General features: G+C 36.2%; 2 protein-coding genes, 1 long non-coding RNA gene and 1 other non-coding gene across 38 annotated transcripts; 2 read left to right on the plus strand and 2 right to left on the minus strand.

Annotated features, from left to right (window-relative positions):
* Positions 1–39906: 39906 nt before the first annotated feature.
* On the plus strand, positions 39907–422154 carry ADGRL2 (adhesion G protein-coupled receptor L2). Of its 35 annotated transcripts, XM_032870219.1 has the most exons (26): positions 234063–234393; positions 269308–269480; positions 336960–337173; positions 365853–365962; positions 371396–371407; positions 372326–373126; positions 379736–380029; positions 380581–380684; positions 381559–381744; positions 382551–382589; positions 385486–385669; positions 395367–395492; positions 395763–395968; positions 397063–397236; positions 398198–398407; positions 399337–399557; positions 400884–400950; positions 408835–408926; positions 409753–409797; positions 410766–410934; positions 414159–414287; positions 414796–414892; positions 416620–416748; positions 417615–417632; positions 419369–419421; positions 420113–420207. In XM_032870219.1, the coding sequence occupies exons 2-25, from the start codon at positions 269408–269410 to the stop codon at positions 419404–419406; spliced, it is 3738 nt and encodes a 1245-aa protein (XP_032726110.1). In that variant the 5' UTR covers positions 234063–234393; positions 269308–269407; the 3' UTR covers positions 419407–419421; positions 420113–420207. The 35 variants fall into 35 exon arrangements, with proteins under 35 accessions (XP_032726082.1, XP_032726083.1, XP_032726085.1 ...); XM_032870191.1 differs by lacking the exons at positions 234063–234393; positions 417615–417632; positions 419369–419421 and adding exons at positions 39907–40016; positions 197675–197716 and having other exon boundaries at positions 420113–422154; XM_032870220.1 differs by lacking the exon at positions 417615–417632.
* Positions 173247–233717, minus strand: LOC116875052. Its single transcript, XR_004384121.1, has 3 exons — positions 233637–233717; positions 179441–179496; positions 173247–173300 (listed from the first exon to the last, which is right to left on the minus strand). It is a non-coding gene; the product is annotated as an uncharacterized LOC116875052 (long non-coding RNA).
* Positions 177103–177208, plus strand: LOC116875119. The gene has a single exon (XR_004384140.1). It is a non-coding gene; the product is annotated as a U6 spliceosomal RNA (small nuclear RNA).
* Positions 422155–564741: 142587 nt separating the features above from the next.
* Positions 564742–565179, minus strand: LOC116875106 (60S ribosomal protein L23a-like). The gene has a single exon (XM_032870300.1). The coding sequence runs from the start codon at positions 565177–565179 to the stop codon at positions 564742–564744; it is 438 nt and encodes a 145-aa protein (XP_032726191.1).
* Between the last annotated feature and the right edge of the window lie 11537 nt (positions 565180–576716).

The following is a 576716-nucleotide window of genomic DNA, read 5'->3' on the forward strand; positions in this document are numbered from 1 at the left end:
TACATATGTGCATAAATAGAAGCATCATGCTTATGCCTGAAACACATGTGTCTGTACCTTTCTAAATTATGAACTATAACTCATAGGAATACTATATCTAATTAAGATTATTTTATCCTTATAAGAAGTGAACCTGTTATTTTACCTATTTTCAAGTTTTTTATGCCAGTTCCATATTCTTGGTTACAGTGAAAGAAAACATAAATTAATTAAATGTCTTTTTTCAAGTTGTTGGTATTACATTTTTGCTGGCTTTTTAATTTATCATTGAAAATGTTTCCAGGATTGGATATTTAACAAGAAATCCTGTGACTTGTGCTACATTTTACTTATATTTTGCTCTTCATGTCTATATTAGATGAAAATCTCCTTAAGCTGTTACAAACAACAAAAAGACCAAAACACAGAGGTTTGAACAATATAAAAATTTGTTCTCTCTCACAGAACAATTTAGATGGGCAGCATATGGCTGCTGTGTAGTATCAGGGACACAGGCTCTCTCTAATTGCTCTGCCATCCTCAGCTGTGACTTCTGTCTCCTGACCCAATGTGACTGCTCCAGCTCCAGCTATCACGTCTGCCTTCAACCAACAGGAAAAGAGAAAAGGGTAGAGGAATTCACACTTTCCTTAGAGGGCATAATCTGAAATTTTCACACATAACTTCTTTTTTTAAAATTTTTTTAAAAGATTTTATTTATTTATTTGACAGAGAGAGAGATCACAAGTAGGCAGAGAGAGAGGGGGAAGCAGGCTCCCTGCTGAGCAGAGAGCCTGATGTGGGGCTTGATCCCAGGACCCTGGGATCATGACGTGAGCCGAAGGCAGAAGCTTAATCCACTGAGCCATCCAGGCGCCCCACACATAACTTCTGAAATGATTCATAGCTGATGTTCAGGCACAACCGAACTAGAAGACAATATGAAGAAGTAAGATGCTTAAACCAATACAGAGAATCTCTGTGACTACAAGAGCCAGAAGTGCAGCCTCATGCCATGATATTGAGTTATGTTGAGGTACATTACAGTGGGTGAGTTTCTGAAATGGTGTGGCATTCTTAGTTAAGTTTGGAGTAAGATAACACGAAACCTCCCCTCAATTTATAATGTCTTTGTATTTCTGAAAAAAATCATGAAGTATGTCATGAGGGATATATAGATAGTTCTTACTGTGTGGGACTTTTCTCTACATTGCAGGATATTTACCATCCCTGGCCTTGACCTCAGAATTCCCTCCTTTATTTATTGTAACAACCCAAAAGAGCACCACAAATTTCTAAAATGTCTCCAAGAGACAGTGCAACTCATATACACAGCTCTAAAATGACAAGCTGTGTTGGCAACTGGTCTAACTTCCCACATATCATAGATAACAATTTTACCAAATATTTTGCAGTGGTCTAATGAAGGGTCGTCAAATTTCTAGCCATGACTATTATTGCCACCCATCACCCAATGCTGCACAATCAAGATTTTTTTTAGGACACCATGCCACGTATAGGTACCAAATCATGTACTTGTTATAGAAAGGAGCCCTAAACTGGACAGATGTGTATTTCCCTCTCACGGAAAAGTTTCCCCAGATATTCCAGGACTGATAAGGTGAATCGATAATCTGGGGACCCAGGTTGCTGCTCTCTTTTTGCTCTGCCATTCTCAACACATATGGTTTTCATTTCGTGGATCCAACATGGCTGCTCTAGCTCTAGCCATCTCATTTGAATTCCAGCAGTGAAATGGGAAAAGATAAAGGAAAAGGTATAATCCTTCCCTTCAAAGGCAAATCTCCAAAGCCACACAGACAACTTCTGCTTCCTCCAGAACTCAGTAATTTTATTTTTGAGATCCTAAAATTATAGATTTTTGGTAACTCTAAACACCTTGTAGATACTGTTCTACCAGACAAGCGGCATGGTGAAATGAACCCCAAATTAGACACTCTAATTCTGGCCCTGCTGCTAATCAGCTTTGAGATCTCAGGCAGATCATTTCACTTCTGTGATTTGGTTTTTCTTCTGCAAAATGAGAAAAGGGGAGTTGAATCAGTTATTTCAAATTTCCACTTTCCAGAGTACACTATAAAGCTTAGGACATCTTTTTTTTTTTTTTTTTTTTTTTTTTTTTTCTGACAGACAGAGATCACAAGTAGGCAGAGAGCAGAGAGGCAGGAAGAGAGAGAGGGGGAAGCAAGCTCCCCGCGGAGCAGAGAGAACGATGCGGGGCCCGATCCCAGGACCCCGGGATCACTACCAAGCCAAAGGCAGAGGTCTTGACGCACTGAGCCACCCGGGTACGCCAAGCTTAGGACATCTTATGACTAAACTCTGTCTTAAAACTTTTTTTCCCTAAAATTTTTCTAGTTCATTCATTGTAGGTTATTGATTTGTATTTTCAAAAGCCATGCCAGTTTTACAAAGTACATTAAGAAACTAGAAGTTTGGGGTTTTGCCATGGCCACTGCCCAAGACTATTTTAATTGTTCGGTGTTATGCTGGAGCAGCTACTAAATATACTTTAATGTCATCACACCTTTGTACCAGATTGTTGCCATTTATGTCCAATAGGGGGCTGTTTTTTGTTTTTTTGTTTTCTTTTTTTTTGTTTATTTAAACCTGTTCCCCAACTCAGTCTCATCTCTCCTCAACTACAATCTTAGTTGGAATGGCCACCATCTCTTTTCTGTATTACTGCATTAATCTCCTATTCAATTTCCTGCTCCTACTCTTGGTTCTTCTTAATTCACACTGCACAAAGTGACCAAATAATCTTTTTTTTTTTTTAAACCTCCTTCACACATTTTTCCCACCTCCTCCCTGCCTCTGGCAACTACAATTCCATTCTAGCTATTTCTTGGCTTGTTTAGTCCCTGCTGTTGTTTTATTGAAGTATACTGTACACAATGTTACATTAGTTTCATGTATACAACATAGTGATTCCACAAACTTATTCCTCATCCTGTGCTCAACACAACTGTAGTTGCCATCTGTCATAATGCAATGCTATTATAATATTATTGACTTTATTCCCTATGCTGTAATTTTTATCTCAGTGATTTATTCATTCCACAACTGGAAGCCTGTATCTCCCACTTCCCTTCACCCATTTTTTGCCCATTTCCACCAAATGTATTCTTTTTTTAGATTCCGCATATAAGAGGGAGCATATGGTATTTGTCTTTCTCTCTCTGACTTATTTCACTTAGCATAATAACCTTGAGGTCTATCCACATTGTCACAAATGGCAAGATTGTATTCTTTTTATGGCTGAATAATATTCCACTGTGTGTGTGTGTATTGTATCTTCTTTATCCGTTTATCCATCAACAGACATGTAGATTGTTTCTATATCTTGGCTATTGTAAATACTGCTGCAATAAACATGGGGGTGCATACATCTTTTTGAGTTAGTGTTATCATTGTCTTTTGATAAATACCCAGGGGAATTGATAGAATTATATGGTAATTCAATTTTTAATTTTTTGAGGAATCTCCATACTATTTTCTCTATTGGCAGCACTAATTCACATTCCCACCAAAAAGTGTTCCCTTTTCGCCACATCCTCATCAACACTCGTATTTCTCATCTTTTTGATAACAGCCATTCTAACAGGTATGAGGTAATAGATCACTGTAGTTTTGATTTGTATTTCCCTGATGATTAATTATGTTAAGCATTTTCTCATGTACCTGTTAGCCATTTGTATGTCTTGTTTGCAAAAACGTCTATTTGGATCTGCCCATTTTTAAATCGGATTGCATGGTTTTTTGCTTTTGATTTTATGAGTTCTTTATATATTTCACCTATTAACCCTTATTAGGTCCATGTTTGGTGAATGTTTTCTCCCACTCAGTAGGTCGTGTTGATTTTCATTGTGTTGATAGTTGCCTTCGCTACTCAGTTGTAGTTCAGTTTAATGCAGTCTCCTTGTTTATTTCTGCTTTGTTCTCTTCATTTTTTGGTATCAAATTAAAAAAAAAAAATCATTACCAAGACCTATATCAAGGAGTTTTTCACCTTTGTTTTCTTCTAGGAGTTTCATAGTTTCAGAACTTACATTCAAGTCTTTAATCCATATTGAGTCAATTTCTGTTCAGGGTATAAAATAAGGCCTAGTTTCATTCTTTTGCATGATCTTGTCCAGTTTTTTCAACACCATTTGTTGAAGAGACTATCCTTCCCCCATAGTACATTCTGCCTCTCTTGTAGTAAATAAATTCATCATTTATGAATGGGTTTATTTCTGGGAGAAAGACAGAATTTAATGAAAAAAGATTTACTCTGTCTTTGTCATATTTCCTTTAAACAAGTATGTATTGAACACTTACCATATGCCAGATACTGAATTACACACTGGAGATGTAATGGTGAGCGAGATTGGCACAGTCTCTTCTCCCATACAGATAAGTAGACAGAATACAATTGTAGTTTATGGCAAGTGCAATGAAAGAAATGGTTAAATGTCTAAACAAGAGACTAACAGAGGTGACCAGCTTTACATAGGGCAATCACAAAAGACCAAACAGAGACCTTTAGATGAGAAGGAGCTGGCTATGCAAATCGTGGAGATAAGGAGAGCATTCCAGGCATAGAAAACAACCTGTATTAAGGTCCTACAACCTGGGAGGAAGGGGTGGGGCTGTGGAAAGAAGGACTGGTGGGGCTAGAGACTAGTGAGGGGAAAGAGAGAGGGAAAGTGACTCAAGAATGGAAAAATAAATAGGGACCAGATCATACTGATACTGATAGGCCCTAGTAAGAAATGTGGATGTATTCCGATTTATTTCCAAGGAAAGGTTAAGATACTGAAGGGATTCAAACAAGGGAATTATGTGAATCAATTTTCTTTTTTCTTTTCTTCCTTTCTTTTTCTTTCTTTCTTTCTTTCTTTTTTTCTGTTTCAAGATTTTTTCCATGTATTTTTTTAAATATTTTATTCATTTATTTGACAGACAGAGATCACAAGTAGGCAGAGAGGCTGGCAGAGAGGCAGGGGGTTGTGGGGGGGGAACGCAAGCTCCCTGCTGAGCAGAGAGCCCGATGCGGGGCTCGATCCCAGGACCCTGGGATGATGACCTGAGCTGAAGGCAGAGGCTTTAACCCACTGAGCCACCCAGGCGCCTCTTTTTTCCATGTATTTGACAGAAAGAGAGCACAAGCAGGGGGAGAGGCTGGCAGAGGGAGAAGCAGGCTCCTGGGTGAGCAAGGAGCCTGATGTGGGACTCGATCCTAGGACCGTGGGATCATGACCTGAGCCAAAAGCAGTCACTTAATGGACTGAGCAAAACAGGCACCCCTCATTTTTTAATTTAGTGTCACTTTTGCTTTTGGTGGAAAAGAAACAAAAGAGAAACCAGAGAAATCAATAATCCAGGGAGAAACGGTAGCAATTAAGACAGAAAGGTGGCAATAAGAGAGAGGAAAAAACAAAAACAAAAACTTTTACAAAGTATAATTTAAATGCTTAATTATACCTAATACAACATACGACCAACCAAAAATAATCACCTTTTGAGGGCACACCATGTGTCCCGACAGAAATTATATGATGTATTGTGCCTGCCCTCTGAGAACTTATCATTTATTGGGGGGTGGATTAACACATAAAAAACTGTATCAGTAATCTCATAGAACCTCTACCTGACACCTTACGCAAGGTTATTCCTTTAGGTTAACAGGGAAAATATGTAGAAATCTGAAGATAATGTTTTTGGGTTAGGTCACTGCTGTCACTTGTAATATTTGTAGCCTGATTTTCCTGTGCCAGTAACCAGAATATGAGCAATGTCGAAATAGGCTATTTTGCTATTTTCACCTATCATATTTTTCTTCATTTAAGCCAGGTTCTGGACAGGGGGTAGGCCCCAGATTGCAGCAGGCAGTGGAAAGATTAAAAGAACATTCAATTTGGACTTTGCCAGTATATTCCAAGCTCTCACTCACACCTGCCTACAGAGATCCTGAACTCTGGCTTCTTCACAAGACCCACTTCTTGCAAAGACTTCTGCCTAAAAAGGAGACTGATAGCTATTTGCTTTCTAAAATTATTAAAAAAAAAAAAAACCTGATTTAATTGAAATAAGCGAAGAAGATCAAATGTAGCAAATGATCTCGTTTAAAAATAATCGGTGAGCCATATTAAGAATACCTTTCAAAGCAATATTTTGAAATAAACTGAGTAACTTGTCTCAGGCTTAAAAGTCCTAGATGGAAAGGACTATACTTTGGCTGCATAAATTATTCCTTGAGGGAAATTTTCAAAAATTACTGACATTGGAGAAATTCTTGTGATAGCCTCACATCAATTGCGTGGGAAACTACCAGACTTTTGCATTCTTCGTGGTAATCCCAATTCTCATCCCCTGACTCCATCAGGATTAACTGGAACAAGAGAAAGAAAAAGAAGCCACTTGTGGCCATTACCATTCCCAGAGTGCCTTTTGCAGGAGTAGGAAATGCTAATTCTGATATCCTGGAAACATTTGAAACTGAGTAATAATACTTTGCCTACTTAAATGCCCCCTGTGGTTTCAATTAGCTGGGCATCATGCTTCTGAACATTCTTTTGCTGTTAGGTGAGGCATGGACACAGCCAGCAAGTGTTGCTTCAGCAGTGAATGAAAGGGTGTTGTCATCTAGAACCAACTTTTCAAACCTGTGCAAGGACAAGGATTTAATTTAAACATTTAGGTCCTCATTTGCTAGGACATTTTCAGAATAGTAGGGTCAATAACCCTTGTATAACATTTCTACTCCTAGAAGAGGTATAAAATCCAATAATATAGTGGCCTCATATTGTGATGATCAATTCAATAAATGGAATCATGGCATTTTTGCTATTGAATGCCTAGTTAATAGCCACATGATAATACTCCAAAGCTCAAAAAGAAATATGAAAGTTATGCATGTCAATGGATTAGTCAGATTGGATAGACAGTATCTCTCGAAAATAATACCTGTTATAGAAATCATACTTTTCTAACTCAGCATCACTCTCACAGAAGACTGGTGTCCTTAGAGAGCTTTGTAGATGTCCATCACAACAGTTTATGTCACCTAACACATTTGAGATGTGTGCGTTAAAACAGTTAAAAGTGCTTTATTTTTGTTTCACAAGGCTTTAATAATGTGCTAAAGTTTATTTTGACCCCCAAGAAAGGAGATCGAGTAGATAGGACTGTCTTTCTGCAGTTCATGTGATTCTAGAACCCTGAAAGGTATGTTACAGATCTGGGATGTATTTGCACGACTTATTCTCTCTGCCTGGAGGGGTCTTTCCTTGAGGACCACGGGGTTTGCTCTCTCATTTCCTTCCAGGGCTTCGCTCCAATGTTACCTTCTCGGTGGGATTCTCACTTACCTATTTAAAATATCAACGTCTGCCTGCTCCCTCGTAGGCATTCTGATTCCCCTTATCCTGCTTTACCTTTTGCCCACTGTACTTTATCATCTACATAAGTAAGTAATTTATTGTTTATTTTCTTACTTCTTCCATTAGGCACGAATTTTTATTTTTCTTCTACTTTTAGTTCCTAGAATAGGGACTAGCCTATACTAGGTTCTCAGTAAATATTTGTTGAATGTTGGAAAAAAGAATATCTTCCATATGTTTTTAAAATCAAGATGTGTCATATAAATGATATGTTTTCTTTTTTCCTGTTAGAGAATTTATGATGTATGTTACAGTCAGTTATGTCTTAGAATCTAGGAAATAAAAATCAGGGGACATTTGCATTGTTCTGAACTCATTGCTGCCAGAGTTAATTTAATATCTGGTAAGAAAGAAACAGCTTAATGTCATTCATGACTTCTTTTTCTCTAATTTTATCACTTGCCTTCCTCCACCTGAAATTAATTTTTGCCAAGTTGCGAAGGCCTTCCAACTCTATTTCAGTAATAACTTCCTTATTAATTTCCGTCCCTCCTTCCCTACTAGGAAAGGCACATAGAGGGGGACAGCTGGCAATAATCCTGAAGAGAAGGCCGGAACCTTAACATAGGTGGTCTTCGAGGCAATTAGACTTTCTGTGGGAAACAATAGAGAGCCGCTATCTGGAGAACTTTTAGAAACCTCAGAACTGGTAGAAAGATATCTCTGACAGTGATGTATCAAATGATCTGAAGGTCAGCATGATTCTCAATTCTTTTTTAAAAGACTTTATTTATTTATTTGATAGAGATAGATCACAAGTAGGCAGAGAGGCAGGCAGAGAGAGAGGGGAAAGCAGGCTCCCTGCGGAGCAGGGAGCCTGATGTGGGGCTCAATCCCAGGACCCTGAGACCAAGACCTGAGCTGAAGGCGGAGGATGATTCTCATTTCTAATTCCATATTAACTCTTGGTTTCCCTTCTTGTGATGCTCTTTCCATCAGTTTTGCATCTGCTTTCTCTCAGGTTACCTAATCTCATCCCACACCTGTTAGTTCTCCAAGAGAGTCTGGATATGCAACAAAGACACAGGCCCAAAGACGTCCCTACTGCATCTCTTCCGAGGTCTTCTGGACTTCTTACCGACACCAACCAGAAGACACGGGTCAAAGGAAGTAGGGGAAAGGTGATGAGCTTGGCATGTATTTCTTATCATAATCTCTACACACTCTCACGTAATGTGAGTTAGTCCCACTTTACAAACGAGGGGAAATTAGTTTCAAAAGACTTAAGTATTTTATGCGGTTTCATGTAGGTAGTCAGGTTCAACACTAAAGCTGCCCTAGAAGATAAACAAATAAGACTGGCTGATGAACCCATTCTCAGCTCTAGGTAGTGTGACACCTACTTTCCATGAATTGTCACATTTCACTTCCAACAGCCTCATGAGAAGCTTCAGTTCTTTTCCCCATTTTACAGGAGGCTAAAGTTAGGAAGATTTCCACAATTTGTCTAAGTTCACACAGCCAGGAGACGGTGCCTCTAAGCACGGCAGCCCATTCCAGAGGACTGAAGTGAGAGGTCCCACCCCCACATGGTCAATCAACTCCACTTCTTTACACTGTATCATCTTGCCTCCAATGGTATGAAAAGCAAGGACACATGCTAGCCTAGCCCTGACCTGCACGATGGTCTGTCGGCCTTGGGTGTCAGTGAACCCTCTGCTTTCTCTGCTTATCAAATGTCTGGGCAGCCATGGACCCTTCCAGTTGTGGGGGTGGGGGTGGGGGCACGAATAGTTCTGGACAAATCAGTGCCCTGAACATAGAAGGTCCTTTTCCTGTTTCATTTTAATAATTTATATCCCCTCTACCTCCACCACCATCCCTCCTCTACAACTGTGGGGAAGAGACTAAACTCTAAAGGTCAAGGCACAAAAATTAGAGTTGAATTTCAATTGACTATCAAAGCAGAAAGGTCCTCTGCAAACTTAAGAAAAATTTACCATTAATTTCATGTCCATCACTGTGGATTACACTGCGGCTGGGCATCATTTTATATGGAAAGTCAGAGACTGGCTTCCCCCTTTCTTCAATATTCATTTGAGGTTGGTTCTATAGTTGCAGTTTGGGATAGAGAAATCTTAATTAGTGGTTAATTTGTATCAGAGAAGCTGTTACTCAAAATACTTCATGACACAGAGACTGGAGCAAATAAAGACTAAGAAAAAGCCAATTCCCACAGATATAATGATAGAATGCAATAATGATGATAAATCAGAAAAATCAGAAATATGTTTTCACTATGCTCAGATGTGCAGAGAAATGAGGATTCCTTACTTCTTTTTTAAATGATTGGGTTTTCTCCACAATCCTACAACCACCAGGTAGTTTAGAAAAGTTGTTTTAAATTGTCAATTCAGTCTTCCTTGGTAATTCAGCCCATCTCTTTATGTAACCCAGTTTCTGCTTAGATGAGTCAGGGAAATGCTCGTCAGAGTTTTGCCCTTTCCACCTGCATATCTGTCGGATGACTGAGGTGTATGTTATCTTAGGGGAGGAGGAGTCTTGGAGTGCACGAGGGATCCTCTTGGTTCTCCTGGTTTGGCCTACTCCCACAGCTGGCAATATCTCAGGAGTGACTTGTCCATACCCTGGGCATTCTGATGCACCCACTGCTAAAAGCTGCTTTTCGAGATAATGGGTCTTATTTTGATCACTCAACTCTGACAATGCTGTGGGGCACCATTACCTCTTGGAGATTGGGCCCTGTCTCCACTTTCTCTAATAATGTATATTCCTGACAGAGGACAGGACTGTGACTCCCAGTTGGACTTTAGTCTATGGCGGATGGCTTCGTTCCCCTTAGGCAATCTCCTCAGGTGAAGTTGCCAGGCAGGTCCTTCAATTACTTTCAGTCAGATCCTTCTAGTTCATTCCATAAGATGCTCAGGAACTTCTGGATAGCTTCACATCACACAGGAACTGAGTGAGACTCTAAGACGCTTAAACTTAGACTTTTCTGTACAAACCTAGGTAAAGCCACTGAATTTAATTTGATATAACAGCCCCCACGTTTAAGCAGAAGCCTGTAGGCAATAGCTTCCAGTAGCCTTTTAGAGGGCGGCAGCCACTTTCTCCTCATCATTCCCCTCAGCCTTCCTAGAACAACTCTATACTTCTCCTCTCCCACTGAACCCTCACCTCCAGGAATTTGTGAAGAGTAGAAAAACATGAAGCCATGCTTTCCTACCTCTCTGCCTTCTTCTACCCAGACTCCTGTGGTACTTGAAAAGCCAGGCATGTCCCACGTTCTTCCTAACTTACCTTGTCCCCCTCTCAGTTAAGACTCTCCATTGTTGTTTGTCTGGCCAGCTTCTCAGTATGTTAAGGAAGAGGTAAAACAATTTAGAAAATCCTCTTCTTTGTTATAACCCAAATTTCATGACTGTTGTTTCAGAAGAGTCAGTTTATGAGATCTAAAACTGATCAATGGCTTCTTTGTTCTAACTTGGGAGAGCCCAGCTTCTTTCCTGGGGCTATATGCTCAGTAGGTAAAAGTTGGTAAGAGATCTTGATATAAGGGAGAAGTGTAAGTACTTTGATTTATTATTTCAAATGATTCAAATGTGATTTCAAATATAAATTGTACTGAAATAATAACAATATTTGTTTTTCACTATGTCAGACACTGTGCACCAACATTATTTTGTTTCCTAGTTAACTCTTACAACAACCCTGTTCTCAGTCTTAGTTCACACCTTTTCAGAGAAGAAAACCGAGGCACAAAATGATACATACAGCTGGTAAGGAGCTCTTGCCCTTATCCACCGCGGTCTAGAATAGTGTCTCTCAGTCTGACTACAATGCCAGGAAGAAGGACAATTTATGTCACAGTCAAAATACACACAAGAACGAAAGCAGAATTTCACACAAAACTTAACCACCGCTCTTTTCCTACATTCCATGCGACTGTATTTCTCTGTCTCTCTCTTTCTCGCTTTCTGTCCTTCTTTTCTTTTTCATGCCAGGCACAACCAACAAAATCGACTTTACGGTGTACTAACGAACTGGAATTGACACCTGAAAAATGCTGCTCCAGCCTCTGCAGTATCAATATTACCGAATTCTAATAGAAATTACATCAAACTATTTAGCCATTTAGAAATAAGCAAAGGTAATTTTTTGTGTACATGTTGTAATTGGGAGAGCTTGAGTACAAAAGACTTCAAGCAAGTAAAATAGTGAGTAAAATGTCAATTAAATACTGTTAAGTAGCTTTAAAACTACTTAGTAAGAGGAAATCCAGAAGCTGAACAAACATAGATTTGTGGTTTAAACATTTACCACTTTCGCAAACTCTTCTTCGGTTTGGCCTTCAGAACTTCTACCTAGAGATTTTCACCCTTCACTTTGATCTACAGGACTTAATTATTATATCCCAGAATTTTAATTTATCTTCCAAGGATTTAGATGAAAACATAGCCTTTGTTCCTTCAATATTGTATTCAAAATTTCAAAATAGCTTCAAAAAAGAAAGGCTTTCCTGAGTTCCAAATTTATAGATGACAAATAATCTGAGTCAACAGATATTCTGCACTTAGAATTAGCAAGGCAAACACAGGATTGAGGATGGCAATGAAGAATTTGCAGATGAATGAGTGATTTTTTTTCAGGAAACAGAAAGTTTAGAAAATGTTCAAGAATTTCAAGATCATAAAACTTAGAAAAACTCAATAGATTTCTGTCTTTTTCAGCAGAGGATCATTAAAAGGTTGTGTGCTGAAGTACTTTGCTTTAGGCAACTTGCAAGTAAATCAAGAAATGAGGCTTCCCCCATGTTTATTGCACTTTCTAGTTCTCACTAAATTATACCTTTGACCTCGGAGACATTTGCAATAGCACCAGGATGTGGTTACAAATTGGATTAGTATTGCCGGAGCAGATCCTTTCTGCAGGCTGGAAGCTCTAATCCTTCAGTTATCTATGGAAGCCCATGGATGACATTAGTAGCTCTCAGGGTTAGGTTTTTTGAGACATAAACATGTACTTTTGAAAATAGTGAAAAGAAGCTGTTCAAAACACAGTAAAGGGCACTTGAGTAAACCCTGGAAGACCTGAGTTCTAGCCCTGCAACCACTACAACTTAGTTTTGGAAGCCCCACGGTGGGTTACTTGGCCTTTTAGACTTCAGATTTCCCACCTGTACGTGTCCCCCATAGCTGATTATCACCTGTCAATGGTCTCATAGTGACCAACGTGAGGCCAGGTACTCAGGATCCATTAGTACCCTCACACTGCACATGAGATCAAAATCACCACTGCTGAGTCGTTTTTCTCAGTATTTCAGAGAGTGCTAGAAATAACCATCCTCCTGGACTCCAGCAAATGAAGAAAAGCCTAGCACTCGTCCGTTTCAGGAGAGGGTTAAAAAAAATAAACAAAAAGTATCAAGATTGTGGGAGGAGAAACTCATATAGCCTGCAGGGGGCACTAAGTTCCTTTTAGAAAAAGAATCGTGCATGAGCAGGAGAAGTACCTGTTACCCCAAGTGTAAGGAGGCATGGGAGAAGAAAGGAACAGAGAGATACCTTCATTTATCATTCCTCATATGGTTCTGTTACTCCCTGCCTTCTATCTCAAGTAGACTGCCTAGACAGCAACCTGTGATTATAAAAGATAAACTGTTAACTGATAGGAGAAGGAAAAAATTCCAAAAAGAGAAGCCACTTTCTAAGGGTTTGATGGATGAGCCTTTGCTACCTAATAACGTCAGGATTTACCATTTAATCAGGATTAGGAAATCCAAGAAGATAATGTTCAGCGCTCATGACATATGATTATTGGCAGAGCTGTGTGGTAAATTACAGAGAGAATTCTAGGAGTCTTGATTCTTCCTTTATAGGGTAGGGTCAAAAGGATATCACAGATGGAAGACTCAAGTCAAGGCCTTTATATTGCAGGATTGCTTCCCTGGAAGGAATGAATCAGATTAAGAATGATGCCCAGAAATGCCCTTAACGTTTGTATAATACTTAACAATTTGTAAAGCCCTTTTATGTAGAAATTATCTCGCTTGATCCTCATGATGACCATTTTATATTTGAAGGTTTAGGGAGGTTAAGTGGCTTTGCCCAAAGTCACGCAGTAAATTTCAGAGAGGAGTCTTTAATGGAAATACTGATTTCTGGTGATTTTTAACAGATTGTTGGACTGCTCTGCCAACCAAGTGTGTTTTGGGGGACTTATTCACAATGGGAAAATTCTGTTACAAACCCAAGAGATGTCAGTTTATGTTTTAGAGTGAAAATCAAATGGCAGATAGGCACAAAGCAAAATAAGGAAAATTTCTCATCACATGTTTTAAAGTTCCAAGAAGCTCACAGGAGTTTTCAGAACATCGTGGAGCCAACACAAACGGCTAATCTTAACAGCACGCTAAATTGGCAGTCATGTTATCTGCATGATCAACAAGATGCTACGCTGCTTTCAATTTATCCTGTTGCAAGTCCTCTGGGTAAAGGTATCGTTTCCAAAGGTCCCTCTCAGAAACGAAATAGAATTCTGGTAATAAAAGTTAATAGAAGGAGAATGGTGTACGCCTTCCATTTCCCACCCTCCCCCCAACAATGCACCAAAAAAATTAATTGCTGTCTGTCTTCCAAAGCCCCACAGCCCCAAAGCCAAAGGGAATCAGGAGTCAAAAACAGGAAGAACAAGTTTGGGCGTGAACTCCACCTGGAAGTCTCAGGTCTCGGATGAGACATAATGATGTCATGAGCTGAAGGAGGGGCTTTGAAGTAAGACCTGGGGTAGAAATCCAGCTCTGCCTCTTGGAAGTAGTTAGACTTAACGAGCCTCATTTTCATACCTGTGAAATGGAAATAAAATACTGATCCTGCAAGGTCATGTGAGGATCAGAAACAGTTCGTATAAACGTATGGCACCTAACAAATCCTTCACGATGGGTAATTAGAATCTTGGGATCCTGGTGCTCGGTGGGAAATGTGGCAGAGAGCAATGTTGAAAGGCCTGAAGACAAGTTTGACCTCCTTCCAAGCCTACCTAAAGCTAGCCCTGACATCAGGTCTTGGGTGGGTCTGCATATTCTCCAGGCCATGAGCTCTGTCAGTGCCATTTTATGTTCCCAAGTGTAAAGATTTATTGTACTTTGATTTGTACTAGTCCTCCAAGATCAAAGATGGATTCTGAATGTTAGTTGTCAAATGAGCGAACGATTGTGGAAATATAAAAGCAAAGCAATTCATGTTGCCTTAGGAATAGCTCATTTGCACAATCTAATATGCTATTACACTGACATAGTTCCTCATTTCATCTATTAAATCTTCCATTTTAACAAAACTAGTTTGTCACAACCAAATGCTACAATTATGTACACTTATGGACACATTGTACGTCTATAGTCTGCCTAGAGTGTTTAACAAATGTTGGGATTTGGGAAAAAAAAAAAAAAAAAAAAAAGGAAATTAAGACCCAAAGATGAATGACAACCTCTGTATCTCAAATATTTTTGAGTGTGGCTACATTTTTAAAAAGTGCTTCCAAAATGTATAGCTTTCCAAAATTTTAGTTCTAGCACAACAATACACTAAACTAGAAATTGTTCTTAAAAAAATAAATAAATAAAAAGTCCAGCTGGAAAAGCTATGGACGTAGACATCATGAATTGAAATGCCTCAGGTTAAATGCAGTTTTTAAATGGGTACTGCTGTGGGATATGGTCTTGGAGCAAGGGACTGGCTTTCCTGTTCCCGGAGCTTTTGTTCTAATCCTCCAACCAGGACTTGGCCGATTTTATTTGAATTTACTTGCCTGTGGCCTGGGAAAAATGTTTATGTAAAGACTGTCCTCTCTCCGGGTCTCTCAGCAGCTTGTTTGTGGTGTGGATGAGGGCGCTCATTCAAGCTCCTGTGTTCACTGTTGACTAAGACCTTGAAGGGTTCTTCAGGCTCCACTAGGCCCGAGAAGAGCCTATTGAGACTTTCAGCTTTTTTCTTACTGCCAAGTTACTTTTTTATTAGGCTTTTAAACTCCTGAATTGTTGAAAAGCAGCTGTTTGAAAAAAGATTTAGCTTATTCTTATGGGGTTTCTGGATGTCGGGGAGATAGATTTATGACTGGGATCCACTGGTCCCCAGCACAGAGCTCTACCACTTCTCCTTCAGACTCTGACAGGGTTTCTGGAATGTGATGGAAACACAGCACCGCTTTTCAGAGAAAGCCATAGCCACTCAATCACTTTTCTTTCTGTGTCCCATCTCAAGGCAGATATTTCTATATACATGTTAGTCTTTAAAATCAGGATTTCAGTAATTTGGTGTTCACCAGGTGAATGCTAACCAGATAGGGTAAATACAGCTTTGCTAAGAGAAAGAAGGGAAAAGAGAAGGAAAGAGAAGAGAGAGGGTCAGGAGAGGGTTGGGAAGGGAGGACAGGGAAGGGGAGGTGAGGGCAGGAGAGTTAGGGGAGAGAAGGCAGGGAGGGAGGGCAGGGGAGAGCAGAAAGCTCAGCCACAGTAACATGAGTTCTGACTAAGGCTAAGTCTGGTCAGATGCCTGAAAGTCTTTAAACTGTTAATTTTCACATATTGCTCAAGTAAGCAAAACTAAAAGCATTTAATTTTTCTAATAATCTCAGACATGGTTTCCTCCTAATGTACTACACAAACTGTATTGATTACTCTGTTGATGAGATACGCATTTAATAAACATGTATTCCAAAGTGAAGCGTAAAATCAAAGTTTAAATTACTCTTTTTCAAAGCCACTTTTTTCTCCCAGTGTGTCAAAACAAAATGTACACTGGTGGGGGCAGGGGGAAAGACTTACATTTCAATTGTTTCTTGAGAAACTAATTCATAGCAGACATTAATATGGACAGGGCACAAACAGGCAGCAGAGGACCATAGGAATACACTTCATACTTTTTCAAACAAGTTGGACGTAGAGGTGTCGTCCGCAAGGTCTTTTGAGGACAAAAAAGAGCTTAGTTGGAAGTTATAAAAGAAGAATAAACTTTTACATTTCTGAAAAACAAATAAAATTTTCCAGCAATATTTTAAAATTATTGACTTGATAAAGGTATTTAAATATTGATCTGCTAAATATTCCATTTATATGCATGTAATAAAGATTAGATTATAAGCTTTTAGCATTATTTACAAAGGGCAGTATTTACATATAAGAGCAATTACTTTGCCAACTTTAAACAACCAGTTTCTGAACTTTTGTATCCCCCAAAGCAATATATGCAACTATGCAAAAATTTTACACATTTTTAATGCCCTTGAGAAGAGTTCTATAGGAAAGGAAATCATGAATGTGCAAATTGGTACATAGAAGGGGTGATTAAGAGGAAAAGCAAATTTATATTTGTAGTAGTGGAGGGTACCATTGTTTTTGATTTGGTATATGCCTTAATCTGGCATGCTATTTCACCCTTCATGACACACATCAATACCTTCTTTATGTCTGGCTATTACCACTCATTTAAAAATCTATTTTACATGATTCTTTCAGCCAAAAATGGACCATAATGACACAGAATACAGCATGTGCTTCATAAATTCTGTAAGAATCAATACTTTGGCTGGAAATTTGTCAGTCTCTCAAAGTTATGCATCATTAAACTTTACTGTTATTACAGTGGACTCTTCTTCAAAGTTCAGTACCTAGCTCGTATTGGAGAAACACTTTCAGAGCCAAGAAAGGTTGAGAGAAGCAAAAGCTACTCGCGATGGGATAGATACCCAGAGAGGATGCTTAATTTGCAAAATGCAAATAGAACAAAAGCTATTCTGCTTCTGTACAGACTGGGAGTTTAGAAGATTCAGGTTACGTATACTTAGAGGTCATAGAGATGATATGCAAACAAGCTTGGAGAAGCTGAAGAACATTCATCTACTGAGCAGATTCTACCTTTCTTCTAATACTCTCACAATGATAGCATACAGGTCAAGAAAGAGATGGCATCTGGATCCTTCAACCATTTTACCCCACTCTCTGACTCACCTGGAAATGAGAACACCTATTGTTTTGTCCTCTGTGAGAGGCCCTTGGTGTTTGTCATGATGACTGGCCTGTGTAGACACCTGCTTTTTAGGCACACCTATAGGGATTCCAGCTGTAATCATGTCACCTACCAACGGCCTCAGGAACACCACAAACAAATATTGGTGCAGTCGCCTTCCTGAGCCGTCTCCTGCTCGCACCTCCACTCTCATCAGGCAAGGTCTCACCACGCTAACCAGAATGAGATACTGGAATTTCCCAGAACAGACCGCACTCTTGCTGGTGGGTTCAAGGCCTTGGCTCCCGCAGTAAATTTCACCTGACCTGCCCTTTCCCCTCTTAACTATTACTTCCTTTATGATTTAGAATATCCGTCACCTTCTCCGGGAAGTTCTCCTGATCAACTTAGATTGAGTTCAGTACCCCTCTATTCTGGGGAGCACCCCTATATTGCCCTAGACTGTATGTATACCTACTGAAATTTATTTATTTATTTATTTATTTTCAGCAATATTTTATTTATTTATTTATTTATTGTCTGGCTTTATTTATTGTCTGGCTTCTCCACAACAGTGACAACTTTGGCAAAAACTGTATCTTATTTGCCTTTGTACTTCCTCAACCAGTCCACCGCCTGACACATAGTAAGTACTCAAAAGATCACCATTTAGTAAATGAATGAAGTCTTCCATGTGTCAAGTGAAAGGGTAATCACTAAAAATCTCAAAGAGGTATAAAACTTAGCTCCTATTCTTGAGGGGCTTACAGCAGGGCAGGGAAAACAGAGCCCAGACATGGATATTTTTACACGAGGGAGAAAAAACTAAGAAAACATTATAAGAAATGATTTTTATCAGCTTCGAGAAAGTCTTACTTTCTTTGTAATGATAGCCCCAAAAGATTATTTCTCACACCAGTCATTTAGAGACTACATGAATAAGTAAAAAATAAACGGCCATTTGAATGAAGGAATTATGTGAAGCCACAGCAGCTTTCGTAAGCATGTTTTCGCTTATTCCCGTGGCTGAAATGTCTCATCCACTGGTTTGTTGACAATGCCTTCAGGGCCACATTGCTACATGGGAGATTTGGAGGTATAACAACTCTTCTATATTCATTCCTTTACCCAAACTTTCAGCTCCAGCTCTATTTCCAAGTTGGATCTAAGCTCTTAGGATTGCTTCTTAGGAAAACACCAAAACCTCCCCAAATCCCCAAAACCTGATTCTCACTCCTTCTGTGTGAATTTAACAAAGCGCTCATGATAGTATCTGGCACCTCGGTAACTTTCCATATGTGTTTGTTTTTCTCATTTCATACCCCCTGATATCTTCAAATTACCCTTTCAGAAAAAAGGCTCGAAGCTTAGAAGCAATACACATGGGAAAGGAAAGGGATCTAATGAACCTTGAAGCCAATTCTGAGACTATTTTGTGCATTTGAAATTATAGTTCAGAGCTTAGTCATTTGAATTGGCTGCTAAACAATAGAAGGAGCTCCTGGTCTGGGGAGGAGTAAGCAAGCTGGAATCTGGCACAGAGAGGATCCTCACTAGTCCTTCATTCTGGCCATGTGCCCTCTCACTTCCATAATCTTCACCTCTGATTCTTCTATCCCCTTGTTTGGGGCCTGAGAGTAGGTCATCCTCTTGACACATGCTGAGAGGTAGCCTGCCGTGATGGGCTTGGGAGTCAGAAACTCTTGACTCAACCTGGCCCTACTAGTTAGCCTCCCCAAACCTCTTTTTTTATTATTTCTGAAGACACAATTAGTAACCAGTCAAACTTCAAAATCTTTTGAGGATAGGTGCTAATTAATATAAAAGTAATGGCATAGGTATGCTCTGATCTTGATGAGAGAAAATCCTCCTCTAAGTAGGTAACTGATTAATGTCAGTTGTGAACCATATAAATACTAGAAAAAGTTGGTATCATGTACAGTTCAATACCGCTGTCATGCATAACAGTATACGGTCTGTGGCTAACAGACTCTTGTCTGAATTTTTAAAAATATGTTCACCTGGGTACCTGGGTAGCTCAGTCCGTTAAGCATCTGCCTTTGGCTCAGGTCATGATCCCAGTGTGCGGAGTGCTAGGATGGAGCCCCACATCAGTCTCCCTACTCAGCAAGAAACCTGCTTCTCCCTCTCCCACTGCTCCCCCTGCTCTTTCTCACTTTCTCTGTCTCCCAAATAAATAAATAAAATCTTAACAAATATGCCTACCACACAATTTTGCACTTCTTCAAAATTCAACACAAGTTTTTTAACTGAATAGAATTGATAAAATAAGAGATGATTCTCAAAGAATGACAAGAATACACTCCTTAAAACTTTAGTGTCTTATTACCATTCAAATAATAATTTTCAACTTTGCTGAGTTATTTGAGTTCACATGGAAGATTTTGAAAGAGTCTATCAACAAATCCCCAAAAGGTCTTATAGAAAAGAAATGAGTTTTCTGACCTACTATGAGTGTTGTATTTTTCATCTCTGGGGAGCAATGTTTTATTTTCTTTCATTTGGCTCACACGATGGTGTCATGCACACCACCATGGACTTCACTAGGGCATCACATCTAAGGGATAGTATTTACATCATAAACACCTTTAATATCTTGGCTTTCATATATATTCTACTTGTGCACCTGCGAATAAATTTATGTATCTATTATGACCATTTCTCAGCAATAGCGGTTAGATGCCTTGCTCTTCAAAGATCAGAATATTACAGTAATTTTCCACCAGAAGAAAGTAAAGTGCCTTCAGAAATAGACACGTTTTTCTAATTCACACCAAGATACCTTGGAGGCCCGCAGCTGCCCTCTCTCCTCAATGCCTAATAGCACTGAGAAAACAGTAAAGTGGTAATAAATACTTGCTGAATGAACAAGTAGATAAAGAAAACATCTCAAAGAGTATGAGTATTGTGAAGGATTGCAACAATAGAAGGCAGTATTGTGAATGGTTAAGAACCTAAACTGTGGAGTCAAAAACACCTGAGAACTTTTAGTTTTGAGAAGTTTTAGCTCTGTAGCTCGCTGTCTGCATATTTTGGATGGGTTATTTAATCTTCCCATGTTTCATTTTTCTCATCTTTAAAATGAAAAAAATAATAGCATCCATTTTATAGGTTGCTGGGAGGACTGAGTGAGATAACACATATAGAACGCTAAGTACTGTATTGTGTTCAATGGTGGCCCAGAGGACCATATTCTATTGTCAGAGTCAATAGACTGTAGTGCCTGACACACAGTTTTGCACACATTAGGAATCCAACACATATTTTTGGATTGAATATAAATGATGAGAAGAGGAAAACTCTGGAAATACATTCCTAGAACTTTAGAATCTTATTATTGTTCAAATCAAGACAAGTGTTCAGTAAATAAATGCCTTGGCAATGAAGGTGACCTTGGTGATGGAGGAGGAGGCAGAGGAAATAAGGCAAGGACAAAAAATTGGCCAATCAGGAGTCATGCAAAATCAGTCTTCACAATGGCTTACAAGCCCCTCAAGATCCCTTGTCCCCCTCTTTCCTGCCTCCGTTCCAGCCATATTCACTTTCTCGCTGTTTCTTGAATGCATCACACACACTCTTGCCTTAGGGCTTTCATTGAAGTTATTCTCTCTGCTTCAGACGTATTTTCTTCAGATATTTGTTGGGATAATTTCCTTCTTCAAGTCTTTGTTCATATGTCACTTTTTCAGCCTTCTATTAATACCAGCCAGGTCATGCCAACCCTCACCTTACCCCCATACACACTTCCGTTCCCTGGTTCTACGTTTTCTTTTATCTTTAGCACACCGCACCTTCTAACACATCATATAATTTATTTGTTATGTTTCTTATTTAGTGTCTCTCTCCCTTCACTCAAGCGCCCCTTTCCCCATGAGAATATAAGCCTAAGGAGGGTGGAGTTTTTTATAGATTTTATTTACTAATATAATCCAAGGACCTGGCACAGTACCTGACTCATAATCAGTGTTAAATAAATATTAGTGGCATAATTTCTCATTTTTTAAAAATCCCTTTCCCTCTTGCTATTGTTTTTTCTTGCTGTTTAAATCCAATGAGAATTTTCATTTTGCACCAGTATTACTTTGGTTATAGGATTTCCATGAAACAATTGACACTCTGTATTCTGGTCTGGTTCTAATATGAGCAAAGACCATACACAACTTAAAAGAGCAAGATTTTGCTTTGCTTTGCTTTGTTTTGTTATGTTCAGCCAAACTTCATGACTTTCTGGGCAAATCACAAAATACAAAAGTTTGTATTACCTATATAAAAACACTCCTGATTCAAATCTTTCTTGAAGAAGCCGAAATAGTTTAAAAATATTATATCCAGGAAGAAGAACAAGTGTATAAATGGCTTTTCAAGGAACCTAATCAACATTCACAATCATCAGTATGTATTTCTGGTTATAAAGAAAAGTACAATGAATAAATAATAGAAGATACAACAAATATGAATAGATTAGGGAACTTTTAGGAGGGGCTGTTTAGTTAAGATATACAGTAATTTAAAAGTCTTGAGACTCTTAGGTAGGTAAGAAAGGTAATTCGATTGGAAGCACCAATGACTTTGTTCTGTATATACATTCTCAAGTGTATGTATATATATGTCCACTCTACCCACACATATTTTCATTAAAAGACTAGGAAAAAACTAAACACACCCAGACTGTGTATGTTTAGTGTACTAAATAATAAAGATTGAGATGTTAACCCTTTTTTCCTAATGTGAACATTTCTCTATATTTACACTTAAATTTTTCTCTTGCTCCATAAATGGAAATAAGTTTTGTTTCCACTTAAACCCAAATATTAAATTACACCCTATCAGCTGGAAAATATAATTTATATAGAGACTTCATTAATTTGCTACTATTTCTTAGTAGATATTTCTATCTAAGAATTTAGCAAATTTCATTTTTAATTTTTTGTGAACTGAATGAGTTTTTCAGTTTTTTGCTTGTTTTTTAAATATTTATTTATTTATTTTAGAAAGAGAGAGCATGAGCAGGAGAGGCAGAGGGAGAGGGAAAGGGAATCTAAGCAGACTCTGCACTGAGCACAGGGCCCAAGTTGCGGTTCCATCTCAGGACCCTGAGATCATGACTTGAGCCAAAACCAAGGGTCAGAGGCTTAAGTGACTGTGCTACTCAGGTGCCCCTGTTTGTTTTTTAGACTCTACTTTTAATCTCTACACCCAATGTGGGGCTCAGACTCACAATTCCAAGATCAAGAGTTGCATGCTACTGTCACTGACAGGCTCAGTTTTTCAGTTTTCAAAAAAATATTTGATACCCTAATTCTATGAATCTTAGGAAATGTTTTTTAAATTTACTATCTGTCTAGTAGATTTGTTTAGGCAATTTTTTTTTTATTCTGGGTTAACTATTATTTAATTTCTAAATCCAAGAGGTTAATGCCTAGGAACTTAAGTATTATGAAAGAAAAATGAATATTTAAATTAATATTATTTCTATAATATTTCATACAAACCTTTCATCCTGGAAAGCATTTCATTCATTATTCATTCATTCACCCATTCAACAAATATTTCTATATTCCTTTTTACCAAAGCAATGCTTGACTTTTTGACTTTGATTTGTGGAAGTTCATTGTTAGGTAGATGCTGCATTGTTCAGGAGGCTGTGATATGTTGTACTTAGCTGTCAATATCTATAAACATTTCTCAATATGACCTGTGAATGTTAAGCTGTTTACAGTATTTCCTGCAATTATCTCTTCAGAAATGTGACAGAGGAAATGGGTTCATGTCACCCATAGGATCTGAGAAGCATCTAATGAAAATCGTTGTCGTTTGGCTTCTATTTTAAGACATTACATGCCAGTTATTATCATGCACTTACATTATTTTCACGTCTTGCAAAATATTTTAGAATGGCTTCATTGTTATTCCTTGACATCCTCCTAGTGTTTAGGACATTATTATTTACATTTTTAGTGGGAGTTTTTGATTACCAGTTTCCTCCTATCTAAAGAAATGGCTTATATGTGTTCACTGATATTTACAAAATGCTTTTGATTGATCCTTTCCATAGGAATAAGAATGTTAGGAATGTAAGACCAAATGGGTAGATGTAGTTAATATCTTTAAATTCAAATTAAGGAATAATTACTATAAAAATAGCTAATACTTTCTGGATGTCTACTAGATGCTAAACATTTTTGTTTTGTTTTCATAATCTAGCTTTAAAAAGCACTATGAAGTTATATAGATAGATAGTTTTACAAATGAGGAAAGGGAGGATCAGAGATATTAAATAACTTCTCCAGTGTCTCAGAGTAGTAAATGGCAAATCCAGACACAGTCCAGATGTTTCTAATCCCAAAGCAATGATTTTGTCCACTATGCAGTCTTCATAGTTACTGACATCAAATCCATTTCCAGAAGTTATTCTGGATAGTAGGATGGACATTGTGTGCATAAAGGGTAGGAAAAGGAATTCTATTAGTCAATGCATTTGTTATATATCACTGTGTAGCCAATTCCTTCCACAACCTAGCAGTATGAGGCAACCAATACTTCATCTCACAGTTTCTGAGCCAGCAATTGGGGCCCAGCTTAACTGGATCCTCTGGATCAGGTCCTCGTAAGTCCACAACCAAAGCGATCCCCAGAGCTGCAGTCACCTCAAGGTTAGATTAGAGGCTCACTCTGATGGTTGGTGACAAGACTCAGTTCCTCGTGTGTTGTTGGACTAGAGGCCTCTGTATCTCATGAGCCATTGGCTGGAACCCCTCTCAGTTCCTTGCCACATAGGCCTCCCCATAGGACAGGCAGCCTGGAGAATGGCCGCTGGCTTCCATCAGGATGAGCAAGCAGAAAAACAACAGATCATTGATAAGACAGAAATCAGTCTTTTTGTAAACTCATCTCAGAAGTGACACACCATCTCATTTACCATATTTTATTCAACAGAAGTAAGTCACTAGGTCCCTCCTCATTCTCCAGAGGAGGAGATTTTTACATGAGTACTAGGAGAAGGGCATTACTAGGCGCCATCTTAGAAGTGGCCCACAATAGTCAAGAAACTGTTCTCAGAGGATACTGAAGGCCAAAGTCTCTGTTGACTCTGGTCTACATCTAGGTGTAGCAGAACTCCTGAAGCAAATGTCCTTCAATAGCCTCCATCCAAATTCACACAGTTTAATGTTATGCAGATTACAGCATATGGACTTCCAGCACACCCTGAGACACACTGTAGGTCTGCCTAGGAGTCACATAGGCCAAAATTCTTTTATTTTTCCAGAACTAAATATTCACTTAAAATATCGGAAAAATAAAATGGTAAGTGTAAGTAGCCATTTTTGGTATATTATAATGAAAAGCAGGCAGTTTCTGGAATCTTCTGTCCATGTTTAAAGATACATCTCTAATATGCCAGCTGTTTGAACACAGGCAACTCCCTTACCCAACAGAGCTTCAGTTTCTGGACTGTCGTTCAAGGACATGCTAACTCTCACAGTGCTACTATGAAGATTAAATAAGATTATCGGTAGGAGATCATTTTGTTACCTGGAAAGTACAACATATAAATACAAATTTTGTCAGTACTCCCCTTAGCTACAGAACAGGACAGATTGTTAAGAACAGCTGCCTGGCATACTATTTAACTGTCTTATTAGAGCAATAAATATTTCTGGAATATGGATAATAAATGGACTGTGTTTTTGCCATATTCAAAAGGTACCATTACTAGCCACATTTGCTGTTGATTTACTAAAGAGAGAGGGAAAAAAAAAAGAAAAGATTTCTAGCGTTTTTTGCTTCAGAGGCACTTGTGTTTTTAGAACTCACTTGCCTGACCACACTGAAGAGATTTCAAGGCAATGTATAAACTTTTTACAGTGTCAAAACAATCCGGAAGCTTGCACTTCCTTCAGCCGTTTTCCTTCATTCTGTGCTGCCCCCGCACTAAAATGTTCCCCTCATGTGTGTGTCTTTGACTTGAGAGAAAACATTTTCCCATTTCATGTAAGAACTACATGGAGTTTAGGCCCCTGATGGACCAGAAGAGTACATTAGCCTTTCTTCTTTAGTGGCCCAGATTGAAATCTCATCTAATGTTTTCCCATTAGAAATGAGATGGCGAGATATTTTCTGGGAAGTGATTTAGGTATACTAAAACAATCTATAAGGATCTATTGATTAGAAGTAGACTTGACTCAAACTTGATTTGTGTGCAGTGAAGTACCTTGGGAGGGGATGTGATTGACAGTGCAGAACAGATTTGGGGCTGGAATAGTTAAGATACTGCAGCTCCTTATGGGGTACATGGACAGGGCTTATCTGAAAAGAGGAATTTAGAGTACTGAAATATTGCATACGCTGTGGATTTGGTTGCATATATAAATTCAAACAAACAAACAAAAAAGGGATTTGCATACAGAGTTATAAGAGAAAGGAAATTCAAGGGTATTTCAGTGAACTTAAAAAACTTTTCCTATTCCCACAAATAGGTATTGGTTGCCATTAGGTTATTCTTAACTGGCTTTGGCCAGTCACATAGTTTTTTAAAATAACTTTATCAGCAGATAATAATGGCATTACCCATTTAACTGGAATCAAACAAAAGACCTTAAACTAAATGGCCTGCCCATAATCTTGTAATACAACATAGTAGAAACTAAAAAAAGATAAAATGATGAATTAATAAGTTCACAACTAGAGTAAAAGGATAAAATGTATATTAACATAATACATTAAAGCCAGCCAATTATATAAATACAAGAGTCTGTTGCAAATTTTGTATTCATTCTTTTCTTTCACTCCACAAATTTACTTAAACTCGAGTCATCATGTAAGCAACACTTGAATAATATGATATTATGTATTTCCAGGCATATTTTGCCTTAGACAATGCTGAAACCAATATTTTACTTTTCAATATAACTAGGAAATTAAGATCTCATAGTATTTTATTTATTCTGAAGATAATTCTGAAAACTTGTTTGAAGAAATTTTAAACTAATCATGATATTGAACAAGACAGAAACCTAGTTATGTAAATAAATAATAAATTTGAAACAATTAAGTGTAAATTTAATTTTATCTGAGAAGCTCAACTTTTTGTAGAAAGCAGTTAAATACATCTTGTAGTGTCTGTAGATGCAAAGTACCTCAAAAAACAGGCATTCCCTAGCTAATTTAAACCTATAGTATTTAAACCCCCCAAAACAAAAAATTTAAAAAAATTAAAATAACACAAAGGTTGATCTTTTTTAGACATTATCTATACAGGAAATAAGAATGGCCGCACCACAAATTAAGATGATCAATTGTTGTGGAAATGGCTGTCCTTACTGAAAATCTGGTCAGAAACGCACTGTTCCCTGTGGTAGGCACTAACAACATGGGGCTATTTAAACTGAAACAAACTAATGTTAAGTAAATTCAAAAACCTAGTACTTCGCTTGTACTAATCACACTTCAAGTGGGCAAGGGCCACCTGTCGCAGCTGCGTTCTGGGCCAGCACAGCGACATTGCATTCCCACCATCACAGAGTGCAATCAGACAGCACCAAAGTCTACTTCCCATTCTCCATGACCCCACGTCTGGTCTGTGTCATGGGTAGAATCAGAAAACTATGAAGAGCATCTCATATTCTGGCCCAAGTGCTGGTAATTAGATAGCATATCTCTTCCTTTTTAAAAGTTAATGAACACAAAATACTTCATGGCCCAAGGTGTTCCATTAAACTATGAAAGTTATAACAAAATGAGTGTTGAAAAGACATATGGGGTGCAATGAAGCGCTGATATATGCTTATCAAGTCTCCATTTGTCCTCTGTGTTTGGAAAGAAGTTAATGGAAAAGAGCATATTTGTTAAAATACATTTTACAGTAATGAAACAATATTATCAAAGAAAGTCCTTAATGTGTATAAAGATTAGAATGTCACCGAAACAAAATACCTGAGAGAATGGAACCACGTTTGCTTTACTTGGTGGGGAGAAAAGAAAAAGCTTTTTCCTCCTCATATTCCAATATTTTGTTCTTGTAAGACTTAAACTGAATGTTTTTCAAGGTTCAAAGTCATCAATAATAAGATAAGTCATAGTATTTTTTTGTATCTGAGCAGTTGCTATCTGAGGATCTCAAAGTAATACATTGTCTTGCTGTAAAACATTTTAAAAAAAAGTCAGCAAGCCCAATTTTTTCCTAGCCTTTGCTGCCGGCTGTGGTGGTAAGTGAAATACAATGGTTTCACAAAGAAAATCAAGAATTATGAAACTTCAAATTTAACCATTAATATGATGACTTAAAGAGAAGGCAGATTTTTGTCCAAAAAAAAAAAAAATACAGTGGTGTTTTTCACTGTCTAAAAAAGAACAGCTGAGGCAATGGCTTTTCTTCGTGTTATGTATTTCTAGAAACAGGGATATTGTCTCTGAACTTTCTTGACCTTAGCCTGTTCTTTTTTGCTAAAGTCATTAAAATGATTAGAACCTCAAGGAGGGTTACAGTGTTCTGTTCTTTCTTTCTTTTTAACTTATACTGAACTGAATCAACCAGCTTAAATCCTGCCTACACCCTATTAATCCCATCTAGCTCTTCTGTCTGTCTGGATGAGTTTCTTCAACAGATTCCTTGAATATGCGTTAAAAAACATAAATCACTGGATTAAACTTGTAGAGAATGATGAAAGCTAAATTCATGTATATACATGTGGTGGGACAAATGGACCCTTTTATTATTTAACCTGAATGAAAGCAATAAATTTGAAACAGGTTTAACTGATGATATTGGTAATCCACAACAGATTTCCTAAGTGTTTTTGAATGAACATCGGTTTTGTTCAATAATCCCCTGGATTAAAGAAGGGTTAGATAACTCAAACAACCTGCAAAGCATCATATTATTTTGCTATTTATCTTTAATTTTTACCAAAAAACATTATGTGTGGTTTAGGTTTTAGCAAATTAGACCAAAAATTTCATTTGTCATTGTGTTTTTTAAAATTTGTGGTCAGGGTTAGACTATAGAATTTTACCTGTTTTCTTGGGTAACAGCCTGTTCTTCATCCTCTGTTGTTTTTATACATAATAGTATGCAGAACTAGTATATATCTTAGTTTTCCAATATAATGACAATGGCCTTTTCTTGTAATTACTTGCTTTACTGACTCCCCACCCCATATTTAGTTGAGTTGTTCTAAATCGTGTAAACTCTAGGATGTGCGATAAAAGTCCTTTAAAGTTCTACTATGGATTCACTTAGTTGTCAAAAAAACAAAAAGAGGTTTGAAAGAATTCTTACTTGTAACTTGGAGCCCATTCTAATGGTAATTAAAAGCAAATAATTGTTAACATTTATGCAACAATTACTACCTCCTAGGAAGTCTTTTCACTCATTACCTCATTGAATTCTCACAATAATTCTATGACATTGATGTAAATTATACCCCCTTTTTTCTAGATGAGAAAACTAAGTAACAGAGCTAATAATCTGCCCAAGGTCATGCATTTAGTAAGTGGTAGATCCAGGATTCAAACACAAGTTGTGTGACATCAGAGCCCACATTCTCATACACCATGGTAGATTTTAAGATTTTTTTTATTTTAGATTTATTTATTTTAGAGAGAAGGAGAGAGCACGCCCTCACATGTATGCAAGTGTGCAAGTGGTGGGGGAGGAGGGCCACAGGGAGAGGGAGAGAATCTCAAGCAGACTCCCCACTGAGCACAGAGCCTGATGTGGGGCTCAATCCCAGGACCCTGAGATCATGACCTGAGCAGAAACCAAAAGTAAGAGGCTTAATCGACTGAGTCACCCGGGAACCCCCATCATGTTAGTTATCTATTGCTGCATAATGAATTACCCCCAAATTCGTGGCTTTAAAACAGTAAACATTGATTATCTCATAGTCCTGAGGGTCAGAGATTCAGGAGTGACTTAGCTGGATGGTTCTGGCTCCAGGTCTCTTAGGAGGTTGTGGTGGAAATGTCAGCAGGAGCTATAGTCATCAAGGCTCAACTAGGACTTGAGGGTATGCTTCTAAGATGGCTCACTCACTGGATGTTCATGGATTGCCTCAGTCTCCTCATTGGCCATTGGCAGATGGCTCAGTTCCTTGCACATGGAACTTTCCAGGGAGCTGCTTGAGTGTCCTCCAGACATAATAGCTGGTTCTTTCAGAACAAGACAGAAATCACAATGCCTTTTATGACCTAGACTCAGAAGTCACACTCCATAATTTCCACAATATCCTATTGATTACACCAGTCAGCCCTATTCTGTGAAGGATGGGATGACACAAGAAAGTGGATATCAGGAAATAGATCCCCTTGAAACCTGTCTACAATATGTACTGAAGTATTCTGCCTGCAGAGACAAGTCCTATATTCCCAGCATAGAATATAAAAACTTAGACATAAAATTCAAACATTCTAGTTTTTCATGTCCATACTTAATAGTGAACAAAAGAGCAGCAGTGAAATGGAATTCCAACTGCTACTGACTTAGATCTTTAAGAATTTCCAGAATAATATTCTCATCACACTCCAATATAGGAACAAAAATATCCAAAGGGAGATGTTAAATGTATTTTTAGCGATCCACCATTTTGCTCCTACCCAAACTGCCAAGGGTTATCTGTGCTACTTCCATAAATGACCAGATAGTCAATATTTTCAGCTTTGCAGGCCACACAGTCCCTCTTGCAGCTACTCAACTTTCCAGTTGGAGCAGTCACAGATGGGATGTAAGTAAGTATAGCTGTGTCCCAATAAAACTTTACAGATTTCACCCAAAGGACATAGTTTACCAACCAATGGTCAAAACCATTCGTTAAGTGGACTTTTGAACAATTATGACTTTGATTTAAGGTAACTAAATTTACTCTAAATTTTATGTGACAGAATCATATTACGTGGTTTTGTCCTGGCCCATAAAATATTGTACAATTTCAGGAAAGTTGGCAGCCTTGTCAAGATAGAAACAGAGCAAAATAGATAAGACAAACAAATTACACATGAAATCATCACTCTAAAAATACCAAGCCATTCTCTAGTCTGAACTAACTGGAGGGGGGGATGAAATTTTGAAAATTCTTAATTCTGTTGATACCTGTCTGATGAATATTTCATATTTTTGTCTGACCTTGAATTGTCTAGACTATACTCTGTGCCCAGCATAGGATAGGCATTCAGTAAATATTTGTCAAATGAATTAAACATCTTACCTCTTTTACCTCTTCTATACCACACATTCACTCCCATGCCTTCACTGCCTTTTCTCTTCTCTTCAATGTGAAGTTTCTTAGAGCATATTATGATACATGAAGTTCACTATGAGTCTGCTTTTAAGAAGTCATTCAACAAAAAGTAAAGGGCAGGTAAAAAATAGCTATTGGAAGATAATTGAAGATATAAAGACTTAAAAACAAATTGGAAAATTACAGAATAGAATGAACATTGACTTCAAACAGACAGGCTAACAGAAGCAATGAAGCATCAGACAATAGAGTAATTGGTGAGGAATTTACTGGCCTCTGACAAAGCTATTAAAGACCAGTTCAGTTAGCCATTCTCACTTTTACTTCTGTTATTTTTACTGTGAGGCCAAAATTACATTCTAATGTGGCTATAACCAAAATGTAAAAAGATGTCTACTACAGTGTTCATTTATTCATTCGAACGAATGTTCCCTGAGTGCTTACACTGTACTAAGCACCATGCAAGTTCTCTTGGAAAACTAAATATGGACCCTAAAACACTAAGGGGCTGCATACAGAAAAACAGGCACCATAAACACAAACAGTGACGTAAAGTACAAGGTTCATACCCAGCTTCAACGAATTGTGCGTCAAGCAGATGTACTAAATTTTAATATTCTGGTCCCAAAGTCAACACCAACCGTGTAATTCAGCTATTTTTACTCTTCAAAACAAAAGCAACAACAACAAAATAATAAGTACTAATATTGGAATACACTGCTTTATAACTGTGTTCCAGAAAATGCAAATTATTAACAGTGTTTTAAGGAGAAAAAAAAAAGTTTCATAGCCTGTGTGTGTGCGTGTGTGTTTGTGTATAAAATGCTGGATTCAACATAAACAGGTTTTGTTTTGTTTTGTTTTTTCCCACGCCGGACTTTGCAGCACCTATAATGTGGTAATGAGCTTTGTGACTTCCTTAGAGGGCAAATATGGTTTGGAGTCTTACAGTGTATTTGATGAGAGCAGGCTTTTTTTAAGGAAGCATCAAATATCTAGCAGGACATTAGTGTTTCTTAGAACATAGTTTGAGAAACACAACCACATTCAATTTCACAGACTTTAATCAAATCATATTTATTATATTCTAGGACAGCTAATTCTTAAACTGAAATATTAAATAAATCTTTTTGTTAGGTAACAGACTGTTTTTGCAAATTTCTCTAATTCTACATCTTTCAAATCCAGAATTTGGTTGCTTCGGTCTTTTTAAAAGAAACATTTGCCATGGTCCCATTAAAGACGATCAGTTTTGCTAATCCTCAGCTAATTATGAAACAGCATTCAGTGGAGTCAAGCTAGGTAGCAGAGGCATTTGTGACCTCAGCCTGCAGAGGATGAGTCAAACAATGAGCTCATCAAGCCAACTGATGGTAGCACTCAACTTCAGAGCACCCCTTTTCTTTGCTTTCCTCCCATTTTTTTTTTCTCTCTTCTTCTTAACTTCTTTTCTTTCTTTTCCTTTTCTTTTCTTTATTTTTGGTTGTGTATTTTGTTTCATTTTGCTTTGGTTCTGCTTCCTTTTACTCACTTCCCTTAGGAATGACAAGTCCATCTACGGCCACTGAAGGTTTAAATTTAATCCTCGGGTGGTCATCACAACAACAATATTTCAACAGCATTTTATAATTCATATGTGGGAATGGAAATAGTGAGGTAGGCAGCTCATTCATAGCAATGGAAGGGATAAAGACACTGTCATTATCAGCACAAATGGACATCTGGTTTCCCAATCTCCTTGCTACGGCTCTGTTGGTACTGGCTGAATCTTACACAAAGTACTTTTGGAAGATAAGACTGCACCAGCTCAGTGGATGTGTGTGGAGGGGAACTTCTTTAGGGAATAGGTTTTAACTTATACAACATTTGCCTCCAAATTTGGTACCCGATACTTGAGTGTCTCTATTTTAAGGTGCTTTCTCAAACATTTATTTTGAACCATAAAGCACCATTTGGAGAAGACACAGAGTTGTAAAGATAACTCAAACAAAAATCATTTCTGAATCATTAGGGAAGTCTTTAGTTGAAATGGTAAAAATAGGAAACAAAGAAAGCTAATGCAGAAAATATTTCTGGGGAGTCTCACTTCATAACTGCAAGTGGTAGGTAAGGTAAACAAATCTTTATTCACGTTATTTAAAAAAATATAATAAGTTATTATGAAATTGAGATCAAATGGATACCTACAAAATGATTTTTTGAAGAAGTTATATGCACTTTTTAAAAAGAAGCCTATGGGAATCCCTACAGGCTTAAGCAGGAAAATCATCTAACATGTGGTGAATACTTATAGAAGGGGGGGGCGGGGGCTATGAAAATGAAAATGGTTTAAGCTAAAGAATGAAGGAAAATCAGGGATTGGTAACTGACCAAAGGAAGCACCTGCTTTCCGGAAATTAAAATCATGTATTAGGCAGCTCTGACTTAATTGCCAAATGGGGTGCAGCCCAGTCTCTAATGTAAAAGGGTCCCAAATTATAATTGGGCATCATGGATTAAAATTCAATACCTGAAAATTTCCTCAGAAATGAATAGGCTACTGGGACAGACTGCAGAGCCCAGTACAATATGCTTCCCGCAGCTGACACTGGCAGGTCACTTTATTTGGCACCAAATAAAGTTCCCAAGTGGTCTTTAAGGGCATTCAGCTGCTGAGTGCTTATTTCATTCATCCCTTATTGTGCTGCCAGTAGCAGATCCAAAGAAGTAGCATGAATCAGCTCTGTGGATGAAATTTTCTCAGGCTGAGGGATGGAGAAGCAACTGGACTAACTTCCCTGCTGTAGTGGGACCTCTGCTAGCCGCAAGCCCAGCCTTGTGGGAAATGCCTTTCACACAATACCGGCCATTCAGGGGGGATTCGGGGAACCGTAAGATAAATGAACTCTAGGATACTTCCAAACAAATATTGCTTAGGGAGTAAAAAGTCTTTTTAATGAGAAACTTCATATGAATTTTTTGGTGATAATCATGTAACTTAGAAAACTGGGAAAAAAGGCTGTGGTCCCCCTTCGTGTGCACCTCCAGACACAGGGGAGAGGCTGACGCCTCCCATTTCCTGCTTTAAGACTAGAACTATGGCATTATAGTTAGCTCTTGTTAGCTGCTTCTTTTTAAGGTACCTAGAGGATGAAAAGTCAATCCTCAATATCTATATTTTTATATGTGCTCATTTCATAGCATGTACTCAATATGGGAGTGTGTTCCCTTGTTTCTGTCAATTCTGGTAGAATTTTCTAATCATAAAATAGTATTTCGTGTCTTCTCCCATGCCGGCTTAAGAACTGCAGGAGCTACAAGCAATTCCACTGAGGTCATGAACCTGTCTGATGAACTACAGATGAATGTAAAATATTCTTCAGAGCTTAACAGGCCTTATTAATGTGCAATTCCGTACACATTTTTTTTATTTAAATTCATGGAAAGGTTAAAAGGCAGTAGTTTTTATTATTGTTTTGCCTTTGGTTTAGGACAAATTCTGCATGTATCTACAACAGAAACAGTCTGCTAATTATTTCATATAAATCACTGTTAGCAGCAGTATCTAATGGTGCTACTATTACTGAATATTAAGAGTCTTACATTTCCATTAGAATTAGGACCAAGGGCTAATTATTTTAGTTAAAGCTAAATTTGATCTAAACGGGAAGCATATTTGGCATTCAGTCTAGAAACCCAGGGCTGTTATAAAAAGACTGGAAGACTGGTTGTAAAAAAAAAAAAAAAAAAGACAGATTGTGAATGTGGAGAGTAGAAAAGTATATACAGATCTTTTGGTTTTCCATTTTTAGGAGAATAGTATCATTACAGAGGAATCATTAACATAAATACAGTAATATAATTAATGTAAGATGTTCTGTTCTCCTGTTTATAGCCAAATTTTGCAGCATAAAATGAATTAATTTTCCCAAATAAATTTGTACAAGACTTAAAAGCCTCTCCAAATTAAATTTCTTTAAAATTTTTCTTTTTTAAAAAAGATTTATTTATTTATTTATTTGACACACAGAGAGAGAAAGAGAGAGATAGCACACAAGTAGGCAGAGCAGCAGGCAGAGGGAGGGGGAGATGGAGAGGAAGAAGCAGGCTGTCCACCAAGCACGGAGCCTTATGTGGGGCTCGATCCCAGGATGCTGGGATCATGACCCGAGCCAAAGGCAGCAACTCAACCAACTGAGCCACCCAGGAGCCACTCTTTTAAATTTTTCTTATGGAAAATTCAAAATTTACACTAAAGTAAATAGAATAGTATAATGAGCCCCCATGTACCCACTATTCAAATTCTTTAACCATCAACACATTACCTTGCTTTCTTTGCACCCCAAAACTTTCCTTACCACATTTTTCCTCTTGAGCAGACGAAATGGCAAGACAAATAGTAGGGGATTCTACAATTGGTGCAGCTTAGTTTTAAAACTGATACATTTCAGTTTCAACCATTTTACTTAAAAATATACTTTTTTCCAGTTTACCGAGGAAAGGAGTGGTATATTATACCCACAACATGAAGGGATGGATGAATGGATATTTAGTAGAATCATACCACAAACACAAGAAATTCAATGATCTGGGTTTTCATTTCCTATGAGTTTTCTAGGTAGTTGATATGATGCGCTTTTTTGCCAGTGGAATTTCTAGTCTTTAAATCATATCGCTCCTCCAAACCTCTCAGCCTTTCCTTTTTTCTCCTTATTTATTTTTGTCTCTCTATAAATCATAGATAATAATAGTTCCCACATCATAGCTTGTTAGATTTTAATGACAGCCTCCAAGGACAGGTGTCAGTTAAATGAAACATATAATTAAAATTTGTGCTATTCTAAAATTGGGTTACTTGGCAATACTCCAGTCAGAGACTAACCCCATTCAGATGACAGGCATGCAGTACTCATCCGGGTTACAGAATGCATGGCAGATTCCATCGAGGCCTGTCTTTTGGTAGGTGCCAAAAAATATGATGGAATGCCCAGTACCACACACCCACATTTCAGGTGTTTCTACCTGGTCCCTAAGTAAGGGTTCTATGCCTTGGGACTTTGGTAACCTGTGCTATAAGCCTATATATGCTTACCAAGCAATTAATTTAGGTGTAGGGATATACGTATGTATGTATGTATGCAATCCCCATACTTATGCAGTAAGTATGGTATTAAGAAGTTCTTTAACCTCTAGTACTTCACTAAGAAATAAAAAGGTACAGTCTCGGGCTCAGTCCCATACACCCACATCGTCTTGCTGGATCCCATGCTTGTCATTTTAGGCATGGCTATCCTTTTCCTACAAGAAATATCTTTTGAAATGTCCCAGCTTCCAGGAGCTCCTAAGACTCTTTTGGCATTTGCTCAAAAGTAAGCCCTCTGACTTTGTTACTATCCCTGTTAATTTTGTTCATGTAACTCTTTAGCCTGTCATTGATTTTCTCTATCTTTGGGTTTGCCATTTTTGCCCTGTTCCACTCTGCCGAGGGAGAAAGACATAATCTCTAATAACGGGGAAAAATCATGATCTTGTTTGTCATCTGTAGCCCTCAACTATTGACACCCTGTATGATTCCGTGCCGGGTTTTCATCCTCTTGGTCCCATTAACCACTGAGATGCATTCCCTTCTACTTATGGATTCCTGGGTCTTCAATCTTGTCTGCTACACACGGTTCTCCAACAAGAGTCACCTCTGCCTATACAGTATCTCAGACAATATGCCAGCAGACCGGCAGGTCTTCTAAATATTCTCGCCATGCTCCTTGGTGATACACAGGCTGGCAGACACATCAAGTGGGCTCAGCTCTATTTCGTAGCTGAATCTTGAGTCTCAATGTCTCTGGCTTGCCTTAATTCTTAAGCCTGGGCCTCTACAAATTAGCAGTCAGATTAGGACAAGTTCTTTTCCTCAGCAAGGTGTCACTTGCAGGATTATCCTGTTAGGAAATTAGCCCCGTCTCTATGTTCATGTATGCAGTTTCCCATTTCAAATCCTTCTCTTCTCCCATAGCTCCAGACAAAAAAAATTTTAGGGGAAAAAAAAAAAATCAAGTTGCCACTGTTCAACCAGAAACACCTTTATTTTTAAATTATTTGAACGTTCAATCTTTCCTGCCTCACTGTGTGTGGGTTTCATTCTAACAAATGCACTATAGAAAAATCTAGATGTATATTTTCTTTGATTTTCTTTTGAATACATCTGGATTTTTTTTTTTTTTTTTTTAACCAGCAAGAAAAGGCACAAACCATTAGGAAAGCATTCAGGGTAGATTAATTGCTTATCAAGTTTTCATTCTCTCTTCAAACTATTTTGAACCACTTGTTTTACATGCATTCCAAAGGCTGCCACTAGCTTTCACTTCAGGAAATAAATGACACAGGGTATTATATTTTAAGGACCATTAAAACCTTGAAATTGCACAGTGACTTAAAAAACAACAAGTTTTTTAGCCTGGATTGCTTTGTAATGGTTATACAATGGAGAAATTCATTGTTAAATGACCCTCCCACTCTAACTTCACATATACTGCTTGGCAGGAAGAGGAAGGAGAAAGGAGACTAGCATCCGGGTACACAGGACGTACTGTAAATGGCGGAGGAACATTCTGGGTCTGCGTACTAAATGGCTCGGGGAGAATGTACCAAGCCTTCCTCAGAATCTTGAGTTCATCGACCCATGGTTGATGATCAGAAACTATTTTTGCCCAGATTAATGAGGCTAGTTCGCGCCGTTGTCATAAATCCAAAGCTCTATACTCGGTTCCAGAAGTTGCTCTTAACTACATGTTAACGTGTTGGAGATAAACAACAGAAAGGAGCTGTAATATTGTTACCGAAACCATTCTGACACATGATTTTGGAGTTATAGTAAGTGGCATTAGAATCTGATGCTCCTATTGTCTAATTTATCACCTTTCTAACCTTTTCTTTTACACCTCCATTAGAACACCTAGGAAGGTAATGAAACCTAGCTACCAGATTAAAGGCAGAACATGCCACGTCCTAAAATAACAAGAACGAGAACATAAAGATTTCTTTCCAGCAAAATTACAAACCACCACCAACAATAAACAAGAGCAAACCCCACCTGTTTTTATGATGAAAACCAAACTGCATTTGGGTCTATAAAGAAGCAATAATTGCTTAACTAACCAAAGTGATACAGTTCATTATTTTTCTATTGCACGTTTACGTAGTTTTCCCCCCTGAAGCACACATACAATTTGGGTGGGTGTTTTTTTTTTTTTTTTAATATGATTTACATATGGCACTTGAGGAGAGATGCTTTAGAAAACCATAAAGTGTAAAGCAATGTCCTTTCTTGTTAATGCCAAGGATGCTTTTCCCCAAGCTCTCATTCCCTGCTCAAGACAGTGTAGCCACTAATGAGGAAAACACAGCAAGTACCTCAGTTCAATGTTTCCCTTTGTTTATCTACAGGGAGTTCATTCTGCAATGGGAAGAATCCCTTAGTATCAATGAGTCTGAAAGTGCTCAAATTCTGCCAAAAGGAAAGTTATAAAGCTTTGGATACCCGCAGTTTAAATTAATCTAAAGCGATGGAAAGGAACTCCATCATCCCAAAGAACATCAGCCACATTGTTTCCATTGTCTCCATTTATAAAATACATTCCTTCTTATTTACTTACATAGGTTCCGTTTGGGGTTATAGGGTCACTAGGCTGGCAATATTAGAAGCTGTACAACTAAAATGACAGACGCTGTTCCTGGCACTTGCCACTATTAAAGGGATATGATGCTTTTTAGTCTATTTGGGGTTTCGAGAGTAGTTCCAGTTACTGGCAATCAGTCCTTGAAAAAGGACTCTATGCCCAATAATAATGAGCACCTTCAGATGGATTTTTTAAAAAGATGGCATTAATTCAGAATATAAATTAAGAGAACACTTTTGATGGCAAAAAAGTACAAACTTACCCACATATTTTGTTTTCATGTATAAAATATAAATAGCATATGAACTCTCCCTCGTGTCCTCAAAGAGAGCTGCAGCTTTTTTTTTCCTTCTGAAGAGTGTTCAAAATATGCTATATTAAACATAATAATCCATAAATAAAATACAGTGCTTGCCAAAATTATTTTTTCACCCATATATAGGGCCTTTAGACACTGTTCTGAACTCTGATTTTCTCCTGAGATACAATTTAAGACCTTAAAAATAGTCTTTAAAAGACTTCCTATGAAATATGTAGCATTTTTTTTTTAATTTGTGTTTCTATATGGCCAAATTGCTCTTTTGTTATAAATACTGTATGTAAAATTACCAGATTTCCTGGCATCCCATTTTTACAGGGGATACTGCATCATTAAGCATTGAAAGAATATAATATAACTATTGAAACTGCTTAACATATTTTGTAACCATAAATTATTATCCAAAAATATTTTTCAAGTAGATAAAAAGAGTTGTCAATTCTGCATAGTGAATGCCTCATAAGGGGCTCGTTTGTGGTTGAAAACTGAATAAAAGCAGTAAATTAAGACCAGACTTAACCATAGAGAAGCTGTAATCCACTGCAGATTTCCTTGGTGAATGAAGTATTGTTATGTGGATTTATCCTCTTTGCTTGTACAGTTAACCAGGCACATCTGGGGCCAAAGTGCTGTCTGTGCTCACAGACAACGTGGGTTCACTAACCCCGAGGAGGTAAGCACACTCTGGTTTGCATTGTACTGATGGGCACAAAATAAACTTCACAGCCGTTTCACACGGGGGCTGCCTGGGCACAGGTGGAGAGGATACTGAACTGCGCTATTATTAAGGATGAGAGGGGTATTAGAAAATGAGCAGGCCCCGGAAAAACAGCAAGTGACTCTGGGTGTCCAGTTTTCTGATGGGATGGTGTTAGCAGAGGGGGCCGGGATGGAACCGAGTGAAAGGTGGGTGTGAACAAAGCACCGGGTGCGTCTGGGCTTTCCAAACGCAGGCAGAGCGGAGAGCTGATGGAAATATGGTATACATTAAAGAAGCATCACTCATCATAAATATTCAATTTCAAGAATTTAAATAGTTTACAGACATAGAAGCCCTTGATGATTATTTTATCCAGCATTGTTGATTTTCCTCTGTTGTTTGCTGGCAGCCACCATAATTAATGAATAAGACCCTGGAAGTCTTGACAATGAGTCGGTTTAGTCTTAAGTCTGTGTATTTTTCTTTGTGATTACATGCCAATAACATAACTGATTTGCCTTTTTGTAAATTAAACTAGGGGGAGCCAAATAAGTCATATTTCTGCTATTGTTTTGTTTGTTTTTTTCCTTTCAGAGCCCAATGTTTCCAAAGGACATTAACTTTGATTTCTCTGATGAAGTCTTTTGCCTGCTTCTCATGCTTTACAAAATACTACTACGTCAGAGCCGAAAAGAAAACCGTAAGTGAATGTTATTTCAAGAAGTTATTTTTCATTATTAAGGAAAAACTTCCCAGATTTCTCCATAATTCATGCCAATAAGGCTCACTTGGTAAGAAATGTGGGAAGAGAGGAGAGACAGAGAATGCACACGTGAAAACACCTTCTTATGCTATGGAGGATTGATATTCAAGAATCGTAAGACCCCATTTTTTAAAAAACAGTATTTTATAAATAAGGTCAGCTTTGCAAGGGGGAAAAAAAACTTATATTGGAACATAAGCAAGTATTTGTGCCTTACTGTTCGAGTAAAATGTATGTCAAGGATGGACACATTAGGTTATTCCAGGACTTGAATCCTTCAGATCAAGAAAATTTTCTCAGAATTTTTCAAAGTTGGAATATTGCTTTTCTTTAAGAGGGAAAATATTTAGGCTAATGAAACCTTTAACAGATTCGGTAGTTCTACTAAAGTATAAATAGGTTACCTGTTCCAGGAAAGACCACTGGGACTTAGAGTAACATGGATTTCCTCACATTAGTAAAGAGATCCCAGAAAACATTAACTCTTTTGAATATGTGCTAGATTTGATTTGATTCCTGAAGAATAAGATTTATAATTTCCAGCTCTATTTAATAAAGAAAACCAAGACTTGATTATACCCATTACATCTTACAAAGGTGCCTGTTTCTGAGGAAGGCATAATCTTAAAATCTCTAACACCACAGGAGATATACATATTTTATACACATATGTGTGTGTGTGTGTATATATATATACATATATATGTGTGTGTGTGTGTGTATACATATATATATATATATACTCCATCAATAATACTTCTGAAATTTCAAAGCTTTTCCTTCTAGTTAGTGAAAAAGGGTGCTGTGCTAGTTGTCTGTAAGTTAGTTCAAATTGCCTGCAAATATTTGTAAGTGCCTGAACCTAAAGATGATGTTTTTAAGTCAAATACCACTGTTTAAATCCCCCATCCCCTCCCCCCACCCCCAACCCCCCACACACCCTGGAAGCCAAAGAGGGAAAACTTCAGTAGAAACTGTTATTAGCAGTAAATTATGCTTTGGTGCCTTGGAATTCTATTTTCTAAAATGGTTTCAGCTTGATCAAAAAAATAATGATTTGTTGTTAGACTTTCCCATGGCTTCTGTATACTGCAACAATTTAATAAAGTAACACAACTTCCCCTTAAAAGAAAAGGTGCTCATTAGCGTTTGTAATTCCATGTTGTGTGGCATGGTAAGTGTTGTGAAAAGGTTATGGATCTACTCACTGTAGCATCAAAAGTGTAAAGGTGATAGGTGAGATTCTCTTTGTTGCAAGTGCTGAGAAATAATCATTTAAAGGTCAGTTGCACTCAAAAAAAAGGAACATTTGTTTAATAAGTAACTCATTTTGGGATATGCTGCACTTTTAAAGGTTACAGAGTAGACCAATTTGCCAGTGATGTCAGCAAGAAGGACTATTAAAGTCATTGGTCCTATTAAAACAATCCTTCGTAAAATTCAGATTGCAGGCCTTCTCACATAGCCCAGCACACATCAAAAAAGTGCCTAAGCTGTTTATCATGTGGTTCCAAAGGGACATTGCCTTTTGTACTTCACCTTAAGTACTCATCTCTTAAAAGCAACAAAGGACTATTAGGTGGGAAAACATGTTAGTGTACACACACACACACACACACACACCACTGCCCATCAGATTCAATTTTGCTTCATTCTTCAGTTTTATTAATTTCTATGAACATGCCTATATGTCATGAATGATAAGAATTCTCACTGTGTCATATACTGATAACCATCTTGCTACAAACTCTTATATAAATGAAATAACTATTGAGTCAGCTATATATATGAAAAACTATTTCTATCCTTTCCTATTCCAAGAGCAACTTCCCTCCTCAAAAAGACAGAGCATTTGGTTGGGCAATTAAATGGGATATTAATCTCAAGGGAGACAAAAGAGAAGTAACAATAATTACAATATGGGTAAAATTTGTTTAATACCAGAAGAGTTTGTTTGTTAGTTTTCAAGATCTGAACAAAGGTGGTGGTTTATTCATATAGCTTTTGTACTATTAAAATCTTTGTCTTTGGGGAACTGACACACAAGAAATAAAAGTTATTTTGTTGTTTTTATATTTAGCATTTTCGAAGTAGTGTTTTAACCTGGCAGTAATTTTCTCTGGAAGATTAGCTCTTGCCTTGAGATGAGTATATGAATAAAAAAGCTTCAAGAAAAACCTCTGCAGAAAGCAGTCCCTCTGAACACTTGATTGCTTAAGATTTACATTTACTTTTTCACCCTTTACATAGGTTGCAAAGCTTCCTAATTGTGACATTTTGGCGGTGGTTGACAGTGAGTTCTTTATAAAACAGTGAGTTCTTTTTAAGAAGTTGATTTTTAGTGTATGCTCAATAAGAAATTAAATTACAGTTTAAAACAATGCATTTTCATGCAAACTTCTAAGGTTCATTATTTAGACCAAAGGAATTAGAAAATTTATAACCCTATCCTAGAGTAAGAACTGTCTTTAGGTACAGAAGACATTTGCAATTAGAAGAAAATACGACACTCTTATTTCAAGCAACTTAGCTAAGCATCAAGTTATTCTCTTAATTTGCCTTGCTTTTCATTTGAAAGAGAGCAAAATCTATTTCCTGAGCAATTTTGTAGAGCAAAGATATTAATACGTTGGGGTTTAATTGTATCCTGTGTTTAAATACACTGTGGGTGAAACCCCAGACCTCTGCTTAATTGCTGTGAGAAAATAGCCTGATTTCTCTGAGATTAGGCACACGCTTATGTATACTTTGACCCAAGAGTGCCTCCTTCAGAATTAATCTTCTAAGGTAGAGGGATTTGCTTTTATATGTGCAACAGGGCCATTCGTGACAAACGGGGCCTAATAAACTACCTTCACCCCCTCAGACCTTGCTTTTGCTGTCAACGTTTTTCTTCATCTATTCATTTCACACATCTCTTGTCCAGTGGCTTATTAGCAAAACGCTAAACTGGGCAGGAGGAATAATTTTTAATGGTGTTTTTAATTAGAGGATTTTCAAATTTAAATAAAATACTTCAGAACTAAAATTGTAAAAAAAAAAAAAAACTTTCATTTTTACTAATAAAACATAAAGTGTCCTAAAATAACTCCACTTAGGTAAACACCATAGCCCTGTGAAAAGACAAACAATTCATATTTACTTAAAATTTTGTTCTGCAGCTGTATTTTGTTGGATTCGTCTAAGGCATGAAAGCACTTTTTCTTTCCCATCAGCTACATCAGAATTGTTTTTGCAAGATGTAACAGAATGTTCTGGTTTTTAAATATTTATATTAATCAAAGTTAGGGCTGTTTATATTTTTTGGCAATAGGGCTTTTCTTTAAAAGTGATGCACTTCCATTTAACTAAACAAAAGTGTTGAAATGGCCTGTCATATAAACTTCAACATAGTACAGTTGGTAATAGAAATTTTGAAGACAGGAAGAAAGGGGCACTAGTTTCTAGGCTTCAGGTTAAACACAGATTAATAAAACGTGCAACACTGGTAATTTCCAAGATTTTCCTGATGAAATGTCATTCGTTGCCACTTATAAACTATAGAGTTACCTGGTTGAAAGGTTTGCATTCAAGTTTCTTGTTCTGTTTTCTTGGGGCATTGGTAAGTCAAACCTAAAAACTGGCTAAAAACTGACAAACCACTAAAGCTTGTGGCTTACTAAATAATTCAATTCATTAAAAAATAAAAGACCTCTTTTATATCTTATATATTTCTAAACTATTTTAGTACTGAAAATTACTTCACATTATTTACCTGCAATCTTCTCTATTCGTGAGCAGAAATAGTTCAAACTGAAGCATTCTTCAGGTCCAATCTCCAACTGTTATTATTGCCATAAAGTATGTCTGGTTAATACAGAACTGTGTGGTCAATCTCGACTCTTGTAAGGAAATGGAGTCGTTATTAAAGGCATCTGAACAGCAAACCAACCTGGATGAAATTCATTCATAATTACATATAATTGTTTTGTAGTTCGGACAACCCCAAATATTTTGGAAGCCTAACAAGACACAGCTTGAAGTTGATTGGTTCTGTAAGGATTTTGTTTTTGTTGTTTTCACTCAGTAGTTCGAATTATATCGATTCACTTCTGTGGACAGCCGTCCTAAACAGGAAGACTGGGACCAGAGTACTTAGTTCCTAACTTAAAAGTTATAAAGGCTTTTATGTTCAGGGAGCGCACCTATCAAACACACGGGAAGTATTACTATGCATTGCAGGCAGAAAGGCTAAAGGTCTCCTGTTCGAACTTTTGGCCCTTCCAGAATCCTGATCCTTCATTATTTTGTTTAACTTGATGTAAGTCTTGACCAGTAGCTGACTCTGAGAAAACATTTCCTGACATCATTTTCACAGGTGATAAGGGATTATTATGCTTTGCCTTTTCATTTTGGGTTGAGAACAAAAAGTCCTACAGCGTTTCTGGTTAGTACTTCATACATGGTCTTTTAATTACCAGGTCAGGCTAATTCACTCATTTGACCTTTAGCACTACAACTTTGTTTTCAAACATTGGTTAAAATAACCAATGTACACACAAACGCGCGCACACACACACACACACACACACACACATTCACAAACACACAAATACATTTAAAGGGGCAAAAATAGGCCATAATGGAATAAAAGAGAAGAGGACTCTTTTTAATTACCTCATTCATAATACAAAGTGGTGAGAGAAGAGCAAAAAAGATCAGGGTATTATAAATATAAATTCAAATCTCTAAACTAATTTACCCTTTTTTATTATATCGGCTAAAACCAATGAGAATAAACATGCATTCTACTTGGTCACACTATTATGGATTATTATTAATATCTTGTTTCCAATTTTATGCAATTGTGGTCTGATCCAAATCTGTGTATTAGCCTGAGTAGGGGGTTTTGCTTGAGGTAATTGACATTACATAGTCCAAAGCACAGAAAGAAGAAAACGTATCTATAATCTTTACCCATTTCCAAACAGAGGGGGATAATCAGACCGATTCTTCTATTGTGTGCCCTCCTTCTTCATTCAGAGTTTCTTTTGAAGTCGGAGGGAGCTGGAGGAGCCAAGGCTGAGAAATGGGGCTGGAAGAATAGAATGAAAATTATCAGGTCAGATTCTTATAACCAGGTTTTGTGCCACATTAACCATTGAGTTTCCTATAACACGGAGGCTTTTATTATCATAGTTACCCTCTTGTTTATTTCAAGATCACTAATACAATTTCTAATAATATACTGGGGATTTTCTTAAGTGTATTTATTTAAACATCCAGCCCCTCAAAAACATAAAGAAATAATGGTTCTTCTAAGAAAACTCTGAAAACTTAAAAAGCACCATTTGCTGTATAAATGGAAATCTAGATGAATCTGAAACGCTAGTCAAACAAACTGGCCCCCAGACTGACTACAGTTTAAAGAAGTTATGAAGTAGGTGGGGGGTTATCCTGGTAAAGCAGTGTTCTCTTTGTTCTCCTTTGCTTGCTACCTCTTTCAAGCAGAGATCAAATATAGGATTGCACTTAGGTTACTGAGCTAAATTTCAGGCTTGCTCTTGCCCTTTGGAAGTATTTCTTGGCCCTGTTTGTTTCAAATCACAGGGAACATGAACTCGTGTGAATGTGTAGCAGGTAAAGTTACCTAAACTCATACAATAATGGACTAAAGGTGTGAACAGCTATTTGGTTTAAATCAACAGTCGTCCAAAGACTCCCTTCAATTTCCAAAACTCCAACAAGAGGAAAATGATCAAAGGCAAGAACTAGAATAGAACTGACCAGGGAATGCCTGGGTGGCTAAGTTGGTTGAGCGTCTACCTTTGGCTCAGGTCATGATCCCAGAGTCCCCGGGATCAAGTCCCACGTTGGGCTCCCTGCTCAGGGGGCAGTCTGCTTCTCCCTCCCTCCTCCCCTCAGCCTGCTCTTGTGCTCTCTCTCTCTCTGTCTCTCTCTCCCTCAAATGAATGAGTAAAATCTTTAAAAAAAAAAAAAAAAAAAAAGAGAGAAAGAAAAGAAAAAGAAAAAAAAAAGAAGAACTGACCAGCCTGTCCAGCCTGTCGGGTTGAGGAACTATCTCAGAACCAGCCAAATTCTTCATATATATATGAAGAATTTGGCTAAATATATATATATTTATAATATATATTTATTTATATAATATATACTTATATAATATATACTTATATAATATATACTTATATAATATATATCTATTAAGAGTACTCTGTTAAGCAATGTTATCATTAGTACAGATACAAAAACAAATTACATGGCCCTTGAAGAATTTTAATTTATGTGGGGGAGAAAGACATGTTAATGTTTATTAATGTTTAATCACAAAAAATAGGACAAGCATCATAACACAGGTGAGTATTTAATGCTGTGAGAGCACAAAGAAAGGACTTACTAATTCTTCCTCGAGTTTGGAAAAAGTTCAGAGTTGGTCAATAACAGCTTCACAGAAAAGTTGATAAAAAATCTGTGTCTTAAAGTATAATCAGGCATTCACAAGTAGAAGAGGAAAGAGGAGCCATCCCAGGCAGAGGAATTAGCATGGATTTGAATCTAAGCATTCCTTATTCAGGGAAGAAGACTTTTTTCAATCTGACTGTAGCATGCAGCATGTGGACTGTATGGTAGGGGGAAGAGTCTACTACAATTCAGTTCAAAATTGCAACCCAATAAGCAAAGCCTTGTATGTCATATTAAAGACTTGAGACTTCATCCAGGAAATAGTGTAAGGTCACTAAATGTTTAAAATGTTTAATCAGGGGGAGTGACATGATGAGAATGGCGTTTTAAAAGATAGTTGACATCAGTGTAAAGAAAGCCTTAGAGAGTAACAAGAATAGAATAATGGTCATCAGTTATAGTAAAGTTGAGAATTGAAAATGACTGAGAGCTTTGTCATGTTAATAAATCAAGGGGAGATTTTAGGAGGTCATTTTTTTTTTTAATTGGCAACCTCAATCTATATAACTTTTCATGTGCATACTACCAAGTTTGAGTCAGAACAAAATGGGTGAAGAAAAGATTGTTCCAGCAGGGTTAATAGCAGAAGATGGTATCTCAAGTCAAAATTCCTAGAAATAGGGCTTGAGATTGAAATACTTCTGAAAATGATTTATCAAAGGAGTGCTTTCAGAAGGGAAGCAGGAGAAGTCAACTAGGCGAAAGCACTTAGCCAAGAAGGATGTGGTCTCTGCTGAAAACCAGCGTTAGCTTAGCCAGGTCCCTCGGGGGACTCTGGAACATAAATTGTACCACAGGGTTAACGCCTCTCATTCCCAAGAAGTGTAATTCTCAGCTGAGTTGGCACTGTTCAGTTGAGGGCAAATCTTTGTGAAGAGTAGAGCCATGAGCTGTTCGCAGCCAAACACAGCTGCTGGTGGGTGGGAAAGACGCCAGCAACCACCCCTGCAGTCCATCCCTTATGTGGCTCAGACCCACTTGCTTCTCATATCAAGCAAGCTCCTTTCAGGCCCAGCTGCTTCAGGATTCTGATTAGCCGCATTTTCTGGGCTGACATATAAGAGAAGAGGTAGCAGAACCAATGAGAGCTTCCCCAGCTGTGGTTTGTTCCAAGGTCCAGCCACGGTCATGATCTCCCTCCTCTATCACCCTTCTAGATGCTCCTCCTTATGGGTTGGTACTTCTGCAGGTCTAAGTAGATTGCGGAAAAGTAAGCCGAATGATCAACTCTGAGGTCTCTGAGCCCTGGGCTATCCTGCCCTAATCAGGCTATCATTGCTGTACTTGCCCACTACAGTTAAATAAGGTATGGGGACAACAAAATATGTCCCAACAGATCACTTGAGTGACAAGTATTTTGCTCCTTGCCTCTGATATGTGTCATCCCTTCCTCCTCATGACAATCAGGTCAGTTTCTCTGCCAATATAGTAACTTTTTTGTGGTGCTGGCTTATCTCCTGGCACAAGGAGGCCGAAGTAATGTGGCAATAGTTTTATGTTTACTGAGAATCTTGCTCAGTTCCCAGGTGCAAGTTTCCCTGAACTGGGGCCTAGAAGCTCTAGGCTCACAAAACCTAAATTTCCCGAGATGGCTTTCCCGAACAGATAATGAGTTAGGTCCCTTTTGTATCTATCCTTTAATTCCTGGATTCATGTATTCTACCTATCAGGGATAGAGCAACATATAATAGCTACTGGTTTAAAGTGTATACAGGGGCTCCTCGGTGGCCCAGTTGGTTAAGTGTCTGACTTTGGCTCAGGTCATGATCTCGGGGTCCTGGAATTGAGTCCTGCATCAGGGAGGGGGGATTCCTGCTCAGAGAGAGTCTGCTTGTCCCTCTCCCCCTGCCTGTCCCCCCCGCTCATGCGCTCTCTCTCTCAAATAAATAAAACCTTTTTTAAAAAAGATTTTAATATTTTATTTATTTAAGAGAGACAGAGATAGTGACAGAGAACATGAGCCAAGGAGGAGAGGCAAAAGCAGGCTCCCCCCTGAGCAGGGAGCCCAACTCAGGGCTTGATCCCAAGACTCCAGGATCATGACCTGAGCCGAAGGCAGACACTCAACCACCTGAGTCACCCAGGTGCCCCTCAACTAAATAAAATCTTTTAAAAAATGGAGTGTGTACAATACCCTGAAAGATGGTACCCATCGTCACAGGATATCATCGCTAAGTCAGTGCCTTTTTTACACCAGAGTATAGTAGGGCCAGTGAACTTTATGCTCACTATGTCCACTGCCATACTTCCTTTGCCATAAAGTGAGTTCCTTGGTCCAATTAACATGATGTTATCCATATAGTGCACACACATGATGCTCTGCAGGATGTCCAGAGAGTTCCAGTTCCTTCAGACTATATTTTGATTAAGCCAGAGAATTAACATAACACTAAGACAAGACCATGACTTCTGTTGTTCATCCATATGAATGCAGGCTGCTCCTGATCCTCCTTCTTGATGGGTATGGAAAATAACGTATTTGCCAGAACAATAACCACATACCCCATATCCAGTTAACTTGCCCCAGTGCATATGTCACATACTGCACGGCAGCTGCAATTGAAACTACCACTTGTTAACTTGGCAGCATTCCACTGTCATCTGCCGGGATCCGTCTAGTTGGTGTATCATCTAGACCATTGAATTGCATGGAGGAATGATGGGGATCCTCACCCCTGCATTCTTTAAATCTATGAGAATGGTACTAATCTGTGCAATTTTCCCCAGGATGTAATCATTGATTTTTGATTTACTAACTTGGCAGACGAGATAGTTTCAAGGACTTCCACATGGCTTTTGCTAATGCAATAGCCAATCAAGAAAACAACAATAGAATTCTTCCAATTTCTAATGGATCCCTTCAATTATGCATTCAAGGACTCTGTAAATGACCACTGGGTGAGCATGTGGACCCAGCTGACCCACCAGGAAATGAATCTGGGACATGACTCTATTTCCTTCCCAACATTTATGTATTCCCACTTTAACAGGGACTCATGAGGTGCTGTAAACCTCAACTCATACCTTGTATCTAATAGTCACTGAGAGGCCAGGGTACCCCTTTTCCCCTAGGGTACAGTTTCCTGAGTAAATAGCTCTCGCCCCTTGGAGGAAGGACTAGGGAGCTACACTTGCCATAGTGTTGCAGTTCCTTTCACATGAGACCGAGAATTTCCTTCGATCAGTGGATTCTGGGTCTTAGAACTGGCTCAGGTCTGAAAACAGAGCAAGAGATTAAGACTTTCATTCAGTTGCCCGACCTCAGCCTTTTGCCAATCTACTTTTTCTTTTTTTTTTAAGTCTCTTTTGATTATATATACAGATAATACCCTGGTTGGCTGCCCATCCCTCTTGCCCTAACATAAGGTAACCATTTCCATAGGTACTTCGGAACACCTTCCACTCCCACCCACAGGACAGCCATCCCAGACTTGCTTCCCTTTGTGGTGATTGCACCTACTTTGCTTCTGACAATTGAGTGTTGCTCTGTCATCTCTGGTAATCTGGAACCTACCATCCCCATTGCTATTCCATGGACTCCAGTCCTGTAACAGCATCTCTAACTATTCCTGGCCTAAAAAGAACTGTGCTTTTCCAGTGTTGAAATCTCCTTCATCAACAGATTCTTCAGCATGTTAATAAACAGACTGTCCCGCAAGCCCTCCTGAGGAACATAGTCGAATATGGATTTTTCAGTCTTACTTAATGGACCCATTTTTCATGTCTATCTCCTATCTGTTTTTTCCTTCTTCCACAATCTATTACTAGAGCGCTGGGATCCCTAATTCATTTCATGTGAACCATCACTTTTTCCAAGCAACCAAGATCTCTCCCAGCCTTTATTAGACGTATCATCGGGGGCTTTGCCCAGGTGTTAAATTCAGTGTCATGGCAGAGTAAGCCCATATCAGTGAACAGCCCGTATTGTCCCCACCTTGATCCAGATCCCTCAGGGTCCACTTCCAAGCATATATGTCAGCCAATACCTGGCACTCCCTTGGTATGTAGCTCGACTCCTCCCCTAGTAGGCCATTACTTTCCTAGTCAAGATGCTGAGATACCACCCAAATTATCAGTCTGATTCCTGTGATGGAAAGTGCAGACAGATTCTGAAGATTGTCCTGTAAGGAACCTGCCTCATCTGAGACTTCTTTATAGTCTTTAAAACAGGGGGTCCCTTTTCCAACAAGAGAGGAGGGGCTTACTAGTCACTGCTGCCAACCCAGTGTTCAGGAGAACATACAGAGGTAAGGTTCTCAACTCCCCAAATCCTCTTATCCCAGACTTCAAGATGTTACTCCTTTTCTTTCAGGGCTCTGACTTCTGCCTAAGAGACTTGTCAAGGTTGAGAATTAAGCTCTTTTTTTTTTCTTCTTTTTTTTAAGTTCTTCCACTTTTACAATTATGATGTGAGCCTGATCTTCAAATGTGTCTGACCCTAGCTACAAAAGATGAGTGTCTCTTTAAATGCTTCTAATGAATCTTTCTGACTCCCACAGTTTGCTTTAAAGTCTGAATAATAGATCTGAGCCTATGTGGCAAAGAGACTCTTAGATGGCTCCCAATGAGCCCTGCCTCCTGGCATTTATATCATTGTATAATCTACTCCCTTGGGTATGGTCTGGCCTTGAGACTTGTCTTTAACCAACAGAATATGGCAAAGGTGATGGGATGTCACTTCCATGATTAGGCGACATCAGATTGTCACTTCCTTCTTACTAGCATAATCCCTCTCTTGCTGGCTTTGATGACTTAATCTGACATTTTAGAGAGGCCCATGTAACAAGGAACTAAGGATGGCCTTCAGCCAATAGCTCCCAAGGAACTGAATCCTGTCAAAAATCACAGGAGCTTCCAATGGGATGCTTTCCCAGTCAAGCCTTCAGGTGAGATTGTGCCCAAAATGATGCAATCATTGCAGCCTTCTAAAAGACCCAATAGCAGAGGACCCGTAACTCCTCTAACTCCTGATCCACAGAAACAGAGAAACAATAAGTGTGTATAATTTTAAGCAGCTAAATTTGTAATCATTTAGTATACAGCAGTAGTAACTAATAGAGCATGTACTTTTCTCTCTTTAATGCATCAGTGATACTAACAGTTACCCAACACCACAGTCCTCATAGTTTCAATTTCCTTATACCTCTCAAAGCCAAAGACATTAAACTAGCTACAACAACCCCTTCTACCTGTATCTCAATCCAATGTACCACCATGAATGAAAACTTTAGCGTGGAGCGAATTTGTTTTTTCTAAAAAGAAACTGATAATTAATATTCAGGTTTTGCAGGCCATTCGGTGTCTGTCTCAGATACTCAGCTCTACTAATGACACTATACAATACTAAAGACACAATACAATACTAATGAATGTGCGCCACTGAAACTTGATTTACAAAAAGCAGTGAGCTGGATTGAGCCCAAAGATCATAGTTTGCTGACCTCTGATCTTAACCACACTGATACAGAGTGTATCTACCACTGGTGACATAGAGGACTCATCTCCATCAACCTCCAGGATCCCATCTTAGATTCTGCCTCTTGGGACCACTTCTAGTATAATCCATCTTGGCTTGGGTTCTCTCAAAGCAGAATCTAAGAAAAAGATCCTTACAAAAATGATTTATTGAGGCAGTGCTCTTAGGAGAAGTTGATGGGAGGAGCCAGAGGAGGGCAAGGGAAGAAGCTAAGCAAAGATGTGTATTCAGCTGGAAATTGTGAGAGCGTGGTCCTACAGGAAGCCCTAGAGCACCAGAGTTCAATCCACTCTCCAATCCACCTTTTACATTCCATTATATCAGTTGATCATGGCTGCTGGCTGCCCCCACGGGGGAACATTCCAAGCAAGGCAGCTTCCCTTCTCAGAAAATAAGGGCAGTTTTGAGCTTTTAGTAACCACCCCTCCCAGCACCTGGAGAATGGGTACTTCTCTGTTTCTCCCCTGGGGCAACCTTTACCCCAAAATCTTCTTAATAGCTTGGAAACATCTTTCATTAATTTCTAAAGGATAGAAATGAAATGGTTACAATACAAAGAACATTAACAATGCTTAAAAGTATCCAAAAACATTTGTTAGATTTTGTTATATATTTTATAGTGTTGATTATCACTTTCCTGGGCCTTCTGTCAGACTACAACCAACATAGTCAAAGTGGATAGAATTGAGATGACAGTTTGGGGAGCAATTAAGGAAAACATGGGGAGTACCAAGATGTAAAACAAATAGCTCAAAGTTCTCATATCATCTGGTGTTCACTATCACATAGTATAACAGCAATCACCATGGAGACCAGCCGCTTCAGTTTCTCCCCCACTCAATCCCATACTAGCTGCGTGAACTTAAGCAAGTTACCTAAATTTTTGTGCCTCCATCTCCCATCTGTAGAATGGCGCTAATATCACTATCTAGCACCTATGGTCATTGTAGGGGGAAAAAATGAATTAATATACGGATTGTTAGAATAGTACTTGGTACATAGTACACACTTAGTGAATGTTCACTTTATTATTATTGTTGTTGCTATTATATTTATTGTGACCGCTAACTTTACTATTATATTTAAGTAACTTTTTCAGTGTACCCTTAATTTCACTGTGCTTTATGAGTCCTATTTCTTAGTCCTGCACTTCAGAATGTTAGAAAAGAGAATTAGATTAGTCTGCTCTCAAGCAAAACTTCAAGTCTCCTTTCTAAACCCCAAGGGAAATTCTGCAAAGAACCATATTCTTGTGTCCCTTCTGTAGAGAAAGCACTAGAAGTGCACCCATGCTTCTAAGTGAAACTGAGAAAAAAATTTTTTCTCTATCCACATCTGAGATAATTATCCTTTAGTAATAAAACTTCAAGAGCCTCCAATTTTGGTAAGGTAAAATTATGACTTAATTTTCTGATCCTTATTGTCTGTCTAGCATTTGTACTTCTTCTCTTCATCTTTATAAATCACTACCTCTCTTCATCTTCATAAATCACTGCTCAATAAACAAGAAAATAGGAACCAAGCAACCAGGGAGATTTGGAAGAAAGATCACAATTATTTGACAAGTGAAACATCTGGAAAGGGATCATGGCCTCATTATCTTTCAAAAATAGTTAATGAATCTCTTATTTTAGTTCACCGAAGAATTGTAAGTGGAAGTGCTTCATCAAACATTAACTAAGAAAATGTATGCCAATGCTTTGGATAAGTCCAGTTGTCATTCTGCTCCATAAATATTTATTCTGCAGATGGTTTTTAAACCAACCAGCTTCCTTTTTATAAGGAAAAGTTAAGTTGGTGTATTTATTTTAGATTATATTACAGAACTTTTCAACAGTTGGGATTTTTTAAAACATTTATTCAATTCCTTTTCCTATTGAAAATCAGTGGCTTGAATTGAACAAGTCATAATGTAGTAGGAATTCTCTAACTTATCAGAATTATCTAACTTATTGGTCCCACCTATTACAGTTCTGTTTCTTCAGCAATGTAAAAATCTCTTTAAAAAAAAAAATTTAGAAATCTTTTGAAATCCTGCTCTTCAGAAAGAGCTGTTTTCTTTCTCAAAAATCCTGTTTTCTTCAGAAAGAAAACATTTAAATCAATAAGCCATTGGACACAAACAGCCTTTGAAAGATAATTCAACTAAAGAACTAAATTATTTCAACCTCAATGTGATTATGCCTTTCTGGTTTAAAAATTCATTCTTTTAATATGGACTTAAGTATAATATAATAGGGAACAACTGGTGTCATGTGAGCCAACAAACACATTAAACATCAACACATTGCGTTGTGTCTATTTGATTCAATCACCAAACACTTATTGAGCTGACTAAATGCCAGGGACTCTGACAGGTGCTAACAATGCAAAAATGAAACAGTGGTTACTGCCTTCAGGGAATTCATAGTCTAATGCAGGCGACAGCCACTGTGGCAACTATCTGTAATCCAGTATGACAAGTGCTGTACTAGATATTATGGGAGCAGGGGCAAGAAAGTGACTGCCCAAATGTGGTTTAAAATTGGGAAATGCAGTAAGAACTTTTTAAGAGCCAAGGATCACCAAAAAAAAAAGGCAGTGAGTAAATGAACGAAGATTAACAAAAGCTAATCTTTGTTCCTGGGAACAGAGGGGAAAATTCTTCATTGTAACTTCCCAGGAAAAGCGGGAGTAAAAACACTTGAAGAGGGGGCCTGGGTGGTTCACTGGGTTAAGCCTCAGCCTTCGGCTCATGTCATGATCTCAGGGTCCTGAGATTGAGCCCCACATCAGGCTCTCTGCTCAGCAGGGAGCCTGCTTCCCCACCTCTCTCTGCCTGCCTACTTGTGATCTCTCTCTGTCAAATAAATACAATCTTTAAAACACACACACACAAAGAGCCACCAGATTGTGAGCACTGTCCCTACTTTAACATCTCAGGAACATTTTGATGGGAACTAAATTGTGACTCTAATGACCGACCTCATTCTGTGCAAGAGTATCCCTGTAACTATGAACGCATTAAATTTCACTAAAATCATTAACAATGACAAAAGATCATTATTTCAACATGGCAGATGACCACATGCTACAAGTAAACTAGCACTGTGGTGTATTCAATTCTGGAATAAATGTGGCCACAATAGATTGATATCAAGAAAGTTACAAAAAGTGACATGCTCAGCTCTTCATTCAGTAAATAAAACTCATTTAGTCGGCAAGATTTAATTGCATGAACCTGTAATATGAATGTTTTGCTTTGGCATTTGCTTTCATATCTTTGTAGGCTATTAAATAGATGACCACCAAAGTTCTTTATCTGATTTATCTTCTCCTCCACTTTGCTCCCAGAATGCACAGATTTTACTTCTAGATGGGTTTCTGAGCAAGATGGCTAAAGGGTATTAAGAGATGAAAACCTCTAGGTTGACAATTTTTTTCCCTTGCATTTTATTTGGGGGGTAACACACAAGGTTGAATAGTCTTTAATTCTCTGCCTCAATGGTCAACTTGCCTTTTGGTTGATAAGAGGCCACTGCCATTTAAAATCGCAGCTTCTTAAACTCTTCCCTCTGTCTGTCTCCAAACCGTCTGGTTTTGGTCAGTAAGTTTTTTTTTTTTTTTTTTAATCTTTCTGAATATTTGAATAACATGATTAACTTTTAAAAGCACTCTACAAAATAAAGATTTAAATACAGTCCCTGCCCTGTGAATTTATAACGTAATGAAAAGGCACCTTCTGAACAAAGAAAAGATGGAAAGATATTCTTCCCTAGAAAAGTAAGTGACAATAGGGAAAGCCAGTTGTCTCTTTTTTAATCCTTTGTCTTTGACATCTGTCATTTTGGGGAGAGGGTTATGTGGGTGTTGGGTGGTATTACAGTAGTAGTTGAAAAGTTCTCTTCACCTTATGGTGCTAATTCTCTACCCTTTGTCAATAACTTTCTATCTTACATTATTATTTTCAGATATTTTTCTCTTTAGCTCATGTAAAGATTGTATTTGCAAATATTTTACACACCTGAATTAAAGTTTGAAAAACACAATAGCAATGGCAATAATAATGATTAAAATTTTAGTATGAATTTATTTAGAGTTGCACAATTTTCAAAGCATATATATGCTTTGAAAATTGTTGAATTTTGAATATATATATATATATATATATACACACACACACACAGACATACTCAAGGGCAGTATAGCAATTGCCCCTTATATGAGAAGTATACGTTCCAAGAACTTCAGCAGATGCCTGAAATCATGGTAGTACCGAACCTTATGGAGAATGTTTTCTGCCATGCAACATACCTATGATAAGGTTTAATTTATAAATTAGGCACAGCAAGAGATTAACAACAATAACTGATAATGAAATAGAACGATCATAACAAGATCCTGTAATGAGGGTTATGTGAATGTGGTCTCTCCCTCTCAAAAGACTTTATTGTACTCACCCTTCTTGTGAAGACATGAGATGAAACACCTCCATAGTGAGCTGATGGGACGTGAATGAGTAGGCGCTGTGACAGAATGTTAGGCTACTACTGACCTTCTGACAGCACCATAGAAGGAGTATCATCTGCTGTCCGATTGCCATTGACCGCAGGGGATTGAAGCCATGGAAAGTGAAACCCGGATGAGGTAGGGGTACTGTTGTAATTTATTTGGGAGCTGGTCCCAGGAAACACGGACAGGGTGTGAGGAATGAGACAGAGAATGGAAGAAAGCCAATAAAAAGTGCATTTTCATGACAGTTCCAATTTGGCAACTGGAGCTTAGCCCTACTGGGGACCCCTGAAGGGTGGTGTAGAGCACAGCTTAGTATCAGCCCAGCCAAGGGGCAAAGAAACTAGTATATTTATCTACCAACTCCCCATCAATCTTTGATTGAAATCTGCCTCTGGAGAAAACAATTCCAGGGCATTTCCGCTTGCTTTATTTGCAAAGCAAGCTTACTCTTAAAGGCAAAAAAAAAAAAAAAAAAAATTCCTCCACCCCAGAGTCACAGTTGTTCACAGTAAGTAAGCCGTTTTCAGGTGCAGAGGTGGATGCTGAGTGAACATGGACAGGGCAGGACGAAGTCTGCTGACCAGCCTCTGCAAGAGTTGGGTTAATCAATCCCCAGACACACAGTTGGTGTAAGCAAGGCCAGGAAGGGACCAGGTGGATTCCCCAATACTGTCAAAAAGAGGGAGGTCCTTGTGTTCCAAGTGTAGATTAGGAGAGAGAAGAGATACTATACTAAAACAAGGAAAAGTATTCTTTGCAAAGGTCTTCCAGTAACCAAAAGTTTAATCACCCTGTACATATAATAAAATTATTCAAAACCTGCAGCTTCCATAGAATGCAAATATCAATATCAATACAGGATCCTTCACGTAGCCAACATACTAATATTCTGCCAGATACATCACTAAGGTTTTCAGTCCAACGGAGGCATTTTGCCAAGGACACTGGAACCAATTTTAGTGTTTACAAGTGCCATAATACGTTTAAAGGACATGTATATTGCAGAAAAATTATGACACACAGGTGGTTAGGCAAACGCCCTGTAGACGGGTCACAGCCGACGTGTATGTGCCATCGCTTGACGGCCTCTTCACACCGGCAGCTCTCGCTCCCTGATAGTAGTGGGTTTTCACAGTTGTGAAATATTTGCATACAGATGTGAAGGTATTCTTGTGGTTTACTCAATAAACCAGAATGGGGCTTTATGCACCCCTGAGTTTTCAATTAATGTTGTTGACAGAATGAATGGCTATTTATGCCCACCAGCCTTTCATGCTCATTCATGGTATACAATACCTAAGTCTTAAAGACTGCATCTAAATGCCTTCCCTCCTAGGAGGGTGCTTATGGATTCCATTGTATATATAGGGTAGCATAAGGTTCAATGATTCTATCTAATCAGCAGAGTGGACTTTACATTTTAGCAAAGCCTGCTGAAGCCTTTGTTCTGCAATGGGGCATTATCCTACAACTTCTACAATAAGTCGAACGTTCTGTACAAAGATCTGAGGCAACCAATGCCTGAACTTAACTTTCCCAAGTATAAATACCCCATCCTCACCATCTCCCAATACTCTGACTTTTAGGGGGGAAAAAAGATACCTACACAGCAAAATTGTTTTCCTATGTGTAGTAAATCCTTAGTCCACCCATCTATCCGACTGTGTGAAGAAACGGCGAGAACATAGTTGGCTGAGCACATAGTGGGAGTCCAATAAATGCTTGCCCAACTTAACAAGCAAGTTGCAAAGCTATCAGCTTTGACCACTGTAGGTTCCACGCTTTCTGCAACATGGTACAGTTTCTGGGATAGGAAAGGTAAAAGTGAAGACCCTCCTTCACCCCACCCATCCCACAATCTTTTTAAGCATGGAAAGTAATATGGAAATGTGATCTGAGAAAGGTATTCATGGTAGGTGAATGAAATACCACTTTTCTACTTGGGTTAGAAATGTAGAATTCCATTGGGTGTAGTCATTATTCATATATCAATTAAAATCCAAACAATAATTTTCCTTCTATACAAATTTATTATTTTAAAAAGAATGTTCACAAATATATGATGTCTTTTTAGTGGTACATCAGCCCTATGGAGTGACTAAGGACCACTGTCTCTATTCTTCAGATGAGAAAACTAAGTCACTGAGCTTAAGTTATGGCCCAAGACTTACATATTTATGTAGAAGAAAAGTCAGAATTTCATGCAGATGACATCAGAGACTGGGATACTGATGCAAGCTTATCATACATAATCAAAAATAGCACATTTTAGAAGTTCAAACTACGTTTCCTAAGTTTCAAGATGTCACATAAAAAATGCAGACATGTTTGTTTACTTCTGCAAAGCAAATTAAATGTGTAGTCCATGCATTATTGATGTCTATTATTTTAATTCCTAAGAAGTATGTGTATCAAATTGCCTTTACAAAAGAAACTATTAAAACTACTTGTATTTACATGCCTTTTTAGTTTACTCTCAAGTATTTATTTTACTGCTAACTTTAGGACAGTGATATAACGTGACACTATTTTCAATATAATGTGACACTATTTGCAAAATCCGATGTACTGTTTCTGCAGCACAGATCAGGGCTCGCACACCAGGGAACCCCAGCCTGGGATGGGAATATATAGGGCTAGAGGCTCTTCCTTAAGGGTTCATGGGCAACAAGCCAAAGAGTCAGACCACATGGTCACCAAAGGCCTTGAACTGTTACCTAACCTCAGAGGACTTTTTTTAGTCTTCACAACATTTGCCCAACATTTCTAGAAAAATCGCAGTGGTTCTAACCCATCTCTAACTTCTTCTTTTCAAATATAGTTCATTCCTCTTGAAATCTTTCTCCTGCTCTATGGCCAGCACAGATGAGTAGGGACAGACAGGCCCAGCATAGACCCCAGGCCTCTTAGAGCTAATTTAGGGCAAAGGCAGAAAGATGCCTCAGGCAAATATTCACAGGGCTCTCAGGAACTCCAACAGCAGGAGAAATCACTGCCCGATTTATAGTTACACACTATTGACTACCAGAATTTCAACATGAAAGAGAAATTAGAGATTATTTAAAATAATATACTCATTGACTAGATTAGGAACATCTATGACTAGATGAGAACGTCTATGACTTGCCCAAGTCAATGGTAAAGCTAGAGATAAAACACACCACTCAGGATGAAATAAAATATATCTATTTGCTTAAAAACATAAAACATAATCAAGATAGACCAGTGGGGAAGCTGGTGGACCAGACTAAAGAGCACAAGATTCCTGAGTAAATCTTGATTTACTTAGAAGCCTTGAGACAGAATACAGCAAGTCGGTTTGGCCTCCCTGCCTAAATAATGAGGTTAATATTTATTTCTGAAAAGGCTTAGATCTATCATTTCAAGCCTTAAATCACATCCATTCAATGCCAGGCTTAAGCATTATAGTAATGAAAAAGAACAGCCAGTCTGAAACACAGAGGCTGGTGATAGATGCTAAAATAATGAGTATACTTCCACCCTGTGCATAGGTGATCATCGGTGAGGGAAGGGCATGACTAGCAACTGCTTTCTCCTTGGTGCCGTGTAGAGTCGAGCGGGATGATTTATAAACCTCAACACAGGGAAGACCAAAAAAATAAATCATTAAGTAGCATGGCTCATGATTCAACTTGCTTTTTTTTTTTTTTTTTCTAACATGGGTAATAAATTGTGTGGGCTTTAATAATTTATAGGAGATGTTGTTATAATGTGAGAATATTAACTTAGGTGGGTCTTTTAATTTGCTTGTGATGTCAATAGTGGGCTTCTTCGGCACGACAGCAATGCCGCTGGTGCGCAATTGTATTTTGACACTTCCGTCAGAGGCTCCCGGGGACTAGATGAGACAGTTCACTTTAGCACTGAGCTTATCAATTTGGTGCACGTCCCTCAGGAATTACATGCCACAAAGAGAATTAAAAAGAATGGTTTGAAAGCACTTAGAATCGTATTAACACATTCACATACAACCCTTTCCCCCCCCACGTCCTTGTGGAAGCATAACCTGACAAAGGCCATTTTATCTCTGCCCAGGACTATTCCTTGTGTTTGCAAGGAAAAAAATAGATAAAAGAGAAAATTTAAAAACTAACAGAATGCAATACCAGGAAAGCCACTGAAATATTCTAGATTCATCTGGGAATGTGGCCAATCTCTTCCCAGTTAATAATGTACTTCACAAATTCTCTCAGATGTGTGACAGTAGTGACCCTCTTTTATTTCAGACATCATTCCTCACTGTCCTGCCTATGTTTTCAGTCTGGATAGGGAAGAGCCATGTAACCATTTAGTGAACATCAGAGCCAGAAAAACACACACAGAGAAAAGAAGAGACGGAGAGAAAAAAGGAAGAGGAAACAGTTCAAGAGATAACATATGAGAAAATAGAGTGTCTGGGTGACAGGACTGAAGAGCCTGACAGGGCCTTTTTCCAAATTCGAACTTTAATCTAGAAGCCACGCCATATAAATAAAGACCTACATCACTTCCTAGTTCAAATCCACTTCTCTCGATATATAGACCTGAGAGATTAAAAATGAGGAAGAAACCAGAAAAATGACCAGCCCAGGAAGCCTTGGTGGTGAAGTGAGGAAGACTGGTGTTACAGTATCATGAAGGTTTCAACACCACGTGATCATAGGAGGTTAGTGAGCGAATGGAAAAATACAGAGAATCAATGCCTTACACCTGGGTCCCTCCACTCTTTTATGTTCCTAATGGCTATTCCTGTGTCTTTGAATTTTCATTAGAATATTTTTCCTTTGACCTGAAATACTTAGTTTCTCTCTCCTAACCTGAACCTAACCTAAATTTAGGCTTTTTTTCTCATAACTTAACCCCAAGAAATTCTCACCAATCTCAGTTGGCTATTTGTTCTTCGACCTCAGCACTTTGTCCTGCTTTCTTTGTAGGGTCCAGCTCAAGGTTTGGTTCCTTCCAAAGATGGGGCATGTGACTGAGTGTGTATGTGTGTGTAATGATATATTCATTACAATATGGTTACTTGTTTTCCAGAAAATATAGATGCACTTATCTATGCAACAAATCCCTTTCATAACTATAATAACATTATAGTTATGTGATTATAGTAATCACAACCTATAATGACACTAGGTTTCTCTGCCAACAGCCAGGCCCACAGGATAACATACATTTCTGACATATTAAGGAAAACTTTGAAACTGCAAGTTTTTAAAACTGTTTTCTCATACTTGACAGTCCTATCCCTTAATGAATCCCCGACATTCTGAAGAATGCTCACAAGTGGACTGTTACATGGTAACCTCTGCCATCAGAGAGAAAGGGAAAAATGCTCAGGAAGAGGGGACATTTGGAGAAAATATTTTACTAATTGCCAACATTTGACTACTAGTGCAATATTTTTTTATACCCAACAAAATAAAAGGGAAAAGCAAAGGTCCTCCTATCAAAGGCTAGTCCTACTCCTTCCCTTTTCTTAAAGGCCAGTCTGGCTTCTTTATTAAAATCTAAATAAAGTTAGCAACTTAATTAGGTCTATGGTTCTTAAACTTTGTTTAAGGAACATCGTTTTTTTTTTTAAGATTTTACTTTCAAGTAACCTCTGTACCTAACGTGGGGCTCGAACTCACAACACCAAGATCAAGAGTTGTGTGCTGAACCAACTAAGCCATCCAGGTGCCCCTAAGAAACATCTTTTTGCTAGTCAATGTAATATAGAACCCAATATCTTACACAGAATGTGGAGGAGCTACTTTGGTTGAAATGGTGAGAGGAAATCTGGAGCAATCAGTACCTGAATTCCTGTGGCAGTGCTTTCCATAGACTCCTGGAGTGCAGTGGGGTATAGTCTGAAAACCCTCAGGTTAGAACCTAGCACAAAGGTAAGCATAAGTTGCGCTCCAGCAGAATCAAATAAGTAGGTAAGGTCAAAGCAGGTTGTCAAAGCAACAGGCAAGAGTGCCAGCTGCAAGCAACCACCTCACACTGGTCAGTTTTCTTGAGCAAGCGCTAAGAAATGAGAAGCAATCAAGCCCCAAACTGTGGGGTTTGGATATGGAAAATTTTCACTGCTAAAACTGGGACTGTCTTGGGCAAATCAAGACAGTTGGTCCGCCTACCGAAGGGATCCTCTATGGGGGTCCAGATAACAAGTCGACTCATGTCTTTCGATGTTGAGAGGGTAGAAACAGCAAGATTTTCCCACAGAGAACACAGCCCATTAGGATTCATCTGAGCCATGTGTGGTTGGCATTAGAGAGCTCTAGATTCTTTGATAGGGAAACGTTGGGGGGGGACACAATGAAAAGGTACCCCTGTTATAAACCACAATAGAGAGGGCAGGTGTACAAACACGCTCATACACTTTGAGAAAGTCTTAATACGTTTATTCTTATCACCAATTGGTTCTTCCTGAAACAGATAAATGTGTTGTTATGCACACATCATTACACACACACACACACACACACACACTCACACACACACACATCCCAAAGACCAACTGGAGATCTTTTCACTCCAAATTTAGTGCCCAGTGTCCTACTAACCACATAATGTGGAGATGTGATTTAGGGTCACTGATGAGAACGGTGTAGGGGCAGCAATTCCCTCAGAGGCTAGAATGTCTGCCATCCAAGGTCAACACAAAGAGCCCTTCCCCAGGGTGCAAATCCTTCTGCATCAGCTCTGCCTGAGGAGACTGGGCTCTGCTTAATTACAAGGCTGAATTCTAAACGTGCTTGGTGTTTGTCAAGTCAGGAAGAGAGAAAACTATCGTGTCTGTGATTTATGTGTGCCCAATGACAAACTAGATAATTCAAGTGAGAAGAGCAGATGGCCCCAAAACAAGACAGTTATGGCCCACAATTATAATAATTATAGCACCCAGTGGATCTCCAGGATATCAAGAGAGCAAGGAATCTAACAGTCACCCCAAAGACACTTAAAGGAAAAGGAGTTTAAACTAAGCCACAACTAATAAAACATGTCGAGACCCTTCTTCATCAAGATGAAAAGGTTTATCTCCTCACAGTAGAAGACAGCACCACAGGGAGACTCAGCCGCGAGTAGACCATGGCCCCAGGCAGGACTTGCAGTTTCTCTGGGAATGTCATCAGCTACTTCTGTGAACATCAACTTTGTGAGCAAGGACATTGCGCTGATTTAGGTTATCTTGGGAGAAACCTAACTTCTCAAAGGCTGATTTACATCAGTCATTTTTGTCCCTTATTTCCATTGCCGACAGTCTGGTTCTATTGTCTGTGACGATTAGATTTTGCAGTCTTGAAAATAGCCATGCAAATTACCAAAATGTTTTCCATTTGAGACCTTATACATATTTGAATAAAATCAACTCTAAGCTGTTAAATGGAATTAAATGAAATAGGCTAAATCCGATGACTGAAATTTTAAAACTTCTGCAAGCGGCTCCCCCATCCCGACCCGTTTATTAATGGCCAATTGTAAATGACTTTTGCAAATGGAAACACCATTTGTCACTTTTTTTTTTTAACAAGTACTGCTCTGTACTGTCTCAACTCCCCCCGCCCTACTCAATTTAAGCATCAAGATTTATAGCTCATCGTGAGCTCCTCTATCTTTCTGTTCCTTCTTTGTACCTCTCCAAATGCTCAAGCAGCTTTTTTTAGAATGAAGTGAAGATAGTTTATACTGCACTCACACTGAGCATTCTGAGACTTGACTTTCAAAAATTTGTATTCTCCTCCACAATGTTGTTTGTGCTCCTTCTCTCCTGCCCTGGCATCATCATATTCTATATGAGCCTATGTTTTCTTTCAAAATTCCCACTCTGTATATTCTTGGGTTTTGTTCTGGGGTTTTTGCTACTTTGAAACCATTCTGTGTGTATAATCGTGATTGGCCAGTAAAGATTTACTTGTCACATAGCAACCAGTTACAGTAAAAATTCCATACTATTCCATTTTACTTCATCTTTTTGCAAGGTGTGACTACGTTCTGGTCACCAGCAAAGTGCTTTAGTACTTATTTTATTCGTACAGAGGAGAATTTTATCAAAGATTACAGATTTCCGATACAAAGTGTGCATAAGCTAATGAACACAGTGTGTTACCAAGAAAAGACTCCTACATACATAAACACACACACACACACACACACACACACAACATACCTGAGGCTTCAGTTTAGCTTGTCTCAATCAAGTATTGATTTTCTTTCATTTAGCTAATATATTTATACCAGGAACCCAGAATTCGGCTCTGAACCCAAGTTTTGCTCTTTCTGGCTGTCTCTTTATTTTACTTTTCTTTATTTCTTCCCTCTTTTCTCTTTCTTTTCCCCCTCTCTATACACTCTAATATAGCCATGCAAACCCACATGCAAATGGAGGTCTCGAGAAAAAGAACGTGTGTGTATGTAACCTAGATTGTTCATCTATTTGTTTATTTATTCTGTAGCTTTCACATAATTATGTGACCTCTACAGTCATGTGACTACAAAACCACAGAGCAGACTGTACATTTCAATGAAGCAAACATCTTAAACAATGAAATGCCTCTCAATCATCTAACTTAAACTTTATAACCAAAAATAATGGTTTCATAAAGTGCATCAATTTCTACAAACTTGCGAAACTCAAGATTACTTTAAAAAGTTCATCTAAGTTTTTAATTTCTAATTTCCATAATTCTTGAGAAACTAAGCTTTTCTTTGAATTCTGGTTAAATTACCCTGGAGCTAATCCCAGGAATATATCTTTCTCTGATAGCCAGTAGATATATGAACAAGGAATTCATGTTTATGCTAATGTAAGTTTCCCCAAATGCAATTTTGTATATAAAAATGTAGGTTATATTCTAGTTAAACAAAAACTATAGAATCGACCAATTTATTAAGCATCTGTTTTCTGCCAGACAATTCATTAGGCTCTGGGTACTAACCAATGAATGAGATATATGTGGTCCCTGACATTTTGGAGTTTATAATCTAGCAGTGAGTGGGCAATTAAATACACAACCAGATGTAATAAGGGAAGTTACAATGGGGACATCTGACCAGATTCTTCCAGACTAGATGGCTGGCTCAGGAAAGACTTGCCAAAGTAAATGTCATCAAAACTGCAGACTGAACGATGAATGGCAATTAGCGAGACAAAGACAAGACCAAAGAGCTCCAAGTGGAAAGAAAAGCCCATGTGAAATTTGGGGCCTAAGAAAGAGCACATATTTTATTATTGTTTCACCTTTGCACACATTCATATGTCCCTGGTGTTATTCAAACATTTAATGGTTTAGTTATATGCCTTTTGGAGTATTCATGTTTTAGGAATCTCTCCCCAAATGTATTTCCTTAATTCTCTGACTCGGTTTGATTTTTATTTAACTATATATCATAAGAGAAGGAAAATAGTCATCTCTTTGTGGCACTTACTGAATCTAGAAAATTTAATTCAAATGTTTTAGTTGTAATATTATGGAAAAGAGATAGAGACAAAATCCATTAAAAGTGGTTTTTCTTTTCCTCTCTCTCAATCCCTAGAGTTTATTCTCAAGGGCATTCTCAAGGCCATAAACTCATGAACCCTATTAAAGTGAAACACCTTCATAATATTTCTCCTAGGGCCAAGAAAAGGAGGCATTGAGCATGTGTGAGCGTTACGCTGATCTTTAAAAGGATGTAGTAAGTGGGTTTCACTGTACTGGCAACTCTCATGGGTTCATTTTTTCTGCTACACTGGGTAGCACGTTCATATCTGATTTTCAGTGCATGATTGCTCCTAGTTATCTCTCCGTATTCCTGCTTTGGGAAGATTCAGCCATTCAGCCCATCTTCCTTTCTCTGGGTGAAAGATGGGTCAGAAGGCAGAAGTAGACTGAGAGTTGCTTCCCCGGCTGCTTCAGAACCCAGTTGCTGATGCCCTCCATGCCTGAGGCATATGGGAAGGGAGAGTTAGACCCTTGCCCCAGAACTAGCTTCACAGGATAATGAAAGCACTGGTATTTTCTTTGCCAGTTCCCTAACACCTTTATGTTTTTCTAAAGCCCTTTTCAGAGTTTGTTAATAAATGTCACAGAGAAAAAAAGAACCCCATGTTCAAATAAGTTTGAGACATGCAGGGTAAAACAAAGTTAACAAGGTGTTTTGGTGTGTATATATGCTTGTGTATGTGTGTGTGTGCCTGTGTTCCCTAAAATGCCTCTCAGATCCATTAATATGCTAATGTGCACTGTGGATATTTGAGGGAAAGGTTTATGTAGTCCTTATCAATCTTATTGATCTACTCAATATGTTTTTCCTCATAGCATCTCACAGAGCCAGTATTCCAAGAAACACATGTTGGAATCCTAGCTCTACTACTTTTCTCCATTGCCTATTTAAGACTAAGGATGCTTTTGTCCTCTCCATACATCTATTCTTCATTCTTCTCTCCAGTTTCCCTTACCCCTGTTTCTCTGTTCTATTCCCTTTTTTTTAAGAGAGAGAAAGAAAAAGAGAATGTGAGCAAGTGGGGTTGGGAGGTGCTGGTATGGGCAAAGGGAAAGGAAGAGAAAGAATCCCACACAGTCTTCATGCTGGGGTGCAGAGTCCAACTGAAGACTCAATCTCATGACTCTGAGATCATGACCCGAGTAGAAATCAAGAGTTGGACACTTAAGCCACTGAGCCACCTTGGCTCCCCTCCTTTCTATTCTTTTTACCTTTCCTTCTCCCTTCCCTTTATTCTATTTTTGGAAATCTAAAATAGCCACTGAGTGACTGAACTAGTGACTTGGGTTCCAGGTTCTTGTCAATGCTCTGGGAAGAGATCACCTAAGACCTCTGCTCTTGGGAGATTTACGCTGGAGTCAGGGGTGCAGCAAGGAGATACTAAACAAGTAAACAAACATGCGAGTGAATTTTACCTATTAATTCTTATAAACCAAGCCAAAGTCCATTTGGGATGCACAAGTCTTGGGTTCTTTTTGATAGATAGCAAGTACCATCATAAGCTTTGAGATAGATAAGGGCGAGCTACTCCCTCTACAACCTTGCCGTTAGGTTACAAACAAAAGCAAGATTCACACTAACTCCTACAACACACTAAGGACTTTATTAAATAAAATGGATTAGCAAACAGGCTTCCCACAGTTAATGAAACCTGTTCTGTGGCTGGATGATGTGTCACCTCTCTGTCCTTCAGATATTCCCATCACTATCTTCTATGAAAGGTTTCCTCAAGATGGATGTGACAACATCCCAAAGGCAGGATTCTGGTACCCTCATAATTTGCAGCAGGCACTCAAGTCTTCTAAACCAAAAGCTAGACATGGGAGATTTCAAGATCAAGTTCTGCATTCTAATTCCAAAAAGAAAGTGTTTTCTAGGCCTTGTGCATGCCAGATTGGGAGATAAAACCAAAACGTTTTTGACTCATCCACTTTTAATTTTACCAGAGTCTATCTCTAGCATCCATCATGTTAATTAACAAGGCACTAATTTCACCAATAAAAATCCAGTTCTCGGGGCCCCTGGGTGGCTCAGTCGGTTAAGTGTCTGCCTTCGGGTCAGGTCATGATCCCAGGGTCTTGGGATTAAGTCCGTCTCTCTGCTCAGTGGACAGCCTGCTTCTCCCCCTCCTACTCCCCTGTTTTTGCTCTCTCTCTCTCTCTCTCTGTCAAATAAATAAATAAAATCTTTTTTTAAAAATCCACTTCTTAGATTTACGATCTTAATTAGTAGAACATTTTTAGCGTGAAGATAGTGAAGTGCTGGGAGTAGCCTCCTCTGGAGTGTGGCCTTTTTGTACAGTGTTAGCTAACAGCCTCCCACCCTCCTCTGGGAGTGTGAATTCCTGATGAGAGTGCTGTCTGCACTTGGAGTGTAACTTCGACTAACTCACTGTTAGATCACAACACATAATCAAATACATTTTGTGTAAATTACAGTGTGACCTCTCTCAGTCCTAGAAAGAAAACAAAGCAACTTAGGTACTTGGAGTTTATTTGAGAAGGTCCCTGGGAGGAGAACAGGTGATATCTAAAGATACTTAAATTAATATTTTAAGGAGGAGAGCAGCTAAACTTAAGAACATCTTGGGGAAGTGCATTCCAAACAGAGGAGAAAGAGTACAGAGTTTCGCTTGCAAAAGGAAGCCTGATGTGTTCAGAGCTGAAACAAGTTCCATGTGACTAGCATGGAGAGATGCCATTTGGAATGAGGGGAGATGAGGTGAGGAGGACCAGGAGAACCGGAACTGCTGAAGGACACATGTTAAGGAGTTTGAATTTTATTCCAAATGTAATGGGAATTCATCATTGAGTTGTAAGCAGGGGAATGACATGGGATTTACATTTTAAAAGAGGTCTCTCAGCTAAGTGAGGAGAATGGACTGCAGGGGGCCAAGAGAGGAATCTGAGAGCCCTCTGTAGGCAGCCCAGGCAACTTATGGAAGAGATTATGGGTTTCTAATTTGAAGAGGAGGTTAAGAGAGGAAGGTAGAGAGAAATGGAAAAATGTAGGATATATTTGGACCTAGAGCCAATTGGACTTAGTGATTAATAAGAATTAGGAAACAGAGTGAGTGTAAAATGAGTAAGAACCTCAGTTTGGACTGTCCAGCTAGACTGCTTGTGGTTCCATTTGCTAAAATGGGGAGGGCTGAGGGACAAATACAATCTTTCAGGGAGCAGATAGGAAGCAGAATCAATACCCTAGAACGAGATCTTCAACATGTAGATCAGGATCTGCCTGTAGGGCCACAAATTCTAAACCAGTGGTTCTCAAGACAGTTTCATCCAATGAGCCTGGCAGATTTTTTTTCAGGTTTGTGGAAATTGCTAGAGGTATACGAAAGCCTTCAGCAGCATTATGCCATCCATTCCGTTCAGCAGTCTTGCAATAAAAAATCCTACCCTTCTTATCTAAAAATCTAAAAGCTTTGTGAAAATGAAATGTAGTTGCCTTTCATATAAAGACTGCACGTCCTACTATGATAGTCATAGACCACAAGGCAGTGATTGAGGGGCTGAATATATCATGGCCTTGGGATTCAGGAGATATGAGATCAAATTCTGGCAAAGCTCCTGATTCACACTGTGACTTTGGACAAACCCGGCCGCCTCAGTTCTCTCATCTGTAAAAAGGAAATAATCAAGGACGTGAACATGAATAAAATAATATATGTGAAAAAATTTTAAACTTAGTAAAACTTCTATGTAATATTAGCCATCAGTTTTATTATTATAAAAAAGAACATTCTACGTAACACAGACCTCCTTTGTGACTGTAATAAATATGAAACTTGTTCATTGAGCCTACTACATCTAAAACCCTCATTTTACAAGTCTTTGCCGTGAATAAGTTACCAATTTTAACAAAAATCCATTCTCCTGAGCCTCTAAGAAGTGAGCCTGGATAATAAATGACATTATCTCTTAGCTAAAGTCATTTCAGTGGTATACAGAAATTCAATACAGCAAATCACCTGGAGAGATTTCAAACACGCTTGCCCTAAACCTGCAGAATCCAAATCTGTGAATGGAACCTAGGAATCAATATTTATCAAATTCTCCCCTAGTGATGGTGATACAGCTAGCCCACAATCCAACACGTGGGAAGCCAGTTTATTGGTGAGATAACCAAAATGAAGAGAAGTAAATTGACTGACCCAATAACACGGTTGGATTGAGAGCCTTGTTTTCCAGTCTAGACCAACATGACTCCCATTGCATGTCAGGGGAACCATCCAGGGCCTGGGTCTTGCTGATCCTTCTAAATAAAAAAACCTTGAGAGGTAGCAATAGTAAGAGCCAATCCTCTATGGTACATGAATCTCTCTGTTTCATTTAATCACAAAAATAAGCAGGGACCCATGAGATTAAAGCTGAAAGTGAATCGGAATGGGCTCAAGTAAAGTAGATCAACAGGTCTAATGAAAGTTAGAGAGCTTGCCCATGTTTATGCATATATTTCGTCTCTGTCTTGTATTCAAGTTGGGGTTCATTGACAATTGCTGGAGAATCCTACAGACATTTTATGCCTATTTGCTGTCAGATGAGAATGCAAAAGGGTACCTCAAAAAGAGTGGGTGATGGAGAGACAGATCTGTATAATCTTAATAAGGTTTCTCAACACTCTAAGCCCCAGGTTCCCCAATATAAGCTAAAAATGATTTTACCTGCTCTGCAATGTTTGTGAATAATGCACACAAAAATACATGTAAATTCCTAAGCACACATCGGCACTCATTAAATATTAATTATCCTTGTCCTTGTTGTTGTTGTTGTTATTATCAAGCTGTGTGTACCATGCAAGATACTGTAGATGCTAGGCGATTATGACACAGTCGCTAGCCTCAAGAAGTTTACACTAGTAGGGGAGACAGACAAGGAAACACATTTTTAAAGACTTATTTATTTGAAAAAAAAAAAAAGATTTATTTATTTGAGAATGAGAGGGGAAAGAAAGGGACAGAGGAAAATGGAGAGATACCTCAAGTAGACTCTCCACTAAGTGCAAGCACAGACTGACACAGGCTCAACCTCACGACCCTGAGATCACAACCTGACCCGAAATCAAGAGTCGGACATTTAACCAACTGAGCCACCCAGGAGCCCCAAGGAAACAAATTATTATAAGAGTATAATTTTTTAAAATATGGACTCTGGAAGCAGTTTGAATTCCAGCTCTGCCACTTACTGGCTTGGCAATTTTGGGCAAGTTACTTAACCAAATGTGTAATTTTCTTATATATAAAACAGATGATTATATTCATCTCCTAAGATTATTGTGATGGTTACAAAGACAATGCATGAAAATACACAACACTGACTCTGGAACATAATTAAGTGCTCAATAAACATGGCCATTGTGATGGTCAACCGGTTATGTTAGAAGTGGGCAGTGTGTGTGATGGCAGTGCCAAGGAACCAAACCAAACTTGGAGCTGGGGCTGGTTTATGTATACAAAAGCCCATGAAAGAGGAGAGGCCAAAGCTGAATCTTGAAGGTCATATGGAGATAACCCAGAAAAGAGAAAGAAATGGCACATTAAGCAGATGGTGTGGTTAGTAATAAGGTGGGATGCAATCAGGGAGCTACAAATAATTCTGCCTGGATGCAGTAAGGAGTTCAGAGCAGACAGATATGTGAAAGAGGCCAGGAAGATGGACAAAAATAGCAAAGGAAAGGTTTCCTATAGCCCTAAGGAGCCTGGATTCCATCCTGTAGAAAACCCAGAGCCTTTCAAAGATTTTAATCAGAGGAGTGACATGATCAGATTTGTATTTTAAATGCTAAAAATAAACAATATAATCCAGTGGAATAAAAATAGCTAGGAGTGGGGAGGGGTTAGCACTTATAAATGTGAGCAATGTCTATGAACATTTTCTGAGCTAAATGACTTTTAAAACAATTTCCATTGCTGATTTAAGATACTTTGCACAGATGTGAAAGCACATTTTTTTTTTCTGATGGAATCTCATTTCTGTTCTAAATTCTTTATATCCTTTTGTTTGCCCTCATTTGTGTTTACACCACCTGTCAATTTAGTATAATCTGTGATTTTAATGTGTTTTCTCCCTCTCCCAGATCATTATTAAATGCGCTAAATAAAACCAGACCCATCACTGCCCCTGGCACTTCCCTCCCTGAACACTTCCACCTAGTTCAATATGCTGATTGCTACTGACATAATACTTCTAAACTCCTTGAAATTTGCTTAGTACACTCTAGTCCGTATCTGTGAACTAGACAGATTTCACTAGGCAAGACCAGGGCTCTCTCTAGGTTGGTCCTATGAAGTTTGGCCATCTTGATTTAATCTGAAACAAGGGCACATATATGCAGTCCAAAAAAGATGTTACTTGATGATGCATATGTAAATCAATGAGGTCTTGCTCCATGTCTTCGATGCAAATGTCCTAATGGATAGACCTAATCAATATCTTCACCCCATAGTACAGTGATTGAGGAGTGTGTGTGTGTGTGTGTGTGTGTGTGTGTGTTTTGAGGATATGAGCTTCCAAAGCCAGATTCTATGGCATCAAAATCTCTTCTTTGCAGAGAAGACAGCTGTCTCCTCAGTGGCCCGGATATATATATATATATATATATATATATATATATATATTTTTTTTTTTTTTTTTTTTTTTTAGGTGAGTCTGGAAATGCATGAGTAAGTCACAGACATCTTCTCTAGCATTCCAGTCACCGCTGCCTCTCCATCTCTCACCTCCACCTCCAGTTCTACTCCTAGTCCAGCTCTTTAGGAAGTCAAAGCTGCCAGTGTGTGTGGGCATACTGGAATGGCATAAGAAATGATGTAAGAAAAGAGGGGAGGCTGTCTCCATTGCAAGGGGCAATTCTCAAAACAGGTATCAGTAAGTCAAAAGGCAGTAAACATAAACTTCAAATACTTGAAAATACTTCAGGCCATTCTAATCTTAACTGCTAGATTTGGCCTTCCCATTCATCCCTTCAACAAATACGTTTTGAGGCCCAGTCTAAGTGTCAGGCCTAGTGTGTGCTCTAGGAAACCCCCCAAAATTTAAAAATCAAGATTGAAAAATGAAGACTAGCTGGTCTCTAGCTTCAGGAAGCTAAATCTAGTTGGGAGGAATAAATGGGAAAAGCAATCCAGAGCTTGTATTTTTGAGCGTTTTAATTTTTTCCCATAATCAGAATGTCTCTATTTTGGACATGCTTTCGCCTAAGAGAGTTGGGAGTTTCAAAGCAGAAGCTTCAGATGGCCTACGCCAATCATTCACTCCACCATGCCAATACCTTATCTTTTTGCATACCCATACCTAATGATTTCCCCCTTCTGACCAAAGTCAAGACCTTAAACAGTCAACCTTGCTCACTGGTGCCCTAGTCAACTACAGAGCCATCCCCAGAAGCATTTGGAGCCTGAGCATCTCAACCAGTCCAGGGCTGACCCCAAATCATCAAATGTAAGAGGAAGCCACACTGTACACAACTCCTGCAGGCTCCCTAAGAAACTTTTGTAACTGAATTTTAATGAAGCTCAGAAAGGAGGAATCCGGTATAATGCATCCCTTTCCCCATCTCTCTTCCAACAGACAACAAGCAAAGGACACAGGGAAGTCGCCTCAGTTGTCCAAAACAAGAGGCAGGTCTGATCATCCAAGTTCATCTACTATATTTGGAATTTTGCAAAGTCTGGCTGTTTCTGTTCTGTAGTTGCCTATTTTTCTCTTTTTGCCTACATTTTCTCTTTTCAGGTCCTGCCCCTTCACATTCACCTCAGGGAGGGTAGAGCAGTTTTTCAGAGAAATGGTGCGTTTGTGGTTGTTGACTCCTTGAGGTCAATGTGCCTCAAGTGTTCTATTTTATAATGTTACTACTTCTAAGTCTTTAGCACTGTGAGCCCTTTCACTTTGTGAAGATGCCTACACATTAGTACACAATACTAGTTTTCAAAGAGGTCAAACACTTACTACCGTGGGCAAGTTCATTGAACATCAGTCTGTAGGACTACTGGAGGGACAGCAGGCAATACCACTCTCAGGCATCTTCCTCCTGGGTTACCTATTGCCAGTGTCCCAGATGACCCCTAGAGCAGCTTTCTTTATTGGCTTTGGTAATAATTTCAGTTTTTCATTTCCCATTTTGCTTTTAAGTACTTCATCTCCACCTGGGATGTGAACAGCCATGGGTTTACAATTATGTCATGGATTTACAACTATGTCATTGATATGGGGTTCACAGTCCACACAAAGAACATTTTCCTTTTCAAGAACAAACTTAACTTCTTAGTAGTCGCAGAAAGGTAGCAGAGCTCAGACGCTATGTCAATGTTTCTTTAAATGGTGTTTTTGTTGCAAGCTCCATTCCTGTAGCATAATCTAAAATAGTCCCTGTGGAGTTACCTCCACAAACAAACACACTTCAGTAAGTAGCCCTTTGCCAGGGTCATTGCAACTAAAATGAACACAAAAATTCCACCCACTCTTATTTCTGATGGTGACCTAATATTACCCTTGAAATGTGGAAGGAGCAACACCCCAGAGCATAACCTTAGTTGGTTATGGATTCCCCTCTGTTATATCACTCCTTTATTTTCAATTGCTGAATTTTTACAGCTACATAACAAAAAGCTTTATGGTTAAAGGCCACATTGCCTGTTTTCCCTTCCAATTATAAAGACTATATCTTTGTCTTTGCAGCATAGGAAAAGTAAAGAGAGGAAAAGAGCATTAAGTAGGTATAGTAAGTGATTTATTTTTATCATAGGTAGTTTGGATTATGGCACTTGACATTGACATTTTACTATATCAAAGCATCCAGAAACAAAGCTTAAATAGTAAAGTTTTAGTAGAAAAATCAGTTCTTGGTCACCATATAATAGTTTTGTGGATCCCTTGCCCCTGAATCCCTTGCCATCACTCATAATACCCTGTTCCCAGTCCACTCAGAGGCTACTGTCTAAACAAGATTGACTATTACAAGAGGAAGGACAGAAAGTTTCCCATGTAATGTCACCAATTTTTTTTTACATTCTGAGAATCCTTCCCCAGGCACCAGCACAGTTTTAAAGGCAGAAAGGTGACCATATATTTATGACAGTTTTTTTTTTGTTTTTCTTTTTTCCCTTGGTCTGAGGTTGGAGCACAAGAACAAAATAGCTCTTTTTGTTCATTGTATCAAGAAATTCCCTCCTGGATCTATCAAGTGTGACTGTTCACCTAGCAAATAGCTTGGACATATCCAGACATAAACACCATATGAATAAAACATGTTGCAATTGTTGGATATAGTTATGTTTTTACAAAGACAAGGTGTTCTGCTCTACCCGATCTGCAGAAGTTCAGGGTAATCATTCTCAACTGTGACATTTTGTCTTATTAGCTGAATAAAAATACTTTTAATTATCTCAGTTAACTCTGTTTATTGTGACAGTATATGCATCATTAATTTGGAAAAGTTTTTTTTGTTTGTTTTTTTTTAACTGGTACTGTAACATAATGACATTCTGGGTTGGGTTCTGAATTCATTCTTTTAAAAGGCTGAACATTTGGTTTCCACATTTCCACTCAGACATTTATTTATATATTTTCTTTTCTGTTAACTTGAAATGAAGTCCTTTAAGATGAAAACTGTTTGGAGGGGAAGGATCATTAATTAGTCATACCTTGATGTTTTACTGATAATCAAAAGGTCCGGAAAATAAACAATTCTGTCTAATCCGAATTGCTGTACCATATCTAAAGAAAATATAATCCCTAAAAGAAAACTAATCTGGGCCACACAGTGATGTATAGGCTGAGATCTGCATCTTCATTTGCTTGACCAGGCTGAAGAAGCCAGAGCGTATCACCATTTACGAGTGGACTGCCAGAGCACAGCACAGTTGTGGATTTATTTATTTATTTATTTATTTATTTATTTATATATTTTTTTTAAGTCTGCCTTCAAACCACCTGCAGTGCCTTTAGTACCTCATTGCCCTGGGCACTGACCCAGTGGAGATTTCCCTATTCACCAACGATCTAAAGCAATTTGCACTTATTGACACCATAGCAACTAATTGGTCTTCATGACCTGCAAACTTTCAGAAAGGTCAATTTAAGCCACCTTTGTTGTGTCAGGGATCAATGTAAAATTCCTCAAATCAGATGCACTTCTGCTCTCTAACCCCCCCCCCCCAGAAAGTTGTCTGAAGTTGTTTTAGTTGCCTCCAGGAGAAGGCAACAGACGTATCCAGTCTGAGGCTTAAAGACTGATAAAACACATTTTGTGATCCCTACATATGGATGAAACAAAATATACCAATCTATCTTCTAGAAAGATCACTAAATTGTACTGAATTCTTTCTATAAATTAGTTCTGGTGCTAGTTAAGGGGTGTGTGTGTGTGTCTATGTGTGTGTGTGTTGTATTTTGCTTTGCACGTAATCTTCATAATATCGGATTAAACCAGGGAAGCAGCGCATGAAGTAGGTAAGGGAACTTCCTCTGGAGTCAGACTGTATGGGTTCAAATCCCGGATTCCTGCTTAGCAGGTGTGTGACCTTGAACAAGTTACCTAACTTCTCTGGGCCTTCATTTCCTTGTCTGAAAAAACAAAATGGATAATGACATAGGATTGTTTGGCGGATTTAATAAATGAATATATATAAAACACTTAGAGATTTACCAGACACCTAATGTTTAAGGATAAACACTAATTGTTACTACTATTGTCCTTATCCTGTAGTTTACCGGCTCAGAGAGCTAAGGTCTAGAGCAGATAGAGCCCTATTATGAGAATAGAAGAGTTCTGCACTATGCAAGTAATACCCCACAGGTTGGATAAGCACTGTTGGTGGTACGGGTAACATCTGTAGGTGGTACATGAATGATACTTTATTTCAATATTAAGTACTTTCCTGGGAAGTTGAAAAATGTAAAATGTGTAAGTAGCATATGAAGTACATGGCTTCAAGGATACTAGTGTTTAGATTAAGGTCAAGTAATTAAAATATTATTTAAAGAAAAATATTATTTAAGATGTAGCATAAGATAAACACAAATACGGTCCCCAAATTAACTCACTATCCACGAATGTCTAGAGTTCAGGAATACTCCACTGGAACATACTGTTACATTCTCCTCAGAAACAATAGTCATCTGAATTCGAGTTAAGGAACACTAGGGAAGTGCTCCATCCCTATTTTCTGAGTTTAGCCAATTAATGAAACTAAATTATGCACTTGTGATACTCTCAGAAATCTGGTTTGTGATAATGTAAGAACTCTCTCCTTGAAGAAGGAATGCTTCAACTGAGGAGAAAGATCCAAAAGAAGTGAAAGGGAACTTACAAGCTGACTAACCTGCGAGGTAGTATTTATAAGTCAATTTTCAAATATAGAAGTTCAGGGTAGGGAGACATTAGCATGTACTGGAATAATCGGAAAAGGCTTCACGTGAACACAGAAGCAGAGTGGGGCTTGTAGAGGCTCTAAATATGTAAGGCTCTATGTAGGTGGCAAGGTTTTCCACATGTTAGGAAGCACGGAGAAGCTCACCGGTTCTCACTGTGGAACTTTGAACAAATGGAAATACCAAGGTTGTACTCCAGACTTTTTTTTTTTTTTAAAGATTTTATTTATTTATTTGACAGCCAGCGATCACAAGTAGGCAGAGAGGCAGGCAGAGAGAGAGAGGAAGCAGGCTCCCTGCTGAGCAGAGAGTCCGATGCGGGGCTCGATCCCAGGACCCTGAGATTATGACCTGAGCCGAAGGCAGAGGCTTAACCCACTGAGCCACCCAGGCGCCCCATGTACTCCAGACTTTTACGTCAGAATCTCCCAAGGTGTGCAGTGGGATGTTGTGTGTCTTTTTTTCCTATGCCCCGGTGGTTTTGTTGTAGATACGGCTATGTCTTTTCTTGTTACTCCTGCTTTCTGAAGGCTGAAGAGCTTCTTCTCTTTGGCTCCCAAGGAGAGCAACCCCCACCTGAGAAGGCCTGAGGAGGGAAGGGACTGGCTTTGGGGTGAAGTCCATTTGGCTGCTCCTTCTCTCAGTGTTTCTCAGAGACTCGCAGTGTGCTTTGGTTTGTGCAGTAGGCAGAACTCCAAGGTGGTTCCCTGATCTCCATGCTCTGGTGTTATGATCTATCTCTCCTTGAGTGTGGGCAGGACTCTGCCTTGCTTCTAGCTAATAAAATATGTAAACATGATGGCATGCCACACCTCTCTAACATTCTGCCTTAGCAGATTGGAAAAAGAGGTTTTCCTAGAAGCTTTAGAGAAGCAGACAGCCATGTGTCTGCTCCCTATGGAGAGAGCCATGTGGCAGGGGACCGCAGGTGACACCTAAGGCCCGAGGGCACCCAGCTGACAGCTCGTGAGAAGCCAAGGCCCTGTGTCATATAGCTGCAAGGAAATGAATTTTTCCAACCACCTAAATGAAACTGGAGTAGGTTCTCCTTTAACTGAGCCTCCAGATCAGAATGCAGCCTAGCCAACACCCCAATTAAAGTGTAGTGATACCCTCAGAAGAGAACCCCAGTAAACTGTTCCTGGACTTTTAATCTACAAATAACCTACAGGTATATGAAGTAAGAGATGTCTGTACTGTCTTAAGCCTCAGCGTTTGTGGTGATTTGTTATGCAGCAACAGGAAATTAACACTCTGACTTTAGCCTGAACAAACAGAGAGACAAATGACACCAGTATCTGAATCTAAGACAGCACTTGACTCCCTCACTCTCTCCTCTGCAACTAGTTGCAGTTCACCATACACTGGCATTTTTCCTTTGGTGATGCAAGAACGAGTAATTCTGGGGTGCATGGCTGGTTCAGTCGATAGAGTGTGCCACTCTTGATCTTGAGGTCATGAGTTTGAGTCCCATATTGGGTGTAGAGTTACTTAAAAAAAAAAAAAAGAAAGAAAGAAAGAAAAAAGAATGCATAGTTCTACCATAGGTCAAAAGCGTCTCTCTCTTCAATTACCATTTTAAAATCCATTCCATTCCCAATATGCAAATAAACCTTAAAAAGCAGAGAAACATACATTTATATAGTTAGGATTTTTGATAACTTCCTTTCTCGTTATGACGGAACACATATGTGATCATTGCAAGAAGTAAATCATAACAGGAAAGGAGTCATCTAAAACAGCAGCATGAAAAAAATGCCCACTGTTAACATTATCCAATATTCATTAGTCCTTTTATATATATCTATACTCAAAATTGGCACCATGTATCCTTTAGAACTAGCATTTTTAAATTAGCAATACACCATGCATATTTCCCAAGTTATTTAACAATCTTTGACATCATTGTTAGTTTTGTAATGTTTTTTATATGACGTTCCATTTTACATATTTTATTTAACTTATTTAACCAATCTAGATAGAGGTAGATTTGAAAGGACTTTAAAATTTTCCAAGGACACCCGGCTGGCTTAGTCAGAAGACCATACGACTCTTGACCTTGGGCTCATGAGTTTGCGCACCACATTGGATATAGAGATTACTAAAAAATGAAAAATAAAAAATGAGCTTAAAAAATAAAATTTTTCAACAAGAAAGGCATTGGAAAACTATTAAATGGATATCAGTTTTGTCCTAACCTACTTCAAGTTTGTCAGACTCTAAAGAACCTCACTTGGTGATCTCATTAAAATGCAGATTCTAATTTAGAATCAGAATCAGGTCTAGGTAGGGCCCGATTCTTATTTCTACCAAGCATGTAGCTGAAACTGATGCTCCCAATCCTTGAATTACACTTTGAGTAGCAAAGGACTAGGTAATGGAGAGGCTGGAATCAATAACTAACTTGGAATCAAAGGCCTGGCCCAGAACAGACACAGCACAATGGACAGTAAAAGAAATTGATGAACATGGCCAAAGGAAAAACAATGCAGCCTTATGACAAAGTGAATCTAGAGCATAAGAGTGGTAGAAGCATCATAATCATGTGTTTCTTGTTCCCAAACACTTCAAGATTAGTGATACCATTCAACAGAAATGAAGACAATTTCAAAAGACTGTGGTGAAGTTCATTTCAGCCACCTTGAATATGACATAAAAGTGGGTTACTGTGATGGGTTGAATTGTGTCCTCCCAAAAGATATGGTGAGGTCTTAACTTCAGATACCTGTGCAAATGATCTTATTTTGAAATGTGGACTTTGCAGGTGTAGCCAAGTTAAGATGAGGTCATACCAGATTGGAGTGGGTCTAAAATCCAATGACAGGTGTCTTTCTAAGGAGACTGAGATTTGGAGACATGTATATACACAAGGAAGTAGGTCATGTGATGACAGAGCCAAATACTGGAGTGATAGAAGGTGCAAGCCAAGGGATGCCAAGGATTGCCAGCAACAGTCAGAAGCTAGGAAGATGCAAAGAAAAATGCCTTCCCAGACACTTCAGAGGAAGTGCTGCCCTACCGACACCTTGATTTCAGACTTCTACCTACAGAACCATGAGAGAATAAATTTCTGTTGTCTTAAGCCATGGAGTTTGTGATATTTACTGTGGCTGCTCTAGGAAACTAATATGTTTATCTAACTGTTAAGGTGTGAAAACAAATAGGAGTATGAGATTGAAGAACACACTTGTCGGAGATAGTGGTGCCAATTTTAGAAACTTCAGAATGGAGATTATAGTTCAAGTTTAAATAGTTCAAGCCACAAAGAAAAGAAGTATATACAAAGAAGAATTGACAACCTAGTCTTGAAAATCACTCACAGTGGAAGAAACTAAGCAGGAAAGTATAGTAACCCCCAAAGTGATTTAATGTCTCTAAATCCCACTATCCAATTCTGTATTAAAAAAAAAAAAGGCTGAATTCAACAGCCTTTAGTTCTTTTGCAGCTCTATTATTTTATACTCCTCATTAAGCTACCACTTTGGCTAGACACTGGGAAAATAAGAAGCAATAAGAAGGAGTACAGAGTATGTTTGGTGATAATGACAACAATAGGAATACTTTGTATTGTGTCTTTCTGGGAAGTTCAAAACATTTTTATCTGTAATATACTATTAATCCTAACACCTTCACTATGAAACAGAACAAGCATTATCATCATTTAAAGGATAAAGAAACCGAGACACGGGAGAGTTAAATGAAAAAGAGTCTTCGGTGTAATATATTGTATGAATGAGGCAGAATGCTTATCAGGAGAAAAACTAATGACAATATAAAGAGCATAGAAATACTGCTAGAAGACGCATCACAATCCCCCACCTTCCCTCCCTCCTTTCCTCCTTTTCTCCCTACTCCCTCCCTCTCTCCTCTAAATTACCTTGCCCCTATTTGTAAAAATAGATTTTTTGTTACAGAATTATTTGACACTCAACAAAAGAGAAATAATTGACATGTTGGGTGATCAGGAAAATAGGTATTTTTCTTCCTGGTTATTTCAAAAGTTCTCCTTCTTAGGGTTAATGAATAAAGAATAGTTATGTTAGATACTCTATCATTTCTGTAAAGCTGTCAGTTTTTTCCAGTCTTTAAGGACTAGAGCAGCTATCAGTGGTATTTTACTTATGGAAAGAAACTACAGAGCTGCCAAATCTATGTCGTGAGAATTGGGCCTCATTTTGTGCTTTAGAAAAAGTCAATTCCTAAGCTGTCTCACCCCTTCAAAAGAGACATTCCTGATGTGCTTCCACAAATATTAAAATTTTATCCTTTCTTATTATAGTTGCATTCTTTGGGGTGCTGTTACCGAAAAGTTGAAAAACAACAACCAACATCAAACAATTCTTATGAAAACACACAGGCCATCAGCAACCATAACTTCCTATTGGAAGAACCATCTTAAGAGTAAATTACATGTAAAAATAATGGCATGGTTTGCATGAGCTAAATTTGGACTAGATATAGTTAAAAGTTCTTTGTTTAAAAAACTGTCAGAGAAGAATTTCCTTCGTTCATTTGCCTTTGAAGAGAGACTAGCCTGCAGCAATTTCAGCTCTATTTTTCCCACTATGACACAATAAAAATCCCAAGTGATACACCCCCACCCCCAAATGATTGGAAATTGGGTTAAGCTGCAGGAACTTGAGACCCAAAACCCAGTGGCTTAAACATCCTGCCACAGAACCCCGTCAGTGATGGATGGCTTCCTAACATAGTTTTCTAGTGGCACTTCCCTGGAAGAACTCCATTCTTTTCCACCTCTTGACTAGTAAATCCCAATGACCAATAAACACCACCAAAGACCAAGGTAGTGGTGTTGTCACCAATCAATTAACTGTTGCGTCAGTGACGTGCTTCACTTTCATAAAAGCTATAAAATAAGGCAAATGTTATCATCATTTAAGACATGTAAAAACTGACACACGGGAAATTTTGTGTGAGAAGATTCTTCACTCTAACTTAATGAACTGGCCAGAGGAGTGGACCTAGGAGACATCCCAAGGCCTCTGGACTAGAGGGTGCAATAAGGAATATTTCACTTCAGTGTTTTGACCAGTCCCTCCGAGAATGCATTTAATAAATATGTGCTGGTGTGGAAGTGAAAGCATTTGTATCTCTACTTTATCAGAAGGAAGAGAAAATTGGCAGTTACACAGTTTAATGATGCCTTACACCCTCATGAACACTGGAATAGGGAAGGGCATGGTGGATAGAGAGGCAGGGAGAGCTGAGTTAAGGATGGGGGAAGGGATGGCTCTGCTCTTTTTGCTTTGATATTTTATTCATTACAGTGATGTCAAACCAGATATACATACTACTCGGAGGGTTTTTATAGTACCCTTAGTAATTATCAGTAAATGTTAGCTATTATTTTTATTACTGTTATTATTATTCTAGAAGTGGGTAATGGGTTCAGAAGTCATGAAAACTGAATCCATCTTTCCATAGCCAATGTGACTATAAAGGCACATGACCATTTAAAAAAAGTACTTGAATGTATATATCCAATTTATCCAACCAGTGTGTGGTGCCCTTAATGTCTTCCTCTTCTCCCATGGTATGAACTCAGAACACTCTACAAAAGGTTTCTTATCCAATTAATAGTTGTCGAGGATCCCCTTTTTTGATAAATATGCCTCTAATTGAGCTGGGCTTCCTAGGCATTGAGCTGGGCACAGAGGTAGATTGGGTTGCTCTGAATAATAGTAATAATAATAATAATAATAATGATCTCTATAATCTATTAAGAGTTTACTATGTGCCAGGTGTCCCATTGCCCACTCTATTTTCATTATCTTATGTAACCTCACAACCACCCTACTGGAATGCAGTATTATTACTTTCACTTTCCACAAGGAATCTGAGGTTCAAAAAAGTTAAACAGCTTTTCCCGTGATCATCATGGAACTGTCTTGTTCTGAGTAAAAGCAGACTCTGAGATGTAAGGGCAAATTTAAAACAGTAAGACAGAGAGCTTGAACTGGGTGAGAACTGTAAAACCAGCCATATCTTAGCTAAGACAAATTCTGAGCGTGGATCCTTGAGAGGTCCCTTAGATTTATACAAGCTCCCAAGCCTCACGCTCTAAGCTTTTGGCCTCAGTACGCCACAAGATTTCAGAGCCTGGCTCTGACCTGCAGCTGGGGTATAACCCTGAGCAGCTGGGAACTGTCCTTGGCTTAGTGTTGAAGATCACCTGCATTTGTTTTTATCTCTACTTCTTGATAAGCCAAGCTGATCACCTAAAGATCATGTTACTCGCAGAGAATCAGAGTATTTTTCAGAGTTCCTCTTTCCGTGTTGCCCTCAGATCCTGTATCATAATTTTTTTTTCCAATGACTTAACCTTTTAAGGTTGAATTGGACTTTCAGAACCATGTAAACTCATTGAGATCTAAGTTTGATGAGAAAGGTATAGCTGGATAAATACTGAATAATATCACTAATAAAATGTGACTATAAAGTAAGATTTCCTCTGAAGGCAACTCCTGAAGTGGAGTTTTGAAGCTGTTTGGAGTGAGAACATCATGACTGGGCTCTACGAGTGGCATCTCAGAGCTACTGTTTGGATGCAGAAGTCTCAGTGGGTATGTTAAACAATCAGAGAATTTTCTTATGGTTTCTATGACTTCTTTTACCATGCGAGCTATATGTCCTCTCTTGGTGAATCTTGACTGATATAGATTAACATTCACTGAGTGTCTACTGAGTGATAATGAGCCAGACATTCAACATACCATCATATATTTTTCTCAAAATAACCCTGCGAAGTTAGCATCATTATCCCATTTTACAGAGAATGAAACTAAAGTTCATAGGCAAGCCCTATGCCACATACTTCTTTGGTAGAATTAATATTTAAATCCAGGTCACGCTTGGGAGGGTGCTTTCTTTCCACCATTCACAACTGCTTCGGCCTTGGCCTTTCTAAGTCCCTCTCCAGGAAGAATTATTTGTAGAAGTTACGAAACTTCATCATTTCTCAATCAATCAAGTGCAAACATATGTCATAACCTCTTCTCAAGAGGAAAATGATTTTTTCAAAAACTCAAGATTTTTTGCTTCACAAATATTTATGGCCTATATTAGATATCTTTACTTCTCAAAGAAGTAACAAGAAATACTGTGATTTATTTTAGATAAGGTTTTAAAATTGTTTAAAAGCTTTTACATTTAGAGCATAATACCTGAATCACAGGTTGTATATTATTCCTACGTCTCATTAGAGTTTTCAAGGAGAAAGTCATCCTTATATCTACCAGCCAGTAGAGTATCTGCCAATAGAATTTATAGTGCAAGAGTGACCATTAACTCCTACTGCTTTAAAGCACATTTTCTCTTAGAGACCTTGACAGTTTAGACATAGAGCAAAAGCCCCATTTATTGACTTCTAGTTGAAGAAGATGAAAAGGGTATTTTGAAAAGAAATACTAATAAAAATAAAGGTTGAAACATATAAGCTTTCAAGGAAGAAGAGAATAATACCATGCATATGTCAGTTACAAATTTTTCCTCCATATTAAGTATTGTATCATATTAAATGCCTGAAGGTGTTAACAAAAAACATCCTTAAGCCTTATAAAATCAGGCTTGACGCTATCTAAGGCAATATTTTTAAACTAATGGTTACAAGTCTCAAGCACATTGTTAAATCAATTTAGTGGATCATGAACAGCATTTTTTTTTTTAAAAAAGGAAGAGACACAATAGAGTATAAAAGAAAATATCAGAGTAGAATACAGTGTATCAGCCTACAGATTTAACATGGTAAAGTTAAGTCTTGTGTTACAAATGTAAACTCCATATTTACTGCTATTTCCCCATCAAATAGAACAGAGAACAGGGTTTGGCACATAATAGGAAATAGATACACATTTGTTGCTAATGAATGAATACGTGTAGGTATATAGATTTTTATTAATCTTCTATACTGGATAAAAATGTAAAATGGACTTCTTAACCTAGGGCAGGATAAAAATTTTTAAAAAATTTTGTGTGTTATATACCCACACATACATATACTTGCATATATACACATGTATATAAATGTATGTGTACATACATATATAAATTATATGATAGTCATGCATAGAGTGTCTCAGATCAGATTTCCCAGAAGCAGAGTCTGAGACAGAAGATCCTGGGCAAATGACATATGGAGAGCGTTTTTAGGAGACACCTATAAGGTAGGAGGATGAGCAGGACAAGAAAGTGGAGAGAAAATAAGGCAAAGCTATGGTTTCAGAAGTCTAGCCTCCCAGTTTTCTCTAAGAAAGTTCCCATCAGCCAAGGGCTTCCAGAGAAGGAGGCAGTGATAAGCTGATAATTATCCATTCATTTATTCAACACATACTTACTGAGCACCTACTCCATGCCAAGAACGGTGTTCACTTTTGAATCTGATTTCACCTCATTGAGATTACAGTTTAGTAGGTCAGTGCCCAATTGTAATTTTTGGAAACATAGACTACATATGATAAAATACTTTATAACAGAAAAAGAAGCCATTTACATTGCAAATCAGATTCCTTAGATAATCCTTATCTTTCTCTCCTTCCTTAGTTTTCCTGCATTTTCCTCACCCTTTACAGTGAAACTAGCACATGCATTTAGAATGAGGTGACATGAATGTGAAGGTATATATTAAGCTTGATTAGCAGCCTAGAAGAATTTCTGAATATACCAATACTTTCTTAAAATATGTAAAATGTGTTACAACTTTAAAGTTTGCAATTGTAAGAATAGTTATATGAAGTGGCAAAAGAAAAAAATTCAACTATTCTATTGACATGGAAATAAAAACTTATATTTCTGAAGAAAGGAATTTAGCAGCATCTTAACAAAGCTAGCCAAGCAAAACAATTTCTAATCTACTGTTGGTTTCTACATGTTCTCCTAATTTTAGGTGATTTTTTAATATTTGGATGATTAAAATAATAAGCTACACAATCTAATTCTGAGACTTGTGGACATACTGCAATATTGAAGAATAGTGAAAAAATTACTGCTTATTTTCATTCTTTTACTATCCTTATCTCAATACTGTTTTCTTTTCAGGAGAGCATCAAGAATTTCTACCTAGTCAATCTGAATCTAAAATATCGATTTAATCATGTCACTCACCAGCTCCAACACCATCACTATCTGTGGCTCTTTTACATTCTGGAACCGATGTTATCTTTCCAATGCCATCTCCAACCAGTTGTCTCACACTGGATTTAAACCTTGCCTAGATCCCTGTTCTTTTAACTGACCTCATCTAGGGCTAAGACCATTTGTTCTCCATTTGAATGACCCCTAACCCCACCCCCACCCCCACTCCCAGGCTCTGGAACTAACTCTTACCAAATCAGAAAGCAGAGTGAACATAGTGGGTTTATGGTCCTCTAATTCACCTCAGGGACTTGAGGATTAATGACCTTATCTCCTGCCTAGTTCTGACCTTGTGGTCTATATTAGTGCTTCTCAAATTTCAGTGTTCACCTCTTGTTAAAAACACAGATTTTTATTCAAGTACAGAGGGATGGAGCCTTCAATTCTGCATTTCTAACAAGTTTCAGATAATGCTAGAGCTACCAGTCTGGGGACCAAAATTTGAAGAGCAATAACAAGTTTACTGATCTTCAAATTTGTCTTCACCTTGAAATTGCTCACTGGACCTGCATCCTATCCCAGACTTCCTGACTTTAATGGTATGGGGTGAAACTTCATGATGGAGAGTTTTAAAAGTTGTCTAGTAGATTCTAATGGACAACAAAGTCTGAGACACTAATATTTACCCTAGTTCTGATAATTAGATCTTTGATTGTTCTACTTTGCCTGAGATCTAGTTTCAACAGTCCATACAATATGATTATTACCATTCTTTATTTTTTAAGATTTATTTATTTATTTATTTATTTATTTTAGAGAGAGAGAGTATGAGCAGGGGGAGGAGTAGAGGGAGAGGGAAAGAGAATCCTTAAGCAGACTCCCCGCTGCCCAAAGTGGGGTTCCATCCCAGGACCCTGAGATCATGACCTGAGCCAAAACCAAGAGCTGAAATCAGAATCACTAATGTTATCAAGTAGGGAAATAAATAAATTAAAATCTAGCAGCCATCAGCAAGAGTACAGCAAAGATAATGCTGTAAAAAGAAACAAAGAAAATTGCTAGAAAACTGTATGCATCATACTCTTTCAAACCAGCAAAATATGCTCCTGCATACAATGGAACATAAACAAAATGTTTTTCTTGTAAGGTATAGAAATGCAAGTTCTTTTTTGAATATTTGGATAAGTAAAATGTGTTTGTAATGGTAATTCTACTAAGCTATTACAGAGTGGGCCAGGAACACACTTATGGATTCTGGGGATGATGTGTACTGTAATTCTTTGATTGGGATAGTGGACACTCTAGCCAAAATTAAATATATATATATATATATATATGAACACAGAAGTACAACACAAAGGTGAATGAGACTTCTCTTATATCTTAGCAACATTTATGTGTATTTCTGATGAGATAAAATGAAATATGGCTGTTATAGACAAAAAGGTAAGCTGAACTTACAGATAGAATGAAAATCATTAGATAAGAGGAAAATTTGTCTTTAAATGGTGATTATGAATTAATTTAAAAACTAATAAGTTTGACAAAAATCCTATGTATAGTAAACATGAAATTAATAGTATTGATTTCATTGAAGAATTTAAAAACAACTTAAAGGGTACCACAGGCTACTATCTGAGTACTCTCAATACCACAAACTTAGTATTCTTAGTATTCTAGAAATACGGAATCTTTTGTGTTTATAATCTCTACAGACTGTACCTGATATCTGCTGCTTAAGCTTGGGTGATTGGTTAAGGTGATTTATTGTCTGTGTTGATATGTAGTTGTGAGCACTACAAGAACTTACATATACATGATGGTGGTGGTGGTGTGTTGACAGTGGGTGCGATTGGAGTAATATATTAGAAATCAGTGCTCTGTTAAAAAACAAACAAACAAAAACAAAAACAAACAAACAAACAAAAACAAGAGCTGGCTGCTTAACTGACCAAGCCACCCAGGTGACCATGATTATCATTCTAACCTCTACCCCTGAATCAGACACTGGAGCTCTTTCCCTGAATGGCTAGTGACAACTCACTAAATTTTGAGAGATTTCCTTCCTGATTATAGGGCCTGCCTGCCTAGATCTTTGAATCTAGCCTCTGAGATTTCCTATCAAAGCAGATTTCTCCTACCCATCAAATATTTTTATGTGGATTTCTATAACATTCCATAGTCACATAAGAAATATTTGATGATATAAACTTCAAAAGAATCATTTTTTCATTTATTTATTCAATTAAATCCTTACCAAGTATATTTCATGTGCCAGGCAATTTTCCAGGATCTGAAGATATAGCATTAAACAAAATAGACCAAATAAAGTCCCTAGCCTATTGGTGCCTACATACTAAAAAGAAAGACAGGCAATAAGCAAATAGATACATAAATGAAACTCAAGTGGTGATAAAAATTATGAAGAATAAACGGAGTAAATGGAAAAACAATGACAGAGTCTGATATTTCTCATTGAATGGTCCAAGGACCATCTCCTATGGCGGAAATATTTGAGCAAGACCAGAATATTTGAGCAAGGCTAGAGGAAAAACCATACACATATCTGGGAGGAAGAATGCAGAGGGAAGGAATTAGGGCAAAGGGGAGTAGGCAACTTGGAGTGTTTAAGGCAGTTAGGATACTAGTGTAGGTGTAACTGAGTGAGGAAGTGAGCTGTGCTGGAAAAAGGGTATAGGTGGGCAGGGATCAAGGGTGGAGACAATCAGATCATGTATACTCAGGACTTTTATTTAAATAAAATGGGAAAGCTCTGGAGGTAATCGTGCAGAGGTTTTAAAAAGGACTGATTTGGGGTACCTGGTTAGCTCAGTTGGGGGAGCCTGCAACTCTTGATCTTGGGATTGTGACTTTGAGTCCCACCTTGGGTGTAGAGATTATATACATACATACATAAACAACAACAACAACAATAAATCCTTAAACAAATAAATAAATAAATAGGACTGACCTGACTATCATAGATTTTTTTTTACATCAGAATGTCTTTGATAAGGATACCCTACTATTTTGGGTGGCTAACCTGCCTCTGAACACTTTAGGATATATGTATGGGAATGTTTTTCAGCCCATATCATCTTCTCCTCTTTCCTAAGGTTTAATGGTTAGACAACTATTCAGTTCTGCAGTCCCAATATACAGAGAGAAACAGAGAGTCTTTATTTTAAATCTTTGTAAAATTCTTATTTAGCTTTAATTTTTTTTTTTTTCCAGAATTACTCATTTTTGAGAGAGAGAACATACACACACATACACACTCGGGTGGGATTGAAGGGGTGAAGAGAGAGAGAGAGAGAGAATCTCAAGCAAACTCCCCCACAGAGCACAGAGCCCGACATGAGGCTTGATCTCACAACCCTGAGATCATAACCAGAGCTGAAATCAAGAATCAGCTGCTCACCCAACTGAGCTACCCAGGTGTCCCCTCATTTAGCTTTTTAAATATAACTGTGGGTGGTGGAGCCTCTCCTTTAGCACCCCAATACCTCACACATCCTATTGGATACTTAATAGGCATTTCACACTTAATGCAGTCAAAACAGAACCATTGATTTTTCTCTGACAAATCTACTCCTTTCCATTTCAGTAAATAACACTATTGCATATCCAGTTGTTCAGGTCAAAACTAAGTTGCCATCTTAGATTCCTCCTGGTGCTCATACCTAATCCATCATTAAGACTTGTGGGCTATTCCTCCAAGATGTTTCATGAGCCAACCACTTTCACCACCTCGACTGTTATAACCTTAAGCCCTACCACCACTTGCAGGGCTGAGAAGAATCAAGGGTTCCGTTTTTAACATGTTAGGTTTGAGGGGTCAGTCAGACCCCAAATGGCAATGAAGCTGGTAGTGACATAAATGACTCTGGAGTTCAAGACAGAGGTCTGGTTTAGAGATATACTTTTGAAAGACTTATGGGAGCCAGCTTAAAAACTTTCCAGTATTTTTCAGTACTGCCTGAGTTCACCCAGGGAGTATATAAAGATACAGAAAAATGTCCCAGAATTGAGTCCTAAAACACTCCAAGAAAGGAGATTGGGGAAGAGTCCCAAAGAAGTGGTGGAAGAACCCAGAGAAAAAGGTGTTCCAGAAGCTAAGGCAAGAAAGTATTTCAAAAGGAAGTGATCAATTATGTCAAATACTGTTTATGGATTGAATAAAAGGAAGACTAATAATCTACCACTGAACCCAACGGACTATGATACTTGCCTGGACTACTGCAATGGCTTCCTAATCCATCTTCCTGCCTCTTGCCTTGCTTTCTTATAGGCCATTGTCCACAAAAACAAACAATCAAACAAAAACCTGCAGCTATCGATCTAAAGCTTGATCTTATCAGACCATTTCCCCACTTCAGATCCTCCAATACTACTCCTTGCACACAGACTTAAAACTGGCAAATTTTAGACATATCTGACATCTGCCTACCTCTCTGAACTCATTTCCCTTCATATTCTCCCACTATGCTATGACCAAGTGAGCCTTGACTCATACTCTGTGAATGACAGGCGTTGTTAGTGGCCTGCCTCATCCTCCCTGCAGCTGCAGAGTTCTCAGCACACTGACAGTTTCCTATCTTTGGCACTCATGTTTCCTTTTATTTGCTTGAGGACTTTCTCTAGTTCTTTAGGAGTTTGCTTGACCTCCTCAGGTACAACCTAAAAATGCAAGAGAACGAACACCCTGAGGTTAATACTCAGTCAGTAGGAAATGGGAGAAGGCAGATACATGGCCCAGCCTCCCAGCCCTCTGGTTAGGATGATTGTGGGGTGAGTTCCAAGTGATTTCTCTAAAGGACTCCACCCCAGAGGAGATAAGCCCCCATTATGCATAGCAATGAACCTCGCTAACACAGCCCCTATTGGTTTTTCTCTTGCCTATATTCTCCATTTCCTCTTTGGTGCTTCCTGGGGTGACCTCCCAAATAAACTTGTACCCTGTCCTTATCTCAGGGTCCACTGCGAGAAACCCAAGCTAAAACACAAATCAAGCCACTTCCCATCCTCTGGCTTTTGGAAGTTGTTCTGCCTTCAACTTAAAAATCTCTTCCCTCAAACCTTCGTGTGGCATCCTTATCAGCGGGCTCCAACCTGAATGCTTCATCCTCAAAGAGCTTTCCTGACTGTTTAGCTCAAATTAACTTCCACCAGTCACTCCGTCACTGTCATATCTTCTTCATAACATTAGAAAATAAAAGTTATCTTATTTATCATTTTGTGAGTTTATTGGCAGTCTCACTTCTCCCCTCCTTAAGTTCAGCACACGACTCACTCCACCCCATGCATCCATGACACACAAAGCTGTAAGAATTCCTTAAAGGCACAAACTCTTTCTGCCTCCTTGCTCAGCTCCAAAAACAGTACCCAGACTAGAGAAAGCAGTCTGACTGGCTGACTTAAGGCCTTCCTTCTCACCCTGGAGTACATGGACTTCTCCCAAGTCTGCCTCATATTGTACAGGGATTCTGTGTTTATATACCCAATAAGCATGAAATAGGACACATCATCCAGGAATATGAATTAAATCAGAAAAAAGTACATGTATGTATATGTGCAGGAAAGCACTAAATCATTTACTTTTCAATAATTAAAATTTTTATTTTTTTATTTAAAAAAACAGATACCTTATGAAGTAACATGGGAGATTCTCATGGGCTTTCATGAAAAAATGAGTGTTCAATGTCCCTTGCTTTAGGGGTACTTAGATGGAAAAGTCTGAAAACCTTCCTCTAAGGGACCCATAATCTAATTGGAAAAAGAAAGGAAACTCTAATGGGAAAGGAGTGTGACACAAGCTATCCCTATTTTTTTTTTTTCTAAGCTTTTCCCCTGTTCTTAGGAGCCTGAAAGCCATTACCCATACTTCCCCATTTTCTGGCCCAGTTTTCCCCAAACTGAGTTCCTCAGAACCATTAACTTACATTCTCTAGAGAGTAAAGAAAATCTGTGCTCAAAGAAGATTGGAAAACAACACATTAAGTCTCCTTAGAATCTTTACTATACTAATATGCATTTTCTTATCCCAAAGAGAGGGACCAAGTATATGGTCTTCACCCAAACTTACTTGACTCTGAAATCCTTTTTAGAGTTTTTCAAAATGAGGTTGGGAAATACTGTGCTGACCCATGAGGAAGAAGATGGTATTTCAAATCCTGAGCACATTTCCTAGTCAGGTACCATGCTAAATGCTTTTCAAAGGAATTTGTATACCTATAAGGTAAATGAGTGACTATTTCTCTTTCCTTTAATCCTGGGGGGGGGGGACCTTTCAAGGTAGAAATTATAATTTTCAATTTCTGAAGAGAAAATTAGGAAATAAAATAATTTGACCCAGCTAGAAAGTAGTGGGGAAAGAATTTGAAACCATGTTGTTCTGGTTCCAAGGGCCCTTTTTCTTATTTAACACAGTTGAAAAAGACCTAGAAGGAGCATCTATTGAAGCTAAAGAATAGGATTGCCAGATGTCCCCCTCAAAAATAAGGGACTTGGCAAAGGGGAGGTGGTGAATAAAAAATTTAATATTTTAAAACTATTGCTTATTTCAGCTGATATTTTTATTTGCTGTTTGTAAAATATTTGTTTATGCTATGTTCCTCCTAAAAATAATTATTTTCAACAATTTCATAGAATTTTGGAGAAAAGTCAAAATTTCAGTTTGAATTTATTTTATATAATCAGTCCACACATGGTTTGTACATTGAAAATTAAATTTTTCCCCCATGGAAGCATGTAAGAGTGTAAGACATTAAGATGTCTAAAGTAATTAAGAAAATATTAACTTAAAATTAAACATACAGTATAACTAGTCTAGGGCACAAGAGCAGTGCACCCCAAGATGGGCCACTTTGGCATGAATATTATTTTGAGTTAAAAAAAATCAAAATTTAGCAGAATCAGGAGAAGTTCCTTACCTCCCCCTACCTATATTAAAAAATAAAAGAGCTATTGACAGAAATTTCTCTTTACTAAATAAATTTATCCACATAATAGGGCAACCTGTGTTTTCCAAACATCTCCTCTCCTCTTTCCACTAATGGTCTTTCTTCCTTTCGTATCCTCAGATCTCTACTCCTCTCCTTAGCTCATTTAAGCGTCATGTTATCACAATGTCTTTGGAATTTCCCTGTCTGTGTGGATTCCATTAAACTTGATTTTCTCCTGTTAGTCTGTCACACATCAACTTGATTATTAGTCCTGCTAGAAGGTAGAGCAACATTCAGCAACACTAGTGAATGCCATTTGTTGGCCTAAGGAAGCACTTTATGAAAGGTACCACATTTGTCTACATACCAAAGTTATTATCATATACAGGTTTTTAATTCAAAATTGTAAATAGTCTAAATAATTTTTTAAAACTTCACATGTTCTGTATTTTTTTTCATTTTACCAGAAAACAAGCTAAAATGCAAGACTGTAAAATTCTAGTTACTGAACATCTGGCAACCCTACTGAGAAAAATTATTGGGATTTTTTTTTTTTTTTTAAATATGAAGAGCAGTTTTCTGGTGGTAGAATAAGCTAGGTGGCATCACTGAATCAGCCCAAGTTCCATTTCCAAGTCTTTAACTTTTCTTCTTCCACTCATATTTTTAACCAGGAGACCTTGAGATAGATATATCCCTGTCCCTATTGGTAGTAAGAGCTGTAGGTCAATTTGATGAGCTAACAAACAGTTAAGGAGTTGATAGCACATTGTTGGGGTAAACCATATAATCCTCTCCCTCACCGAGCAGCCATTTATACACAGTTTCATGGTAGATTATTTTCTGGCATCCTTTTGGGAAGCAAATAGGATGGCTACATTCTTACTTTCCAAAGAATCCATCACTAAACTTCCTGAAAAATAAAGCAACTTAATGAAACCATGGAGACCTCCCTATCTCCAACTGAGTGACTTTAGGCAAGTCATTGAACCTCTCAGGCTCCCCATTTCCTTATTTGTAGAAGAAGGCTGTTGGAATCACTAAAAATGTATCTCAATTTCTATAAGTTCCAAAATTCTATGATTCTTTGTCTCAGTTCTCCAAAGTGTGCTACAGCATCTCTGTTATCCTCTCTGTATCTCATCTTCCTCTTTGTTTTTAATTTGCTGAAGTTCTCACACAAGAGTACTGAGGAATAGCATAACAGAGTTCAATTCAACAAGAATTTATTGTGCACTTTTATCAATGTGGCAGCTATTGTCAAACATTTTATCATATTTATTTTTACCAGCAACCTGGGTAAGAAAATATCATTCTTCCTATACTATATTCAGATTTTTCATGCAACTTTTAAGGGGCAAACTGGGATATAACCTAGATTTCTTTATCTGGAATGCACTTTCCACTACATTACCACTGAATGTCTTTTAGCTCTTTAATTAAACAAAATTTAATAAATTTTCTTTGCAAAAGCCATTTTTATTTTGTTGCTATCAGAGCTTAGGCTGGTATTATTAAAGTGGAAAAGCCACAGAGAAGACATCTAAGAGCCATTGTTTGCCTTAATCTCCCACACTTCTCAGTAGTTCCTGCTCTTATAGTTGAAAATTTAAAAGTTAGGTATAAAATAGACTCTTCTAACCAGTCTGAAAGTGTGTGAATCAGGTTGTCAGCTTTTGTCCTTGAAGTCACCCTTTCTCACAAGTTGTCCCTGCCCTAACCCCTCACCTTATATCCATAAGAGTAATAGCATCTTGCATTTGCACAGCAGGGGATTTTAGCAAGATGTACTGGCATCCTAAGAGTGAGCCCCAGATTGTAGAAGAGGTGCTAGAACCAAAGTCAGGAGATCCAAGATAGTACTCCATTTGAAGCACTAATAAGCAATGTGACCTTCAGCAAATTCTTCATACTTAAGAAGAAAGGGGTAGCTTTTGCTTAAAACCTTTTGAGCCCCTTGTAGCTCTCACATTCAATGACTCACTTTTGATTTTTCAGAGTGCCTATCAATTAGGTGCTAATACATGTACAGTGCATTCCTTCTTTTTTAATATGTGAGTACGTTCTAATTGAAAAATCAAACATTATAGTTCTAAAATCTCCTTCAACTACTATTCCCAATCTTAGACCCAAAGTCATCACTTGTATCTATTTTAAGTATGTCTTCTAGTATATTTCTGTGCATTTCCATATACTTACAGATATATAGCTATAGATATATAGATATAGTAGGATTTAAGGGAGAGACACAATTTTTTAAAATTTCACAATGTGTATTAACTCTCTTTCCATATCAGTATATACTGATTGTCTTTATTCTCTACAACTACTACTTAGTATGTCATAATATGAATGTACTCTATCCTGTGAAATTATCTTCCTTTGCTGGACAGTTAGACTGTTCCTTTTCCCTTTTCCCATAATAAAAAGTGCTGCAGGGACGCCTGGGTGGCTCAGTCAGTTGGGCATCTGCCATCCTGGGACTAAGCCCCACGTTGGGCTCCCTGCTCAGCAGAGGGTTTGCTTCTCCCTCCACCCCTTTCCCCCATTTGTGCTCTCTCTGTCTCTCACAAATAAATATTTTTTTAAGTGATATATTAGACATCTTAGCATGTGTGTCTTTGGTCATATGTATAATGTTCCTTTGGTTAGATATTAAGATGAAATTTATTTTTAATATACTGTCAATTCATCCTCAGAAGTCACTGAACCAATTCACTCTTCTCACTAGCAAAGTCTGAAAGAACCCCACATCCTAACCAGTATCTGATGTTATCGAATAAGTCAAACTAAGAGGTAAAAATGTTATCTCATCCTTGATTTCAACCATTCTTTTCTGTACTAGACCTGCCCATCACAGCTTCTGGTCTCTATCCCTTCCAACTCCCCTAAAGAAGTTTGGTTAGTTCCCTTTTAGCAAATTTTTCCTCAGGAAAGAATCTGTTATCACTTGCCTTCTTACAAATGTAAATCAATTAGCTACTATTCTTATAGATATTTGCATTCCAAACTTCATATCTAATTGCAAAATAAAAGACTGTGGAATAATTTTAAAAATTATATAAAAGGAGGGGCGCCTGCGTGGCTCAGTGGGTTAAGCCTCTGCCTTTGGCTCAGGTCCTGGAATCGAGCCTTGCATCGCATTGGGCTCCCTGCTCAGCGGGGAGCCTGCTTCCCCCTCTCTCTCTGCCTGCCTCTCTGCCTACTTGTGATCTCTCTCTCTCTCTATCAAATAAATAAATAAAATATTAAAACAAAACCAAAAAAATTATATAAGAGGAGAATTATTTCTTGGATGAGGGGTTTTTCATAGCTCCAGAAATCACACTATTAAAGGTCTTAGACAAGATCTACTAAGAGTGACTTATTGATGTGTGGAAAATCATGATGTTCTGGTTAGAAAACACTTGTTTATGCCGAATGCTATTCAGATCATCTCAGTATCAGAGAATTTTTCAAGTAGCAAATGCACTAAACTCTTTTCTAAAAGGCAACATGGTATGACTATTGAGGAAAGATGAGATGATAGAATTCTGCAACAAAATTCATTTATATTAACAGGAACCTTGTTGAGGTGTGGTTGTATATTTATAGATCAGAAATATTTTCTCCAAGTTTATAAGAGGAGACAAACATTTCAACCACTCAGCAAGTCCATTCTTGGATTTATTAATAAAGCTCTTCCAGGGCTTTATTATCTGTGCCTGGCTGGCTCAGACAGTAGAACATGCAACTCTTGATCTCAGGGTTTTGAGTTCAAGCCCCACTCTGGGTGCAAAGATTGCTTGAAAATAAAATATTAATAAATAAATAAAACCTTAAAAATAAATAAAGCTTTTCTGAATCTATTGTTAGCAAATATGCTACCTCTGAGGACTGTCTTTGGGTCAAGGATTCAGTTTGAAGAAATGTCTGACCCTAATCACTCTGAACCTCAAATTTCTCTTAAATGAAGGTAAAATGCTTTATCAGCCTCACAAGGTGGTAAGAGATTGAAATGTTGTGCAGTATGCAAAAGTACTTTTATCAAGTGTGGATAGGGGCTGCAATTATTATTAAATAAACAAATAAAACAATATTTTTGAATACCTACACATACCTGAAAGTCAGATTTATATTCACAAAGATCCTGTGAGGTAAATGTTACTGTTTGCAAGAGAATGTGGAAGCTCAGGGAGATTGAATATCATATTTAAGGTAAACTTAGCACCAACAACAAGATTTACATAAAGTCTTTGAGTCTAAAATCTAGATGCTACCCTGCATGGACTTTGCCTTCATCATTTTACAGTGTATCACACCTAATAGGTTGAATAACTATTTTAAGTGAATACATAAAGGAAAGTTTAATGTGTTTAAATGCAGAACTCTGAATGCCATGAGATTTCACTTTATTTAAATATGCAAGTATCTAAGTTATAACATTAGTCGTATCAATATCCCTCACAGCGTGTAAGTTTCAAGGTTCACTCCCAACAAGACGGCATCTATCGATAGGTAAGGTACTGGAATTTGGACTCACAAAATGGATGGTAGGCCTGACAGAGCAACGAGGAAGTTGCTATTCCACACAATTTCCCCAGGCTGGTGCCAGTACACATTCTGGGGAGATGCGATAACAGCACATTTTACATCTTCGTGTGTTGAAACCAATAAATCTTAAGTCCTTGCAGAAGCACAGCCCTGCTCTGGGGTGAAATTGCAGCCACTGATCTACAGTTCAGCTATGACTTCACTTTCTGCCTTTTGTCATGTCACCTCCACCGATTTAGATGTGGTCACTGGGTGGCAAAATGCAGAGCACACTAAACGTGGGGGATGATAAGAGCAGTCAGTAAGCTAGCAGGTGGGGATTTCAGCTTCTAAATAGAGGCTAAAAGAGAGGGATTTCAGAGCAAATGCTTGTTATATGCCAGAACCCGCAGTGAGATAAGAATCAAGGGGCTGTGCCGCTAATTTAAAGCTGAACTGGAAACCACCTTGATAGGGTCGTGCCAACTCAGAGGATTAGAACTAAAGACCAACCAAATCTGACGCCTTCATTTTATAGATCAGGAAGCTAAAGTCCAGATAGGAGACACAGCTGGGGGGGATTCAAACCCAGAACTCTGGGTTCAGTTCAGGGATCTCTGCCCCACAGTGCTGTTTTCAGCCACCCACCTCCCTCTTAGCTGTGGCTTCGCACCACTGATGTTGGAAAACCTAACACTATATAAATCATTTCTGTTTGCTGAGGCAAAACAAAAGAAAAGCACATCTTCCTCCTCCCAAAAGATTGGGCACAAGATCGCGCATAAATGCTATGGTTAATTGCAGTTAAAATGTATTGTCATCGGGAAGGATTGCAGTAGATGGGAAGAGGGGAATGAAGAGTTAATAAGCTCTAAAGAGAACCTAATTTCTGATCCTCCTTGAATGATGGGTTAGCAGGGGGTGGCCGGGGGGCTTCCCACAGCTCTTAGGATACATGTTACATAGTGACATTTCCATAAGCCTCCAGTTTCATTCTAACTAAAGCTTTTAGTAGTATTGGGGAAGGGGTATTCCTGGGTTTCCTAGCTTGACATATTTCAGAGAAGATGTGTAAAAGTATAATTTAAATAATGAATGCAAGCAGGTTTCAGGGAGAAAATCAGTTCTGCATTCCCCAGGATTCTGACTGTCCTACTGGACAAGTGTCTGCCCGCACAGTCCTTGGAGTCCTTGGACACTTGGGACCAGGGTGTTGGGCCGTACTGGAGGGTTTGCTCTGACCAAGTATCCCAGCTCAGGCATCAGCACCATGGCAGCTGTGCCAAAGGAAGACAGGAGATGATTGTTACTGACCAAGCAGTTAGCAATCCCAACCTCAATTTCGAAACAAAGGAAGTTTATTTTGAGCTCTCCCACATTTTCCAGATTCTTCTTCCCTCCTTTGGAATGCCCCGCCTCATATCACCAAGCACCTGGGGCCCTCGGGCTTCCACCATCCTGGCCAGAAGCATTCTACCTTCTATTCAATTCTATCTCTTCTAGATCTACCCTACCCAAAGTGCACCAAAACCCTCTTCCTTCTCCTTGTTGTGCAGGAGATCTCAAATAAGATATTATTTGATTAAAATAATTTATAACAGGCCCATCACTGACCAACACTATCCCTTTGCTCCTCCTACTCTCAAAGATCTGCATGTTAAAACATCTGTTGATTTATCCTAAAGGAATCTCTCAAAGGGTAAAAAGGTATTTTTGTGCTGAGATCCCAGATTTCCTTGGACACCCCTACTACTCCGAGCGCTTGTTCTGACCAGGAAGATGCACTAAGTGCTGAATTTCCATTTCTCTTTTCCTAGAACATCTCATTTCTTTTAAGAATTCCACTCACCTGAACTTCCTTTGTTTTTAAAGAGTTCTGTAAGAAAGTTAACCAGTATTTCTGATCCTGGTGGAAGAATGGATTGATCTATCCCAGTTAACCCTTTCTGAAACTGGATTTTGGACTTAGCACCAATCTTTTCTTACTCTTGCCCACAACCCTCTAAGGGATATTCTATCATCATCTCCATTTTTGAAAAAAAACAGGTTTAGAACCATTAAGTAACTTGCTCAAGGTCATGGTAAGAAGCAGACCTGAGTCAAACCCAAATGTTCAGATCCCAGAGCCCATGATCTCAACCCCTGCACCTTTGTGAGAAAAACACTAACACCCAGTCAGAAGACCCAGATTTCAGTTGTACCTCTGCTACTAAGCAATGATAATCACCAATTTCCTTAACTTCTCTAAAACTCCTCCCTAATCTGTAAAACAGGCTAATAACAAACTTATCATGCTGGGTTAACATGAGTCAAATGTGAAAAGTGATTTACAAAATGGTACCAATTTCTCACTGATATAAATATGGTGCCTATTCTTCTTCTTCTTCTTTTTTAATCACCTTGCCCAAAGGAATTATTTCCATGTTTATGCAAATTCTACACCAGATGAACTTGGAACATTGAGGATAGCGTCCTGAGACTCTGTCTTGTTCTTCACTCAAGCTCTTCACTCAACAAATACTGGTTAAATAAGGGAATGACCGATTCTTGCATGGAAAACAAAAGAGGAGTATGACAGGTGAAGGGAGAAGGTTTTCTTAATTGAGAAATTGTCACTGGTATAAGGAAACATTACTGACTTTTATGGAGCCCTATGTCGCTAAGTAGTAATAAGATATACTCTGATATCACATTAAAATGAATGAGATCTTGTGTTAGTTTTTAACAAATCAACAGGGTTTTCAAGGTTTGAGTTGTAGCCCTACTTTGACCTGTGTTTAGCCCCCATTTAGGCTTGCTAAAGCTACCTTAATCCTACTTGAACTTCTGTACCCCATTTCCCAGTGATTTGCAAGTCTTTAAAAATATGGCTGTATGGAGAGTGTGTTTGTTTAGTCCAGTTCCTTTCCCCACCCCCACTCCATTTGCTATTTTCGGCTTTCACCCTCCCTTCTTGTACCTGGCATGTTTCCCAAGAAGTGCTTCAGTGGCAAAGAAGGAAAATACTGACAGTGCATAATTTAAATGAGAGAGATGTGCCATGCCACATTTTCATTAAAATTACAGAAAAATCCAAGCTGTGTGGAGTTTAAGGGAGATCAGAATAGAGTCCAAAGTGCTATCATTACATTTTGTAGTGTTTTTTTAGCTCAATAAAGCAGCTGTCCTATATTTGCAAAATAGCTTAGAAATTGTTGGTCGTGAAAAAGGGAAGATGCACACTGGGTTTTTTTTTTTTTTTTTTCATTTCAGTTTAGAGTTCTCTACTAGTTACCAGAATTAGGAAGAAAAAAAAAATCGAACTGCACAATTCCTACCATCTCTGTTAGCATCTAAATATCAAACCAAGAATATGTTGAAAACAGTTTGAAAATGTGGCTTGGGACAGAGCCTTGCTAACAGATTAACAAATTCTTACTCTCAAATCAAATACTCTTCTGGTCAATAAGCTTAATAAAACTTGTTTATGGGGCACCTGGGTGGCTCAGTGGGTTAAAGCCTCTGCCTTCGGCTCAAGTCATGATCCTGGGGTCCTGGGATCAAGCCCTGCATCCAGCTCTCTGCTCAGTGGGGAGCCTGCTTCCCCTCCCTTTTCTCTGCCTGCTTCTCTGCCTACTTGTGATCTCTATCTCTCTTTGTCAAATAAATAAATAACATCATTAAAAAAAAAAAACTTGTTTATAATGGTGTTTCAGGAAGCAAAATTTTCTGCGAACTTAGGCGAAGCAACCAAATAAAGATGTGATTCGAAAGACCTGAAGCAAATGTGGAGAATAAAGAATAGTGAAACAATACCTATTTCCTCTGTCATGGTGAAGTTCCCCCACTCTTGAACTCAATCATCCTTTAGATCTGAAGGTTCATTATATTAGGCATCAGTTTGTCATCTTTTGGAATTAGTTTGAATAACTGAATTTATCAGCCAGGAGATTTTCATCTCAATAGTTAGTAACTTTCCCGTATAGGGCTATGGCCAATTCTGTCATACTATCTTAGGGTCTAGACCCAAAGACCAAAGATATCAAATAATTAAAAAAAAAAAAATTCTCTGAGCTATTTGGGAATCCAACAGAAAAAAAAAGCAAGACTGCTTAGGACTGGGAGAGAAAGGAAACTTACAAGCTAGTTCATTTCACTGGTTCTGCAATAAGACATGTTTCTATGGATTCCTAACTGAAAATATGTAATAATGTGACACTGGACACATGTCCTTATAAATATAAATCCATCTTCAGCTTTATTCATTCATAAGTGGGATTGCCACTCAACATACCTCTAGAAATTCTATTCTGCCAAATCATGCCCTATGTCCTATGTTTCAATATTTCATCTTTTAATGTTATATTTAACTACACAAATAGCACATGAATACATTACTGTGAAAAGAACAAACAACATGGAAGGTGAAATTTATCACTCACTCTAGTGGTTCCTTAAATATTATAGTATTTAAGTGTTGCCATTTTTCCATTTTTGAAGTCTCTTTAATCATAACTCCCTTCCAGCCCTCTCTCACTCTTTTTATTATTGTAATTTGTTGAATAAAATAAATAGTGTAATCATTTCTCCTAAACAGATACCCCCCACTCCAATTTGGATTTTACTGATTGCATTCCTGGTGTTATAATATAACTGTTCTCTGTAATTTCTATAAATTGGTAGTTGATCTAGAGGCTTACTCGGATTCGATGTCATGCCAAAAATATGTATAATATATATGTATATATAAATAAAAGTATTACTCATTCAAAATTCTGTATAAGTTATGGGGTATTCTTCATCAAGACATTTTCTTTCTTGGGGCACCTGGTGGCTCAGCTGGTTGGGCATCTGACCCTTCGTCTTGGCTCAGGTCTTGATCTCTGGGTCATAGGTTCAGGGCCACATTGGGCCCACAAGTATACTTGTGGAGACTATTAAATTAAAAAAAACCTTGTCTTTCTTGCAACTTATTTTTTTACTTAATATGTCTTGCAGATTCTTACCTCCTCAATACATGTTGGTTTATCTTCATTCTTTATTCCATAAAATGCTTTATCATAATTTGTATTATCTTCTTCTTCCTGATAGACCTTATTTTCACTTTTATCAACAATGCTACATTGAACATCCTATCTACACACCTCTGTGCACATAAGTGAGAGTTTTATACGGCAATGAGGTCTTTAGTACTTTTCCTTCTGAGAGCACTAAGAGACTCTGAAAAGGGAAATTTTCATTCATAGGAGAAGAAATAGTTTTGTTCATTTGTTCGTTTAGTTCAATGTAAATGCATTCAAGTCCCTTCCCAACACTGGAAAGGGGTCAAAGATATTGCAGTGGTCTCTAAAATGAGGTATATGCCTGTCATATGGTACTCAAAAATATCCCTCTGTTTGGGGGCATAGGAAAAATATTGGAATTCTATTATTTTCAACATGCATCTTTTATAATGTACAATAGTATATGCAAAGAATTTATCAATAAATATATCCAAATTATAGATGTATAATACATATATACAGATATACACATATGTATACATATGTATACATTATGTATGTATGTGTATATAAAGCAAGTATGTGCTCAAGATATTTAATTGAAAAGGATGTCCTGAGGAAAAAGTTTAGATACTGTTGTATGTTTATCATATGGAGCTGAGTTCCTGCAAAGTTGATGCCTTCTGTGTATCTCCACCTAAATTATTTGTCATCACCTCAAACTCTGTGAAAAAAAGCAATCATCATTTTCTCCATCACAGTCCAGTTTCTCCCTCTGATCTGTTTCTGTTGATGACGTCAGTCGCTGCTCCCTGTCACCCAGCCTGGAAACCTCGAGTCATGTTTCCTTGGCTGTGCTTACTTCAGTGGCTGCAATAGCTTTTACAACTCTGTTTCCTCCTTCCTTCCCCACTTTGTCAGGCCTACTTAAGGACTGTGGCAATAAATGTCTAATTGCTCTACACTCATTCTCTCTTGTTTTAAGCGAATATGTCCTAAAATGTTCATTTTTCTGAATCATGTTTCTGATCACATCACAAGCTTGTTGCAACTCCATATATAATTAAAAACTGTGAACTGGAATATCAAAAACAATCCCTAAGTATGGCATTCAAGAGCCTTTCTGTGCCTTGGCTTCAAACTCCCTGTCTCCTTTTCTATGCTATGATTTATTCAATTGAACCCTTACTCTGTGCCTGACACTTTGCTAGTGTAGGGGAAGAAGAATAGTCCTCGATCCTCTTAGGTTCTCTGGCGGGTCTGAAAATTAAACTGACAGAAACAGATTAACAAGAGAAAAGTGCATCATTTATTTAATATATAAGTTTCACACAACATGGGAACCCTCATAAAGAAATAAAGACCCAGGGAAACAGACCTGCGTACATTTATGCTATGTTTGATGAGTAGTCAGCGTTGTGTTCAAATACGATAGTTTAAGGAGAATGAAGTAAGTGTAATAGCAAGACCTAATTGCCAGGTTCTTCCTGGCATTTCTTTGCCTTATCAGATAAGTTTGCAGCTTCCCTCTGGGCAAAGGGAGGGCCCCTCTCCCATGAGGATTTTATGACCTGTTTCAGGAGAAACAGGTAGAGAGGGGGGACCCTGACCTACCTGCTTCTGCCATTTTCTCGAGCTCCTTCAGCTTAATATATTCAGTTTGGGGGTAGCATGTCCTGATCCCATCACTATTATAGGTGTTAATCTCATTTAATTCTTGCCATACTGTGTGAGGTAAATGGCTGAACTTCTAATAATGAGGGGGATTCCAGAACCAGAATCCCTGGATTCCAATCCTTATCTTATCAACTGTGTGACAAATGACTTGCTAGACAAGTTTGTTAACCTCTCTTGCCTCAGTCTCCTCACCTGCAAAATATGGCAGTGATTGCATTTACCTCAGAGGATTGTTGTGAACTGTGTTAAACACCTTTAAAATATTCAGACCCAGGCCTATGGTGCTCAATAAAGGTTACTGTGTCCATTTACTCCTATCACGACTGTTATTAATACTAATATCTCCATCTTCCGGAAGAGGACACGGGGCTCCTAGAGGCTAGGTCAATTGCCCCTGCTCACACAACTGCCGATTGTCAGAACAGGAACTCTCAGCTACACCTGTCTGTCTCCACAACCCATGTCTTCACACAATGTGTCACCGCCCCTGGTTTCCAGACCCATCTCTCCTACTTCCTGCACATCTGTGCTCACGGCCCCAGTTGAGTCAGCTTACTCACATGTCTCAAAGATGCTTTGTACTTTTTCCTTTCCCTTTCCTTCTTTTCATGGTTTGCCTTTCCTCCTGACACGTTTCTATTGAAATGCATTTCATTCCTCTCCTTCCTCTTCAGTGGTGATCTCAGCCTCTTAAAATCCTGCCCATTCCTGTGAAAGGCCACCTTCCCTCTGATACCATCACTGACCCTCTTCTGCCCTTTCCCATGAAACAAGCAACTGTGTGATCTCAATCTCTGTCTGAACCAAACTATATGCTCTGGTTGTTATCATATTCATGCCTTTCAGCACAGATATTTGTGCACCTACAATGGAAACCTGGATTTTATGTCTGAAAATCCCCCAGAGATCGTCTTGCCTGATGACGGTTTTCAGGGTCCCAGGGTTCAAAGGAGGTTCACAGGACAATGGTCCAGGACGGCCAAAGGTGGCTGGGAAAGCCTGAGTGGGTGGATGTGTGTGACCTTACACACACCCACAGCCCTTCACACAGAATGTCCCCTTTTTATCTGTTCCACAGTTTGGGGTAAACGTCTAAACACCTCCTATAATAACTTACTGTCTTCTCACTCCCACTGCATCTCCAACACTTTGTGGGAGGAGAGAGTCTTACGGAGAGTGTGTCTCCAACAGCAACTAGCTCAGGGCAGTGACAGACTGCTTATTCAAGACAGACGGAAGACACTGTGCTCAGCACTTTAGCATGGCCTGTCTCAAATATTAAACCTCCGGACAGTCGTGCGATGTAGGCTTTCTCTCCATTTTCAAAATATGTGAATGGAAACTAGCCTCACCAAAGTTAAGAAATATGCCCAAGTTCACACAGCTAGTGAGTGATGGAGGAGATTTCAAACCAAGATCTGTCTGGCTCAGATTCTGAATTTGGATGGACCAAGATTCAAATCCCTGTCTGTCTTTAGCTAGCTCTGTGATCTTGACAAAGTATTTGATGTTCCTGAATCTCATCTTTACAACAGGCAGAACCATACCTCTACATATTGTTTCTAGAATTAGATTCTGTATGCCAGATGTCTGGCTTTTAACCAAAGTTGGCTAATGTTATTTCACTATACCATCTACTGTAACATTTTCTGGGAAAACACTAGGTACACTCGTCTCTGAATCTTCTTCAACAGGTACTAAAGAGCTGCATTCTGAGACAGTTTACCATGTACCCCATGTAATTTTAAAATGTTGAGAGAGTCATGCAGTGTCTATGAGGGTGAGCCAGCAATTCAAGACTCCAATATAAACCAGTGATACAGAGAGTTCTGTTTTACGACACAGCTTGAAGTCTGGTGAATCTGGTCTGCTAACGTAATTCCCTCATGGTTAAAATATCCTAAGAAAAGTAGCACTTCTGCTCTCTTCCTACTAAGCCCCTAGGTATCCAAATCTCAAATCTCTCGCCAGGAGGAGCAATTGTGAGAAGTGTGTGTGTGTGTGTGTGTGTGTGTGTGTGTGTGTATGACCTCAGTGCATGTGTATCTTTATTTCACTGTTGTGAGGATGGGTAAGTTACTTATAAAGCATAAAAATAGAAAGAATGGCAAGACAACAGGCCTAGTGTACCTGGCAGAATGTTTTTGATAGGTTCATAGAGTTTTAACACATATTCTATAGCACATTAATTAACGTTTAATCATATCAGTATTTATTTATATACACAAACACTGGCTGCGTTTTTCTAGTATAGTTAACACATAATATTACATTACTTAAAGATTGTCTATTTTTAAATGTTTGCTCTTTTATTTCTTGAAATTCCATTAGTTAACATATCATGGATTATTAGTTTCAGAGGTAGAGTTCAGTGATTCATCAGTCTTTTATATAATACCCAGTGCTCATTACATCATGTGCCCTCCTTATAAATGCTTGCTTCTAATATGACATTTGCTTTATTAAATGCTTATTAGTTGTAATTTTGAGACAAGAGTGATGATTGTTTGTTGTACCTGTCCCAAAAAGAACATGCAACAAGAATGAAAGAAGTACACCTTTAACTAAAAAGGAACTAGGAACTATTCTGCAGAAGAATTTAGTATAAAGTTTTTTTCCTGTCTAAGTCTTCCACTCCTAGAATCTAGATTCTCCACCTAACTGAGAATCCAGTAAAAATAGTGGGTTCCTTTTATCGGCCTTCCCAGAGAACATGTTCATTTTAAAAATGGATTGACTGGCGATAAAAAAAGGAAATTAAAAAAAAAAAAATGACTGCTGGGTGCCTGAGTGGCTCAGTCAGTTGGGCGTCTAACTCTTGATTTCAGCTCACGACATGATCTCAGGGTCATGCGATCAAGGCCACAATAGGGCTCTCCCCTTAGGGTGGGGTCTTCTTCTCTCCCTTTTCCTCTGCCCTTTCCCCTGCTGACACATGTGTGTACGGGAGTTCTCACTCATTCTCTCAAATAAATAAACAAATCTTAAAAAGGAGGAGGAGGAGGAGGAGGAGGAGGAGGAGGAGGAGGAGGAGGAGGAGAAGAAGAAGAAGAAGAAGAAGAAGAAGGAGAAAAAGAAGAAGAAGGAGGAGGAGAAGAAGTTGTTACCATAACTGAATTTAACAGAATGTATCAAAAATATTTCTAAATTATTTTCTTTTTCTGGCATTAATTTAGGTAGTGAGCCATGAATCAATGTTTATTAGAAAAACAGAACTTCACATACAATGAAAATGTGCTTTTGTGTGTGGGAAAGCACATTTTTGCAAAGAAAACCATTATTTCAATATACAAATATTTTCAGAATCTATCACCATGCAAATGCTTAATGTGATCACTACAAAAGATTTTCAGATTGATTTTTGCCATTTTGACAGTCTGTTATCAATATCACATAGCCATCTTTTCTTCCTACCAAGCACAGAGTCCATTCATGAACTGGATGTATTCTCAGAATCTGGATTCAAAGTTTCCTTCACAATATGCCTGTTTTGGAATTGTAGTCTAAAGGGGATATATGACAAAGGGACACTTCTTAAATTGACACTTGTTTGATGGGTTCGATTTTTTTTTAGCCCTCTGCAAAGTAAGAAAATGTTATCTTTTATGTACCAGATCTGCCATCAGCTGCTTGTTTTCCAAACTGTTAATAGGTTGTTCTGAGTAATCTGCACTCTCTTTGTGACCCAAGAGAACTCACTGAGCTTGGAGGTACAATCTGTGACTCTGGGGCAGTTTCTCTCTGTGTAAAGCTAATAAAACCTGCACCCTTACCCTTATTAGTGCTGTCCTCTCCCCACCTGAGCTAACACCTCCAAAGCAAATAGATGATTTGCACAGAGCCATATTCACATCCAATTTCCAAGCCAGCCCTTCCTGTGTCGCAGTGCACAGGTACCCTGCAGTGAAAATTTATAGAACTTTTAGTAGTTTTTATAAGCTTCCTTTTCCAGGTCTAGTGGAAAGGGGATTGTCGAAAAAATTCGAACATAAAATTCAAAAGAAAAGAGAACCTGGCAGAAACCTGAGAGAGAGTATTAATATTCAAATAGAGGTATTTTATTCTGTCTTCCTAATTTTGTCACCAACATGAATATATTTAGTAAAAAAATATTTATTGAATATCCACTTCGGGTGAGACATTGTAATTTAATGATAGATAAAGCATAGTTGGGTCTTGCAAAACATATAGTCTAATTAGAACATAAATAACGATAACAATTAAGTGCTATAAGGGAATTCATGCGGAGGTTACAGGATTCTGAGAAGGCTTTCTGGAAGTGTTAGCAAATCATCAAATGTTGAAAGTTTTCCAGTCGGAAAGACGCACTTTTCTTCCATTTTATTTAAATATATTTCTCTGTACCCTTTTAAACACTACATTTAATTCTGTCTTCTAAGACTCTTTACTTCTCCTCTTTTGCCTTCTTTATTGTTACAAAGCTCTTGAAAGTAAGATATTTAAACTTAAACCTCTTAGGTGTTTTTTTTGTTTTGTTTTGTTTTGTTTTTTTAAAGTTTTTTTTTTTTTTTTTTTTTTTTTTGACAGAGAGAGAGGGATCACAAGTGGGCAGAGAGGCAGGCAGAGAGAGAGGGGGAAGCAGGCTCCCTGCTGAGCAGAGAGCCCTATGCGGGGCTCAATCCCAGGACCCTGAGATCATGACCTGAGCTGAAGGCAGAGGCTTAACCCACTGAGCCACCCAGGCGCCCCTCTCTTAGGTGTTTTTAAAGTATTTCCATAAGCCCTCCCCAGGAAATTAACAAGTGAGGCTATTACGTTTGTAGCAATGAGAAAACTAAAGGTACAGTGAAGGTAGGTCCTACTTGGTGCTGGTTTTAAAATCAGAACAATATTCTGGGTTCCTTTACTCCTAGTCAAATGTCTCTCCATTTAGCTTCAGGTTGCTACATCTTGCTTATTAATCATCATAAGTTTTTGGTTGCCCAGGAAATTGTATTACTATGAGAGTTTTAGGTGATAAAAGCTTTTAGAAAAATAAAAAGTGAAAAATCCTGAACTAGTCTTTTTTAAAAAGTTTGTAAATACATGTCATTTAAACCAGAGAAGATACAGAGGAGCAAGATGTTTTGAGTCAATGACATGATTTTCAAAGACAAGCTAATCAATTATGTGGTCCTAACTTTAAAAGCCTTACTTAAAAATTTGTAAAAAATAAAAAAAATAAAAACCCTTACTTTACACAGATTGTATACAACTAACTTCACCAGTCTGTCCTAACTAATTTTAAATTGTCTGATTATGGCTTATTATTCATAGGCTGGTCATACATCCCAGTTTGCCTGGGATAATCCCAGTTTACACCAATTGTCATAATTGACACCAATTGTCAATAATAAACCACATGATCATCCTAGTTATTCACCATATTCTGGTCAAATGAGTTGGAAATAACGGGTATATGCCTCCCTAACCCACGCCAGCTCTCCACTGCCTATCTTCGTATTGTCTGTGTATAATTTTGAATACCTTCAAGTATTCAGGGTAAGTACTACCTAGTTGTGATAGAGTACAGGAGGAAAAAGAAGGAATGCAGTCTGCTTAAATGTTCTTCAAGTATTGGTGGCAAAATTACTTCCAAATCGTTTGGTAATAGTACATTTGTCTAATTTTTTTAATCATTGTATTTTGGTTGCTTTGTTAAGTTAGTCCTGATTGATTGCAAGAGAATGGGCAGGTGGTGAGCATTTGGCCATTTGGTCTTGCTGTTTGTGGGGTACAGATATTTGCTAACCATATTAATTGTTAAAGTCAAGTTTAGATGCATAATAAGGGAAGAGAAAATGTTCTTTAAGACTTGGCTCCTTATTCTCATAGTACTTCCTCTATGTGATTTATAGGGTTTGTTGTTTTTTTTTTAAGTATGGCAAAAAAAATTTGGCAGATAAAAGTTAAAAATAAATATTTAAACAAATATTACTACGGTTTTTATTTTCGAAGGGGGAAGGAAGGATGTCCATCTTAGGATTTAGGTAATCATATGTTCACAAAGCTAAAAGGATCATTGATAAATTGTATATCTTGCTACCCTAAAGCATGACCACAGATTATAAAATATCTCAATTGTCAGAGGAAAATACTGTATCTAAAGAAGTATTTTTTTCTTTTTATTAAACAATTCTATTTTGTATTTGTATTTCTAAATTATCCATATCTAGGAAATCTTTACATTTTCATTGCCCAGCATAATACCTTATAACTAATACTTGAAGAAATACTTATCAAGTGAACAAATGAAAGGATTCTTCACATCTTAACAGATACCTCAGATTTCATATATATATATGTGTATATATATATACACATATATATATATGTATGTACATATATATATGATAAACTATCTCCTAGATTTAAAATAAAAATATTTTCTTACATTTTCATAATTCAAGGGTATGTTAACATCTGCATGTATATGTTCCTTCTTCTCATAAAAGCAGTAAAAAATTTTCCAGCAGAAAAACCTATAATTCCCGGGGGCACCTGGGTGGCTCAGTGGGTTAAAGCCTCTGCCTTCGGCTCAGGTCATGATCCTAGGGTCCTGGGATCGAGCCCCGCGTCGGGCTCTCTGCTCAGCGGGGAGCCTGCTTCTCCCTCTCTCTCTCTCTGCCTGCCTCTCTGACTACTTGTGATTTCTGTCTGTCAAATAAATAAATAAAATCTTTAAAAAAAAAAAAAGAAAAAATAAAAACCTATAATTCCCTTCTGGTTCGACTATAGTAATGCTGATGTGCTTCCTTCTGAAACAATCAGTTCCTTTAAACAACAAAAAGTAGTGATTCGAGTATGCATTCCACAAATGGTACCAAAGCTTTTTGTGAATCAAATACTTTCAATTCTCAAAAGTTTTCCTAACCAGGAATAGATTCAAGATATTTCTCAGTGATTACCTTGCTTACTAGAGAATGATTGAAAAAGAACATATAGTAAGCCTCCAAATTCTGACAAGCTTTTCAAGGGCACAAATAATTGAGACAATTTAAGAAACCACTTCTATTGGGGCTCCTGGGTGGGCTACACACTCAGTGCACAATCTGTCTCCCTCCATCTGCTTCTCCACCCTCCCCCACTGATTCATAATCTCTCTCACTCTAAAATCACTAAATAAATAAATAAAATATTAAAAAAAAGAAGCTATTTTCATTTCAGTCCTTGCATGAGAGTATCACATTATCATTTTCTTCTCTCTGTCCCTCTATAGTCCTAAGGTATCCATAAATATTTTGTCTTTGCCTAAGCTCATTTAATTTGTTTATTATATTTATCTGGGTAGAACTTTAGTCTGAAACAGATTTGATATATGTGATGTTCAGGCCACATTCATTTATTTTATATGTATTTATTGAGTCACTATGTTGTACCAGGTACTGAAGTTGATGTGAGAATACAATAAAAAATGAATCTGACATTGGCCCTCCCATAAATATATCATAGTCAGAGAGGGGAGGAATGTCAATAAATAATTAAAATAAATGTTGTGGCTCAGACAATAAGAAAGAATTGATCAAGGCACAGTGATGACACAGAGAAGAAAGTGATTCCAAATGAGCTTTGTGTGAAATTTTAAAATAAATTTTCAGAGATAGATGGGTAAGCTGACTCTTTAAGAATTAGTACAGTGAGCCAAGTAAACATAGTTCATGAAAGCATTCCAGGTAGTGGACATGCAAATGTACCTTATAGAAAGATCCTAAGTATCTGGAAATCACAGAGGAAGTATCCTAGTATCAAAGTAGCCTTTTCCTTTAAAAATTTATATCTTACGTGCTTTCTATGCAAATAATAAAATAGTTGATCCTTTTTGACCATTATCTTTAAATAAAGTAATATCTAAGCTGAGAGGCACTTCATTTCTTACTTGCCAGTAGAGGCAATAAATTCTCATGAAGGAATTACTAATCCCAATTCCAATTTTAAAATGTCATTTTTCATACAATTACATTTGTCTGCAAAATGAGTAGCCAGAGTGGATACTGGGTCTTCCACCCTTATGAGTCTTAGTCTACAAATTGGAGGTTGATCTTCCTTTGACAAACATGTTCCGTAAATATCATATTGTCTCTGCATAGGAACTTCTAGATGTTCTAAATCGTCAACCTCTGAATGAGTTATCATACCTAGAAACCCCCAATATTAAAAACAGTGCAGGTATCCCTCTACACAGAGATGTTTAAAGTTCCTCCCATTTCCAGAACACCATGACTAATTGCCTTATGAACCTGTGGAATGTCTAGTTTACATCAATAACCTCCAGGATACACCGTGATACTCTGAGTGATCAAAATAACATTTCTTATGACACCTCATGAAGTGAGCTGAACTAAAAGGAAAGAACTTCTGTGAATAATGACTTCACCTGTTAGCTCATGGATTTCCTTCTAGTTAGAAAACAGTTTCCTGCCTGAAGCTGAATGGCCGGGTTCAGTCAGGCAGGGCTGTAGAAAATCCCTAAACAGACAAAGAAGCAAGCCCAACCAAGGAGAGCTACTGCCCGGCCAAACTGTAATGTGTCTTTTTAAATCAATCTTGAAATCAGACTCTTCAAGAAAAGGAAATGTTACTGCATGTCACAACATCTGCTAAAGTGCATTTACTTCCAACAAAAACAATAGGACAACTCCATGTGGCACTTAGCTTATTGAAAAAGGCCGAATTGCTAAAAAATAAAATAAAATAAGTTAAAATAAGATAAAATAAAACAAAATTGCGATACCCTAAGTAGACACGGGTAAGGTTTGTCAACTCTAATGAAGTGGTTTCTGTGGACTGTGCGCTTTTCTGTGGCCCCTGCAGCTCCTCACTCTTATAATAAGTAAGTAAGTAAATAAGAAAATAAACAAAACTACTAAAATGAGGGAGCCTGAATATAACCTTTTCAGCAAGAGATAAAAACATATTGATTGATGCGTGCTGAAGGACATCATTAAACTCTCGATGTTTGATTTCATTTCTTCTTTTATTTTATTATTTATTTATTATTTGGTCGCCCTCAGGCTTCTCTGTACTGACTGACCCTGCTAGTTCAACTATTAAAGAATTTCCCTCTCCAAGGAGGCCTGATGTAAACATGGTAATCTGTTTGGCGGCTCCTATGATGGTCCATGAATAAAACATATGACAACCCAGTTGGAGTTCAAGCAGTTCATTATTTGTTACCAAAGAGAATGTTTGGAAGCTCATGGAAAGCTTCACCATGCTTAATCCCAGAGCCCTGGAATCCCATTCTTGGTTCAGACTAAGCCACGAGAATTGTGACTTAAATATTGGCCTTATGGTCAACCACCCTACGATATCTTACTAAACAGACTGAATGCCAGGGATTGGATTTGAATGTGCCTCTAATTATGGCAGAAAGCAAGTCTCTGCTTTTAGAATGTATATGCTGTATCCTTGACAACAAAAGAAAATGTTGACTAGGTGAGATTTGGAAAGAGAAGTCACCAAAATGAAAGAACTAGAAAGCAGCTCTATTATATTTAAGAATGCACACACTGAAATCAGAAGGCAAAGATACCTACATGAGTCTTTATAACATTACAAAGAAGTGATTGGATATTTTTTGCCCTTGATTATCTATACAACTATAAAAAGAAAGCATTGTGCTATAATCACTACACTAGCAAATCAAAGAGGCAAAACCTGTCCCTGTTTGGGTGGATGCTATTGGTTGGATAAAATCAGAGAGGAATTATTTAATGTGACCTTTCCCACACAACAAGAGTACAATTGTTGTTATAATTCAGGTTTGTTTTTAAAGCATAGTCATTAAAAAACTGCTTATAACACATTTTTTTCCTGGAAATCTCTCCCTTTGCGCATTGTCTCTGGCCATTAATTCTCTAATTATGTTCCTGCATATATTTAATTTTTGATCTCCTGTAGAAGGAACCATAAAGTGAACATTTTATATAAAGACAGTTTTATATTGCAATGTAACAGCTGCTATTGATGAAACAACTTTCTTGGGACTGTCTTTTGTCTGTCAACAAGTTCTCCTTATCATCTCTGACATACTTTGTACTTTTTACATGGTTGTCACTATTCTTTATTTCAAGAAAAAAATTAAATGTAATTCTGGATACTAACAACAGTTGGAAATTTGAAATATACTTTTGCATTCGTGGTATACTTTAAAGTAAGTGTGATTTTGAGGGTGTATGTGAGTGTGTATAGTTTTTGTAAAATTCGGCATTCTATAAGAGCACTGCCAACATACAGGGGCATAACTAATGTAAAATTATAAATTAATGTCCAGGACACACCTACTTTTAAAATATTATAAATAATAAAATTTGCATCTACTACATATGTATAAGATCTATTCTATATTATTTATGCATCTCTATTGTAAGATTTAGGTGACTTAATTTAAATATACTGCCTAACTCTCATTATATCATTATTGGAAAAAAAGTTGGATATTAAAGCTTTTTGAAATCACAATGAAATCTCTTTCCAACAATTCTCTGAAAAAATTAACATCTAAATACTCCTTATGATATTCAGTGAGAAGGAGCACCTGGCTGGCTCAGTAGGTTGAGCATCGGACTCTTGGTTTCTGCTCAGGTCATGATTTCAGGGTGCTGGGATCAAGCCCCGCCTGAAGCCCCACATGAGGCTCCACATTCAGTGCAGAGTCTACCTGTCCTTCTCCCTTTCCCTCTGCTCCTCCCCCCACCTCGTGTTCTCTCTCAAGTAAATAAATAAAATATTTAAATAATAATAAATAAATCAATAATAATATTTGGTGAGAAAATTGTAGTAAAGCTTAATTTATCAGCTTCACCCTGGAATATGAGGTACCACACAAACAAATTTTTCTGAGAGTTGCAGTTTAGCCCCTCCTTTTTCCATTAAAATCAAGTGAGATAAAATATAGAAAAGTGCTCTATAAACTTTAAAATGCATTATAACGGATACTATTCTTTTTATTATGCTACAAACTTGTTTTCAGATAATTTATTTCTAAAAAAGTTTCCAAAATACTTACTTTCCTGCTTTCTTAAGCAACATACATGGAATACAATTTTTCCTATAATTTTTAATGGTGATGGATAATTATCATAGTAATCGTGGGATTACGACATTTTACAAAGGTACCCTCAGCAATATCTTGCCCCTGACAATGGATCCACATTGATATATTCTTTTTGTTGTTGTTGTGATGTTTTTTCAGTTCTTTTATCTGTAGTGTTCTGTCCTCTTACTCTGTGAAACTGTCCATCAAGTTGGCTTTTTTCACCCCCTCTTTGTCCCTTTTTTCTACTTGAGTCTGTTGTAATTTAGGAAATCGGATAAACAATCCCCTTGGTTCTGTCTAAACAGTAAATTGGTCTGGGTGAGGGTCCAGTAGGTTCCTCTAAATTTTGGTGGATGTGTTTTATATATGAGTCTTTGGAGTCTATATTCATGCTACTAAATGTGAACTTATGTAACAAGTATATATTGAGTAGCCTGTGTGTTTCAGGTATATAATTATTCAGACGTAGCCCTTGTCTTCAGGAAGCTTACAGTCTACTGGGAGAGATAAACATGAAGCACATGATTAGCCAATTATTTAATTGGACTGGATAGGTGCTGTGGAGGAGAAATGCAGGAGGAGAAAAGCACACTTACAAGAGGGCACCTGAACTAATCTATGATGCCTTCCCATTTCAGCTGAGCCCCAGAGGAGGGGTGGAATTATGGGTGCCACATAAGGAAAATGAGCAGTGCTTAGAAAATATTTATTTCCAGAATCTTCTAACTAGGTAAAAAGGCTAATTTTAAAGACCTCTTAATAAACTGTTAGCTTACTACATAATTTCTTTCACGGAATTTAAAAAATTCCTTTGATGATTGGCTGTATCATAACGTACTTTCACTTGCTTTTCCTTCTAGAACTTGGGGGATTTCTTCTCTAAATTCTCAGTGCATTTGCTACTTAACTGTGGAGTTTGGCTCTTCTGGAACCAGCCACTTAACACTGCCTCAACTTGAGGACAAATTTCCGATTCTAGACTGTCCTCAGCTCTCAATCGGATTGTAGAACTCCCACTGATGGCAGCAGGAGCTGCGCCTATATATCTAGGAATATACACTGCCCTCTGTGTCACTGTCAGCCTCCTCTGGCACAGATCCTGGAAGCCCGAGCATACACGTGAGTCTCTAAGGAAACGTTACTCTCGGCGGTGCCACACTAGCAAGAGTGTGAATGGAAGCAGAGAAAATAGATGAAAAGGAAGGACATGGCATCAGGCCTAGCACCTGTGATCCTGCCAACCAGGGCAGTAGGAGGAATGGTGGAAGAAATTGCAAGCATATATATATATATATATATATATATATATATATATATATATTTTTTTTTAAGACTAGACTATTTCATAAAATTGTCAACTTACAGTCACAGATTGATTTTTAATAATTACCATACTCCCTAACATCTGCAAGTCCTGCCTGGGCAAGAGTACAAATGGAGGGCTGAACGGGGGACCAGACATACTGCCTCCCACCCCCTTCTGTTCAGGACCACAAGGGGCCTACCAAGTGCGTGTCCAGCCTCTGTCTCTTACCTGTCCCAACCCCAGACAGCCACACCTTTAGGAGGACTGACCCAGGGAAGAGGCCCAAATTGGCCGTGGAAGCGGGCTTCAGGCTATTTGGACAGGGAATTTCTGGAAACACTTGCTCTTAAGCACTCACTAAAGTGTACTGCCCTTCAATAATGGGGAAATTCATAATAGCTTGGAACTGAAGATGCATGGGTTTTAAGTATGAGAGGGCTGGGCAACTTTTTAAAACTTGCTTTTAGGTCAGTGCTTCTCAAACTTAATGTGCATGAGAACAGTCCAGGTATCTTGTAAAAATGCAGATTCTGAGTCAATAAGTCTGGGGTGGCGCTCCAGATTCTGCATTTCTAATAAGCTCCCAGGTCACATCTGTCTATAGCCCACACTCTGGGTAGCAAGTCCCATGAGAGTATTGGTGATTTCCGTTGTGTATGGGTGTGTTTGTGTGTGAAGCTGCTACTCTGGGATGGGAAGTTTTAATACTGAGTGTAAAAAGAAAAATCACACGGTAGCAAGAGTTTAAAAGACATAGCCTTTAGATTTATCATTATTAAGATTCTTGTCTCCGATGATGTCCCAGACAACAGCCTCTCATCCCTATTTATTCCTCCTCCCGATTAATCAGGTATAAGTGATGTCACCGAGTCTTATTTTTGAAACGGGCTCTCAGGTATAGCTGTAGCAGCTTTCCAAAACCTTACAAATTTCTAAGATACATATTAGAGCCCATGGAAGACTAAATGTCTCTTGGTGTAGCAAAGAAATTTTGATTAGAATTAAACAGTTGTCGTCTCTGAAATTTCCCACTCCAAATCATTTCCTACTTCAACAAGCTCTTGTATGTTACTTTCTTGGATGTACTTTCTTGGTACACTTCTAACTACTCATGTTAACTGGGACCTGTGGCATGGAACTGAGAGATATTTAAGAACATCTTCACAGCAAAAAAAGCACTTGGCTTAGAGAGATTTTACTCTGGTATCTTCTTTTCTATAATAACTATATTTCCTTGGATTGAGCAAAATTCAATTACATGAAGAAGGACAATGATACCACAGGTTGCACTGCAAAAAGCAGGTTTGAAGCCGTCACAAAAGTTGCCATTTTCATTTTACTTAGATGAAGTGGGATCTGAAGTATGTATGTTTTCAAAACCAACTTAATGTCAGTGATCAAGTTCCCCAGAGTGGGAAGACATGGCAATTTAACAAGTTCACATTAACAAAGATTACATAATGGAAAATTGACTAATGTTTTAGGGGGTAAATATATTTCTAGATTGTGTTCGTCTACATTTTTAAAATAAAATGTGAAATGTTCTGCTGGGTAGTGGACTAAAACCTCCCCCTGAGTATTTATAGATTATTAACTGAAATGGCAGTTTTCTTGTTAGCCATGATCAAAGAGATTTGGGAATGTCTAAAAACATGTGAAAGTTGATTACACATTTTATTACTGGGACCACATTGACTGGCCACCCATATGATGGAGCAATTGTGACTGTGGATTAGTTCCAACTAGCCTCGGGGAAAGAGTACACTGAGTTGAGACCTTTAGAAAGCATTTATTTGCCTGCCTCATTTAATCAAGTGACTTTTATAATTTTCCAGCTTTTACCCTTATTTATTTCACATAATGAGAAAGAAAAAATATCTTATTTCTGGCCTTTAAACAAAAGATATCCACCCTTTAAGATTTCATTTCAAGACACAAATACCTATCTTTTTCAAGAATTGTATCTGCTTTGTTTTTCAATGAGACAAAGCCATTCTTAAACAAAGGAATTCTACTTGATCTTAAAATACCCATTATTGTCTTCAGAGTCATACCTCTTAAAATCCTACCCATGTTTTGAAGATCAGTAATATCCCTTCTCTTCCAGATCTGTATTCCTCCAGTCAGAATTAGTCTCTCACTCTTTTGTATTCTGAAAGTAGAATTTATGCACAGGTAATATTAAGTCCTTCATATAATCCTTGTGGAGTGCAACTAGATATGTTTGGTACTAGAAGGTGAGCTCCTGGGGAACAAAAGTCATTTTTTTTACTTATATTTCTTATTTAAAATATTTAACTTATTTAAATTTAAAAACATTTATTTAAATGTATTTTTACTGTTATTTTTCCAAAAGAGCATAACCCAGTTCTTTCTCATAATAAACGTATAGTGTATAATGCTTGAATTAAACCTTTCTAATTGTCAATGACTATGGATGAGCGCACTATGAATGAATTTATTAAGATCACCCAATCATCATATTGACTTTCTAAGAAACAACCTAGTAAATGATTACTATAAAGTAATAGAGCCCTGGCAATATTTCAAAATTTAATATTTAAATACAATTTGGATAAGAGAAAATCACAGTTTAAAATATGTTTTGTGTCTAATGAATCTCTTTAATATGGAAGTTTCAATCATTTTAATGGTGTTTTTCTTATTTTTAAAAATTCATGGAACAATTACTTCTTTTGTCTTGAAAATAAATAGAATCATGTATACTCAATGTATAGCTCATAGGATAGCTGATATGTCAAGATACCTCCATGTGCATTCCAAATAGTATTTGTAGTTTGCAAAATAGTGTACTACTCAAGTGAACACATAAATAAAAACACACCCAATGATCATTTCTGTATGCTGTTTACTACTGTAGGAAACCAAATAGGACAGGACAATAGAGAATCAGGGCCAATTTTAATGCTTAACCCCCGGCTCATTTTTAACTTCCATTCATTGCAATAAAATAATAGGTTTATATACTTTCTTTTCTGCTTTACTTTTTCTTTTAATGGGTGACCTTGGCAACTCTTCCATTTTCCCTATTTTTAGAAAATTGTTAACAAGTCCACCGGCATCAAAGGAAATACACTCTCTGGAGTATTAGAACTCAAGAAATAGTATAATGACAATCTACTCCTCCGATTCAGAAAACTACTTGGCAATGGCATGAAGAACCTTTCAGATGAAAAAATATATAAATTAATCATTTAAATTCAGGCACTGAAATGAGAAAAACTTGGGTTTACCGACCCATTCTCTCACTTAGTAGCTGAATGACCTTGAGAAAGGTACTTCATGTCCTCTAGGTTCAGTTCCCTAATCTGAAACAATGGAGGTGATTAACAAGGTCTATGTAGATTGGTTGGAGGATTCTTTTTTATAATTGATTTTTTTCAAAGATTTTATTTATTTATTTATTTGACAGACAGAGATCACATGTAGGCAGAGAGGCAGGCAGAGAGAGAGGGGGAAGCAGGCTCCCTGCAGAGCAGAGAACCCGATGTGGGGCTCGATTCCAGGACCTTGGGATCATGACCTGAGCTGAAGGCAGAGGCTTAACCGGCTGAGCCACCCAGGCGCCCGGTTGGTTGGAGGATTCTAATGCATGTAAAGCACTTAACCACCCTGCGTAGTGGAGAGCCCATCCTGAAATTGAGGTGACATGGTGTGCTGGGAAGATCTTGTTCCTGACAGTCAGACCTGGCCATCCATCAGCTAGTCAGGCACGTGAACACCTGAGCCTGTTTGTCTCTTCACTGTTTCTGTTTTTGTTTACTCCCCAGCAAAAGGGGACACCACACTGTAGCAATTAGAAGAGAAAGTGAGAGCATTCAAAGTCAGAGAAAGTAAATCAAAGCAAAGACTTAGTCACTAAATCTTCCAGAAGGAAGGAAAAAGAGGAGCTAAAGCTTGATGGATTACATTCTGAATGCAGTTTCTTAAAAGGAATTTTTTGTGGTAAGGGACAATGGAAAGATACCAAGTTACAATACAAACCCAAGGGCAAGCCTCATGGAAATCAAAGAAAGTGACACTACAGGCACATTGTAGAATAAGGGAATGTTTGAAAAGAGAGGGCTGTGTATTTACCATTTTGCTTGATCTACATATCAAAAGCATCCTCCAACTGTATATAGAAGATCCTTGTAGGAAAATGTTTCATATGAAAAATAAAAAAATAAATAAAAGAAAGTAAAAAGGAAAGAAAGAAGAAAGTGCTGGAGGCCATGTCATTTTTTTCATCCTATTCTCTTTCACAGATCTCAGGCCAGGTGCGACTAGCTCATGCAAATGATTACCTTCCCAATCACCACAAAAGCAAAAGAAGATACTGGGAAATACAGCATCCACTGTACTTAGAATGAGATAACTTAACTGAGAAATGGAAATGACAGGAAAATGAAGTGGCCTCAGCATGAAAAAGCACAGCTTTTTTTTTTTTTTTCCCCATCTAATAAGCTATTATGTAATAAATAAAAGCCCACTGTGCTTGTTAGGAAAAAATAAACTTTTGCTCAGCTAACTATAGAAATATTTATATTTGATAATATATTTTCTTAAGTTTTGAATCAGTAATATTGAAATACTGAAAGTCAAATCTCCAATGAGTTGAAATCAAGTGATTAGGTATTTGAAAACCCATTATTCTACCGATGTGTTAGGCCTCATCTCTATAGCAGAACACTTTATGGCAGAAATTTTTCCTTAGCAAAGAGATGTCAATTTTTTTTACTACAAACCAGTTAATGGGAATTTAAGTTTGTTTTCTGTTATGTTTTTGTTTAGCAGGAAAAAAATCTAAAAATTTTTAAAAATTAAAAAAATGATAATAAAATAGTCTAGTTCTAGAAAAAAGAAGTGATTTCCCTCAAAATGAAAGTCTTAAATATGTCATAATACTCATTAGTCAAATTTGTGATTTATTTTGATTCAAAATTCATATAAGGGTTTTAACAAGGAAATTTCATTAATGCTACCAGCAGGTTTCCAGAAAAGTATAGAGAACATGCAGAAGATGCAGATTCCAACCCTGACTCTATTGTGTTCTAGTTGGAATATGGGCAACTTTCTTGCCCATCCTGAGTTTCATACAAAATTCTGATAAAACTCCCTATTGTTTATGTCACATTGTTATTGTGAGATTTGAATAAACTAACATATGGAAATAACTCATTACAGTTCCTGAAATATTTGGAAGACAAGAAAATGTTAATATTTCACCATAGGAATACCACTATCTAGACAACTATTCAAGCTAACTTCCCTCTCCCACATATTGTATTAATTGTTAGTTATCAAGTCCTTCATTTATACCTCCTTTCTCTCTAATTGCATCTTTTTAATCTTCTCTTATACCTTCTAAGGAAATACCCTCATTGCCTTATACCTTGACTAATAGGATGACCATGTAATTAACCCTTACTTACAGATTCAACTACTGCCAACCCATTCTTTATGCAGAATTCTTTCTAGTAGAATAAATATAATTATATAATTTTCTGCTTAAAACTCTTCATGATTTCCTGATGCCCATAAAACAGAATTTAATTTCCCTAGAGTGATGAAGAGAAAAAAGCGTTTACCATTAGGTAGTTCAACATCATCTTCTACTTATCATATACACTATGTAATAAATGCACTATACTATCCTTTCCCATGGATTTCTATCTTTGCACTTGCTGTTCCTTTTGCCTATGATGTATTTCCCACCCTCTGACAGTGGACAACTATTCGTCTTTAATGCACAGGTGAAATGTCATCTCCCACATGTCACCTTCTTAGAGCACACAGGAAGAATTTATCATTCCTGTAGGACTTATTTCTATTATACCACACCATATTTTATTAATTGCTTGTTTACATGTCTCTCTCTACACAATACTATGAGCTCCACTGCACGGCATAGAGCCAAGAATATGATAGGTAGTATTTGAAAAATATTTGCTGAATTAGTGATTGGGAAAAACAATTAAAAATCAATGATGTTACCATAGGTCTGCTCATGAATTAATGTCCCGAATTGGCAAGTACCTTCCTATTTTTACTGTATATTCGTAACCTCTTTCCGTACAGGGGACCAAAAGAAATGGAGTTGAGATCATTTTTTAGGGAAATCTAAAACAAAACAAATAGGACAAAAAAACCTTTTGAATCAATTATATTGCTATTACAAACAAATATATCTTTGGCCTAAATTGTCTCACATTGAAATGTTCTAATTTACTCTGCTTATTTAGACATAGCATGAACTCAGAGGTATTTTTATTATTCTTAGAAAGCACAAATTTGAGATAGTCTATTCTTCTTTTTTTTAGAACTCAATGTATAATCTCATTTTACTAAAAATATTAACATGTCCCTTGAAATATATTTGGACAATATACACTGAAATTTGGACACTGATCATCACCGGTATGGTTTTCATTTCAAAATTATTTATTTCTATTGTGTTTTGATATTTTGCACTCATCTCATTTTCTTTTTATTTCAATTTCTGATTTTTAATATTTAAAATTTTGCCTCTTTTTAATTTTTTATTTATTAATTATTTTATTAACATACATTATTTGTCTCAGGGGTACAGGTCTGTGAATCATCAGGCTTACACACTTCACAGCACTCACCATAGCACATACCCTCCCCAATGTGCATAACCCAACTGAGATAGTCTGTTCTTTCCCTTTGCCGGCAACCACAAAGGAAATAGGACATGCGTGCAACAGCAAACTGGTGTTTACATAGGACTTTATCAGTGAGTCTCAAAAAGTGCTCATTCAGCACACTTTGCACCTTGGTTCCTCTTTCTACAAAAAATACCTCTGTCCTGAAGTCCGTTGATCTGAACAGTGACCTTGAATTTCTCTATCCACCCAGGTTACAAATTAGGGAGGGGTGGCCAGTGTGTGATCACATGCACCAGCCACTGGGTATTTGAGGGATGAGCATTGGCATGCCTTGAGGTTTTGAGTGCTGAAGTGCTAAAGGATGGTGATCGGCAGTGTGGAGTTTTACAGCCAGTCACAGCAACAGCTCAGCCCCCGTGGAGGGTGTTTTCCTGGAGAATGGTCAGCCATACTGAGGCAGGGATAGAATGTGGAGTTCCAAGGACCAGTGGCCACCATCCATTTGGACTGACAACCTAGGCTTCCAACAGCTGGTATGGTTGTGCTGAGGTTCGGCTTAGAAGCCATACTTACCAACAATAGAGCCAACAAATGTGTTTGGCAACCTTTTTCTAGGATCCAGGCACTCTTGGTGACATTAAATTCATGAGTCTTCTAGCATTGACCCTTAGCCAAAGGGAGTTTCTCTACTTCTTAATATTGTATAAATTTGTTCTGTTGCTTGAAGGTTTGAGTTCTTTAAGCCTGAAACTGAATTCTTTCCCAAATTAATATTTCCATGCAATTACCATAAACATAAAAAAAAAGAAGTAGCTATATCTTTAGGATGCTGTGGATTTTAATGAGAAGATTCAATGGCAATTTTTTTTTTTTATCAAGAAAATAAGAGAGAAAAGTAAAACTTCTTGGAGCCCGGCTTCAGTAATTAACTTCATTTAGTGCCTAGCATAGTGCTGACAGTGAATAAATGTTCCTTGCTGGTGATGAAATACTAAACATAAGAACCTGTGTTTCCGGTTCTGCACTGTCTTAAAGCTGCTATTATTCAGCATTTATTAGGTATCCACAGAGTATGAGGCATAAACATGACAAGTAGAAAACACACAGTCCCTAACCTCTAAATTACAAAAGACAGATGCACAGGAAAGTAGGTGGACCTCAAAATTGTTTCCAAATGGCTGTTTGTGGGAGGATTTAGAGAGTAGGAAAACTGAAGGGCAGCAGGGTGTGGTGGATTGGACGCAGTGTTAGGAAATGGGACGAGTAAGAGGAGTTAGTGTTTTCATAAAAGGATCAGGGTAGGAAATCAGGCCAATTTCCAGAAGTGTAAGAGTGAACAGGGGAGATGCACTGATGATACTGAAGAACCCAAGAGAACAATGAGGGAAGAGTTTTTTCTATTGTCTCTCCATGTTCCCTTTGCTGGTAGGGACTCTTCCTCTAGCTTTTCTGATTGGCAGGAAGGGAAGAAGCATAATTATTTTTGAAGTAAGACATTCCCATGCTAAATGAATGGGTTTGTCATTTACTGGCCTCAGTTCCCTCATCTTTAAAATGGAACAGTAACACTTCAAAGATTTGACCTAAGATGATGAAGCACGTACATGGCCCACACTGGTGCCTTGTGCATCCTTCAGGAAGCAAATCCAGAGCCCCTGGAAACTTATGATAGTGTTCTCATCTGTGACATCCCAGTTTCCTGCTTTGTTTGCTTTCTCCTTCCTCTCTTTGTCAAAAGGAGTAAGATATATTCTACAAGGACAAAATCAAGTTTAAACAAGCAGTATTGGTTAGTAAATATGTAGACAGGATTTCTGTTAATGCTAGGCTCGTTTCTAACTGAATTCAGAGCCAGTGAGATTTTTAACCTAGTTAGTAATTTCTCCTTGCCCATCGATCGAAACAAAAAACAAACAAACAAACAAACAAAAATCCAGTGGGAGCCTTGTAAAATGGCTCCTGGGGCCCTCAAGGGCATTTCTCTCAGTCTTTTCATCAACAGAGCTGGTCTATATTGTACGTCTTATTTATAAGGAGGCTTTCAGGCAATTTCACACTGCTTTTCTCTGATGCAGCCCCCAAAACATGTAAACCCAAGGGATTAGTAGCGACTTAAAGGGAAAATAGTATAAAGTTACACCATGAACTGAAGCAGTGTGGCTGCCTTGATGCACTATTCCCTTGGGCTCCTACAGTGAATGAAACTTAGTGGCCCAGTCCATTCCCACACTGCCAGACCCGGGGCCCTTTGTCACAACGTGCGTGAGAATTGCTCAGTCTCAGGGGGGCAGCCGAGTCAGTAATGACCTGTATTGTAGAAACACACAGGAGTTCACTATCTAGGAATGAAAACTTAAATCGCCTTTTATATTTCTTTGTTGACAGTTGCAAGCAGGGCTGTGTAGTAAACAAAATGTTTATTCTGGCAGTGTTGCTTTCATAGGAAGTTCAGATACATTTATTGAATAGGGCAGCAGCCTGAAATGGAAATGAAATGGGAGTATCATCTGAGGACCACGGAGAAGTCCTGAAAAAGGCTGACTATTCCCCAAATGCAACCATCGTGAGGCTGGCATACTTACATTGATGATCTCATCCAACCAATAATTAATAAGCGTGAATTAGGCTAATGAAATCAGATAAGGTAATGAAAGGCAGCCTCCTGCTTGTTAGCATTGCTATTTTCTTCATTATTTAATCTCTGACAGAAACCGAATTTGCTGCTCGAGGTCTAATTGGGCCTATTTGACTTCGAAACAATTTTTTAACGTGTTCCAAAGAGCATTTACGAAGGTATAATTGTGAAAATATTAAGAATCTATAGGATAACATGCAACATCGGGAACATAGATCAAATCAGAACAACTGTAGGCATTTCCTGATCCTTTGATAAGATTAAATTGCAAGTAAAGAAAATGAAGCGGAATTTTTTTTTTTTTTTCAAGGCTGGGATTTTTAAAAGGCAGAGATCCTCCATCCCCAAACGACAGCTTCTTTAATTTTGCACACACACAGTTTAGTAAATAATTAAACTATAACATCTCCCTCTCTCTCTCTCTCTCTCTCTCTGAGGGTAAGCACTATGGTATGGTTTGGAAAAGTAATGGGGATCAAAACTGAGTCCTTTGGTCTATAGAATGGAGTGGTGAAGACTTGACCTGGAAATGGAATGGGGAGATCACCTTCTCTGATGAGAATGTATGAATGCCCACTGTATCTTAAATCTGCAAGAAAAGGGTGACTGTGAGTCTGATGTGATTTGGTTCTGATTTGAGGCTTCTCTTCCAAAGAAAGCTTGAGAATCTGCAAAAGGGATCAAGGGCATTCTTCTTCTCATTAGCCACATGTGGATAAGGGGAGCCCCATGCTAAACGGAACTGTCTGCAGACGGTTCCTGTCACTTCACTTTTTCTCATGTCTTCCGTTTGAGCACAAGTGCCAAAAAGGAGACAGGAAGTTAGCATTTGTGAGTAAGGGGTTAAACCCGGCAGGATGTGCGATAAAATTACAGTATATTTCCTATTTGATAATATTGGATCTATTTTGAGATTACTTATCAGTTGGTTATTGTGCTAATAATTGCCATTAAAATTAATACTACATTTTGGGAATTAGGCAAAGAGCTAACAAGTTTGCTTTTACACAGAGCTTTCCAAAAGCAATCTGGGTAACTTGTTTCTGGAATGCAGCTGTGTAAGTTTTCATTAACATCTTGCAGGTGGAGCCTAATTTTAGTTCAGCCTTGAGAAGGGGGAATTGTTTTCCTCATGATAGGCACAGCACCACAACAGCAGCAAAGCAGGTGGGGCTTCACCAAGCACTTGTTTACTTTCCTGTTTTTAAAAAAACGATGATTCATGTGGTTAATCATACAGTTTCTACTTGATTTTAACATGTCTTTAACAGAAGATCTGGAGTACGTTTGACCTACAGTTACTCAAATGTGAAACAAAAGCAATGAAATGGAAAATGATAAGAAAATGAGCATTGAATCCTAAATATAGTGGAGGAGAAGCCAGTGAATGAAGTGAAGTAAAATTTAGAAATACATCTGTTTGGCTACAAAAGCATCTCAAAAAGCAACCTTCCAGATTCTAGTTTGGCAATCTGAAGTTGGCTCAGTTAGGAAATTCAGTGTTTTTTCTTTCTGCCATTACAAGGAGGAAACTATTAGAGGAAGGAAGCAGTTGCTGGGGAGAGGGGAGACAAGGGGTCAAAAAGGACACTTGAGATGCCGATTGTTTTCTCTTGTAAGTTTCTCCCCACAACCCCTTCCTTTGCATCTCAGGGAATGGCTGGTAATCAGCTTAAATTTTAGGTCCAAGGAAAAAATATTTTAAGGATTCAGAGAGTGATTAATGACAGTAATTTCTCTTTTAATTTAAGAAATATCTTAAGCTCATGTTAGACTTCCAGGGCACAGACCCCCATATCTCCGCTTGGCTTAATGTGCTTGAGCACAGTGGACCTACTGTGTGTGACTCTTTGGATGTGACTACAGTGTGATACGGCCACAATACTGTTGCACGTCTCCTGGTCTTCTGGCTTAAACAAGCACCTTTGAATTCTTCTGCCCTGTGGGGTGTGCATGAAAATTCCATTACCTCCCAGAAAGGGGGCAGCTCTGTGTGCATATTTGTTTCTTTCAGTTCAGTCTCTTGGAATGGATGGAATTTGTGATTATGCTGTATAGGACTCTACTGTTCTAAACCTTAAAATAAAACTTTTTTTTTTTTTTCTTTTTTCCTTGAAAGCCCTCTTCTGAACCTTGCAGATCACCGTTCAAGGGCTTCGCATTTATAAAAGTTCTTAACCTGGGATACAGGTTTGTCCATGAATGAGCTTCAGGGTGCTCGGGAACAAAGTTTCTTGTGGTTTTATTTCTTTAAAAGATTTTTTTGAATGTGTGTTTTCGTCTCAGGAGAGAGTCCATAGCTTTTCGTGGATTCCCAAAAAGAATTTATAACCCCCCAAATCTTAAGACCCATTGTCTTACGCAGAATGCTTTCAAGTGAATATAAATATTTATTTAACATAAAGGAAATACAGTAGCTGACTTGCACTAATGATTTTAACTAAAATATAGTGCTTGTCAGCCTTCCTCATGTAATGTATCTCAGTTTGAATTAGACCTAAGCTCACACTAGAAGTCTGCCTAGTTCCCTCCCCCGGGATATCATTATTCTTCCCTTATCTTTAACCTGTAACTATGCTAAATGAGCATCTAAGAGGCTATTAAATTTTTAGATGTGTTTCATTATTCAACATATATTTGTGAAGAACCTATTATATCGAAGGTACTTCTAGATTTCAGAACTACCTGGCAGTGTCTCTTTTTAGGGTCCCAGACCTGTGGCAAAAACCATAAACTAGGAAAAGAAACTTAACTGACTGATCTGTCTGTAAAAGGGGAAAACATAATGTGAGGCTTCAGATTTTCAAAACATGCTGTACATCCTTCTTTTCAGACATACATACAAAGGTTAAAAACAAATGACTGTGACCCTTTGACAAGAGCCATACCACACCCAAACCTGTTTGTTCTGCCATCCCATTCCACCCACCCGCAGACTTGGCAGGAGAGGGGGCTGTGTGGGTGACAGAAGGGAGGAATGGACCTTTAGAAGTGGCTCCCATGAGTGGAATGGGAGGAAAGGTCATCAAAAGGCAAGGAGGAACCAGTTTGTTGGAGATTGAGTCTAAGTAACTATTTTTGACTGATCTGATCTCCCAGATTGCCTAAAATTCCATCGGATGGTGATTTTGCAACTGTCTTGAGGAAGGTGCTACTGGAGATTTCACACACAGAGGCCCTTCCATTTTCTCAATAAAACCCTGTCTCTGGATGAGATCTAGCTCTCCTGGACACCTGAAACTCAGGCTTTGTTGCTGTTTCTTCCATTCCCCAACATCTGAGGCTCTTCTCACTCTTTCCCTAATTTTTCTTTAACTCCAACATATCCGCAGGAGTAGGAAGACAAAGAAAAAGGGAAAGAAGTTGACAGGAAGCAGGAATGGAGAACTGCCAATTCTCTCTTGTGATGACCCAGAATACCAAGAGCAGATTCTGTAGGTTTGATCTTCTCACTATCCACTCTGCTTTTAGCCTCATTCAGAATGTAAAATTCAGTACCCAACTTCTATTCATCATGAAATCTGGGATGATGTTGGAGAGGGTGGAATGGAGTTGCAGCCCTATTTCTGAAAACTATAAAAGTTGTTTTGGCTATCTAGACAGAGGGCTCGGTTTTTGAACATTCCTAGTTAAAAATCATAGAATTGGCAAGCTGCCTTCCTCATTTCTAGGTTTTTCATTTCTTTGTAAATTTTTCCTACACTTCTCTCTAGGCAAACCTACACTTTTCCTGCTGAGATTCCTTAAGTCATAGAGTAAAATGTCACCTCCAGGAAACATGTGATTCATTTCACTCTTGCTGGTAGGTACATTCAGGATTCGACTTCAAGAGGGTTATTTCCCGTTTTTAATCTAAACCTTATTGTGCCGCCTGCGGTGGAAGCCTCGACCACAGCTGCTGAAATAAAGTCTTTAGACAAACACTTAAAGAAGACCTGCTTGTTCTGGTGCTGCTTCTGAAGAAGTTCCAATCAGCAGCAGGGTCAAATTTATGGGATGCTTATGAGATTTTTGGTTTCTTAAAAGAACACACATGCCACAGAGAATCTGAATACATTCTATGAAAATTGTACAGGCCTCTCAACCAGCACAAGGACATGCACAGAAAATTGGAAAGGTCACTATTTGGCAGGACCACACTCAAATCATCCTAGACAAATGAGACAAATCCTGTTTAAAGACTTCAAGTCAGAGAAAGGGAATCTGCAACTTCAACTGGGGAGCCTTGCCAGCATCTAAGTGTTATCTTTAGTTCTAGGACCCTGTCTTTAGCATTTATTGGTGTCAGCCACGCTTATTAAATTTTTTTAGCCTACAGATTGGGTAGGGATAAATGAAACTTTGTCCCAAATCTCTGTAAGTACACGAGAACCTCTACTTTGTAGAAAAGGAATAATAATTTAGAAACAGAGTCTATTTTGATAGCTCATACGAGTATGTTTGGATAACGTCTACTCTCAATTTTCTTTTTTAGACTTTTGATAATCCGGAGTTATGAGGTTGAGACAAAATGGCTTTCATATATATATAAACATATATATCCATTTATAGTGTCATTGAATTTGTTGATACATTTTTAAAGTGTTTTTACCCACCCTACAGCCAAAGGAGCCGATGCTCAACTAACTCGAATCAGGTGGGATAACACAGGTGCAAACCCATCTTCACTCAGCAGTGAGCAGTGTTGGATTCATTCCTCTGACGTCAGGCTCTAGTGTGCCATGCTCCTTTTTGGATTACTGTTAGATAAAAATAAAGATGGGATAGAGTAAAGTGAGACACAGATTGGCTTGTTTAAAATATAAGAATCAGTTGGGACACCTGGGTGGCTCAGTTGGTTAAGTGTCTGCCTTTGGCTCAGGTCAGAATCCCGGGGTCCTGGGATTGAGTCCCGCATCAGGCTCCCTGCTCACTGGGGAGCCTGGTTCTCTCTCTGCCTGCCACTCTCCCTGCTTGTGCCCTCTCTCCCTCTCTGACAAGTAAAGAAATAAAATTTTTTAAAAAAAATGAGAATTGCTGGCATTGATAATGATATAAGTGATATTTTAATTGTTACAGCACATTATAATTTTCTAAGTTTTTTTTTTTTAAGATTTCATTTATTTATTTGACAGAGAGAGAGATCACAAGTAGGCAGAGAGGCAGGCAGAGAGAGAGTCAGGAGGAAGCAGGCTCCCTGCTGAGCAGAGAGCCTGATGCGGGGCTCAATCCCAGGACCCTGAGATCATGACCCAAGCTGAAGGCAGAGGCTTAACCCACTGAGCCACCCAGGTGCCCCTCTAAGTTTTTATCTACAAGGTGATTTGATCTTTCTAATACTCTTTTGAGAAATATCGGGCAAGTATTGTCAACTCACTTCATAGAATAGAAAACTTACATCAGGACCTACAGAATGGATGGTAATAGGCATAAATTATTTTTGCCACTATAATATTTTAAAAACTTCAAACTAGTTGTCCATACTTTAAAAATTGGAGATTTCACAAAACAACAACAACAAAACTAGGTAGCTGACTTACCTGGGATAGTTGGAAGCTCTGCTCCCAGTGGCTACCACATGGCCCATGGCAACTCAGTACACTACTTCCTGTTGCCTTATTCCCAGTCTCCCTACTCATTAACCATTACTTACTAGGCCTTTTTAGGCATTTGCTTTTTGCACCCATAGTGTAAAAAGACTTTTATAAGTCCGACTCTTGAAGTCCTGACAGAGGTAGGCCTCCAGTACAGGTCTCCTGCTATATTTTTTAATCATAAAATCTGCTGGACCATGTGGCTAACACTTTCTTCCCTACTCCAAGAAACTTCTACTCCACTGAACTTCTCACAGTTACCCAAGAGGACCTGTGCCCCTGGGTCCCCATGTGGTTGATGCTCTTCCTTATATTTTTCATACTGCCTGCTTTCTACTGTCTCCTCTTTTTTTTTTTTTTAAGATTTATTTATTTATTTATTTTTAGAGGAGGGGAGGGGCAGAGAGATAGAGAATCTAAAGTAGACTCCCCACTGAGCACAGAGTCCAACTGGGGGCTCGATCTCAGGACCCTGACATCATGACCTGAGCTGAAATCTAGAGTCAGATACTTAACCCACTGAGCCACGTAGGCACCCCAGTCATTCTCCCCTCTTTTAACTAAATTTTATTCTAGTGCTCCACTCAGAGGTCTCCTGCTCTCTGCAGCCATCTCAGAGCCCGCCTACAGCATCCCACCCCTCTTCCTGTCGTTTATTCATCCTCTCATCTATTCAATAAATGTCAGATGAGTGGATAAAAACAAGCAAAGAGTAGTATCATGCCAATGCACTAGTCTGCACTTGACTTTCTCTTCTTCCCGGGTCTCTGTTGGGGTGAAAACATTATAGTTTCCTTCTCTGTTTCAACTATGGGTCACTTTGCTTAATAATAAAGACTTTTGGGAAGAATAATATTGAGCCTCATCTATCACAGGCACAATAGTCAAATTTTAGGCAACTTCTCTTTGGGGTAGTCCAACACAGAGCTTGTTGATTCAGTATTTTTCATATATTTATCAAGAGTACTGCTAGTTTGAGCAGAGAAACTCATGTTTCCTTACCACTTTAGTTTAGTCAACAGGAAAAACATTAATTCAAAGTGTAGAGAAGGCAATACTCTGCTTTTCCCCAGCAGGAGACAAATTGGTGCCTGGCAGGGAAAATGATGTGTCAAAAAAATGATGCAGAAAAGATAAGGGCTACCCCCAGTTATTGATTCATTACACAAATGTTTGTTAACAGCTATTGCATTTCAACACCAAGGTAGGCCCCTCAGATAAGTAGATATGTAAATAAATAAGAGCCATGGATATTTTGGGTGTATACAGGCATCTGAACAGGGCACTGGGGATTCAAGGGAGAGAGTAGTCAGCTCTGCTCTATAAAATCAACAAAATCCATAAATAACTTGACACTTGAGCTAGCCTTAACAGATAAAGTATATTTTACATTCACTTTGAATAGGATATATTTTTTAAGATTTTATTTATTTATTTGTCAGAGAAAGAGAGAGAGTACAAGAAGGGGAACAGCAGGCAGAGGGAAAAGCAGGCTCCCAGCTGAGCAAGGAGTCCTATGCGGGACTCGATTCCAGGACCTTGGGATCATCACCTGAGCCGAGGTCAAATGCTTAACCAACTGAGGCATCCCTTGAATAGGATATTAAGAACTGGTTAGCATTACAAAATAACTTAGAATGATGAATTTTTCCTTCCTGAGGGTATACAGCATATGAAAACACTTAAGAACATAGCAGGTACATAAAGATAGCACACAGTAGATGCAAAATAAATGAGCAGTGTACAGTCCCCACATTCTACATGAGTTTTGTCCTGGCTCAATTATTTGCTAACAATGTGACCTTGGACAAGTTGCTTAACTTCTCTGTGTTTCAGTTGCTCCTGCTTTTAAAAGGAGATGATAATATTATCTACTTCATAAATTGCAGCAATAAAAAAGATAACGTACATGAAGTGTTTAGCACAATACCTGGCACATAGTAAGAAAAAAGTTAGCTATTAGAATTATTATAATATAATGCAGTAGAAGCCCATATAATATGTTGCTTTGAAATAGGCAGCATCAAAGAAAAGATCATATATTTCAAAGCACTTATTAATGAAAACTTAGATAATTAAAACAAAAAAGAAATCTAATACCTAATATGCTTTGCATCATTTATGTTTCAATTTTGCATTTTATTCTCACTCATCTTGGATAATGAAACCAGACCAGGTCTCATAATTGCCCTTCTGCAACTAACTGTTCAGTATTCAGTTTCTTGAATTTTTCAGCGAGGTTCATCTTCCAGCTGTAATGCATTAGCATAATACTACTGTGCTGATGCTTCCAATACTGCATATTACCAAAGAGAAACATTCTCAGCAATAAATTTTTACTTTCGAGCTGATTAAAAATTGTGAATCTTTTTTTGCCACACACCTACACATATATATATACACATATCTCTTTTAATAATATAATATATAAATTATTGATACTCCTCATCAGAATTAGTTTTATTATTAAACATTGGTTTTATTAAGAATATTTTAGGAATATTGAAAATAATATTATATGTGTATGCACACACATACACTGTTCTTCTGGAGGAAAATGGTCTTAAAAAGCCTTTTTCTTCCTGACAGTTTTTTGGTTATTTTTGTGAAATTCATATTATAATGTTGCTTTAGTCTTTTCTAGCTAGAGTAAAATAATATTTTTAAGAGCCTTTCATATCAGAGGACTAGATAGTCTCTGGATGACATACCTTCCTTTCATTCTCTGCTTACCTACCAGAAATAATCTTGGACTTTTCTATGTAATAAAAATATATACTACTCCATGAAAGAATTAATGCAACTCTTCAAAATACAGTGTAATAAAAGTACAATTAGGGAAAATTATATCAATAGACTAATATAGAATATAAGAGCTTTATTATTTTCTAATATCCACTCAAACTAGAATAATTAATGTTACCCCAGAGAAGGTCTTTCCTCTTTCAAAGGTATTTTTTCACTTTATAAAATTGGGATCATCCCATGTCGTGAAGAAAAGGATTCTGTCCTCTGTTATCATTTCCGAGTCCCCTCATGGGCCAGCACAGCCATGTTTTGAGATTTGCGTGTAAGCAGCTTCAGAATTCCTCCCTGTCTGTGTTCCTCTGTTGTGTTCTGGCCTTTCTGCCATGGTCTTGGGAAGCCCCTCACACCACTACACTTGCATATCTCTTCCCTTCTGCCCATGTCCAAGTCCCATTTCCCAGACTGACAAATTGTTCATCATTTATTATAGGGAAATTTAGCCCTCTTGTTAGCTAATGTTGCCCATCAGGCTATGTCCAAAAGGACCTTGACTTTCTCAACTTGAATATCTCATACAGATTTCTCTAGTTGTTTTTTTTTTTTTTCCCCTTAACAAAAGAACCATTTATGTGTGATATTAATGTTGCTCCTCCCAGGAAGGCAAAACATAGGGGTCTTTTTTCTTTTATATAAAACAAGATTGTAGAGTTTTTTTCCCTCTCCTCTATGTCAATTTTTTCCCAACAAATATTTAAAAGTGTGTTCGACATATAAAACTTGGTGCAGAACAGTTCAGTCTTCACTTTCAAGAGCTCACTTTCAGGAAACGAACCCCAAGAAGGTGAAACAGATAGCTACATAAATACATTCTGGTGTGCTCAGGAAAGAAAGAATTTCAGATGTGTTCATAGAACCTCTACCAATTATTTCCGAGGTATCATGGAGAGTAGGGAAGAATCAAGAAAACTGAAGATGAGTCTATACTGATCTGATTTTATTAGAAAGGAAAGATTGATTCTGTGAACTGCAAACCAGTGAGTTCGACATCACTCTCTAGCAAAATTTGGACAAAATTATTAAAGTAAAAGTGAGCATTTTGAGACAATGTCAGTGACTATTAAGAATCAATATGGGTTCGGTGTACCTGATTGGCCCAGTCAGTTGGACATCTCCCTACTGCTAAGGTCATGATCTCAGGGTCCTGGGATCAAGTCTGCTTTTCCTTCTCCCTCTACCTGCCACTCCTCCTGCTTGTGCTCTCTCTCTCTCTCTGTCAAACAAATAAAAATCTTAAAAAAATAAAATATTAAAAAAAAAAAGGAATCAATATGGGTTCATTAAGAACAAAATAGCTCCAGGTAAAATATATTACTTTTACTCTTAAGAAAAAAAAGTATAACTGAATTTTGGCAAGTCCTTTAATCAAAATTCTCATGCATTCTTAGAAGATACATTAGATTAGTTTGTAGTATAGTTAGAAAGTTTCCAAGAATGACAGAATTACCTCTTTAAGAGTGATGAAGAATGAAATTTGCAGTCACGGAACCTCGGCAGTTCAAAGTAAAGCCCTGCAGTTTACCAGCTATGTCAATTTGTGCAAGTTGCATAAACTTTCTGAGCCTGAATCTTCTCAACTGTAGTGAGATTAAAGCTATCTACATCCTAAAGATGCTGTGCTTTTTAAATGATATAATGTACATGAAGTGCTTTTTACCTATCCTTACACAAGTGCTCAATAAAAATGATAGGTGTTAACCTTTTATTCTCATGAGCTAATGGTGACTGAGTGTTGTCAATCTGAAGAGAGATCTTTGAGAATTGTACTATCATTTTTTTTTTCTTGCTAGTGATTTCAAAAAAAACATGGAAGGCATAATAATTATATTGTCAGTGTCCTTGTTTTGCTGTGAGCTTTCTCAGGAAAGTGACCATGTCTCCTTGCCTTGGTATCATTACTGCCTGACATAGTGCCTGACCCATAGTAGCCACGCAGATGTCTTTCCAAAAATGACACAACATAAAATATAGTAACTAAGACATCAGGTAGCAAAATCGGGATTCAAAAATGCCTCAAGGAATTAGAACAATGGCTGGTACCAAATGTGAGCTCTAGTATGGATGGATATAAAGTCTTCTATTTCCATCCAAAGTTCAACGACAGTAAGAACACGTCCCAGGAGGCTGGAATGGAAAGAATTCGGTATGAAAATATTTAAACTTTTTCATTTTTTAAAAATTCAAGAACTAAGAGTATGATAATGATGCCAACCCCTCCTCAGAATGCATTTCCTGCCTTCATAAAATTCTAAATTATTAGAAATAGAAGGCAGAACAAGGCAGGCATCAATATCCATGTACTTTGCATAATTAGACAATGTCTCAAGTAATGCATTCGGTTCTGATGTCACATTTAGAAGAGACATGGACAAACTGGAATCTGTCCAATATGGTGAGAAACCTTAAAAGCCATCTCATATTAGAATGATTAAAGGAATGTTCGACTGAAAAAAGAGTAGACTTCGGGAAAAATGATAGCCATTTTTCAAATAGTTGAATAACTTTCATGTGGAATAGGGATTAAATTTATCCTCAAAGCTTCGCGAAGCCTCAGAAAAAAATCATACCAAAGAATAGACAATTCAGGAAGATATTGGTCAAAATAAGGAAGATCTCTATCTAAAATCAGAATGGATCATCTTAGACTTACTAATGTATTCTCGTCAAAGTTATTTAATTTCAATTTATTTAGAGAATGATTACCATTCGCGTTTATATGCAAACCTTGCATAAGCCCCATACAAGAAGGAAACCTTCAAGAGTCTGCAGGTTAGTTGATTTATATCATTTACAATGTCCACATACACAGTTTTAAATGTACCACTATTTACTTAGCAAAAATCTGTTAAATATCATTATGTACCTGTCAGTTTTGTGCTAGCTGGTGGGCAGGTTGAAGAAAAGGCAAAATTACATAAGAAATGTTTGGTTTGGGTAGGATATTGGGCCATACTTTGATATTTGAATTTAGATCAGTTCCCCCCACCCCCAAACAAAAAGGAAAGAGTTTTCTTGATTTAAATGTCACCGAGGAATTGAGGAGTCTAAAAAAATTAACAGCCCACCACTTCCAGAGTACACTGATAAAATGGGTAGAAACTGTAATTCAAAGACATGCCATTTACATCTATTGAGCTCCTTATTTTCTAGACTTTGTTGTGATCATGTTATACTTACAATGATTAATAAAACATGTAACGCTGTCAAGTTTCTAAAATCTTATCTAGTCACTTGCAAACCTGAATTCCATTTATACATACACCTAAAGGAGATGTGTAGTCAATCAACTTTTTAAAAATACCACCAGTAATTAAAAAAACTTTTTTCAGTACCAGCTGTCTATTATTCCTTAAGATGTAAAGGATTCCCTTTTCTTACAAGGTTTACAGAACATTTCTCCTATTATCCTTCTCCCATAAGAAGTTAAAGAATCATAACTAACAAATGTATTTATTTGCTATCAGAAAGTTTAAGAGCAGAAAGTACAACATATGAGGTCATGTTCATTTTAATTGGGGAACTCTAATTTTCTTCGCCTTTTGTTTTGCATGTGCTTGCTTTAAAAAAAAAAGGTTAAAATATAGTAATTCTCTATGCTTATAAAAGCTATATTTTTCGGGAATGAATTTCAAAAAGAATCTATTTTTGCTAAATGGTTAATTAGAAGAGGATGGTTTCTAAAAAGGAAACAAACAGAAAGCGGTAGAACTGACTAGTCCTGCTTAGTGCAGCCCAATCCTGATTCAGCAAATAGGTATTTGCCAGTAGCAATGAGCATTGTGTACTACAATGACAGTGCTGCTTAACTCGATACTGTTCCCACACCTCTGTTAGTCGGACCCAGTGCGTGGGTAACTCATGAAGTCACAGAAGACCTGAGCGAAATTTTGAAAGCATGGAGGTTATGAGGGTTTAGAGACAGGTGGAACTGGCTACATGATCACGACCACGCCCACCTCTTAAACTGCACTTGGCAACGAAATTCATGCCAATATGACACCTGTCTGCGTAGGAAATTCATGACAAGACAGAAGGGCAGCCTTCGGATCACAATAATAGTGACTGTGATCTCCCCAGAAGCCTCTCCGGGAGAAACTCAATGCTCCTTTCTCACCTGTATGCCAACTGGAATTTGAAGGGAGCTTGCTAACTGATGTTCTATGTGGACCCAGAAGTACTACTGATAAGGTAAGGGCAATTATATCTCCTGGTTTGATCACTAGAGATTGATTATAAAGGATTTCCCTGCTTGATCTTTCCTTTCAAATGTAGATTACTAGGGCAATCTTCTTGGCAGTGTATTCCAGGGTCTTGAACTTGAGGGACAGAACTGTTTGGTGCCTGCTTTAAAAAGAGACATCCAGCCCTTGCGAATAGTTATCTGTGCGGTTTCTGGCTAATGGGATACAGAGGAATGAGGACGATGGTGAGCCGTAGTTGAGTGCTAAGGAGTGATTTCAGAGGAACGTGTCAAAGCAGCTCATCTCCCGGGCCCTACATGATGGTGTTTTTTAGTAGCCACCTGTATTCAGAGATTTAAATTTAGGAAGAGAGACTCGTAATGACATCTTAATTGCTCTAAGGATGTCTTTTCAAAGCAATTGTCACAGAAACAGTTCCTTCTGAGGAACTGAGAAACCGAAGGGTGATGGCTTTATTATGGAAGAGCTGAGGAAAGCCCGTGCCCTAGAAGGTAACGTTTATGGATCTCTTTGGCAAATAATAGACTCTGTTGCAATACTGCTGTGTTTGATGAGGATTCAAAAAGTCTTAATCAAATCTAGCAGTCATTCCTGCTTCTTTCTCTCCTAATCTTCCTGATCCTGAATTATGAGATCCTTATCTATGAAAATAAAACACCATTTGTTAAAGCCTTTTCAAAATTAAGACAAAAGCCATCAAAACTAATTGTTTGCTACTATCAAACAAACAGATTTTTTAAGTTTGATGAATTGTTTGTAAGCACTAATCAAGTGGGTGGAGTCATAAAAGAGGGAGGGAACCGACTGAAACAATATATGTAATTTGTTTGCATTATTATTTGAGATAATTACAAAGCAGGCGTTCAAAAGCTGTTCTTTATCTTTATACCAGAAGGGAGAAAAATAGCGAGGAGAGGAAAAGCACAAGAACACCCAGCCATTGTCAGCTGCAATCTAAAATATTGCCGGATTCACAGTTGTCGAACATTAGCATTACTGAGAATGCCAGGGACAGAAGTGTCACGTTGAATGTAGAGTGATGACTTCATAGGAAGGCAAAGCTGAGGATATGACCAGTTTGCAGTCACAGAGAAATCAGCTTTAATTAATTTGAGTGCCAGCTCTGTGTATAATTACACAGCATGAGAGTTTGCATGCAAATGCGGAAATGCTGATTGTTCAAATACTTGCACTTGCTCATTAATACGTTGGGACTAAGCAGGGCTGGCAAGCAGACAGGGTACGGCACACACGGTGCCTGCAGGCTAATCTGTATTATACTGTAGTTAGCAAACAGATTTCAGATGTTTCCCCTTTCTTTAAATAATAAGCACAAAAATATGTGTGTCATTTTCATCTGTGACATACCTTGTTTTCTTCTTGATTAAAATAAAATGTTTTGGGTTTAAAAAAAACTGTTGAGGGTACACTAAACATTGCTGAAAGGCCGATTTATAACTATTTGATGGCAGTAACATTTATACTGGTTATAGGCTATTTCTATTTGACATTTATGTAATTATCCAAAGAGGTCATTTTTCATAATTGGCGAAACTATCTTCAAAAAAGGTACATTGGTAATTAAATCCCGGGAGGAATAAAGCAGTGGTCACAGTTGAATTGTCTGCTTGTCTACCAAATCTAGGATCTTATGGCCAGCTTCAGCTAGGGCTAGAGCCTTTAAAAAAAGGACTGCTTTCTTTAGGAGAGCATCTAACCCTTAAATGTACTAAGGTGAGATTTTCCAATCTGACCACTGAATCTCTTAGCAGAGATCAATTTCTACCAATTCCTAACTTCCTTGACAATGCCTCAGGGAAAAATCTTAAGTCACAACCCCGGGAATATGTGATACTTTCTTCAGAAAATAATATAAGAAAATAAGAAATTTGCTTAAGTCCCGAAAACCTAGTACTACTATCAAGTGCTACCTATTTCTTTGGCCACATTTCAATTCTACAAATATTTAGGGAGAACCTCTTTCTGTCAGAGGACACAAAGTAAGCAAGATAGACACAGTCCCTGCCTTTGCCTTCTCTCTTCTCTCGGGAGTTGTACAAAGGAACCTAACTCAGTTTCCCTGGGAAATATATGCTATTAGCAGTTATTACCTCAGAGAAACCCACATTACTGAAACTTGAATCTATGGCCTTCCATAAAGAGAGTTCTCATGGCCTTTCTGGGAGACTAACTCCCTCTCTGACTTTTCTTTGACCCTATTGTGTTAGATAAAGGGAGCTGCCTCTGCCCCCAGGGCTGAATGGACACTGTGAGAGACTTGTCACACAGTCCATCAGGCGAGCCCCATAGTCCATCTATAGAAGAATAGATTGAAGAGGAAGGCTGTCAATATCTTTTTCTGAAAGCCTATATCCGTAAGAATAGTCATTTCTCAAGGAGGCAAGTAGGACACATCCTGTGGATGGATATAGGATGCTTCACACCATTTGATCTGACCAAAAGTAAGCAGTCATCTACGTGTCTTCATCTACATGCTGGGGATAGAGTGTTCACTAACATGACCCTTCCTTCCTAAAAACCCTGTTCAAATATCCTATGGCCAAAGATTTCCTACAGATATGAGATATGTATATGTGTAAAGAAAAAAGGGGACAATGAAAACATCCATATACATCACGGAGGCTCCCACTTCACTTTTGGGGCAGTCCTAAACCTTTCACCCTACATATAAAAAATATGCAAGGAAGGAAGGAGAAAATCCAGAGTAGTGCAAGAATTCAAGGGTGTCTCCATGATGTGTACATGGAAATTTGGAAACAGCAGTTTTCAAAAGGCTAACTATGAATCCCAAGTACCATGAGCTGAAACAACTTTTCCCTGAAGCTCTATGACAATCAGACACCCATAAATCAGAAAGGAAAATCAAAAATAAACCAAAAATAAATTCCCAAAATATATCTGCATCTCTGGCTGGGATGAAAATATTTTATACACACACACACACACACACACACACACACACACACACACATTTGGGATGTAGATATATTGGTATCTTTACCAAGGAGATCAAAAAAATCTTAGAGGATGTTGTCTGCAGAAAATGACTTGTAGTGTGGGGTTGTGATGATTTAAGAAAAGACCTCTAATCATAGATGATAGAAGTGATTCCTTGCAACAATTATGGGGTTAGAAGGAAAGAGAATAAATGTGTAGAGAAGAAGGAAGAGGACTTATTATAGAGATGGAAGGTGTTCAGGATATCTGAGGAAGCTCTAGCTTGGAAGAGTTATGAAAAAAGCTTGTAACCCAGTGTAGAAGCACAACCAGGATGATTCAGAAGGGTCTGCCATGAAGATTATTACAGAGTGAGAACCATAGATGTGCTGGCAGCAGCGAATGATTCAGCAAGAGTTAGGTCAACAAGAGCTGTTTCCATAGATTCATGGGTGCAGAATATGTCCTTCAAGGGCATGAGAAAAATGAAGGTGATAATAACTAGAAATAAAATATGTGTGGAATCTTTATTCAAAAAGTGAAAGGAAAGAGGTAAAGCAAGAAAAAAGAATTTTTTTTTAGGAAAGTGGAGATTTGACCATGAGAGGAAGAGCTGCTGGAGCAGGAACAATTTGGAGTATAGGAGGAAATGTGTCCTTAATGGGGCAGGAACTGGGGAGAGTCCAGCTTATAATGCTAGCTAAAGAAACTTGTTTCAATTTTTTTTTTTAACTCCAAGAAAAAAGAGGAAAAGAATATGGTGACAGAAAAAATCTGGAGTAAGGATGAGGGAAGTTTTGAGACTATGTGCCAGATGCCTCTGATCCTAGTGAAGATGTTATTGAGATCGTCCCCTGGGAAGGTATAGGAAAGGATGGACATGACAGGGAGATAACAATGAATTTACTTTCTTACTGAAAAAAAAAAAGGGTACAGCAAAATAAATGACAATGAAATTAGGTGAAGAAATGAGGGACAATGGAGAAATGGAAATGGGTTATTATAAAAGGTTCACTTAGACATAGACTCACCCCCAGGTAAAGTGAGTAATAGGACTGGACTTGTAATTACCTAATAGTCTATAAGTTTACATTCCCCACTATCAGTACACTTAAAGTAGTTGTTTTCAGTGCAGCACTCTTGTATTCCACAGTGAGAGAGAGGAGCTCTGGGGAAGACATGTGCTCATGAAATAGAAGACACATTCAATGCACAAAGGAGCTTCATCTTTGGGAGAAAACCTACCATCTCTCTGAAGCTTCCCTTTCTCTCTGCTCTCCTGCATCCTTGCTGGTGCCAGTCAATGTATTTGTTTAACAAAGGAGAAAGCTGTATGGTACTGCCCAAGTCTCCCTTTATCATAATAGTTTCTTCCCACAGAACCCAGATTCCTGTTGACTCATACCCCCTGGGTTAGGCACCAACAGCAGGGCAGCATCTTCTGAAAAACCAGAGTTTAATACAGTACCCATGGATCATTTGGCAGAGAGAAGGCCCCAAAAGTCTAACTCTCTGCTTGATATGTCTGGAATTACCATTAGCATTTCAGGACAGGTGCATTCTTAGGCTTAGCTGGCTCTTCCAGTTTTCCTGCCAGAAGACAGGAGCATAGCACGTCAGTCACTGAGTGGTTGCCAACAGACACAGGGCATCCCCTGGGAGTGGCAGGCCTGGGTGTGGTATAACAGGGGCACTGAGCATTCTGTGATTCCTGGAGAGATTGGTGGTTGTGGTATGTGCACGTCTGGGCCCCCAAGGGTCAGGCCACACTCAGCAGGCAGAAGAACAATACAAATATTGTCTGAGAATGCTTCCAGCTAACACTTGCTGGGCTTCTCTCAATTTCCTTTTTGTTTGGGCCTCTTCCCCTGCCTTGGACTATCCTCTTGCCAAGCTTTCCCAGATCCCAAATCAAAGGGTCTGACTGACCAGGTAAAAGTTCGTGGGGTATAACAAATAGGGAATGTTGAAGGTTTCTAAACAAACGAATGATACTAAACCCAACCCCAAGAGCGCCTGGGTGGCTCAGTTGGTTAACCCACTGCCTTCGGTTCAGGTCAGAGTCCTGGGATCGAGTCCCACATTGGGCTCCCAGCTCTGCGGGGAGTCTGCTTCTCCCTCTGACCTTCTCCCCTCTCATGCTCTCTCTCAATCTCTCAAATAAATAAATAAAATCTTTAAAAAAATAAAATAAACCCAACTCCGAAGTCAAAGATTTTGTGAGGGTCTACCTTATGTCAGTCACTACAGGGTATGTTAAAGATTTGAAGTAGACCCTTTACTTACAGAGCTCACTAACAAATGAGTCTATCCTGTTAGATTAGAATACTTAATGATATAAAGGCACCAACAAGAGAGAGATTTCTTCTGTAGGAAAAGGAAAATATTAGCGAAGCAAATGACTGAAGCAAATGCATTTAGGTAAGACAATATATATTAACAAGAAAAAATTCTGTTTTAAGGAGATTTTTCTCGGATGCCTGGATGGCTCAGTCTGTTCAGCGTCTGCCTTCAGCTCAGATCATGATCCCAGGGTCCCTGGATCGAGTCCCACATGGGGCTTTTCCTTGCTCAGTGGGGAGCCTGCTTCTCCCTCTGCCTGCCGCTCCCCTTGCTTGCTCTCTCTCTCTCTCTCTGACAAATAAACAAATAAATAAAATCTTTAAAAAAAAATAGAGATTTTTCTGGCAGCAACGTATAAAGTGGTTTGGATGCCGAAGAACCTAAAGAACATTTATGAGGTTATTGGGAAGTCTATAGAATGGCTGGAAAAGAAGACATAAATCACAGCAATATCTCAGAGGAAGAATTGGCAGGGTTTTGTAAATTATTGTGGAAATGACCAAGAAAGTGGTCATACTTGACTTTGAGATTTCAAACATTGGTGATGACATTTTTTAAAAAATAGGAAACATGAGGAGATAGAAATGTGATAATTCAGTTTGGATATACTGGATAAATTCAGTTTGGATATACTGAGTTTTCCGAGGTGCCAGAGCCTATCTTCATAGAGAAGTGTACAGGTAGACACCTGTATCCAGCCCTGTGAGAGAATGACAGAACTATGGGGGTCACTCGCACTCAAGGCCCAACTAGTAGATGAGATTGTTAGAAAAGACAGAGAACAGGCAAGACGAGGGTTGAGGAACAAACTTTTAGATCACACACGTGAACGTGTGAAGAGGAAGGAGACAAAAGCTTCAGTCACACAGTTAGAAAGAAAACTAGGAGAGGCGCCTGGGTGTCTCAGTTGGTTAAGCATCTGACTCTTGGTTTCCTCTCAGGTCATGATCTCAGGGTTGTGAGATCGAGCCCCACATCAGGCTCCAAGCTGGGTATGGAGCCTGCTTAGGATTCTCTCGTTCCCTCTCCCTCTGCCCCTCCCCCAGTGAAAGAAAGAAAGAGAGAGAGGGAGAGAGGGAGATGGAAAGGGAGGGAGGGAGGGAGAAAGGAAGAAAGAAAGAAAGGAGGGAAGGGAAGGGAAGGGAAGGGAAGGGAAGGGAAGGGAAGGGAAGGGAGGGGAGGGGAGAGGAGAGAAGGGGAGGGAGAAAGAAAACTGGGAATGTCCATAGAGAGGAAGGGTGGAGAGTTTCTAAAAGAAAGGACTGGTCAGCTGAAAAGGAGGATACAGAGACAAGGAAGATGAAATATGAAAACACTGGATGTCCCAATGAGTTAGCCATTGAGACCAATAGGAGAAAGATTTCACTGAAATTATGGGAAGAGAAATCATATTGCTAAGTGATAAATCTTTACCACATATCTTCAGTGTATTTGAATATTGAAAGTAAAGCAAAGCATTAAGCTTTCTAGGAGTTTGGTCTTAAATGAGAGGAAGAAGAGATAAGGATAAGAACTACCTCAAAGAGTGAGGCAAGTGACACCAGTTTAACTTGGTTGGCTGCTCCATTTAACCCAACCAGTGCCCTGTTGTAATTCTCGTTTCTCTCAAGCTTTTATTTCCTGTTGTTAGGGGAATGTGGGTGGCAGTTAATGGGGAAAAGTTGATGATGTTCAAAGATGACTAAGGCGGTAAAAGACAATCAGGCTCTTCCTACAATTCATGTTTAGGAATTAAAAGAATCTCCCCCCCCCCCCCCCCCCCACCCTCCCAAAAAGTCATCTCTACTCCACACACTGTCCTTGGCTTATTTTATCTTTTTTTAAAAAATATTTTATTAATTTATTTATTTGATAGACAGAGAACACAAGTAGACAGAGAGGCAGGCAGAGAGAGAGAGGGGGAAGCGGGTTCCCTGCCCAGCAGAGAGCCCGATGTGGGGCTCCATCCCAGGACCCTGAGTTCATGATCTGAGCTGAAGGCAGAGGCTTTATAACCCACTAAGCCACCCAGGCGCCCCTTATTTTATCTTTTTGAGCACAATTTACACTTATAGATGTGGGTGATTGTCTTCTGGGGCAAGACCATTTGAAAATAACCTTGATAAAACAACCATTTCATTTAAAGGTGTGTTCTTCAGCTTCTAGTAATTTCTAAAGACTACAGAATTCTTGGAATAGCTTGACTATCTAAGTAGCAAACTCAGTGGTCATTCTCCCTACCTTATTATGCTTCTCTTAAGAAATAAGCTAATCTAGAAAATCTTAAGCAAATAACATCTTTCCAAAGCTTTTTGCTTTGTTGTATCCACATGTTGTAGTGCTCAGTACTCAGACCTACACAAAGCAATCAGATAACAGTGCCATGGGAGTAGAAAATTATTTTTAGGGCACCTGGATGACTCAGTTGGTTGAACTACTACCTTTGGCTCAGGTCATGATCTCGGAGTCCAGGAACTGAGTCCCAAATCAGGCTCATGGCTCAGCGGGAAGTCTGTTTCTCCCTCTGACCCTCTCCCCTCTTATGCTCTCTCTCACTCTCTCTTCCTCTCAAGTAAATAAACAAAATCTTTTAAAAAAAAGAAAAGAAAATTATTTTACCTGGGAGTAGAAAATTATTTCTTGCCCTATTCAAACACTTTTTTTATCAGACACCTACAAATCCTCTCAACTATATAGTGATGCCTGTTTAAGTGTACAGCTGAGGTGTAGTATCTAGACTGTTGGGAGGGAATATAATTATGTGGTTACTTATGTAATGCTCTCTGTTACCAAAGAGTTATGTATGGGAAAGATGAATTATTTGTGTGCCATATTACCAAAGTGTTCCATTGCATATTGTTTGTGTTCTTTTCAAAATACTAGTAGCTATGTGATATGTCTAGGCTTTTTCTATATTTATTTTTAGTTGCAGGAAGATCTCTGTCTCACATAATTCTACAGGATTTTTCTTTGTCTCTATATGTATATACACACACATGCGTACATGTCACATGCACACATGCACACACTGTCAAGCACTCAGGGAGGCACCTTCATAAACTTGCCCTGCATGGTTGTTGGTTTATCTGTCAAAGAAATTCATTACCAAGAGAATGACTTGCTTTATATGCTTACTAAATTTTTAAAAAATGTTTTTCATTATATTTATGCAAACGTACCTTGGCTAGCTCATAATTTACCAAATGCGAGCATTTGTCAGGGTTATTTCCAATCACTCAGAAAAATGTGCCTTTGTGTATTTTGATTATTTAAAGCAATTGTGTTTCCATTATGTGTTTGTGCGGCCAGAAAAGCATGACTGTCTTGACTGAGGAAATGGGAATGCTCATAATTTTCATACGTGCATCTGCAGAAGTACTTTTGATTGTTTAACCAATGTACAGATAGTGACGTGGCATAAATGCTTTTGCACACATTCATTTTCCTTGACACTTAAGAAGAAAAGGGTAATGCAAAGCAAAATTACATATGTTGTTGTTTGCATAAAAATATATATAATCAGTTGTAAGCTGGAAATATGTTTAATATTTTGTAACATAAAAATTAGGATACACTATATAGAAATCTCTGCCTTGTGATCACATCTTATTTATACATTAGCTAAACATCTGGAATTTTTTTCCCTTTGGGCCTGTGCAAACTTTATACCAAATTCTGAAGTTCTCTGGGATCAAATAGTGTCATTCAAATTTGCTTACCTTGCCTTGAAGCAAATCAGCTTATTTGCTCTTTAGATGAAAAAATAGTGGTATTTTCCAATGAGACAGGAAAGGGAAATAGAACCAATTCAAGGCATTAAGGACCACTATCCTGATTACGGTGTCACCATATGACTGTAGAATCAAGTCTTATGGAGTTTTCTGAGAAACTATGTCTCTTTGAATTTAAAATGCTATCAATAGTAAGAAGCACCAATATTTTATATTGTACAAAGAAAATTCAAAATTATGCCAATGAAACTGTGATATATCATTGATTGAATAGCCTTATCCCAATTTCAGAAATGTTAAAACAAGGGGAGAAAATGGATCTCACAATGGATAAAATAGCATATAAGAAATAATTACAGAGTTTTAGATCTTGGATATAGTATATTAACTACATCAGCACAACTGAAAGGCATTTCTTTCTTGGCAAGAGAAGATTTATTATCTCCTTCATTCAGTGGGGCTAAAAATATGTACTGCATATTCCAAACTGTTTCTACCTTTTCTCATTCATAAGAGTTATCAAGAAGATATTCTCCCTTTTGAAAGACTTTGACCTTTTTTTCCAGCTTTATTAAGTTATAATTGACAAATAAAATTATAAGCTATTAAAGCGGACATTGTGATGATTTGATATATGTATAGTGACAGGATTTCTCCCATTGACTTATTTAACACATCCATCCCTACACATATTTACTTTTTCTTTCCTTTTTTTATTCCTTTCTTTTTCTTCTTCTCCCCCTCTTCTTCCCCTTCCTCCTCCTCCTTCTCTCTCTTTCTTTTTTTTTTTTTTTTTGGTGAGGACAGAGTTGACTTTGTCTTGAAGGAGGCAAAATAGTATATACAAAGAGAAAAAAAAAAACCTTACGATTTAGAATTTAAGTTCTGACTTGATTCATGTGAGAGTTTAGCCTGTAAATTAATCTAGTTGAGACTCTGTGTCCCCACTCACTCTATCCCCTCAGGTTTCTGTTTTTCTGCCCATCAAAACTCCCCCGCCAACGCAGTCTGGGACTAATAGGTATTCAAGCTTTTATGACAGGAAACTCGAAAAGAGGTGGGTACTAAATATTCCTTACAACACAATGATAAAGCAATATAAAAAACAGTCAACCAAAACTTGTAAAAATCTTCAAAAGGTGTTAAAACTATTTTATCCCAAACAGGTTTGTTGTAAAATATATAAACAAGTAAATTCTTTGATTTGGCTGTCAAATAATGAACTTTAAGAAAAATAAACTATTTCATTGTCCCCCTCATCACCACCTATATCCAACCTAGAGCCGGGCAAATAGTATTTTCCCAGTAGATGTCTCTAGAGTGATTTAATTAAATGATAAATTTTGACCAAAAAGTCCTTTTCCTTATCTCAGTTTTGGAGATAGGCATTATGAGGCAAGAAACAATGATAGACAAACAATAATATAATAATAATAAACTGCATTGTAATGGATTCCTTATATATTGCCTATCAAGATATGTTCTATCATAGTAAAGACTTTTGTGGCATTATATACAATATTCAGTTATTTTATCAACCATCCATCTCTTAAATAAACATGTATAAAGCACCTAGTGAATAACAGACATTTTGGATAGAAAGATGCATGGCACTGCCCTCTGAAGCAGTGATTTTTCCATTTTTTGATCTTGGTACCCATTTTCATCCTCAAAATTATTGAGGATCCCCAAAGCTTTTTTTGTGGATTATAGCTCTTGATATTTTTCATATTAGAATATTAAAAAATTTTAATATTTATTTATTCAATTAAAAATAGCAATAATAAACTCATTACACTTTGGCATAAAAACACATTTTGGGGGCACATGGGTGGCTCAGTCAGTTGAGCATCCAACTCTTGGTTTCTGCTCAGGTCATGATTATCAGTGACTTAAGATCAAGCCCGACCTCAGGCTCACTGCTTAGCGAGGAGTCTGCTTGAGATTCTCTCTCTCTCCCTCTGCCCCTCCCTCTGTTTGCATTCTCTCTCTTACTCTCTCTCTAAAATAAATAAATCTTTTTTAAAAAAACACATTTTTATGAAAACAAACTGAAATTTTGAAAACAAAAATGTAGTCTGAAAATTGGCATCATTTACATTTTTTTTGCAAAGTCTTTAATATCTGCGTTAAAAGAGGACATCCAAATTCTCACATCTACTTGTATATCTAGTGCAATGTATTGTTTTGTTTGAAGTATATGAAAAAATCAGCTTTACAGATATTATTGAAATGAGAGAGAATTATTTTAATAGCCTTTTCAGATAAATGTGATATCCTTCTTTGGTACTAAACCAAACTTCAACAATAATAGTTCTTTAAAGGTCATTTGCAAGGTGGAATCTGAAAGCGTATCAAAGAAGTTTTTAAAATCTGTCACATTGAAACATATTGGTTTATCTTACACTTTTTAGAAGTAATCTCTATGACTAACATGGGGCTCAAACTCACAACCCCAAGATCAAGAGTCACATGCTCTACCAACTGAACCAACCAGGGGCCCTGGTTTATCTCACATTTTGAATAGAGCTTTTACCCATGCATTACTTGCATGATTTTATAACATGATGGAAAATACCGTTTTACTGAATTATGCAGATTTCCCAAAAGTTGACATATGTCATAAAACTTTTTTTTTTAATCACCACTGTTAATATCACCACCAAGCTTATCAGAAAAGTACTGGGAAGTTGTCAAGTTCACAGTTGCAGATACAAATTGTTCTTTAGATTATAGTTGTGGTATGAATGTTTGAATTTTATCATTGGCAATAAATATCATTGGTTGTTTTCCTTGAATTGACTTGCTTGCTTTCATTCATCTTTTGAAAAATATCTGTGATGTACCCAACTCTGAATAACCATGATTTGTCTGTCAGTTGTTTTTTAAAGTAAAAATGGTATTCCATGAAAAGAGAAGCTATTTCAGCTTGCAACCCAAACATTTATCTCACAAGTGCTTGACAATCATCATCCTTCGGTTACAGTGCAAGTGCTTTTTATACACATCCCATTTGGCAGACTATTTTGGTAGAATATTAAAGATGTGTATTCAGGAATTTGGACTTTATCAAATGAATGTTAATTTTCATTGTTTTTAAAAGGGCATTCTTAATTGAAATTGGTATGTTACTTTTTGTTCTTTGTTTGGTGTTATTTTGCTTTTCTGTACTGCAAGGGTTAGATAATAAAGCAAGTTTGGTGCCACTTGCCTTAATTCGAAATTTTAGCAGTTTTATACACCAATGCTTTTCAGTAGATATGTCCATAAAGTGAAAATGACAAGTAATGTCTTAGTATTATTTTGAAAGTAAATTTGACTTTGCAAATCCCCCTAAAAGGGTCTCAGACACCTTGAGGAGTCTGCTGATTTCACTTTGAGAACGGTTATGCTAGAGATTGAAAGGTTAAGGGAGCAGATACATAAATGAACATTAATTTTCTGTGGCTTGTGATAAGTACAGTGATAAAGGAAAGCACAGGGTCTTTGAGGAACATTCCCCACCCCCCCCCAAAATGTGTCTGACTGGGATCCTGAAGGACGACTAGGTATCAACCAGGTAAAGGATGGAGTCTGGCGGATTGAATCCTGTACCTCACAACATTATTTCTGTTTTCATTTTACTAATGCTCTTTGTAAAGTCTAAAGAGATCTCAACCATATGGTTCCTATATGGCAACTGGATTCCAAAAAATGTGCATGACTAGTCAAGTAAGGTCATTAATAAGCTATTACCACTCAAAGCTGAGTTACTATGGGAATTTGAAAGAGAGAACCTGGATAGTTGCATGAGGCTCCGTGTTGTGTTGCACAGACATTTTTATGTGTTAAGCCAGATGTCATCTATTTTATGTGCTTTTGGGCTCTGTGTCCCAACAGAAATAAATTCAAATTGGTCCTCATCAGCGTGACCTGGTTAGGTATCATTAACCATATTAACTAACACAAAAAAGAATTTAAAATAACTGACATGGATTGAATTCCTAATATGTGAGTTAGTAGGCTTACAGACATGATCACATTTCATTATCAAACAATTTGATAGGTACTTATAGTAGCCCCATTTTTAAGACCAGGAGACAGGTTCAGAGGAATTCAGTAGTATGCCAAAGGTCACAAAGTACATAAAATGCAGAACTAGGTTCTAAGCCAGCAGTACCAATGAGGGGGTCTCTGTTCTTTCTCAAACTGGGGTAGAGGTAACCTGGAATCGGGAGATGGAGAGCATCAAGTTCACACACTACCCACCTCACTGCACCCCACAGAGTGGCCTTGGTGGCAAATTTTTAAAACATTCTAAAATTAAAAACAAAAACAGGTATGTAATGAAATAAAGTGGAAACCACTTGAATAATAAAGAGTTAGATGGAGACGTCTAAGAAATTTTCTCTCAGGAGGGGAGAATCAAGCACTTGTCCAGATTGTCCAAAAGTCAGAGTTCATACTGCTCTGCTTAGAGGGGACTTTGGAGATGCACTCTGAGATACTCATTCCTGTATCAAAGCGAACCAATGTGTCACCCCAGGAACTAGACCAAATGTTGCCCGGGTAGTGTTCAACACAGTCCCAGTCTAAAGTGCTAGGAAAGTGCTCATAATTCCTGGATGTTATGGGGATATCTTCCACAGATGTGACATGAGTACTGGAAAAGATGACGTTAGAAGGAGAGAAGCTAATATTTACTTACAAACAGCCACTAATGGCAGATGATAATGATAATTATAAGAATGAGTGTGACGAAAACTGTATTTTTGTTTATCTACCATGTGCCAGGCACTATGCATAAATTCATCATTTTAAGTTAACTGCACAACAATCTTATAAGGTGATCTTATTATCCTCATTTGTGTATGTACCCAGACATAATACTATCGCATTCATGTTATCCCAACAAGTCTATGAGCTATTACTATCCATATGCTGTTGACGACAAAATTGGTCTCAGAGTAGATAAGTAATTGCCTGAGTATACACAGTAAGTAAATGAAGAAAATATACACAGACCCCCATGGGCTTGTCTCAAAAGCCTCAGATCTTTTCATGCCATGCTGCCTTTATACTAGGTAGGGGTGACTATATACTTTTGATATAAACTTGGATGCCTTTGGGAGTAAAAGAGATGTTATTAATAATTGTGCCAGAGCAAAAGACATAAATTGGGGCTGCCCAGATAAATGGTTATTTATTGTTAGGCAAACATGGGGACTATATGGTATTAAAGTTCTTAAAAATAAATGCATTTTGATATTTCTTTGTTTTATAGTATTTACTAATCATTTTACCTTAAGCAAATTTTTGTGACCTAAGGGTAAACACTTTTGTGTATGCTTGATAGCTGAGAAATAATTTTTATCTAGCAATTTAAAAAATGACAGTATAGCTTAAAAATACACATAATTTTTGATACATTTTTATACACAATGAAACAGAAGTCAGGTATAAAACTCTAAAGGGGATAAAGAAGATTTAGAAAACTCTAATTCAGTATTAGAGTTTAATGAATGTGGCACTTGCTGTGTTCTGAAATGCTATAACTTACTGATTGAGGGGAGAAAATTCTGGGAAGCATGTTGCATACTTGAGTATTTTCCTATTTCAGAAATAAGCCTGTAACAATAACTTGAGATGGTTTTATATAATTGTGGCAGGTAGCTACTCCACCTTGATCCAAATACAGGTTTGGGCATGTTTTTTGTCTTCTTCTTCTTTTATAGTTGCTTCTACTCCAATGTATCATAGGTGCAAGTCTTAATTTCTTTCCAGTAAAAGAAGAATAGCTTATAATTTCTTTTGTTTCTTTTTCTTTGATGCAAGAGTTCTCTCCTCCCAGTTTTTAACCTGCTTTGTTCAGTATCTTTTTTTCTGCTCTCATTTTTTTCCTCCCCCATAGATTTACATAAAGTTAAATGACTTAAGCTATTTATAATATTATTTTTGGATTTTACTGCTTCTTGCGTTGACTGTTCCGATCATATCCAGATTTATTTCCTAGAAGAAGCTAATTTAGTAAGATCTTTTGTTTTGGGGGGGTTGTTTTGTTTTTTGTAAAGTACTATAAACTTTCAACTGAAGTTATAACAGGCCACTCAAAAATACTGATTTGTTAACAAACAGATGTTATTCTTTTTTTTTTCTTCATTTTTATTTATTTATTTTTAAAGGTTTTATTTATTTGACAGAGAGAGACACAGTGAGAGAGGGAACACAAGCAGCAGGAGGAGTGGGAGAGGGAGAAGCAGGTTTCCTACTCAGCAGGGAGCCCAACGAGGGGCTCGATCCTAGGACCCTGGTTTCATGACCTGAGCCGAAGGGAGAGGCTTAACGACTGAGCCACCCAGGCTCCTCTCTTTTTTCTTTTAATTCTGAAGAGATATACATATATTCTTGAGTGACACAATATGTATCTGCTTTAAACAAACGTTTTATGCAGACATTAGGTCTAAACAAGAGAAAGAGCAACAACTCAGAGCGTCTTTAACCACTGTGAGATTTTGCTGTCTCTCTCTCTGTGTATCTTATAAAATTTTGTGCTTAGAGTAGCCTTTCAATCTTTTTAAATCATCTTTATGAATCTTTTCAGTTGGCTGGACATAAGAAGGCTTTTCTCTTGAACAAATATGAGAATTATTATGTTAAGCATTGAGTAAGAGTGTGCTGTGTACTTAATGCAACTTGACATGCACGGTACCCCCCCCACAAGCCTACCTTCAAAAGGGGGAGACAGAGATAAATACAGATCTGCATACATGTCAAATTGCCAAGTGCTGGGAGAACTATCTCTTATCCCCCCTGCTTTCTCTTTTATTGTTTCTTTGTGAGACCAGGGACACATAACATAATGAGGAACAGAAGTCAAAGGAAGCAGAGTTCTTAGGTCCAGGGTACACATTAGTAGAACCTGGTATTATAATTAAAAGCTAAGGTTTTGAGGCCAACTAGATCAAGGTAGGCAAGGCATCCTGTTCCCACAGACACCAGTAGGCTTGGCACTTCTAGCGTCAGGGATGGTTTGTTTCCTCCCTTCACTTGGGACAATCGCTGCCAGACATCCAAAACCACAAAATCACAATTGCTCAAAGTACTGGAATACATAATATCATTTCATGTAAAAATGGGACAAGAGTGGACAGAAGGAAGATGCGAGTGATAAGAAGGGAAGAAAGAAAGGCAGTTATGCTACTGTATCTTACGCTAATGATCTTCATTCTTTGTCTCTAACAGAACCTGTCAGATTCTAAAAGTTTATTTCTAGCCTAAAAGAAAGTAGCTTGGAGGAGTTAATATTCCTGGATATGGAAAGCACAGGGTCCAGAGGCAGACAGATATGTGTTGGATCAGTTCTGCTGCAGACTTTTTATAATCCTAAACAAGTTCTTAAAATTGTTTGAGCTCCATTTCGTTATCTGTAAATTGGTCACAATAATACTTACTCCACAGTGTTGTGTGAGTGTTGAATGAGTTTCTACACCCAAAGCACCTAGCATAGGGACTGATATGAGTGTGCATACATTCATTGGCTGCTTTTATTGTCGTTAAAAATATAATTATATTCCCAGAAATTACATTTTGTTTCTGTCAGAGTCATATAGACCAACAACAAAGAGAGGAATCTCTATTTTCTCTTCCATATATGGTCACCAATTTTAAAGAAAAAATCTCTTAGAGGGAAATAAGAGCAGAACCAACTGTAATTGGCCGGGGTCAAACAAAAAGCTGCACGCTACCACTGCCAACAACAAAATCATAATCTAAGACCTGAATTAAACCGAGTTAAAAACCATCAAAAGCAGCATAAAAGAATAAAACTACAAAAACCAATGTATACCCCCAAAAAGTATGTATAAAGGGCAAATTACTTTCTTGCTGCTGGTGGTAGTGATTGTGTTGGGGAGGATTGAAGGGAAAGACAGTATTTAAAGTGGTTAAGAAAGTTTAAAATCCAACTCTACTACAGAGCATTTGATCTTCAGAAAAAATAGTGTGCTATATGGTTTTAATCCTCAATCTTCTCATCTGTAAAATAGGGACAATAACAGACCTACTTTATAAGACTGTGCAAGGCTTATATGGGATAATGTATATAAAGCAATCAGTATAAGCCCAAGTAAGCACTCAATATTCTTACCAGTGCTTGTGGGCCTTTTGCCTCTGTTTAGCATGGTCACTTCCCCATTTTTTTTTTTTTTTTTTTTTTTTTTTTAATCTGGCTGTTTCTCTTAAGTCGTCAGGACTTCCTAATGTATAGTCCTGGACTGTTTGCTTCCAGAACACCTGAGTGCATTTGAGAGCTCCATGACAGTGAAACATTTTAAAATGTAAATTATGAACCAGTCATATAGGATTCTCTGCATAGCCCCACAGGAACCTGAGGCTGGGCTTCTCTTTGGAGAAGGGCATTGCATGTTCCCAAAAGACTAACTACAAGCCAAAGGTCATGCATCATGTTTTGACATTTCACCATCAAAAATCATCTATCAGTGAGACTCAGTTCATATGACTAATCTTGTTTGACTTGGCAATGAGGTGAAATGTCAATAGGCTTCCTATTTTGACTGAAATTGTTGAATATACCAAAGGGAATATTGCATGTGTGTTAGTCATCCCAGAATAAAGATGAGTATACTTTCCTAAAAAGTTCAGCTACACTAATGGGATAATGGATCACCAGAATGCTTTATATTTGAAATGGGTACTTTGTCCACATTCTTACTTCACTTGGAAAATTGTGTCATTGTTGCCAAAGTCTTAAGTTTCTTTTACCCCATGCCTGGATTCTCCATTGACACTAATGGGAATTTCACCTTCAAGCACAGACAGTATATGGAACTAAAATGACAATAGCAGAAGGTAAAGAATACATTTTATACATTGTGCTACATAATATTTTTCTTGACTATTTCTGTTATAGTCATTGACTATTGCTAAAAAGATCCATTTGGAAATCTGAAAATATATTGTCTCTAGGGGCTAGTCTTTTGAAAACACACTTTTACCCATACATGTCATCACAAATTATATAAAAGAATAATTATAGATCAATCTACATAATTTTAATTTTTTGGTTAGTTAATTACAAAAGCATATCCCTCTGGCACTGCCATTAGTCTATAAGGTATGTGTGCTTTTTTTTCAGTCTAAAGTAATGACATTTGGGGGGAAAAATTGTCCCTATTTTCCTAAGAAAACATAATGCAAAATTTGCCACTTGCTGAAATTTAAAGTACGATGAACTCTTTGTAGTTCATGTTCACACATTAGCAATAACCTGTAGAGCTATGAGCTGTTAGAATGTAGCATTAAAAAAGAAAACTTACATGAAAAAAGAAATATAAAGCCCATTTTTATGAGTGACCAAATGTCAAAAATGTATTAAAGCAGTTTACAGGCTATCCTGTTCATTATTTTGCTGACTTAGAAACCTTGAAGTGTTTTGTATCCATTTCATTATCTGCAAAAGTATGAACTGTAATGGAATTTACATAAAAATCCTGCTAGAGAGTGGGGACTTTACTGCATAGTCAGCTTTGCCTCCTAATCCAATCTTCCCCAATGTAGTTGGTAAGGCAGTTGCCAAATTCAAACAGCAGGATCTCTTTTATAAAGAAAAGTATGAATTTGAGCTGTAAAATGAGCACAACTATTTTTCTATTACTCTGGATGCTTCCTCTTGCTGAGTTTACATAAGAAGTCTAGCAGGAGGTGTTATTAAATAGCCTCAGAAATTAGCCCCAAAACAATTATCTTGGTTTAGCCATGGAAAAAGACACAAGAGGCTTAATAAAAAGAGCATTTAAATTTTTGTGATTGAATATCTGTTGGACACCTCTGTAGTTATTAACCCTTGTGGGCAGCATTTCAGATTTTTTATTATTTTTAATTGAATTGTTTTTGGAAAACTGCAGATTAAAAATTGTTTTCTCCCCTATGTTAGTCAGAGATCCCAGGGCAAACTGTGTAATAATAATGGGTTCTTTAAAAGTTTGGTTTAAGCCTCACTGCATGGCAAGGAATATACCCTCGTTCAATATAAATTTGAATTTACATATTATAGTAGATTTGTAGAAATACTAAGTAGGGGAAAACATCTCCAGTCGTATCACCCACCACCCATTCCTTACAACCATCTTCCAACACCCATGACTTTCTTTGTAGTTAGTAGTAAATTTGCCATGAGTTAAAGTTTCCTACGGTCTCCTCAAGAGAATTATTTCAAAAGTTACTATTTGTGTGTGTTTATTTTTCATTTTCCCCCACATAGCCAGAATTTTGGATTTCTCAGTATTGCTTATTTTCCTCTGGTTTTTTGCCATTCCAAATAATTTATCTGTCTCAGTAGTATTTGCTATTTTAAAATATTTGTTGGCTCTTATCATGTCAGATCTTAAAAGTTACTTGATCAGTTGCTTTAATCTTTCCTCCCAAGCCCCCTCCCAACCTCACCTCCCCAGTCACTTCATCATTTTTTTCCCTCTTAACTCTCTCCAATCTTCTACATATTTCTGGAATTGAGTTTATCTAAACTGAATGCACTTTTCCAGGTGCATCATATATCATTCCCTAAGTCTGGGGATGTGATGGCTTTTTGTATACAGCCCAAATGCTAGTGGAGTTTGTGGAGTTTGTTCTTTTTTTCCTGATCACTGTCAGCATGTTGACTCAGAGTGTTTTTTGAATATTTCCCACCTATTCCTGAGGGAGCCCTTCTGAAAATGGGCTGTCTTCTACCTGGTTAGTCTAAGAGTTGTGAAATGGAAGAAAATGTAATTTTGTAAACTCTGTTAGAAGACACGTCCCGTTACCCCACCCAATCCCCTGCCATTTTTAGAAACACATCTATTTTCTTGGCATTTCATCTTTGTTAACTATATTTCATTATGAAAATGGAATGGAACCATGGGCAAACAAATTGCTGCGAAAGCCATCAGAACGAAAGTGGAGAACTCAGCTCAACTTAGGACATGATGATTCTCCTAGCTGTATTACAAAGAAAACAAACAAACAAAATACTTGACAAGACCTGCACTGAAATTAAAGCATTCTTTATTTAATGATAACAAGCTGGGTCTTTACATTTTCCTCACCTATGCTTTACAGTTCATTTTAACTACTTTTTTGGACCTTCAAAGCCAGTGATAGTAGGTGTAAATTAGGGGAGAGAAATAAGAGAAAAGAAATATAAAATTAAATATGGTACACCAAAATGTTAGCAATAAATTACACAAATTTCTTTCTATATCATCATAAGAACTATGACTAAATATGAAAAGACTACGTATCCAATTATTGGATAAAAGAAGGCTACACCAAAATGAAACACAAGCCGCTTCAAGCAGTATACAAAAGATCATAAACATGGATACACCAGTAAAGCAAGCCTGAGAATGTATAAGTTGATGAATATGGGGGAAAAATTATTGTCCTCCCAAAGTTTTCTATATTCACATGAATATGTATCATGTTCATAGGTTCTAAGAAGCTATCAATTATATGAATCTACTTTCACTGATTTGGTAACAGTTTTTCAGAGAAAAAGTGACATGAAATTTACACACAAGAGTTCTGTTTGTTAATTGGCAACAGCTTACATATATCTATATAATTATATATCACTCTTGTATTTGAATTACAAAGTTTGACTCAAAATCTTTTTTGTATCCTTAGAGTCATTTTCGAATGTTGCTGGTGGCATCAAAGAGACAACTACGATGCTTTTCAGTTAATTCACCTTCGATTATATATCTCAGTCAATATTTCTTCAGTTACATAACTAAACAACCAAACAGCCCCCAAATGATCTTGAGCCAAAAGGAAAATTATTGGCTTTTGTAACTTAAAAATCTGTAAATAGCCTTCAGTCACTGCCAGTTCATAGACTCCAGAAACATTACCATGATCTCATTTCTCTCTTCTATGCAGTTTCCGTACTCAGCAGGTTTGTCCCTTGTGGAAACTGCACTAGCTCCAATTTCATATCCTTTTTTTTTTCCCCCCCAGTAGAGTCATGGAGAACTTCTCTCTTTCAACCCTTACAAAAGTCCTGGTCCTGGCTCTCACTAACCTGATTGGATCATGTGTCCTCTGAACTCATCACTATGGCGAGTCACATGGGATTTCCCAAGTTATTTAATTCCACAGCACAATTCAAAAGAACTTCCTGTGATGATGGAAATGTCTATAATTTGCACTGTCCAAAATGGTAGCCACTTGTCATGTGTGGCTATTGGTTACCTGAAATATGCCTGATGCATCTGAGCAACAAAATTTTAAATTTTATTTTAAGCAATTTAGATTTAAAATAATAGCCACTACGACATTGAATAACACAGCTCTAGAGTTTGGTTTGTGGGCCAAAACTACATGGATGACATGAGTGGAGAGGGGGTTCCCCAAAGGAAAAGTTTTTGTAGAAAGCAGATCCTATCTTCCAGAGTGGGAAATATAGATGCCAAGGGGTAAAAACAATAGATGTTCACTGTAATGTACACTAAAACTTGAACTTTTTATTAACATCTTTTAGACTGACAGTTTAATTTCATATATTACTTACAGTTTTTCTATTTTCTATTGTTTTGTTTTCCTTAATTAAAATGCATATAATGGAAACTTTGGACACAGAGCTGTTCAGGCTTGAATGAGAAGCTATTGTTAGGGATCCACTAGCTTTAATTAAATTGTCTTTTAGGTACACTGTGCTCATCTTCTCAAAGGACACTTTAAACTATATATATGGATCCAAACAAGTTAAAATTCATGTGGCATTTTAGAAACAAATAGCTCAAGTGGAGGGACAAAAGTATTAATCAGCTTATAGGCATCATTAATGTTAAACATGCACAGTGACAATTGTACTACAATGTACTCCTTTGCCTAAAGTATGGATGCTTTCTTTTTGACACTAACACATTCATCGATTCAACTAAGGCTCCAACACAGACAGATTCCTGCCCACATTGAACTCATAATTCTCAATCTTAAAAATACAAAAATGTGAAACATCATGTATCTTATACTTGAGGCAAAAGATACCAAACTATTACAAGTTTATTACAGAAAATCTAGATACATGATATGAGCAAAATGAAAATTATTTATAATCTTATCATAAAGGCAACTACCATTACTGTTTTCATATATATTTCTTTTAATTTAAAAAACATATGTGTGTGAGTACTCATCTCACTATTAAACTATTTGAACTATTTTTCATAAGGATGAGAAACTACTGTAGTTACTCCTTTGTAACCTAATACTTAACCTAACATTATATTCTTTAAAAACATGTGTTTAAGTGCAACATAGTATTTCACTGTGTGGAAAAAATACATATACGTATATCTAGAAACTACCACTTTTAGGTTAAAAGGATATGTACAGTTTTAAACTTTTTGAAAAATATGTAAGTTCCATGCAGGCAGATTTTTCTCTGTTTTGTTCACTGCTAAATTTCAGCGCCTAGAACAGTGTTTGACACTGAGAATGCATTCAATAAATATTTGCTGAATGAATGAATTTTGGTGTATTTCCTATTATAATTCAAATACCCAAGTGTGAGATGGCCCATTTCCTTAAACACTCATCAACTCTAGGTTTTGGGGGGATTTTTTTTTTTCAGTTTTGTAGACAGAAGATGGCATCTTATTACAGTTTTTCTTCTAACATCTGTATTTCTACCAGAAGTACAAATTGTGTCACATCAGGCTTACTTAGGCAAAAACACCTTACGTAGAGGAATAACTTCAGCCTAATTTTGGGTAACTGTTTCAAAATCTTAAAGTTTTGATTAAGTAAAACCTGATAGGAGAATTATGTGATCGGAAATTATATTCCAGTCCACTAAGAAACCATAAGACCTGGAGAAGTTACTAAACCTACTTATTTCATTATTATGTGTTAACATACAGAGTCTATAAATGCAGGTATCGTGTTTTAATAAATTACCAAATAGAGTAACTTACAAGAAAAGAAATGTGATGATTCTGCCTCATATTTAGCTCTCCCCCCAACCTCTGCAAAACCTTACCTTTCCTCCATGCCCTAAATTTAACTCATAGCCTAATCCTTATGTAAATTAAAGATTATCATAAAAACTATGGGAAAAGATCTCAGAAACCCAGATTGGGGACCAATCAAAGCTCATGCGAAACTGTAGCCATATAGAACAACAGACAGATTCATGGGGCTGTCTCTCACTGAGTATCTGCTTTTCTCATGTACGTCCCTTCTCCCTTTCTTGCTTTTGTCCCTCAGTCTCTCTCTCTCTCTTTCTCTTTCTCTCCGCATTTCTTTCTTCCTCCCTTTCTCTCAGGTGACTTTCTCTGCTTCTGCACATGCACATGCCCAAACATAGCCCTGAACAGGCTGCCCATTCTTTTCCTATTCCAGCCCTTAATTAACTGCTTCAGCTTCCAGTTCTCTAGAGAATCAGCTCTACCTATCTTAGGGAAGATCTCTTTCACTCTGTCCTCAGTCCTATCTGCTATGATGACAGGGAAGGACGACCTCGTTCAGATTTGGGACCTAGAATCCACTACAGAAATTGGACTAGTTTTCGAAGAAGAGGGTTAAGACTAGTAAACATCTCAAAAGGAATACGTCGTACATGCTTTCACTTATTAGAAGCTGGGCTTATAAATGCAGGTAGAATGTGGCCCTTATTATGTAATAATTCACTAATCTAACTTGAATATATAATTTTAAAATATCTTCTGAACTTTACTATTAAAAAAATCATTTATGATAATCAGGGTTTTGTTTTGTTTTCAATCTAGTTTTAATTCTATGTCTAAGCTTCTTTACTTTTCTTTTTCAACTTAAGTGTTTTGCCATTCGTCCCTGCTAGAGATTTTTGATTCCCTGAAACAAAACTTTATTTTTTCAAGTTTATTTTTTGTTCTACCAAGGATGGCTTCCTATTTGTAACTATTTTTAACTGAGATGCTGTGTCTAGCAATTTTGGTACCTTCTACAGTACTGTTTTTCTCAAAATTATCTGACTTTGCAAAAAAAAATTTAAAAATGAACAGAACTACCTTTTGCAATGCCATATTTCAAGCATTTTTGGAGATAATCCATTATTAACTATACTCTATATACTAAGCAAAATGATTCATCTGAACTAATGACTTGATGATGTGTGTATTTCTTCCATATTTTCATTTTCTTTATATTTCATAATTTTTATATTTTTCTCCTTCAATTCTGATCTAATTTAAATCTGTTATGGGATAAACTAAATCATTTTCTCTTTCTTAGTTAAGTAATTTCTGACAGTTAATCTTCCCAGTCTTAACCATGGTTATTTTGAAGAAAAAGGAAATAAATTACACTTAAGTTATACCTGTGGACAATAAACTATTTAAATCAAGTCATCCCCATCATTAATATCCATCACCCTGGCCATTGACTCTAGATCTTGTAACATGTGATAAATGGCTAAATTTACGGGATTGGCCATGTTGCAGTTTCATTGCTTCTACTATTCAGACATGTCCTCAAATTATGGCAATATGCATGAAATGACAGCCTTCCTTAATGACTGATGGGGAGAGTCTCATGGTTCTGGCTACTGCGATGAGCATCAATCACAAAGACAGCCAAAGATGTCAAATCTGCTGAGATGCTCTTTAATCCTGTGATCCTAGAAAGTCACAACTGTCAGCACAGATCCAAGCAATTGTCTAGTTCGATGGTCCCTAACCTTTTCCAGTTAGAAGAATGTATTTTACCAGAAAACATTGTTGAAGAATTCCACTTTTCGTTTTGTTTAAAAAAACATACAATGGCCCAAACCAGGAACATTGTAACAAATACCCTTTGGCACATTTTGCACTGCCTTAACCAACACCTTTTCTCTGAGAACTGCTCCTGCATCTACAGAAATGGTACTTTGTGCTATATTTGAAGTCAGAAATATTTGTAAATGAAATTTTGATTTTCTAAGTATCTAAACACTTATACTTATTCCCAAAAAGGTGTGAAACGTGTTATTTATTCAGTCAACAGATACTGCTTATCTTGGTTTAAACAGGATGAGAACCACTGATCTAGAAAATGTACTCTTTATAAAACCCACTCTTATCTTAATGATTCAGGTAATAGAGGGAGAAGTTTTGTTTTATCGTTTTACTCTTTACTCAACATTATTGATTGATTTGATTCTCTAATTCACCTATACAGCCAAAGCCTGTGATTTTATAGAAAACCATGTCTGAAGTATCACAGTTACTCTCCCATGATTCAGGTAGGGTAAAATTATGAGTGTGTTTCCCTAAGGTGCAGTAAAATAGTTTATTTATTACCACTTCCTCAATGTCTCACTCACAGGTGGTTAGATTTTGAAAGATTATTAACTAGGCTTGTGTAGGCAAGTACAACAATCTGACTTCAGGAGGCCATTATCCGAGCCAGCCTCCCTTCTGCTAGGGCCCAGGGATATTATTTACAGAAATGAACCATTGCAGTATGCTTAATACATTCTTAGAACATTTCTACATATACTATATCAAGTTTTCCTGTTTCTCTATTGTATGAGTTCATTAAAAAATTTGCCCACATTATTCTGTCCCTTAATTCCATTAGGCGTTTCAAGTTCCTACCGTAGCTTCCTAATCTATCAGTTTTGCACTTCTTACTAAATGAGAGCTCACACTTCCTTCAAAACTGGACTGCAAATTTATTTCCTCCAAGAACTTTTCACAATATGTTTCATTTGGTTTTGCATTTCCTCTGGAGACTTCCTAAGATTTCAAATGTCCTATCACTGGCGGTGGGGAGAGGGCTGGAGAGGTAAACGCATAGACACCATGTTTATATATTCTGTTTGAACTGCTTGATGGGTTATGAGATATATGTAATTGCTGTTGCTTCCTTATTTCACAGATGTGTGTCTGTGTTTGCTCCTCTCTCTGCATCTTGATAATGCTTTGCTTGAGCCTGAGGCAAAGTGGCCTATGTGTTTTTTGTTTTTTGTTTTAATTTCACCAGATGGAGTTCAGTACCATTTATCACTGTTGACTAAGCAACTGATAATATTTTTCCTAATGAAGAGTGGTGATATATTTTTCAGTTTGCTCATTCACTAATTTACCCATTAAAAATTATTTATTGATCACCTCCTGGGTGCCTGGCTCTGTGCTAAGTAAGGACCTGGGAAACAATGACAAAAGTGAGAAACAGTTCTAGACCAAAGAGTCTATTCAAAGCACTTGAATCCTGATGCTTTCCAGTATCATTCCAACACTCAGATGTTAGCCATAGAGATTAGAGTATCAGTAGACTTGTCTCCCTTGCTTTGCTCAGTAACGTATTTATTCATGCTAACACAGTGAAGAAACATGTAGATTACAGTAACAGTGAGAAATCCATGAATTTTCAGAGGGAACACAGTGGTGGATCACATATTCATTGTCTTGACCTTGGAGCAGGTCAGAATAAACACAGAGGAAAGGAATGCTACCTGCTGCCAGCTATTGTTAAGAGAATACAATGTGACATCCGCCCCCAGAGTACTGGTTGATGTATTGCCCTAAAACCTCTAGGTATGCCAGTCATAAGTAATATGCCAGATAAATATCTCAACAATAAATATATTTGAAATGATACTTGTCAAAGAAAATCTTAAGAGAACTATATATGCTTCTTTAATTTAATCATTCTGCCTTTCTGTTTTAGAGGTTGACAATATCATTATTAATATTTACTGTTAATTGCTTATGTATACTATTTGAATGCCAACATAGGCTTACAGATGTGCTGTTTTTACTGACAAAGACAATGATAACTGAATTGGTGATTAAAAATACACTATAAGCTTAGTACCTTCATAAAACTCCCAAAGCTCTTTACAAAAGCAATAAAACAATGAACTAAAATAACAGCTGTGCTAATCATAAGCTAGTTAAAAAAGATAACACTTAGGAGTTTAGGCTTTTTTCAAGCCCATAAATTAAAAGATGCAAAGTTTCATGCTCATGAAGGCTATTTTTAGAATTTGCAAATGGAAGATGATTGAATAGGTAACTTAATATACAAGTGAAATGGCTCTTAAGTTGAAATGGGGTAAAATATCATGTATATGTCTTAAGAATTTTATTTTTACTTTAATAACCAAAACTGTCAATTAACCATTCTTTTTTAACATTCAATTTGCAAAAGGAAAAGGTAGATCACAAGAAAACAAACTGTCATTTTTAATCTAAATCCTCTATACCTTTTAGATTTCCTAATAACCATACTATTCATTATGATGGTCTGAGATACTACAGAATTTTAATTGTCAGGTACTTGACTATATTCACTGTATTTCACTAAATTCAGCTACAAAATCAAGCAGGATTTCAGTAAAGTGGCACTACCATCTGTATTAAGTAGTATCTGAGCAGGAGGGAAGTGAGCTTCCTCATTGTAAGGTGACTGCAAACAAGGGATTCATGAGCACATGGTAAGAAGACAGATTCCAAATGATGAATCCCTAAATTCTACCTCTGAAACTAGTAATACAATGTATGTTAATATGAAAAAATAAAAAATAAACACTGTACGGAAGGTGAAAAACAGAAAAAGAAAAGTCAGTTTCTTTGTATAAACGGCTAGACCCCTAAAGAAACAATAAAAGGGGGGCACCTGGTGGCTCAGTCGGTTAAGTTTCTCCCTTTGGCTCAGGTTGTGATCCCAAGGTCCTGGGATAGAGCGCTGAGTGGGGCACCCTCCTCAGCAGGAAGTCTGTTTCTCCCTCTTCCTTTTCCCCTCCCCCTTGCTTCTGCTCTCTCTCTCTCTCTCTCTCTCTCAATCTCTGATTAAATAAATAAATAAATAAATAATTTTTTTAAAAAAAGAAAAGAAAACAGGCCACTCATTAATTTTATGTATTATATTAGTTTATGAGGGCAGCCTAACAAAATTATCACAGACTAAGTGGCTTAAACAATAGAAATTTATTTTCTCAGAGTTCTAGAGGCTGCAGCTGCAAGCTCAAGGTGTCAGAAGGTTGGCCTTCTGAAGTCTTTTTCCTTGGCTTCACAAATAGCCACTTTTTACTGTGTCCTCACACAGAGCATGCTTTCCTCTATGCATGTGCATTCCTGGTGTCTCTCGTTGTGTCCAAATTTCCTGTTATAAAAACACAAGTCAGACTAGATTAGGGCTCACACTAATGGCCTCATTTTAATGTGATTACCTCTTTAAAGGCCCTACCTACCAAATGCAGTCACATTCTGAGGTATTGGGATTTAGAGTGTCAACATATGAACATGGAGGGATACAATTCAGCTAACCACAGATTTTATAGTAGAGCAAACTATGTTCCTTCAATTGATATGTCCACTTGGAACCTCTCAGTGTGATCTTATTTGGAATAAGGATCTTTGCAAATGTAATTAAGGGAAAGATCTCCAAATGAGATCATTCCGAATTAGGTTGGGCCTCAAAGCCAATGACATATGTCCTTATAAGTAACAGAAGAGGAGAAGACACACAGGGATACAGAGAGGAAGGTCACGTGAAAACAGAGGCAGAGACTGGAATGTTATGTCTACAGGTCAATGATTACCAAGGATTGCTGGCAGCCATAAAAGCGAGGAGAGAAACATGGAAAGGATTCTCCCCGAGAGTCTCCAAAAGAAACCAGCTATGCCAACAGCTTAATTTTGGATTGATTGATTGATTGATTGATTGATTTTACCTCCGGAACTGTGAAAGAATAAGTTTCTGTTGTTTGAAGCCACTCAGCTTGCGATAATCTGTTGCAACAGCCACAGGAAATGAATACAGATATTGGTATAGGGAAATAATGAAACTACCATGTACTGATGACTTCCATGTGCAAGGCCCTATCCTATATATATATCATCCCTTAAATCCTCTTATCATCTATGTGAGATAGGTACAATTTCACCCATTTTACAATGAAGACACTGAGGCTTAAAGAGGTTTAAGTAAACTTCTCAGGAAGGCACAGACAGTAAATGTCAAAGCCAGAATTCAAACTGATATTGGTTTGACTCGGTCTTGTGGTCATTCCATTATGGTGCATCAAACTGACAGATTAAAAGTAACTTGGAGCTATAGTGAATTAAAGATTTTGTGCTGAAAGGGCTCAATTTATTGAGTTTAGGCAGTGACCCATGGAGGCAGTTACAGAGAAAGGCAAGATGCAGGCAGAAGACATATCATAGGGAATTGATATTGATAGGGACTATTGTAGGGAAAGCCTTGTCCCAGCATCATCCCAAAACTAAGATAAAGGAATGAGGTCCCCTTCTCTTCCAACCATGCTATGTCAGTTGGGGTTCCTATGCTTTATTACCTCCCTCAAGGCTCTGCTGAACTCAGTATCACCTGCAGTTCACTGTTGGGCAGGAATGGGCTCTTCCTTGATATGGCCATATTCAGTTTGCCATCTTGACTTTCTCTTTATATCCAGATCTTTGTGCTTAGTAACCTCCATCTGATTCCTAGCCGTTTCTTCAGTTTTCTGGGCTCTGCATATCACGAACAGAGTAGAAGTGGTCACTGAGGACAAATTTATCAGGAATAAAGATTGAGATAGCAGCTGGAGTTTTATGTAAGCATTCTTGCACCATCTATTTATAAGATTTTGTTCTTCTCCAATAATATCCTGGAGAAAACTCCCTCAATCCCCATCCCTTACCCGGGTTCCAGCTGATGACTTCTGTCATGTTGATGGAGCTCAGTTTTTCTAATTTGTAAGTCTGAACCATTAAACAGGAAATATTTCCGTGGCTCAGATATTTTCATGTATTTACATACTTTGAGTCCAGAGAATATGTTGATGTTCCATTTCTTCGAGAGTGTGTGATACTGTAAGGATGATGTGAACAAACAGAAACAGACGTTGACTAAACAACAAGCAGGATACTAGCCATTGAGCTTCTACAGTCATCCTGGCAAGCCGAACCTTTAAAGTTAAAACAATGTATATCTGTTTGTATTTATAGTCACAAAACTAGATGTCCAAATTCCACAACCCCAAATATGTTTACCCTGTAAAATATTATTGTCAAATTATCAAACTGTCCTTTGATTCACTGGATATAACGAAAGCCTTGAAAACAAACTGAAACCCAGGTTAGAATTCAAAATTTGAAACTGTCTGGTAAGACAGATCATGGTGGCCTCAGAACGAATTATAAATAAATAGTGATGTCATAAACAAGTTCTGTGTATCCTACAATGCAGAAAATGTATCAGTGTTGCCAAAGTTTGTCTTTAGGGTGTCATACAATTTAGCAGGATCTGGATTTAGGTCAAGATTGAATGCTAAGCTACATTACAAACGATATATCAACCAATGTCTCCCTTAACCAACCAAGGCCCTAATTCTCAGGACTAGAAGAATGACAGATTCTCTGAGATAGCCCTCATTCTTCTATAGTAGTTTCTAGTATGAGAGTCAGCAGCTGTTGAAGAAGCTGTTCAGTCTCAGTCTGGTTCTCCATCAAAAGCGATAGCCCAACACAAGGAAGGTCAATGAAAATGCAGAGTGGAAAATGAAACCTTTCCACACATTCCTAGATGTAATTCTACAAGCTTAGGAACCTAGAACTAAAATTTAGAGATTAGTGTTCACTATCAGAACCATAGAGAAAAAGTAGACAGGCTAGGCACAAAGGGGTTGCCATAGTAGCTACAGATGCAAAATGGATCCCACCAAGTACAGTGGACTATGCTTGCTCTGTTATCTGGCAGTTTGACCTTTCCCCATTCTACCCAGTGAGCCTGAGCTGTGGTATGTCTTTTCTACCCCTGTTTTCCTGATGCAGTCTGGTATTCTAACACCTGTGTTTTTTACCTCATTTTCCTGGTGCTCTTTTAGCCTTACCTCAGGCCCTGACCTCTGTGTTCTTTAGCTAGCACCCTTAACCTGGTGACCTAAGTTATCATTTCTCTAGATTCTATCTTCACAACAATTAACCTGGTTAGAGAGCTGTAGCCAGCAGGGCTTAGGGCTACTGCTGTCACGTCTTCCACTGGGTGTTTTTCTATACCTGCTGCCCCAGGGACCAGTGGCCTAGTGTCCTCCTGATAATGCTGGTGTTTTACTTCTGGAATGATCAGGCCAAGAGAAAGAGCTTCACCCAAAAACAAGAAAACAAAACAACAACAAAAGCTTTTGTGCTGGCAACTGTAGACAAGGCAGTCTATTCAGTATGATTCAACCCAGCAAAGTAAGCCTGGCAGACAGAAAACAAAACAAAACAAAACAAAACCACAACTTCATACAACAAGAGTTGAATTAATTAACTCAGTTACCCTAGGACAACCTTACTGGCTGAGAGGGCAGGCTCTCAAGTCAGGGTTCCATCCCTGGCTCTCCCACTTGCTGCATAAGCTTAGACAAATTTTTTAACTGATTAGTGCCTCAGTTTACCCATCCATCTGTGAAATGAGGATAGAGGTCTTGGGAGCCTGAAAATGAAATAATTTATGTAAATATCTTCAAACGTGCTAGCACATATGTAGTGCTCAAAAAATTATGAGTGCTTTGATAGAGTCCTTCGACCTATTTCCTCTACCTTAGACACAAAACCATGAGCTCACTTGAGAAAATGCCCTGGCCCGAAACACTGAGAAGGAGACAGCATAAGGCCTTGTTAACTGTTTATATTAGGGCAGAATATAAACTAATTTCTTTCTACCCCAACCCAGCCCTGGGGGCTGAGAAAAATCAAAAAGAGCCTAAATTGTTCATGATGAACAATAAATATTGATTGATACATAAAGAAGGTAAGTGAAGTGGGGAATATGCACGTGCACAGGGGCCCTATATGAAGCTTAGACTCACCCACCTGCCTACCAAGCAAATCTCCATGACACTACCAGTGTTTCTTAACAGGGGAACTCTTGGGGTGAAGTCACTTTAAAGAAAAGAGCGTAGATCATGTGGTTTTCTTCCAAATAATTTTCTCACAAAATTCTTATTATGCCGTTTCCATCCATTTAAACAAGGGTTTATTAAATGCTACTGAATACATAGCACTCTTGGATACATATCCACTTTAAAAGGTTATTTGAATCAGAACAAAGCACAGTGAGTTTCTGGCATCCTTGAATATGATTTCTAGTCTATTTAATAGCCACGTCTGAAGTGGCATCTTATTTTTGAGCTCTGAGTAGTTGTCATTCACACAATATAGCTTAAAAATCTTTTTCTTTCTTTTCTTTTCTTTTTTCACTTTTTGTTATTTTGTGAGCCTAAGTCAAACTCTTTGGCTTGGCAGTATTTCTTTTACAACTTCAATGCCTTTTGGTCTGAATGACTGCACTGAATAATCCTAACAAAGTTGAGACAAGCGCATGATTATTCAGACACAGATATGGAGTCCAGACATACACAGGGAAATAATTCTAAAGTTTTGAGCCCCCATAGTGCTTACTGTTCGTACTGTACAGATTTGCCACTTGGCACTCCAGCCAACATTCACATTTAGTATTTGAAAGTAAAACCACTTGGTGGGCTTTCTCCTCTATATCCCCTCCCTGGATGAGCTATCTAGAGGATCAGCTGCCATGAACAGAAGTAGGGAGCTTTTGAGAGGAGACAGGCATGCAATATAGCAAAAGGGATGAAAGAGGTTCAGATCTCAAAGACAGTAATAGAGAAGGAGGGTCAAAACCTGCAAGTTGAGTGTGGAGAAGCAGAGTGATGGATTATAGAACAGAATGGAGAAAGACATGGGTAAAGGTTTCTATTACCACAGAAAGAAAGGCTTCAAATGGGAAAAAAATATATTATAAACTGGAGTGTTATGTTTTCAGTACACGGAATGGTCTTACCCCCCTTTTGTGTATTATAGGCTAGAGGCTAATCTCAGGTGAAGATGAAACAAGGGAATTCTAAGAGAAGTGACAGGTTATAGGATCAGGGTAAAGAAAATTACAATGAAATGAAGAGTGAAGCCAAAATAGATACAGGAAATGGGAAAAAAAGGAATCAGTGATAAAGAAAAGCATATTATAAGGAAAAGAAAAGCATACAAAATAATTTTATGCTTTCCTTTGAATTTAGGGTCATCTTACTTTTAGAAAACAGACCTTTGGGGCAGTATATTTTAACAATTTTGAGTACTAACCACTAAGATACTGAAACTTGATCGAGGGAGATGTAGTCTTTGAGTTTCAAGATCCATATCTTACAGAAACTTTAACATAGTAATGATCATACTCAGAACATGATAATTACATACATTTAATTACATTTCATTGAGAATTACCCTTACTTCTCACAAGACTTGGGATCTTTTACATTTAAAATTTAAAGGTGCATGTGACGTATTGCATGGAGCACTGGGTATGGTGCATCAACAATGAATTTTGGAACACTGGAGAAAAAAATAAAATGAAACAGTTTGAGAAGAAAAAAAAGGAAAATAAATAAATAAATAAATAAATAAAGGTGAAGGTGCCTGGGTGGCTCAATGGGTTAAAACCTCTGCCTTCGGCTCATGTCGTGATCCCGGGGTCCTGGGATTGAGACCTGCATCGGGCTCTCTGCTTCGGCGGGGAGCCTGCTTCCCCCTCTCTCTCTGCCTGCCTCTCTGCCTACTAGTGCTCTCTGTTTGTCAAAAAAAAAAAAAAAAAAAAAGGATCTTAAAAATAAATAAATAAATAAAGGTGCATGTGAAGTCTACACAAACCTACCCACGTTTTTTCTGAAACCTAACACACTAATGCCCCTAACTGAATTCTCCTTAGAAGCTGCATTTTTCTAAGTAAGAGAAATCAATTGAAGACAGTTTTAAATACATCTAACCAAGAAGATTGCAATATTCAATCAAGTTAATATTATCAGTGTGGTGATTATTTGACTATCTTTGATATCAGAGCCATGCTTCAGAATTTCAAGATTCACTTCACTTTGAAAAATCAAAGTATACATGCTTTTTCCTACTGTAATATAAAATATACATATTAAAATTTTATCAAAAAATTGAACACACAAAAGGAGAGTGCACACTTTACCAAGGATTTTGACAAAAACTTAATTTGTTTTCAGATACCTTATTATCTATGAAATATATAAAATATAAGCTAATGTGAATGTGGTGTATACTATTTGTATTACAAAAGACTGCCGTATACATTAGCATGAGAATTTTTAAAAGACAGAAGTATATATAATAATAATAATAATAATAATAATAATAAAAATCAAACCAGGATCTGGGAAACCTATGTTTTAGCCTCAATCCTGCTTTTCTCTATAAGCTATGTCACTTGTTTAACTTTTCTCTCTTTTTTTCTGTGACAAGCATCTTTTTTTGTTGTTAATTATGTTTTTATTGAAATATAGTTGACATACAACTTTTTCTCTCTTAAACTGGGAATAATATGTTCTCTACCTAGTTTGTTGAACATAGAAAAGTAGTTTTAAACAAAATCTATAAAAACATATGAAACATAATTTCATTATTTAAGTGTAATTTCCTTAGGGGTCATAAACAACTTCACTCACTAAACATTTGTTATCCAACATATGGCTCTTTCTCTTTTCTTCAAATTATCACATCTTGGACTTTTCTTCTACTGGGAGAAAAGGCAAGAAAGGGGAGGAAGATATTAGACATTTTATTTTTCCAATCCATCACTTTATTACCATAATTTAATCTATTCTAGTTGAAGCTTTTTTTTTTTTTAAAGAATTTATTTATTTATTTGACAGACAGAAATCACAAGTAGGCAGAGAGGCAGGCAGAGAGAGAGGAGGAAGCAGGCTCCCTGCAGAGCAGAGAACCTGATGCAGGGCTCGATCCCAGGACCCTGGGATCATGACCTGAGCCGAAGGCAGAGGCTTTAACCCACTGAGCCACCCAGGCACCCCTAGTTGAAGCTTTTGAGGGAAATGATATTGAATTCAATACTTAAAAGCACGTGTTTGATGTCTTATGCGTATCTTTTGACTTTGAATGGTATCATGTAAAGAATGAAAGCAAAGAATGCAACAAAAAATAGCTTATTCCGTAAATGAATATGCCAGAAAGTAGATATTTTACTGTGTGGATCATTATTATCATCCCAAGCTCTAGTGTAGTAGAGAATCTGGGATATTTATTATATGAATGAATGTCTCTATCTTTGCAAGAAAAAAAAATAATTCCTATTCTTCCTATACCTAATTATTTGCCACGGAGTCATTCTTACCACAAATTTTTCTCTGTCCCCACGTAATTGCTTTTCCTAGGGTTTCTAAATTGGGATTCGTTGGCATTTTATCAAATGTAGGACCTGTAGTCATCCCTTAACTTGTTTGGCAAGTTCAGTGGTAACACATTTCTTCTACTTAATCAGGAGGTCAGGTTTCCAGAAGCATCTCAAAGATAGAAGGACAAGACTTAGAGAACTTAAAAAAAAAAAAAAAAAAAAGGCACTGTCCTTGCAAAAAGTGATGTAAGAGGTAAGGAGGTTAAGAGACAAAAACTGAACAAATGAGTTTGGGGAGAAACCTAGCCTTTTATAGTGTAAAAGGAAACAAAAGTACTTTCCACCAGCCTAATGAAGGGTTTTGAAATTGAGGGTCCTTAGAGGAAACCTGGAATTAGAACAAGTTAAAAAAGTAAAGAATGTAGGGAGTGAATGGAGAGGGCTTGTTTGTCTAGAGTTGGTGCCTTAATAGAAAAACGGCAGGCCAGCAGTAATGCTGCAGCTGATAAATTGGCATGTATAAGAATGGGGACAGGAAAGCACGGTGCTAATGACAGAGGTTTTTTTGTTGTTGTTGTTTTTTTTTTTTTTTTTTTTTTTTTTTTTAAGGAGCACATGAACTAATCCAAAGGAGTTACTTAAAATTACAGTTTGCTCTTTTCTCTCTCTCTCTCAGAATTGTTTAAAGAGAAGAGGGAGAGGAAAAGGAAAGGTGTAATTTATAGGATGTACCTTAGGAACTATTATTAGAAGAATAAAAAAGAGAACTACTTGCAAATGTAAGTGCATTAAAAATGCAGTAATTAAAAGGTTCTACAAGAAAAAAGGAAAATCAGAGCTAACAGTCTTCTATTAACCTACTGTGATTTATAACTCACGTTCTACTTTTTTCTTCTAGTACAAGTTCTCTGTTACTGTGTATAATAGCCACAGCAATTTTCTGTTGTGGTAACCCATATTGGTTGTAGTGAGTGGATCTTAATTTGTTTTTAATGTGCCTCTAGTTCATCAACTTCAATTTCAGGGGGAAATTTCTCTGTGCTTCAAATAGCACCCAGTGTAGCTACTGTGTATTTGCAACTGATGTCTATTTTGGTAATACAGCAGTTATCAGTAAATAAGAAGAAACAATGAAATGTGTTACAACATTGAAGGAAAGGACAAGGATAGATATAACTGATGATGAAGTGTATTTATTCTGGGAAAACCGAGGTGGTATATAAATGTTGGGAAGTGGGAAAGGATACATTAAAGATAAATCTAGAAAATAAAGTGAGAATAAGATAAATGCAAGGAGTGTGATGAATCATTTCCTAAGGAAATTAACCTAAATTCCTGATGGATGGTTAAGCATTCTCTGAACACATGAAAGCACTTGTGTTTCTAAATGTTAAATTAAGATATGCTCAAAATTTCATAAGAAATCAATACCGATTAAAATGCTGAGCATGTTTGGCAATGTTCTAAAGATTACGAGCATTATCCCACTTAAAATGCTTCTAAATAATATAGAGAACCATAAAGATACACTGTTACTGTTGCAGTTGAAATTTTTACAAGGAAACCACTAATGGAATTGAAGTACTTCATTGGACTAGCACACCTAGCACATGTTGCTAAGAAAGATCTTCATGTTCTCTCTGCCAAGGCTGAAGATGGTCTCTCATGGCCTCATTGCAGTGCACCAAATGCTGCTCAAATGTGTCAAAGTGCCTAGCTTATTACAAGGACATTGACAAAAGTAGAGTAGAAGAGAAAAAAAAAAAAGAAGAAGAAGAAGAGCAACCTGATGTCTCTACTTAGTTTCTTCTTTCTTCTGCCATGTATGCTTTCTAAAATATCCCTCGTTCCAGCTCAAATTAAATCCCATGAAATTTTGTTTGAAGTTTATTGTGTGGTACTTGAGAAATGATAATGTTTCATCAATGTTTTTATGTTATCTCCAATAGCCCTTGCACCTCATCTGTCCCAAGGACATCATGGAAAATAATTTGAGGACAAACCAAAGTACTCTCGCACCTTAATCATTTGGCATTGAGTTGATAACAGAAAGGGCAGGATGGATGACTGCAGTCACCCTGTTGTTTTGGAGGGGAAACATCTCAGAGGAGAGTAAATATGATAGCCTTTTTATCTTGAAACCAAACCAAAGGCATCATTTCCTTGTAATCCTTGGTGACTGGAGAATGAAAGACCCAATATGATGGTAGGAAGAGAAGATTTTATATTAACAGCAGAAATAGTTTAACATTTTTAGCAATGTGAAATTTACAAAGTGCATAAGCAGATATAATCTCTTTTGATCTAACTCCCTGAGAGGCAGGTAGCTGTGTATCCACAGAAAAGTTGCTTGTTCTTTCTTAAATATCAGCTTTCTCAATTGTAAAGTGAGAAAAACAATGATTCTCCTTGGGCAAGTTACTTAACCCCTCTGTTCCTCAGTTTCTTCATTTGTAACATGAAACGATAGGATGAAGTTGAAATATAATTCTGCAGATATTCAACTGTTTTTCATCTACAGAAATTTCAATTTCATACATTTCAACCTAATATTTGTAGTGTTGTTGTAAAGATGAATACACTTAAAACAGGGCCAAGATCTTAGTACACACTCAGTGTTAATTTTATAAATATGATCTCACTTCATTCTTAAAACAGTTCTGTGACAGATAATTGGGTTCCACCTTTGGGTATAAATTTATGTGAAAAAACATATACTCTTTATGGATTTATAAGGGGGAGGAATGTAGCTTTACAACAAATACCACTGCAACATAACCCTTTGTCCAGTGCTTTCTAGGCTCCTTAATGTATATATATTGTATCAGTCAGCTAACAAGGTCTCTGAGCAGCTTTTCCCTCCCATCCAAATTTGCCATCCACTGGATACGTCACTAGTTTTGTAGTTGAGGTTTTAACAAATACTCGTGTGACTTTGTTTACCTTATAAAATGGCTTAAAGCCAAAAAAATGAGTAGCTTTATGCTCATCAACTTAGATAGGGGTATAAAAGCATGTCAGAGGAAATTTTTTAGTGGATTCAGGTATTGCTTGGTTAAAAAAAATAAAATGGAATTTATATAATATAATGTACAGGAAGAAATAAAATCAAAGTTCAGAGTTATTTGTTTGTATATCTGATTATTTTGTGGAAAGTTTTTCCATTTTGGTTTTAATTTCTAAAATATCAGTCATAGTACATATACTAAAAATTGGAATGATACAGAGAAGATTAGCTTGGCGCCTGCACAAAGGATGCCATGCAAATTCATGAAGTGTCCCATATAAAAAAATTAAAAAATAAAATAAATAAAATAAAATACAAATTGTAAGGTCCTTGCCAGTGAACATTGTGCCTTTGCACATATGCATATAATATGTATACAATATGCATCATACATATGAAAATAAGTATATAATATGTATACTCAATTGGTACATATTAAAAAGGAATAATTCATTAAAATTGAAAGTATAGGAGGCTAAATATTATGGAGACAAATGAGTAAAAGAAATACATTTTTGAAACTGTTTAATCTGTATTTTATAAAATGCCTTTGAAAATGAACGAGAAAAATCACATGCATATTTTGTAAAGTATTCTCTTCTGTGAATAAATATATTATATAAAAGTCAAGGTATTATTATAGTTAACAAAACTTATTATTGGATTTTTTTCCAGTAATTTTAATAGTACAGTAGTTATTTTGGGTCCCTTTCTCTCTGAGAATGAGTAAACAAATTCAACCCTGTACATTATTATTTATTTGAAAATAATATAAAATAAATCAGAAATTTTTTCATAAAATGTATTTTTGCACATATGCAAAGTCTAAATGATTGAGATAGAGATGTCTTTTGTGAACCTTACTGAAAAAACAAACATCAAAAGAGAAATATAATGTAGCTATTTCTCCTATCCTTCTTTTTTCTCAAATATAATCATTCGAGAGGATTATTATAATTTTTGAAAGAATTGAAACTAACAGAGCAGTAATCGTGGTGAATAGGAATTTTAATAATTGAGTATTCAACATATTCTCTTATTTGACTGAAAAATAATTTTTCTTTTAGTACAGTATGTGTGTACAGTGTGAGAAAGTGCATGTGTCAAAACACATGAGGCTGGTATTTTTTTATTGGGTTTGTTGGTTTTACCTCTAGGATTTTGTTTCTAAAATGGTGACTTTAGACACGAACTGACATCATCTTCATTATGCCAAAAAGAAGACAAGATAAGAAAATAGAATTTGTTTGCCCAAAGTTACCTAACTAGAACTAGGAAGAGTTCAGATCAGGTCTCAAAATTCCTGTCCAGTGCTCTTTCTTTCACATATGGATGCTACTTACTTCTATTCACTAATTTATTCTAGAATTTAATCACTTTCATTTTCTTATGTTTCTTTCTGTTAAACTGATATTATTCATTCTTTAAATTTATAACAGTACCATTGGAGTAGACAGAAATCTACTGAGTTAAGAAATAAGATACCAAATTTTGCTTGAGAATAACAGAAGGGTTTTCAGCCATATCTATAATTTAAATTATTAAAGTAGAGTCACCATTAATAGGAATTAGTAAAACATACATATCTGGAAAGTGGCTGATGAACAATAGAAAGATTTACAGATTTTTGTCTATCTCAATGACTTCATTTTCCATTCATTCTTGTTCAGGATACATAAGCTATCAGCATATTATTTGAAGTAGAATTCAGCCACTGTGAAAGTATTTTTTAACAAAAATAGTTTTTAAACATCATGAAGATATCATAACTCACATAGAAAACCTAAGCAACATGAAGAAGATTCTTTTTTAATTTAAAAATCCACTCAAACTCCTTCCTCAAGTGATTCTTCCTTTCTCTTTTATCTTCCCCAATTTGCTATCTTGATTAATATCTGCCTAGTCTGTTCAAAATGATTTAGATACAACTAAGAGTTTACTATAAATTTGACCCAAACACACTAAAGAAATCCAGCAAACAAATATGAGAACAATGTATTTCGCACCTTGAGAAGGAAAATCTCGTTGGATAAATGACAAACTGATGGCAAGGAAAATTAAACTAACCATCTGTCTAAGGCAGCTCCCCTAGCTTTCTTTATTTTTCTTCTTGCACTTATAATACCTGGAATTGCACAAATTGCCTGTTTATTGACTTTTTCCCCCTCACTAAGATGCTAAATTCCACCAAAACAGGAACTTCAATAGATTTTCTTAAACAGTGCCTGACACATAAAAATGCTTCCTAAATATTTGCAGAATGAATAAATAAATGAGAAATTGGTTGTTTGGGGAAACCAAACTAAACTAAAAATAGCTTTATGGTTAACAGAATAAAACAATATTTGTTGAAAATATTTCTAACATGTCTGTAATGAGCATGGCAGTATTTAGATTGTGATTGAGTTTCATATTCCCTTTCAGGGTCATAATCCTGAATATCACTTCTTATTATATAGTATAATACATAAGTCATGAGAATTACAGTAAAATCCATGCTGACTTTATGACTGACCTTGTTTGGAATAAATCTTCAATTTGGATGTGATTTCTTATAATGGGCCAATTTCCCTGAAAAGCAAGTAAGTAAAATATATTGATTAATTGAGAACTGTAGTTAATTGGGTTTTTACTAAAATTTATTTTTACTGGCACAGAGTAGGTACTTAATAAATATTTGTCAAATATGTGAAGTTTAGTTAGTTAAAGTAGACTTGTTATTTTGTTTTTAGTTATTCAATAAAAAGAGAATTTTTCAATTAAATATGTAATATGCAATGACATTAGAATCCACATAACAGAAAAATAAGCAATTTAAAAATATTACAAGTTCTTCCCGTTCTCTTCTTTTTCATCTTCCTTTCCATCTTCCCTTCTCTTTCCTTATCTTTCTTTCCTGAATAATTTAGTCCCAAACTCATTAGATGGGGACAAGTAAGGTTAGCACCCATAGAGAGTATAGGTATAGGTAGATAGACTCTATAGAGTATAGAGTATAGGGAGAACTCAGCAGCCTGAAGAGCAGTGTTGGAGCTCAAGAAGGAACATCTGGTGCGGGGAGGGAGGACTGGAATGTTCAGCAGCAATAGGATAATATACATGAGGAAATTGATCAAATAAATATGTTAAGCAAAATTGGGACATAGGGTTTCCACTGTTGTAGAAAGAAGTTACAAATATGAAAAGAAAGAAACTATGTTGGATCCTGTGGTGTTGGCTTAAAAATGCACATATCAGTGTGAATTCCTAGTGTATGGATATAGATAGAAGATATATGTTAATATGTGTATACATGGAAAAATAGATAAATAGATGGATAGATGAATTTTTCCTACATATATTTTCTTAGTTCCAAATCCTGAGAACAATGACACACCCAAACAATGGGCACACCTACCTCCCAAATCTTGGTTTCTAAATACCATTTCTGAATCAAACAAACTAGGACTGCTTGGAGAAGTAGCTGTTTGCACAGCTGGGGCATGAGAAAGACAAAAAGAGCCTCTCTTGTTGTACAGAAATATGGAAGTACTCAAACTAATACCAGGGACATGTCAAAGAAAGAAGTCAGATTAAAGAAGATCACACTGCCCATATCTGAGACTATAAGAAGATCAAGTGAATAATAATAAAAGCAGATGATAACCCATTGGATAAAATGGATATCCATGAGCTCATATTTATATTAGTAAGTCAGTAAGTTGAAAGTTAATGTACTTCTCCATAATATACTTACCAAAAATTCTTTTACAGTGATCACCTTAATCGTGAATTAATACTAACTTCACAAGTAATGTATCAAATGATAGGATATTGTGAGATGAACAACAAAATCCCATTCATTATTCTTCAAAGACAGACAATTTTAATCCAGTAGTAGGAAAGTAGAAGATAAACCTCAAACAAGGAGCATCTTGCAAAATAACTAAGTTGTAATTTTTTTAAATGTCAAATCCATGAAAATTATGGGGAAATTGAGGAAATCTAGATTAAAAGAGACTAAAGAGGCAGAATAATGAAATGCACTGCTTGATTCTAGACTGGATCCTTTTGCTATGAAGAGTATTATTGAAACAAGCAACAAAACTTAAATGCAGTCTGAGGATTATATGGTAGTGTATCTATTTTCTGAATTTAGTGGCTGCATTTCATTTATAAAGAGATGTCCATGTTTGTGGGGAAAATATGTTCAAGTGCTCAATTGTTACTACTCTCAAATTATCATAATTCTCAGATCATTCAGGAACAATATTATCTGTACTGCAGTTACAACATTTTTGTAACTTGGAATTGTTTCAAAGTAAGAAAATAACTTAAAAAATTCAAATTCAACATCTCCCATGAAATTTTGTCATAATCCTAAAATAGTGTTCAGGTTATAGAAAAGTCATGTATATTTCGTGAATTTGCATAATACAATCTGAGGTGTAGACTGCAGGCCGCCTCTTTTAAAATAAGGTAGGTAAATAATAAAAAAAGAACAATATGCTTTGTGGGGTTTCCATTGAAAACAATTGAGATTTCTCAGATGTTTGGTACTAATGGTTATAGTGATGGTTTTATTTTCTTTTGTTTAAATGTGAAAGGTCTTTTTATTTAATTTAATAGGAAGGAGTCAAATTTCTGATAGGTATTAAAACATCAATGAATATTATCTAAATGGGAAATTATGAAGGGCGCCTGGGAGGCTCAGCTGGTTACACATCTACCTTTGGTCAAGTCATGATCCCAGGGTCCTGGGAACAAGCCCAATGCTGTGAGCCTGCTTCTCTCTCCCCCTCTACCTGCCACTCCCCCTGCTTGTGCACTCCTTTTTTCTCTCTCTCTGACAAATAAATAAATAAGCTTTAAAATAAAGTTATGATACTTCCTGAGGGGCAGAAAACTTAGCAGAAATAATATGTGGATAGATAACATTTTTATACTTACCCACATTACTATAATACAACCATTTTTAAATAGTATGGCAAATAATAGAAGGCAGAGGCTTAACCCACTGAGCCACCAGGTACCCTAATAAATAAACTCTTTTTAAAAAATTGAAAATTAAAATATTAAGTTTGTGTGGCATGAAATATTCTACTTGTATTTGAATGCTTATTTAGTTGGTCAATCAAGTAATAATTTTTATCACATCTGGCATTTAAAATAACTGAAAGATTATCATAATTAACCTAACAAGGGATCACAGAAGTTGACTATATTTTCCTAAAGGCAAAAAATGCTTAAAGGAGACTATCCTTCGAATATTATTTTCCCCTGTTTTGGAGAATACTCATTCTTATGTGGAATTGAGTTGTGGGCATGAGGGGTTTGGAGTATGACTGGAGAAGTTAGGAGTATGGGAGCCCCAGGATATCTGAAATTTGCTATGCTTTCATAGAAAAAAAATTTCCCCATGTCTAAATGTCTGCCTGTCTTGGGGAATTCCTCCTAGTCAGGCATTGTGATGTCTTAATAGAAGCAAAAATATAATAAGACCTCTTACATTTCACGGACTCTTTCTTAACTTGTGAGAAAATTAACTTTTCACAAATATGATTTGAAGAAATTTATGGTGTTCACTTAAGAAAAGAGAACTCTATATTATAACTAAAAACAAGTTAGGCTAAGATCAGTAACATGGTATAGAGGGTTCAAACTATAATTCTGCTCTATAAATATGGAAACTTAGACAAATTATTTAACCTCTTTGTGCCTCATTTTCTTCATATGTAAAACAAGGGTAATAATTAAACCTAAATCATGGGATTATTATGAGCATTAAATGAGACAGCACATGTAAATTGCTTAAAGTTGTACCTAGGACATAAGAAATACAAATTCCTATCTCTTATTATAATTATTTGAGATCAAAATTGCTATCAAGCAAAAATGGAAGCTACACTAAGAAACGAGGATTTCTGGGGCACCTGGGTGGCTCGGTGGGCTAAAGCCTCTGCCTTCAGCTCAGGTCATGATCTCAGGGTCCTAGGATCGAGCCCTGCATCAGACTCTGCTCAGCAGGGAGCCTGCTTCCCCCTCTCTCTCTGTCTGCTGTCTGCCTACTTGTGATCTCTCTCTGTCAAATAAATAAATAAAATCTTTTAAAAATGTTAATAATAATAATAATAATAATAATAAAGAAAGAAACCAGGATTTCTTAGAACACATCTTGACTGATCATTCTCTGAATGTATTATAATGTATTATATTAATATATAGTGTATTATTTGCTTCAGGGGTACAGGTCTGTGCACCATCAGTCTTACACAATTCACAGCACTTACCATAACACATACCCTCCCCAATGTCCATAACCCAGCCACCCTATGCCTAGGTGGGGGATAACCTCAAACAACACTCAGTTTGTTTCCTAAGATTAAGAGTCTCTTATGCTTTGTCTCCCTCCCCAGTCCCATCTTGTTTCATTTTTTCCCTCCCTAACCCCTATGACCTTCTGCCCTTCCTCTCAAATTCCTCATATCAGAAAGATCATATGATAATTGTCTTTCTCTAATTGACTTTTTCACTTAGCATGATACACTCTAGTTCCATCCATGTTGTTGCAAATGGCAGGAGTTCAGGTTTTTTAATGGCTGCATAGTATTCCATTTTCTCTATATACCATATCTTCTTTATCTATTCATATGTTGATGGACACCTAGGTTCCTTCCATAGTTTGGCTATTGTGGACACTGTTGCTATAAACATTAGGGTACACATGCCCCTTCAGATCACTACATTTGTATCTTCAGGGTAAATAGCCAGTAGTGCGATTGCTGGGTCATAGTGTAGCTCTATTTTCAACTTTTTGAGGAACCCCCATATTGTTTTCCAGAGTGGCTGCACCAGTTTGCATTCCCACTAAAAATGTAGGAGGGTTCCCCTTTCTTTGCATCCTCGCCAACACCTGTCATTTCCTGACTTGTTAATTTTAGCCATTCTGAGTGTGAGGTGGTATCTCATTGTGGTTTTGATTTGTATTTCCCTGATGCCAAGTGATGTTGAGCACTTTTTCATGTGTCTGTTGGCCATTTGGATGTCTGTTTTGCAGAAATGTCTGTCTATGTCTTCTGCCCATTTCTTGACTGGATTATTTGTTCCTTGGGTGTTGAGTTTGAAAAATTCTTTATAGATTTGGATAATAGCCCTTTATCTGATTTCATTTGCAAATATCATCTTCCATTCTGTTGGCTATCTTTTGGTTTTGTTGACTGTTTCCTTTGCTGTGCAAAAGCTTTTGATCTTGATGAAGTCCCAATAGTTCATTTTTGCTCTTGCTTCACTTGCCTTTGACAATGTTTCTAGGAAGAAGTTGTTGTGCCTGTGTTCTTCTCAAGGATTTGGATAGATTCCTGTCTCACATTGAGGTCTTTCATCCACACACAAAAATAGTCCCATTCATTGGGTCTATTTTTGTGTGTGGTGTAAGGAAATGGTCCAGTTTCATTTTTCTGCACGTGTCTGTCCAATCTTCCCAACACCATTTGTTGAAGAGACTGTCTTTTTTTCATTGGACATTCTTTCCTGCTTTGTTGAAGATTAGTTGACCATAGAGTTGAAGGTCTATTTCTGGGCTCTCTATTCTGTTCCATTGATCTATGTGTCTGTTTTCGTGCCAGTACCATACGGTCTTGATGATTACAGCTTTGTAATAGAACTTGAAGTCTGGAATTGTGATGTTGCCAACTTTGGTTTTCTTTTTCAACATTCTTTTGGCTATTGAAGGTCTTTTCTGTTTCCATATAAATTTGGGGGCTATTTTTTCCATTTCTTTGAAAAAAATTGATGGTATTTTGATAGGGATTGCATTAAATGTGTAGATTGCTTTAGGTAGCATAGATGTTTTCACAATATTTGTTCTTCCAATCCATAAGTGTGGAAGGAGTTTCCATTTCTTTGTGTCTTCCTTAATTTCTTTCATGAGTACTTTATAGTTTCCTGAGTACAGATTCTTTGCCTCTTTAGTTAGGTTTATTCCTAGGTATCTTATGGTTTTGGGTGCAATTGAAAATGGAATTGACTCCGTAATTTCTCTTTCTTCTGTCCTGCTGTTGGTGTATAGAAATTCAACTGATTTCTGTGCATTGATTTTATACCCTGATGCTTTACTGAATTCCTATATAAGTTCTAGCACTTTTGGAGTAGAGTCTTTTGGATTTTCCACACAAAGTATCGTATCATCTGCAAAGAGTGAGAGTTTGACTTCTTCATCAATCCAGATGCCTTTTATTTCTTTTTGTTGTCTGATTGCTGAGACTAGGACTTCTAGTACTATGTTGAATAGCAGTGGTGATAGTGAACAGCCCTGCCCTGTTCCTGACCTTGGGGAAAAGCTCTCAGTTTTTCCCCATTGAGAATGATATTTGCTGTGGGTTTTTCATAGATGGCTTTGATGATATTGAGGTATGTATCCTCTATGCCTACACTGTGAAGAGTTTTGATCAAGAAAGGATGCAGTACTTTGTCAAATGCTTTTTCAGCATCTATTGAGAGTATCATATGGTTTTTGTTCTTTCTTTTATTAAAGTTTTGTATCACATTGATTGATTTGTGGATGTTGAATCAACCTTGCAGCCCAGGTATAAATCCCACTTCGTCATGGTGAATAATCCTTTTAATGGATTGTCTAGTATTTTGGTGAGAATTTTTGCAACAGTGTTCATCAAGGATATTGGTCTCTAATTCTCCTTTTTGATGGGGTCTTTGGTTTTAGGATCAAGGTAATGCTGGCCTCCTAAAATGAGTTTGGAAGTTTTCCTTCCATTTCTATTTTCTGGAAGAGTTTCAGAAGAATAGGTATTAATTCTTCTTTAAATGTTTGGTAGAATTCCTCTGGGAAGCCATCTGGCCCTGGGCTCTTGTTTGTTGGGAGATTTTTGATTAATGCTTCAATCTCCTTACTGATTATGGATCTGTTCAGGTTTTCTACTTCTTCCTGGTTCAGTTTTAGTAGATTATACTTCTCTAGGAATGCATCCATTTCTTCCAGATTGTCTAATTTGCTGGTGTTTAGTTGCTCATAATATGTTCTTATAATTGTATTTCTTTGGTATTGGTTGCGATCTCTCCTCTTTCATTCATGATTTATTAAATTGGGCCCTTTCTCTTTTCTTTTTGTAAGTCTGGCCATGAGTTTATCAATCTTATTAATTCTTCCAAAGAACCAGCTCCTAGTTTCATTGATTTGTTCTACTGTTCTTTTGGTTTCTATTTCATTGATTTCTGCTCCAATCTTTATGATTCCTCTTCTCCTGCTGGGTTTAGGCTTTCTTTGCTGTTCTTTCTCCACCTCCTTTAGGTGTAGGGTTAGTTTGTGTACTTGAGGCCTTCTTGTTTCTTTTATTCTTTTTTTTTTTTTTTAAGATTTTATTTATTTATTTGACAGACAGAGATCACAAGTAGGCAGAGGCAGGCAGAGAGAGGAGGAAGCAGGCTTCCTGCTGAGCAGACAGCCTGACGCGGGGCTTGATCCCAGGACCCTGGGATCATAACCTGAGCCGAAGGCAGAGGCTTTAACCCACTGAGCCACCCAGGCGCCCCTAGCCCTTCTTGTTTCTTGAGAAAGGCTTGTATTGCTATATACTTTCCTCTCAAGAGTGCCTTTACTGTGTCCCAAAGATTTTAAACAGTTGTGTTTTCATTTTCATTTGTTTCCACGAATTTTTTCAATTCTTCTTTAATATCCTCGTTGACCCATTCATTCTTTAGTAGGATGCTCTTTAGCCTCCGTGTATTTGAGTTCTTTCCAACTTTCCTCTTGTGGTTGAGTTCTAGTTTCAAAACATGATGGTCTGAAAATATGCAGGGAATGATCCCAGTCTTTTGGTACTGGTTGAGACCTGATTTGTGACCCAGGATATAATCTAGTCTGGAGAATGTTCCATGTGCACTGGAAAAGAATGTGCATTCTGTTACTTTAGGGTGGAATATTCTAAATATATCTGCAATGTCCATCTGGTCGAGGGTGTCATTTAAAGCCTTTATTTCCTTGTTGATCTTTTGCTTAGATGATCTGTCCATTTCATTGGTGGGGGAGGATGTTAAAGTCCCTACTATTATTGTATTATTGTTGATGTGTTTCTTTGATTTGTTATTGATTGGTTTATATAATTGGCTGCTCCCATGTTAGGGGCATAGATATTTAAAATTGTTAGATCTTCTTGTTGGACAGACTCTTTGAGTATGATATAGTGTCCTTCCTCATCTCTTATTATAGTCTTTGGCCTAAAATCTAATTTATCTGATATAAGGATTGCCACCCCAGCTTTCTTTTGATGTCCCTTAGCATGGTAAATTGTTTTCCACCCCCTCACTTTAAATATGGAGGTATCTTTGGGTCTAAAATGAGTTTCTTGTAGATAGCATATCAATGTTTTTGTTTTTTTTTTAATCCATTCTGACACTGTGTTTTTTGATTGGGGCATTTAGCTCATTTACATTCAGGGTAACTAATGAAATATATGAATGTCATGCCATTGTATTGCCTGTAAGGTGACTGTTACAGTATGTTGTCTCTTTTTTTTTTTCTGGTTTGTTACTTTTAGGCTCTCTCTTTGCTTAGAGGACCCCTTTCAGTATTTGCTATAGGGCTGGTTTGGTGTTTGCAAATTCTTTTAGTTTTTATTTGTCTTGAAAGCTTTTTATCTCTCTTTCTATTTTCAATGGCAATCTAGCTGGATATAGTATTCTTGGCTGCATATTTTTCTCCTTTAGTGCTCTGAATATATCATGCAAGTCCTTTCTGACCTGCCAGGTCTCTGTGGATAGGTCTGCTGCCAATCTAATATTTCTACCATTGAATGTTACAGACCTCTTGTCCTGAGCTGCTTTTAGGATTTTCTATTTGTCTCTGAGACTTGTAAGTTTTACTATTAGATGATGGGGTGTGGGCCTATTTTTATTGATTTTGAGGAGGGTTCTCTGTGCCTACTGGATTTTGATGCTTGTTCCCATTGCCAAATTAGGGAAAGTCTATGCTATAATTTGCTCCAATATACCTTCTGCCCCTCTCTCTCTTTCTTCTTCTTCTGAGATCCCAATTATTCTAATATTGTTTAATCTTGTGGTAATACGTCTCAAATTCTCCCCTTATGGTCGAGTAGTTGTTTGTCTCTCTTTTGCTCAGCTTCTTTATTCTCCATCGTTTGGTCTTCCATATCACTAATTCTCTATTCTGCTTCATTTATCCTAGTAGTAAGAGCCTCCATTCTATTATACCTCATTAATAGCTTTTTTAATTTCAATTTGGTTAGATTTTATTTTTTTTAAAGACTTTATTTATTTGACAGAGAGAGATCACAAGTAGGCAGAGAGTCAAGCAGAGAGAGAGGGGAAAGCAAGCTCCCTGCTGAGCAAAGAGCCCGATGTGGGGCTCGATCCCAGGACCCTGGGATCATGATCCGAGCTGAAGGCAGAGGCTTTAACCCACTGAGCCATCCAGGCGTCCCTCAATTTGGTTAGATTTTAGTTCTTTTATTTCTCCAGAAAGGGATTCTCTAGAATCTCTACTATCTTCTGTGCTTTTTTCTCTAGTAGATTCTCTAGTATCTTCTGTGCTTTTTTCAAGCCCAGTTAGCACCTTGATAGTTGTCCTTCTGAACTCTAGTTCTGACATATTACTAATGTAATATGTAATTTGTAATGTAATGTAATATGTAATTACTAATGTAATATGTGATTTGATTAGGTCCCTAGCCATCAGTACTGCCTCTTGTTCTTTTTTTTTCTTTTTTTTTTTTTTGATGTGAGTTTTTGCACCTTGTATTTTATCCAGATAATAATGGATGAATGAGAGAACAAAATACTAAAAGGGTAACAATGACCCCAGAAAAATACAGGGTAACCAAGTCAGAAGAGATATAAAACTGGGGGTGGGGGGCAGAAGGAAGGAAATATATATATATATATATATATTTTTTTTTTTTTTTTTTTTTTTTTTTTTTTTTTTTTTTTGACTAGAACAGAGCCACACACTTGATTTTGGGTGTATTTTGGTCTGTTAGAAGAAACTGTCTCCAATGATTTTAAAGAAAGAAAAACTTTCTTTCTTTTGTGTGTGTATACATATATATGTATACACACACACACAAATAAGGTTAAACATGATGAAGGGATGGAATATGACTGTAAACGTGAAAAATTAAAAAAAGATTCTAAGAAAGGAATTGATAAGATTAAAAAGTTGTTTAAAAAAAGGGAGGGAAAGAATGTTATCAGACTGGAGACTAGAACAAAATGCTAGATTTAGGGTATATTTTGATCTATTAGAAGAAACTGTATCCCAAAATTTTAAAGAAAGAAAAACCTATGTATTAAAAAAAGAAAATAAGATTAAATACAATGAAGGGATAGAATATGACTATAACAATGAAAATTTATAACAATGAAAATTTTAAAAGATTTTTAAAAAGGTATTGATAAGATAAAATAGTTAAAAATTGTTAGAAGGGGAAAAAGGAAAAAAATTAAAAAGTAGAATAAGGAAAAAAAAACCCTGAAAACTTTAACTTTGAAAAACTAAAGAATCATGGGGAAAAGTCATGAATTCTATGTGCTGCATTCTTGTAGCTCTGAAGGGTTGCAGTTCTCATTGATCGGTAAACTTGGTCTTGGCTGAATGTTCTTGTTGATCATCTGTGGCGGGGGCGGTGGCTGTTAAAGTGATTCTTAAATGTCTTTACCAGAGGCAGAATTGCACCTCCCTTGCCAGGGGCCAGGTTAAGCAATCTGCTCATTTTTGCTTTCGGTAGCTTTTTTTCCCTGAACGCTTTCCGTAGAGCTTTGGAGGATAGGAATGAAAATGTTGACCTCCAAATCCCTGGCCCTGTAAAGCCGAGAGCTCAGGGCTGTAGTACTCAGTGTGCCCTCAGAGAAAAGCAGTTAACCTCTCCAATCTCCCTGGTCTCCGGCCACACTCTGAGCTCACACAGCCCGTGACCAAGCATTTCTATATCTGGTCATGGCCCTGTTTGGAGTCTCCAAACCCAGCGGATTCCTGCAACATGCTCCCACACCACCTCTCACAGAGGAGGAAGGAGGCAGTCTACCCAGATCTGCCACTCGAAGAGCGATGGTCTGATTATGCCTTGGATAACAGTTTAAGGTAACCTCAAGCTGAGAGCCCACTGCTTGGCTCCATCTCTGCAGCCAGCTTCCCCACTCTGATACCTGTTAGCTCCGCCACATCAGACATCCTGGTCTTTTTGTGACCTGATGGGGTCTGAGACCACGCTGTCCCCATGAGGGCTCCACCCCCAGCTTAGCCTTTGGAGCCACGTCCCTCAGTGAAGCAGATTTCTAAAAGTTCTGATTTTGTGCTTCGATTCTCTGCCACTTGCCAGGAGCTGGCCCCTCCCCCCAAAGTTTCTCTTCCTTTATATCACCTCAGATTCACTTCTCCACACATCCTACCTTCCAGAAAGTGGTCACTTTTCTGTTCCTAGAATTGCTGCTCTTTTTTGCTTCAATCTCCAGTTGAGTTTGTAGGTGTTCAGAATGGTTAGCTGAACTCCTGGGACCCTATGATATTAGGTTTCCTACTCCTCCACCATCTTGCTCCAGACAGAAAGGATTCTTAAAACTAGTTTGGGAACATTGATCAATCAAGGTCACTTCCTGATTGGTTCAGTGGTTACACATCTGCTCTGGCTTCCCCAGCTGCTGCTCCTTCATGCCAGACTGAGCTAGTTCTCTTCCTTCCAGTGCCAGCCTGTAGGAAAGGCATCTCATCTAGCACATAGCTAGACACCCCCATGCCGAGCACGCTCTCTTTGCACTCTGAGTAAATATATGAATTGGCCTATAGCTAACGCCGTATTAAGGCATGCAAGTATTCTTTTTTCCCCCCATCTGTAGAAATAGCGATGATAATAGCAGTATTCCTCACAGCATTGTTATAAGGATTTAATGATAAAACTTAGCAATTTGCCTGGCAGTCAAAAAACACAAGTTGTATTACTATTGTTTTATTATTATTATTATTATTATTATTATTACTATCTATATGATAAAATAAGATCAGAGTCTGAGACATACATGTGAGGGTACACTTACAATTTTATACTATGATAAGAACAGAAGAGCTAACATTTCAACTATTTTTAAGAAGGAATGCAGTTTTTCCAGATGGAGAGGAAGGGAAGAGCATTCATGAATTCCCCATGTGTTTTATCTAAACTTGACTTGTTTTCAAAAAGTCAGTGGGCCCACAGTTATTCCACTGAGAAAGTACTTTTGAATTGACCATGTCCACACAAACTAATCAATCAACAAGTAATTGAAAACCAAATCTGTAAAATATGCAGATAAATTGTAAGACAGCCTCCCAGCTGGTTTTCCTATATCCACATTCTTTCTTCCTTAGCATAAGGAACCTTATATTCATAAGGTTGACACACTAATCTTCTTAAATGCAGTTTTCATCATGCCAAAACTGCTGGAGAACATGGAGTAATTTTCAAATAACTGCTGTATCAAGCCCATATGACTGTGTCTAGCCTCAAGAATCATCCGTAGTCTTGCAATTCAGAATACAGCACCAGCACCAACATCACGTGGGAACTTGTTAGAAATAGATAATCTCATACTTCAATCCAGACCTACTAAATTAGAGTCTGCAGTTTAACAACAATCCCCACGAATGCAAACTAAAGGTCGAGAAACACTACTACACAACATCCATTAATCTAAACCAAACAAAATCACTATCCCATTATACAACCCATGGTCCCATCAAAAAGAATGAAGTCCTTTCATTAATATCTCTGCATCCAAACAATCCCTTTGCTCATAATCTTAACACCACTAGAAATGCTTTATTTCCTTTCCCCCTTTATCTAAATCCTATCTGTTTCTGAAGGCCCCATGGAAAAAACCCTATACCTTCCATGAAACCAACACCATTTCAAGCCACACTAACCTTGCTGAACATTCCTGCATTTAGGTCAGTACCATTTCATTCCTCTTATTTATTATCATTCATTATTCATTGAATAATCATTTTCTAAATGTTTAGTATTGTTTACTGGGCACTGTTGCATTGGTCAGAATGCAAACAAAAACACAGACTTTCCCTGCTTTCCTTAAGCTCACAAATGGAGAAGAAACAGCTCAGTAGAGATGTCTTACACATATAGGGCAAATGGGTAGATATGGAGGTGCAGGGCCACATGGGGTAAAGCAACATGATTTGTGCTTTTTTGTTGTAAAAACTACCTAAATGAAGGGAGTAGTGCTGTTGAAAATATATTAAAACTTTCTATGGCATCAGATAGATTAAACATTTTAACTGATAGAGACAAGACAGAGATACTGTGCTTGGTTTCATGTTAATTTTATGATCTTACAGATGATTAAGGTTTTTTTAATAGGATGGCAATATGCCTTTCTTCATTCGTTCAACAAATAGCAGAATTTTAAAATAGCTCTTATTTGTCCTTTTCTGACTCTTTAGGCTTCAGACATGGTATGCACTAAATAAATACTTGTTGATGGAAGACAGTCTTTGATCTCGAGTCAGGGACTAGGTTTAAACACATGGAACAACAATTGCACAAATGCAGCCCTTTCCTCCTACCGCTTTTCATGACATAAGGAAATGTTCATGAATTTGCAATGACGTTTTGGTTTACTAGTAGTGTCTTTTGGATCAAAAAGTTCCTCCAGGGTGCCATGGAAGTTTCTGTTTCTCTGTAGCTAATGTTTTTGTTCACCAGAGACTGTTTTGGAGTATAGCCAACCAAATGGAACTGGCTAGTAAAAGCTTTTGTGGGTGAGCAGTTTGGAAACAAGTTTCAAGACCATTTGCCAGCTAAACCTCAGCAGGTAGAATTTCAAACAACATAAGTTAATATAAAGGCTTCGGCTGTAAAAGCCTGGAGGAGCAACGAGAGAGAAAATGAAGTAGGTAACATCCCATATTCTTTGAGGGTAAAAATCAAAGTTAGCTTTTCTTATAGTAGCAAAACTACCCATTGGCTCTTTGGATAGAAACGGATGTTTCTGGAAGACAGTCACCCTTCAAAAGGTTGCATGCTCCAAACAACAGCACTAGAGTACATTAAGGTTAGATATTATGCAAGACCTTTTGTGAGCCTCTTGTTTTCTTCAGTGTGATTCGAGAGCAGGATCACACAAGGAAATTTCAAAACCAAACTGAGTAAAAAGACTATAAATAACATAAACTAGAATGTTATAGGATCTGGTATTAAACAAAAAGTGCCCATTGCTTTGGTTAAAGAACCAGCAATTTCCTTTTATTTATCATCTTCAAATTAGTTACAACCTTCCCTTATCTTCTTCAGCAATCTTGGGGAAGGTGAGTATTCCCACATCCTGTGCAATTTTCTCTTCAACTTTTAATTTCTCTGGGTGCAGAAAAAAAAAAAAAAGCTCTGGACCCTTAATTGAGCAATTATTATTTCTTAAGTGAATATAGAGTTTGAGGATAGTGCCAACATCTCCCTTTCATCCAGAGAACAAGTCTGACACAGTCAGCAGCATACGTTGTCTGGCAACACCCCAGCTTTAGGTAGAAGAGCCAAGCGAAGACTGAAAGGGAAACTCATTCTTCACCCCTAGTCACTCCCTGGCATCTACTGAGGTTCTTGAAAGAATGCCAATTAGGACCGATTTACATGTCTCCTTGGAGGTTTTAGATAACTCTTCACTAAGAACTGTTTGTTTTTCTCATTTAGACCATTTCTCCAGAGTAGGATTTGCAAACTTGCTGCTGAATATGCTGTTTGCAGATCATTGCTTGGTTTCCATACTGACATAAAGCACTGGTACTTGAAAAATTCATTAAGAAGTGACTCATCTGAACTCCCAGATCTCAATCTGTGGAGTGATTTTACCACGTTTTCTACAGTGTTGTTCCAGAATCCAAACAGCAGAAAATAACGAGTCTGTATGCAAACAGTTTATAAAATATGCCTAGATGAGGAACTTAACTGCTTCATAGCTTGAGCCATTGTTTGAGCTATTCTAATTGTTTTAAAATTTTCTTTTTTTTTTTTTTTAAGATTTTATTTACTTATTTGACACAGAGAGAGATCATAAGGAGGCAGAGAGGCAGGAAGAGAGAGAGGAGGAAGTAGGCTCCCTGCTGAGCAGAGAGCCCAATGCAGGGCTCAATCCCAGGACCCTGAGATCATGACCTGAGCTGAAGACAGAGGCTTTAACCCACTGAGCTACCCAGGCGCCCCTAAAATTTTCTTTATATAGAGCTGGAATCCACTTCTCTGAAACTTCTGCCATTTCTCTTGGTTTTCTAGATACTCACTGTCTCCTTTATATAAAAAGCCCTTTTAATATTTAAAGATAGTTTCCATGCTTCTCTTCCTCTGCAGGTTTCTCTTTAATTAAACTACTCTTCCTTCGGCTACTCCTAAGGTTATATGGCATCCAAACTTCATCATTAATGAGCAGATTTTGAACATAGTCTGTTAATAATCAGCTCAATTAAAATTAAAAATATGTACAACTGGTACCTTAAATAATCTTTTTTATGTTTGGTTAAGTTTTGATTGAATACTATATTTAATGGTCTATAATACCTAAGATACAATCTAGAAATTGCTATTAAAATGTCAGACTAGTAGACCCAGCTCCAGAAAGCATCTTTTTGGTTGCTTCTGTTAATGAAAATTTTACTAGACACTACTAAGAGGTGATTGAAAAATCATGCTGAAATATTACTGTTATCTACTGGTGTAAAATTTCTCACCAGAGAACTATGAGAACTTTGGGATTAAATGTTTGCTATCTAAATACAAATTTTAGCAGCCCCTAAAATTGTTAGGAATACCTTAGAACACTTTGCTTAATTACAGTTTTCCAAAAAATTTATTATACAGTATCAAATTAAAATATAGTTACTATTTGAGAAATTTCAAGCATTTATGAAAATATAATGAGCTAACCCTTTAAATCAGACTTGAAGACAGTTTGAATATTCCTTATATGCCCACAAAAATTTCTCTAGTCTTTTGCAAAATGCTAACATGATTATATTTGTCCAACAATGTAGATGGTTAATATTCACCCAAGTGACATCAACAATTTAATGCATCATGCTTTTTCTTCTCATTAAAATTGCTATTACTGAAGCTCGACTAAATTTTCTTCATGCTTGGCCCTCTGTATAAGTCTGATACCCTACAGTTTTCCTCCTATACCATCACATTTTGCTTTGTCTTCAGTTATTTTTCTTCCTTCTCTTACCTGCTTTCAAGAAATAGAACGAGGCTCTTTAATGTGCCAATTCCAAGTATATTCAGATAAAATGCAAATAAATCAATAGGCTTCTTCAGGAAAGTTTTCATTTGAATGTGAGAGGCTGTTTCCCTTACTCATTGGCTCTACCATTGAGGTTAGATGACCCATTGTAGCATCTTGCTGGAGTGAGTTTCAAATTGGTAAAAAACTCCTAAAAAAGGAATGGTGGCAGAAAGAGAGAAAAAAATAATCAGTGAAATAGGAAAGTCCAAATGTATATTCTTATCAAGTTTTATACTTGTCCAACAGTTACAAGCCTCTCTGAAAATATTTATATGTGTGGGTGGGGGCAAGTTGCCCATTAAATTGTAGGAAGTGTTATCAGATTCATCAGGACTTGGTTGTAAATTTGACTACACAGTTTTGGCTCATAGAGAAATAAGGAGGAAATATCTGATTAAAGTGTGCATTGCTGCTGAGGCAACTGAATGTTGCCATAGCAATTGAGATGAAATGTGCAAGAAGTGAGATAATTAAATCTAACCCCTTTAGTAGTTTTGACAGTCAATGCACTGCCAATAGGAAAAGTTATCTACAGCATTAAGATAAAACACATCCTCATGGAAAGTCTCCTTACTAGTATTTTGTTGTTCCCTTTCTAAATACATTGCTTTAGGTGTCTAATTTGAATGTTCTCTTTTAATAATCAAATACAGTTTTGACCTTGGTCTACAGCTACCTAGAATTTCTGCTAGTTTATTGTATCATGGGAGCAGACATCTATAAAAAATATCCAATTTTTTTTCCCCTCAAGTTCTTTAAAAAAGTATACTAAAGCCAAAGCTGTCATATTTGAGCTTAGAATTCAATAATATCTAGAACGTGCTGCCCTCTTCAGGAGCTGGTGCTTAAAAATACTTTACTTTTTTTTTTAGCAGTTTAGAAATTATAAATATGAATCATAATATCAAATACTGTATTGATAATTATATGGGAATAAGCACGATATCAGTAAAATATTTCTAAGTTAAAGAATTTTTTCATTAAAATATTTCAAGAAAAATCAATAAATACAAATTTTGAAATAAATTATTAATATTTACAATTAAGTACAAAAATAGTTTTCTTAAAAGAAACTACACTCATTGGCAGAATTCCTGAATCATTACAGAATTTCAGAGTTCCATATTTTCTACCCAAATATTTCTTTAAGAATACAAATGTCTAAAAAAGATACCTTCGATGTCAAAATCTAGGTAGGACACACTTCAAATCTTAATTTTATTCTCTAGGAAAAAGCAAATTTTGTGAACACCAAAATTTGTCATTTAAGGGCACCTGGCTGGCTCAGTCATTAGAGCATGCAACTCCTGATCTAAGTTCAAGCCCTACGTTAGGCATAGAGCTTACTTAAAAATATGTATTTGCCATTTGAAATTTTAGCTAGTTTTCATTTGTAGAAACATTATCTTTTTTGGAAATAATGATTCAGATTACATTAACACATGATAAATTTTTTTATTCAAATTTACTTCATTCAAAAATAATCCTGAAGGGTCTGAAATATCATTATTCAAAAATTCAAGTAAAAACCCTTTTCTGAGTATGTTATCTATTAAAATTTCCTTAGCCATCATCTAGTTTTGATAGAGAGGTTAAGGGAGATGAACTCATTGTGTTTTTCTCTAAGTTAAGTTTATGATATTTAAAAAATAATGAAGTAAAGGTATGGAAAATGACCAATATGTAATAACATTATCAGGATATGAGAAAAGCATTTTTTCTCACATCTGGACATGTTTCTTTATATTAGAACTATTGACATTAAGAAAGGTTTTGTTTGTTTTTTTTTTACTAATTATTAAATGTGAAAGTGTTGATTAAAAATCTTTAAAGAACACAATAAATTCAAGAGTAAATAGCTTTTTAAAATATGATTTTGCTCTAATTTTTATGTGATGCAATTTAAAACCTTATTTTTAATCAACAGAAAACAATATAAATATATAAATAATGCTTTATTATCATTTATTTAGTATGAAAAAGTAGAAGTTTGGACTCCTAATTTTGTTTCTCAGTTCCTACATCAGATTTCCAGTTCAAGATTCCAAACAAGAAACTAATTTACATTTTTTTTTATAAATAGTCATTAATGTTGATTTCAAGAAAGTAGAATGACCCTCAGTTTTCCCTTAAAGAGTTTTAGGTATAGCTGTCCCATCTGTATCATTGAAAGATTCAACTGAGAGAAAGGGGAGAAGAATAAACAGTTAATTGGCAATATTTTCTTAATGCTATAATATTTGTTTGGGGAAAATAGAATGTTTTACTTCTGACCTTAAAATTACTTATCACAACAACTGCTTAGTCTTAAAGTAGCTCTGTCCAAAGGCATGCAATACTTGTTCAATAATTCTTAGAACACTGATTCATGCTTTCTGCAATAGATCTACTTCATTTTTGTTTTGCTGCTGATGCATTATATTTGGCGGTTAGAACCCCTGTGGATGGAGGTATAATAAATAACAATATTTTCTTTGCTTTCCAGGGTATTTATGGCATAATGATAAATTTCATCTTTCCTAGAATGGTAAGTAAAGAACTCTTTCTATATATGATAGTACTCAACACAAACAAGAAAAAGTGAATTGTTATAATAAAAGTGGAGTGGCATTTGCTAAATATATTGAATGATCTGATAATTATAAGATAGCTTATACTCTTGAAATAAATGGATGCTGCATTCAAATTCTATAAGCATTCCAAAATTCTCACCATATATGTTACAGGCTCTTTGAAGGGAATATAAGGTTTCTGTTTTCTTTGTTGTACGGAATTTGAACACAGTGGAGTCAACATTTTGTTTTCTAGGGGTAATTTATTTTAAATATACACAGATACAGAAATAAATGTGGTTTATATTCTATGAACATAAAGAAAAAGTGTATCTGTGATACATATTGAGAGTGGGTGAGTAAGAGTCCTTTGGAATTTTTACTGTTACATAAAAACTGATTGTAATTTATGTTTGACCAGGGCTTTGCAGCATCTGTGAATTTAAAAGTGTTTGTTTTTTAAGAATATATATCATAACTTCTCCTAGGCAAGCTAGCTACTGTATGATTTTGTTTAAACACATAGTTTTCTTGCCTTTACATTTTTATGATGCAAAAAGGTAATATTTAGTTTTGGTCTTAATCATAACCTCTTTACAATTCAAATAACAATAAAAATTAATTTTATGGGAAAGGTCAATGTAAAGTGACATTTCTCAGGAAGTTATTACTGTCTCCTATGAAGTTTTTTTTCCCCCCAGTGTTCTTGGATAGTCCCTATAAAAAGCAGGAATTTCCCACGGTAGAAAAAAATCTCTTTGAAATAAACCAATCATCAAAAGTGCTATTAAGTGAAAAAGCAAGGCACAGAATACATATATTATATGTTGTGTACACGTGTGCATGTGTATCCAATGGAGAGAGAATTGAGAGCATACTGGTGGTAAGCTTAGAAAAGTTTCACAAAAGGTGCACAAAACAGTGGGAATATGGGTAGTTTAATAGTCTTCACTCCATCTTCATTCCGTATAATAAATATGTATTATGGGTGCCTGCGTGGCTCAGTTGGTTAAGCATCTGCTTTCGGCTCAGGTCATGATCCCAGGGTCCTGGGATCAAGCCCTGTGTTAGGTTCCTAGCACAGTGGAGAACCTGTTTCTCCCTCTTTCTCTGCCCCCCTCCACATCCCCTACTTGTGCTCTTGCTCTCCCATTCACTCTCACTCTATCTCAAATAAATAAATAAAATCTTTTAAAAATATATGTATTATTTTTGTAATCAGAATGAAAGTATTATTTCAATAGTTAACTTAAAATAGTATATTTATTATTAATGAAATGTGGATATATATAATAGAGGAAATACCACTTGTGCCAATTGCATAATCAAAATGATCTTATACAATTTTAAAAAAGCAAAAAACAAAAACAAAAAGACCCTTTCACCTAGTCACAGAAGCAAACAAAATAGAAATTGAAGATTACTTGGATTAAAAAAAAAAAAAGGTGCTTGGGTGGCTGAGTGGGTTAAAGCCTCTGCCTTCAGCTCAGGTCCTAGGACTGAGACCTGCATCAGGCTCTCTGCTCAGCAGGGAACCTGCTTTCTCCAATCTCTCTGCCTGCCTCTGTGCTACTTGTGATCTCTGTCTGTCAAATAAATAAATAAAATCTTGGGGCACTTGGGTGGCTCAGTGGGTTAAGCCTCTGCCTTCAGCTCAGGTCATGATCTCAGGGTCCTGGGATCGAGCCCCACGTCGGGCTCTCTGCTCAGCAGGGAGCCTGCTTCCTTCTCTCTCTCTCTCTGCTTGCCTCTCTGCCTACTTGTGATCTCTCTCTGACAAATAAATAAATAAAATCTTTAAAAAAAAAGACAATGAAGTATTTTAAATGAGGTTAAAGGTATCAATTTTATTAATTTTACTACAATACAAAAGTACTCCTAGAATTCAGGAAATGCATGTGAAAAAATAAACATTTTAAAACTGAAATTTAAAAAATCTTCAGATTCACATTGGTGTTTAGTATAAAAGAATGTGATATTTTATGAACTTTTTCAGAAGAAAAGGTCTAAGGGCACCTGGCCGATACAGTCAGTAGAGCATCTGATTCTGGATCTCACTGTTGTAAATGTGAGCCCCATGTTGGGTATAGAGATTACTTGAAAATAAAATATTTTACAGATAAATAAAAAGAAATTTTTTTTTAAAAAAAGAGAAAAGGTCTAGCTACATAAACGCTAAAACATGAAGGTGAAACTTTTAAAATAACTCAAATTTTAAGTCAGTAAATCAAACTACTCAATAATAATAAAAAACTGATCTAAAATCTGTGTAATTTACTCATCTACAACCAAGAGTCATCTTTGCAAGTTTAATGTGCAAAATTATTTTAAGGTCCAAGATTAAAAGAAAGTATAATAGACAACTAGGCAATTATAAGGAACTTTTAGCAGAGTTCTTTTTTAACCTAAATAATGTTAACAAATAATTTCTTAATCAAAACACAATAGTAGAACAAATGGAATATTTCTGAGATTAAAAATTTCTTCTCAAGAGTGATTTATTATAGGGTGAAAACTTAGCATATAAGTATAAATTGCTATTGTATCTCGAATATCCAATGACTTTGTCTGGACATAAGCCAATAATTTTAGAAGAAATTTAGGGAAGAAAAAAAAGAGTGCTCTAGCAGGTATCTTAATCCTGTTTACTTTAATACTTCCCGAATTCTCACTTCATCCCACTTGCTCTCAGTTTACATAAAATTAAAACAGAATTTGTTCTCTGATTGTCTAGCTCACAAACGAGAAAGGATACTATAAAAGCCATGAGGGGCAAGAGAAATGAACTGAAAAGTTAGAGTCCCTTCATAACTATTCATCAGCTTTAAGAATTGAGAGACCAAAGACTAGCTCTATGATTTTGAGAAGATATATCCTATACTTTGGGTTTAAAATTCCTGATGTCTTAAATCAGAAAGTTATACTGAAAGATTTTTTTATGAAATCTGAATTCCTTTCTAGCTCTAGAATTTTACAATACAATGATGTATCTTTAAACTTACTATACAGAGCATAAGATAATATTGTGATATTTGGAGTCATTAGAATGAAAAGGTTTTAATGATTAAAAGGGTTATTTTCATTTGTTTGTGAAATTCACTTATATTTAAAGTCTTATCCAAATTTTTTAAAAATTTTATTTATTTGACAGAGAGAGAGATCACAAGTAGTCAGAGAGGCAGGTGCCCCTTTTATCCAAATTTGTTAAGCATCTGCCTTCTGCTCAGGTCATGATTCCAGAATCCTGGGATCAAGCCCTGCATCAGGCTCCTTGCTAGGGCAGGAAGCCTGCTTCTCCCTCTTCCTCTGCCTAATGCTCCATCTGTTTGTGCTCACTCTCTATCGAATAAATAAATAAAATCTTAAAAACAAAATCAAACCCTCCAAAAACACAAATTATATTGTGTAAATGAGAGATTATATATTGTGCATTTTTATAATATTCTTCTCATAGAACTACTTTTTAAATGTGCCTGAAAGGGGCACCTGGGTGGCTCAGTGGGTTGAGGCCTCTGCCTTCAGCTCAGGTCATGATCTCAGGATCCTGGGATTGAGCCCCACATCGGGCTCTCTGCTTGGTGGGGAGCCTGCTTTCCCCTCTCTCTCTGCCTGCCTCACTCTCTATTTGTGATCTCTATCAAATAAATAAAATCTTTTAAAAAAATGCGCCTAAAAATTTAACCTGAAATTTCTCACTGTGCTTTAAATAACACTGTAAATAATGTGAAGGAAAAATCTAGCATCAGTCTTTTCTAAAGAATGGGAAACCAAATTCATACCTATCTGTATATGGAAATATATATTTCTCTTTTTTTAAAGATTCTGTTTTTTTATTTGACAGAGAGAGAGAGACAGTGAGAGAGGGAACACAAGCAGGGGGGGCTGGGAGAGGAAGAAGCAGTCTTCCCACCTAGCAGGGAGCCCGATGGGGGGCATGATCCCAGGACCCTGGAATCATGACCTGAGCCAAAGGCAGATGCTTAACGACTGAGCCTCCCAGGTGCCCCTGGAAATGTATATTTTGAATAGGTTTATTCTGCCAAGATGCTAATTTGATGTATTGGGCAATCAAAATTTTAATTCATAATTCTCTTTTTGTATCTACTCTATCTTTAGTACAACTGACATATCATGACATTTTAGGAAAAAAAAAAAAAACTTTCCTCCATAACCTAGATCTGTTGGTTCAACGTAGCAAATTATTGGATAACTAGAGCGCCTGGGTGGCTCAGTGGGTTAAAGCCTCTGCCTTTGGCTCAGATCATGATCCCAGGGTCCTGGAAGCAAGCCCCACATTGGGCTCTCTACTCAGTGGGGACCCTGCTTCCCCCTCTCACTCTCTGTCTGTCTCTCTGCTACTTGTGATCTCTGTCTGTCAAATAAATAAATAAAATCTCTAAAAAAAATTATTGGATAACTAAAACAGCTCCTCATTCCAATTATTTCTTTCTGATTTGTAACTATGCAAATTTAAGCAAGCCACTCATTTTCTGAATTATTACACAAACTGAATTGAAATGTAAATATATATTTTGTTTGACATGTATCTATTCAAACTAACTTTAAAATAAAATAAATCTTCAGCATTAACAAGTTTTTCTAGTAGATTAGAGATAAATGCCAACTATTTAAATAAAGCAAATTTCTCAGTATAATTAATCTGCACTTCAACAAAATAGATCTTTCCTCTCATTCCCAATTCTGACTTAATGAACAAAGATTGAATGCATATTTCTGTGCATAGTCACAGCATCTAGTCTTCAATGAATAATAAAATATATTTTATTTCTGAGAACATTAATAAAAATTTGTTACTTATTTCATTAATGACAAAAATTTCATATCGGAGTTAACTATAGCCAATAGTCATTTTGCCATTTATCTTTTAAAATTCCCAACAGTTTCTGATACATCAAATGTCAATTTTTAGGTCAGATGTAGCAATAGTAAAGAATTGTTAATTGGCCAACAGGTTGATTAGTTTTAAGATATTGAAAAAAGCAAAGATTAAAAACAGTTCTCTCCTTTTCCTTCAATTAAAATTGCATGCAATTATTCTTGTAGATTATAGATCTCTTTTGGGATTTTTGGTTTCATATAACTTTTTGGTTCATTTCACAGGAATAATATTCATCTTAATTAGCACAAAACAGTTGATGAGTTTTTATAAGAGGGAGTTCACTCCATGCACTGACTATTGCCACTAGATTATTCTGTTTAATAATAATAATAATAATAATAAATCTCTGCTTTTAGAGCAGTTAAATATGTTATCTATTAATAGCCATTTTCTTTGAAGACAGGATGTCTTTTCTGATAGGTGATTAATCCATTTTGTTTTAACCTCAGAACATTCCTAAGCAATATCCTAAATTGGCTTAAGAATGATTTATTACTGTATCAGTTTAAACATACAAATAAAAATTATTAAATAAAGAGACGTTTCTCTTGTGTTATTACATTACTTTTCAAAATTTATAAGATGAAAATACTTGCTTCCTTTTAAAAAATTTTAAATATTTAGTAGCCAAAAAATTTTTTTCCAATACATATATAAGAAATATATAATGAATACCTGTGTTCCCTGTGACCTTTCAAGCTCTCTTTGTGCCTTTCTACAATTCCTTAACTTTCTTCTTCAATTAGAACTAAAAGTTAACCTAAATTTTCTGTATCCCTTATTTTTCTTGTAATTTTATTTCATGTGTTTGCACCCTTAAACATATTATTGTTTGGTTGATATATTTACAATGATATGTAAGTGAAAATATATGTATCTGTCTGTGACTTTTCCATTCAACATTAAGTTCTCCAGTTTCAAACATTTGCAGCACATAACTGTAGTTCATTAGTTCACACTGTTGTATAGTATTCACTTGTGCGACATAATTTATTCGGCTTTAACACTGATGGATATTTGGGTTGCTTCCAGTTTTTTGGTTTTGTTTTTTACTCTTTACATAGTGCTGCTATGAACATTTTTGAACACGTATAAAGGGATATGTACAAAGATTTCTGTAGGGTAAGCTGTTCTTAACCTGGAGTGATTTTGCCCTCACACAATATCTGGCACTATGTGGAAATTTTTGGTTGTCATAACTTGACAATCACGATTCTACTCGTTTCTTGTAGATAAAGGCCAGGGATGCTTTAAACACCCTGTAAGACACAAGACAGTCCCACACAAAGAATTTTCTGGACTAAAATGCCAATAGTGTGAAGTTGTGAACCTCTGCTCTAGAATATACACTTGAAAAAGAAATTGCTGAGCCACTGAGTATGAAGATTTCAAATTTATTAGAGAATTCCTAACTTGCTCAATATATCAATTTTATATTCCTGCCAATAGTGTAAAGATAAATGTCCCAGTAGTTTCAACCAATTTTTAATAATAGAATTGTAGGGGCACCTGGCTGGCTCAGTCGGTGGCACATGTGACTCTTGATTTTGGGGTTGTAAGTTCAAGCCCCACTTTGGGTAGAGATTACACTAAAAATAAAATCTTTTAAAATTAAAAAAAAAATTAATTGTAGGGGCACCTGGGTGGCTCAGCTGTTAGGTGTCTGCCTTCAGCTCAGGTCATGACCCCAGGGTTCTGGGATCAAGACTTGCATCAGGCTCCCTGCTCAGTGGGAATCCTGCATCTCCCTCTCCTTCTGCCCCTGCTTGTGTTCCCTCTCTTGCTGTGTCTCTCTTTGTCAAATAAATAAATAAAATATTTTTTTAAAAATTGAATTGTTGGCAATATCTTTACTAATTCATTGTTCTTTATTTGTGTAATAAATATCTTTTTCTAGTTGTGGATTGCCTCCCCCTCCCCTTTTTTTTAAGAGCATATTAAAAAAAAAAAAAGTATATTTCACCAAATATTGATCCAAAAAGAGCAGCAACAAACCAGAAGTGGTTGGGTGATCCCCATCTTTTCACTTTATTAAGTTCTCCTTTTATAAACAGAACTCTGAATCTTAAAGCAGTTAAATTTAACAAAGTTTTCTTTTTTGCTTGTATCTTACATTTCCTACATAAGAAATTTTTCCCTTGATCGTTTAAGTACTTTAACATTTTACTTTTTATATTTAAGCCTTTCATCCTTCTGAAACTTTTGTGTATAGTATGAAGTAGAAATATCTTTTTTTAAATAGAAATTATAGTCTTTACACCATGTACTGGAGAGTTTATATTTTCCCTAATGATCTTCAAAGCCAGCTTTTTCTTATATTTTATGATCTAGTTTTTAGCTTTCTGTTTTATTCATTTGTCTATCTCTTCACCAATATTATACTGCTAACTTAAAAATCTGGTAAGTTCCTCTCTTTGTTCTTCCTCAAGAGTATCTTGGCTCCTAAGTCCCTTTTCTTTTCTGTGCAACTCTTAGATTATACATATATTATATTTATATAATATATATAATATAATGTTTCAAAAAGGTTTTATTTTTACCATAAGTTTGTTAGATATATCTCTAAATGTTATTTTATTTAATTTATTTAATTTATTTTAATCACTTACTTTTAATGATTTTTTTAAAAGATTTTATTTATTTTGAGTGAGAGAGCAGGAGTGGTGGGGAGAGGCAGAAGGAGAAGCAGACTCCCCACTGAGCAGGGAGCCCAAAGTGGGGGGTCAATCCCAGGAGCCCAGGACCCCAGGACCCCCGGATCATGACCTGAGCCAAAAGCAAATGCTTAACTGACTGAGCCATCCAGGTGCCCCAGTGATTTCTTTTTTAAATTGATAGTTTCTAATGTTTGCTTCTGATATATGGAAACACAATTTTTCGTATTTTTATTTTATCCAGCAAATCAAATATCTTAACTTTCTTATTAATTCTCATAATTTATTTGTATTTTCTCTTATATTTCCCATGAAAACAATGATTTCTTCTGTGAGTAATTTCAGATTTATTTCGTCTAGTTCTTATAACATTTTGTTTTTGTGTATTCCACCAAGTCAACTTCTAGCCCAGTATTACACAGAAATAGTGATAGTTTGGAACTTTGTTTTTTCCTGAATTTTAAAAGAAAATTTTATGAAAATTTCACCATTAAATTGTATGGGTTTTGCAGATATCTTCTATCAAGTTAAGAAATTTTCCTTTTTAATCTTTGATGGGTATGAAATTTATCATGTTTTTCTACAGTAATTTAGAAGACAACACAATTTTTCTCACAAATGATTGTTTAACACTGAAGTACTTCTTACCTTAAGGACATTTACTGAATGAGGTGAGCAAGAATTTTACTTTTCATGTTCTTGCTGGTACTAGAAAAAGTGACAAAGCCCAAGGCTTAGTGCTAGGATCCAAAATGGATATATCCTCATCATTAACCTGGTCTACAAATAAATCCATCCCATAGAGGACTGCAAGAAAAACTGTAAGTCTTAAATGTATAACTAAAGAGGAAAAAATTCTCCTCTGAAAATTCGTAATCATAAACCAGCCTTACTTTGTTTCTAGAAAAATTCACATAATCTCAGTGGTCTAAGTACTCAAGATAAGAATTTAAGCTGGTCCCTACTTGTGCCTTTTGGGCTTGGTAAAATCAAAAGAAAATCCACTCTAGAGAGCCCATCTTTATACCATTACTCCAAGAATTTTAACAGATAAAATTCCATTAGTATAAGCCCACAGACAGAAATCACAAATACACTATTTTAAAAAAAGGAGGGCGAGGTGGGGAACAAATGATCAAGAATCAGGTGAAAAAAGATAAAAAGCAGAATCAGACCCACAAAGACTTCAAACATTGGAATTACCATTTTCATTCTTTTCTTTTTTATTCTCATTCATTGTTGCACATAAAACTAAATTCAAAAATATTTTTCTAGCATTTAATTTCCTCATGAATAACACATAAACTTTCCTTTCTATAATGTTATAAATTAGTAATATAGTCAAGTTTAACTTGTAAGCTAAGCCTGGTTATACTGAGATGGAATTTGATCACATTTATTTACCAAGCTATAAGAATTCTGGAAAACAAAAAAGGAGTAGAAATAAGAATAGGTACTTTTCTGTTCAGCTTAAACAAACCAGTAAGATGGTAAATACTTTATTAGGATAAAAATACCAAAACATATACTGGTGGCTATTGGAAAAAATCTACTTTTCAAGTTTTTTTTTTTTTTTTTTTTTTTGTAGACAGATTCCATTTAGTTGAATACTTAAAATAGGGATATTCTAAATTCTTAGAATATCCTTTATTTGTGTAGCATGTTATTTTCACCTAAAATCTCAAGGATTTTCAAATGTTTTTACATTTGTGTTTTGAAATTTTCTAGAAAGGAATTGTATTCTCACTTGACCTTGAACTCCTGATTGGTCTTATGGTGCCCACTGGTCGAAGCTGAGCCAATCATGATCTGTCCTTGTAATTTTTTAAACTGGAATCATGCAGCTGATTTGTAGGCAGAGGGAGAATACATTGGTTTATGGATCCCAAGGAAGGCTGATTTTGAGACTTAATTCCAGTTATTAAACTTTCTAGGGATCCATGAACCAGTAAATTGCTTTGCTGAAGCTTGTTTGAGCCATTTCTATAACTTGCAACGAAAATGGTCCTGATAACTACACTTATATAAAGAAAATTAAATTCTGAGATGGTTTCACTGCATGCTGATATCATAGAAGGCAATGGATGAATAATACTTTTAATACCTTTTCCACCACAAGGGAAGGGACTTGGAAAAGAGTGCTGGGTAAGTTCTTTTGAAGCCCTGCCTTGACCAGAATGTACTTCTTCCCTCTGATTTATTCTTGAGTCAGCTCAAAGTTAAAAGGATTACCTAAGATTATTCTTTATAATAAGGTTTAGGATCCCTATTATTTTGACAATTAGAGATTTTTACATGGCCTGAAGAGGAAGGGCTGAAATTTAAGGAAGAATGTAATATTTATTGAGCATATGACACTATATTAAATACCTGGTTGGTCCATTTTAATTCCTTTCCTTGTTGGGTGTTATGAACTGAATTGTGCCCCCCCCATTCATGTGTTAAAATCCAAGACTCCAGAGATGTCTGGCTGACTCTGTCAGTGGAGCATGTGACTCTTGATCTTGTGGTCATGAGTTCAAGCCCCATGGTGGGAATAGTGATTACTTCAAAAAAATCCAAAAATTCCAGTACCTCAGAATATGGCTGTATTTGCAGAGACAATCTTTGAAGAGGTTATTAAGATTAAATGAGGTCATATGGATGAGCCCTAATCTAATATTATGGTGTCCCTATAAGAAGAGATTAAGACACAGACACACACAGAGGAAGACCATGTGAAGACCCAGGGAGAGGACCGCCATCTACAAGCCAGGGAGAGTTCTCAGAAGAAATAACCCTGTCTGTCAAATCTACTCATAAAATGTGTTGCAAAAATGTCTGCTCTACTCTCTGTTCCCACAGTTATTGCCTTAGTTTAGGCTTTGTTTTTCTTACTTAAAATATTCCAGCAGCCACCAGCTTCTCATCACTCTAATTTAAACATTTATAGTCATGCTGGCAAACCCACTTAGTGAGAACAAGTTCTGCTCTGCGGTCTCTTCTTATCCCTAGGGTAAAGCCCATGGTTCCTGAACCTGGCTGTGCATCAGAATTTTGGGTGACATTCTTTTAATTATAGGTTTTCAGGCCCCAGACAATTCCTACTGATTCAAAATCTATGGGTTATGTGGTCTAGAAAATGGTATTTTTAATATTTTCCTAAGTTGATCTTATGAATAACAGAATCTATTAAATTTATTTACCCATCTTTTTATTAATGATCATATGACAGCTTCCTCCAAACTTCTGACCTTAGCCTTTTGAAAATATATTTCTTACTATGCCTTCCATGATCACAGTGTTTCTTGAATAATAAATCTAATTACACCTTTTTGAAGTAAACTGGTGATTCTTTTACATTAACAATGCAATTTCAGAAATTTTCTTGTTAAAGGTCTATACCTATTGTAGGTTACAATATGTCGGTCTCCTGAGAAGCTACAAAAAAAGTCATAAAGATACTTTAATATGTAGAATAGTAAAAATATATGAAGCCTATCTAGTTTGTTCACTGTAAAACCCTTCACCACTGCCTCCAACTATGTAAAAGGACTGGCAGAAACAATTATTTCTCTTGCAGTTAGTTATTCTGTGGCCTGGCCCTATTCATAGTGACACAAATTGTGTGGTGGGACCACACGTGAATGCAGGTTTAGAGTTCACCTTCAAAAAGGAAGATCTCAAACTCTAATGTTGTCTTCTGTGTTATAAACTCGATTTATGTACTTATCATTTAGCAAAAATTGACAGCTTTATGCTCTGAGAAGAAAAATCATATTACTCTTCTTACCTTAAAAAAAATACTTTTGGGGTGTCTGGGTGGCTCAGTGAGTTGGGCAGCTGCCTTCGGCTCAGGTCATGATCCCACATTGGGCTCCCTGCTCAGCAGACAGCCTGCTTCTCCCTCTCTCTCTGCCTCCTGCTCTGCCTACTTGTGTTCTTTCTCTACCTCTCTGTCAGATAAATAAATAAAGTCTTAAATAAAATTGGTTAAAAAAAAAAGTTTCAAGGCTGAAGCAGTGGGTCTTTGTATCTACCCATAGATAGGAAACATGACTCTGAAAAAGAAAGATAACAAATAATGGCAATACTTAAAAGTAAACTACATTACCTACACTTGAAATCAAAAGCACTTTTTCCCCACCATAATCAGATAACAAAAGAAACACTTGCTGAATATATCTGCCAAGCCATTAATTTATGTGTTTTGTGTCTATGATATCAAGCATTATATAATATAGAAATATCAGAATAGCTATTGATTCTTGATTTTGTGGAACTTTCAGTTTAGTTAATGGAAGTCCTGGTTTGAAAAAAAAAAAAATAGTATGCTTACAGGAGCCTGGAACAGAGGCAGGGAAGGAGAGTGTGTATGAGTAGAGGTCATGCCCAAATGATACTTCCTGGAGGGACCACTTATTCTGTACTCAGATGTCAACAGCCAGGAGTACTTTAGAACTTGAATAAACAAATGAGCATGCCCTCTTTCAGTACAGTCTTTGCTATCTGTGCACACTTTGTAAAAAGTCTGGTACAAAAACTAAATAATATCCATGGTCTACTTTTCCTGTTCTAAATGTATACATTCATGTATTCATTACACAAATATTTTATTACAAGTACCTATAAAAATAAGGCTTCTTAAGCAGACTGAAAGGCCTCACTATGAAGTGACATATTAACAGCTACCTAGTCCTTGGCTTACTTTTTCCTGGTTCATATATCTAACATGGTTGATCCTTCAAATTATAATATTAACCACATAGAACAATATAACTGTACTGTTTCTAGACTTGGGTTAGCATCTCCAGAAACAGAAAGATCACTATTTCCACAATCAAGATACTGCATCTCTGAAAAAGTCTGTAAGTGGTTCTGTTTTTAAACTGAATCATGCCTCATTATACCTTGCAGCATCTTAATTCAGCATCTTGGGACATTCAGAATTAAGCTAATCTCACTTTCACATAATAATGCCTTTAATTCAAAAAATATTGGTGAGACTTTCATGAAATTAGGATAGGCTTAATCTTGGAAATTAAAAGAAGTGGATAAAAGAAGGAATTAGCCATATTCCCATTACCCAAGACACCCACATTTAAAATATCGGTGTCTCATTTCCAGGCTTTTTACTGTAAATAATTTGGATTCTCTCTCATTTAACATAATTTTATCACCACATATGTAAACACACACATACAATACGTAATTGAGTTTCCATCTAGTGTTACAAATCTACCATACAAGATAAATGGACAGGCACTGGAGAAAGACCTAGATTCAAGGTCAAGCACTATCTTGCTAGCTTTTATAACCTCAGACCTGTTACTTAATCTCTCTCAATCTCAATTTTCTAATCTATAACTAGAACCTACTTCTTGAGGTTGTGACTAGCATTAATTAACACAGTATTTTAACACAGTATCTAGCAAATAGTAAATGCTGAATAATGATTAGAATTATTATGTTTATATTTATACTATTCTAATAAAGCCATCAAATTTAATAACTTTCAGACTAAAAGTTCCTCAATTCTTTTAAGCTTTTCTCATGTGAGATAGTTTTAAGTCCCCTTAACCATGAAGGATGCTAAATACTGGAAGTTTTGTAACTTTTCCATTCGTATCTTCCTTAAAATGTTTCTCTGAGATCTGATTTTGGTAATCTGAAGAGCTTGAAATATAATCAGATTATGTCCTCCATTATTCTGTGCACTCCTAAATTTATTAATGCAGCTGAAATTATTTCTTCTTCATCTTTTCCTTTCTTTCCTCCTTCTCTTCCTCCACCTTCTTCCTTGTACTTCTTCTGTAACCATATTATACCATTGATTCACTGCCAGGTAAAGCTCTTCTTTTTTTCCCTCTTAATACTGTTAGTAAATCTCATATCCTTCAAACTGAGTTTAGGCAGTTGGTGTTTTGTCCCAAGGCAGGACGTCACAATTATTCCAACCAAGTTATATATTGTTAGATTTTGCCGATTTTTTAGTTGTTAAGAACTTTTAGAGCTTGATCTTTTAATCTAATGTATATACTACTCACTCTTCCTATCTCATGTAACCAATTTTTGACAAGTATGCCTTCTTACATCTTTATCTCAGTCATAGATAAATATGTTTACATCAGACAAAGCCAAGGCCAAGACTTGTGGTATACCACTTGAAAAACTTTCCTCCAGGCTGACACAGATTCCTTAAAATTACCATTGGGTGCAATCCATTCAGCCAGTTATGAAAACACATAATAGTACTATTCCTCAACCTATATTTCTCTATCTGGTCCACAAGGATATAAAGAAAACCTTATTAAATGACTTGCTAGAATCCAGATGTCTATTTCTATTGCCCTAATATACTGGTTTATCAATTTTATAGAAAAGAATATGTAAGATTGAGCTGAATTGCTTATTCTTGTTGAATTTATACTTTCTCCTAATAGCCACTTAAAAAATGCTCACAAAATTGTCATTTGTGATTGTGATTTGTAATTGTCTTTCATAAATATAACACAGGCTATTCTCTTCCAAGGAACATTAGTTTCATGGATTCGAAGTTTCCAGATGTTGCCATTTTTTTTTTTTAACATAAAGTATTCTTCTCTTTTTCTCTTCATTCTGTTTCTCAAAGGTAACCAGGTCTCCGGTAATAATTCAGAGGGGTCCAGAAACATTGGCACCTAGACCATTCAGGTTCTCCTAATATAGCACATAGGTGAAGGGCTCAAACAATGGGCTTAACTCTTGGCTCAAATCCTAGCTCTACATCTCTCTAGTTGTATCATTTGGGACAAATTATTCAATCTGATAATGACGCATGCTTTATAGCTAGGATGATTAAATGAAAAAATGCAAATCAGGGCTCCTGGGTGGCTCAGTGGGTTAAAGCCTCTGTCTTCGGCTCAGGTCGTGATCCCAGGACCCTGGGATCGAACCCCACATCAGGCTCTCCGCACCGCAGGAAGCCTGTTTCCTCCTCTCTCTCTCTGCCTGCCTCTCTGCCTACTTGTGATTTCTGTCAAATAAATAAATAAATATTAAAAAAAAAAAAGAAAAAATGCAAATCAATACATAGTGTATGACACCTACTGGGTCCTCAATAAATTTTATTTACATTAGAATCACTTTAGCTGTTTTGTCTTTCAATTTTTGGCCAATGGCTAATGGCCTTGACTTTATTCATTAAACAAATATTTATCGAGTTGTATTGGGTACATAAAAGGTGCTCAAGATACTGTACTGAACAAATCCAAACTTCTTGCACTCAGAGAGCTTACATTCTAGTACAGGAGAAGAAAAACACCAAAGTATTTGAAATAATGGCCCTCAGTGATTGGAAGAATGAAAAGTATAAGTATCAGAAGATGTCAGAATTATTTTATAAAGGGTGGTCAGGGTCTGCTCTGAAGAGATGGCATGTGAGCAGAGATACAAATGAACTTACAGGGAAGAAACATAGAGGAGTAAAGATGTTTTCCTTTCTTTTTCATGAATACATGTTACATCTTCAATGTAAAAAAAAAAAAAAAAAAAGGAGGGGGAGCTTATTCCTGTATTGCTCTTCTTCATTTCGTGCTAAGGAAATAATTTTTGTTCTCCTTGGCATCTTTCACAAGCCCCAGCTCTTTTTGTGCAGCGTCGTTGATGTTATTTTTATAGGTCTATGTGCTACCTTCCCATATTTGTGCTTGATTCTGTGCCCCTTTTTACCATCTTTTGCACATGCTGTTTTAAATTCAGAGCCTGTCAGTTGGTGCCTGTGCTGCACACCGGTTTCTTTCGTTTCCTCCCCATTTTCTTGCTCATTAGAATCATTTGTGTTTGCATAGGCAGAACACTGCTTAAATCAAACTCTTGAGAGTGCATGGTTGCTTTTCCCCAAGGTTCCCATCATTTCCGTCTTACCTACTGGTCTCTGTCAGAATTGGGTTTAGAGTAGGAGTTCCCCTTACTGCTTACTTTGCCGTCTGGGAAATGAAATTATCAGCAAGGTCAGTTAAGAAATTGTCAGTGTTTTGTTTTCTGAGGAATGAAAGTTTCTGCAGATACTTTGAGATAGAAATCCCTAACGCTAAGATATCTTGCTGCCCTGATAATTTTGTGGTCAGCTCTAGAAAAACATCCTTCTCTACAGGAAGTCTGTGGTGCAGTCACATAATGCTATCGCTTCTTTGTGTCTTATTTATATTCATCTAGATTTTTCTCCAGTGTTCCCCACCAACAGGTTCTTGACTTTTCTCGTGCATTCACAACTTCTAACCGGTCAGGACCATTCACCTATTTTTTCAATTAGTTTGGTCTAATTATAATTAAAAATAGATTAGAAATTAAATTGAACATGACCAAATTGTATGCCTAGGAAACCAGGAAGTTTCCCTACAGCTTAATATTAACAAGCAGCACGAAATCATAGAAGGCTTTGGAATAGAAGGTAGATTCTATGACCAAGCCATATAGTATCTTGCCAATGTCAGAACTGAAAGTCCCTTAACTGAAGGATGAAAGATCTGGACTCTGCTTTTACTGAGGAGCAAACAGTCACCTAACATGGTTAGTTGGCTTGTCCACAGTCTCACAACTAGTTAGAGAGAGTGGTTGCAAGATACGGTGTTATTCCCTGAGGCCAGTAAATTTCCCTCCACCAGGTTGCTTTCCATGAATGGCCCAGAGACTTACTTCCCCTCAGTAAAAGCCAAATACTGCCGCCCGTCCTACCTCACAGAGTTGTTGTTGAAAGGGAAGGAGCTAATAGGTGTGTAATGACAGTAGCAGTGTAAAGTGGTATTATTATGATAATGATTTAATCTGTTGGTTTCTGTGGGATTTTCCCCCCTTCTTGTTTGAGATTTGCATTTTAAATTTAAATCTGTAGTGAAATGTGCTTACTTTGTTAGAGATTTACAACAAATTGCAGGCTGCATCCTACAGAAGAGAATCTGGGTTTTGGCACCCCTGGGACCAGGATGATAATCCTTATTCTGTCACTCAGGGGATGCATGACAATACAACATCCTTTTAACTTCTCTGATTTTAGTTTTCTCATCTGTTAAAGAGCTAAACATTCCTATCTCTTGAAGTTGTGAGAACTGATATTGAAAGTCTCAGTATTGGTGGTTGTTTTTATTTGTTTGTTTGTTAATTGATTTTTCCTGTATATTTCTCTTCCCTCAGATTATGAGCTTCTTGATGGCAGACAGTATTTATTTATCTTCATATTCCAAGAGTCTGGCACTCAATAGCTACACAGTATGTTTGTTGAGTAAATTATTTACCAAGGTGAACAAGAGTGGGTCTGAGGGCAGTGGTATTTTGGAAGTAATTGTTTTTCCAACTTGACTCTTAAGAGCACTATATTAAGTTTCACGGAGGTACTTTAGGCACTGCTCAAAGTAGAGAAGGCATAGCTGAGTGTGAACTCTTGGGCTTCATCTTGCTTTAATCAGAGCATACATTAATTGTTTATTTACAGATTGGTTGCTATGTAAGATCGTTTTTAGAGAAAAAAATTTTTCAGCTAAGAGAAGTTGAAACAAGATGTGTATGCTTTAGAGTCTCAGAGACACCTCTAATACTTATTTTACTGTTAGCACCTCAGACAAAGTAACCTTCATTTGTCACAATTTCCTCACTTACCATAGAATTTACAGCACTTCAGGTTGGTTATAGATGGACCGGAAGATATCACATACACACCTGCCATTTCCCAATATTTAGCCAAGAATACCAAAGTGGATTCCGCTTGGATGCAGGTGGCCGTCTGTATCAGAAGCAGGTGGATGCCGACACAGTATACCTTGACTTTGCTTTTCTCTTCCTCTGGTTCCTTATGGGCCACACAGCTGCCAGAGACACTACTGCCAGGGTTGAAAAACACAGTTTTTTAAACTCAAACTTTCTATTCTAGAAGGGTTTATACACTAGGCACTTCCATGTAAGAAAATGCTTACTGATATATGTTCTCCCAGTTCTAGAGCCAAACCAGCACAAGGGGAAAAAACCTCCCCTGGGCAGGATGGGGAGGAGCAGGCCAAGCCGGGGTCAGGGGGTCCTGAATAGTATCTCTGCCTGGAGCTTCCTGTGTTCCTGTCTCCCTGGAGGTTTATCTTGAAGATTAAATAAAGTAAGGGTAACACTAAGATATTTAGCAATGTGTAAATGGTTGAGCTTGGGCACTAATAGAACTGAACAGATGCTGGTCATAAACTACCAGCAAGCCTTGCTCGTGCTTGCCAGATGAATGCCAGCCTTAAAACAAAATAACATTAAAATGTCTTCATGCTATCTGACACATAGAGATGGTGTTTGATTAATGTTAATCTCCTACCCTGCTTCACAACTTCCTTTTGAACAAACTCCAGTGAAAGCAAAAAAGCAACTCCAAGAAGACATAGCCTCAGATAACCAGACAAGTCAAGTTTATTATTTTATGAATATGGGATATTAATGGAGATCATTTCTCTTCACACCAATAATATCAAAATTCATTCTGTGCTCTACAGTAAAATGGATACACTTTAAAAAATATTAATTGTAAACTATTCCCTCAGTTAGAACCCAGCTGTTAACTATTACTATATCTTAGTTATACCCAGTGGGACCATTGTCTCTCTCCTCAGAGTTTATAACTTCCCTACTAGGAAGGGTTAATTCCTTAAATTTACTTAGATTCTATAGTTCTTCAAGGCAATGTTTCCCAGGGGTTGGCAGTGGAAATGGGGAACACTCCACCAAAACCACCTCCCCAAAGTCCTTCCAGAGATTTTGATGCCTTCCTTTCTATTATGAATCTTCCAGAATGACTATTTATTCAGAGTTTGCTATAGCAGATAGTCACTAAGACTTGCATTTGGCACACTGGAGGTCAGGCTGGGGAGTGGGGATGCTTTATGATGAAAAAAGGGTAAGACTTCAAGTAAGCACTGACTGGAGGCTGTTGGCATGGGGAAGATAGAGGTGGGTTAACTTGAAGTGAGAATCTCCTGTGATGGTTTGGGAAATACATTTGTCTTTTTCTGGTTGTCTTGAGTTAGAAGCAGGATCAAAAAAACAGCAGGGCTGGCAGTAGCTGATGTAGTTTGATCATTCTGGGTTGATTGCTATAGAGGTTGTGGGTCAGAGTTCTACTGTCATGTTTGGTCTGTCTATTGCTTATTTGTATATTCAGTTTCTCAGACAACATGAACATATATGCAGAAAATTGGGAGGAATCTATTAAAAAGCTCTAGAAATAATGAGTATAGCAAGGTTTCATGATATAAGGTCAATACATAAAAATTAATTCTATAGGTAAATCCACAGAGATAGAAATAAATTAGTGGTTGCCAGGGGCTGTAGGACGGGATATGCAGAGTGACTGCTAATGGGTATGGGGCTTCTTTTTGGGGTGCTGAAGATGTTATAAAATTAGATTGTGGTGGTTATTGCACAGGCTTCTCAACATACTAAAACCACTAAACTATATTCTTTAAAAGGGTGAATTTTATTCTATGTGAATTATATCTCAATAAAAGCATTAATTTTACTTGTGTTAACCAGCAAAAAGTGATTGAAATTGAAAATGTAAAAAAGTACTTATAGGAGCATTAAAAGATATGAAATACTAAGGGATCAATTTAACAAAATATGTGCAAGACCTGTGCACTGAAAACTGCAAAATATCTCTAAGAGAGAAATTAAAGAAGACCTAAATCAATGGAGAAATACTCTATTACAAGAAAAGAACCTGCCAGAATGAACCAATGGAAGTATGTATAGGATTCCCTAAGTAATTTGGCTTAAAAAAAAAAAAATGCTGAACTAGCCTTTGAGGAGTTTCTGTTGTTATTGGAACAATAGAGGAAAGAAGGAAGGACATCTTTGTAAGCAAAGGCAAAACTGGACTATAAACTTCAGTAGTGGAGAAGACAGCATGGAGGGATGGACCAGAAGTAGAGACAGGATGGAAGAATAAGTAATTGATGAGTATCACTAGTTAGTCAGGGTCCTCTCGGGTCTCACCATCAGGTCATGCATTTGCTGGGCATTGGGAAACTTGTAACAGCCCTTCTCTTTGTGTAGCTCTTAGACTAAAGGCAAATATAAAGCTGGTGTGCATATAAGCATACCTTGCCTGTACTTATTTTCCTGCTTTTTACTTTCCAATCTTTACTTTGTCTTTGCCTTGTCATTCTTAGTTGCTCTGATTACTTGTATTTCTATTTATTTTTAAATATCCTTAAATTTTTTAAATTTTATTTTCATTTTTTCAGTGTTCCAAGACTCATTGTTTATGCACCACACCCAGTGCTCCAAACAATATGTGCCCCCCTTAATATCCACTGCCAGGCTTAAATTCTTTTTGGAATATGAAGGATTATAAATTAATAAATAAAAATTAGAGTGCTTCACAGAGAATTGTCATCAATTGTGTTTAGCTATTTCGGAGTATAATAAGCTTAACCAGATATTCTTCTAATGTTATGGATTTATGTAAAAACTAAGCATTTTTTTTATAGAGAGAGAAAAAAAGAGTGCACGTGCATAGGCAGGGGGGAGGGGCAGAGAGAGAGGGAGAGCATTAGGTTAAGCAGGTTCCACAGCCAGTGCAGCGCTGGATGAAGATTCAGGGCTCCATCTCATGACCCCAAGATCATGACCTGAGCTGAAATCAAGAGTCAGTCACTCAACTGACTGAGCCAAATAAGTGCCCCCAAATGAAGCACTTTTGAATAAAAAAGAATGAAAATCATAAGCTGTGAACATAACTAAGAGTGAGCGGTTTCTTCAAATTGTTAGCGTAAAGCAATCAAAACTACCAATTCGTGTGACAAAAAATTTTCATTTAGTCATCGTAAAGCTCTATGTTTAAAAAGTACTTCTAAAATCTTCTGCTATAATACAGCCCAATATGTGAGAATATATAGGAATGTTCAAAATTGTTTCACATTAGCTTGTACAGTTTTTTCTTTTTTAAAAGATTTTATTTATTTATTTGACAGACGGACAGAGATCACAAGTAGGCAGAGAGGCAGGCAGAGAGAGAGGGGGAATCAGGCTCCCCACTGAGCAGAGAGCCCGATGCGGGGCTCGATCCCACAACCCTGGGATCATGACCTGAGCCGAAGGCAGAGGCTTTAATCCACTGAGCCACCCAGGCGCCCCTAGCTAATACAATTTTAGGCATTTATGAAGCAACGCATTTTGAAGAGCTGTCAACTGTTTTATGCTATTAATGTACCAAAATAATAGTAAATATTTGAGAACTGACTTACTATGCGCTAAGGACTACCTGTATTAATTTATATAAACCTCATGACAACACTATAAAATACACATAATTATGATCTCCATTTTAGAAACAAGGAAAGAAAGAAAGAGTTAATTTAAAGACAAGCCTCCTGGGACACCTGGGTGGCTCAGTCGTTTAAGTGACTGCCTTCAGCTCAGGTCATGATCCCAGGGTCCTGGAATTGAGTCCCACATTGGGCTCCTTGCTCAGCAGGGAGCCTGTTTCTCCCTCTGCCTGCTTATGCTCTCTCTTTCTGACAAACAAATCAATTTTTAAAAAATCTGAAAATAATTAAAGTAAAATAAAGATAAGCTTCCATAACTTGAGCAAGTTATGGAAGCCTGAACATGGTAGAGCTGAAACTACTGGTGGTCTGGTCCAAATTCAAAGCTTTTAGCTTGTGTTGCTTTTCTAAACAATTTTTTCAAATATCTTAAAATTAACATTCACCAAATTAAGTAAATTTAAACTTTATGAAGCCCTTTACAGATCTTTTTCAAGATAAGGTAGAAGAAAAGGTTAATCTTCAATATAGTGTTTATCTTTAAAAAGTAGTTCTGGGGGCACCTGGGTGGCTCAGTGGGTTAAAGCCTCTGCCTTTGGCTCAGGTCATGATCCCAGGGTCTTGGGATAGAGCCCCATCGGGCTCTCTGCTCAGCAGGGAGCCTGCTTCCCTTTCTCTCTCTGCCTGCCTCTCTGCCTACCTGTGATCTCTGTCTGTCAAATAAATAAATAAAATCTTTTAATAAAAAAAAAAAAAAGTAGGTCTGTGGGTTTTTTTTTTTGAAAGTATATGTCAAATGCTTCAATGGTGGTGTTTCAAAAACTTTGGCAGAGTAAAGTGATTTCAAATGGTATTTACCAAATTCTTGACTGTACCAAAACATAGAATTTTAAGAAGTGAATATAAATGATTTAAGCTAGGTATAGCCTCATGGGATGCTTATTAAGCATTAAGAAAAGAAATTATACTCCTCAATATATGTGTTCTGTTAAGAGTTAAAAACAATAATAAAAAGGTTTCATACTCTTTAGTATGACACAGATTAAGTTAATTGGTCAAATTAATTATCCAAGTTTATGAATGCAATATACCTTTTGTCTTACAATTTGGCAGGAAAAGTGAAAAGGGAGAGAAGACAAAATTTTTGAAATTAAATACTATGATTACTAGAAACAATTTTACTTTTGTTATTATAGAAGAGCTTTGCTTAGTGAAAAAAAATTGAAAATTTCTAATATGAAAAGGATCCAATCATATATGCCAATATCAGTTTCTATTTTGCATGGGAAATTTGAGGGTTCTTTTTTTTTTAAATAGTGTCTGTCTCAACAATTGACATATATAATTGTTATAATAATTTTTTTTTAAAAGATTTACTTATTTATTTGAAGAGGGGAGAGGCAGAGAGAATCTTTTAAGCAGACTCCCTACTGAGTGTGGAACCTGATGCTGGGCTCCACCTCAGGATCCTGAGATCACTAACTGAGCCAAAATCAAGAGCCGGGTGCTTAACCTACTAAGCCACCCAGTTGTCCCTAAAATTTTATGAAACTTAAATAAGAACAGCAGTATTTCAGTAAAACTACTACAATGAGCACAAAAGGCTCTTTTCAGAAAGTGTGTATTAGGATTTTTTACTGATACAAAGGATAATATGCAAACTATAACTTATAGGAATTTTTAAAAACTGGTATATTTGATATAGGTGATTCTCACTTTGTGGAGTTAATTCATTATGATCATATTTTCCAGTTGATATACTTACAAAAAATTGAGTTACATTCATATGGGAAAATATTTTGACCTATAATCATAATAAAATTTTTATATATGAAAATACAAATTATAAAATAAAATTAGGAATTATGATAATAGTACTAATAATACTCATAAATAAGAAACATAACGAACTTGGGATAATAACATAAAAATGTTCCTGACTCAGGTTCAGTAAATAATCATTATTCTTGGTAAATTCTCTCTTTGAAAAATACACCCTAAACAAAGAATGTTTTTTAAACATATCTGAGGCAATCAATTGCCTCTAGTATTTTTTAGTAAAGGCTTAGCTCGTTTGCCTTAAAGCATTTTGTGGTTAGCTTTTTCTGCTGTATTAGTGTGTCTTAATTGTTTTAACTGTTAAGTCTTTTAAACCCTGTGAATTAATACTCAAAGGGTATTTGTTTCCACTTGTTTGTTTGGTTGGAAAAGACTGATTCCTTTCATGTGTCCTGCCTTGGTGAACTATACTTATGGGATATTAGGTAATACAAAAATAATCAAAACCATCATTTGTTATTGTCAAGTTACCTCGCACGTAGGGGGAAACTGAACAGATCACAGAAAGAAAAGAATATGTAAGAGTAAACATCAGTGAAACAGTGCTAGAAAGTGTTGTCAAGTGAGGAGAAAAAGAGACAACTGGTGAATGTAGATATAAGTAGAGAGAGGATTGAGCTAATTGGTGGCAATGGGGGGTGTGACATTATAACTTCAATATCTAGCTGTGCAGTAAGTATACAGATGAGGTAGTATATATACATACCCTTTGAATACAGCAAAGCACCATTACTACTATACAATACATTTCTTCATATCTTTCAATATATATTGACAGTGTAATTCATGCATTCACTCACATATAAGTTTTTGACCACTAGAGCTAAAAAATTAAAATGTTTATAGGAATAAGAAAGAAAAAGTGAGAGAAGGGCAGTTAGGTTAAACATATAGTTCTCTAGATCTATCTTGTTATTTCTCACTTTCCAAAGATATGGGTGAAGGCAGGCCCGGCTGGTTCAGTTGGAGAAATATTGGGCTCTTGATCTTGGGTTCATGAGTTCAAGCCTCATGTTGGGTGTAGAGATTACTTAAATAAATAAATTAATTAAAAAAACAAAAACAAAGATGTGGGTGAAGATATATTTCACTTTCCTTTAATGACGCTTAAAGTAGAACACAAAACATTCTCAATGATTAGATGATTCACGGTGTAAGATACTTTTTAAAAAATTTTTATTTATTTGACAGAAAGAGACACAGTGAGGGAAAATGAGCAGGGGAAGTGGGAGAGAGAGAAGCAGGCATCCTGCTGAGCAGGGAGCCTGGTGGGGACCTGGCTCAATCCCAGGATCCTGGGATCATGACCTAAGCCAAAGGCAGAGGCTTTAGCAACTGAGCCACCCAGGCACCTTGGCTTAAGATACTTTGCCTTGATTTTAAGGAGGTCATAGGGAATGGTGGAGAATGTGGTACATTTTTTCATTAAAAGGGAAGGCTTTAGGGCACTTGGGTGGCTCAGTTGTTAAGCATCTGCCTTTGGCTCAGGTCATGACCTGGAGTCCTGGGATCGAGACCGCATTGGGCTCCTTGCTCAGCGGGAGGCCTGCTTCTCCCTCTTCTACTCCCTCTGCTTGTGTTCCCTCTCTCTGTGTCTCTCTCTGTCAAATAAATAAATAAAATCTTTAAAAAAAAAAAAAAAAAGGAAGGCCTCTCCTGCTGAATGCTACTATGAACTAACATCCACCCAATGTTATTAGACCTTTCCTTTTTTTTTTTTTTCCCAGAAGCTGGAAATCCATGTTTTAATCAAAACCTCCTAATTTTTAAAACTTGACAAATAACTGTTTAAAAACAAACAAACAAAATACTATGTAATCCAAGATCTATGGAGCCAATAAGTTACATTTGTTGGCTAGATTTTATATAGGGCAGCAGTTCATGACCTCGGTTGTATGCTGTGCTAAGAGCTGGCATAGAGAATTTAGTGAGATTTTAAGGAGCTAACTGTCTAGTGCGAGAGGAGTAAATCAATAAATACAATGATGTGTAATAAGAGCTATGATAATCAATGTTCATTTTTATGGTTCTTCAACACTCAAAAATTGCATGTCATCAAAGAAAGATAAAAATAATATTCACTATGATTTTCTTAGATAGCAAAGTACTATACTAATATATTTTGAAAAGATTTTTAAAAAAAACTAGGAGTAGAAACAAAAAGAAATAGAATGCAAAGTGTCAGCAGAAAATGAGATCTTCTTTGGAAATTTTAATTAATTTACTCCTTAAAATAATATTAATAGAATTTACAAGTGATTTAGCAGGAAAAAAAAATGGTTAAAATATTTTTTGGGTCTTGGATGTAGGGTTCCAGTCCTTGCTTAATAATCATAAGTGAACTAAGATGGAAGTATGATACTTTTACCATAATGCATAAAATATCAGATGTTTTGTGTTTGAATAAAATCAAAATACTAGGGTACAATATAAAACCCTTGAAATGCTTCATCTAAGTCTCATTGATTCTAATTTCGGAAGTTCCTTAGATACATCGTTACATTATATAAATTGTTGGGAGAGAACAGTAGAAGGGAGAAAGCTTGTTCTAGGTAATATAGAACAGACAGCCAACTTTTCAACTTTTCTGAATTAAAAAACTCAAACATATTAATTCCTGCCTTCCTTGAACTATTTCCCACCTCTCCAACACACATACATACACACACACATGAAGATAATAGTGCTATATACTCCCTGAACAATTTTGTCTGTATTTATGATTCTCTTTACTTACAAGCACACTCACACACAAATATTGTCATTAAATTAATTTTTAGGAAAACATTCAAATTTTCATTATAATCACCAGTTTGTAAAGATAGTAAAATATTTACAGATGGTCTATAGAAATATTTTAATAAATTGACTAAACAAATGTGTTAAGTAAATTTATGTATGTGTGTTTATATGTACACTTGTGATAAGTATGTTTGTATAAGATTTCTAGGTTATTTGACTTGTAATATCAGTATCAGCGAAGCAATGCTACAATATTTGGATAAGAAGTAGCCTTATTATTGAACTAAATATTATAGTATATTCATGATTATAGTCTTCTGACTCATATATTCTATAAATACTTTTCAATAACCAACTATAGCTCAGGTCCTTTGCTAGACACTAAAGGGGGTACTATTCTTCAAAAATCTGAGAGTAGGGGGTGCCTGGGTGGCTCAGTGGGTTAAAGCCTCTGCCTTCGGCTCAGGTCATGATCCCGGGGTCCTGGGATCTAGCCCCACATCGGGCTCGGCGGGGAGCCTGCTTCCTCTTCTCTCTGCCTGCCTCTCTGCTTACTTGTGATCTCTGTCTGTCAAATACATAAATAAAATCTTTTAAAAAAAATCTGAGACTAGATAAAGTGTTGAAAAAATTACTTCATGATTGTGTGTACTTGTGATTACTTCATGATTGGTGTGTACTTGTGATTTTAGAGAGAAAGTTCCAAATAGGAGTTTTAGGCATGTAATGAATTTTTGAAAAACTGTTGTCTCCCCAGGAGTTCATGATGCTACATTGGTATAACAAGCACCTTTAATAGTTGTATCAGTCCACTGAGAGCTTTTTATACCTGCTTACTAAAGTTTGAGTATTGTCAGTAATGGGTATAAAACCGTATTGTGTAATAACTGGGTTTATGGATTGTTGGGTAAGGGAGAAAAGGACTGGAGAAAAAAGCTTCAAAATTTTACTAAATGTCACAAACATAGATTGAGATTTTAATATGCATAAAATTAGGACCTCTCTGGTAAATCAAGCTAAAAGGAATTTGTTGAAAGGATGGGTCACAAAATTGAAATAAAACCTTAATGAACCCACCAAAACTTAATTGAATGGACAGGGATATAGCATCACAAAGAAAAAACTGGATGGAATTTCCAAAAGAAAGTAAAAACACATCCATCCACCCATCCATCCATCTATCTATCTCCTATTTTGTTCTATATAGCAGATACTTAGGTGAAAGCTTATTTTCCTGCATGTTTAAAACTAAAATTGGGGAGAACCTTTCATAAATGTATTCTATAACCTTACCAAAACTGGGGAAATATTTCATCATTTTCATTATTTTTATAAGTAAAAACGGATCTTCAGGGAAAGAAGAACAGTAAGACCTATTTGAGAGAAAATTTTGTGAAGTAATAGTCTGTGAAGAAATAGTATATAACTAAAATTCCTAAATGCCATGCACATTAAGCATATCATATAATCTTTATGTCCTAGTTAGTTTTGTGTATTTGTTTATAAATTTTTGTGTATATTCTTACTTATTTTCCATGTATATTTGCCCTTTGCTTCCACACATGATTTATTTCTCTGGGGAGGGAGTGTTTACCACTTCCCACTAGCACCTAGAGCCCTGAATTGAGGAAAGCAAGTTTTCTATGAGTGTTGAATAATTGCCTTTATTATTCTCACATTTCGGAAAATATATGTCAGCCTGTAATCTCAGTAAAAATGCAAAATTAAAAATGATTATAAAAAATAATGTGCACATTTCTCTGACATTAAACCACCCTGTTGTGCCAAATGTAGCACAAATGGCCCTCTAACAGGGGTCCTATGCAAACAGTGGGTGATCAAAGAACACTTTGCAGAAACAACAAGTCACACTGGTGGTGTCAAGGACAATGTATTCTGAATTTCTATTTTGTATTTCTTCTGTGATATTGTGCCAGAACACAAATATATAGACACAGATATATACATATACATGTGCATATATATTTTACAGAATTTAAATAATTCATTCAAATAAATTATTTAAATGATTTAAAAATTCCTTTGTCAAACAGATTAATGGAACCTTGTTATTCAAAGATAAATCATTTTATATGAAGTGGCAAAGACTTCAAGGGCTAATAAAGGTTTTATGAGAGATAAACTTTTAATGAATTAATACTTTTGCATGTACTTATTTTCTATATACGTAAATATACACATGGATGCTTACAATGATATTTATATCAACATTTCTGACTGACTTTTAAGGAAATAGTATTCAGAGTGTTGAAAATAAAAGGTTTTTATAGATCTGATTTTTAGGAGCTGATGGATTATAATTCACCAAGTTAAGTAGAAGAAAGTTTAAATAATAGTGCTATAAATGTTATAATCTGTGTAATGAGATAAAATAGTTTTTTTTTCCTATATGTAATTTATATGAGTCATTAATCCTGAACAATTTTATATATGTCATTTTCTAGGGTTTAGAATTTATTTAGCACCTACGCCCTTTTGCTGCACAGGTCTTCATCAAAAAGATGCTTTGCTCTAGAAAATTATGGTGAACTACTATTTGTATAACAAGACTTTAAGACCCTGGGAAAAAATTTTAAGGATTTTTATGAAGCTCAGTACACATTCTTCAGCCAAATTTTGGCACAGTTTCAATCTGAGACTCCACTGAAATTCAACTGGTTTATTTTATAATTAAAAACAAGGAAATCATAGTAACAAAATTATATAATGTATAGTATTCATGTTTATAATAGAAACATCCATAAAGAAAGAAACATGTTCTAACTTTTCTCATTACTCCAAAGAGAATTGCATCTTTAATCACACAAAGCACAACTGCTTTCTAATTTTGTTTAATGTGTTTCAATACTTACAAAACCCAGATCAGGTTATTATAAATCTAGAGCAAATTAGAATCGTTGGCCTCTGCTCAGCTCTATGTAAGGGTTCTATGTAAATCATAAATTTAATGGCATACTAAGACACACATCTGTTTCAGTTTTGTAGAAGTTAATAATCTAACTATAGAGTATTTAAACACTTCTTTCATTAACTGGAAAACTGAGGCAAAGATAGACTTTTCTTAGTTATAAGGTATAATATTTTATCTACAAATTTTGATAAGCTATAAACTTACCTAAGTAGTTAAAGGTAGTTTTCTAAATATTCAATCTAATATTTATTTTTGACATTACATGATTCCCTCCTATATAGAAATATTCATTAAAAACAAACAGGCTAGCATTATCATCTCAAATCAACACCTGTATAAAACACTTTGATTTATATATATCATATCTTTGCAATAGGGTATTGGAGAGAAAGTAAATATTGAGTAATTATATGAAATGTCAAAATTCATTCTTTTAAATATTTTTCAGATTCTTTATTTGATTACCTATAGTTTTTTTAAAATGATAAATGATTGTCTTCTGGGGATCCATATTATTTAAAAATAGTTTATATTCTTTTTTTTTTTTTAAGATTTTATTCATTTATTTGACAGACAGAGATTACAAGTAGACAGAGAGGCAGGCAGAGAGAGAGGAAGGTAAGCAAGCTCCCTGCTGAGCAGAGAGCCCGATGCAGGGCTCCATCCCAGGACCCTGGGATCATGACCTGAGCCGAAGGCGGAGACCTTAACCCACTGAGCCACCCAGGCGCCCCAATAGTTTATATTCTTGAATACTCAAATATTTACATTTTATACCTAACATTCTGACTCAACATTTCTCTAATTTTATTTTTAAATATTTTTCATCTTATCTCCATGACCTATTTCTTTGAGACATGTTACTTCATATATAGATGTAATCCAGTATTATAATGAATTATTGTGTTTCAATTATCATTAGATAATAAACAGGAAATTAGTTTTTCTTGTAGTGTATTCTGCATTGTCTGAACAATGAAATATATGTGGTTTGAATTTGGGTCATTAATTCAGGTAGTAAGGACATAGTTCTAATTAAATTGGTGTCATAAATTACATTCCCATAATGAAGGGGGGCACTCTTTTAATGCACTGAAAGAGTTATTTGTAGATATGTGATTTTGGTAACCAGGACAGCTGGATAAGAGGGTGGATGGTTCAGTGCAACACATCTCCACCACTGAAACAAAACCATTCAAAGAATATATTGTTCAAGTGACAGTTCAGCAACTTCTTTTTTAATGTAGAATAGCTGAAGAGGTTATGTGTTTTTATTTTTAACCTAAAACAAAAATTTTTCATTGAATGTAGTTCCACAAAACCTTATCATTTCCAAATCATTTCAGTAATCCTTTGATATATAAATGACATTTTAGCATGATTCTAAATTTGGGTGCTTATTTTAAAGAAAACAAATTCTTTTCTAATGCACTTTTACTTATCAAAAAACATATGCCCATTACATCATTGTTTGGTCTAGGTCCTAGTGATTGATTTCATAGTGACCTTAAGAATGCACTGTAATGAGCTGCAATAAGTTGAAACTTAATTATAAAGATTTAAATTATTCTTGAAAATAGAGATGGCAACATTCTATTATCTTATCAAGAATCTATGATGAGAGCTAGGCTTAGGAGAAAAATCTTTGCAAATTGCTATTCTATTTTCCACATGCTCAGACAAATTTATGGTTACTGAAATATACATAACAAAGAAAGGCCTTTAAAAATAAAGTAGTTAAGTGGAGTTCAAAAATAACTATAATATTAGAGAACAAAATAGTTAAAAGTGTTAGCAATAGGTTATTTATATGATCAGAAGGATCAACCAACGCCAAGGTCAAACATCTCGCTTTATACAGTTGTACACTATATTTTCAAAACTGCAACGAAATACTTTTTTGTTGAAAAAATACTGCGATCATAGATTACAATTATGATTTTATTATTTTATGCTTATCATTAAGAAAATCATAACATTTTCTAATATGAAAATATTAACAGTGTTATATAATTATACCTTTGACTCACTATCTAAGGTGCAGGAGGCTTTTGTCAGTTTTTTTCTTACTTTTAAAAGCCTTTTGCAAGTTTGCTGTGCTACAGTGAACAATGACATAAATAATCAAAATCATTCACAGAGACACTAAGAATTCTATTTGGACTTCTCTGAAATTGGTCTTTGGTTATCTTTGAGGGTTTAGATTCAATAGAGTGGAGTTGCCTCTACTATTAACCATTGACTTGCTTTTGTTCTCATCCAAGATATACATGTTTGCTTTACGAAGAATTGCCCATCCAAATATTTTATATTTAAAACAAAGAGTTGTGATTTAGGCTACTCTTAGTTTAGCTTCAATATTTTTTTAAAAATTAAGGAAATTTTATCTCTATTGTTGATACAGATTTTCTGGATATTTTAAAAAGGCATGAGGAGACCTATTTTTAAACTATGGACTTTAATAAAATATTTGGTTGTGAGTACAATGAACAAAAAATTACTATAAGAAGTTATAGACAGCTTTGTATAAAATAAGTGTTATTATAGTTATATTTCATGGTTTGACAGAAACATTGATAGTAAAAGATCTATAAGACCCAATTATAGAAAATCCTCAAAGTCAGAGATTAAGAAGAGTTATGGGAACAGTCTATGGGAAAGAAAGACTAATTTAGAGTTGTATAAGACTCAGTGGAACAATGATTACGTAGAACATCTTTTTTAATTTGCTTACTTTTGAGTATCATAATGGCAATGGTATAAAATTTTTATAACCTTTTATATATATTTATACATATAAACACTCTAAGTGCACAGTCATGCTACCAGTTGTATTGGTGAATTTTTTAAAAAAGTATTAGTTTAAAAATGATAGGTATATGATAATAATATATGTGGTGATTATATACTTCTAAACAATGTCATTAAGCACAGTTCACCATAATTATACGTATACTGTTGTTTAAATGTCATTACTTTTGGAGACTGCATCTCTACATTTTAGATGGAGTTTGGCTTTCTTGGACAAAGATTTACTCTGCCTGAAGAGAGCTGGGAGAATAGTTAAATTTATTGGCTTTGCCAAATGCTTTCATATGTTTCTACTCTCATGGAAAATGAGTTTTGATTTCTTCTCAGCCTCCATGCATGGCAAAGCTAAAATGAAAAACAAAGCTAGCAACTTTCAACCAGTTCTAGTTAAGTTTGGTATTCACACATTGCTTTGATCTGCTCCAGAGCTTTACAACACTTACTTTCTAGAGTAAGGAAAGCTAGTTTCAGCACTAAGCATCACTGAATAGTAATGATGAAGAAATAGGAACTGGTTAACTTTAGGGTGAAATCTAGTGAATTTTATTTCTGTTTGTGTATTAGAAACCAGACCAGTTTCACCTGTTATTTGTTTACTTGTCTGTGTTATTTTAGAACTCACATCACTCTCATCACAGGCAAAAATATAATCCCCATAATGAATACAGCCTACTCTCCTTAACAGTTCTCTATCTACAGCTGCATAGCTCAAACTTAGAATTTTTGGCCCAGTATCAAGTCCCAAATCTCCCCACTCCACCCCAGCCCACCTCCATGTAGCCCCTTTTAGAACTGTCTTATCTATATCCGAGTTTGGCAGAGTGGGGTAGTGAAGAAGTTACTTACTGTTCTACTGGCTTGTACTAATCATAATATTTTAATGCCCATTTTCCTACGTCTTCAGATTCTTTAATTTGGTACCCAAACTATTGTTATTCATACTTGTATTTTGACAAGTACCTCATCACTTTCCTTTAAACAAAGGTGCTTAGATGGTAATAGCTTCAAAAATTAGCATAATTTCTGTGTCAGAAATATGTGAACCCACAGAATAAGATAATCTAGTTTCTTAAAGTTGCTTAAATTAAAAACACGAGTTTCTACAGTTGGAAAAAACATATATGGTTAAAATGTTTGAAGCCCATCAATCTCTCTAACCACATAAGCTAACAAGTACCTTCTGTTTTCTTTGAATGAAATCACCATGAGTGGTTAGATGTTGATTTAACATAAAACAAATGGAAATGGGTGTTTCCTTTGTCCTTTGCAGAATTTATTTTTAAAAACAATTAGCAAGTATTACGAATAAGTCAATGATTTTGCCATTACTTAAATAATAATACAGATTGAGTAGTTAATTTGATTGGATTTTAGGGAATGCATAATATACTCCAACTCCCCTTAACTTGCTAACATCTGCAGACATTATTAAGCTTCTCATTTCATTTTTTTTCCCTGCCATAACACCTGTATTGTTATAAATTATGTTTTGAATTGTCATGAAGTGTCAGGCAAATTATGTTTTCTGGTGTGTATGTGTCATTTAAAGGTTCCTTTGTAATGGCAGGTTTGTGACTAACAGCTTAAGCTTTAATATACCAATGCAATTAAAAGCTCTTTTCAATTCCTTTTTGTGGACACAGAGAAGGTTGAACCATTATTATGGGTAAAGTGCAAGGAAAGAATTAAAAATTCTTTAATATTTAAAACATCCTAGAGAAGGAATACATTTAGCTGTAATTTTAAAAATATAGCAAGCTTATTATATCCTTTGCAAAAAAGCTTTGAACGCTTTGAACTCTATAAAATACACATCCTATTGAATCAAAATTAAAAACTTGTATGACGCATTTTCCACTCCCTATAGTTTTAACCCACTTCTGACAATTCTTTTCAGGAACATAGTGGAGAGTGAATCACTTAGGTCCAGAGCATCAAAGATTGTCAGACCTATGAAAAGTAGACAGTGGGCTCTTCCAGAGATTGTTTCTGAGAGTTAAATAAATAAGTAAATGAGCCAACATATGGCCTGCTTAATTCAGTCAAAAATTTCTATTGATTACTTACTAAGCTCACTAAATAAAAACTTCAGCCCAGGTTTTGCCTCCCAAAAGAAAATAGGATTAGACTGATCTATGCACTCATTGGGGCTTCTTGTGAATCATGCCCAGATGAGTGAAAAACCTTCAAAGATGAACAAAGGAAAGGGCTAAAATTTTTCAGTAAATGTAGATTATTATTCGACATATTTTGGTTTATAATCTTGAATAAAACAATTTTAAATTCTAGAAGAGACCAAGATATAAATAACCTCTGAGGTCTAAGAATCTCATAATTTTACCTCTTTTCAACTAAAGAAGCCTGATTTAATTTTCCTAGGTAGATCTGTTGTATGTATAATTTTGACAGATTTAAAAACCTTAGGTACATAGTAAGGTTTCACACCACCTCTGCATACGTGTTTTTTTTTTTTTTTTTTCCCAGATGAGGCTTGTGTCCTGTATTGATAATATTTGAAACCTGTTATCTATGAAATTCCAAATGGGAGTGTTTATGTAGTTTAAAACACAAATGCTCTGAGTGGCTCCTCTTATCTTTTGGAATGGTGAGAATATTGATACATCAGTACATTAAGTACAAAGAAATCTGATCAAGAATTCCTGATTTGAGAAGTATAATGGATCAACCAAAAGAGTATGTTTTGGTTATTTGCACATGTGTACTTTTAACTTATGATTTTTTACAAGTTGGGAACAAACTTGACCAATAGCTGGATTTACTTTAGTACTACAAATGCCTGGCTCTGTGACAAAATACTGATAGGTATTTAGATGCTTCAAGTCTTTTAACAGTCTGCTGTTGACATTTTAATAACATTGTTGTTTGAAATGATTCCTTAAGTATGATGACTACAACATACCCGCAGCAACAAAAAGTGCATAGTTTCTGAAAGCAAAGCAGCTCAAGTTTCATCCTATTTTCTAAAGGTTTTAAACCTTGATGAATCGGTTTTTCTTGAAAACGAATGCATACCTGCTTCTTTAATTGAGGGCTGCGTTCATTAGTAGTATTAGTGATTGAGAAATAAATCTGAAAAATTAGGGACTTTCAGCTTAGAGATTTTGTAATAAAATTAAAAAAAAAAATCCAGTTTTGACCTTCCTCGTATACAGAGGACACTTAAACTGGCTTTAAAATATTTTTCAAGCGTAATTTGTCCCGTCGTGGTCTGCTCTCTTCAGCTCAGGTTCATCGCTGGCGCTGCCTGGCTGTTTACTGACACTACCATCACAGAGGTGGCAAGGAAGTGTGGTCAGAGGACAAGAGCAAAAGCAGTTTCAATGTAAGGAAATGAGGGAAACAGACCTAACAGCACGATGAATGCACTTGCGAGTAAAGAGAGCCTTGTAGTCTCCTTTCCTTCCTTTGCTTATCCTGGTGGGTTTAATCAAAAACAAACAAAACGCTCTTGTGAAATATAGTCAATAAAGTCAAAGTTTGGCGAGGTCTCTGTAACTACAAAGAAAAAGTCACCGCAATTTTAAAAAATGTAACTTTCATTAACGAGCGCGCCGGAAATCTCAGGTATCAAAGACGCATTAACCCTGGAGCGTCCCCCGCGCGCCGCAGCCGGACGGAGGCAACCGCGGCGAACAGACGTTCTTTTCTCCTCGGAGCAGTCACACAAAAGGAGGGCTGCGGAAACTAAAAGTTTCGAAGCCTCTGGCTCGCAGCGTGGAGAAAAGAGAAAACCTGGAGACGGGGTGGGTAAAAGACGCATCCTAGGCGCCTCTTCGAAGTGCAGGCAAGGAGAAAGCTCCTGGGCCTGGAAGGAAGAGGGGAGGGGGCTCCCCACCCGAGCCGCTGGCCAGTCCCCTGCGCCCCGCCTCGGAAGCCCGAGCGCCGCACTCCGCCGTGCTCTCCCAAATACCCTTCACCCCGTTCCAGAAATAAAATAAATGTTTTTAAAGTGCGTGTGTGTGGACAGGATGGAGAGCGCGCGCCGGAGGAGCGCGCGGAGGACCTCGCGCGCAGTGAGTGGAGTTTGGGGGTGGGGGTCGGGGTGGAAGGGGTGTGTTGATGGTGGGAGGGGGGAGGCTGGATGCGAAGCCCTGGGACTGAACGGGGGGTGGCGAGCCGACGGGGAGGCAGAGGAGGGGCGCCAGCCGCCGCAGGCCGCCTCCGGGGCGCGTTCCGAGGCCGAGTGCGCGCATCCCTCGCCGCCGCTGCCCGGACAGCCCTGCGGCCGCCCCGCCGGCGGAGCCGGGGCCGGCCAGTCCTAGGGCGGTTGCTCGGCCACCGCCACTCGAACTGCTCGAGCCCGTAAGTGTCCCCTTTCGCTCCCCTCCCCCCTGCTCGGGCGCACCGCCGCCGCAGCTGCTCAAATGGAGTGGAAAATGGCCATTGGGCGGCAATGAGTTATAGATTATCTGCTCCACGTTTTGTACTTAGCTGCCTGTAATCTTCTTTTGAGTTTGCCTGAGCCCCTTGCTGGAAAAATCAGGAGGGAGAGATTTGTCCTTTGCCGCTGTACACGCTAATATGTTTATATGATTAGTAGAACTCGGGAAGGGGGGTGGGTAGGTGGGGATTTGGGGAGGAGGAGGAGGAGGCTGGAGGTGACTCCAGTTCAGACCTCGCCGAGAGTCTGTGTCAGGACTTCGCGCTCCCCCATCTCTCTCCCTCTCTCCCTCTCTCTCTCCCTCTCACTCTCTCTCCGCTCACACACACACTCGCAGAGGTGCCGGAGCGAAATCGGGAGCTTACCGGAGAATTCCTTGGGATTGTTGGGGGGCATCTCCCCTCCGTAGCTGTGCGTGGCGTGGCTCTTCCGTGCACCTCCCAGCTTCCCCGAGCCAGAGTCCTCGCCTTCAGCCTTTCGTGGGGCAGCGGCCACCGCTCAGCCTCGGCCCGGAGCCCCGAAATGTGAGGAGGGGCCGCCGCTGCCTCCCGCCCCAGGCCGCAGGGTCGGCGCGGGGGGATGCCAGTCCGGCCAGCGCAGACCGCGGGCTGAGGGGCTTCGCCTGACAAACTGAGTTGGCCTCGCGCCGCCGGCGTCTGCCCGCCCCTCCCGCGGCCGCCGCTCCGAGGGGACTCCCAAGTCTGCGCACCTCTGTCGGGCTTTTACCTCCGCCACCCCTTTCGCTCTGATTCCCGAAATTTTGATTTTTCTAAGGGAGCGTGAGGTCTGGGGGTGTGCGCGCGTGTATAAAAGACCCTTCTCCGAAGCGGCGTGTGGGAAACTGCGGGAAAATGTTGACCTAACCCCAGGAGCCGCCCGGCGCTGGCTGCTTGGCTGGAGGAGGCGGCGGCGGCGGCGGCCGAGCAGGAGGACGCGCCGAGCAGCGGCGCCGTGTCCCGCCGGCGAGCCGCGGCGCTGCCTCCGGCGCGGACTCGGCGGCCGGCGACCCGCGTGCGGCCGGCCTCGGCCCTCACCGGACCGGGTAGCCGCTGCCCTTTGCTCCTCTCCCCGCGCGGCCCCCGCGCCAGACGGCCCGCCCCCGGGGCGCGCTCGCAGACCGAGGTAAGATCCGCAGGAGCGAACAATGTGCCTCTGTGCCGGGCTCCGGAGACCTGTTTGCTTTGCGCCTCCTGCCCGGGGGTGGATGCTGGAGGTGGAGGGAGCCGCGGGTGAGTTGGGGCTCGCCTGTTTGTTTATGTTCGGCCGGGCCGAGGGAGAGACCCGCGCTGGCTCTTGCTGCGCCCCCTCCCCCCCCACCTCCTCTGCTCAGAAATCGATACGCAGAACTCCAGTCCCGTCCAGCCAGCTTCTCCTTTTCTCGGGGAGCTGTTGTAACGCTCTCTAGGCATCAGTCTGTTTGCAGGGGGCGTGGGGGAGCACCATTGGGTTAGCGTTTTTTGATCTCTGAAAGCTTGGGTGGGAAGGTGCCGCTCTCCCTTTTACAGCCCGTCTGGGGAGGGGGATGTGAGGAGCGCCCTCCGTGGGACCGCTCTGCTTGGGGTGCGGGGCCCCTCCCGCCCCCCTCTGCAGACCTGTCCCGGGCTGTAAGTGGAGCAGGGAGGCCGGGCTCCGGGAGCGAGTACGGGGGAAGTGGGAGGTTTGGTGGGGGGGCTTGGGTGAGTTGTTGCGGGTTGTTGTTTTTTCTTGTCGGTGGTTAGGTGGTGTGGAGTGGCAAGGATGACAGCAAAGCGCAGCCAGATGTGGCCAGGCCGGCGCGGGGGCTGGCAACGATTAGGGGCGGCCCCACGGGGCGGGCTGGCGGCGGAGCCGGGCACCCGGCGGGCCCTGGGGAGGGCAGAGAGCCTCCCCGACCCGCAGTGAGAGGGCAGCAGCGGGCCGCGCTGGGCCTGCGGGAGAAGTTACCAACCGTGGGCTCCTGGGGTGGCTGTGGGGCTGGGAACCTTGGGAAGTCTGGTTTGTAGGATGGGGGTGCCGGGTGAGGATCCACGGGGAGGAAAAGTCGTGGGAGGAGCGCGAGGAAAGGCGAGACCCCGGGGCTAACCGAGCGTAGGCTCCTTGATTGGCTGGGGCGAGCCGACCCCTCGGGTAGGAAGGCGAGGGCGGGCGAAGCGACAAAAGCGTCTTAGCAGTGGGGAGGCACGCTTGCAGGACTCCTTCACTTGGGATCAGTAAAGTTTGTTCCTTTCGCCAAACTACGGGGCTTAGGGTAGGGGAAATCGCTGGAAGCTTTACGTTGTGCCCAAAGTGTCGCTGATCGGAGGCTAAGGAACGTATGCCATATATATATATATATATATTTTTTTTTTTTTTCTGAATCTCTCTCTCTCTCTCTTTCTCTCTGTCTCCTCTCTATATATTTATCTTTTCTTCATTCCGTCCTCTAAAAACGTAGTTGGAGGGGGGAAAAAAGTCTTCTTTCCTCCTCTTTTACGGACTCCTCCCCCCTCATCATTTCCCCCTTCCCGGGCCCTCTCATTCCGTTCTTCCTGACGCAAACTGTGTTGTCTCGGATTCAGACCGAGGAAATGTTTTCCTCCTGTTTCTTGAAAGGTGTCAGGCTGGTTAGCAGCTCCTCCAAGCAGCCTAGGAGCGTCTGAGCCGCAGCCACCAACCATATGGTTCCCGTTACAAAAGGCCCGGTTCTAAGGCACTCTCCTCCCTGCCCCCGCCCCAATTCTTAAATTTTCTTCTGCAGCCTTTACTGTATGTGTACTTCTGTCGTCCCCTTTCCAGAGGCGTAGATTTAACGGACGCTGTTTCATTCATTTCCCTGTCAGTGTTTGTATCTGGAACGGGCCCCACCGAGTTTGCTCTTTGCTCAACTCGAGTTACACAATGAAGAAAAGTCACATCCGTTTGGTAAATAATTTCCTGTCGGGATGTCTCTTACTAAATCAAGTTAGATCTTGGGCAGACCTTAAAAATTGGGTACTAAGGAGGCAATGTGCGTCCACAGCAGAAAAAATAGAATAGTCTGTGTAGTGTGTTTAATAAATACTTTAGAAAAGTTGTTATGGGACTCTTGACCTAAGAGGTAACTAAAGGTAACTCGCTAACTTTAAATTTAGTATGTTTCTAATATTTGGAAAGCGTTATATAAGAAAATCTACTTCTGTTCAGGTGTGTTGTGGAACTTTTTGTTGTCCCTCCCTCCGCCCTCCAGGAAATGTATGCATGATAGAGAGAATACTGTAGAACAAATGTTCTGTTGTTCAGTTCCTTCAGACATTCCGATTCTCTCCTTTTGTTGCTTGCCTCCAAAAGAGGTGCCATTTCACATCCTTCTGCACAAATTGTTTGAATTAATGCAAGTGTGAATTCTTACCGTTTGAAGGGGACTATTAGCATATCAAAGGTTTCTTAGCTTCAGCTCAATTGAGAAAACTTCAGCCTGTCTTCCATTTGCTTCCAAGCAGAGGCCCAAAGGGCAATGAGGATTGTAAAGGGTAAAAATAGGGAGGTGGATTCAGGCTGTGTTTCTGAACTTTCACTGTTTTGTAATTATGTGAGCGAAAAACATTGTCTATTGCTGTGGAGCCCTTGCAAATGGCAAGACAATTATTTTCTATTGATAAATGGTTTGTTCCTAGAAAAAGGGTGACCTTTTATTTTATGATAGTCACTGTTGCCTGTCTTTTGGGGTCCCTTCAGTGGAAGAGAGTGAGAAAGCTTTTCCTTCCAACTTAGTACTTTTATACGGCCTGCACTTTGTTATATTATTAAAATGGGTAGGGAAGACTTTTAATTAGAGTATAAAACAATAGAAATCTTGTGATAAAGGGACACTCATTTTTACACCTAGGAAACTTATTTTTAATACACTTGCTAAATTAAGGGGGGAAAATCAAAGGAGGGTTTCAATATTAAAAACTCAGCATGAACTTTGTTAATGTAACTTTTGTAGGTGTAAATTTGAAAAAGGGTTCTAGGTGATATTCAGATTATTTGTGAATTCTATTTAGTAGTAATTCTTTCTGAATATTGTTTTGTCTCAAAAGTTATGTATCTTCTAAACACCGTAAACTGGAGAATTCAGCTTACATTTGGTTTATTTTTCCTAGTATTTATAGCATATTTGTTAATGCTTTTTTTACATTTGCAGAGAGATAAGTTCTTTGAATTTCTTTTAACAACTCAATATCCATTAGTGGAGAAATAAGAACAAGTACTTGGGTCATTTGGGTCATTTCATGGCAAGCAGATGGGTCAAGGGAGAACTTTTTTCATCAACTTCTGGGGAACTGTTTGTTTTATTTATTTAGCTTTAGATTTCCTAAAACCTAGTTTTAAGATGAAAACGAACCTCAGAGAAGATTTTGGAACCTATATTTTTTATAGTTTTACTTTTGATTGTTAGTTGATTTTGAACAGGAGCTTATATTCTTTCATTAGAAGAGGACTTTTTTTTTTTTTTTAATAAACTAATGTTCGGAATTCCTTGGTTTTATTCTAATATTGAAACTTAACTCAGTTTTGGAGGGATAAATATCATTACATTAATTGCCTAACATTTTTAGCTTTTCGTTTTATAAGATACTTTATTTAGATTAAGAGATTTTTTTAGTGGCATTCCTATTGTATATCATTCCCCTGAAATCATTTTATTATAGTTTATTTATCTGGTCCCTTTGGTTATCTAAGAAGTACTTTTGAGGTAAAAATGCCCACATTGATGTAATTGCTCTTATTGCACTTAAGTTGTTGTTAACTAGTCTGCTTTGAATGCAGAGTGCTATAAAGAAAACATTATCCTTTAGAGCTATTAGTGATAATCTAAAAATTGTCTTGAAAACATTGTTCTTCATTTTATATGATGGTGATCCTGAATTCAGCAAATCTCTGAAGGTGTAAAATGCAGTGAAAAGATTTTTCAACATCTCAATGACAAAATTGGACTACTTAGAGAAAAATTAATGTGTTGTAGAAGCACTTCAGCTGCCATTTTCAATCATTGTGGGTTACTATGTGTTGGCAACAAAAAATGAATTTAGAAATACAGATAGTTCTGGGACCAGGTAGCTGGAGAATCAGAATATTAAGTAATGTGAGGTACAACAAACATTACTTCTGGTTTTGATTTGAGAATTTCCAATAAATATAATTTTTTAAAGCTTTGATTCTGCTCTATTAATGGACTAACATCAAAGCAGACAACAAAACTTCCAAATGTTATAAAAACTAGTATTAAATATATGGATCTCACATGGAGTAGTACTACAGGTCTTAATTTAAGACAAGCAGTTGGGGTTTTTATTGCTGCAATTTTCACAATCAGCAGAAACGTTAACACCAAGCTTCTGGGCGTTTCCTTTCTTAAAATAAGCAAGAGGAGAGCTTTAAAACCAAGGTTTACTTAAGGTTGGATCTTTATTTGATCATTATTGAAGCTTTTTGTGTTTTAGCAAAAAACCTGACATAGTATTTTAATGTCTTAAGTACTATAGGAATATGTGACCTAAGATTGAGAAGTTGGGAAGGTCAAGAGGTAACTGGAAATCTGTACACCATAGTAATAAAATGTTATTGCTGTATTTTCTATCAAAATATTTATTGGACCTAACTTTTGTGCATAAATATTCAAATCACTCTTAGTTTATTGACAGAAGTAGTATGAGATGAAGAGAGCATTACAATTTAGGTATGCACTATACCTTATACGCACTATACTTACTATACTTTCCGCACTCTAAAGCACTATACTTTCCTGAGAGAAATCTGTTCTCGTTTTAAGAAGAATCCATATCTCTTGCTCAATTGCTAATATTTAAGAGCACAGATTAACTGTATTTAGATTAGGAATGGAATACAGTCTTGGAAATTTGAAGAATTCAGTGATTGAAGAATTCAGGATTGCTATTTTTACGAAAAGTTTCAAAGACTGTACACTTTGCCTCTTCATGTCCTCTGTATCTGATTTTGAGTGTTGGAGAGGTACACATTGAACATCTCTCTGCTTTTCTGTGGAAAAGGTTCCTGTAAAATTAAGGTGGAATTATTTTCAAACTAATAAATCCTAGAAATAAAGTGCATGATTATGAAGAAATGTTCATCAAATTATTTGCAAGAATACTTAGCTAAAAATTTTTGCATATTAATGGTTTTGATCAAGTGTTAAAAATAACAACTTTAGCTCCTAGTCCTGAAAAGGCCTTGAAATCCTATTTATGTTTTGGTTATATCAGTTCTTAAGGTAATTTGTTTAAATATCAGTTCATATTACCTAAATAGATAACTGTTTTGTAACTATTTTCAAGAAAGTTTAAAACATTTCTATTTTAAAGATAGATTAAAATCATAGCTTAGTTAACGTCTCTCTTACATAACACTAATTAGTCTATAGCCCCACCTAAATATTCATCTCTTCAAATAATTCTTGATTGAAGGTTGAAAGGTTGAAAAGTATTTAATCACCCCGATTACTGTAATTAGACTTGATGTTATCAGAAAAATTGAGACTATTCTCTGAAATCTTTTTGCCACTCAAGATTGGTCAAGTAGTGATTTTTTTTTAATGCTTTAAGAAAAACGCTTAAGAAATGGGTTAATATAGAGATAGTTAATGATTGGAATTAGGGAATTAGAATCCTGAAATGGTGACATTTTTCTTGACCTAAGTGTGAATAACTTTTAAAGGAGAAACTATATAACTGGAGATCTGTAATTTCTAAATTTTATTCAGGATGTCAGTATGGCATTTTGACTTTATAGATTTTCTTATATGTATGTTATAAACAATGAAAATCTTTTAATGGTGTTTTGACATAATTGGGTATTTTTTTAAGTGGATCACTGTGTCATAAAAGGTCTTAATCAAACAAAAAATACTTAAAAATCTTTTTACATCACTTATCTGATAGACTAAATGTAAGCAATAATTTGCAGACATTTTCTAATATATTCTTATGCAATGATTTTTAAAAAGTTATTTCTTAAGAAAAAAATAACCTCCCATGTATTGCCAATAAAAATTATCTTTAAAAAAGGTAGATCAAGTGAAGGAACCTAGCACTTAATACCTGCAAGTAAAGTGCAGCTTACAGCAAAACACTATTGATTGTTTTGAAGCACAGAGCAAGTTTAAATACAATTTGTTTAATTACAACAAAAATGCAGTTTTATGAAGTAATATAGTTTGTCTTCATAGAGAATTTTATGCATTGTGTGGTGGCAAGTAAAATCCCATCACAGTTGTATAAATTTGTTCAATTACCAGAATGGCTAAAAGAAAAAAAAAATCAATTTACGTTGAAAAGCAACAGAAATTAGATTACCTTGGTTAGTAGGACCTTGCCAGCAATGTCTAAATTGCTTAATAATATCAAAAGCTACCATGTTTCACACTGTAAAGATATTGTGCCTGTTTTAATATGCATATATCTTGTTTACTTGATGACTTCTGCTATTGTCAACTTTTTTTCTTTTTGTTTCCCATTTTTTGGAAGCTGTTACATTTCATGCAAGAAGCCATTTATTTCCACTTGCATATTCTAATTTTTTTAGAGATTTGCTTTTTGTAATTGCTTTTCTGGGTTCATAGTATTTGTAATCTGCTGATATTTCAGATGAATGTAGTGAAATATCAGATGTAATTTTAGGCATCCAAAGAGACCTAGCCCATCAGTGTAGATAGCTAGGTTATTATCAACAACAGAAACATATTTTAGAAATTTTTACTACTGACTCTAGAGTTATAAGGAATTTTAAGTCTTAAATTCTTGTAGCAATAAGGTGACATGGGATTCATCATAGCGGATAGCCGGGCACCTGTTTTATTACCACCTTGATTGATTCTGGCACCCAGATTTACCGAAGTGCAAGAACAGGCCACAACTGCTGCTCACAGCCACCCAGCTGTTTTTAGGTCATGAAGTCAACTTCCTGGAATTTCTGGGGAAACCAGTTGAAAAGGGAGGACAAATGTCACTTTAAATAGAGATGTTTAAATCAGATTTCTGCCTGAGGGTAAAATTTAGGTCTGTTTTAGCCCGGATGTAATGTCTCCCTCTACAGAGCACAGCATTAATCACTACCTGACAAGAAAACCTATGCTGAGCAAAACGGGCCCCTGTTGGTCTTGTCATTGATTTTTCCAATCTGTGAGGAGTACATTATAAACATTAAAATTCACACACAGGGATTACACCTTAATCTCTGAATTTCAGTATTGAAATTCGTTGCTTTAAAAGAAGCCTACTTAAAGCTAAGAAAGAAAAAACTTTGGCAGATGTTTTGTAAGGATAAATTCAATATCTTCATAAAAATAGAAATATTAAAAAGCAGGCAGGTTAAGCAGAAGTTAACATCCTAAATAATGACCTAATTTTGTTCAAGATGCATTAAGTAACTTCAAAAATGTGTGGGTTTTTGTTGTTGTTGTCGTTGTTTTAATAAATCTGATACTAGAAAAAAGAAAGAGATAAAAATGAACTATTAGTTCTTGACCATGACAGATGAAAGAAGTTGAAAAGATGGTTAACTTTAGACCTAGGTCAGTTCAAAGACTTGTTATTTTGTTAGAACAAAACCGGATAAATCTATTTCTAGATGAGTAATAAAATCTTTAGCCATTATAGCAGTGAAAAATGCACCATGAAGTTCCTCATAAAAGAAGAAGGGTTAGTTTTGCTCTTTCAATTATTAGTAATACTCTTTAGCTCCTTTCTTGATCAAATAAATATATACACACATGTACATACATAAGCATGGAATTTATATTCTGTTCCTTTGTATATATCAATATTTATGACTTTAATTGACTAAAAATTTTTGCAAATATAAGTTTAAAATGTAAACTATCTACGATTGAAATGACTTTTTAAACTGATTTTGAAAATGATATGGCTTAGTTAATCTCTGTTTCGTTTTCAAAGGTATTTACTACTTTTGGATCACAAAATGCTTGTACTACCCATGCTTTGCAACATTACATAGGTACTTTACATCAGCCCATGCCTCAAACAGATTGTTGCCTTGTATTTAGATGATAAAATAATCTAACCCCAATTATTGTAGAAAATGATTCTAGGCTGCTAAGGGTGGGCTCGGGGACCTTGCTTTTGACTAATGCTTTCTTTTGTAGAGTACAGTAAATAGTGTCGATAAAGAGAACAAAAGAGAATTCTGGTTTGTTTATAAAGTAAGTTCTAATTTTAATCATTTATTCTTAAAATAGAATACTGTGACAGCAGTTCTTCATATAATGAGGGAATCATTACAAAATTTTAGAAAAGGTCTTTAGTTGATATATTTCTCTTATGTAGATATATTTACTTAATTGGTTCTCAACTACGATTTACATAAAAAAACCATGTCGAAAATTATTTCACTTTTCTGTACTTTGAGACAAATTATTTCTATTTGGAATTATTATTTCTTTATTCCACTGGCATTTTCCATACAGAAATTTTATACCTCTGCCTTAAAAGCCAACCATTTTTTCAGTGGTTATTACTGTGGTTATTGATTAGAACTTACAGAACACATGTTTTTATACAATATTTTCTCCACTCATTTTTGTGTTCTTAATCTTGTGATGCTTATGGTATTTTAATTCTTAAAATTCCTCGTCTTCCTACGGTTAATGTCCAAGACAGTTTGGGAAACATTAATTTTGGTGTTGTAAGTTTATACATCTGTATCCCAGTGATTATGCATATTTGTACAGAATTTGACAAAGCTTTAATGTATTAAATGAAGAATTGAAGCACATTATGTATCTTGTCTTACATTCAAAAAAAGGTAGATCTAATTCTGAAATGTTTCATTTCATTTCATACATCAACAGATAAAAATTATACTAAAATTTGATGGTCTAGACATTTCATTTTTATTAAGGATGTTTAACTGTTTCTGTCCTTTCAAAGTTCCGTGAATGTCATGAGAAAGATAGTATTGGGATATTGGTTGCTTCCTCTGGATAGCTCTATAGATGAGCAATAGAGATGTCTCTCCCACCTTTGTTTTTTCGCTGGGAATGCTGTGATATTGACAGCCTTCATGGAAATCACTTTTCATATTATCATTGGTTTTAAACTAGGTCTGCAGCCTGAATATTTAAAAATATAAGTGAAACAAAATTTTATCTTTCTCTAAAGTGAAAAACTCACTACAAGTGCTGCTTATTACAAGTTGCCTTTCCCCTTAACCTTGTTTTCTTTGTTCAAGTAGAAAAATTTAACTGATATCTCTGCATGACATTTTTGTATGTTTAGCATGAAAGTGAGCAAATCTTTTATAATTTACAGGTGTTTAATAAAGATCTTAGTTTAAAAAAAAATCACTTTCTAAGCCTGTCAGTTCATTTATAGCGGAGTCAAATGGAATGCCTCAAATTTCTAGTCACTGCTTATATGCTATAAGGTGGTGCATAGATGTTTGAAGGGAAAAATCAGGGGGACATCCAATTGCCCAGTAATAATTTCTAGTAACACATTGCCCCTAAGACCTTGAAAATTTCTTAACTTGGCCTTTCATTCCCCTGTACCCTTGTCAGAGATGCACCTTGTATCTGTGTATACACGGAGAAAGGAATATGGTGAGGAGAGTATGCAAACACAAATCTAAAACTGATTCTGAAAAAAATATGATGGAGGGGTAAAGGGCATTTTGTAAATCAAATAAGTTTTTCTTTTCGTATTGAATTAGTGAAAATAAATTTATTGTTCAAAAGTAAATACTTCCAGGTTTACATTTCAGAATTTTTTAAAATAAGAAAATATGGTAGTTACTGCATTTATTTGAAATTCATCTTTTATCTTTCACCGTAAGTTGATCCTAAAATACCACCTTTGATTGTGTACTTTGGGATCAGAAGATGCATCAGATAAACGGGTTGAACAGCTTTGTTTTGGGTGGTCTGTCATTTCAGGCTGGTGCTGTGTAAGCAAGGTAATGTTTTCTTTTCCTTGAAATACACTTTGTAAGAGTGGCTCTTGGGTGACTTTGAAAAGTTTGTATATTCTACCTGCTCAAGCCACATTCTTAACCAGGCTGAAGGACAAGAATAATCATGTTGAACCACAAATTTTCAAAAGCAGTTATTTTAATCGGATAATTGGTAAGGAGGAGACTCTAGATAATAGTATTTTCATACAATAGTGACCTGCATCTTTACCGGGCAACTGCCTACATGTTTCAGATATTTTTGCTAACCCTTGTTATTACCTGCAGAGGGAGCTTGTATATGAGATAAAATAATCAAGGCAATATCAATTGGAATTGCATTTTTGAAAATTGTATTTTTTAATGTATTTTAAATTTTGTTTGAGAAAAACTGTTCTAAGGAATATAAGGCATTTGGGATTAGCCAAATTATAGTGAAATTCAGTATACTATGTGTCCAAGTATTTATCATTTCATATATTCACAGCTGACGAATGTGCCTTTTACCTTTCCTTAATTAGTAAAAATAACTTGAAAGGTAATGATAATGAATCAGTTTTATTTTGAGATGCTAGCTATTTTTATGATCAGCCAACACTCTGGATGACTAGAACTGTGTCTTGTTTAAATATCGAATAATTGTTAAAAGAGAGGTTGGATTTTTTAGAAAATTTTCCAGATTATGTGAAATATTATAAAGTGATCACTGAACAATAAGTAGTACATTACATTCTTCTATATTTAATTAATAGATCAAAGTAGATGAGTTGCATATGCTCTTTTCTAAAAACAAAAATGATCACTTTGAATTAATGACTTTTGCTTGCAATAACGGACTGATTAGTGCAGTGACACTTAAAAACAGGGAAAACCACCAGCAAAGATCTAATATTAAATGGTTTAGAAAATTGTTGAGTAACTTGGAAAAACACGAATGCAGGTAAGATAGGCAGTACTTAATTAAAAAATGGAATTATATTTATGAATACTGTGTCGGCTAAATTTCTAAGAAATTATAAGCCAGATACTCAGAAATATTTGAGAGTTTTCCAATCCGGTGTTTTGGTAATCAGTGTTAAAATAAGCCTTTAGGAGCATTTGGTTCTTTTCAGTTAGCAAAATTTGTCACATCATATGCGTAATTGTGCCAGGAAATTTAGGGTAAGATGTTATATTAAATTATACTAAAAATTAACCTTTTTGTTCTTATTTTTACATTTTAGTATAAAAATGTTATTTCAGAATTTGCTTGTTGGAAAAAAAAAAAAAAGTTTATCCTTTAATGCATCCTTGAAAAGAGATGTAATAGATCATTTTCTTTCCTTTAGTTTACCAGGGAATGATATGACAAGTCAAAATAACTTATTTTGTATTTTAAGAGGCCTTGTTTCTTAATGAAATTCATTGTCGTAGATTTACTGTTTTATTAGCTAAGCTTCACTAATGTGAAAAATCAGATTGTTACTGTTACACAGAATGACTCTCTGAGTAAGAAAACTGTTGTCTAATAAAGAAATTTATGGTACTGGCATGGGCTTTTATATAAGTATTAACCTCTCAGCATGGTCATGTATTATCTTAACAAGTCTATGCTACATTTATGCAGAGCATTTTCATACCAGGGTAAGAATATTAGCAACAGCAATTACACTTCAATAGGATTATGATGGTATGTTTTTACAAAAGTATACAAATGCTCCTTTTCGGTAGAATTATTGATAGGCATCCTGTACTGCCAACTTCATTGTCTTAAATAATATGATAAAAAAGATTTCTTATCATTGTTGATGCTAACTATGATGAGCACTGGAAAATAGAATCTGATATTACAGTTCATTACCCTTTTCCCTCGAATATCACACCTCCCTTCACAGAGAGGTAAGGGTTACTAGAGAATTCATTCCAGGAAAATTGTTACGTGAGGAACAGTAACTCACAGAGTGCATAACTTCTGTGAGGTTATTGGAAAGGCACAGCTAGGGTAAGTTCTACTTGTTTTGTCTTAAATTTGGAGGTTAACTACTGAGTGTTTTTTAAAGTAGTGAAATTTGAATCCATTGCAAAAAACTGTTTTGTTGACAAGTTAAGTTATTGTAAAAGTTATTGGTATTGTACTAGGGATGTTATGACAAGGAAGTTAATTGGCAGTGCTCTTCAGTTTAAAATAACTGACATTCTTTGTAAGTTAGCAAAGTCAAATATTCTTGAATGAATAATAAAAAATATTAGTTATGATATAATTTCTGGTCATTTGTATATATGTTGAGTGAATGTGTATGTATTAAATTGTTTCTACATCTGTTTAAGCCGATTGGCTTTTAAAAAAAAATAAGCTGTATTATGAGTAGAATAAAATATGAGGAATAATTCTCGATATAAGAGTAGTGTATGTTATGAATGTTTACTTGAAATAATCTTTTTTTAATATACATCTTATAAAAGTGGAAGTTTCTATTGAAAAACTTGCTATGTTTTATTCTCTTTGAACCAATTCAAATATTTTAACAGGTTAACATTTTAAATGGAAGTTAATAAAACATGTAAAAAAACCCTAAATAATATTTATTCAAAATTTATGTGTACCTATATGAAGAGTCTGGAATTCAAAACTGTGAATCTCCATGTTTTAATAACTGCTGGAAAAATATATTTTATATTGATTCTTAACAGAATTAATTTAAAATTTAAAGACTCTTTCATTTTAATTATAATAATAGATAAATAATATTAGTTCCTTTTTGCTTTTAAATTTTTCAAAAGCATAGATATCTTCAAGTTGAAATCTAACAAAGGTTTAAAAGACTACTTTTTATTATGTACATTTTATGTAATATGATTCTATGGCATTCACAGGTTATTGCTAATTCAAAGCTGCACCGAAGAATGAAGATGTTAAAATCTTAGAATATCAAAATTCTATTCATTTTTAAAAAGAATCAATTATAAGATAGTATATCTTTTTCTCCAGTAATTTAAACATGATTGCATTACCTATATATAGAATAAACACAAAACCTAAGGATGTAACTGAAATTCAAAATAAAAATATTGATACTTTCTATTCATGAATAATCTTGTCTCATATTTGATTGGTTTTCTTACTTTAATACAAATACAATTTTAATATAAATTTAAATAATCTTTTTGAGACATAACTAAGGAAGCCATTTACTCATTGAATTTTTATTTTTATGTAATATATAATGTTATATGTAATGTTCTTTAAAAATTAGTTTATATTCAATGCTCTTTAATTCAGAATACTGATTTGAAAGGCATTTTTGTTTTGACCAAATACCAGTCAAAGCAGAAAAGTAGTTGTTATTACTCATATCAGAGGCCTGAAGTTTCAAGGAAATAGCTTAGCCCAGTATTTTATTACTTGTCAGAGCATCATAAGGGATGCTTTGTTATCTCTTAGTAGTAATTACTGGCCTGTAGTAGCTGTTGGCAGATGCAAAAATAAGTACCTGGACCTTTGAAATTATTCGAATTACATTCAGGAAAATCTTTGTTTTAGATCTTTGCTACATGGGACTCAGATAACAGAAGCAATATGTTAAGGTATTTAAGAGTACACTCTAAAAGCACTTTTCTTTGTCCTCTTCGTTGGAATTTTGGGTTGATTAGTGTTTATAAAATATTTTGTAAAATTATGGTGACGTAAAATTATGAACTTGATGGTCAGACATAACTTTTATACTTTGCCTATTTTAATAGTGTAGTCACTCTCTCACATCTCCCATTTGTTTTGCTGTTGTTTTTTTTACTAATATTCTTGTATTGTGTTACTGATATGTTAAGTGCAAAGTTCCCTTGACATTTCAGCCTGAAACCTATAATTGGTTTCATTACATGAGAAAAGATATTTTTCAAAGCATTTATTATTCAGTCACTAATATTACATGATTAAAAAATTAAAGAACAAATTTTAGGTATCTTAGAATTCACATTTTCCAGAGTTGGCTTTTTAAAGAAAAAATATTTAGATTTGATTTTTGATAGCTTAAGAGTGTTCTTAAAAAATTAGAATAAGAATGCTTTAGAACAAGACTAAATTGAATAGCCTTTAGTACAACCATTGCTTAAGTATTTGAACATTATGTACACTAATAATCTCATTCTCTGTATTGCCTATTAAATCTGGGAAAATCAAGAACATTACCAAGAAAGTTAGAATTAAATCACCACAATGTTAACGTTTAATTGAAAATAAAATATAGGCTTAATTTTTTAGCTTACTTTATTAAAATTGATTTTGTCTGTTTATGACGAATACATCACCAACTCCTGTGTATTTGTAAAATTGGTATTTTCTGATTTTTTTTAAATACTTTTTTTTTTTAAAGATTTTTATTTATTTATTTGACAGAGATCACAAGTAGCAAAGAGGCAGGCAGAGAGAGAGGAGAAAGCAGGCTCCCTGCTGAGCAGAGAGCCTGATGTGGGTCTCCATCCCAGGACCCTGGGATCATGACCTGAGCCGAAGGCAGAGGCTTTAACCCACTGAGCCACCCAGGCGCCCCTTTTCTGACGTTTTTATGTTTAACACTTCTTTGTGTTTTGTGTATTGCTTTTAATATTTTTGATATTTCCTCTGATAGAATGTTTTCATCCTTAATAATTTGATATTCATTTCTGAATTGATGGCTGAGGGTCTCATTTCTTTTTTAAAAAAATTAAATCACATTTTTATTCATTTGACTTCCCAAGTAACATGCTGTTTTACCTCTGAAAAAGACCAAGGTGTAAATTTAGTGATTAGTATTAATGTATAAGTTTTTTATTTAATGTGGAATCATGTGGTGGTGGTCTTCAGATTGTTTCCATATGACTGAATGTGTATGTGTGTATATGTATATACACACATACATACCTTCATTTTTGGCATTATATTTAACTCCTGTAAAATATTCTTTTAATCTTTGTTCTGATATATGAGTGATATTTTAATACTTGCTTATTGTTCAACCTACCAAATAAAAACTTCAGTCCATGTACTTTTTTCTCAAAGAAAATAATGAAAATTTTTATTGAAGCATCTTAAATGACAGTTTGAAGAATGTATATATTTTGCCATTCTCTAATTTGTATTATGAATAAAATGATTTTATTTTATTATTTTTTAAAGATTTTATTTCTTTATTTATTTGACAGACAAAGATCACAAGTAGGCAGAGAGGCAGGCAGAGAGAGAGAGAGGAGGAAGCAGGCTCTCCACTGAGCAGAAAGCCTGATGCGGGGCTCGATCCCAGGACCCCTGAGATCAAGACCCGAGCCGAAGGCAGAGGCTTTAACCCACTGAGCCACCCAGCTGCCCCAAAAAAATGATTTTAAAAGAAAAAAAATGTTTGTCTATAAAGAAGGATTTGTGTGGGAATTGATGTCTTTGATTGGCCTGCCATCGTACTTTATTTTTATTTGCTTCAACCAAAATATAGTAAGGCAAATATATGTTTATGTTAGTGGCCAAGGATTCAGCTTTGTCTTGATCTCATTTTTGGCTGAAAATTAGGCTGTCTGTTCTCTAAACTTAAAAATTTTTGCATTATATCTAAAACCTAAGTATCTATTAATTTTCTCCTGTTAGAACCTAAGAAACCCTCTATAAGGGTAGGTGTTTAGATAAGGAACTAAATATAACACAGAGGAATAATTCAAGTAATTAGAAAGTTAAACTAAAAATCTTAGGAAGGATTCCAGGAAACAATATATAATTTTGACTAAATAGTTAAGATTTTCATTAACACTGCTTATAAAGGTTAGCTTTTGGACAGAATTCACAACTATACCATTCAGAATTTATAAAGCTCTGCTTATCTATTTGAAAATTAATTCCTTACTTATTAAATTGACTTCTTAATGCTGAGTACTCATTAAAACTTTAATATTTTACATCATTTTTAACATACAATCAAAAGTTGTTGAAATTGAAGTGTTTAACATCCAGGTTAAAATGTTTTGAAATCACCTGTCATGGTGGTGTAGAAACTGCTTTAAAAGTAGGACTTAAGTCCGTTTTTTTTTATTATTGCAAAATTTGTAAATAGGTTGAAAAATATTTTAATGAACAATTCAGTACAAATTAAAAGCTCCCTATCTCTAGTAGTAAGCTTTCTTTATATGGACTTTGAGTTTTATTGATTTTATGCAACAGATAAAGAACTGAATAATCTAGAAGAGCAGTTTTTGGTTTAATGTATGTAAATATGACCAATTAAAAAAAATTGAAAATTGCTCTTAGTTCTAAATATTGTACAATTTCATTTTTATCTTTCAGAATATAGTGTATTTGGTGTATTTAGCTGTTTAGGTGAAAGGCATATTTTCCATCTTTGGAATTGTATTCAAGACTATATTCGTCTAATTAAAACTCCTTAAGCCAACTTTTCATTTATAGGGACATTTGTAAGGCTACCGCTAAGATCATAAAGGTAAATTTGATGAGGTAAATCTTAATTTTTGGCGGCCTTGTCACCCTTCTATGTTGTGCAATTTATAGTTTTCTCAAGGCCAGAGGGTTTTACCAAGCCAGAGTGATTAAATTGTTGCCACTATCCTACTTTTCACTCCCAATATTGATTAAATTAAGTAGTATTAAGATGCACAGTATTAGAGATTTCTTACTATGTAAAAAATTTTTAAGAGTCCAATTAAAATAAAAGTCAAACCCAAATTACCCTTTGAAAAGTCTGATATTTCATAAGTGGGTACATTCTCTTAAAGTCCCTTATGCTTCTGTAGTTCAGAGCAGTCATTCTTGATAATGTTGCATGTGTATAAGTGACAGGTGAGGGCTTGGATTTACTTTAATAATTCACAGTATTTATAATGCTTTGGATTTTACTTTCAAGATATATTTTTGGTTTCCTGCAGTGCCACAGAGGTTATTATGGCAGCACATATGGTTTTAAAAATGTAAGAACTCCTACTACTGAGTTCGCCAAAATTGCCAGACCAAAAGTATGCATTTGCTTGAACTGGTCTTAAAGTCTGTGTTTTACAGTATTGATTGTATTTTATCCTTTACAAGAACAGTTTTATCTATAAGTGCATTTCATCTAGTTATCCATCAACTTCTGGGCTTTAATTTTATTCATTTTGAGACAACAGCCATTTATTAAGGTCCTGCCTAGAAAAATGTGCTGTGTAAGGACTGCTCTATAAAAGGCACTTATAATCTTGTGAGGGAAACAGGTATTTCAACAAATAATTATAATATAAGGCATACTATAGCGACATGTCAAAATGAAGAGTAAAGTCTGCGGGATATAGGGTGGGGTTAATTCAAAATGAGAAGTATGGAAAAAAGAGACTCCATTGAGGTAGACTTGAAGGCAGAGGATGATTTTAGCAGGTTCAGGCTTTTTGAGAGGTGGACAGGTCAGAGGTAAAGGCACTGGAAAACGAAGAAATATGGTACCTTCAGGAGAATGTGTATGTAGGGTATGAGTCGTACAGAAAATGGAAGGAGATGAAAATGAGATGTTAGTTTGGGACCTGATTATAAAGAGCCTACTCCACTAAAATTAGACTTTACATTTGGGCCATAAAAAGCTGTTAATATTTTTGATTGAGAATGTGTTATATTTTTTAATTGCTAACTCTCAAGATGGTGTAAGCAGTGAACTAGAACAGGGAAATAATGGAAGAAATAGAATTTTAGAAGGTGTGGATGACAGTCCAGGTGTGAAGCAGTGGCTATAGACGGGAAAACTTGTAATGATGGGGTAGAATTTGGTAATTGAATGTGGGGTAGAAAGAGAGCTAGAAATCAAATGCAAGTTCAAAACGTCATTCATTCTTGCCATTAGCTTGCTTGAGAGCAAGGACAAAGAATGAGTCCATTTTCTTGCCTGTACTTTGAGGTGTATGCATTATGTCTAAATAATACCAGTGTTTGAAAAAAATTGCTTCAAGTTGATATGCATATTTTAAATGTTATATTTGTGAAAAAATAGTAATTATGCTTCCTTTACAGATGTTCCTAGAAATATTCTTGAGTATGTACCTATATATGTTTTAAATGATACTCATGTTTCTTCAACTGCTGACTAAAATGAAAAATTTTATTATGTGGATTTAAGGCTATAAGATGTAGGTTATTGGTTTATTTGTATTTCGTGTGAAGTTTCTTCTAAGGTAATCAAGACTTACAAAAGTCAGTTATTAAAATCTGGTTAGAGAGAAATCTTTTATTTTGTGAAAGAATACTTTTGGCTTTGTTGAGGGCCATTTTATTAACCTTCTTAACAGCTCTTTCACAAACTAATTTGATATTCTTAGGTTTCCTTAGATACAAGTCTTGTCCCTTTTTGGAAAACTTTAGGAATTTCTATGCCCTCAAAGATCTTTTTTGGTAATTCATTACAATTTATTGTGGCTTTCTCTTTTTGTTAGCATGAACTTACTTATTTTTTCTGTTGGCACCAAGAAAATTTCCTAGCTACATCTTATTCATTATTAAGAATAATGCAATTATTTCCTCAATAGCTTTTCAATTCTTTAGACCCAGTAATAACTTTTAAGTTTTATAGCCGGTTAATTATGGGTGACAAGACTGAACAACAACCACAAGCACCTATCAGCACCTATCATCAGTTATTAATTCAGAGTAGGCTCTCAATATGTTTTTGAATAAATAGTTGTCATTTATGATAATAAAGATCACAGTAAACTGGGCTAGAACCTAACCAGTTTCAGATTCCTGTCATAGATATAAGAATGATAATGGTAGTAATACAAGAGTTAGTACTGATTTTTCTTTGGTAATCTGAACATATTCTTACTTACATATAATAGAGAAAAAAATGTGTGATACACTTATCAGGTTTAATAGAGCTTCATACGTGGAAAGCTCACAGTAAATACTTACTATTATTATTGATGTGGATTAAATTTTGTTCACATATTTAAGTGGCTCCTGTTGTTTGGGATCCATTTTCACTCTTTAGATTTGTTTTATTTTTTTCCTCATTTTTGTTGGGAGAGTCTCTCTTCCTCCTTTTTTAAGTTCTGCTCAGAGTTTTCTGTTTTTGTCGGTGTCTTCTTTAGGTGATAAATCAGTGATTGACCTGATTTGCCTTTATCAAAATTGATGTTCTGAGACTGAAAACAAATGTTGATGCCTACCCACCCACCTAAAAACATCTGCTTCCACTTTTACTGTGTGATTAAAGAAAAAAAGATGGATAATTTTCCTCATTTTATTATAATCTGATAACTGATTGAATTTACCATATGGAAAATATGCAAGTAGGACTCTTCTTTTGTAGTTCTTCCCCCGACCTACAATCACAGTTTCAAAATCCCTGCCCCCAAATCATCTCAAAGATTAGGATCCTCCCATGTATTAACAGTTTTAAAAGGAAGTCAGGGGAGGCTGCTTGTCAGAACTGTGCCCTGGTATGAAGGCTGACTTCTTTTTTCTCCTGGTTGACCAGTTATGCTGAAGATAGATTTGCATAAGGTAATCAACAGGAAATAAAGGGAGATTAACTAAACGTGGGTATTGATATTCTAGTGTGAATTTTAGTTTTTTAATTGGTAAAGGGAACCATAAGAATAATAGAAATGTTTAAAAAGATATTTTAATGGTCATGAAATAAAATATATCAAGAAAAATTGTGACAAAATATTTTAACAAATCCATGTTTTAACCATCTAGGCATTTAGCAAACCATGAAAAAATAGCATTTAATATCTCATGTAAGTTTCTAGTAAGGGTAGCCTAAATCCGAGGTTTAGAAACATTTTCTGGTATGTAAGGAGCCATTCTTCCACAATTCCTTTACTCCGTGGGTATCACAGGTGGATAATTTTTATCTTTTAACTGTTAAATGATAGTTTTCTGGAGGGTGGTCGTGGTGATTGTTACCTTCCAAAATGTGTTTTAGTGACTAACACTAGATTCTGATTAAAATCTCATTGTGTTCTTGCACTTACAGAAGAATTGCGTAAATTGCATTATATGAAACTGAATAATAACTATGATTTGATTTAAAGTATTAATAAATTCTAAATTTGCACATTGTAGCTGTAGGGTTTCAAGATTTTAATTTAGTGAAATGCCAGAGCAATTTCTTATATTCAGTTTGATGAGTGTTATGTGAGAAGTGCATCTTCCCAAATTAGGACAGACATATATATATTATACAACTTACAGAGTCTAATTATTAAAACCTGTTAAATTTCATATTTAATATTCAGATATCTTTCTGCAAACAAGCTGCTTAGATTTATTATCAGTGCTTGATTCATATATTAAAGTTGATTAAATTGCAAATTTTGGTTTGAGGAAGGGTAGAAAGTTAGGATTTGGAAATCGCTGTGGCTTTTCAACACCCTCAGCAAAACATAATACCAAAAAGAAATAACCTACAATGCCGCATGCTTTATAGGCAATATCAGGTAACTTAATTGCAAAGTAAGGCTGAAGTGTAATTCCCATTGTGAAATGTATTGTCTTTTCATTTAGAGGTGAGGTATAAGCCCTCAAATTGGCATTGAATTGGAGTGCTGAGTCTCATAATTTTGGGAAGAGAAAAGAGGTGTGGATTTTAATTTTTCCATTCTTTGTTCTGAATGGTGATAAAAGTGTGTTGTATCCATGTGTTGCTTTCTCTATTTAAAAACTTTCACTTTTAAGGGAACTTTATAATTAGAAAAAAATTACTGATACGGAAATAGCATTTCTCCAAATTCCAAATACTGTTGGGCCAATGTGTAGATGTGAAGCCTACCTCGTCAAAAAGTTTTGCAAGAAAAAAATTTCTTGTATTTTTTGGTGTACTTTGAAAATCAGTGTCTATTTTTTAGTATACCCAGTCTATTTTTATTTAAAAGATTATTTATCAGGCATTTCTAACATAATTTCATAGAGCTTCATATTTCATAATACTTGAAGTTTTAAATTACTTAAAATATTTAAAATTACAAATTGTTTTCATAGATTCTATTAAATTTTCAAGTATTTTATTTTACTTAAAGATTTTTTTATTTTAGAAAGCGAGAAAGAGAACAGGGAGTTGCGGGGAAGGGCAGAGGGAAAAGGAGAGAGTCTCAGACTGTCTGCTGAGCACGGAGCCAGACGCAGGGCTTGATCCCAGGACCCTGAGTTGAAACCAAGAGTTAGATGCTTAACTGACTGCACCACATAGGTACCTCAGCTTTTCAAGTATTTTAAAGGAAAACTTCCATCAAGAGATTATTTTTCTGTACTTTGGTTTTGGTTAGAGCTGATGTATAGGTTTAGTTTCCCCATTAATTGTGACCTTCCTGTTTTGCTTTTATAATTAGGAAGCTCAGTTTATTTGGCTTCTATAAGGGATTAAAATGTTAAAAGTATTTTATGCCAAGCAATGGCAAATTAAGCTTTCTGAAAAACATTAATTTTTTATTTTGTCTTTTAAATAAGCATTCTCAATATTTAATTAAACATTTAATTAAAAGTTGTCTTGTATAGGAAGAAAAATCCTTGAAAAACCCTATTCTAGGAGATTTTACATTTGTTTCTACTTTTAAAATATTAGGTTTCTTTCACACATTAGTTTCTGGATTCCATTCACTTTTCTTTATTCTTTCCACCATTCATGGCCATTTACTTTGCATCTGTAGTTCAGTTTATTCATTCACAGCTTTCTCCTTTCTTCCCTATTTTCCTTTCTTTCTGTCAAGAGCATTTGTTATGTGCTATTTGCCAAACATTAGGCAAGGCTGCCTAGCACTGAGATGATAGATGTGAAAGCCATGGGTTCTGTTTTCAGTTAGCTTACAATAATTTGAGATGATATTTTGAGATATAGCAGGTTGCGCTATGGACACAAATGGTAGTGCTCTTTTGTTGTGTGTGCTAAGGTTTAGGGGAAGGAGGGAGTTAGTTTAGTCACGGCCTACACTGAGTATTGGAAAAAGGATAGTCGTTGGCCAGGGAACAAGTGGCAGAGGGGATTTCGGGCAGAAGGAACACCATGGGTATGCCAAGAAAGGTACAGAGGTGAGGGCAAGCCTCCTTTGGTCCAAAAACTGAACCTCCCTAATTTTTAAAGAGGAAGAACAGGAAATGAATGAATGATGGTCATTCTCAAGCTTAGATGTTAGCTAAAAAAGGAAATCCATTAAAAAATAGTGATTTCTAGAAGCCTGTTTCATTTATTGTATATTCACTGTTAATCACCAGGATATTATGCTACATATCAGATTCGATTAAAGCAAGGACCACTTACTCTTCTTAATTACATTGAAGTAATTTGTAGTTATTTGTGTCTTTGTTTCATTTCCTTATCTTCTGCATCCTTGTATTGCTTGTAGTATCAGCCTCAGTGTTTTGAACAAAGTATGTATGTTTGAAGAGACTTTATATTGAAGAAAGATAAATATGAGAAATTTGGACAAAAATAGTTTAAAAGCTTAATTGAAGGGGAGTCCTAAGATAACCCAAGATCACCTACCATACAAATGATACAGATATAGGATATAATTATAGGATATAGGAATTTGTGGAAGGAAAGATTTTTCCACCTTGAGGCTGTCAGGTTGGCTTTATGGTTTAGGTGGTTTTTAAACTTATGAAATCCGTATAAATTTCCTTAGGTGGAAAGGAGGGTGATGCTTTGTATATGGGTATCTTGGTAAAAATCAGTTCCAAGGGCATATTCAGAATTACTGAGCAAATAAATTTGACAGAAGCAGAGCGTTTAAATATTTTTGAAATTAGATCTATTTGGATTCTATTCCTAGTTCTGCTTTTTGCCACTTTTTATTAAACTTTCCATTTACTACTCCTTCAGCCCCCAGTTGTAATTTCCCTGTTGTTAAAATAGAGGTACTAGATTTGTTGTGATTATTGAATTAGAGCAAGACAATATATGTAACTTAACAGGAAATTTAAAAAACAGCAGTTCTGCGATCTGCCTTTGTCAACTCAAAACCCCACGTCTTTTCTTTGTCGTATGTATGAGGTGATCTCTGGGATTGGTTCCAGTTTTACACATTTTTATGTTGTTGAGTGAAATTAGGAAGATTACTCCAGTGGAGATTAGCAAATTGGATGGAGGGTGAAGAATCACCTATGAGGTTTTTACACAAATTTAGAGAGAAGGCGTTAGGGCCCTGGGAATGAAATCAGTGAGAGGGGATTAAGACATTTCAGAGAGAGTCAGCTGTGAGTGAATGTGTGCCACCTTACATTGAAGTACCTTTTATATTTACAGAACATTGGCTTACTGAAATTTACGATGAGTAATGTTACCGAGGATTTTTGGTTTTAAAAACTATTAGGGACTGAGCTAATTTCATTTGTGTGTATATATCTACACATGCACACTCAAATACATTTAGTTAAGTTTGGTTCAAAAAAAACCCGTTACTTCACAGAGAATGCAATTTTTTCTTTTACCATTTCATACTAATGCATTTCTTTGTTGTTATAAGTCACCAATTGAGGGATATATGTATAATTCATGCTAAATCAGTATATTGGTCTAGAAGGTTTTTTAGGAGACTAATAATGGAGTAGAGGCTTCTTTAATACATATGACTATATAAAACATTATTAATGTTAACAGATGTTGCACTTTAATCCCCTAGAATGATTGTTTGGTACCAGCAGGAGATTTATTAAGCCTGAATTGTGTGAAATTGTGTGTGCATAAGCTGCTACTTAGATTGTAAAAACGCTATTGAAAACTGTTAAAAAGTTTTAGCTATAATTGGCAGAGAAGTATTAACTGTGCTAAAAGAAGTATGTGTGTATGGTTGGCCCATGCGCCTTAACCTTTTTATCATTTATCTTCTTGTATTAATGTCACTGAATTATTAATTCATGAGCCAGAGTAGGAAGGGTGAAGGCACCATTTAAATGTGTGGCAAATTTATCCTTATCGCTAGAGACATGAAAAAAAGTCATTTTGTGTTATCTGTAAAATGGAAAGGACATTTTAAAATTTCATTTACAGTAATCCACTTCACTTTCAGTAAAACACCTAGATTATTACTACCATAATATAATGCTCTTATTAAAAATTTGTAACCTTTTCCACTCTTTTGTCTTATATATAATATTGGCAGAAAAGTTTAGCCTTCATTTATTTTAATGATACCTATTAATTGTAGCTTAGAAATGTTATTCTTACTCTTATGATATGTCATAGGATGGCTATTCAATTTTAAGAAATATTAGATTGCAGAAAATAAAAATATTTACTGTATTAGTAACACTTAAATATTTTTACTGGGGAGAATCTAGATACAGGGAATTGGAAAGCAGTAAAAATACTTATGTTCCAAAAGAAGTGTGTTTACAATTATTTATTGTGACTTAATAATTTTTTGGAATTAAGATTGGTGATTCTGGCCTTGTAGATTTTTAGCATTCTAGCAGAAATTCAGCAAATTAGAATTTAGCAGTTTCCTGTTGAATACAATGTGGAACTGGGGTATATCCAGTATTTCATATGGGTGAGTAGCAATGGTGACAGAAATTTCAGGAGTCTGAAGCCACTTTTACCAACAGCTATTTGAAACCATCATGCTAATGGTAGAATACCTCAGGGGTCTTGTCCAAACCTCATTACTTTTCAGTCTTCCATTACTTACTGTTTTGATTGGTTTTACATTCTCTTCTGCCAAACAAAGTAGCAAGATATGTTACTGTGGTAATGTCCTTTATTTTCTTTTCTGGAGTTTCTTCCCAGACACTGTAAGCTGTACATAATGGCTTTGTTATACACACACAGTGAAACACTCATTTGTTTTGGTCAGTATAACATTGCTTTGTTTTATTTTTCTCATTCCAGCATGCTTAATTTACCTTTACATTAACATTTAAATTAATTTCTTGAAATAACAGACTAAAATTGGTTTATGTTGGCAGACATTGATAGTTACTGGTCAGTTCATTACTTGACTGAACTGCATTTAGTTATCTTCTTCCTGCCAGTTCATCTACAGCTGGGGTTGGCAAACTGTTGCTGGGTGACTGTTTTTTGTGGTAGTTTATTGGCCCACAGCCATGCTCATTCATTATTACGCATTGTCTATGGCAGGTTTCATGCTATAATAGCAGAGACTATAGAGTCCTTAAAGCCTATAATATTTACCATTTGGTCATTTGTAAAAAATGTTTCCTGATACCTGCTCTGTCATATCAATCTACACAATCCCTTGCTTCTCATCTTTACAAACATAATGGGATACTATTGATAAGTTTTAGCTTATGAGATTTGAAGACTCACTAGTTATCAGTGGTAGTTATTAAGTACAGCTTTTTGCTTTTCTTATATATAGCCTAATAACTATATTTTCCTCAAAGTTTTCTGAATTGGAAATTTTAAAAATTTGTTGAAATATTACAAAATACATTAGTTATTTATTAACTAAGAGAGTCTTGGGGCACCTGGGTGGCTCAATCAGTTAAGCCATCTACCTTTGTCTCAGGTCATGATCTCAGGGTCCTGGGATGGAGTCCTGTGCATTGGGCTTTCTGCTCAGTGGGGAGTCTGCTTCTCCCTCTGCTTCCTGATTACTCCCCTCCCCCCAACTCGTGCTTTCTCAAATAAATAAATAAAATCTTAAAAAAAAAAAAGGCTTGGCAAGTTAATTCAAGCTTCTAGTCAGTTTTTCTCAGCTGTTTATAACCTATATTTTCTATTAAACATCATTCTTTTATTACCACTTTAATATTTGAAATTTTAATAGAGGCTATAAAATTATATTTTAAAGTTACAAATCCCTTTTCTAAAAACCACATACCTCCCCCCACTCCATGATTGAGTAAAGAAGCACTAGCACATACAACACATACAATACAACATTTCAACTTTTTAATGAACTAGAGTTTTTATTTTGTGTGTGTGTGTGTGTTTAACAACTATTTAGAATAACCCAGTCCAGGGGCGCCTGGGTGGCTCAGTGGGTTAAAGCCTCTGCCTTCGGCTCAGGTCATGATCTCAGGGTCCTGGGATCGAGCCCCGCATCGGGCTCCCTGCTCACTAGGAAGCCTGCTTCCCCTTCTCTCTCTCTCTCTGACGGCTGCTCTGCCTCCTTGTGATCTCTCTCTGTCAAATAAATAAATAAAATCTTTAAAAAAAAAAAAAAGAATAACCCAGTCCATTACTACTTCTTAATAGTTGGTCCATGATTATTTTTCTTGCCTTCCCATCTAAGTCCTAATGTTTTTTAGAGGAGTCAGCCATACCAACTATACAGAATGTGTTTAACAATAAAGTAAGAGTTTGTTCTGTTCTTAAACTTAGGCTACAACTTGAATAGTGTTAATTAATTTTCAGAAATAATTGATACATTTTTTTTACAACTCAGTAAAATGCTATTGTCTTTTGAGTTTTACTTGTACACACAGATTAAATGGTTTGGAACATAGGGTTTGATGGAAAGCAACCCTGGCTAAGGCAAAAAATTTGCTTTTTCTGGAAGAAGTCCCAGATGTCATCTTGCTTTTTGATCATATGTAGTTTTCCAGTGAAGTCAGAGTGTGAAATATGTGAGTTGAGTAACTTAGGTTATTATTATTATGGCTGCCAATGTGATCATGTATAAGTAGGTTTCAAAAAATGTTTTTCTGAAATAGCAACTCCTTTAGATATTTTTAGAATGTGAATTATTAGAATAATTCCCGAGACATATTTTGAGAGATGGGACAAGCCCTTAGTGAAACAGATTGCAATAACCCCTAAAATTCTTCTCTAAGATTACTTAAAGTGGACTCAGGACCATAAATGTATAATTGGAATAATTGGGAAAATAATGAGATAGTAGATTTATTGTCTATTCCTACACTCATATATAGTTGGTGGACTTCGGGACTACATGTTTGTGAATTGTATCAGCTTTCACAGTGGTAGGTTAAGTCTGGATTCCAGAGTTTGCTCCTGATCTCATTTTGGACTCTTGCTATCTAGATGATGTTGGTTGATCTAGGTGCACATCTCAGGAGAAACACAGGTCCAGAAACTCCTTTTATTTCTCTTCTCTCTCACTATTTTGGTATGAAATACATTTATCCATTGAGTTTGGGGGAATTACAACAATTATTAACTAATGCATAGTTTGGGTCTTAGGTATTTTCTTCAATTTCTAATTCTCCTTAGAAGATTATTAACTTTTTGAAGGTGGCAACCATATCTTATTCTGTATTATAATTCCTTTTGAACCTAACACAGGACCAACTAATAATATATAAGGTAAAAATAATTAACAAATAAGTAACATTCCTTCCAGTACTCAATATCAGAAATATCTCGAATGTAATCACTAGATATTCATTGACCTAAACTGATGAACATGTGATTATATTGTTAATATAATCTACTTTATTTAAGAAGTGAAAATTATAAGTTTATATAACACTATATATTGACATAGCTTGCAAATGAGTTGTATCGTTTATTGATTACATAAGGCAATGTGCTGTACTTCACAAAATTTTCTTCAGCTTCTTACTCTGTATTCCTAATAATTTTTCATATTTATTTTTAAGATCATTTGACATACTTTACTCCGATTACCTAATTATCTCTAAGAAACCTCTGATGGTGATATTGATGATCTAATATACAACAGATCCTGGGTCATTATTATTTCATTTAGTGGTTATATATATAGACCAAGAGGGAATCTGAATATTGATTTAGGGAATGACTAGTAACAATGATTTATGAACAAAGGATCCAGTGCAGTGAGCCAAACATAAGATTGAATCTCATGAGCAACATTAGATTTTTTCTTTTTTGTTTGCCTGAACAATGAATGATTAGTCCATAATATTATAGATGTTAATGTGAAAACATTCTTTCCAGGACTGTTAGGATTTATTATTTATTATAATTGTTGGAAATACTTAAGTTTATTGTTTGACTTGTAAGCAACTTCACAGGTATTTTGGCTGATAAGACTTATTAGTTAAGAATAGTTCGTTAATTTAAATAGCACTATAAATGAATGAAATTAAGATATCTTGACTAGAAATAAAAATTAAGTTAACAATTAGCTATCATTACCTAAGGGATGTTAGTTTTACAAATGTAAACATTTTGAAAATCAGCTCATTATTCTTTTGGTATTTTGTCATTTTCCCAATTCCAAAATGCCTTTGTTTTACTTCCATTTTTTATTCTAAAGGGAAAGATGATAAAACATAAAGTAAGTTTATCTGAACTACTTAATTAGTGGCAATAATGGTTTTAGAACATGGGTTTATATCCCAGCACTGGTATTTACTTACCGTCTTTGAACAGATTATGTGATTAATTTAAGGCAAAATATCTGATTCTTCAAGTTGTGAAGATTTCATGAAGTTTTGTGAATGAACTATTTAGACCTAATTGTGTACCAGGCACTTACAGCTTTTTTTGGGAAGGTTTATTTTTGAGCTGGAATGTAATCTCCCAAGAGTAAGGAGTTTTATCTCTTTTGTTGCTTAGTACCCACCACATAATAGGTGCTCAGTAAATATTTGTTGAATGAATAATGTCGTGACTAGCAGAAAGAATGGATTTCTAATTAGCCTTAATTAGAATTCAAGCTCTGCTACTTGCTAGCTGAATAACTTTAATCGAGTTAAACTTGTCCTCTTTGAGGCTCAGATTTCTGATCTTTATAATATTGATCTCATGAAGAATACAGATTCTTCATGAATATGTGATGTATAATATAGTGTTTTGCCCATAGTAGGCATCCAGGAAATAATTTTAGGCTGTAGTACTCATAATTTGTATTTAACTAAAAAAATTGCATAAGAATTCTGGACTATTAGAAAGTTATGAGGAAATAGAATGTCTTAAAGTTGGAAAGGACTGCCATTTAAAAATACCTTTCCCAGAGTGCCTGCGTGGCTCGGTGGTTGGGTGTCTGCCTGTGGCTGGGGTCATGGTCCTGGGACTGAGCCCTGCTTGGGGCTTCCTGCTCAGCTGGGAGTCTGCTTCTCCCCCTGTTTGTGCTCTCTGTCTGTCAAATAAGTAAATAAAATTAAAAAAGAATAAAGATAAAAATACCTTTCCCTTTCCCCCAAATGGGGAAAAAACTAACTTCTTGTGTAAGTGGATTATAATTTATAAATAAATACAAAATATCTTCAACAAACAGATTTAATGATTTTTTTTTTTTTTTTTTTTTTTTTGGTAGAAAAGTTGAGGAAGCCACCAACTTTTTATGATATAGGTGACATTTTGAACTGGGCATGTAACTTCTTTTTTTTGTTTGTTTTTCTTTTGAGGCTTAATTTGCAAGTTTATGTTCAGTCATAAAATGTCCCCTGCATTGATTTGAAAATGACAGCAATTTGTTTTTATTATTTCAACTGGAAGGACTTTAATGAAGAGAATGGCAGACTGCCCTGCACTGTGCCTCCAGTGTCCACAGCTACAAGGCTCTCTTGCATGCTCAGCATGGCTGGTAGATGTTATAGCGGATTGCTGATGTAATTTTCTAGGAGCATTCTTGAGCTCTTCCCCTCTCTGCTCTAAGACCTAGAAGAATTTATTCCCTCGCAGTGCGGAAGTTTCAGTAAAGGGTAAGACCGGTAATGAATGTTAAGGGGACTTAGGCATAAATAGTTTAATTAAAGAACTCTGGACTTGATACCAGTGTTCACAGAAATGAAATGGAGAGAGGGTGGCGACATGTGGTTTGCCATGTGGTTTTAAAATCTCTATCAGCATTCCCAGCCTCATACTATCTTTGTGAAAGGAAAGAAAATAAACTGAAACACAAAAGAACGTTGAATGTCTGGAGCTAAAATAAGCTCACTGATTACCAATAGCAAGGGTTTTACTTCAACTTACTGAAAGAAAACTCCCAAGAGTGTCAGTGTTTTCTATGATGTTAACAAGAAGGGGGAGTTCTGGCCTGCCAAGCCCACACATAAAATATTTCTGGAAAGTGAACACCGCGAATGAGATTTAGATTGAAATTAAACTAATTTATTTTTCATTTTCTAAGACTTTGCTTGGGGGCATAATGGGGTTAGTATTATCCATTTTTGTTGTTTGTATGGGCAAAATATAGAATAGCAGCTCTCTTTTGCTGGTAAGTTCCATTTCATAATTATAATTTTATAGTGCAAATAAGATTAGAAAGACTGATTTTGTATATAGCTTCTTTGGCTTTCATTTAGTGCTGACATACATTTAGGGCATAGAATAAGCATTGATGTTTTCTTTTACACAGCATTAGTGTATAATAACAAGGATGGGTGACTTTGATAGGTCTCATACTTAGATGGTGCTTTTCTTTCCCTGTTCTCATGCTTTTAGTTGTTTTTGGGTTTATCATCCAGTGGTCTTAGCACCTCAGTGTCTGTAAGTAGAAATCAAAGTCAAAGCTTTGGATATGAATCTTTATGTTGGCTTTACTCCTAATAGAATAATATCAGCCTTAGTTAAGCTGTGTTAGAAAACCTTAAATTATCTTTTCCTTTTATTAATTTGAAGCATGGTCTAGTCTGCCTCTTTCATTGATACTTAAAAACAAACAGGTTTTTTTTGTTTGGTTTGGTTTTTTTCTATTTTTGCTGAACAGGCACGTTGCATATGAGGTTAAATGTGATTTCCTGGTAATATAACATAAACACCTGAATGCTAAAACTGGTTAGTAATACTTTCCTAATTTTACTGACAGTTTAAAGCATGGGGTGTTTTATGCAGCTGATAAATATAAGCAGGTTACTGTTTGAAGGACTACACCTGACTGTACATTGTATAAAACATCGAGGAGTATAAGCAGTGCTGAGGTGTATTCCTGGAAGTCATTTTTCAGCTTTGGAAGATTTAGTCGTAAGGATGCATTAATTGACTTTCTACATGACAGTGTTGTAAGACGTGTGGATCTAAAAAAAAAAAAAAAAAAAAAATCTTGACTGAGGTTTGGTAGAACTAAGATTAGGATAAAATTGTTTTTATCCTTGTTTTAGCTTGGGTGGCTCAGTGGGTTAAAGCCTCTGCCTTTGGCCCAGGTCATGACCTCAGGGTGTTGGGATCAAGCCCCACATGGGGCTCTCCGCTCGGCAGGGAGCCTGCTTCGTCCTCTTTCTCTGCCTGCCTCTCTGCCTACTTGTGATCTCTCTCTGTCAAATAAATAAATAAAATCTTTAAAAAAAATTGTTTGAATTTTATCTTCTTATTTGAAGGATAAAAACAAGGTTGTACATAGAAGTGGGTTGGGATTTTAAAAACCATGGTCATTTATAGTTTAAGTAGAAGTGTTTCTGATTTTATTAAGAAATGAAACTTTACTTAGCATTAAGGGGAGTTTGATCTGTGTCCTGTGCCTTTATAGTCACAGTTCTTTCCTCACCAAAGTTTTTGGAAAGAGGTTTTCCAAAATTAAAGGACAAACTGATTATTAGTATGGAGAGTTACTTAATCTTTTCTGTTCATTGAAAGGAAATTTGATAGCTTCTTTTTTGATCTCTTCCTTGTTTTTGTTTTGCATTATGAGAAGATTTTGCCGAGCTTCATTTTGCAGGTAAAACATTTGGAGGAGTCTGTTAGCTAGCTACATTTATGCCTGGAAGTGTCCTTTGGCTCCACTTTGGTTAGGAGCAATGTTTTCCTAAGATTAGTTTTACCATGTTTGATTATTTATTCATTCTATCTTTAACTGATTGTGGTTTGTTAAGTATTTCAATTTTCATTGACTTTTTTTAATGGAAGGTTGTTCTTCATTTGGATCACAGCGATAAAATCTTTGGACTTTAGTTTTCAAAATTGCATTTAAAGCTTGAATTTCCATAAATAGTTCTGTTTGATCTAAAGATGATTGGATATAGATTGTAGGGTGAGAAAAATAAATTTGATATTCCTTTTACTTATTGCACAGATGGACGTAAGCTTTATTTGCATAAAGAAAACCATGATTTTATTACATTCCAGAACTTGTTTCTATTTGTCAGAAATAATCATCTATACTAAGTGTCATAATTGACTACAGTGTAATTTTAAAATTGTGTTTCACATTCTCAGACCTTAAAATTGTGTTTCACATTAAGATCCTTAAGAATACACTTAAATTTTTAGTATAGTTAGAGTCAGCTCATGAAATATCTGCCTTGGCCAACGACCACAAAAGAGGTCTTGATTGTGCGGTTTCCTCCTCATTTTCCCTTCACTAACAGAGGTTTTCCTATCTTGGCAGCTGTTTCCTACAAAGCAGTCATCAGTCTCTGATTTCTTCCTTCCCTTTCTCCCCACAAACAAGGACTCTTTCAAGTAACAGATGACCGAAGACAGACTAAACTTGGATTGCTTTAAGAATGTAGAAATGTGTTCAAGAGTTGTGTGCATGTGGGCAGGCAGCTTGTATTCATGTCATTGAAATGAAAATACTCCTCACAAGCAGAACTTGGACTAGCTCAAATCAGGAGCAGTCCAGAGGCTGACTTAATTTCATGTGTACTAATTAATGTGCCTCATCCAGAACATTAAAATTATTCTGATTGCTTGGTCAGATCCTTGAACAATATGGAGGATATAAGAAGTTGTTTCTTAGGGCACTTGAGTGGCTCAGTCATTACGTGTCTGCCTTCTGCTCAGGCCATGATCCCAGGGGTGCTGGGATCAAACCTGGAATAGGGCTCCCTGCTCGGTGGGAAGCCTGCTTCTGCCTCCCCCATTCCTCCTGCTTGTGCTGTGCTCTCTCTCTGGCTGCGTCTCTCTCCGTCAAATGAGTAAATAAAATCCTTTTTTTAAAAAGTTGTTTCTTGATTAGCCTTTTCAGTCTGACAGGTCATGAAATTATCGGACTTCTCTTTATGCTTTATATAAAATAGCTCGCAGTTTTAAGGCAAGTACTTGACCACGGCGCTCATAAACTGCAGGTTCGTTTGGGTTTTGTCTTTTGAATGGTCTTTGGAAGTTCAGTGTGGAAAAAGAATAGAGATTGCCGATTCTATAAGGTTTTTGTGCCATGTTTCCTCATCAGATTAATTTTTGATATGTCATTTTTTAAATATTTTTGGTATTCAGGAGAGGAAGTTTGCTCTTTTTGTCTTATTTCTCTGGGCACAGAATCATCTGAAATGTTCTCAGAACTGGGTAATAACATTTCTGGCTCCCTTCATCATGATACCTAGATGTCTTCAGTAGTTTCAGAGACAGCTAAAAATTGGGCTATTCTGGGTCATGGAGGGATGTATAGGGAAGCAGTTTCATCCCTGAAACTATAGTCATGATAAAACAAACTGTGTATTATGGAAATATCTTGCTAGTTTCATCTGTGATTTTTATGGATCTTTATATTTAAACACTGGATAATAGCTTCAGATTAATTTTTTACATTCTTTTTGGTGTGGTTGTTGGTGAAGCAAGATAGCGACTTTGTAGGGTAATAAGTGTTCCAAACCATTTAGAATCTCACTGCTTTTCCATTGAAGTTACGTCATAGTCAACTGATAATAGAATATGGTGAACTGATAATAGGATATAGTAAACTACTAATAGACTCACATGATACATGAAGCATGTAGCAAATGCAGAATAGCTCAGATAATGTGAAAGAACTACAGGGTTATCTAGGAACTTTTTTCTAAAAGTTTTTATGCTTTTGTGACAAGATCTAAATTATATGAGTTCCTTTTTTATAGATACAGCTTCAGAATGGGGGCTATTCCCCTCACTCCCCCACTTTTAGAAACTCTTTATCTGCAGCATTTTAAGGGTAGATTGAGAGAACTTGGTAAGAGTATTATTTAGAAGAAAATTTCAGAAGTTGGTATGAAGAAACCATTAAGATATCCCTTTAAAGGAAAATTTTGTTAATTTTTACCCTCAAGGCTAGACCAGGAGGCTGGATGTATTTGAGAATTGTCTGCATTTATGTGTATTGTAGGGCTAGTATTTACTCTGATTCCTCATGTTAACCTAGGAAAAAGTGAAACACTTCAGTAAAACCCAGCAAATAACCTGGTCTTATGTCCTAGGAACTGAGAATTCTGATTAAGTCATGCTTCTGAAGTTTTTGTAGCCTCTCCAGTTGAAGAACTGGATTCTTAAGGGCTAGTCAGAATTAGACTTGGCTCCAGGTTTTATATTCTTTACTCTTCTCCCAGTTTTTAGAAAAATAGTGTTACAACCTTGGAGAAACAATCATCATAGTCTTGGGGTTTTATTTGGGTCTAGTGGATGGACCAACCTGCTCAAGGATACAGGTTTAATCTTACTAAGTTATACTTTGCTATAAAAAAGCCCCAATATATGAAAATCTGAAACTTTAAAATGAAATAGTTAAGAGACCCTTTATTAAACTGCTCCGTCTATGAATAACAGTAATAATAGCAATTTGATATATGGTGTTTAGGAATGTGATGTTTTTAGAATGTCATTATTATATAAATTACGTACAACCGTGTGTCAAAAATAGTACATCCTCGTATAGAAAAATAAACTGCTTAATTTATCTCTAATCTGTCCTGCAAGATAACAGGATAAAATAGTAGATAATATTACTGTTACCATCAATAGAAACAAACAAAAAAATTACAGATATTTATAAATTTTTTTTTTAAAGATTTTATTTATTGATTTGACAGAGAGAGATCACAAGTAGACAGAGAGGCAGGCAGAGAGAGAGAGAGGGAAGCAGGCTCCCTGCTGAGCAGAGAGCCTGATGCGGGACTCGATCCCAGGACCCTGAGATCATGACCTGAGCCGAAGGCAGCGGCTTAACCCACTGAGCCACCCAGGCGCCCTAAATTTTTTTACTCTATATATAATATATATTACATATATATGTTTACCATATACTAAAGCTAGTAATTTGATAAAAAGACTGATGTGTGGCATAGAGAGATGTATTGTTCTCGAATGACTTCCTAAGCTTTTCAAAGAAAAATGTCATTAGGGATTTATATAGCTGTTCTACGAATTTATATGTCATGGTTATCTATAAATGTTTTTTGAGCTTTGATTGTTTTCTTTATATTCTTTTAAGGCTCAGATATCCAGTATGTAGGAGCAGCTCTCATATTGGATATAGAGTCAAAATACATACCATTTTAAAATAAAATTTTATACTTAGGAGATGGATTGAGGCAGGGAAGGAGAGAGAGACTTGTTATTATTTTTGCATTTCTTTTGTGACGTAACAGGACCATAAGAGTAAATGATGGATTTGTTTGTTTTTCAGATATGAGGATCAATGATGCAGACTGCTGGGTTCGATGAAGCTGGGCATTTATAACTAGATTCATTAAGGAATACAAAGAAAATATTTAAAGGGATCAATAATGGTGTCTTCTGGTTGCAGAATGCGAAGTCTGTGGTTTGTCATTATAATCAGCTTCTTACCGAATACAGAAGGTAAGATGCAATTTAAATTTTATTTTTTAAATCTGGGTGAACTTGGTTTAAACTATGCAGTATTCTCTATACAGAAGTGGCTAGAATGAGTTTTATTTTAAAAAGTAGCTGTTAAGAAGATTTCCTGACTGTCAAATTCTTTTTTTGGTGGTTGAATTTATTTTCATTACACACAACTATAGTAGTGAAGAAAGTGCTAGAAATCTGAATTTATGTTTCACATAAATTTGTAAAATATTATTGTTAATATCCCGAGAGAAGTAAATGAAAGCTTTGCTTTGGTATATATTTTACACTTATCGACTAAATTTATTTCAGTAAAATCGAAAGTATTTCATGTCAGTGTTTTTACTTCTTTAGTTTGCTTGCTTCTTAAGTGGAGTCATAGTTTAGTTCTAAAACTCCTAAATAAAGTTTTTTCATATCTTCTGGAAAATATTGTTTTTTTTTATTTGTAGTGCTTCCTTTTGAATGTCATTTATATCTTTTTGAAGATGGACCTGCCTTTTAAAGAAATGAATACTTTTTGAGGCTTAGTGAAATAATAGAAACCATCATTTATCAATTACTATATGATTTTTTTAGTATCTGTTATTTCTTTAGTCTTACATATTATTTCCATGTGAAAATAACACCCTTTCAGGTGCTTTTTATAGAGCAGGTCAGAAGTTAATATGGAGCTAAGATATGTTAATTTTATAGCTACTTGATAGTGGTAGTTATGTATTCAGCGTGAAACTATATTAATCTTGTAAAATCTGTGAAGAATACAAACTCTCTGAGAAACACATGGATTTTATTTGTCCCAATTAAATATTCTTAAAGAAAATACTTTAGAATTTTAAAATTGATTTTATATGTATTTTTAAGAGATCCTATTTATACCTAGTAACAAAATGATAGGTGGAGGTAAGAGGCAGCTCTCAGCTAAGAGAAGCTTATTATTCCAGTATCTTTGTAATAAGCTTCAGTGTTAACATTTTAATTTTGTTGAAAGAATTTTATTTGAATTGCTGTCCCAAAATTATATTTCATCATAATCTTCTTACCTTCCCAGTCCCCTCCTTTCAGTATTGACATAACTTAGTAATTCAAATAAATGACAAATTTAGGAATATTTTTAAAATAAATTCTGTATTTAGAAAGTAAATAATGTTCACTTGGATTTAAGTCAAGCTTGAAAGTTACAAATGGGTTAATATTCTGTTTTTAGAAGATAATGCTCTTCGCATCAGAACTGAAAGATATATCAAATCTAACAGTAAAATGCAGCGTGTCTGAATGAATAGTACCATAATGATAAAAAAACAAGCAGAAACAGAGTTTAAGAATATGAATCTGTGGGTTGGATTGTTCAGAAAATCTTGTGTATAGTCTAATTTTGCATCTGCTTTTTGGAGGGGGTGGAAACTAACTGAATTCCTGCTGTTATGTTTGAATGTTTTTATACGTTTAAAAAGATTCCAGGTGTGGACCAATGGCTCATTAGTCCACATAATGAAAAAATTTCCAATCAAGATAGAGACCACTTTGCTGGCACAGTAGCTTAACTCCGCGGGGGGGCTAGCAAACAGAGACTTTTTCATGAGATACTGCAGTTTTATTTCTAGTGTCACCTATCAGGTCAGGATTCATATCTGCTGTAAAGAGAAATTTCAGTTTTGGCGCAATAGGCCAGGGGGTGTTGCTTTTGAAGCAGCTCCCTCCTACAGGTAAAAAGAACCTGGGGGGAATCCACACTGCTAGCTGTGAGAGTAGACACAGTTAATGCACACTGTTAGAATACTGATCCAGCATCACGTGGTTTTGTCTTAGTAAAGTTTTACATGACATGATAGTCCTTTATTGCCAGAAAGCAGATAATGTTCTGTGAACACCTATAGAGAAAACCAATCAAAATTAGGTGTGAGAACACAGGAAAGGAGTTATAAATTTAACCATTCAGCCCATTAAGTTTCTTCAGAGCCCTTGCATGATGGTTACCTTTTCAAATCTCACAGAGATGAGCACTTTTTTGTATTAGTTTCTGGATTCTTATGGTTAGGACTTCGATAAAGTTTCCTAGGTAGTTTCTTCCTTTCTCATTTACTGAGTGACTAAATTGAGCCAGATGCTTAGGATTCTGAAATGCACAAGGCACAGTTTCTGCTTCTTGAGGAGTTCACGGTCCTGTGCCGGGGCAGAAACCTCAGGTACCTACTGCTGCCACGCAGGCGAAGTTAACTTCAGGGCAGCAGGCCAGTGAAGGTCTGCTGTAGGCAGGGAAATGCTTGCCAGAGGACCGGTGATTGCCATGCCAGAATTTAGCCTGGTTTTGCCAGTCTTCTGACTTTTGCGTGGAAATCAAATGTGGATTTTAAGTAATAGTAGCTAATTAAGATCAAAATAAAACAGAACACGCGTGTATTATATTTCGTGATGGACTTGCCTTTTTCAGAGCTTTTATTTTTCCTCCTCTTTGCAGTAGTGTTTCACTTTAGTATATTATTTTAAAATAGGCCGAACATAATTTTAGAGTTATTTTACATCTATACTTGTGAGAAGTAAATTTCCACATTTGCAAGGACTTACCTGTTTTATGTTCAGGTGAATATTATAAATATGTCATGTTTTGGGTACACAGTAAAGAACAAACTACGAAACAGTTTTTTAAGTTTCTAACCACAGTAAAATCGAATTACATAAAGATTTAATTGTTAGAATTAGCTTCTCTCCCTTTATCTCTAACTTTGTCATCTAGTATTGAACAATCAAGTCTCACCCCTTAAATTTATTGCAAAATAAGAACAATGTTTTATTTATTCTTAGTCTCTTTTCCCCTGTGTATTTTGGAAAATTGTTTAGAATTTCCAAATAAAAATGATTATGAAAGATCAGACTTTCAAAATACTTTGTAAGTTTTTCTTTGAATTGATTTTATTCCTACAGAACTAATCTCAAGCCCTTCAAAAATCAGTTTTGTTGAGAAACTGGTGTGCTTTGATTTTTTTGGCCAATTTTTATAAGCAGAGTAACCACTGTGATACCATGTATCAGTAAGTAAGAAAGTAAATTGAATTTTTGTGTCCTAGAGAATTAAATTATGCTATATAATGGAGCCCTGGCAAGCACAAGTCAGACATGTGAAGGCTTGCTCAAGTGACAAGTTACAAATAATAGCAGTTCTTCAGCAAAGTCGGTTTTAAAATGGGTTTCAGGTTGACTTCTTTATGCAGTGAGTATTTAATTAGATTTCATTAGTCAAAATTTTAATTAGTTCAAATTACATTGTTGTTTATCCATATTTCAAAAAAGAATGTTATGTCCATATAAATGCCAGCTATGCAAGATAACAGCTTTACCTATTAGTTTTATATACATCCAGAAATTTTAAGAATATCGGTCTTAAAACTGTCTTAACCAGTTTTATTTAAATGTACTTCTAAATTCTCTAAGCATATTTTACAATAACTTTTGTATTAATGATATCTTACTGAAAAATGATGTTTGGCTATAGGGTCTTTTTGCTAGTTGAGTGACAGAAAAAAAGTAGATCTAGGCATTAAGTATGAATTAAAAAAACTGTTTTAGTCATATAAATATTTGCTTCAGACTGGTCCATAATTTGGAAGGAGTAGTAGCCTTTTTTTTTTTTTTATTTTAAAGATTTTATTTATTTATTTATTTGACAGAGAGAGATCACAAGTAGGCAGAGAGGCAGGCAGAGAGAGAGGGGGAAGCAGGCTCTCTGCTGAGCAGAGAGCCCCATGTGGGGCTCCATCCCAGGACCCTGGGATCATGATCTGAGCTGAAGACAGAGTCTTTAACCCACTGAGCCACCCAGGCGCCCCAGGAGTAGTAGTTTTTTATCCAAGTTTAAACTTAAGAAGGATTACGATAATTCAGACCTGTCTGTATTCATTCTTTCTTTTATTTACATACACATATAAGAAAATGTATAAAATATATATTCATACACACACTATGTCAGCATCACAAGGGCAACAGTTGTTTTTGTTTCTTTATTTCATCAGTGTGTCCAAGTGCCTAGAACAATGCCTGGCTTATAGTAAGTACTCATTTTATATCCATCACATAAAAAAACCGAAATTTTTGAGAGGTTAATAAACAGTTGTAATACCAGGGTAGTAAGTGCCATGATGATGATACTCATTGGGATGAAGGGGAGGAGGTGGTTGGATATATATCAGGAAAGACTTCCAGCTGAAGTGATCATGATGCTTAAGCTGACTCCTATGAGTTGACCAAGCTGTGTAAAGGCATTGGTGAGCATGGGGGTGGAGACAAAGTCAATGGAGAACAGCATGGTGTGGAATAAAACACTGTAGTGATTCTTAAGAGCATCAGAATTGCCTAGAAGGCCCAGGGTGGGGCCTAAGCATTGTATTTCTGACAGATTTGAGGGATGACACTGATGTCCCTCAGCATCACACTTGACCATTATAGTATTGTATGTGTGTGGGTAGTTGAGCTGAGGTGTAGAGATGAGTGGATATTGATATAAAGTTACTTTTTTGAAAGGGTTTTTGAAAAGAAATTATGATTTAATTCACTGTGATCCCAGAATAGTAACCAGTTGATTACTAGGAGTTACTATCTGTATCTTTTCATATGGTGTTTTACTCCTCTGATCACACTTCTTGGTCATAATTTTAGGCTCTAAAATGGGATTCCCCCCCCCCCTCTTTCTTGACAATGTATTGAGAAGGGAAAAATATGGAAAACTTGGCTCCAGATTATAAAAAACAGGACATATTTTCTGTTAAGAGAAATTGTTACATTTTCAGAGCTCCTAAACCCTTGCTTCAGTTTGTCTCTTCATTGTGATAACCTTGTTCTTTTTATTGTTGGGAATAACTACATGGCCGTTGCTGTGAAAATGCTGAATTGACTTACTGTAGGACTTTAGATTTCCCAATTTAGCAAAATTGACTACTTTTGTTCATTTCAGTATATTTTTGATTAGTTGAAAGCTAGCAAGTAAATTTTCAGCAAGGTATTTGGAGATTTGGCCGTATGACTCCTATTAAACTTAATGGGAGTCACAACTCCCATTAAATTAATAGGAATAGTACAGCGTATCTATGTTGGCTGCATAGCAAATGTAACCTTATTTTTTAAATTCACAAATTATGTAAATTAACACTGGTTTAAAACAATGCATTTTTTAAAATAATGATTTTATTTATATGTTTAGTGCAGATCAATGTGATTTAACTCCTTGAGAAAGTACCCAACTATATTGCTCTTAGGACATTTTATTGTATTATATGAGTATAATGTAATTTGATTGCAGTAGCTTTTCTCTGCATAGGTAGTGATGTAATTCAGTTTTAAACATATAAATATTAATGCCATTTACAAATTATATAATGTTGCTTCTTATCTTGTAAAAACCAAATGCGTTATTGTATTACTACCAGGATTTAAGAATAAGGTTTATTTGTTCAGAATATGACTCAAAATTGAAAAAAATTAAGACTAAATTTACTAGGAGACATGAGCATCTTTTAAAAAGTTAATTTACAATATACATTTATCATCTTATGTACCAATATTCAGTGTCAAAATATGCCATATTTCGTATATTGAAGATTAAATTCCAGTGTTTGATTTCCCACTTTCTTCCCATTCTCTACCCTATTTCATGCTCTTTTGTTCTTTTCCCATGTTAGAAAAGGTTTGTTTATCCACACTCTATGTTGATTCACAGGTAGGTCTGTTGCTGGTGGAAAAGTGTTATAAATCAGTGTGTCACACACAACAGCCACCCAGCAGACCTCAATAACAGTGTATTATGTGGCTGTTCAATTTTTACAAGCCTCCGTTTTCTGACAGAAAAGACTGCATCAAATGCTAAATAAATAAATCTGTTGTTATGAAACAATACTTCGCTAAAAGTAAAGAGGTTATGAACTTGTCCATATCAGAGTAAATATTTGAAGTATTGATTTTACATCCATATTGGGAATTTATCACAGTTGTTATATTTTTTGAAAGAACAGTGCTATTAAAGGTAGCTTAATTAAAAGCATAGGAAGCATGTAACGCATCGTAATTTTGCCAAACAGTAATTGTGTTAATTACTCCTTACTGAGTAATTTCAGTTTTGATGAATCTTTTGTTTCATTTTCTGAATTAATATAGCTTTTCAGTTTTTTATATGTTATATACTTAGGTTATGGTATTAAAGAATACCATAATACAAATGACTGAGCACTACGGAGTATTAATGTAGAACTGGTATGTCTCCAAGAACCGATTTATCTGCCGCATTACTAAGGGAGTGTTTTACTGAAACATATGCTTGGTACCCTATGGTACTCTTTATTTTCTTTTCACCTCTTGCATGACAGAGAATGACATATGACAGCCGTGTGGTCTACATGTATTAGACATCAATGTGGATTAGTGAATATCTCATGACATCTTTCAACCCTATTCTTGAACTCCTTTTGTCAACTTGACAGAAGTGATTCCAGGAGAATACCTAGCGCCGGCCCTGGGATCTCTTGGCTAAAATGTAAGGCTGAGAAGGGAATTCCATATCAGAGCTTCAGGAAGCAAAAACAACATTTATAATCCCTCCTTATCAGCATGGGACTCTACTGAGTTTGACTTTTATGTCTGCTATTATTCTTGTTTGAAGGGCTTTTTTTTTCCCCTGAAAGTGCTTTTTCCCCCTTCTGATTTTGAATGTAATACATTCTCATGAGAAAAGATAAAAAATTAGGAAGTTGAAATAAGCATTTAAAACTGTTCATAATTGTAGGACTTTGACATAACCATGGCACGTTTCTTTTTCTTTCACAACATACCTGATTTTTTAAAAAAAAGATTTTATTTATTTTTTTGAGAGATATCGCAAACGCCTGCACACACACGAGAGAGAGAAAGGGAGAATGAGCTGGGGGAGGAGGGGCAGAGGGAGAGGGAGAAGTGGGCTTCCAGTTAAGCAGGGAGCCTGATGTGGGGCTTGGTCCCAGAACCCTGGGATTATGGCCTCAGCCCAAGCAGATGGCTTAACCGATTGAGCCCCCAGGTGCCCCACCAACTTGCTTGATATTACGGCTAAAACAAAATTATGATGTGTGAAGCAAAATTAGGTTTTTCATTTCCATATACTTTTATATTCTGATTTTTCATTTATATTATCATAACTTGTATTACAATGTCGTTATATATTTAGATAATGAATTTTAACACCTGCATGGTTATTTATCATTTATATGTCAAAAATGATATAAAATCCTGTCTGTAATCGTTGACCATTTGAATTTAATTTCTTTCAAGTGTAAGTACAATTAAATATATATGTAACTGTTTTTTCTTCATCTCTCATTATTTCCTGAGACTGGAATTCTAAAATTCTGATGTAGTAGATGTCTAGATGATGTGGACGTCTTCCACACTGGTTTTTTTCTGAACGATTATACCACTGTTCATTTTGATCTCCAGTGTCTGAAAGTATCAATCTTACATACTTTTCCATCACTGATTTTAAATTTTAAAAGAAGTGACACTTTGATAGGAGAAAAGGGGTATCTGTAAGTTAAATTTATAATTTCTGGGCTAATTGTGAGGAAAAAATTAGTTTTCATGGATTTATTTATTGGCTAGTTGTAATTTTAATGTGAATTTTTTTGTGCACTACCTTTGTCAACTTTTCTGTTTAGCTTTTCTTGTTTTTATTTATTTATTTTATTTATTTATTTTTTTTTAAGATTTTATTTATTTATTTGTCAGAGAGAGAGAGGAGCGAGAGCAAGCACAGGCAGAGTGGTAGGCAGAGGAAGAGGGAGAAGCAGGCTCCCTGCTAAGCAAGGAGCCCAATGTGAGACTCGATCCCAGGACGCTGGGATCATGACCTGAGCTGAAGGCAGCTGCTTAACCAACTGAGCCACCCAGGCGTCCCAGCTTTTGTTTTTAAACTTTGATAATATCTTTTTGTCATTTTTTGTTGTGAAAATCACAATTTGTTTGCCTTATAATTCATTTCATTCTGTTTAATTTTTTTTTAAGATTTTATTTATTTATTTGACAGACAGAGATCACAAGTAGGCAGAGAGGCAGGCAGAGAGAGAGGAGGAAGCAGGCTCCCCGCTGAGCAGAGAGCCCCATGTGGGGCTCAATCTCAGGACCCTGAGATCATGACCTGAGCCGAAGGCAGAGGCTTTAACCCACTGAGCCACCCAGGCGCCCCATTCTGTTTAATTTTTTAACGAAAATTTCAAATAAGAAAAATTAATAAAATAACAACAATCACAGATTTTAAATTATCAACATTTCATTTGCTCTTACTTATCTTTTTCTTTTCTTGCTTTTTAATGTATTGCTCTTTTCTTTTATGAGATCTTCCATTATTTTTATCTTAAAAGTTCTTATCTTGAGATTGGTTAAATATTTATTCACTTGCATTTCCCTGTAGCTCTTAAATGTTTTTATTTTAATTTTTAATCCATTAGGAGTTAACTTTGTTACTAGGTGAGAGATCTCAGCTCTCATTCAGTTGATTTGAAATGAAGTTTTGGTTTGAATCAGATTTTAACTAACAAAAGTAGATAAAATTGGGACATTGCCCATATAAAAAAAGGATAATGGATAATAAGAAAAAAAAAGCAATGAACACAATTTTATATCTATACAGATTGAAATATGGATGAAATGTCACTGTTCTGATTTCAGTAATAGTGCTCTTCTATGCTTAAATGTTTTTTTTTATCTAGTCTGTTTAATAAATTTTATTTTTAACAGAATTTTTTTGTGAGTGAGAAGAATGAATAAAAAGCATGACAACAGTAATTAAAACACCTCATAGTGAAAATAAATTTGTATTTTAGGAATTCTGGAGTGTCAAGAAACACAAGAAATTTCTGGAAAAAATAGAGAAATTTGGAGATAGCAGAGTTTTGTTTGGCATCGAGGTTTAATCTAAAAGAGATAAAGTAAAATTCTCATTCATTTTGCTGGTTATTTATAGAATGCTTCTTATTCCTGTCTCTTTGTGTGTGTGTATGTATATGTGTGTGTGTTAATCATTAGTTCTTTCTCCTCTTTATTTTTTCTTTGTGGTATTAAAATCTAAACCATGTGGTAGACATAACTAATATTTAGGTTTTGATTAGAGGCAATAGGCTTATGAGTCAGGGACTTCGTAACTTAGTCAACATAATAGTCAAACACCATAGGAAGGATGCTGGTTTGCTGGGGGTAGTAGGGAGAGAGCTGTCTGGGATTTTAAGAGAACCACTTTTACATGGCAGAATGCTGTGCGGAGGTGATGGCAGCAGGGGATTCTCTAAAGTAAAGGAGACAGGTGGTATTTCAGTATACTCCATTGTTTAAGGAAAGTACTTTTTACAATTTTCTTTTTTAGTTGTTTTTAGTAGATAGGTTGTGTACCTGAATTTATTTCCAGGCAGAAAGGAAATGGGATCCAGTGCAAGGACAGAAAGGCTCCTCATCTAGGAAGAGAGAATATGTATGATGATCCAAGGAGGGGAAAAGTCAGGAAGAGATGTGTATGGGAGAAGAAGAAATTTAAGACAGACATGCTGGATGCTTTTAAATCTTCTTGTTTATCTAGAACAATGTCCCTCAAAATTTAATGCACATATAAATCACTTGGGGATCTTGTTAAAATGTAGATTCTGACTCAGTAATCCAGGATGGGCCTCCAGAGTCTGCATTTCTAATAAGCTCCCAGGTGATGCTGAGGTTTCTGGTCTGTGAGAGGACATCTGTATCAAGGAGTTTGGTTATTAAAATGTTTAGTCTAGAAAATCAGATTTTGCTTGACAGTGATTTCTACCAGTGCAAATCAAGTTTTTTTCTAACTTTAATAGCATAGTTGAAATACAGAAAAAATATCACTTTCAGTTTTATAATTTGTTTTATTTTAAAAAGGAACTAAGCTATCTTGAAATGTTACTGAACGTTTTTACATTTTGTTGCACTTGTAACCCAATTTTATATGCTTTCTATTGACCTTTTATCTGATGATTTGTTTTAAAGATCCCTGAGTAACAATGCAGCCTGACCCTTACTTCCTAATATTTCCTTCTATTCCCCGTTGATCTGTCCTATTTTCATGATGTGTTATGTGGAAACGTTATTTTTAATAACATTTTACTATAAATGCATTTATTACTTAAAATAACATTATAAAATCATGTAATGCAGTTGTATATTTTCTTAACCTATCTGGAAAAAGTTTATATTTTACTAATTATTCAAAGTCCGTGTATTAAAAAAAAAAAAACAACAACTAAGAATTGTCACTTTCACTTCAATATTAACACCCTGAGATGTTAGCCCCATAAGAGAGTGAGGATGAGTACTGGAATGTAAACTGGTTATCAAAAACAGCTTAAAGATTTTTTATTTGCTTAAGATTATTTAATGATTTTTCTACTTTGTTATACATAATCAAGGATTTTATTCATTTTTGGTAGTGGACATAATCTCCCTCTACTTTTTCTGTCAGAGATATAGATTACTATAATTATTTACTTTAGATTTATGATAATACAAATCACAAATTACATTTGTTTCATCATGAAGTTTATTAGATTCTTCCACTTTTTAAAGCCATCTGAAAAGTAACTAAAAAGCAAATTTTAGACAAAGAGAGTTTTACGTGGGTATCTTAGAAGTCAAAATATTTTTGTTTTGTTTTGTTTTGTTTTGTTTCGTGGGATAGATTGAAGAATTAGAGACTTAGTACCACAACTTAAGATTAGTAGTTAGAAGTTTTCAGTTTATGGATGAAGAAACTAGGAAAGGTCTGCAGAGCTCAACCCTCTGCTAAGCTCTATTTACTGCCAGTCCCTTTTTCTTTCTGGAGAACCTGATAAATAGCCTCAGGTCATTGGTATATTTTACTGCCTCCTGAGGCTGTCACTCAGGAGTATTTAAGATATACTTTAAAGTATATTGCTTAACATTGTTTAACTTAATGGTTGTGATAGAAAAAAATCCTCTATTTCAGTTTTCTTAAACATTACCATTGCAGATTAAAAACAGTTTTAGCTAACTCTGCAAGTTTCCAATGATCTTGAGAAGTTATACAGCCACAAGGCATGTATTTTTTTCAAAAATCAGTTTTTCTTTGAAAGTACAAACTATTGCTAAGAACTATTTACTGCCACAACCCTGGAAAACTGAAATATGCAACAGTAATTTTTACTTTTACTATATTTAGTTTATCAGTTCACACTTATTAGCAGTCACCATTAAAATAGTTGAAGGCAAGCCTTTGGAGCCGCTCCTTCGCATATGGGGTTTAGACATTATCTTTTTTCTTTTGTTTGCTTACAACAGGAAGTTGATTTAATCCTTTGCTTTGTTTTAGAGTTTAGGCAAATAGAGACCATCCTTGTTATCTTTCAAAAGCTCTTACTTTTCCTGCATTAATGGCACTCAGGGTATATTCTGTGATCCCTCTTTATTTACCAGAAAGCTTGTCTTTGAGAGCTGTCACTCTCTTCTTTCATCCGTGTTGTTAATTGACTGATAACGAAAATTGTGTGGAAAACTGTCAGTGATGGAGACTGGGTATAGGTGTTACTCCAGTCTAAAGGCTGGTGAATCGTTGCTTCTTGATCCCATTTCTATTTGTACTAAAATATAAATATAGACTAGAAGAACAAAGTACATTTAAAAGCATTCAGAAATGTTAAGCAACAATAAAACTCCATAACCATTTAAATGACAGCAGCTGACTGTTTGAATTAACTTTGTGTTTGGCTTAATTTGGGGCCCTAATTATTCCTAACTTACGTGAGTAGATTTCAATTATAGTATCCTGCAGGGATTTGTAGCTAAGGCAACTAAAAGAATCATTTTACATAAAGTACTTTTGTTCAACTGATTAGGCAAGTTAAAACGTAATGATGTAAAATTGAAACCCTTCTGACAAGGTCCAAACAAATGTTTCTAGTAATTTTGCTTTAAAAGAAGAAAAAAAGGGATTGAACTGAGTTTAATTTTAAATAATATTTTGGTCTTTGGGAAGATTGACTTCCTGATGATATTGATAAATACATAAATGTGTCTTAAGATCACGTGTTTTAATAGAGTAGTAAAACATTAAAGATAAATTTGTCACAGTGGAAATCTTTGTAAGCAATGTCTGCTTTATAAATCTTGATACATGGTTTTTGACAACTTCAAATACGTAGCTTTAGAAGAGAAAGATAAATTAATAATTTGAATGACTAGCACTTCTGTGTTTTGGAATGCATTTCAGTTGAACACAGATCAGAGACTCATTTATAGATTTGATGCCAATAAGCTATATACCAATAAGCCCAAGGACACATGATAGGGTGACCCTGTGCCACAGTCAGTAGACAACTCAAAATTTAACACAACCTTCTTAAATACTCTTTCTGGAATGCAAGATTCCACCATAATTTTGAACACCTTTACCAAAGTAAACTTTCATCATGGCTGTTTGTGGTGGATGCCACTTTGGTTCCTTACCAATCTGTGCTGGAGCAAAGTATAAAAGAAACACTTGTAGGCATCAGTAGACCATTCTGATACTTAAGTGTAACATTTCAGTACAGTCTTACAGCTGTTTAATAATACTAGTTTAACACAGTGAACGAAGTTAAAAGCCTGCAGTTCTGTTCTCTTTCTTATTAGCACATTTTTTGTCCTCTTTGTCCTCTTCCTCTGTTCTGACCATTTTTACAACTTTAACACTAAGTCTTTAATATATGCATTATTTCCTTTAATCATGTCAATTCTATGAGAAGTTTTCCACTGAATAAAACCAAATCTAAAAGGCATAGCATAAAATTCAAAGACCTGAACTTTGATTTCAAAGTGAGGTTTTCCTCCCATTGCTCTAGCCTAGCTTTGTTACTACGTGTTCCTTAAAAACAATGCCAAGCTTAAGGGTAGGACTTTAGTTTTCTTTGTTCACTTAACCCCCACCCCTTTTTTTCAGTCAGCTATTGTCTTTTATATGTCTTAGTGAATTCCTTGAGGTCAGGGAAAATGTTTTACTTATTTCTATACTTTTCATTGTGCTGTGGTGCTTAGAAAAATATTTCAGTTAGTTGAGAAATGCATTTAAGGTGTGTTAGTACCAAAGCAGTGGTTTAAATATATACTTCACTCATGGTAGAGCAGTTCCACTATCAGTGAAAGCAATGTGTTGTGTTTGTGAATTTCAAAAGCAAATGTAGCTGTATAGCATAGTATGTAGCTTGAAGGAATGGAGTCTTTGGGATTAACAGCTGAGTTTAAATATACTTTTAGATGTAATGGTAGCAAACCCTAGTTGCTGACTGCAGCCTCAGTTTGTACATGATTTTGATAGTTCTTTAAATTATCTGAATGGTAATAACCTACATCTAAGTTAGCTAATGTTGATTTCTGTTCCCTAATAGAGCTTCTTTCTTGAAATCCAGTGATGAACTCAGCTGATGCTGCCCTTTGCTTTCGATAGTTTGAGAAAATGCTTTGGAGGATAAGTAATTATGAAGGCATCAGCTTAAAAATGATGAGTAATGTAGTCATTTAGGAAATTCTTGTGATCTTGGCTTGTGAATTTCTTCTTTTAGCAATTAGAAAATTCCTTAATTTTAGCTTAGCTTTAAGACAGAGGGAATTTTATTTTTATAATAGATAATGGCATTTAATTATAATGACATTTTACATAAACTTATACATCACATTTGAAAATTATTACTATTTTGTTTAATATGTTCATAATGACTATTATTTGAGTGTTTATAGCTTATAATATTAGAATTGATGGCTTTGCTGAGGAAAGATTCATAAAATGTCTTAATTATATATGTATATAATATACACATTTATGTATATATGTGTATGTATATCTTTATATATATATACACACACACGTGTGCATATATAAATGTGTGTGTGCATATGTATATTGTCATTCAAATTTCTTTTTAAAATTTTTTTCCAGTTTTATTGAAAAATAATTGATATATATTGCTTACAGGTTTAGGGTATACAGCTTGGTGGTTTGATTACCATATGTTGTGAAATGATTACCACAATAGTTTTAGTTAACACCCATCTTCTCATATAGGTAGTTTTATAAAGAACAGAAAAGAAAAAGAAAAAGGGGAAAAAAAATTATGATGAGAACTCTTAGGATTTACTCTCAACAACTTCCCGATGTATTATACAGCAGTGTTAGCTATAGTCATCAGTATTGTACATTACCAAAATTTCTTATTCTCTTTATTTAATTAGCATTTGCAAATGGATGTTTGATTTAACATGCTGTCTGTTTCTGTCTACCTATTTCTGTCTCTAATGTAGGAAAATGACAAATTCTCTAGTAGCTAAATGCACAGTGCAACTTTTGCAGAAGAAAGTATTTCACTTATATTGGTGATTTAAAAAATACTTTATTCTGGACTTCTAACTATTCTAGCCTTAAATACTTTGTAATTAAAAGCTTTACTCAGAGAACTTAAGAAGTTTCATTAACGTGCTCAGCATTGATTTGAGGTTTCTGGAGTGCTGGTTTATGAGCCCCACATCTAATAGTTCATTACCACTTTTTGCTTTATAATAGTAATGGTGTCTCTCAGATCGAAGCATTATTTTATCAGCTTCATTTCTGCATGATTTATATTTATTTTAGCAAGTCAGTTCATTCTTAAAATGAATATTTGGTATCACTGAAAATAATTGAAAAGAATATGTTGCCATTTCATACAGCAGATGTAAGAGGAGAGTTCCAGAAATTCTTGAGCCATGGCTGTGATAATAGAACAAATGAATAAACCTCCAGGTGACTTATTATGGAGAGATATTTTTTAATATTACGGGGAGAGTTTTTTTAATATTATCTCATATATGTATGGGAAAAAAACACAAATAGTAGTATTTTAAAGGTATAGTTCATGGGTTTGCCTTTTAAATATGAAGAGAATAAAAAGTCTAAAATTTACAATTTCCTGAATATAACATTTGACTTCATTATCTTTATATAGTCATTTTTCAAACTATGATCATTTGAAAGTATCTGGAAAATAAACCTGCATGGATTTAGGTTCTAATTTCTCTTTATTTTTTATTTAACATTTGCAGATAAATATTCGATTACCATGCTGTCTCTGTGTGTCTTTCTTGCTTGCTTTTGTTCTCTTTATGTCAATTTAGAAAAAAAAGATATTGTATAAGAAAGTATTGTGTATCTTTCACAAAAGATACTGTGAAAAAAAGTACATTGTGTATTTAGTAGAAATATGTACTTTCATGTTTTTTGGCAGCTGAGCAATAATACTGCACTATATAAATTAGGATATACTTACACAGTGAATTTTTTACAACTTCATTTAAGTTATTTTTCTTAACTATACTTAAGGACGTTTTATTGGTATTTTTTTCTGCATGAAGATCTGATACTTTAAATTCACTCTATAAATTTCAATTTTTTGTTGTTGGTGTACTTAAAAAAGTACCTAACTGTCAGTCCATTCCAAGAGTGAAGAAGGCAGATGCAGCTGGTCCAGAGGAGAGAGGGTCTAGTTGGTGCATAAAAAATTCATGTCAGCATTTCGACACTGCATTCTTTTGGGGTATCTGTTATCACTGAATAGGAAACTGTTTCAAATTGACAGGCAGACAGAATGTTGTGCTGAATGTGTAAATTGGAATTATCACATCTAGCAGTTCCCTTCACCAGGTGCCGGCTTGAAGCTCCATTCTGCACTAATGTCGAAAGAGTGCCAGGAATAGTTCTATTTGCTAATTATCCCTCATCTTTTCCAATGTCTAGTTTTTTTAGTAAACAGCTTGCCCAGGTGTTTTTAGGAATGCCTAGCAGGACAATGCAAGACTGCAGGTGCTTATGTGGCAAGAAGATGCCATACAGAACACTGAAAACATCTATATCCATCTGTGTAGAAAAGATTATTGCTTTCAAGGGTTTTACTCTCCAATGTACTGAAAACAATAGTTGTCAGTACTTTGTTGGCCCTGAGATACTGTGCGGGGAAAAACGTGGGGGTTAGTGTTTTTAGGAATGCTAGAACATTTAATTAGGCTTTATTTTGAGTCTCTCTAAAAAAAAACAAAAAAAAACCAAAAAAAAACCACTTCATGATATGGAACCTATGTGGATGAGCAGTGAAATTTTCAAAGATTGTAAAAAATGAAGGCAAATCAACTATTAGGGAATATTAAAGATGATTTTTTGTTCCTTCAAACTTTTTTTATCTTACTTCACTATTACATGGTATAATTGTTTTTTTTTCCTATCTTTTTAAAAGAAATTCTTGTGCAATATATTACTATAATGTTTCAAAACGAAATTTAGAATTATTACGCTTTATGAATTTATATCACAAGTTGTTGCTAATACTGCTCAAATTAATTTGTGCTTGAAGCATTTATAATAGTTACTTTTTTTGAAATTTAGTAACTTGAATCACAAAACTATCCTTTAATTAGTTCTGTTAATTGTGTTTTCTTGACTGTCATAAACATTTTTTCTTAAGAGTTTGTGATCTATCTTTTGCCTGTCCTGTGGGCATTAAGTTTTCTTCTCCATTGTAGATTGCTTTTTCATTTTCTTTTTTTCTAATCATTTTTCCATTATGGTAAGATAATGAAGTGCTAAGTGCTCAAAGTATGAAGATTTTATGAAGTTTCCTCTAGTTTGCCTAGGACTGTGAAAGTTGTCATGGCATTTTGACAGCCAGTCACATTTCAGTGATATTGCTGAACATTTCACAGGATTTATCCTGTCAGCTTTGATTTAGGATTAGACATTATTGTCTTTTGTATTGACTTGGTCTCTGTTTCCTTTCACTGACATATCCTGTAGTGAAATTACATTTTTACCAGAGTTTCCCATGGGAGTGAAAAAGAGTATATATTCAAAGGTAGCAACTTTTGGTATAAAGTCCATTGGTTCATATTCTGACTCTTACTTACCAGCTGTGGGAACTTGTGCAAATCATTTAACTTGAGTCTGCATTTTCTTATTTACTGTAAAGTTGGGAAAATGCCTACTTTTTAGAACTGTTGATGCTTAGAAATGAGATGTTTAAAAAATCATTCATTCATCAGTAATTATTGAACACCTGCCAAGTGCTAGGACTGTGCTGTGTGATAGGCACGGGATCTGCCTCTAATGAATTTAACAGTAATTATGGTACATAACAACACCTACAAGGAACCAGGGAGACGTGCATAGGTGTCAAAGCCAGTTGAAACTGGATATGTCAAGAGACACTTTCTGGCAGAGATACCTGAATGAGTAAGAACTGGGCAGCTGAAGAAGAATGAGGCATTCCAGGAGAGGAACTAGAGTGTGCAAAAACATTGTCACTAAAAACTGCAGGGAATTGTAGGTGGTCAAATGCATGTGTAAGGTGGCAGGGGTGGGGGACGGGGTGGTGACAAAAGATAGCACTGGATGGAGAATATAGGACAGGTCATATGAAAGAGTTTAAGGTTTTATCTTGTAAGTGACCGGATAATTATTGCATAATTTCAAAGGTGATTATAGATTTTTATTCTGGATGCATTTATTTGCGTTGGATGGGATTGACTATTGAAAGCATAGAGAGAGAATATTGAACCAGTTCCTGTGGGGCCAGGCAATTAATATAGAAAAGTGAAACAGGCAGAGTATAAAGAAATGAATAAAACTGGAAAAATGCGTGCTTGTCTAAAGTAGACAATTGCTACTCAGCTCCAGGTGATTATTTTTCAATGCATGTTGTCAGTTGATCTGATTTATTTTCCCCAACAGAAGTCAGAAACTGATTTTTTGGTAAGATTTTATTTTTAAGTAATTTCTACACCCATCATGGGGCTCAAACCTGTGTCCTGAGATCAAGAGTCTCCTCCGCTCTTTTGACTGAGCCAGACAGGCACCCCAGAAATTGATTTTGAATGATGTATTTCCACAGTCTGAAACATTGTCAGGTAATTCAAAACACAAATTCAAATATGGTGGGGGTGCCTGTGAGTAGGCATCATCCTGTTGTCTGCCCATTTAAACTCTTTTTTTCTTAAGACTTTTTAGTAATCTAGGTGAGAAAGAATGAGAAAAAAGTGGCGATGAGATTAGATGAAAAGGAATGAATAGATGAGATTTCAGAGGTAGAATAAAAAGTTGAATTGACTTGCTAAATCATTGATGAGGGATAAGGTGATTTATTCAAGTTTTTTGATAGTAAGGATGTGAAATTAATGGGTGTTTGGGAGTAAAATAAACTGGATTCTCCCAGGGAGTCATGCCTGGTTTGTCCTGTGGAGGTTGAAAGATGTAAGGAAACTGGTCATATCCAGCACCTATCCAAGATCAGGAGCAGCAGGGGTTTGGGAGACTCTCTACTTGCTTTGAGTTCCCTTGGCATCCACTTACTCTTCTTCCAGAATCCAGGGTGCCAGCTGGCTTTTCTTTTTCTCTTCTGTCTTCTTCTTATCTTTTTTCCCCTTTGCCTTATGCGTGATTTCTCCTCCCTCACAGTTTTATCTTAGGATGACTTTAATATACTCCACCCAGCCTTGTTCCACCTTGACAGCTTTAGCTCTTTCTTTCTTTTTTTTTTTTTTAAATTTATTTTTATTGACATATAATGTATTATTTGCCCCCGTGGTACAGGTCTGTGAGTCATCAGGCTTACACATTTCACAGCACTTAACCATAGCACATACTCTCCCCAATGTCCATCACCCAGCCACCCTATCCCTAGCTTAAGCGCTTTCTTTTAATTCTTTTAATTTTCGAATTGGCCCAGTTTTCCTAATGGAGATTCTTGAGAAAGAGAGAAATCCATTGGCCTCACTCCTTTTGTGTGAAGTCACATATATTTCTGTTGAGATTACTGACTGTTTCTGCATTGAGGAACCGTCTTTTTCAATCAGCTGTGTCTGGTTGCTGATAGGATCTGAGAGTCAGATTGGTTTTGTCTTCTGGGGCAGTGCTTGTAAGCAGAGCATTTTTAGTTAAAATGAACGGAGTGCTGGCAAAAATGGCACTTAATATTTAGATATAGTAAGTGATGAATATGGGGAGTCACATTGAATCGTGAATTCACTAAGATGAGAAATATAAAAAGAGAAGTGGATTTGATGGGTAATTTGTGTGGTCAGTTTAATGAAGTTCCTGATGTGGGAAACAAAGGCAGAAGAAAAATTATTAAATGTCCTTACTACTTACAGCCCATTGACAAATCCTTGAAAGGGGCAGAGTGACATTCCTCTAGGAACTTAGCTGCCTCGATATTAATACTTGCTAAGGGCAAAAGGCCTGTCTCCCAGGATCCTGTAAAACTACTTTAACATATAAAAATTCCTTCCGAAACTTCCTTTATCTCTGTCCCCCAAAATACATGTTGGTAATTATCCTCCAAGCCTGTGACCCACTGATATACATCTGAAAGGTCTCAGGACTGAGTCTTTACTAACAGTAACAAATGACCTTTTCCTAACAATAGCTAACCCCTTCAAGGTCCTCGAAGCCTGTTTCCAAAATACCTGGGAGGCATGCACTATCCATAATCCCTCCCAAATGGAAAGTATGTAATGGGCCACTTCTCATGACCCCTGTGCAGCTCTTGTGCTTTAATAAAACCACCTTTTTGCACCAAAGGTGTCAAGAATTCTTTCTTGGCCATTGGCTTCGAACCCTAACATCTTTCCTACATCAGTTGCTACCATTAGAAGCATAATAATAGTAAGTTCAGACTCAGACAAACGTGTAAGTGGGGCGTACATACTGAATTAAAAATATATTATTAGCATCTTAATATTCCACGATTTATAATTGTATAATATGAAACTTGCCTTAATCATTAAATAATAAATATGAGTAAAGTTTGGAAACTTTTATTCTAAGTATACAGAGACAACTAGTTTTTAATTTCTCTAGTTTGTGCTTTTAATTTAAATCTAAAAACAAGGGCTGTCCTGGGATCCTACTAGATATCAGAGACTACATACTTCATTGTGCTGGATAATGTTTTCAATAGCTCTATGAGGTTTGTGTTATTTTCTCAATTTTGTCCGTGAGGAAACTCACAGATAGGCGAGTTAGGCAGCATTAAATCAATAATAAATGCAGAGAGGAGATTCATTGTCCACCAAGACTGTGTGACACAACGTTCTTGATGGTTTTTAATTTGCGTTTTCATGAAAATCCACTTTCATTTTCAGTTTTGGAATGTTTCTAGATGTATATTGTGTGGTGCTTACAATTAAGCCATTTGTATTTTAAGCAATGCACATGGATAAAAAGGAAATGACTTTTAAAAGGTTCATTGATGTACGTGCACTGTTCAGACTCAGGCTAGGTCTGTTGGACACCAGAAAGCCTATTGAGAAAGTGGAAGATGTAGGCATTCAACATATGCTTTTTGTCTCTGGTGCCAGACATCCTACTTAGCTTTATTTTTTTACTTCGTTGACTACGTATTTTGGCATTGTGTTGACACATCAGTAGAAAAGCCTCTGTCAGCCCAGAGATGGTTCCTTCTGGTGGCAGTTCTCTCAAATGCACCATCCATTGACAGCTTCTATTCAGAGAGGGGTCTGTTCCTCATCAATAAATACGCAATTGGGTGATTATGTTGTGATTTGAATGTAACACTATTTTTTTTATTTTATATTTGTGGTTTCTTGGTATAGGATTTAAATAAGTAATTGAAAAAAGCAATACAATTTTTAAAACCCATTTTATCACTTTAGATAGAATATTATTGGCTGTATACCATTGATAGAACCATTTATGGACCTCTTAGAAGAATTATTTTTGTGCTTATATAGCAGTTAATCTTTACTCTCACAACTGTCATTTAAATCTTTACTGTGATAGTTTGAGAAGTGGCCCTTGAAAATGTACAGGAATGGTAAAACATTTGATCTCAAATGGAAAATTAAAATTAGCTGTTAGTTTGCACTAAGGAAATAAGGAAATGTAAAGATAAAGATTGACTACATTTGGACTTATGGAGATGAAACTGGATCAGGGAGGATGAAAGTTAAATATTATAATACTCTAACTCTCTGAGGTATAGTCAGTTAGTTCTCGCCATTGAAACCTGCAGTTACTCTCCTAGGTTCAAGCAGTGTTCGTTTAAATGAGGCTACATGTAGAAAGTCTGAAAGTCTATACATGGCACGTTAGACAGGAGAAAGCCAGACCCAATGACATTTAGGACAGAGCTAATGCCATTGAGCCAATAGTACTACTACTCCTTGACTGTATTTATTCCTGGAGTCATTTGTCAGATCATTCAGCAAACGATACATTTATTGAGGTATTACTGTGTGCAGGTTTTTTTTTTTTTTTTAAGATTTTATTTATTTATCCGAGAGAGAGAGAGATCACAAGTAGGCAGAGAGGCAGGCAGAGAGAGAGGAGGAAGCAGGCTCCCTGATGTGGGGCTCGATCCCAGGACCCTGGGACCATGACCTGAGCCGAAGGCAGAGGCCTAACCCACTGAGCCACCCAGGCACCCCTGTGTGCAGGTTTTTTTGTTTTGTTTTGTTTTGTTTTTTAGTTTTATTTATTTATTTGACAGAGAGAGATCACAAGTAGGCAGAGAGGCAGGCAGAGAGAGAGGAAGGGAAGCAGGCCCCCCCGCTGAGCAGAGAGCCTGATGCGGGACTCGATCTCAGGACCCTGAAATCATGACCCAAGCCAAAGGCAGCGGCTTAACCTACTGAGCCACCCAGGCACCCCTGCAGGTTTTTTTTGCAGTTGGTGGTGTGAGGAACTGAAACCAAGAAGAATGAACATCATTTTACCTATTTCCATAAACTTTCTCTTAAGGCAAAAACAAACGTATTATGAAACTATTTAGAGCTAAGACCGAATGAAGGATTTTCCTGATCTTATATTTGCTGTCTTTTGAAGCAGGGCATGTTCTCACCTCTTTAGAGATTCAGCTTGAATTAGAACAGAGTCAGTATTTGAGTTAGCATTTTACTTCCCAGATTATAAGAATTTAGGATGATTACTTAGATGAGGGCCAGATTAAAATTTAGCCTCCTTTAAAAATGATAACAAATGGAGAAAGTCCTAAAGAAAAATCATTTACAAAACCTAAGACACATGAAATGAACTGTACACACATCACCCCCACCCCCAGGTAATAAAGAGTAAGTGTGATGTTTGTAATTTAGAGTGCTTACTTTCTATTGAATATGGGTGACTTTCAGCCTGCTATGGAATTTTTATTTTAACATGCCATGGACTTCATAGTCCTATAATGTGTATCGTCATTTGTTTCTCTAACGTTGGAAAATGTTGATTTAATAAATAGTTTTGCTGGGTACGTCTATGAAGTTAATTGTGCAGAATTTAAGTAACTATGAGCATTCATATTTTAATAATAATTGAGAAGGATTGAGAACATACTACCAATACAAGCTGTAAATAACTAGCATAGTTTAGGACAGGAAGTAAATTATAGTAACTGAGTTTTATAATATTTTAATGATTTGAGCATTGTATGATTTTAAGACATTTGCCACTCTAATTCTGATATGATTGTGTATAAATGTTCTTTAATTTTTATGAAAGAAATTGTGTTGTTGAAATCATTTGAGTCAATTCAATCGTATTACTTTTATTTCTACTGTGTAGTATTTTTTAAATGTTTCATTCTTCAACCTCTACGTGATTTGAAATTCTCTTAAGTAAAAATGACCAAAAAATAATTTAAATATTCTTTGAAATATTATTTTATAAATGCTCACTTTTGTGTGTGGGCATATGTGTGTATGAGTTTTTTTGTTTTTTGTTTTTTTGGTCTGTTATACTGTGTGAGGCTTTTTAAAAATATGAAGTATTTTGATATTTTTTAATATTTAAAATATTTGAGATATTTTAATATTTTAAGTATTTTAAGCAAATTTAGATGTCATAAAAAAGTAAGGATAAAAAGGATTTGAAATCCTGATATCAACAAACCGATGTTTTCTTGAAACATCTATTGGTGAATTTTTTTAAATTAAAAAAAAAAACAACAACCACAACTTGTTGGGGCCCCTGGGTGGCTCAGTTGTTAAGCGTGTGCCTTGGGCTCAGGTCACGATCCCAGGGTCCTGGGACCCTGCTCAGGGTCATGGTCCCTCTAGGCAGGAGGCCTGCTTCTCCCTCCTCCCACTCCCCCTGTTGTGTTCCCTCTCTCGCTGTCTCTCTCTCAGTGTCAAATAAATAAATAAAATCTTTTAAAAAAAGGCACTAAAAAATCCCTTCTTTTTCTTTTTTTAAAATATTTCATTTATTTATTTGACAGAGAGAGAGAGAGAGAACACAAGCAGGGGGAGAGCAGCAGAGGGAGAGGGAGAAGCAGACTCCTCACTGAGCCTGACTTGGGGCTTGATCCCAGGACCTTGGGGTTGTCACCTGAGCCGAAAGCAGATGCTTAACTGACTGAGTCACGCAGATTCCCCATATACTTCAGTTTTCTATATTTTAAAAAACAAAATGATACGTTCTTACCTTAGTTTTTTTATAGTGTACATTAACATGTTAAGTGTATAACTATCTCTAGCAAATTTTATAATCACATATTGTATGGTTTCAGTTACATAGGTCTCTGTATTAGCTGGAAGAATGTCCCATAGTAACATGACACAAGAGATGCTTTAGAGGAAAAAAAAGTGTCTGGGAATGCAAAATTTTGGTTCTTGGTCTAACTTGGAGTGTAGTTAAACAATTTCTCTGGTCCAAATTTCCTAATACCAAAAGTTAAGAAATTAAATTGGGAGGGGGCCAGTATCTATGCTGACTCTAAACTTCGAAATAAAGTTAAGTCTACTAGAGCAATATATTTCTTTTTATCTTTAAAATCGTGCTTGCCTCATTAATTTTAGAACATGTGCACATTTGACTGACATTTTAATAGGATGATAAAGTATTTTATCATAGTTAATTTTGCAAAGATTTTAATGTTTTCCATAATATTATATCAGTTAAGAAACTTATCTACCACTTGTTAAGAGATGTTAGAATGTCATGTCCAGGGGGCCCCTGGGTGGTTGCATGTTAAGCATCTGCCTTCAGCTCAGGTCATGATCCCATCCCAGGGTCCTGGGATTCTCAGGGGCTGGCGGGGGGGGCAGCTCCGCTTCTCCCTCTCCCATTCCCCCTGCTTGTGTTCCCTCTCTCACTGTCTCTTTCTCTCTCTCTGTCAAATAAATAAATAAAATCTTAAAAAACAAAACAAAACAAAAAGAATGTCATGGCCAGTTCTGCATGTTGGCATAAAGGTGCTGCTATGCACTATTGACCAGAGAAATATAAATTTCATTGATTTATGTTATATATTATATTTTATGGACTCTGTCAGTATCACTTCAAAAATGCCCTTTAACATTTGATATTGATATGATATTTGATATTCTTTATTAACAAATCCATGAATGTGTTTAATATAGACCTTGAACATATTCTGTGTGGTATTTTGTCATAAGAGAATTTAGTATTTTTGTTTTACATCCATGTGTTTATGTACAGTTTTGTCATTATAGAGTACAGCAGAAGTCAGTTTGTGAATAAAGAAATCCTATATTTATCCTCGAACTTTATTTCGCTTGCCAAAGTTAAAACTAGCAAAGTTTGTAAATTAAGAGAAAATTAATATGTACTCATCATACTATAGTATCAAGGAATTTTATTGTTAAAGAAGGAGTCTGAGGGTATGAGAGAAAAGAACTCAAGTTTTGAAAAGTAGATTTTTTTTAGAATACATTAACCATGTTTTTACATTATCCCTGTCGGTAAATGCACTAGAAAAAACCATAATGAGCCAACACCTTTAGTAACTCTTGCTTCCCTTCTAGTTTGTCACTAATTTTTTAACTTTCTTTTAGCTACCTAGTAGCTCCTATCATTTTTTTTTTTAATCTTCTGTACTTCACTATTCCTCTCTGACAGTAATGAGGTAACTGCAGTCTTTTCATGTGATAAATAGATCTAGATTGAAAGGTAGTTTTACTTAGCTTTATTCTATGGGAAGGCAGGGATCATGTCTTTTCCCGTGTGATTTTCAGACCTCAGGAAAGGGCAAGGCACAACAAATACATTTTAAATGAATAAATATTTGGTGAATGAATGACTAGATGAATGAATGAATGATTATATTAACAGAGCTGAGTAAGCCTTTTTCTGGACTGGATTCACATTTTATAAACTCTAGAGAAAAGATAACAGTTTTTCATAGCGCTTTTATTCTTTGACCAAGAAAGTGCACCTATCAATTCTCACATCTACTGATGTCTACTGTGCAGCCAAAGCAGTGTATGACCTAGAGAAGATACTCAATAAATATTTGTTGGTAGAATGAGTAAATGAATAATCCCTTCTCTATTCACACTATTGTTGAAATGGGGGGCGGGGAGGAGAGAGAGAGAAATAAAGAAAAGACCAGACCTTGTTTTGGTGGAAAAAAACTTTCCATGAAACCAAATGACATAAAAACTATTCTGGCTTATAAGTACTCAGTCACAGAGAAACAAAAGCAAGCACTGAAAGACTGGGAATACAATTTTTATTGTCATATTTATACTTTCTCATAGACAATATTCTGTATAAATTTTACAAAAGCAAGGGGCCTCCATTTTATGGGAGTTTAACAGTGCAGTTAATTTAGGTGATTTGTTTGTGACCAGTTAGAGATAACTGGTGTCAGAACAAGAATTAGAAATTGGTTTGTATGATTCTCAGGCTATTGATCTTTGCTCTGTAGGGTTGTTTCCATTATGGCTTTAGGCCTTGTTCATTTAAATTGAAGATGGACAGCTCATGTTGGTCTTCATATTGTATTGCAGGCTTTCGAAGTACCCACCCCACAGTACCCATTGAATGTGACTCAGGGTTGCTCAGTCATAGTATTTTCCTGTTGTCTTCTAATGCTTTGTGCCCGAGGAGCCTGGGGTTTTAAATGATAGTCCCAGGAAGAATCTTCTCCTAGAATCTGAAAAAATCATCTAAAACCATGTTTGACAATCCTTTTCCTCCACTCGTGCCCGCCTCACCACCCCTTTGAAGAATGTGACACTTCACCCTAAACAACAGTGGCTCTCTCCTGTGATGATTCTTAAGTTGCCAGTAGTGGCTTGTAATGAACAGATGAAAAGATAGCTGTTTGGGTGGGGTTGGGGTATCTCAGTCTCTTGCTGTTATTTACATTTGATTTAGTGTAAAGTGAGATTTAATTGTTTATATTAGGGCCAGTTAATGGGGAAACCCAAGAAACCTGGTATCATATATTGAGAGCCTGATAAAGAATGAAGGAGCACGTTTTCTCACACAAAAAGATTGGAGGTAGTATTATATACATTGTATATAAAATAATGATGTTGTCTGAAAAAATTAGAAGTTAATATATTTGACCCAAACTTATTGAATTATGTGTCACAAGTATTATATCACCTCCAGACTTTTGTAGTCCCTTAGTACTGGGAATTGAATTTATCTGGATAGCATCAGATACTTTGTTTTTAAACTGCTTTAGGTATTTATAGAAAAAAATGTTAAAAAGCAATTGTAATTTTCTGATATATGTAGCAATCTTTCGTGGAGGAAGAGCTAAAAATTCTGGAATTAAATTTTTCTTTATTATATGTCACTAAAACTGAAAACTTGCATTTTTAGCATTTTGGGACTTTTAATTTCATACTTTAGTATGCACTTATTTACTGTAAGTATGGGTCATATTTTACCGAGTATGGGTCAACAACGATATGGCAACGGTCACATGCATTCCAAAATAGTAACTCATCACATATATTTCATGGCTTATTAATTCCATATATCCTTCTAACAGTAAAGTACTCAGTGTGAGCCTCAGAACTATCAAGCATGAAGATTTTTTTGTATGCAAAATGAATTGCCAAGTGATGTGTCTGAAGGCAGCATATCACTTGGCAAACGTGTACATATTTAGTGAGGACCTCCTTCTGATTTGGAAAAAAATCAGTGTGTTTGCTATAGCATTGAGACAGTGCTTCGAAGAATTCTTTTTCCTTTTCCTCCAAATAGCAGCCATTGACATAGGTACCATATTGCACAAGTGAATGAATTGGCAAGTGGCTTATTAAGATTAAAATTACATATGTGTATATATAGTTACATGATTATTGCATGTTTTCTATTTAATTTGACAACCTCATTTGCATTTTTGTTAGTATGAAAGTTTCAGTCACTATAAATATATTTACAGTGAAGTAGGAAAATTAGATTTTCTCATCTCCCTGGATTTGACCATCCATTTTACTTTATTTCTAAAACTTGAGAAAGCTCACATATACTGCTTTGCAGGTAGCAAATTCTCTATATGTGCTAGTGTCTCCATCCTTTTCCTCTATTTACTATCACTCTAAACAAAGAGGCTTAACTACCTTAAAGGGATAATTTAGATTAAATGCTCCATTGTCTTTCAGCTTCCTAGATATATTTCTAAAACTGTAACCTTTTTTGTTTATCGAAAATTTAATTTAATTTCAGCTGGTAGACAAAACCAGTTGTGAAGCATTGGACAACATTTTTTTTTTTTCTGTTACTTTCTTGCCATGTTTCAGTTCTGACTTACTAGCTAAAATACAATGATATTGGTGAGTCAGCCAAATCATTCCCTAATTAGACTTTTACTAATACAAGAATAAATGTGAAGTATTGAAACTGGAAGCATTTTATCAGCCTCACTACATTGCAGCTATTTTTTATCACTTTTATTTGGGAATATGGAACGTTCCCATCATATCTACTTTAATGATTATAATTTATTCAATTTTCCTTCCTTCCTTCCAATATAAAGAGATCACTTTACTCTAAACTCTGTAGATTAGGAACTACCTGTTCTAGGAAATGATCTCTAATTCTTCCTAGCTTCTTAGATTCCTCAAATGTGGGATAAGTAGTTTTAGCTACTGGTTTTGAGCCAGTAGTTTGTTTCTTCTAAGAAATACCCAGGGAAGTGTAGTGGCCTTTGTAAGTAACCTTTGTTGTATGCCCCACAGACAGTGCTGAGAACAGAACTCCCAGGGAGATAGTTCCTCACCCTAAAGGGAGGGAGAAAGGTTTACATCATCACTTTCCATGAAAATTTAATTATTTTGAAGGGCATTGTTTGAAATATTTTTATATAAAATGTTCTGTACAGATTGTGAAATTAAAAAAAAAATTGTTTAAAGTTCAGAAAGATAAAAGTGATACCACTTTTGGAAAAAGGAACAGTTTATTGGGCATTTTTTGTTTCCGGAAGATTTTTTATGTTAATGGTCATAAAATATGGATATTATTTTGTGTACTGTGTAGATTAGGGACAAATGGTCTAAGTATTTTGGTAATTTACGGTCCAAGATCACATAATTTTTAAGTTAGTACAACTGAGATTCAGATCCAAACTTTGCCCCAGAGTCCATGTTCTTACTGTTAAAGCACGCTGAACTTAGAGGAATAGGGAAGAAATGTTAACATTTTCGTACACTTGCCTTCCTTCTGTTTCTGGAACATGCCAGACTTTTTCTTGCGCCTGGAACTCATTCCTTGGGTTGTCACATCACTGATTTTTTCTCATCCTTTAGGTCTTGGCTCTAATTAATGTCAACCCCCAGAGAGACTATTCATAACTATCTTATGGAAAGCACCTCCCAAGTTACATCATCCTATTTATTTTCTTCTTTAACAGTTCTAGTATCTGTAAGTACTTTTATTTGTCTGTCCCACTATAAGCTCTATGAGGACAAGGATCTGTCATTTTTCCCTTTTGTTTCCTCAAGTTTTATTTCGCCTAACAGTACTTGGCTCACATTAGCATGTTCAGTAGCTGTTGGTTCAGTGAACAAATACAGCTGTTTATGTATCTTGTTCCCTTTTAAATATGTAGAGATAAAGAAGTCCTATTTTCTCAAAAAGTTTTAAAGAAATCATTAAAACTACACTTCAGTGTTAATTTCCAGTTGTTACTGTGGTAGTCAGAAGATACTTTAGGAGCGCCTGGGTGGCTCAGTGGGTTAAACCTCTGCCTTCAGCTTAGGTCATGATCTCAGGGTCCTGGGATGGAGCCCCGCGTGGGGCTCTCTGCTCAGCAGGGAGCCTACTTCCCCCTCTCTCTCTGCCTGCCTCTCAGCCTACTTGTGATCTCTGTCAAATAAATAAATAAAATCGTTTTTTTTTAAAGGGAAGATATTTTAAAGAAATAATAAGCTATATGTAAATTTCCATGAAAATTATTGGAAATTCTTACTGAAGCTATGTTTTACTGATATAAGACATTTTGTAATCTTGAATTCATTTTCCACACAAGATCCACTTCTGCAAGTGTATTTTAATTATTGAGTTGTTAACTTGATTGTATATCTTACACAAAAGAAAGTAATCTTTCATGGATATTTGAGATTTATGTGATTTCAGTTTTTGCATGAAATAGGTACTCTGGAGACCTTGTGTTTAGCATCAGAATCTTACACAAGTCTTAACAAACATTAACCAAGGGTGAGCTCAAAATGATAAGTGGCAAGTAAATGCTTTCATTGCTAGAATGCAAGTTGCTACCTTTGGTTATAAATAAAGTATACTAAGCTATTTAAGGAATGCATTGTGCTTCTAGACAAAAGAATTTGAGATCTTTGTTATATAGAATAGTGATTTCTTTTTAAATTATGGAGAATAGGAAAAAAACTCCACTAATTTAAGTAGTTTTTCTTAAGTAAATTTAATAGGAGTGATTCCTTTCTAGTCTAATTAGGCAAGATAAATGAGAGATTAACCTCGTAAAATATTTCTAGTGATCTTATAGTAGCCAATTGATTCTGCTTTAAAAATTACAATATTTTCATATCTCAAAATTCTTATGCATCTTACTTGATTTTGCCAAAGGCTACTATTATGATTTGTGTTTGGTGATCGCCACAATCTCAATGTTTTGAAATGTCTACTTCCCCAAAATAACAAAACATAGCTTGGATATCATAGTGTTTTGTGAAACTAGAGTGGACAAGGTAGTGTTGTTGCTAAGCCCCATGGGAAGAGGGGAGTGCTATTTTGGGTGTCTATAAAAACAAACCAAACTCCTTCCCTGGAGTGTTCTGACTTCCTTTGCTATGTGCACATGGGCCTGTGCCATTTAGCTTTTTTTAGGTATGTACCAGAAAGTCAGAGATTAGGAGGTATCTCTACTAATATACAAGAGAGAAAACAAAATTGAGGTTGGTGAGTTTTGTATTTAATTCTGTACTTGAAAGAAACTTGTTAAATAACTGTAAAATAATCTCTGATTATCTACAGATTAATACTTATACACAAACATTAAAAAAAAGTGTGATTGTGCACTGCTTTTCCTTCCTTGGAATTGCTAATAAATGAAGTACCAAAATGAAATACAATTATAAAGGAAAACCAAATAATTAATTGCAGAGTCAAGAAAGTAATGTTTTTAAAGATTTTAATTCGTATGATATCTGCACTTCATTTGAGTATCAGATATTAATTTATGCATCTGTGAAGAACTTAGATTCTACTCAGTGTTCTATTTTAGATTATTCTATGTCCTATGACAACTCTACCTTCTAGATTTATGGTGAGATATAGGCTTCAGTGGCACTTAAAATTTTGGAGCTTATAGACCCCCTGGAGAATTGGCTAAAAGCTGGACAACAACTCCCAGGTAAATAAGAAGATTCACACAGACACAAAGTATTATATATACCCTTAGAATCTACTTAATAATGAAGTTCCACTTTGAATAGATGTGTGTGTGTGTGTGTGTGTGTGTGTGTGAGAGAGAGAGAGAGAGAGAGAGAGAAAAATTTTACTGACCTTTTCTTTTTGTCTTTAAGGCTTTCATTGATTACATCCATCTTTCCCACTTGCTTTATCCCAGACACTGGTGATATTGTTGAAGAAAAACCAGACAAGTTTTAACTTACACTTAGTTAAAATCTGGGGGAGACCACATTAACTAATAAATTACAAATGGGGTAGGTTCTACAGTGATGGTTTCTTGGTGTAGTGGCCACTTTCATCTGAGTCTTCCCACCTCCACTCCCCTTCCCCTGCTCTTTCTCCGTTTATTCTCCACAGGTTAGCAAAAACGAGCTCTATAAAACATAATTTGGGTCACTTTCTTTCCATATTCAAAATTCTTTGATGTCCTCAATTGGTGTAAACCCCTCTGTGATGTAACTTATGTTTTTCCTCTCTGCTTTCCATGAAGCCACTCTTGGATAGACTGCCTTGTCTTCAGGCTTACCAGTCTTATTTTAGTTCCTATAAACCTCTGAAGGCCTTTACACCTGTGGTTTCTTTGCCCAGAATTCTTTTCCTCTCCCCTACTGACAATTTCCCCTCCCCTACTTTTAGATTAAAATTCAATTATTCTTATCTCAGAGAAGCTACCTGCCCAGTTAAAATATCCTCTTCTCCTACAACCTCCAGACATACAACACTTTAACCCCTCATCTATTTATTTGTACCTTCTGCAGCATGAATGTGTGTTTATTTTACATCTTTTGAGAGGTAGGTAGGTACCCATTATTTGCACTAATTTTGGCTCCATGTGGCTGGGAATCCTGTCTTTGTTTTAGCCAGTTCCTTGTACATTGTATGCTCTCATCCTTTAATAAATAAAAAGAGGAGTTGGAATGTAGATGGGAATATTTGACCGAGTTAGGGGAGCTGTGTTATTCTTCGGTGGAGAATTGAAAGGTGCTTGGCACATTTGACTAATGGAAGTAAAATGTACTGAGTGAGCTGAGAGATCTTGTGTTCAGATCAAGTGGGACCCTATGGCCTATGTTCAGGATTTTCATCTTTATGCTAAGAGCTGGTCATAACCAGGAGCTTGGCCTGATTAGATTGTGTTTGGAAAGGTCATTGTTGCTGTGAGGAGAAAGATTGTGAGGTAAGGAGGGTGGAACTAAAAGGTATGTGGAAGATTTGAGAAGATGTTATGAGAGCTCAGGAATCAAAAGGTCAGTAAATGGATTATCTTGCTGAAAGTAGAGACAAAGAAAAGGAAAGACATGAAAAAAAAAAAAAGAAATAAAACATTAAAACCAGCCAGAGTTTGAGGTGGGAAAGCTGGTGTCAGGTGGACTCTTGGGTTTCTGACTTGTGCAACCTATGTGGGTGTTTTCGACTGAGATACAAGAAGACCACATTGTTGTCCAGGAACAGGTACAAATCTGTTTCTTGTGTTTTTCTCCAGGTCTCTTTTTTTCTTTCATTTTCCTCTTCAAGGTATGTTTTCCAGTATTTTCAAAGACTGTAGAAGTAGTATTAGCTCGCTCTGTATAATGACTTCCAACCATGGTAAATACACTTGAGCATACATATAAAAGTACTATAATAGAAAATCACTAACATATAGGTATACTTTCAATACTTCAACTATTCTCTCAACAGTTTATAAAGAAGTATAATTTCTCACTGTTGTGTAGAGAGGAAGGATGAAGGTCAAATTGGTCTTGAAAACCATTAATTTATTAAATGTTTATGAAATGTAAAATATAATAGTGACTTCTTAAAATTGGATAAGATACATTAAATGTTCAGATCATAGTTTCTTTTTACTATGATTTAAATGGATTTAAATGGACTTTTCATGAGGTCACATTTAATTTTGAATTCTTTAGCATTTATTTATTAAGTGTCCATATCTTTGTATGACAACTTGTTAGTCATTTGAGCTACACTGGCAAATATTACAGCTACAAATCTTGAAAACTGTAGTGTTTCACCATGTTGAAATTGAACAGTAGGAAATGCACATTTTCCTGTATGGAGCAAAAACACAAAATTGGTAACATTCATTATGAGAGTTGTATGAAATTAAAAGACTTGGTTTGTGCCAGACAATTATTCAGAGTTAATTTCATACATATTGTGTATCTGCACATAAAACTTTTTATACATATTCATGAGAGTATTTATGAAAGGAGAATAAAATGTGGTTTAATTTATTAAAAATACGTTTTTTGATAACCTAACATTTGTTGAAGCTTATGACTTGTACAAAAACTTTTTTAACTTTAATTACCTAAATTGGAATAATTAGATTCCTTAGATCTTATTTAGTACATCTACTTAGTCTAAAAACAAGAAATTACCAGTGTTCTTTTCCCATTAGTACTTGAAATGCTCTAATAAAAAGTAAATACTCTGTTTATCCTTTCTTGCAACATCTTCATATATATTAACACAAAGTAACACTTTATAAGGTAACATTTCTAATTGCAAGAATCAGTTTTCAGGTAAAACAGGTAGGCATAGGGACTTTTCTCTTTGTCAATTTCAAGTAATGGCCTCGTATTTTGAAAGTACCCATAATGATAATTTAATTGGGCTATGAAATTATTTTAAAGACAGAGGAATATAAACTACATTTTCAGGTGTCAGAATAGCTAGTCCTAATGGAAACATTTTTACATTTGCAGGCAATATTATGAAGGATCAAGGTTCTGGTTTTTAACGATGTTATACTGTCAAAAATAGTTTCGATTTATACTATATTCATTTACATGTTAGCATAGTTAAAACACCCATAACCATACTTTTTTTTTTTTTTTAGGTTTTCTATTTTTCTGCTCGAGAATACTTTCATACGCTTACATTCATTGGTACTTATATGAAACTACTTTTAAAAAACAAGTTGTTCCATTTTACCTAAGGTTATTACCTAATCATTAGTAAATGATAATCTTTTTTGCCTCTTTTGGAGACAATATTTTAATTGTCTGGTTCTGAACTATATACATAATTTTAAGTGACTATGTTATTGGTGGAAAATAAAAAGTAAAACTACTTTTCAAGTCAAGTGTTTTAATAAGTCTTACTTCATTTCTCATTGATTTTAAGTATTTGTCACTAGACATGGATAGGCAGAGAGATTAAAATTGTTTAGAAATAAAATATACCATCTTTTTTATTTATTTATTATTTAATTAATTAATTAATTAATTAATTTTTTGTTAGAGAGACAGCGAGAGAGGAAACACAAGCAGGGGCAGAGGGAGAGGGAGAAGCAGACTTCCCGCTGAGTAGGAAGCCCAATGAGGGCCTCCATCCCAGCACCCTGGGTTCATGAGCTGAGCCTAAAGCAGATGCCCAAGGACTGAGCCATCCAGGCACCCCTTGGCATCTTTTTTAAAAGATGAGGATTTAGATTGATTTGCTCCCTACCTATTTTGTTTTCTCAAGGAAATGCAAAGGACCAAAGTAGTAATGAAAATCTTAAAAGTCAGGCCACAACTTTCTGAGTTGTAAGTTTTCATGGATATGGAGACAGTTTCTTAGAAATCTTGACTCTAGTGTGAAAAACTTCAAGTAGTAGAATCACCTCCCTTACCTCGAAGGATTCTTACCAATTTTTACACTGTGTAGTTTAAATCTTTCATATTTATTTATTTATTTATTTATTTAAAAGATTTTATTTATTTATTTGACAGACAGAGATCACAAGTAGGCAGAGAGGTAGGCAGAGAGAGAGGAAGGGAAGCAAGCTCCCTGCTGAGGATGCGAGGCTCAATGCGAGGCTCGATCTTAGGACCCTGAGATCATGACCTGAGCCTAAGTCAGAGGCTTTAACCCACTCAGCCACCCAGGGGCCCCTCATATTTTTATTTTGAAGGTCCTTCTGATGCTAATGATTTGAACGTTCCCTGTAACCTTTTTGTATTGACATATCCTTCTCACAAAGATTTATTTATTTACCCTGTTAAGTACTGATACTAACAGACTTTGGTGTTTTAATCTGGCTCTCCTAATACTCATTTCAGATTAAGAAGAAGGAGGCATATGTCTTTAGAAATTTTATTAAATGTTTTGTACTTTTGTTTCTGAAAAATCATTGCCAATAGATGACACGAAGATATTTTTATAAATACCTATGTAGGTGTATTCTGGATATCTTAGGGCTAGTACATAGTCTATATAATCACAATTTTCCTATTGTGTTGGTGTCAAAATAGTTTTTTATTTTTTAAAAAAAATGTTTTACAATCCTATCTTTTTTTTTTTTTTTTTTTTTTAAGATTTTTGAGAGAGCAAGAGGGAAAGCACATGAATGGGGAGAGGGGCAAAGGGAGAGGGACAGGCAGATTCCCTGCTTAGCAGGGAACCCCCAGCATGACCTGAGCCTAAGTCAGATGCTTAACTGACTGAGCTACCCCAGGCACCCCTAAAAATGTTTTTTTTTTTTTTTAAAGTGTTCATCAGTAAAAAGGAATGCTGGCAAGTCTATAGAGTACAAAAATAAGTAAAATAAAATAAGACTATCAGAAACACTTGTAATTTATTACTAGATCATTTTGTTTGTTTTGTTAGCTTAAATGCTTAACTCTTTGGGGAACGTGAAGGATTAAAATGAGCAAATGTATGGTATGAAACCAGAATGTGGAATGTAGATTAAAATAAGAACAAAGTGTACTGTGTTTATTCTGTATTACTGCATCTTGTAGAGAAAATAATGAAGTTAAAGCTCAAGTTTATTTTTAATTCAGGGTCTTGACTGAAATGTAAAGGCATTTTAAGCCACCTACCTATTTCAGAGATGGTATGGATAGACCACCTGCTGTTAACACACTGTAAGGAAAATGGAAGGATATAAATGAGTTTGGGTGATTTGCCTGCCTCTGAATATAAATGAAGCTGAAAATCTTCTGTCCTATGCTCTCAGTAGTGAACTACTAGGCTGTTCAAATCTTTGTGCAATAGTGAAGGCTGTTATAAGGGATTACCATTAGCTGTTTTTTTTTATTATGCGAATACTTGTTAACACTGGATAATCAAATATAATTTGGTTATAATACTCTTTAATATGTCCTTAAATATGGTACTTGGTGAAGGTGCTTTGACATATTCTGACTGAAATGTAGGGAAAAAACATTTTATTTGAATACCATAAGTGATAGATTAGAGTTACGGCTAAGAATGAGGAGGAGGAGCCTTTACGAGGTATACAAAGTCAGCCTAGCTAAGATAGTAAAAACACTTAGAGTTCAGGTGCCTTCCACATGAGACAAGACTGGTAAAATTCGCTGAGTATATTAGATGGCAGGAGGCTGGGAATTTTTTGAAAACTTGTGTAGTATATTCTATGAATAGTGTAATATTTGAGTAGAGAATGAAGGAACTTGAGATAATCACATGATTCTTAATTTTCTCCTTGATATGGAAATACCTAATTTTTTTTTTAAGATTTTATTTATTTATCTGACAGAGAACACAAGTAGACAGAGAAGCAGGCAGAGAGAGAGGGGAAGCAGGCTCCCTGCCGAGCAGAGAGCCCGATGCAGGGCTCGATCCCAGGACCCCGGGATCACGACCTGAGCCAAAGGCAGAGGCTTTAACCCACTGAGCCATCCAGGCGCCCCGGAAATATCTAATTTTCACCAGTGAACACATCCAAAGTGTATTGGTGTTGCTGAAAAGAATTTCAGTTTTAGTTATTGATTGATAAAGTTTACTGTAGGTTCGCATTCCTTCTGATGGTTATATATTAAGATGAGAAAAATGTACAAAGCTGCCTAATTTTAGATATAGGTAAAAAGATGGAATAGTGAGAAGTCATATTTGTGAATAATTCTTTATCTCCAGGTTTCTGTGAGACATTTGGGTGGTTTTATCTTAAGAATCCATAAAGAGTTTCCTAGATCTTTTCCCACTCATAGACTTTCAAAACCACAAAACCATGATTCATTTTGGATGAGTGGCTGCTCCAACATGCCCTCTTTATGCTCATCCATGACATCAAAAACCTGCCATTCCACTCTTTCTGCATGCCTCTCTTTGAAAACAACTTAATTGTATGAGAGTGTCATAATGTAGCTTTAAGTCCTTCTGAAGATCATAGGTCAAGGTGAAAATTAAAGGTGAGCCTTGCTTTATAGTGTCAATTACGCCTTTTGGAACATTGGTGGAATATTGATCAAACATTTTAATAATCAGTTTCAGTGTGGATTAATTTATATAATGTGTAAAGTTCATTAAAGGTAACAATCAACATGGAATGAAACTGAAATTTTTGATCCTGGACGTCTTTCCTTATTACTTTTAATGAAATTAGTCATAAATGAAATTTTTATTGAAATTTGAAATAAAAGAACGTATAGGATTATATTCTTTAGTTTTCCGTAAATATTTCTCCAGTTGCTGTTTTCCAGATGAACTCCCATTGTAAAACAGCAGAGGAGTAACATCTTAGCATTTATTAACATGTGCTTGTAAATATTATTTTGCGATTGTCTGTATTTTATACAACTGTCATGTAAATTTAAAGGAAAGAGAACTTACAGAAAAGTCTTAATTTGTGGTATAGCTTTAGTTTTTTGAAATTAGTATTAAAGCAGAAATGTTTGACTTCCTCAATGGCCAGAAAAGTTTCCCTGTGGTTGTGATTTGCTCATGCTACCAAAAGAAAAATACCTGGCTTGCTTATGTCCTAAACTCTTAATTCTATACGTTGCACATCTTTTCTTCACAAAATCCCTTCAGCAAGCGACCTTGTCAAACAAAAGTGGGGAATAATGGGAGGCAGCCCAGGGATAGTGGCTCATTTACAAGCAGCTGTTTGCTACTGTCAGAACAAAGGCAAATCAGAGTTGTATTAAAGAGATGTGACAGGCAGAGTGAACAACTGTCCAACTGCCAGCCCACTTCCCTAATAATAATTATCTTTTACTGTTTGGTTGAAAAAGTCACTGACTTAAGTAGTTTTTCATAAGGGGAGGGGGTGAAAATGGATAAGAATATAAAGATCCATTTCTATCCTTTAAAAAAAAAATAGAGAATTATGGAGTAAAATTGATTAAAGCACATGTATGCTTTTGAGTGACAGAAACATTATGAATACATTCCATTCCATAGACTTTTAATTGCATTGTTTCTTGTTACATAGCATTTGAAGTATGACACATTTGAATTTTTAGTATTGTACCATGTTGTGATTAGATCCTTGATGTACTTTATAAACTTGGAACAACAGTTAAATCTTATTCCTTAAAAGAGTAATTGAGTGCTGCAGCACCCTTCCTACCGTGTTCACATGGAAAAAGATTTGCCTTTTATTTGTGTCCTGATACATACTTTCCCTTTTTGTTACTACTTTTGGAGGGGGACTTTGGTTTTATTGTGACTTATGTGCTGATGTGAAATGGAGAGCTTTGCCTGTATCCAGCATTTGCATTTTTTAAATATTGCTTTTAAAATGTTCCAGAGAGGTACATTTTCTTCCACCCTGCCTTTTTAATGCACAGTTAGTAATATGTCCTTCACTTAAACTTCTCCCCCATAAGTCAATTATGTATTTGTGATAGTAGTTCAACTTTTTAAAGTACATAAAGGAGAATACTGTATATCAAGGGCTTGTGAAATGAGTCTTTATTCATTTGAATAAGAATCTAAACCTTGAAAATTTTCACATTTGCGTGTCTTTCACTGAATGGCGTAAGTAGTTTAAAAAGTTGACATTTTCTAAAAATTAACATATTTGAGCTAATTTTTAAAATATTGAAAGCTAAACTATCAAAATGCTTTTCACATATGACTGTATACAATATAAGTGAAATCAAAAGTATAAAAAGTTTTAATGCCTGGCCAAAGAGGAATTGAGGTTGGTTTTATCATCTGCTTTGAATATGATCTTCAAATCTCTTTTAAAGCAGATACAGGTCTCTTTTCTCATTTACTCCTATCATAACTTCATATTCTACCTTAAAATAATATTTAAGAATTCCAACATTTTGTTAAGGCTATACCTTTGTATATTGTTTTCCATTATTTTGTTACAAAGCTATTAATGATACTAAAATGGACAACGTGATCTTTTGCACTAATGCAGATGTACTACAAAGTGAGTTTTTTCCATTGATTCTGTTAGACCATTTTGGACCACAAAAAAATCCTTGATTTTTTTTTTTTTTTTTAAGATTTTATTTATTTATTTGACAGAGATCACAAGTAGTCAGAGAGGCAGGCAGAGAGGGGGGCAGCCGGCTCCCTGCTGAGCAGAGAGCCTGATGCGGGGTTTGATCCCAGGCACCTGGGATCATGGCCTGAGCCAAAGGCAGATGCTTTAACCCACTGAGCCACCCAGGCGCCCTCCTGGGTACTCCTCTTAACCACTCCTGCTCAGCCCCTCATTCTACAATATCGAGTCTTAATTCCTATGCCTGTCTCCCTAATCACCCTTTTTTTATAGTTCTTATTTGTTTTGAGTGCCAGTGAAGTAACAACATTCGTGGATTCTCCAGACTGACTTTCAAACTAAAGAGTGTTTGCCTTTATCGCTGTGCATCAGAATTTATTGCTGTAATTGACATGACTAAGGTGGCATGACACAGCGCTTAAGAGCATAGTCTGGGTCCGGAATCAGCCTGTTCAGTCTTAAATAGGAGTACTCTCCTGCACATGACCTTGGGCTGCTTACTTAACCTCTCTATGTCTGGTTGTACTTATCTTTACATGAGGGTTGATTACAATAGCACTGTTAGGAGGATTCAAGAAATGAATATTTATAAAGCACTAAGACACTTTGTTTTAAAATTGGGAAAAGAGGTTTGAGATGGATCTTAAAAGAAATTTTGCCACCAGTTTAAACAGATAGCCAACAGGATACCTTGCCCTTAGAAGTTACTGAGTACAGTGTAGCTACTTAATAACAATCAGAACCATTTGAAATGTTTACCAGGTTTTAATCACGAGTCAGGCTTGACAGAGGAAGTTTAATTGTGTTTGAAAGAAAGAAAAATCTCTGTAAATCATGTTTACAGATTTTAAAAAAAGCTACGTGGGAGTGTTTATAAAAATCTATAATTTTCCATTTGTTTTACTCTATTAGAATATTATGTAGTTTTAATGAATAAGCATTTTAGTTCTTGGTCCTGAAATTGTACTACAGTAATGGGTGAGGTGTATTCTTCTCTGGTAAGCTTCCATAGAGATTCAGGGGATCCATAGTTTTCCAAGTGAGTAAATCTCTTGTGTTCAAAGGCAATCTGTTAGGCATAGGAAGACTGGACAGTGACCTGCCCTGCTCTTCCCTAACGTAACCTGAGATGACACAGTTTCTCATAAGGTACACAGGTACCATATCACACATACATAGAAATTACTGTAATAGAGATCAGAAGTATAGTTATTAATTGATTTGCTATTCTTACAATTATTTATAAATAGACATTACTTTATTCCACTCATTGAATACTGATGACACATTTTTGGAAAATGTTTCAAAATACATGAAAATGTAGCAACATATAAAATCTAAGTTATTATGTGTATGTTTTTAAAATTATATGATATTTATGTTGGGGACCTAGCCTAACTATGTATGAATAGATGGTGAAGATATCACGTGAAAAGAAATGATAGGAAACTTGATTTTTAGTTGTTTATTTTGTTAATATATTCTTTACTTAGAGTAAAAAATAGATTTTGGAAGATTTATTTATACTTTTTGTAAAAGCATGCATTTAAAAATCATTCTTTTGTTTAAGAAACTAAATAATGAAAAATGCTTTTTACATGGCACTGAATCAATCTGTTAGTCATACTTCTTTTTCTATATTTCATTTTAATGGTCCCCTTCTCACAGCAGAGGAGGACATTTATTCATTACTTTGCTGAGTAGTACTAACACACTAGCAGATGGTATCTTTCCAAGGAGTTTGTCTTCAAAAAAAGAAATTAAAATATTGTAATACCAGAGAGAGATGTTGTAATGTGTCCCTTTTAAATTAACAGCTTATTCTTTCCAACTCTTTTATAATCATGAACTGGCTCAATGTCACATAAAAGGCTAAAAACTAGAGTAAATGGCACCATGGGCAACTTGAAATAAATACAGCTTATAGTTGTATTCTTGAACACACTAAGATGTATTTTCTTAAAAAGATAACATGTTATATACTATAATTGATTCATATAAAAAGTTAGCAGTTTTAAAATATAAATAAATACACATTCTGATGGGGTGTCTGGGTGGCTCAGTAGGTTAAAGCCTCTGCCTTCGGCTCAGGTCATGATCTCAGGGTCCTGGGATCGAGCCCCGAAACGGGCTCTCCGTTCAGCGGAGAGCCTGCTTCCCTTCCTCTCTCTCTCTCTGACTGCCTCTCTGCCTACTTGTGATCTCTGTCTGTCAAATAAATAAGATCTTAAAAAAAAAAAACAAAACCCCAAAGCAAAAAACAAATGTGTTAACCTAACAATGACATAAAATATTAAAATAATTTTTCTGTTTCTTCCTTTTACACTCACTGGACCCTTTCAAGGAATGATCCATATGTCTGCTTGATTTTGAAACCGTTGAGTCATTTCCAGTGTAGGACCACACTGTGGGAATCTGTAGCACTCTGGAGTTAGAAATGCATCATATGGATAAGTAGATTCAGAGTCTGTGTGATTAGAAAATATCTGGAGAAACAGAACTGTTCTTAAAACATAGAGTTATCATTAAAGAGACTTGGGAAAAACCTCAAAATACTTATAATTAATTGTTTGAAAAGCTAGAATCATCACAGTTGAAAGTAAATCATTTGTTTTGACCTTTCCCTGCCACTAATCTGCCACTAAACATATCCTTGGGCAGAGACTTATTATTTATGGACTATCGTTTCCTTATCTGGAACAAGGCCAATTGGATTAGACATGTTTTTTTAAAGCTTTATAACTACTTGATTGGTGATTATTTACTCAACCAAAATAAAATATTTAAAATGAATTTGCCCAAGTGAGAAAGGTGTATCTCACTGTATTGCAATGAAATGTAAGGGAACTCTTATAGTAACTATTCTTCATACTTGTGGTAAAAAAATCAAATGTTATGGAAGCTAAAATAAAAAACAACTGAATTTGATTTCCAGTTCTAATTTCTAGTACTGTGAACAAAAATAGCCCTTTAAATGTGCTGAGATTTGTTTCCTCTTCTGAACACTGAAGATAATAATACTTCAGGTTAAAAAATATATATACTTCAGTTTGCCTCATTGTGTCTTCTTTTAAAGAAATTCCTTGATTTTTTTTTTCCTTTTTCAAAGCGTGATCACTTGCACATATTGTGGGCACCCTTGTTAGAATGCTTTCTGTCTTATTACTTAAACCTCAGATACTGTCAGGGGAGTTCTTTTTTTCTCAAGTACTTGGACATTTCCTGTCCCTCTGAGTAAAAGACATGAAACAACCTTCTCTGGTTGTTTTAGACAGAAGATTACGTTCCTTCGGCATTGAAAGTTTTTTGTAGAAAACAATTTTAAAATCTCTTAGTCTTACCCCTTCAAACCCTGAATTTAACCCATAGCATCTTTCAGTTTTTAACATTGTGGTGGTATGACTCCCCTAGGCCCCCAGCTTCATTTCTTCATATATTTCTTTGAAATACTAGTGTACTCAAATTCTATATTATGGGATTAAATAGGTTTATATGTTAAGTGTAAAATTATATGGTTATGAAACTGTATGGGGATTGATGAATATGGCACTCAAAATAATGAGTAATAGAACTTTTTTTTGGTAAGGTATTAATTCCTCTGTATTTTAAATATTGATCCCATGCTAATGTTTACATTGTTCCTGTCAAATCATATTTGTTGTTTTCATGTTGTTACAAACAGCACATAAGAAAGACAGACAGACGTAAGAATAAGAGGGAGGGAAGGAAGGAGGGAGGGGGGAACGAAGGAAGGAAGGAAAGAAGGAACCTACTTTTTTTTTTTTTTTTAAAGATTATATTCATTTCTTGGACAGTGAGAGAGATCACAAGTAGACAGAGAGGCAGGCAGAAGCTGGCCTCCTGCTGATCAGAGAGCCTTTTGTGGGGCAGGATCCCAGGACCCGGAGGTCATGGCCTGGGCCAAAGGCAGAGGCTTAACCCACTGAGCCACCCAGACGCCCCAGGAAGGAACCTACTCTTAAGATTGTTCATAACTTCTGGTTGTTATCCTTTCTGTATTGTCTCTCTGCTCATCCTTCAAGGTTAGAAAGAGATTTCCCTTCCTTCATAACATCTTATTTCATTGTACTAGTGCTCATTAATATTTCTTTACTTCCAGTTTTTACACCATACAGTCTGTGCTGCATAATTGAATGGAGATATATATATATATTCTTTGTGTAGATCTGTTTCTTTGCTGCCCAAGTTATCCAAGGTGAAGACAATGTCTTATCTTAATCTTGCCTTAAATCTGCCTCAGACTGTGTGCTAAAGCAGCTAAGTGGCGGTCAGTGGATACTTGATTGATGCACATTTTCTTTCAGTGAGGGTGAGAATTGTTTAGAGACCTACCCCTTTTTTCCTGAGTCTGCCATTAGAACTGACTTCCCTGCTTCTCTGATACGGTGACATAGATAGATATACTGTAGAAGCCTTGAGGTTATACAGAATTTGTGCAGTTTGTTTTCTGATTTTAGGTATTAGGAAAAATGATTCTAACTAGAAATGAGAAAGGTGATCAAGCAACCAAAAATTAGGTTGGTGCTAAATAGGTGGAAATGGTTTCACCCCCATAATCCTTGTGGTTTGTGAGTTTCCTGGCTTCTATCATATAGGAAAAAGAGATTGCTATTTAGCAAATCTATGGAAGGACTTTGATTATGCCAAATATACTACCAATAATTAAAATGTCCTACATATTTTCTTGGCCCTTTCAGTATTTATCAGAATGGAAGTTAATTTTATGTAAAATAAATTATAATAATTTTTTTTTTTTACTATAAGAATTTAAGCTTCCTGTAAAAACATGTTCAAATAACTAGAGTTGTTTATATGGGTAATGACATAGTAAACAAATGTGAAAGCAGTTAGAAAATTAGAACATTGTAAACATACAAACTAGCTTTATGGTTAGAAGATACCCCTGAAGGAAAAGTTAACCGTAGCCCTTTGTAATCGTAGCATCTTTTAAACTTAAAAATAAAAATATGGAGTCTGTTATTACAGTTTTTAAGGAGATTCTCTATTTACCCCTTTCAGTCTGTTCTCATAGATAATTAAGATCTAACACATCCTTCATATGTAATGAATCAACTTCTTTCCAATATATTTAGAATAGCAAAATTGGGGGAAAAGACTCATTTTAGGTAGGGCTTTATTCTCTTGTGGAATCCTAGCTGAGAAAAGCTAAAAAATTTTTAAAAATCTCTTTTAACCTTCTTTTGCATAAAATATTTCCCCACAAATATGTTTCTTTGAGCTTTTCCCTTCTAGATTATTCTTATCTGACCCATCTAGTTAGTGGTTAAGATGTATTGATGGATGGTCTATTCCAAATCCGGTTGACTTTACTTGTTTTAAAAGTTTTAAATGTTGTCGCCATGTTTTATTGACAGCATTTTTTCTACTTAATAATGTTTTTTGTTGACAGCTCAGACTGTCTCTGTTTACTCTTATTTAGAATACAGCTGGCAACAGCAGTTTGTTTGTTAAACCAAAGCACGTAATTAACTGATTCAGTTAAGGTATGGTGTGTTTCCCCGGGACAGAGAGGATTTCATAGGGTATGTTGCTTTAGTCTGAGATGTTTTGCAGTTCATTTTCGGGATGGTGTATTTTATATGAGAGAAATTAAGCAGAGAATAAGAATCATGTGTAGCATTCTAACACTACTTGAGTACTTAAGTACTATAAAAAGTACTTATTTTAAGTTTATCGGCTGCATCAAGAAAATCAAATACCAGTATTAAGTGTAACATTGAATTAACATGGTGGAGCCAATAGGAATGTGTGGGATCATGTTCTTTTCACATCTAGTTGCATGATTAATTAAGCTTTGATTATATTGCTTTGATGCAGATTTTTGAAGAAATGTAGATACCCTCTTGCTCCTCCTATTTTCAAGGACATTTTGTAGTTACTAATTCTAAAAGAAGATAAGTAAATCCATTAATTTGAAATAAGATAAAAATGGGGAGAAAATATTTAAGCATTAAGTTTCATATTGTGTGATTTTTTTATATCCTGGCTACTTGCCCTGAGTTTCTCTTGATACTGTACCAAACTCTGATTCCAGATCCTTTTCTTCCAGGTATTAGCTATTTTAACTTTATTATTTTTCCATTTCTAAAGCTCTGCCTGAGTTCCCATAATCATTACACTTTATTAGTTTTATTTAACTAGTTACTTTCCATGCTTAGGCAAGACAAGGTTTTCTTTCTTCTTTTCTTTTTCTTCTCTCTTTTTTTCTCTCTCTCTCTCCCCCCCTTTCCTTTCTCCCTCCCTCCCTCTCTCCCTTTCTTTCTCTCTTTTTTTTTTTTTCCCCCTTTTTAAGATCTTATTTTTAAATAATCTCTATACCCAATATGGGGTTCGAACTTACAACCTCAAGATGAGAGTAGAATGCTTTACCAGTTGAGCCAATCGGGTACCTCTACCTGTCTGGTATTTTAGTTTTGAATTGAAAATGGAGAAATTCCTATTGATGTTGAAAGCTAACATTTATTGAATGCTTTCTGACTAAACAGGCATTGAGCAGAACTAAACACTATGTATGCATTCTTTCATATAACAGAAACTTTTAAGACTTATGAGATAGTCAGTTTTATTATCTTTATTGCTGGGTAAGTAATGAGCTTTAGAGAAACATACTGAGTTTAAGTAAATAAGAAAGATTGAGGACATGGTTAACGAGCTCTAGAAAACACACTGAGTTTAAGTAAATAAGAGGAAAGATTGAGACACTGAATCATGGCAGTTGTCCTGGTGAAGATCATTTTGATTTTCATTGTAGGCTGATAGAATCTGAAGATAGAATGGTAATATTGCTTTTTACTAGTTAGTGGTTGAAATGAGTAGAGGGAACCTCAAAATTTGAAAATGAATAGAATTGTATTATAAAACAAATACTTTTAAGGAAGTAAAAATAATAGAACACCGTGGAAGCAGTGTATGGAATTAGGGACATAAAACTGCCAATTTACTTTAGGATTTTATTTTAAAATAGTTATTATTTGAAACATGGCCAATATAAAAGAAAATAAGAGAGATGAGTTAAGGAAACCATTCTGAGCTGGTAATAACCTATTTGGCACTGTTTTTACTGCTTTACTAAAAGTATTTGGTTTACCATTATTAAATGTACTGTTTTGGTGTATTTGTGTTTATTTTACATACATCTCTTTCAGAGCTATAATCTGATCTTCCATTTTCAGAGCAATCAAAAAATGATATTTAATTTTAAGATGTTAATGATTGCTGGTTCACAAACAGGTCTTCTGATAATAAATTAGTAAATTAGTGAAAACTTCCTGTAGACACAGCTGTTAAGATCTGCCAAGGCGCCTTGGTCCCATTTCCTATCTAAAGCTTGATAGAAATATACTGCTGCTTACTAGTTAATTACTGTCTCTAAATAGAAAAGGAAAGGCCTTGAATTCAGCGTTTGTATGGTCGCATGGCCCTGTTCAGTCAAGCTCAATGCATGTTACATGATTGCCTAAAAGGAATAGAAAAGCTACTTTCTCAGTCTCTGACCAGAATGCATGATAAGGCTTGGTGTCAAAAAGGGCAAGATGGGGATCACAGCAATTATGGCAGAGGCAAAGTAGTTTCCTTGACAACCAGATTGAGGATTCATTGTGATTTATTATTTACTACTTCAAAACCTCATTCTGTGATTTAATTAAGCATTGGGATTTCCATAAATTCTGTCTTTTCCAAATTTGAATATCCTGTTACTATAGTTAAAATGTACATTGAGACAATTCCAAATTGTTACTCTGAAACAGGGGCAAATTAGGCTTAGCCTGTAGCTTTATGAAAATCTAGGCAGGTCACTTAGATAACAGTTAACTGAAATTAAATGGATCTTATATTAGTTGATGTTAATCAACACTCACTAATAACTTAGTAATGACCTCCCTGGAAATATTCAGTGTAGCATGGTTGCAACAAGTGAATTTTATCTTTTTTTTTCTTGAAAGCAGTTTTACATAGTTTGTACATGATTTGTATTTCAGTATATTATTTTAAAGGTAAACTACACATTACTTCTTTGCCGTTACAATTATAATTATACACCTTTCATATTCTTCAAATTGCAGGTTTTTTAATTTGGTAGTAATCAGATGATTTTTCACCAGAAAGCAAAAGTTCAGCTTCTTAGAACAAGTTAACCATAGATAATTTTCCACTTCCCAAATATTCCTTAGATTCCCAAATATTCCTTATTATCTTTGTAGATGAAGCTCTTAGTTGACTACTTATTCTGCATCATTAATAATCAAATGATTATCAAAAGCTTTTTAACATGTGGTTTTTATTTAAACAACAAAACCTGCCAAATAAAAATAATTTTAAACCTTCATTGAATTTCTATGCAAAATGAAATATTTGCATGTACTCTTTTTAATTAAAATAGCATCTGCTTAGCTCGTTTACATTCTTTCTGTCAGAATTTCTGCCTGAGGATTCTATATATAATTAATGTAAAAAAAAAAAAAACAAGACAGTAATCCCTTGATAGAAAACTGGTAATGGATTAAAAGACCAAAGTCTGAAATTCCAGGAATGTGACACACTTTCTCAGAAAGATGCACTTAGTCCTAAAGTCTAGAGATTTTGAAAAGTGCCCCCTAGTGTAATTAGCCAGAGATAAGACATTCTGAGTATATACTGTTGTATGTTCAATAGGGATTGTTACAAGTAAATTTATAACTGCTATAAAATATGATTTGAAGAGAATCATTACTATGTCAGAGTAGAGCTTTAAGTATGCATTGGAAGCCTCAGATTTCTTACTGAACCAATTGATGGAATACACAGATATGCATACTAAGAATATACAGAATAGTTGCCTAGGTTAGTATGACCAGTGTCTTAGAATATAGATAGTGTCTAATATTAACTGGTTCAGGAACCTCAGAGAATTCCTATAACGACTCTGAGTTTCATTTCTTAATTTAAGGATTTAGACTAGATCAGTGCTTTTCAGGTTGTAGGTTGCTGTTGAGTAACAGACTGTGAATACAGTATTTAGTGGGTATGATCAACACTTGAGTGAAAGAGAATAGTGAATAGAATACATTATATATGAAGAATATTTTTCATGAAATTTGTAACATTGTATGTGAACATAAATATATTACGTCTTGATACTATCAATGTATATATATGAAGAAATACTGGGCTGAGTGGTTCCAAAGGTCTGTCCTAGTTCCAGGATCCCCAAATGAAATTTTAGTTGTTTAGGCTTTCCCGAGATTGCATTTTTATTTTTTTTTTTTTAGATCTTATTTATTTATTTATTGTGTGTGTGTGTGAGAGAGAGCAGAAGAAGGGGGAGCAGCAGGCAGAGGGAGAATCAGGCACCCCACTGAGCAAGGAGTCCAAGGTGGGACTCAATCCCAGGATACTGGGATCCTGACCTGAGCCAAAGGCAGACACCTAACCGATTGAGCCACCTAGTGTCCTATGAGACTGCATTTTTTAAAAATAAAACTTACCACACGCAGATACTTCGAGGAATAAAAAGATAAGATATAACAGTTGATATTCTGAAAGAGTAAAACCTATGTAAGTTGTAATTATTACTAATCTCTAAGTGTGATAATTTAGGCCTGTATGAAAGCTATAAGAGCATAAAGAACAAGTGATTAGTTGTGATTGTCAGGCTCAGAAAATACTTCATGACATTAGAGTATATCCTTGAAAGATGAGTATGATTAGATTCATTTTAGATAGAAAATTGAGAGAGATGAGTCTGGACACTTTGAATGTGGCTAGAAAGTCAAGAGGCATTGCATGCCATACTTAGGCATGTGAAGTTTATTGTGAAGACCAGGGAGAGCGCCAAACCTATTAAGCCTGCTAGAATTAGATCTGCTTTTAAGAAAGAAAAAGGTAGCAGAGTGGTGGTTGAACCGAAGTAGAGAAAGATCAAAGTGTAGAGATGATTAGCTGTGGGAGAATTTCAGAAGGGCCTTTCATGAATTGACGAGGGTGGGGGCTGTAGACAGTGAGAAACTCCTTTTCTGATAAACAATAAAATTGATTAATTTTAGTCTTTATACAACACACTAATTGATTATATTGAGTTTCCTAGCACATTGAGTTTTATTTTATTTATTTTTAAAGTTTTTATTTATTTATTTGAGAGAGAGAACATGCAGAGGGGAAGGAGCAGAGGCAGAGGGAGAAGCAGGCTTCCCACTGGGCAGGGACACTGGGATCATGACCTGAGCTGAAGGCAGATGCTTAACCCACTAAGTCCCCTAGGTGCCTGAGTTTTATTTTAGTATTTTGAAAATACTGGAGCAGTTTTCTATACTTTTGCAAAATACCCAAGCAAACATGAAATCTTGAGTGACAAATGACCACCTTTGTTGATTAAACAAAAAATGCAGGGAGAAAAACTTAGTATTAATAGGTTGAAAATGAACTTGATGTGGTCCTTCTCTCATTTCATTTCTGGCTAGATCCTTACCTGTTTGAGTTTGCATATTGTTGATACTGGGGTTTTTTAAAACATTGTTTTCCCTGAGGAACCTTCCTTGATGTCCCTTCTGTCAAGACAGTTCTCTTTTATGAAGTCATTCACCTTTCTCTCACTGTATGTGCTCCTGCTTCGTACTTTTAAGACTGAGCTGCTTAAAACTAGAAACTGCAAAATTCATTTTAGTATATTGTGTCTCACGTGTATGGTATATTATATGTACCACATTTATGTACGTGTATATGGTGACCACCCTGTAAATGTGAATGAGCTAGCAAAACTGAAATATGCAATAAAGTTAAGGGAATAAATAGGGCATTGAGTTTAAAAGATTAAAAATAGAATTATCTTGGGGAGCCTGGGTGGCTCAGTGGGTTGAACCTCTGCCTTCGGCTCAGGTCATGATCTTGGGGTACTGGGATTGAGCCCCGTGTCGGGCTCTCTGCTCAGTAGGGAGCCTGCTTGCCCCCCCGCCCCTGCCCTGCCTCTCTGCCTACTTGTGATCTCTCTGTCAAATAAATAAATAAAAATCTAAAAAAAAAAAAATAGAATTATCTCAAGGAATTAAACTTTAAAATTTGGTCTGATAACATTTGGACATATGATGGTTGCTGCTGGCATGCTAACATGGATTTATTAAGTATCCACCCACCCACCTTACAGGTGCTGTGATTATGACTGAATGGAACAGAAACTACATATACATTCCTGTAGACTTGCCTTTTCATCTTTAGTCAGAGAGCATGTGAATGCAAATTACAGCATGATGGACACTGAGAAAATGTCATAAAAAATTCCTAATTATACTTGAGAAAATAGTGGAGTTGCTTATTAAAGGTAGTTCTATAATTTCTGTTGTAGCAGTTACTGATATTAGACGTTTATCACCACAGTATCGACTGTTTTTGCAGACCATGTTCACATTTAACATATTAAGTCTGAAAAAGTGAATGGTAAGACTGTTCAGAAATAGAGAGTGCCATATGATTATTTTGGTTCAGGTAAAATTGTTAGTGAAATTGGAGATTGAGATATGGGATTGAGGCACGATGACAATGCCTCTATAATAATGTAAGCACATATTTTCCAGCTCCAGAAAGCATACTCCTCTTAAAGCTCTCTGTGACTTAGGAAAACTTATCTGGGCTTCCTGAATAGAATGATCTCTTTCTTTTTCATATCCACAGAGGATATATCTATATAGACTTTCAATATATACTTTCTACAAAGTAATGTGTAGGCAAGCATATTTCCTCAGAAATAATGAAATGGATTTTTAGTAAGATGATTAATTTATTCAACAAACTGACTTTGTGCTAGACACCATGAAAGCAAAGGTGACCAAGGCAATAGACCAAGATATATAGAACCTTTTAGTCTATTTCCTTTGAATCCTGTAGAGTTTTTATGCTCTTTGATCATTTGGTTTGGGTAATAAAAGATCCTGGCATCTGAATGCTCAGAAAAAAAATGGTAGCAATGTTATGTGTTATGAAGTTTTCATCATTATAATGTTGTTTACTAACATTTGGATGACTTTGAGATTTTGCCTATCAGATTTCCAAATAAATATTCTACTTGTATAATACACAGAAGTGTTACTAGGTGAGAGAATTATTTATTCAAACACAGTTTACAGAACAGCTTTAATATAACCTTTGGAAAATCTGGAAAAAAGTATCAGTATGTCCCTTTAATGTGTATTTGATGGATTTAATTTAAAAGTCTGGGAAAGATTTTGAGAAACTTACTAGGATTGCAATGATGCCCATGGTAAAATAGGCTAAAAGAGTGTTTAAAGAAAGTGGTTTGGAATCTCAGAAAGTAAGTATTGATAGTTGGACTTGACAAGGTATGATGGTATATAGTGAGAGGAGCCTTAAAGCCAGTCTTCAGATTTCCTTTGCAGTAATGTGACCATAGATCAATACCCCAGAGCCTCCATTTTCTCAGCTCTAAAGTTAATATCATATCTATATTAAATGTTTACTATAACCAGGGAATCTGCTAGATGCTTGGGTAAAAATAGGAGTAACTATTCCTGCCTTCAAGGAAGTTTTAGTCTTAAAGGAGTAACACATGACTAGATAACCTTGAAGCCATGTGATAATTGCAGAGAATGCCCATGGATGGTTGGTCAGATTATGATACATTTTAGGAGATGAATGGGATAGCATGGTTAGATGGTCAGAATAGATTTCTCCTATCTCTAATGTTAAAAAGGTATGAGTAAAAATTCACTATGCAGGCAGTATATTCTGAGGATGCAGCCAGGATTATTGTGATAATTAAGTGAGATAATGTACTCTGTGTCTAGCCTTTTTCCTGACCTACCAGTGTACTCTGTGTGCACACAGAGTTGGTCACACATGCAGTTGAACCCTCACATGCACACACAGACCCAATTAGCAAGTGAACTTTGTGCCCTCAGAGAAACTATTGAGAAGAGAAATGGGAATGACACAGGCTAGCTTATTTCTAATTACCTATAATTAAATATAATCTGCAAATTATCTACATGTAATGAGTTATTCAATTATATCTGGTTTGTAATTTACCAGTTATGCTGTTTCCTTAGTTTATTGGAGGTAGAACCTAGAACCTATGACTAGATATCATGCCTGAATCACTTAAGAAAAGTCTTTTGGCAAAATTGAGCACTTAGAGTTGCCATGCACTGTTTTTCAATACTTTACATGTAGTAACTTATGTAGTCAGCACAAAACCCTATGAGGCATAAGAGCTATTAATATCTCAATTTTACAGATAAGGAGACTGAAGTACAGACTTTTCCATATGAATAACATCACTCAGCTAATAAACAGAGGAGCCTAGGTTCAAATCTAGACAGTCTGTGCTGGACAGTGTTCATCTGAAAAATAGCATGTGATTAAGAAGGTCCTAGAAATAAGCATTCTTGTGCCAGATGACTAAGAATTTCAAGATAAATGTGCAACCAATAACTAGGTTTCAAGGCACATAGGAAACAAGCAAATTAGTTTATGGAATATAAGTGGATACTTTTCCTACAAGATAATGTGGCTGATAAGCTTACAGAATACTGTTGCAAAGCTGAAACTGGAAGTCAGAATTCTCCGTCATCAGGGTAGCTGGAGAGAGCATCTCACTAAAGGGGAGTATTGGTTCTTTGTCTCTGCATTTTTGGGGAATCCTGAGGAATATGGATGTGCTGGCTGTACTCTTCAGCTTCTCAGTAAGACTCTCTGTACAGAGTGGTGAATGTGGGTCACTGTGATACCCGGTGACCCCTCCTTTAATGCTCTCGTTCCTTTGGCAATAAATTCTCTTTGAAAAACCTACCATTTATTAGTGTGATTTTGGGGAGTTTTGTGATTATAATTGGTATAAATGCAAAACTTACTATCCCATCTTTGAATCAAGTGTACCTTCTGTTAGCTTCTGATGGTTTTATTCTGTTATCTTCTCCTAGGCTTTTAGAAGAGGGAAAGGAGGGGGTGGCCGGGAAACTGAGCATATAGGAAGGAATTCCAAGCAAGGAGAGTTGTATGAAAAAAGTTACAAAGTCAGGAATGCATATACTAGATTTTAGATGATAAATAAATTATTTAAGACTCAATTCCATAGTGTAAACAGATTAGCTTTGTACATTTTAATATATTATAAGGAATACATAAATTATTAGAATTTTCTGCATAACACCTTGATGTCTGAATTACCATTTGCTTCTTTCTTTTACATAAATAGTTAATTCCATAAAAATAGATTATTCACCTACCTTTCAGCATGTAAAAGTTAACACAAACAACAACAAAGTTGCCACCCTGGGATGTACTTGGAGAAGTCTGGATTAAGTGGCAGGAAATTTGGAACAAACAGTGAGCTGAAAGTACGAGCTGGGAGGGGTGGGCAGTAGGAAAAACCCATGGAGTCTATAAGAGAGAGGCCCCTGCATGAGCAAAATATTTCTTATGGAATAAGTGTGTTTCGGCATAGATTATCCAAGAAATGTGTATCCCAGTTGCACTGAGGGAATTGTGATATAGGGAGGACGGATATATGTAGCTTTGGAAAAACCACCAGGATCTCCCATGTCCACATAGGCATCTGTTACACAAAGGCTGGAACTCAGAACCAGGAAAGTCAGAGAAGCACCTCAATCCTCAAGCTGAGATATGGTATATTTTCAGATTGTTCGTGGAAAGGAAAACAGGATTTTTGTTATCTTCCCAGGCTGAGTGTTTTTTTGTTTACTTGTTCACTTTAACCTGAGTACTGTTTCTTGGTATCTCAGGGTTGGTGGCCAGTTTTCTTCAGCTCCCAGCTGGTTACCATAATGGTCACTGCTATGCCAAAAAGAGTTTCCACTTCCGGATTTTTTTTCCTCTAGGCATGTATCTGTCTGTCTGTCTATCTATCTATCTGTATTGAAGTACATATATAATTCTTTTGTACAATTTTCTGGGAATACATTGCCAAGTCATTATTATTTATAATATTTACTATATTGTTGATTAGGTTTGTATCATATTCTATTTTATCAGTCTACTTTTAAATCATTTCCCTAATTGGGATCTTGAGTTTGTCTCAAATTTTTCATTGTTACAAATATTCAAATATTTGGCAAATTTTTGGCTTCTTTTTAGAATGTATTCTTACAGAAGGAATTTGATAAGGTTATTTTAGAAAGATTGTACTAATTTGTAAAGCTTCAGAAATATATGAGGCTGTTTGTTTTATAATACTCCCAATAAATTTTTGGTAATTTATAGGAGAAAATTTGACCAAATTTTTATTTTTTGCCTTCTTTTTGTTCTTACCAGTTAAACTGAGCATTGTGTATGTTTATTTGTTACTTAAATTTATTTCCTTTTCTTTTATTTTTCTTTACCTACTTTGAAATTAATACCAGGATTTGTAAGCACTGCTTATATAAAGTATTTAACTTTTGATTATTTGTTTAGACAGTTTATCTTGGGATATGTAATTTTCTGAAACATTCCTGTTGTCATTATAAATCAGATTCACCTAAATTTACTCTCATTTTCTGATAAGAAACACTGCTTGTTTTTGAGATTCTTTCAAGTTTTTTTTTTTTTTTTTTTTTCTTGCCTTGAAGAGTAAGGGAGGTTTTTTTAATCTGGTAAAACTTCAGCTTCATAAGGGTGAAATAACAAGTATTTGAGGTTGCAAAGGTAAAGAAACATTTTTCTTTTTTTTTAGAGTTTATTTATTTGAGAGACAGAGCACAGGCAGAGGCGGGGTAGAGGGAGAGGGAGAAGCAGACTCCCCACTAAGTGTGGAGTGTGGAGTGTGGAGCCCATCACTGGGGGGGAAAGGCTGGGGACTCTATTCCAGGATCCGGAGATCATGACCTGAGCTGAAGTCAGACGCACTTAACCGACTGAGCCACCCAGGTGGCCCCAAGGGAAATAAACATTTTAAGTACCAGGGAAGCGGCATTAGAGTAGTACACTAAGGCATAGCAACACTGGTTCAAACAGGATTTCTTAGAGCCTTTTTCCTGCCATTCTTTAGAATGTCTGAGTCCAGAAGTTGGAACTGCTCTGTTGTCTCTGCACTGTTGGTACCTGTAGGGAGCGAGTATGAAAGACAACAATGGGCTATATATGTAGGGGCAGGGCCTGTGCTTTTGGATGTGCTACCATGCTGTTTCTTAGTTCCCTTGATGTTTGGTTAGTTTGGCAGTTAAATATGAGAGAGGATATAATTTTTAACTCTGCAGAAAAGTAGTGGTATTTCTTTTTTAAGGCAGCATTTTGTAACTTTACAATGTCAGGTTAAACTTACTTCTCTCTCTCTCTCATTATCTCTCTCTCTCTCCCTCTTTCCCCCTCCTTGCTTCCCTCCCAGAATGTTCTGGTGACACATATTTGAGAATAGTTTGTGTGTTCTCAGAAATCTCATCTTTCATTAAAAATGGAACAACCCTCAACAGCCCAACACAAAAATAATAACAGCATGAAGTCAGATAACTAACCATGAACTCAGAGATATGGTCATTTGAGGAATTATTTGACAACCTTCATAGCATTTTGGGACGCTGTTTCTGTTTTAACTCATACTATCACAGTTAGTAGAGAAGTGAGTACATCTGTAAGTCATCTCTTTACTGCAGGGAGGTTTTTTACCACTATGTGGGCTTTCTGTAGCTTGGAGAAGTAGTGAAATGGCCTCCAACCTGAGAGTTGTTAGTTTCTTTGGCTTATTCCAAAAAAGCCTGATGGAGGAATTCGAATGTGCTACAGAGACAAGTACATAATGGACGGATGGATGAATGAGCAATAAAGTGTTTGGGTGAGGCTGCCAAAGATGTTAGTAAGAGATAACATTACAGATGCTATTTTCATTTAGTGGTGGTTTGGGTTCTTTTGAGTTTGTATTTTGAAGTAAAGTTCACAAAATGGGCTCACTGCTGCGTTTAGTTTCACTCATTTTGTCATTTTGCAGTTTTTAATTTGTCCAGGAATATTCATTGAAAAAAGTAATAGCATAATAGTACAGTGGAGTAATTTTGTTTCCTGTAGATGGTATTAGTCACATGATTAGTTATTTCCATAAGTTCCATGTATCTTTTAGAAATTTATCTTTCCAAATTTTTCATGGGTTAAAAATAACCTTCAGCTTTAAAGGAAGTTTTACATGTTAGGAATGATAGTCCAGAGTTTGTGCTAGAAAAAAATTCATGTAGAGGCACCTGGATACTCAGTCGGTTAAGCGTGCGCCTGGATTTTGGCTCAGGTCATGATTTCAGGGTCCTGGGATCAAACCCTGCATCAGAGGGAGTCAGCTTGTGTTTCCCCTTCTGCTCCTCCCCCATGTGCGAGTGCATTCTCTCTCTCTAAAATAAAATAAATTTCTTTTAAAAAAAGAAATTCATGGATATAGCATAATTTAGAATCAAATTTTAAGCATTATTTAAGAGAAAAAAGGTAGGAAATTTTAAAAATCAACTTTGGTGTCCTGAATAGCTTTTTTGAGGTGGGACGGTACTCCCGTAAGCATTTTTCTCCCTAGAATCTTATTGGAAGATGCTTTCTCACTCCTGTAACAGAAAAGCCTTTCTGTCATCTTCCATAGTATTATTGTGAGTAAAAAAAACAAAAAACAAAAAACAAACAAAAAAAAACCCCCCCAAAAAAAACTAATTTTCAGGAGTCCTTTGAGGTTTTAGGGAAAGAAGAGTACCTTTTACAGCATGTAGAGGAAAGACATGAAATTTCTCCCTTCTTCAGTAGGAAAAATGTTAAATGGCTGACACTTTTTATTTAAATGATGGAAGTGTTAGTGTACGTGACAGTTTGTGAAAAGTCAGGATAACAGTTGAGACTGGTTTCGGGCTACATTAATCTTTCCTACCTGAAGTGAGAAATATATACTTCATAGAAATGTATATGGAGATATAATGTCTTTTCCTTTTGAGTGACAGTTTGAGTCACTGTCGTTGAATGTGATTACCTTTGGATTGCTGTTTGGGATTGAGAGAAATGAGTGGGTGGTTTTAGTGCAGTTTCAATGTAGTTAAATAAGTTTTAGAATTAGTATTAATTTGGCCCCCTTATTAAATACCTTTAATGAGGAACCCAGTTCTTACACAGGTAACTTCTTTACGACTTTTTATATAGAGTTTATTGTTGCCAAATAAATGTAATTGACCTGGAAATCTTAAATTCATGTACATTGTTTTCCCTTTTTGAGTCTAACTTAAATGTACCTTTTGAAGAATGAAATAATGCCTAGTAGTTTTGGGGGGGTTTTGGGGGGGCATTTTAAAAATATTGGTTATTTTAAATACACATGGCACTAACAAAAAGACTCAGAATCCAAATTTTGACTCTCTTTGACCTGGGAGACCTATCTGGGGAGTACTTTAATGAGGGCTCTGCCTCTAACTAGTTTTATTTGTCAGACTAATAATACAGTGACAGGAAAGGAATAGAATCTCTTAGCTAGTATGTTTTGGGGTAAGTCACTGGATGAGGGAACAAATCACAGTTTTCCATTTTTGCTTTTTGTTTAACTGCTTTTGAGAACAAACACTCGACCTGGTTGGGATTGGGAGTTGTTAATGGAATTTATAACAGAACAGTAAAAGAAAGAAAATCGTTAGAAAGTTGTGTTAATCAATGTGGAAGTAGAAATAAATTGTTGTACCTGAGGAGATGATGGAATTGTTGTTTTGTTACTTATTCTGTGATTGTTACTTCTGGTTTTTTTGATGTCAATGAATAAATTATACAGAATTAGTTAAGACTTTTAATTGGATAATCCAATGTGACTGACTTGAGAAATTGCATTTCTGATAGTAACTTCATAATGTTAAACTGGTTTTAACTAGTTTTAAGAAATAATAAATGTAAAGAGTGTTTCCTATTTAGTGGGGTAGAGAAAACAGGGGTAAAGTTGTTATTCTGGTTTTTGTAATGTTTTTACATGAATTCCTGGATGATTGTGAAGTCCAGCAGATGGTTGGTCATTTAGGGGTGCATTTCAATGCTGAGGCCCACTGATTTGGGGACTCTAGTGAAGATGTCATCTTTGTTACATTTGTATTCTTTATTTCCTGATATCTGGATTTTATTTTAATTTTTAAAACATTTTAATATATAGGTAAAAAGATAGAATTGTGGTTTTGTTTTTTTCCCTTGTAAAAACATCTTCATTTTGGGGCACCTGGGTGGCTCGGTGGGTTAATCCTCTGCCTTTGGCTCAGGTCATGGTCCCAGGGTCCTGGGCTCGAGTCCCACATCGGGTTCTCTGCTCAGCAGGGAGCCTGCTTCCCCCTCTCTCTGCCTACCTCTTTGCCTACTTGTGATCTCTCTCTGTCAAATAAATATTAAAATAAAATAAATTAAAAAAAAAACAAAAAAACAAAACATCTTCATTTTATGTTCCTGGGTGTATTTGACATCTTTTTGTATAAGGACTTAAGGTATAAAATACAGCACAAAATAAAATTAAGTAAAAATCGAATGCCTGTTGTGCGTTATGCATTGTGCCGGAAACCAAGGATACAAAAGTAAATAGGATTCACTTTTTTCTGTTGAGTAGCTCAGAGTTCAGCAGGGGAGGAATATTAAGTAGGGAGACTATTAGAAGCATGTTGCCTCCTCTGCCAGAGGAGCTCATAATTGTTCATTCACTTAGTTCTTTTGCACATCCATTTATTTAATAAATCTTTATTTCATGCCTTCTATAAAGAGAGCCCCGTCAACCAACTGTTAGGTTTTGGCATTGTAATGGTGAACTAGATAGATGTGATACCTTACCTCAAGGAGAACTCACTACCCATGTAAATTACCTGGGCACAGGGATCATTGTCATGTTTGTTCACTGTTAACCTCTGTGCCTAGAAAAGTGCTAGACACATAGTAGGGGTGCAGCAAATATTATTGGAAGAAAAAAAATAGATGACCCAAAACCTGAGCTCAGATTCTTTTCCTCTTTGCTGGAGAAGGCTTAATAGGATTTAGAGAGTAGTTGTTGCCTAAAAGAAAAATGAGTAGAATATTCTACACAGAGGGCATAGTTTAAACATAGGTAGGGTAATATTGAAGCTTAATACAAAATTTACTAATTTCTTTTAGAAGTAGATCAGAATTAAAGTTTCTGAACTTTGAAGAAGTTATAGCTTTTACTGAAACAATTAAAAGCACCTTTTCATGTTGCATGTAATATTTTAGTAGACATGCTTAAAAGAATTAATATTAATTAGTTAATTAATATTAAGAATTAATATTAAACTGAAAGTATTATATCACTAAGTTGCTGTATTTTAGTGGCACTTGTGATTTAATAATGAGTGTAAGTAAACTCTCCACCCAACATCAAGCTTGAACTTATGACCCTGAGATCAAGAGTCACATGTTCTACCGATTGAGCTAGTCATGTTCCCCTACCAACAAAAGCTTTTTTATACATCCTTGAATTTTAACATTGTCTTGATGACATCATGAATATTCAGAAAGAAATAAAAATGTTGAACCATTAGTGAAATAACTGATCTTTTAGGCTTATTTTTAACATTTTCTTTTTATCTGAACGAAAATGAAATGGAAAAAAGTTTTCTGGAAGCTTGTAGGCTATAGGTCAGCCTGGTTGAAATCATGTCCCCTCCTATTAAGTAGTTTTCTCATTTCCATTTTAGGGAAAAAAATCATTAACATATATAAACAGAAATAAATCAGATTTCAATATGCCAGCACTCATAGTAGACTGTGGCTTGCGTTAATGTTTCAGTAGAGCTTAAAGTCACAGCCTCAGTTCCATAGAGGTCCCTGATAATCAGAAGACATGGTGCGTACCAGGAGCCCAGACAGCAAGAGCAGTAGCATCCATGACCGGGTTTAGTTCAAAGTAATTAAGAAAAAACGGTACCAGAAAAGTTGATGTTTTTATATTATAGCTTAATAAGACTTATATAGGAATGTATGATTTTGCAGAAATCTATATAAAGAGCAAACTGAACAGAGACAATGTCAGAAAAGTAAAGTTTTTATAATCAAGTGCCTAAAGTTTATCACAAGTGTAAGCTTATGGCAGAGTATACTGTTGCCAGAGTAGCATCTATTCTTGCAAAAATGCTCATATGATGCAAAATCCAATGGCAGTTCCAATTCCGACCTTACAAATTCCCATCTCAAAGAAGTGCATCTGTTTATTAGGAGTTATCCTCTGAATGTGAATGATTTCAGTCCTAAGTCACCGCACCTGTTGCTGGGAGATATTTATTCCAATCACTAGCCTAAAGCACAGAGAGTTATTGCTTGACATTTTATAGCTTGGGGGGAAAAAACCTGTCTTTTCAAAATCATTTGTTCAGAGTGGAGAAAATGGAGCAAAACAGTTCATTTTACTCTAAGCACCACTATTTGGGGATATTCACATTTGCACAGCACAAAGCTGCAATATTGATTTTTTTGCTCACAGGGCCTCCCACAAGTTTTTTTCTTCGATTGTCAGTGTTGCACGATGGATTGGATTATACTTTGTTTGCTGGGATGCTCTCCCCCCCCCGCCTTGTTGAAATAGAAATAGATTGAAAATACGACTTAGAATAAATGTCATAGTAATAGTATAATTAAAGGGCTTTAATTTGGGAATTTTTTATGTTGATTATGTTGATTGGACAGTTTCATTGTAAGCTTAACAGTCAAACAAACTATTATTTCCTTTCCTGCTCTTCTTCCCCTAAGACTAGAAAGCACCCAGTACATTCTGCTAATAACTATGTCCTCTGTCTCCAGGGTCTGCAGACCTGCTTCTAAGAGGCATTAAAGTTACCTTTAAGGATATGAACTTGGGAGCTGCATTAATGTATCTCAAACCTTGATTTCATTCTTACTGGATGAAATGATGATGGAAAAAGTAATTTTTCTGTGCCTCAGTTTCTTCCTCTTTAAAATGGTGATAATAGTAATATCACCTACCCCATACAGTTTTGAGCTTTTTACTCAGTAAGTATTCATAAAGTCCTTAGAGGAGTTTCTGGAGATGTTGGGGATGTAGGAGGTGGCAAATCCTCTCCCAAAACAAGTATAAATCTGAACAGAATTGTGAACCACAACAATTTAAGGCTGTGGAAATGAACCAGAGCCAAATAAGAAATTGGGAAGCATTTATTTATGAAAAGCTATACAACTTCTGGTATGAACAATGGAAGTTCAAAGCCTTCTCGCCTGGGGCTGCTTCTACCCTCCACTCCTTACTAAGTCTTTGTGCTAGTTTCATTAGGGCAAGGCTGGCCTTGAAAGGCAGAGACTGCTGCCAGAGAGAGTTGGCTTGATTTGGAGTGGAGGGTGGAAACCCGTGCCCAGCAGTGTTGCCAATGAAAGTAGTAAACACTGTGGAAAACAGATGGGAAAGACTCACAGCTCTGCTAGCATGAGGTTGCAGTCCCTACTGGGGAGACTGGAGGGCCAGTCTGAAACAAACCCAGGGAATCTTTGAAATGAAAAGAGCCAAAGTTCTCTATGCATTCTTGACCAAGTGGGAAGCTACACACACATGCCAAAGAGAATGTGAGAGGAGTTGGCAGAAAGTAAATTACTGAGGCTGACTTGGAAACTGCCTGAACCTCGCACACTCTCCCTAACACACTCTCAGATCAGTCCGCAGAGGGTAGAGACCTTGTTATGTGTTCATGGTGTTTAAGGTAAAGACTCTGCCCAATCATTGGCCCATCACTAAGCTATGCAGAGACAGGGATGATCCCTAGGAAGCCAGGCTAGAAAATAAAAATAAGAATTAAAATAACAATAGTGAGCAGAGACAGCAGCGGAAGACGACAGAGGGGACAGATTCTGTAGCTTAAATCCAGTCAAGATTCTAAAGAGACAATATTACAGTAGCAGCAATTCTCTGGGGAAGAAAATCTGGATCCGCAGTTGCTAACAGAATATTTCTTAAAATGTCTAGTTTCCAACAACAAAAAGTTTACAAGATTTGCAGAGAAACAAGGAAATTGACCCATACTCAGGAGAAAAAGCATTCAGTAGAAACTGTGTCTGATGTAGGCCCAGATGTTCGATTTAGCAGATAAAAGTTTCAAAGTGGCTATTATGAATATGTTCAAAGATTAAAGTAAAACTACATCTATATTAGAAAATTAAGAGGAAATATGATGGCAATGACTTAATAAATATGTAATCTCAATAGAGAAATAAAAACTATTTTAAAAAGGCCTTGGAGAAATTCTTGGCACATGTTAGTTATTATATCATTGTGTTGCAAATAAGTTAACATTTTCCTTCCCTAATACAGATACCCAGCTTTATCTGAACCCAGAAATTGTGATTCAGTAGGTCTGGATTAGGGCTTGAAGATCTTTTTAAAAACATTTACCAGTTGACTCTGATGCAAAATCATGTTTGGGAATCACTTATATAGTACCTGGCAAGTGACTTAAAAAAAAGTCCTAAAAATACCCACTTCAAACAGTTAAGAATTACATCATATACAAAGGAAGAAAGTGTGGTTAAGAAATAGTAGCCATACCTGTGATGTTTTATTTCTGTGACTCAATATAGTAAGTCATTAATGTGTTATAAATAAAGGAGTAAATTAATGTATTTGGGAATAAGATCTGTTCTGTTTTTTTTTTTTTCCCATCACATTTTCTTAGTGAAAATGTTGAATTAAAAAAATTAGTATCAATGGCAAAAGTTTTATTTAAGACTTTTCCAAAGTTCCTCCTGCGTACCATTGTTGAAGTGATTGAACCCACTCCTTGAAGTTTTTAGGAAAAATAGGGTAAAGTGGCTGAAGAAGGCACAGCCATTTACATTTTACTAAGAAATTAATGTAAATTTTTCTTGTGATCCCATGTTGGCCTATGTTTATTTTATCCCTTTGACTGTCTTTGATTAAAATAGTTAATCCAGGATGATGTCTGCTTATGATTTGTGTGAACCCTGGCTGCCTAGTCATCACATGTGCTTTGGAGGATTACCTTGACAGTACTGTATAAGCTACACAGTTGTGCCATGACACATCCATGTTAGCCTTCCCATGTATGTTTATATTTTAAAAAAACAGCAAGTAATTTATTACCCAGTTACTGCTTGAGAATGTTAGAATAGCATGTGTTACCTGATAAAAAGGAACTTGCCTACTTAGAATCACAGGTTGGTGAAATTTGATGCAACTTCGAAATGACTTTAATTCTTCAGAAAAAGAAATTAAAACCCAGAAATGTAAAATGCCTTTGCCAAACCCACAAGCCTCACCCAGACACACATGCTTTAGTATCCCATATTCTTGCCATGTATATATATTTGAAGAGTGTAGACTGTGCTCTCTTTATATTTATGGCATACTACACTACATTTCCAAAAATAAAATTTTCATTATTATCTATATGTTCTGCGTACCTTTCCCATAATTTTATCCTTTCAGATTTACTAATATTCATTGGTAGATTTTCAGATTGTGTGAAAATTTTATAAAGTTATTATCAATAAAGTGGCTTGAGAAGTCACACAATACTCTGTTTATTGCCGCTAAGAAGAGTATGAGCTCTGAAGTCTGAGAACCTGTGTACATTATAGACAAGCTTGCAGTAATCCTTGAGACGCCGAACTTTATGCCTTAGTTTCATACTCTGTTAAACTGGTATTATAATAGTAATTTATTCCGTTGTTTTCCGTTGTTGATCTTGATGTTGGTTAGCACTAAAAAAGTGATCCATATAAAGCACTTAGCACAGTGCCACAGCATAATAATTAGTGTGTAAATGTTAGCTATTATAACAAGTTTTCTGTGTTCCTATTTGAATTTCTGTGTTTCTGATTGGAAAAACGGTTTAAATAAATGAAAGCTCATAAACATGTTACTCACCTGTCCTTATGTTAAACTTGAATGAACCCCAGCAGTACCTAGAAAATAATAAATTGGCAGAATTTTTTTTTCTTTTTTGAGGATGGCATATCATTTTCATTGATTATAAGTGATTTATCTGTTTCTAAATGCTAACTGTTTTTATTTCCATGACCAAAGGAAATAGGTATTATACAGGGGAAAGATTGTAATTATTTATGGTTTTAACAAACTCCAGTTCGATTTAGCTTTGGTTTGATAATACTTGTTGGAATTACGTGTCACGTACCCTCCTAAGCATTGGAATTATAAGAACTCTATCATCATAGTCTAGCAGGGAAGATATAAATTAAAAATGAATATGCATAGTACTGTGTGGTAACAATAAGCACTTTAGTGAAGAAGTATAAAGTTCAATGGAAACAGAGGGGAGAGAGCAAAAATTTATAAAGAACACTTGTGATTCAAAACAATAGACATTGTAGCATTTAATAAAGCAATATTCACTATTAAGAACTCATTTAGTTCTCTGCAAAGCGTAAGCACCATGATCTCTCTTCTTCAGAAGATTCTACATTACAAATCGAAATTATTAAAGTATGCAGATCTTTCTGTCTCCTTTTCCTTCTTCTTTTTTTTTTTTTTTTCTTACTTTACCTATTTGGGTGACTATAGCTAAGGTTTAAAAATCCTTTCTCTGAATTACCGAAACAGCAGGACACTCAACAATGTAATTTCTTAAATATCTTTCAAAAGCAGAGAAAAATTAACTTAGAACCTTAATAACTGTAATCCTGCATACTATCAACAGCAACAAAAATTAAGGGCTTATTTTAAAAACCACAATGCTTCATAGTCAATTCTATATTTTTGACAAGTAGTGAAAGTTGTGAATTATGGCTCCAAGCCAGTCTTCTAATGTGTTCTAAAATTCACAGTATTTTCTAGTAATATGATTTATTCTCATTTATTAAGGAGTTATAATTACAAAATATCTCTGCCTTTAAAATACTTTGTGCTTCAAAATTTTGTATGTTGCTTGTTTGAATTTCCACAAAGCTTTTGCCACTGCAGTAAGTGAAACTCTAAAGTATTTATTTTTTAAGATTTTATTTATTTATTTATTTGAGAGAGGGGGGAAGCGAAGAGGGGAGAGGCAAAGGGAGAAGCAGATTCCCTGCTGAGCAGGGAGCAGGGGGCTTGGGACTCCAGGATCTTGACCTGAGCCAAAGACAGCCACTAAACTGACTGAGCCACCCAGCCACCCCTAAAAGCATATTTTCTATCAAAAACAAATATAAGAATACTAGTTTAAAAAAAAAAAAAAAGAATGCTAGTTTAAGCTGAATTAGAGAGTCAGTACAGTATCGGAAAACAGAAAAAAGCAGTAAAAAACATGTAAAACTTTAGTTATAAGGTTTCACAATAAACTTTTCGAAAGGTTGGCCTATTGGCTATCTGTCTTGACATTTGGTAAGCTCCATTTCTTTTCTTTTCTTTTCTTTTTAAGATTTTATTTATTTATTTATTTGAGCAAGAGTATGAGTCGGGGGCGCAGAGGGAGAGGTAAAAGCCAACTCCCCCCAGAGTGCGGAGCCTGAAGTAGGGCTCAATCCCAGGACCCCATGAGATCATGACCTGAGCTGGAAGTTAGACTTTTAAGCCTCCCAGGAGCTCCTGTCTAGCTCCATTTCTGTATTCCTTCTTCATTGATAATGCACCTCTCCACATACTTGTAGTAATCTCATAAAACCATAAACCTTCTTAGTGAAAACCTCCCAAGGTTGGGGTGGGCTACAATCCTCTTAAGATTTCTATGTTCCAAATTGTGTCCTTTTTTGCTCTCTTCATTCCAATTACACCTTTAGTTTTCTCAGTAGAACCAAGAGCTCAATCAAGTCTGAGAATTGGTGATTTTTTATTTTGAAGATTTTATTTATTTATTTGAGAGAGAGAGAGAGAGAGAATGGGAGAGAGAGAATGGGAGAGTACCAGATGGTCAGAGGGAGAAGCAGACTCCCCGCTGAGCAGGGAGCCCAACGTGGGACCTGGTCCTGGGATTCCACGATCATGACCTGAGCTGAAGGCAGTTGCCTAACCAACTGACCCACCAAGCACCCCAGAATTGGTGATTTTTTTTTTTATTAAAGATTTTATTTATTTATTTGACAGACAGAGATCACAAGTAGGCAGAGGCAGGCAGAGAGAGGGGAAGGGGAAGCAGGCTCCCTGCCGAGAAGAGAGCCTGACTCGGGGCTCAATCCCAGGACCCTGGGACCATGACCCGAGCTGAAGGCAGAGGCTTTAACCCACCCAGGCGCCCCAGAATTGGTGATTTTTAAGTCCTATCAAAGTGTAACCCAGTTAGCCTTCTGGAGGATTATTTACCTGTTAGGAAGAAGGTACATGTTTTACCAGGTGACATTTTTCATTGAATTAGTATACAATACAGTTAAAGAGATCAGGTTTTGACATTGGATTAACCTGGACATAACCTAGTTTTGAACTTGAAGTTCATAACTTGGAACCGTTTACTTCTGAAGGTCAGGTTTTTTCCCTGTAAAAAGGGACATAAAGGATAATTTACGTGATACAGAGTAATTAAAAGGATAGAGATAAGAAAAAATACTAAAATTATTGCTAGTCTTTTATAACAGGACTGTTTGAGACGGTGACAGGTTAGAAAATTGAAATATGAAATTGAGGCAATGCTGGAGAAGTTTTTGATAGTGGTAGCTAACCATGGATAGAACACCAGCACAGCAAAGATGGACTTCACTCACACATCTGGCTGTCTCTGGGTTTACCCTTTGTCCTATGCTGTGTTGCTACTATCCGTGGTTGGTAACTTAAAATCCTAATCTTTTATTCCATCTGTGGATCTTTTTCAGCACTCATGAACAGAAGGTGTCTGCACTCTTTCTAATACACCACGCTTACATTCATGTAGCATTTTTAATTGAGCATGGTTATGTACGTGATCTTATCCTAGAGTCACCCAGGTAGGAAAAGTCACATCATAGGTGTTTCATCTCCGTACTGTAGATGACAAAAGTGACTCTTAGACAAATTTTGCCCTTCCTGGGTTTTTTCATCTTGTCAGACAGGGTGTTGACGCCTTTAAATGCCCAGCTGCTGCATGCGTCCATTGATGCCACTTTTAAATAAAGTGTCTATAAATTGACATAAGCTAATATGCCATAAGTACGTTGTTGTCCTAGTATCTTTGGTTTTTTTTTTTTTTTTTTTGGAAGGGGTGCAAAACTGCTAAGACAGAAGTATTTTTTAAGATAATGCTACTAACAACAATTAATACTCTACATTAAATGAGAAAGTAAAGTCATTATATAGAGAGATTTTATTCCACTGCCTAAATGAAGATTGTTCCTTGATTAGTTGTTCCATTCTGTATTTGTAAAACATCATTATTTATAAATCCATTGATTAAATTGGTCGTTTTTCTTTGGATTGACTTAAAAAGAGTCATTTAGTTTCTGCTTGTGATTAGATTATACAGAAAATATTTTGTTTGAGTAATTTTAAATTATACAGGTGAATAGTTCGGCTAAAGATACATATTTAAACTAAAAAATTCTTGACATAAGGAGTCAAAGAATTATTTAATGTGTGAATGGATGACTTAAAAAACATATTTTTCGTGACACCTCTTGAATGTAGACATGAATCATATTACTTGAAATGCCTTGTTAAAATAATATATTTCATAAATGTGTTGATTTTAATTTCTTTTTTCTTTCTTTTATTTTTAAGGTTTCAGCAGAGCAGCTTTACCATTCGGGCTAGTTAGGCGAGAATTATCCTGTGAAGGTTATTCTATAGATCTGCGATGTCCAGGCAGTGATGTCATCATGATTGAGAGCGCTAACTATGGTCGGACAGATGACAAGATTTGCGATGCTGACCCATTTCAGATGGAGAATACAGACTGCTACCTCCCAGATGCCTTCAAAATTATGACTCAAAGGTAAATACTTATGTGCTAATATCCTATTTTAGCTACTGCATCCAAACTGGTAAAGTTATTATAATAATTCCAAAGTAGATGAATAGAGTCCATATCTCAGCCCATTTATTAAACTGAATGAGGCTTTTACCTACTAATGTGGATTTCTCCTTTTAAGCTTTCAACATTTAAATCTCTATATCATTTTTATATAGTTTGACATATCAGAAGGAATGTGTAATACATTTCTTTGATTTTTATATATCATAAAATACAGAGTAAGAATAATATTCCAAATGTAATCTTTTTTTAGGTCTGCAGAATTTTGGAATTTTTTTCTAACATTAAGAATGTATAACTCTCTGGGTCTTTGGAATAATTGGTCCTTAATTTTTTTTTTTTAAAGATTTTATTTCTTTATTTGAGAGAGAGAGAAAGAGAATGAGAAGAGAGGTCAGTGGGAGAAGCCGACTCCCTGCTGAGCAGGGAGGCTGATGTGGGACTCGATCCTGGGCCTCTAGGATCATACCTGGGCTGAAGGCAATCCGCTTAACCGACTGAGCCACCCAGGCGCCCTCATCCTTAATTTTTTAAAAAAGATTATTTAGGGTCATGTGGGTGGCTCAGTTGGGTAATTGTTTGCCTTTCAGTGCAGGTCATGATCCCCAGTCCTGGGACAGAGTCCCTCATCAGACTCCCTATTCAGTGGGGAGTCTGCTTCTCCCTCTGCCTTTTCCTTCCCCCCGTTCGTGCTTTCTTGCTCATACTTTCTTTTTCTCTCACATAAATAAATAAAATGTCTAAAAAATTTTTTAATTTATTATTTTAGAGCAGGGAGGGGCCGGGTCAAAGGGAAAGAAAGAATCCTCAACCCTAGTCCCTGCTGAGCCTGGAGCCTGACATGGGGCTCGATCTCATAATAGTGAGATCAACACCTGAACCAAAATCAAGAGTCGGTCGCTTAACTGACTGACCCACCCAGGCACCCCAGTCCTTAATTTTTTTATTAATATTTTTTACAACAAAAATGAGCAGAGAAAGTAGAGTTATCATACTTCTATTGCTACACAGACACAACCTCCCCAGTTACTGACGTCCTGTGTTGGGGTGGCTCAGTTATTGTAATAGATGAACCCACACTGATGCCTCATTATCATCCAAAGTCCATAGTTTACATGAAGGTTTATCCCTGGTGTTGAGTATTCTATGGGTTGTGACAAATTTATGATGGCATGTGTCCACCATTGTAGTATCATACAATGTAGTTTTGCCCTTTTAATAGATATGTGGTGATGTGTCATAGCTTTCATTTGCATTCCCAGTGACATGTCATATTGACCATTTTTTAATATGCTTACTTGCCATCATATATCTTCATTGGTGAGTTGTCTATTCGGGTCTTTTGTCCATTTTTTAGTCAATTGTTCATTTAAGAGTTCTTTATATATTTTGGGTAACAATTCTTTATCAGATAGGGCTGTTGGCAAATATTTCCTATCAGCCTGTGGTTTGTCTTCTCATTCTCTTGAAATAGCTTTAAAAAAAAACAAAAAAAAACCACAAAAACAGCAAGTTCAGGTTAAGAAAACAAATAGTGTGCTTTCTGTCTTTCTTTCCTTCCGTATATTTATCTCATTGATTAATATTATGTTTTTAAAAATGGTGTGTTGGAGTGGCTCCATAAGCTGAGTGTCTTGACTTGTTTTCAGCTCAGGTCATGATCTCAGGGATGTGAGATCAAGCCTGGAGTCTGGTTCTGAGCTCTCTCCCTCTCCCTCTGCCCCTCCTGTTACCCTCTCTCTCTCTCTCTCTCTCTCTTAAATAAATCTTTAAAAAAAAAAAAAAGATTTCTGAAAATAATGTGTATTGGAAGGTGTGTTATAAAATTTAAAATATATAAATGATATCTCTTAAGGGGATAATTACCTTCCTACATATAGATCATATAGATAGAATACCAAAAAAACTGCTGAGAATGGATATTGCTTTTTCGCGGCCTTACTACAGAGCACCTAACTCCTGGCCTCTTTTTTTTCTCTTTTCTCAATTTTGCTACACTTGGCATCTTAATTAAAATTTTCTTATATATAAGATATTAAAATTGTGGTTAGTTATGGTCAACCAATACAATCATATCCAGCAGTTGTAGCTATTTGGAACACAGAAACTCTCTGAAGGAACATTTAAATATCACAGAGTTTATTATACATTATTGCTTTCGTATTTTGTTTACTAGGAAAACCCTTCATCTTTCTCTTCAAAGCCTTCACTCTCTTCTCCTGCTTCTTTTCCCCCACTGGACACAATATTTTGTCTAACTTTCTAGCTTATTTATTAGTGTACCTTAAAGTAGAATAGCAAAATTTCTAGACTGGTATCTGTTTAGTGTAAGCAAAATGAAAACATCAAAAGGTGCTAAGAGGCAATGAAGAAAAAAAAAAGTAGAAAAACTGTTTTTTAAAAAATCCATGCCAGCGGCACTTGGGTGGCTCAGTGGGTTAAAGCCTCTGCTTTCGGCTCAGGTCATGATCCCAGGGTTCTGGGATCGAACCCTGCATCGGGCTCTCTGCTTGGCAGGGAGCTTGCTTCCCTTCCTCTCTCTCTGCCTGTCTTTCTGCCTTCTTGTGATTTCTGTCTGTCAAATAAATAAATAAAATCTTTAAAAAAAATCCCTGTCAGAAGAATATGGGTACAAATTGCTGTAAAATCTCTGATTTCATAGAGAATAGGTATTGGCCATATTATAAGTAGCACATTATAAGTAGTTTTTCTTTAAGATTAATACTGGTTAAGATTTTTTTAAGAAACCAGAGAACAGATTTCATCAAATTTTTATTTTGGTTTCCATCAAAACCAAAGATTTTCCATCAAAATGATTTAATTCTGGGGACACCTGGCTGGCTCAGTCAGTAGAACATGTGACTCTTGATACCAAGATTGTGAGTTGGAGCCCTACGTTGGATGTACAGATTACTTGAAAAAAATAAGATCTTTTTAAAAAATGTTTAAATTTTAGTTCTTAAGGTCTCATTATTAAAAAGTTAAGACAAAATCTTATTTGCATAAATGGTACTTGAGAAAGGTTTTTAAAATTTAAAACAGAAGTTCACTATTGTGTACCATTTGGAATCTGGCCTGTGAAATAAACCGTAAAAAATAACTTACCTTCGGGGCGCCTGGGTGGCTCAGTGGGTTAAGCCTCTGCCTTCAGCTCAGGTCATGATCTCAGAGTCCTGGGATCGAGCCCCACATTGGGCTCTCTGCTCAGCAGGGAGCCTGCTTCCTCCTCTCTCTCTGCCTGCCTCTCTGCCTGCTTGTGATCTCTCTGTCAAATAAATAAATAAAATCTTTAAAAAAAAAAAACTTACCTTCTTTGGAAGAATGGATTCTGTGCTCCAGTAAATTGTAATAGAACTATTTGCACATAGTGTTTCAAAATTGGGGAACCGCCCATGCTAGAGAGACAGTAAAGGCAGCCACTAATAATGGACCATTTATCCATTCTTTACATGTTGAGCTGTTTAATAATTGAACAATTTAATTTAATTGGTATTAGATGAGCATTTAGAAGTAGGCCAGAGAGAAGTGGGAAGTAGAGAAATATGTGCAATTATCTGTTTTTACAGAATTGACAAGCAAAGATCAGAGGAGTTGGTACAAAGAGAGGGTTTGGAGGAGTTGGCCTTGAGGGGACTGTACATTGTAGGTAACTTATCATTGTTTGTGAATGTCTACAGTTAAATACATAGTTCAATATCTAACAAATCTAACAATATCTACATAGCTCTACATCATATTTGTATCTAATAAATATAATTACATATTATAGGACATGTAGAAGCTAAGTTATTTTCATTGTTTCATCATGTTATAAAAGCAGGGCTGCATTTTTTATAATACTTTAAAAGGAACTAGAGTTTTGGGAGTATTTAAATTCTTTGGAAGCATACAGTTGTTCACTGTACCCTTATTATCAAAAGTTTTGATCAATTTATGATGTACTAGTGCAAATAAGGGGTTAATTCCAAAACTAGCTGTAGGACCCCCATTTTTAAATTGTTGTATTATACTGGTGGCTTATAATTATTTAGTCAGCACAATAACAGTTTAAACAAGAACACTTTAGTGAGGAAGATGATGTTAAGTAGACTTAAAAATGAGTTTCATAGTAGTAGCTTGTAAGTACTTCATTCTGCCTTTGTCAGAATGTAAACCTTTAGTCTACCATATTTGACCAGTACAAAGTTACAAAAAACTGTAATAAAATATGTAGATAACATTTTTGCAGCTGAATTATTACTGAATAATAATTGAGTCCCCTGGAGTTTTTGTTTTTTAAGTAAGCTTTATACTTACACTTATACTTATACTTTATACTTATAACCTGGACATCAAGAGTCTTATACATCACCAACTGAGCCAGACAGGCACCCCATTGTTTAAGTATGTTTTTTTCATTGAAAACTACTTTCAGTGTTTACAGATAAAAGTAAGAGTTATTTTTACCAAATTCCTAATAATTTAGCAAATTTTCTATTTGTAATTGTCAGAAAATGTGATATTTGATAATGTAGGAAAGAGATATTTTTTGCTCTGAGATAAGATAAATTCTCTTTAGAAAGCTCTAATAAAAGCACTTGAAGTTTTCTATTAAATTTCTAAACTATAATGATGGAGATAAACACTAATTTCAATGCTACTGAAATTAAAATATGTTTGTATTGTATTACAAGGTTTTTTCACCCCTGAATGGAGGGTGAAATGGAGGTGAAATGGAGGTACTTTCTCCATTGATTTCACTTCAACAGTTGAAAGCCAAGTAAATAAATATACTTACAATTTTGGCTGTAGTGGTGGTAAAAATATTAATAATTGTTCTTCATTCTTCGCTTTCTATTTCCTGTTCATTCAAAAGTGTGAAACGAAGGCTCTATATGAAACTGATAGTACATTTGTCTTATAAGTACAATAAATGGCTCATCTGAGCAAGTGAGAAATGAAATTCATCCCTAAAATGCTATGTATTTTAATAAATTAATAAATTCATTAAAAATCAGCATGTGCTTTCTATCTCTGACAAATAAATAAATAAAATCTTAATAAAAAAAGGGACGCCTGGGTGGCTTAGTCGGTTGAGTGTCTACCTTCAGCTCAGGTCATGATGCCAGGGTCCTGGGATTGAGTCCCTGCATGGGGCTTCCTGCTCAGTGAGGAGTCTGCTTCTCCCTCTGCCTATTGGTCCCTTGCTTGTGCTTTCTTTCTCTCTGTCTCTGCCTCTCTCTCTCTCTCTCTCTCTCTGACAAATAAGTAAAATCTTTAAAAAAATAAAATAAAATAATGACCATTAAAGATAAAGTTTTTAGCACTTTTTGAAGATAATTATCGTGAGATACCTTAAAAAATTGTACAACAGTTTCCGCTCTTTGCTTTCATTAAAGCAACAGAAACAAAAAACCTTACTACTGCTCTGGAGTATTTGATTAATAAGGAAATGAGAATTTCCCAATAAAACCGGGTTTCTGCGGCCCTTAGGTACAATCTAGTTTCTAAAGTGACGTGCTGAATTGTATCTGCGATCATCTTCCAGTGTCATTTATGGCTGTCTCTCTGTTCATGTTCTTCACTCTGAGAGCCTGCTCATTCTGATCAAGGGAGTTTGCTGCCTTAAACAATGCTTTAGAATGTGCCCTTAAGTTTTTAGCACTTTGGTTTAGAGACCTGAAAGTAAATATGTACTTTTTCTCAATATTTAATGTTAGTTGAATGGGCATGGGTAGGTGAGGTTTTACATCAGATGAGTAACAGATTTAACTCATGCTACCAGATATGCGTCGTTATGCTTCTATCAATGCAAAGAGGTTCTGAAATTAATATTTGTTCCCCTCAAGAAGATAGAAAGGATACATGCCTCAGTTTTTTCTTACTGTAGGAAAGGTTTATGTTGTGTAATTGATTCAAAAATAGGCTGTTGTCATTTTGGAATTGCCCAAGGAGAACAAAGGACTGCCCTAGACATGGAGAACTAGTCTGGCTCCTTTAAAGCTTCTGGCCAAAATTTTAGCCCACATGTAGACCCAACTGGCTAGAACCTCATAGCATAACTGCATGACATTTCTTATTCAATAAAGGTCAATGTATTTTTGGTTGTTGTGCTACCCATTTAAGTTTCTTTTGGGAGCAATTTTGCATATAAATGAATAGTTCAGCAAGCAGTTGTTTATACAGAATTGGCACTCACAAGACTAGTGAAAGAACATATAGATGAAGCAAACATAAACGCAAAGTTGACAGTTGCTGGTGAAAGGATGAGGTCATGCACAGAGGTTCTGTAGTTAGAGCATGCAAAAACTCTAGAGAACCCCTGAATGTAAGGGACAGAGGTAAAGTTGCCATCAAAGGAACCCGGACAGGCACAAGAAGGTAATGTCTCAAAAAGCCAATAGCAAAGTTAATAGTCATAGCAATAGTAAAATAATAATAGTAAAGTATAAAAGATGTACACTTTTTTCTTTTTTTAAGATTTTATTTATTTATTTGACAGAAGAGAGCGAGAGAGCACAAGCAGGGGGAGCAGCAGAGGGAAAGGGCAAAACAGGCTCTCCGCTGAGCAGGGAGCCCGATGCAGGGCTTGATCCCCAGACCCTGGGATCATGACCTGAGCCAAAGGCAGACGCTCAACCATCTGAGCCACCCAGGTGCCCCGCCAAGATGTACACTTTTTTCTTATTGGTGTTGAAGATCTTTATTTTATCTAGACAGCCCATATAAAAGAATACATAGGGTTTTCATGGTAGAGTTTCAGAAATCAAGAAAATGGCATTTAGCCTTGCCTAGACTAGAAGAATTAGGTATTTCCCTAGTCACAGAGCCCTCAATGAATAAATACACGACCTAGATTTTTAAAGTAGGGGTACAATTCAGGGACTTTTGTCTTAAAGGGAAAAGATCTGCTTCTCGATCTGGCACAATTTCATTAAATGAAGCTAAATATGTAGATGACAAAACTTATTTCAGAGCCGGGATCTTCTCCACATTGGTTGGGGTGATGGAAATAAGCTCAAATATCTAGGAATCAGGTTAATCCCTTCCCATCCTATATCCCATTCAGTAACTTTTGTATCCTCGAATTTCCCTTTTCTAAACCTATCAGTGTCCCAGCCTATTATCACCAAGCATAATTACATTTTATTTAACATGTCAATCCAACAGCAACTCAAGTGGTGACAGTTCCTTGCATGTATGAGGATCCGAAGGAACATGTTATTTTATATGTAGGTGCATTACCTATTCTGTTCCATGCCTCTTTCCATTGTAGTGAATGCAGAGTGAGTTTCGGAAATTTAGTGCATATTCTCAGCATGTAGTTAGAAGGCTCCATGGAAAGGACCAGTATACCTTATTCTGGAATAAGCACAAGAATCTTTCCTCTGCCTTTCCACCTCCCATTCTTGCTACCAGTCAAGGCACATAAGGAGGGACCCTCTGTGCTGGTCAGTGGTGGGGACATATGTGATTGTTTCTATTTTAAGAGAGTTATTGAATAACATTGTTAGAACTGCTGAGGAACTTGGGACTCATCATATTCTAGTTCCCTTTCATTACATCAGGGAATCAACTGTCATTGCATTCAGTACATTTTGTCCACACTGCAGCATGTATTTTCTCCTCACTTACTTTAAAAATATACTTGGGAAGGTGTGACAACATGATATCCCTCTTTTCACTTTGTGAACCTTCGGAAAGGTTGAGTGATTTGCAATAGGAACTGAAACTTCAATTCGTCTATACCTGGAATCTTATTAGCTACTATCTTAATGGCATGAAAATTTATTATTAGTGATAACTAGTGTTAAATAATAATTCTGTTACCTAGGTTTTAAAAACGGGTTTCTGCTATTTTCAAGTACACTGGTAAGATATTAAGTATGTGTAAAATATTTAAAAGAGATACTTAAATACACACACATACATACAAAATTTTCCTATGAGAACTGATGGAGATTGGAAGCTTCTCACAATTTAACCAAGAAAATCCATTAGAATGCAGTCACAGTTCTGCCAGTATTCTCTGGGAGACTTCATGATTATAGATTTCGGTATGGGTTTATTTTCCTTCACATACAACCCTCTCAACGTTTATATTGATCATTCAGTCTTTGTAAAGAAGCTTTGTATCCAAGTCAGAGCTGTATGAGAGTTTAATTATTTTTCCTGTTTCCTGGTCTCTCCTTATAGTTATCAATACATTTAAAACCTGTGCTTCTAAATATTCATATCCCTTTCTTATTAATGGAACTTTTTTAGAAGGAAAAAAATAAGCCAATCTGCCTTTCCCCCTAATTTGATAGTTTGTAATATTTGGGGGTTTTGTATATTTTCTTCTTGCATTATTGTAAATACTGGTCAGGGATACTTTTCTCTTGTTTAGTGTATTTATTCATTGAACCTATTCTTTCTCGTAGGATTTAAGCCTGCCATTTCTGAAGAACTACATTCTTACCTTTGTACTGTTTATCTCAAGTGCTTTTATCTATCTGTGGTGTCAGATTTATCAGCCATTTGTCCATTAAGATGAAATGTATCTGGGGAAAATGAATAACTCAGATGCTACTAACTCATCATCTCTGTGCAATATATTAGGTTATTTTCTGTTAGGTGATGCATTTCCACTAATTCTTTTACTCTTGGCCAAGCTGCTTTAAGACTGCTAACTGAATTACAAGCATCTCTCTTTGGCCAAGGATTGGGAGGTTACTAGTATAGATTCTTGAACCTTAGTATAGGAATAAATAACCATTAAAGCTCTAATTGGTCTATCTAATTGGACACACAGTTTGCATGTCACTTACTGATGGGTATTTAAACCAAAGCATTCATTGTAGGAAGGGGAGACTGTTGACGGTAATAAACATGAAACATATTAAACATTCACATTTACTGTTCAAGAAAGACTAATAAATTGTAAAATGGCTTAGAAGACAAATAATCTAAATATCCCTTATGACCCTGCTTATCAAATGTAGAAGAAAGAAACAATGTCACATCAAAGATTCTGCCCTACAGGGTCCTCTGTTTCTCCTTTTAAAATGAAAATTAGTGAAACAATTCTACTGGTTAATGAGGACTGAGAGAACAAGTGTGAATTGCCCACTTCTAGCTCATATGTGGGGTTTTAACCTTTTATGTCTTTTGGTCAAGGAAGCCAGGACCAGTTTTCCTTAGGACAAAACATTACTAACCTCAGTATTTCCTGAGGCTTATTCAGTGAAGTAAGAGGTCTGAATAATACTTTAAAAGTTTGAATTTGATTTTTGTTTTGGATTCTGTTCAGATGAGAGAAAAGGGAAGTTAGTTGAAGTTAGTTCTCAAAAGGAAAGACATCACATTTCAACTGGTAATTTTGCTTCAGTTTTTATTTTTAGAAGTTGTCTTTATTTTTGAAACCAAAGTGGAGAGGTAAAGAAATAAAATAAGAGCAAACGTGAACATTGCTTTGACATACAGATTTCAGTATCATTGTAAATAATCTGTTCATAATGCTTTTCATAGTTTTAAGTATTATTTACTCCTTCTTTCTCTTTGAAAGATGTTTCAGATGAGTTTACAATGGTATCTCAATAGCATATATAATGTCATATATCTTGTAGTTTTTACTCAGAACATTCCTGACTTCATCACACTAAAATATTGGTTTCTATTTACAAAGTCAGTTTAAACATTAATTATGTTAATTGCAGAAACGATGTCCAATTTAGTGTTATATTACCTAAATGTACTACATAATCAATGTTAAATAACTAAATGAAAGCACACTGTATCTGCTTACATTAGACTAGCTTCAAATACCTGATGAGTACTTTGTTTTGTACTGAAGTGTGATTTCTTTTTAGTGTATAGCTGTTCTCTGATGGCATATTACTAGTGTCATATATAAATATGCTTAGAAGCGTCTTTTTAAAAAAGTCATACTTTAAACAAAAAATAGATACTTGATCAATTATAGAGAATAGAAATGGTCTTTTACTAGATTTTCAAATCAAGACTATTCACTATTTTTCCCTTTTTTTTTGGTTTTCTCTTCCCACTCCCCACCAAAAAGTCATAGCCAAATGCTACTGAAGTGCAATGTAATATGTATTTTCTACCATTATAAAAATAAACTGTGAATTTTAACTTCATTTAAGAATTTGGAGTTGTTTTTTATATGTAGTACAACTTCTTAACAGCATGTTTATTACCAGGAAATTAATACATGTATTCATAAAGACTTTGACAAAAATTCACTGCCTGAAAATACACTGTTGATTATTTAATACATTTTATTATGCAATAAATGAGAATAAAATATAATTTTGAGTGAAAATGAGAATCTTCCATTCTACTTTATTTTTTATTTTATTGAGATTCCTAAGTAAGAAAAAAAGAAAAACTTACATGTTATTTGGTAGAGAAAAAAATCCTTAGTCTTTGTTTTATTCCAAATCCTTACTTTATTTTCTTAGTAGGAGATGAGGAATTCTGCTTTGCCACTCAAAAGCAGGTAGCAATTGTGAATCAATATCATTTATAATATATTCTAATGGCTAATTTTATCAAATGTAGAGAGAAAAATATTTGATATTAAATTATTTCAAAAGACCTCAGCTGTCATTTATTATGGGCTTACTAATTTTTCTATATATCATATAATGAAATTATACCTGGACCGTATTAACAACAGCAGCGGTAACAAAAAACACCAGTATCAATATACTACTCTGTATGCAGTCTAAAGAAAATTATTGTGGTTAATTAGGTTTCTGATAGCATTATGGATTTATCTGTCTTAGAGGTTTTAAAGACCTTTTCTTTTTACTTTGCTATGTATTTTCTTGAAAAATACATAGCAAATAAAGCAATTTAGTTATAGTTCTTAATGCTGCTTGCTATTCCATAGTAGGTTTGGACCTAATATTTCTGGTGTTTCTAGGAAAAATCAGGTTTTGAAGAAATGAAGTGAGCGATTCTGTAGTCTTGATATTTATTTCATATAGATCAGTCAGGTTTATTGTTTAATGCATTTCCCCGTTTTCCCAATATTCTTCACGTCATATACAGCCAACACAGACATGATTTTAGAACTCACATAAACAACACTCCCCAGGCCTTAGAGTGTCTGAAATGATAGTTACTCTGTATAAGCTCTCTTGAGATTATAGCAGTGGTCTTTCTTTTATTTATTTATTTTTTTAAGATTTATTTATTTATTTGAGAGCAAGAGGAAGAGGCAGAGAGAATCTCAAGCATACTCCGCTCTGAATGCAGAGCCTGACTTAGGGCTTGATCCCACAACCCCAGGATCCTGACCTGAGCTGAAACCAAGAGCTGGACGCTCAACCAACTGAGCCACCCTGGTGCCCAGGCAGTGGTCTTTCTGTTCATTTCTTTCAGATCAGAGATCTGTCATTGTTATTGAACTCACCTGTAATTTGTGAAAATACTACTGTTCCTAAAACTGGATTTACCATGAAGCTAAAGCATCTTAAATGTTAGAACCGTTCAGTTGCCAGGCTCTTCTAAGACACTGCTAGGCCCCCTACCAGTGTGCTCAAAGGATCATATGTTTTCGTAAAGTTTGCTGAAGTATGATATTTAAACACAACCTTTTAAGGGTTTGATTTCATTCTCTGACTTCTTCTCTGTTACACTTCTCCTCATTTATGGTCACTTAGGAGTAGCCAAAAGCTACCGGGATTCTGTTAAGTAGAGGTTTAGTTGGTGATAAATTCAGTTTGGATTCAGTGAGGTATTTTTATGATTCTGCAGACACTCGTGTACAGTTTAGTTATTGCTAGCTGTTCTGGAGAAGAAATGGCCTCTAGAATTACTCCTGTTATTCATTATATTGCCTTACTGATTGTGACATAAATGTGCAAGGCCAGATGTCATATTACAATTTGAATGTGTCCTGTGGCACCTGAAATATGTGGCAAGTGGAGAAGAAATAATGTTTGAAATGTAGGGACCCAGAAGCTAGTCTGTGGAATCCTTTCAGTTATTAATTGCGTTAAACAGTGTAAGTGGAGGATTTGGTTCTCATATGTAACTAATCAAAACAGAAGTTCTCTCCTATGTATTCTTGGGGGAGTACATGGACAACATTTCAGGTATAGCACTTAAAATTATAAAGACAACATATTGTTCTGTTTTTCAGTGAGTATCAGATAAAATAGAATTTACCGGGATACCTGTATTCATGGGGCATAGGCTATAGCAGTTCAACAAACATAAGCACCCGTGACCTTGTAGGCACTCACTTTATGTATCCAAACCATCAGTAATAAATAACAAATTCTGAGCAGCTGTTCTAGAGAAAACCAAAATTATAGAAAGTGAATTTGTAAAATTGTTATATATGAGACAATGGTAGGATTTGTGGTGAAAAAATTATTAAGGAAAATGTCATAAAGGAATGCCAGCAATTAATTTATTAAAATGTTATTTCAGGTCTCTGGATTTTGTTGCTTGTGATACACGGTTGTTTTGTGATTTTTTTTTTTTCCCCTAAATAACTACTCACTTTGGTACCTAATTTTCTACTTGCAATTTTTCTGTTTGTTTGTTTGTTTCTTTAAAGTGGTACCCCTTAATTTGAGCTTTGGACCTCACAAAACTTGAATCTACCCCTACCATTTTTATTTATAATATGTTGATTTTGAGAAATTGGCAGTGTTCTACTTGACATTCACAGCTTGATGTATGCATTTCAGGACATTTCATTGTATCTTTTGTATTTTATTTCATTGTGTCTACATTATAGGCTGAAGATTTAGAATTTGGGATGAAAATGTGAAAAATTAAAAACTTAAATAAATTTATTAAGGGATATTAAGTAGATAAGATAATAAAACATTAATAAAAGATTTAAGATAAATCTATTTTTCACAGTTTACATTAAATGTTTCATATAAAACCTTTCTATTATGATGTAGGCTAAATGAAGAGCTGCTTTTTTTTTTTTTAAGATTTTTTATTTATTTATTTGACAGAGAGAGAGAGAGAGAGAGATCACAAGTAGGCAGAGAGGCAGGCAGAGAGAGAGGGGGAAGCAGGCTCCCTGCTGAGCAGAGAGCCCGATGTGGGGCTCCATCCCGGGACCCTGGGATCATGACCTGAGCCGAAGGCAGAGGCTTAACCCACTGAGCCACCCAGGCGCCCCTGAAGAGCATTTTAAATTAAATGTGGTTTAAACTAATTTTTAAGAAGTTGTACTAATAGGCTTTGCTTTTATACTTTTATCCATTCTCCCCATTCCCCATTTTTGGAAGTTTCCTTTGCCCTCATCCCATAGTCCTAGTATAGCCTTTATATGGAGAAAAAATATATATTTTTAAGTTACTTTTCTTTAGTAATTATTTCATGGGTTTCTATAAGATCCATAATCAAAAAATGTTTTAGTAAATCAAACCTTTTTATTTTTTAGTCTTGGAACTTGTGAAAACAATGTAGCAAGGAGAGGCAAGAGAAAGTATGCCGATTTTGCTAGGATATGTTATAATTTGTGGGTTTTTTTCCCTACATTATATTATATTATGACAGTCCTAAGATGTTCTCATTGTTAATTCATGGACTTCTGTAGATATAATTTAAAAAATGTTTATGAGTAACTTTTGAAATCTGTTTGTGGGTTGTTAGGTGAATGAGACTATGCTATTTGAAAACGTGTATAAACAGGTATGTTAGACAGAAAGATAAATAGTGGTCATTACAAATACATTATCTGATAAGTTGATTTGAGACCTTTATATGTGCATTGCCATTTATTTCAACCCTTGACGAGTAGACCTTTATTAAGCTGTGATGATTACTGAATATGAAATGTAACCAAGATTATTTTTTATTCAAATATAATTTAAATATTCATCAAAGAGAAGTTATGCTTGAGACTGACAGAGACTATTAACATCAAAAAATATAATTAACTGCATTGGGTATCATGAAGCAGAGTTAGCCAAATAGCCGAGAGGTCTAATTGCTCTAGAGTTTGAGAAGCAATGGTTTTATTTTATGCGGTAGCTGTGGAATTAATAGTAATGCGGTTGCCTATGTGGGCCAATTAAAAGCTGCCTGTTAAGGTTCATTGCTCTATAGGAAACCCATTGAATATCGCTTAGTAAACAGGATTGACATGTCAGGGTGTACAAGAAGATGAAATGCAATAAAATCTGTGAAAATGAGAAGTATCATTAAAAGAACTGTTTTTGAAAACAATTCATTAAACTCTTTACAATAACGGTGTGGTAGTGGATGTTGTGGTGTGCCCTCAGATTCCCCATTCAGGACCGGCCACTCTTGGCCCCAGCCTGCTGTTGGGCTCCCAGTGAGTCCCCCGCCCAAGACTGCCTTGGACTAAAGGGATCTGAAACCCTTCTCCCCGGAGGCAGCCCTCACTGATTGCCAGAGTACAAAGGCTTGGCCTCCTCATCCTTTGCTTCATTTTGAGACAGCTCTGAAGGGCACTCTCCTAACTCCAGAGCTCCCTCCCTAAGGAATTTGTGGCACCTTTGTTGCAGCCACATTAGACTTCTACCCAATTCTGCTTCCCTGATAGTTCCAAGAGTACAGTAAGCCTTCCAGAGATCTCGGCCTCCCATGTTACCTAACCTAAGAAAGGTACTACTAATAAATATAAAAACAAGTCCTGTCAGTGGGACTGGCTACACACATTGTAGGAATTCAGCAATTAAAAACTAAAATAGTTTTAAGCCCCTCAACACCCCCCCCCCGCCCATTTCCCAATTCAGGTCTACAGATGGCATTTTATCTTTGTCATGTGATCCTTTTTCTTTAATAAATGTAATATTCTGACATTTGTGGTATTATTATGCTTTTTAGCTGAATACAGAAAGAAAGCACTCCTGATTGAACTCAAAAGATTTTGCCTTGCCCAGGCTGTAGAGATTTAAAAGTGGGCCGACATTCTCATGGCATTTTGACATTAATGAGGTTGTTGAAATGGAAAAGTTGAAGGGTCAAAGATAAGAATAGTAGCAAGCTCTTCTAGTGTTTCTTTTTCTTAATAGTGATATATCAAATACACTTAATAAATTGACTATGATTCCTAACATAAAATCTGTAATGTTATGTGTTAAGTGTAGAACTTTAAGAATTAGAATATTTTTCTTGCAAATAAAAATAATTCTAACACTCCCTAGCTATGAATTACACAATCTCAAATGCAGTTTACTAAATTAACATAATATTACATATCTCTGTAACTTTTATAAGATGTGTAACAAATTTTAAATAGCTTCATAGATCTTAATATGTACAACGTAATAAGGTATACATTGTGTCTTTAGTCTGCAGTGATAAAGATGGTTTCCTAGACATTCATTATTGAATACGCTCCCCCATTTATATCTGTGGCCTAAGACGGCATGTCAGCTTTCAGAGGAGTGATGTTGCTGCTTCACAGCACACAGCCCTGTACTCCCAAGCCTATACATGGTGTTAGTGGTATTAAAAGCTCTTGAGTCTAACATTTTATAGGTCACAATGAACTGAGCCTTTCAGACAAGTTACTGATATGAAGCTAATTCTGGCTAGGAGTATAACATGGAATGGAAGCGTCTGCCTTCTTTGTTTTTAAAAACCTACACAAACCATGTAAATTAGGAAAGTTTTAATTTGGTTTCTGTCATATGGGTATGGAACTATACTTGACTTCTGAAAATTATATTTTATCTTTCACTCATTAACTGATGCTCCCAGATAATTCCTAAGCTATATGATGTACAAGCGAATGTGCCAAACTCAGTAATGGTATTTATGAACAACTGGTAAGGATATATATTTGTAAGTCTACAGACTGATGTTTATGGAGTTAATAAATTGTGGAATAAGTCACAGCATTATGCACTGCATGTTGTCAGAGATTCTTAAAGCAGGCATGAGCCCCTCAAAGATGTAGTCTGGTGATGAAGAGGAGATGTGTGCAGAAATAAGTAGGATACCAAATCTCTCAGCACAATAAACTACTAAACCTGATGGAGAAGGGAAAGTGATAAGTAATGTCCTGAGATAGGAAGATGTGCTATATGTTGAGGGAATGCTGAGTAAGGTCTGTTTTAGGGAGTTATTCAACTTCTGACCTCACGCTTTCAAACTTCCTATACCATGAAGCATCTTCTTTTTGGGCACTGTAAATTCTTTTCTTGTACTTAGGCTAAAGAAGGAAGGATCTTTCAAAGATTGAGTTCTTCATGTTTCTCAAAATTCTATAAAATGTATTTTAAAAATTATTTTTAACCTTGTAATGTGAGTATAGAAAATGACACTAGGGCTTTAGATCATTTATTAATTCAGCAAGTGAGTTCACCCTTTTTATGGCAGAGAACTGTAATGCATGATTTCATATTCATTTGTTAATTTCCTTCTGCATATTGTTTGGATGTGGTATATTTAGGGTATTTCTATACTTTTCAAATTGTAGGTATTTCTATATATAGACTATAGCAGCATATGTCTTATGTTGCTGTTTCTAGTGCCAGAATCACAGGTGGATATAAAATTTTCATTTCCTTCCTCCCCTTCTCTCTCCCTCCCTCCATTCCTTCCTTCCTATTTGTCTACTTTCTATATCTATCTATCTGTCATCTGTCTATTGTTTGATAATTTCTTGCCTTTGAGACTGAGATGTAGTAAGAGGACACTTCCCTTGATCTGTGCTTTTTATTTTTTTTTTTTAAGAGCACTTGGGTTAATATGCTGAAGACTAAATGCTTATGAGTAGGTGTTCAGTTATCGAGAATGCCATGAGCAATGCCTTGTTGCTTTCTTATCAGCTACTTCCTGCTGTCAGCTTGGCACTTATTTCAATAGAAAAGGATTTGCATCAAATGTAATGCCTTATTATATACAGCTAACATGGGGTTTTTAATTGTGCAAACACATGAGACTCCTGCAGTGATAGTCAATTTGATAAAAGGATTAGATTATGAATATTTTGTCATGATTAAAGATTACCTCTGATTTATCATAAGTAAGCCAGTGAAATTTGCCATATTATTTATCAGTCAGGTGAGACTGCATTAATTTTGAGAGTGTATGAACCACACAGTATCCACCTCTTTGTAAAGAGCCTCTAATGAATTTGATTATTTATATTCAGATTATAGATATTAAGCGTTGTTTTTAACTTTCTACACCTGCTCTACTGCTGAGAGTAACCCAAGATTCTATGGTTCCAGCTTTCTGTCTTTATTAATTTTCGTCTCTTGTCTTACAGAAAGTTAAGTAAACGTCTATGCAAAATTCCCGCCTTTGTTATTAAAGAAATGACAAGTGGTATCTATCAACAGAATATTTTGAGTTGTCTCTTTGATTAAAAAAAAAAAAACCCTTAATAAAATAATAGAGGAACGAGAATTCTGATATAGAAAGTATTTATTGAGTGAGTACTTTCTGCTGTTAACAGGACTAGGCATTCTGATGGATTTAAAAGAAGCTGGAGGGCTAATACTAGGGCCCTACAACTAAAGGCATTGAAAGAGACCTGGAGACATGATGCAAATAAGTGCCCAGCACTCTTAGTGTTTGGGAAAGAATGTAAACAAGACCGTGAGGAGTTTACCAGTTAATTCGAAACATGGAACGTACTTGCTGAGTTAAATAAAAGCTAAAATGCAAAATATACAAGAGATGCCACAAAGCAGAATGTGATTAATTGCCAAATTAGTTACATAGACAATTCCTGCTGTAGGGAGAGAGACAAAGATCAACTTCAGGTTCTGTTAATCAGGGATGAATATGATACTGTCGGCCCGCATCGTTGATGTGCTGGCTTTCTTTACACCTCCACTTTAGCTGATACTTCCTGCAAATGTGTGTGCCTCCCTCACACCTAAGTACATGGCAACGACTTGCATAGATGGCACCACTGTAAGATGGAAAACAAAAGTTCAGCAAACTAGTAGCCTATTGTCCTCAGTTCTAGAAATATTCTACCTCAGAGACTTAAGGTCTTTCCAATGGTCTTCTTGTTAAGAAAATAGTCCAAAGAAGTATACACAGTTATTTCTGTGAGAATTCTGTTCTGATGCATCTTTCTAGATGAGCAAGAACAACATAAAGAAAACACAGATAACAGTTTTTATGGGGTGCAAAATTAAAAAGAGATAACTAATAGAAGCATATTCATAACTTTTAGATTAATTATGTAGCACTTTATTTTTGGAATGAGAGTGTTTTCACTTTTTTACCATTTGGGGAAATGTTGACTACATCTTTTCCCTGAATTAATTTATTAGTTTATTAATTTATTGATTTATTAATTCAAATCCTATTATTAAGACACTGCTCACTGATGCTTTTGCATCCCCTTTTATGCAAAGGCCCTCCTATATTTTTGTTTATAAACTATACCACATATTTTATTACCAAATATTTCATAAGTTGCATGAGGAAAATAAATTAATATAAAAGCTATATAAGAAAAGTGTATTTAATTGAAAAATTTTGATGAGAAAATAATAGTAGTGAAATATGTAAAAGATTTTATGCCAGAAGAATTTACTTCAGGTAAAGAATAGCAGTGCTTTCTTTCCTCTTGATCAAAAAACAAAACCCAGGCATGTAGAGTAGAATATGGTCATTTTAATAAAAAATGAAATACTTCTCCTGAGTCATTTAAATACTTCAGCAAAAAGTTGTATTTAGTCTTAAGTTTTTTATAGATGGAAATTTTTTAAAAGTCATGCTATCAAGTCTTATGATTTTATTTCTTTGCTTGCCGTTTGATTTGTATAGGAGTTCTGTGAACATTTGTTGGCTGTGCTGTAATCAAAGTGAGGTCTGTAAAAGCCGAAATTATATTATCCATCAATTAGATTAGATACTCCTTTGTTTTATATGCAGAGATCTATAATGCTGACCAAATGATGCCCCATCAAACATCTTGGGAGGCAGAAAAATGTATTTATGGCATAATTTTCTTGTTTTTCAAAATCACATCCAAACCAAGGGAATAATCTTTTAAGGTGAATTTAAAATTGCAATGACAAAAGTCTAGTTTACTCAGTGTTGTCCTCTAAAACTCCTTTTAGTTGCAGGTTCTTTTGCATTATTTCAAACTCTAATCCTCTGAGCGGGTAATTAACGGACCAGAAAAGCCATTTGTGAAAAAGAAGAGCCATAAGGGTGGAAATATTTCTTCACCGAATGATCTTTAAGAAGTAAATAATTACAAAAGAAAAAGATTTGGGATGAGCAATCTAAATCTGAGGATAATTAGAAGGAATAGAGTATGAAAATCGAAATGCTTGGCATGTACAACAATTCTCATATCATAACAAGACTAATTAAATATTTAGAAACCAAAAATCCCCTCACAATTTGAAGAAAAATAACCCACGACAAAAGGGTCTGCAACTTTGCAGATAATTAGCAAGGGTTATAGGAAGGAAAAACATCACAGATTGGCTCCAAGGCTTTGCAAGGTCATGTCTTATTACGCTGTGTCTTTTATATGGTCTGGTAACAAGTTTCTTGCTAATTTAATCTAACTAGGGCATCCCAAAGTGATTTCCCATTTCCCTTGTTAAAAATGTGATAGTTTCTGCAAATGCAAACTGTAGTAGGTTAACATTTTTATAAATAATTGCTCTTAATTGATACAGGTCATAATAATTTTTTGAATTATTAAAAGCAGAGGTCTTGAAAATTTGGACACAGAAGCTATATTTTTTAAGTATTCCAAAATTTTATAGTTTTTATCCTGACTTAAATTATCTTACTCCTTTGATTAAGTAGTTAGACCTGATGACCCTGTGAATGAAACTTAGTCTCAGTGGCATGCTTTGTAAATAAATACTTCTTATTTTGCTAATAAAAGCAAGCACATTTATGTTGAATGTGCATTTCTGCAAACAAGAGATTTTGTACTGGATTAATAAGGCTCTGAATGAGTCAAGCCTAATTTGCGTTAAACTGACCCCAAGGTCCAGTAAAAACTGCAAGGAATTTCAGAGGTTTCTAAAACATAGTAAGTTGTTTTTAGCAAATCAGCATTGCCATTTCAAATGCTTATTTTAGTAATTAATGTGGAATTTTTGAGGATTATTAAGTTTCTCAGATGCACATTTAACTTGCAAATATTAAAGTATGCAAACTGTCTGGTTATAATTCCTAACATTTTATTCAGACTCAAAATGATTGTGGAAGGTATCACTTTTATGTTATTCCTGTTTTTAACATACTGAAAAATGGGATGAAAATATTTTAGACATGGGCTTAAACAGGATTTGACTGTCAAAGCTTTTGTTCACTTGCTGTGGGTTATCTGATATTTATTTATTTTGACTTTCTATTTCTGTTGTGTACTGTACACTTTTTCAGCCAACTAGGTTTACGTTTATGTATTGATAGTACCGAAAGAACTTTACTTTGTGTTTTTGCTCTTGGTTACTTAATTAATCAACTGCCTTTTTCTATACCTTTTTCTTTTAAATACAGTTGCAGAGATGTAATCACAGTTTTTTGGGAATCAGATTTGTATTTAAAAATTTTGAAAACACCAGCATATTGGAAACTGAATGGAACAGAAATTGTTATTTTTTTCCAAATTATGTATTCATGTCATGTACCAATATTCAAGAATATTTTCCTAGAGATTCTACTAGTAACTTTATTTCTATAATTCAGCTTCGTTTCAGTGATTTCAAAATACTTCAAACAACACATATTCTGTAATGCTTTGAATATAATGTCTTAACATGCCTAAGAATTAAATACTATATGATGGATTGAAATCTACTAGAATGCACAGTTACTAAATAAATTATGAGAACATAGTTATGTGACAAATGGGAACATTACTATAGAACACCTCTTCTTTTTCCATAATAATTACACACCATTTAGCTTCCTAATGTTATGTTTACCTAGCAATTAGTTAGGCTCACAAATCATCATTAATAAATATTTAAAGAAAGTGGGACCCACGTTTCTTAGCTCTACAGAGTAGAAGTTTAGATACTAAAAAAGCATTATACAATAAGAAAATGAGAGGTTTGATGTGATATTCGCCTCAGTTTCCCTCTTTGGTTTGTGAGGATCATTGTCACCTTTTATCTTGGAACATAGCTTCTTTTTATCCCCTTGGTTTATTTGATTACTTTCCTTGAATAAATCTATTCTCATTAGAACTTACCTATTCGTATTTTAAGGTCATCTACTCTATGTATAAAAATTTATTCTTAATTTGGACTCAGAAGGTCAAGAGTTCTAGTGCCTAGAGTACTGTACATTCGTTTTTGGTCGTTTGGAATTGTTAGTGTTTGAAGTGATTTGGAAGTTTAAAGGGTACTTTTTTCCCTCTGTCTTTAAATAGTCTCTCTCCTAAGTGCTATTATCATTGGCTTTCATGATACAAAATTATGTCCAAATTGACAGAATTCTCTGAGAATCAGGTACAGCTGATTGAAGCAGAATTGGATGTCTGGTATTTATTTTCTACTAACTGTGTTTATTTATAAGCAGAAATAGCCAGGCTAACTATTCATCATTTATTTCATTCATTCAAAAACAATTACTGAATCTCTGTTATGTGCCAGGCATATAATCACCTCCAGTAAAAATGTAGAGGTTGACAATATCCTTTTTCTTTTGATTCTTTTTATGTTTTGCCCTTTGAGGTAACTTTTCTAATTTTTTTTAAACTGGTTTACTTGAGTAGAATAAAATTTACTTACAGATATACAATAGGTTTGTTTTGTTTTGGTTTTGTTTTAGTAATTGAGACTCAGGAATGAATATCATTCCTATTTATTATGAGAGAATGGGTTCAGTTGCAGTAATTCAACTGTAGATGTTGGGTTCATTAAGAAGAAATAATCCCCCATGTGTATGTGGTTTAAACTCTTCCAGGGTTTAAATTGTGAATTGTGAATGTTCTGCTTATATATGACACTTTGGAAAGGAGTGTCATTACATTATACCCTGGTACTTTGAAAACATGTAGTTTGTTTCCAAAAAAGTGAGCAGTTTTAACTGAGGTGGAAGATTACTCAGGAAAGAAAACAGACCTGTTGTTGCTAGTATTTTATAATTGAATTTTAAAAGTAACAGATGCCATGAAGAAACTGAAATTGTGGAAGCAATCTTCACTGAACCTACAGGCTCAATAAAGAATTGGACTAATTCTAGAGGGTGACTCCAAATTTCCGCAAACATTAATTTTTAGTTTCTGTCATGATATACCGAGCTTTTCTGTTGAATGCTGGAGTATTTGTTCAAGTCGGTAGATTTTGCATTTTTAATCTTCCTTAGAACTGTGGTGAATAATGGCCCCTGGCAGGAGATAATGAAATTTTCTTAATTTATATTTTCATGCAGAAGCTTCAATTGAAAATGGCGTCCTATGGCCTGGAGACATAGCTGTAGTGCAAGTTTCAGGGGAGATGCAATAATAATGCAGTGCCATCGAGACAGGGAATGATGGGACAGTGAAGAAGTAATTTAAGGGAGAAAAGAGAATGTACCAAAGCTTTATTGTAGCATATCTAATGATCTGCTGGAGATTCCCAATGGTTTTTGGAGCATGACTGGAGAAACTAATGTTATCTTCCCAAAACAGAAGCCTCTGGTTAATCAGTAGAACAAGACTATTGATTAAAACACCTCTCGCAATAGATTACACATGGAATCTCATCTCCATACTTTGCACTTGGTAACGTGTAATAATGAACATAAGATAATCAGAAGAAGAGTAAAAGCAATTTGTTGGGCATTGTACAATCCAAGGTTAGGGTTGGAAAGGAAACAAATTTGCATGAATAGTTGGCCTGTTTTTAAAACTGTACATAGGAGGGGCACCTGGGTGGCTCAGTCGTTAAGCATCTGCCTTTGGCTCAGGTCATGATCCCAGGGTTCCTGGATCGAGCCCTGCATCGGGCTCTCTGCTCCGCAAGGAGCCTGGTTCTCTCTCTACCATTCCCCCTGCTTGTGTTCCCTCTCTTGCTGTCTCTCTCTCTATCAAATAAATAAATAAAATTAAAAAAAAAAACAACTGTACATAGGAAATCATATGCACAGGATAGGAACTACTCTGGAAGAATAAAAGGTATTCTGCCCCTAGTCAGATCCCCCTCAGGTTTGCAAATCTATGTCCATCTTATGTAAGGGAGTACTTATGATTGATATTTTTGGTATTTCATTTTTGTTGCATTGTGCAAAGAGTTCGCCTGCATTATCCCATCTAAGCTTAAAGATAAACTATTAAACTTTGAAAGAAAGCTGTAAGCTTTAATACATTACTTAGGGGCTCATAGTAAAGGCAACAAACAAACTGGAATAGAAACCCCAGTTTTTTCTGACTCTAAAGTGTCTGCTTTTAAACACTAATTTTCCCTAATAGCAAATGATTTTGCTTCTGAACAAAGTCAAATGGTACTCTATATTGTTGATTCTTATATAGTTTACTTTCAGATTATAAGTAATGTGTGCATTGAGCTTTCTTTCATTTACACTTTTAAAAGATGAAGCAAAAGCAACATATTAATAGTTTGTTTGCGTTATTAATATTTCATTAGTGATGAATCAGTACCATCCCCAAAATAAAAAAAGATAATGTTTCTTCAAAGTACTGCTAATTTGTGCACAACAATTTCTAAGGTAATTTCCATATACATATGTAAATTAATGATAATGCACATTTATAAAATGCCTTTTCATCAATTATACATTTTGGTGGCAACGTTTAACTTAATTTCAAAAATGACTGTGGATGACTTAAAAGTTAATATTGAAACCTGAGAATATTGATTACATCTGGAAGGTAAATACAGTTTTAATACTTTTAACTTTTACCATATGCTAATTGTGATTGTTAAGAGAGTCATTAGATATTTTGTAAAGTTTTTTTCTATTATATATTATGCACAAACCTAGACATTATCAATGACTTTAAATATCATACTCTGAATTTTGCTGAGAAACAAAGGTATTGTCATTCCCTTATGCATAGAAAGTAAACCAATAGGTATTAATCTCCAAAATTATGCGGTTTTATTTTCATCAGCTCTTGAGATGTACATTTGGTTTCATTCCTAAGTAGAATATTTTTTTCCATTTAAAGTAGAAAGACTTGCATAAATTAGTTTTAAACTAATTTTTTAAAATTCAGGTTTTTGGCTCCATTTAAAGCAGCTTTTTGACCTATAAAGCAGGATTTAGGATTTTCATCATTGTAGATGATGGGTTTTATGATTAAAATGTAAGTTTTATGAATATTAATATCAGAAATAATACTTTTCTTCTGGTGTTTGAATTTGATAATGTTACAAAGCATTTATTATTGGATTTATTTTAGTTAACATGTGGAATTCTCAGGATGAGTGTTGTACTCTGTATATTTTAGATTAGTAAGAAAATCAGTAGAAAAAATATTTAAAATGATAGAAAGTTACAAGCTAAAATAATGTGTAGAAATAATACATAGGTGATATTTTTAACAGTGGTTTTAACACAGTGATGTGAAATAATAAGCCTTTTGTCTGTACATGCCAACTTTTGGAAATTTTTGGAAATGTGCTTGAGTATTAAAAATGATTAAATGCTTAGACTTTGAGACTGAGTGCTTATTAGGTACTTCTACATTTATCTACTAGTTGGTGTTAAAGCATACATTATACCCCAGAGATTGGTTAGACATTATTTGCAAGGGTTGCATTTATGCCCTCAAGTTCTAAAAACGATTATTTTCTTCCTGTAGTTGAACCACCTTATTAAAATTTGTTTTAATAAAGAAGTCAGAGGTTGAATATAGAAAAATTTACAGTGATTAGAGTGGATCTTTTTTGTTGTTACTATTTTTAATGACGTTCTCCTAGGAAACATGGTGTAATTTCACAGATTGTCAAAAATTTTATTTCCAGATTTATTTAGTGTTAGAAATTTTCATTAGCTAGCAAATATTTAGGAAAAGATTATATCTTCCTTCTGTTATTAAAAATGGGCGTAAATGAGATGCACCTGTTTTAAAAAACCGTATTCTTCTGCCTTGTTTTCATTCATACTTAATTTTTTATGCTTAAGGTTTAAGAAAAGTGTAGATTTTTAACAATGAATCCATATAATATTACCAAAATATACCGATAATCTAATAGTTAATAGAAGCCATGCCTTGACTGATAAATCTTTTTCTGTGGGGGAAGAGGGAGAAAATCAAGCCAGGAACTATGCCCAGGACTGAGAATACAAGCAAATGAAGGCCTTATTTTCTTGGCTTAGTTGTACCTTTTCATTTTCATTAGAATGAAAACTTGAAGCAGAGCAGTTGGTGAGAATATACTTTGCTTCTGTGGCTAATTGCTTTCTCTTTCCCTATCTTCTTAAATGAGAGCTGTTTATAGTTTTACAATCTTACTAACAATATACTGGTTAAGGAGTTTCAGATTTTTCTCAGTCCTAACAGCTCACATTTGGTATTTTCTTTCCCCTTGTGTCCCCACACTTCCTGAATTTGAAAACTTCAGGCTTTCATTTCTTCATTCATAAATGAATGTACATAATTGTATTTTATTTCCATCATTTGGTTCTCCAAAAGCTTAGGTATTCTTTCCCATGATACTGGTATGCAAATCTGATAGTCTTATTCTTCTTACAATTGCGTTTCTCTTCTTGCCAATCCCGTTTTAGCCCCCTAATTCCATTTTTTTCTCAAGATCAATTTCTAGTATTTCCAATATATAAAAAGAATATTTTTGACATCTTGGGAAGCTTTGAATTCTAGAAATCTTTATAATTTTTTTTCAGGAACTCTGTTATGTCTTTTACCTTCATTTTACTTAAGATTATAACCCTGTAACACTTTCTGCTTTCATAAAGTAAATGTTTTGTACAGTGTGATTATTAAAAGAAATAAAAATCATATGGTTTATATAAACTGTGGTAATTGCTTTTGACATTCATTTGAACTTGTATTTGTGGTCAGATGACTAATGCAAAAAGGTTCAGAGAAAGTAAATATGAATAGTTATTCCTCATTTTATGGTGTTGGTCTCTCTTAAACAAAATGTAATGGAAGAAGGAATACTTACCCCTTGGATACCTCTTGCAGGCATCCTGTGGCATTGAAAAGTATGAAATAAAAGATATTTTTTAAAGAGTTTAATTTTTTTGAGAGCGGGAAAGAGAGCATGGGCAGGGGGAAAGGGCAGAGGGAGAGGGAAAAGCAGACTCCCTGCTGAGCAGAGAACCTGATGTGGGATCATGACCTGAGCCAAAGGCAGATGCTCAACCAACTGAGGCACCCAAGTGCCCCAAATAAAAGACATTTTTGATCCCATATTATATTCATATTTATTTATCTGATCATCTGGGGGAAAATGGATAATTGTCGATATATTCTTTACTTTTTAAAAGATGTATTTATTTATTTGAGAGAGAGAGAGAGAAAGAACACATGTGTGGGTGTGGGGAGGAGCAGAGGGAGAGAGAGTCTTAAGCAGATTCTGTGCTGAGTGTGGAGTCTGACATGGGGCTCCATCTCAGCACCCTGAGATCAGACCTGAGTCAGAGGCTTAACTGACTGCACCAGCAGGTGCCCCGGTATATACTTTATTTATTTATTTATTTTTTAATGATATAAATTCCTAAATCCTTTGGGCTATATCCTCTTTTCACCCTGGTCCAAAATCCTTCACAGTCTTAGTCCATTTCAACATTGAGTGCAACTCCCTTACTCTGGCCATGTTTTCCCAAAAACATGGCAGGGTTTTGTTGAGTAGCTGTAAAAGGCACACTAAGGGAATATATAACAGGGATGTCAAATTGCAGGAGTTTAGATTTGCTTGTTTCTGATAGGTATGGGAATGAGAAAACGGGGGATCCTTGCAGGTGTAAGGCAGTATAAGGAAGGAAAGGACCAGGTAGTAGTTGAGGATTCCTGGAAGATCAAGAAACTCTAACAAAGTGGGGAACTCTCTTATTGTTGTAAAATTTAAGAAAGAAGAAAATATGAAATATTAGATACTGATCTATTGACAAATCTTAAATTCATCAGTTGTTTAAAATTTTAAGATATGAAATTGGTTATGTGATTCACGTTAAAATAATTCATTTACACTAAATGGAGAACCACTGACAAATTTCTTCAAATGATTGAATCAGTTTAAGAGAAATGCAGATAATGGAAGTAAAACATGATGTTGCCTAAGAATGTGGCACTGCACCATTTCCATTGTCTGTGCTTTTGAAAATTATTCTATGTGGTATGTTTTTTAAAATAAATAGCATACAGTATTCGAGATGAATTGTGATAAAACTTATCATTAGTTTAATATCTGTGCAAGCAGTATTATAGTTTATGTAATATTTAGGACTTTTGTTTGAAGGTTTTGTATATACTTTGACCTATAAAACTTACCTGTTTGATCCTGTAGGAGTTTTCAGGTCTTGCTGCTCTTCAAGGACGAATCTGCCTGGTTTGAGTTGAAATGGCTGCAAGGGTGCATGACTTAACATACCTACCCCTCTTTAATGCATGTCTCCTTCCCCTGTCTTCGCTAGTCGTCATGCTAAAAAAAAGACGGAGCTGTTTTTTTTTTTTTTTCATTCTTTATCTGCCATTTTATAGTCCAGTTATTTTACACACTCTAAGAATATTTGGTATTCAGATCGTTAAATAAATTTTGTTATAATGCTCTTGTTCTGCTTGCTTTGCCTTCTTAATTTATGCATTATCTCAAAATATAATAAAACCCTGTAAACATTACATTCCGTTGAGTTGTAATCAGGGCAAATTATAAAGGGAAATGGTTCTTGCCTTTATAAAGCTTATAAAAAGATCATTTTGAAAAATTCATAGAACTTAAATAAATATCATCTTACCTAAAATTCTACCTTAATCCTAAAAATCTTGATGAGTAAGTGACAACATAAAAATAAAATACTTAATAAGTAGGACATCTTAGACATCATGTTAGTGCCCTTCTCTTTAACATTCTATTTCAGAGAGTATTAATTTAGAAGAACCTAGGTTCATAGTCATGTTATATTTAGTATAAGCATGTGGGGATCCATGAACATGACAGGAGTAAGAACAGTCTTAGACACAGTATGTGCCAGGCACTGTGCTCTCTGCTCTAAATGTGTTCTGTCATCGATCAAGCCAGAGCACTGAAGGTGTGATCTGCCAGTTTGCTATCTGTTATGGAAGAGTGCAAAAAGTCCCTGTAATAGAAAACGTAACACAAACTGGATTTAATGGATAAACCTAAAAACCTGGCTGTTTCTTTGTTTTAATGTGTTCTTAGAACTTACTTTCAAGCTATTCAATTTCTGACTATTTCTGTTTAACCATAGTATCATTTTTAATTGTTATTTTAGTTCTTAAACATGCCAAGTATACTTTTTTCTTAGTACATGTTGAAAATGCTAAAAATTCCAACTAGATGTATAGTAGAATAATAGAGAACTGTTACTTTCCTTTTACTTTGAATGAAAATTTAGTGTGGCCCGTGATACAGAAATAGTACAACATAAAATAGGATTTTTATGACTCTGTATTTAATAATGTGGAGCAACCTAATAACAGTTGAATTTTTTGTTTTATGGTACTAGTTGCTTAAAGAAAATATGAATCAGTTCTGTATTAGATTTCTTTATTGAAAACAAACTAATGATTATGTTACACAAATTTGGTTTGTTTTGTTTTCTAGGTGCAACAATCGAACACAGTGTATAGTAGTTACTGGGTCAGATGTATTTCCTGATCCCTGTCCTGGAACATACAAATATCTTGAAGTCCAGTATGAATGTGTCCCTTACAGTAAGTATGAAGTTTGTGGTGTTCACTTCCTCCAGCATTCCTCGTTGATGCTGAAAGACTACACATGTGAAAGAAGCATATGTTTATGGCCTACAAAACCATTATGCATGCAGAGCACTAACAGACTCGGGCCTCCAATTAGCTTCATGAAGTGTGGAAGGAAGCCACAGTGTGATGCTGGCCAAGTGTCTGTCTGTGTTCTTAAGTGTTTGGCTTTTAAGACTAGTGTTTTTCCAGAAAACAAACTTGAATTAGCTATTCACTAGGGCAGATAGAAATCTGTACTTTTGCCCAATACCAGTTGCTGACAAATTGGTTTGGCTCACAGTTTTCTAAAGAAGGAATTGACTTCGGTTTTAATCGTGAGCTACTTGAATGGCTACCTGCTGTTGTGGTAACTTTAGTGCCCGGTAAAAGCTACCATTGTAGTAACTGAGGCAAGTGCTTTCCTTTTTTTGTTTCCTTGTCCTTACAGGAGCATTTCTTTTACCAGATTCAGGGTTAAAATCTTAAGAGTAAATAAAATAGATAGAACAAAACCTTGCATATGCGTCTATTTTTTAATTTGACAATATCCATTAGATCCTGTAGAGGGATATTTAAAATTCAGGTGGAAGTTTCATAAGTAGTCTTAAGCTCCTGCTCTAATTCTGTGTAGTTTTCCTCCTAACCTCAGAATTCATACCGCTGAATTGTATTCTGCCCTTTCAGTAGAAAAAAGCATTTAGACAACCAAAAGTTTCAGTATGTTAGGTAATTTTCCATAAGCTAGTTTGTTTAATAGTGTTCTTCTTTACTTTTTCAAATTAAAAAAAATGTATCCTGTAACCTTGATTCATGGGCATTTGAATTGAAGTTCTTTAGCAGCAATTATCTTTAGCAGCAATGATCTGAGAAAGTTTTATACACTTCCTTCTTTTAAAAAGGTGGATTTAAACTAGATAATGAAATTGCCTTTTCCAGAACCTCAAAAGCTAGGTCATTATTCCTGATAGATTTCTATGTCCAAACTATCAATATTTTTAAAACCAAAGGACTGAATTCAGATAAATATATGTCCAATATACTAGTAGTACATTCTAACATGTCCTGTGAAAGGTGCGGGCTCTCTCCTCTCTGCCCACAGTTTCGATAAATTGTTTTTTTTGTGGGTATCAGTTAAAGGCCAAACACAGATTATCTTTTCTTTTCATCCCCGCTCTGTGTTCCTGTGTTACTGTGAAATGGATGCTTTTTATGTTTTCAGTATTTTCTATACCATTTGTAGGATTGGAAGCCTACTGAGTGCACTGATCTTTATATTATTTCTCTTGTGTGTAGTGTTGGTGGCTTACATAATCATTCTCCTGTGCCACTAGAGGAACATTGTATTCTTTTGAGCTAACCAAAATTTTGTTCCGTAAAGTCACTTTCATTTTAATTTATCATGGTTTCTGTCCTCAAATTAGAAAAGGAATACAGCATCCATTCCCAAACAGTGGAATCAGTCAGAGCTGCCAAGAATTGTCTTTCTGGAGCCCGTTCCTGTAACCTAGTCTATAGACCAAGAACAGTGTTAAGCAAATATTATTTTCAGACTCTTTAAGTTATTTCTTGTGCTGTTTTAGAAAGGAAAATGTGGATATCTTCTGGAACATCTAACTTTCAAAATTTTACTTTTTCAGTTCTCCAGAAGTATTGTATATTGTGCACTAAACTTGCAAATAACTATACTCAGAGAAGTATTTGTTCTTTTTAGTTTTTGTCCTTAAAAAACAAAACAAAACAAAACAAAAACTAGTAATTAATTTGCTGTTACCTTTCTAGATGTTTGCATGAGGCAGAAATAAGTCTGGCTTTTTTGTTTTCCCCCAAATTATTCCATGCTAAAGAATAGAATTATAATTCCTATATACTGTACAGTAGTGACACACTATCTATTGCATGATTTTCACTAATACTGAAATCTAATGCAAAGAATCATTTGAATTGTTTTGACATTAGGTATGATTGTATATATCCTTATCTCTTTTCCTTATTTTCCTCTCCTTTCGTTTCTTTGTTTCTGTTATACCCATCCCTTATACTTTCATTTTAAGCCTGTTATTTTTCCCTTCCCGTTTTTTTTTTTTTTTTTTTTTTTTTTAAGATTTTATTTCTTTATTTGACACAGAGAGACAGCGAGAAAGGGAACACAAGTAGGGGGAGTGGGCGAGAGAGGCTTCCCACTGAGCAGGGAGCCCAATGTGGGGCTCTATCCGAGTCTCCTGAGATCATGACCTGAGCTCAAGGCAGATGCTTAACCTACTGAGCCACCCAAATGCCCCTCCTCCTTGTTTTAGTACTTTGTATCATTTGCATACCCCTTTCAAACTTTATATAGTTGATTAAAAATTGTCACTAAAACATTAATTATAGGTCTTTTACCATCTGGCTTTATGCCAGTTTCTATCTAGAGCAAATTCTCAAGCGGTTTACACATCTAAATACATTCCCTCCTTTAAAAAAAAAAAATCCAGAAATTTTCTGATTTTTAAAAATTTTATAATAAATTTACTCAACAGAATTTATTAGAAATGTCATTATTTGTTTTACTTTTTATGTTTATAGACAGACACATGTAATATTACATGTGACATTTATATCTACCCAGATAATGCCTGTGTCAAAAATGTATGTGTCCCGCTTATCCTTTATCATTAACAGAAATGTTAGTAATTGAATGTGTATGTGTTTAAAAGAAATCATAAAGATCTTATAGGCTAAAGGAAAATAATTATTAGAATTTGGTACCTTATAGGCAAGATTGGTTTTGACATTTGTGCCCTCTTTTTCAAATTATCATTAAATTATACAAATTATACCATAATTTTAGCTATAAGTTTTATCTGAGAAAATAACCATTACTACTAATTAAATTTTTTAATGAACCAGTGTGAGATTATTCAAAATGAAATAGTGTGTCACTTCAGATACAGAGTATGTAGGCTTAAGTTTGTTTGGGGCAATTTTGTTTCTTGCATATCCATCTAGTCCTCCACTGATGTTAGTGGGTTGTGTATTTATGTTTGGTCTATAGAATAGCAAATGTATTGTTATGAATTAATTCATACAGTCTTTTAAAACAAGTTGCAATATACATTTGGCATGTGATGAAGAATGCTAATTTCATTAATTTTATTGTATTTTTATATTCTTCTGGGTTGATGAAGTTTTGGCTGGTTTGACAGATCTCTGTCCTTTGGGTTTTCATAAAAATCATAATGTAAGGACTTTTGTTTTCAGTATCCATATCTTACATGATTCATCAGTCATCAAAGTTTTATTTAATTATTTTTTATTTTTACATTTGGGTGTTACTTCTGTTTTCATCAGTTTTAAATTATGTACAACTTCTATACATTTTCTTTTCTTCAAGTGATTAGTTAAATCACAAAGGAAGACTTCCCTATTTAATATTGTGCTAAGCAAATGCACGGTCATTTTAGTGTATCACATAATAAAGCCTAGCCATTTTCAATGAATGGAAAACAAATATATTTTTATACATTCCTTAATGAACTTGTTTTAAGTTCTGTTTTAAATATGTAACATATTTTAAAATGTATTATTCCCATCCTTTACATTTAATTGATTCACTCAGTAAAATCATTCTTTCCTGAAAAAAAGAATATGGCTGTATATAAATATAGTCTGAGACGTCACAAGACTAATAATTTCTCTTATCCTCATTTTCCCACCACGCCCTTCCGTTATTGATTCTAAACAGGTATAATATCGCTCTTCGTTGAGGAGTAGTTTATAAAAAAGAACTTTCATATCAGTAATGCTGAACTTACTTTTCCTGGATGTAGTCAGAATTACACATTATAGGGCAAGTATGTTTCCTGAAAGTGGTCAAATAGACCAAATTGGATGGGGAGGTGGTATTGTTTAATGCAGAGGGTTATATGCTATTCCTGTAGCAAAATATTTGTATGGCATTTCTCCCTGAAGTATTTCAGGAGGTCAGTATTTAATCTTGATGAATTATTGTAATTTTTAAAAATTAATCAAGCTAAGACATCTTAATGAAATGTGCAACTACAGTGTCTTTGAGTAATCAGTTTGGAGATAGAATATTAGCACACCCTGATGCATTTTAATAAGCAAAGAGGGAGATTCACAGACATTAATCTGGTCACTTTATGAAATTCAGGCAACATACTTCAGAGCCTACATACAACCTAAAATAGTGTTTTATGGTTTGTAATTATTAGACTTCTATTTACCAACAAGAATCTTATATAGCACCCTTCCTAACTGTATAATCCGTTTCTTTAGACTTCTTGGAGGGAGGATTTTTTTCTCTCATATAACTGTACTAATCAGGTTTGTTTTATGAAAGCATTTACCTTTTATGGGGTCTGTGGAGTCAAGGTATTTGCTTTGAATGCTTGGTATGATTGTCGTTGCATGCCAGCTTGCTTTCTGTGTAAATTGATGATGGTAGACAATGTCATAATAAGCTAACCATAATTCTTTCTTCCTTTTTCTCCTTGCCTACTGTGCTTGCTTTTTCCTTGTATGTATTTTGCTTACTTTTTTTTTTTAAATAGACTTAATATAACAAGTTTGAGATATGTAATATAGGGAATTTAGTAAGAATTTTATTTTGTAAAGTATATGTAAACCTAAATAAGCAAATTTACTAATTCTTGGTGGGAAAGAAAGACACTATGTTACCCCACCCTTCAGAATCCTTATTGGGGTAGCAGGGGAGATTTTATATATCCTGCAAAGGAGGCATTTTTTTCCTTATGATTAAGATGGATTTTTCTAGAAATAGAAAATAATAAAGAGACATTAAAAAGTACTAAGATGCATAATTATATATTTATTCTTACATAAATGTCTTTGGGAAAGTGTTAAAATATAACCATATCAATATTCATTAATTTTGACCTAAGGTCCAAAATTGAGTTTCATTTTTTTATGATATATTTTCCTGTTGTTATGCTTAACTGATTTTAGTCAATTTAATAATGAGCTCATATAATAAGATAGATGGGGATGATACACCTTTGCATGCATTTGTGTCTGTAGCATACGTATATAAAGTAAAACGATAAAAATGCTGAGTGACTTTAGAAAGGCAAGAGTATATATACCATGCATTAGTGAAGAGTTTCATTATTTATTCAGGTACACTAAGTGAAGCAACATGCCAACATATTTGTATTGCCTCCTTAATCTACTAAAATGATTGATCCATGTTCTTTTATGTTACTTTAGAATCTTTCTCCTGCTAGGTTTTCCTGTTGTGTGTTTCTCTTTATCCAAAGTAGTACAGCTCATATTCTTCCTATATTTAGCATCTATTACGAATTCAGTCTTAGACTAATAGTCAATTTATTTTAATCTTTTTTCTTTTTTCCTCGCACTTTTTTTTTCTTCCGATGCTTAAAATAGAAGTGGAGCAAAAAGGTAAATAACATATACAGTCTGAACCCCAGCTCCCTGTTATGTGCCTTATGGATGTCACCCCTCCCTTCCCTCCCTCCACAACACTCCTGACATTAAAATAATCAGCAGGATCTCATAAATGAACCTCATAAAGAAGTCGACTGTTTACGATGAAATTATATGACTGCTAAATCTGGTGATGGGGTAAAAATTCTGAAGTCGGCGAGGGGGAGCTGCTCCTTTCTGGGTTTCTTTTTCACCCTTTATCTCTTTTTTCTGACACCCCTGGATATTTTATTATTAAAGTGTCATCCTGCCTGGCTTCCAGAACCCTCTCCATAGCATGCCATGGTTACAGGGTCTCCCGGTTGTTTCATCACTGCTTTCCTTGTATTTACTTTTCTCTGTTCCTAATTACATTTCCTGAATATTTATGTTTCTTCAATTGAAGCACCTTTGTTTTCAGTCTGACTTTTATAAAAGTTCTAAATAAGCCTTCACATTGGGTTTTCGTTTTATTTTCTTTATTTTAGTGTTTTGCTTTTGGGGGTTTGTAAGAAGGATAGGGGAGGTAAGGGGACAAAGTTGGGACTAAAATAAAGTACTTTGTACATGTTACACACAAAGCTCAAAGTTTTGAAATATTAATTACCAGATTATAAGATTAAAAACCGTAACAAAAATGCACGTTGTCAGCTCAGTTATGAAAAACTTAGGCTTGTATGTGTGAAAATAAACTCCAGCCACTTTGTATGCTGCTACATCGATTATTGTAACTTGAGGAAAGAAGGGTGGTACGGTATTAAGTATAAATTTTGGTTAAATCTCATGTTAATAAAACACTTTTTTTCTCTTCTGATTTGTGATCATTAAAATTTGTGTTTGCCTGTTTCATTTTTTAACTTGGCTTAATTGTTGTCTTTTCTCTGTGACTGTTAGTTTTTGTGTGCCCTGGGACCTTGAAAGCAATTGTGGATTCACCATGTATATATGAAGCTGAACAAAAGGCAGGTGCTTGGTGCAAGGACCCTCTTCAGGCTGCAGATAAAATTTATTTCATGCCCTGGACTCCCTATCGTACTGATACTTTAATAGAATATGCTTCTTTAGAAGATTTCCAAAATAGTCGCCAAACAACGACATATAAACTTCCCAATCGAGTAGACGGTACTGGATTTGTGGTGTATGACGGTGCTGTCTTCTTTAACAAAGAGAGAACCAGGAACATTGTGAAATTTGACTTGAGGACTAGAATTAAGAGTGGAGAGGCCATAATTAACTATGCCAACTATCATGATACCTCACCATATAGATGGGGAGGGAAGACTGATATCGACCTAGCCGTTGATGAAAATGGCTTATGGGTCATTTACGCCACTGAACAGAACAATGGAATGATAGTTATTAGCCAACTAAATCCATATACTCTTCGATTTGAAGCAACGTGGGAGACTGTGTATGACAAACGTGCTGCATCAAATGCTTTTATGATCTGCGGAGTCCTCTATGTGGTCAGGTCAGTTTATCAAGACAATGAGAGTGAAACAGGCAAGAATGCAATCGATTACATTTACAATACCCGATTAAACCGAGGAGAATATGTAGATGTTCCCTTCCCCAACCAATACCAGTATATTGCTGCAGTGGATTACAATCCTAGAGATAACCAACTCTACGTGTGGAACAATAACTTCATTTTACGATATTCTCTGGAGTTTGGTCCACCCGATCCTGCCCAAGGTAAGAATGTTTGCTTGCTAACGCTTTTGGCTTTAAGCTTATTTTTAAAAGACTTGGAAGTTTTTTTCCTGTCTGTTTCCTTCTCCTTTTCATAGTCAAAGCTCAAAGGATGATGTATTTCCTGCTGTCACATAGTGGGTACATTCTAGCCTTAGTTTGGCCTATTTTCTTTCACTGAATTTTTTCATTTAAATGTTGACGACAGAAAATTGTAGCATCATTGTTCAGTTCAGTTTTTCATTGCTAAAAATATAATACCAGCTACAAACCTGTTAGCTTTGTGTTTTGTTTTGTTTTTTTCCTACGTGACTTCTGAATTGATTACAATCTATGTGTAGACCTTTTAACTTCTTGGCGCCAGTGGTTAAGGGAAATGTGTGTTAGGAAGTCCTAGGAGAATTGCTAGGCTTGATGTACAATGTCAGGCATAAATGTTCTGAAGTTTTGGTATCTGCTGTCTGGATAGGAGAGGGAGTCATCTAACATCCTCCTAGTAAAATTACACATTTTTATTTCCTGATAAATTAGTGATGGTTTTAAGTAAATATTTCTTTGACTTTAACTGTCACACATAGACACTAAGCATTAAATGATCCCACGCGATGATTTATGAAGATGGATCAGCTAACATTTTCGATTTGTGTCTCTTTAGGTATCTTTGTGGAAGATCATTACTTTAGAAAGTAATGTAAAATCTTGGGAAATATATTTTAGTTGATCAACTGAATTCAGTTCTGTGGGAAACAATTTATGAGGGTAAATTAAATGAGTATTTCCTTAAAACAAGATTACCTCATACTCATGATAAAAGTAACCTACTCATATGTTGTTACAGAGTTTGTACTAATTATAAGTCTTTTCTATTTGAACAATAATATTTGTGTTTTAAAGATCTGAATATTTCAATATACTCAGTTATTTGGAATTTTCCAATTATTAAGTTACTTGAAAATTTTAGGAACCAAGAAGTTCTATGGAGTGACTAAATCAATCTCTTCAACAAGGTGAAAAAGAAATTAGTCTATCTTTCTGTCAAAGCAATACTTACACTCTACACACTTAAACATAATTACATGTACCTAAATGTTTTTTAAGATATACTGTTACTAAATTCTAAATATTGTAATAGGGTCAGGAAGGACCTTAAAAGCAAAAGTCACAACTTTTTATAGTTGACTTTCTAATTTGAATCATTATAGTATACCAAAATATGTGATTTTTTTTTCTTTAAAAAGTAAGAGAATAATGACATTGACTTAACGCAATACCCCTTTTATTCTAATTCACGTATGGCTGGAATTTTTTTGCATTAAATTTATAGTAGTAATGTCCATTGTTAAATTTTCAGCAATTAAATCTTCAAGGATAATATCATAGCATCATTTACTTTTTTTAAATTTTTAAAAAGATTTATTTATTTATTTGAGAGAGAGAGAGAACATGAACCGAAGGGCGGAGATGGAGAGGGAGAGAGACTCTCAATCAGACTGTGTGCTGGGCACAGAGCCTGACGTGGGGTTCCGTCTCAGGACTCTGAGATCACTACCTGAGCTAAAACCAAGAGTCGGAGACTTAACCAACCGACTGTGCAAGCCAGCGGCCCCAGAATCATTTACTTTTAAATTTAGACATATCTTTTTCTCATAAGACCAGCAATTTGGGACGTTTTCTGTATCTCAGCTGTTTTTCTTTTTCTTTCTTTCTATATGTTTTATTAACATATAATGTATGATTTGTTTCAGGAGTACAGGTCCGTGATTCATCAGTCTTACACAATTCACAGCACTCACCATAGCCCCCAATGTCTCGGCTGTTTTTCTAAAAGCTAGTACCATCCTTCGCCTTTATCCTATAGGTTTGTCAAAGGCAGAATTCAGGAATTGACAAAATCTGACATTGTATATTGATTGCTGTGTTAATCTTTTTTGTAACCTGTGTTACTCTCACAGCTGTTACATTTGTTTGGGGCGACAATAAATCTCTTCCCCCTCCATTAGGAAAAAGAGAAATAAAATACTTTTAAAAATGCAAATTCATAATCAGGCAACATGTGAAAGACTGTGAATAAATTGAGTACAAACTCAATTCAGCAAAGAATCATTGCCCTGTCTACTTGTCACAGAGTACTTTGTGAATGCAAGATGAGTACTGATGTAATTTTCCATATGTGGCTTATATTCTAGTAAATAATTTGATCCATTTCAGATGAAAAAGTCTTCAATACTTTAGATATCTTTTGAAAACCAGTTATCAGCTTTGAAAATGGGAAACAGGCATATTTGGTAGTTGTGTTTCCACAACTGGGTTTTGTTACCCAATATAGTTAGCCATTCTTAAATATTCCCAGACAGTAAAAATTCTTATTGGCCCCATATTAAACCCTTAGTGATACCAAGTTTTATATGACCTAAATCTCTCTTGCTCCTGATTGAAGCATATTCTCTTTTCTCTCTATTGTGATTTATCTTCACGTGCTCTTAGAGACTCCTGTCTCTCTCAGATGGGCTGATATCTATATGCATGTAGATGGGGCCTTGCAGAACTATTCTGGCCCATCAGTTTAGGTCAAATCAGTAAGCCACTGTCAGCTTTTCTGAAGCAAGATCCACAAAACTGATAGGACAGAGCAATCAGAGAATTCAGATCTTTAGCTGTCATAAAACAATGATTGACTGGTTTGGCTTTAGTTTAGCCTTATGTACTGGATTTGCTACTGTGTGTGTTTCTAAGGTATACAGCATGCTGTAAAATTACCATTCCTTTCAATTTTTGTTGTGGACTGTTTCATAGTCTATTAGCTTCAAAACTTTTCCCCTTTTATAAACCCAAGCCTTTTCCTTCCTAACAGGGCAAGTATATTATTATTTCTTTGCCCTAATCATGGTTTTCAGATACATGTTTTTTTTTTTCCTTTGAATTTTTAACCTTATGTTATCTCTACATAGTTCAGTTGCTCCATTTCTCTAAACTAGCTCTTTATTTCCTTTCACCTTCTCCCCATCTAAAGTGGGCTTAGGAAAAACCCTTTGAGTCCTATTTCAACTCTGTTTCTTAATCTGAATTGCTGTATATTTACTTTGTCTGCAAATTTGATGTCCCAAATATTATTTTTCTTAAATATTTTATTTATTTATTTGAGAGAGCGAGCACGCACAAGCTGTGGGGAGTAGAGAGGGAGAAGGAGGCTCCCCGCTGAGCAGAGAGCTGACTTGGGGCCCAAGCCCAGGGCCCTGGAATCATGACTTGAGCCGAAGACAGACACTTAACTGACTGAGCCACCCAGGTGTCCCTCCCAAATATTGAAAAAATTTTGTGTCTTGGGTTTTGGCAGTTCCTGAATATTTGTCTTAGAGTAATTATGAAGTAAGACACTTGAGTAGTATGAGGGAAAATTTTTTATCAAGAGAACTAGTTAGGTTTATTTATTTTGGAAGTGTTTAGCATAGAATACACATTTCTTGAAACATCTGTCCACTGATAATGATTGCTCAATAAAAGATGATCGTTATTTTTAGACATTGAATAAAGGTAAATTTAATGAATACGTATTTCTGCCTTTCCAGGCTACAGACTCATTGTAACTAGAGTTCATTCAGTGAACAATGAGTGAGTTCGTGGACCCCGGTGAGGGAAGCACGACCCTTAAGATAAATGGATGCTGTTGTTAGTAAGCACTACCACAGTAAATTGAGGCATTCTGTATGTGTTTGTTGAAATTTTCCAGGGCAGTTTTTAAATATGTTTATGAGCATTTTATTAGTACTGTTTTTGGGTCTCTATACCCAAATGACAAAAGTAAGCAGAGTGCTAAGTCACTTAATCTGGATGCTTGATACGACACTCTGATAACTCTGGGACAGAACTTTGTAAAATAAGGTTTAGATTTGAGATATAATTCTACTGTGAATTCCCATGTTTTCTATTACGATTTATAGGACATTCTTGAGTTTTGAATCTTTTGCCACATAAGTTACATTACGAAACTTTTTATCATCTGTTGCTCTAGTATTTTATATTATCTTCCCACATCTTTTCTTGTTTTAGAGATTTACACAGAAAAGTATCAGTTAGATGCTCCAGAATAAGGGCAGATTACTTTGTGGGATGCCATACTTTTTCCAGATTCTATGAAAATCTTTTGCCTAGAAAAGTAAGATCATAACATTCAAGAGTATGTCCAGGTGACCTTAAGCAAATTGCCTAACCTTCACCATGGCTCAATTTTCTCATCTGTAAAAGGAAGATAATCATAGTGGCTACTTCATGGGGTTGTGTGGTAAGGATTAAATAAGATGATCTGATGATCCATGAATGGTGATTAACGTAGCATCTGGTACATAAATGCTGAATAAGTGCCGGCTTTTATCACTATCAGATGCCCTGTTGGGACCTGTCTTCACTTATGGAAGAAATGTTAATTTTCAGAAACAACCTCTGCGCTTATGTTTTCATCATTAGAAAAAATTGCTTTCTGTAAAGTTGCAAAACTTCAGCTTTGCAAAATTCCAGAAATTCTGATGGCCTTTCAAAAGGGTTTAGTTTTGCCACTTACAAGTTTACTTTTAGGTTTTTCATGATGTCCCAATATTTCTTTGATTTATCTTTGAAGAAGATTGATTTCCTTTAAACTTTTGATGAACAAAAAGTGAAAATGTATGAAATTTATTATCAAAAACACATGCAAACCACAGTATCAACCACAAGCACTACTTCACATGTTGCAAGAAATTTTGTGCATTTACCAGAGATCATTTTATTACCTACCTTGACTCAGTTATCATGATTCTTTCCTGATGCTTAGCTAGCAGATCACTAATTGTGGTATTGTTAAGACATATTTCCATGACTTAAGACATACTAATTAGTGCAGTGTCAAGGGATACACAAGATGGTGTGGCACTAAACCATTTTCCTCTGTCCTTTTCATTTATGCTCCGATTTCCCACTACTTTTTAAGATTTGATTCAGAGGCAGTCATTTGACAGTTGTGTAAAAGAGTGTGATGCTTTTGACAAATGTTAATTGAGAAAACACTGAAAGCCTGGCTGCATTGTAATCAAAAGAAAATTACAGAGGTTTAACAAGATGTCAGGCAAGTGCTTTATAGAAAAAGATAGACAGGTTTGAATCGGTTTCTGCAGCAGCTGGCTAGACATGATGTTTGACACAACATCTCTCATATGGTCAATAAATTATGCCCTGGAAATAAAGCACATGATTAAAAAATTTCTTTTGAGATAGAAGGAAAAAAGATTTAGAAAGTGTCTATGCCTTTTTTGACAAGAAGTTTCTCACTCTTCAAGAACTATAAACAAGTACACACTACTTTTTGTGATGGACTTAGAATATTCTGTCAATAGTATCCATACTATATGAACAACTACTTTTGAATCAGAACTTAAAATAATGAACATATTAGTGATAAGATGAACTTGTTTTTTAAGTTTTAATATTCTGGTTTGTTTCTTACATTATAGAGAAAGCATAAAAAAAGTTAATGTTTAAAAAATAGTTTTTTAACTTGTTATACTCTATTAAAAGCATCATATGTATAAGGTTTCAAGAGCCAGTTATCTGTAAATGTTGATGAAACTTTAGTGTGATCACCTAATAGATTTTAAATGATAGCATTAAAATTTTACTGGCAGAATTTTAGTTGTTAAAACTAATTAAATGGCAATCAATGAAGGAAACATTAAGCTCCATTTTTTTTTTAACCTGGTAGATTAAACAGTTTGAAAGTGATGCTGGAAATCAAAAATAACCTTTTAAAATAATTTCAAATGTGTAACTGTAATTCCTTTTACACTCTGTATTGTTAGTATGGTATGTAGGGTAGGTTTCAAATTGGGCATAATTTGATCTAACCTGTTATCCTGATAAGAGATTACATCCTAACCTCTGACCAGAACTAGTTGTTTTTTCTACCTACGTTTTCAAATGTAAATATGCTTAATGAAGCCTCAGATGTTTCCTTACTAACACAGCACAAGCATGCCAAGCCTATCTTCTGTTTGGATCTAATCAGGCATGCTTAAAAATCTCTCAAGCAAGAATGGCTGCTGGGTGGAAAGATGTCACAGTATTTATTTTCCTGCAAGATATAGAGTGGGTGACTAAATTTTCTGTTGTCCTAATTATATGTAATTGTCAGATTTTTATTGATGCTTTGAATTTGATTACTTACAGGGTATGGGCTTATATAAAACAAGAATTTTTCTATATTGTTTCGTGGTAACATATACCTGGTCTAGACACTAAAACTGTCCTTCAGTTTCTGTTGGATGATAAATGATGAAGTATACTTAAGGTGTATTATCAAGTATTTCATTTAGAAGTAGACTTAAGAAAATTAGAGTCATACAGAAAAATCCATAGTAAAGTCTAAACAACCATTACTTAGCCAACAATATGAATAAATTGGAATAAATGAGGGGATTTATTCTTTCTCCAACCTACTGGTGTTCCCACTAATTCTCATTTTACTGGTTTTGGGATAGTTGGTTGGGAGAGGTTTTGTGTTGTGTGTGTGTATATACACATTCACGCGTGTGCCTGTATATGAGTGGGAGTGTGTGTGAGATTAATATACTCATCTTTTTTCCATAGTGCCTACCACAGCTGTGACAATAACTTCTTCAGCTGAGCTGTTCAAAACCACAGTATCAACCACAAGCACTACTTCACAGAAAGGCCCCATGAGCACAACTGTAGCTGGATCACAGGAAGGAAGCAAAGGGACAAAACCACCTCCAGCAGTTTCTACAACCAAAATTCCTCCTGTAACAAATATTTTTCCCCTGCCAGAGAGATTCTGCGAAGCATTAGACGCGAGGGGGATAAAGTGGCCTCAGACACAAAGGGGAATGATGGTTGAACGGCCATGTCCCAAGGGAACAAGAGGTAGTTCTTATAAAATGCCAAACTTATATTTTTAAATTTAGTGTGAGTAGGTTCTTAATTACACTGAAGTGATTTTGAGGAAAGAGAGACGTTTATAATAGCTTATTTTTTTACTATTTTTATTAACTTTGGTAATAGAGCATTGGTAGATAACTTACAGGCTCATGAAGGGTAAAAGTTATTTAAGGTCAGGCCCGAATTACCTCTCTCCCTCTTGAAGACCTATAGAGGTCAAGCCTGACATTTTTTTGCCCATGGACTCCAGGAAGGCTTCCTTACTGCTGCCTTTCTCATTACAAGTATCGTCTTGGATAAGTCCCAAGAAAATCAAGGGCTCTTTGTTTGCTGTAAACGTCTGATATTTCTATGCTGACTTTATATTTACTGTTTATAATCTGCATTATACCCTACTCTTTGTCAGTTACTGTCAACCAATTCCATTGGTGTTTATTCAAAATTTAACATGTAGTGTAGTATCATCGTAGCTGATTTCCTGAATGCATGCAGAAAAATGGTTTCAGTTTCACTGCTGTTTTCTACATCTGTTGTAGGAACTGCATCCTATCTCTGCATGGTTTCCACTGGAACATGGAACCCTAAGGGCCCCGATCTTAGCAACTGTACCTCACACTGGGTAAATCAGCTGGCTCAGAAGGTTGGTTGGAACCTTTTAATATGATACACATTGGTGATTAAGGGTGTTAACGTCTAGCATAAATAATTTAGCTTTGTATGTTGAAACTGGCTTCATCGTTCTTTGTTCAGTAGAAAAATAAGAAAATCATGTATAGTTTTGTCTGTAAACTATTTATTCAAAGTTACATATGCTGTTTTGGGGCATGCTGTTTTCTAAGTTAAGCTTTTTAATGAGTAGATACTTGCTTGATTTCATTTATATTCAGTTTGTTCTGTTTCTTTTGATGTTTGTAAGATGAATAGCCCATCGGCCTAATAAATCAAATACCATTAAGTTTGCAACTGAATCCACAGAATGCAAGCAGATGTTTATATCACAGATGATTATGATAGAATAAGTAAAAACGACTTTAAAAGGCATTGGTAACTTTAATATTACAACACAATGCGGTGACATTTTAGTTTCCTCTTTGTCATCTACCTTTCTGAAATGCAAGCGAAGAGTAGATAATAACTCCCAGTATCATACTGATTACATTCTAATTTAAATTTCTGGATCATTGGAATAAATAAATAAGATTTTTAAATAGCAGTTTACAAATGGGTGGCAGTGAAATGAGAAAGCTATCTGAAAAACTTAAAAAAAGATTTCTGGTTTTCTTTTTTTCCTTTCATTCCTTTTAAAGGTCTGGTTAAGAATTTCTTTTGTGTATTGAGGATCTAAGAACCTTTAATCATATGAAATGAGGAGAAAGTTATTGGCCTCAATTAGTTGCAGATTTTGACATATTTGCAAATATTTCTCTCACCACAGCAAAGATACTCAGGAAAAGAACAAGAAGCCGCAAACAGAGCAAGAAATCATACTGTGATAATATAAATTGTCATTTCAGATCAGAAGTGGAGAAAATGCTGCTAGTCTTGCCAATGAACTGGCTAAACATACCAAAGGGCCGGTGTTTGCTGGGGATGTGAGTTCTTCAGTGAGATTGATGGAGCAGTTGGTGGACATTCTTGATGCACAGCTGCAGGAACTGAAACCTAGTGAAAAGGATTCCGCCGGACGGAGTTATAACAAGGTAGGTAGGAATTTCCTGTTATTTAATCAGGCATTTTATATGGCGGCTCTTGATTCCTCCAGCCCTGGACTGCCAAACCTCTGGCCCCCTTGACATAAACTCAGAAACAAAATTTCTAATTTGGTTAATTTCCCAAGAAAGAATTACAGTTGAAAAAGGAACAACATGGGGGGCTGGGGAAGGTAAAATTTCTAGGGAGATTTTAGTTGGTGGCAGACATCGCCTGATTGTGGTCAGTTCTCCCACTTAAGAATGCATTCTCTGCACTTGGAGAGAGTATGTGTTCTACGTCTCATATACTCTGTACACTAATACATGAAGCTTTTGTGGTTGCACTAAAATTGTAATGCACAGAGGAGTGTTATCCACTACAATACTGCTTTCAATTGCAGGTTTTGGGAGAAGGGCACGTTTGCCTCTCTAGGAGGATAGTATATTAATGCCATTAATTTTTTCTAATATGACAAAAAAATTGGTAGTTATTTTAACCATACTACCCAACAAGCATAAGAGATCCATATTAAGCCAAAATCTGTGGGTAATATGGTGTCATAGGGTTAAAAAACAGACATTTTTGTTCTGGTTGTATCGTGATACTTTGGATTAGTACACTTAACAAAATGCAGCTATGAACTGTAAATATGCAGTTTTGGCAATAAGTGTAAACTCACAAAAATCCAGAGGACCACCGTGCATAACAAACTTTGAAATCAGGAACACCAGCCTAAGTTTTGAGGATTTCTTTTTTTCCCTCATTTTCAACAGACAAAATCTAACCTCTGATTTTCTTTTCTTTCACTAAAAAGCTCCAAAAACGAGAGAAGACATGCAGGGCTTACCTTAAGGTATCTCTCCTGTGCTGTCACCCTGCTTTCTCCCTTCTTCGGCTACCTGCCACGCTTTATCATCTTGCTGCATGATCCAATGTATTTCAGTCTTTGATAATTATATAATGTGCCCCATATCAGCTGTACAAATGTTGACTTTTCTCAGGTATATTACTCTCAGAATAAGCAAATAATTTACCTTTATAAGTTTTGCTTTTTTTCCCATTCATCCAAACATACAAGAATTTAAACGAAATATCCTCTGAATTGGAAAGTAATCCTATAGTCTCTTTGTTTCCTGTTGTCATCTATGTGGATTAAAGAACAACTTGAGTTAAAACAGCTATGATATATTCTTGGCAGTTTATCGTATCAAAGACTGTATAGTCATAATGTATGTGCATGAAAAAAGTCACTGCTTTCTTATCTCTGTGGTGTACTCTTAAATAAAATAGGCTTTGTCCTGAAATTTTTAGGAGTCATTTCTAGAATCAGGTTGATACAGGGATGGGTTACTAGAAATGGAATAGAAATAATGTGACAGAGTTATCAATGTATGTTCTATGTTGGTTTTTATCAGGCTAATAGAAACAGAAAGCCACTGTTTGGCTCAGAATCCTTGTTCACTCCAGCAGGTTTTTCTCCCTGGTATATCCAAGTAATAGGAAGCATGCTGAGGCCGACAGTAGACTATGCCATTCTAGTTCTGTGTGATTGATCAGAATAACATTACCAGCTTGCATTTGGTTTTATTATGTGAATTTTAGATGTTTCTTTTAGGGGGATGGTTATTTTCTAATCGTACTCATCTGAGGACCATATCCTTAGTAAATCAAACCTTAAGAACTAGCCCATATGCGTATGACGACAAAGCAAAAGCAGCTTGTAATTTTGTAGAATAGAGGTTATTCAAAAGCCATGACTACCAGTTTCGGTCAGCAAGATCTAGAAGGAAAAAAAAAGAAGAAAGAACGAAGGCATGTCACTAGTTTGCAAATAGACATTGTTGGACTTGAGAACCTGACAAGGAAAGGTGGTAGGAAAGTCCGTTTTTAGGTAGTAATATTCTGAATGTCCTTTTTAGCCTGTTTAATGGGGGTAAAGAAAAAACTGCTGAAGTGTATAGAATTTGTCGTACTGAAATTTTCAGTTCACCTTTAAGGTATTAGTTAATGTATGAAATGTAATAATTGGTATGTTGCCCAGGACATATATCTCAGTGGCAAGAGAATAGCTTTTTCTCTTTGGCAGGGAGAGACTACTTAAGGAATATGACTAGGCTAATGATCGTTTTTGATTCTGCTAGAAAAGTACAAATGGTAATAAATAAAGAGTGTTTCAAATTAATAAAAGCATGTCATCAGCGAGTTATGTGTGTATGTAGTAGGTTTCAGCATGATCTTAATTTCTGACCAGTGTCATTTTCAGTATCTCTCAAATGAGCTTCTCTGCTCAGATAAGGCTAATAAAACTCCTTAAATTACAAATCAGAAGCTGACTTACACTATGCAAATGAAGCGAGATCCCACTTCGTGACAGAGGCTTCATTTGTAACTTAGATTAGAGACTCCAGTCTGTATTTCTTGGTGACTAATGAATCTGGCCTCGGCAGACCAATTTCTGTTCCAGTCTAGTTAATGGCTGCGGCAGTATCACTGTGTGCCTTTTGACTATTCTGTCTCCCATTAGAAAGAGGGAGGAAAAGCCTTTAATGCCACTTGGAAGTATCTTCCACCTGCCAGGAAGGTTGTGGGGGCTCACAAGGCGGACAGAACAAGGATATTAAGATGGATTAAGCTAATTACTCTTACTCTGACAGTAGCTTCACACAACTTTTCCCCATGCTTATTTCAATATCGTACCTCAAACTAGCAATTTTTGTTGTTGTTCTTTGCACAATGTATGTTCTTTTCCCTCAGTGATTACCAGTAGATTAAAACAATTTATGTATGGTCTTAGTGACATGTTGTGACTAGGTAAATGGGGTAGAGTAAGTAAACTTAGTGGTTTCAGGTTTTCAAGCCATGGTCAGTATATAGCTATAGTAAGTATCAGTACAAAGGCCTGCCTTCAGTTGCTTAGCTGACTGGGTTTTATTTTTTATTTGTTATTTTGCATGGTAGTAAACAAAACCTACAAACACGAACATGTACAACCTGGATGTTTATGAAGACCTTATTCTATTTTTCTTAATATTTCATTAAAATTTTTCATTAAACTATTAGTTTTCATTAAATTATTCAAATAGGCTTTAAACGTTTTTTGATCTCTTGATTCTTCTATAAAAACAGATCATTGTTTATCATCTAAGGTGTACTCTCAAGTGTTTTCTAGCTAGATGGAGAATTGGAAAAGTGAAATATTCACAGATAATATGTGAACTTTGAAATCATCTTGGTTTTTTCCCCAATGGTGTAATAAGTAGACAATGGCACTTAGGCACAATTTTGGCTATTACTTTAGTTCAGGTTCCAAAAAACAATATGGTGTAACTTTCAGGCATAAATAAAAGGCTATCCCAGAGACATCAGTGTTTTCTATCTAGAACATTTAAACCTTGAGGTTATAAATAAGAGTGACCGTGCATGTACAGTAATACCTCAGGTTAAGAGCTGACATTGTTTGGGCTTCTTTTGACAATGGAGATATTGTTAGGTAAGTATCCACAAGCCATCTTTTCACATTTACCCTTTATAATCACATAGCAATTTACTAATCTTCAGTTAGTTTTATTTTGAGATGGTAAGATATGTTCCTAACCAGCCAGGTGTATGTTGTTCAGGTGTTCTTCCATCTTGAAGTAAGAGTAAATCATCATGACAGATAAATACTACAATTGTCACTAGTCAGTGATTGAAAATCACCTTGGTACTAGAAGCAGTCAGAACTAATGGTGGTTTTCTAATGGATATAGGCAATTGTGGACACAGTGGACAATCTTCTGAGACCTGAAGCTTTGGAATCCTGGAAACACATGAATTCTTCTGAGCAAGCTCATACAGCAACAATGTTACTTGACACATTGGAAGAAGGAGCTTTTGTCCTGGCTGACAATCTTGTAGAACCAACGAGGGTCTCGATGCCTACAGAAAATATCGGTAAGTGAATACATTGTCAGGATTAATTTTGATTTAGAAGATAAATGTTTAAGAGAATGATGCTTCCTTTCTGAATCTGTTCTTTCCCAGGGCCAGACTTCTCTTTCATCAAATTATTATTGATCACACTTCATAAAATTAATGCAAAAGCCAAAATCTGTCTATATCTTTTAAAAGTTAGTTTTATGTAGGGTTTCTCCCCACCCCATCCCCAACTGAAAAAATCATTAAAGGAAAGAAGCTTAGAGTACTTAAATGCCAGAATATGGATTGCGTAAGTAATGAAAGTACTTGCTATGGAACTGTGGCAAATGCTTTTCCATTTTATGTAATATGTTCCTAATGAATTTAAATTACTTTCTGGAATGTGTTCTCCAAATCAAATATTTTAGGCACACAGAATTTGAGCCAAATGTTTATACTAAACACAACCGCCTTCAGGTGAAAATGTGGTCTGCAAACTACATCTCCCATAATGCAGACTATCCATGCTTCATAGATTGCAAAATAGCTGCAGATAGTTTCAAAACATTTAAATTTGACATTTAAATGCTGTCCATGAGAGGTGGGAGTTCACTTTTGATGATATTTGAGAAATTACAGTAAATACAGTAAAATATTCATTTAGGCTTGACCGATTTAGAATTGTTGGTTATTCAGAGAGGTTGAACTCAAGTGAAAGTTATATCTTTTAGTAAAATAAAAAAGTTTCCCAAGCATTCAAGTGAAAAAAAAAGGAAAAAAAAAAAAAGCCAGAAGAGAACACAGACAACTCTTTCAGCAAAAGAGTGCATTGGCACAACAGGTACTGAATGAGGTATTGCTCTGTGGGACGCCCTATCTCATTGCCTAATTGTGCCTGCTTAAGTCATGAGAATTTGTATTCTAAAATGCAGAAAATAAAAGTGTATAGAATCAAATTACAATAACTGAATTTAAATTTAAAACCTCAAGTTTATTTTAAGTAGCTGAATTTTTAGAAAGAAAAAAACATTATGAAAATCATGTTTTTATGTACTATGAGCTTTAGGGATGATAAATAACTCAGTAACTTCAAATAAAATGAAGTCAAGATACGTAATTTGGCTGGCCATGATCTGGGATACCAGTCATAGGGAAAGTGATGCTCTACCATAGCTTTAGTAGTAATACAAAATGAAGAAAGCTCCCTCTTTTCTGTCTAAAGCTTTCATTATATTTGGCTAATTTATTAGTTGGTCTCATAAAATCCCTAGGATGTGCATTGAACAATTCTTCTCAAATTTTCCCAGCAACATACCTGTATGGATAAAAGAGTGTAAACTTGATCATCTTAGAGAGTGAATCATAGAAAATACTGTTTGAAGCGACATTTGTTTTCAAAATCTTCCAATTGCTATCTTTTTAAACAACACCTGTTATTTCCCTCCTACACCCTCTCAAAGAATGCAAGAATATTGGATGGGCCAGCGTGACGTGCTATGCTCCCACGAGCTTCACGTATACAGGATGTGCTGTTCTTCAATCTCTGAGATATTTCTACACCAGCTTGAGACAGAGTCTGAAAATGTTAATGTCCAGGAATATATTTTTTCTAATGCCTGTTTTTCAGAATTCTAAGGGATTAATCTTCACTCTGTTTTTTTTTTTTTTAAATTTTAATTAAAAAAGATTGGGTGCCTGGCTAGGTCAGTCAGTAGAGCATGTGACTCTTGATCTTGGGGTTGTGAGTTTAAGCCCCACATTGGGTGTAGAGATTGCTTAAAAAACTAAAATATCTTTACAAAAATTTAAAAAGAACATTGTGGGTAAAGACTCTTATAGTATGTAGTACACATGTTACTGACTTCTCAAAAATAATGACCTGAATTTACCATATGCATGTAGATTACCCAAGAATTATCAGTATGAAAGTCATTTTACATTCTCTTGCATAGTTAGGTCTTTTTTGTTTTTTGCTAAAATATAATTTTGTGGCAAATACAGTCCATGATTTAGTATGAGGAAAGCATTTACATTTTTCATAGGAATTATTCTTTTTTTAGACATGAGGACTAAAATACCTTATTACTCCTTTATATCCTCACTTTCCTGAAGTTCTTATCTAAATTTAGGGCATGGCTACACTATCTTAGGTTATTAGGACAATATGATTTACTCCTTAGTGATTTCTGCTTGAATCCTTAGTTTAACTTCATTGTGTGATTTATCCTTATAATACATGACCTCATAAAAATGGTATAATTATATGTCATAAATATATCTGATTATAGCTTTTTAAAGTCAACTTGGAGATAAAATCTATATATAATACAATCAGTTGTCATACGTGTATAGTTGATGAGTTCCAACAAATGCAGACTATGTGACCGACAGCATGGTCAACATTCTGTCACCTCAGAATGGCCCTTTATTCTCTAGCAGTAGATCTGCTCAAGCCCCAGCCCCAGGTGACCACTAATCTGTTTTCTGTCACCATAATTTATTTTTGCCTTCTCCGGACTGGTAGTTGAATGGCATCATACAATATGTACTCTTTTTGATCGTGCATTTTTACACAGAGTAGTGTTTTTGAGATTTGTCTGTGTTGGTAGTGTAGTTCAGTCCTTTTTGTTGCTGAGTAGTATTCCATTATAAGGAAACACCACTCTTTGTGTTTTCATTCTCTTATTAGGGGTTTACATCGTTTCCCCTTTTTCACTGTTACTTGTAAAGCTGCAGTTTTCCCAAGTCGTTGTACCATTTCATACTCCTGACTGCCATGAGACTTTTTCACTAACATTTAAGATTGTCAGTCTTTTAATTTTAGCCATTCAAGTGGCTTGTAGTGTCATCTCATCTTAGTTCTATTTTGCATTTATAGACTCACTGTGGTGCTTAGGGCTGATAACTATTCAACTCTCATGTGCTTATGGGTCGGTCATTCATGTATTTTTATGTAAAGTGTCCATATAGTTTCCCCATTTCTATTTGGGCTGTTTTTCTTAATAATGAGTTATGAAGATTCATAATATATCCCTTATATAGTAAGTCTTGATGACTGTATGAACTGTGAATATTTTCCCTCAGCATGTGACTTTTCTTTTTATTTTCTTAATGACGTCTTAAGAGGAGCATAAGTTTCTATGTTGCTAAAAAGTTATGCACCTTCTATAGCGTCTGGTTAATCCTATTTAACTTACTCCTCTCACCATTGTATTTTAAAGCAAATTTTAGCATCATATTATTACTGTAAATACCTTAATATGCATGCTATGCTTAAAAAAACAAAAATGTCATTTTCACACATTTGAAGATTAGCAAAAATAGTATGTTCAAAAGATAACAAAAATATGTCTAAATTTACTTCATTTTTGTAAATTTGTTAATACTTAATTTGTTTTTACCAGGATACAGGCAAATCCATGTAGTACATTTGATACATTGCTTGAGTCATTTCTCTCTACATCTTTTTTATAAACTTTTTTCCTTTTTTTTTTAAGAAATTGAGCAGATGATTTGTACTATGGAATTTCCCACATCCTGTATTTGGCTGTTTTCATCCCCATGATACCATTTTACATGATTGATATGTACTATAATTGGATCTAGAGGCTTGATCAGGTCAGGTTTAAGTTTGTTTCTTTGTATATTTTCTCAAAGAAATTTCTGTTGCATCCTGCAAAAGAGGCACGTTAGGTTGTCTTTCTTTGAGATTTTATGATTGATTAGGTGATTTAGGTGTTATCAGCCTAATCCATTTATTATAAAATTCCGTATCATTTATTTTCCCAGTGGGCTTAGCAGCCAACATGATTGTCAATTTAGGCTTAGTTATATTCTGGTAACAAAACCCCCAAAGTCACAGCATCTTGCAAGAGTGAAGGCTTATACTCCTTCACGCCGCATCACCACTGAGGTTTGGTTCTGGCTGTGCAACTGTCATCTTTAGTCAGCTCCATATTGTTTGTACCTTGGATTCAGGCTGATGGAGCCTACTAGAATGCTGCAGATCTTCTGGCACACATCATAGATTTTCCTGTATGTTCTCTTTTCTTCCCCTCTTCTTTCATTGGAGCCATTACTCAGAAATGAATCTGAAAAGTACAAGGATAGAAAAATATATTAAAAATACTATCTATAGCATTGGTTGTGAGGGAGGCTTTCCTATGAATGAAGTGTATTCAGTGTCAGGAAATCTGTGGTACAGGCATATATTATTTTAAGCATACAGAATATATAGATACGGAAAATATCATAAATAATTTGTATTCCAGTCACCCAACTGAACCACATCTTAGTATTGTACCATATTCGCTTCACATTTTGGGGAAAATAAGTAGTTATCGATAATGTGTAAGTCCTCTGGGTCCCCTCTTTCTTGATCAGACCAAGAAGGGTATAACCTTTCCTTAATAAGCCCCCCCCAAATTGGTCTACTACTATATACATTTAACAGTCGCTTTTTACACTTTTAACATTAATGATTTCACACTATATATGTGGTTGTATAATTGTCCCTTGCCATTATATTTTTATTCTTATGCATGTTAATATGTTCATCTCTAGTTAATTCTTTCGTTTGATCTAATGTACATCACAATTATTTAACTATGCCAATGATAGGTTTTTTAGTGGCTTATGCTTTTTTGCTATTAATAAGGAAAACAGGGAAGGTTTTTGTATGTCTTTGTTCACATGTGTATGTGCCTTTCTAGACATATATGGATATACACATCTAGCAATAGAATTTTTGAATGATGGAGCATGCCCATCTCCCACTTTATTAAATACTGCCAAGTTGCTCTCTAATATTGTTTACCAATTTACATCCTCACCTGTTAACGCCATTGTTCTCTCCCCATCAATCTATTTGCTAAATAACACTTTGTTATTGACATAAATGTTATCGTTCTAATGAGTTAGAATTGATCACATTATTGTTTTAATTTGCAGTTCTCAGATTACTTAATGCCTTTATTGGTTATTTTAGATTTCTCTCCTGTGAATTTGTTCTCCACGACTTTGACGTATGCATCTGTTTCTTTGTAGTTCATGCGTTCTGGACACTAATTCTTTGCAGGCTGTATAGTTTGAAAATATTTATTCTGTGCATGCTTTCTCTTTTCTACTTTGTTTATGGTATCTTTTGTTTTACAGAATAATGAAGTCAAATTTATCAGTCTGTTCTCTTAGGGTAGGTGCTTTTGGGGTGTTATTAAGAAAGTTTTCTTTGCTGGGCAGAGGGGGGTTGGGGGGGGTTATGGACATTGGGTAGGGTATGTGCTATGGTGAGTGCTGTGAAGTTTGTAAACGTGGAGATTCACAGACCTGTACCCCTGGGGGGAAAAAAATATATATATATATGTTTATAAAAAATAAAATTATAAAAAAAAAAACACTACTTCTAAAAAAAAAAAAAAAAGAAAGTTTTCTTTTTGGTGTCCTCAAAATTTTCTCTATAGTTATACCTGTAACTTTTTAAATGATCTTATATAAGACTTCAGAAATGATAAAATTTTGCCTTTTTATAATTATGTTTTAATATATCTGGAAAGGAGTTTTGTTTGTGGTATGAAGGAAGAAACTAATTTGGTTTTTGTTTTCTGGGGTTTTTTGGGGATAATATGTTGTTTCAGTACTTTTATTTCATAATTCTTTCCTTTTCCTAGTGGTTTGTAAGGCTATCTCTGTTGTTTTCTATACATGTTAGAAGTGTGTTATGCATTGCTCCTTTTGTTTTTGTTTTAATAATATTGCTATCTGGTGAGTTCTTTCATTTCTGCTCCTGGAGGAATTGATTTAGCTGCTTTTGGCATGTCTTCTCCATAAAGTCAGTCATCAAGTTCCACAATCTCAAAAAATCTTTTTTTTTCTTACAAAAAGTCTTGTTGGAATTTTTATTAGAATTACGCTGAAGAGAAGGAAACAAACCGTAAGAGACTCTCCCCCCCCCCCCCCCCCCCCCCCGTAAGAGACTCTTAACTGTAGGGGACAACTGAGGGTTGCTGGAGGGGAGGTGAGTGGGGGGTGAGTTAAATATGGATGATGGTCATTAAAGAGGACACTTGTGATTAGCCCTGGGTGTTTTATGTAAGTGATAAATCACTAAATTCTACTCTTGAAACCAGTATCATGTTGTATGTTAACTAACTGGAATTTAAATAAAAATTTGAAGAAATTAAAAATAAAATATTATGTTAAAAAAAGAACTGAGTTTGTAGATTGATTTTGAAAGAAGTTTCACAGATTTATTAACCTGTTGAAGTCTCCCAAATAAGATCTCGTATAATTCTCCATTTGTTGTTAGGTCTTCTAATGATGTTCTGTATTTTTCCCATTAATGTCTTGCACTTATAAAAATCAGGTTTATTCTTAGATAACTTGCACTATTTGTTTTTATTGTAAAGTATCGTTTTTAAGGTTACATATTCTAATTGTCTGTTGCTCAGTGTATAGGATCACAGTTGATTTTACTGATTGCACCCTTGCTAAATTCTTTTACTTCCAATCATACGGAGGCTCTCTCAAAATTACTATGTAGTTAATTATATCTTCTGTAAATAAAAAGTTTGCTTTTTTCTTCAGTCTTTACACCTTTTTTTTCTTTTTTCTTTAAAAAAAATTATTTGTTTATTGATTTATTTATTTATTTATTTATGAGAGAGGATTAACAAAAGAGCATGAGCCCTCAAGGGTATGAGTAGAGGCAGAGGGAGAAGCAGGTTCCCTACTGAGCTGGGACCCCAATAGGTGTTCTGTTCCAGGGCCCAGAGATCATCACCTGAGCCGAAGGCACCTAATGCCACCCAGATGTCATACAACTTTTTTCTTGAATTACTGCATTAGTTAGGTCTTTTAGTACAATGCTAATAAATAAAACCCCTAATAGGAGTCTTCCTGACTTTAGAAAGAATGCTTCTTGAGTTTTTCACCATTGTTTGCCTGTAGATTTGGTTAGATAATCTTCATCTGATAACAAAACCTTTCCCCAGGCAAAGATTTTTTCTTTTCTTTTATTATTTTGTAAATTGTTTTTTAATTGAATTGGTTTTGAAGTTTGTTGAATTCTTTTGGTTAATAATTTTTTTGTGTGCTTAATTTCTTAATTTGGTGAATTACATTAATATATTTTCTAATGCCCTTTAGACTTAACCTCAGTTTGTTCAAGATATTATACTTAGTGCCCGTATAATTTGTTAAGTATTTTTACAACCTTTTAATAAGAGAATATTCTGTAATTTTTTCCTTATGCTGTCTTATGCATCAGGATTATACAAGTCTTATGAAATGAGTTGAAAAGCATTCTTTCTGTATTCTGGAACAGTTTTTAAAGATTGAGTATATATTTAGCTATTATTTTATTTTCTGTAATGGTGATAAACTGTTAGGGTTTTTCATTTATTTTTTTTAGTTTTTTGTTTCTTGGAAGTTTTCCCTTTTGTCTGTTTTTAAATTTACTTATTTATTGATATAAATTTATAGATTAATATGAAGTTGATTATTGATTCTCTACAAAGATCTGTATTAATGATCCTTTTAAAATTCAAATTCTTACTTTTTTTTACTATGGATTTGATTTTTAAGCTTATGTAAATATACATTGAATGAAATTAAAGTTTGATCAGAAATATTTCATGAACGCAATTACCTCTTTGGGGATGCGTGTGTGCTTCAGTCAGTTGCGCATCTGTCTTTGACTCAGGTCATGATCTCGGGATCCTGGGATGGAGCCCCCACATCAGCTCCCTGCTCAGTGCAGAGTCTGCTTCTCCCTCTCCCTCTTGTTCTCAAATTAATTAATAAAATCTTTAAAAAGAAATTAATTCTTTGTACGTGTATGTCTATATTTGGAACTTTTCATGAAAACTCAAAAGATTTCAGTCTTTTACCCTGTCTTCTGTCTTGCTTTAAGAAAAGTTAGGAATTGGAAAAAAAGAGAAAAGTTAATAACTGAGAGTATCTTTCAGTGTAAAAAGAGTGAGGCATACATTAGTTGTATATTTTTCTCTTTTCTTCCCCTACTTTTCCTTCTTCCCACACACATGAGATCTGATACGATGAGTGAAGATCACCTGCCTACCCACCTGCTTAATATTTCTAAGCATAAACCAATAAAATAAATATTTTAACCAGCTTCTGCAGCTTACAGAATTCTAAGATTTGTATAACTCTCATTATAAATTTGTATTTTAGGTGCTTGACACATGAAAATCTTACAATGTTCTGATTTCATAGATAAAACTAAAGCTATGTGTAGTTTACACAACAAATTTTTGAAAGATTTAGAAGAATAAATTATTATCCAAAAGTTACTATAATAGTATAAGTTCATATCTGTAAAAGGAAAGGGGGTGGATGAATTAATCATATCTGTGTGTGTGTGTGTGTGTGTGTACAAACACATATACTCATCTTTGTCTATGTATGGAAATAGCTATACAAAGATATATGCCAGTAGAGTGAAGTTCAGAGAAAAATGTATGAACTGTATGTATTGAATTATTTAAAAAGTATATTACTTTTAAAAATTCTAATATATGAAACTAATGAATTTTGTATATAATTCCTCTCATTTCATCAATAAAAAGACATAATCTTATTACTAATATAAAATAGTTGACTTTAGCAGAAACAATAGTACTTTTCCGTTCTTTTTAAAAATTATGTGACTATGATGAATATTGATGGTAAAGTATTATAATCTTTATTGGAATTATTGTAGACATGTTTATGTTGATGACACTTAAATTATATGTGTGTGTGTGTGTGTGTGTGTGTGTATGGAAAAAAAGTTTAACAACATTGGTCTTGTTGATTTAGGTTAATGTTCTTAGTGTTATGTCAGCTTGTTTGCCTTTCCATGAATTTTTGAACTTTGGAATAAAGTACAGTGGTTGAGTAAACTTTTACTATAAAGGCCCAAATAATATATATCCTAGGCAACTACACCACATGGTCTGAGTTGCAAACGCTTACCTGACATTGTAGCACCCAAGCGGCCATAAACAATGTGTAAATGAGCATACATGGATGTATTTTAGTAAAACTTTATTTACAAGAAAAGATGACAGGCCAGATTTGGCACACCGGGCCTGTTTTGCCCAACTTAAATATGTAAACATTTATAGTAACTAGTGAGAATTAATGGGAGGTTTTAACATAATGCCAGACATTTTCTCATAAAATGTTGTGCTGTGCTGGTCTCCCCATGTTTAGAAATTAGAGAAAAGCAAGTATTGCAAAATTGAGCTATGAAATTTCATTATCTCTTAAAATGTATCCTATGCAAAGAAATAAATGTATACATGTAATAAAGGCACTCAGACTTATGCTTCATATTTCATTTTGCTATTGGCAAGGAATGTTCATTGAAAAGTTATTTAACGTACAGAGCCAAAAAACTCATTTTGAAATAGGTTTGTTTATTTTCGATATAAATGAAACTTTGAAAGGTGTGCGCTTTCAGCTCATACACCATTAGTATTCCTAGGGTAAATGTCTGGAATTAGTTGATGACAAAAGATACAAAACTATGAAAAAAATGTTAAAATTATTATATAAAAATTTTTAGAGTGGTCAAGGTTTTAGACCTCCTCGAGTCATTTAGTTCATGATTTTATTGAAATGTAACAGTAAAGTTTTATAAGTAGGAAAAAAAGAAGTAGTGGTTTTCATGCAATTATCATTTGCCTCTTTGTAGTTTAAAGAATGCCCTTTTCTCCTTCCCCTCATCCAGTTCTGGAAGTTGCAGTACTCAGTACCGAAGGACAGGTCCAAGACTTTAAATTTCCTCTGGGCATCAAAGGCGCTGGCAGCTCAATCCAGCTCTCTGCAAATACTGTCAAACAGAACAGCAGGAATGGTAAGATGGAGCAGAGTCTTTTAAAAATTGACAGGTTTTTTGTTCATTTAAATCTATTAATCCTAAAATGCCAACTATTTGACTCCTTGTGTAACAATGCTGCTTACCATTTAAAAGCAGATTTAAAATAATGCTTTACTCTTTCCCAAGAAACTTAATCTATACAGAATCCATAAGGACATTTTTCCCTTTTATTCTTACTTGAATGTATTTTATTTTATCCATAAGCATATTTCCTGGAAAGGCATATGACTACTTTTACCTTCCTAGGTCTTGCAAAGTTGGTGTTCATCATTTACCGGAGTTTGGGACAGTTTCTTAGTACAGAAAATGCAACCATAAAACTGGGTGCTGACTTTATTGGTCGGAATAGCACGATTGCAGTGAATTCCCACGTCATTTCTGTTTCAATCAATAAAGAATCCAGCCGAGTCTACTTGACAGATCCTGTGCTTTTTACCCTGCCACACATTGATGTAAGTTACATGTGCTGATGAAGTAGTGGAAGGTTATAAAACCAGTGAGGAAAGAAAACGCAAAACTTTACATGCTGGGGATGGGGAGAGAGGGAATGGGAAGATGGCAAAGAGGAGAGGAAAGACCTTTCCATTTGAATTTCAAATGTTGGATTCGGTCAGACATAAGTTTATTTAAGTCTGTGAACATAAAATTAAATGAGCCTGGTTCAGTGATTATTAGAACTTAAGTGTATTCTTAATGAAAGCTAATTCAGTAATCAACAGGAAAATGTAAATGACTGTAATTTGTTTTAGAATGAAAATTAACTCTTACCTTAACAGCAGGATAACCGAATGTTAACTCTTAGGACTCTGCCTTTTTAGTGTGGCAGACCTTTTGTTTTTGTTTTTGTTCTTTTTGACTTTACTGATCCTATGTGACACAATTGTTATCAAGCATTGGGTTTTTAAAAATCTAGGCTTGAAGACATGTGATTTCTCTGCCGTGCCTTAGAATGAAGTTGGTAGTTAAATTACTGCACTGTGTTGGAAGATTGCAGAATTTTGGCTTCCGTTATAAGCAGAATGAATAAGTGCCCACAGACAGCCAAGTGTATCTCCAGAATCGGCAAGGAAAAAAAAAAAATTGTGCGGCCATTCTCTTACGTCTGCTGCAGTTGGTTCACTCTCTTAAAAATCCTGATGTTGCTAAAATGTCACTTAGAATAAAAATGGGCCCCAAATCGATTTTAAAATACTTGATCCTTACAGAATTTTCTCAGGACAAATTCATGGGTCTCATTTTGTCAGAAAAGAAAAAAAAAATGATTCCAATGTACCATCAGTATGTAAAATCATAAGATGGAAATTGTAATTGTGTAAAATGGGTCTTTGGTAATTTGGAGTACACTTTAGAATGTTTCGGACTATAAAACCCCTTTTAAGTTAGATATCTGCCTTGTATAACATAGTCTACAATTTTGCTGATGAAAAACTTTATAGTCCGAAACATGCAAAGTTTAATCTAAATTACCTTTTACACATATTAAACAATTGCTATTGCCATCTTAGAGTGTAAAATCCTAATTTTATCTTGTCATTTTATTTCCCAGCCTGACAATTATTTCAATGCAAACTGCTCCTTCTGGAACTACTCAGAAAGAACTATGATGGGATATTGGTCTACCCAGGGCTGCAAGCTGGTTGACACTAATAAAACCCGTACAACGTGTGCATGCAGCCACCTAACCAATTTTGCAATTCTCATGGCCCACAGAGAAATTGCAGTAAGTATTTGTACTTCTAATTAGTAGCAGAGAAAAACCTCAGGAGATTCGAAACAGTTTTATAATAGTCCCTTCTTTGGGTGTTTATCGTAACTAAAAAGCAAACAAAGTAGTGTGGATTTCTAAATGTCATTACACTGTCCGTATATTTTTTTAATGTCTTGGCATTCTATTTATTGTTACTTCTCAAAATCATGTGCTTTGAAGACTCATTCTAGATTTTTCTCCTTTGGGCAGGTGTTTAGCAGAGGCAGTCGGGAATTTAAAAAATGAATAGCGATAGGTCCTACAACAGAGACTGAGGGCTCTAAAGTTTAACACACTTTCTTCATCTGGAATGTTTGAATCTTGTTTGACAGCTTTTGTTTTAAGTTTTTCTCACAACTTTGCACACTGTGCAGAACTGCAGATTTTAAAGGTCAGGATAACTTCTGGGATGTTTCTTCATATTCCTTTCTGTGATGAAGGGAATGATAGCCAGAATATAAAAACATTTTAAGAAATAGAGCACGAAAACTCGCAGGTCTGTTGTGTATTTGAGTCAGTATATAAATAAATATCAAAACTCAAGGAGGAAATGAAAACTTAAAATTTTTTTGTTAGCCAGGAAAGTCATTAAGATACCAATTATTTTTAATCATAACTGAATATCCTTTATCCTATTATATAAATATCTGGGTTTACGTAGGTAATTATTTCAGCCATTATTTTGAAATGATTGGATTCTTACATTATATTCTAGGTAAAATCTTCCACTTTCTTAGGTCATTCTTTGGATATAAATGAGATTGATCTGTTACGTGATCAACTTTTCATCTTAGCTTTGAGCCCTGTTTGAACACATAAGAATATTCATAGAGTTTGGTATTAAAAGATGAGCTACCATGGTGAAAGCTATCTTAACCTTTTAGTTGAAGCAATGCAGGAATACTAATGTTCCTCATACTATTTTTGTTTTCAGTACAAAGATGGAGTTCACGAATTACTCCTTACAGTCATCACCTGGGTGGGAATTGTCATTTCCCTTGTTTGCCTGGCTATATGCATCTTCACCTTCTGCTTTTTCCGTGGTCTGCAGAGTGACCGCAATACTATTCACAAGAACCTTTGTATCAACCTTTTCATTGCGGAATTCATTTTCCTAATAGGCATTGACAAGACGAAATACATGGTAAGCACCCCTTCGGCTTATCGCCCTCGGATCTCTGACAATTACTATAACAGGTGTGAATCCACACACGATGCCTATATAGATATTTGATCTTGTAACAATAAAGTTGACAATGGCGATCTTGGCAGATAATTTGTAATAAAAGCGTAATCGTTAGGTATTATTGTTATGAGTGAACTCATTTCTTGCATCAAGGTGCTTTTGCATTTTTCTGGGTTGTTATTAAGACACGTAATTTGAATAGAAGAGTGCCAGGGACACTGAAATGAAAAGATCCTATTTTTACAGTTTTCATTTTGCTTACATAGTCATTCTGGTCCGTGATCATTTCTTCATCTTCTGAGCAATTTGTTCATCATCAGGAGGTCTCCGTGTCAGAAATAGTACTTAATCAGTAGTTACTGCTTTACCCTGTACTCATCTGCACTGGGATGAATTTTAAGAATGCTCCGCATATGACAGGAAAAGAATGTGAGGAATTAGATCCAGGGTATTCATCACTAAAGTGAATTTTTAAATTCTGTTACTGAAAATATAAAAATAATATATTTGGAAACAATTGTTCTAAAGACATATGGAGCAAATAACCTGTAAGTAGAATATTCAGATTTAATAGTGGATAATTTTAGAAAGGAAATTAACATATATTTTCTTATTTACACTTAATTTTACTAAAAATAGTTGGGTCTCACAGTGATGAAATTTCTAGCACACCTGCCATTATACTCTATTAAGCATTAAACTCTTCAAATTTGTAGTGTTTAGAACTCATTTCCATTTGTTAAAAAAATTTTTTTTAAGAAACAGTTTAAATAATGTTGTATTTTAAAAACAATCATGAGCACTGTCAGTGAATATTGCATCATTTTGGGGTGCCCTGCTTGTATTCATGTGTTCTGTCTTGGGTTTTTTGTTCTTTTCCTTTCTAGATTGCTTGTCCAATATTTGCAGGACTTTTACACTTTTTCTTTTTGGCCGCTTTTGCTTGGATGTGTCTAGAAGGTGTACAGCTCTACCTGATGTTGGTTGAAGTGTTTGAAAGTGAATATTCAAGGAAGAAATATTATTATGTCGCTGGTTACTTGTTTCCTGCCACCGTGGTTGGGGTTTCAGCTGCTATTGACTATAAGAGCTATGGAACAGAAAAAGCGTAAGTAATTGCAAGCGACCTGAGTGTTTTTCAAGTGAATAATTTTTTAAAGCCTGTTAGCTGTCAGTGAGGGTCCCTGACAGACTAAAATAGCATCTGAAAGCTTTATTGGTAAGAGAATGGGCATGCCGTGCACAAATTACAATCAAGTCTTTTGTAATTTTCTAGGTTCAGAGGATTTGTACTCCGGCAAGGCAGATTCTAAATTATGGACTTTATTTTTAACACAAAAGATTGACCTGAAACAAATTGAAAAAGTAAATAACTTTTTGGCCTTAGAAAGATATTAAGTAAAAATTCTTCTGAACTTAAAGCATCTGACAGGTTTAACTACTCAGTTTTAACCTAATGCTTCATTAGCTCTCTTTGTGCAGCCGACCCTCTAGCTAACTCTCATTCTGAATTGTGACAGTAGCACATTCCATCCCATATGTTCTACTTTGATAATATTTTGTCAGGCAGTTTAAAAGGATTAAAATAAGTCACTGTCTTTCATTTATAAAAAATACAGATATTTATGGAAAATGACAGAAGGTAGACATAGCCATATTTGTCAGGCTTTTATTTGCTAGGAGCATGAATTTGCCTCCCAATTCTGCTTATATTTGCCTTTGATAAAATTAGTTATATAAAGATTCCTTGGACTAAAGAAAGCTTTTTGACTAAACAGATGATGAAAGACAAATAAAAAAAATTCAGTGGGGATTCAATGTTATATGAAAAATGAAACACTAAGTAAAATCTGTCTTAATAAGTTGATGCATCATTTACTCTAATACTCTATGAGTGCTGTGCTTTGATTTTTTTATCTCCTATTCATCCATTCCCAGTTGAGGTATTTATTATATTTATGCTGTGCTGTTTTGAAACAGGCATAACAGCTGAATATTTTGTCTGTTTTGTTTCATAGGGTTAAACACTGTCGCTCAGATATAGATCTAAAAGGCGAATTTTGAAGATAAGAACTTTAAAATGATGAGACCATTTGGAATATTGAGTTTCAAGTTTTCCTTAATATAGTCAGAGGTCTTAAGAATTAAGGATTGGGGTGTGGTGGGGTTTATTGTTTATCCCATACGAGCAGAATAATGAATGCCTTTACCAAATTTAAAACCTGAAATGAAAAACAGTAAGCTGAAGTAAATAAATTACTACTCTTTACATCAAAGCCAACTCAAAATTATTAAAATTGTTCTTACCCATGACAAATGAATTTTCAAAGGCAGATATAAAGATAGTTTTGCTAGATTTTTAAGAATTCTATATTTTTGTTAATGTTGAGGATCCATTGAAGCTACTTAATACATACTCTTCTTTTCATAATAGTTGCTGGCTTCATGTTGATAACTATTTTATATGGAGTTTCATTGGACCAGTTACCTTCATTATTCTGGTAAGCAAACTCTGTTTTCCCTTCATTTTTAGCTTGCTGCTTTTGTAGTGCCACTGAAAGATAACTGGTTTTATTTTTAATTTATCTGTGCGTTCAAGGGTTTATAAACATGTCTAACCTACAGGATAAAACTGCGTGTATACCTTAAATGTTATACCGTTATTGAGAGTTTATGTACTTGCTGATTGGTACTATTTCAAAAATCCTTTTTCCTCTAAAAAATACTTTTTCTTTTCTAATTTAGTTTGCTACAATGCATGTCATAATCTAAAAAAATATGTAAACTATGTTTAGATTGCATGATTTGGGCCTAATTTAATAATTAGAAAGGAATAACTGAAATGTATAGTGTATTTTGGTTTTGGGTAGTGGAGTTTTTTGCTGAGTTGTAGTTCAGGAGTTTTGTCTCCAAAATCTGTAATATTAGCCCTGTATCAAGTGATGTGGCATTTATAAATTAAACGAATGTTTTGTGGAATTGAAAGAACATTAGCTTAATACTTATTATATTAATTTCCACATAATAATTTAGTGCTTTTAAATAAGTGTCCACACCCTAAGCTTTTTAGAGCACAAAAAATTTTTTTAAGCTTAGATTAATACCTGAGTCTTAAATCAATTTTAAACTCATAAGAAATAAAGTTACTTTTCAAATGCCAAATAAAAATATTGGTCTTCAAGAAATTTTTTAAAAATAAATTGTTTACCCATTAAATATAGTGACATAACGTGACATAAGGTGTTTTTTAACTGCTTACATTACCATTAGTCAAATATTTGAAATATAGTTGAAATAAAAGGATGTAGGGAAAATATTTGGTTTTCGGTATTTAAAACTTCACTGAGTTTTAGCATTACGCTGTTACAGATAGATGCTACTGACCATTATAAGATTGAAAGGGAAATATAAGCAAGTTTAAATATTGCCTATATCTTTTAAATACCTATTTTAAGGACTTTTTTAAAGAAGTGATACACATGAACTTATTAGGATATTTCTGTATTTAACTAGTGTTTCATAAAATTGAGGGGAAAAATGTAGTAGTTCAAGGAAACTTAAAACCACTTCAAATGTATGTACTTTTGTTCTTAAAATGAATTATACACTTACACAATGCAAAATGAAAATTTCAGGTGAATGCCTGTATGAATCAAGCCAGTAAATCATTCTCAAGTCTTCCTAAGAAAGCTTATTTCTCATCAGAATTACTCAATCCAAATGATTACTCTAGTTTTAGTTCTCGGTTTATTTAAGTTAACATAGCCTAAACCACTCTCAAAGTCAATGGTAAACTGCTGAATTGAAGTGGCATGATCCTTAAAGACACATGCTTCTCTTTTTTTCCCCCTGAACCCTTAGCTAATCATATTGATAACTTTGAAAATTATAATGACCATTTCAGAGACAATCTAATCTATAAAAGTATGTGTTAACTTATGTTGTACTAGTTTTGTTTATTTCCATCTAAAAATAAATACTGACTTTAGAGTATTAAAATTTCTTTCACTTGGACAAAAGACATTAATGTTCACATATACTCAGCTTCTAGTAAGAAAAGAAGTGAAGGACATTATATTGCCCATTTACAGTGTGAACCCTACTGTTATTTATTAGTTTTGTCATCATTGTTATTCTGTACCCAGTCATTTAGGTTGAAATGTGAAGGGCTTTGAGGAATAGTGTTCCCAGCTTTAAGGGGGAAAAAAAAAAACCAACAAAAACCAAACACAGCAAGTAGCTGTTTTGACAATATAGATCCTAGGAGTAATTGTCCTGCAACTGCTTTGTCCTCTAATTCTCCTGACGCAGAGAGGCAAAGAGTGGTATAGAGGTGTAAAACATCATGCATAACCTAAATTGAGATATATGATTGTTCAGCATGTTTGTTGAATGTTAATATATTTATAACACATACATCCTTGTGATGAGAAAGGATATTTAAAAGTCAATACAAACACAAATCTTAGTAATATAAATTGCATTATATACTACCCTTTTAAGGAGTACGCTTAGAACAAAAAGTACTCATTGCAATTCCTGGAAAGGGATTGTGTTCCTTTTGGAATTTTGCATTTCCAGCTTTTCTGAATTGAAGCCATTTAACTTAGTAATATTAAGTAAGTGTATGTTTTTTATAATGTTCTATGAAGAAAAATAACATGCTATGGAAGATAAAACTTATTGCTTCTGTATTTCTATAGACTGTCTTGCCTACAGGCACTAGAGTTATTATATCTATGAGAAAAGTGCTTGTAAGTAATGAGCAGTGGGAAACCATTAGTATGCCTGAAATGGTTTAATGAAAGCTTGGATCATGACACGTCAGGAGCTGTTCTTATCATTTGGACAGCTCCATCTGCATCGTTAATAATTAATTCAGTTCAGTAAGAGTTCAGCTCACACACTCATTTAGAAGTCTTCTTCAGAGAACACCTCTCTGGCTGCTAGTCCCAGGGAGAAATAGGCTTCTGCTCGGCTAACAGGAAAGATCTGGAGATACAAGTGCAGTTTAGAGTTGCATTTGCTAGGTAGCAAAAGCTCCAGGGAGGACAAAAAGGGTCAGAACATGTGCAGTTCAGTTAGGTTACTTCAGAGTGGTGTTTCTGTTCTTCTGTCTTATCATATCCATGTCAGCACTGCGAGCTGTGGAATGAATTTTAAGCTGCTAAGCTCAGACGGATGTGATTCAATTGAGCAGGTTGAGGACTCTAAAACAAACTGTGCGCTCCTGCAATCGCTGGTTCCCTCTGCTTGTTTCCAAGTCGTTTGTATTTTCGTGTCCCCGGTGTGGGTGGGTAGTTGGCTATGCCCTATCATCAAGCAGCAAATTATACTGGCAAATTATCTATACTAGAACTCATGAAATTATTATTTTGAGATAAGTGAAAGAGTCTTATTTGTCATTACAGAAGAAGGAGTGCCCCATTTGGCAATTAACTCTATTTAGCTGAATAGGAAAATCTGTTTCTTCTGAATTTGCCGTCTCTTTCACGTAGAATTCTATTAAGAGATGCCTGTCTACCTATTTACCTATGTGTACACACATAAACACACACACAGCAGAGATAAAATCTGATTAATTCCTGGATGAGTTGCTTTATCTCTAAAATTAATCATCAGTGTGGGCGTTAAGCTTGGTGGGTTGGTATTTCGTATATAACACAGTCCTACAGCTGTACTTAACTAGTGACTTCTCTGTGAATGATTGAGTCATGACATGCACTTTCCAGGTTCTTTGTATACAGAGTTGTAACTCCATCTTTTTCCTTTCTCACTGATGCGTAATGCCTTTCAACGTATCCCAAAATATGTACTCTGTTTAAGGTTACTGGTATTTATGTTGGAAAGAGAGAAACAAAAAAACAAGTGGACAAAAAGTGGTTGCATTGGAATTTGAGGGGAGAAGAGCAGCACTTGGATGATAGAGACATTCTTCTCTCCCTGGCTTTTTGCCTGCTTTCCAGGAAGAAATAGGAGAAATTCCTCTGATGGTTAGGATTTCTTTTATTTTTTAAATGCATACCAAATGCAGGAAAATAAATTGAGAGGAAATAAAAGTGAGGAGAAAAAGATCACTTACTCTAATTAGAAAGGGGGGAAAAAAAAAAGAAGAAGAAGAGGAAGCAGCCCAGAGGTTTATGGCTAAAAAGAACCATTTATGTTATGGGGAAAATGCAAAGAAGGAACAACTCAGATTTGTAATCAGTAATTCATTTGAAACTAACTTTTTTTTGCCTGTGACTGTTTGGAATGATAGATTTAATCAAAGATATTTCTATTTGCCCTTCAATTTCTTGTTCTGATTCCCTTAGTTACATTTTAAGAGAACGGAAAAGAAGAGAGGGAAAAAAATATTTTACTCTACAGAATCATGACTCTTATGAAGTGTATCACTTCCTGAAAAAGATCACAGCCAACAATAATTTTTCTATGAAAATACATATATATATTTTAGCACTGGAGAGAAAGAAAGAACTCTAAAACTTCCTTTTAAAAAATTATTTTCATTTCAGGATTTGTTCTATTTAATTCCAGAAAGCATTTTACTGTCATACATATTGGTGATAATATAAAAATATTCAATACCTAAATGACATAAGTATCTTTTTCATTATTTTAGTAAGACTAAGAAACACATTATCAGTGAAATTTTTAATGTGGATTTGGGGAAAAGAAAAGTACCTTGTGTTTAGCTTTTTTTTGGGGGGCTGTTGTGTATTATGGTTTATAGTATGTCTTGTGTGCTTTTTTTCATAATTAGTTTTTCTTGAAATGATGGTATTTTTGTCCTGTTGAAGACACCATTGCTTTATTATTTGTATATTTTCAAGTTGTATTTCCAAGTCTAAATTAGTATTGGATTTAACTATAAATTTCTTGGCAACTTAAATTTTAGAGTGCTAATTATAATTCTTCTGTTTGGTTTTTTAAATTGGAGAAATCACAGATATTCGTGAAACAATTTGTGTGCAAAAATCTTTCTGTGGTTTTATGATTATTTTTCTACTATTTTTAATTGTTTTTTAAAAGATTCTCTTTTTAAAACATCTTTTGAAACATTCAATTCTACTATGTTAGAAACGACAGTCCTTTTTTGGACTCAATTATGAGTTTGTGTGATGTTTAGGTATGTGAGTGGGACACAAACAGGTTTGAGGAAACAGAACTAACTGTTAAACATACTGTTTGTCTACTGGGAGTAGGAGTGTGTGGACATTTTAGTCATTTGCTGATCATGGGATGGTAGTGTTTAACAAAGAAAGAGAGAATTAGTTATTCTAGCAAGTCGATCAGGTAGAAGTCATTTGAAGAGCACATCTCTTATGTTCAGAATTTCCTTGAGGCTGTATTTTATATATGAATTTATTATTTACTTTCAACTCACTGATCATCTCTGAGTGATTTCTAAAATGGATGACTCTTTCTAGATGTAGAATCTTTTTTTTTTTTTTAATAAAAAACTAGTATGTTTTTGCTTTGCTAGGAGAGACTCTTACTTTTCTCACCAGAATAAACTGGTTAATTATATCTGTAAAGTTGCTGGGCAATGGAACCATCACAAAGTGTATTGAATCCCAGCACTGATATTATAGCACCTAAGTAATATCTGGCACAAGGTATTTAACAACTTAGAATGTAAACTGACTCTCCAAGTGCTTCCTGTTACCTCTGGACATAGGATTATTATAAGTGAATGTACTATATTTGTAACTAGAAAAAAGCACTAAACACATATAAATGCTAACGATCCTCAGTAGAGTGATACGAGAGGAAGGAGAGAAGAGGTATCTATCTACCAGGCTGTTTTTTAAGGGTTAAATAAGATAGGCTTTCTGTGTCACATTCAACTTGGTTAATTCTGCCTTAAAAAAAAAAAGAAAGAAAGAAAGAAATGGCTTTGTATCATATTTAAATTTAATTCTATTTTTCAGTGGGTAGACTCCATTTTCATTTCAGTTTTACTTGAAAATGTGTTAGTTCTGAAGTAACTGTTTTATTTCAGAATTTTAATATGGTCATCTTCATTGAAAAATGTTGGTATGTGTTCATCCTCAAGATTTCACATTTTGTACTCCTTTTCTTTTCATAACATGATACCTTATACATCCACATTTTTCCAAATTCGCGTTCTTTATTTTCTTGTAGTTTTTACATTATACAATTCTACAAAGAAGTTGTATAACTTTTTTTCTTCCTGGAGTGTACTACCACTACTATTTATTACTGAGGGGTTAATTAACATGCTTAGGAAGTGATGAACACCAAATTGTGGCCCTATATGTTTTACGAAATTGTGTAAGAAAAGGAAGGGGGAAGAAATAACCCAAGGTCCAGAATTACAGAATGAAAGAAAGAAATGGTTATATTACGACATTCAAAAAGAAGGGTCCAGAAGTTTTAAAGGATTTTAACTCTAAATCTACAAGGCAGCTTTTTTCCCCTAAGAGTTGGATCAGTGTGTTTATTTGCATTTTGTTTTGTTTGTTTTTAGGATATTTGGAGTTCTTATTTGTAACCATTCTCTAATTTTATTAGTTAAGACCTACTGTTGCATAAAATAAAAAGTAAAAACACTGTTGATTTTGCCTTTAAAAAATTAGAGATGTACTGTACCATCATCTTTAGAAACTAAGTCCGCTATTTACTGTCCTCAGAAGGATCTCCCTAACTTTTCAAAGGTAGAAATTGTATCTTACGTGCAATACAATAGGCACATTCTTGTATGGAGCAATAAGGGCAATACATATTAGTTGAATGAATTGCATTATATTGTAATATCTCTGAAAATGTAAACATTTATTTATATGTGACCACCTGGAATAATCATTAGAATATAAAGCTAGTGTTTCTACATATTTGTTTGCTTTTTCTCTGGACAAATATTTTAATAAGTTAATGTTTAAGTAGGTGTTTTAAACAGAGAGTTTCTTTTGTCCTTCTTTTGTTAATAGTAAGTAATTAACATGAAACGATAGAATGCTATCTGCCAACACTTGCAAATTATACCCATTGACCTCATTTTATCCCTTAAGAGGAAATTCTACATCTAAGAGAAATAATAAGGCACAGTTGACAAAATGAGTGATAAACAGCTTAGATGAAAGCCTTCACTGTGTTCCTAAACTCATTAGGAACGACTTGGAAATTTTATTTATTGCTCTATATAAATTTTCCTAATTACAAAATCAGAAGTAGTGATGAATGAATAAAACAGCATTATCATTTTATCAGATGGTATTGTGACTCAGTAAAAGTGATCATCTTCTTATAACAAAATTATGTTGAGTGTTTACCACCAAGGAATTGCTTTTGTCCCTATTTGTCCTTTCCTGAATACACCATTGGGGCTTGCACTGTCTAAGCCAAGTAAAGCTCACAAAATAGAATTTTGTTTTGTCTTTTTAAAAGTAATAATCGGAAGTAAATAAAATGTCAAAGAAATCCAGGAGTGATCAGGTTTAGTTCTGTTTTTAGAGCGTAAAATGGAACTGCCTTCCCTCTGTCCGGCATTCTGCTAGGTTTCTGTACAAGCAAATGCAAAATTGTACACATTATCTCTCTTCAGTCAAAACATGTCTTTTCTTCTCAGTTCACTCATGTTGACCTCCCAAACCTTCCTTCCATGTCTGGTTCCATCTTTCCTCTTTTTGCTTTTGTTTGCACCTAGATTCTTTACACAGCTCAGTGTTTAGAGGGACTCAAGGCAGCCTTTCTTCAGAATTTACCTACACCCATTCAACAGAGAGGCATAAAAACAAAAGAACTGATGGCTTTTAACCATTTAGTAGCAAATATATAAATATTTTAAAAGTTTGTCTTTCTGGAACTAATAAATATTTTTCATGTATTTTTTCATAATTTTTCATATATTTTATTTCATTTGATTCTCACAATTACCTTATAAATAGATCATACAAATGTAATTATCTTTCTCTAATCAGTCAAAATCAAAAGCTAGACTCTCAGCTAAGTCTTAAGGTCCCAAATCTCGTAGTTCTCGTAAGCTACATGATGTAAATGTCCCTTCTGAAGGATTCACTTCAGTGTTTCCATTAGATGGCTTTTAGGCCCTGGAGTACCTCTAGCTAAAGAAACTAATTTAGATTTTCTAATTTATTTAATCATCACCACATGATGCTGATTTAATGAGGTTGTAATTTCATGTCAAATGATCTATTAAAAAAATCGATCATACATAGCTGGAGTATTTTTTATTTAGACTCAACTTGATCATTGCCTATGTAAAATTGAGTCAGTGAATGTCTACTATATACTCATGTCATTGATATTTAGCTGCATTAACTCATTAAGTGTATTTACAAAACTTGCTCATTTTTTTATTCTGTGGTTACAGTTGTCTAATTCTTTATTTGTTGTAACAGCTAAATATTATCTTCCTGGTGATCACATTATGCAAAATGGTGAAGCACTCAAACACTTTGAAACCAGATTCTAGCAGGTTGGAAAACATTAAGTAAGTATTTAGTATTTTAATTTTAGTGCTTGACAAACTAAGTGAAAGATACTCTCCACAGAGAATACATAAATGCTTTCCTTCAACCATAGAAATTATTCAGAACGAAGTTTTCCTGATCAAGGTTGAGTCTCACTGTTAACCATGTCACAGACATTGGTCAAAAATTAGATAATGATTTCTGTCTTGATCTAGAGCCAAGAAATTGTTTCAGTGGCTTTGTGGAAATTCCATATCACTGTAGCAATTTCATTTAAATTTAAAATGCAGTTCAAAATGATGTTGCTTGTTTGCATGGCTGATGTGATGATATTAAGTTTGTTTTGTTAAATGACTTTTTTGATTTAAGGATTCTGAGCAGTTTCTACTTCTAATCTTGTTTTCCTAAGATAATTTACTCTATTACTATTGTTAACTTGGAGATTATCTGTTGTTTTTCATGATAATTAAAGAAACGTTTACTTTATTTCAATATTAAATAAAAACTACAATATCCTATCAATGGAAAATGCTATCTAATTAAATAATTGATAGCTGTTGATTCATTAAGTCATTTATGGAAGGATTTTCAGAGTTATCTTAGATATGAGTTAATTTAAGATTTGAGGAGGTATTATTCAAGTTGGTTATAATGGGATTGTGAAAAATATTTGTAATGTAAAAAATGGCAGATCTATAGTAAGGGTAATTTTTCTTTAAAAAAATTAGATGTTTTAGATAGGTTAGTGCCAGCTTCATTGCATGTTGCATGGTAAGAGAGAGAGCTAATCTTTAGCATCTCTCTCTTTTCTTCCTTTTCCTCTTTCTGTCTTCTCATCTACACCAGTAATTACCGTGTTTGTGATGGCTACTATAATACGGACTTACCTGGGTAAGGTAGAACCCTACATTAACAAATTTATGGCATGATTTATATTTTTTACAAATCCGTCAATATCATGAATTGCCCTTAATTTTTATAGTTATTTTGGAATATCTAATTTGCTGTAGTATTTTAAAACTATAATATGCCTTTATTTTTTAATTGCTTGCCTCTGCATTTTGACTTTCTTAATTTTGACTAATTTATAAAATATATAAATGCTTTCTTATTACTTTCTATTTTAATTCTGTCTAATAATTTTGTTTCTCTTTTCTGCTTATAATGCTTTCTAGCTATGAAGATAATAAGCCATTTATCAAGTAAGATCATTAGTTAGACATGGAATGCACTGACTTTAAATCCTTTCCATTCCGTCCTATTTTCTACAGTTCTTTTCTCCTTAAGCTATTCATGATGAAATCTCTCCAGAATTATTTTATTTTGAAGTTGTTCTCATATTTTTGTCCCATTTCAGCGAGGCTTCTTCATGCTTTAGTTAAAATACCTTAGGCTCACCTAAGATCAGTTTATTAGAATCTGCAGTTTAGGTGTGAAGTGATTATCTGCCATTTAACCTTTCTGTATGTGTCACATTATTCAGTGTCATGAGTGCACCACAGGGATAAAAAGACAGGAGTAAACTAATTAAGGACTCCTTAATTTCTTTGACTAAAATGCACATAAAAGACAATAAAGTCATGGGGGATGTTTTACACCTTGTATTTTAATATAGTTCTGATACCTTGTTAATGCTGGAGTAAGAAAAGGTCATACCTGCTGTTGCTGTTTTCACTGGAGACTGCAGTACTAAATGCTATTGTTCTTTCTCTAATCAATGAAAGGTTAAAGCCAAAATGCTGTTGAATTTGAATGTGAACATAGAGAAAGTCAACCGCTACTACTGACATGTTAATATTTAAGTGTGATGTGGTGTTTTCTCATTGAACTTGTTAATAAAATTCACTTTATTTTTTCAGGTCTTGGGTGCTTGGCGCTTTTGCTCTTCTATGTCTTCTTGGCCTAACCTGGTCATTTGGGTTGCTTTTTATTAATGAGGAGACTATTGTGATGGCATATCTCTTCACCATCTTTAATGCTTTCCAGGGAGTGTTCATTTTCATCTTTCACTGTGCTCTCCAAAAGAAAGTAAGTGAAGACACCTACAGATTCTAGTTGTTTGTTCTTTGGTTTGAAAATCAGAGATGAAATGGAGAAGATTTTACAATTTTACAGCTGACATATTACTAAATAGAATCATTTTTACTCATAAATTAATTGTCATGCATGTCTAGAAATTCAGGCTTCACATATAAAATAAGTCAATACCAATCATCTTTTTGGATTTCACTTTGAAAATATTAGACACTGATGTTAAGATTTCTTCTTTGCTAGTGGGGTCTACAAACATGCTTTGTGCAAACGGTATATAAGATAGGGGCCCCTGGGTGGCTCAGTGACTCAGTTGGTTAAGTGTCTGCCTTCGGCTCAGGTCATGATCCCAGGTCCTGGGATCGAGTCCTGCATCGGGCTCCCAGCTCTACAGAGAGCATGCTTCTCCTTCTTCTGCTTCTGCGCCTCTCTCTCTCTCTCTGTCATGAAAAAATAACTAAAATCTTAAAAAAAAAAAAGTATTCAAGATAATAAAAGGTTAAATAATCTCATTTTTTGCTTGATAAAGGGAATGCAGTGTTCCAAAACGAAATTGAACATAAGGATAAATGACCTTGATTTTAAAAGCACCAGACATACAAAAAATTAATATTAATGTTACCTTTTGAGTCGTTGTGAAAAATCTAAAACCCAGTAATTTAATATCTCACATCTTATTATTTTGTCCTGATTTTATGTTAACTGGAGTCAGCAAAAATGATTCAAAAATTAAAGTTAAAGATGAAAAACTTGCAAGAAGATGTAAACCTTAAGAGAATAGCTTAGCCGCCTTTTAACTAGGTATCATCTTTTCTCTGCCTGCATATCTAACATAGTCTTTTTATTCTGTTATTACTAGTTGGTCACTAAATTGAACAGCAAAATAGAATTTTGAAAGTGAAGACTATTATGTTTTCAGTCCTGACAAGATGATAGTGTTGTTACTTCCATCAGTTGTTGAGTAAGCTATAATTTTGAGATAATGACAGTGGGATGTGCAATACTGACAGATAATGTACATTCACAGCGATATAGGCATTAGGCAAAACCAACACTGGAGGGTATTATTTGGATAAAATACCATTTTGATTGCCATAGGCTTGTTCATACAGCATTTCAGAGCAGTTAATAGCCATGAAATGTCCCAAAAAAAAATTTTGTGAGGTATCAGGTGTTATTAAATAACACTGAACTTTAATTTTCTAAACATTATACAGGTATAATCTTGTAATTACTTTGGTTTTTACTTTACCTTACACAAACGAGCCTTTTGTATACATGTATAGGATCATATATCATAATTTCTTCCAAAAGTGTTTAACATAAAGCATAAATTATTTCCTCTACAGGTTATGTGTATTAATTGAACAAAGAGATTTTGCTGTGCTTTTTATTTTTTTATAAAAATTTTATTTATTTATTTGACAGAGAGAGATCACAAGTAGGCAGAGAGGCAGGCAGAGAGAGAGGAGAGGAAGCAGACTCCCCACTGAGCAGAGAGCCCGATGCGGGGCTCGATCCCAGGACCCTGGGATCATGACCTGAGCCGAAGGCAGAGGCTTTAACCCACTGAGCCACCCAGGCACCCCCATTGCTGTGCTTTTTAATTAAAAATCACATTTTTTGAACAATGTGTTAGACTTCCCTTTGAACACGTTCTGCCTAGTCTTGGGTATGTCCTGTTGGATGCTGCCAGTATGAATGGCTAAGAATATGATACAAAATGAGTTAGTTAAAATCATGCTTCTTACTGCGTGAGTGAGCATATTTAGGCCAAGAAAATGCTTTGAAAGTTCAAGCCCATTGTTATTTGTTCTAATAGGCATAGTTAAATAAGGCTAACTGGATGAAAATGCAAGTGCACTTGGGTTTAAAAAGTCATCTAGCAACTTTAATTCTGTAATTTTTCAAGGAATAATTGTCGAAGTCCTGGGTCTGCAAGCAGATACTGAGAACAGAATGGTGTTGGGTGGAGAGGGGGGTGCGGTGGGGGAGGGAGGAGTCTTTTTGAGTGTTTTTGGCAACCTACTGGAAAGTAATTTCTTTGGGGCGCCTGGGTGGCTCAGTGGGTTAGATACTCTGCCTTCGGCTCAGGTCATTATCTCAGGGTCCTGGGATCAAGCCCCACATTGGGCTCCCTGCTCAGCGGGGAAACCTTCTTCCTCCTCTCTTCTCTGCCTGCCTCTCTGCCTGCTTGTGATCTCTGTCTATCAAATAAAAAAAAAAAAAAAAAAAAAAAAAAAAAGACCGTAATTTCTTACGCAGAGTCTCCTTCTTGTCTGTTCTAATTTCAGTCTGGCTCTAAGCCAGAGCAGAACTTGTTCATAGGCCAATAGAGCTGCACAAAATCCAGCCCTTTTTTCCACTCCTCCCAATTCTGCACCACCTTTCTAGGTGGGGCCCTATTCTTTACAATTGTTTGGACTTCAGTTTTTAAAGTTGACTTTAAACTTTCTTTAGGCCTAACAGCTTTCCTATCTATTCATATATCCTAGCTTCAGGGGAAAAGGGAAATTACATGGGTAACACATTAATGTGATTGGAAATTGCATAAATCTTTCCCTTGTGTGCTAATGAAGTGAATAGGCATCTTAGACTCTCTACACTAAATGTTAAAGCTAGACACATCAGAAAATGAAGAAAACATTCCATCCTAATTAATAGCATATGTATCAAAGTCCTTTTCTTCTTTATTCGTGTGCCAAAGTAATCTTGTCATTATAAAGAGGTTACCTGGGAAAGTATGCAATCCGGTAAAAGAAGTTTATGTATTGACTTACCTAAAAGGACATGAAGCGTGTGAAACTTAAATGACTGGATTATGAGTGGTTAAATGTAATTAAGCAGGAAAGTTCTAATTTTTTGTCCTTTTTTTCTTAGCATAAAATATAAAATCGGGGTTGCTAAGTATATAAAGCTTTAAAACGTTATTATGTATGTATTAATAACATTTGTGTAACAAGAAGGCATCAAACATTTTCACATATTACATCACATTTTGAAGCTCCTACTAGCCAGTCTGGTAGGCAAACATATTTTTCTGATTACTATTTCAGCATTTTCAGTTGAACTTGATTTTAGAAATTCAATTTATTCGCTCCACAAAAAAGTGTCAGTGAACTTATTCTTCTCAGTTGTTTCCACTGCTCATTTAATTAGAGCGACAGAGAGAAGCAAGTATGTTTGTGTTAATCTCTCGGTCTCGTGGTTATTCAATGCAGGTACGAAAAGAATATGGCAAGTGCTTCAGACACTCCTATTGCTGCGGCGGCCTCCCGACTGAGAGCCCCCACAGTTCAGTGAAGGCATCAACCACCAGAACTAGTGCTCGGTATTCCTCTGGCACACAGGTAACAAAGAATTTGACAACATCTTTAATTAACCTTCTTTATAGAAAGCCTACCGAGACATGTTCTGTTCAGATGCACTAATTGTCTCCTCATTATAATGATCTAGGTAGCAAATACTTGCTTTTTTAGTTTTTTGGTCTTAATTTCTTCTTAAGTATTTATTCAAGGTGTTTCTTTAGGTGTGAGCATCATTCTTGAGAAGTGTAACTTCTTTAAGATGTATAAGATCATTTTTGGGATACCCTGAGGTCACATAACACGGTACTCATGGTGGGCACTCACTAAACGTTTGTTAAATAATCTGTCATCTCCACGAAGAGTGGAAGATTAAATATTCATTCTTCAGTTCTAGACTTCCTTAGTTTTAGACCAGAATCAACACACATTTCTTTTTAACAGCCACCAGATAATCCTTCACAGATTGTTTAGGGTAGATCTTTATGTGTCTTTAATAAGGTGAGGTTGGGGAAACTAACATAACATATGTCTTGCTATTTTATATTAATAGAGTCGTATAAGAAGGATGTGGAATGACACTGTGAGAAAACAGTCTGAATCTTCTTTTATCTCAGGTGACATCAATAGCACTTCAACACTTAATCAAGGTCAGTTACTAGGAAAATTTGAGTTTACAATATAAATTTTGTACCTTTTGCCAATTTACAATAACTCTAGAGAAACTACTGATTTTTTTCCTCTCGAATGGGTTTATATCACAAGCTATTAAACCTGTTGAGTAAACTTTTATCCTTTATGAAAGTACATATAAATTCGTCTTACTCAATAATGTAATGCAAAAAGTAGAACTTTAAACTCCACAGTAACAGAATAAGGCTGAAAAAAGTAATTACTAAGAATATATTTTGCCACAGATTAAAAATATTTTCCTTTAGAGAATACAAATTTATCTTTTCTGAGACATTTGTGGAAGTTTTCTTTTTAAAACATTAATATAGTTAGAATAACTACTGTTCACATTAAACTGCCAATTTTATGGTGAAAATTATTATTTGTAAAATTATTTTACTTTACACTTCTTTCGAAAAGTAAAAAAGTGTCAAAAACATTTTATAGTAAATTTTCATAAGCAACTAATTAAATACATGAGAGTCTATAAAGCAGTTTTTTCTATTTGAATTACTATTTTAATGTGTTTACAATTTTAAACTTGTATAAATGATGAATTATTACTTAAAATAAGCTGGCAAATAAAATAATTAAGCAGGATAAGGACACAAGTGCACGTAGACACACACAATCCTGAGTGCAAGCTTAGTAAATTTGAATTTGATATGAAAAAAATAATGTTATTGTGTGTGTGTATATATATATATATATACACATCCTTAAAAAGGTAATTTATCCAGGTAATTTGTTTTGATATATTGATTTGTAATATAATAGAACATGTTCTATTATATCACAAATATTAAAGACATTTTTCACTGTTGACATTGTTCTGATGAGATTCTGGTTTAAAATGAAGAAAGGAGTATGTATGGCATCAAAACCAACTTGAATTTTAAAGTATTTTTAGTCAAATTACATTAGCTATGCAAAACATATGTTTGATAAGTATTGAAAGGTTTGTAATTTGTCAATTAGAATGAGTGAAATGTGTGTTTATTCCATTGCTCTGATGTTTTACCTAATTCTGTTAAGATGACTATCGAAAAGGAAATGAATTATTCAATGATTCATTTTGAAACCTGGCAAATAAGATTACTGAATGAAAATTCTTACTATATGGAGTTTGTGAATGGTCTAATAATTCATTATACACACAGTCTCTTTCTTCCCCCTTGGCATGTGTGCTCTTGCATTTACTAAGAGAAGCTTTGTGCAGTGTGTCGTACTTTTTACTTGTTTGTGAAAGTTGTTTTCCTCCTGCTTGTGTCAAAGTTGATATTAACACAGATGTTTTCATGAGGGATAATCCCACACCTGTAAATCTGAAAGTTTGAGATTCCCTCTTCTGGGCCTCAGTGGTTAGGTTTTTAATATTAAGCAGTAACATCTTGAAACATAATGTTGATCTCTGTGCATTTAATTGCCATTTTTGTTTAAAAGTGATTTTGTATAAATTAGTAAATGTCATCCTCAGCAGGTGTTTACTTGGGGGACTTAGAAAGCACCTGTGAATTACTGAAATTTAACTTCCCTCTCCCCTTTCTCCTTCAAATTAGTAGTTCAAATACAGTCAGAAAATTTCAGCAGATAATCCATTGCCAACTTGTCTGCTACCCTTGATGAATACAAAAAGTACTTTACTGCAACTGTAACACAAAAATAAGAGAACTGATGTATTTTTTTTTCTGTTTCTTTGCTTTAGGAATGACTGGCAATTACCTACTAACAAACCCTCTTCTTCGACCCCACGGCACTAACAACCCCTATAACACATTGCTCGCTGAAACAGTTGTATGTAATGCCCCTTCAGCTCCTGTATTTAACTCACCAGGTGTGCTTATACTTACAAATAAAACTACCTTTCTTTGCTGCTAAACAGAGCTCTGATCTTTGCCCCTTTTCTAGAGTACTCAAGTTGCCATATATTTATTATTACATCTTTAATTTCTCAGTTTAAAGAATTACGGTATTGCCCATGCCAGGCTTCTAAAACTGCACTATATTATAGTAAAAATTCAGTCATGATAGTATTTACCAATAATTATCCATGTTTTTAACACAGGTGGCATAAATCTTAATATATTATTACAGGACTGACATCACATGGTCCGAGAGCCCATCTTCAAGATTTATATCATTTAGAGGTATCCTATCTATGTAATATACTGTTCAGTTTACCCTAAAGCTTGCAGACAGAATTTGCTTCTGGAATGAATTAGCTAATAAAGATAATTTGGATGCCTAGGTATAGAAAACTACATCCAGCATTATCAATGTAACCAAACTATAGTATAGTGCAGCTTTATGGTAGTGGTTTTTTGTTTTTTTTTTCCTTTAAAAAAAAAAAAAAAAAAAAAAACTTTGAGAATGAAGTTACTATTAGTCAGTTTATACCTTTAGTTGTTTATTGGGGGAGGGGGAGAGATTGTCACTAACCCATCCTGTATTACTATGTTTTCTAATAGCTTATTAAAATAAAAAGCATTAATATTAAGACAGTTTGCAAGACTTCAGTAAAAGTCATCACATAATTATTGCTAGCATGTAATATTTATTTGTGATTGATATTTGCCACTAAATTAAACAAAGAACTTTGTTTCTGTTTTTTTTTTTTTTTTCTTAAATTCTTTTTTAACGTAACTGCAGTTTCTCTTTTCATTCTCTTGTTTTTCTTACTTTCCTTATGCTTTCCTCTAGCAACCTACAGAGAGACAAGTATGGGAGTCAAACTTAACTTTGCCTATCAAATGTAAATTTTTTCAGCATGATTTTTAACCGGCACAATTAAAACATAACTAGCAGTCATGAAGTAGACTCAGCGGGCAAGTGGTTCACAATTTCCAACTAAACTGGTACCAAATTCAAACAGTACATCTGTCTGTACTGCCTTTTGTCAGTAATAGAGGTCTGTAGCAAATGCTGTCCATACTTAAGTATATGCAATGCTGAAATAATTTGCTCTTTAAAGCCTGAGGTGCTGTCAACCAGAAAGCTTAATAATTGACTTATCATTTCTGCATTCCCACAGTTATCTTGCTACAGGCTGTGGAAAGTCTTCAAGTGAATTACCTGAACTTGGGCAGAAAAAGTTGCCTCTTCAAAACCAGTCAAAGATGTGCTTAAATCTGCAGTATATCATAGAAAACACCTTTTGCATTACCCAGTATATATTTTTATATTTATTAAGCAATGGTAAACGGAAAGAAAAATGGCAAGATCGAACCTCGATAGAGGAAACAAATGCTAGCAAGTGATCTGTGTGTCACCTAGAACTTAAACACCAAATGTTTTCTAAATAAAGATGGTGGCACATGCATGAATTAGGAAGCTAGACAGTTATGTCAGTCAAACTAAAGGAAGCCTTACAGATACTATTGTAATAACTTCATTTTGTTATATGTGGAGCCTGGTAAAAATGAAATTGTCCGTTTTTCCAATGTAGACGTTGGATCAGAGGTTTTTTTTTAAATAAAACGAGTCACCAACAGGTATATACCCCCCCCCACACACACTTACTCATTTTCTGCTAATGAGAAGTTATTGAACAGTTCCCACATATTTATTGGTCATGAAATCGAGTTTTCTAGGATAATCTGCAGCTTTAAGATGGAGTCAGCACTAAAAAGGGAAATTTCCTATTTTTTCCAAGAATGAAATTTTTCCTCGACTCCTCCAAGCCTTGCATACAATGCAGCAGCCTCACAGTGGCCAGTGTCATTCAGTAACATCATTTCATTCTTTTTTTTTTCCAGACCTATCTGTAAACAAGTGATTTTTTTTTTCTCTAGGATTTTGAGAATGAATAACCTAACTTACCATGGTGCAGATCATTTAATTTTCTCTAAAACTTTTTATTTTCATTTGCCTGAGAAGCACTGTGATGTCTCAGTTTACATGTTTATGTGTCTGTAGAAAATACAACTCTGATTCCAAGAGAGCATGTTACCATCTTTTTTTTCCTTCTAAACCTCTTTTCATATCTTCAGCAGACTTATCCAGTCTTTCATTCCTTTAGAGATAAATATATATTAGCCAAGGCTGACACCCTTTTCCCATTCCATAGTTAATATCTATTATTGGTTTGATTTCTGTGACCCATACTTAAGAAATCTCTAACATTTCTGCGTCTAACCTCCATGCCCATGGTGTCTGTGGGCCAGTCTCGTACAGTAGACTCTGCTGGTTCATTCGGTGCTGTCACTGTGGCTGATGCAACTGCAGGGCTGCAGGCAAACTTTGACCATTAGGAGCCTGGGGCCGTTGCGATTAGAGTATTATTAGTACCAAAAGGAAACAAAAAAATCAAAACGATGCCTATTAAATGAAAAAGCAAAAGGCTGCTATTGCTGGTAATCTAATTTGTTGAACCCTTGCTCTGACTAAGTTGCTGAGAAGCTTAGAAATTCTTCATCATGTTACAATAAATCATTTTACTTTCTTTTATATATCAGCTACTCTTAGGCCAGATAGCCTGAGCAGACAGACATGATGTGAGTTGTCCAAAGTGAGTCATTCCACCTGCTGTCTATCGTGTTGTCGGATGGTGCTTGTGGGCCCTTGGTCCCGTCAGTGTGAGAGATGGCTGTCTTCGTTGAACATGATTCTTTGTATCTGTCCATTTTTTTCATTCTTTTTTTTACTCCATCTCCAGAAAAAGGAAATGTTAGAATGTCGTTTAAAAAGTTGCTTGCCAGTTATGTGGGTTTCTGTTGTACATTTGCCTTCGGTTTTTGTATGTGACTTATTCCTTTTTTAATTTAGTGTTGTTTAGGACAAATTCTGTTAATTTTATTTTTATGAACCATAGTCTCGTACTTTAAAATGTAAATGTCACTAATGAATTGCTTTGCATTAACTATGCAAGGGCATGGAGTGAAGTCTTCCTTGTAAGAGTGTCAGAGATTTGACCAAAAATCAATTGATAACTACCGTCTCCCCGAAATTGATCAAATAATATTCTGTATGCCATCTTCCCTCCCTGGAAAACAGTATTATTCTTTCACACTTCTTCCTATTATCAAAGGGGTTGCAACTGTTTACCGTTGGGAATGCGGGAAAGCCTGGCACCGTTCAAGTGTTAGCTTTCAAATACAACTTTGTCCTGAACGACATTAAAAAGTTTTGTACAAAAGAAGTAACTGCTTTGGGAAGGAACAGCGGCAGTAACGGAAACCCCCCCCCCTTTCCCGTTTCAGGACATTCACTGAACAATGCCAGGGATACAAGTGCCATGGATACTCTACCGCTAAATGGTAACTTTAACAACAGCTACTCACTGCGCAAGGGGGACTATAATGACAGCGTGCAAGTCGTGGACTGTGGACTAAGTCTGAATGATACCGCTTTCGAGAAGATGATCATTTCAGAGTTAGTGCACAACAACCTGCGGGGCGGCAGCAAGACTCACAACCTCGAGCTCACGCTGCCAGTCAAACCTGTGATCGGCGGCAGCAGCAGCGAAGACGACGCGATCGTGGCCGACGCTTCCTCTTTGATGCACGGCGACAACCCGGGGCTGGAGCTCCACCACAAGGAGCTTGAGGCGCCGCTCATTCCTCAGCGGACTCACTCCCTTCTGTACCAGCCCCAGAAGAAGGTGAAGCCCGAGGGCACTGACAGCTACGTCTCCCAGCTGACCGCTGAGGCGGTGGACCACCTCCAGTCCCCCAACAGAGACTCTCTTTATACAAGCATGCCCAATCTTAGAGACTCCCCCTACCAGGAGAGCAGCCCTGACATGGAAGAGGACCTCTCTCCTTCCAGGAGGAGTGAGAACGAGGACATTTACTATAAAAGCATGCCAAATCTTGGAGCTGGCCATCAGCTTCAGATGTGTTACCAGATCAGCAGGGGCAATAGTGATGGTTACATAATCCCCATTAACAAGGAAGGGTGTATTCCCGAAGGAGACGTTAGAGAAGGACAAATGCAGCTGGTCACGAGTCTTTAATAGAGCAGCTAAGGAATTCCAGGGGCTACAGGCAAGTATTGATAAAGACTCCGCTGGCCCAGTGCAGCTCCCTCAGACTCTGCTCGGAGAGATGGCTCTGTTGACTTGTGGTTCTCCAGTGTAAAAAGATGACTGAACCTTGAAGTTCTGTGAATTTTTATAGAACATACAGAAACTTTGTATATACACAGAGTATACTAAAATGATTATTTGTTACAAAGAAAAGAGATGCCAACCAGGTATTTTAAGATTCTGCTGCTGTTTAGAGAAATTGTGAAGCAAGCAAAACAAAACTTTTCCAGCCATTCTACTGCAGCAGTCTGTGAACTAAATCTGTAAATATGGCTGCACCGTTTTTGTAGGCCTGCATTGTATTATATACAAGACGTAGGCTTTAAAATCCTGTGGGACAAATTTACTGTACCTTACTGTTCCTGACAAGACTTGGAAAAGCAGGAGAGCCATTCTGCGTCAGTTTGCAGTTCGTTCACTGCAAATCTTTTACATTAAGGCAAAGATTGAAAACATGTTTAACCACTAGCAATCAAGCCACAGGCCTTATTTCATATGTTTCCTCAATTGTACAATGAACTATTCTCATGAGAAATGGCTAAAGAAATTATATTTTGTTCTATTGCTAGGGTAAAATAAATACATTTGTGTCCAACTGAAATATAATTGTCATTAAAATAATTTTAAAGAGTTTGAAGAAAATATTGTGAAAAGCTCTTGGTTGCACATATGTTATGAAATGTTTTTTCTTACACTCTGTCATGGTAAGTTCTACCCATTTTCACTTATTTTCCACTGTACACAGTGTTCTGCTTTGACCAGTTAGTCTTTATTCTTACATTTAAATTTCTTATTGCCAAAAGAACGCGTTTTATGGGGGAAAAAAACTCTTCGAAGCCAGTTACGCCATGCCTTGCACAAATGTGGTGAAATCTAGAAAAGAGTCTGTGTTACCTCTCTGTTTATTCTTGAACGGAGGGCAATGAGGGCACTGGGCACTTCTCACAAACTTTCTAGTGAACAAAAGGTGCCTATTCTTTTTTAAAAAATAAAATAAAACATAAATATTACTCTTCCATATTCCTTCTGCCTATATTTAGTAATTAATTTATTTTATGATAAAGTTCTAATGAAATGTAAATTGTTTCCGCAAAATTCTGCTTTTCTTTTCATCCCTTTGTGTAAACCTGTTAATAATGAGCCCATCACTAATATCCAGTGTAAAGTTTAACACGGTTTGACAGTAAATAAATGTGAATTTTTTTCAAGTAGTTATAACGTGCACTTTTATGTATGAGACATAATTGGCTTTAACACACTGGTTCTTTCCCACTCCTCCCCTCCCCCATGGCATACGTGGGTCCCTTCGTAATAATAACCCACTGGTATGAGAAAGAATACACTTAAGCTGCCTTGATGGTTCTGGGTGTTGTCGAGAATATGTTTATATTCAAATTGCCCATTACCCACATACAGGATCTGGCAGAAGAGTTTCAATAGAGAAATCTACTGAAAGTACTTTTTTCTTGTTGCATTGTGTCAGAACTAAAACAAAAGTTACAAAAAGAAGAAGGGTAGGAAATTATATAAATTTCGGCATCGTAAAAAAATTGATTTTCAGCAGAATTGAGAAGACATTCCTAAAGCATACTTTTACAATTTGAGGATTTTAACTATCCCTATAGGCTGCCGTGAATGGCAATATTTGTTATCAGGGAAAGGTTCAAAAATCATATAATTGAATCTCAACAAATAGATTTTTCCTGTGTACATCATAAGCATTTATACCAGATTCTTCTAAAAGGTAGTGGCTCTCAAGTGCTTCCACTAAGTTAGAAATAACTTGATTTTTTAATGTGGACTTCGTCATGCCTATTGAATTTAAAAAGAATAATGAGAAAAGTTTTTTCAAGTATTTATTCATATATCTAAATGCAGATATAGTAAGGCAGGCACTATATGATATAGTATCCATAGTTTAATAATAGAGTAACAACCTAGGTGTGTATTCACACATAGTTAATATTTAGGTTGGAGACTGACTATAAGAAGTTGTATTAATATTCAAACGGATTTAATAAATCTCTGAGAAGGGGATTTTTATTTCTTTGGCTAAAATCCTTCAGGAATTTATAAAACTTTATTTGGGGTCATTATATAATCAAACATTTTAATTTTCTATTTTGTTACACTTTTTTCCTATCAAACTTACAGTGTTGTATGATATGTACTTCTCAGTATATAATCCATCTAGGGCTGGGCTGGTTCAGTAATGAATTAGCCCCCCCCCCCCCACCAAGGCACTGATTATTCAGTTAGTACTCATTTCTTTCTCTTGAAGCAGTTCTTAAAACTGGTATGATGTGAACAGGTACATAAGTACATAGTACCTACACGGTTACTGTTCTCTTTAGAAAATGTAATTTATTATGAGTCTATATTAGAGAATACAGTCTGGAAGCTATCTTTCATCTTTGTCACCAAAAGAAGAATCATTTTTAAAATGGATTTCTTTTTAAAAGTACATAAATGTTGGGGCACCTGGGTGGCTCAGTGGGTTAAAGCTTCTGCCTTCGGCTCAGGTCATGATCCCAGGGTCCTGGGATCGAGCCCCACATCGGGCTCTCTGCTCAGCAGGGAGCCTGCTTCCTCCTCTCTCCCTGCCTGCCTCTCTGCCTACTCGTGATCTCTGTCTGTCAAATAAATAAATAAAATCTTTAAAAAAAAAAAAAAAGTACATAAATGTTGCCTTAAAATCCATTCAGGATGTCCCCTAGTACAAATTAATTTCTTACATTTAAAATTATTAATCCATTGACTGACGCATTAGTTATTAACCCAATGATTTCTTTGGATGTTCTCCGACTTCACCTGCATATAGAATTTCCACATCCTTGATTGTTTCTCTTTGCAATAGTCACAATTGTAAACTTGTTCACATTAGTGTACCTGGTCTCAGGGACAGATACCAACTGGTCTACTAGTAATAAGAATTTTTTTTGTTTGTTTGTTTTTTTTTTGCCATTTACTTTAGACACAGCTTGATACAGGTTAATTCAGACTGAACTTTATTTTAAAATATAGGCTCGGTTTTGTTCTTTTATATACATGCACGCACACACACATAGGTTATTTGTCTTATAGGCTTTTAAAATCACTTAGGAATAAGGAAGACAATCCTTACAAATCTATAAATTACTTAAATAGTTGTCAATTCAAACTCCTCCACATTCGAGGGTAGCTATATATAATATTTTAACCAGTAAAATAACAGCTGCACATATTTGACAAAATCACCATCTCTATCCTCTCCACAGAGGCATTATGCACAAAATCATTAACAAATTTCAAAAACAAATCCATGTGCACTTATTAAAGGGGTGTATTCGGATGTCTGTTTTATTTATTTAAATAAGAAAGGAGAAAATATGTTTCCATCAATTCAAACTTCAGACTTAAAACTGACCTTCAACATGTTCTTTTTTTTTTTAAGATTTTATTTATTTATTTAACAGAGATCACAAGTAGGCAGAGAGGCAGGCAGAGAGAGGGGGAAGCAGGCTCCCTGCTGAGCAGAGAGCCTGATGCGGGGCTCCATCCCAGAACCCTGGGATCATGACCTGAGCGGAAGGCAGAGGCTTTAATCTTTTTTTTTTTTTTTTTTTTTAAGATTTTATTTATTTATTTGTCAGGGACAGAGGGAGAGAGAGTGAGCGAGCACAGGCAGACAGAGAGGCAGGCAGAGGCAGAGGGAGAAGCAGGTTCCCTGCTGAGCAAGGAGCCCGATGTGGGACTTGATCCCAGGACGCTGGGATCATGACCTGAGCCGAAGGCAGAGGCTTTAACCCACTGAGCCACCCAGGCGCCCTTCAACATGTCCTTGTAGGCTAGAGTGTTTTGTAAAGAATTTTAACTCAGAAAAGTTTTATTGCAGTTTTAACCTAATTAGAAAAGCTTGAATGAATGCATACAAGTTGAACTTCTGCAGTGAGGACAGCTCTTCATATTTGGTTGATATTGAAATTTTCTTTAAAGACCGTAATCCCTGCAGTTTTTCAAGTAAAACTGAGTACCAAGTGTTCACACAGTCCTCTGTTCCACATACTTCTCTTTCCATGAAATTGTTGCATTTAATATCACACATTAGTATGAAGAGTTATGAGCATGTTGAATACAGATGAGGACTGCTTCACAGGGTAATCAAATCAGTGTACTTTTTGGTGAAAATGCTGAATTTCGTGCTTCCTGCTGGTAAGCACCATGTTGATTTTGAGTAGTCCTTAAATAGTATGCGCTGGCAGCCTGGAAGCACTGGTGGTTTGCAGATTAATTCATGGCAGTCTTAATTATCATTTGAATGGTATGGAATGAGGATTTCCTGTTGGGTCCCTTTGGGTCTTTCTCCAAATGGTCATAGAAACACATTATGTTAGCTAAATGCACCAAACAGAAGGAGAGCACACACTTAACCAACATGTACCTTGTGCATATTACTGGTATTTCGTTCCAAAATGTTTGGGACTGGTGGAAATTCCTGCACATTATCCAAGTTCATTTCAAGGCACTGTGACCACTGAGCTTTCAAGGCCAGGGTAAAATATCTGTCCGAGTGTATTAACGGTAAGCTGTAGGTGCACCATATAATGAGGCTCACTAAATCTACTACAAACATTATAGATCATTCCCTGTTGTCTTAATAAGGTTTCTCTGGAATCCTCCTCCTTTTCCTGATGGCTTTACTGTTTACTGAGTGTGCAGGTTCTGAGAAAGAAGTCTTCAGAGGTCAGTTTGATTCTTAAAGCCTAATGTTTTACTGAGTGTGCAGGTTCTGAGAAAGAAGTCTTCAGAGGTCAGTTTGATTTTTAAAGTCTAATGTTTTAACTGGTAAGATTTTTCTGAATTGATAGATTGTGAAATGCTGTCAGGTATCCTAATATTTAACATTCGAGACCACTGTATGAAATAAGAAACAAAACAGGTAACCCCAGCACAACTGAGCTGACCAAAGTCTACCTGCTATGGAAAAAAAAAATTAAAAAAAAAAATGCCTGTTAATCTTTCACACATTTCCCCTATTTGCTTATTGAAACTCTAAGACCAAAATGCCTTAGAAATATTTAAAAGACATAGTCTTAAGCCAACCAATGTTGTCTGAGCCTAAGAGACGAGTGATGAATGATCAAGGTTTGAATAGTTTCCTCAATGTTTTTCACAAGCATTTTAAAGTCCTATGTCAGAACCAAGCTTTTTAAAAAGCATTTTGGCAGTCACAACAACATGGCTTTGTTGTCTGATTTTATTAGGCATAAAATGACCAACCCTTTGATACTATCTTAGAAAGGCTGACAGCTACTATATAGAACACCCAGGAATAATAATGATAGGTATCAGAGATATTGATTAAATGAAAGATTCATTTTTATTTTTCTGCTGAAATATCAATCTTAATAGATAGCTTTTACACCAAAACATAGCACTACCTCACAGTAAATTCTTTTAACGGTATAATGAAGGAACTATAAGAATCACTGTAATTTTTAAAAGATGTCTCAGACTAAATGATGTCCAATTTACTAATTTTACATATTACAACAATGAAAGTGCTAGTGCCTACCAGCCTACATTTAATAGATGCGTCACATGTGCCAGGCTCTGTGCTAAATGTTACATGGTCCATTGCACTCTATCCTCTCAACAGTCCTCTGAGAAGTGTACTCCTTATCCACGTTTGCCAAAGAAGATAAATAATTTGCTTAAGGTCTCACAGCTGGTGGGTGGCCAGACCTGAGCTGGCAAGATGTTTGTTTGGCTACAGAGTCTGAGGATTTAGCCAACATGGGTCACCTCTGGTTTAACTCGGAGTTCCAGGAATATTCTTTATATTTCCCGGACTCTGTCTCTGGTGGTAGTCAGAGGGGGTTGGCTGGTTGGTTGGTTGGCTGTGAGTTTCTAGGGCTGTAAAGGAAAATGAAGTAAAGAAGTCAGTTAATTAAGTCAAAGTGCTCAGAAGAAGATAGCTAGCTAAAAGACCACTTATTGACCTCAAATTTTAGCAGAAGTGGGCATATTATCTAAGTGGTAGTCTACTGGAAAGTTTACTGGTTATTAATTTACCATTTCCCTTGGAAATAAAAGGTCATCATGAGGAAGTTGTGATAGGAAAAAGAAGCAAAAGACTTTGATTAAGGATGTCGAATTTCTAGTCCTCGCCTGACCATTAGAATAATGCTCGCTCATTCAGTCAACAACCACAAAAAATGAAAAACAGCTTAGTCAACTACATGCTTTTCTTTTCCTTCACAATCAAGTCCTAATAACAATGAAAAAACCATGTGAAAAAATCAAATTATTTGAGTTTCCTTAACTCTTAATATTGTTTTAAATTTAAATGGTGTGTAAGGTGAGGTGAGTGGATATGTGTGTGTGTGTGTGTGTGTGTGTGTGTGTAGGGCTTTTCAAGTTCATAATGTAGCACTGTCTTTAACATTCGGCCAGCAACCTATTCTTTTGAAAAATGAAGAGCTTGTTGGAAATGTAGTCTACTAAGGCAGGTATTATACGAAGCTTTCTGATTTATTGAATTAATTCTCACAATTCTTGAAGGTAAATATTCTTACAAGTGAGGAAACTGAGTTACCTAAGTACATCAACTTAGCCAACTACAAGCAGTGTGTGGGAATCAGAACTTAGCTTCATGCCTGAGCCCAGGCACTTAAACACTGTCTGGGGACGGTCAGTCCACCTCAAGCCATCCCCCACCTCCATCCCAGCAGTCAGGTAGTACCAAAAAGCCATGTACACTGACTTTTCTGCTCATTAAGTAGCTGGTCCTGGGGTGACAGAGGAAAGGGAAGAATACACAAGGGATATGAAACTTTGTCCTGCGGGTTCCTGTCCACTTAAACACTGTCCCTTCCCTGCTTCCCCCAAGCCCCAACCCCACCCCCCGACGCCCTGAGGGCTGTCTGAATGGCCTTCTTGGTGCTGTTCCTAATGCTGGCTCCTGCTTGCCTCCCTTGGTGACTTATTCTCCCTCCTCCATTTTCTCTTCAAGATTTTTGGTTTTGGTTTTTGATGGTGGTGGTGGTATTTATTTTATTAGGAAAAACTATTTTAGTTCTTAATCATATCTACTTTTATATATCATCTTTTCATTTAATGGATTTTAGCCCTTTTTCTTACTAGAGCATATATCTATGGATGTCTGTGGATTTCCTCCTTAATCTCACCATCTTCTAGCTTCATATGCGTTTTTATAAATCTCATAATTTTATATTATTTTTAGTATTAACTTTATTGGAAATAAATTGCTTACTTTAAATTTCTTTTTAATTTTACTTTTTAATTTCCTTCTAATTTTCTTTTTGCCCTTCACATTCCTTAACAAAGAAAAAAAGACCCTCTGTTTCTTTTTAGTTTCTTTTTTGTTAACTTCCTCTTCCACTAGTCAGCCAGAGTTACCGCCACGAAGATGGCTGCATTGAAAAAGTCTCCAGCACGTCAGTCCTACTTGTAATTCTTATATATTTTTCCCAATTTTAGTGTTTATTTTATATAAGATATTCACATAAATAATTTAATCAAATAGAGGTATAATGGTTATGGAAACTTGAGATTCACATAGACATAGGTTTAACTTTGCTCTCTCTTGGGCAAATTGCTTAACCTCTCTCAAATTGTTTCCGCCTCCGTAAAATTGGAATCAGCCTACCTTGCCAAGGGTTGCTGTGAGGATTAGAAGTAATGTATGTAAAGTGCCTTAGCGCAGCATCTGGCACGTGATAGGCACTCAATAGATAGTAGCTTTTTTCCTTAGGAAGATATTGTGAGTAGCATAAACATCTCCTGACTCTAAGTTTTATGAAAATAATCAGTCATCAGGACTTCAACTGGATTGTCATTATCTTCCTCAAGCCATGTGGCTAGGATATATCAGTAACACTTTAGGAACAAGGCACCGGCTTGTTCCTAAGAGAGATGGGTGACTCCAGGGAACGCTCAGCTCCCTGCAGTGATCTGGGTTAATGAGAGCAAAGGGGACCAGGTCTCTCAGTCTCCTTCTGGAATATTAATTTAGCTAATTAAAAAAATATTTATCTTATGCAGAGAAGTGTGTCACTCAGTTTTCCACTTCTGTACTTCCTCTTTTCCTTCCCTTTGCCTTCTTGTTCTTGCCTACAAAGCAGTAGACAAATCTCTTGCTTTACTGATTGCCTCTTTCTTTAATGATATTGAGTATCTACTATGTGTTTTATAAAATTGGTGGCAGAACGCAGAAATGAAGGATGTCTCCCCTTTAATTAATAATGGTAATAACCAACACTGATCACCTACTGTTTGCTAAATTCTGTATTTAAACCCTTCATGAATATTATTTCATTTAAAAAATTCTGATTTTTGTAACATTCCTATAGAAACTATTATTACCTACATTCTTGTAAGTGAGGAAACAGAAGCTTAGCAAGGTGAAACAACTTGCTGAGGATTAAAAATCTAGTCACTGGAGAACCTGAGAACCTAAGAGACCTTGTTATGATACAACTTACACAGCTTGAAACCAAAACATATTTGAAAGGATAATTACAACATAAGATAAAGGATTAACTACTGTGAGAGCACAAAGGAGAGAGTGATTGACTGAAAGGAATCCCAAGAAAGGCTTTATTGAGGAGACAGTGTTGGAGCTGGGCTTTGAAGAATAAGTAGGAGCCTGCTAGGTGACAAAAATAGAGCAGGAGTATTCTAGGTAGATGGAAAATCATGTGAAAAGCAAACAAGTGTGAAAAAACATGAGCTGATTTGAGGGAGAAGTTCTGGGGGGCCTGAACATTATAATGTGTCTGATGGGTGTGTGGCGACCAAAAATCTGGGGACATAGATGGAGACCAGATTGAAAGGGACTTGAATGCCCCTGAGGCACTGGATATGATCTGTTGTTTGATAACCATGTTGGAAGAAGGGAAGGGAATTAGTGTTTAGTAAGATCTCTATGTCCCTTATTTACATTATTTCATTTAATTCTCACAACCATACAAGGAAGTATGTGATTATTATTATTATTACTTAAAGCATACAAATGATAAGAGTAGATCTTACTAAGTTTTCACAAAGTGAGCACACTAACATAGCATGCAGAATGGGAAACAGAATATGGAAGTCCAAAAACTGCCATGTGTCCTCTCCCAGTCATGGCACCCCCAAGGGTAACACTACTTGACTTCTAACACCATAGTTTAACCTTGCCTCTTTTGAACTCTGGAAAGTGGAATATGGCAATATATCATATGTTGTGTATGGTTTCTTTTCTTCAATATTATGTTTGCAAAATCCATTCAGACAGGCATATGCAGTTGTAGTTCATTCCTTTTCATTGTTGCATTATGTTTCATTGATGACTACATCATAAATTCATTATCTAGACTCAGAATAGCTAATATTAAAATGACAAAACTTGGGGAGGTTAAATAATGATTTTTAAAAAAGATTATTTGAGAGAAAGAGATGGGGGGGTACAGAGCAAGAGGGACAATCTCAAGCTCCCCACTGAGCATGGAGCCTGATGTGGGGCTCCATCTCTCCACCCTGAGATCATGACCTGAGCCGAAATGAAGAGTCGGCTGCTTAACTGACTGAGCCATCCAGGTGCTCCTAAATAACTAGTTTTAAATCACAGAGTTCGAAAGTACCAGAACAAAGTCTTTGATGCAGGACCATTCCATCCGAAAGCTGGAAGAGCAGTATAACATGGGGTCTGAATCATTGAATCTCTAGTTAACGATACCTTATTGAGTGCATTACATAGTAGTTTACTGTGTACCAGGAACCCTTCTAGCTGCTAAGGACGTAGTAAGGAATAAATCCCTCCCGATAAATATTTAGGTGAGAAGAAGGTAGAATTGGCCACTCACAGTGCTGTGAAGAAGACAGTAAGAAATATGCATACAGTGTGAGTTTGTAGCATGCCCTGTTCTAAGTACTTTGTCTGTATTACTTTGTGTGTTTTTCTAAACAAATCCATGAGATAGGTACAGTAGCTATTCTCGTGATCCTCATTTTACAGATGATGATGCTGAAGCCTGGAGAGGGCAAGTCCTCCCAGGTTTGTGTCCCGGTTTGTAAACAGAGGAACCAGAGTTCAAATTCAGACAGTTTGGCTCCAGGGTCTGTGCACATAACCGCAGAGCTAGGAGGGGTACAATGATAAAGAATATGGTGGTGAGAAGCCGGGTCTGGTTAGCATGCAGGGAAAGGCCGCCCGAGGAAGGCATGTCTGAGCTGGAGAACTGAGTAGTGAAGAGGAGGCATTTGTTTGAAGATCTGGAGAGAGAACATTCCAGGCACAATGGACATCAGGTAGAAACGCTCTGAGTCAGGGACGAGCTTGGCATGTTCAAGGTCAGAAAGGAGGACAGTGGAGAGGAAAGCGGCCTTAGCCACGGACACGTTAGAGCTATAGAGACATGGGTTCAAACATCACCTTCAACACCTACCAGAGGCATTTTTCTTTCTACACTGCTCTTTCATAATCCACTGCATTAGTCTTTCTGTGGTGATCTACAGAAAGGCTTAGAACACCCACAAAGCAAGTAATAAGTGCTCACATTTCCATTTCCTCTTGTTCGTGCTCTCCCCTGCCATCCCTACCTGAGGGCAGTGGTGCGACCAGCAGCTGCCAGAGGTTGTCAGTAGCTCTTGGGAAAGGTGGTGACAGACCATTTTCTCAGTCTCCTGTCTTTTTCACTACGGAGTGTACATCGCCAAGTGGGGCCTCTTGGGTCTGAATCCCAAAGGAGAAGGATGCCACAAGAGCTGGAGCCTCAGTGAGACCTGCCCGGGACACCTCTGAAGTCCAAGACTGCATTTCAGGGACTGCCAGAAGTCTTTCAGGAAGCATTTCCAATAAGAAAACAGCCTCTGTTTGCGATTAGTTCTTACTTTTGAGAGAGGATGCTCTGCTCTGTTTCAAGGTGAGACAATGTTATGTGCTGATCGTCGGATGAGTCGGTTCTAATTATATGCCTCCTTGATTATTGTTCTCCAGATTGATTAGAACCATATTCGAGACATTTGTAGATCATAGTTCCTGGACACTTCTATATGTTAGCAAATCAAGTATAATTTATCCCTGGAATTATTGGTTAGGGACGGCTTCTTTTTTTCAATGCATGTTCTCTCTAGCTTATAATTTTAATTAGTGCTTGCTCCCAGTTCACACCGAGAATAGGGATGATTGTCACTTCAGCACTGATGCACAGCCTCCGCTTGTAATGCAGCTTTGACTTCTGCATTCAGATTCCTTCATCAGTGCTGGATGGAGGATGAGAGGACGCAGCTGAATTAAAGTTACAGGGCAGTAGGAAATGGAATAGCCCTGCTGTTCGGGAAGCGAATTTGAATTAGATCACTGATAGGCGCAACTGGATCTGACAATCTGGGTATCCTTAACGACCATGACCAATTTTGAGCAAAGATCGTCCTCCTCCTGTACCCAGACCCAGTCGAGAGGGACTAGAGCCACCTGCGGGACAGGGCTCCGCGTTCCTGGGGAGACTCTGCCGCCAGGCATCTTGGTGGCCCACAGCTTCTTGAGAAAGTGAACTGAGGCTACTATTGCCATGCAATTGTGAAGCTTTTGCTGATCAGATCACCTCATCAGGTGCCCTTCTGCCACAGAGAGACACCAGAATTTCTCCTCCGTTTCTTTTACATTGAGGGAGGTGAACAGAGGCTTCCCTACACTCCTTTCTCTTTGGGGCTGTAGCAAATGTCTGTACGTGAGGGAAGGACAGTTACATCCTGAAAATGTAAAATAACTGTAAGAAAACCTGCTCTGAATTTCTGATTACCCTCTTTCTACCCAAGATAATATTGTATTGTTTCTTGAAAGATCTAGTATCTTGAACAAGATAATTATATTCCTCCTAATACTCAAGTAGAATTTTCCCTCTGTGAAATACAAGAAAGCTACCTATTTCAGAATGATGTAAGTTTAAATGTAATCACGCTGTCTCTGATCTTCAAGTGAGATTTAATTATCATTGTCTTGACATACACTGACTAATGTACAAACAGTGCCAATGAGTGCAGAAAAGTGGCAGTGTCTGCTGAAGAAAATGAAGAGTTGAGAGGAGTTTGACAGAAGTTTGGAAGTGTCGAGAACACAATCTGATTCAGCAAGTTCAAGCTCTTGCCTTCCTAAAGATGCAACCGGTATTAAAATGCAATATTGCTTGGCAGTGTAAATATGAATATTTAACAGCAGCAAGCTGATGCGGTTTAAATGTTCCTGGGCCCCAGTTTAACAGAGTTTTGTGAGGAAGATTTACTTTCATGAAGTGAAAGGAGGTGTTTGCAATGAAGTAGAATATCCTTGAGGATTTTTATCACCCACTAAAGCTTAAGGAAGGCTGTTTCATCATAGAGTTGAGTTTGATCATCAGAAAACCAGTAGAAACATTGCCCTTAACAAACAGGCTGGGGAAGGAAAGAATTTTCCCAAGGAAAAATATTTTGATATTTGCTGTGTTAGTCCAAGTTCTCCAGAGAAACAGAACCAGTAGGATGTGTCTCTGCATAAGGAAAGGGATGTGTTTCAAGGAATTGGTTCACACTACTGGGGAGGGGAGCAGGTGCAAACTCAGCAGGCTGGCAGAAAATGGGGAGGGCCTGGGGTTACCAGTGCTGCAGCTTAAGTCCAAAGGTTGTCACATCAGGCCACATAATTCACTTCCGTTCAGAGGAGGTCAAACTTTTGTTCTTTTCAGGCCTTCAGGTGGTTGGAGGAAGCCCACCCACAATCTGCTTTACACAAAGTCCACTGATTTCTTTCTTTCTTTATTACTGAGGCATAGTTGACATTCAGTATTATAGTAATTTCATGCCCTTTTTGTGGCCAGAGTCAGGAAGAGCCAAGACCTTGGTACATCTTGCAGACAGCTGCTTTTCATGAACCCTGTCAAACCGAAACAACCGAGGTCTTGGTACTGCCTGGTCTCGCTTGGGAATGCCTGGTCTAGGAGAGCTCTTTCCCAAGAATACATAGTCATTTGGATTTGGGTTAGGAATTATTTATATCAAACTGCCCATGAGCTGAGGATTTCAGGGATTGCCCCCGGGAAGGCAAAAGACTGGGAAGTCAATCACAGACCCTATTGGGTAAAGGAGAAAGAACAAAATGGTGCCATGATAAAATATTATAGCAAAAGGAAAAGAAAATATCAGCCTCCTCTCTTATTGAAAAGGGATGTCAGTTTTGGTGTTTCAAAAAAGTTCTGGAGATGAATGGTGATGATGGTTGCAGAGCAACGTGAATCTACTTAATGACACCAAACTGTATACTTAAAAAAAGGTTAAAGTGGTCAATTTTATGTCACATGTGTTTTGTTATAATTTAAAAACTTATCTGGAGTGTTTTCCCATGTTTAATCTCCTGTTTATTATAAAACATCAATTATTTAATTAAACATTTATTTTACCTATCTACAACTGGTTTAAAATAGACCCAGCGACTAATTAAAAATAGTTTTTTTTTTCCCTATAAGAGACCTTTGGTCTATATGAGACCTTAATGTATTAAAAATAATATTTTACTACAGGAAATATTTTACTTTTGGAGAAAAAAAAATAGAATCTTACCTGAGGTGACATGCAAAAACAAACAAACAAAATCATGAACATTAATGAGTTAAAAATAAAAGTTGGATGTTTTAAAGTTAAAAAATATGATAGAGAGGCTTAGATATAGAAAGATTTTATAATCATAAGATCAATGAAGGAAAAGCAATATAAATATGATTAGATCACATGAAACATAAAACTCTTGATAGAAATAATGAAAATAAATACAAAAAGCAATATTTAATAAAAATATTAAAATACATGCAAGTTTACTGTATCAAGCAGACAAAAATTTTTACCTGGGAGAACTCATCAGGTAGTAAAATTAGATACTTTGCTGTATCTAACTTTACTACCTGATGCAAAGTATCCAACTGAAGAACCTGAGTTACTATTCTTACTAAATTTGCCAATAATGAAACCACGGTTCTTTGCACTGTTTTGACCTTTACAAATTTATGTAGGAAATTTCTAAGCAAGCTCAATGAAGAAGCACAGGGATGATTAGATTGTAAGACCTACATAGCAAACTCAAAGAAACTGGTATGTATTAAATCTAAGAAAAAGAATTGCTTAAAACAGTAAAAGTAGAATTATTATTATATCAAAGGGTACTAACTGGATTCACTTCTATAGAAAAAAGAAAAATAGGAAGTAGTACTCACAGGATAATTTATATTGCAGTTGAGAATTTTGGATATTCTGAGACACCAATTTCGCAGTAGGTTATGAAAGATGGGAAATCTTTCCAGATGATATTTTAAAACAGAAGAGATTTTCTTCTATCTCAGGGTGCTTCTGTTTTAGGTTGGAAGCTCTACTAAAAACCTTCTCAAGGACCACTCTGGAGTTGTGATTCCAAATCCAGACCTTATGCAAGATAGCTTTAAAAAGGCATGTTTTAAATAGACCTCGATGCTCAATAAAACCAGCTTTCAGACTCCAGGCTAAAATATTCCTCTACCTTTATAGCTTCCATTTACACATGGTACTTGATTTGTTACAATATCAAGCAAACAGAACAAGTTACCCTCTCCACCGAAAGAACCCTGTGGTTCTATGAAAATTAAATATTCTTTCAGGGTCCACCTGGAGCAGATTAAATAAGCTAACAATGTGAACAATGTGAAAATTCCTCACCCAGATTCTGATCGTAGCAGTCACTTCAGCAAATAAAACTCGGCACTGTAGCAAACATATAGTTGAGAATTAGGAAATATATATATATATATATTCATTGTTCAAATATTCAAAGCTGGGTTTACATTAGTGCTACAAATAATTATAATATTAATGCGGAGAATGCTTACTATGTGCCAGATACTTAATCCTTCAGTAACTCCCTGAAGGAAGCAGTTTAATTTTCTCTTTCTTTTTTAAGATTTATTTATTTAGAGAGACAGAGAGAGCACGTGCAAGTGCAGTGGGGGGAGCTCAAGCAGATTCCATGCCCAGGGCAGAGGTGGATGCAGGGCTCGATCTCATGACCCTGAGGTCATGACCTGAGCCAAAATCAAGAGTCGGTTGGTTAACCAACTGAACCACCCAGGCACCCCTTCTTGTCCTTTTCTGAGCTGAAGAAACTAGAACACAGAAGGGTTAAGACAAATGTGGAGATGTGAAGGGCCATGGAGGACAATCTAGTTGGAAAATAGTCTGAGGGTAGATTGTGGGAAATTTAGGACACTGTGATATACGTTTGTATTTTACTCAAGGCAGGCTTCGTGAGCTTCTGAGGACAGGAATGACTAACTATGGAAGTGTTTATAGCATTGTGCGTAGTTCTTACTCCAGTGGTGAATATGTGCCAGGGTGAGAATTGTAGTCTTGAGGTATTGAAGTGGCTTAGATACTAGGTGGGGAAGAGAAGAGTGGGGAATGGGAAGGAGGTCTTCTTAGTTTGAGACATTATGGAGAAAGGATATATAGAACTTAATTGCTAACTGTATGTCATTGGAGGGAAAGGAAAGTTGAGGGTATTTTCCTTTTATCAATTTCATAAATAGGTAGGTGAATGTATCTTCACAATGTATCGTGAATAATATCTGCACATAGTTGACCATAATTTCTGAAATGTGTTAATTCTCCAGGTCATTAACTTTCATAAGTTTTTAATTTGTTTATTCAGATTTTAAATATCCTGCCAAAACCCAGGTCTCTTAATACATGCAAAATGAAGCCAAGGATATTTTTGAATCTGTGACTAAATAACAAAGAGATTTAAATCAACTCAGGCAGTTAAGGGAATAGATTATTTCAGTAAATGTCTCTCAAATGAATGGGTCAAGCAGGTAAGCTGACCTTTTCTCCCAGACCTTTATGGAAAATTGTTCTAAAGTTGAGGACTTTTTGGCAGTTGAGTCTAATCAACAGTTCAAACAACGAAATGCCAGTCACAGGGTTTGGATGTTCATAACTCCAAAAAAATAGAGGAAGAAAAGAAATTTGAGAAGCAGTACCTCCAATTGTACATGCAAGGAAATAGCACCATGTGTACTGGAGTGTGAGCAAGCTGGTGAGACTCTCTCATGCCTTCTTCTACTCCTTCTAGTTATTCTTGGCATCTTTTGTCCATTCTTCTCCCTCCTCCCATACTAATCTCCTTACCACTCAGTTCAATTTTCCACCCTTCATTCAGTTTCTGTTCTCCTTCATTCTGGAGACACCTCAGTTTTCTTCTAATTGCATACCTTTATGCTTTCCAGCCCCCATGTCTACAGTGTTTCCCCTTCTTGGATTTGCCAAATACCTTCCCTCACAGTCTCCAAAGATGTCTTTCATTTCCCTTCTCCCCTGTAGCCCGTCAAGTCCAAGTGTGTGATAATGAATCTTTCCTTTATTCTCACATGCTACTTGCTCAAAACCCACAACTGCTGAACTCAAAACATAACGTAATACTTATTTGGAATTGGCTTGCTTTGGCACTAACACTACCCAGGTTGGATAATTCTATTTGACTACACTAATATAGCGTGGTCTGAAATGTAAGCATGTAGACAACAGAAGTTGATTTTATTTAGCTCGCTTAGAAAAGCATAAGGGTAGCACAACGGGACTCAATGCACTATTAAGAAGTACTGCAGTGGGTACCATTTTGCAGCACTGATAGGAGGAATCAGACTCAGGCTGTGTGCAGAATGGACATAATCCGTCTGTGTATATTTGCGCTTCATGACACAAGGTTTGAACCTAGAGGTCAGAGACTGGGACAAGAAAACAAAAAAAGATGAAAATCACATGTGTCTTCAGCGAACTTCACCTAACAAGCCTGCCCCCTCACCCCAAAGGGAAGGTGTTAGTTCTCCCTGAACCCTGGTTCAGGCTGCTGTTATTATTTTCCTCTCATACACTCTCACCTCTGCTTCATTAGCTAATCATGGAGCAGGAGCCGTTCCACCAGCATGCACTGTTTCTTCCAACTCTGCAAGTAAAGTTAACACTCACTGCTTAATCACTTCTCTCTCAACAGGTAAGGATAATAAAACAGTGGGGAAAATGACAAAATTTAGTGCACCATTTTCTGTGTTAGGAGTCATGCACTAAGTTTTTCTTTGACATTCAGTCACTTATTGGAGCACAGCGAGAAACACAAGCAGGTGCGATCTCAGCATCCTCATTCCTGAAATTGGAATAAGGGGTGTCCTCCAGGTCAAATCCTGGGCGGACGGCGCCCACAGGACTGACTGCGAGATGGCAGTAGAAGACTGAGCAAAAAGCCTTGGGCAGTCTTTTTATAGCTTATCCTAGGTGCCCAGTGCAACTGAGGCAAAACTTATGAAATGGAAATACTAGAAGGGACCCTACTCCCAAGTCCTACTTGTAGGTCAAGAAACTAAGGCCCAAGAGGTTGAAGTGACTTTCCCAAGTGACTTTGAATATTGAATAATAATGGGCATTGAGTCATCTGACTTCTGTGACAGATTACTGAATTAAGTAGCATCAGTGAACTCTGATAAATAATTCATATTTGGGTTTATTATGACCCTGGTAAACACATTTTTGAACAGAAAACAATGACAAGTAGTAGTAGCTACCTCAGATGTGTAAATTATAAGTAGGTTCTGGTAGATTATAGTCGACAACACCAGTATTTTTCCGTATGATGTCTCTTCAGAGGACCACTGAAAGCTACTCTTGAGACTTTCTTACAACTGGGTGAAGACATATGACTAAGAGTCATGCTCCTTCTGAGTGGAGGCAATGAACATTTGCGTGATTTTTCCAGCTCTCTCTCTCCCCCTTCATTGTCTACAGTAGAGGCAATGGGTTGAGATGGCAGAGCCACAGGATTGAAGCAGCTTGAATCCTTTAGTTATCACATGGATGACTGACTGCTATGGAGAATCGTCTGAAGGAGAAAAATAGTTTGTTTTCAGGAACGGAGATTTGGGGATGATTTGTTACTGTGACAAAAGTATAGCCCGCTCTAACTAATAGAGAGATATTGGTGTTTTTATGAGTTTGTTTGCTATTATTCTTTCACATTTTGTTGTGTAGAAAGGATGTACTATTACTTATGTCAGATAAATAGTGATCTGAAAGAAATTTTTCTTGACATATGATTTATATTTTGTGGCACTCAACCAAATAGATCCTTTGGTTACAATTCTCTGATTCCCTACCTGGTCTATTCTTGATGGCTTTCTCTCTTAAGATGGGTTTTCTAGAAGACAAAACCGGAAGTGAAAGCTTAAGTATTAGTAGTTTATGGAAGTGGAAACCTGGGGAAGTAGAGGTGAGGCAGAAGGAAGGCAAGGCCAGGAAAGAACAGATATTAAGGTGGTACAGAGCTGGCCATAACTTTGTGATAAACTGTTTGGTTTTTGAAGATGTCTTCAGAAAAGCTGAATGAAGTTACCGTGCTTCCAAACAGCATGGAGGATAGACAAGAAGAGAGAAAAATATATCGTCTCACTTCCGTCTCATACTGGTCAACATTTGCCCTATGAGATTTGAGCTCCCAGACATTTCTGATTTGTGTATGCATGGATGTGGCAGACCCTCATTCCTCCGTGGTGACAGGGAAGTCCAGGAGCAACAGAGGAGGCTGCTGGGCTATGAGCAACACATGGGGTGGGGTACACCTGCCACAGCAGACCGCAGAGACCAGCTCCATGATGGCGGAGCAGCCCTCCACATTTGCTTTAGTCTCTCCAGCTAGACAGCATGGCAAACAATCAGACCTTTGGGGATGCATAAACTGAATCAGTTAGAGTTTTATAACTCTAAAAGACAATAATATTATAGCTTGTTTAAGGCTTAAAAAATATGATGCATACCAAGTGCTTAGCATAGGGCCTGTCACAAACTAATGGGTAATTGGAGCACCTCCCCCCCAACAATCTGGTAATAATACATCTTGTTAACTGTACATAGGACTTTTACATATTTATTATTTATTGTTCTTTTATTACATCCCTGAGTAGAAAGGGTTGCTCTCATTCCTATCTTACTTGGGGGTGGGAGGTGGGAATAAAGGCAATGGAGGCATTAAATTATTTCCCAAGGCCAGTCGGGCCTGAAAGATCCAAGAACAGAAGCCCAATTTCTTATTACCAATAGGTCCAGTTCTCTTTCTTTTAGACTATTTTAATTCTTAAGTCTTAATTTTTTTTTTATTTTTTATAAACATATATTTTTTCCCCAGGGGTACAGGTCTGTGAATCGCCAGGTTTACACACTTCACAGCACTCACCATAGCACATACCCTCCCCAATGTCCATAACCCCACTCCCCCACCCCCCTCCCCCCAGCAACCCTCAGTTTGTTTTGTGAGATTAAGAGTCACTTATGGTTTATCTCCCTCCCAATCCCATCTTGCTTCATTTACTCTTCTCCTACCCCTTTAACCCCCCATGTTGCATCTCCTCTCCCTCATATCAGGGAAATCATATGATAGTTGTCTTTCTCCGATTGCTTAAGTCTTAATTTTCCCCAGAAATTTAATTGAGAACCAAAGGAGCTAGACAAGCAACAAAAAACAAACATAACTGTTATGCTAGCATTTTATCCTGCACTTGATACCTGGACTTTTAGTAGCTATGAAGAGCTGAATGCTCCTAAAAATAAAGAATTTTTCTATTCTTTTTATAACTTAAGAAAAGGTGGGCCACTGGGGTGCCTGGGTGGCACAGCTGGTTGAGTATCCAACTCTTGATTTCCACTTGGTCATGATCTCAGGGTTGTGGGATGGAGCACCACACTGGATTCCGTGCTTAGTGTGGAATCTGTTTAAGATTCTCTCTCTCTCTCTTTCTCTCTCTAATCCCCTCCCCCAGCTCATGCTCTCTCGCTCTCTGTGAAAAATTAATAAATAAATCTTTTTAAAAATTAATTAAAAGGAAAGTTGGACCATCAATTCACATCTGATCTATAAGGCTGAAGTACCTAGAGAGCTTAATTAAATAAATATTGTGGAAAAGTAAAATTAAAATGTATTTTCCAATCACTTTTTCATGAAAAAATATGTAAAGAAATCAGTAACTATTGTTTTGAGCAAGTAAGTAAATGGAAATCTGGGGTAGCAGAGAAAAATGGGTGATGAAGCATTTCTCTGTGGATGTGGACACTTCTAAATAATTTTTTCATAAAATAAATATTTTGGCACTCTGAACATTTCTATATAATTTTTTCACAAATGTAATTTTTTGTTTATAAGACATATTATTATATAAGAAAGTAAGCTGAGATAAGCCAGAAGAATTGATATGCAATCTCAAAAGGCAGAATTAACTTTATTTAAAGATCTCAAAATCAATTTTCCTTCTCACTCTCCCTTCCTTTCTTCCTCTCTCTCTTCTCTCCCTCTTCCCCTTAGTCTCTCCCTCTTTCTTTTCCCTTTTTTCCATATAAAACTATTCTGTCTTAACTGGATTTTTATACTCAACATCATTGACTTTAATAATATTTTGAATTCAAGGGGAAGTCTTATTTCTATAAATTTCTACTGCCTTTAGCAATTTTATCTAGTAATCCTCGGAACATTTCTAACTAGAGGATTCCACCTGACAGTTGTACAAGCTACACTCAAAGCTTGTTTTGCTAAAAGTCACGCAAGCTGATATTTTAAGAACTTCGTTGCGTTGGCTCAGACAGTGAGAATCGTCAGTTCAATTGACTCCCCCTCTGCACTGGGGATGGAGTGACGCAGAGGCCCTGGCCCTAGTCACTCACCATTAGGAACCACCCCAGCGATTTATATCCTTCATCATGAAGTATCGAGTTGCCCAATCACAGAATTGTAAAATCGCAGGTGTGTTATTTTCAGAATTTCAGAGATTTCAAGGATACTACCAAAATTGATTGAATAGGCTAATAAAAAAAAAAAATCACACCCTAGGAAGAGTTGGTTAGTAAGAGTCATCAGCCCTGCAGAATGGAAATCATTCGTGGAAAATCCCTGAATTATAAAACAAAACAAAAGATTCCTAAAGTAAATTTGGAATAACACATTGTCTTCACTATGTTTGTAGCCTGTGCCGTTCTGTCTGTGGTCTGTGCAGACAAGGAGCATCAAGAGAAAACAGCTCTTACACTGAAAAGGTGAAGAAGTATAATTTATGACACCTTTGCAAACACACTGGGGATTGGGACATCATTTCACTTTCAGCAACTAGCGTGCAGGAAAAGCAAAGGAAAAGTATTAATGTGATACATCATTGCCTTTGGAAATTGGGAGAATAATTAAGTTCCTCCCTGACTCCCATTAACACAGTTTGCCATTTGTTATAACCATCCAGCCCCTACACACACCTTGGAGTGATACTTTCTGAAAGAAACAATGAGAAATCCCAAAACTTGAGGCAAAAATTCTACAAAATGCAACCTGGGAATGCCATTAGTAGCCCAGCAACATTTTTGTTGGCCCCCACTATATATCATTTAATGGTTGCAAACTGCAAATGTGAATTGCAACTGGATTTTGTGTAGTTGATTCAGTTTATCAATGAGGCCTGTTGTTTAAAAAAAAAAAAGGCAATTTAATTAAATAATGTTGCCAATTCCATCAAAATGAACTAGTTATAAATATAACCACAACCACGGTCATATTTCTTAAGATTCTCCTGCTACGTGTGTTACTTGGAGCAAGGGAAGGCCAATTCCAGAAGCATTTATCAAATGCCTACTACATGTTCAGGCTATGTACAGGTACACCTCAGAGATACTGTGGGTTCAGTTCCAGACCACCATAGTAAAGCAAGCATCACATTAAAGCAAATCAAATCATTTTTTTTTTTGTTTCTCAGTGCATATAAGGTTAGTTTACACTAACTGTAGTCTATTAAGTGTTCAATAACATTATGTCTAAAAAAAATGTAGATACTGTAAATAAATAATATTGCCAAAAAATGCTATCATCTGACCTTTCGGCACACTGCAATCACTGATGACCATAACAAATATAATAATAACGAAAAAGTTCGAATTCTTACCAGAGTCTGTAAAACGTGACACAGAGACATGAAATGAGCAAATGCTGTTGGAAGAAGGGGGCCGATAAACTTGCTCAATGCAGAGTTGTCACAAAACTTCCATTTGTAAAAAAAAATCTCAGAATTTATGAAGTACAACAAAGTCAAGTGCAATAAAATGAATGACACCTGCACTAGTAAGAGAAGTATAGGACAAATTGCTTGTCCTTGAGGGGCTTTCAACTGATATTTAACAGTGGTGAAGAGGTTATGAGGAAGACAGTGCACACTAGAAGTCCCAGATAGTGGAAATGTTGGAGGAATTTAGAAGCTGTTGAGGACCGGCCCTGCGAAGTTGTCAGAAAATCCTCGCAAGAGAGTGAGGCCTGGGTGGTCGTTGGGCTGGTCCTTAAATTATGACTGTAGGTCAGAGGTGAAAAATAACAGTGGGGAGTGGAAGGTAGAGCAGAAGTCTCACACACACACACACACACACACACACACACACACACAACCAAGAAGGAGCAAGGCATTTGTTAGTTTTCTCAATTAATTTGGCAAATATTTATGGAGGGAGGTCTCTATGTCCCACATTCTGCCAGCAGGCTAGAGAAACAGAATAACAGGGCAGACATCGTTTTCTTTTCTCATGGAGATTTCAGGTAACCTCGTGGAAAGCACTCTGACTGCAGAGTAGAATGAGATGAAGTTGGAAGAATATAGTAAGAGTCAGGACAGAACCAGTCCTCTCATAGCATATTTCATCCCCCCCCGCCCCGCCAGGTAATACATGCCTGGATGGTTTAAAAAGCATTGACACTGGGAACAGACCCACCATGCCAAGGCTTGGTGATGTGTGTATGTAGAATGTATGGCTTAAGGTGGGCAGATAGAGTCACAGTCTCACATGAGCCAGTAGCCCTCCCTTCGGGTCTGCAATGTGGTGAAGGAAAGAAGGGGATTTCTTGACCTACTGTGTCCAAGACACTATACTCGGTCTCTCATCATCACAGCAATTTAATTAATGTGATTACAATAAAACTATTATTGTCATTATGCAGATGAAGAAACTCAACTTTAGAGCGATTTAGTAGCTTCTCTGAGAACGTATGACTAGTGAAATGGGGGAGCCAAACTTGTAACTCAGATACAATTAATTCCTCTGCTCATTGTCTTATCCACAATTACTATTCTGCTATATTGCTATTGAGAAAAATGAGGGCATTAGGATCAGAAACCATTTTAAGAAGGATTATAATGAACTTTAGCAATAGAATTTAGAATCCTATTCTCTGTTCTCAGATATAAACTTCTGGTGTAAGGGATCTGGGTTAATAATAATAGGTATGTAAGAGGAAATAAAAAGAAAAGTAAAGACAACCCTAAGGGTAGTAATAATTAAATTTTAACAAGAAAGGCCTATGTAGACAGAAACCAATTACATTTAGCAAAATATACTTGTGCCTTTTGAAATGATTCCGAAGTATGGTTTTGGCTTTGAACAAAAACCTAGGGAAGTCTACTTCTTTCTTCCATTGGCAAAAGCCATATATGGTAAGCAGACTAATGGTTCCCCAAATATGCCCATGACCTAATCCCCAGAATCTATAAATATGTTAACTCACCTGCAAAAGAGACTTTGCAGAGTGATTAAAGTACGAATCTTGATATATCTTGGATTGCACATAGGCTGAATGCAATTACAGGGGCCCTTAGAAGAGGAAGGCAGAAAGGCAACAGTCAGAGAAGTTGTGTGACAATAGAAGCAGAGTGTTGGAGGAGGTCATTGAGAGGATATAACTACCTGTTTACCTGTGAGCTGAACTGGGCACTCACCTCTTCTGTTCTTGGAATGTGCATCCTGCTTGCCTTCCCTGTGTTAGAAGCCACCCCAAGGACACAGCCTTTGGATAGTGAAGTATTGTTGACACCATTTGGACCACACACACGATTGAACCCAGTCAAGGTCTCTATATAAACTCTTAAGATTATGGTGAGTAGGTGTAGACACCTACTAGTCTTGTGGTCACCCACGACAGGACCTTGTTAAATTCCCTTGATCAAAACTGCCACCTACCATTCTGGATTGGTATGCTTCTTTCTCCCATCTCTCTTTGCCTTCCACGTATGGTGCTCAGTTTGCAAAGTAACACGGAGGGGATGAAGAAGATACGATGATATTCTAAGGCAAGGAGTGCAGTCCTCTTCTAGAAGCTGGAACAGAAAAGATAACGCATTCTACCCTAGCACCTCCAGAAGGAATGCAGCACTTTTGAGCTCATTTCAGACTTCTAAGTTTCCAAACTGTAAGAAGATCACTGTATTGTTTTTAGCCATTTAGTCTGTGGTGATTGTGACCAGCAGTAATAGGAAACTAATGCACTACACAAAGTACCTAGTAAGTAGTAAGTTTGGGGCTATAATGGTTTCTGATACCAGCTACTTGGATTTGGGCCAAACTTCACAGCTTAAGGCCATAGTCCTCTATACGATTGCCCCCACTTCAGTCATAAGCCTGGGGTCCACAGGCCACTCTCACTTTGACCAACTAACTACAGATTCAGGATTTCATACTAACCCCTCAGTTTTGATAATTGCTATAACAACCGATATAGAACTCAAGGAAGCATTATACTATGACTATACTTCACTATAGGAAGAGGATACAAATTAGAACCTACCTAAGGGAGAGATGCACAGAGTGAGGTCTGAAAGAGTCCCAAATGTGAAGCTTCTGCTGTCTTCTCCCCATAAAGTCAGAATGCATTACCCCTCCAGCACATGGATATGTGACAATAGCAGAGTATTGCCAATCAAGGAAGCTCTCCCAAGCTTCAGTGTCCAGAGTTTCTGTTGGAACCTTATTATACAGGCACAACTGATTAAATCACTGGCTATGTGGTTGACCTTAATCCCCAGTGGTCTTCTTTTCCCCAGAAGTTGGACTAATATCACATGGCTCAAAGCCCCAGTTCTCTAATCATGTGGGTGGCTTTTCTAACATGGCCAGCTCCCATTCTGTCATCCTGTTAGCACAAATGATCTAAGGGCCAACTCTTAATCATTTCATTAGCATAAACTCAGGTGTGGTCAGGTCCACCATGAATAACACTCCTCCCACTCAGAAAATTCCAAAATTTAGAGGTTACCCCTCAGGAACCAGGGACAAAGTCCAGCCAAATTATTTATATGTAGAAGCTCTGTCTAAAATTTCTTCTGTAATCACTAAGCCTATGTTGACCTGGGGGTGAGTCAGATGCTGTGCCTACAATGTTGCCCATGAGTGATATTATACCTGTCTTGGGCGTACTGAAACTTGATTTGTCGCAGCAAGATTAATTCTTGAGCTGGGGAGCTCAGTGATCTGCCCACCTTGGCTAAGATTGGTTAAGGGCTCTGTAAAAAAGAAATGAAAAATGAAATCTTTGGAAGCTATGATGTGGGCAGATGGGACTATTGTATCCACTCTCCATCTTACATATCACTCATTAGAGATAAATGCCTTCTTGAAAGTGTCCTAAGATTTAAAGTAAAATGCAGTAAAATCATTCAGTGGTAAACTGCACAAGTGAAAATGTTGAATACTCTTTATTTTGCCTGTTTGGGGTTCATGAAAAATCTTTCAGTTTAAACAAATGCTGTAGATTTTTTCGAATGTGTTTTTTTCTTTGAAGAAGCAATGACAGCACTTTTAAAGGACTTGTCAACATGGAAAAAATGTCCTAGAACAGTGGGGGGTTCCTGATATCTGAGTGAAGCCCAGACTTATGAAAAAAATTTTTAATAAAAAAAAAAGGAAAAAAAAAACCCTCTCAAACGTAAACTAATAGGAAAAAGATGTTTTCAAGACAGATGGGAGGAACAAAAAAGAGGGGACATGATTTCAACAGGTTCTTCTGAAGGATCCTGTAACAAGAGACACATGTACTTGCAAACTGCTAGGTTACATTTGTGCCAAAAGAAGAAACCAGGAGTAATTGATGCCCCAGGACATTAGCAGTCTGATGCTGGGTTTTCTTCAATGAGGCTGTTGCTAACATAAATCAAAAGGTGCACTTCTCAGAGCTCTTTCTTCCCTGGACACATGGTTACTGTGATTGGGACTTTGCAACGGCATCAGAGATTTGGTGTGTTCTAGCCCCTATCCCTGCAGTGACAGTATTGAATAATCATTTAATGGGGATGAGTGTATGAGTAAAAATCCTTGGCAGGTGACAATAGCAGGTTGACTGGTGGCCTCCCAAAAGATAAGTCTCTGCTCTAACTCCTGGAAACTGTGAATGTGGTCCTATTTGGAAAAGGGGTCTTTGCAAGGTATAATTAAGTTAAAGATGTCAAGATGAGATTGTTCTGCATTATCAGTCAGGGTGCCAAATCCAATGACAAGTATTCCTAGAAAAGACACACAGAGGAGAGAGGCGCAGAGATGAAGGCCACAGGAAGATGGGGGCAAAAATTGGAGTGACCTGGCCATAAGCCAAGGAATACCCAAAGCCACCAGAACCTGAGGCAAGGAAGGACTCTCCTTTAGAGATTTTGAAGTGAGCATGGCCCTGGTGATTGCTTGATTTCAGACTTCTGCCCCCTAGAACTGTGAGAAAATGAACTTCTGTGGTTTTAAGCCACTAAGTTTGTGCTAATTTGTTATGGCAGCCCTAAAATATGGCAGACCTAGCATTAGACCTGAGTAATACAGTGACCATATAAGTACACAAATGCAATGGGTTTTTAAAATATATTCCTCTTATACTATAAAATGTATTAATGAATTTGCTTTCATAGATTTCTGGTGGCAGTTACCCTTTCAGCCCTAACAACTCTTTAGATTATGGTTATTATAAACAGCAACAAGAACACAATGTACTATCAGTAATGAAAAGCCAAAACAGTTAAGACAAGATGAATAAATCTATTGTTCAGTCAGCACTACAGAGGATGTTACTTTTATAATATTTTTAAAGAACTTGTAGAGAATCATTAGTAGCTTTGAATTTCCATCTTAAACATGTTTTTAAAGTGTGGAATAAAGGACTAAGGCTTATTTACATATTAGTAATGTATTTATTTTTCTACTTTGGAACTGGAAGTTATATTTAAAGCTTATTAAAAATGAAGCTTTAGGGGCACCTGAAGCTTTAGGTGGCTCAGTTGGTTAAGCGGCTGCCTTCAGCTGAAGTCATAATCCCAGGGTCCTGGGATCAAATTCTGCACCGGGCTCCCTGCCTAGAGAGGAGTCCACTTCTCCCTCTCCTTCTGTATCCCCCACTCATGCTCTCTCTCTCAAATAACTCAAATGTTTTTTAAAAATGGAGCTTTATAATTCACAATTAATATCAACCATAAATATATAAATAAAAATAAGTATGATTTTGGCCCTTATTCAATAAGCTCAAAGTAAAACTTGAATCTGGATAATTAATGCTCCCAGGAATATTTGGGTTATTTTGGTAGCCCAAATCATTCAGATTCACTATCTACTTGAACTATCCTTCTTTTCTGACTTCTAATTTCATATGTCAATAAATTATTTTTTCCATTTTAACATAAGCAGTAATTTCTTTCCATCTTCTAAATCTTTGTTAAATGTCACAGATAAGGGTTTACCAGCTTTCTTCTAGGGCAGCCTCAGAACATTGCCCTGTTCTATGATATATTGTCCGTGTCAGGTCATTCCATGCTATGACAAGTGACAGAAAACATCAAACCCTAGATGCAGAAGAGAAGTAGATTAAATTAGTGGATAATCTTCATTTTCACTTAGTATGAAAAAGAATCCCTCATCTTTAGCTTAATATTATATTTAAAATTTTGAATTTGGAGAAGCTTGTTATAATTTTTGGATAGTGGGTGTACCACTAAATAGAGGCTCAACTGATAGGTTTAAGAAGATGGGCACTTTGGCAATTTTGCCATTGATGATCCAGGTTGCTTTGGGTATATCATCAAACCTTTCTGTATTGTAAAACGACAATAACACTACCATCTTCCTAGCTTCCATGACTTTTTTTTAAGGCTCAAAGGGTAGAATGAATGTGACAACAATATTAAATATTAGAGATTATTGTCATTTGACAGCTAATCTGATTGTGTAATTAAAATGTCATGTATTTACCCCCAGAACACTCTCTGTGCAGCGGATTTAGTTCATTCTCAGGTGTGATGATCTTTTGTATTTAATAAGTCATTTGTGGTTCATTTAAGAGCTCATCATAAGCACCTCGTTAATTTTCCTGTAAGCTATTGCTGATGTCAGTGAGTGACCAAAATTCTAATAGGGCAAATCGGGCCGTGGATGAAAAGAATCTGTGATATTTCTGGTTCCTCACTGCCTTTCATAGTCACTCTCATGTAGAGTCAGTGGGTTTTTCAGGGAAAATCTTGGCTCCCAGAAAAAGTCAAGGCCTTCTCAGTGTCTGGGTCTGGCTCAGATACACCAACCAGAAGAGGCCAACCCAAGTGTCATAGCAGATGCCTTCTATAATCACAGTTGTAGGAAAGGAGAGTGGACCCTGGGGGACTCACTCTGTGCTTTGTGGGTCTTCTTCATAGGGTCTCATTTTCCCCTCTTCCATCTTTTGAACTGTTGTCAGTCTGTCAAGGCTCAGCTGTGACCCTGCATTCCTTGCCCAGGTTTTGCTTGTAAAATAAAGCCCTCATGCCTCTTGGTGTTCGCATCCCTTCCCTTGGTACCCTGGCAGATCACTTATTCCCTTGGGACGTGATTACAGTGGACTCTTCAACAACACATGAATTGCATAAGTCCACTGAGACACAGATTTCTTTTCGATACATACAACCCAGTACTGTAAATCCATTCTCTCTTATGATTTTCTTAGTAACTTTTTTTCTTTAGCTTACTTTATTGAAAGAATACAGCACGTAATACATATATAAAATATGTGTTAACAGTTTATGTCACTGGGAAGGCTTCTGGTCAACAGTAGGCTATTAGTAGTTAAATTTGGGGGGAGTCAAAAACTTCACGAAGATTTTCAACTGTGTGGGGGCTGGCATCCCTGACCCCCTTATTACTCAAGGGTTGGCTGTATGTTTTCATTGCTGCCTCTGCCTTTACTCTTGAGCTCAGGGGCTGTGTCTTTTGTTTATGTTTCCCCCATAGTGACTCTCCCGGGATGAACTCAATCAAAACCGAATGCTGAATACTTGAATGAATTCCTTCTACTTTTATAGTAGCAATGTGTTAGGGTGAATTTTTGACTTAGGTTTTGTTCGAATTTGTTTAATGAATAGCTAAATGAAAACATTTCACTGGTTTCTGGTATTTTTTAATTAAACTATAACTATGGAGATAATTTTTCTAAAAATCAATGTAGTACAATGCCCCAAAGTAATGACTTTGATTTCCTGATATTTTAGATTATAGCTTCAAAAATAGCTAATGCAACTCTTTAATTTCTTCAGCCAGGAAGGAAGGTAATTTTTATCCCTGATAAATTGAGAAGACACAAAATAACAAACACTACCATATTATGCTCCCCTAAAGCAAGGTAAGCTTTTATTCCAGCCATGGAAAAATTGTTTGGAGGCTGAGAGTTTGGGCAGTTTTCAGGGCATGTACAGAGCGGAATAATTTTAAACGTGTTGGCAGCCTTGTCACTGGCTTGAGGTCCTGGTAGGCTCCTCTCTGCCTCCCTCCCCCAATGGCTCTGCTATGCTCAGTGGTTCCACCACTGTTCTGCGATCTGGAAGATCTCTTTTCTCTCCTTCTTTTTAGTCATACCCTGGGTCACTGTCACCATCCATCGATCTTCTCCATTATTCATTTTACCCTGTCTTTCCTGCACCTGCATTCAGGTGCTCGTGCATAGGCACAAAGCTCTCAGCCTTAGGACTGCACCTACCTGGAGGGACACACATCATCTCCCTCCACTTAAGTGGGTGGCTCTGGATGAATCCATGGGTTGACTCAGGTGGAGCCAGCGTTCTAAATGAGCTGCCTATTTGCTTTCTGAAGTACCCCAATCCACAGAAGACAAGAATATCCTAAGAACCTAACACATGTCTCAAACAGTGGGCACATTTTCCTAAACTTCTGCTGAGCTTACTGGAAATGTGTATAAGCTTGTCTTAAACCATTTGGAACATGCCATTTCTATATCCTAATAGGTTTTTAACTCAATTTTCACATTAGAATGTAAAATATTCTATAGGAAAAAAGGGAGCTTTGCCAATATAATTTCAAGGTGACTGCATCTTTTATGCAACATATGTCTAATGCCCTGGGTATAATAACTACCTCTGTGTAACATCCCTTAAATTCCATGGGTAATTAATTGATAACTGCTCTGTGGATGTTATATAAACCCTTTATTAAAACACATAATTCAATAACGAGAGATTTAAGTCCAAATCAAGTAAAGGGCAGCATTTGGTTTTCTTTGCTTTCCTGTGCAGCTAAATTGGGGCTGCCAGGTGAGGACCATTACCCTCTTCAAGGATGGGGTATTCATTCTTGGGGAAAAGAGAGAAACAACCAGCCATCAGCCTTTTCATGTAACAACCTCAAATTAAACTGTGAAAAGCACAGCCAGTCTGGAGGCCTGTCCTCTGGCTGGGGTTAGCCTCTGTGGTTGGCACTAGGAACTTTCTGTAATGAAAGACAAATTAGCACACTGCACTTACAAACAGGGGAATCAATGAAACCAGAAGCTTCCACAGGAAAATAAAAATTAAACGGGAGATAAAGAATGATGTCCTCAAATATTGGAATTACTCCTCACCCAGCAAAAGGCTCCTTTGTATTGTTTTGCTAAAGCTGACTGTAATTTCGATGTTTCATAAAAATTTAAGTGGAGATTTTCTTTCCATGGTAGACATAAATCTCCTGGAGGAAAGATTTTATATGTAATTCCAATTTTGTGGTGCTAAGAAAACAAAGAACAGGTGAAGATTTTACTGCAGGTAATTTCATAAATTATTAAAGAAAAAACCTCCCACAGCCATGCCATAAACATGCTCTCTATCAAAAACTAAAATAGGAAATCAACAATACCTCTTTTAGGTACAAAGCTCAAACCCTAAACTAGAAATAAAACTGCCTATAAATATTTACTGGTGAGATGGCTCTGTGATAATAAATAGCTCTTTCAAACCAATATAGAAAATATTGAAAGACTGAAATATCCTTGTGACTAGATGGGTAAAAGAAGGGCAGCACATACCGATGTGTATGGTAAGGCCTTAGTGAAAACTGCATCTTTGAGATTTTAAATTATTTAAGGGGCATGAAACACCTCATTACAAATCTGTTTTTAAGAAAGTACAGAATTAGATATATAATGGGTTCATTCATAAAGTTTAGAAGGCAAGTTTAAGAAATTTTTTAATCAATTTTTTTAACATGGCATGTGTACAGCTCAAGGAAGTTCTTTCCCATGTGTGGGAAACAATATCTACACTTGGCAGTGTGTTAGCTTCCACCTTTCCAAAGAAAGTAAAAGAACACTTGGCATAAAGAAATATCGCTTGAAGGAAATGGAAAGGCTCTGTGACTGGTTTATCCACATCTTTATCTTTTGACACAAAAATTTATTGCAGTAGATTGTTTATTCCCTCAATTTTTAGAGAGCCATGAAAGGAAATTCTGGTTGAGTCTCATTTTATTGCTAGAAATAGTTTAATTCTGAGAGTGTGTGTCCTACTTTGGTCAAGAACCCACAGGCACTTTTCTATCAAATGAAACCATTATTCCAATAACCTAAACCTAAAATATTTTAGAGGATCGTGGCAGTAATTCTGGAGAAATTGGAAATACACTGAGAGAGAAAAAAGAAGGCAGGGAAGGCAGAGTGATAGAAGACAGCAAGGCAGAAGGGCAGACAGGGAGAGTAGGCAAGGAAGGGCAAGTGATGAAGAGAAATGGAGGCAGAGACAGGAGTGGAAAAATCTTCCTGGTGTTCTACCAAGGGTCTAATTGTTGCTTTCAAAGTTAATTTAACAATCCTTGCCAAGGTAGCATGAATTTAATGTAATTGGTGGTCTGATTCCCATTTTTGGTTATCATGTGATTATGAACACATATTTGGGGCAATTTATTATGTCAGTCTGTTGCTCACCATTTTTCATCTTTGGATTTATCCGCACAGCAGGAGTTTAAAAGATCATGGAGAGGTGCCTGGATGGCTCAGTCCATTAAGCATGTACCTTCATCTGAGGTCAGCTCAGGTCATGATCCCAGGGTCCTACGTTGGAGCCCTGAATGGAATTCCCTGTTCAACAGGGACCCTGCTTCTTTCTCTCCCTCTGCCTGCCTGCCTCTCTGCCTGATTTTGCTCTCTTTCCCTCTGTCAAATAAATAAAATCTTTAAAAACAACAACAACAAAAAAGACAATGGAAATTTAAATATAACCTCACTCTGCTTTCTCCTGCTCCTCCCTGCCTCCCCCCACCCCTCCCCAAAAAGAAGCATATCGCTCCGTGTGCTCTAAAAACCTAGAGGCTGAAGCTTATTAATGTGAAGTCAATCTCGTGCCTGGTTCACTCAGTCAGGGCCCCAGGGAATCTCATCAGATGTTGGCAGATACGGTGTTTGAAGAGACTGCTGTAGCTGCTTCTTGGTAAGCATCTCATGGAGCCTGGTGCCAACTTGAGTTAATCTGCCTGTTGTTTCCTACAATCTAGGGTTACCTTTGGAGCATCCTAACTGGAGTACTTCACCTCGTTCTTTCTTTCTTCCTGTCACCTGCCAATGCATACGTTAGCCAAAAGGCCAAGAGGAAGTCCCACAGGCTACTCAGGACAATCTTTGTGAAGCTGGCTCTAGAGCACATCACAGAGTAGCTAGTGTTACACTGAAATGGAATTACTCATCGTGCATTTTAGAGGAAGTGGTGTAGAGTCTAGAAATAGGAGCTGCTACAGTATACACTGTCCTTGTGGATATTCCTTGGTTCCAGTAATATGTTCCTAAATTCTAAGTGACACCCCTAAAACCAACCCAGCCCTTGCTAAAATCTCAGGGTACCGTGGTGCTATAACTAGGGGTGCAGACTATGAGCACAGTCACTAGATTCATTTTCACTATGAGAAGGTAAATCCTGCTCCATGCTTTCCGTATAGACAATGCTTTTTAACTTGATCCTCTGACCAATTTTTTTAGAATTGATTTTTTGGTTTGTTTTTGCTTTTTCTCGTACAGATTTCACAATTTTATGAATAGGCTACTTTATGTGGGAAAGGCATTTGAAAAATTTCTCAAGTTCCCATCTAAAAAATGGCACCCAAATCCCACACCCTTCTTTGAAACTTGTATTTCTAGAAATTTCTCCTAAATTTAAAATTTCAGGCTAATCTGCCTTTGTCCACACTGCTGTCTCTGAAGCCTTCTCTTCTTGGCCTCTGTGGCCACACCTACTCATGTTTGAAGACTTGGTTTTGGTTTCATCTTTTCCTATCATCTGTTCTGACCAACCTCTTCTCTACTTCTTGCCTGGTAGCATAGACACTTCAACTTCCTACACATTTCCCAGGATGGAGCTCTTGATTTCCCAAGGCTCAGAGTGTTATCTTAGGAGGATTTGCATTCCCCTTATATGACCAGAAACATAGCAGGTGTTCAACAAAATGAATGGATGAATGAAAATAATGGAAAGAGTTTAGGCTTGGTCTTAATCAGATCTGTGTGGGAAAAATCTAACTTTACCTCTTATTAGCCATGTAACTTCAGGCAAATTACTTTAGGTTTCTGAGTTTCACTATAAACATTTGTGAAATGGGGCTAGTAATAATATGTGCTTCCTAATCTCTAGAAGTAAAGATTAAAGAAGATAAATATATCAAGTGTCTAGGATATAATAAGCACTAAAATATAGTCCTCTTTCCCCTGTGAATACGTAAATGTGTGAATTTGCGTTTGTGGGACAGATATTGGAATAGCTGATCAGTAGGAGGAAGCATCTATAAACCTGGCATTTTGGTCTTTTCTAGAAATCTCTTTCCTATCTTCCCTTTCACCATGGGGGGCTTTTTCTCATTATTTTGTGCAATGTTTGTGTAGTTATTTAAATAAATTTTTGGATTTAGCAACTTATATTATTAATGCTTGAAAGAGGTCTGATTGGCCTTTCCATTCCTAAAATGGTGAGTTAAAAATTAATGTACTTAACTGTCTTTAGTCATTTATTTCAAGAAGGTATCTGACTATTATGTTTTTAATTTTACAAATGTTATGATCAATTTTCTTGACACCTCCACAACTTATTCTTTCATGTGTGGCTTCTGGAAATTTTTATCATTTGACTGTATTTAGCAGGTAATAATAATAAGAAATAACCAGTAATACTCACATTGAAGCCAAAGAGGGAATGTTTTAAAAGTAACAAAAAAGTAAAAAATTAAAAAAGAATCTGAATTTTAAAAATGTTTTATTCAACAACTAAGGCATCCAAACTATCTAAGAGATTTAATGGCTCATCTTATAGCTGCTGAGAAGAAAGACATAATCTATTCATATGTGGCCCTGAATATAAAACAGTAAAGACACAAAGCTTTATAATATTTTAAGCATCTTTAGTTTGTGTTCTGGAAGGCAGAGATGGGGCTTTACATTGTTCATCAAGAATGGGATTTTTTCTTATTTTTTATTAAAATAATTTTTTATTTTATTTTTTATTAAAATAATTTCATTCAATTTATTTAAACTAAAAATCCCAATTCACTCTTCTCCCCCAAACCCTACTCCCTACCTCTTGCAACAACCAGTCTGTTTTCTGTATCTATGAGCTTGTTTTATTAGATTCCACATATAAGAGAGATCAAACAATATTTGTTTTTCTCTGAGTTATTTCACTTAGCCTAATGCCTTTGAGGTCCATGCATGTTGTTGCAAATGGTAAGATGTCAGTCTTTTTTATGGTTGTCTAATATTCCGTTGTGTGTGTGTGAGATTGTGAGATATATACCTCACAATTTCTTTATCCATCTATCTTTGGATGAATACTTAGGCTGTTTACATATTGTTTTCTTCACTCTGTGACTTCTATTTGGTAGTTTCTTATATTTCCCACCTCGAAGCTCTCATTGTGTTTTTACATTCCTCTCCCCAGTTCAGTGAGGTCTCTTTGCGACCATTACTTAAAACTCTTTAGCAGGTAAGCTATTTGTCATTTAAGTGCACCCCCCCAAGGAGTTTTATTTTTTATCTTGTTCTTTCATTTGTAACATACTTTTCTGTTTCTTCATTTTGCTTGACTTTCTGTATTGGTTTGTATAGAGTCCATGAAACCACCACTTCTTCCAGTCTTGAATGAATGGCCTCCTGTAGGAGATAAACCTTTTTGTTGAGCCCCACCCCAGCTCTTGATCATTTCTCAAACCTCTGTGCTTGTCCAAGCAGCCTATTATATTTTTAATAGCTTCCAGTAGTTGAGAATGTGCCAATACCTGTCAGTGTCCCACAGAGAAGGACCTCAGCACCTACGTACAGGTTGGATGACAGGAACTCAGGGAACAACTTTTAAGAGGCTACAAATATATATGTATAATCCCAAGGGGCTGCAAGTACATCTCACTGGTCATTAGAGCCAGGTGATCTGGAAGTTTCCCCTTGAGCTGCAACAATCTGGTCTCCAGATGATTTAGAAGTTCCTTCCTGGGAGATACTGGGGAGCTGCAGCTGGACACAGGAGAGTGTCAAGATGGCACCCACAGCCTGTCTTCCTTTAAAGCAGCTCCATAGGCCACTAAATGTATGTCAGACCTGAAGCCTGCTTCTCAGTCTGAAGCTCTAGGACAGGCCCAGTGGTAAGACTATGGGGTGTGCCTCAGTTGGCTATCTATGCAGTACCCTAGGGGGTAGGTGCAGCCTACCCACATCAGGCCTCTGATTGCCACCGCTCCATGGAATCGTGCTGCATAAGCCCCTTCAGTCACCAGAGCCAAGCCATTGAGGGTGTCCCCTGTGAGTCAGCCTCAGGTAAGGTTGCCTTCCAGGAGACACTGGCACTGTGGCAGGGCAGAGGACAAGCAAAAGAAAGCATCCGTCCTCCCAGGTCTCCGGAAAGGACTACTGTCAGCCCTGAGAGGCTTGAAAAAAATGCCTGCGCCTCAGGTCCCAGCCGTGATAATTAGCTAATAGGTCTCCTTCATAGGAAGATCAAGGTCCCAGGTCTGTTGCCACCGGGGTGGGGTGTGGGGTGTGGGGTGTGTGTGTGTGTGTGTAACAGATTTTTATTTATGTGAGAGAGCGCGTGAGCACAGAGAGAGAGGGAGAAGCAGGCTCCCCACGGAGCAGGGTGCCTGACCTGGGCTTGGTCCCAGGACCCAGGTATCACGACTGATGTATCACGACCGACCCCAAGTCGGACGGTCAACATACTGAGCCACCCAGGTGCCCTTTGGGTCTGTTGCCTCTTGCTGCGCCTTGCTGAAAGTGGCTGTCTATAAACGTTCTCTGCATTGGTTACAGTCCTGTGAGGCCCGGGAGCAAATCCCGGGGGCCATGAGGGCCAAGCAATGGGGGAGGTGTCTTCCTGCCAGCAGTCACGAGAAGGGGCGCACCACATAGGGATGCTACAAGTTCCTTTCTGGGTGACAGCTATCATTCCAGTGTCCTTACCTGAACGCAAGTTCCCCGGCCTCCAAAGCTGAGCGATCCGGAGGCTCCCCTGAGCCGCAGGCGCTGTGGAGTCTCCTGCCTGCCGAGATCCGCGCTCTGGAGCAGGCGTGGGAGCCCCAAGATGGCGCTGGCCGGGCTCCTGTGGAGAGCGTCGCAGCAGCCTCCCAGATGTGAGGGCTGATTGAGGCGCCTGTCCTCAGTCCACCGCTTGAATACAAGCGGCCAGGCTCTTTCCCTCAAAGTTCGGATGTGATCAGCTGCCCCTGAGTTGGGCCCTGGGCCCGGTGAGTCCCAGCATGTGAACCGTTTAGAAAAGTTGTTACTCAGATGGCTACCGTGTTGTGGGTCTTGGGATAAGAAACGAGATCTTCAAAGTTAGATATTTGGGGGGACTTGTTTGTCAAGTGCATGTCTTACATTTTGGGATTCTCCGTGTGGGGTTCAAATCTTTTGCTCCTCAGGGAGAAGCTCTGCCTTTTGAGTTTCCTCCCCCGGTGGGTCAGTGCGCCAGAAGTGGCGTGTGTGCTAAGATTCGGGTCTGCCCTCTCCTACCTGCTAAGATGTAGTTTTCTTCTCATATGCTCCACACGTGATCATCACTCAGCCAGCATTTAGGGTTTTGTTTTCTTTTAAAGCTTTTATTTATTTGAGAGATCCTATATGCATACTAGTGGGGAGAGGGATAGAGGGAGAGGAAGAGGGAGATAATCCCAAACTGACTTCCGGCTGAACTTGGAGCTCAACCCTGTGGGGCTTGATACCACCACCCTGAGATCATGGCCTGAGCCGAAACCAAGAGTTTAAACCTTAATGTACTGAGCCACCCAGGAACCTCAGCATTTAGGTTTTTAAAGAGATAATTTTTCTGTATGTAGCTGTAGACTCAGCGTATCTGTAGGAGGAAGTGAGTTCAGGATCTTCCTACGTCGCCATCTTAAACTTTGCATCTACAATGGAAAATATTGGAAAATCAGAGTCTGAATAAAAAGAGTTATTAATAAATTCTTACAATTATAAAGTACCTTTCATTACAACATTCTAAGGAGTTTAGTATTTTTCCCAAAGGCACTGTTTAATGCTCCTCTCATGCAATTGACTTATGGCACACTGACATGGTGAATCAGAGGCAAAATAGCACTTAAGGTTGAAAGATTGAGCCACTGCGGCAAGACCAAACACAAAGGTCATTCTAGTAAACTTTGCCTTTTTTTTTTTTTTTTCCTTTAGGAAATATTGGTTTTTTAGAAGCCAATAAAGCCAGCAAAAGCTTTTAGCCTCTTCCCACAGTCAGTGCTTTGCAACTTGGATAGCACTTCTTGTTGCCACGATAAGTCAAATCTTTCATTTTTATGCATAATCATGGCCCTTCTCTTTGCTGGCCCACTGGGACATATATTAATCATTTTTAATAGCCCATTAGGTGTAGTCATATCCTGTGGCAACCAGGTCTCTATTAATTTCAAAGTCTTTAGCTTTATGCAGCATATCTAATAATACATTTCTCCATCTGCTTGGGTGAAGAATGAGCTTGGAAATAATGGTCAAAACAGTGTTTTTTAAGTTTTCGTTAGATCATATGCTTTTTCGGGGGTGGAAGGCAATACCTTAAACTATATGTGTTAACTCTATAGAATATAATAGGATCATTATTGCAAGTCAATGCCAGTAGACTACTCAAATCATAGTGGCTAGGTCACCATCTATGTAATTGATACAAAGTTTGAATAAATATACATACATTATATTCCCATTTAGACCTCAGTAAACCTGTTTCTAATAAATAACAGTCTTGCTGCATCTAGATGTCCCCGTTTTCCTGAAACCTGATTCCTAGACTTCATAATACTTAATATTTGCAAATGGGATATGGTATATATTAAATTTGGGCATGCTAGTAACAATTTGGTTCTAAAGAGAATTGGCATTTATTGAACATCACTGTGCCTGGCACATCATTTCAGATAATTGTCATAATGAGAGGTTGGGATTATTTTCAAAATCTGAGATAAGGAACTTGAGTTTCAGAGCAGCAAGTGTTCTAATTGACTGTATCATGTGCCCAAGATTATAAACTAACAAATTAAGACTAGCTGAAATTTTTCTTTGTGGTCAAGAAATTTCCTAACTACAATATAATCTAAAAGCAGTAAAACTTAGGGTGTTTAAACTAATCTAAATTTAAATTACTTTAGACTAGCACTTTGCTATACAACTCGTCTGGAAACTTCTAAATGTCAAAGATTGTGTCTGTCTTATTTATCATTGTATCCAAATGCCTACCCAGTACCTGGCACAGATTAGGTGAATAAATATCTGTAGAATAAATGAATGCCATCTTTTATGGTCTTGCCTGTCACCTTGTAAATGACCACACATGTAGATATTTCCTAAGTTGAGTTATGCTTTGATTTTATCCTCTAGGGAGATATAAAGCTCATTTATTATGTTAGAAATATCAGAATAAATCAATCTTCATAAATTAAATGAAACATTGTTGCTCTTTTTGAGAAGGCTTACCATGTTTCTGATGGATTGCACACTAGTACAATTTTGATTTCATGAAATCAGCAGATATTGCTTTGTTGCTATGCTGGATAGTAGTTACATAAAGATGAATAAAATAGTGGCCCTACCCTCAGTAACTGGCATGACATAATGGAAAAACAATTGAATGCAGGGATCAGAAAACAAAAACAAAAACAAAAAAAAAATAGTACTAGAAACCTGTGACTTTGGGCATATTATTTCGCTTATTCCAGACTGGCTTTCCTATTTCTCCTATTAACTGTTTACTTCCTGTTTTCTTTTCTTACATTTTGGGAATATCTCTTATATTGCATATATCTGAATTGTCTTTTAATCTGTACGATAACATTTTTATTTTATTTAGAAAACTTAGGCAGTCTACATGGGTATATTTGAATTGTTTCTAGTTTTTATTTAGTATTTTCCATTTGTCCCTTTTTTCTGTTACTTTTTAAAATTAAGACTTTTTTTTTTTTAAGAGCAATTTTAGGCTGACAAAAAAATTCAGGGAAAGGTACAAAGATTTCCCACATACCCCTTATCTCCACACATGCATTGCTTTTCCTATAATCAACCTCCTCTACCAGAGTGATACATTTGTTAAAATTGATGAACTTACACTGACACATCATAATTACTTGAAGTCCATAGTTTACATTATGATTCACTCTTGCTGTTGTGGATTCTTTGAGTTTGGGTAAATGGATAATGACAAGTGTCTGTTACTTTTTTTCTGCTCCTGTTTTGCCTTAATTTAGTTTGTTTGTTTATGCTGGATGAGTTTCCAGTCAGCCTAGCCCTGCCTTCCCTATTCAACACCCCCACACCCCAAGTCTTCCTCTTTTCTTCCTTCTTTAGAAATTGTACAGTTTATATTTTTTCCCTTAGTGGTTTTGTTGGTAATTTAAAATGCATACTTAACTAAGTCTAAAATTATTTAATATTTTACCCATTGCTCAAGCAATAAAAGGATTTTAGAAGGCATTAACTCTTACCAGCTCCTTCCCAATTTAACATGCCTTTATTTGAAGCATTTTTGACTTAGCTTGTTTCTTGATGCTTCCACATTCAGCAAATTAGTCATTATAATTTTTTTTTTTTTGTATAGTATTTTATTATCTAGGGTCCGCAGAAAGCAGAGCCTGAGACAAAAGTTTATAAGCAAGTAGTTTATCTGGGAGTAAAGTGAAATAGACAGAGGGAGAGACAGTATAAAGATGGGATGTTGAATTAACCACTACTAGAGGTAACTGCGTATGCAATCTTTTAAGACCATGGGATGAGCCTTATTGAACGAGTCTCAGATTCTGGGAAATAAGTAGAGGCATTATTTGTTGGTTCCAAGTCCACGTTGATCAAAATTTCCAATTATCCTAGGTTAGGCAAGTGTAAGAATTCCCAGGACAGGAAGTGAAAGGTGCAGAGCTGTCAGGCTATAGATGGGTGAAGTTGATTAAAGTTTGCATACAATTGGCTGGTGTAGCTTTCGCTGGAATAAAAGGTTTGTCCAAGAGAATTTGAAGAGGTACACAAGAAATGTCCAACTCAGCATTTCTTCTTACTTCTTGGATCATTTCTTTCTGTTTAAAGAAGATCCTTTGCAGTTTCCCTTAGTAAAAACATTTTTCTTGTGGTAAAAACATCAGTTTTTGTTTTTCTAAGAATGTCTGTTTCTCCCTCCTCCTCAGTTCTTGAAAGATTGCTTCCATGTTTCAACATAGATAAAACTCTATGCTGTAAGTTATTTTCTCTCAAAACATCAAAGATATTGTTTTATTGCCTTTAGATTCTGAAGTCAGTTTAATTGCTTTATTTCTTTGTTGATGAGCTGTCATTTTTCTCTGGTTGCATTTAGGTTCCCTTTTTAATTTTGTACCCTGTAGTTTCATTCTGAGTTATCTAGGTGTGATATTCTAATAATTTCCTGTGTGGAATTTTTTTGGAATTTTCTCTATCTGACTGCTAGTGTTTTTTTCATCGATTCTAAACATTTCTCAGCCAGTATGTCTTTGAATATTGTCTCTTTCCTATTTTCTCTATTAATTCCATCTGGAACTTTGATTATACTGTCTCATTTTTATTTCTGTGAATCTATGCCCATATTTTCTATTTCTTTGTTTCTCTAGAGTATGTTCTGGATAGTTTTTTAAAAATTTATCTCCAGTTCACTAATTCTCTCTGCAGTGCTATCTATTCTTTAGTTTAATGCATCCATTGCTTCCCTTAACTTAAGTAATTGCATTTTTAATTTATAGAAATTCTGTTTTGATTCTCTTTCAAATATGTTTGGTCATCCTTTTTAATCACTCATTCACTGATCACTTTTCATGTTTTTTTGTCTTTTTAAAAAAATTCAAACACATCTGTTTTTTTTCATTTCTGTGCTGTATATAAGTGTCAATTTCTGAAGTCCTTATGGTCCTGTGTCTTATTTCTGCTATTTCTTATGATTCCCATTCATTGTGTCTTCTCTTTGGGTATGTTTTGTCATGTGATTTTTTTGTTTTAATTTTTACTGTGGGTTATCTATTTTCCTTACATATTCAGTTATATTTTTCAAAGACCAGGTTGAATTTTAATTCTTTTAGGAGGATTTATATTTGCTTCTAGCAGTCATTTGTGGCACTAAGAGCTCTGGATCACTTTATATTAAATTACCCACGTTGATATTTTATGATCATATAGATAAGATATAGATAGAGATAGATAGATAGATAGATAGATAGATAGATAAGATATAGATAGAGATAGATAAACATAAATTTGGATCACTAACCTCTTTGTGGGACAGTTGCATTTAAAAATGGTGAGGAGAAATCTGTTTTCTCCACACAGAACCAAGGCCCTGGCAGGAAAGTCTCTTTGTTAATCACCACTGTACAGCATATTTCATTTCAAGTTTCTTACACTGCGGCTAGAGATCTTTGGGATTCTACCAATTGCAGGTATCTTCTACTAGATCATTCACCTTGAACCCTCTCCAATTTTATTTCCTATCTGTTGCTCACACTGTGTCTGTCTAAGATGAAGAACTCTTGGGGCAAAGCCAGCTTTACTCCAGGGTCCTGTTACTTTGTTTTTAGTTCTCTGGTTTTTAAAAAAATATTATGCTTGCTTAATAATATATTAAAATAATATTATTTTATATTTTTTCTAGCATCTTAGTTGTTTTAATTAGGAAAATTTAGAAATAGGAATATCTTCTTCTTGTAAATGGTTGTTGCTTTCCATTTTTTTCCTTTAAATGTATCTTTTGTTTAAACTCAGTTTGAACACCCCCATTCTCTCCTTTCTGGTTCCTTTTCTTCTTCAGGTTGTTCTTTCTTTCTTTCTTTCTCTTCTTTGATTTCCCTGCTTTTTATTATCCTTTTTCTTCTCCAGTAAAACAAAAATTCAAAAAAAACTAGTGTCAACAATTTACCCTTGGTGATTGATTGATTACATTTTAGTGTGGTTTTAATCTTTCAATCATTTACCTTTTACATATCCCTTTCTGTTATATAAAGAAAAGACTTTCTTCCTCTTGTTTGCTGACATTTAAAATTCTTTTAATAGGAGACAAATTGCTTTTGGACCTGAATACTACTAAATCTCATTTTCCACAAGTCTGTACTGATGGTAAATGTAATTTAATATTTTAGTTATAATAATAGGTCCCTTTTATTGAACACTTGGTATTTGCTGGGAACCATGTTAAATGCTTTACCTACATATTCTCAAATTTTCAAATCACATGGTAAATTAAACACCTTTATTTTATTGATAAGGAGGACTAAGGCTCCAGTAGGTGAGGTAATTTAGCCCAGTTTAGACAGTAAGATTCTCATTCTGGCTTATCTGGACTGTAAGCCTGTTTTCTCTTTCCACTGTCTCTCACTGTCTCTCTTTACTAGCTGGACTTACAAAAACGGCTTCATGATTCTCTCCTCTTGGATGACTGCTAACTTTTATAGGAAAAATGAGAAGGCTTGGTTATAGTTGTTTCTGGGTGACTTATTTCTGGTTTCTGAGTAGAGCCCAGAAGTTTTGAGATGATGATATTGGTCCATATATATTTTAGCTATACATGTTTCTTCCAATAACTGGAAGCCTATATAATTTTTCTGTTTTTAGACTTCCTCAAACCCAAATTTTGCCCTCCCTTTGTCATAAGATCTTTGAATCATAATTTTATGTTCTAGAACTTGTGATATTATTTCTGTTAGTGTTGATGATATGATCAGACCATAATTGGGTCCTTTACTGACATACCAATTTATATCCCTAATGCCTCATATATTTTGAGCTCTGCTAATAAAATTTCTGACAATAAAGTATGTCGTTTGAGCATAACTTCTTCATTAATAGAGGTATTACTCTGCTTCCCTAACAAAATGCTTTTTGAATGAAAGCCAAGATGGACCAGGCCTGTGCTGAAATCTGCTACATTCACTCCAGAGTGGTTCCAGAGCACTGCTGTTTTTTAACTCAGTCACTGACTCACTGGCTCTGTCTTCCCCTCAGCAAATGAGGGCAATACTTTACCTCTCCTTTCCTGAGATGATGAGGGTGTGAGGAGGGTAGATGGGAAAAAGCCAATTAAATGCTTTATATTTTTAAGACAAACTATCACAAGCCAAGCTACCCTGGTTATAAAGAAGTTTATTGCATTTTGCAAAGAACCCATTTAAATAAAGAGTAGAAATTAAATTTAGCTATGCATAGTTTATATAAATGCAGTATTAAACTATGTGTATATAAATATCTATATAGTAGAACATACTATATGGTTGCAACTCCCTTGTTTTAGAATAACATCTTTTAAGCTTCTTACCCACTTAAACTATTTTCTGCCTTCTAAGGAAAGTGAGAAGAATCAAAGGTAGGAAAACTTGAAATTAAGCAACAGGAGAGCATTCTCTGAGGGGCCTTACGTGTGCTGTTTTGTGTTTTCAGCAATCACGTATGAGAGTATTGGTACAACTCTCAGGACAAGCAGTGATTAGCTGAAATGGCAAATTTGGCTCTGCAATATTGTGGTTGTCCAAGATGTATGTTATTCATTAATTTGGGAAGAATTAATGGTGTACCTATTTTGTCTTGGCAGCTGGGGATTCAAAGATGATTAAGATGCCATTGTTATGAAGGAAGAGATATGGCACTAAGTTACAGTGAATGTGGGGGTAAGCTCTTCACTAAACTGTGGACAAAGACTCGAGACAGGGTTGAAGGGAAAATTCTATCCAGGGATATTAGGGAAGGTGAATGCAGATTACTATGAGTAAAAATGTATTGTAATACTAAAATCAAATCCCCTGCTGTTTGTACAACTGGGTGTTGTGCCTAGCAATAAATCCACGTTTAATCCCCTTAATTTCAATGCAGGAACACAAAGGAAACAAAATCAGCTATAACTAAAAACCATCAAAATTCAAACCCAATGTGTGTGTTTGAAAGGAGGAGAGAAACTCAGTCTTCTCCAGCCCTCAAACCTCTTAAAGGAGTTCGGTCTTCACAAAGAGGTTAAAGTGTGGCACTGGTGACACTTGCCCTAAACATAGACCCAGTGACCAGGCTGTGAAAGCAAGCATTGCAGGCATTTGACTCATTAATAGCATGCTTTCTCCACTGTGTTTCCACAAGGCAGCTCTTCTCATAAAGGTTACAGCCACCCACATCAAAGGTGGAAACAAAGTCCTTGACTCTTCACACATCTTCCTGAAGGACATCTCCTCCTTTCTCTTCCCTTTCTCAGTTCTGCTGAGCTAGGGGAAGCCTTGCTTCACTGACCAGAATTCCTGTTTGGTGGATCATATGAGTTTTTCTCCATTCAGATGTCTGGCAGGAAATGCATTAAGCTGGACTTCATGGGAAGTCTGCCCCAAATACCTTTTTTTAGTGTAGGGATATTTCAGAGAGGAATTGAAGCTGCTAATTTTAGCCCATTTCCACGTGAACATGTTTGCATGGTCCAGGGTGATGGCCCTAGATGTCTCTTTATAAAGCAAAAGCAAGGGGCTGTTAGTGGTCTGAGTGTCAGGGTTTTGCTGTACTTGTGTTGTGGCCCATGCTGGGGGACTGTCTTTCCTTAGATGGAATTGATATAGTGTCTTGTATCTCTGACTGTAGGAGACCTTAACAGGAAAGGACATTAGAGGATATAAATAAAGGGCCACTTATCAGATATTTATTTTTCAGAGGGACCCTTAAGACAGTTCATTGCTTGTCTCCAGAGTCCTGGTGTCTTCTTTCTGCAAAAGCGGGGTGTTTGGATGAACTTGAAAGCTTCCTGAGTTTTGATGCAGTGCTGAAACAGAAGCTTTGATGCTTTAAGCTGCTGACTGCGGAGGAAATGCAGGGTTTAAAGCTCATCAGCAGATGTACTGAACAGAGACTATCCAGAAAATTTTCTCCCCATAGTAGAAACACTGGGGATTCCATAGTTTCCACGATTACAAAGGGCAGACTAAATATGTTGCATTGAGTACTCAAGGGCTGGGCTCTGACTCCCTGTTGTGCCTTGGCTCTCTGCTTTCCCCTCCTCTACACTCGGGTTTCACCACGCTGAGCTCAAACTAGCAAGGGAAATGTTTTATATTAAGGCATTTGCCTCTTTGATTTTCCTCACCTGAATGCTCCTTTGTTTTTGTTGTTGCTGTTGTTTGGTTTGGTTTTTAGTTTTTGGTTTTTTTGTCCTGGCATCTTAGTTTCCTAGGGCTGCTTTAACAAAGTACTGCAGATTGTGTGGCTTAAAACAACAGAACTCTATTTTCCCACAGTTTTGGAGATGAGAAGTCTGAAATCAGGGTATTAGCAGGGCCCTGTTCCCTCTGAAACCTGTATGGAGGGGAATTCTTTTCCTCTTCCTAGCTTCTTGTAGTTTGTTGGCAGTCTTTGGTGCTTCTTGGTTTATAGATGCATCACTCCGATCCTCCATCTTCCCATGGTGTTTTCTCTCAGTGTCTACACCTCACTTCCCTGTGTGCCCATCTGTCTCTTTGTCCAAACCATCCCAGTCACATTGGATAAGGGTCTACTCTAATGATCTACTTTTAGTTTAATTATCTGTATACTCTATAACCAAATAAGGTAAAATTCTGAGGTGTTGGGAGTTAGGACTCTAACATATCTTTCTTTCTTTCTTTTTTTTTTTTTTTTTAAAGATTTTATTTATTTATTTATTTGATAGAGAGAGAGAGAGAGACAGCAAGAGAGGGAACACAGGCAGGGGGAGTGGGAGAGGGAGAAGCAGGCTCCCTGCACAACAGGGAGCCAAACACAGGGCTCAATCCCAGGACCCTGGGATAGTGACCCGATTTGAAGGCAGATGCTTAATGACTGAGCCACCCAGGTGCCCCCCAACATATCTTTCTTAGGGGGACACTGTTTGACCCGTAATAGCTGGCTGGTATCTTCTGTGAGAACTCAGCTTTTAAGCAGTCTTTGTGATCCTCCAAGCTGAGGTTAAGTATCCTTTCTGTGAATGTAAAGTCTTGGTATTTCCACTATGATGGGACTTAGTATATTTTATTGTCTGCTTAATTGTTTGTCTTCTACAGTAAAGGGTCAACTGCTGGAAGCTGAGGACTCTGTCTTGTATCTCTAATAGTACAGTGCCAAGCACATAGGGAGCACTCACTCAATTCACACCAACATATGAAGTGAGAAAAAATTTCTACACATGTGAGTTGGCAAAATATTTAACATTTACAGTGATATTTAGTATTAAATAAGAAAACAGCCTGCCAATTCACTAACTAGATTATTTGATCTGAAAATGACTTAGTGAGTATAACTGGGAAGGAGACTTTGCAGTGAGTCAGAGTCAAATTTGAGAAGTGAGAGGGGTAGGTTGAGTGTTTCCACAGCCTGTGTTGTAGAAGATGAATTGGACAGGGCTCTGGGACAAGTGTCCCTGTAATAATGGGGTGTGTGGGAATGAATGTTGTTGAGGTGATTAGAGCATGGGGCAGCTAGTCCGAACAGCTGGCTTCTGTTCTTAACTCCCCCCGGATTCCCTGTGACCTCTGGCAAATCACTTACCTTCTGACGCTCTTTCAAGTGAGCTGTAAAATTAGGATGGCAATTGTGACCATGTAAACATATGGGCTGTGATGAGAACTAATTTTTAGGTTAGGGTTTAAAGAGATTTTCCTGAAAGCTACTATTTACTTTAAATGTTATGAGTAGTACGAACGAGCAAACTGGTAATGTTAGCTAAAATTTAAAAAGGTAAGCTAATTTGAATGAGTAGATTCAACTTCAGTGAGTTTAGAAGCAAATGTCCTTCTTCCCTTCCACGCCACCCCCGCCCCCGTAAATAAAGCCAAATGTATAGAAGGCAAACTGTATTACAGAAAAAAAAATAATAATGATTCATCCCAAACTTACTTTTTTTCTCTTGATCTGTTTTGTTTCTTTCTATAACATGTTAACTGGAAAGTTGACCCTTGAAGAGAGGTTGGATGGGAACCAAAATAGCAGAAGTGGGGAGTAAGGGAAATGGAGTTGACTTCTCCAGTCCCTGGAGGATTTTGACCCTGAAAATAGAAGCAGAAACCACACTTTATTATCTGAATGAATTTCAGAGGAAAGTAGCAGAAGCAGCCCCACGATTTCTGTCTGTGAGGCTCAGTGGTGGTGCTGTTGTTGGAAGGGGTGCTGGTGGCCAAGATGCTTGAAGTTGTGCTTATGGGGAAATTTATGTTAAACTAGAAAATTCAGGTTAGACGTTTCAGATGATAGTGGGGTGGAACTGATAGAGATTATAGAAATGTTCGTAAAGCCTTCATTTCTCTCCTTAGACATCCTATAAGCTGCTGGTAGGTAGTAGGACCCGTAAAAGGAATACATGCAATAGAGACCTACAAGTAGGTATGCAGATGGGAATGCAACATTCCCAGCTGGGAATGATGCTTACTCCTTTCTTTTGGGAGACTTTTGAAGGACATATACTCCTGAATTTCTCCCAACAAAGTTGTGATTTCCTCTTGACCTATGAATCTAGTAATTTGATCCATACATCTAAATGTAGGCATTGACCAACTCCTATTTCTCTACAGTGTGTTGAGTGGTTGTGGGGCTATTCAAGAAGGGAAGAGTAAGAAAGTATGAGACAGGGGTGCCTAAATGGCTCAGTGGGTTAAGCCTCTGCCTTCGGCTCAGGTCATGATCTCAGGGTCCTGGGATCGAGCCCCGCATCGGGCTCTCTGCTCAGCGGGGAGCCTGCTTCCTCTTCTCTCTCTGTGATCTCTGTCTGTCAAATAAATAAATTTTAAAAAAATTTTAAAAATTTCAAAAAAAAAGAAAGTATGAGACATTATATCTGCTATCAAATTGTTCATAGTTGGGTAATTGAGACTAGCTGCAATGGAAAGAAACAGTTGTCAGATAATACAGGAAATATAAATTCTGTGATGAATTCTGAGACAGTAATAAATGTTGAAGCTGGTTATGAAAGGAAAGACCTTATGGAGAGACCTTTCTAGAGCCAAGAAAATTATGGAAAATGTGAAACTTCAGCTGAACCTTGAGGGACATTTGAGTTAGCAGAGGGAAGGGGTAGGCCAGGGACGGCAAATACCTGTTCTTTGCACAATTACTGTCTCCTCCTTTGTCCATGGAAGACATTGTTAATCGGTCATCCCGTAACAGGTCTATCGTTCCTTAGAGAACTATTCATGTACTGTTTTCTTAGATTAAGGCATTGGCTAATTTTCTTATCACACTATAGTGTAAAGTTTAAGCCTTGTTTATCTTTGGATCTGAGACAGGGACATGGAGGAGGGTCATTTCAGCCATCTAGACGTGCACTGCTGGGTCTGATCTCAAGAAAGAACTTCCCCTTCAGCTGTGAGGAATAGTTAGCTGACACTTTCCAGTTGCAGTGGTTTGGAGATCTACCTCCATGGACTGAAGCATTTGAGCCAAGGCCAAGCTCATTTTGTGCAGCCCCCAGCCACTGAGCATGGTGGGGATGCTGGGGCTGCTCATCCACTTCTGCTATTTGTGGGACACCTATAAAGGGCAATGTTTGCTCTGGAGCTCCCCATTAGGTTAGGCTGGCTGAGTGTCAGGTCTGCAGTGCAGTCTGAGACTCTCTGCCCAAGGCCTGCTTCCTCCTCCTTTGTCTTTCACAGGCAGTATCTGCCGGATAACCTCTTGCACTCCTAATGCAGTTTCAGTGTCTGCTGGCAGAAGGATTTGCAAAAGTCTATGGGATTGAATAGAGCTGGTGATAGTAGATCAACCATTTTGTTCCATCTAGGTCCCAGTCGAGACTCATTGTTCCATTTTACAAACATACATGTTGGAAATTCAGAGATGACTAAGGGTGATCCCTATCTTTGACAAGACAGACTTGTTGTGTGTAAGAAACCGAGACTTAAAAGATGAGTAGTTTGTTCAAGACCAGTCTCCTAACTGGCCACTTGAGTTTTTAATCCATAAAGGGGTTTTTGTTCTAAAGTACGAATCTGTAACAGAGACGAGAGAACTGGTACAGTTAAATGCACTACATTACTTTGTCCCCATTCAGAGTTCCCATAGGGAATTCGTTGGAACACTAATCCCTCAGGCGTGCTTCATGGAATGAACATGTTAAATATATTAAAATGGGTTTCTTGATTGCAGTTTAGGGGACTCTCTTGTGTTTTAAGTTACACTGGAAGAGTGTTTGTAAGAGCAGGTCAAGTGGCTAAGGTTTCCAAATTTATTTGGTTCAGGAGTTGTTTTACAGTATACCTTTGAGGAACGCTATCCTACTCAGTTAAATCACTTGATGGGTTACTACTGACTACCAGCACAAGCTAACATCCATTCAGTATTTTCTATCTGCTAGCCACTGCAGTTCTGTGAAGGAGGCATTATTATTGATGCCATTTTTCAAATGAGGGATCTGAGGCAACAGAGGCTTAAGTCACTTGCCTAAGGTACACATAGATGGGCAGCAGAGTCATGCCCTGTCCCACTACCCTACAGTCTCCTGCTTCCCAGCGGCTTTGATGTGTGGAGACCAGTGAGCCTGCCCCTTTCAGAGGGGAGGGGTCATATGTCAGAAATTTACTAAGGACATAGAAAAGTGTGTGAAAGAATTACAGCCTCTTTGCCCATTCACAGGCACCATGAGTTTTGGACAATTCAGTGAGACATATGCCCGAAAGTTCTGAAAAGAAGGTTGGTTTGGATGATGTTTAGTGGGAGGGTTGAGCAGGCAAGCATTAATGCTTCCATCTGGCAGTCTGGCAAAGAGGACTTCTCCCTTCCGAGGGCATGTCTAGTGCTCTCCAGTGCCCCTCCACCACCTTTCTCATCCTCTCTTCTGTTTTCCAGTGCCCCAGCCCTCTGTTCCTTGTACTGCAACACATACTATGAGATAGAAGCTGATAGATGGAGCAAGAGCAGGGGCTTTACAGTTAGACACCTGTTTTTAGATCTTCACTGTATCACTTGTCAATTGTTCAAGTTACTTAGTCTTCCTAAGCCTCAGTTTTTGCAAGTAACAAGGTGCTAAAAAAATGTCTACATCATAAGATTATTGTAATGATTCAGGAAAATAATGTATGTAAAATACTTAGTACATAGTGGCGCTTAATAAATGGTATTGGCTGTAAAGTCTTATCTCTCTAGCTTTCTGGAATTAAATGATGACCTCTGAAACTGAATATCGTTCCAAATGTAAGAGGGGGAAAAAATCAAATTTCAGGCATCATGCAGTTAGCAGGGAAAGGAGGGAATATTTTGCAAGGGAGTGGGTGGCTTTTAGAGGCTTGACAAATAAACTGCCTACATGCATGATTACTGCATGTGCCCCTCACCGGTAAAAGAGAGCACAGCTTTGGTTTACTTTGTGATGACTTGAGGCACCACAGGACCAGGTCCTCTGCATATGGTTGTGGGTTTGCTGGTCCTTGGCTTGTGTTTTCTTAAGGTTTTCTACTGTTACCTCAATACCTTGCTGGTAATATGAGTCTTTGAAGAGGAAGACAATGAGGGTTTTAGTTAGCTCTGATGTCTATTCTGTGGCTTTATTTGCCTCTTTCCCAGAGATTGAGCATTTGTGTCTATGGGCATAAGATCGATTACTGCATTGTGTGGTGGAAATGAAAAGGAAACATTCTTTCTTTCCTCTCGAGCTCTGCTGGGCATTGGCTGCAGCCAGCGGCCTTGTCTGAGCAGGCACATGCCACAAGCGCATGCACACGGCAACTTTAATTGTACACTTATCTCAGAGACAAGAAATAAATGAAGTTGCTATCGAATTTATTCAGATGGCTCTCCAAATGCAGCATTTCATGTACGGATTTGATGTCCAGGAACTAGAAAGTAACTATGAATGCTTTGTTAGGGAAATTACTTCAGCACAAAATGAACCCTCTTTTTTTCTTTTTTCTTAAACCCAGCCACAGTAACCAATAGCTTAAGATATAAGATAAAAATAACGTATTTTGTAATTAATATTTTAATTTACTAAGAAGGGAGCTAAATGGTGACTAGACTGCTCTTCCCCTTGATAATAATGAACCCAGGCAATTTCAAAGAAGGAGAGCAGCCAGGAGTTTAATACCTTTGATTAAGAACATGTTTCCACAGTGGCTATTATGTTCCTATTTAAAAGAGCAAAACAAAACTCTGGCTTATTTTATTTTGGAACTGCAGGGGGTCTTATGGCATCAAAAGAAGAGGAGAAAATGTTTAAAGATAATTAAAGGCAATTTGCCTCATCAGGCCTTTTTCCTCCTCCTTTTTCCTCTTCTCCCCACAATACTTGCTAATTGCTGCTTCAGTGACCTGAGGATTTTTTTTTTTTTTTCCTTCAAGTAACTTGCCTATTTGGCTATTGCCCACACTTATAATTGACTGCATAAATCAATGAATCTCCATTAGTTCATTTAAAAAAAAAACAAAACAAAACAGAATACGAGTTACTCCCTGTCTTATCATGCAGTCTAGTTAGACATCAGGAAAGCCAAAGGCAAGAAATGAATTACATGGGTTAATTCATTTAAACTCTGAAAGAATGCCATGAAGTCCCTGAGATAGAATGGGAAGCCAGAGCAGCTTGCTTAGGGTCCCACGGCTTAGGGTGCGATTGGAACCCTAAGCTTAGTTTTTACTTTATTACCTCCTTAAGTTAAGCTCTCTGTTTCTATGTTCATTTAAAAACTTTCCATGTAGAATTTTCATTGGTTCCTTCAATTTGAATGCCCCTGGCATGCACTTAGGTTGCAAAAAGTGAACTTGGCGACTCTCAGAAGAGGCATTGTGGAAAGTCATTCACAGCAGCTTCCCCTGAGACTGAGAAAACTCAGTCACCTCCAGGAAATTTTTAGCTAAAGTTTTAGAATAACAGAACCCAGGGTAGGAACTGAGCTCCTAAAATGCAAAGTGTTTTAATTCGGGATTATGTTTTCAACTTTGAAAATGGTTAGAAAATGGCATCACACTCCCAGATCAAGTGACCTTCTGGGAAAAAGAGTGGTCCAAAAACTTTTGACCTCAGAGTTAGCACAGGTTTTCTTTGAACTCAGGTGAATTGAATGGTGTGGACCCAAGTATCACACACTAAATAAATGCTAGAAAAATACGGACTGAAGTAATAGGTTAAGTTGCGTTATAGTAGGAAAACCCACAACGGCCATGAGTCCAGAATAGGGTTGTTGTACTGCTGCTTTGGGGAAGGGCGGCATAGGAAACATGAGGGGAAAGAATAATGGTTGCATATTAATTCTTCAGCTAGATAGAATTTGAAAAAAAGGGGGGGGTGGAATCTGAGTCTGATCAAATAAATGTGTAAGCCTCACAGAAATAAGAAATAGTATAATTTCTCCTTCTGGTTTGTTTTCGGCCAGCAACTTCAGCCATCTTCAGATATCCAGCCACACCAACTTCAGACCAATGGATGTACAGAGGTTTCAGGGTTTTCTACTTTTGTTTTTATAGCTTTTATTTTCAACTGCATGTGCACACATAAACAGCCAACTATTTGCATATAAAGCACATCTACTCTAAATTCCAATTTTAAAATAACAGAGAATATTAGAGATAAAGAAAGGTTTTGGGTAGTAAAATAGACAAGAGGCCTGGAGAAATTCCTAGAATGCCCTGGGGTAACCTCTCCTTCTTAGATTTTAGGAGTAAGGAGGTCGGGCATAACTAACTTTAAGCTTTAATTAACGTCTTTAGAGAGAAAACAGAGCAAACCAGATCCTAGCTCTGGTTCCTCTACCATTCTTTATTGTATGTCCCAGGAGATATTTTCAGTTGCCACAATCCTGTAAAATGTGTTTTATCTACTTAGTTTCTGACTGGTTGGATCAAAGTTAACACAACCATATTTTGAGGAAATATTCAAGACACTGGGATTAGTTAGAATTATAGGTAAACTTGTGGATTGGGAAGTTAAGATACTCTTTGAATGATAAATTGGAAATGAAATCAAAATTTTTAAGATTGCATTAATGCTGAAGTCCCATGCATCCTAAGTTTCATGTGGTTTTGGAGGAAAGTATCTTTATGCAGAGTGGTGAATCCATTCCTTCAGACTGGCTGTTTTCTGTTCCCCACTACCCCCCAGCCCCATTGCCTATGATTCATCTTTTTACTCACATCCAGTCCCATTGGCTATCTTTCTGTTCCTCCAACATGCCAGGCTCCTTCATACCCAGCTCCTTCACAGTGTGTCCTTAGCCTAGGACAAAGGCTCTGTGTCCTCTGGGTCCCTGCAGTTCTCTGTTAGGATGAATTTGTGCTCATCTGTTAGGGGACTACTTAAAATGTTCCTTGTTTTGTTCTTACACCTTTTATATGTTTCTTTACAGGACATATAAACATAGTTGAAAATCACTTGTGCAATTACTGTTTTAATGTCAGTCTCTCTCTACAGATTACGAGAGTCATGAGAATAGAGGCTGTAATTATATTGTTGACTGTTTTATAGTACTTCTAGGCCATAGCTGGTCTTGGTAAATCATTATTGCATGAATTAATGTATGACTGGTATTGGACTTGAAGAATAGGGTAAAAACTGCCTAAGGCACCACCTCACACCAGTCAGAATGGCTAAAATTAACAAGTCAAGAAATGACAGATGCTGGAGAGGATGCAGAGAAAGGGGAACCCTTCTACACTGTTGGTGGGAATGCAAGCTGGTGCAACCACTCTGGAAAACAGCATGGAGGTTCCTCAAAAAGATGAAAATAGAGCTACCCTATGATCCAGCAATTGCACTACTGGGCATTTACCCTAAAGATACACACGTAGTGATCCAAAGGGGCACGTGCACCCGAATGTTTATAGCAGCAATGTCCACAATAGCCAAACTATGGAAAGAACCTAGATGTCCATCAACAGATGAATGGATAAAGAATAGGTGGTATATATATACAATGGAATACTATGCAGGTATCAAAAGAAATGAAATCTTGCCATTTGCGACGACGCGGATGGAACTAAAGGGTATTATGCTTAGTGAAATAAGTCAATCGGAGAAAGACAACTATCATATGATCTCCCTGATATGAGGAAGTGGAGATGCAACGTGGGGGGTTAGGAGATTAGGAAAAGAATAAATGAAACAAGATGGGATTGGGAGGGAGACAAACCATAAGAAACTCTTAATCTCACAAAACAAACTGAGGGTTGCTGCGGGGAGGGGGTCGGGAGAAGGTCGTGGGGTTATGGACATTGGGGAGGATATGTGCTGTGGTGAGTGCTGTGAAGTGTGTAAACCTGGCGATTCACAGACCTGTACCCCAGAGGCTAATAATACATTACATGTTTATAAAAAGTTAAAATATTAAAAACAAACAAACAAAAACTGCCTAAGACGACTGACATGGAAGCCACATCTCAGTATTGAGGATGAAGGAGATTTTAGGAATGTAAATGCTAAAAGTAGAGGAACCTGGATGTTGATCATAGATTGAATAGTGAGGAGTGCTGGGGAGATGGAAAACAAGCAATGCTGACTTTGATATTTTTGGCAGAGAACAAAGACTGTTTATCTAAGATCATTGCTGGAAGATAATGGGAGGGGACTGGTGGGCTAAATCAGCTTAATGCTAGGTTGTTGAAAGCCTCTGGTATCAAGTATGCTATTCATGGTGACCCAAGTCTGTCAGTGAAGTAATTTCTTGACCGTCTCTCAAGGCTGGGAGCTATGGATTCATGGTTATTTTTCCATACACAGAATGCGGTACTTCTCATCCTTCTGGATTTCTCTGATACTTAACATTCTGTAACCTTCTCTGGGAAATTTTCTGAGTCATGTACCCTTTCTTTGTAACCCCAAATATCTATAATTGCATGTTACTGTCTATTTGTTTCCTCTACTAGACTACAAGCTTTTTAATGGTAGTGATTTTCTTATTTGCCTGTTTTTCATGACTAGCTTAGTGCCTAGCATTAGATACCCGAGTAATGTTTGGCAGACCGAATGGAATTAAACTAGTTTTAATTAAATAATTGTTTCCATTTGCCAAGTAAATACTTGGTTGGGAAATGGTTAAATATTTATTCATATAAGGGTGCCTAGCAGAGCAGGTCTTGTAGTCAAACTTAATAAAGTTTGTTGTTGGACCACTTTTTGCCACAGATCCTTTGGTTTGATTAAAAAAAAAAAAATCACCTCATCATTATGTGTTTTTGCAGCATCTCACATCAAGAGTCTCTACCCAATCCTTGAATCTTGGCTGGTTTTAGAATTTGCTTTGGCTAGTAAAATGTGACAAAAATGATGGTATGTCAGTTCCAAGCCTATCTTCCCTCTCTTCTCTTGCTTTGTGAACAAGTCCAGGCAGCCATTCCAGCTGAGGTCATCCTGGACCAACTGGTTCCCAGCTGACCTGGCAGCTGAGTACAGATGCATTGACTGAGTCCAGCCAAGGCCAGAACTACACAGCAGCTATGCTTAGCCCAACTTGCTGACCTGCAGAATTGTGAGCTAAATAAATGGTTTTTTAAAACTATTAAATTTGGGGGTTACTATGCAGTAGAAGTTAATTATTATAGATATGTTACTTTTTTAATTTGCTAAATTAAAATAGCTGTTGCTATATTTTGCTAAGATTATAGGTGGTGAGATCTGATGTACACACAGGGCGTTTCTTTAAAAGGAGAGTCCTAGATGGAATGACCTGGGCAGTGGAAGACTTGAGACATTAGATATCTTGAGTAAGAGTTGGAAAGCGGCAAAAGAAAGTATCTTCTTTAGGGAATGAACAGTGGCTAACAAACAGAACTCATGAGGCATCTTATACAGAGTGCAAGCTTCCTCAGGACTAGGGGTGATTTCAGGGGACAGAAGAACTATATAGATGAACTGACTGATGACATTCAGGGTAAGCAAGCCCTTGTATATACACAATGTGGGAGGGAACCTGCATGAGTTAGTGATAATTGCAGTCTGTCGGTATTTGGGAAGCATAAACATCATAAGCAAATAATTACAAGCCATGGGATAAAAGTTGGGCATGATCTTAAGAAGAGACTTAAGAAACGGCATTTAGAAGGATGAAGAATGTAAATAGCCCTTTCAAGGTGGAGTATGGAGGTCTGAACCTGTTTTATATCATTAGCACTATTTGGCTTTAAGAAAGTCAGTGGGCCTTGGATTCTTCAAATGGAAATTTGGTTCCTGTAACTACTTCATAGAGAAAGTCAAATAAAATAAACAGGAACACATCTAATTAATTTTAGAGAGCTAGAACAATGGTTTTTAATGTCTAAGGTTGATATTGGAAACTATACCTAGATAATTTTGAATGAATGATCAGCTCATGGACAGTCATATAGGATTTTTTTTTTTTTTTAAATCCACGGCATCTGTCTTTATGTCCCCTCTCCCATTGTCCATCCTCTCACCTCCACAACAGCCTTGCTTATTGCAGAGAGTGGCAATTCCTTCTTTTTGCTGAAGCTGGACATTTACTCACCCCAGAATCAGGGTGATGATAAAGCTTCACCTGTTTGAAAACGTTTTTGCTTTTATATTCCTGTGACATGCTCTAGGCCACAGGATTGTAAAGGTATGTTAGAGATCAGAAGTACTCAATGTCATTTTGTTACCCAATCTTTTGGAATTAATTTTCTTTTTTCTTTTTAAAAAGATTTTATTATTTATTTGACAGAGAGAGCAACAGCGAGAGAGGGAACACAAGCAGGTGGAGTGGGAGGGGGAGAAAGAGGCTGCCTGCGGAGCAGGGAGCCCGAGGCGGGGCTCGATTCCGGGAAGCTGGGATCATGACCTGAACTGAAGGCAGATGCTTAACTGACTTAGCCACCCAGGTGCCCCTAGAATTAATTTTCTTTTTAAAATTTTGGGGCAAAGAAGGCATGATTTTGAAACTTCCTCTTCTGTATTTTTAATTCCCTTTAGTTCATTGGCTTTATAGTTCTGTCCATTGAGTCATGATATCCATTGCTTCAGGGGGAGGGCAGGACTCAGCCAAGAACAAAGGAAACAATGTTCAGTTTTTGAATTCCAAAACATGCTCTTGAAGCTAATTTCAGAGACAATAGTTGTGAAAAGCCAAGGCATTCACTTGCAATACCTGGATTTGTTGAAAGAGAAATCAGAAGCTTTGCTTTAAATATTAACTATTCCTTTAAAATATTAAGAAGTTACAGGATTGAAGGAAGAAAGATTTACTATAAGCCACAGAATACAAAATATGCAGAATGTAACACAAAGTTCATTTTCCAATCCCTGAAAAGAAACAAAGCAAAACAAAACTGATGGGGAGGAGTCTGGAGAGAAAGAATAAGAGGAAAGCAAGAATGTGGAGTCCTGAATGGGGTCAGATTCCTGGCCCTGGGTGAGTCAGAGACCTGATGTGACTTTAACATTACTGATTAAAGGGAGCTTGGTCCTTACATCTTGCCTGGAACACTAAATGGAGGTGATTTCCTTAAAAGGGGCTTCCTTGGTAGAGCAGAAATTAAGGTGTTACGTGTGTGAGATGATCAGGCCTGAGCTGGCCCATTCTCAAGCTGTCCTTCAGATTCAGAAACGGGATCCAGGAAAGTCCCTAAAATTCTTAAAATTTGAAGCAAAGGACAATATTTGAGAATTAGAAAATTGCATGTCTGCCAGGAGGCTGCCACAACTTAAATTGGAAACTACAGATTGGATAGTCCAAAGCAGGGGCCCCATGTGGACGGATGTATAGCTAAATCTCAGAATGTCAGTTCTGGATGTTAGTGCTGAGGTGAGAGATTGAGGCTAGTGTCAGAGAAACTGAGTTACCTGAAAGCTATCACCTCTATGCTAGGGAATCAGACCACAGATATCGGCGTCATACAGTTTGGTGCAGTGATAGATGTGGTTGGCTCTTAGATACCAAGCAAGAGCTAGATATTTTTTCTCTAATGACAGGACAGTTTTTGTTTTTTTTTTTTTTAAGATTTTATTTATTTATTTGATGGGGCCGGCTGGGGATGAGCACAAGCAGGGGGAATGGGAGGCAGAGGGAAAAGGAGAAGCAGCTCCCCACTGAGCAAGAAGTCCAAAGCCAGAGGATATGGGGCTCGATCCCAGGACCCTGGGATCATGACCTGAGCTGAAGGCAGACACTTAACCGACTGAGCCACCCACGCACCCCAAATGACAAGACAATTAATAAGCCGCTTAGGGATAGGAGAATGATGTTGGGGGCAAACCTGGAATTTGGCTATCCAGAAGAGATTAAGCTTAAAAAAGAAGGGTCTAAATTACTTTGAAAGGGAAAAATCTGGTTTTTGCTTCTGTCATCAATGAAGCCTTATAGGTACGATGAGTCTAATTTTGTATCATATATAAGTTTTGACCCCACAGTGCCACTATTCCCAGGTGTTTGGGTTCATGTATCAGTTTGGCTGTCTGACACGGGTTAATGCCTTCTTTCTAAAACCAATTTTTTGCGTTGCATTATGTGTGAATATATCTGTCTCCACCACTTGATTATAATCTTTATAGTGGCAGGGACCACACCTCATTCCTTTTTATATTCTCAGCTGCTGGCACTGGGTCTGACATGTAGTTATCTCTTGAGAAGTATCTGTTGATTAAATCCATAAGTCCATGAGGACAAACCAATCAGGTAAATTGTGAACATTTTTACAAAAAACTATCTGTAAGATTCTAGAAAGTCTGATGATTCTTGCTTTGGTTTATCAGAATCAACTATTTTGTCTGTGCTGTGAAAACATATCCCATTTATTAATTATGAAATGCCTACTATGTGTATTACTCTAAGCACCTTTCATGTAAAATTTTTTTAATATTCCCAAGGATCCAATGATGTTAGCCTTCCTATCCTCATTTTATTGATGAGGAGACTGAAACCTGAAGAGTTTAAGAAACTGACTCAAGATCCCATGGCCATTAAGTGGGCCAGTGAGGCTCTAGCCTGTGTTTTCAGTTACTACATATATATGTCTCTAAGTGTATATGAGTGTTCTCATATAGAATTAGTTAGAAAATTTGTACAGATGATCCCCAACTTAATGATGTCTGACTTATGATTTCTTGACTTTATGATGATGCAAAGGCTATATGCATTCAGTAGAAACTGTACTTCAAATTTTGAATTGTAATCCTCTCCTGATATAGTGATACACAGTATGATATTGTCTCATGCTGCTGGTCAGGGGTGATGAGTCATAGCTCCAGTCAGCCATGAGATCATGAGGGTAAACAGCCAATATACATATTTATACCCATTCTGTACCCATGCGACTGTTTTATATTTTGCTTTCAATACAGTATTAAATAAATTACATGAGGTATTTAATACTTTATTATAAAATAGGCTCTGTCTTAGATGATTTTCCCTAACTATAGGCTAATATAAGTGTTCTGTGCACATTTGAGGTAGGTTAGGCTAAGCTATGATGTTAGGTAGGTTAGGTGTATTAAATGCGTTTTTGACTTAAGATATTTTCTTTCTTTTTTTTTTTTAAGATTTTATTTATTTATTTGACAGAGAGAGAGAGAGAGAGATCACAAGTAGGCAGAGAGGCAGGCAGAGAGAGAGGAGGAAGCAGGCTCCCCGCTGAGCAGAGAGCCCGATGTGGGGCTCGATCCCAGGACTCTGAGATCATGACCTGGGCCAAAGGCAAAGACTTAACCCACTGAGCCACCCAGGCGCCCTGACTTAAGATATTTTCAACCTATGTGGGCTTACTGGGATGTAACCCCTCTGTAAGTAGAGTTACACTGTAAAATCTGTATTAGTTAACAGTGACAGTATAACATTCCCCTGTGCAGTACATATGATTTCATGAATGTGTACACTCAAAGCATTGTTTTAGTGTTCGAACAAATGATAAGAGTTCTCCCCAGCAGTAGGAAAGGACTGCCTCTGTATTTCTTTGAGATAATAAGTACCACTAGGATACAATAGACCAGATTATCCTAATAGATATGTTCAGAACATTCCATCCAAAACCAGCAGAATAGTCATCCTTTGGAAGTACACATGGAACATTCTTTGGAATAGATCATATGTTAGGCCACAAAACAAGTCCCAATAAATTAAAAAAGATTGAAATTGTATCATGCATCTTATCCAACTATGGTGATATGAAACTAGAATTTGGTCAAATTCCACAAAAAAAATATGGAAAGAACACAAATACATGGAGGCTAAATAAAATGCTACTAAACAATGAATGGGTCAGACAGGAAGTCAAGGTGGAAATTAAAAAGAAATATATATATGGAGACAAGTGAAAATGAACAATAGTCCAAAATATTTGAGATGCAGTAAAAGCTGTTCTAAGAAGGAATATTATAGTAATAAAGAGGCCTACCTCAAGAAACAAGACAAATCTCAAACAACATAACCTTACACCTAAAGGGACCAGAAAAAAGAAGAACAAAGCCCAATCAATAGAGAAAGGAAATAATAAATATTAGAGCAGAAGTAAGTTAACTAGAGCCTAAAACAATAATGGAACAGATCAATGAAACCAGGAGCTGGTTATTTGAAAAGATAAACAAAACCGATAAACCTTTAGCCAGATTCATTAAGGAAAAAAGAGTGAAGATTCTAGTAAATAAAATAATAAATGAAGGAGAAAGAAAAAACCAACACCACAGAAATACAAAGGATTATAAGAGAATATTAGGAAAAATTATATTCCAGAAAATGGACAACCTAAAAGAAATGCATAAATTCCTGGAAACATATAACCTTCTAAAACTGAATCAGGAAGAAATAGAAAATTTGAACAGACTGATTATGAGCAATGAAATTGAATTAGTAATCAAAAAACTCCCCCAAAACAGAAGTCCAGGACCAGATGGCATCACAAGTGAATTCTACAAAACACTCAAAGAAGAGTTAATACCCTGTTCTTCTCAAACTATTCAAAAAAATAGAAGAGAAAGGAAAGCACCCAAATTCATTTTATGATAACCCTGGCAAAACCAGATTAAACATAACAAATACAGGAGCTACAGGCCAATATCTCTGATGAACATAAATGTAGAAATCCTCAACAAAATATTAGCAAACTGAATCCAACAATACATTAAAAAAAATCATGCATTACAGTCAAGTGGGATTTATTTTAGGATTGCAAGAGTGGTTCAGTATTCACCAGTCAACATGATATGCTACATTAGCAAGAAAAGGGATAAAAACCATATGATCATTTCAATAAGTACAGAAAAATCATTTGACAAAGTACAACATCTATTCATGATAAAAAGCCTCAATGAAGGTAGAGAGGGAACATACCTCAACGTAACAAAAGCCATGTATAAAAACCCCACAGCTAACATCAAGTTCACTGGTGAAAACCTGAGCACTTTTCCTCTAAGATCAGGTACAAGGCAAGGATGTCCACTCATCACTTTTTTCAGTGAAGTACTAGAAGACCTAGCCACAGCAATCAGACAAGGAAAATACATAAATAAATAAAAGGCATCCAGATTGTTAAGGAAGAAGTAAAATTTCATTCCTTGCAGGTGACATAGCAGTATATATAGAAAAACCTAAAGACTCCACCAAAAAACTACCAGAACTGAATAAATTAATTTAGTAAAGTCTCAGGATACAAAGTTAATATACAGAAATCTGTTGAATTTCTTCACACTAATAATGAAGCAGCAGTAAAAAAATTAAGAAAACATTCCATTTACAGTTGCACCAAAAATAATAAAGTATTTATAAATAAACTTAACTAAGGAGGTGAAAGACCTATCCTTCAAAAACTATAAAACACCGATGAAAAAAACTGAACATGACACAGATGGAAAGATAGTCCATGCTCATGAATTAGAAGAATGAATATTGTTAATATGTCCGTATGATCCGAAACAATTTACAGATTTAAGGCAATCCTTATCAAAATACCAACATTTTTTATGGAAGTAAGGCAAATAATGCTAAAATTTGTATGGAACAACAAAAAAATCCCCAAATAGCCAAAGCAATCCTGAGAAATAAGAATAAAACTGCAGATATCACAATCCCAGATTTCAACATCTATTACAAAGTTGTAGTAATCAAAACAATATGGTACTGGCGCAAAAATAGACCCATAGATCTAGCACAGAATAGAGAGCCCAGAAATAAACCCACAATTATATGGTCAATTAATCTATGACAAAGTTGGGAAGAATATACAATGGGGAAAAGACTGTCTTTTTCATAAATGGTTCTGGGAAAACTGGACAGCTAAATGTAAAAGAATGAAACTTTCTGACACCATGCATGAAAATAAACTCAAAATAGATTAAAGACCTACATGTGAAACTTGAAACCGTAACACTCCTGAAAGAAAACATAGACAGTAATTTCTTTGACACCAACCATAGAAATGTTTTTTCCAGATATATCTCCTTAAGCAAGGGAAGCAAAAGCAAAATTAAACTATTGGGACTCTACCAAAATAAAAAGCTTTTGATAGGAAGGAAACCATCAATAAAACAAAAAGGCAGCCTACTGAATGTAAGAAGATATTTGCAAATTATATATACAATATGCAGTTAATATCCAAAAATATAAAGAACTCATACAACTCAATAGCCAAAAGACAAATAATCCAATTAAAAATGGGCAGAGAACCTGAGTAAACATTTTTCCAAAGAAGACATACAGATGGCTAATAGACACAAGAGAAGATGTTCGACATCATTAATCATCAGGGAAATGTAAATTAAAACCACAGTGAAATATCACCTTACACCTGTAAGAATGGCTAGAATCAAAATCACAGGAAATAACAAGTGTTTACAAGAATACGGGGAAAAAGGAACCCACATGCATTTGGTGGGAATGCATACTGTTGCAGATACTGTGGAAAACAATATGGACATTCCCCCAAAAATTAAAAATAGAATTATCATACGATCTAGGAATTCTATTACCAGGTATTTACCCAAAAAAAACAAAGGCATTGATTTAAAAAGATGTGTGGGACGCTTGGGTGTCTCAGTTGGTTAAGTGTCTGCCTTCAGTTCAGGTCATGATCCCAGGGTCCTGGGCTCCTGCCCTGCACTGGGCTTCTTATTCAGTGAAGAGTCTGCTTATCCCTCTGTCCCTCCTCTGCCCCGCTCCTTCTCTCTTTATCTCTCTAAAATAAATAAATAAATATAATCTTAAAAAAAAAAAAAAGACATATGCACCCCTATGTTTATTGCAGCATTATTTACAATAGCCAAGGTATGGAAGCAACCCATTAGCCATTAATAGATGAATGGATAAAGATGAAGATATGTATCTATATCTTCTATTGATCTATCTATCTATATATATCTTCATGGTTAATACTATATATGAATATTGTATATGTATATATATGAATATTATATATATCTATATATATAAATATTACCCATAAGAAAGAAAGAAATCTTAATATTTGCAACAACTTGGATAGACCCAGAGGGTATAATCCTAAGTGAAATAAGTCAATCATAGAAAGTCAAATACCATATGATTTCACTTATATGTGAAATTTAAGAAACAAAGAAAAAAAGAGAAAAACAAAAAAAATGGACTCTCATATATAGAGAGCAAACTGGTGGTTGCCAAGAGTGGAGGTGGATTGAAGGTGGGGTCAGATAAGTAAAGGAGGTCAAGAGTACACTTACCCTGATGAACACTGAGTTGAATGTTGAATCATTCTATTGTACATCTGAAACATATAACATTGTGTATTAATTATAATTTAAAAAAGTAAAAAGTATTAAAGTTAAACAAAAAAAGGAGTACTACTAGGATCAGTGTCAGGGTTGGCTTGTTTGTTCTTTCAGAATTAGAATGTCTTAGTGAGGTCAGATGGGATATTGAGCCTGTTCTATGGTTCCTTCTGTGAGTTTCCTCTTGCCCAAAAAGTGACTGTGGGCTCCTACACCTCCATTATTCTGGGAAAAGGCCTGGCTTTCTGTTCACTTAGTAGGACCCTATTAGGAGAGAAAGGAGGAGTGGGGAACCCAATTCCACAGGTGGCACTGCCTGTGGAACCCAGTTCCACAGGTGGCACTGCCCCTGCCCCAGTTCCTTCTGGGAATGTACCTATCCAAGAGAGGGCCTCAGAGTGGGACTGGGCACTTCGATCTTCTGACTTCTTTGCTCCTTAGCAGAATATGGAGTGGGGTGAATATCTTTCTCTCTGGATAAATCTGGGGGTAGCCCGTCATTTTGAGGGACTCTTCTGCTTTTGTGCATGTTGAGTTTGACTGGGACAATGTACGGTGGCCCCAGGCTTGGGAATCCATGCAGTGAAGGACTAGAGGGGCCTTTAGCAAATTTATGAGATGTTTCTGGAAAACTAAACCAGCTCCTTGGATTTATCCCAGTACAAAGTAGAAAAATGGTCTTTAGTATTTGGGAGTTACCTCAGTAGGACTTTAGGCCGTGCCATGCCAATAGGACCAGTGTGAGTATAGTTGATTTTTATGTGGTCTGATTGGTCTGTGTGGGTGCCACATTGGCTGTTTCATAATGGTGAATGTCATGTCACCCCTGGCCTTAGGAGAGGGAAGAATGTTGCCAAAACAGAACTACGTAGAACTTCTATGAGAATATACTGAAACACAGTCTTTGTTTTGCTTCTGAATTTTTTTTTTCAAATTTTTCTAGCTTCACTGTAGGAAGGTAATAAACATCAAAGCTGGCATAGTCAATGATCCCTTTCCAGAGATATGACCAGACAAGCCTCCTTTCATTGGGCTCTTGGGGAAAGTGCATTCCCAGAAGGGGAGAGGAACATTAAACCATGTGTCACTCATTCTGCAGGAATGGAAATGTTGGTTTTTCCGGTTGTAATAATTTAGAGATTAAATGTTGAACATGTGACTGCAGGAAGGCTGTGATTTGTTTCTTAAATAATAAAATCTCATTTCTATTTCTAATCCCGTATGCATCTCCTTTGGAAAGCCATATAATTTGTCCAGTGTGTCATTGTATGGCATCGTGTCAGCAAGTTTGTGGTTCTCTCCATAAATCATGTCATGTAGAGACTCTTTTCATAAGTCAATCCCCCACCTGGCCACAATGCTCTGAAAAAAGAATGTGCTTTGTTACATGTGATTGCAAGCTTCCAAACTGGTCTTGGCTATTTTCTATTACTTAGGTCCTTCTACCTTTCCCTTAGCTATTATAGAAAAGTTGTCTTTACCAGGCTCACCAGGATCTAGTGCCCTGAAACTGTATCACAGGGAATACTCACTAATCATTTTCAATTGTGTGAAGGTTTAGGGCCCAACTTCTGATAACCTGCAATACTCAGTACCACGACCCCCTTTTATTTTCCTGCCTACTTGTCACATCCTACTTGTTGGAGCATAGTATTCGTGGCTTGCAGAATCCCAAACCTAACCAAGTGATGGATGTACTGTTGATGATTAATCCACATCTCTAGGTAGTTTTGAGTCTATTGCTTTTCAATTGATTTGTGCTGAGGTTTAAGCAACCTAATGGGATGGCTGCTAAGGTTTGATTCTTAACTGTAATACTTCTCCTAGGTGTTTGGGTCTAAATTCTTTTGAACCTGGTGGTGGTCAGGTGGGGTATTAGAGAAAAACCAAACCAAACCCCACATAAACTGAGAATATACTGTCTAGTTAAACATGTGATAGCCAGAGAGTGCTACCTTTCTCTCTCTCTTCCTCTGCTTCTTCCCCACCCCATCTCACATGCTGTCTAATTATATACTCCTTGGTTTGTAGCAGACAAACCAGCATCTGTTTGGTGCAGAGAATCTCTCTTATTTGTTTCAACTTTATTCCCTTTTATCTCTACCCCACCCATTCTCCTTAGAGAACAGGCAGCTAGAATGGAAGAGCTTGCAAAGCCTTAGTTTGGGCATTTTAGCTCCCACAATTCTGGGCCATCGAAGATGGCACACAAGGTAATCTGAAGGGGATTCAGCAAATTCTTGTACTATTTGGATAGTTTGTTGAAAGGTATTAGTTCCATTACCATAGGCAACTACTTTCTAGTGCATCTTTTTGTTTCAGATTGTGTTTTACTGTTTTATATATACATATTTGTAATTTATGAAAATGATACTGGATGATGTTCTTTCATTCTGTTTTTCTTTATTCTTGTTTTTTTTTTTTTTTTGGATCTATCCATGTTATCTTGACCAAATCTCATTTGTTGTTTCTGTTTGCCACATCATGCTCCATATTGTGCATTCAGCACCTTGATTCATCCATTTTTCCAGTGATGGACACAGGGTGCTTCCAGGATCCCCTTCCCATCATACCTATCACTGCAATGAAGTGACCAAAGTAAATATGTATACCACTTAACTGATAGGTTTTCTTCTTTAATGTGTCTTTCTTATGTTTATAAAAAGCTGAATTTATGAGATAAATTTTAGTTTTTGTTTTAGTTCCTTTTTACCCTTTAAAAAAATCGTTGAATATTTTACATAATGCTCCATAGTTTAAAGGTTACTTATAGATTAGTCGTGCCCTTTGCTCAAAATTGATCTGTTTTCTCTTCTTGCTTAAATTCACAGTTATCATAGTTTTCTATTGTGCTCACTGGGTGACCTACATGTTTGAGAGAATAACTCAGTTTGCATTTTTGTCATGGTAACAGTACCATTTCTGTAATAATTCAAAATGTAAATTAACAAAATCCAATACTACAACAAATAGTGACAATCTGTAGAAGGTTGTAGGTGCCATTAAAAAAATCTAGGAAAAAATTCTATGCATAACGGAGATAAAATGGCTAGAAGATGTGTGTCTTACATATTTTTCTTTGTCTTAAAAAACCCATCTGTTAGCTATGTCATGGGTGGCTAACCCTACAGTTCAATATTTTCCTACTCTCTAGAATACTAAGCCAACAGTAGAGTGAAAATAATGAATGTAGCTCTATTCATGGAAAACACATTCACAATACTATTTTGGAGAAGAATATGAAACTGTGAGATTTTGTCTCACCCAAAGCTGCCTTCTGAGCTAAGCTGCCAGAGGTGAGTTACAGGGCACAAAGTATCATTAAGACGTTCCACAAGTCTGGTTGTGGCACACTGTATTACGATTATGTGCCTGACCAAGGCAATATGAGAAGGTTGGCTTGTGATCTACAAAGGGACCCCATTTGAGAAATTAGTTCCAAAGAGGTGCTGCAGTTCCAAAGAGGTGCTAACTGGATCCAATTCGATCATCTGTATAGTGGTCCTTAAACCACAGAGAGACACACTGATAATGGAATAAAAAGAAGCAGCTGATAGAGAAATAAAGTAGTTTAAAGAAGAGAATAATAGGTTGATTTAATTTCTGTGGCATCCTAAAAAAGATTCCAGCTTTCTTTAGACCTGTTAGAATATTGAGGCAGTTTTTTTCTGTGATTCTATTCTTAGAACATACATTAAAAAAAAAAAAAAAGCCAAACACATTCCAAATAACAACATGTATGAAGCCAAAACCCAAAGTTGAAAGTGGTAGTGAGAACAAAGTAGATTCTAATTTTAGTAATTTATATTTAGTATAACTAAATAAAGAGGTTATTGAACTAAAGAAAATATATTGGAACTCTGAGTGGCTATAAAGGGAATGACATATTCAGCTCTGATTATGTCCATGTGTTGAAAATGGAAGGAATGATTCACAACCGATTTTTCAAATACAGCAGTGATTGAACGCTGCACTTGGAACACTGTAGTCTGCTGATGGAAGGTGAGGGTGTTGACCAAGGTTGAAAAGTTTGAAAGTGGTAGAAATGTGTTTCACAGGCAGTAATACTAACCAAATAGCTATGTACTCAGCTATATTTTATAGCCCCCTTGTAATTAGTTTACATATGAGCTCTAATCAGTGGCCTGTGGATGGATGTGAGATGTGTCATCTCCAGACACTGATAGTCATGATCAGTTGTGAATGCTTTCTGCTTTCTCTTTGCCTGTCTTGGAGATCCCAGAAGCCGTGCGGTGAGATGATGAAGTCACAAAATAGAGCTTGGGAAGTCAGCTTCCTTGGAGAGTATCTAGGCTTGTAGATAGTTTGTGAGAATGCATAATCAACTTTTATGTGTAAGCAGCTGAGTTTCTTGAGGTTGCTTATTGCTTACTACCAGGCTCATACTGAGTAGGATTTGAATCTTGGGTAATCTATTTTACTAGAAATGTTATGTTCTTCCTAGTGCATTGAATTAGCTTTGACAAAGTGAAAGGCTCTGAGATAGATGTGTTTTAGCTTTGTCATATCAGAAAAATATGGGGAAAATGAACTGTACCCAATAGGAGTGTTATAAAAGCTAAATGAGGTAACTTTTAAAGTGTAGATTTTATTTTTATTCCTATATGGTGGGGTCAACAGATCAGGATCTGCCATTGAAAAGATAACTTTGTTACTTAAACAGTTCTCAAGAGGAGCAGGTGCACACCATGTAAGGCCTCATGGGGAAGCACCAGGCTTGGTCAAGCAGCAGAGGGAAGAGGCTTTATTTACAGGATGTACTATCAATCTAATCTACCTCTATAATGAAAAGAGATTCTTCAAAAATGTTTGTTGATTATGTTCATTTCTCTTTTTTAAAGCCCTAAATTATTTTATGCTTTTCTCCCTGTTTGTCTCACTCTGACCTCCATATTTATGAGAATTAGTCCTATTTATTTTATGTCTCAGTGAATGACATTTCTTCTTGGAGATGCTTCCTTAGTCTCACCCATCTCATCCCCACTCTGTGCCCCTTCCCCCTCTGGCCTGTGTGGAGGGTCTCCTATGCACCCACACATCACTGTTCACATGAATCATACCTGGTGTTAGATTTCATATTTGTCTGTACACACTCATTAGCCAGGAAGCCACATGAACATGGAGATATTTTGAGAACTCCCTCCTCTAGCCAACATTAATTCCCCTACTATATAAGTTCTCACGGCACCTATATTTCTCCTTTGTAACTCTGATAGTTTTTTTCATGATCATTCATTCATTGTTCATCCTGTTTTCAACTTTTGGCTCCAAAAGAGCCCATCTTTTTTTATTGCTACAATTCTAGCACCACAACACAAGGTCCATGCTCCATGCATGTTTGTGGAATGTCTGACAGGCAGGACTTGAATCTATCTTATTCTTCATAGTGCTTGAGGCTTTAAAACAATGCCTGACCCATTACAGATGGACAGGAAAATGTATTTGAATAAAAGCAAGTATAAATCTTCATAAAAAATCCTGTAAGGCAAATCTTGTTATAAGAACTTCTAAGGGTAATCAAATAGGTACTCAGGAAATGAAGACTTACCTGCCTAAGATGCTCAACAAGCTGGAAGCATAGTTGGGACTCATACTGAATTCTTCCGACTCCAGTGCTTGTTTTCCCTCTGATGATGCTCAGTCTTAATTAGCAGGTTGATTTGACAACAGTGGAGCATTTCAATGGTTGTTGGATTTTAATGTGCATAGAAGTCATCTGGAATCTTGATCACATGCAGATTCTGAGTTAGTAGACGCCATTCTGAGATGGCGTCTGAGATTCTGCATTTCTAACAAGCTCTCCCCGGGTGATGCCCATGCTGCTGGAACAGTGACCACATTTGGAGTAGCAAGGATAAAGATTACCTTGATTAATTTTCCTATCATACATGTTTATAACTTCAACAGAGAGGATAAGAAATAAAGAAAAAATTAATCAGTATATAGGCTTCTTATTAAGGGAAAGAGTATTCAAGCAAGATTAGTTGTCTAAATTGATAAAATTCAAAAGACAATTGTTCAACTCTACCTAATTTTGCTGCTTGGGAAGAGAGGGTGTATAATTTTAAAACCAGGCCCTTGTTTTTGTTTCATCTTCAATAAGAAGTTGAAAATAACACAATTTCAGTTAAAGTGAACTCTTAAGATTTATAGTGGGTTTCTCTTGTGTTGATACAGTTTCATTGCCTTAGGATGGGTGCCCTGGAAAATAGACTTTGAGGCAGAGATTTGCCTGTAGGAGGTTTACTCGGGAGCAATGGAAGCAGGATGGGTATGGGGAGAATTTGAGCAGAATGTATTTGCAGTAGAGCCCTGGCTGATCCTATGGGCCCCTCTGGAAATGAAATGGCCCTCTCAGCTGTCCCAAATCACAGCAGGAGAGCTGGGTCTTCATACCCCCACTGAACCAGCATTTGGATGCAGACTGCCACCCCAGGAGGGGAGTAGGGTGGCTTTGACCAAGGGTGATGCACAGAAAGGGACTCAGAGAGGACAGTCAGCTGCCCTCACATCCAGAAACAGAATGGGAGCCTCAGCACAGAGGGGGTCCCACAGCTCCATATATTGTTTCTGGTACTTAGGCAGTTCTAACAGATATCTTACAGTACCATTTCGGGATTCTGTAAACATTGTCTGCAGACTCTCCAGAGAAACAGATTTTTTTTTTGATGCAAAGAACTGGAGGTCACTAGGAAAGAGTGGGGCCAGGGACAGTGAGTTAGACAGTGGTATTCTACTACTTAGATCTATTGTTATTTATATTCAGAACTCTTTGAAATAATTACTATTACAAAAATTTCATTAAACTCATACTATGTCTATTGGATCCACCCACATGTCTGCCTGTTATATTTTTCTAACTTTCCCTTCTCCGTTTCTCCATTATAAAATGTGGACTCTCAAACAGATGATCTATAAAATCCCAGACAGTTTTAATAAAATTCTGATTATATAACTCTTTCTCCTTCTAAATCCCTGCCCTTATCAACTGGCTCAGAGAACAGAAACTTGGCTTAATCCAAAAATGTTTTTTTGCCCACAAACATCTATTCCAAGAAATACCTAAAAAAGAAAAAGAACAATTGGAATAAGTATGGGTTCTTTTATATCACACATCTCTTTTACACTGAGAAATCAGGTCAAAATGTATTTTGACTTCATAGAAAATTTGGAATATAGAGAAAACAAAATGATCTTCACTAGTCTTTTAACATTTAATTGTGTTTTCTCTTTCTACTTTCTATATACTTTAATCATAAAGATGCAATTTTGTATCCTGTTTTTTTTTCATTTAACATTGAATATCCAAAGAATTCCCATATGTACTAAATGTTATTGTAAATAACTTTTAAAAATAATTTAGAATTTACTTAGAACTTCTAATTTGGGAGAGTTCTTGTATTTTTTAATTTGCTTTAATGGATATGGTTTTCGAAAATTTTATTTATTTATTTTTTAGATTTTAAAAATAATTAACATATAATATGTTATTTGTTTCAGGGGTACAGGTGTGTGATTCATCAGTCTCACACAATTCATAGCACTCACCATAGCACATACCCTAACCATCCTATCCCTCCCACTCTCCTCCCCTCTAGCAACCTTCAGTTTATTTCCTGAGTTTGAGAGTCTCTTATGGTTTGTCTCCCTCTCTGGTTTTGTCTTGTTTCATTTTCCCCTCCCTTCCCTTACGATCCTCTCTCTTGTTTCTCAAATTAATGGATACAGCTTTATTCGCAACATTTCCCTCAAATTTGGATGATGTCTTAGGATAGAATCCCAGAAGTAGAAAATGAATCAGGTTTAAAGGTTGAGGGAAAGCAGTTAAGATGATCAAACCAAGAGAAGAGATCAGGCCCCAAAGTATGTTATTTTATTAACAGGGTCTGCCTTCTTCTCTCTCTCAGTTTGAGGATGACATTTATTAATGACCAGACCACAATCTGATTATTTTACATGGTCCAAGAATGGCAGTAAATATCATAAAACCTAACAGAGAAGAAAAGGAAAGAAGGAAAGGAGGAAGAAGTTACAAAAGAGTGAACAAATCTCGATTATCCTTACACATTTATGGGTTTTGTAAGTTGATCTTCCACTTTCCCCTTAACTAAATGACACTTACCTCATTTGGGGGAACATAATCAAACAATATTGCTTTGTACTCTACTTTTGCAAAAGTCTTTGTGTGGTGAACAAGGGGGCGGATTTTGGGAGTCATTCTACACCTCAGGCAGAATATGATTATTCTAATATGTGGTTTGGAACTGGGGTGTGAAATTCTCCTTCATCGGAGACTTAGAGGAGAATGGAATGTTATTTCTCATTTGGGAACACAGTTTTGGAAGAAGAATGATCAACTTCCCAAAACAAAGCCTCTTCCACTTCTAAAAATGAAAAAAATTAAAGCAAAAGGGCAAACTCTTAGATTTCATCTTGTATTTTCCTTTTTTTTCTCTTATCAAAACTGCCTCATGTTCTACTAAACATCTTCCCTCTCCCCTCAGAATGTCTGTGTCCCTATTTCTCAGTTCCCTCATTTCTCTCCCTCTTCTTTTTTCTATTTGCCAAAGGTGACCAGCAATAGCAGTTAACCTTTGAAAAGAGCCTGGGAAAATTTCCAAGGTGCCTAGCCATAGATAATGTAATGAATTCCCTCTACCTACCTGGTAGAAATAACAGGTTAACCCCAGGAGTACTGGGGAAGATCTAATTGCTTTTTGGCATAGCTCAACCAAAGCATGAACACTCTTAGCAGAATTCAGACTTGGTATTCATAGATAAACAGTTTCTTGTTTATAAATATTCTCAATTCAGGTCAATGCACATCAACCCAGAGAAGTAAAGTTAGTATCAGGGGGAAGATATATAAATGAATGAATGAATTAAAAATGTCAACTATTGCAGTTAGTGATCATCCTACCATTGACTCTTATCATTCTGTGGCTTTTAGGGAATAGTAGGCTCAGGAGAGCTAAGAAAAGCAGGGAGCATGATTGTGAGTTCTTTTTCAGCAACTGCAGATAACTTCCTTTGAGCAGAGCACTGAAGCCCTTAGAGTTTCAGTTTATGGCTGTGTAAAAATGAGTCCAACAATACTAACTGACCTCTGAAGTGATTTTGTGCAGTACTAATAAAAATTATGTAAAGCAAATATCAGGTGCTAGACAAACATTTAAGGATAATTTTCTCCTGTTTAATGGTTTTGAGTTCCTGGGCTTTTTTCTCTTTTCTGAATAACCTTTTCCTTCTCTGCATTCTCCTTTGTATGCTAAGGGCAGTGCCTCAGCAAGACTATCTGAACCTTTTGTGTTGGAGATTTCAGCTCTCCTTCTGTAATGTTTCTGGTATACAGCCTGTAACATGCCCATGAGTGACCTAATTCACTATTACAAAACTCAAGAGTGTAAAGTTTGAATGGAGCAAGTAGTACAGGCACAACTATCCATTGACTTTGCTACCTATGTGAGTCAATCTAGAAAAAATACTTGAAACTGGCAATATCACATTTGAAATCATTTGGATTCTAGGAAATGCTTATTTCTGAAGCTCTCATTGATTTGTTCATTCAACTGTTATAATATTAAGCTTCTATTTGTATTCCTTGCTTTTCAGTTATAGGAACTGAGGATATAGGAGTAAAGAAGAGAAGTAAGGTCTATGGTCTTAGTTGGGAAATGTACACATTATCAAGAAAATAAATTATATACCAATTTCAAAAAAAGCCATAAGTGCTATAAAGGTAGTGAAATAGGGTTGCATGGGACTCTGTGAAAGGGAGAGCTCCTTAGATTAAGTGGTCAAGGAAGATTCTTTGAGTGGTGGCAGCTGCTCTGAGACCTGAGTGATAAGAAAACATAAACCATCAGATGAGATATTTTCATGTGCTGCCACCACCACATCTATCCACCTCATGAACTCTGCCCTACTCCCTAGTGCTATGGATGCACTCCCCCTGCTTGTCTCCCTCACTTGTCAACTGGATTCCATCCTCTCTTTCCTATTCAAGGGAATAAGACGCAGTCATTTCTTTGATCTATTGCAAAACCAAATTTTCACTTTCTTGTAGTTCATTCCCATCTGTACATAGGCAGATTGTAAATTTTTTTTTTTTTTTTTTTTTTGATCTTAAGAAATGCTTGACTCTGCATCCCTCACCAGTTACCACCTCAGTTATCCACTCCCTCTTATTGGAGATGTCTTAAAATCTTTCCTCTTTGTCTTTACTACTCTACTTTTGGAGCCACTCCAATAATGTTTTCACCCTCAGCACTCATTGACGCTGCTCTTATCAGTTTCACTGATAATCACAATGTTGATAAAGCCTGTGATTATCTAAACCTCACCTATCAGTAGTGGTTGACAGGGTCCATTGCTCTCTTTCTCCAAACACCTTCTTCACTTGAAGTACAGGATATTGCAGAAGCCAGAATACTTACCCCTCCACACTACCTGCTCCTTTTCACATCCTTTGGTAGCTTCCTCTTTTCTTCTCTAGATTTTGGAGTTTTCTATAACTCAGTTCTCACATTTTTCCTTTTTTCCATTTATACCATTTAGGTAATTTTATAGATTTAAATTCTGTCTCTGTATTGGTGTCTCCCTAATATATCTCTCCAGGCTGGAGGCCCAAACTCTTGTATTCAGATGGTTGCCTGATATGTCCAAAATGCAAGCCTAATAATATTTCAGCTTAACATGTTTCAGAAAATCCCTGTTGCCTTAGAAAATGATTTTTCCCTTTGACCAAAAAGGGGAACATGGGAGAAAAAACAGTTTTGTGATAGAAACCAAAGCATTCAGTTTTGGACCACTGTATCCAGGGTCACTGGTCATGTTGGGTGAAATTTCAAGAGACTGTGGGGGCCAGAGTTAAAGAATTAGGGGAATGTTTCTAATTTTCATGCAATATAGCTGTCAGAGATAAGATTTTTGTTCTTCTCTGACCATCTACCAGTGTGATTTTGGGAATCTAGAAAAGAACAAAAGGCTTATTGTTGTTCTTGTTGTTTTTGGTGTATTTATATTCTGTTTTTGAAATAGCCTTTGTCATTTGGTGGAGGCAACAAATGATAAATAGATTTGTGTATCCTATTCATATTGTAGTATAAGCATTTGTATCATTTATGCTATTTTAAGTATTTGTTGAATCCAAATAATCACTAACATTGTAAAAGATACTGAAAAATCAAATACTATGATGTTGTATCTGATATTGAAAAGCTTATCATCTCTTAAGACCTATAAAGCAAGTACCATTAGAAGCAGAAATAGTAATAGGTATTTCAGACACTTCACCAAGCGTGGTTTGATAAGAATAAATTTTAGCCCTAAATAATGATAATGTATCAGGAGGCTATTCCCTTATATTACTTGAAGGGTGTGAAATTTGCTATTGTAAGTCAGTTTAACTAAACTATCTCCTAAAATAATTCAACAGAGACAAAAAACTGTCTAATATGCCAAATTTAGATATTCTCTTGGTTCTTTATAAAAATTAAATTGCTTTATATTGGTTAGATTGATATTGAATATGATATTCAATTTGAAAATGTCAGGGGGAAATTCAGAAAATCAAACTTGTAAGGCATGCATCCCATGCAATTCTAATTAGAAAATTATTTTGTATCCTGTTTCTATTTAACACAAAACAAAACAAAGAACATTAACAGTTTGCTGCATGAAAAGATTTAAGGCAAATAAAGAAATGAGAAATTTCTACATAGGTGAGCTTGCTCCTTTTAATTATAATTTTTAAAGGAAAGAGCCAATTAGAGTGCATTGAGCTTAGAAAAACCAAAATATTTGTATACCACATTTGTGTGTGTTTTTTAAATGCTTCAAGTTCCCCACGTTTATGAGCCCAGAACAAACACAATTAAAGCCACTGGGGAAAAACACTTAAGGAGTTATTTTGTGATACGCACAACTTTTAATAAGTCAAAAATTGATATATTCGGGATGCTTAGCTTATGGGACATGCGGTTTTAAGGGGGATGAAATGGGGAATGAGGAAATGTGGGGATAGAAAAGTTTATAAACCATTGAGCAGCATATGCATCACTCCTTTCATCCTTGATAATGGGTCCATGGTTTATATTTACAAAGTTTTTGCCACTTGGCTAAGCTGAGACTTACCAGCTGCTAAATCATGTACCCCATCTCATTGGTTTTCTGGTGGAATCCTCAGTAGGTTTGTTTTCTGGGGGTAATGTGCCTTCTTCTCCCCTCTTTCGGTATCTCATGGGTGTGCAAACAATACCGACTTCCCCTGGAAATGGTTCCTATAGCTTGAGCCAGCAAGGAGAACTCTTAACTTTCTCTTGTGATAAATATCTCCCTCAGCCCTCTTCAGTGACTTTTCATCTCTTGTGCTCTCCTGGCAGCCTCTTGACATCTGCTTCAACCCGCTGCTTCCTGTCTCAGGAGGGAAGCTGGGAATTTTGATTTGTAAAGGGGTGCTTTTCACTGAAGCCAGAGTTCCTTTGTGGCTTTCATCTACAATCTTATCTGTCTCCAGAAATGTGATCTGCATGATACATGTGAACAAATGAGTTGAATGATGTGCAATTTCTTCTATCTGGATCATCAGGTTTTCCCTAGTTGACTGGCAAATTTGCAGATTTTTACAGGCTGACACATTCATTGGGAAAGGAAGAAGTGAAGTCTCAGGCTATGGCTGGCTGGAAGCCTGTAGGCCAAATGTTACAATACATATTGGAAATGCATAATGCAAAAGCAGAACATTCTTCTTTCCAGGATATGCTTTTATCAAATTGCCATTTGCCTCTCCCACTGTCCCTGTCCCACTTCTGTTTCAAGCTCTGTTTTTGTCCTTTCATTCGTCCCAGAGAGACGTAGTCAAACATCATGAAAAGCTTTGGGAAATAAAAATGCCTTCAACTGGGAGGGCTAATCAGCAGGGATCCAAGATTTCAAATCTCTGCCAGGAAGTGGCTTCAGACACTTGGAGCCTGAAGATGGAAAATCCTAACCCTTGGTGTTGCTTTAGGTTCCAGGAAGTAGGGAGGGAGTTCCCATAACACGGAGCCGTGGTCACTGCAGAGTGCAAAGGGTTAAATGGGCCTGACCGCAATTGGACAGCTTGTACTGCTGGTCCTATCTCCCGAACCTGGTGATTCACGGTCTGCTCCAAGTCTCCTCCATCCTTTTGACTTCCTCTGCTTAATTGTAAATTATCCTTCCTTCTCTCCTTTTCCATTTTCTTTGTGTCAGTGAAGCGGTTCAAAGAACATTGCCGGGACTGAGCTCCCACTGGAAAAAGAAAAAGCAGTGCTCAGTGCCTATGAGGGCCTACTCATGCTGGGCACTGGAGCTGGTGACATTAGGGAGCTTGTTAACTTCAAATCTTGTTCGTTTTACATTTTTTTGGTGATACATTTTATAGAAACCTACCCCGGGGAGAGAAGGGCCAGTTGCCTCTTTATTACACTGTAGAAGAGCCACATTAGCGTTCCAGTCTATATATTATGAAATTAAGTGGATACCCTTGGGGTTAATTCCTTGTTGTAATTGTAATGAAAAGAAACAATTTCTAACCCTCCATTTAAGATCTATAACTATTAAAATCCACTAGTCTTAGTGACTCCTGGGGCCAGTGGAGTACTTCAGTGTGTATGAAAAAGGGCACTCCTACAGTGTCCAATATCAGTAATTTAAGAAATAACAACCTCCAAGAGGGAAAACTAACAAATGAGTTTTCCATTTAGCCCCTCCCTGCTGTTTACCCATGGTGTGTTATATTCATCAACTGTGTGAAATTATATGCATATTAAAATTACGGGCCTGGGTTCTAGGATTTCCATTGGACCAGAGGAGGGAAAGGGTACAGCATGGTCTTCAGGATAAAATTCAGAGTGAATAATTATAAAGGATGGAGTTGAAAGTATTGGGAAAAAGGACAAAAAAAAAAAAAAAAAACCCCAGTACCTTCCTTGCTCTTCTGCCTCCTCCAGAGCCTCTTCTGCTTATCTTAGTTTCAACACAAGCTTTCAATTGCAAATGGATACATGTGTTCCTTTATAGTATTTAGCCTGCTATAATTCAGTTTATTGTTAGCAGCAAAAAACGTACATTCTGCATATGACATCTGATTTAATTTCTTTATTAGAGCTATTACAGCCATTAAAACACCAAATTTACTAGTGTATTATCATCTGACACAGCATAAATCACTGGTTGGTACATGCACAGGGGACGATGACAATAATTTAAAATAAAAGAAAGGGACGTTTCAGTTCATAATAGAGTTAGTGTGTGAAAAAGAATGAGACTTTGTGAGGCTTCTAAGATTTCTGGTGGGAGTTCTTTTTAATAAATGTATTTGTTCAGTTGTGGTTGACATGATCATAGCTCTTTTTATTTCTCTCCTTTCACTCATCATAATATGAACTGCTTCAGAAGAAAGGAAAAGCAGTTGCGTGCTTGACAGAAAAGGAGCAAACTAAGAAAAAAATTGTATTAAAAATTTTTATTCTGTTGCCTCAAGAAATGTGATGAAAAGTTCCATTTAGAGATTTTTCTTTTTTGATAATGCATTGCATTGCATGTCGCAGCTTACTGGTGGAAAGTTTTATTTTGGGCGAATAATCCCTGTTAATTCATGCAGCATAGCTCCTGGTGACTTTATGTTTGTGTGTGTGAGGTGTCTCAGAATGCTCATGAAAAGTCATTACTCCTCTATTGTTCTCGTGTCATTTGCAAATCTCATTGTTCCCAAATTTGTCTTCTATGTAGTCATTTCAGAATGCCAGCAGAGGGCTGGTAATGGCCCATCATGTTTAGGTCACTGGCTTGTATCCGAACCAGGCAGGTGGTCTGAGGGAAATTAGCAGGCCTGTCTCACAATTCGGTTCCCAGCTTTCCCGGGACTACTCTATCAAAACATTTTGCCAGTCTTATGACTGAGCTTCCCACTTGTCCCTAACTGGCCACTTTGGAGAGAAGCTTTTGAGAAGCTCAAATATGACTATGGCACTACAAGGGGGAGCTGCTTTGCACCGAGTCAACCTGGGGCTGCCTAATTCCTGCTATGATAGATTATTATTTTTTTAATTTTCAATTGTTTATTTTGAAATAATATTAGACTTACACAGATTTGGAGAAACCTTACAGAAAGTTCACGTATACTCTTTACCCAGCTTCCACTAATATTTAAACTTACTTAACCATGGCACACTTGTTAAAACTTCTATCATGCTATTAAATGAATTATAGTTTAATTTTTTTCACATTCAAGATTATTCAGATACCATCAGTTTTTCCTTTAGTGTCTTTTTTTTCTGTTCCAGAAGCCAAGCCAGGATACCTACCTTGCCTTTGGTTATGATTTCTTTGTAGTCTGCTTGAATCTTTGACGACAGATCCTTACTCTTTCCTTGTCTTTCTTGACCTTGACATTTTATCAGAGTACTGGTCAATATTTCGTAGAATGTCTTTTGAATTTGGTTTGTCTGCTTTGAGTTCAGTTTTTCCAACATTAGATTAAGGTTATGCATTTGTGCAAGAATACTATGGACATGACATGTGTATCATATCTAGAGTACATGATGTGGCTAAGTCTTGTTACTGATGATACTGATCATGATCACTTGGTTAACGTAGTGTCTCCTGGGTTTCTCCACTGTGAAGTCACTGTTTTTCCTGATACAGTATTTTCAGTATTCAAAATTTTAAACAGTTTGCAAGGAGGTTTGTGTTTGTATGTGCATTTCAAGGAGGAAAAAGGAAGAGCCGCCCTTCTAAGTTTTGTGTTTAAGTAATCCTAACTTATTTTTTTCCACAGTTTTCATTTTGCAATCCAGTTTGTATTGAAGAGGCTCAAATAATGGATGTAAAATCATCCTTGGTGCTGTGGCCTTACAACAAGAACTATAATCGCAGAACATGAGAACGGTACAACTTGTGGCTTATACTTGGAGGCAAGGAATCTGGTTACCTGGTCAGTGGCAGATGTTGGCATTAACTTCTGGGCCAGGCATATGACTGAAATCTGGAGTCATTTGAACTATATTCCTGAGATGACTTCTATTTCACAAATTTGTGCTGCTTTTGTTTTTGTTTTTTTGTACATGTCTATTTCTCCCACTGTATTGTGAGCCCTAGGAAGGTGGGGATTGTATAGTCTATGACATTGTTTGGGTCTGCAAGCTTCCTTTAACCTTGTAGCATAACCTGTTCACAGGTTCCAGAAAATAGAATGTGGAAGACTCCCACATTTATTGGGGGACTGAGTGAGACTAATACTGTTAGTAGGAGACTAATAATATGAGTACAAGAAATAATACCAAGAGGCAGGGACCTCTTTCTGCTGTTTTTTGAGGGCTTGTAACATGCTTAGTGCTTGCACTTGGTATTTTACATGTTATATATATGATGGGTTTTATTTTCTCTATTTTTCTGATGTGGAAACTGAGGATTAGAAGGCTTATGTAATTGATCTTCATGCCTATCCCCTTCTCACTTAAAAATTTTGATCTAATACTTAGAGCAAAGAAAACAAGTAAGATGGTAAGGTTTCCCTCTAGCTCAATCCCCTTTCTGCTTTTCTGTTATCTGTCATCTGTTTCTGCTATCTGCTTCTCGGTTAGACCATAGCCTTTGAAGCCTTGGAATGGTAAGTCAGAATCAAAAGGTAAAAATAGCTATGGATACTATAAATTGAGAAAATAAAATAAAATTAAAAAAAAAATATTTTAAGTGACAAGATACAGATAAGAGAAATAGAAACACTGAACTTCCCTCTCAGGGGTTGTAAGTCTTCAATAGTCATGTTTGCCTCTTCAAATTACATAGGTTGCCTTGGAGCTGGAATAGATCTGGAACTAAATTACTAAAAGAGGTTAATTATGAAATTAATGTTATTGCATTTCATTATTGTTAAGCCACAGGAAGAAAAAAATTCTGAGAGATCTTAAATTCAGAGAAAGTTACAACCACATTAAAAATTTGCATCAAGTTGTTATAGAAACTAGAAAAGCTCGCAAAGAAGGCTACAACCATAGGATCATACAATTATTACAACTAAAGTTATATTTATCAGGGTGAGCAAAATTTTCTTCCTTTTGGACTAGAGTGCTGAGACATCATTACTTTCTCTCTTAGTTTTTCCCGTTTTTGCTGGGCTATGTCTTCTATATCTACCTGGTACTATTGACATCCTCAGGGGTTAGCAATCGGTGAAATCTATCCAACCATTGAACGAAGATCCTTCTGAGAGCAGCTAACAGATTATGTGTCAGATCATTCTGATATTCTGATATTCTGATACTCTGATATTCTGCCAGATCAACCGTATGGGGAACTTTAGATATCTAAAGGATGCCTTTCATTTGTTGTCCCTTAATTTGGGGCATAATATTTCTGACATGTACTTCAGCTATTGGAAATTGTCTCAATTTCCAAATATTAGGGCTGCAAAGTTCTCTTGAAATTTTCCTAACTGCAATTTATTCCCCTGTGTGTGTGTGTGTGTGCGCGCATGCACGCTTAATCTTCAGATCTTCTTAAATGAAACTTTTGATAAATGACCTTTTTTTTATATTGAAGTTTAAATACTGCTTATGCATAATTTAGATTAATCCCCTCTTCCCTTTTCACATGTACGTGTACAGTTTGTTTGATCTTTAAACTGGCACTCCTTTGAACAAAACCAAATGGTTGATGATTACGCTTTTCTAAATTGACTGGCCAACGTAGTCAAACAAGATTATGTTCACTGTATATGCAAACACTGTTCAGCACATCTATAAAATTGAGAGAGCCAAACCTTTCTCCCTTACAAAGGTGACTGTATTCATCAGATTTCTCCAGAAAAAACAGAACTAGTAAGATATAACTAATAAGATATGTATATATAGGCACACACACAGAGAAAGAAAAAGAAAGAGACTTATCATAAGGAATTGACTCATGTGATTATGGAGGCTGGCAAGTTCTAAGATCTGCAGGGTGAGTTGGCAAGGTGGAGATCCAGGAGAGCCAATTATATAGTTAAAGTCTGAGTCCAAAGTTCTGAGAACCATGATAGTAAAGGTTGTATTTCCCATCCAAAGGGTGTTAGGCTTAAGACCCAGGAAGTACTGATGTTTCAGTTTGAGTGCAAAGTCAAGAAAAAAACCCAGCCTTCTGGTTTAAAGGCTATTATGCAGGAAGAATTTTGTTACTCAAGGGAGAGTCAGCATTTTTGTTCTATTCAGGCCTTCAACTGATTGAACAAGGCCCACACACATTCTGGGAGGTAATGTACTTTACCCAGTCTCGTGATCCAGATGTTAATTAATCTCATTCAGAAAAACCCAGACATATATATTTTTATTATTATTTGTATTAACATATAATGTATTATTTGCCCCAGGGGGTACAGGTCTGTGAATTGTGAGGCTTACACACTTCACAACACTCAACCATATCATATACCCTCCCCAATGTCCATAACCCAACCACCCTCTCCATACGCCCCCTCCCCCCAACAATCCTCAGCTTGTTTTGTGAGATTAAAAGTCTCTTATGGTTTATTTCCCTCCTGATCCCATCTTATTTCATTTTTTCCTTCCCTACCCCCGAAACCCCCCACTCTGCCTCTCAAATTCCTCATATCAGAGAGATCATACGATAATTGTCTTTCTCTGATTGACTTATTTTGCTCAGCATAATACCCTCTAGTTCCATCCACATCGTTGTGAAGGACAAGATTTCATTTCTTTTGATGGCTGCATAGTATTCCATTGTATATATACCACATCTTCTTTATCCATTCATCTGTTGATGGACATCTAGGTTCTTTCCGTAGTTTGGCTGTTGTGGATATTGCTGCTATAAACATTCAGGTGCATGTGCCCCTTCGGATCACTACATTTGTATCTTTAGGGTAAATACCCAGTATTTACCGAGTAAATACTGGGTGCAATTCCTGGGTTGTAGGGTAGTTCTATTTTCAACTTTTTGAGGAACCTCCATGCTGTTTTCCAGAGTGGCTGCATTCCCACCAACAATGTAAGAGGGTTCCCCTTTCTCTGCATCCTCTCCAACATCTGTCATTGCCTGACTTTTTAATTTTAGCCATTCTGACTGGTGTGAGGTGGTATCTCATTGTGGGTTTGATTTGTATTTCCCTGAAGCCGAGTGATGTGGAGCACTGTTTTGTGTCTGTTGGCCATCTGGATGTCTTCTTTGCAGAAATGTCTGTTCATGTCCTCTGCCCATCTCTTCATTCGATTATTTCTTCTTTGGGTGTTAAGTTTGATTAGTTCTTTACAGATTTTGGATACTAGCCCTTTATCTGATATTTTGTTTGTGAATATCTTCTCCCATTCTGTCAGTTGTCTTTTGGTTTTGTTGACTGTTTCCTTTGCTGTGCAAAAGCTTTTGATCTTGATGAAGTCCCAATAGTTCATTTTTGCCTTTGCTTCCCTTGCCTTTGGCGATGTATCTAGGAAGAAGTTGCTGCGGCTAAGGTGGAAATGGTTTCTGCCTGCGTTCTCCTCAAGGATTTTGATGGATTCCTGTCTCACGTTGAGGTCTTTCATCCATTTGGAGTCTATTTTTGTGTGTTGTGTAAGGAAACGGTCCAGTTTCATTCTTCTGCATGTGGCTGTCCAATTTTCCCAACACAATTTGTTGAAGAGACTGTCTTTTCCATTGGACGTTCTAAACTTCCTGCTTTGTTGAAGATTAGTTGACCATAGAGCTGAGGGTCTATTTCTGGGTTCTCTGTTCTGTTCCATTGATCTGTGTGTCTGTTTTGTGCCAATATCATACTGTCTTGATGATTAGAGCTTTGTAATAGAGCTTAAAGTCTGGAATTGTGATGCCACAAACTTTTGCTTTCTTTTTCAACATTCGTCTGGCTATTCAGGGTCTTTTCTGGTTCCATATAAATGTTAGGATTATTTTTTCCAACTCTTTGAAACAAAAAAATGTGTGGTATCTATATATATCTATATATATCTATATATATATAGATAGTATAGATGTTTTCACGATATTTGTTTTTCCAGTCCATATGCGTGGAACGTTTTCCCATTTCTTTGTGTCTTCCTCAACTTCTTTCATGAGTACTTTATAGTTTACCTGAGAACACATTCTTTGCCTCTTTGGTTAGGTTTACTCCTAGGTATCTTATGGTTTTGGGTGCAACTGTAAATGGGATTGACTCCTTAATTTCTCTTTCTTCTGTCTTGCTTTTGGTGTATAGAAATGCAACTGATTTCTGTGCGTTGATTTTATATCCTGACACTTTACTGAATTCCTGTACAAGTTCTAGCAGATTTGGAGTGGAGTCTTTGGGTTTTCCACATAAAGTATCATATCATCTGCAAAGAGTGAGAGTTTGACCTCTTCTTTGCTGATTTGGATGCCTTTAATTTCTTTTTGTTGCCTGATTGCTGAGGGTAGGACTTCTAGTACTATGTTGAACATCAGTGGTGATAGTGGAAATCTCTGCCATGTTCCTGACCTTGGGGGAATAGCTCTCAATTTTTCCCCATTGAGAATGATATTTGCGGTGGGTTTTTCATAGATGACTTTGATGAAATTGAGGTATGCACCCTCTATCCCTACACTTTGAAGAGTTTTGATCAAGAAAGGATGCTGTACTTTGTCAGATGTTTTTTCAACGTCTATTGAGAGGATCATATGGTTCCTGTTCTTTCTTTTATTAATGTATTGTATCACATTAATTGATCTGCAGATGTCGAATCAACCTTGAAGCCCAGGAATAAATCCCACTTGGATGTGGTGAATGATCCTTTTAATGTACTGTTGGATCCTATTGGCTAGTATTTTGGTGAGAATTTTCGCATCTGTGTTCATCAAGGATATTGGTCCGTAATTCCCTTTTTTGATGGGGTCTTTGGTTTTGGAATCAAGGTAATACTGGCCTCTTAAAGTAAGTTTGGAAGTTTTCCTTCCATTTCTATTTTTTGGAACAGTTTCTGGAGAATAGGTATTAATTCTTCTTTAAATGTTTGGTAGAATTTCCTCGGAAAGCTGTCTGGCCCTGGGCTCTTGTTTGTTGGGAGATTTTTGATGACTACTTTGATCTTCTTAGTGGTTCTGGGTCTGTTCAGGTTTTCTATTTCTTCCTGGCTCAGTTTTGGTAGTTTGTACTTCTCTTGGAATGCATCCATTTCTTCCAGATTGTCAAATTTGCTCGTGTATAGTTGCTCATAATATATTCTTGTAATTGTTTGTATTTCTTTGGTGTTGGTTGTGATCTGTCCTCTTTCATTCATGATTTTATTAATTTGGGTCCTTTTTCTTTTCTTTTTAATAAGTATGGACAGGGGTTTATCAATCTTATTCTTTCAAAGAACCAGATTCTAGTTTCATTGATTTGTTCTACTGTTCTTTGGTTTCTATTTCATTGATTTCTTCTCTGCTCTTTATGATTCCTCTTCTCCTGCTGGGTTTAGGTTTTCTTTGCTGTTCTTTCTCCAGCTCATTTTGGTGTAGGGTTAAGTTGTGTACTTGAGACCTTTCTTATTTCTTGAGAAAGGCTTGTATTGCTATATACGTTCCTCTCAGGATGGCCTTTGCTGTGTCCCAAAGACTTTGAACAGTTGTGTTTTCATTTTCATTTGTTTCCATGAATTTTTTGAATTCTTCTTTAATTTCCTGTTGACCCGTTCATTATTTTGTTGGATGCTTTTTAGCCTCCATGTATTTGTGTTCTTTCTAACTTTCCTCCTGTGATTAAGTCCTAGCTTCAGAGCATTGTGGTCAGAAAATATGCAGGGAATGATCCCAGTCTTTTGGTACCAGTTAAAACCTGATTTGTGACCCAGGATGTGATCTATTCTGGAAAATGTTTCATGTGCACTAGAGAAGAATGTGTATTCTGTTGTTTTGGGATGGAACGTTCTGAATATATCTTTGATGTCCAACTGGTCCAGTGGGACATTTAAGGCCTTTATTTCCTTGTTGATCTTTCGCTTAGATCTGTCCATTTCAGTGAGGGGGTGTTAAAGTCCCCTATTATTATTGTATTATTGTCGATGTGTTTCTTTGATTTTGTTATTAGTTGGTTTATATAGTTGTCTGCTCCCATGTTAGGGGCACAGATATTTAAAATTGTTAGATCTTCTTTTTGGAAAGATCCTTTGAGTATGATATAGTGTCCTTCCTCATCTCTTGTTATAGTCTTTGGCTTTAAGTCTAATTTATATGATATAAGGATTACCACCTCAGCTTTCTTTTGATGTCCATTAGCATGGTAAATTGTTTTCTACTCCCTCACTTTAAATGTGGAGTTGTCTTTGGGTCTAAAATGAGTTTCTTGTAGGCATCATAATGATGGGTTTTGTTTTTTATCCTTTCTGATGCCCTGTGTCTTTTGATTGGGGCATTTAGCCCATTAACATTCAGGGTAACTATTGAGAGATATGAGTTTAGTGCCATTGTATTGCCTGTAAAGTGACTGTTACTGTATATTGTCTCTGTTTCACTCTGGTCTGCTGATTTTAGGCTCTCTCTTTGCTTAGTGGACCCCTTTCAATATTTCGTGTAGGGCTGGTTTGGTGTTTGCAAATTCTTTTAGTTTTTTGTTTGTCCTGGAAACTTTCTATCTTTCCTTCTATTTTCAATGATAGCCTAGCTGGGTATAGTATTCTTGGCTGTATGTTTTTCTCATTTAGTGCTCTGAATATATCATGCCAGTTCTTTCTGGCTTGCCAGGTCTCTGTGGATAAGTCTGTTGCCAATCGAATATTTTTACCATTGTATGTTACAGACTTCTTGTCCTGAGCTGCTTTCAGGATTTTCTCTTTGTCACTTGTAAGTGTTACTTACAAGTGACAGTGAAAAGATTTATAAGTTTTACTGTTAGATGATGTGTGTGGACTTATTTTTATTGATTTTGAGGGGGGTTCTTTGTGCCTCCTGGATTTTGATGGTTGTTCCCTTTGCCATTTAGGGACATTCTCTACTATAATTTGTTCCAATATACCTGCTGCCTCCCCCTTTCTTCTTCTGGAATCCCAATTATTCTAATATTTTTTCATGTTATTATATCTCTTGTCTCTCGAGTTCTCCCCTTGTGGTCCAGTAGTTGTTTTTCTCTCTTTTGTTCAACTTCTTTACTCTCTGTCATTTGGTCTTCTATATCACTAATTCTCTCTTCTGCCTCATTTATCCTAGCAGTAAAAGCCTCCATTTTTGTTTGCTCCCTTTAATAGCTTTTTTGATTTCAACTTGGTTAGATTTTAGTTCTTTCATTTCTCCAGAAAAGGCTTTTGTTTCTCCAGACAGGTTTCTGTAATATCTTCCATGCCTTTTTCAAGCCCAGCTAGCACTTTGAGAATTGTCATTTTGAACTCTAGATCTGACATATTATCAATGTCTGTACTTTTTAGGTCCCTAACCTTCATTACTGCCTCTTGTTCTTTTTTTCTGGGGTGAGTTTTTCCACCTTTTCATTTTATCCAGATAAGAATATATGAATGAGAGAATAAAATTACTAAAAGCGTGGCAAAGACCCCAGAAAAATGTACACTAACCATGTCAGAAGAGACCCCAAATTGGGGGGAGAAGAAAAGGGGTAAAAAGAAAGAAAAAAATATATTTGAACCAATTTTGGTTGGTTATACATATATATAATGTATATATTTGACTGGTGAATAGAACAGAGCCACGCACTTGATTTTGGGTGTATTTTGGTCTCTTAGAAGAAACTACCTCCTAAAATTTTACAGAAAGAAAAACTTATATACACATCAAGATAAGGGTAAGCATGATAAGGGATGGAATATGGCTGTAAAGATGAAAATTTAAAAAAAAATTCTAAAATGGGAATTGCTAAGATAAGTTGTTTGGAGAGAGAAAAAAAAATGGTGGAGAGAATGTGCTCAGGCTGGAGACTAAAATAAAACCCTGTGCTAGATTTAGGGTCTATTTTGATCTATTAGAAGAAATTATATCCCGAAATTTTTTAGAAAAAACAAACAAACAACCCTATATGTATACAAAAAATAAGGTTAAATACAATGAAGTATCAAATATGGCAATAATAATGAATATTTAAAAAGATTTTTTTTCAGAAAGGTATTGTTAAGATACTAGTTTAAAAAGTTAAAAAAGGAAAGAGGAAAAGTTAAAAAAATAGAGTAAGAAAAAAAATTAAAAAAAATTTAATTTGACTTTGCAAGACTAAAGGATCATGGGGAGAAAGCCCACTCTTCAGTTCTGTCTCTAGAGAGCTTCCCTGGTCTGATACCTGAGAGCTCTGCCACACTCAGACAGCTCCGATCTTTCACTGACCTCACGGGACCTGAGACCACACCATCCCCTCGAGGGTTCCACCCCTGCTTAGACTCTGGAGCGATGTCCCTCAGTGGAGCAGACTTCTAAAAGTTCTGATTTTGTGTTCTGCTGCTCCACTGCTTGTGGAGAGCCAGCCCCTCCCCCTGCGGTTTATCTTCCTGTCACTTTGGATTCACTTCTTCGCAAGTCCTACCTTTCAGAAAGTGGTTGATTTTCTGTTTCTAGAATTGCTGCTCTTCTTCTCTTCGGTCTCCTGTTGGGTTTGTAGGTGTTTGGAATGGTTCGATAACTATCTAGCTGAACTCCTGTGACCTGATGTCATCTCAGTCTCCTACTCCCCTGCCATCTTGCCTCCCCTCCCAGAATTATGTTTGACCAAATAGCTGGACACCCATAGCCCAGTCATATTGACACAGAAAATTAATCATCACAGCATCACAGGTTATTTTAAAGTGTTTTAAAACACTATGGTAACATCAGTAATTGAAGGGACAATTAATGATAGGATATTTCCTTCCTTATTCTACATGAATCTCAAGGGCTAACAGATTTTGCTCTGCTTCATTAAAACCCCAGAGACAGAGTATCTGGCAACTATGGGCAGTGATATTCCTTAGTTTTCATGTTCTTTTGAGGGTAGCCTGTATTCTTGATGAGCCACATTTGCAGGGTCCCTCTCTCTGGTGTCTGGAAGTCCTCTTGTGTATGTCTCTCCCTGTGACTCCATCAGCTCATGCTGCTGTCTCATTGTCATTCTGTTGACATCTGAGAAGAGGGCATCATGGATCCTGTATCTAAATGCTGCAGAAATGATGATTAGAGGGAGAAACATCAGTGAGTTGTTGTGGAAAATGATCTTCCTGTAAGTAATAAGGGGAAATGTGTTGTTGAAGTTTATAAACTGAACCATAGCATCAAGACCCCAACTATTTAAAGTACACCTGCTAGTTTTCAAAAGAAGAGATGAGCTCAGTGGGATTCCTGGGTGTTATACATTTTATTTTAAATGGATTTTTGTGGGAAAAAAATACCTTTTGGTTATTTTAAAGAGTTTAAGGTGCCAGGGAAAATACACTTTATTTGTAAAAGCTTGAACTTTTGAATATTCTGCCTGCATTTTCAACATTTATCTCATTTACCCTTATTGATCAACTTATCTCCTTCCTTAGAGTATTTTAGTAGTGATTATTTTAGAGCATTAAAACCCATTATCCCACAACCCTTCCACCCAAACACAATTAACTTTTCTTTATGATCTATCAAAAAATGTATTTGTATTCTGTATAATTCTGTATAGCTATGGTAAAAAGTCATGTCTTTTTAAGTCATTATTTTTTCTTTATCTAGCCCCATTGAAAGTGTTCCTTCTTCCTTTGGGAAAATTTTCTGTTCCATTGCCAGTCCTTATTCAGTGTCAGCCATGATGATATGGTAAAACTAGTGGTATGCGAGATAAGCAATCATTTTCTGAGTTTCTATCACTATTTGAAGTATAAATATAAGGTGATGAATCTACTGTTATAGAGGCAAACAAAATACTTTGCAAGACTCATTCAGTCAAATAAGTCCATTGAGCTAAGCAGAGTAATATTCTTATAGAATAATATATATGTGCATATATACAATATAAAAACATTTAAAAATATACTTTTATGGAAAATCTGTCATGTGCTGAGGTTACTTCTGGTTTAACCTTTAAGATAGGTTATTTTAATACAAATTATGTTTTTAAAAGTAGTCTTTTAGAAAGGAATATGGTAGACCCCGTATTTTATTTTTAAGACAGTGCTGTTCTCATGACAGTTATTAAACTCCCCAGGCCCAGTGATGTTTCTGTGCTTAGTAAAGAAAGTCACGTGTGTTAATACCTTTAAATTGGCAAATGTATTTTAAATAAAACAAATTCTGATTTTGGAATGTGGTGCCAGAGGATGTCATTGAAGATAGAAACATATGGCCATCAGAATCCGGGTAAGGGCCCTGAAGTTTTAAAATCCTAATGCTTCCTGCGTAACTGAGCTCTGAGAGGGGAAATGAAGGAATTATCCTTTCTTGATACTCCAGAGTACTGCACTATCAAGTGCATTATGGTGGTTTTATACCTCCTCAAGAGGATCATTAGTCTATTTCTCTACAACAGTTTTTATGTTTTTTAATGTACATCAGTGTGGAAGGAATATCTAACTAACCTATTTATAAGGATCATAAAAGATTGTTTTCCCTCTTAAAATTACATTATAAAAAATGAATCTTCCCTATGCTTTATTGCTGGATATGTTTTCAAGATTTTTCTCTTTGTGAAACATTTATTTTCCCTTAAAAAATAGTCGCCATTTTACTTGTCCTCTCTCATTAAGGGAGAAAGAACAATTTTAAGAGTGGTTTGAAAAGAGAACAAGCTCCCAGATTATCTCCAGACACAGTGATTTAACCCTTGTCTACCTGAAAATCTAGTACAAACTACAATAGGAACAGTTTTCCTATTCATAACTAAAGATAAATCTCCATAGTTACAATGTAAAAGAATCACTAAAAAGGTTTAAAAGTTCTGAATTGGCAGTAAGCCAATCATGGAAAAGGCTCAGTCTTATTCCTATTCTAAATCTGCCTAAAATGCTTGATTTGCTCCTATATTTTAAGTACACTGTGATAAATACACATCCCCTAAGGAATTAACTTTCTGCTGCGACTTTTGGAGACTTGTTGTGTTATTAAGTGATAGATAATGGGTGTATCTCATGCAATGCTCAAGTTATGTTGTAGTAACAAACAATTTCAAATTCTTATTGGCTAGATATATCACAGTTTATTTCTCTTCTAGTTGCAGGGCAACTGGGAGCTCTGCTCAATGTAGTCACTCAGTAACCCAGGCTATGGAGGTTTTATCTCTGCTGTGTTTCCAGTGCCACCCATGCAGGATTTAATCTCTGTAGCCACGCTAGAAGGCAAGGAAATGCTAAAATAAACAGAACAAAACAAAACAAAGTCTTGGTATTTTCTAAGGGGACACACAAGAGTTCTCAATGGCTAAGTGTGGAACAATTTGAGCAAAAACAAAAATTTTTTTTAAGCATATTCCCTACTTTCTGGATTGTTGCAGAGATTAATTCTCTAGAATGTTGAGTTAGCAGTCCATAGTTTCCATCTGCTGAAATAACTACAACTATTACAATGATCATGTTTTACTTTCCATTTTGCTGCCCGGTCTTCTCTTTCTGAGAAAGATAGGAAGGTCTCAAAATGCCTGTCAGGTAAGTTGATCATTTAAAACTGCCACTGACTTGAGGTGCAGTGAACAACAAAAATCCTTTTTTCAGAAGACATTACAGCTTCCAAAAGGAAAAAGATTCATAATGCTGAAAGATCTAGTTTGGCTAAGATAGTTATTTCTTCCCTATTAAAGACTATCTTATAGCCATGGTTATTTGTAGGGATAATAATCCCACGGTTTCTTCTGCTGACTATGGTGTTTCCAGGAAAAGGGAACCAAACCTATATTAGAATATTAAGTGTTCTGATTACTGTTTTTCTAATATAACATGCTGTTCTTTTCGTTTAGCTTCTATGTACAATGCATCGGTACTGCAATTCAATATTATGCATTATAATGATAATTTTTATATTTGCTCTGGAGGGCTAAGGTTTTAAAAAAAAATCATTCCACCATTTTTGTCATATGATACTAGTAGAATGCAATCTCTTGCTCTCTCTGTTACAAAGAAACTAATTGCTAAAGCTATTCATATAAATGAAAGGCTCTTTATCAAGTGTGTGCTGTGATTTGGTTCTGTTGCCATAGCATGAACTGTCACTATCAGCTTGGGTCATAAAGCTTTTGGATAACTGGTAGACAGTAATCACCACCAATCTGGGCTAGATGTTTTAATTGTCAGTTCAGGCCTAGAGAGCACTGACTTGCTCTCCATCTGCCAGCAGATCTCCTTAGGCATGGAACTATCACTGCTATTTGAACATAATTTCTCATGCAACAATATTAGAAGTATACCAAAGAGGCATGAGATAGAGTGACTTTTATTTTAACTGAGATAAGGGACATTGAATGGAAACAGTGAGGAAGGGTCGAAAACAGTGGGGTTTCTTGTTTACAGGCAAAATAGTTCAGAACTACTTCACACTGGAGAGTGCTCTTGGAATTGGATGAGAAGAGACAAGAGCTAGGAATAGACTCTCAGGCCTGCAAACAAACATTTTCTGGAGAGATTTATTCTTCCTTTTGTGCTGTAGAAAAACGAAGGGAATGTGGCCCGACATGTGCTATCAGTTGGTTTCCTCGATAACTGAATCCCACATCATTAAGGGCCTTGGAAATACAACAGCATTTTATATTGGCTGCTAAGTTGTACTTGTAGCCAGCAAAGGGAACAAAGGTTTTGGGCAAATGTGTTCTTGGCGGCATATGCTGCCTTGTAAGAGGGTTGATGTTTTCCACACCAGATAAAAATTCTCTGTGACCACCTGTGCCATATGCCATTACCAATCCCCTCAGCTCGAGGACCCCTTTAGCCAGTACAAAAGACCTCTTTACTATCATTGGAATTCAAAAGACTTGAAAGGCCTCCAGGAGGCACTATAGAGAATCTGCAGTTAGAATTAAATACCTTTTAGTTGAGGAGAACCAGTTTCACACTGGTCTCTGAACTTGGAAATCTTAGCATTTTTCCCCCGGGAGACAGGGTATTGAAATCAGATTGCTGAAGCTGTGTTACATGAATGAGAGCTTAAAAAAAGATTAAAGAAGTTTAAGGCAAAGTTCAGATATATCTTTACTATCTTCCTCAGCACATTGACACAAAGGATTAAATGCAGTTTAACAGAAAAGTGGAAAAATGATTTTAATAGAATATGGTCAGAATTTGGGAACTCAAGGATTGTTATCTATATTCCTGAAAGTAGAATATTTTCACATAAAATTGAGAAGTCATTGAAGTTGTATTCTTCTGCAATGACATACAGAAAAATCCCTATTTATTTTGACCTGAGAGAAGGAGTTAGGGAAAAAAAAAATCTCTCCTAGGAACCAATATCTTATTTCATTTTCTTCCTGACTCACAATCACACCTGATTTATTGTTAACATCTACCGGTGGCTGAGGTTGTTAAACACTCCTGAGCTGTGCTTGAAGTATCATTTATAATAAACACAAACTTTGTATAAAATAAATATTCCTAACTGATATTAGTATAACTGGCTGTTAAAAAAAAAAAAAACTATTGAAGATAGAATCCTTAATATCTAATGCATATATGATCAAGAATTTAAATGAATTTGCTTTCCTGGTACTTACTATTAAAAATTAAATTAAGTCCAAGATGACACTCTAAGACATTGTACTTTGATGGTACTTGGTAGAGGGAAAAATGTTCCCCAAGTACCTAACTTGAAGAGCCCCAGGAGATTCTGAGAAATATACTTTTTGAATACTTCAACTTATAGTGTCTTTTCAGTACTCAATTATTATAATTTGACACAATTACAGGTATAAACATTTTATAGGCACTTGGTAGCAGGAGTGTCAAAAAAGTGTTGATTTCCATCCACTTATATTGGCAACACTCACCTAGTTCTAGCATGACACTTGAATGAGCAGTGAAATATGCTCCCTACTATTAATAAAATTCAAAGCATATTTCATCTTGACACCATATCACAAGTTTGACACTGCGGTTCCTCTCTGTGGAATTTTGAGTCATGGAGACATCCCCTTGCTACATCCCCATCTCAAATAGATGATAATTTGATTCAGACTATTTCAATACATGCCAATATGTATATCTCCCATGCAAAATGGAGGCATACCCACAGAGAAAAGAAGGTATAACTGACAGGTCAACATCATTTTTGTGAAGTCGTACCTTAGTGGTTTAAAAAAAAAAATACTGAAGTATGACTTACTTTTACTAATTCTCCTCTTCTCACACTTTATCAACAGGACTTTTAAGAATATGAAGTTGCATGAAACAAAGAAATTATTCTTAACTGTCTTAATAAAATTCTATTTTTAATGAATTGCTTTTTTAAAATTTCAATCATGGAAGAGTTAGGTTAAACAACTGTAAAGCATTTCCAAATACAGCAGCATGGGGATTTATTGACATCGGCAACTTCCTGCAAGTGTTTGGTTTGATATGTTGTTTTCTAAACAGGCAGACCTTTATGTGTATGTGTGTATTACCAAAATACCTGAAGAAGAAAAAAAAATGAATGATAAGTACAAGAAATATGGGAGAAAGAAACTCAATCATTAGGGAAAAGAGGATAAAAATGATGAGATGTGACATTCCTTCAGCTCTATTTTCCCTCATTGTTAATCATTTCAGGTTTCCCAGAGTTGAGATGAAGTCCATTTGTTTTGGCACCATCTTACCTGTGATTTAGCAGCTCTGATTAAAATTCATGCCTAATAAAAATAATCTGATTCATCATAATACAATGGAAAATAGAAAACAAGGTCCATATCAGTCAAAAGTATTTTTGGTCAACGTAATTTAACTATACTAGTTAGTCTAATTTTTCAATGGTTTTTTCCTTATATTTGTACTTATTTTTAGAAGGTGGTTTTTAGAGACATATTGTCTCAAATTTCCTCTGTAAAATTTTGCCAAATTTTTTTTTTATTTTGGGGATTTTTAAATTTTGAATTTACATTTCTCAGTCTGATACTGAGAATAAAAACCATCTTAGGGATTGGTTTTATTTAGTCCTTTAAAAGTAAGAAGAGCAAAATACTGTGAATATTTCCTCGTATCTATACATTGATGTATAGTTTTTGAAGTACTTTGATGTTATTTCAGTTGATATTCATAATAACACAAGTAGGGAGGACAGTTCTGAGAGTGTGTGAAATTGTTTTTCAATATTTGGAAACTGAAATATGTTCTTGGAATTCTGACTATATTATTGACTTATAGCACACGTTTTATATACCTCTTAAGGTTACAACAATTGTTATCTCCATTTTACAGATGAAAAAGCTGAGGCTTGGAGTAGTTAGGTAAGTTGATCAAGGTTAGGAGGTAGTGAGTGTCAGAGTTCGAAGTTGAACTCAAGACTTCTGACTCCAGAGTTTAAGATTTTATTTTATTTTTTAAAGATTTTATTTATTTATTTATTTGACAGAGAGATAACAAGTAGGCAGAGAGGCAGACAGAGAGAGAGAGAAGGGAAAGCAGGCTCCCCACTGAGCAGAGAGCCTGATGTGGGGCTCGATCCCAGGACCCTGGGATCATGACCTGAGCCAAAGGCAGAGGCTTTAACCCACTGAGCCACCCAAGTGCCCCTCCAGAGTTTAAGATTTTAACTTGTACTGGAAGCTGTTTCTTTTGAGAAAAGCTCACTCAACTCTTCCTTTTTATTTAAAAAAATATTTTTTGGAGTAATTTTAAGTTTACAGTAGAATTGAGAGAAAGATACAGTCATCTCCCATTTACCTCCTGCCCCCACACATGCATAACCACCCCCATTATCACACTCACTTGCTAGAATTTTTTAATGAAGGATGAACCTACATTGACATATCATAATCACCCAAATCCACAATTTACCTTAGGGTTCACTCGTGTTGTACATTCTCTGGGTTTGCGCAAATATATAATGATATATATACTTCGTCATAACATCATATGGAACATTTTCATATCCCTAAAAAGCCTCTGCTCTGCCACCTTCCTGCTTAAGTCCAGGCACCAGTGATGTTTTTATTGTCTCCATAGTTTTGCTTTTTTTAGAATGTCATACAGTTAGAATCATTTAGTACGTTTCCTTCTCAGAATATTTTCTTTTACATACTAATATGCATTTAAGTTTCTCCATGTCTTTTCATGGCTTGAGAGTGCGTTTCTTTTTTAGTGTCGATAATATTCTGTTGTTTGGATGAACCCCATTTATTCATTACCCTACTGAAGGACATCTTGTTTGCTTCCAAGTTTTGGCGATTATGAATAAAGCTACTATAAACATACACATCCAGGTTTTGTGTGTGTGCGTGGATGTAAGTTTTAAACTCCTTTGGGTAACTATCAAGGGAATGATTGCTGGATTGTAAGAGTCTTGATTAGGTTTTTTAAGAAACCACCAAACTGTCTTACAAATTGGCTGTACCATTTTGCATCCCTACCAGTAGTAAATGAGAGTTCCCGCTGTTCTGTTTCCTCAGGAGTGTTTGGTCTTGGCACTGTTCTAGATTTTGGCCATTTTAATAGGCCAAACTCTTTCTTTCTTTTCTTCTTCTTCTTCTTCTTCTTTTTTATTTAATAAACTGAATCCTAGACAGGCAGTTTTTGAGACCAATTCTCAGCCATTTAGTAGAAAAACTAGAGTTCAGATCTTGATGTTAGGTTACTGATGGTACTGAGTTTCTGTAGCTACATTGTTCTCTCAGTTGTAAAACTTTATACATGGATCACTGCATAGGTGAAGTAGTTACTTAACTCAAATATGTTTGATAATTAATGGCAACTAGAGGTGATTTCTTACCTGTGCTTCATGAATGAGATATTTCAGAGCTGACAGTAGTATAGATTTATTCCCTAGCTCAGATGGGATTTGAACTTGCCGTGATCACTCAGCTGTATGGATCAAATCATACTTTCTGAATGCCATTCCCCCTTAATGTGCTATCTCTTTACCTACACTGATCAATGGGCTCCTGGTTACAAGGATAGGATTGGAAGTGGTTTTCTTTCTTTCGTTCTTTCTTTCTTTCTTCTTCTTTTTTCTTCTTCTCTTGATGATTTCAAAAGCATTAAAGGATACTACTCCTTTTGTGGGCCCTTGGGCTAAGGGTGAGGCTATGGTGCACATTATAATAGCCAGCCAAGGCCAATCCTGACCTTTCTTTGCTCTTCCTTGAATGAGATTTTGAAATAGATAGAGATAAAGTGGGAAGGACATACTGTAGAACAATATAACTTTTAACATCTATGATACACTTTGGAAAGATCAGAGAGGAGCTAAGGCAGAGGGAGGAATAGCAACATTTTTTTTTTTTTAAGAATAAAAGATAGTAAATGTAGAGAATGAAGGGAAGGAGGATGGCACAATGGGGTGAGATGCCAGTATGATCAGGTAATTAACTGAGTTCCTCTTATAATTAAGTGAGTTGACCTTTACCTATCTCCAAGTCTTTTTGGTTTTGTTCTTTTCTGGGAAAAGGTATGTGACAGTACAGAACCAGTGAGGAGGTATTAGTTGCCTCATAATGAGCTCCATTCCCAAATGTGATAGGACAATTTTTGCAACTGAGAAGTTTGTATCAATGACTTTAAAGAATAGTAGAAATACCTGTCCACTCTCCCTGTGAATATGAGCTGGAGAAACCAGAGGATTCTTACTCTGCTTGCTTAATAATACATTTGCTGGATGTAGATGTACATAAAGGCTTAGTGAATTTGGGGGAGGGAGAGAATCTTGAGGGCAGAGAGAGAATCTTAAGCAGGCTCCCTGCCCAGCGTGAGTTTGATGCAGGATTCAGCTCACAACCCTGAAATCATGACCTCCGTGGAATCAGGAGTCTGAGGCTTAACCAACTGAGCCACCCAGGGGCCCTGAGGCTTAGTAATTTTTTCTTTTTAAAGATTTATTTATTTATTTGAGAGAGCACTCATGAGCAAGGGAGGGGCAGAGGGAGTGGAGAAAGAGGCAGAGAAATAGACTCCCCTCTGAGTACAGAGTTGGACTGGGAGCTGGATCCCAGTGTCCTGAGATCATGACCTGAGCTGAAACTGAGTGGGAAGCTTAATGGTCTGAGCCACCCAGGCGCTCCTGGGCTTAGTCAATCTTATAATGAAATGGAAGATATTTATGCATACTCATTTTAAGGGGTAAAATAGAAAAAAAATACTATATTTTGTTCTAATGCACTTTTTCACATTTAATATAGTTTAAGTTAGAATGTATTATAATTGATGGAGTTTTACATTAGCTGTTGACGAAGTGACAGTTGTAAGGAAGGTGTCATTGTGTGCATGTGTGAGCCTAATTGTTATTCTCTGTGGCATGCCTGGACAGTGGGAACCTCTTGACATTTCAGTCAAAAACCATCAGGATTATTTGAGGAAGGAATATGAGTGCAGAATGGGAGTCAGTTTGAAAGAAGAGGCAGGGGACAATTTTAAGAAATGCTGCGTCACCAATGCTCTTGATAGCACAGAGGTTACTATCATGTAATGTAATATGTATGGCTCTGAGATGAAATGTAGCTCAGGAAGGTTGGATTCTAGTGCAGGAGTTTTTAAGCTATAACAATATATTGTGCTAATATTTTTATTTTAACCTGTGAATGAGAACAATGCATGATAAAAATCTATACATAAATGAATCTGAAAAGAGTTCCTTCAGGGGCGCCTGGGTGGCTCAGTGGGTTAAAGCCTCTGCCTTTGGCTCAGGTCATGATCCCAGGGTCCTGGGATTGAGCCCCGCATCGCATCGGGCTCTCTGCTCAGTGGGGAACCTGCTTCCTCCAATCTCTCTGCCTCCCTCTCTGCCTACTTGTGATCTCTGTCTGTCAAATAAATAAATTAAAATCTTTAAAAAAAAAAAAAAAAGCTCCTTCACAAAGTATGAAATAAAACCCCCATGTAGTAAGAAAGCATTGTGTCCTAGTTTGTTTGTCAATATTTGTTTGATTTCCTAGTGGTGTATCTTATAATTAACGGCAATTTGATGAAATACTGCAGTTTAAAAATTACATGTTGGGGAAATAAAGTTTTCCTAAATTATAAAATCAAAGGTAAATTCAAGAAATTAACTACTGAGTATCTAAATCAACCAGGGCACATGAGGTTTGAGAAGAGAGTGGAGAAAAGTGGATGTTCCTATGAAGTAGAAAATCTGAGCGGTTATTTTGCTTTTGATACTGAGCAGCTGTGACCTTGGGCAAATCACTTCAATTCGCTGGATCTCTGTTTCCTAACCTGTAAAATGAAGAGTTTGTCTGGAATAATCTCCATTGTGCCTTTATGATCTTGGATTCTACATATTCAAAACAGAAATGTGGTGGATAAAAGATTAAGTTTACCCACTATTATTTTATCTCCTTTCTCCTAATGGAATTTTGCCTGATGTGCAACTGATATTCCTTACATTTTAGCTTAAACTAAACCAGGGTTCATTTAGCTGAACTCTCTTCAGCTCCTATGAGATATGGGGAACAACTGGCCAGCCAGCCTCTTCTCACCAATTCTATGCATACTTGAAAAACTTACGAATAGATACCAAGGATTTCTCCTTCTCTAAGAAAATAATCTTAAGTTCTTTAAAAAAAAATTTTAAGAAAAGATTTAGTTATTTATTTGAGAGAGAAAGTGAGAGAGAGGGAACATGCTTGTGTGCAAGCAGGAGGAGGGGCAGAGCAAGAGGGAGAGAAGCAGACTCTCCCCTGAGCGTGGAGCCCCAGATGCAAATACATAACGAAGGCAGAGTTTTGAATGAATCAGATGGTGTGGTGTGTGGTGCATTGCAGGGGAGAGGATGTGAGGCAACAAGACTAGTGAGGTACTTTTGCAGTAAATCTGCTGTGATGTTCAAAGGGCCAGATATGGTGGGTGGGAAGTAATGATACACAAAGAAGGACAATGAAATGAGGAATGGAAGGGGCTTATTGTTGATCAGCTGAGGGTATCAAAGGGAAGAAGCATTTCTGAGTGATATGACTCAGGAATGGTAGGGCATTTTAGGAATTGACTAATAGATTTAGGAAGAATGAGAAACATTTTGTTGAGTGCAAGAGTGCCATCCAGACAGAAATGCCCAGCCAAGATGAGGGAAGTCAGGTTGAAGCTTGCAAAGGGCTGAAGTGAAATCCTTGGTAAGTCTTTTGTATGAATAAACATACTATTTTGTATGAATAAACATAAAGATCTATTATCTTTTTCTTTCCTTTGAAATAATATCAGAAAGTTATGGGAGAGCAGTGGCTTTTGAAAAACACTTAGCCTTATGGGACCTCAGTTTTCTCTTCTCTAAACCTGATGTTGGATGATCCCTATGGGACAGTTCCCAAATTGAAACAGATATGCAAAGTGTGAATTTAAGGATTAACTGTGTTGGACTGAGAATTATGTCATATCAGTATACCTTGTATCATACTTTACCTAGCTTCTTTTCGAATTTTAAAATCAAATGTTCTAGATGTTTAAAATGCTTAAGATAGGGGTGCCTGGGTGGCTCAGTGGGTTAAAACCTCTGCCTTCGGCTCAGGTCATGATCTCAGGGTCCTGGGATCGAGCCCCACATCGGACTCTCTGCACAGCGGGGAGCCTGCTTCCTCCTCTATCTCTGCCTGCCTCTCTGCCTACTTGTGATCTCTGTCAAATAAATAAATAAAATCTTTAAAAAAAATAAAATGCTTAAGATATTATTGAAAAAGCAGTATGTTCAAAAGGTAGAAAACCTGTTTCCTTCCTTACTATACAGTGCTCCCAGATCTGAAGCAGGGTACAGAGATACAACCAAAGATATTGACAAACGATAAACACATAGTCCAACAGCCTAAGGTGTTTATATAATATATGTAATAATACAGAAAATAAGATTAACTTCAAAGGAAATCTATACAAGGGGTTAATTTGTCTGTACCAGAAATAGAAACCATAGGTGTAAAAATAGATAATGCATGAAAACTTTACAATTTATATGTATGTGTAAACGATTCTCCATGAAATATATTTGTGATGATTAAGCATGTAAATTTGAATTGCAAGCACAGACTGCAGTTGTGCTCACCTAATCATCCATTATATACACAGTTTACTGATTTGCACGCTCAGTATTTGATAGGATCAAATATTATCTGGATATCACTTAAATGTCCATGTTTTGTAAGTTTAGAGTTGTTTATAATAAAAAGGTTCACTTCTCTCACGGGCATACCACTTTACTGTGCTCTGCCTACATTTTAACACAACCAAGTGCCCACAGCTTTTTTTCAAATTTCTTTTGCCTTTAATTCTGTAGAGCTAAATCTGTTACTTTGTGATTTACTAAAAAGAAAATTTATTTTAATAATGGCTCTGCTGATCATATTAAGCCATTATATCTCTACTTGTTCCACATGCTATGGAACTATATATTAATTTTTTGTGTGTGTGTGATAGCTTCATTTGTAGAATTTTATCTCTCTGTAGTGGGGCATTTGAAACTTTGACGAATAGTTTTATGTTAATGATTAGATTTGACATTTATTCTCCTTGCCCACATTTCATCATCAAATATTTATTTTAGTATGTGTTATCTTTGATTCTGAGGTCCCATAGGGTTGAGTGCATGGTTCTTGGCAGAAAATTTTGGTCGAAGAGATGGGCAGGAATGGACTTATGATTAGCTGTAAAGATAAAAAGAAAATTTGGAAATGGGTGTAAATCACAGTGTTCTCTTTAGAGATTTGTACAAGAAGAGTTCCCCTTTTGCTGCACCAACCTGAAGTATTTCTTTGGAGTTAATTATACCTACCCCAAGCAGATGTTGACAGCATAGTGGTCAAGAGCTCAGTCCTTAGAGTTCAGATATGGTAATCATCAGCTAGATTTCATAATCTGTATAAACTTAGGGTTTTTAATTGAAAGAAATGTTAATCTCCTGATGGGTGTATAGTGTTGATGGTGCAATGCATGTGAAGCACTTGGAGGTAGCAAACACATAATTGTTATCTTGGGAGTTGCCATTTCTTCCTTATATGTCAGTGCTTCATCAAAATTTTCGTGGCTTAGCCAAATGGTGCCTTTTAAATCAGAAGCAAACCTATTATGATTCTCTTTTCACAGCTTTTAAAAAGTTTCAAAAATTCTTAGAAATATTTGCTTTGAGAATATTCAAGCACACACACACATGAAAAACAAGTAATACTACTGGGGAACTTTGGTCCTGCACTAATGGTCCATTCTCATAAGAATATTTACCAGGTGCTTTTCATGAAATACATATTTTAAATCTGACAATAATCTGCAAAGTGATGTTACTATAATTTGTATTTTATTGTTGAGAAAATTAAGACTTATTCTGGTCAAATATCTTTCCCAAAGTCAGAGAGGTGAAAAATTGTGCATTCTAGGATATATCATTGTACAAAGACTAGAACTTTTCGTGTTTGTTACACGAAGTTGCTTTTTTAGGGTCATTAAAGAAAAAATCACAACCATTTTTGAATTAAAAAAATACCAGGAATGACAACTATGTACTCCCAGCTTCTGACAACAACTCTAGGTTAAGCATATTTATTGATCCAAAATATTATGCTATGCAAGTCAAATGAAGTACATGTGAAAACAATCCTTCATCAATTTTGAGAATATAAACATTCCTCTGAAGAGGAAAAAAAAAATCTACATTTTTCAATTTAACTACATCCCTTAAGGAATTTTTCTCCCTTAGTTTCTTTTTCTCACTCACTGAAATGTTACTAGGTTGAATATCACTCAAATAAATAAATAAGCCTATTTCTTTCCATTAACTTGCCAACATGTAAAAAGACTAGGAGATTGATTTACTTTCAGGAATCAATTCAGAGGTAATTCTTTTAGATCTAGTGCAACTTTTGATTCTTCTAGTCTCTCTAACTATCAAGCCAATAATATCTGTTTTGTTTTTCTGGCCTTGAAATTCCTTTGCAGTGAGCTTCAGTGACTGAACTAGATATATCTCTACAATTTGTTTGTTTTAGCAAAAAATATTATTGATGAAAAGGAAAAGTAGAAGATATAATAACAAGAAATTGTTCAATTTTCATTAGTTTCTGCTCTGTATGACATGTAGAAAAATGGAGAAAATACAGAAAAGTCAATAGTAGAGTCTTTAAAGGTAAGTTTGGTTATCAAAAAAACAACAGTGGGGTCACTTGGGTGGCTCAGGCAGATAAGAATAAGCATCTGCCTTTGGCTCAGGTCATGATCCCAGAGTCTTGGGGTTAGAGCCCCACATCCGACTCCCTGGAGCCTGCTTCTCCCTCTGTCTATCTTTCTCTCAAATAAATAAATCTTTAAAAAAAATCTTGAAAGAGAATAGTGATTATATATGAAATCAGAAGGATATATGGGAAGAGAGAGTGAGGAAGAGAGAGCAAGATATTAAGATTGAGAGAGAGAGTTAGGGAAAAGGAAGGAGAGAAAATTCAAAATAAAGAACTATGTCCTAGAAGCTGGACTTTATTTGTCACATAGCCCCTACTATTATTATTCATGAATATGTTGGAACACTGTAGCAAAAACCGCGCATGCTTGTGGAAGGACTACTTCAGCAATATAATGTCATATAGCTGTTTCATTTGATGTGTAAGTTAAGAAAAAATCTTATCAGAGTAATCTTTTTGTAGCTATACCACAGATGTTATAAGACTCACTCAAAAGATGGCATCTTTTAAAATTTGAAAACGTCAACTCTGCCAATTTACTCATTACTATTAACAAGATAAAATCATAGCAATATCTAACTCAGCAGGCATTTATTTATTGTTGCTGCTAAAAATGTCTGGCACTACAGAAAAAATAGGGTTTGTGAAAATAATAATACAAATGACAGCAACTCACAGGGAACCTACTATGTACCAGGATTTTATAAACGGTGTCTCTAAAGACAACAGCTCTGCAGTGAAGAAGTTATTTTACAGACAAAGAAATGGAGGCTTAGAGAATTTAAGCCTTTTTTGTTTATTTGTTTTTACAATTATATAGGAATATAATCCTAAGTCCCAAGTGAGGGCTTGAGGTCTTATCTGTCTAGCTGAACAGACTTTGCTTCATGGCTCTCTATGCTGAGCTGTTGTACCTAAAAATATAATGCTGTGTATATGTAAAATTATATATATTAAAAAATCATACATATACAAAAATCTCATATATATAACCATATTCATATCTGTATCTAAACAGACATCCACCTATACCTACCTCTATCAATTTCTGTATCAATTTTCTATATCTATATATTTCTCTCTCTCTCTTGCTCTCTCTTCATCTGGGAACTAACGATATATTAATATACAAAATAACTTAAAGATATATTAGAGTGTGATATGAGCAAGTAAAGTATACTCTGAACTGAGTAAAATGTGAAAAATTTTCAGGAAGGAAAATGAGAGAGGTCGTTGTTTGCATTCACCAGAAAAAAAAAAAAAAGTGTTACTTCACACTTAGTCTTATTGGGAAAATGGGGCCAATTGTGAATAGGAGAGGGAAAGAAAGAACAGAACATTTTTTTTTAAGATTTTATTTATTTATTTGACAGAGAGAGACATAGCGAGAGAGGGAACACAAGCAGGGGGAGTGGGAGAGGGAGAAGCAGGCTCCCCACAGAGCAGGACCCCTGAGATCATGACCTCAGCTGAAGGCAGACACTTGTTAACTGAACCACCCAGGTGCCCCAGAACATGTTTTTATTGAATACTTAGTATGTTCTAAGCACGGAAAGACAGCCCGTTTTGTATACTGCATGTAATTACCTTGTTATCGTCACTTTACAAATAAGGACAGTTCTACTTAAAAGAGATGAAGCAACTAACCCATAACACAGTGGAGGACTTAAGCCAAAGTCTGTGGGGGAAGCAAATGCTGTGTGTTTTTCCTATTACTGTGAGATCAACAAAATTATATTAAGTGAAAGTTGGCCTGGAAGCAATATTTAGGTAAATTGGAAGGGGGAAGAGACTGAGAATTAGAGGATTTTTTGAGAGTTTAATAAAGTAAATCCAGAGCCGAAAAGAAGAAGCCTTAACTAAGGTGATACTATGGTTAGACAAAAGAATAATGTGATTTTATTTCTTCTGAGTGTAAGTGATGCTTAAGTCTCTTAAATGCTTTTAGTTTCCAGAAGTTCAAAAGTCACTTCAGGTCTTTCATTCATTTGATAAGAGAAAGTTCATCTAAATTCATCTTTGGAAGTACTTACAAGTGCATGTAGACTATTATATAATTTAAGAGTTCAGAAATGAGCAAATGCGGGTGTGCAGAATTTGCTGGGTGTGTAACAGATCAGGCTGATAAAATAGAATGGAGCTCAGTGAGATTAGGTTAAGCATTTCTCACTGTGCTGAGTTATGGTGCAGGTGGAGGGGGAAGATCCTAGTATTTTTAAACGAGTTCACATGTACTGATTCAGTGGAATTTTTCTGAGTGGTCTTTAGAGTGCTCAAAAATGAGATTGCTGAGCAATTTACAGTGATTTTATTGTTAAAGAATTATGGAGACAAGGATTCGACAAACTGGAGATAAGCAAATATCACTCAGAGTTTTGAAAAAGGGAAGAAATACTTTGCACACTATAGAGTGACCATCTTCATTGATCTCTGGCAAGACCAGAATGAACTAGAGGAAGGTGGTTTCACACTTTTGTTAGAGGAAAAGGTGGTTATTAGGACCCAGTGTAGACTCAGTAAGATCAAAGCATGTGAGAAGAATGTATTTCATTTTTGAATGAAATTGATTTTCTGCTGCAACAGACCAACATGGTGACGTTTCTCTAGGCATGCCATCCATCTAGTTGCACGATTATTTTACATCTGCCCTGTCTAGAGATCTGCAACATCCCATCTTCATTTCTCACTCTTACTTGAGGACCTTAATTCTTTTTTCACTGAGAAAATGAAAGATACCAGAGGAAACTTCTGTGAGCTTCTTCTGCCAGAATGCCACCTCTTCCTGCATTTGTGCCCACACAGTCTGCCTTTCCCCAGCTCCTAGGGATGAACTGTCCTACTCCAATGTAAAATTCCCCTTCTCCCCTTGTGCTCTGCATCCTATTCCCTCTTGCTGATTCATGGCCAGCACACCAGCAATTGGTCCTTCTTGCTCCGATGATACAAACTTCTTTTCTCTTGGATCATACTCACCAACACACAGATGTGTTACAGTAGTTCCCATCTTAAAAGACAAATGAAACCAAACACCAACCAAATAAAACCTTCTTTTGTCTATGAATCTACTTCCAATGCTTATTTCATTTATTCCTTTTGGACTAAACCTCCTTGAAAGAGTTGCTCGTATTTTGTTTCTAATTCTCTTCTTCCTGTTTTCTCTTGAACCCACTTCTTTCACGTTTTGGTAGCTGTACTCCAGTGGAGCTGCTCTTATTAGTATTATCAATACTGATGCCCAGAGGCTTTGACTTAATTAGTTTGGGATGGGGCCTGGGACTTGTTATATTTTTATAAGCTGTCCAATTGATTACGGATTGTAGCTGGGACTGAGAACTGGCCCAGACCTTCCAAGCAGGGACCAAATCCCTTAACATGCTCACTCCATCATATTGCTGGCTGCCTCACAGGGTTTGCCTTAGACATCCAGTCGGTTTCTCTCTTTGGCTATTTTGTAGATAAAATAGGGTGATTATTTTGAAATATTCTTTTTAAGGGTTACCGCAGAGTGCCCTTAAATAGAAAGCTTGCAATGCATTTTAAAATAAGATTATGATTTACAAAAAATTGATTCATTCCCGAATTTTATGAAACATAGCTATTGCATTAGGCCAGGTACATATTTATTTTTGTCTTTTGCAGATGCTTGTATGCCTTTATAAACTAATAATCAGAAGAAATATGGGATGTAAGTAAATCATTATAATGATAATATAAAACTTTATTTTGTTTTGTGTGAAACATCTTCTCTCAAGCAATTTAAAGTATTTTACATCTTTGTAGGACAATACTTGACACGTTGTATTTTTGAATTGAAATATTTTTCCAGACTACTAAAAATTCATAGATGCCCCTAAGCTCAGGGTTCTTTTGTATGTGTGCACAAAAACCTTTGAGGAGTTAAGTGTTATGTATTGAAAATGTAATAGTGGGCAAATTTTCTATCAATCAATCTCTGGGTCTGCCATCTACTTCTATGGTGCTTATCACCCTATCATCCATTTTCTACATATTTTCTCAAGATATACAGTTTGTGGTTTTTTTCCATATTTATGGCACATAATGATTTTTGATGTTTATTTATTCTTATTTCTCTTTTGAGAAAGATCTGGATAACAGCAGTGCACAGTAATGGAAAGAATGAGACAAATAGTTGACTTTTCAACATTCCATAAAATCTTTGAAGATCAAATCAGCAGTTCAATAATCTGAGAATTTTTACAGGCAATCTAGTACTGGACTGAGTTTCCAGTCTTAGCTTGGCCACTAATTAGCCACGTGACCTTAGAGGAGCCTCTAACTGTTCCAGGCTTCAATTTCTTCAACTCTTAAAGGAGTTTAACTTTTAGGTTACTTCAAAATGCTTGGGATTGTATAAAGCTTTTTATAGGTATACCTGGGAAAAAATAATCTTTAATTTAATAAGGATTTTATTGTTTAATAAAAGAATGGGAATAAGTTTATATTAGCTGTGAATAAGCCCCGTTTTAGTGAGTGCTAAAATAAATGGATTTGGTAGTTTTTCTTTATGAAAATTGTCAGAGAAATTAGATCTGTCTTTGAGCACAAACACTAGAGTCAGAAGAACAGTAAACGTAATTTCAATTTCATTCACCTTTTTTCAGAGACTGGAGTCAAACTTGGAACTTTTCCAAAGACCCAAGTAAACAGAGAGGAAATTTTGGAAGATTGAATCAGAGCCAGAATAAACCAGGATTTCTGTTTAGGGTGGATATTACAAAAGGATCTGAAAAAAATGATTCAGGGAGATACATTTAGATCTGGAACCAGGCAAAGTTGTTTGAATTAAAATTTTTAGAACTAGAAAATTAACTTGTATCAATATTAATCTATGTGAGAGACTACTGAGGACATACAGAAAGGGCATTTGACTAATAACACCTTTATCCTCCTTAGTATCAATACTAGGATGATGATAGAGATATCTTCTTAATATCAATTAAGTGGTGGGGGGGAATCACATCAACTCCATGTAATTGTTAATATAGTAAAATAAAATTTGTATTTAAAAAAATATAGTTTTGGTTTTGTCCTTAAGAATAAATGAAATAGAAACAATTCTACTTCTTAATATAATTTTAAAGAAAAAAAAAAGTAAGTTGTAGCAAAGGCACTCAGAACTATTTAAAGGAAATAGTGATCAATAGGGTCAAAATACTATTAAATTAAGTCTTGATGTCTGATGTTTAATTGGCACAACAGAAAAAAAAGTAGATTGGTGAGATTATCCAGGCCATGGCAGAGTTCTGAAGGAGCCATCCTTTACTCCTACAGTGAAAAGTGATCCTAATTATTCAGGTTGATTTTATTATTTGTTTCTGATCAGATTTGCTTAGAGTCATTTCATGTTCAGAACATGTTTTCTGTCTTGTAAAGTCTGGTCAATTGAATAGCAATCTCAATTTTACATTAAGAATTGAGCTGTTACCAATTTTGGAGAATTATAGACTGGTGGGATACTATATTTGAATGAGATCTCAGCTGGTATGTAATCTGAATTTTTTAAAAAAAGATTTTATTTATTAATTTGACACACAGAGAGAGTGAGAGAGCACAAGCAGGGGGAGTGGCACAGGGAGAGGGAGCAGCATGCTCCCCCTGAGAGGGAACCGGATGTGACACGGGCCAGATCCCGGGATTCCGAGATCATGACCTGAGCCAAAGCAGATGCTTAACAGACTGAGCCACCCAGGTGCCCCTGTAATCTGATTTAATAAGAATTAGAAAATTCTCTTGACTTTTAGGAAAATGATAGAAAATCTTGAATAAAACAAGAACCGAAACAGCAGCAGTAAACACTTCTCATTTTAATGCCTCAGTATGTTAGCGGTGTTCTGCAAAAACTCTTATACTAGTGAATAGCACAATATGCTTTGAATTCTGGAGTTACTAGAAAATAACTTTTAAATCTGTCTTCTATTCACCTAGCTGGGGAGACACTAATCACATAAATTGAAGTAGATGAAAATTATTTTAAGATATTGGAATTGTCACTTTTTAAACATTTATTTGAAATTTTAAGCTTTGAGCTAGATTTTATAGTTATTTATAATAATTTTGATAATGTATGTCACCAAAGTTACTTTTAGTGAGATGTCACCTATTTTATAGAACCAAATGTGAACCTCATTTATTTGTTCAGTAAATATTTACTGAGTGCCTACTCTGGGGAGGTGCCTTTATTAAATGATGAGTAATTTTCTATTCTTTCCAGTCCTTACTTAGTACGAAACTTACATTTTATTCTTCATTACTTTCCACTAAATGTGTTTTTGGTTTTATGCTGACATCAAAAAATATATGCTATAGGAGGTTTTTTCAAGATACATTCTCATTTTCTAACTTTGAGCAATAAATTGAATTATAAGTTTTGTTTGGGCTTCTCCAGAATTCTGTTAGACTCACCTGTTCCATTGATCTCATGCAGCATTGCTCATATGGAAACAGAAATATGAGGCTCTGCAAGGGTCACCTGGAAGCTTGACTAACCCCGAATTCCTTCTTGCATAATAATGTTAGAGTTCAATATACTGACTTTTGTATGCATATCCATTAGGAATGAAAATTAAATAAAATGGGAGTAAAAAATACTTGGAGAAAACAATGTTCATGAATTTGTTCGCCTTATATATATTATACCTGTATAATTCGCAGCGTTGATGTCTTAAAATTTTGCAGCTAGAGATTAAGGACTCATAAAGACACAAAATTTCCCTGGCTGGACAGGATTGTGGCAAATCCAACCCAGTATTTGGTCTCTTTTAGTACTAAGATTGTAAGTTAAAGGTGCTTAAAAACTTCAATAGTACTGAGATTTGTAGTAAAACAGATGTGGGTTTGAATTCTGGTTTTACCACTTACCAGCTATGTAATCTTAGGTAAGTTATTTCATTTCTGTAACCCACAGAAAAGATTGGTAAGATGGATGTGATATTTCTACCCCATGTAATTATTGAAGACTCAATAATTACAATAATGCCCGAATCAATAATATCAACAATACCCGAATCAATAATATCGTAATATCTGAATCAATAATTACAAAAATATTTGACTCAATAATAACCAAAAACAAAGTGTTTATCACACTGTTTAATCTGTAGCTTTAAAATTTATTGATGAAATTCTATCTTTGTTGGTATGTATTCATAAATGTCATCATTAAAACTTTTTTGGCACCTTTTATATACCAGGGTCCCTGCTATATATCAGAAGTATAAGGTTAATTAGTGTCTGTTGTTGGGGAGAAGAGATTGGTAGTTACGATTAAAAGTACACACACACACAAATCATACTGAATTTGATTGCATGCATAGAATTCCGCTTATGGGATGGAAAGCACTTTCACCTGTTTTCTCTTTCTTTTAAACACCTTTCTCAGTAAAGCCATGCAAATCTTTGTTTTATACTATGTTATGTACAAAGACAAGATAACAAAGAAATTAAAAGCAGAGATCTCAAATTAGACTCCCTGGATTTCTGTTCTGGCTTTATCACTTACTAGCTGTATGACCTCAAGCTGTTTATCTTTCTTTGTCTCCATTTCCTCAACTGAAAAAGCAGGGTAGTAATACTACCTGTTTCTTAGGATTGTTGTTAGATCTAAATGTTAAAATATATATAAAATTCTCAGAGCAGTTCTTGGCTCATTGTGAGCACTCAAGAAGTGTTGGTTATTCTTAATATTATGCATCACATGCTATTTAAATATAGTTAAAGATGTGTGTGTGTGTGTGTGTGTGTGTGTGTGTGTGTTAGGGCTTAGAACTATGAAATATTATATTAGGTAAAATAATACCAGTATTCTGTATTCCACACATTTATCTTTACCAGTTTTAATAATATATCCAATAACTATCTATGTTCAGTAATATTACATTTAGTCATAGGGATAATAGTGTCAGGTATAAATGGTGCAATTAAAAATGCTACAGAAGCTAAGTTGCTCAGAAAGTTGCAGTGCAAATGTTCTTTCCTAAAGCCTTGCAAATACACGGTGAAAAAGAATGGGGGCATCTTCTTTTATTCCCTGGTGGGAATCTATCCACATCAGAAACACTACATAAATCTGCACATGGATAATCTCTGCTGGGACTCCCTACCTCATCACACAGGCCTTCTAGAGAAGGAAATTGGTGGATATTGATTTCATTTTGAAAGGAATCAGTCATTATAAGTCTAAGTTAAAAGGAGAAGCAGGTCATATGATTTAGAGATATTTTGAATATATCTAGTTTAAAGGTACTATATTGAAACACATTGGAGTTGCTTACAGATTACTGTGAAATGAAATTTCTCTTACATCCAAAAAGTGTTTCAAAATGACATTTATTCAGTTTATTCCAGGACTATGAAATACATTCATTGATTCACTGAACAATTACTTAGTAGGTACTCATGAAAATTCAGTGCTTTACTGGGAACTGAGATACAAACCTGACCTCAAATAGTTGGTTGTCTAATAGTGAAGAAAACGGAAAGAAAAGAACTTTTTAATAGAGGGTACTATGTTAGATTTATATAGAAGAATTGAGAGGACAAAAGAATGGTTTCTAATTAAGACCAGGGTAGACATCACCAAAAGCTTCGGAGAGTGGAATCTTTTAAGTGCTGGCCTAAGCTGAGATATATATATATATATATATATATATATATATATATATATATATATACACACACATATGGCAATGTGGTATGCATGAGTGGTGGGGGAAGACCAGCATATTCTACTCAAAGGGAGGAGCTTGTGTAAAGGGACAAAGGTGTGAAAAAGCATGAACTGTTTAGGGAACACAGGTGTTCCTGTGGATGGGGCACAAGAATTGATGAGCTTGTGGAGATATTTCCCATGTCCTCTTATAAGCAGGTAGAAACTGGGTGCTGGGTGATGCTGGGGGACAGTGTCAGGGGAGCCTGGATCAGGAACTGTGGCTGGAATGCCCCCTGCTCATGGGCCACAGTGTGCAGCAGAGCATGAGGGGTGATTAAAGAGACTATACTTTGGAGAGATTGAGAAATTTAGAGTGTGAAGATCTGACATCTAAGGAAGCAGTCAGGCAGTATTCAGGATGGAGGCAGAGACTGAGGGAAAACAGGGACTTACATGAGAGCAAAGGCTCAAAGCTGCAACCTGGGTGTGATGTGGAGCTTGGAGGAATTTCCTGAGCAGCCGGAACATAGCTGCAGCAGATTTTTATAGGGCACTTGCAGCCTCCTGAATTGGTGAGGAGGGAGCTGTTAAGGGCACTGATCTGGCTCAGGCAGAGGGCCTTGAACTAAACGGACGAGTTTGAACTGTATCCTGAAAGCTTTGGGGAATCATTGTGGGGGTTTAAGCAGGGCAACGGCATGATTGGATTTGCATTTTAAAAAGATCTTGTTGGCTGCTGTGTATGGATAGATGGAAAGTTTGTGAGCCTGAAAGTGTAGAAATCAGGGAAGAAGATTTTTACTCAAGAGAGATGGTAAAAGTCTGGTCCAAGGTGCTACAATGGAAATGAGCTATGGAGGAGACATTCTGGGGACACCTGGAAGGTGGAGAAAAAAGACTGGTTCAGAGGAAGAGGAGAAGATCAGAGTCTAGGAATCTAATGTTTCTGCATTGGATACTTGGGATAGAATTGGGTACCTGTCATTCTCTGCAGCGGGGATTCCCCAGAGGAATTACAAAGCTGATTTCACAGATGGAGGTATTGAGTTTGAGGGTCTTCTGAAAAGCTAGATGGCAGATAATCTAAAAGGAGTGATGTGTAGGTCTAAAACTTAAATAAAAGATCTGGGCTCAGGATAGGGGTTTGGAGTCATTAAGATTTAAGGGGTGACTGAAACTGATGGATTTGATTGAAGAGTGGGGAGTAGAAAAGGAGAAAGCTCTGGTAGATACTGACATTTAGGAGAAACAGGAAGAAAGAATTTATGAAATCGAGAAATAATGGCCAGAAAGGGAGAAGGGGAAATGAAGAGATAATGGTGATACGAAAACTATAGGAGGAAATAGTTTCAAGACCAAGAAGAGGGTACAGAACAGTCAGTGTGATGAGTAAATTCTACTGTGAATGTAAAGGGTAAGACAACAAGTGTACTCACTTTGCCAGATACTTTACATATGGTAGCTCATTTAATCCTCAAACTTATGGGTCATATGATTTTGTCTCCATGTTACAGATTAGGATGCTAACACACAAAGAGTTTAAGTCATCGGACCCGCATGATAAAACAAAACAAATATTTATATTCACACAGTTTGATTCCCTAGTTCAGATACATAAGAACCAGCTTTGACAGTGCTGAAGAATTACAAAACCAAAATATAAAGCTGAATTGCAATGAGATGAGGAAGTATAGGGGAAATCAGGAAGTAGAAATAATGAATACCTTTCTCAAGGAATTTTCATAAAGTAAATTGGAGAGGTTCTCGCTAGAGGTGAGATGAGGCTGTAGGAAGATTTTTTTTAAATATTTTTTTAAAGATTTTGTTTATGACAGAGAGATAGTGAGAGAGGAAGCACAAGCATGGGAAAGCTGGAGAGGAAGAAGCAGGCTTCCTGCTGATCAGGGAATCCAATATGGGGCTCCATCCCAGGATGCTGGGATATGACCTGAGTCAAAAGCAGACGCTTAACGACCGAGACACCCAGGAGCATCCCTCCCTTTTTTAAATTGGAAAGATTTGAAGTTATTTATGCATTGAGTTACTTGAGGTGTATATAAATGTGGAAAACAATGAAGTGAGTCCTTGAAGGCATCAAAAGGGGTTAGAGTCAAGAATATAGGTACAGACATTAGTAGTGAACAAATATTGAATACATAGTACATACTTGTCCCCAATAGGTGTTGGATTTATAAAGATGTGTTATGTATATGTATGTTATACACACACACACACACACACACACACATATATACACACACACAAACACAAGTATGTGTGTGTAAAATATGTGTGACTGTATTTCTATACACACATCCACCCACCATGTATATACACACAAACACATATTTGGTAATTTGCTGTCAAAGAGCTCCAAGTTCAGTTGTAGGCAGACAGTTTTAACGGTGCATTTTGACATCGTGTGCTGTTATGAAAGGGGCTGCTGATAGACTGACTTCAAAAGGATGGGATCCAGAAGTTTAGGAGCAGAAGCTCATGTTCTACCACCTTAGCTCAAGGTTTTATGCTTCATTCACACTGACCTCCTTTTAATTCCCGAGTAGGCCAAGTTCTTTCTAGTCCCAAGGATTTGCATACCTGGTCCCTTCTCCTCTTCAGGTTCCAGTTGGAATGTCACTTCTACTGAGAGTCCTTCCCTCAACACCTATCTGCATTCACACTTCCCCATACTTTATTTTCTCTCACATCACCCCACTTACTTCATGGCCATTTTCACAGTTTATAACAGATCATTCCCGATTTATGATGGTTTGACTTCCAACTTTTTGGCTTAATGGTGGTGTGAAAGCAATACACATTCAGTAGAAACCATACATCATGTTGTGAATTTTCATCTTTTCTTGGGCTAGGCAACATGTGTATGATCCTCTCTCATGATCCTGGGCAGTAGCAGTGAAACTTAGCTCATGGTCAGCCTCACTATCTTGAGTATAGATAACTGATACACTGACAACCATTCTTTACCCACACAACCATCCTGTTTTTTACTTTGAATAGAGTATTCAATAAATGACATGAGATATTCAACACTTTATTATAAAATAGGCTTTGTGTTACCCGGTTTTGCCCAACTGTATGCAGATATTAGTGTTCTGAGCATGTTTAAGATATGCTAGACTGAGCCATGATGGTTAGTAGGTTTAGTTTATTAAATGCATTTTTGATGTAAGGTATTTCCAACTTTAATGGGTTTATTGAGATTTAACCCCATTGTAAGTAATGGAAGATCTGTAATTATCTTGTTTATTTTTACATTTGTTTATTGTCTGTCTGCTTCCAGAGGTAAGCTCCCAGAGACTGGGGGCTATCTTGTTCACCACTGTCTCTCCAGTGCCTAAAGATGAATTGGCATATAGGGAATAGTCAGTATACTTTTGAACAAATGAATGAATAAAAGAAATAATATTTGGGCAGAGTCTTTATGGGTAGCTATTAACAGTGTAGGTGAGGCAGAGCAGGTTGTTTTAAGTAAATGGGAAAGCATTGCAATGTCCTAGAAGTGTGAGCCAGGATGGTATATTTAAGTAGCAATCAGTAATTTGGTATGTTTGTAGCATCCCATGAAATGGCTTAGTGGCAGTGCAGGTGAGGATGGAAGTCATAAAGGGAGTGATTGGCCACAGAATGGGTACATTGTGACCACACAAGGGATGCCTTTGTATGCCAAGTCAAATAATCTGTTGATATGGACAACCCATTGAAAAAATTTCTAATACTGTGAAAATTAGATGTTAAAAATCAATTCCATATGAACTTAGCTATTAGCATTTATGCCTAAACTCTGAATAATTAGAAACTCTCCTGTTTATTAAGCTCCATATTGATGTAATTATGATCATACAATATAAATTATTGACCTAAATCCTTTATTACAAGTGAGATTTCTGTGAAAAATTAAGGTTTTTTGTTTAGTGTGTATCACATATTTTCTTGTGATCATTGCCCAGTAATTTAGCAGCCAGAGAATCAAGGGCTTTGTCATTATATGAAGACATCCATATTCATTAAAATAGTTGGGCTGATCTTTGTAGGTATGGTAATGGAAATCCGCAAACTTGTTTAACCAAAGATCAAACAACCTAATTAAATGCTAGTCATTAATAATAAAAACCTCATTTTTTACTTTTTAATTTTTTTTGGTAAGAAATGGCAAATGGTAGAAATGCAGCACAAAAAGAAAACAAGCAACATTCGCTGAGAAAACTGTTCTTTGTTTTTTATTAATTACTAGATTAAGGAAATGACATTTACTGAGGAAAGTAACACATCATTTAATGGAATTGCCAAAGGTCTTTTGAACCTCCAGAGAATTGAAGAAATGAGCCAAATGATCAAAACTAATGCTGGGAGCTAGGACTCTAATACTTGCTAACGTTTTTGCTAATTTGATAAGTTATATGAACTCCTAAACAACAGGATGAGAGCAGTGAAGGAACTGTAATGGGGAGAAATACTCCATTGTACATCACTATTTGTTGTCCTAGTTACCTGAGGTTATTTCCATGAGATGATAGTATTGTCTTCGTGGGAACATTGGTAAGATAGACATCACTAGGTATATGTGAAGAGATAATTACTATTTATCCCTTATTTTTAGTCACTTGCTAGAATAATATGTCAGTGTAAGAAAATATAACTTTGCAATTACTAACCAAAATAAAAACTACACAGGTATTATCTTTTCAATTTTCTAGCATATTTAGTAAAAATAGTCAATTCTGGTTTTGAGGTGTATGTCCAGCTTAATTCTTTCCATTTGCTTAGAAGCATATAGCTCTTTGAAATTGGTACAATTATCCCAGTCATCTACTAAACTGAAGGTATCTTAGTTTGAGCTGAAGGTTGTAGTATCTTAGCACTTGGGGTGTCTTTCCTTTATTTAGCACAGTTGATAAAACTAGACCTTCACTCCTGGCATATGTCTTTTCAAGTCACAGCGAAGTTTAAGGAAACTCCTCATTGCTCCCTGAAGACAAACCCTAATGGATAAAGATGGTGAATTTTCAGCTTCTATTCCTGGGAGAATGATCATGCTTCTATTTCAGGGTTGGCAAACTTTGGCCCACTGACTAAATATGGTCTGCTGTGTTTCTGGAAATAAAGTTTATTGGATCACAGCCACACTCCTTCATTTACATATCAATTATAGTTTTTTGCATGCTGCAGAGGTAGAATTTAGAGTTGCTACAAACACCACAGTGGACTGTAAAGCCTAAAGGAATACTTATTTGTCCCTTTACAAAAAAGTTTGCTGACCCTTGCTCTAGTGAAAGTTTCCCTAAATATTTCCATATAACAAGTGTTAAAGGGAATTTTAATGGGTGGGGTTAGTCAAAGGTCAGATAGTTAAGGAAACAGTTAGTAAGGCAAATTAAATTTTTCCTTACTGCAGAATTTCTCCTGATTAAAGTACTAATATGCATTTTGACCCTTTTAGAAGGAAATGTGTTAGTATTTTCCAGAATTACTATTCCTACTACTCATACTATGTGTGAGCTTAGTGATTTGCAAAGCACACTTTGAGAAATGCTGAAATAAATGAATTTTCTTTATGATTGTCTATATCTAAATTCTCTTTACTGCTTGAGAGGACAGTCAGTTCTCACTTTTCTCCATAGTGTAGATACTATAAGAGTTATTTAACGTAATATAATGTGTACCTTACCTCTACTAGTTCAACATGATCCCAGTATAAATTATTTTCATGTGTGACCTCATTTTTAAAGGAGTATTTTTTTCATTCTTTTGAACAATTTTAAACTCAACTTGAACACAGTGTATGTTGAACAGTTATGTAACCACATGATTTTTCTCCACACAGCTGCACTTAGAAAATATTTGAAAGCCAGCTATATAAATTAGCTGCTCTGGAAAAATTAAATGTACATCTAGCATTTTCTTCACAGTTGGACAGTCTAAGTTAATAATGTATCTTTCTTTAGGTAGAAGTAATCATTTACAAAAAGGAAATGCTCGTGGACAGTGTATTCAGTAAGATAGTGTGATATTTTTCCCCTCCTAAGTGTGAGTTAATTTAGATCAATAAAAACCACTGATTGCAGATTATGTTTATGTCAGCTAAACTGATAAAAATTGGGGCTCTTGTTTGTTTCAGGTTTTTTCAGTCATATAACACAAGGTTTCTCAGAGCAGAGAATATGGTATAAATGGAAGGTTTTGGTGGGTCACTTCAAATAGAGAGAGTGGTATGATCATGAAGTGGTAAAGAAGAGTAGTGGTGTGGTGGGTGTGGATTACGTGGGTAATGCAGTTTATTCCTAATGTTGTTAAACTGTTTATATTCTGTGTGCAGCATTAATAGATGACCAAGTTTGGACAATTCCCATGGGAGGATGTAGATTATAAAATGTTTCCAAGAGTATTTCAGCAGCGTTGGTCTACATGGTTGGGAATATCATGATATTATAACCAAATTTAGAATTTAGGCTTAGACTGGTAAATGTAAACTTTCCCACTTCTATTCTTTGGCAAGTATTATTCACTCTTGGGAGGGTTAATTTTCCCGTATTACTGCTTTGCTATTGTTGCATTATAGCAACATAAATTATCACAAATTTAGTGGTTTAAACAACACAAATTTATTATCTTAAGTTCTGAAGGTGAGAAATCTGAAATGTATTTCACTGAGCTAAAATCACAGTGTCATCAGGGCTGCGTTCCTTCTGGACACTCTAGAGAAGAATCTGTTTTCATTCCTTTTCCAGATTCTAGAGGCTGCTTGCACTCCTTGGCTTGTGGCCTCTTTCTTCATCTTCATGCCAGCAGCATAGTATTTTCAAGGCTTTTTTGGATTTTGGATTTTGCTGTCATCACTTCTACTTTTTCTCTTACTCCCCTTATCCTCCCTCTTTCTCAGTCTCTCTTTTATAATGATGCTTGTAGTTATATTTGGCTTACTTGGATAATAAAGGATAATTGCCTCATCCTAAAATGCTAATAACTTAAATAATTTTTGCTAAATCCCTCTTGCCACGTAGGGTAACATAACTCACAAATTCTGGTGAATACCATGTGGACATGTTTGGTGGGACATTAGCCTTCCATATGTAGCAAAGTGGAATGTATTCTTCAGTTTAGACACTACCCCTACCACCCAGAATGCATTGCTTCACATGACCTCTACCACACCAGACTAAGTTATATGTCCCCCAAATGGGCCCCACTAATAAAACCTCATGTTTACTTATGCTGTATTATTCATTTCTGTTCCCAACCATTTCTTCTTATAGACTGCAAGTTTGTTTACTTTCATATCTGCAATACTGGATACAATGATGAGAGGATCACGGATACTCAGTAACCACATGATGTCTTCCAGGCATGTTTTGACCTAGGCTGCAACTGTTTAATTTACTTCATACAATTCCTCTTACTTGGAGTCTCCAATTATTTGCTCAGTTCTGTGGTTCAGTCTGATTGACTTGCCTTCTGAGCAGCCAGCATTCGACTCTGCCATGTCATCATTTTTTTCCTATTCTTTTTATGTCTTTAACCATTCCTGTTATTCCTTTTCAAGGAAAACTCTTCCTTCACTTACTGCTTAACTGTAACTGTTTTATGTGGTTTTATCTGTAAATCTTGTCTTTCTCTTCTTTGCATTCCTGGGTTCTTAACCAAAACCCATGATATTACTACCTGTTTTTTTGGTAACTATGTTAATCTATTCAACTCCTACCCTGAGCCACATGTCCGACCTTCTAACCATCTCTTCCTGAAGTGCCACAGAACTTTATACTCTTTACAACTTGCACACCTCAAGCATCAATCATTTTTCTATCCAATCTATACACCCAATTCTGTACACCCTCCTCAACTTTCCTCTCTGGATTAGTGAAATTGAGACCCATTCTCTTCCCACTTCTGCTGCCACAGTTCAGGTTTTTAGCATTTATTTTTATTTTTATTTTTTTGGATAGGACTATGGCATTGATAACTTAAACTCTAGAGTCTATCCTTCCTCTGTCTTTAGGGTAATCATTCCAAAACATAATCATTCTATCCAAAACAGAGCATTTCAGTGGCTCACCAGTATTTGTAGATAAAGTCCAGTATCTTTGCCACATTATACAAAGTTCTTTGTGATCAATGAATGATGTTTCCAAGAGTTGTGCAGAGTTATTACCTGTGTGGCTGTGGGCAGTGGTCCTGACATAAATGTTTAAACTCTGGAAAGAGATTTCTTGGATATAAATCCTGGATCCATTACTTATGAACTCTCTGACCTTTGATAAGTTACTTTGTTTTCATCTTCCTTATTGTCCTTATGTATAAAATGGGGAAGATAATAATAATTGCCTCAAGGAGATTAAGTAGAGATTAAATCTTAAAATTTATAGAAGTTCTTTAAAAAGTGTTTGACACAACATAATTACTCAAGTAAATTCTGCATACTATTAATATTATTAGTTAATTCATATTAGCTTTATGTGCTCATGAAAATTTGTATCTTTTATATTTATTCTATATTTACCGTGGTAAGCACCTGGAAGGAAGTATAGGCTAGTGCTACAGAGCACATGTTTGGACATTAGAAAGATCTGGATTCATACCTTTACCTCTGACACTTAATATTTCATGTTTGAAATCATGAGAATATTATCTCTTAACTAGAGCTGTGTGAGAATTAAATTTGAGAATATATATATATATATAATTATTATAGTATTTAATGAATATAACAAATACCCCAAATAGTATCTGTTATTATTTCTGTATCAATAATGCTTTGCATGTATAAAATATTTAATGATTGGTAAGTAGTTTGCCAGGTTCTAATTTGGAGAAAACTAGCTTGATTTGAGAAGATGTAAAGGGGTTGTTTCATTGTCTTTTCTTTTGTTTTTCCTTGTTTTTGTCTTTGTGTCTTAATAGAAGTATTGTTCAGGACCCTTGGGATCCAATATGAGACGGTTATGAAACTCAATCAAAATAAGGTCAAGATAGTAAAATACGGAGTAATCATAGACATCTTTCCATCTGCTAGTTCTAGCTTCTAGCTCCATCTTTACCTTTGAGGTACTAGTCTGATATTTTGTTCAATTTGCTTAACCTCTCCGTATCATCATTTTGATTGAAAATATAAAAATTTCGGTTTATGTAAATGAAACAAAACTTTGTTGAAAACCATAGCTTTACTTAATTTTTTAATTAAACTAGGTCTTGTTGTTGATGGGATTTATTAATTTATTTGCATTAGTTATGTATTCATGTCTGTTTCACAAACTGGACCATAATTCCCGTGAGGCAAAGATTTGCTCTATTTGTATTATGTGCTTGGTTCCCAGTAGGGTCTCACTAATTTTTGGTGAATGAATGACTTTCAATTATGTCTTGTAACCCTTTTAACTGACCTAAATAAGGCAGAGATTTAAAATTCATCCTATGTAGGTAAATGTATCTGTATATATTGATTTGATTTTGTGATCATTTTATATGAGAGATTGGTGAACTATGGCCTATGGGCAAAATCTGGCCTGTTGCCTGTTTTGTGAGGCTTGTAAATTTAAAATTTCTTTTATGTTTTTAAATGTTTAGAAAAAAATCAAAATGAATGAATGAATGAATAATATTTCATGATATGTGAAAATTGTCAGAAATGAAGAGCAGAAATGAACTGCTCATGAACAGTTTTATTGGAACACAGACATGTTCATTCATTTCTGTATCATCTATGGCTGATTTTGCTCCGAGTGGCAGTTACATAGCTGCTATGCAGACTGTAAGGCCTACAAAGCCTAAAATTTTGACTGTCTGACCCCCTACAAAAATATGCCAACATCTGCTCTAAAGAAAAGAAATAAAAAGAGACACTATGGAGTTTGTCTTCTTTTTGATTTTGAAAGAATCAAGATAAATGACCACATGCATATTTTAGTCCTCTGTTTAACTATAAATTATACTTAGATAATTTTCTGTCAATCATGGTTGTAAAGTGATAAGCTGTACAGTTTTTATCTCCCTATAAGGACATGAACCAATATTGATAAGATTCATGCATTGGTTAATATCAAATTTAGTAATTCTTATTTCAGAGCTTTGTGTTCCCACTTGCTTTCATTTATATACCCTCAAAAATGACTCATATTTGTGTATGACTATGAGTCATTTTGAGGGTAAAGCATTTAAAACCTAAAGTCTAAATTCAGCTTTGTGAATTATAATTATTCTATGAATTTCAGAAATATTCTTTCTTTTTTATATATCTCTCTTCCCCTCTCTATCTTAGCTCTCAAGCATTGGGTCAATAGCTATCACAATTTGAAAAAAAAAAAAAACAAACGACTCTGAATAATAATAATGATAGTAATAATAACAACCCTTTATATTTCAATAGTATATTGTATTTTTTAAAATTTTCCAAAAACTTTCACATACATCAAGAAAACCTACTGAGCTTGGTCTAAAACCTTACAAGTTAAGACACAGCATATTTCATTCTTGGAATTGGTGTGGGGCTCACCTATAACAGAGGTGAAGTCTTTAACCCTGCTTTTTGTTTTCTAGTTGATTAATTATTATACTAATATCAAGAACTGTTGACATGAATAGATAAATAGAAGGCTTTTTTAAAATTTTAGTAGATGAAAACAATACCATAGGAAATTGGAATTGTGTTTTAAAAGATTTTGTAAAGAAATTCAAATAATATATGTTCATTTTCCCATTTTTTTGTATGAAATAACTAGCATATTAACTAGAGTTAAATTTGTCATGATGTGTTTTGTAGTTGCAGCCATGTGCCCTTTCTCATTTATTGAGTGTTTTCCATCACCACACCTGCCATTTTTTCCCTCCCTAATAGGAAGTGTTAAACTGGGTACAGGCTAAAATTCTCTAACAAAGAGAATTCAAAGTAGTCTACTTTTCTTACAACAATCCAGACTTTGTGATCCAAAGCTGGTAAGAAGATGATGGTACTGTTACCACATATCTACACTCTCTGGGTCCCTGGTTGCCACTCCAGTTGCTATCATTTCCCAACCAGAGAGAACAAAGAGCTTGGGAGTACATGTACAATCTTTTGTCGGGGAGAAATCCTCAAACTGGAATATATCAATACAGATATAGATATAGATATACACATACACATATACATATATGTGTATGCTCTGATCTTTTTCCTTAGAACCTAGGCAAATGGCCATTCTAACAGTAGAGTATATCCTCTATAGCTGAGAGGACTGTTGGCAAGCTTAGTTCAGTCCTATTGTCAAAAAAGGAGAGAGTAGTTATTGATAGATAACTAATGATTTTTGTTACAGAAGTGATGCTACTATACACACACACACACACACACACACCCCATTTCTTTTATTAAGAGAAAAACTGTGTAGACATAAATTTGCTCAGATTGACTTGGTTTTCTGTGCCATTATTTCTAAAGCATTATACACAAACCACTGAATATCTCTAAACACTCTTTCTTTAAACTATTATGTGACCATTTCTTAACCTTGAACCATTATTCGTGAAACTGATTTGAATAGTGAGCACCTCAGATTAGAAAGTATCCATGACTTTAGGCCAGTTATATTAAATAACCCTTACTAATAATATTTTGCTAAGTTAAATGTAAAACTTCACAGTTACTTTATATTATAAACAACCTAGTTTAGAGTTTGTTTGATAGAGGGTTGAAGGTCCTATAAAGAGTTAGTGGCTGAATTCTGTTGGGTTCATTATTTTCAAATGTTATTTAAAAACTGGCTTGCAATATTTAAGAATCCCAAGATACTGTATTCCCAATTAATACACATTTTAGGAAGTATTTTGGTAATTTTCAAGTATAAACTCAGTAGAACTCATTAATTTCTAAATTTTAAATGATTTGCACTGGCTATGCTTCTTTCTTGGATGAGTAGTTCCTCTAGTAAGTACCCTAATATTAGACTGTCTCTTGAATTTTTAAACCGACTTATTAAAAGAAAAGGCTTGAGTGAGAAAAATCATACAATTACAAAGCCATCCTTTCCACTTACTATTAAGCTAACAATCTAAGCCCAATATTTAATGTTATTAACAGTGCCCCAAGTCAAAGTTTTGTGATTAAATGAAGGATACAAAAGGACTGCCATTTTTAAAACATCACTTAATTTTTTTAGAAGAATGTAAATCAAAGACTAGAATTAAAGCCCAAGAGAAAATTTTATTTAAGCATATTTGAATTTCTTTTCAGTTCCATTTCACCCTCAATTTTTTTTTTTCTTTCCTTCTGATAAACTTTTGCCCTCTAGCCTGCTGTGAAAGGAACAATGAAGCAGGCACCAATGTTCCCTAAACTCTGTAAATGACTCTTTCTGAGTTATTATCCTTCGGCTTCTATAAGGAGCATGAAAAATCTCCTTTCTAACTCTCCCACCAGGAATCTGGTGCAAAGCATTGCACTTGATGTCTTGTAGAGCGGAAATCAAGGAACATAGGGCCCATCTGTGTATCTCTTCCATGACGAATGGAAAACATCATCACCGTTATAAATTAATGAGAAGCCTTTATCTGGCCAAGGCTCTTTTTCCACACAATGTAAATAATGTGGCAAAGATCTGAGACTTCCATGAAATGCTTGCCCCAATCTGGCCTCTTCTAGTGTTAAAGAAGAATGGGAACCTGTTCAATTTTCAAGGACTTATTTAAGCCATGAATCTGCTTGCTGGGCTGGTGAAAACTTTGTGTTTTAAGTTTTCAGCTTTTCATCAAAAGAAGAAGAAAGGCAAAAACAGAAACACTCCCCCCAAAATAAAATAAAAACAAAAAAATTAAAAAGGAGAAAAATCTAAAGCAACAGTTTTAATTTCAGAATTGAAGATTTGATACTGATATTTTCTCTCTCCCCCTCCTTTTTTGTTAAGAAGCCAAACTTATTTTCATATATAGTTTCTCTGCTTCTTTGTCAACTCATTAGCCTGTGAATCCAGAGTAGCTTTTTATCGAAGGAACCAGGCTTCAAGTCCTAAGGACATCAGTGATTCTACAGGGTGATAAAACCCTTATCCAAACTCTGCATACTGCCTTCTAATTAGTCGGCACTCTCCTTAGGAAATCCAGAGTTTTGCTAGACACCATTGGTCTTAGATTCCTAATGTAGTATCTATTAGCATATGGAGTCATTCATCATTTGATAAAAGCAGAAGGTTATGAATCTAAAACAAAAACTGGAGGAGGAATTTGTATTTAACCTGCTTACTAGCAAAGGTGCATGCTTTACAGATGACATATCTGGATATCTTGTGTGAAAAATACTTTCCCACTTCATCTTGTGTCTTCCACCCACATACCTGCTTTCTCCTTTTAATTAGCCAAATTCCCATTCCTGACCTTTTCTCTTTTTTACTCTGTTTACCTACTGTGGATGCATCTTTTTTCCTCTGCTGCAGTAAATCCTTGAAACTACCTCCTAATTAACACATGGTAAATCTCCTCTATAAAAATATGTATTTGCTGAATTATACACAGGTATTTTGTTCTGTAAATCTCCAAGATGGTGAAGGGTCTCTATTATCTGTCACTTATATGACAGTAAAGTTAATTACAATTGCCACATCACCTGTGGCGTTGTTCTGTCTATCATTATTAGTTATTTATTTACATCCATGCTGTAAATTTCTGTGGATAAGCCCATGTTGTTTTTCTTTGTGGAAAGGAAAGTGCCAGTACTCTTGTATTTCTCTTCCTACTTTGTACTTTTCTTATTTTTCATCTCCATCTTTCTCCAATTTCTAATTGAGATATAAATTAAAAGATTAAAAAAAGTTCTTTGGGGTCACATGGATGGCTCAGTCAGTTGAGCATCTGCCTTCAGCTCAGGTCATGGGTCCTGGGATCAAGCCTTGTGTCCTGCTCCCTGCTTGTCAGGGAGTTTTACTCTCTGTCCCTCTGTGCTTCTCCTACCTCCACTCATGCTCTCTCTCTCTCTCTCAAATAAATAAAATCTTTAAAAAATATATCTCTTTGAATAAATCTATTAATTTACAGGCATTTCTCCCAGTGTTGTTTTTTTTTTCTTTCTTTCCTTCAACGGTGGCTCATGCTAAACATTGATTTACAGAAAAGCAGCTGTAACTGCATCTGTAAACGTTTTGCACCACGATTTTGGCTCAGAAATTATAGCTTCCATAAAAGTTAATTATTAAAATGGCAGAACTTGAAATGATGTTGCTTAATTAGTGAATGTGGTATAGACTGACTTAGTTTTCAGATACTAATATACCTACTTGATAGAAATGCACAGACCAGTGAATATCCCCAACACTCTTTATAACAGCTTATGATGACAGCTTTATGAATGAATGTAACGTCATTGGAATTTCACATCATATCTTCATGATCCATAATTCTGTCGTTGCAGAAGTTTGGTTTCAGCGTTATTTTTATGTGTTGTTTCCTCTAACTTCCAAGGCATGAGTAACCTGAAATTAAATGGCAAGTACCCAAGGACCTGCAAACCAAAATGAAAGAGGAAGGTGATTTCCATGTAGCAAGCTCTCTAAGTGTGAAATTATATTATACAACTAGGTAAATATTTCTGTTGCTGAAGTTATTCCCTCAAAGCTAAGCTCCTCACTCAATGATAGACTTGTTTACAAATATTAACACACCTTAGAAAGTTCAGTTTAAGAGTGTTAGGGCCTGAAACAAATATCTTGTGAAACTCAAAGCATATTCTTTTTCTGCTTGAAAAACTTGTAGTGATTTATCCCATTCTTTAACTGTAATATAAAATATTGCAGTCAAGTTTTGAGCTTGGTTTACAAATCTATATTTTTAGGACAAAACATATATTTTAGCATGAAATAAATAACATTAACATTTGATAGTTAAACATCCTATTTAAGTTTTTAAAATTATTGTTAAAATTGCATATTTTATATCATATGATCTCCCTGATATGAGGGAGAGGAGATGCAACATGGGGGGTTAAGGGGGTAGGAGAAGAGTAAATGAAGCAAGATGGGATTGGGAGGGAGATAAACCATAAGTGACTCTTAATCTCACAAAACAAACTGAGGGTTGCTGGGGGGAAGGGGGGGTTGGAAGAAGGGGGGTGGGGTTATGGACATTGGGGAGGGTATGTGCTATGGTGAGTGCTGTGAAGTGTGTAAACCTGGCGATTCACAGACCTGTACCCCTGGGGAAAAAAATATATGTTTATAAAAAATAAAATTAAAAAAAAATTGCATATTTTAATTAAATAAAAAGTACCAGAGGAAACCGTAGTGTAATCATAGGATATTAGCAAAAGTATGGTTTGTAAGTTTCTTCTTTGTATGAAGTAATAAAAATATTCTAAATTTATATTCGTCTTCTCATGACATTATTTTCAAGTTAGGTTTTTTTTTGTTTTTTTTTTTGTTTTTTTGTTTTTCTTTTGAGAGAGAGAGAGAGAGAGAGAGTGCTCAAGTTTGGGGGAGGAGCAGAGGGAGGAGGAGAGTGAGTCTCCAAAGCAGGCTTGTGCTAGGTGACAGGCACCTAGCTCTGTGAAGAAGGGCTCAATCTCACAACCCTAAGGTCATGACCTGAGCTAAAATCAAAAGTTGGATGCTTAACCAATTGAGCCATCTGGGCACCCGTTACCCCCGCCCCCCAGGCCAATTACTTCTAATTAAGACAAAAGCTAAATATGTGAAATCATTCTGAATAAGAATGTGAAATTATGCTGTAAATTTAAATGTCTCTCTTATAGGCTAATAAATTTGCCATGATTAGGTAAAAAATGGATACCAAATATACAGTATCTATTTTTAGACTCATTTTCAAGCAAAAATCCCAAAAGTAATCATATAAATATAATTAAAATATGCATTGCCCAAGAATATACTGAAGAAAATTAAAATCCATTAGTTGTTAAAGATTTGAAGTGTTGTATAGCCCTGGAAAGGAAGTTCCATAGTTGCAAATCTTTTATTTATTCCTTAAATAAAAAGGAAGTGTATACTGATAAAAATTACTTGATATTAGAAACTTTCTCAAAGAAAAATTTTAACAAATCAAGTAGATAATAAGGAGGGACTCTTTGAAAATCATGTGTGCCTCCTAACTCAAATGAATAGCCAATAAAACTTAAGCAAGGTTTGGTCTAATTTAACTATTATTACTCTTATTTGGATAGGAGGTTAATGGATAATAATGGCAAAAAAATACCTGAAAACTTCCAAATTAATAAATTTCATTTTTAATAAAAAAATAAGTCATATATTTATTTTTATAAAAATAAGTCATATACATATATATGCGTATATATACACATGTATATATATGTATATGTATATGTATATGTGTGTGTGTGTGTGTGTATACACACATACATATATATGTATATTTATAGCTGTATCTTTACGTGAGATTAACTTGTTTGCCCTGGAAGTTTGAATTAAATATTGTGTCTTCAACGTCTCATAAAATGTATTTTAATTTCTCCTTAATAAGTTTTTCTGAAAAGATGCAAAAAAACCTTTTAAATACCTTGACTGAAATAAAAAGATCTATATGTGAGAAAAGTTTGTTATCTTTATCAAGACTGATCTATGCTTGCGTGGATGGGATTTTCTTTTCATGAGTATGTGAGTGGTTTGACTTAAGTTTTGGAAAGCTCTGCTAAACTCTACAAATAGTTACATAAGAATAATGAATAAGGATGTTTTCCTCAGATGCACATTTACCAAGCATCCACTGTATACCAAACACATTATCCCCCTGCCAAGAATATATACAGTCACACTTTTATTGAATCATGGTCAAGACCAATGTTTTATGAAATCATTGCATGAAAATCAATCTTAGTCACTGAAGTTGTATTTCAACACCCTCCTGTAATAATAGGAGATACTTTTCAAATCAGATATTTTTATTGACATAACCCATACAGCATCTTTTTACTTTCAAGAATTATATTATTTGTTTCTGTTAATATTCTTAAGCAGTAGATCTAAAAACAAAGAAATTGTTCCCCTCTATCGTCTGCAAAAGCAGTAGATTTGGACTTAAGTGCTCTGAGTTAGTGAAGTACAACTGCCACCTGACCCTAAGCTAACTTAGGCAAACCACTTAACCTCTAGTTCTGGGTTCCTTGTCCTTCAAGTGAAGATATGTAATTTACCTCACATGGTTATTATGAAGATTTAATGAGAACATATGTGTTAGAGCATTCTGCAAACTGTAAAGGGGCTATTTGAATGTGAAATATTTTAAGTGTCTTGGTTGTGAAATTGTGAAAGATTCCCAACATTTATGGGGAAAAGTGTTGAGTTTTCTGAGATAAGGGTGCGTGGAGAAGGGAGTATGAGGTTTTGCCAGTTCTGTAACTGGAAACGAGGATTGTGAGCCAAGACTTCTGCTTAAGGGGGATGACAAATGTGAAAGCAGCAACTGGCAAGAAAAAGACAAAATATAGTGATGAGATATTATTTTATTGTTGATAGAATATCATTTTCTTGGATATTAGGTTCATTTTCTCTCTGTGTGTGCTATGTACTCATAGAGCAGATATTTATACAAATTGGCTAAATTACAAGAACCTCGTTATGGACCATGACGACTTAAAGGGAACATGAGAAAGTTGGAGAGATTTCTAAGGAGAGTCATAAATACAGTTAAAGGGCTTGGGCATGAGACCTATGGGGAAAGGTTCTGGGATTATTCAGTTTGCTAGGGACAAGGCTAAATGTAGAAATGTGGGAATGTGTAATATACTAGGGATAAAAGAACATCTGTTTTTTATGTCTAAGAAAAATCTAAAAGGAAGTGGGCTTAAGCTATAGGATAACAAATTTAAATTAGCAACAAGAAAGAATTTCCTGACAGTAAGGGTTATTGGGCATACAAGGACTTGCTGAAATTGCTTTTGCTCATCTTTGAAAAAGTGTTTCCATTAAAATAGAATGGTGTAGGTGTTGACCTTCCTGAGTGCAGAACAATGGATCAGATAATTTTTAAGATTTTTTTTTTTTTTTTTGACAGAGAGAGATTGGAGGAAGCAGGCTCCCCATGTAGCAGAGAGCCCGATGTGGGGCTCGATCCCAGGACCCCGGGATCATGACCTGAGCTGAAGGCAGAGGCTTTAACCCACTGAGCCACCCAGGCACCCCAGGATCAGATAATATTTAAATACCATTTCTAATCCTCTGATTCTAAGTATTGTTACTCTGGTAAAACAAAAGAGACTCTGGCAAAGATTGTCCAAATTAAAAAGGGTTTTTATTTGTGTAGAACAAAGAGAAAACGCATTTTGATTATATTATCCTATATTGTATCATTGTACATGGCTAAACTGTTGCTTGAAATATTCTAGAATGTTTAAAAAGATGTAATGGAAGACTTCTTAGAAATTCTGTGCATCTGAATTCTTTCAGTTCTGGAGTCACATGGAATAGGGCATACAAAGTGTGGGAAAGACTATTATCTATTCATCAAATGCTTATTATTTTTCCTGCACTAGACTGTATTTCCCTAACTGTTTTGATCTGACATGTAACAATGTGTTTGAGTTCCTCCAGTGAATATGAATAAGGTAGATGTTATGTGTGCCATTTCTAGGCCTTTTAAGGAAGGGTATGCCCACCTTCACTCTATTTCCTTTTCTTCCAGTTATAAGCATGATGAGGTACTAAAGGGTGGCTGAGACACAACTTGGCAGGGGCCTGGGTCTTTGAGTTACCATGTGGTGGAGGTTGGGGAGGGGGTGCTGTGTCATCTGCTAACAGGAACATCTCAGTCTTTTATGCAAGTAAGAAAGAAGTTTCCCTTCTATTTGAATCATTCTGCAATTTTTAGATTTGTTTCTTCTGCAGACTTGGGTGAGACATTGAGTAGTCAGGCCCATTTTACTGTGTTTATTTCTTCTCTGATCTTGGACAAAGACTTTTCTTTTCCTTGTTTTGGATTCTTGTCCATAAAACAGTGAGAACAATGAACTCACGCTTTCGTGTGTGAGTGTGTGTATTGGAATGATGAATGACATTGCCTCTTGAATTGTAGTTTTATTATTTAACCTAAAGCATGAAAAGATTTTTCTAATAGATGAATAATATCAGAATGCACTTGTTATAATATGGAGATTTATAAACCACTTTATCTTCAAAGAAAAACAAAGGAAAAACCTTTAAAATATAGGAAGAGGGCTAAAGATTTACTACAAAAAATTGTTTGCAAATGAATTCTTTAAACTCTGTTAAAAATATTTTGCCTTTTTTACTAGAAAGATTTTTTTCAGTATGCTTAATAAGTTATTCATAAGAAAGCTGCATTTTAGTTTCATCTGTAAGTTAGAATTTTACCTTTCATTCTTTTCTACCAGAGACCATTTCAAATAATACCTGTATAGAGAAAAGCCTTATTTGCATGATATTTAACTATGTTTCTCTAAAACTGAAATATAAACTATAGGAGATTTAGTGAATTTTCTAATTTATATTCCTGTCTATGGACACTGGAAGTCACAAATATGTAGAAATATTTGTATGCTAATTAGTGGAATATATTTCTCTTCCATGTTTTCCTCTTCAGGATTTTGAAAACTGACAATATAAATTTAATAAATATGGGCCTGTATGTAGTTCCAGATAAAGATATGGGGACTTGTTTTAAGATTTAAGTATTTAATAAATCATCTCTTAATCTCTTCTGGCTGCCTAGTTCTATTTGAAATCAAATCATTCATTTGGAGGTAAAATTGTGTGTTATTAGGAGTTTGGGCTGTGGAGCTAGATTACCTGAGTTTAAATTCTGGCTCTGCCGTTCACTGACTGATGGACCTATGGAAGCATTTCACTTCACTGCTCTGTTCTCAGGTCTTTATCTTCCAATGAGGCCTTTAATGGTACTTACTTCACATAGTTTTGTGTGAAATAACACCTTAGGGCCTGGTACACAAGCAATCAAGAAACTATATTATTCAGTAAGTATTTGTTGATGATCTGCTATAGTAAAAACTGTAGTACATTAAATCTTATGGGTCAGACAAAGTACTTGACACTTTTAAGTTGTCTCAGTAAATTCTAACAACCCCGCTGTGTGGTAGATATTATTATGTTAATTGCACAGGTGAAATAACTATGTCTCTGAGAGGTTAAGTAACTTGCCCAGAGTCACACAGTTAGCAAATGGCAAAACCAGAATTTAAAACCAGTATGCTAAATTCCAAAGCAATATCCAGTGAATCACAAGGGTAGATGCAAAGATAAAAATGATGCAGCCCAGAAGAAATCAGTTTAGTCATGGCAGAGATATTAAAAAGTATCTATCTTGCTAAGTGTTAAAAATATCAATGATGTACTATGGGAAGAAACTTAGTTTTTTTTTTGTGTGTGTTTTTGTTTTTTTTTTTTTCCATTGTCGTTATTACTGAGTAGTATATTTTCTTGACATTGGTTGGTTAGAGATTGTTGCTAATAAGATAATTGTTAAGGCTAAGTCATTGACTGGTCTACTTTGTGTTCTCTGATACCATTCTATATGCCTGCCTTACCTCTGCAAATTGTTTCATGAATATGTGTCTTGGGTCCAAGAAGAACAGTGAAGGTATTTGTGGGTGGAAATGAGCAAGGGTATCACTGCTATTGGAAAAGTCATTCAATATGGAAAAGTCTATCAAGAGTGGAGTACTCAGAGGCACATAGACTTGTCAGTTGTCACCCAGATCTGACATATCTTTGGCTGGAATTTACAATGGGACTAACGTAGATTCTAGATCAAGATGACTGTTAACAGTTGTCTGCTTACACACTCCTGGCTATGTACAAAAAACTTGATGTCATTTAATTTGATCCCTCTGCCTGCAGTTGTACTAAGATAAATTTAGTCATTTCTTCAGCTAAATTATTCACGGAGGTGAAAGTGTTAGTAACATTAGTTAGTCATAGAATTATAAAGTCAGAAAAGACCTCGGAAATCATCTGATCCAGTGTCCTCACAGTACCAGTAAGGGAACTGAGACCTAGCAGAGTCAACAGATTAATTTGGGTCACACAGTCTATTGTGTACAGAGCTGGATATAAAAGTTAGATATTCTCATCATTTTGCTCACCTGCCATATCAACTTAGGCAACAAGTCCAGTTATTGATTCTGCTTATTTTTTTCTGATATCCAAGACCTCTTCTACATTTTCATAGTCTCTGCCCTTGTTTTAGCTACAACAGGAAAGCCAGCTGGGTGTGGGTTAGAGAGAACAGAAATGGCTAAAATTAGCAGGACTCTTTTGGTTTATAAAGTGATAGCAGTGCTAGCTTCATTTTTAGCTGGCCTTAGCAAAAGTCTGTAACAGCCAGAATTTTCTCCTTTAGATCAGAGTTGGGCTTGGTTCTAGCTCTGTTCAGGCTCTATGCTGGATCTGTTACCTCCGAAAAGATTTGATGAGAGAAACTGCTTCTCAGACAAAAGAAGGAATATGATGAGGAGAAGCTTATATAAAGTTTCAGGATTTAAAGCTGTTAGGAAACTTAGGATCAAGTCATCTAGCTGTCTCATTTTACAGAGGGTAAAATAAAGTCCTAGATGAGTTGGGTGACTTCTGAGGCTGTAGAATATGGGCTAGAATTGGGTTCCTCATTCCTAGTGATTCCTGCATTATAATAGAGCCATAGTTGGTAAATTTATTGAGCATATACTATGTGCCTTGCATTATGGTAATGCATGTGTTATATACTACATAAGATAATATATATTACACCATGTAGCATTAAACTCTTAAGGCTGGCCCCACCTGACAGTGGAGTCTATATTGATGCTTAGAGTGTTTAAATTACTTTCTTAACATCATGTAATTTGTAAACAAAAGAACTAGGATTCCAATATGGGCCTTGTCAAGAGCTTTGAAGGGCTATGAAGGAATTTTTTAACTTCCTTGGAAGCTGAACAAGTTAACCTTGTTTCATGGATGCTGGCAGAAGACGTAAGACTCTTGGATTAGAGACAAAGGACTTTGCTATTCATATTAATAGTAGTACTCATAGTATCAGTATTTTTTTGGGCTGCATTTCTTACAGAATAGCGAGAAGAGGGCCAGGTGTAACTTGCCCAGGCAGTGAGCTGCATTATAGGACAGGACGCCTGAGCTGAGGAATCTGATCTTTTATAATAGACAGTAAGTATGGCTACCTTTTACTCTGGAAAGAAATGCTATCTCAGTCTTACAAAAATGTTTGCTATTTAATCATGTTTGAAGAGATAGTTCAGAAGAAAGTCATTCAGTACTATTGCTTGGAAGACATGCAGAAATGTGAAAGACCCATGGAGAATTGTCTCCCAATATACTTTGACTATAAAACTTGTATTATCAGCCACTATACAACACTGACTCTGTGGCAAATCGGTCAGCAGGAAAACATGTTGAAATGGTTTGCTATTGGAATGGAAGCATTTCTGTAATATGAATTTGTTCCATTGGAATGACACTGGCAGTCAGGCCATTGAACTTTGGAATAAATCACACTGAGTGAGGTGGATATGGAGCCACAGGTATATTAATTGGGGCTGACTTTCTAAAATTTACCCTGTCCTTAGGAACACCCCTCCCCCTTTACTTAGCACCTACTTGAAGGAAGCAAGGAAGGAAACAAGGAAAGAAGGGAGGGAAAGAAGACAGATTGTAAGCTCAGTTTGAAGAGAAGAGCATCTCTAGGCTTTACATTGTGTTCTGGTGTCATTGTGTGTCAGTCCTTACGGCTTGTTGCTGAGGCCACTTGGGTCTGTTCATAATATCAAAAGGGATCGGGGCCACCAAGGTGGAAAGTTAGATCTCCTGAGTTTCAATAAATTCTGCTTACTTGCTGGTGTCTTTGGACAAGTTTCACCCCTGTCTCTGGGAGTTTCATTAGCTCTAAGATGAGGGTGACCCTTGTCAAACTCATAGGACAGTTCGTGGTCAATAATAAGCAATCAGTTAACATTAATTATTATTATTATTAAAAGTAGCAGATGTTTGACATGGCTAAAAGGAATACTGAAAGATGCTTTTAATACCTGGAAACCCCACAAAATATATCACTTTGAGCTAAAATCAGCACACGGAGGAATTTTAATTTGACAAGGTGAATTTTTATTATTTAAAAATGTAGAAATAATATTTGTGATAATAATGTTAATGCTGCTGCCTTTGAATCCCAGACTGAAACTCAACTGCCTTCATTTATGCATTCCCCCCAAAAGGAACTCTTTTGTTAAGCCCCACTTAGTCCATCTTAAAGCACCTTTCAGTCAAAGAACAGCTTCTCATTAAGGGAAAAATGATTATTAACACCCTCATTTTGCTTCCTCTCGTGAATTATTTGCATTCAGAAATGGCATGGCATTAGTTTCAGGGTAAATGCAAATATTACAGCGGGATTTCTCACCAAGCTCTTTTTTATTATTAGCTCTTTTTATGTACTCCATTTATTATTCCCCCATCATTTTTCAGATTGTATTAAAATGTTAGATTTCTTAAAATAATAATATTTCTTTCATTTGGTAATTGTCTCAGCCCTGTCTACGCCAGTCTACATCACAGAGTGCCCATCTATAATTTGGAATGGCTTATAATGACTGTTCGTCTTTGCTTCGGGGAGGTCCAGGAATTAGCTATCACGGTAACTGAATCCCCTCTCTCCCACTGAGAATGTGATTACTCCAGGTGAGGTTCATGGGCTTGGGAAAGAGGGCGGTAGTGTGAGAAAGGCTTCTGCTGTGAGTGCTGGCAGTGTATTTACAGTCTGGGGCTTGAAGATAAATTAAGAATCCCCCCCCACCCCCTCAGCTTTGAGCAGTGTCCATCTCCAGTGCTTTTTAAATACAATAGCTCACACTTTACTTTTCTTTTGATGTTGTGAAGTCGTTTTGTGAGAAACCTCTGTTTGCTGCATCTAATGTCCTCCCTGTGTGGAATGAATGAATTAGGAGGCTGAGTATTAGTCCAAGGGCAGTGGTTATAGCTTGGCTGGAGTGGAATCAGGGACTCGGGTATGCTTTCCACCAGGGTCTGCCTTGATAAACTGATTATAATTATTTTGTTTTTCCCTGATCATAAAAAAAAGGTAATAGATCTGACTAATAAAACGAAACTAATAAAATCATTTGATCATTTTGATTCACCGCACTTCACTGTACAAAGCTTCCCTGTTGACTCACAAATTGTTACTGTCAAATCATTTTATATTTGTTTCTTTTGGATATGACTTAACGTCTCCTTTTCTCTCCCCTTGTTACTGTCCATCATTTCCCTTCTTCCTTTCAGGGAGCAGGGGAATGATCAATGACCAAGTCTTAAAGCAAGCTATCCAGTAATCAAACAAATGTGTCTGTTCTTAAAATGGCATACTATGTGACATGTAGATATTTGTAAGTCTTTTACCATAGGTTCTGCTTCTTGGTGCATTATGAAGTACTAGATACAGTAATTAGCTTTTGTACTTTGTTGGATGATATGCAAATTTTTACTTTGTAGAGGTTGAGATGAGAGAGTATTACCTTCATCATAACCTAGAAGTCAATAACAGGAGCAAGTGTCCAACTCAGAATTCTGCTGGTACAGGCCTGCAGTTAGACTAGTTCTTCCACATATTTAATAATGGCTGCCTTGCACCAATTTTATTAAAAATCCCCTAGTGGGTAGTGGGTTAGCATATACCAGCAATATTTGGCAGGAGGAAAAATAGGTATTAAACATTTCTCACAACAGCTAATGGGCTATTGGGTGGCATATATCATTCAGCCTAAAGCAGGTAATGTTAGTTTTGAGTGGTTATGATGTACCTAGCACTTTGCTAAGTACCCTACAGATTACTTCATTGATTGAAAATCAAAGATGTTTATCAGAACTGCCCGACTTTTTCAAGTCCTAGAACACTGAGACTATTACATCTGTGAGGCACACTGAGGAAAGTAGACTAGGATGCTTTCTATTAGAGCCAGTCAGCTGAAGGTTCTGGGCAGACCCATGTCCGGGCAAACCTGGAACCCTTGCACAGCACAGCAGTGTGCATATGATGGGAATTTTGCATGTCACCGTAACTGGTGAGATTTTTCTTTTTTAAGAGGGGGCACCTGCCATTTGGATTCTTTTTGGAATCATTAGTTCCTATGGTTGGCCTTTTTTTCTCCCTAAAGAGAAGTTCATTTTTTTCTCTGATTCATAAAACTAATTTTAGGGTGTGGAGAGAACCAAATGACTGATTCTGGATTTTAAACTTCCTGGGTTCATGTACTGGCATTGTTCATGTGCTATTCTCTTATTCATAATCTGCAAGTTACTTATCCACTTTTCCCTTGAGGATCATTGGAATGGAACTACCCCTTGGATTTGTTAGAAGTATTACCAGTAAACCACTAAGAACAGTGCCTGTTGCCCAGAAAGCACTCCTAAATATAAACTATTTATTATATTATGAATATTTGCATTTTGTTACTTATTTACAGATTTTTTTTTTCCAGCTATCTTCTTTTTGTCAACTTTGTGAAGTTTTGGATATATATAACTTTTGGTGATGGGTGACTTTGAAACAAATTCATAAAAGTTAAAAGTAACTTTAAAATGCTCATGTAAGGGCACCTGGATGGCTCAGTTGGTTAAGCATCTGCCTTCTGCTCAGGTCATGATGCCAGGGTCTTGGGATTGAGGCCCACGTCGGGCTCCCTGCTCATGGGGGAGTCTCTTAATCCTTCTGCCCCTCCCACTGCTCTTGCTCTCTCTCTCTCTCTCAAATAAATAAATCTTTAGAATGCTTGTTTAAACATAGGTATGTAGCTAATAGCAGTGAAAAGGTATGTTTGTAAAAAGATACAACTATTTTGATGACATTCCATTTTAGTCTTGTATCTATTATCCTAATGATTTCCTACAAGGGAAGAAGCAAATAATCCATGTTACATTTACCAGTTGATTTCTTCAGGCTTTTCCCCTTATCCATGTTCATCTTTTGGCAGTCTGGAATGGAAAAAAGCATTTTGATCTCAGAGGAACTGCAGGGCTCAGGACTATTTGACTTTGATGTCCTCACCAAAAGGACCACCTTCACTCTGAGGTACTCAGTGTCATCACTCAAAACCTTGGCCAATTGCATTAGGAACCCTAGCGCACAGGGGGTATAGCAACTATTTAACTGCCACCAGGCAAACCCCCAGGGGGACTGGGCCACTAGATTGAGAGATGGAACCGCTGTTGAAGGATGGTCCCTCTATCAGTGTTGCTATATGTATTATGTGAAGGACAGGCTAATACAATTCCTCATCCATAGAGAGCTGGTAAGAAAAATATACTCCAAATGGTACCAGTAAAAGCCATCATTTGGTCAGAAGATAAATTACCATCATCTTTTTAAACCTAAAGTAATGGTCTCTTTCTGATTTATATATTTGAAAGATAACCACTCAATTAAAAACAGACTTGACAGAATTGTCCTATTGTTTTGTAAGCCATACTATATAGGATAATTTTCCTATTTGGAGTATCTGGCATTTGACCTCTGAGGAGAAGTCCAGGTCCCTCCTCCCTACCCCAAAAAAGGAGGAACTCCACAATGAAAAGCATAGATACCTCAGATCTCTGCAAGTGGTGATCATGTTAGCTTACATTTTAGTAAAATAGTTTATTCTTTAGGGACCTCTGGAACTTAAAAAGGCTCATATCACCTCAATATCCAGTGTGTACACTTAACAACTACACCTGCTAATGAAGAAAACAGTATATGCCAAAGTTTTACATGCCAATAAAGAAAATTACCACATCGGGACAATTTTAAAATATTCTTGTAATAATTAAATCTCTTCAACCAACAAATATAGTTAATCAATGTTTGGAAGCCCAGGAAGTTGTCCATATGTTTTCAATTCTCCAGGCAATTCTGGCATTATCGATCAAACTCTAGGCCAAAGATTCCTTCAAGTCACATGGATCTGCCAGATAGGAACTGGCAAGGATCTTCTCACTTTGTCATAGCCTGGCTGAAGGCCAGTGTGAAAAGCTGTATGGATAAACATATGAGTAAATCTTCTGTCCATATCAAAATAGGGTGGCTACCATCAGTATAATTTTGGTCCCTAGGCAATGCCTGAATAGTGTGGCTATTTGACTGGTGGTGCACTAAAATACAGTCATTCCCCTATTAAGAACTTAAGGGGTGTTATAATTATTGAATAACCCAATAAATACCCGTCTGGATTGATATTGGTGCTTGCTGATTTTTGCACATCCGAGTTAAATGTAAACAGATCCCCAAACCACCTCTAAAAGCTTCATATGAGTAGTGCCTGCATCAACAGATTACAAGATACACAGACACATGCCAACACCAACCAAAAAATAGGTTGAACCCCATACCTAAATGGTATACAGTAGTTTGTACATTGCTTACACATTGCTGGGAAAGTGAAATTTGAGACATGAAATTTGCATATCAGAAGTGCTCTTGAGGGATAAATAATCTTATGAATTCCAGTAACTCAGAGGATTTTTTTTAAAGATTTTATTTATTTATTTGACAGAGATCACAAATAGGCAGAGAGGCAGGCAGAGAGAGAGAAGGGGAAGCAGGCTCCCTGCCAAGCAGAGAACCCGACACGGGGCTCTATCCCAGCACCCTGAGATCATGACCTGGGCCGAAGGCAGAGGCTTAAACCACTGAGCCACCCAGGCACCCGTCAGAGGATATTCTAAGGCAATAATTTCACTCTTCCTTCTTCCAAAAATAAATCTTTATATTTTGAGGAGCTAAAATGGCATCTGGGCTATAGTAGATGCTCAGTAAAATTTTTGTAAAAAGGAATGAAGGAAAGACAAATTTGGAAAGAAAGAGAGCTTCAGGTATGTGTGGTTGAGAAGATTTAAGACCTAGGAAAAAATGGACAATTTGATTGAAGGTCCTGAGAAAATATATTTGTTAAACAAAATAAGGAAAAAACCATGCAAATAAGAAGAATCTTCAGGAGATGAGAGGTGGAATGCATAAAAGAAAATCAATTTTAATTAAATGCTTTGCAGACTTTGATAATATACTTTTCAGTTTGATTGTATAAAAACTTATATTTGACAAACATAATTATGATTAATTTTAACAGATGGAAAATAACCATAGAGTACTTATCTTCTTTTTAGTTTTAATTTAAAATTAAATTGAATTATCATTCCTCTTTGGAAAGGAAGAATCTTTTTGCTTAGGATGATATAGGAATGATCTCAGGATCTTTAGTTCTCTCTGTCTAATGTCATGGATATAGGAAAACCTATCGGAAGGAGTCATAGAGAGTGAGAACCGTGAATTTTCTCTTGTCAGATCTTACCTTTGTTGTGATGTGTAAGAGCTTTGTTCCACACTCCTGGAATCATGCACTGTCAGGTGGGGGAAGTTTGAATTCCAGAAGGATTGTTCTCAAAAGGAAGTGTGGCTAATTGTAATGCCAGGGTTGTCTTGAATGTGATGTTGAGACATTCAGCCTGGCCAGACAATAAGGACAGTGAAAGCTCTGAACTGTTTGGACTCGTAGGCTCCTTCGAATCCTTCTAAACCCCCAAAGGGACATAGTGTTTAAAAGAAAGAAAAGAAGGAAAAGAAGGAAAAGAAAGAAAGGAGAAAGAAAAAGAAAGAAAGAAAGAAAGAAAGAAAGAAAGAAAGAAAGAAAGAAAGAAAGAAAGAAGAAAAGTGGAGGGAACCACCATAACCACTTTGAAGAAAAGAAATAAGTTACAAAAACAAGCCAATGATAAGGCATTCTGATTATAACCAAACAACAAAATCCTGCTCCTCAAAGTGGTTGTTTTGAAACACAATGTATTTTATGATCTGATTTTTCACTTTCTGCTGTTTCTTGGATTAGGTTTTCAGTATCCTGTAAAGGAACTGGAGTGTAAGATAGGACAAGTCATTCCCGACCCACAGAAGCTTGTGACTTGCTTGAATTAAGAGAGCTTGGTCTTTGGATGCAGACCTAAATTTAAATTCTAGTTTTGTTTTTTACCAATGATGTGACTTTAGGCAAAGTTACTTAACCTTTTAGAGTCTCACTTTCCTTTTCTATAAGATGGAGATGATAGGATCTATCAAACAGGATTATTGAGAGGATTATAAAATCACCTCGCACTAGCACCTGCAAAATCTTGGGTTCCCTTCCAATAAAGAAAGTGGGGAGTAAGAAGAATCTACTTTTTGAGAGAAAGAACAGATTACTTCAAGTTTCTATGCATTTTTATAGTTTCAGAAATTAGTGAAGCTCGATAATAAGCTAAATTTAAAAATGTAGCCAAAGGATAGAATCATGATATTATACAAATATTTATCTAAAAGAATGCTGTCATTTTGTTCATAATGGAGAAAATTAGAAATGATCCACATATTCATCATGGGATTGCTTGAACAGATTATGGCAAATCCATTTGATGTAATACTAAGCTGCCATTAAAAACATCTCATATCTGGATACTTAAAATTCTGGGATTATTGTTTCACTGAAAACAAAAAGACTAATTTCATCACTAGAGGTGTCCAGTTTTAAATAGGAAAATAATATATGCATTAATAACACAGAAGTGATCCATCTGCATGTTAAAGCTATTATGTTTTGGGGGTGTCTTGAGTGTGACTTTATTTATTAATTTTTTTTTAATTCTTGGTGTTTCCTTTATGTGTGTGTGACTTTATTTATTAATTTTTTTGTAATTCTTGGTGTTCCCTGATCAAGAATAGTAAGAATTTAATTTTGTAATTGTAAAAATGTATTTAAAAATCATTAGTCTTTGGCTTATATTTTAAATAATAGGACAATTGATTAGTGTCAGCGTTCTCTAAATTGTTGAGTCAAAGATAACAGTGAAATTATTTAGTGGATTATATTTCTGTATATGTCTCTAGAAAAGTAGGTGAATTCATAGAGTTGATGACATAATAAGGTTATCTGGCTTGTTTCTCGTTTATACAGATATTTTTATATTATACCTTTCAATAACCACAAGCATTTTCATTTGTATTAGAATAAACTCTTTAAATGTATCAATATAAAAAGCAAACTCTTTAAATGTATCAAGATAAAAAGCTTAGATAAAATACTTGGTTTTCATTTGGTCATTTATACAGAGGGATTTCTTTTCTTTTGGCTGAGATTAGTAAGAAAATAGGTATGGTATTGCTTTTATTTAGAAAATTAAGTACATGTGAAATCTAACAGAGGCTAAATGATTAATATATGCTATTGAATCTGAATTCAGTAGAAAATAATAGTGGTTTTTAAAATACATTACTCTATCTACCCCTTCATATATTCTCTCATTAATTATACCTTTCTTCTATTCAAATGTAGCTGAAGTTTAAAAGCATCTAATAGAACATTTAAAATATCATTTTAAGTGTAATAAAATAATCTGGGAACAACAATATTCTTACTATTTTTCAGCCTCATTTTTAGACTAATTAAGTCACACAACTAAAAGAAAAAAATACTAGCTACTCATTTGCTTAAAATTGATTCCATTAAAATTTTATAATAGTGGCCTTTGTTGTAAGGAAAATATTTCATGAGTCCTATTAGGGTAGTTAATAATTTGGAGAATTTAGAGGACCGGATTTCATTATGATACTAAAGTTATAAAGTCTCTCTTTAATTTGAATCTGGAGTTAGCTGATACACAACATTATTTGTTAGTATCACTGGGTCAGTATATTAGGTGTTTTGCCAAAAAATTTGTCTTCACAGTTGATGAATGATTTTTAGTTATTTCTTTTTCTAGGCAGTCTCATGATTTATTTTTGCAGAATCACTTTTATTAACTATGAAGTGAATCTGATTTGTTCACTTGGAAGACTGAAAATGGATGAACATTCTGAAATTCAGTATATACGCGTAGGGCTTAAGATAGTGATGAAAAATACACAGCAAGAAATGTGGATATGGCCCCTAATAAATACCCTGTCTCATCATCTTTTGACAGTTGATACAAAAACAGAATTCGTGGGGGACATAACTCTAACTACAGTTCACTTTAGTTATCATAGATGTCTCTGGCTGATATCAGGTGTTTAGTGGACAATTAAATATGTTCTAAAAATTATTGAATTTTATGTATACACCATATGTGTATATATACAATAATTAATAATGTTTACTAAAATTTACAGTTTACTTCTTTTGAATTTTAAAAGCAAAATATTCAGATTTGAGGAAAATGGAGAAATACAATATATTACGAAGACTAGAGAAAATATTAAAGGGAAGAGAGTAATCATATGGAGGTAATCTTTTAACATTTTGGCATGTTCCTTCAATCTCTTCCTCCCATAAAGAAACAATTACACACATGCCTCTACACACATACTAATCAAATTCACGTAAACATTTTAACCTACTGAGCCACCCAGGTGCCCCCATATAAACATTTTAAATAATTCAAGTTATTCTGTATAGAATTGTAATTCCTCCTTTTTATTTGCATATTATATCATTTGATCTGTTACATAATATCAACCCATACTATTGGACGCTTAAATATGTCATTTTCCAGTAAACTTCTTTTTCCCATTGAACATTTTTAATGGGTAAGCTAAAATTAACTATTTTAGTTTGACATTCAGTTATTATTCATTTTAATATTACAAATAATATTCTGATAAACATGTTTGGTCCAAATCTTCATATATTTCTAATGATTTATGTGATAAATACATTTTCCTTCTCAGGGTCTAAATCAATCTCCTTTTGAGGCATGACCAGCATGGGATATGTGTGAATCACTTTAAAAAATATTTTTAAATTTATTATTTTTTTTTATGATGACAAAAATTATACTTAGATTTAGCCAGCTGGACTCAGTTTAGATGATCCCAATTTTGTTGGCAACATCCAAAGCATCATAGTCAGGGGCCGGTTGAACATATGCCTTCTTCGCATCAGGCCTGATCAAGGTGTTGACCTTGGCCACATCAATGTCGTAGAGCTTCTTCACAGCCTGTTTGATCTGGTGCTTGTTGGCCTTGACATCCGCAATGATCACAAGCATATTTTCTTTATGGCTGATCTTGAAGATGGCATAGTGATCAAGCTTGTTTCTCCTGGGGGCACTTTTTCCAGGATATTTGGGCTGCCTTCCGAGATGCAGAGTCTTGGGTCGTCGGAACTTAGGTGACCTGCAGATTTTTTTTTTTTTGTGACCGTGAATGCATTTCAGCACTGCTTGCTTGGCGTTCAAAGCCTTTGCTTTGGCTTTGGCTTTGGGAGGGGCAGGGGCTTCCTTCTTAGCTTTTGGCGCCATCTTAGTAAAAATTATTTATTTATTTATTTATTTATTTATTTTTTACTTTAAATGTACCTTAAATAGAATGATAATGCTCTTCATTCATTTAAGTATCTGTTAGGTACCTGCTGTGTTAGCACTGGTCTGGATGCTAGGGATCCAGCTTATTTTTTTTTTTTTGAAAGATTTTATTTATTTATTTGAGAGAGAGACAGTGAGAGAGAGCATGAGTGAGGAGAAGGTGAGAGGGAGAAGCAGACTCCCCGTGGAGTTGGGAACCCGATGCGGGACTCGATCCCAGGACTCTGGGATCATGACCTGAGCCGAAGGCTGTCGCCCAACCGACTGAGCCACCCAGGCGCCCGGATCCAGCTTATTTTTTAGTGCTAATTTATGCTGAGTCTGTTAAGACTGCTTTTGTCAAGGTCATTGTTCACCTATATGTCGCAAGTCCAGTGATCAATTTTCATATTTTTTTAATGGACTCAACAGTAGCATTAGACACAGTTGCTTAACACGTTTTTCAGAACACATTTTTTTTCTTTATATCAGAGATACCACTCACTCTTGGTTCCCCTTCCATTTCATTGGCTCCTCTTTCTGTGCTTTTTTAAAGTTTGTTTTTCTGACCTATACATACTCAAGTGACCCAGGGTCCACTCCTTAAACTTGCTTGGTATTCACAACCTGGATGATCTCATCTTCCCCATTGCTCTAAACATCATCTATTCTCTAATAAGGGCTATTCTCTTAATAATTGTCTGTTTTTTCTCCACATTCCAGACATGTACTACCAACTTGCTCTCTCCAGTTGAATATCTTGTAGGCATTTCAAATTTAACATGCCCAGAACTGAACTACTGATTCACACTCTTCCACCAACAGAACAAACAACATGCCTCTGTGGCTGTTCCTGGGGACATTCAGTAATTAGTAATGTCATTCATCTAGTTTCTCTGTTCAAAACCTTGGAGGTGGAGGCACCATATTTATTCATCAAATAATTACTGAGGGTCTGTTATATTTGCAGTCTCTGTTATAAATGCTGTAGGTCAGTCAGTTGGACAAATACACATACACCCTCTCAAAATAGTTTATATTCTAATGAACTTGACTTCTGTCTCTCCTAGTGCTATCATTCTATCAGTAAATTCTGTTGATTCTACTTTCATAATAAATCCAAATCTGACCACTTTCCATAATCTGTATCCCTTTTCCATCCAGTCCATGCCATCATTGTCTTTCTCCTAGACTGTTGCATTAGCCTTCTAACTGGTCTTCTTTACTGCTCTTTGCCTCAACGAAGATTCTTGTCAACACAGCATCTAGAATGATCTTTTAAAGCCAGATCATATCACTCTTCAATTTTAAGATCTTCCCATTTCCACTAGTTTAAAAAGATGTATGTGCCTCTATGTTTGTTGCAACATTATTTACAATAACCAAATTATGGAAGCAGTCAAGTATTCTCTGACTAATGAATGGATAAGGAAGATGTGGTACATATATGTACAATGGAATATTACTTAGAAATAAAAAAGAATGAAATGTCATTTGCAACAGCATGGATGGGTCTAGAAAGTGTAATGCTAAGTGAAATAAGTCAGCCAGAAAAAGACAAATATCATTTGATTTCAGCCATATTTGAAATGTAAGAAACAAACAAATGGAAAAAAAAAAAAAGACAAACCAAAAAATAGACTTAACTTTAGAGAACAAACTGACGATTACCAGAGGGGATGTAGGAAGGGCATTGGTGAAATAGGTGGCGGGGATTAAGAGTACACTTACCATGATGAGCACTGAGAAATGTACAGAATTATTTAATTATTGTACATACACCTGAAACTAATATAACATTTTATATTAACTATACTGGAATTTAAAAAAAAAAATCCTTCCCATTTCAAAACAAAATCCAAAGTCCTTACCATGAACTCCTTGATCATAGCAGCAACTCAGCAAATACCTAGTATGAAAGGCTGGATGTGAGGGTGAAAGGCTATGACCTATAGGCTCTATATAGATAGCTTCCTCCTTTACTCCCACTTCTAAAGCCAAGGTGAAGCTTGTTAATATGGTTGTCTGCGGTGGAGGAGATGGAGTGCACAGGACATAGAGGTTTGAGTATTTGATTGACAAATAGTCAACCTAGTTTTTTACCATAAGACCAGTCTGGTTAGACATGGCCATGGCTGCTCTAGGAAGAAGAAATTTCTCAAATTGTGAATCTTTTCTGTGGGAGGAAGGTGATTGATTTGACATAAAGGCTTTACTCTTAGCCTTTTACCATCCTCTTTTATGTGGCATTGAAGAACTATGAATTCAGATGCTCAAGTTATGATTCTATCTATCCATATAAAATTCTTGATTTATTTGAATCATATGTATCTATTGCCCAATAGTTACGGGTATCAGTCCCTCTACACCCACCTCATCTGTTATCGTTAACAGTAATCGGTTGACCAAGCTTGGCAAGCTACCCAGACTTTAATCTATAAGTGGAAACAAGGAAAAAAAATCAATTTTTTTTGGTTTATATGTGTGAAATTAAAACACTTCTAGTTTAAAAACTCTGCCTGGGCTAAAAGAACTAACTTTGCCTCACTATCATTTTTTAAAACAGAACCATTTGTTACAACTTTCCTGTTAATGTGTTGATCAGTAGCAAATTTCTCTTAGTGGTATTCAGTATTAATTTTAGTAGCTAAAATTAGTGGCTCTCCTTACTAAAGGGCTATTTGCTGCTTTCTTTCTTTTAAAAAATGGGAGCAATTATTTGTGCTTATGAGAGCGATGGGAGCAACCAAACACTAAAAATAGAAATTATGAAATTAGCCACAGGCAAATTATAGAGGTGGGACAAGCCATGAACGTTCTCTCTGACCGACCTGCTGTTGACCTCCCTCTTGAAGTGGACAGGCCATTTACTTGAATGGATGACATGTTGGAGAACCATCTTCTCTCACTTGGTTCTATGTGTCTTTAGCGCAAAATGCCAATTGAGGGCTTAGTTTGATGCTGCACTTTGGTTCCAAAGACAAACCCATTAGAACCATAGCTGAGAGTAGAAAATGCATTATGTCAAGGCCACCTGTTAAATTTGAGCCATAACCTTTGGACTGGGTGACAATTTTGTGGTTTTTAATTCACTTTCATGTCTTTGAACTTAAAGCTGTTTGGAATTCTGTGCAGAGTTACTCTCAGTTGATATATTTAAAGCAGGAAAATATTTTGAATTGGAGAAGTGATATTTGTTCTTACTACCCTCTCCAAATATATATGTATACCCTCTGTTCCTCCCCCCCTGCAACAAAAAAGAATCTGATTCATCTTTGGAAAAGGGAAGTAGGAAAAAAAAGTCATCGGGGGAAGAGCTCTAAGCAAAATCACATTTAGTGATCAGATTCTCTGTTTTCTTGGCTGCTGTTGCTAAGGCATCAGCAATTATTATCCTTTTTGTATCAGGATGAACACATGGAAGCAAACAGAGCCTGCACGTAGCGAATGAAATATAAGAATCGTTTGAGTGTAGGTGGAAAGGAAGTGATAAAGTTCAGAGGAACAGATGTTCTAAGAGTTATAAAAACTTTCAAAATGAGATCTCATGCCCTGTGTCTAATTACTGCATTGCTCTTCTTGTATCCTGATAAATCAGACCTGTTAAAAATCTTGGGGAGAGTGAAGAGTAATGGACATGGAGATCAAAGCTACTTGGCACCACACCACTGATGACTTTCAGCCCAAGCCATGTTGTTGACCCTCTGTTCAGCTGAGCATCTGCAGTGGCATAGAACTGCCCACAACAGTGCCAGAGAAGAGCACTTTTGGCTGCTTGTTTTGTATTCTTCAAGTACATTGTTTGAATTCCTTATCTAACCCCCCCTTACATTATTGTTCTCAAAATAAGTGCTCTATGATTTGTTTGACTTTGTGTTTGCAATACCCTAAAACAGATTTCATTTTGTTCTCCAGTGCCAAGTTATCTGAGCATGCATTTTCTTTCCATGCAGAATTAGGCTTTTTGCACCCATAGATTGGGAGCTAAATGCTTCATATTTATTATCTTTAAGGTGCTGTGTTAATGAAAGAATTTTAATCATTGACATTGCTCTGTGAATTATGTATTACAAAAACCCCTGCTGGTGAGTTAGACAAAATTAACCTACTGTAAGGGGCATTAAAAAAAAAATCACAGCTAATTAGTAAGCCAACAGGAACAAAGAAAATGTAAAACAAAGATGTTGAGAACAAGACGTTTAGGTAGGACTGTTCTCTCTGCTTCAGATGTGACTCTTTCATTCAGGGTACATTTGTAATACTGCCTGCCATTGCTGGAATCTTCCTCCAATCTGATATGTTCCATTAGACTTGAGCATTTTTATGTTTTGTAATTAGTTTTCTAAGCTACAGTCTCTTCCCTCTTTCAAACTGTGGAAATCCAAAGACTCATAATAGAAAATGGAAGATATTTTTAAATGCTTTTAAATTATTTCCCAGGCGATCTATATTAGAGATGTAAGGCAATTCACGGGGATTATAATGGGAAATGATTTCCATCGCTTTTTTTTTTTCCTTTAAATTACTCTGTATGCTCATCATATATCCCGTATCCATTCCTGTATTCTAAAGTAGCAAAGCTTTGTCCAGGCTCCCTTCCTGATGCAATTCCATGTGGAGCGGACAAAGGCAGGCATGGGTTTAAATCACAGGCCGCTTGCCTCCTTGGTTCCTCCTCATGCTGACATCCAGGGGCTATGCATCACTCTGCTGGTGCAGGAACTGGGGAGGAGACAGTTGACCCTGAGAGGCTGGCAGAGAGGTGCTCATGCTGGGCCCCATTTGTTTATAATTGCTCTTTCTAAGTTATAGGTGGAGATAAAGCAACCAAAATGGGACAGGCAGAGGCAAGAGATGACACTAATGTCTATTTCAGTGTTTCCCTGCTCAACAGAGGCCCCAAGCATTAAAAAGGATAAGAAGATTCCTTGACCTTTTGTTTTCTTCTGGATTGTTTCTTTTTATTTTCTTCATGTTAAAATTTCTCCACTTGCCTAATAGTATCCACGACCATTGTCTTTAGGATGAGAATCTGATCCGTTGTTCTTTAGAGAGAGAGTCATTAATCCTTCTTCTTCCATTCTCTTAGTTTACTGTTGGAGTAACCTCTGATTCTTGGATAATTTAAAACAAAAGCAACTGGGAAAAAAAAGCAAATGGAATAAATAATTTTGTAATAATCTTGCCTTTACTTTAGGCAGAGGGAAATGGACAAAGAATGTACGGCAAGGAGGGGTTGCTACTGGAGAAGTGACATAAAGCATAGAGGGTGCAGGTTGTCAGGCTCAGGATGCGAGCCCTTCCCATGGGGATTGTGGCTCCTGCCACATTCAGCTTTGAGTAGCAGGCATCTCTTTCTGTTATTCTTCTGGACTTACAGAACAGAAAAGGATTGCTCTACCTTCCAGTTCAGATGAATTTTCTCTTTTATTATAAGCTCAGTGAAAACAGTTTGGAATACTGTAGTAAATTTGAATTTTCTTGATTCTGAGAGAGCCCTCTTCCCACAGATTTCTGCTTCCATCATCATGGTTAGAAAAGGAAGCCCCAGAAACCTACCTTTCCCATCACTAGTCTTTCTACCACTATCTGCCTTGAACCCATCATACTTTTTCCTGATTATGTCAGTCACCTCAAGAGCCCCCAGGGTGCAGGTCACCCCTTTCTACCATACTCTAATCCCCACAAACTCACCAAATCCCATATCCTTTCTGTAAACTCCTGCCATTCTTCCTATGTGATTCTAACGTAATATTAGGGAAATATCCTGTGCTCCCAACTTTATCTCTAAATGTTCCCTTCATAGTTTCATTTGAATGAAAATCTGGTTTTGTTCTAAGGACAGCTTTTCTTACATCCCTTTCAAGTGGGAGCTTTCTTTTTCGCCCCACAGTCCTCTCCCCACTGGCCTGCAGGTAGAGTAGATGCCCTTGATCCTCCCTGCCCTTTTCACATCAGTCTCTCTCCCCTTCCCTCTAAAAAATCCAAAGTTTGATCTCATTTGTCAGCTACTCCCCATTGTTGCTGTCATCTACTAACTTCTGGGTGATCCCTTCTTAGCACGACAACTTCCACACATAGCTCATTGCCCGTCTCTCCAGTATTTCCAACTTCATGGTTTCATTTGTGATGACTTCAGTATGCACAGGGTTGATCTTTCTAACACTGGGCTCCTCAGCCCCCTACCCCACTCTTGTTATATTGTATTGACTTGAGGAAAACTGTGACTTTTGATTCTTTACAACCCTTTGCCTACTTTATGTCCATAACCATACAGCTGAAAGAGATTAGAGACAAACACAACATCACACAGAAGGCTTCACTTCAAATTCATCACAGAGATCTTCAAGTGGGCTTTAGTGCTGCTGGTAAATAATACCATAATATTATAATGCTGTGATATATAACTGATATACTTCTGACTCTCCTGGGTGATGCACACTTTCTTCCTCTGCTATTTAATCTCATGTATAATGTCTAAATTGTATCAGACCCCTGGCCTCTTCATAAAGATGTTATGATTATTTAAGCCTTCCTGAGTGCTCCACTACCTTGTAGCTGTGTGATCTTGGGCAAGTTGCTTAACTTCTCTGTACCTCAGCTTCCTCATCTATAATGTAAATATATTACACCTACATCAGTGGATTGCTTAATTGAAATGATGTCTGTAAAGTTTTATTACTTGAAACATAGCTGGGCTAAAAAACATTGGATAATATTATTATCACATTTAATTTTTCAGGCCAGTAGTTCTTTTTTCCTGCTTCTAGAAACTCCCACTTATCTTTGAAGGTTAGGACCTAATTTTCCTTTCTGATGAATGTGCCATGTCTTGTTTGATACTACCATGGCACCCTGTGCTGGTCTTTTGCAGTAGTTATCGCACTGCATTATAATTGTTTCTTACATGTCTGGCTCCTCGGCTAAAGTGTTTCTTCCTTGATCACACTTCGTATGTTTCATTTAAATTTGCATCTGGATGCTCTAGCCTAGTGACTGGCAAAAGAAAAAAAAATGCTAGTTGTGTGAATAAAAGAGCTAGTTAATATGCCAGTATAATATAATACTTCTCCTGTGTCTATATTGTCAAAATTCTTCTCAAATTGAAAAAAAAAATCCTTTTTATGAAGAATATTTTTGAGAACAAAGACCACTATAGAATATGAATCCTGCCCAACATCCACATGCAGAAAAAAATCACATCTAGTTGTTCACATAGTTGAATGGGTTTATCAGTTGGATACATAATCTGCGGCCAGCTCTGAGGCAGGACCTAAGGTCCTATTTTCTAACTCACCACCCTGTCAGACCAGCACAGTCTTGGGCCTGGGGGTACTGAAGTGCCTGTGTCAGAGCTCACCTGTTCCCATGTTTATTCTGCAACACACATAACACACTAAGACATGAATTGCTTCCCTGTATTAACTCAACTTGGGAAGTCAGTATGAGAGGTATCTATCTGTCCTCTCCGTAGGGGTTCTGTGATGTTCTAACCTTGAAAAATTCTCTGCTCCTTCAGAGTCATCAGGATTATAAGATGCTAGTAAATTAAAGGTTTATTTTGAGGCTGGCTGGGAAAGGGATATCCTGCTGCTGTTCTTTTTGATGTATTTGTCCTGTAAATTTTTATCTTTACCTCTTTAAGAAGATTAATTAATAAAAGTCATATGAATCTCTGTTATTGTATGCATATAACTGGTGAACGGTGACAAAAAGAGGACTATGCTGTTTGCCTTCATGTGAAAGTAAGCCATCCTCAGGTCTGGGCATAGCTGTTCCGGGGCCTTAACACACTTCCCCTTGCTGTTTTGAATTTTCATCACTTGGGACTTGACTCATGTAAGAAAGAACTACTATTTTAAATTTATGTTTGGACATACTGCCTTTTTTTAAGGGAAGGTACGAGAACAACGAACAAACTGTCTGTAGATGTTGTCACCACTTATAAACAGTTTTGCTAAGGGCATTACAAGGTGCGAAGAACTGTCAGCTGAAAGAAGATCTATTGGTTCTCTGGCTTTCCAGCATCTGGGAAAGAACTGAGCAGCTAGTTGAAACCACATACCATGCAGAATTGTATTAGATTTTTCATAGTTAGCTTACTCCCCTTCCCGTTCTGAATGGAGAACCCCTATAGGGCCCTTTCCTACCTCCCCTCCACATGCAGCCTGATGGATTATCTGAAACTCTCCGGGGCCACTTCCTAAGGAATTACACAAAGAAATACTGTACAAGGAAAAATGCCAGTAGGTGACCATGCAAGTATCTGCACGCACGTCGGAACTTGAAAAGTTGGGGAACGCTGCTGCCAAGATGTAAGTCTATTAAGTAAATGTTAAGAAACTGACTAGTCCTTATGGTTGATCGGTTAATCTGTGTTTAACAGTAAAAGGGCAAGCAAAAGAGCAAGTAATTCTCCACCAAGGCAGTCTTTGTTTTGTGAACTACTGTCTTCCACGTTGAAACTACAGTTTGTGTACACTGAACCACAGAATGACAAAAAGACCAAGACTGCTAACTTTGGGCAACAGAAATCCAAGGCAACGGCACAGACTTGAGGCCACTCATCTTGACACTTGATGATGAGAATAACATTATTATTAGCAACCACTGTTGTTTACCGATTGAACTCCAAGTACTAGCCCCTGTGCTCAACAATTAAATGCACATAGTTATCTCATTTAATCTTTGTAAGATCCCTGAAAGGTTGCTGTACTTTCACGACTTTACAGAAGTGTAAACTGAAAACTCACAAAAGTTACGTCACTTGCAAAGTCATGTAGAGAGTAAGGATGTGTGACACTGACCCAAAGCCTGTATTTGTAGCGTTTTTCTCATTCTACTTCTCAAATCTACAGATTTCAAATCTCTTCCCAAAGCTACAGAGCAGATATGCTCCATGACCAGGAAATGGATTTGGGGAGTCCAAAGTAGCAAGTGCTCTCATAAGGTTCTTCTCACAGGATGATAAATTTTAATGTCTGCAAACATTAGGACTGAACAGATACATACTGGATATGATCACTAACCCGGTATTGTGCTACACTTTGGATGAGAGTGCTTGTAGGTGTGGAGAAATTTTGATCACTCTATCCCTTTTCTCAGTCCTCTGCCAAAGAGCAAAGAATTAAGCTTCCCTTCCATCCCCAACCATCTAAGAGCATGTTTCCCATCCCCAAAGAACTCAGCATTTATTTGGGGTGGGGGGGTCCACAAATTCCAGTTTTCCCTGGTGGTATTGGTTTACACCCATCCTCTTGGCATACATACTAGCACCTGTTAGCATTCTCAAAAATGTTCTGATCTGGGCAACAAGCTATACAATCATCTTAATTGTATTTTTTCATTAGTTATAGGGAAACAAAATATTTAAAGGAAAAAAAAAAAAACCCTTACAAACTCATTTCTCTAAGGTAATGGGTTTTTCCCTGGAAAACCATGTGGGAAAGGTGTTTGAGGACACATGGAGTCCCTGGGCAGTCTGCGTTGCTGAGTACTCTTCCAGCCCCTTGCTCTGTGTCCCTGGGGCTTGCTGCCTTGGCTGATATTTGTGAGGACGTAGGGAATTGCATGCCTTTTAGCTTTCAGAGATCTGTAAGGGAGATCTGTTGCCCAACTAAGGTGGGATATTTTGATTAAATGAAGTTCAGAGTACAGTTTCTGATGAACCATGCTGGACTCCAAATTGACGCTGAAAGCCCTTTCGAATTTGAAACTTTGGCAGCATCTGTGCTCTTAGAAACAAGCAAGCTAGTACACATTCCACCCCTTCTGCGCAGAGCAGCTGACACCGCAGCTGGGAACACGCATCCTGCCTTGGCCTCCTGTGCTGGGCAGTGGTGTCAGATGGAAACACTTGTGGGGTTTTCAAGATACCTTTCTCCTTCCTTTCCCCGCTCAGCTATCCACCTGTAGTTCTTCCTAAAACTCCAAGACAGCTTCAAAGGAAGAACAACTAATTGCCCTATTCAGAATGAACATAGGATTTTTTACATTGAAAAATAAAGAATTAAAACTTCGTTTGTGGAATTCAGAAATAATCATGGTTCTGCCAAAATGCCACCTTCATCGGAGGCTTAGGTTGAAATGTCAGGATTCTGTTTGTAGTCTGGGTGAGTATTTTGAACTGTAACTAAATCACCTCTGTGACTGTTTTAATGTGTTTTTGTAAAGCCTGGCGAAATTATATAAATAAAATGTCTTCAGATTTTCTTCTTTGCTCAGCTGTTGTTGCAAAGGGGTAATCGGACCCCACTGTAAGCGCTATGGAAAAACACAGCTTAGCTGACAAATTAGTGGTATTTGGTGCTAATATTACTAATTCAACATTTGGAAGTGTTGCTCGCTGGGGAAAAATAACATGTTCTATAAGTCACAGGAGAAACTAGGGAGATAGTTAATGGGTGTTGGCTCCACTGCACATATTGCTCACAATACTCTTCAAACTGCTGCTGACTTCCTGCCAATAGATGTGGAAGTAATTGTCAACAAGATTTATTGTTACTTTCACATTTACACAGTGAGAGAGGAAAGGTTGAAAGAGTTCTGTGAAGTTCAGTGCTGACTTCTACTGAACCATAGAAATGCTCTCTGATTACTGCTAATGTGTGCCACAGAAAGAATTTTGGATCATTTGAAGCCCTAAAATCATTTCTTGTCAGGACAGATCCCCCCACCATCTCAGTAATTTCTTCTAAGATCAATGAGCTGAGTGTCTGTTTGTTTTTTTCCATAGTAAAACAGTTGTTTTGCACGTGGTGAAAGCAGTGTCCTTCAGCTACCGAATTAGAAGTTGGATTTAGAGTGAGACCAACGAACCCCATCCTATGGAACTACCAAAAAAAACCGAACTCTGGAAAGAGAAGGGAGACACTAATTTTGAAATGGAAGATTTTGCTTGGCAATTTAGAAGATGTCCATGAGGGAATGATCTTGGTTAAAGTTGCTAATGAATACTCAAGAACTTCTATAATAACCTATTCTTTCCATTTCAACTGTTCTGTAGGAATACCTGGTTTGTACAGGCTTATGAAGGAGTTTATCTTTCTTCAAGTGACATCTAGCCCTACGATAGTGAAATTAAGATTATGAGATTTCATTTCCTGTGATTTGGATAGATTTTTCTAAGAGCAAGAAGTAAACCTATGAATGTCAAGAAATATGTCGACAGAGTATAGGCTTCTCAAACCATGCATACAATTAAACCCACACACATCACTAACACACACAGAAGATTATCTCTTCCTTGGATTTCAGATGGCATTTCCAGGCACAGGAGGCACCTGTTGGCAAAATTTCTCTCTGTAATGAAGGCCATCTGGATGGGAGACAAAAGTAGGGTGTGAGGACTCTGGTAAGTGGAGAAAGAGCCCCTAGTACTGATTGAGGCAGCAACTGCTCTGAGAACTGTTAACAACTGTGGGGGAACAAATACATTGGACAAGGAGTCATTTATCTATGCAGTATTTACACAGGCAGCAGGCATTCAAAAAGGA

The sequence above is a fragment of the Lontra canadensis genome, unplaced genomic scaffold (assembly GCF_010015895.1).
Source record: "Lontra canadensis isolate GAN:19392208 unplaced genomic scaffold, GSC_riverotter_1.0 scaffold40, whole genome shotgun sequence".
NCBI classification, from domain to species: domain Eukaryota; kingdom Metazoa; phylum Chordata; class Mammalia; order Carnivora; family Mustelidae; genus Lontra; species Lontra canadensis.

What these genes read in the sequence shown, in the direction of transcription:
- ADGRL2 (XM_032870191.1), top strand. Translation starts at nt 269,408, where the DNA reads ATGGTGTCTTCTGGTTGCAGAATGCGAAGTCTGTGGTTTGTCATTATA. An exon ending in CAAACAGAACAGCAGGAATG is followed by an intron (nt 395,493 to 395,762) that starts GTAAGATGGAGC and finishes TTACCTTCCTAG; the next exon opens with GTCTTGCAAAGTTGGTGTTC. An exon ending in TTACCCTGCCACACATTGAT is followed by an intron (nt 395,969 to 397,062) that starts GTAAGTTACATG and finishes TTTATTTCCCAG; the next exon opens with CCTGACAATTATTTCAATGC.
- LOC116875106 (XM_032870300.1), bottom strand. Translation starts at nt 565,179, where the DNA reads ATGGCGCCAAAAGCTAAGAAGGAAGCCCCTGCCCCTCCCAAAGCCAAA.